The 576,716-nt window shown below is 35.7% G+C and overlaps 1 protein-coding gene, 1 non-coding gene and 1 pseudogene across 2 annotated transcripts; 1 reads left to right on the top strand and 2 right to left on the bottom strand.

Moving 5' to 3' along the window:
• Positions 1 to 95,682: 95,682 nt before the first annotated feature.
• Positions 95,683 to 516,915, bottom strand: IQCM (IQ motif containing M). Its single transcript, XM_064383724.1, is given in 13 exon segments — positions 95,683 to 95,798; positions 175,109 to 175,270; positions 301,591 to 301,725; positions 312,758 to 312,902; positions 323,307 to 323,505; positions 352,637 to 352,695; positions 359,372 to 359,380; positions 381,835 to 381,950; positions 446,966 to 447,073; positions 451,218 to 451,313; positions 507,089 to 507,353; positions 509,530 to 509,612; positions 516,879 to 516,915. Coding segments are annotated over 13 exon segments (1,530 nt in total).
• Positions 179,790 to 179,896, top strand: LOC135277829 (U6 spliceosomal RNA). Its single transcript, XR_010345412.1, has one exon. It is a non-coding gene; the product is annotated as a U6 spliceosomal RNA (small nuclear RNA).
• LOC135277898 (5S ribosomal RNA) lies at positions 411,199 to 411,317 on the bottom strand (annotated as a pseudogene).
• Positions 516,916 to 576,716: the final 59,801 nt, after the last annotated feature.

The following is a 576,716-nucleotide window of genomic DNA, read 5'->3' as shown; positions in this document are numbered from 1 at the left end:
CCTCTATGCATCTTAGATTTATTGATGGGGCCCTGTAAGATAGACTTACAAAAGACAGATTAACAAAAGAAAAACAAGTGGAAGTTTATTAAGATGTGCATCACACATACACATGTTACTTAGAGATGCGTTACTCAAAGGGGTTGTTTAGAACTTGAGTTTATATAGTATCTCAACAAAAGAAAAATACTTTTTTAAGAGAGATGACAAGACAAAGGGAAAAACTTTGTGCTTCTAAGCATGGAAAATTGTTGAAGGCAAATATATAGAGGAAATTAATGAAAGATAAGAGACGGATAGTAGTGTTTGTTGTATAGATTCCTCTTACACCATCTTGGGGCTAATATGTGTCTAAAGCTGTCTCTGGTTATAAACTTCTGCCCTTCCTGCTAGACACAGCAGGATAGACATCTTTACAAATTTATGTCTTATTTTTAATCAAACAGGGGAAGGACAGCTAACTTTTCTTACATCTGTTTCTTCTCAATTGCCTTGAGCCAAAATTATTTTTATGCCAAAGTGGCTTATCTTGGGATGACATATCTTGCTACCCTTCAGGTTCTCTAAATCTCTACCCCAAGACAAGTCTATGTGATCTTTTGGAGAGTTCTTTTCTATGTTTTGATCCAATTTACCTAGAGTGGGGTCCAAGAGTCTGCATTTCTAGCAGTATCCTACAAGTTGCTATTTGCTTGTCCAGGGCTCACGTTTTGACAACTATTGCTCTATGGAATACTGGTCTGGATTTTCCAAATTGCTTGCAGATAACTGCCCACCCCCCGACCCACTCCTGCTGCCAATCCCACATGCAGCTCATCCAACTCCAGTGAATATGCTCACTTAATTCCCAGCGTCTGCTGGCCCACCCTGTCTTACTGCACTTTCTATTTCTATATCCAGCTCTGTAATGAGATATACTTATGCTCTGACAAATGTAATCTAGTCTGAGTTTGTATAATGGAATCGATGATACTATTGTGGGTTTTCAGACAATCCTCACTTATCAGTGACTGCTGCATGTGAAACATGCTCAAATTAGAACTTTTATTGCACTAGAAATTTTGTAGTATTTTATGTAGAACTCAAGGTACAATGTCATGTGTTTTGGATGACATGAGAACAAAAAAGGATGAACAAGCAGACATAATTCAGGAAGGGTAAAGCATTTCTAAATTATGAAAAGAAAACATCAAGTCAGGTCCTCTTCAGTCATCTTAGTATCCTGCTCTGGATTATTACCCATTCAAGTTACACTATATACATTTCATGACATGTCGCTTTCAAATAAAACAAGATCACGAGGTCTTCTTGGGGGTTAATTTGTTCCTATGTTGTTTAACTTGGTCAATCTTCTGAGATGTATGTGGTCCTTGATATTCTGTGCTTGATATTCTTATAGTTTGTCCCTTTCCCGTGTCTACTTTGTGGCCAGCTCATTCCACATCCATTGTGACCTCCTTACCTTTATCCTTCACCTTTCTCCATGATACACTGATAGGTGTTAGCGAAATATGTGAATTCTCAGTTTCCCTTTCCACTAAAAATGACAAATCTGTAATATAACCCTGACCAGGAAGATACAAGCACAAGTTTCTAAGGAAGGCTTTCCTTCCCGAATATACACAAACCTCACGAGGAGAAGACATTACACTCTGTCCCTGCTGGGACACAAACACAAAGTCTCATAAGTTCAACAGCCATATTGCAAACCAAAAAGTTAACAAGAAATTAGACAGAGTGCAGGTTTTTGATAAGATCTTTAATCAAACCAGTCCTGAACTGCCTACAATTTAACTTTTTGTTACTTGAGAATTATAATCTCCAGTTTGTTTGTCATTTATTATAAGAATGAAAGTCAGTACTAACTGGTATATATATTGAACTACTCTTTAAACTACTAACCTACCACTGCTCTTAATATCAACTTGTTAACGATGACTTCAAGACCTTACCCTGTTGGTATTGCCAAACAAACCTTCCCACTGGGCTATAAGACCCAGAATGCCTTACCAGGCCACAGGAATATTTGCCTGCAGAAGCAGAGGGAAATTATTCCTTTCCTACATTGCCAAGATTCCAACAATCAACATCTGCAACATGAAGAAGTGGCCTTGGAAACTCAGGAATTCTGGAGGCCTATAATTTGATTGCTCATGATAGTCTACATTCTTTTGTCCGGTTTAACCTTCTTTTTTCCCTCACCTATATCCTGTACCCATTTTTGGTGAATGGAGCCAGAGTCTGTGCTGCATTTTCAGCAGATAGCTAGAGGAGGGCATTTTCTTTCATTGGTCACCTCGATATATCAGTGGAAGCTATTTCTTTACTAGTATTTCTGTGGTGAAAAAAAGAGACTTAGCACTGAATATGCAAAGACTAGATCCTTCTAAACCTACAAGCATAACAGAAACAAAGACTAGCAACGGGAATGCAGAAACTTGCTAGTTAAATTATTAACCAAGCAAAGCTCAGTATACTAAGGGGAAAAGTGCTATGTTTAATATTTTAGAACATTTTAAGTCCCCGTAGTGGTGGGCTACAGTGCTTTATTTGAGATTAGTTCCACATAAACTTGCCAAGATAGAGAACTTCTGTCAAATGACTCTTTGTTTCCCAGCTGCTTTTTGATTAGCATACAACAGTCATAGAGCCACATCTTGTGATCTCTGAGCTGCTGAACAGTTTGAAAACACCAGAATTTTACATTAAATGAAAATGACTATTAAAATGCATTTGAGTTTATGATGATTGGGCCTCTCTGCAGTCTTACACACTGAGCAGTTCTGAAATTTCTGATGACTTCCTCTTTTCATAATTTTGTACTGCATTTTAGCATTCTGAGCTTAAGAAACACAAATTCCATTTAACTTCATATTCCTCATTTCTAAACAAAACCCCCACATTTCTTCAAAAATGAAAAAGTATTATAAGCTTACCTAAAGGAAAAAATTTTCAGTGGTAATCTGGGCCATATTAAAAAACTTCCAATGGAGGAAAATGGTTTTCAGGGGCGGTCTACATTTTTAATTCCTTGCATTATACCTATAGAGTCAACGATTTTACTATCAAGTCAAAGTGAAAGCCTTGGCAGCAAAGTCCCTTGAATAGTGAACAAAGCAGGTTAATTAGAAGCATTTTGAGTTGTTTTTTTTAAGCTGCAAATTCTCATGAGTAAAAGAAATGAAGAATAAACCTCATAATGCAAAAAGAAAATGGCATTATTTTTATACTCACAGATGAATAAGCTAGATGCTAGAAAAACTATCTCGTATGGAAAATCTATAACAATAACGGAGTGTTTTCCTAAGAAGTTTGGCCCCCTGTACCTTTTCTCACTTGGAATCTACTCCTTATTGCTGCCACAGCATCAGCATTTACATGTAACCTTCTCTTCTCCCCTGTTTCTCTATAGCTGTGAACCCCAGCTTCTAGCTCTTTTTGCACAACGTTTGAACAATAAGTGGATTTTGTATGTGTGCGATCACGGTGATCTATAGTGCCTTTCCATGTTCATCATGGACATTTTCCACTTCCCAGATTACCTCCAGCACTTCTGAGCCAGCTTCTCCCACTGTGCAGCATGCTCCCGGGATAAATTCCCTGCCATCAGTTGCTGTGTGGGCAGCAAATGCAAACTAATTTTAACCTTAGCTTAACCAAAGCATTGTTAGAATCTTAAAACTACAGAATACACATCATATGGCAGAGGCCAAAGACAAATAGGAATGATTTGGGGGAAAAGTATGGAGCTCTCTGGTGTTGGGGATTATTCCAATCTCTGATTCTCTCAGTGAATGCCCATAGCTGAGAACAGAGTTCTGTTCAAAAATAGTTTTGCATATTTATTATTCCTGAAGCACATGTCAGACAGACAATATTTATCTGGGTCAGCGAGCTCAGTTGGTACAGTGCTAATAAGGCCAAAAGCATGGACTCTTTCCCCATAGAAACTGGGAAAATTGACTCAGAGAATAAAAAAAGCAAACCTATTCTACATTCACACATTGTACCCCCAAACCTGGCCAGACATCTTGCAAATGCATGATGTGAGTAACAAGTGGGGTGGGTAAGACAGAATGTGCTGCCTTACAATAAGTCCAATGCAAGTGTTCTAGAGTTGACTCCAAGCTTAGGTCCTTAGGAAGCAAATCAGGATTGTGATTGATTAGGAGTGTTGGAATTCACATGCTGGATACAACTGGCATATAGATGCATATCACTGCCACTTGCTATAGAAAATTATAAGATAACATTATCTCTGCTGACGTACGTATTATTTTAAAGAATTAATAATGCGTTATTTATGGTTTCCACAATTTTCAGCATTTATCTCTCATAAATGACACTGACTCTTGGCCACATAGGAAGACACTGTGTGGAAGTATCACCTACTTTGGAGTCAGAGACCCGAGATCGAATCCTTCCTTCATCATTTAGTTATGGCATGACCTTGGGCAAGGTACTTAAATTTTCTAAACCCTGTTTCTGCATCTGCAAATGAGGATATAACAGAGTTCTTGAGAGAATTCAGTGAGATAAGTTGTCTAACAGTATTAACTTAGGGCCTGGGACATAGTAAACTCTCCATTAATGGTGGCTTTTATTCTTATTATAGCACTGGATAACATATAAAAATGACTGGTAAGTGCCAGAGTCATAATACGCAATAAATAAAAATCTTCCTTCCTCTCTCGTTTGATCAATTTCTGCTGTTTTAATGTAGGTATCACCCTTTCTTCATGGCGTTTCATTTCTTTTATCTTTACAGGACATTTTCTGTCCTCCTTGTTCAGGCCCTCCCTATTTCTGCTGTGGCTAGTCCAAGTGTGCTGTGTCCTACATCACTTCATTCCTATGTTGATGGAGTTCCAAGCCCCTTTCTATGGAGCAGCCATCTTTTTATTTAACCTTCTCTAGGGCTCACTCATTGGAAGATTTATTTATCCATCCAAAGAAAACTATATTACTGGTGGTGTTCAGGAAGCCAGATGTGAGGTATGTATATGGAAGGTATAGGCCACTTCGCTTCCAGAAGGTTAAAAATATTACCTCTTTATAGACCTTTTATTTGTCCATGAACTGGATTAAGTATTGGTACCATATTCAATCTGCTGAATAAGTTTTTTTTCTTTTCTCCCCTTTGAAAATGAAATTGAGAGGGGGCATGATGAAAATAAATTGGTAGGCATGAAAGAGATTTGTAATGCACCTTAGCTCTATTCTCACAGGTTAGGTTTTTCCAAGTTCCATGTCTGAGTGCAGACTCTGAGGCTGTTGCCGTACATCAGTGATGAATATGATAGAAGTCGCTGTACTTGGTGTTTTCATTCGCATCTGGGACAGTGCTTTTAATTCACATTCTAAGCCAATAAGGAAGATAAACCTCATTTGCCTCTCTCATGGAGAGGTTCTTTTTTAAGATTTTTTGTGGGTACCGTCAAAGGTCTTTGATGAAGAAGAAGCCCCACCAGAGAAGTCCTTGATTCTAGGAATTTTGTCTGGTTTTCCTTTGTTCATTCCCAACTAGCTCCGAGTCCAGATCTGCCCTCACTTTTTCTTTTTTCATAATATGTCTTAATCAGATTTGATATCTTCTGTTATAAATTCAACTATTTTTCAGTTTGTCCCCAACTGACTTTTCTAGATATTCTGAACCCACTCACGGCCTTTTTAGTTATATCAGACCTGCATCTGTGTTCTGTAGAAATTCTGAAAACTTTTGGTAGGGATCACAAGGAGACATGATGTTGGATGCCAAGGTAATGGCATGGAAGGCCCGGCCAAATGAGCAGAGATCAATACATTGCATTCTTCTAAATAACAGAGCTGTTTGAAGGATTCAGTGAGATAAAGTATATAAAGCTGTTAACTTAGTGCCTGGAACACAGTAAACTCCCCATTCATGATGGCTTTCATTATTATTACAGCATAGGATAGCATATGAAAAGTGACTGTGTAAGTGAATTACTTTTCTTGAAAACACTTTTCTCTGAACCATTCTTGGATATATCATCTAGCCTGGTCTAAAATGAGTTCTGTCCCAACCCTTCTTCATGATATTGTCCACCAATAAAAGCAAAGGTTTTTTTCTTCAGATATTTTCCAAAGAATTCTTGTGTGGAAACTGATGACTGGCACACCAGGAGGAGGCTGTCTTTGGCTTAGGTAGAGAGGCTGATGTTTAGTCTACAACTTAGGAGGGCATGCTCCAGTATTTTCTCACCATCAAATGAATAGTGTGAAAGACATGTGGTCAAGTTTATTCACTCATCTAACTAATGCATATGGAGCTCTTATAGATGATTAAACACTCAAGATAGAAAGATGAAGGAGACATCGTTTCTGTCAATCATCCAATGGGGAGAGACAGACAGATACATAAATGAATCATAACATAAGGTTAATTTATAGATAATTGACCTTTTTATCCTTCATTTACCTATTGAAAATACTTCCTGCTTTTCAATTCTATTGAAATATGACATCATTTTAGGTAGAGTTGGCCTCCTATGCCATGTCTCTCTTTAGCCTCACTATAGTCTCTATCCATATTTGTCTCCACCTTTTTGTCTTATTTTGTTTTAAATTTCTTCTCTTGCTTCTGGGTCTTCTATCAATCAGCTCCATCTAATTTTCTCTCTGGTGAGCTTCAGGAGCAGTATGGTAAGTTTCAGTTTGTCTGCTGGCTGCCAGATCACTGACTAAATGTAGTGAGACCTTAAAATCATTTGGTAAGGCTGTGAGTTAAATCTCCAATAAAATTATACATTGGAACATACTTTAATCAAAGGCAAACATGGACTACTTTTTGCTGATGAACTCCCTTGAGTCAAGGACTCAAATTTCAAAGCCAAATATACTAACAAGGAAAGCCATTTATAATGTACTTCTTCATTAATTCAAACTGCCTTCACATTGTTTTTTCAAAAACTCATAGGACCCAGAACAGCAAATATATTCTTTAAAAGGTTGTATTTTAACCCAGTTACAAAATATGGACTCTCAATTAGGCAAACTAAAACTTGTGAATATTCTTATAACTTTATGTATTTTTTTTCTGCCATTGAATATCAAGACCTGGCAAGTCATTATCTTTCTTTATACTGAATGAACTTATTAACAGCAATTACAATGATCAGAAGTGAAATGTTTAACAGAGCTGACATTTAGATGCTCATAATTGAGTGTGAAAGTCACCATATTATTGAGATAGATAGGAGAAGTTACTGTATTATTTTATCTTGTTCCAGTAGGCTTAGTTCTATGGGCAACAGTAGATCACAGAAGGAAGTCAAGAAGTCCTTAAAGTTAAAAATAGGATTCAGTAGAAATCTTGAAGAGGGTCATAAATTTTCAGAAATCATAGAATTTGAGCACTCTCAGACTGTGTTGTCTCTTTACAAGTTGGGAATTTTTGTCTGACCACACAACTGGAATAAATATATTTGTGTGTCTACGTATTTTTCCATTTTGTTATATCTTGTCTGTAGTTGCATCTGTCTTTTATTTTTTCTTTAGCCTCTAAAAAATTGATTCTTGTTAAGGAACTACTATTTAAGAAGTGTTTCTGTTTGTTTTGTGTACTAGAATCCTGAGATTTTCAGTTACGTCTCTAGGTTTAAGCAACTATCTATAAAAATAATAGAATGAATCATTACTAAATCTTAATTAAACTATGAAGACCTGGCTGTAGAATGAGACCTGCATATATTTCACTTAGGTTTAATCATAAATGAACCCTGGTCCTAATGTTAACATCCAATCCAACCTTCCTTCAATGGGTGACATTCTTAAGTAAATTCGGCTAAAGAGATTGACTTTGACATCTTTAGGTTTAGATTCTCTTCTTTGACTTTCGTTTCTGGCACTGCTTTTCACCCTTGCTGAAGGGTAAGCTCTGTAAGGCAAGGATTGTGTCCATTTCGTTCACTTGCAAATCTTCCATGCCGAGATGGTGCTAAGTCTTATTACTATGTTAACCATTAACCATTCCTCTATCTTTTATGATGGTAGTCATTTATGCTTTTCTGTATAATTGTCACATGTTTGTGTATACACAGTCTACAAATGAATATGTATGTGGGCATGTGTACACATATATGTCTGTATAGACAGAATTTTTATATATTTATATATATAAATACATATACATGCATACATACACCCGATATATCTATTTTTAACTAACATGTTGCCATTGTGTTTAATTCTAAGATGGAAATTAGCCTAGTATAGTAAAGGAGTTTTTGATCTAAAATAATTTACACAACTTAGTGTCTGGTAATATTGAGCAAAGTAATTAACCTCTCTGAGCCTCAATTTTCTCACCTGTAAAATGGATGCCTATCTCACAGGTTGTTGTCAGATTTAAATACAATAATATATATGAAGTGCTTAGTATAATGTTTCATACCTACTGTATGATCAATAAATGTTATCACCATGGGGGAGTTAGTCCTTTTTTTTTTTTTTTTGTATTTTTTTTTTTTTTTTAGTAGAGACAGGGTTTCACCATGTTGACCAGGATGGTCTCGATCTCTTGACCTCGTGATCCACCCGCCTCGGCCTCCCAAAGTGCTGGGATTACAGGCGTGAGCCACCGCGCCCGGTGGGGGAGTTAGTCTTATTCTCTCATTGTGGTTGAGATGTGTGGGATATGATAATTATAAGGGTATGAAGTTACTTAGTGCATATAGACAATGTCTGACCAGTTACTGACTATGAGAGCTCGTCTAGATGACAAGGTGTAATCAGCCATAGCATAACTGAATTGCTTATTTTGGCTTTAACAATCAGTTCTGCACAATTAGTTACTATCAAACTATTCAAAATGAAGTTTTCTTGCTAGTGAAAGAGTACTATGCAAACTATGCCTTTATTATTGGAAATATTATAATGTTACTTAATGCAGTTATAAATCAAGATTTCTTCTTCAATACCCAAAGTTAAAATGTTGGCTAAAAATTGTATCGAAGTAAGCAATACGTCTATATATTAGTGTCAACACATTTGTTCCACTGGGTTGTAGATTTTAAACATTATCCAAATGCGAATTACTTCTAAGTTATTTTCTCATGCATGTAGGACCACAAGGGTGTATGGTAAACAGTACTAGAATTATCTTTGTATTTACTCAAAATTCTCCCACACAATTGCTTCAAAATTCCAAAGAGATATTGACATCAAGTTTACAGTCCTCTAAAAATTCAATGAAAAATGATACTGGAAAATCACAGCTACTCACTTGGCACAGTACCAAGTTGCATTTGACATCTTCACAAGGTTCTAGGGAGGTTCTAGAGAGAGTACCTGGATTTGGCGAAACTGGGTCCACATCTCCAATGCTACCCAACTGCTGAAGCTCAGCCATGTCTCTTCCTGGGCCCACTTCTGTCATTTTGGTTATCTTCTTCAACCATGAGGCATCAGGGTTTGGGATTCTTTATTTGCTTTTAGAGAGAACAAAGTGACTTCAATAAGAAGCAAGGAAAAGCTGTTCAAAAAGTGAAATTCTACAAAGCTAGGTTTGTGAGAAGAATGGGAACATCACCAAGGCAAGGTGGATGTTGCCCTAGGTGATCACCTATATGCAAAGGGTGAGTGAGTATAGAGGAACGAATGGCTCTTGGTGGCTATCGGGGGAGTCTCCATCTAGCAGCAGTCATAGGTTTCAGAGAGTCAACCCCAAGGTAACATTTCTTAATAAATCATATTTTCATAATTGGTTAAGGGTGGAATCCATAAACTGAGAAAGACCAAGAGCCTATCTTCTTCCACCTACTGTGCCTGTCTAGCCCATCTCCATGCCTTATTTCTATCATTTGCTTTAAAAATATTGCTGTCAGTTATACTATTGGTTTTGTTTAACAAATACTCACATAGCACTCACTGTATGTTGAGCACTACTGTAAGAATTTTTAAAATGTTAGCTCAGTGGTTCACAACCAAGGGCAATGTCTGGAAATAATTTTGGTTGTCACAATCTGAGAGGAGGTCTTGCTACTCCATCTAGTATGTCAAGGCTGGAGATAATGCTAAATATTATATATTGCACAGGACAGCCCACCTCCCCTCCCCCAACCCCCAACAAGGAATTATCTGGCCAAAAATATCAATAGTATCAGTACTGAGAAACTGTATATTGACTCATTAATCTTCTTAACAGCCTTATTAAGTAGATACTGTTATTACTCTCATTTTATAGATAAGGAAAGTGAGACACAGAGAGGTTAACTAACTGGCTCAAGGTCACACAGTTGATAAGCAGCAAGGCTGATATTGAAGACCAAGCATCCTGCTTCCATAATCTGTGCTCTACCACCACACCAGGTTGCCTCTCTCTCTCTCATGGTTATGTGCAGGTTATCTTTGTTACTTTGAATCTCATAAAAACAAACAAACAAACAAACAGGCTTCATCTCATTCCATTTTCTGACTTTTAGATCAGAGCCCAGACAATGCTGGCTTTGTTCTGGGTTGTCCATCCCTTACATGAACATCTTGTTATTCTGTCATCGTGACAATGTCAGATGCAGGGAATTTACTTATCTCCCTAAACTGGTACCAGCTAACAGTGCATTCTTAACCCTGCTCTGGGATACTCATTCTCTTTATCCTCTTCTTCAATACTTCTAGCCTTTTGGCTATTTTAAAGCTAATTTACATATGCTTCTGAAGATAGGTAACGAATAATGAAATTCAAATGAATCTGTTTTGTGACAAGTTAGCATCCCTGAAGAAGGTGTGAATACACAGTTTGGAAACTTATGAATAAAATTAAAATTAGCCCATTATCTGGGCATTCTTTATAATAAGACTTCTTAGGTTCTTACATTTCTTTTATAAATACATTATTTGACAGTTGCAAAAATTTATGTGAACTTGCATGATAAAGTCACCCTTACCTTCCCCAAAATAAAAGTAGGACTGAGTATTTATGTTATCTCCTTGCATTGCTGTGTGTACATTTACTGAGAAGACACAGGATTTCCAAGCAATACAAGAATTCTGTCACATAAAAGATCTGATGGGAAACATCAAAGTGTAAGTTTCAAAAAAAGCTACTCTGAAGTTTGCAAAACACTTGGCGTCCATCAAGCAATGTGTGGGTGGACAGCTTTGCTCTCAGTAAATCAAAAACAAGGAGTAATAATTAGGCTTCGTTTTACTTTCCGCCACAGTGCTGGATTGCTGGTTCTGTATGTGTGCTGGGAAATCATCACACATTAACCGTAGCTGCCTAGGTCTTCTGATGCCATGTTACAGAGGGCCTGTGGCCTGAGAGCACCCACAGCGACATGCTGAGACTGAATACAACACCCTTTACTTCACAGTTCTCATTTCCAGGCAAGCATCATTACCATCCCTGGGTCTGTGGACAGAAGGCAGCCAAGAAGAAAGGGGGAAGAGGGGAGCCAAGGAGAGGAAATCAGTCCTTCAGCATTTAGAAGAAAAAAGGGAGGAACCAGCAAAGAGGATGGTAGGACAAAAATTAGGATAGTCTTGTCTTTCAAAGGCCAGGGAAGAAATACGTTAAAGTAGATAAAGCAAACACCTGCATCAAATATTGTGTGATAGATTGAGGCTGGGAATTGATCATCAGGTTTGATATTTGAAGGTCATGGAGAACACTGAAGATGTGTCCTGGTGACCATTTCTGTTATGGGAAGGATATCTTGAAATAAGAAGAACTCAGAAACAGAGACTGGGATTCCAAAGGATCTTCTCATTCTCTCTCTTTGCCATCCTGCATTTGATATTAGCCCCCTGCTCCTGGTGACAGAGATAACTAAAATTTAGCAACAGTTGTTTTAATGGAGTCTTGGGGACAAATTCTAGATTGGGGTAAGAAGCTGTGGGAAGGTGAGGAAGATGGAAGTAGCAAGTTTAGACATCACTTTGGAGGATTTTTTACTATAAAGGGGAGCAAATAAATAGGTAAGAGCTAGAGGAGCACATGGGGTCAAGTGAGGTTTGTTTTGGTTTATTTGATGGCTTAGATTAGAGAGAATGCAGCTTGTTAGTAAGCTGGTAGGTTAACCTAGAGGAGATGAGAGAAAGTAGAGAAAGAGCAGGAGGAGATAGGTATGAGAAAGAGATGAGAGAGAAAAACAGAGATGGAAGAGAGATGAGGGACAGGTGATAAATGAAAGAAGGAGCAGAAGGCTTGAGAAGGTGAGAAGAAATGAAATTGGGTGCAGCATAGAACGCATAGCCTAGGTATGAACAGAGACACAGAACAGTTCACCACTTTTCACCAGAGGTAAAAAGTGTACGGAGAAAAAGGCCTATGCACAGATGGATTTCTAACTAGTGCTATGGCCTGGTTTCCCAGTCATGGAGTTAGTTCTTCCCATGAATTACGTTGTTTCTGGCCATTTCAGGTAAACAGCTCTCCCTGTTCATCCTGGTCTCCTGACTCTCTTATCCTCAGATCATGGACCCTGTCACCAGGAGCAGTGCTGACATAAGATGCAGGATGGCAGAGAGTGAGTGGGAACTAGAAGGCCCTTTCTGCCCACGAAGCCCTAGACACTGTTCCTGAATCCCTCTTCTGCTCTTTGATATCTTCCCCATCACAGAAATGGTCCACAGGCCATGTCTTCAGCTGACAACTTAGGAAATCTAAGCCGACAACTTGGGAAAATGAATTTTGTTTTTGCTTTCCTTAGAGACTAGGGACTTTGGAACCAGAGACTTATGGTGTCTGTTCACATTTTGCTGCAGAGAAAGAAACTGAAAACATGGAATGTTGTCATTGCAAACATTGAAACTTCTACCTACAGACATAAATCTTCAATTAAGTCAGGTCCATTACAAATGATAGAATCACTGAGTCTTTATAAACAGTGATTCTGAGACCAACATTCAAATTCTCCTCTGTGTTGTGTATCTCGGCAGAAGGACACGGGTAAAAAGCACTATGGGCCTCCCTCAGAGCAGCAAACAAGATGCCAGAATACCAGGACATGGATTTGCTGCTCGGTTGTCTAGCTGGAGAAATTCTATATTATCAAAACTTCCCGCCCAATATAATTATTATGTACCTTTCACCATTTGGAGTTGAAGTGGCATAAACAATTCCATTGTTTAATTTTGAAGATATACATACAGGGAAAGAGCTTTTCCCTCCTCAATAACTAAGCTCATCCTGTCTTAGAAACTGGTCTTCCAAATCCCAGTGAGGATCCCATGTGCTTGATGGCTGCATTGTTGAATTTATTTGGAAATTTAAAAATGCCCCTTTGGATGAAAGGATTAACAAATCCTTTGCCAAATACATTTTTTAAATTTCAATTTATTTTCAAAAAGTTAAATCACTTCTTGTTCCCAGGCAACATTGAATTGAGTTAAAGATACAGATGGTGCCAAATAAGAGAGGCTTTGAGATCCTACCATTGGATCTAGTTCAACATACTTGAAAAGAACTAAGAAACTTGTTCTGCACTGAGGAGTCTGTGGGCCACTCTGGTATCTGAGGAAGTCAGCATTAGCCTCACAGAATAAAAATCCAGGGTACTGAGCCTGTGCCATAAAGAGCTTCATAAAACTCACAAGTTAAAATATCAAAATGAAGTAACATTTTTTTAAAAAGTGACTTGTAAATTGACAAGTAGAGAGAAGCAGAAGTAACACAGTAGAAAGACTACTGGGCTGGGATCAGAGGACTTATTTATGTCCAGCTGCACAACTTTCAGCTGTTTGATAAAAAATTACACTCTTTCTCTCTGAGCATCAGTGACCTTACTTCTAAACTGGGGATAATGATATTGTGTCTGTCCACCATATCCTTGCATTTCTTCATTCTGCAACAAAGGTTTGTGTTCTACCCTGTGCTCCTATTATGGTGGAACACAGTGGCCAACAGGTGACACTTTGGAGAGCCACACATCCTGTTGTAAGACATTGGGCAAGTTACTCTGCCCTTTTACCTGCCTCGTAGGACTCTTTGGACAGTTAAATGAGTTGTAAATCAACTCATCTGTAATGGTTAGAGCAGTGCCTGGTAAATAGTGAGTGCTGGATGTTTGTTGTGTCATCATTCCTGGCCCTCCACTAGATATGCAGAATCACAGGAAATAAGACAGATTCGGCCCTTGCTCTTATACAGTTTGTTGTAGACATGCTGTACACACAGGAAATGTCGTATCCTTGCTTTAAGGATCAGGCAGGATAATAAATGAGGAAAAAAACTTTATAAGTTAAATTCTTTACAAATACAAGGCATTATTATTACTTGAATTCTCCACACTCCCAAGGAAGAAAAATGACTTTAATGATGTGCATTAAACTAAATAATGCAGAATTTAATTAGTTTAAACTGTGGGATTCTGTATAAAAGACTTTTAGGTGGGCTGCAGCATTGCTTTTAAGAAATAATGAGTCCGTTTTAGGGTACTAAATGAGTTCCTAATGCCTTAAAGAATGAATGTGCCCCCCTGAAGAGCCCTCCTCAGGACTAGCTTGGCACTAGGGCAAAGAGAGCTCCTTGTTATCCAGACAGCTATTCATCCTTCCCATAAACCATCATGAGCTCTATATGAATGGCTAGCATCTTGTGTGTTAGTTCCACTCTACTTTTTAATAGGCTTAACCCTTTCAATGTCAAATTTCTTTACAGAATTCAGGGTTTTTCTAGTGCCCTCTTTTATAGAAATTTAAGTTACCTAGACTGGCACAAGAAATAATTTTTTTAATATAAATGGATTCAAAGGTTGGTACAGTGTATGTCAGTTACTAGTCTGACAGCTGAACTCTTGGAGATCTGGACAATTTAAATATTAGTGTAGACTTTCAGTAGCAGTTTGTGAGTTATATCCAAGACAATCAAAAGGAAATGGATGCATTCCAAATAGCTGGCATTTGATAATCTGCACTCCCTGGAATGTCCAACAGAGATATTTACAAGGAAAGGGGACATCTGCAATGTTTGACATAACATCTTGTCAGCCATGTGGCTGCTTCTCCATTTCTAGAAAAAGGTGAGTCTAATTTCATGAAAGTTCCTATCCAGTTAGCTGTCTCTAGATGTAAATGGCATTTGGATTCATGTGTGGCACTGGAATAAAGTAGCCATTTTTCTTTAAAATAAAATCTCTAGCACTTCTAGTATGGTTCACTTTCAGAAAAGGATGGGATTTAAGTTTCCTCCTGTTATCTTGAAAGTTGTGCTTGGCAGATGAACACAGGTAAGCAGAAGTACCAGGTCCCTCAGCACAGTGAACAAGATCCCAGAACACCAAGACATGGATATGCTGCTCATCTGGTTATCTGGAAAAGTTTTGTCCTATCAAAACTTTCCCCCAAATATAGTTACCATGTACCTTACATTATGTAGAGTTGAAGGTCTATGCATTAAGTAGAAGTGGCATAAACAATTTCATTTTTTAATTTTGAAAAATATGCATATTATATAACAGACAAACATATATATTTGGAAAGATGTATTAAACCAATAATATGACTTTGAAAGATTTCAAATACACAAGTAGTTTTAAAAGTAATAGCAGCAAATACAAACACAAATTAATTATTGTCCATGTTTAACAGTCACAAGCTTTAGGGAACATTCATTGAATTTTAAATTTCACATTCTTTAATGAGGAATATGCAGTAATGGGATAAATCCCAAGAACCTGCAGATAGGATTAAATTGACAAGATGTAAAATAGGGATAGTCACAAAGAATACATTCCAAAAAAGAAAAGCCAGTAATTATCCAGCAATATCAAGCCTGTCATATCTCATCTTTCTAGAAAATGGTGAATCAATAATATTTTCCCAAGGTAAAATTTTAAGAACAGATTTGAAGCATCATGCTTTTGAGTCAGTTGAAACTGGTTCTGTTACTTATTAGTGCTTGATCTTGGACAAATGATTTAAACAAGGTTCTGAGCTGTTCTCTGATGATAGCGTATAGTAATGCTTTCCTTTCAGAACTGAGAGGAAATAATGTAATCACGTAATTTATGAAAAGTACTTGGCTCATAGTAAATACTTTACATATGATATATAGGTATTTATATGTGTGTGTATATAAATACATATTCCCCCCTTACATATATAGCAATTGAGACCCTGACTCAGCTTTTCAATGGCAAAATCACCTTTGAATCTAAGACAAGTCCTTCAAAGTTTCTCATAGTTTATTTGATCTTCATACAGGCCAGTAAGTCAGTAGAACTCTTGAATTCTCGTTTCTGCAAATTATTAGGTTGCTCTAATTAATTATTTCTATACCTAATTGAGTACTACAATGAAAACAAACAAACAAAAATGTGAATTAGTGTTCAAGTGAAATAAACCACAAACCAGCATGGTAGAAAACTGAAGAAGTCTTCGAGATGCTAGAACTGGAAGAAAACCAATTAACTTGGGAAGCAGGTTAAATATAAGTACAACAGACAACCTGCCGGGTTTTTATTTAATATTGATGAGTAGAAGAGAAATGTCTACTCCATTCACAGTATAAACTAAACCTTGCAATAGATAGCAACTAATTTAGCATATCTAAAACTCTGATTTGTCACTCTAGGTTTTACTTGCCTTTCACCCATTTTTTGCTTTAGCTTATGTGTTTTCCTAGGCAATAATGATAATTAATAATGATAATTATTGAAATTCCTCCAAGCTTTATTTGAAACTAGCAGTATCTCCTAAATACCAATTGCCTTATGAATAGATAGCAATGCAAATGTAGTGTCACTAATAATAACACATACACACGCTCTCTCTTCTAGTTCATGTGGGAGATATAAATAATGATGAGATACAATCTTTGATTTAAAGATGTTTACAATATAGTTTGAGAAAATGTTATTTAGCATTAGTTTACTTTATGAGTGGCAGAAAACTAAGAAAAAATAGTGGCTTAAAAAAGTGCATCTGCTGGGCATGGTGGCTCATGCCTGCAATCCAGCACTTTCAGAGGCCGAGGTGGGCAGATCACCTGAGGTCAGGAGTTCAAGACCAGCCTGACCAACATGGAGAAAACCCGTCTCTACTAAAAATACAAAAAAATTAGCCAGGAGTGGTGGTGCATATCTGTAATCCCAGCTACTCAGGAGGCTGAGGCAGGAGAATTACTTGCACCTGGGAGGTGGAGGTTGCGGTGAGCAGGAGATCACATCACTGTACTCCAGCCTGGGCAACAAGAGTGAAACTCTGTCTCAAAAAACAAAAGTGCATCTGTTTCCTAGTGTTGCTGTATAAAAGTATCACAAACTTGGTGACTTTAAATAACAGAAATGTGTTCTCTCACAGTTCTGGAGGTCAGAAATCCAGATGCAAGGTGTTGGCAGGCCCAGGCTCCCTTTAGAGACTCTGAAGGAGATGTCTTCCTTACCTCTTGCAACTTCTGGTGCATTCTATGTGGCTGTATCACCCAAATCTCGGCTCCCTCTGCCCCCTTCTGTCTCTTCTGTGTGTTTGTGTCCTTTCCTCAATTTTCTGTGTGACTCTCCTGTGAGACTCCTATAAAAGCACTTGTTTTTGGATTTAGGGCTCACCTGGAAAATTCAGGATGATTGCATCTTGAGATCCTTAACTTAATGATATTTGCAAAGGTTTCCCACCCACCCCTACCCCAATAAGGTTATATTCACAGGTCCTAGAGATTAGGATGTAGAAACATATTTTTGAGGCCACAGTTCAACCCACTCCAACAATGCAGAAGTTTATTTCTCTCTTATAAAACCTAGGTAAACAGTCAAATGCTGATATAATTCTCCATACTGCATCAGCAACCCAGATTCCAACTTTCTTTCTGAAGACCACCATATAATCCAAGATGGTTTCTCCTGCTGCCACATCTGATTATGAACCAGTAGAAGGAGAAATAGAGTAGAAGAAAGCCAAGAATAAAAACTTAAGCCAAAAATGGTATGGCTTTTTTTGAACTTGTATATATACATTTTATTTATATCTCTTTGTAAGAATAGTCAAGTGGCCACCCTGAGCTACAAGAAAAGTTGGTAAAGGTTCTTATTCTAGGAACTCATGTGCTCCATTAAAATTTGAGGCTTCTTTTATCAAATGTTGGAGGCTAATTGGCTGTCTCTTGTACAGAGAATCTGGCAGTGACTATTGGCTAGCTAACCCGGCCCTTTCCTAGTCTTTCGGTCCTTTGATCTAAAAACTCATCTCACAATCCTAGTTGCCCTTGCTACCCAGCATGGTCACAGGTCCAGTTTCAGCCAATGAAACTTGAGTAGAAATTGCCCAGGGCTTCTGGGGACAATAAGCATTCCTGATGAAAGAACAGACTTGGCTTGTGCTTGATGTTAGTGGAGCCATCTTGTTATCATAAAACAGTTTTCCAAATGAAATGCAGAGCTGCTCATGTTGTGCTGGACTCTTTATTAGGTAAGAAACATAAACTCCACATTTTAGGCCTTGGTAAGTTTTACTAGCTTTTCTGTCACTTGCAGCAAACACATTCTTAAACAATATCAGGCCATGAGATACACGCACATATTAAAGGATATTAAGCCATGTCAAGCAACATATCATAGGGCATTGTGACAGAGCCCAGAAGAGGGGAACTGTCTATGGCTCACATGATCCAGAAGGAGCCATCCTCAGGATTGATAAATTTGGCAATGTGGGAAAAGTGGACTTTTGGATGACTTTAAGACTTAATTGACTTTTCATGACTATAACTTCCAACAACTTGGATTGTTCTAGTTACTTGTTACCCGAGACCACTTACATTGCTACATTAAGGTAAAAAAATCATTCTAAGAATTATATGTTGCACCACTCACCTCAAGTTTAATAGTGCTTATGGAAATTACATTGGAAAGGACTAGAAGAAAACTAAGAGTTACCTAAGAGAGCAAGGTGCTGGTTTTGGGGGCAGGAGGGGAGAGGTGGAAGAAAAATAGATCTGGAATGCAAGAGGAAAGAGGAAAGGATCAAAGTTTTGAGGGAAACAGGAAAGAGTTTGGAAAGGCTGCTCTTGTATATAAAAATATTCTCCACCCCATGCTAGTCCCACTCTCTTGCTGCTTCGAAGAGTTCAGAACAGATTTACAACAGCATTGAAGGCTTCTGGAGTAACATCTGGATTTCTTTTTAACTACATACAATGTAGGCAGAAAATCTTAAAGCTTAGATTTATTTAATCAAGGCACATGGGGAAATATTTACACCTCCAAGATTGAAACAACAGCAAAATTCAACAAATTCTACATAGTATAAATTGAACTATGATCACACAAGAGCACCTTGAACTAGATAAATATTTTTACTCAAAGCAAAAATGCTTGAGAAGCTGGGCACTGTGCTAACCATAGAAACATTCACCCCTTTAAACCACAACAACCACCACCGCCAATGCATAAGTCACAGAAAACAAATATGGCCTGAAATATGGGTTGTTTGCACATTTGTTTCAATAGAATTCTATTTTTATTGCTTTTTAAAAATAGTGTGCACAGCATGCAAATAACCATCATGAACATGTCTCCATAAATTATTTTTCCCTGTGCTGAAAGAGCACAGGAGATTCCCTACCTGAGGATCAGTTGGTGTTTACTTGCTACACTGTGCCATCTGGTGGCAAATGCTAAAAATTGCAGACACAGGATCCCTAGGTTCCAGAGAGACTCCCAGGCCACGTACATAGATGTGTCAACCCAACGGAAAAGAAATAAATACAATGACTTTCTTTAAAAACATGGGTTAACGCCAATGATGAATTTAGTTGTTATTCTCATTGGTATTCCTAACATATATAATATATCCCCAGTAAAAATTACTTTATGAACAAATTGATTCTTAATAGCAATAATTTTCAATTTACACAATACTGCAGTTTTCAAATCCCCATTCGTATTCATTAATGCATAAGATGAGCAGGAATATTGCACCTTTCTCACAAATGGAAACTGAGGCTCAGGTGGGTTAAAGAAATTGCTCAAGTTTGCAAGCTTATAAATTAAAAAAAAAAAAAAGGCACTACTGGAGCACAAATAAAGACTTCCTCTGTTTCCAATCTAGGTGTTTCCTTCATAATGATCCTGTCTCTCTCTGATTAACATGGGATGAAGCAGTTTTAGTTGAAGCTAGATTGAAGCTTTAGCTTTAGCTGAAAATAATTTTTTTGAGTTAGGTGGAATTTTGGTAAAGTTGTAGTTGCAAGCTTCCCCAAAAGAGTCTGAAAGAAGTTTCAGCAGACCTTGGTGACAATAGTTGTGCATTCCTAAAGCTTAATATATGACTTTTTTTGCTTATTTTTTTTTCCTCCAGGCCTTGTATTTACATATAGGCAACATCATCTCTTTGCTTTTGTGTTTTATTCTCCTGCCTTCTCCTGCAATTTATTCTTTGTAAGCCTGCTTTTCATCAGAAAACCCACCTACTTTTCAATAGTTTTGTTTTTTTTTTTTCAGGTGGAATCTCATTCCCTCCCAGTAGATGTATTCCTTTCAGAGTTAATCAAAGGATGATATTTAAGTTGTCTTCTCTGCTTGGGCATCTAGATGACTTAAACCATTCATATCAATGAGGCCTTTTCAACCCTAATATCTGTTTCAGTGATCTATGGAGTACAGCCTTGAAACTTAATCACCATGATGTTTCAGCGGCTGATGGACAGATTTAAGCATCCTGCATTCATATCACTATACAGTCCCAAGTTCCAGTGCTCTAAAAGATTGAAGACCAGTCTACTGCATGTCTTATCTTCATTATGATCTGTAGGAACAAGCCTACCTTTCTCAGACTCTGTTAGAAGATTTATTATCTTTTGGCTGTGATATTTCACCTTGTATGAGACAATCGAAATTAAAGCCATTTTGAAAAACCCCTACCTATGCCAATGAATATCTTCCCAATGTTATCAGTAAGTATTTTGTTCATTACTATACAATTGCTTACATCCTTAGACTTGAGCAATGAGTCCTGAAGCCATTTCAGGACCAAACAGGGGACTTATTAACATTGTATTCATCTAAAATAATCTTCTGAGAAAACATGAAACATGCATGTTATGACATTTCCTCATTATTTGTTCATCAAAACTATTTAAATATATGCAGATTTCAAAATGTATCTCCAGCTACAGAACATTGTCTTCCCTATAGTTACCAGACCAATGAAAATTCCAATTTTCTCTTTTGTTTTATTCCATTTATCAGCAGCACCAATGAAGATTTGGGGATATAATTTAGGTAGCAATTTGGGGGTGATGTATTAGCCCTTCCTCAGCTATGTTTGTTCTAGAGAGCTGATTAATACAAATCTCAGTTTATTTGTAAACTAGGAATATGTAACACAGAAAAGAACTGATAGTGCCATTTCCAGAGCCTCCTTTCAAACCTAAATGAACTGTAGCTTGGTAAGGGCCACAGTTGATAAACACTCAAAGTAATATTGCTTAAAGTGACAGAAAATACAGTAACATCTATCTCCTTTCAAGGCTAAGAAGCTGCTTATTCTGTTTCAAGAGCTCAGCATATAAATACAGTTTACAAGGAATTTTAAACTGATCACAAAATCCTGTGTATATTTGACTGTTAACTCAAAAGGAAGCCTGTGGTGTTGCTCAAGCCCAATAATCACTCTTTAATATTCCTGGGGAGGCAGCAGCATGATGAAAAGGATAAGGAAGGTATAAATCAACTGAAGGAATTCAGAGCCAAAGACCTTCATTTTTTAAAGGCAGAGATTAAAATCACCAAGCTAATAAGATCTGCTCAGGGACCTAGAAATGTCAGCCAAAAATGTAGAAAATGTATACTCCAAGAGAGCTTAACTTGAGTTGGTTTATATATAATAGTTTTCTGCTGAAAACAGACAATTAAGCTTGCTGTTTAACTTAAAGGTAGTGTTTAGTTAGAATGTTATATACAGCATGTCTTATTCATATATTAATATTCACATCTAATAGAAAAAGAGATAAACATTACAAATAGATTTTGCATTCGTTTCCTAACTCTTTCCTTACATCTGGCATTCATCACTTTGCTCCTGATAATACTACTTTGCAAACACCTTCCCGTGGTCCAAGGTCCTCAGAAGTTCTCTTTGTCTGTGGGGCAACCCCTCTTCCTGTTTTAACTACTTAAAGTATTGATATTATCTATTGATTTGGCAGTCATTCCTAATAGATTGGAGGTGCCTTAAGGAACAAAATATTATCTTAGTAACTTTTTTGTTTTTGAGATGGAGTTTCCCTCTTGTTACCCAGGCCGGGCGCGGTGGCTCATGCCTGTAATCCCAGCACTTTGGGAGGCCGAGGCGGATGGATCACAAGGTCAAGAGATCGAGACCACCCTGGTCAACATGGTGAAACCCCGTCTCTTAGTAACTTTTATATAGCTCCATGGCCTAGGAAAGTTCTTGAGAAATGCTAAGGGCTCAATACAAAATTGTTGATTTTTAGGTAACTCTCTATTATGTCTGGACATAAACACGTCTCCAACCCAGCTGATCAACTTACTGATCCCCAGACAGAACATCTTCACATCTTTACCTCTTTACTTTTTTTTTTTTGTTTTTTTTTTTTGAGACAGAGTTTTGCTCTTGTTGGCCAGGCTGGAGTGCAATGGCACAATCTCGGCTCACTGCAACCTCTACTCCTAGGTACAAGTTATTCTTCTGTCTCAGCCTCACAAAGAGCTCAGATTTCAGGCATGCACCACCTGCCTGGCTTTTCTTTTTTTTTTTTTATCTTTAGTAGAGATGGGGTTTCACCATGTTAGTCAGGCTGGTCGAGAACTCCTGACCTCTGGTGATCCAAACGCCGTGGCCTCCCAAAGTGCTGGAATTACAGGCATGCCCCACTGTGCCCGGCCTCATCTCTTTACTTTTTACATTTTTTCCTTTCTTGGTAGATACAGTCTGTGAAACCTCATTTCCCAGAAAACATGGATTTTTCCCTTCCTGCAGCGTTCGGTACTTCCTCCAGTTTTCCTAGCTAGCTCTTACTACTACATACTGCCTTGAGTCATTACTTATCTTTAAATTTGCAACCAAAACCCTAAACAAGGTTAAGAAAAAAACTCATATTTTTTATCTCATTACATTGCGGTTACCAAGAGCATCAGCACACTCAGGTGCTCAGTAAATCTGTGTTTAAAGAAAGCAGGTTCAATGATAGTCTAATGGTAAGATAGCATCATAAAAATAAAGCCCAGCACCTGACAACACAACTAGAAACTACGAACAGTATTTTGATAAATTATGTGAAATCTCAGGCTGAAAACATGTAATGCACAATGATTTGATGAAATTCACTTTTAAAGGTAACTGGGATCATTACAGTGAAAACGTTACGTAGAAAATTCTACTCATCAGTCACAGTATAGGGGAAAAAATGCCACTTTCTCTATGAAGATTGTCCTTATCCATTCCCTTCCCTTCCCCAGACAAACGAGAAGACGTAGTCTTCTGAGATAAATAATGAAAACATGGACTTTATTTCTCAAGCACTTGTTTTTTTCTCAACCATGCTTGGGATACTTCAATTTTCACCTTGGCATGTACTTAACATAATGTGATCTGTCCTCTTCTAAGCCATAAGGTATTTAAGGGGTCAAGTTTAATTTATTTTTTAAACACTCCCAACACTTAGAGCAGAGCTTACAAACAGAAGGGACTCAATACATGCATGAATACATGAATAAATAAGGGTCTATGTCAGTCCAAGTGTGGTGTCTCATGCCTGTAATCCCAGCACTTTGGGAGGCTGAGGTGGGAGGATCACTTGAGGTCAAGAGTTCAAGACCACACTGGCCAACATGGTGAAACTCTGCCTCTACTAAAAATACAAAAATTAGCTGGGCATGGTGGTGTGAACCTGTAATCTTAGCTACTGGGGAGACTGAGGCAGGAGAATTGCTTGAAATCAGTAGGTGGAGGTTACAGAGGGCCAAGATCATGCCACTGCACTCCAGCCTGGGTGACAGAGCTAGACTGCATCTGAATAAAAAAAAAAGGTAGGGGGGCTGTGTCATTAATAAGGGACATTCGAGTTAAAATTTCTGTGTCTGGCGACTAACAACTGACCTTAATTCTAAACAGCACGTTTTAAAATACCTCTTAACTTGATATTGCATTTAATATTGTTAGTGTTGATTTTGAGTCCATGTATGAAAAACAATTATTACTCAATGCACATCTTAGAATAAATGGCATCTTTGATTTGAGGAACGAGTATATAGGACCAAACCTCTAACTTAAGGATCAGATATTGGATTTCTATGTGTCCCTAAGAGAGTACATGGTCGAGAGTAAGGAGACAAACTTTCCATCTTTTCAGAGAAGTACAAAGCCTTTGTTTCTATGTCTTTCATTCCTATAATGAAACTAGTAAGTCTTATCCATGACTGGAATATGTCAGAGCTAACGTTGCCTTCTGAAGAATTACAAGGAATTGTTTTAAAGGGAGCTAAGCATCTGTTCACTGTTTTTCCTGCATTCCTTTGTTCTTAAATGTGAATCTGCTAACCTCGCATGTCCCTATGGTCACTGATTCATAGTCATCTTTAAATAGAGTTGCCTTTCCCTTCTGTCTTCATTCATGTTTTGCCTGAACTTTCTCTTTCGTGATAAACTCTAGTTACTTTGGAGATGTAAAATCTTGGGTCTATGGCCAAATAGTAGCTGGTCAGTTTTCAAGTGAAATTTTTGGTAACAAATAGGTCCAGAAAGAAAACAAACAAACAAAAAAAACATGCATCACTGATGCATCTAGAATTCTACCTAGAAACACATTCTTCAGCACTAAACATGCTGACAGCACAATGTGAACATAACCTTAATCACAAAGGACAGCAGGCTAAGCTACCCACATTGCAGGGCCGGAAATAATCAAGAATAAGAACCATCTCTGATCCCCTGCCACCTAGTTTGAGATTATATATAGAAACCATAAAAGTGAAGAGAGGAGAGAAATCACATACTGCATTTTGGATAATGGCCAGACAACTCCTTAAGTGTGTGTGTGTGTGTGTGTGTGTGTGTGTGTGTGTATATATATATGTGTGTGTGTGTGTTATATAATATAAATAATATACTAATATATATATGCACACATATATACACACACATATATGTGTGTATGTGTATGTGTGTATATGCATATGTACATATATTCATCAAATCTCTGGTAAGACAAAAAGATTATTGTTTCTCAGGAATAACATGGAAATTTTTGTTGTTTATGTTCCTGTTTTCATAGCCCAGCTATCTAACTGCTACATGTGCATGTATATACATCAGGGTAGGGATGAGTAGGCAAATGATAAAATATGCAGTAAATCAAACTGTATTTTGATGTTTGATTATTGCTATAAGAGACTGTCATTTTCCCTGTGATTTTAAAGAGTTAATTTTTTTCTAGCTTGATTTTATTTTACATTCCCCCAAATCAGATTTCTCCCAGAAAAATACCACTTAAATGGGAAAAATAAAGGAAGCAAGAAAGAGACTGACAAAAAAGCAGGCTTGAATACATAATGAATGCTTTGCCACTCATTGATAGACAACCGTTAAAACAAAACATTGTTGTATGAAATGTTCTAGAGAAAAGAACTCAAGAGTTTATCAAATGAGTTATTGGAAAAGATTTTTTTCTAAATCTGCCAGAAATGTACCAGGCCATTATTGCATCTTATAAATTATTTATTATTCTTAGATATGTCATAAAGTCCAACACAAATAAAGAAAAAATGCTGACAAGACAGAAACATCGTGAATATAGAGATAGCTTCCTGAAGCCTTGCAGAAGAGTCCCAAGAATCTTTGCACCTTGCCCACATTTTTCACTACTTACATATTTTGCTTCTTTCTATTTGAAAATGTCAGCACTTCCCTTCTCAATAAGACCACCCATTCCCCTTAACACATGACTAAGCTAACAGAACATAAACCCTGTGTGTGTGTGTGTATGTGTGTCTGTGTGTGTGAAAGAGAGAATTAATCATGAAAAATTAAGTAAAATATAATAGAGAAGAGAAATCCAATTATTAAAACATCTATTAGTATGATTGCCTAGTTTATACGCATCTCTGCCAGATTTTGCTATTGCCCGTAACTGCCTTAGCTATTCTGGAGCTGTACTTAATAAAACACTGAATCCTCCCTGATCTTCATTCTTATGAAGCAGGCTAATGAAATACCATAGAAATAGTTTCATTTTAACACTGGGAAGACATTATATATCTGACTGTAAAATATTTTCTTTCTTATTCATTCTTAAGAGCCTTATGAGAATGAGTATGGTTTTAAGTAAAAGCAGAAATTTCAAAGTTTCTTAGTCACATGAAGACACACTATCTTTTATCTCTTGCTTTATTCTTTGCTCCTTACTTATTTCAGAGTCTGAAAGCACATTTTTGTCCCTCATGGCCTTTCCAGTGGACGGATAGAACTACATCCAAAATTCTCGTAGGGCAGACACACCGCTTTGTACATCTTAGAATGCGACAGCACTTCAAGAAATGCTTCACAGGTCTCCAGAATTCCATAAATACTCCTCAATTTTAGTGAGTTGTGTGTGGAGTCAGGCGCAGAGATTCTTTCACCTTCTACGACTGGTGCTTAACTCCAGTGCACCGAGTATCACACCACTTCATTGGCCCTCCTTCTCCAGGACTGGTTTATGAGAGGTCATAGCTCCATTATTTTGTACCTGAGAAATAATACCATGTATTGTAGCTATTTACCATTTAAATCCTGTTCATAAACACACAACAAAATGAAGAAGACCACCTGCCTACTGCCAACCCTCAGTCAGGTGGCTCAAAATCGTCCTGATTTCATCTTTTTTTTTTTTTTTTTTTTTTTTGAGACGGAGTCTCACTTTATTGACAGGCTGGAGTGCAGTGGCGCCATCCTGGCTCACTGCAACCTCTATTTTCCGGTTTGAAGCAATTCTCCTGCCTCAGCCTCCCTAGTAGCTCAGACTACAGGCACGCACCACTGGCTAATGTTTTGTATTTTTAGTAGAGACAGCGTTTCACCATGTTGGCTAGGATGGTTTCGATCTCTTGCCCTCATGATCCGCCCGCCTCAGCCTCCCAAAGTGCTAGGATTAGAGGCATGAACCACCGCGCCCGGCCTCATCTTCTTTATCTCCTATCTAACTAAATATACTTTGGATATATATTTTCTTCTTTGGATACATATGAGATACATTTTCTTCTTCGGATACATTATTTGGATGCGTATGAGAAACATTCTCATATACTATGTAAAACATTTCCCTGGCCATATTCAGATGAGATGATATACCAAATTATAGCTAGTCTAAAATACTTAGTAGAAAATCTGAGGCATTGTAGTGGGAACTGTAGTGGAGCTTGAGATACAGCTTCCTTCTACAGGAAGGCTGTAGAACTGCATTTACCTGTGAAAGATGTAGCAAATGGGGAATTACTTCAATTTTATACTTTTCATTTCACCACATTCAGGATCTTAGAAAGATGTTAACATAAGTATTTCTGTGAAGCAGTGGAGGGAGTATTGGGCTGGTGGTGAGGAAGCCTTTCTACTCACAGGCTGGGAGACTCGGTAAGTATTTCCCCTGCCAACTGCAGCTTCTCCTATTATAAAGTGAGGACATTGGACTGAGTGTTTTAATGTTTTATCAGCTCTTGTGTCTTACAGAGTCCATCTGTGATTCTTGCTGTCTTCTAGGCCCCCATTACTGATCATCCCACAAGGACTCTTGAGTTTTCCTTCATGATGTCTCCCCCACTTTTATGGTCACTGTCTTGGTTCAGACTCTTTTCAACACAAAGTCTTCTTAAGTGTTTTCACAACTTTTGTCTCTATGGCTAATTCATCTCGTACATTTAGCCTCCCCAAGCCATGATTTGATTGCATCCTCTCCGGCTCCTACATCTTCAAAGATGATCATTAGAGAAGAAAATTCATCTTCCTCAGCCCGGTCCCTCCTTAGCCAGAGTTGCATCAGTCTTTTACTTGCTCTTTATTGAGAAATTAACTTATAACTGGCTTTCTTTCCATCCTTCTGTTTAAACAGTAGATACAAATGTTTCTCTTTTTTGTAATTCCAAACATAACCCTTGGTGGTGCAATTTTAGGACCACTTTCTTTCCCAGTTTGCTTGACTGCACCGTGGTCTCTTTCCCTTTTAAATCCCTAATGGTGCTAACTATCTTTTCCACTTATATGTCCTTTGTCATATATTGCCTCGTAATTATCTGTCAATATTATCTGCCAGTTATAATGTATATGACCTTGGGAAAGTGACAAAATCTCTCAAGTCCTCGGATGCTCTGTCTGTTAAATATGAATAACACATATACATACCCACAACTGATTTTGAATTCCCTCACATAACACATACAAAAAGCACTTAGCACAATGATCAGTTCCTAATGACAACTACTATTACCTAAAAACATGTATATTTTCCTTTTGCATTATAAGCTGACTCTTAAATTATAACAGGGCATAAGGCAAGGAAAAGTAAAGTAATAGATTTCTGGGTAGAATGTCTTGCGTCTACAAACATATGAGTGTTCCTCAAATAACCGTGGACATAACCAAGGGTCCGTGAGAATGGGGAGTGAGAAATCTGTAAGAAAACAGCGTCTGAGGAAGATATCCTCCTCATGATGGAATTTTCAAGGAGCTCCTGAGAGCAGTAAGGACAGTGAAATCATGCTTAGAAGACACATGCAGGGGCAAATTGCCATTCATTTCTATGTGAGACAGGGGTGGCCTCGTGGGGTCCAGGAAGAAGAACTCAAGACGCTATGAACACCGTGAGCTTTAGAGCAGAAGGAGTTCCCTTTGGCAGTTGTGGACTGAAGATTTCAAGGCTCTGCCCAGGGTGTTTAAAAATAGCAGACAACTTATGGGGGCTTCTCTTCCAAGAAGCAGGTAGGTTCTTGAAAAAAAAAAAAAAAAAAGACAGTGAGTGCACAATGACACTGCTCTCTCAGGCCCCACCTGCACCATTGACCACTAGGAAAAGACATTTTTCTTAGTGGAGATTGTCTATTATGTACACAAAGAATAATTTCTAGTGCCATTGACCACTACAGAAAGATAGTTTTCCTCTTTTGGAGATTGCCTGTTATTTACACAAGGAAAAGTAAATGGCCACTGAGCCAGGACTTACACTTGGCCCTGTTGGCCTCCAAAATGCTAAAATAATACATTTAAAGAATAGGAAAGAAATAATATAACTGGCTGAAGGTACACATTGAATCAATTTTTAAGATTTAAATAATTGTATATGGCTATAAACATGACAATGTCAATTTTTAGAAAATAAGATATGTGACATTGTGAGAATTTTAAAAACCGGAATTATAATCTTAGATTACATGAAAATAAAACCAAGAATTGAGTGAGAAGGTAAAGTATGGTAATGTTTTCATTTTGCATCATAAGGGTTATCACAAATATGATTTTGTTCTTGATATTAATGACACTCTTAAAAATTAAATACCCTTCTAAATAAACTGTTGGTCATTAAACATACCAAACTGAATTTATCAAATATACAGAGAATGATAATAACAATACTATATATTAACATCTATGGAACCTGGCCAATGCTGCAATAAAGCAAATTTATACCATAAAATACTATGACTAAAATGAGGAATGAAGATTTGCAACAAATAAATTAACAAAACAGTTCAAAAGAAAAAAGATGTAGGAGTTAGGATATACACAGAAGTGAATGAATATAGGCAAAATATGGTAGATACCTATAAACAAAAGAAACTCCTTTTATTGTGTCATTAAAAGCCTTTTTTTAATACTTTAAGTTCTGGGATACATGTGCAGAACATGTAGGTTTGTTACATAGGTATACACATGCCATGGTGGTTTGCAATTTTTATAGATGTTAATAAAATATGGGATTATGTTTGAGATCATTTGATTTAAAATATTGAATATGTGGACCCCTGGAATTAATTTTAGAGGTTCTATGGAGCAATGCAAACAAAAACATTTTCACATTTCAATATAGTTAAAATTGAGGATGAGTTCTCACCTAATCCTGAGGACAATTGAGATAGTCTGCTGACAAATAAAGGCTATGAACTTCACTTTGGGAGCCCATCAGGATAACTAAAAGAGGAGTTTATAATCGTGCAAAGCAACTGGAGCTGAGGCATAATGAGTGATACATAGACTTCAAGACAGAGGAAATACACCATGCGTGTTAAGACATAATAGACATAAAGAAATAGGCCATTTCAATATAAGTATAAAAAACAAATCACATAGACAGTGTCAAGAACTGTGAGGGATCTGAGATTTTTAACCCACCTTCAAACTAGCAAGTTAGCCTGTGAGAGTTCCAAGGATGATGGCAGAAGATGCAAGACCCAAAGAACTTTATGAGTTCCATATTTGCATCAGTTCCCATTGCACCCCAAGTCCTACTGGAGAATTGCAGAGTGTGCCAAATGGATGCTGTGCACACAGTGGATTTACTTCACAGCTAAAGAACCCTGAGTCAGAACCCAAATCTTTTATAATGTGCTGCCATGAAACCTGCCTGACTTTTGTTCCAAAGGGAGATATTTTTCGTTTTGCTACACAATAAACAAATCTGCCCTTTGTTTCAGAGGGAGACATTATCTCTATTTTCAAGGCTGTTTGCTGTATAAACATGAAAAAGATGGTCCTGAACAAAGGTTCCCTGTACCTATGCTAACAGTATATATGGAAATGAGAAAGACTTATAAAAAATTAGTTTTGAACACAGACAGATGCTCTAAATTACAGATACTGATTTGTACTTGCTCTGCATCTTATCTGTACAACTTGGTGTGACATGTTTCAGGGTAAATAGAAGCCAAGATTTATTTAAGAAACAGTTAATGATTCTTTAAGCAACTCTGCCAGTGGCATATACATCCAAGGGTTAATTATTTGAACTTTTTTAAAGGAATAAAATAATCTAAACACAACACTAGCTGGATGACCTGAATGAAAAATGAAAAACACAAAAAATTGGAAAGTAGAGAAGGCATGCAAGGGGATCTTCATAAAGTTTGTGGAAAATGGAATTAAAAGATAAAAATTAAAAATATAAACTTGATTTTTCAACATAAACTCCATCAAGGTCAAGACACTTTTATAGGCAATGATACCACCCATTTAGTCTATCTCTAAATAACTGAAGTCCTAGGAATTTAGCCATATCAGTGTATTCTGTTTTACATTACTAGTTAAAGAAAAAATAGGTGCCCGTTAAAGATGTTTTAAAGATTAGGAAAGAAAAAGAGGTCAGAACAAGCCAAATCAGGAATATAATGTGAATGCCTAATGACTTCCCATCAAAACTCTTCAAAAATTTTCTTCATTTAATGAGAGGAATGAGCAGGAGTATTGTCATAGTGCAAAAGGACACTGGTGAAACTTCCCTGGGCACTTTTTGCTAAAGGTTTGGCAAACTTTCTCAAAACACTCTCATAATAAGCAAATGTTATCATTCTTTGGCCCTCTAGAAAGTCAACAAGCAAAATGTCTAGAGTAACCCAAATTGTCGTGACTTTTGCTTTGACTGGACCATTTACACCTCTTGGTAGCCATTGTTTTGATTGTGCTTTTTTTCAGGATTGTACCAGTAAAGCCATGTTTCATCTTCTGTTACTGTTCTTCAAAGAAATGCTTCAGGTTCTTGATATAATTTGTTTAAATTTTCCATTAAAAGCTCTACTTTTGTCTGCAGCTGCTCTGGGTGCAATGGTTTTGGCATCCATCTAGGGAAAAATTTGCTCAACTTTAATTTCTCAATCAGAATTGTGTAAAATGAACCAATTAATATGCCTATGGTGTTGGCTATTGTTTCTTTCATTCATTGTCAGTCCTTTTCAAATAGGGCATAAACAAGATTAGTGTTTTCTTCACAAATTGATGTGAAAGATGTGCTGTTAAAAGATAACCACAGATTAAAAAGGTCACAAAAAGATTATGAAAAAATTCTACATATAACAAAATGATAATGTTGATACAAGATATAATTTTCTAAGAAGACATAAATTATTTAATTTTTTGGCATTTAACTCTTTAATCCATCTGGAATGAACTTTTTAATAAGATGAAGCATTGAATTTCTTTAAAGCATTAGTATAGCAAATATCCCAACATCATTGGTTATATAACTTATCTTTATTTATTTAAAAAGTAAACCATAAAAAAAGAAAATAGGAAACAATAGAGGTAGTAAAACATAAATGGTCAATAGATCTGAATTGTAGTTTTATTACCATCCATTCTACAATATGAGGTGATATATGGTAGCACTTAACTTCCTGGATAAGAAATTCGGCCTGCCTCTAAGTAGTTGAATGATTTAGGGCATATTCTTTTACCTGTTAACCTTTCTATACCTCCAGTTTCATCCAATGTAAAATGATAATAATTGAATGTACCCTTATTAGAATTAAATGAATTGATAACTATAAAGAATGAAAACAGGGCCTGATGCAAAATGCTCAAAGTAGTAACTACTATTATTTTTTACTATTTTTACGGAGCACAGCGAAACACAGCAAATAAATATAGATGGCAAAAGAAAAAATGTTTGTAACATATCTGAGAGGCAGAATACATAGCTTTAATTTGTGAAGAATGTACAAATCTTTAAGAGAAAATCAGAGACACTGACAGAAAAATTGCTAAGTTACCTAAGCAGCTAATATACACACATGAAAATACAGTGGGAAATAAAGCATTTAAATATTTCATATGACTGACACTAAAAATGAAAATGGAAACAACCATATTTTCCTCCTATCATTGCAAATTAAAAATGTAGAAAAAATAAATATAAGCACTCAATACACTATTAGAAGAAGAATATATAGACTTCCATGTCTATCAACTTCCTGGAGGAAATATGTCAATATAGATCAAATCATTAAACCTTCTAAGAAGAAACCCTATGACTTTAAATGTATTGCAATGATAAAATCAAATGTCTATAATGTTGTTTCCACATCATCATAGTGTTATTCGCAACAACAAAACATTAACATTACCTAAGTGCCCAATAGTAGAGCAACAATTATGAACATTATGGTACATCTACAGAATACTTTGTGCAAGACTGGGACTGCGATGTGGCAAGAGAGATGCTCAAGTCACAGAATGTAAGGACTCACTCTCACCATTGTCCAAGTGCTAATATTATAAGGTGAGCACTGCCTTAAATGTTGCTACCAAGATACTTATTTAGCTTCACCCTTGTCCTGACCCCAAATATGAGATTATTTAAAACAACATTATAAAATATTATATCATATTTTTATGTATTTCTAATGCAAAGATCCAGGCTAGGTGCATATACAGAAATATCGTATTATTTCCCATAATCTAACTTTTCTCCTATTTGTTATTTGATATTTAATTTTTTGCTATAATTTTTTACTCTTTTGAATAGTGTTATGATTACCCTCTTTGTATATAATTCTTTCTGTATATTGTAGATTATTTATTTTTGTTTGTTTCTTAGAATTGGAATTATTAGTCAAGGGCTATGAACATTTTTCAGAATTTAGATAAAAGTTGATGATAGCTTTTCAGAAAGACTATCCATTTTTACACCCTCAAGTGAGCAATTTAATTCTTGAAGACCTCCAGACCATGTTTCACCTCTTCTATGGAAGCTCAAATGCATAACAAATTGGGGTTATTTCCCCAAATCATCAATTCTGTTGAACCTTCCATAGCCAAGAACTTGGCTATGTACATTTTTGTTTTCCATGATGCATTTGGCATGTTTAGAACATGATAGAAGTTTCCTAGGCACTAGTTAATAAATAATACCTCAAGTATAATTTTCTGTCATAGTTCTATAGATTGTTTAAACCATAAGATTTTTTTTTTATTTTTTTCTTTTTCTTAATCTTCTGGTAGCAGCAATATGAATGGAGGCTGGCCAGAAGTCAAGGGAAGACAAAGGATCCAGCTGGCTTTAGCAGCTCCTATAATGCAGTACAAATCACAGTGCAGAAATGTAGAGAAATGGTGAATTACCATAGAAAGACAGACTGCCAGGCTACCTTGATTGCCACTGCACTGGGATTACATACAAACTTTATTGCACAGGTCATATTGAGAATTTACTAAATTGAATTTGAGCAACAAAAGATTAAAAACCAGTTGGAAAAAATAGAAAGAAAATAGTTCTGACTCTTATTTTCACTGTCAAATAATTAGAAAAAGAGGCAACACTCTGAAATGTTTTCATGAGAATAGCCTCAATGTCCAAGTAGCCATGTTTGTACTCTCAGGCCACATCTAAAGTCACCCCAAGATACTCTATTAATCTTTTTGCTTTCCTGCCAATATTAATGGGGATTTCCATCCAATTGATTAGGTTAGTGATCTAAGTCTGCTATTTAGGACAGGTATGAACACAGAAGTTTTCTTAGTCATGAGGACATGGGCTGTGAAACCACATTAAATACCTTTGGGCTTCTTGTGAGTGGTGATTTGGGAGCAGATGTCAATGAACTTGCCAACTAGAATTTGCAGTGTGAGGGACAAACGGACACACAGAACAAATATTATTATATTGTCTGTCATTTCAAACCCTAGATTTAAAAAATGTATAATATTTGGCATTTAGGCTGGGTGTAGTAGCTTACGCCTGTAATCCCAGCACTTTGGGAGGTTGAGGTGGGTGGATCTCTTGAGCTCAGGAATTAGAGACCACCCTGGGCAATATAGTGAAACCCACCACTACTAAAAATACAAAAATCACGTGGGCATGGTGGTGCCTGTAATCCCATCTACTCAGGAGGCTGAGGCACAAGAATCACTTGAACCCGGGAGGCGGAGGTTGCAGTAAGCTGAGATTGCACCACTGCCCTCCAGCCTGGGCAACAGAGTGAGACTCTGTCTCAAAAAAAAAAAAATTATCTGTTTCTCTCTTTCTCTATCTCTTTGTGTTTTACTGTCATAACTATGTATTTATAAGGAAACTCTCAGTTAATCCAAGGGTGTCTACCTGTGTTTTTAAAACATCGGGAAGTCAACAGTAGCATTCTCTAATAAACATGTAGTAGTAGGCACTAGGCACGTTTGCAGTGTGACTTTGGTTTGATTGGTGGACACTGTACAATTAAAAAACAAAAAAAGTCCAGTGTCTATTTTAGTGATTGACCCAGAGACAGTTATTATGATCTTCCTGTCAGGTAACATGAGATTATATTTATAGTTATCTGTTTTGAAATTTAAACTACCAGCTACTAAATAGCTTACTGTAGAATGTTCATGTCTGCTTTAGTAGCTGTGATTGTAATTCAGGTTTTTAAACTCTAAAAAACCATTTCTGACAACAGAAACAAAATGAAGCAATCTTAGATGCTTCTTCTCTTGGTCCCTCAACATCTAGATGGGTCAGACCTTCTTGGCAGTGCTGTCCCCAGCCGTGGTGGCTCCAATCTGGCTCTATAAGAACAGCATTCATCAGAATTGTGCACCACCAGCTGTGCTGTGTTTCCATGCCTGGTCTCCAGGGTCCCGTTCTGATTGTGGTTGACCTTACTGGTTGTAGTGCAAGTGCTCTCTGCATTAATTATGAATGGCTTACCTTGCCCATTTATCATCTAGATTCTGCAGGCCCCCTATACCTGTCAGAAGTAGGCAGGTTACTACTTGTAAAAGGCTGTAAAAAATAACTTAGCACACCCAAGAAAAGATGACATTCTCTGCATGTATTTTGTGTCGTCCAGCTCTGAGTTTTCCACTTGCCCTCATTCATGCCCATGAAGCTTTTCTTTCTTTCTAGCCAGTGAGGTTTTGCAGTGGGAAATCTTCTGAAGAACATGAAATGTGATGCACGGAAAAAGTCAGAAGTCTTGAGTCTGAGTTGTACTTGAGGATGTGAGCACATTTATGCAATCTGGACCTGCATATTCATCTAATGAATTCAGTTTAGAAATTTGGCTCCCATCACTACTTCCTAAAAGAGGTGGAGTGCCAAGAGGGTAGCAGCTGAGAGGGGAGGGACAGAAGGCTGGAGAGTGGGCGAGACTAATTGGTCTTTTCGTATGACACAGATTAGATTATGTCTGCTTAAAGCTAGGAGGGGGAAGGGGGATTTAATCACTGTTTCTACCAAAAGATATAAGGCAGAACGTCCTCACAGAACCAGATGCAGGGAGAGACGCACAAGCTTCTTGACAAGAAAATGGGAAAAACTACATGTAAGGCCATTTAAAAAAGAAAGATACAACATTTCCCTTTTCAATTAAATAAGGGGAATTGGAAACTAGAACAGCAAAGCATAATCTAATAAGAATTATGACAACTTTTGATAATTCAATAAAATACAGAACAGAACTTTTCTTTGCTAAACAAATCAATAAATTTTAAAAGAGAGAGATTTTTGGGGCCATAGGGAGTATTTTAATAGCAATGAAAGATCGACTTCCCAAGAAATTAAGAGTAAACATTTTAATAAAAATAATTAATATCCACTGTTAATTATTCTCATCTCTCAATAGAGTAAGCCATTCTATGATTTCTAATATGAAATCACTATTATAGTTCAAGTTACAGTATGTCCTATAATCTAAAACTGTATTTTTAAGGGAATACTCAAACTCATAGAGCCTGGCCTTATCTTTCTTTCATGTGCTTTTAATATTTAAGGGGCTCCTGCATGTTGGCTACATGAATCAACTTTCTAAAAGAAGAAAATCAATGTATTCATTCTCAACCCTTTCTTCTTAATCTTGTGGTTCTCCTGACCTATTCCTTCCCTTGGATTTTTCTTTCTGCTTTTTCTGAGATACTTATTCCCATTCTAGCAAGTTCCACTTATTTTAATAAGAAAACATGGATAAGAAATAGCAAGTGTTGATTTGTGACTAAAAGGCTCCTTTAGATTACATGTAAGTTCTATAACATAAGCTTTTCCCTAGACTCTGGAAATTGAATGAAATAGATATTTCCCACTGGTCATTATCTTTGTTGTCTCTGGCCATGGACCATAGTTAAATAAACCTCCCTGGGTTTGTCTTACATACCACATCGAATATCCCAAACACTCCTCATTATTAAACCCAGCTGTGAGCTAACTAATAGTACCAAAATAAATTTTTCTCTCCTTTTCACTGTTGGGAGAACATATACCAGAGTCATAGTTTCCTGTAAATAACTGAGCTTGTTCTGTAATTTCAGTAAATAATCTGTAGCTTCATAATGGGAAATTTTTATTTAATTGGAGAATTTAGTTCATCATATTGCATTGTGTCAAAGAACTTAAAGCTTTTCTCTAGTTGTAAAAGAAGATTTCTGAGGGCTTTTCTTACTCAATAAATCTTTCTAAACTTCTTTTCCTTTTTCCATTTGCAGTTACTAGATATTCCTTTTCTGTTAAATTGCAATCAGTGATATTCCTCAAAAGAAAAGTATCAGGTTTTATATTGCGCCTTTCACGCTTAAGTTCTCCCCAGATTTTTTTTAGCGAGATGAATGTTGAGGTAGCATAATTACTATGAAAGTAAAGTGCATCAACTATTGGATGATCAGAAAAGGCTCACCTGTGAGCTCACACTACATTGCTTTCTGAAAGAAAGAATATTGGCCAGGAATCTCTAGCAAGGAAGATTATTAGTTTTGCTTTCAGAAATATCAAAGGATAACTCCAGCTTCTATCGACACATACACATGATCAGACACATTGATAAAGTGGGGTCTTGGAGAGTGCATGTCAGAGTGGGAGAGTGCAGAGAAAGGCTAGATCCTGAGGGTGATGTGGAAGAGCATTTTGGGTGAATATACAATCATGGTGACATGAGACAAGCATAGGAACCAGATAATTTTGGAATACAAATGTGATTCTGTCCTTCTGGTTTATTATAGAAAAATTCTTTCACAGCACAATAAAAAATAATCTTATTTGTCTTCTTTTGGTAAATAATTGGAATTAGTTTTTGCAGACACTGCTGTCAAACACCATTTGATTTTAGAGGCATCAGAGTTTTCTCAGGGATCGAAGTTCAGGAAAAGTAAACCATCCCTTCATGATGGCCTTATTGTCTAATAAATTATGGAGCAATATTTTAATCAGTTACTTTGATATTCCCAACAACATGAGTGCAATATCAACCACATTGATCAGTCTGTGATCAGTCTGTAAAACTCACCTGTAGTCACCTCAGCCATTAATCATGTGGAACAGTTTGTTTTCTTTTCCTTTCTACTTTGTACTCAAAAATGACATCTTTAGATTCCACTACAAAGAAAAGAATGGGTTATGCTTTTTTGTATTTCCAAACAAAGATGAATGCAGCTAATATTATTGACCACTTAAAATTGTGATAGTCATACACATACACACACACACACACACACACACATATGTATATATATACATTTCCTTATTTAATTCTCATGACAATCTTATCAAGGTAATATCCTTATTTTACAGTAAGAAAATTTAACATTCAAACCTTTAAAAATTCACAGGATTATGACAAGCAAGAGGCAGAACCAAATTTGAACCCCCATCATTTTGACCTTAAAGTCCATACAACTACCTAGACACTCTGCTATTTTAATTGAGTTCATGTTATTTCATTATAATTGTCTATGCTATGAGGCAGCAGAGGCATGTCTTATAAGAAATGTTGGGATAAAATGAGTTCTTATTTGTTTTACTACAATTAACTTGCCATTTTCCCATTTCTGATTATTTGTTGATGGTGAATAGATTCTTACCCAGGTAATAAAATAAGATAAGGTACCAACAGGTTCATAAAATTTTGCTTTGGTACTTTCTATTTGCTTTCACATTTGTGTTATTCTCAGAGAAAATTTTAGAAGTGCTCTGAGATCATCCTTCCCAGCTGTATTTTCTACTACTCAGTTCCTGTTTTTGTCTCTGAGGAGAGAGAATTATAGTCCTGATAAAACTCATAAAAGTAGCTAGTAATATTTCTCAATGTAACAACCTCTATGGTTGAATTCAAGGCCTTCAAGTCATGATCTAGTGATGACACTGCATTGTATATTTTTCTACATTTAATTTGTCTAAACGTTACTCTTTAAAAAATGAGCTAAGGTAAATTATAGAAAAGGTGCAACAAGAAGCACAATAATATTGGGGGAACAGAATCAGCAATAAGGGAAAAGAAAGAATGCAGGTAGTCTGTATTTTAAAAGAAAGAATGGCAGAATTAACTCAACTGTGCAGTTGAACTCTAAGTTTGCTCCTGAGCTACACCAGAACCGAAAGGATGTATGATGATGAATTATACTGCTTTCAGCTCTGGAAAGCGTGGAAAGCGTGTGTTTCAGAGAACACAATAGAGTGTGTGTCAGTCCTATTATGAAACCTTTTTTTCACATTGGTATTATGCCCATTCCATATTAATTTTTCTAATATTTTTGTAGGGGCAAAAGAATTATATGCAGCTTCTGCTTTTATAATTCCATATATTCCTAGTGTTTACATTAACAAAATGGCTGTTATAAAATGAATATTCAGTGGGAAAATAAATAAATAAACAAAAACATCAAGCTACATATTTCTGATTTATCCTCTTTGATTGTCAAGAGTGAAAATCGCTAAATGATTGAAGATTATGAAAAGAGAAATATAGTCATTTGTAAAACAGTAGAAATGAGCCAGTGAATAAAATTTGACAAATTCAAAAGTAGAAGTAATCTATATTATTTTCATGTCTCAAAATCTGGCAGTGTTTAGCTCTCTGTCTCTGAATATGTAGTGTTCAAATAGAGCATGTAATGGTGCTGAGAATTTTGGGGGAAGTCATGGTATGAAAATATTGAAGAAACTTCATGCCAATTGTTTTGTTTTCTTTATATTCATGACCAAATTTTTGTTTCTTCTTGGAGTGACAGACCACAAAATAAAGCTTTTCAGTTTCAAAAAAATCATTTATAGCCCTGAAAAATTTCCCCATCTAGACCAAGATACTTTAGCTGGACACTACAAACAACATGAAATGAATTTAGAGAGAGCATCTTTCAGCTGTTTCCTATAGCTTTTGTTTAGTCATAATTTTACTTGACTCTTTTTTCCAATCCAGATTCTAGTTGGTATTTTTGTAACCTGTGAACCATTAAATAAATTATAGTCTCAAACTAATCTAGATTCCAACACTCCTAACAAAATGGTTTTTTGACTTTCCTGGTACATGAATGTAAAGAAAAAAATAAATAATTAAATATGACAACAACAACAAAAATACACAAAACCCACAGCAATCTTCTATTTACCTCAATTTATAGCACTTCTGACATTAGAACATGTATTATTTTATTCCTGATTTGCATTATGGATATATTTTCTACAGAGAAAATGCTACAATTTTATGGTTGAAAAGAATCTGATAGGCAAGAAGAGTATATAAAATATCTAGAAAACAGTCACTGGAATTCATGGGATTAGATGAATTCAACCTATGATGCTGTTGCTCAACAGTTTTGATAAACTTGCCTCTCAGTTTTGAAATAAGCACATTTTAAATTTTATTCTTCATAAAGTAAATGGAAATGTAACATGTGTAATGGGAAATGTTATCAGTTTCTAAAACTAAAGGAATTTTTCATCCATTTTCAGGGATAATCCACCATGTATGTTTTAGGAAAACATACTAACAAATTTGATATACTCTCTGCATTTGCAAATAACGCAAAGATGCATCAGCAAGCATGAATATTTCTGATTAGGCTTGCATTTTTAACATCACTTCTTGATCACAAATTAAGAAAGCAAATATTTACCTGGGAAAGAGAAGCTTCTAAAAAAGTATAAAACATATTTTCTGATCAGACATGATATTATGTAAAAGAGATATTAGACTTTTTCTATGTTGCCCAAGAGAATAGATTTAGGATCAATAAGGAGCTGTTAGAAAAGGATTGCTTTCAATTACATACACAGACTATATTTTAAGCTTCATGAAGGCAGGAATGACATCTGTCTTTTTTCACATTGTATTCTAAGCGTCTATCAGGGTATGGAAAAATAATAGTTATCTTATTGGTATTAATGAATGGAATTAGGATTTTAGAAGGAAAAGGGAAAGACTTCCCATTACCGTAGAGGACTGCTATCTAGAGGGTAAGGTCCCATCCACAGATAGGAGGTCAGGCTAGAAGTTTAATAGAAGAATGTCTTGAAGCTGACCATAGTAATCTATACCTTGCAGTTCAGATCATCTAGTTCAATAATTATCAAACTTTTTTTGTAAAGGAAAGAAAGTAAATATCTTAAGCATTACAAAGTCAGACAGTCTTTCTCACACCTGTTCAACTCTACTGTTACAACACAAAAGCAGCCATAGACAATCAATATATGAATTGGTATGGCTAAATGTGGCTTATGAGAAGGCCTTAGTTTGCCAACCCATCATCCCAGTCACATATTACTCTCTATATAATTTTTTTAGCATTAATTTCGAATGCAACTTTATTTAAACATTCCAATTAGATACTAAAGGTACTATAAGAAATTGAGAGGAAAATTGACTTCTGATTCAGGCTAGGGCAGCTCCTTCTGAGACAGTTCCATAATACTAGTGATAAAAAGTAAAAGATCATAAACGGAGACAGAAGTCAGAGAAATAAATTGTGGCATGAAGTTCAACCAGCATATTTTCCTAATGGATGCTCTGAAGATCCTCTTGGACATTTTTAACGCTTGCTTTATGTGATCATGAAAAAGTTCACCGGGATTCTGGTCCCAGGTAAGATGGAGTAAGAATATTATGCCCTGTCTTTTCTACTGAATGTAGCTATAAACATGGACAGAATGCATCAACAGGTTTTTGAGAACTCTGAAAAGTAAACAGTAGTAGGCACATTTGGAAAGAAAACCAGAATGCTAAGTGCCACTAAATCACCAATGATCTTATTATTTTTTTCTCTGATATATTCAGACCTGAGCTCAATGCAGCCGAAACTCAGAAATAGATGTCTTTACAGTTAAATAGAGCTGCAGGAGAAGCAATCCCTCAAGATCTGGCTTGTAAAATGGGAAAGAGGTCTTCTAATGCTCAGAAAGTGGAAGAAATCCCCCTTTGGTGTTTATTTTCTCCTTTCTCTCCTACATGCAACCTTCCACCCCATTGTCAAGTAATTCAGTGCTACTAGTGGTGGCAGTGGCAATAACAGCAATAACAATGGTAACGGGGTGCATAGGAGCCTAATGGAGTGAGGAGAAAATCCATTTCTTTCAAATCAGAAAATATGAGATCCCAAAGGATGGGGCACGTGTTTCTTTCTCTCTTTTCTTGCTGCAATTAGGTTCAAGAAATGATCACAGTTGCAGGAAGGGTATGACAGAGCCAAAAAATAAAGTCCCCTATTTCTGTCTGAACTGATAAGAGAAGCTCTGAGAGCCAAAAGTTTTGGGGTGATCACAGAGAGCAAGGAGCTAGGAGAATGATCAGAAAAAGAAGTTATAAACTCTGGGAATACCACAAGATACACATGTATGGCTTTGACACATAACAGCATAACATCAACTTTGAGAACTGAACTACAAGATAGATTACCACCCATAACTCAGAATGGCTACAGATGTCACACACATATAGCAAATCCAAATAATCCTTCAAGGGCACAAGGAAGTGACATTAAGAACACAACTCCTATAAGGCTTGTCAGAACTAGCAATCTGAAACCAGCCATGTCAATTGCCTGCTAAAACAGAAATATCAACAGTCTCCAGAAGACTTACACAAAACTTAGAGAATCATAGTAAATAGTAAAAGTGCCCAGGATGTAATCCAAAGTTGCATGGCTTGTGAAGAACTGGAAAAATATCAATGTGTGTAGAAGAAGACGAACAGATGCCAACACTGAGGTGACACAGATGTTGAGATTATCTAAGAATGACTTTAAAGAAACTATTAGAAAAGTCCTCTGAGAGTAAGATCAAATACTATTAACAGGGAAAAAGAGGAGTCTCACCAAATACATAAAATATATAAATAAGAACCAGAGAATTTAAAATTGAAAAATAAATTTAATCAGATTTTGAAACTCACTGGATGAGCTTGATAGAAGAATGGAAATGACAGAACAAAGAGTTAGTAAACCTGAAGATAGATTTTAAAAAATGTATCTAATCTGAATTATAGGGATTAAAACAATATGTGTAAAAAAGAATGACCAGAATCTTAAAGACTTGTGGTACAATGACAAAAAGTAAAAATTTGTAATGATGGAGACACAATAGAAGACGAAAAAGAACATTATGCTGGGGAAGTATTTAAGAAGAAATAACAACTTCCAAATTTGGAGAAAAACTTAAACCTATAGATTTAAAGAGTGCAGAAAACCTTAAACAGAATAAACCCAAAGAAATTCACACAGATACACACACACACATACACACACACACACACACGCATATATATTAGGTTTTGTTATATTTAAGTTCTGGGATACATGTGCAGAACGTGCAGGTTTATTACACAGGTATACATGTACCATGGTGGTTTGCTACACCTATCAACCTGTCATCTACATTAGGTATTTGTCCTAATGCTATCCCTCCCCTTTACCCCTACCCCCCAACAGGCCCCAGTGTGTAATGTTCCTCTCCCTGTGTCCATGTGTTCTCATTGTTCAACTCCCACTTATGAGTGAGAACATACAGTGTTTGGTTTTCTGTTCCTAGATCCTTGAGGAATCATCACTCTGTCTTCTACAATAGTTGAACTAATTTACACTCCCACCAACAGTGTAAAAGTGTTCCTATTTCTCCACATCCTCTCCAGCATCTGTTGTTTCTTGACTTTTTAATGATCATTATTCTAACTGGTGTGAGATGGTATCTCATTGTGGTTTTGATTTACATTTCTCTAATGACCAGTGATGATGAGCTTTTTTTCATATGTTTGTTGGCTGCATAAATGTCTTCTTTTGAGAAGTGTCTGTAAATACCCTTTGCCCACTTTTTCATGGGGTCGTTTGTTTTTTTCTGGTAAATTTGTTTAAGTGCCTCATAGATTCTGGATATTAGCCCTTTGTCAGATGGATAGATTGAAAAATTTTTCTCACATTATTTTTGTTGCCTGTTCACTCTGACGATAGTTTCTTTAGCTGTGCAGAAGCTCTTTAGTTTAATTAGATCTCATTTGTCAATTTTGGCTTTTGTTGCCATTGCTTTTGGTGTTTCAGTCATGAAGTCTTTGCCCATGCCTCTATCCTGAATGGTATTGTCCCTCTAGGGTTTTTATGGTTTTAGGTCTTACATTTAAGTCTTTAATCCATATTGAATTAATTTTTGTATAAGGTGTAAGGAAGGAGTCCAGTTTTAGTTTTCTCTTTAAGGCTAGCCAGTTTTCCCAACAGCATTTGTTAAATAGGGAATCCTTTCCCCAGTGATTGTTTTTGTCAGGTTTGTCAAAGATTAGATGGTTGTAGATGTGTGGCATTATTTCTGAGGCCTCTCCTTCTCTTCCATTAGAAACCCTGTCTTTACTAAAAATACAAAAAAATTAGCCAGGTGTGGTGATAGGAACCTGTAATCCCAGCTACTTGGGAGGATGAGACAGGAAAATTGCTTGAATTGGGGAGGTAGAGGTTGCAGCTGGAAGATTGTATCATTGCATTCCACCCCTGGAGACAGAGTGAGACTCTGTCTCAAAAAAAAAAAAAACAAAAAAAAAAAAACAAAAAAAAAAAAAACCACAAACACACAAAGAAAGAGATTATATCACTAGAGATTTTGAAGACAATAAAAACATAGCAAAGGAATACTAAAACAAATCTATGCACATAACATTGAGAATTTAAGTAAATAAAATGGCACAGTCCCTTGAAACTGCTAACTTCCATAACTTATCCAAGTGGAAATAAATAAACTAAATAGCTCTACAACTGTTAAGAAATTGATTCATATTTAAAAACCTTCCCAAAAGGAAATATTCAGGCCCTAATGGGTTTCCTGAAGAATTTTGCCAAATATTTAAGGAAAAAGCAAAACAAATTTTGCATAGTTTTTAATAAAAAATAGAAGAGGGTAGAACAGTCCCCAACTCATTTAATGAGACCAACATTTTTCTGATAAAATCAGATAAAGATAATATAAGAAAAGAAAATTACAGACCAATATCCCTCATTAATATGAATATAAAAAGACTGAACAAAACATAAGCAAATCAAATTTAGCAATATATAAAAAGGATGCTACACCACAACCTAGTAAAACTTATGCCAGGAAAGTGAGACAATTTCAGTATTCAAAAAGCAATTGGTATCTACCATATTACAGTCTATGGGAGAAGAACAACAGCATGGTCATCAATTCGTGAGGAAAAAGAATTTGACAAACTTTCCAATTAATTTATGATAAAAACTTAGCAAACTAGGAACAAAGGAACTTTTAGAACTTGGTAAAGAGCATCTACAAAAAACCTACAGCTAACTTTATACTTTGTGGTAAAATATTTAATGCCCTCCAATACAGACTGAGAACAAGGGAAGAATTCCTACTCTCACCAGTCATATTCAATATTAAACTGGAAGTCCTAGTTAGCGTACTAAGGTAGCACATATATACCATGGAATACTATGCAGCCATAAAAAAGAATGAGTTCATGTTCTTTGCAGGGTCATGGATGAATTTGGAAGCCATCATTCTCAGCAAACTAACACAGGAACAGAAAACCAAATACTGCATGTTCTCACTCTTAAGTGGGAATTGAACAGTGAGAACACGTGGACACAGAGATGGAATATCACACACTGTGGCCTGTCAGGGGGTGAGGGGAGAGGCAGGGGAGAGCATTAAGACAAATACCTATTGTATGTGGGGCTTAAAACCTAGATGATGAATTGATAGTGCATCAAACCACCATGGCACATGTATACCTATGTAACAAATCTGCACGTTCTGCAATGTATCACAGAACTTAAAGTAAAATTTTTTAAAAATTACAAAAGAAGAAAAGAATTAAAAGTGAATTAAAAACAAAGGCAACTCACTGAGAAAAGAATAGTATTTTCAACAAATGGGGTCAGAAGAATCATGTATCAAATGAATAACAAGATAAGAACTTCAACCTAAACCTTACACCTTATACAAAACTTAACATGTAATGTATCATAGCTATAAATGTCAGGCATAAAACTGATGTAAACTTACTTTTAGGATGAATATAGAAGAAAATTGTGTGACTTAGGGTTAACCAAGAGTACTTAGACATACCACCAAAAGCATAATCCATCAAATTAAAAAATTGATAAACAGAACTTCACCAAAATTAAAAACTTGGGTAGTGAGTGAGAGATGCTACTGATAGAATGAAAAGATAAGCTGCAGACTGGGACAAAACTTATAAATTATATGTCTAGACTATTATTTTCATTCAGAATATGTAAAGAACTCTCAGACTTCAACAAAAAAAGAACCAAACAAGCCAACTAAAACATGAGCAAAAGACTTGAAGCAACAGTTCACCAAAAAGAATATATACATGAAATGTAAGCACATCAAAATCTGTTTAACATCCAAGACATCCTCAATTAAAGCTATGTTGAGATACCATTACATACCTATCATGAAATGTAAAATAGGCTAAAAATTAAAAATATATGTATGGTAATACCAAAGGCTGGTGAGAATGCAGAGCTTTTAGAACTTTATAAATTGCTGGTGAGAATGCAAAATGTTACATCCACTCTGGAAAACAGTTTGGCAGCTTCTTAGAGGATTTCCATATGACCCAGCAATCACATTCCTGGACACTGGCCCAAACTGGCACTAGTCCAACTGGAAACAACCAAGACATCCATCAGTGAGTGAATAAAGAAATGGTGAAACATTCCTACAATGGAACACAACTCTCAATAAAGAGAAATGAACTCTTGATACACACAACTTAGATGTCTTTCAAAGGCAATATGCTGAGCTGAGGCAGCTAGTCTTAAAATGGTAAATATTATATGATTTCATTTACATGACATTCTTAAAAAGTCAAAATATATCCCTGGAAGGGGGTTGATTGCAGAGGGGTAAACGAGGGAATATTTTGTGGTGATAAAAGTGTTTTGTATTTTAATTATGTTAATGGTTATATGAAACTATCGTGTAAAAATTCAGATAAATTAAATATTATATTTTTATTGTATTTATTTAGAACAATGTAATCGTTCTACTATTAAAATTGAATTCGGAATGGTAAAATTAAAATGTGAAAGAAACTGCATTAGAAGGTATTCATTCTAGATCAGTCTCTAATAAGTCACCCTCATCAAAGGAATTCATTTTTAATTGCTTTAGTTCCCAGTCTATAAAATGGATGTAATAATAACTGACCCGACTTTTTCTACAGCAGTGGTTCTCAATGTTTTTTTGTGTGTCAGTTTTCATTTATGTTCTTAAAAGTTATTAAAAATGCCAAATTATTGTTTATAGTTTATGCTTATCAGTATTAAAACTGAGAACAAATATATTTAATTCAATTTAAATTTAAATTGACAATAATAAACCAATTATATGAATCCTTATGTAGAAATCATGAATATATTTTCAGATGGTGTATGTTATACAGTCATAAGCAGAGCTGAAAGCTACTCGTTTCCACGTGTATGAAAACATATAAAAAAATTGCCTTAGCAAAAACTTGAGAATCAACATCTCTTGACCCCAAATCCTGTATTCTGTCACTATGTCCTGTTGCTCTCCAAATAAATGTCTTGTTAGGGACATTGCAAATCCTGTTTATTTCTACCTGTCTTCCTTCTGGACTATATTGGAAAGTATATTAAGCACTTCTGGAATCATTAGATATTTTTATAGTCTAAAAATGCTATTCTGATTTAGTTTGCCTTTTCTCCATTTTCCTCTTAATTTTTTCTCCTGAATAATGTCTTCCCAAATTATTGTCTGAATTTTTCTGAATAACAACAGCTGTTCTTTCCCAGGTTGGCTATGACCCTACACCAGCAATGGCACCAAGCCAATGATCTCTCTCTGACAGCATCAAGAAAATTAACATTTTTTGGATTCTGTTCACTGCCAGATCCTCTTTTTATCTGAACCCACAGGAGATGTTTGGAAGAGCAAAGTTAAATGAAAATATATAACTTCTGGACTTTTTACTTTGGCATATTTAAGAATATTGGCACATTCCAAACGTCATTAACAAAAAATATATCTGGATGTTACTATACAGTAAAATTAAGGACTTTGAAATGTCTTCAAGGCATTACTCATCCTTTATCCAATAGCACATTGATGTAAGAATTCCTGCAAATATTTCTCACAGAAGAAAAGAGAAGGAGACTTCATAAACATCCTAGGTAGTCTACTGTAATAGTTAGCTTTGAATGCATAAAGAACAACCTTAAAATGGTACTTATGTAGCTTGTGATTCTGTGGGCCAGCAATTTGAGCTAAGCTCAACTGGCTGGTTCTTCTGGGCATGGTTGAACTTAGAAATCTACAGTCAGCTAGGATGGCTCATTTCTACAATACAAGGTCTTATCTTTCAGCAAGCTAGCCCACATGTTGGCCAGTCTAAATTCTGAAATAGCAAATGATCAAGACAGTCTTGGGCCTAAACTTAGAATTTCTGAACTGACACTTCTGCCACATTCTGTGGGTCAGAGCAAGAAATAAGGATAGCCCAGATTCAATAGGTAGGGTAGTATTCATCTTTTGATGAGAAAAACTGCTAAGTAACATAGTAAGAGCATTTTGATAGGAAAGAACATAATATAACCAGTTTTAGAAGAAATTTTTCACACCCACTTTATAATGAGATCTAAAAATCTATTCCACATCAATCTTCAGCACAAGAAAGAGATTATAAAGGTATAAAGAGAGAAATAAAAAAGTATGAAAAATATTAAAATATACAAGGAGGGACACTTTTTGTTGATGAAGACAAAAGTGCTGAGTGTTAAGGAAAACAAGGAGTATGTTGAGCTTTATTGTGTGGGTATCTAGGCCATAACTAGGGGTAATGGAGAGTGAAATTGAGAAAATTTGAGCAGAATTCCATAAAAGTTCTAAGAGTAAAAATTATTATTCTATGGAATCATCTTGCAGGCAAAGCAACGTATTGTGCATTGCATAAGCATTTGAAGAAAGCCCACAAAAAACACACTTTTTAATTCTATAATGAAGAAACTTGCCCTATGCATTGCAAGACTGCTTGTTTGTTTAACCTTCTTTCTAAATTTATCTGCTGATGTCACTAATTTTCAAAGTATATTATCCCTTCCCCCTCAATTTTCACAGTCTTTGGATTGGCCCTAATTGGATCACACCATGTGCATCCCAGCTGGCTATCTTGTTTCTATCATTTCTCTTTCTTATATGACACTGAGAAGTGAATTCCAAAAGCATCAGCTTGGAATTACATTCTTCTTAAAAATTTAGTGTTTTATTTAAACTATCTTTGTCAGTCAGTGAACATTTATTCAGCTCTTGTCATATGCTAGGTGCTGGATACCAGCTAGTTCTATTACTTAAAATGTTATCACTTTCCAGCTGCAGTTTCTTTTAAACCAATTCAAAGAACTTTCTTATCTATTATTTTATTGCACTTCTGTGAATTGGCTAAGCAGCTATTGTTTTCTCCCTTCTATATATGTGGAAACTAAGGCACAGTGACTAAGGCCATGTAGCAAGTTAATCAATTGCCCCATTCCCCAAATGAAAAAAAAATTAAGACTGTATGACCTAAGAAAGAGATGGTGTATTGAGCTGTTCATTCCAAATAATCAAGTCTTCTAAACTGTCTCTTACTCAAAAATCACTTGCTCTATGAACACAAATGATTTTCCCATGGAAAATGTGCTCTTCTTTCTGGCAGCTTTCCCCTCTCCTCTTCCAAAATGTTCCTCAACATTTACTTCCTCCAGGGAATTTCCCCAGAGAACTGGCAGCTATAAACATCCTTTACATTTTAGATTGCATTTATTTAAAATATAGAATTTATTTGATCCATGCTTGTGGGTTCGGTGGCCATTTTTATCCTATTTTGATGAAGTATCTAATATGATTGCAAGAGGTTAAAGAATTCCCCAGGTTCACAGCTATTTGAAGAGCCAATATTATGATTGAAGAATCAGGGAATTCCCTTCTACAATTCACTGACTCTAATCAGTCATCCCAGTTTCTCCTTAGTGCCTGTGAATGTTGCTAACCCTCATGGCACATTTTTCTTCTTTAAATGTCTTTTTATTGGAGCCATGTTCTCTCCTCACCTGTTATGGACTGAATTGTGCCCCCAACCCACAAAATCCTACATTGAATCCCAACCTCCAACACTTCAGAATGTAACTGTATTTCAAGATAAGCTCTTTAAGTGTGATTAAATTAAAATAAGGTTGTTAGGATGGGGCCATAATCAATATGATCCGTGTCCTGACAAGAAGAGAGAGCAACACCAGGGAAATGCACACAGAGAAAAGGCCATGTGAAGACATAGGAGAAAATGGCTATCTTCAAGCTAAGGAGAGAAGTCTCAGAAGAAACCAAACTGGCAAACACCTTGACCCTGGACTTCCAACCTTCAGAACTGTGAGACAATTCATTCCTGTTGCTTGAGCCACCAGTCTGTGGTATTTTGTTACAGCAGCACTAGCAAACTAATACACCTTTTAAACCCTATGCTGCAGTCAGGCTTCCTATTCCTTCAGTGTTATTATGCTACTGTTATTGCAACAAAACTATTCTCATTTCCTGGTAGTTTTTGTCTCACTATAAAGGTTTTCACACGCTGGGGGTTTTACAGAATTTCAGAAATAACAAAGAAAACACATATAAGCCTTGGCCACATATTCTTCCTTCAAGATAAATCCATCAAATGATCTCTGCACTAAAAGAACTGTTAAAGATTTCAGGTAAGGAAATGAAAAAAAAAAAAAAAGAAGGAAATTCAATCAGACTAGTGTTATTTTATATTACCTCCCTGTGGCTTATGTCTCTCAGGTCCCCAGTGATAAAATCTAAGGAGTGAGTTCTTGCAATATTTAAATGCTTATCCAGAGCTAGAAAAGTGTTGATGTAGAAGGCTGCATCTACCGTGACCACAATAACAATGTCTGTTGTTAAAATAGAATTTGTTCTTTCCATCCTATGTGTCTTTTCTTTTTCATCCTGGAAACACATAATTCCAAAACTAGAAATATGCTGAATTTCCAGGGCAAAATGCTAAGTCATGCTTGAAGTCTCTTTGGTTCTCCTGTTTTCTACCAGTGTCTTTATTGTTTCCTGATCACTTCTGAAGTGAAACAGTGACTTCTATTTCCAGCCTTTGGATGATTTAGTCTTCTTTTAGAAGAATGCGTTTTTGAAACACGAGGAACAGATGAGACATGGTGTAATGGTTCTTACCACATCAGAGCTCTGGCAAAGGATTTAGAGGGGGAAATAACTCAAATCAATGCCATCACACCTGCCAGATTTCCGGACTACTGATGTGCCAAATATTTGACAGAATGGTGATGAATGAACAATGAGAATGTTTAGAAAACATTAAAAAACTGCTTTAATCTGAGGTCTGCTCAGAACACAACTTGATAGATTAGAGCCATAGTCTAGAAAATAGAAAATCACGCAGCTACTCTTCCTTGAGCAAATTTTAGCACAATGGATAGAGAACAGCTGAATTTTTTTTTTTTTTTAGATGGAGTCTCACTTTGTCACCCAGTGTGGAGTGCAATGGTGTGGTCTCGGCTTACTGCAACCTCCACTTCCCAGGTTTAAGTGATTCTCCTGCCTCAGCCTCCTGAGTAGCTGGGACTACAGGTGTGTGCCACCATACCCAGCTAATTTTTGTATTTTTAGTAGAGACAGGGTCTCATTATGTTGGCCAGGCTGATCTTGAACTCCTGACTTCGTGATCTGCCCACCTTGTCCTCCCAAAGTGCTGGGATTACAGGCATGCGTCACCGTGCCTAGCTAGGTGAATTTTTTTTAAGAACCTATGAAATTCTGGGCCTGGCTGGGACTACCTACACTTCTAGTCTGGTGTGCTGCTTGGCTGTAGATCTTGGCTGGTCGGGAGAACTATAAGGAAACAAGAATCACTTCATAGGGCTGGATCCATTTGAATGCTCCTTGAACTAACTTCATGGCAAGTAGCCAAAATAAAAGCTGCCTCCCCTCTTTGCAACAAACAACCTTCTCAGGTCACACTAAAATTGTAATGGCCCCCTAGACTGAGCAGGAACCAGGACCAAAGATGGTGCACTTAAGGATGTGGAATCAAACCCCAGGTCTCCCCAAGGATCAAACCTACCTCTTATCCTGGGAGGAGGCGGTGGTGGGAGTGAAGAGTGTCCCTTGATCTAGGCTAAAACAGGAAAAAATCTTTCATCAAGAATCCTTCCTAAAATATCTATAGAAATTTGCTTTCCTGTGCTATTTTGCCTTTAAGTCCCAGAATACTACATATTTGTCAGTTTAATTCACTTCTTTTACACTTCATGGTGAACATGTGGAAGGTAACAGATAAGAGGGGATAGCACACTCTGCACCTGAAATCTAACATTCTTTCCACTCTATGGACCTCATTAATATGGAGAAGATCATGGTGTCAGAAGGAGGATTATGATCTGAAGGGGAGGAAAACATGAAGCTGCCCTCTCTGCCTTAAAGCTTCAAAGTACATATAAATAATTCAAAATGTAGATTATTAACTTGTTCATAAAGTTAACTTTAGCTAGAAATTCAGCATGCCAGGATAAATGAAAAAAAAAGTTTACTCAGAGAATTAGAAAACATGGAAAACACAGTTCTGTTTCCAGATTTGTTTTTAGGAAATAATTTTTAAATCTTCATAGGCAGTCTTTATAATAAAAATAATTAACACTCCCTATATATTAAAAAATGAGACATTACAAAAGGATATAAAGCAGAACATGTAACACTCCCTTCTTCCTGCTTGGTCCTCTTCCTCTGAATCCAATTCCCTAGGATAAATATAGCATTGTGTAAGTGTCTCTATGAATTTACACATACCAAGTCAAATTATAGTAATTCAGGTATTGTATTCTTGAAAATGTCTAAAAGTATAGATTTTACTCACCACAAAAAAAATGATATGCTCTCATGACACAAAAATATATGTGAAGGAATGCATGTGTACATTAGCTCAACTTTGCCATTCCACAGTATATACGTATTTCAAAACATCATGTTGCACACTATAACTATATATACTTTTATTTGTCAATTAAGAAAATGGTATATGGTAACAATATATCCATTCCTTTCTTTAGGACTTCTAGATTTCATGTCAGGTTTGTAAAAGCTTCCTTCAGCCAAGATTTCCATATTATCAGTTGCATCTCATCCCAATACATCTATGGTTGCAATTTTTTTTTAACATTTAAATCTTCAATTATCTGAAATTTATTCTGATGTTAAATTTGAGGTAGGTTCCAGCTCCATTTTTTTGAATGACTATATCACTATTCAAAACATCGGTGATTGAATAATTATAATTTCCCCACTGATTTGAAATGTCATTTTAATCATACAATGAATTTCAATAAATAATTTATTGATTGATTATTCTGCAGCATTGAATTATATTTTATCTTACTGGTAGATTATTTTAATTACTGTAGCTTTATAAAAACAATTTAAAATCTAATATGAATATTTCTTCCTGATTGTTCTTTCCTTAAGCATTTTTTCATTCAAATCTCAGATATTTATAGCTCTAGATAAAATGTATGAAGTTTTAAAACAAGTTACATTGTGAATCACATTGAGATTTAATTTACTGTATAGATTAATGATTTATATCATTGCAACATTGAGTCTTTCTGTACAATAAAGATTGTCTCCCCCATTTTAAAGATATAATTTTCACACTTATGTTTTATCATTGTTTAAAAAGTTGCTGTATATTTTTTGTTTTTCTATGAGTTTTTGTTATTTCTTTGACTGGAATATTTTTATTCAGTCATTTTTTCTGATTATTAACATTTGTATGGTAATGTTCATTTGTTTTTTGATTTTGCTTTTGTGAGATGGAATTTTGCTTTTGTTGCCCAAGCTGGAGTGCAATGGCATGATCTTGGCTCACTGCACCTACCCCTCCTGGGTTCAAGCAATTCTCCTGCCTCAGCCTTCCAAGTAGCCGGGATTACAGGCATGCATCACCATGCCCAGCTAATTTTTTGTATTTTTAGTAGAAACAAGGTTTCACCATGTTAGCCAGGCTGGTCTTGAACTCCTGACCTCACATGATCCACCCGCCTTGGCCTCCCAAAGTGCTAGGATTACAGGCGTGAGCCACCACGTCCAGCCGGTAAAGCCTAACTGTACCCAGCTAAATTTTAAAAAGGTAGTTAATAATCTGTTGTGTTTTTTTCCCTCCAGATATGCAGTCATAATGTAATATGTAAATAATCTACCACCTTTGAGTGTTAACTCCATGAGGGCAGTCAGTTCATCTTTGCATGGCAGTATAGTCCTCCTTGAGTACACACAGGGGATTGCTTACAGGTCCGCCTGTGTACACCAGAATCCACTCATGCTCAAGTCCTGAAGTCAGCTCTGTTCAGTCTGACTATATGAAAAGTTAACCCTTTGGATTCACAGGTTTTGCATGCCTGAATATTGTATGTTCCACCCTTATTTGGTTGAAAAAAATGTGTCTATAAGTGGGCCCACAAAGTTCAAATCTATGTTGTTCAAGAGTCAACTGTATCTAATAATTACCATTGTATATAATACCTTATTATATGACTAGCATTGACAGGTCCTCAAACAATGTTTGTGGAATAAGTGGACAAAATACTAATATTTTCCCCTTTAACCAACAAGTTACATATTTCTTCATTAGTCTTAAATCACCAATAATTGTAGGTATCACTATGATATTTCTGATTAATGTGTTTCAAGTGCTTCACTCTTCACCATGTTCCTTTTAGTTGTCATAAATATTTTTTCATGTGAAGTAAATTTATATCTATTCTTATGTCTCAAAGAGATTTTCCTCTTGAATTAGGAATGGGTAAGGAAAATTTTCAAATGTCATATCAGCAGATGTTAAAGATACCATTGGTTTTTTTCTCCTGTGACTATATTAGTGTGCTGAGTATTAATAATGCATTTTAAAATATTGAATCAATTTTGGATTTCTGGACTGAACCCCACTTGGCCATGGTGAATTATTCTTTTAATGGACTGCTAGATTCTATGTGCTAATATTTTATTTAGGATTTTTATCAACATTTCTAAATAATATTAGTTTTTAGTTTTCTTTTTGGTATATTGTTTTGGTATTAGCATTATCTTATGGGCTTCAGATAAAGGAGTAGGAGGAAGTTTATCTTTTGTATTATAGGACATTTGTATTATGGAATATTTCAAATCATTTCTAACTTGGAGCTCTCCTCTCCCTCAATTCTGCTAATATGAAAGAAGTACTTTCAGCAGAAATATTGGCTTTTCTAAGTTGGAACTATGATTCTGATATCTGGCCTTTTTAGGTTTGGTAGCTGGTTGTAACTTCTCTGACAAGAAAGCTTTAAAATTACTAAGAGTCTTTGATATATGTGTGCCGGAATAGTTGAGAAATTTTTCCTCCCTACTGCATGCTAAACTTAAATTTTATCATGTTATTCTCCTATGTGTCACATGTTTATTTTTATAACTCTTATTGGTATAAACATGTTTCATATTATTAAAGATCTTGATCAAACACTATGCTTCTACTATACTTAAACATTTAAAGAGCTAACTCCTGAGAATATTGTTTATAACCCAGCTTTGGCACATTTATTATAATAATCTTGAAACACCATTGATTATCATTTAAGAGAAAGATGAGTGGTAAAATCAAATGGAGTGACTAAATGGTGCTAGTATGATATTGCCAAAAATATAAAACTATTTTGTTGATATCTAGGTGAGTTGTGTTATTTCATGTATAAGAGGTATATACCTGCAGGTTCTTAATTTAATTGGGAATAATAATGTTAATTGAACATCAGATGCTGGTGCACAATTTGAAATGACATTTTATTTTTTACATGTTTAGATTTGGAATGACATTTTACCTTTTAGGTAAATTTAAATTTTATCTGATGGACACAGATCAGAATAAGTGAAGATGGTTGTGTAAACCACAATAGAGATACTGCTAGAGACCAAACTATTTAAATCTGTGATTTGGGGCAAACCCTCCCCTATAGGTGGCCTACAGGGAGGGCAACACTGACTCTGGTTAGTGGTCTGGACAACACTGTATTCCATTATCCTAGAAAACTGAGGTGCTAGTAATTACCAAAATAACAGCATTTTGGCTGCTGTAATATGATTTGATATTTTTAAAAATCTGGTATCTGGACAATGTCTGCCTCACAATGTCTCCAAAGAATTATATGCTACATTAAAATTTCAACTGGAATAAAGTATATTCCTTCAAAAGCATCCCTCATTATTTTTAACTTTTCCAATGTATGTTATTACTTTTATTCCAAGTATGTGTTACTAATGAGGTTGAGCAAATTATAAATTTGGTTTATTTTTATTTTTCCTGGAGCCAGTTTGGATTTCTTCTATATTTGGAGGATACCAAAAGGCTTTAAGAAAAGTGGGAGAAGCCTATGGAAGAAGGATTGGGGAAAACAGTGATGTCCTGGGTGACAAGACAGAGAGCATTTGTTCTAATGAATGCCTTCTTGGTGAGCCCCTAGATAGTGTCAGGATGGGGGCTAGTCACCAGAATGATCACACCTGGATTAGAAGTTTTGAACTTCCAGCCCTACTCTCCAACTTCCAGGGAGGAGAGAGGAGCTAGAGGTTGAGTTCATCACCAATGCCTGTGATTTAATTAATGATTCCTACCAATGAGAACTCCCTAAAAACTCCTACGCAATGGAGTTCACAGAGCTTCTGGGTTTATGGACAGTTGGTCAGAAGTCCAGGTGGCCTGAGACTTACAAGTGACATATGAAGTCGGCGGGCAGTTTTGTGGGGCTGAGCCCTTGAACTGTGGATCCTGCACTAACTTCAGGTAGTGTAAAATTTGGATTGAGCTGTTGGATACCAAGTGAGTGTTACAGAGTTTCAGAAGTGGTATTGGGAAAACACCGTGCATTTGGTGTCAAGAGGAAAAACGCCTCTTAGGTACTCATTTATTATTAGCCTGAACAACATAAAATGAGGTAAAATTGAGTAGAAAATCAATTATATTAAGATGAGCTCTATGGCACCTCCTACATTGAAATTCGATGATAGACTCTGAATTCCAAAGTCAAATAGCAGTAATTGCGAGTATACTGAAACCTAATTTTTGTATGCCTCATATTTTCTAAGAAACTAATCTGTCTTCCTCTGCATCATCTATATACTTTTGGTCCTACTCCCAAGATTAGAGTATAATTATTTTATTTAGCTTGTAAATTCAGGATCATTCTGAGGTCAAGCTTGTCAGGATGCTTAGATTGAAATAAATTACATTTCTAAACTGTGTCGTAATACTCCAAAATATTAAATGAGGAAAGATGTTCAGGATGCATACCAACCATATAAGCCTTAAGTGAAATAAATGTGTCATTGATTTTTATTGCAATTATAGTATGGATTTCAACTGATGATAAGCAAGGCTAGATGTTTGAAACCTTGAACATCTTTCTGAGATAAGATTTAATGGAATGAATAGCATCCTCGGAGTAAAAAAGTATGACAGTGTAGAAATTGAAGGTCTTCCTCTTGCAGAGTTCCTGTTCATAGATTATACTACAGCTTTCATTGAAGTATACGTATGCTGTAGAAGTAGATGAGTATCTGATCTTTGTTCTTGCTCAATTCAAATAAATATTCCAAAGAAAATATTATTCTCAGATACTTTATATGAAGGAATCTAGGAAATATTCATAGGTTATTCCATCTCCCTTGAAAGTAAAAAGTATAACAGTTTTAGTCTACAATGTTGATGTGAGATAACATTTTCATCAATAACTTTCCTGTGGGATGAGTTTGGAATACAGAGAAAAATGTAAACTCAGTATCTTCCAATTGACAATGAATTATTAAATATAGCACATAAATTACCAATGTAAATCTTTTAAGTTTAATAGATGATTTTAGAGGACTTTAGAAAATTAAAATTAAATCTATTGCAGTCCTATACAATGTGCTAATGAAAGGTTTCTATATGGAAAGTAAATTATATATTTGAAGATAGAAATAGGTAGCATGTATAGCTTTAAATTACCAAGAATATTTCTGCTTGTGCTATTAACCAATAACTTGTATTGAATTCTATAAGTACAGTCCAGAATTAGCGAATGTTTCTTAGAAGAAAAAAAACCATATGTTCACTAGTGATGGGTTTACTTTGAAGAAAGAGAACTGAGCTGCTGATAATACTTTCTTAATAAATTATAATTCTCCAATCCCCATCACTTAACTACTTCTCCCCTATTCTATACTGAATTTGTCTGTAACATATGCACTTTAAATGGGATGCCAGAGATTTGTGAATATGTGCACAAATGTTGCTGTTAAAATTAGAAAAAGAAAATAAAAAAAAAGGCTTATCACATCTCAATTCACATTAGCATAGAACACAATGAAATACACATTTTTTTTTGAGTTGGAGGGAATTTGACCTATGACAACATTGCTCACACCTATTTGAATTAGTAGAATTAAAACTTTCATATATATAAGTGGACACACATCAGAAAAAAGGAAAGGTACTGGTATTGTACTGAAAAAAGGAACAGCGAAAAAGCAAATACTAGAGCACTGCTTAAAACAGTAATTATACCTCATTAACCATTTGTATTGTATTATACCTAGAAGTGAATTAAGCTCTCTGAAAATATTCACTTACTTAGTTCAAGGTTACCCACAGACCATTGGATACATGCCCAGGTGCTTTTGGAGAGCACTAGGACTCTGAATATATGAAAGGGCAATCTAATCATGGTAAAATAAAACTCTGCAGGTTATAAGAATTTAAAATCAAACAGAAACTTAAAATCAAATTAGAATTTTCTTCAAAATACTACAGTATAAAACATTCTTGCCAGAATATTGGTATTTTTTCATATAAAATCTTTTGTGTATAAAATCTTTTTCATATAAAATATTTTGTGTATAAAATCTCTGTGTAGTATGTATGCTAGTCTAAGCAGCTTTAAATAAGGGGACTCATTTAAAAATCCCCTGTGTGGACCCTAGAGAAATTCTACATATTTGTATTAGTTTCTGTGAAGAAAATTAATATAGTAATTTTAACATAGAACGATGCCATTTTGCTTTTCTCAGAGCATCTGATAAAATTGGACAAAAAGATCAAGGTGTTGGTGATTGTTTAATCTCAATGGAAAATAGTTTTGAGGGTTTAAAAAATTTTAATATACAGTACTTCCATTGATACCAGACCTGGCAGATTTTTATAAATGCATGGAAAATTCAACAAATGTGAATCAGGTTTTCATGCAGATCTCCATTAAGAGATCTTGGATCATCTCCAGAATTCAATCTAATGTTAATGAAAGAGCTATACTGTATCTGACTGCAGACACTGTGGCTCAGTTAAGCTTCCTGGATTTTTGTCTTATGTAAAATGGCAAAAATACACCTTTCCAATATGTGCTCACTTTTTAAAATGACCAGTTCAGGAGACTGACTCCCCTCACCCATCCAATCACCCAATTTCCAAGTCTTACATCTTTATCAATCATGTTGAAATGCTTTGGTACAGTACTATTTTAGAACTTTTCCAAAGAATCATTTGTTTTCTTTCTTTTGAGGGGGGAAAGAATGGCAATAACCACAGGATGGCAAAGAACAGAAAATGAATCTGTATTACCATATTCTCTTTTTCTGATCCAATTTCATGACTATTTCCATGACAAGCCACTGAATAACAGATATTTTCAAAAAATATCATTTCCCAGTAGATAACCTCAGTTTAAAACAGGATATCCTGGTCTCTCAATTGCCTGACAGGAACTCTCTTTGGATGAAACAGACCATATGTTTTCCAGCATGGAAAACTAAGACATGAAGGATTTGGTGGGAAGTTATTAGATATTCCTCACAAGGCAGAAGGAAAGCAACAGAAGCACCTTCGAACTGCAGTCTGAAGGAGCATGTCATGACAGTTTAGAAAATGATCATACAAGTCACAGAGAAACAGTTAGCTAGTGGAAAGGGGAATACATTTCCTAACCATGAAGTTATTTAACATTTAGCTCCATGGAGTGAAAACTTTACAGGGGAAATTCTTTGGCTTCCCTGCTAAGATAATTCCCTGAGGATGCCTCTTCAACTCTTATCTTAAAATACACCACTGAATCTTGGAATGGTAATGATTTTCATTGCTTTTATGGGGATTTGTCAAACATTTTTTAGTTTGAGTATGTGAACTATTTATTTTCCCAACAAAACTAGGAAAATATTCACAGATATTATTTAACAAGTATGTCTTCATTCTGAATTTACTTAGAAATAAAATTTGCATGGTACATTATTACATTGCATACATAATTATGAATAGGGATACCATTAACAAACTGAAAATGATATATATCCTAAGCACAAATATGACCAAACCCATTTTCTCATTATTTTTGTCTAGTATTGGTAATGTGCAGTGTTTGTTATCATTACTAATCAATGTTATAAGATCTTAATTTCTCAAGTCAACTAACATTTATCAAGTGCCTTCTACATATTAAGCACTGTACTTAGCACCGAAGAAACAGATATGACTAAGAAAAATATAAAATACACGACATTGTAAATGCTAACTTTTCAATGAGCTAAAAAATAACCAATTTATAAACAGAAATTTATTAAGTGCCTAAAATATCCCAGAAGCAATGGCTAGTTGCTGAGATTTTTAATGCAAATGAGAAAGACATGATCACTGACCTTCAGATCATATAGTTTAGCATAAGGAAGTCAGTTAAAATAATTGCAAGGAAATGTGATCAATTTTGACAAGGAAGTAAAGATTACTAATAGAAGCACATAACTAGCCAATTAAGCCATTCAAGATAATCCAAGAGTAAAGACTTTTTGTATTATTTGCAGTTACAAGGCCAAGGTAGAGTGAGTAGCAGAAAGGGAGGGTAACAGGCAGAGAAACAATTTGAGTGAAAATCTGGGAGAAGAGGAAGGATCTGAAAGAAGTTTAGAAGCTAAACTCCAGTCTCTGAAAGTGGAAGAGGCAAGAACTGACGATAAAGGAAGAAGTGGGGTCAGATCTGAAAGGATCTTGAACACTATCTCAATAGGATTGGCTTTCAGATTTTAAGTCTAGAAACAATTCATCAAATTTGCCCTTGGCAACATTACAGTGGTTACACTATGAAGAATAGATTGGGTGGAGAACAGAGAGACAAATTACATCTTTGTAAGAGTAATCCAGTTAAGAATAATGATCTGAACTATAACAGCATGGGTGGGGAGATAAAAGATGAATTAAAAAGATATTTAGAAGATACAATGGTGGTTCTAAGTGACTGGTAAATGTAGGAAGAGACAGTGAGGGAGACAAGGCTAGAGTAACCTTGGATTTCTGATTTAGGCCACTATGGGTATGGAGGTGCAAACCATATATTTCAGGGAATACAGAAGGAGGAACCGTTTTAGAAGTTGGAGAGATGATGAGTTCAGTTTTGAATATGCAAAATGTCAAAATCTTGTGAATACTTTAAGTAGAACTATCTAACAGGCAAATGTCTAGGTTACATGAAATACTGGATTAGAAGAATAAATTTGGAAGTTGGTGGTGGTCTCTCAAACCCAACAGAGTACGCCACCTTAGAAGCCAAGGGAAGAGAGTGCTTCAATAATAAGAATTATTAGAAATCTATAAACTCTCTACCCAAAGACTTCTTCTTTTTTCCTGGCTGTGGGTATACACTGGAACTGTATGCAGGGCAACCCTGGAGTGTCAGAGGGGTAATGTTTATACACACACACACACACACACACACACACACACTTCATCATCCAGTGATAGGAAACTAGCACATCAACGCCTCCTTAGGTCACTTGTATCTTTTTGTGGTAACTCTGAGATTTGTTCTACACAGTCTTCTAGAGTTTCCAAGTGGAAATAAGCCCCAGTTGTCCATGGTGGCAACTGACTTGCTAAGTCACCCTTTACTACTTCTTTCTCTGCCTCACTTCATCACTCTCCCAATTTGTTTTTTTTTTTTTTTTTTCTGGAATCACCTGCAAAATTAACTACTTGTGCTCAAATTCTTGTCTGCTTCTTAAGGAACCAAGATTAAAATAGCTAGTACATGAATTTGTTGAGAAAACAGTCTCTCAATATGATACTCTTGAATTCAATCATTCATCAATCAGATGGCAATGAAGTGAACATTGCTGCCTGTAAGTGAGTGGTTATGACTCCTGATGTGCTATAGCACCTTAGTTATTGAGGCTGATCATGTGTGGTGAATTGAGATTACACCTAGAGGGGAATTCCTGGCTTATGCAAAACCTCTAGTCTTAAAGGATATAGAATCTACAGCAATATAAGGATTGCAAAGTATGTTGACTATTGCTAACTGCAATAGATTAAAACCCCATCACCTACAGATTTCCTTTGCTAAAGTTAGGGTCCTGAGAGAGTTCTTGAAATTGAACATTTGGGTGAATACTTTTGAGAAGCATAAAGCTGCAGATTCTCCTGAAATTATTAGGTTGGCAGAAGAGGACACCTCTCCTTTATTAAAAAATGCCGTTATCCTTTTGTTGGAGAGCATGTAAATATTTCACCTGATGCAGCTGTCTCAAAAGACAATGACTGCCCCTCTGAAAATCTGTCCCTATCTTCTCTCAGTGCTTCTGGATAAATAACTAAGGCTCAGTGTAGTCAGACAAAAAAAAAAATTGTCCCTGTTATTGGAGGAAAAGGATTATCACCAAAAGGGCTTTGAGATCTGGCCAGAATGTTCTGGAAAGAATGTAGAGGACATGCCTGAAAATGGATATTGTGAGTGACAGCCCAAAGGTGCAGGATAAAATGTTGAATAAAGAGAGTTCACTGATATAGTAGCACTTTCACATGAGGTAAGGTTCAGCATCCTGGTAAGGTCACCTACAGCCAGTTATAAATGACAGATGGGTTAATTATTTCAAGCACAGGACAAATGATGGTAATTGACGTGGAGATATCTGAACTGCCCTTCCAAAGTACTGAGGAAGGGATCAAAGGCTCAGAATGCATTATCATGTAAGACACAGAGGACTGTTTTCTCTAGGAGGGGCCAAGGAATACCCTTTGTGATGGTTAATTTCATGTGTCAGCTTGACTGGCCTAAGGGATGCCCAAATAGCTAGCAAAAAACGTGATTTTTGGTGTGTCTGTGAGGGTGTTTCTCTCTCTCTCTCTCTCACACACACACACACACACACACACACCAAATAGCATTTGAATCAGTAGACTGTGTACAAAAGATCTACCTTCACCAATGCAGGTGGGATTCATCCAATCTCTCTATTCAGAGGATCTGAATAGAACAAAAAGGTGGAGGAAGGGCCAATTTCCCATTTGCTTAAGCAGAAACATCCATCTTCTCTTGTTCTCAGGAATCTTTCTCCTCATTATCAGGCCTTCAGACTGGGATTTAACAACTATCACCTCCTCTGGTTCTCAGGTCTTCAGAACATGGACTGAATTACATCACCAACTTTTCTGGTTCTCCAGCTTGTGATGGCAGATCAAGGGATTTCTTGACCTCTATAATTGTATGAGCCAATTCCTGTAATAAATAAATACCACCTATTGGTTCTACTTCTCTGGAGAACCCTCGCTAATAAACTCCCTTTATACAAATAAGAAGAAATAGTAAGGGGGAATCGATAACCTTGAGAAATTCCATAATGTCTATCATTTGTAGGCAGTATAGATAATACAATTAAGTAACTCGTCCCCATGATGTCAATGAAAATGATAGACTTCTATAATAATGCAAGTCCAATAATGTCACTTTATCATTGGAGCCAATTACCATAATGGGCAGAAAAGCCATAATGTTACCAAGAGGAACCAACCAGGAGATATCTGTCACGGCAAACAAACCATAGTATTTTGAGAGGTAAGATAGACTTCTAACAAATGTATTGTTTAACGCGTCTCTATACCCCCACCAAAAAAAAAAAAATAAAGAATGTAAAAAAATACTGATGTCAGCCAATATAATAGAAAAACATGATTATTTGACCAGTCATTAGACATGAATCAGCTCTCAGACCCAAAGATCATTGACTGAAGGGAAGGTGGGGTAGTCTGAGGAAGAAAACTACAAATGTCTGAATAAATATACATACCATTTATTCTCTAGTTTACCCTCAAAGAAACCTACAGACATTTACCAGTGGGGTTGCACCCAGATATTTTAAGGGTTGTTGGATAAAGGGAATGAGCTGACATTGGTAGCTAGAGGAATCAAAAGACCCACATGGGTCTCTAGGAGAGTTCAACTTTGGGAGGCCTAATGATAAATGAATTCTATAAACCTTCTCAGTGGTTATTTGTCCAATCTCTGAGTGCATAATCAGGATGAATATAAGCAACAGCTTGCAGCACCCTGCATGTTGGCTCCCTAATCTGTACATTAAAGGATGTAGCGGTAGGTAGAATAACAAACAAGGAAAGTCCCTGAAACAACCCCAGACCCAGTCTAAATTGTAAAGCAGAAGCAAAAACATATCTTCAGTAAATGTGAGATCTGTGTTTCCTACAAAGATTGTAAGTAATGCAGAGGTAGTGGCCCCACTGGCCCCATTATATTTCCATGAAGTTCACCAGTCTGGTGCCTTGAGAAACCAGGTAAATCATGGCAGATGAGATACAACTGCTGCAAACTTAAATAAATAGTAGCCCCAAATGCAGTTGCTGTGCGAGATGTAATATATTTACTAGAACATATCAACACAGCCTCTAGAAATGCAGTAGTTCTCCTTTATCCAGGGGGATATGTTCCAAGATGCCCCGTGGATGCTTGAAACTGTGGATAGTATTGAACCCTATATATACTATGTTTTTTCCTACACATACTTATGATAAAGTTTAATTTATAAATTGGACATAGTAAGATATTAACAGCAATAACTAATAATAAAATAGAATTATAATATACCATAACAAAACTTACATGAATGTGATAGCGCGCTCTCAAAATGTCTTACTATATTTAACATCTTTGAACCGTGGATGACCATGGGTAACTAAAACCACAGAAAGTGAAATGCTGGACAAGGGGGACTATTACATGTGGCTATTGACCTGGTAAATGTGTTTTTTCAATTCTTATCATGAAGAGGTTCTGAAGCAATCTACATTCGCCTAGGATAAACAGCAATAGATATTCTTGGTTTTGCTTCAGGGCTAAGCTAATTCTCCTGCTTTCTGCCACATAAAGAATGAACAAGTTGTTGTACCTTGTATTACCTACAACTGAGAAAGAGGCATCATGTGTACTAGCTTACTTTGGGTTTTGGATACAACACATCAAGCATTTGGGAACATAGCCCTGACCCACTTATCAAGTGATTTAGAAGCCTGGTAATTTATATGGAGTCCAGAGCAAAAGAGGGTTCTGTAGCTGATACAGACTGTAGTACAAACAATCCTGCTATTTGGCCACAAGACATGAAAGGTCTTATGTTACTAGAGGGGCTATCCATGGTGGATAAAGACATGGTCTGGATTTGCTAGCAAACCCTGATAGCAAAACCACAATGCATTCCCCTAGGTTTCTGGAGCAAGGCCACGTTGTCAACATTCAAAAAGTGACCTTACCATGCTATTATGCTTCAGTAGAGTGACTATATAACTAGAACTTCCCCTCATGGGCTGAGTATTGCCAGACCCATCAGCTCATAAGATTTATGGGTGCAAAAGCAATCCATCAGTCAACACAAATCACATATTTGTAATGAGATTTAATCAGGTCAAAAAGGGAAACGCAAGTTACGTGAACAGGTGGCCCACACCACTAGTTCACCTACCTCTTTTGCAACTAACTCTTTCTCTCTTAGCTCACAAATGTGGCTTCGTTGAGGATTGCTTATGACTAGATAATAAAGGGGATGGAACAAAACCTGACTTATTTTACAGATGAGCTGGCTTGTTGCATCTGTGATAATCAAAATTGAATTGCAAATGCACTATGGCAGTATAGCACCACTCAGGGGTGGACCTGAAAACATCAGCAAGAGACAATATTTCAGTGGGCAGAGTTTTAAGCAGTATAGCCAATCATCAATCTTGTGAGGTATGGGTATACTTGGACAGTTGTGAATGGCGTGGTTGGTTGGTTGATCAAAAGGCCTATAAAAAGAATGATGGAAAAATTAGAGACAAAGAAGTCCATGGCTGGTCCTATGAAAATCAAGTAGAATCTGCAGTTCTTTGTGTTCCATAGCTACACCTGCCAGATGGAATTCTCTAAAGAGAATTCTTCCTTAAAGAGACAGTCTTAGTCCATTTCTTGCTGCTATAACAGAATACCACACACTAGAAGAGAAGTGTATTCAGCTCACAGTTCTAGAAGCCAAAAAGTCCAAGTGCATGACGCTGGCATCTGGCAAGGGCATAGCAGAAGGCATCATGTGGTGAGAATGCATGAGAGAGAGCAGGATGTGAGTGAGCAAGAAAACAAGGGTACCAAACATATCCTTTTTATGAGTAATCCACTCCCGTGTCAACTAGCCCAAGCCAAGATAAAGCATTAATCCATTCATGAGGAAGGGTCCCCATGATCTCATCACCTCTTAAAAGCCCCACCTCCCAATACCATTACATTGGCAATTACATTTCAACAGGAGTTTTTGAGGGAACAGTCAAACCATAGCAGAGACTAAGGAATCATGTGGAAGAAAGATGATGACATTGAGCCACTTCCTTCCTGAAAGGGATAGAGATTCAGAATTATTGAGATGAATGCAGTTTCTGAGTATGAGTTTGTCTTTCTTACCTTTATTGTCTTAGCCAGCACTACCATAGAAGGGTTCATAAAGTGACTGATTTATCTACCATCACGGAATCCTATGCAACATTACCCTGGACCAATGTTATAGTGAAAAGGGTATAATAGTGAGTACATGACTATGCTATCCTCTATTCTTACTATTACCACCTCATCCTGAAACAGAATGAAAACATAATAATCTTCTAAATGTGTATCTAGATGCCTGCTTGAAGACAACACCCTAGGAGGTTGGGCTTGTCCTTCAATATGTGGTCTATATTTGAAGCAGCTGTTATATGGCACTATCTTTGAAAGGTAGAACACATGGCCTGGAGGAAAAAGAGTGGAAATAAGAGTGACCTTGTCATCCCACTCTCAGTGACCCACTTGCAGAAAATAGGTCTGGTTCCCAGAAGAGGGATACTTCCAGAGGAAACACATTAAGGATTTCACCAAATAGTTTTGGGCTCCTTGTGCCAATAGTACAAAGAAAGGAGTTGGCAGATGATCAGTGTTGTTGACCCTGATGATCATGAAGGATAAAACTGCTAGTGTATGATGTGACCTGAAAACAGAATATCTATAATACATATCTAAAACTATTCCTTTGGAATTCATTCACTGTTGTGCCTCTTGGTACTTTCATGTTTCCCATTCCTGTGAACAGGGAAATAGGGCATCCATGCTTGACTCTGGAGCTTTAATCAGGAGCTCTGCCCCCTCAGAGCTAAAGGTCTATATTACCTTACAAAGAAAATTACATAGGTTAACATAAAAGCTGACCAAGGGTAAAAGATAATAAAGTGGGTGGTAAAGGAGAATTGGTAAATGTAAATACCAATTACAGTCTCTGGACCAACTGCAATAGGATAAAGTGTAGTTTGTTCCATGAATCTTCCTGCTAGAAGTCTTTTTACGGAAAACTGTGACCAGTAATTACCTAGAGAATCAGCGACAAAACTGAGTGGCCTTAATTTGGGACACAAGTAAATTTGGTTGGTGCAAGGAGTTGATTGTAGCAGACACAATCTGTGCCCATCTCTTATCCCACTGGCACACATTTCTACATATTGCAGCTGATTACTGCAAAGACTTCACATCTGCCTGAGGACTTTTACCATATCCAGCGACGAGAGCATTCCTTGTGCCCTTCAAGTTATAGGTATTGGGAACAATTATCCCAGAGTAACAGCAGTTAAGAACGGATGGCTAGGGCGAATCCACTTGGCAAGGATAATTCCGGGATATGTTTTATACTGTCACCTAGTTTTCCCCAGTGGTTTTGAGGACCATTTCTTCACACCAGCAACTTGATTTAAAAAAACACAAACGGCCGGGCGCGGTGGCTCAAGCCTGTAATCCCAGCCCTTTGGGAGGTCGAGGCGGGTGGATCACGAGGTCAAGAGATCGAGACCATCCTGGTCAACATGGTGAAACCCTGTCTCTACTAATACAAAAAATTAGCTGGGCATGGTGGCGCATGCCTGTAATCCCAGCTACTCAGGAGGCTGAGGCAGGAGAATTGCCTGAACCCAGGAGGCAGAGGTTGCGGTGAGCCGAGATCGCGCCATTGCACTCCAGCCTGGGTAACGAGCGAAACTCCATCTCAAAAAAAAAAAAAAAAAAAAAAAAACACAAACAAAACAAAACCATTCCTTGACTTTCTTCCCTCCCTTTCCTCACTTCTTTCTCCTAGCAGTGTTTCTTAAAATCACTTCCAAAATAAATGACTTGCATTTAAATCCTTATTTTAGGGTTTACTTTCACTCCATGATACCTTAGAATCAAAGAATTATTGTATGGCTTGTCCTTGTAGAGATAGTTCTCAGTCAAAAATTTGTTCATAGGTAAACATGATCTAAAAAGCAGAAGACTGTAGAGAATATAGGCAAGCAAGACTTCACAAACAAACTGTAATGGACTAAAGGAGATCAGTGGGGCTACTCAGTGGCTATCCTGCATGACGTTCTTTAAGAGTAAGTTGGTGGGGATTTGCTAAGGTGCATGATGAAGCATAGAAATAATTTTTCTAGCAAGAGTCACAGCACAAGAAAACACATGTTGGTTTATAAATTGGAATTTTCCTGAAGGCAATGGACCTTCCCAATGTCAATTCTTCAGGGAAGAGAATAATCTTAATATCAGCAATGGAGAGCTTAAAAGAAAAGCTGTAGATTAGAGAGAAAGGAGGCCCCCTTTTTTTCCTCTAAGTCTTAGGAATTCCATAGCATCAAGGAACAAACATGTTTAGAGCTTTTCTCATGGCCCCTGATGCATTTAGACTGGAAGCTGGCTGGGAGACATCCAGTAAAGAAAATAAGGGATGATCTTGGCCTCTGGGCTCTGACTATAGCTGTATTCAATATATACATGTTTCATGTAATAGCATTTTAAAATTATACTTACTCTCTATTACTATAAACCTGAGTAAATGATTTTACATAGTATAGACTTCTTTAATTCATTGTGAGCATTAAGAAAGGCCATGAACCACACCTGCAATAGAAGGATAAAGATGTGGTAAGAACCCATTACAGCCCTATCCATCAGGCCAGGGTGTTGGTTGAATGAGCCACTCAATTGACTCCTGCAGGGAAGTTTGCATCTCAAGGATCAGTAGTTATGCTGAAGAAGCAGGGGAAGGAGTGGAGATTTATTCAAGAGGCCAGAGAAGTAGAGAATGGGGGACTGTTCTCTGAGCACATGTAGGGTGACACCCTGAGAAACTCTGTAAGACAAGGGATGGACAACTTGAGGAGGGAAAATCCCAGCATAAATATGGAGAGGCTTAAGATGATCATAATTATTTGTAGAAATTTAACTGTTATGGAGTGACAGTCTATTGAGGCCAGGGCTGTTTGAGGTTTTAAATTAAAAGAAAGTCTAAAGAATGTGGTAGTTACAATGAGGAGAAAAAAATAATTCAAATTGCATCAGAAAAGACTTACTGTAGATATTTTGAGAAAATTGCTGAAAATAATTCATTATTTAACAAAAATTTAAAATATCTCTTGCTAAAGATATTCAAGGCAATATATAAGTAGGGTCACATTTGTAGTCAAGGGAATTGACTGATTATTTTTGGATGTCTTATAGCTTTCTCATTCAAACATGTGAGCACAGACTTCCAAATATTATCCATGTATGTAAATTCTGCTCATATATATGTAAAAGTTAATAAAAAAAATTATTTATTTTATAATATATAATTATAAAAATACACCAACTTCCACACTGATAAAAAAATCATAGATTTTAGTGAAGAAAAAATGAAAGCCTACCATTTATATACCGCATACTTTTAAAATTTCATATAGACCAACTGAAAGATTAACTTGGCACATAGATATATATCAGCTTTTATAAATAGAACATGAAGACAAGAGGTATTTCTACATTTTAGTTTAGTGACACAAGAAAAAAACAAGTATGTAGTACTGTTATACTCTACTGTAAGAATGAAAACTGCTATTGAAATACAATATAAAATCACTACATTACATTTTACTTATTTCATGTGAAAATTTGAAATATCAGAAATCTTGTTCTAAGAAATATATGTTATCTTAAATGTACACACATTAATATATCTACACATACACACATGTTCACACATACATATTTTTACACATAGGCTATTCAAACTCAAGTAATTATTGATTTTTTTAAAAAACAAACTCTCACTCTTGTCCCACAGGCTGGAGTGCAATGGCACAATCTTAACTCCCTGCAACCTCCACCTCCCATATTCAAGCCATTCTGCTGCTTCAGCCTCCTGAGGAGCTGGGATTACAGGCACCTGCCACCATGCCCAGCTAATTTTTGTATTTTTAGTAGAGACGGGGTTTCATCATGCTGGCCGGACCAGTCTCGAACTCCTGACCTCAGATGATCTGCCTGCCTCGGACCCTCAAAGTGCTGGAATTACAGGTGTGAGCCCCCGTGCTCAGCTGTAATTATTTATTTGTTAAGAGTAACTCAAAACTACTTTTGATATGATATTGGGCCTATAATAATGCAACTAGAGGGAGGCTGAGGTGGGTAGATCACCTGAGGTTGAGAGTTCAAGACCAGCCTGACAAGCATGGAGATACCCCATCTCTACTAAAAATACAAAATTAGCTGGGTGGGGTGGCACATGCCTGTAATCCCAGCTAGTTGGGAAGCTGAGGCAGGAGAATCGCTTAAACTTGGGAGGCAGAGGTTGTGGTGAGCCAAGATTACACCATTGCCCTCCAGCCTGGGCAACAAGAGCAAAACTCTGTCTCAAAAAAAGAAAAAAAAAAAAGCAACTAGAATGTACTATCTTAGATAACTTGCTAGCTAAACATTTTACCCCTGTGTGCCCAGCTAGACTGAAAATCAAGAGTCTATTGATATGGTTTGGTTGTGTCTCCACCCAAAACTTCTCTTGAATTGTAATGCTCATAATCCCAACTTGTCATGCATGGGAGGGACCCAGTGAGAGGTAATTGAATTATGGGGGCAGATTTGTTTCCATGCTGTTCTCATGATAGTGAATAAGTCTCATGAGAGCTGATGGTTTTATAAAGGGCAGTTTCCCTGCTGCCATGTAAGACATGCCTCTGCTCCTCCTCCACCTTCCACCATGATTGTGAGGCCTCCCAGCCATGTGGAACTGTGGATCCATTAAACCTCTTTCCTTTATAAATTGCCCAGTCTCAGATGTCTTTATTAGTAGTGTGAAAACAAACTAATACACCTATAAATTCAAATTTTACACATTAGAAAAATTTTAATATGCATGTATTATTCCATTTTCCTATTACAATAAATAACTACCTGAGACTGGGTAATTTACAAAAAAAAGAGAGAGATTTTGGCTCACAGTTGTTTAGGCTGTACAGGAAGCATGGCTGGGGAGGCTTCAGGAAACTTACAGTCGTGGTGGAAGCTGAAGGGAAAGCAGGTGCATCTTACACAGCAGGAGAATAAGGAAGAGAGCAAAGTGGGAGGTGCTACACACTTTTAAACAACCAGATCTCATGAGAAGTCACTAGCTAGCATAAGAACAGCAAGAGGGAAATCTGCCCCATAATCCGATCACTTCCCACTATGTCTCTCTTCCAACACTATGGATAACAATTTGACATGAGATTTGGGCAGAGACACAAATCCAGACCATATCAGCACATTAGAAAAAATATAAAAATTAGAGACATATTTGCATGTACAAATAAAGCATTTATGGTTTTCTAAGAACTAAATTTAAAGAAAGTAGTAAGATACAAAAATTAGGGATTTTTCTACAAGTAGTCTTATTTTATGTAAAATGAAACAACTGGAAATATGTGTGGGAAATCTATTATTAATAATGAAAAGTATATAGAGTTTCTGAACATCTCATGAAGATGTAAGAATCTGAGTTTCCTGAGTTCATATATAAAAGAGCCCAAGTTCCTGCTCCTGAAAGGAGAATAAGGAGTGTTAACAAATGTTAGAATCTTCATATTAACAGAAATAGAACTGAAAAGTTGGACGTGGTGACATATGGAATAAGTACTGTCCCCTCCATTATTGCTAACAAGTAAGGTATTTTACCAGTCGACACATAGTCTATTTAGCATAAGATATTTGGAAAAAATAATACTACATGGTTATGTAGTTTTAGAGAAGTGCTAAACAGTTTACTGCATATCACATGTTAAATCCAGAGGTAATGAATACTTATATTTGTCAAACTAAATTGTGAAAACAATTTCAAAGTATGTAATTTTCACACAAATTTAATAGATTAATGGGTAGTACATATGAACTTACTTTTAAATAAGTTATTAATATATTCTGAGATGAATATATTTTAGTAAATCTAATTTTAATAAAATTTTGATGAGTTTGGTATGTATACAAAATTTGTTTTGAAATCTGTGAACACACAATTTTTAGGAACTGGACCAAAATTAATCAAGTTAACATCACATCATATAATATTTTGGAAAAATACCAAAACTTCTATACAACTGTAAGATGTTATTTTTATATAACCATATGAGAGTCTGAAGAGTTGGTAAAAATCACTTAAATGGGTCTGGTGACATTCTGAAGGAACACATTCCTATTAAGTATCCTTGTTCTTGAAATTTTCATTAGTTTCATTTATTTTTTAAAAAAACCATAAGTTCCATGTCTTACTCATAGTCTATAATCAATAAATATCTGTTATATGAGTCAACTTAGATCATGTGTTATAAAACATTTACTATAGTGGGCATCTTATAAATCAATTGATCTAAACTCAGTATTTTACATGATGATAAAATGAGGCCAATACAGGTCAATATGCTACTATTTGTCCCAAATCATTTAGCTAGTTAATGACAGAGCTGCAACTGGAACCCAGTGGACATTCAGTGGTTATTCCACTCCACCACACATGCACATACTCCACCTAATGCTATTTTAGGTTTTATTAGTTATGTTGTATTTTTAAAAATCATTTACTTGCATATATTTTGTTTTCACAAAATTACAACCTTCTGTTAACTTGTTCCTCATAGGACAACACAAGGCTCATAACAAAGTCTATTCAGAATTGGATGACTTTGACTGCTCCATGCTACTACTGTACTCTCTCATCTGATCCCTGTGGGGTCTTCTAACTTACCGCACTGCCTCTTCCCTGGCTCCCAATGGTCCATGCTTACACAGCACCTACACTGTTCCTCTTAAAAAGGAAGTTGGAGGGAGGCCGAGGCGGATGGATCACGAGGTCAAGAGATCGAGACCATCCCGGTCAACATGGTGAAACCCCATCTCTACTAAAAATACAAAAAATTAGCTGGGCACAGTGGCGCATGCTTGTAATCCCAGCTACTCAGGAGGCTGAGGCAGGAGAATTGCCTGAACCCAGGAGGCGGAGGTTGCGGTGAGCCGAGATTGTGCCATTGCACTCCAGCCTGGGTAACAAGAGCGAAACTCTGTCTCAAAAAAAAAGAAAAAAAAGGAAGTTGGATTATTTCACTGTTCTGCTCAATATCCCGTAATGGCTCCCAGGTCACAAGAAGCAAAGGGTCTAATTATCATGATAGTCCATCCATGATTCTGCCTCCATCCCTCAAAACACACATCTCTGATCTCATCACCTAGGGCTTGTTCCCTCTCTCACTCCACTCCAAATCTGTAGGCCTCTTTAGTGTATCCAGATATGCTAGTATACTTCTGCCTGTGGGCTTTTGTACTACCTGTTCCCTCTACCCAGTCTGCTCTTAGTCCAGGAATTGACAGAAATCTCTCACCTTTTTCAAGTAAGCTCCAATAGCACCTTTTAAATAAAACCATCTGGCTACCCAAGTTAATACTGTCCTCCCCTCATAATCCATCTTATGGGCTATATTTGTTTTTTGGTCTATAGAATGTATTACTTTTGAATATTATATAGTTTACTTTTTGATAGTTCTCTCTCTTTCCATATATATATATACACACACACACACACACACATATGCATATATATATACACACACATATATATGTGTGTATGTGTGTGTGTGTGTGTATATATATATATATATATGTTTTCCTCAATCATCATCCTTGGGGTGTGTGTGTATGAATTCTTCATAAGATTCATTTATCACTTAAATTGAAATATAAACAGATTTGACCAAATACAAATAAAATCACATGAATGGCAATAATAATGTCATGTCAAATCAGTTGAATTTTCTTTGGTCCAATTATAAATGCATTTCTTTCTTTCATTTTTTTTCACTATGATGCTTCTTGTTATTAAGTTTTCCCCACAAAGAAATAGTACATTAGAACATTTTTGAATAAAAATCATTGCTTAGGTATGTCTACAAGTAATAACTCTTTGTGTCTTTCCAGCAAGAGTTAATTGTAAGACAAAAATTTTCAAACATTTTCCATTTTATAAACATAAAATATGCTAATTGAAGCAGAGAATCTTTTGAGCTTTGTTATCCCCAGTAGAGAAGCTGAAAATGTACAAGTTAATATACTGTGACTATGGAGCCTAACTACTATTAACAAGGGGGAAAATGAATATGATTCTAGGCCACCATTCATTTTGAGTAACTGTATTTCTACCCATTATTTTCTCAATTGAAAAGGTACATTAGGATCTTATCTGCTTTGCATGGTGTACAGAATGCTAATACATTCTAATTATAGACTGTTTCCTGAAAATTAGGTAGCTACCACAAATAAATGCCGAACACATCTGCACCTGCAGCGTAGCACAATTAATTCAGTATTCCTGAGAAGGCAAGTGGTCAGTGGAAGATATCACTCAACATGGAGATTTTATCTTAGTTTTGATTTCCTTTTCAATACAGTCCTCTGATTGAACCATTTGAATTACTTTTCTCTCAAATGTCTTTAGATTCAGGTTTAAAGACCATTTGAAAATTGAATGTATTAGAATCTTCTGCTCTCTCTCCTGGAATATAAAAATCTCAATAGATATTCACAAGGACCAAGAGTAAGGAAGTAAAATCAGATCAGATACAGCTGTGGATAGGCAAATTATTATTGTACAGAAGCAATGTGCAGAGTGGAAGAAGCAGAGGCTTTGGGGCCAGCTCAATCTCATTTCAAATTATGCTTCAGGTGCTTCAAGTTAAGCCACAATCATCTCATTTTTTGTAATGTGATAATAACAACCTAAACCATAGGATTTTTTTGTGAGAAATAATGATATACCTCAAAGCTTACAGTGTCTTCTTTGCAGTTGGTAAATTCTCAAAGAATGGTAGCAATTATGTAAATTATTCTAAATTGACTTATATAATTTTTCTTTTAATGACTACATCATCCTAAAATTAATAATCCAGTAAGATAAAAACATTAAAATTATACAAAGTAAATTTATTATGGTATCAATGAAGGCTTTCCTTGGTTAAATAAAAGAAAAAAACAGAACATTGAGGTTTCTGTCAACATTTTTACTAAAAAACTTTTAAGTAAGGTTTTGCAAGATATTACAAACAGCACATGGCTACAGTGGAAAAAATAATTCTGAAATCTTAGTCTCAAGGTGAAGTTGGACTCACACTGAAAACAGTAAAAGGAGGCAGATTGTCTCACACAAGTCTTCACAAAGCAACATTCATTATCCCAGTGATTTCCCCATGGTACAAAGAGTGACCAATGAACTTACATTCATTGACTGTGACTCTTAAACACTTTAACCATAACAAGCTTATGTCTTACACTCAGACATAAGCTTGTTATGGTTAAAGTGTTTAAGAGTCACAGTTACTGAAGTGTAATTATAGTAGGTGATAGGGGTCTTTTTTTCTTTAAAACTTGTATTTACACTGCTGCAGAACAAGTAGAACTGACTCCAACATTACAGAATTTATGTAGCCGATTTACTGTCCTTTGAAAGTTTCAACATAGTTCTGAAAGAACTTGAGAAAATTAGACATATCCCTCTACTTGACCCCCAAAAGCTCTGTGTGCAGCAGAAACATGATTTGATTTTATATATATCTGAGGGACAGAATTATGTTTATCAGCTCATATATAAAATTAGAATACCAATTTGCTAATTTACAATGAATAATATCTACAATGAAACCAAAATATTCAAATTTCTTACATGTAGACCTGCATGCAAGCTAAATACATATTAGAAATGCTCTTGGTAAGAAGAAATCAGACCATGAGTAGTTACAGTGTGGAAATATACTATAATAATACAATAGTCAACAATATGCTTTTTGATTACCTATCTCCCTACACCAATAGCTCCATGGTTCTGCTCTCTTTTCCTGACAAACTCAGAAGAGTTGTCTATATTGCCATCTCTGCTGTCTCCCCAGCCTTCCATTCTCTCTTGAACCCACTCCAATTAGGACTCCATGGTCAATTCTCAGTTCACTCTTCCTTGATCTTTCAGCAGCTTGGCATTCTCCTCCTTGAAACCTTCCTTCTCTGGTTTTTGAGTCATTATGCCCCTGGGCAAGATCTTCCCTCAGTATTCCAACTACTATACATTGGTTCTCAAGAAATTTTTTAAACTTTTATTTTAAAATAATGTTATAATTATAGAAAATGTTCATGAATAGTACAAAAGCTTCCATATACCCTTTATTCAGATTCATCGACTATTTATATTTTGCTACACTTATCATTTTCTCTCTTTCTCTCATTTATGGATTTTCCAGAAAGACTGACAGTAGATTAGGGACCTCAGGCCTTTTTAATTCTTTGCTTCTCTGTGGATTTCCCCAGAACCAGAAAAATTTTTTAGCATAATCATAATATTGTATCAATTGTGTAATCAAAATCATACAATATAATATTGATACAATACCTTTATCTATTTTACATCCTTAACAAAATTTCACATTTTTTCCAATAATATTTTTTATAGTAATTTTGTTTTTTTCTGGTCAGGAATTCAATCCAGGATCATGACTGCATTTACCTGTCAGGCTTTTTTTAACCTAGAACTGTTCCTCAGCTATATTTGTCATTCATGACATTGATGTTTTAAAAAATACAGGACCTTTTTTTTTTTTTTGGTAAAATGAGGCTTTCTTCATGATGAGATCTGGGCTTTGCATGTCTGGTAGGAGTATATAAGTGATGTGTTCTCACCAGTGAATCACACCAGGTGGCACAAAGCATTGGCTTATCCCATTATTGGTACACATCATCTCTGATCATTTTGTTAAATTAATGTCCTCCAAGTTTTCTCCCTGTAAAGTTATTCCTTTTTCATTTGCAATTAATAAGTAATTGATAAGAAGATATTTTGAAATTAATAAGTAATTTATGAGAAGATATTTTGAGTCTACGTATATGCCCTACTTCTCATTCAACTTCCAACTTCTAGTCTTAGCATCCATTGATAAGCCTTGCCTTAATCAATTATTACCATAATTGCAAAATGGTCACTTTCTAGTTAGGGATGTAAAGATAGTTGGAAAAGAAAGGTTATAAAGAAAAGAGAATACCTTTTTATAAGAAAATATCCTGTATGGTTAATTTTTGTCCCAAAGTAAAATGACTGGTTATTTTAAAAAGAGAAAATGTAGGACAAAACAGAAAGTCCATGAATGTCATAGATGGTCTGTGTAAGTCATATGTAGGGTTTGGGTTTTTTTTGTTTCTGATTCTGTGTGTCTATCGTCATGCACATATGAAGAACAACAGAAAGTTTAAAAAGTTTAGATAATAAAATGTTCTTTAAAACCTGATAGAAAATAGGAGAAATTTGGCTAATTAACATTGCTTATAGTTAAAGTTCTTCATCTTGATGAAGGTAAAATATGAAACGTGGTAAAAAATACACTGGCAGTTTGGCAATTCTTTTCTAATATAATCATGACACCAGTTTTAGCATTGAGTCAAATTTCACATAAATGCTTGCCTTGCAGTGTTTCACACTGTATTTGCTATTGTGCTTAAATAGTACTGGCACTCAAAAACTTACTGATCACACACTTGAAGTAAATTTCCTAATCATACAAAATATATAGTGATGTTCATGAACTTAAAAACTTGAATTCGTGTATCAGGAACAAAATATTCATCATATGTATTTGTAGGCTCTGGTTAATGCTGTGGTCACCAAGGTAAACTGAGTAGAAGAAAAATTGTAGGTTGGTTTCCTATACATTTGTTTTTGCTTTTAATTTTCATTTCTTTTATTCAGGTGTGATAATAACATTGTGATTATTTATCATTATTTTTATTTCTTTATTTCTTCTAAAAAAAAAAAAAACAGGATACCTGCACAAAACACGCAGGTTTGTTACATAGGTATACAAGTGTTATGGCAGTTTACTGTATCTATTGACCTGTCCTCTAAATTCCCTCTACTGTCCCCTAAACTCTCAGCAGGCCCCGGTATGTATTGTTCCCCTCTCTGTGTCCAGATGTTCTAAATGTTCAACTCCCATTTATAAGTTAGAACATGCAGTATTTGGTTTTCTGTTTCTGTGTTAGTTTGCTGAGAATGATGGCTTCCATCTTTGCTATTGTAAATAGTGGTGCAATAAACATACATGTGCACATGTCTTTATAGTAGAATGATTTATAATCCTTTGGGCATATACCCAGTAATGGGATTGCTGGGTCAAATGGTATTTCTGATTCTAGAACCTTGAGGAATTGCCATACTGTCTTCCACAATGTCTGAACTAATTTACATTCCTACCAACAGTTCTATTTCTCCACAGACTCTCCAGCATATATTGTTTCCTGATTTTTTAATAATTGCCATTCTAACAGGCTTGAGATGGTATCTCACTGTGGTTTTGATTTGCATTTCTGTAATGATCAGTTATGTTGAGCTTTTCTCCATATGTTTGTTGGTCACATAAATATTTCCTTTGCCCACTTTTTGATGGGTTTGTTTTCTTCTAAATAAAAAGTTCACTGTAAATTCTGGATATTAGATTTTTGTCAGATGGATAGATTGCAAAAATTTTCTCAAATTCTGTAGGTTGCCTGTTCACTCTGATGATAGTTTCTTTTGCTGTGCAGATGTTCTTTAATTAGATGTCATTTGTCAATTTTGTCTTTTGTTGCAATTGCTTTTGGCACTTTTGTCAAAAGTCTTTGCCTATGCCTATGTCCTGAATGGTATTGCCTAGGTTTTCTTCTATGGTTTTTATGGTTTGGGGTTTTACATTAAAGTCTTTAATCCATCTTAAGTTAATTTTTGTATAAGGTGTAAGGATGGGGTCCAATTTGTTTTCTGCATATGGCTAGCCAGTTTTCCCAGCAACATTTACTGAACAGGAGATCCTTTCCCCATTGCTTGTTTTTGTCAGGTTTGTCAAAGATCACATGGTTGTAGATGTGTGCTGTTATTTCTGAGGTCTCTGTTCTGCTCCATTGGTCTCTATGTCTGTTTTGGTACCAGTACCATGCTGTTTTGGTTACATAGCCTTGTAGTACAGTTTGAAGCCCAGTAATGTGATGCCCCAAGCTTTGTTCTTTTTGCTTAGGATTATCTTGGTTATACAAGATCTTCTTTGATTCCATATAAAATTTAAAACAGTTTTTTCTAATTCTTTGCAGAATATAAATGGTAGTTTCATGGGAATAGTATGAATCTTTAAACTACTTTGGGCAGTATGGCCTTTTTCATGATATTGATTTCATTTCTTTGCAGTTTGTTCTTCTTTCAGCCTTACTCATATATAAATGTACAAGACCATTGATGTTTTTAAGTTTCTAATAAAAGGCTTGTATTTGGTTCTATGAATAGCTAGATGCATTTCCAAAGTTCATTATTTGCTCTATTTATCTAAAGTTCCTAAGCTACCTTTGTGAAGCCTGGTTGATAGAGCTTCACAGCCATACAAAAAAGTTGATAGAGCACAACAGCCATATAAAATTTGATTGGTTTTGCTTACCTCTGATGATCTAGAAAGCTATAAAACCTTTAAGTTTTCTGGCAAAAAGTAAAACAAAAGACTTATTTTTATAAGTTCTGAGCAGAAAAAGTACATTATTATTTTGTTATTTTGAAAAATAGATATGAGTAAAAATGTTTAAATAGTGCTTATTTCTGAGATAATTTAATTCAATTCATAACTTGAGTGGTTTCTGATCTTATCCTTTAGGTAATGAAGAAAAACTGTGATATGGGTACAAAGTTTTAATGTTCAGAAATGATTAGCCTTGTCCTTAAGAAAATTATATTGACTAGGATTTCTCTCAAACTACTTTCATTGTGTTTACCATTGTTAAAATTAAGTGACATTCATTTGGATTAAGTAGTAAGTTTTAAAAGTGAGGCTTTCTCATAATTTTTGATCCCAAGCTTTTTATCATTGTTACGCTTGCATTTGTATACTTGACAATAAAATATGTACAAATGTTGCACAACTTTGAAGATTCTAGTGGTGAAAGTTGCCTAATCAGTTATCAGTACTGTATCTAAAAACCAATCTATTTTGGAAGTGTTTGATGACGCTCTTTTAAAATAGCTAAAAAGACATTATTGTGTGCTTGTTCTTACTTTGTCCCTGTTTTGTTATACAGTGAAAGGAGGTTATTTATCCTTATACTGAATTTCCAAAACTGATGTTTGCATTTACCATTTTTTTTTGATGGAGAGAAAAGTTAATTGTCTTACTTTGATAAGTCTGATATAGAACTTATCACATTTTTTTTTAGTGTATTTTGTCACTGGAATGCTAGCAATTAGACATGTGATAGCAGGTTAGGAGTAACCTGACAACTTTAATACAGTGGTTTAAGTGCCGTTTAGATACCAAATCAGTGTTTTGTAACATGTTAGAGAAAATGATAAGACTGTCTGCTGTATAAATATCCTGTTAACCAATCCTTGTGCTATTAAGTGGCAGGGCTCTAACGTTGACAGAGGTATTGACTTCTGTTAAATCTTGAACCTTGATACTAGTCAAAGCCTCCTCTTTAGAACAAGGAGAAGATGACAACCAAAATGAACTGCTTTTGTAAAACACAGGCCAGAAATTAAAACTATTTAATCCCTCTAGGCCCAGGGACTATTGTGGAAGAGGTGGGCATGTGAGATTGTAAGGGCTGATTCTAAAGGATAAAATTAGAGTTTTTCTATAAATTAAACGTTAATGTACAAATCCTCCCACTCTTAAAAGCTGAGAAAGTTACATTTGTCTTATTTGAGTTCTTTTCTTTCTTTTTTTTTTTGAGACACAGTCTCACTCCGTTGTCAGGCTCCAGGCTGGAGTGCAGTGACGCGATCTTGGCTCACTGCAATCTCCGCCTCCCAGGTTCAAGCAATTCTCCTGCCTCAGCCTCCTGAGTAGCTGGGACTTACAGGGACTTACAGGCACGTGCCACCATGCCCAGCTAATTTTTTTGTTTTTTTAGTAGAGACAGGGTTTCACCATGTTGGCCAGGATGGTCTCGATCTCTTGACCTAGTGATCCACCCACCTCGGTCTCCCAAAGTGCTGGGATTACAGGCGTGAGCCACAGCGCCCAGCCTTATTTGAGTTCTTTTCTCAAGAAACCATCAGGTCTCCTGATGTATCAAGGAAACTAACTAAATCTTGAGACCTGGATAATGTGATGCTAGGCCTCTCACCTATCATGACTGCCTATCCCACCACTTGCTCCTGCTGACCAACTCCTCTTCCTTACCCCTCCCTAATTCCTGCTTTACTACACATTGTTACATTTCTTCCCTGCTACATAAAACCCTAATTTTAGTCAGTCCGGGAGACAAATTAGAGACTGATCTCCCATCTCCTTGGCTACAGTACCCAATTAAAGCTTTCTTCCCTGGCGATACTCATCATCCCAGTGATTGGCTTTCCATCCAGTGAGCAACAGGACCTAGACAAAACCTCTGGAATTTCAGTAACAATACACAGTAGGAATACAATAAATATTTATCAAATGAATGAATGAAATGTTGGAAGAATTATGCTAATATGGCCTTATGTATCCCTCTCTGGAGACAGCCTTGCTAATAAGTCCAAAACTCCTGGGGTTTGTTGGTGTCAAATCTTCTTTCCCAAGACATGTGGCACTACCAAAATGATTCTCTTTTTCTGCTTCTTCTGGCCTACAAATTCCTACCCCACTTTCTGAAGGTAGGGCATGCTATTTATCTCTAGACTTTCCAGTTTATTTAGTCAGGTTATGTTTTTTGTCTTGATTGCCTGGGAGTCATTTGCTCTAGAAAATGTTTTGCCATCTATGCTCTAATCCATTGTGATTTTATACTTTTAACTCCCAAAAGCCAACCTTGATGCCTCTTTTCCAAGTTCTTGGTGACACCTCATTATTGCTCCTGTTCTCAGAGTTGCAATTGTCTCTTGTGAATTCTGCTTACAGAACCATTTGTCACTTAGAAGAACCTGGCCAATTTTCCTTGTACACAGCAGTTCAGATTCAGAATGTTGTTAGGTTTTGTTACATAACATTTAATGAGAACATCAGTCTTAATTTGGGGTTATAACATACAGGACCAGGTTCATAAATACTCTTGGTCACAAGTCAGTTTATATTAATATAGATGGAACAACTGATTGTAGTTGCGCCAGTTTCTATACTGTATATTCCATACACTCATGTTTGTGTGTAAGCCTCTAAAAACTTGAAATGTGAAAAACAGTAAAGTTTTCCATATTTATAGATGAAGAAATTGAAGGTTGGCAGGTGTTCATAATTATTGCCAAGATCACTCAAATAGGACTATAAATAAAAGATCTACGTATGTTCAAACCCAGGTTCATAGAACTTCAAATCCTGTTATTTTGCTGCTATATCACATTATTTCCTCCCACATGCTGAGGACAGAGCCATAGTTTTTTTGTGTGTGACTACAACCTCTTCAAACAGCCCAGTAAATAATCTTGGTGCAAAGTTGCTTTCTTGTAAGTGGCTGTAGCAAGTGCCTTGATTCTTATTGAGTATGACTGATATGTCCTTTTTTTCTATGCCAAACAAAACCTATAATATCTATAAACCTCAAACCTGCCTATAATTCTGGGCAGGTTTAATTTTAACCAACATCGCTTCTTTTTTGTAATAGATTGATATAGGAAATGGCTCTAAACTGGGGGTGATTTTACTCCCTAGGTGTTATCTGGCAATGTTTAAAGGCATTTTTGGCTGTCACAGTGTGCAAGTACGATCATCTCTTCATAGTACCGTAAATGTCTTAATAAAAAAACAAAGATGATATCAGATATCTTACAATGCATGGAACAATCCTTCTCCACAAAGAATTATATGGCCAAAAACATCACTGGTACTGACTGAAAAACCATGAGGAACAGCAATCATAATAACATAAAAAGTCCAGATATAATTTGAAATTCCTGAACATCAATTGTATGTCCATAAAATGAAAGTAATAATTTGTACCTCATGTAGAGTATTGCAAGGATTAAATGAGATATTAAATAAACATCTTAGACTACTTCCTGACATGGGAAGTACTCCTGACATATTCTTTCTATTGTTCTTGTTAGTATTGTGGTATTCTTTTTGCCTTTATGCCAAACAAGTGAATTTTTCAGTTTTCCCTTGAGAAATATGTATTACCCTTGCCTTCTCACAAACACTGCTTCCTCATTCTAGGGAAAAAAAGAACTTGGGTGGTTAGCAGGAGTACTTTTTCTTCCTTCATACCACACTATATCTGCTCTGAAAATTGAGCATCTGTGATCACTTTACACTTTTTCTGATCCTTTCTACGAACTAGCAGATTGATTTTTAAGCTTATCCTGTTGACATTTTCAGTTCCTAGGAAGTAAGACATTTGTTTTGCTCTAAGCTTTGTCCCTGTGGATAACTCTACCCCAACGGCACCCATCTTTTAGGGATTTCAACAATCCCCTAAATAAATCCAAGTCCATCTGCTAAAGGACCAAAAAAGAGTCAGAAGTGTGATTAAAGGAAATTGAGCCTTTTGGTCTCACCATTCCCTCTGGATTTTCTTCTTGTTTGGTTTTCACGAACCTCTAAATTTGCCAGGGAACAAATACTGTTTCCTGCAGGCTGATGTGTGTATTCTCAGTAACATGAGGAATGGGCAAAAGATGTTGGATAAAGGAAGCAATGACTAAAATGTGGGAGGATGAGCTACCGTAAAGGAGAAAAGAGTATTTCTGCCTAATGGATTTTTAAAACCTCTTTTTCACTATTATCCTTTTATGTGTGGGAAATCACATTTGCCATATGGGAAGGTTATTGGTGGAAAAAGAGCTTTAGCTCAGATTTAGGCACTACTCAATTTCTCCTCTGGTTCAGGCCTGGTCTAACCACACTGTCTGAGCTGTCATTAGTGTCTCCATCCATATCATAAAGACAATAATATATTCATAGGGTAATTTTGAGCATTAAGACCACAAACCTGACCTGCAAGGCCTTGATGCAAAGTAAGTACTCAATGTGTACTATGTTACATTTTCAACATTCTTATTTGAGTTTCATAGTCTGTAGCCCTCTTTGGGAAGAGAACTACCTGAAAAGCTCCAACGCAGATTTTTAGCTATATTTTTAACTAAACTTTTAATTTTGAGATAATTATAGATTGAATTACAGTTTTAAGAAATAGTATCATGAGATCCCATATGCCCTTTATCCAGTTTGCAACAATGGTAACGTCTTGCAAAACTATAGTATAATATCACAAGTTGGATACTGACATTGATGTAATCAAAATGCAGAACATTTCTATCACTACAAGGCTCTCTCATGTTGCCCGATCATGGTCATCCCTACATCCTTCCCACCTTCATCCTCTCCTTAACCCCTGGGAACCACTAAGTGTTCTTCATGTCTACCATGTCTTCATTTCAGCAATGTTACAGAAATGGAAGAATAAACAGTGTATGATCTATAAAGTTGTTGTGTGTATCAACAGTCAGTTCCTTTTTACTTCTGAGTAGTATTCCATGGTATGGAGCTACCTCAGTTAGTTTAGCCATTCACTCTTTTGTTGCTTCTATTTTGAGGCAGCTATTAATAAAGCTATTATAAATATTCCTGAACAGGTTTTTATGTGAACATATGTCTTTATTTCTCTGGAATAAATGCCCCAGAGTGGAATTTCTGAGTCATATGGCAACTGCATGTTTAGTTTTTTAGGAAAATGTCAAGTGATTTCTCACAGTGGCTATACCATTTTGCATTCTCACCACAGTGATCCAGCTTCTCCAAATCCTCACCAGCATTTGTTATGGCCACTAATTTTTCAGCTTACTGAGGTATAATTAACAAATAGTATTTGTATTTCAAGGTGTACGACATGATGTTTTGATATATGTGTATATTGTAAAATGACGATCACAATCAAGGTAAGTAACACATCCACATTTCTCATGTTTACCTGTTTTTGTGGTGAGAATGCTTAATATCTACTCTCTTAGCAAATTTCACATATAATGCCTTATTATTACTATAGCGACCACACCGTACATTAGGTCTCCAGAACTCATTCAGCTTATAACTCTTAGTTTATACCTTTGACCAACATTTCCCAATTTTCCCCACCTCTGACCCCTGATAACCACTCTTCTGCCCTCTGTTTCTATGAGCTTGACTTTTTATATTCCATGTATTAGTGAGATCATGCTGTCTTTGTAAAGACAAATACAAATACAAATGCTATCATTGGCTTCTTTCACTTAGCATAATGTGCTCTAGATTATGCTAGATAATGGTAGATATTCTACTTACTACATTCATGTTGTAGTAAACAGGATATTCTTTTATATGGATTAATAATATTTATTTATTCAATTTATTTCATCTATCATCTCCTGATGGATATATAGGTTGTTTCTGTATTGTGGCTATTGTGAATAATGCTGCAGTGAACATGGGATTGCAGTTCTCTTCAAGACAGTCATATTATTTCCTTGGGATATATACTCAGAAGTGGAATTGGTGGATTATATGGCAGTTCTATTTTTAACTTTTTTTTTTTTTTTTTGTAGCTGTGAGGGCCATGTGGGGCAGAGACTGCTTAAGGGAACCAGAGCTTCGAGCCCCCTCCTTTCACCTGGGCATTATTGAGTTGACAGCTAGGAGCATTAACAAGCAATACAAATTGTTATTTTCTTTTCTCATGCAACCTGTGAGGTTGAATTCAAATGAATTAAATTTGCATGTTAAGGGACTCTGCTATACAAACCTTTGGGAATTTCTGAGAAATTGTAAACTAGAACAGCATGGCTTGGCTCAAATAAGTGAGAAACCTCTTCAGAGGAGTTTCATGTAAAAATGTCTTTCCGGTTTCTCAAATATGATAATTTGGGGAGCAGGAGCTGGGAATGCCTTCCACTTTAAGATCTCACTGACCCTGACATGGGGCTGAGACAGCTCTTATTGAAGTCAGGCCATTTCTTTAGAGTCTTATCTAAGGCTATAAGTTATTCACTAAAATATTTGTTGAACACCGACTATGTGCCAGATAGTGTGCAGGGCCCTGGGCCATCCTGGGTCAATGATTTGTATATCTTAGGATACATGTAACAAACCTGCATGTTCTGCACATGTATCCCAGAACTTAAAGTGTGCGTGTATATATATATATATATATGTTTATATATAAATGTAAATATATATTATTATATATATATTATACCCAGCCAACAAAGAGATTTTATTGAAAAGTTCTGGCCAGGCGTGGTAGCTCATCCCTATAATCCCAGCACTTTGAGAGGTCGAGACAGGTGGATCACCCGAGGTCTGGAGTTTGAGACCAGCCTGATCATCATGGAGACACCCCGTCTCTATGAAAAATATAAAATCAGTCAGGCATGGTGGTGCATGCCTGTAATCCCAGTTACTTGGGAGGCTGAGGCAGGAGAATCACTTGAACTCGAGAGGTAGAAGTTGCAGTGTGCTGAAATCGTGCCATTACACTCCAGCCTGGGCAATAAGAGCGAAACTTCATTTCAAAAAAAAGAAAAGTTCCAACCACCTAAAATCTGATTTCTCAAAGTTTTTTTATTTACCGTTTTTTTTTTTAGGGGGTGTTCATAGTTCTCTGACACGAAAAATAAAAGGATTTTTCTATTGTTACTTTTCAAGTAACTCTAAAAAATTTTTGTTTGTGGGTACATATTAAGTATATATATTCATATATATGAGATGTTTTGATACAGGCATGCAATGTGTAATAATCACATTAAAATTAACTGTTTTTACATGTAAACATTTAAAAAAAAGGAAATGTGCCCAATTCAGAACATTCCTCTATGTTCTACCCTAGAAATTAATCTTAAGCATGCATTAAGCATATATCATGTGTTGGAGTCCAGATACCTCTGAGAGTTCATACACACACACACACACGTGTGTGTGTATATATATATATTTTATATATATACATATATATACACATATATACATGTATATACGTATATACATGTATATACATATATACACACATAGAGATATATGTGTATAGATATATGTGTATATATATACACACACACATATCTCACATATCTATATGTGTGTATATATAAAATAAGGCCTAGATTTTTTTAAATAAAGGAATAAAAGTCTCCATGCATCTGAAATTGAACAGAAACTCAGAAAAATCAAGGGCTAAGGCAACATGCCTGTTAGGCTTGAGGCTCAGAAATATGCAACAGTCACTGAGTTGACTCCTGAGAGGCAGAAGGGACTGAAACAGGACTATCAAGCCTATACCCAGATTTCTCAACATGTGTGCCATTTTTCTTGATCCTTTTTTTTTTTTTTTGAGATGACGTCTCACTCTATCATTATCACTCAGGCTGGAGTGCATTTTTCTTGATCCATTTTGATGCTACCCCTCTTGCCCTTAATTTCTGTCTCACTGAAACAGTACTCTCCCAGTCTTTGTATGCTAATGAAACATCCATTAATGATTCATGCGTAAATTGTCTTATTTTCTGGTTGTTTCATCACACACTCACATCCATACTCTCATGCACATATACTCACACTCTTTGTTTTTCAATCCTGTGTGCACACAGGCACATATACACACGCGCACATCCCTTTAGGTGGGATGACATTTCTGTCAACCTTTTTTGTGCTATGTAAACTGAGACACTATTTCTTGACAACCCTCCACCCACTGCCTGCACTATTAATCCAAATTTACAATAAATTTACAATAAACAACATAAAACTGTTATATATCAAATCTAATGGGATGCTGATAAAGCATTAATTAAAAAGAAATTTTGGATAAATTCATTTGTATAAACAACAGATATTTAACAATTGGCTACAGAAGCTATTAAAAGAGAAATAGATACTCAAAGAAAGCAAATTAAGGAACAGAGAAAGGCAAGAGTCGAAAATAATGAAATAGAAAAAAATACATACAAAAGCAACAGAATGTTTCTTTAAAAGACTAATAAAATAAATAATTCTTTATCAAGGCACTGAGGCTTGATAAAGGCTTTATATTACATTATCAAGGCTTTATATTACATTAATTTGTTTCATTTTCACCACAACCCTATATAGTAGATTCTATCAAGAAATTGCGCAAATAAACATGAAGAAGAGAAGGAGAACATGGCCATCGATCCAGCAGAGATTTTACAAATTTAATGGCAGATTCTGAGAACAACTTTTTGCCAACAAAATGAAAACCTATCAATATCAATTATCAAAAGTAACTTAAGAAGAAAAGAACTAAGGAATGCAATACATATATATTTTTTAAATGGAACTATCAAATTTCCTCCCTCAAAAAAAAAAGAAAAAAGAAAAAGACCATTAGTAAGCTTAGGCAATTTTACAGGATCATTTTGTTAACCATCAAATCCTATCTTATCTAAACAGTTTTACACAATAGATCTAGGGAGTGGGTTAACAAATTAATTTTGAGAATCTAATATTACTTTGAAAATAAGACCTGACAGAGAGTTCAAGAAAATCCCAAATTATAGACAATCTCATGTAGTAACAGAGGTGCAAAACTCCTAAATATAACTTTTGTAAATCAAATCCATCAGTGTTAATAAATACATTGTCACCAAGCAGCATAGGATATAAGCATGAAGATTTGGACTTCACCTAAAGGTCTAGACAGTCATGATTGAGAGATTATAGAACAGATTTGAGTAGGAGGGCCATAAAATGCTAGATGAATTGAAGAATGGGGATATTTACATCTGAGACAATTCTAGGACATATCAAGTAGTCTCGACTAAGAAGGATCAGGACTAGCAGAATAAATGCTGGAATTTAAAAAAGGGCCAAATTCAGAAGTATTTTGGAGAAAGAGTTAAAAAGAACTGGTAAGTTATCTTCTAAAAGAAATATGAGATTTTTTTAAAAAGTTTAATTTTTTTGTGGCTGTTTAATGCAGAGATTCTGTGCTAGCTAGCCTGGGATCTGAAATTAAACGAGTATTTTCCCTACATAAAACCTGAAATAACATAATATATTGATATAATCATGTAGTTACAAGATCCATACTAGGAAGGAAGCTCACTTAAAAAAAACTCATAACACACAAAATAAACTATATTGATAGGGATGCCTTTTTTAATTTTATAAAATTAGCAGTCAATCCATATGACATGAATGTTACCAGGATACCCTTCAACTGGATTGACCAAGATGGGAGATGTCTTAAGCTGTCATCATTAGTCACTCATGATGAGTTGACAGGCCTTGCTAAAATGCAAACATGGTGATACATGAAGCCATGAGGATTCATGAACACCTTGAACAAACTTAATTGACCAAATTAGCCAACCTATTCTAAAGCACAAGGAAAAGGGAGATGCAAGCAATAACATCAGAAAGATTTTTCTGTATATGGGAAGGGAGATTATTGAGAAGTCAGAAAGAGACATTCATCATATGGGATGTGAGTAGTTTCTTTGTGTTGTTGCCTAGTTTGAACTTGCATTGTAGATCCTTCTTCCTTCTAATTAATTAATACACACTGATTTTGTCTTCTGGTTAGGTATATAAAATAGGATAAAGAGATTGAATTGGGAATCAGAAGTCAATGCCAATTCTAGCTCAGGCACTAAACTGCTGTAGGACTTCACTTACTCTCTTCATCTCAGCTTTTACTTTTGTAAAATAAGGGCCTTAGACTAGATAAGTAATACCTACTCCAGCTACTCCATTCTATAAGATAGTTACACACATTTTTAATCTCAGTCTTTTTTGGTTGTTGGTATTTTTCTTTTATTTTTAAAAAACACTTTTATCAAGAAAATCACCATTTAAGATTGAAAAGTTGGTGATGTTTTAAAGACATATGTTTTCAGGCTCTTTTACAGATTAGCCATGTATCTTGGTTTAGGATGAAAATCTATAGAACCTACATATGCAAAAGGCAACATCAGTCTTCATTATAATCATATTTCACTCATTATAAAGTCCCAATATTTATTGTTAGTCATATAATTACATGTTTCTTCCAGAATAACTACATTATCATTGAAATTGTACTAAATTTACAAATATATTTTAGTCTTTAATATATATGTTGTCAAAATTGAGAGAGATTAAATCGATAAATATCTTCCTATTGCATCTTTTCATTTTTGTGAATTATAAGCAACTGTCAAGCCTCTGGAGTTTTATAAAATTATCATCCTGCTATCAAATATAAAGTTACATTTTTGATACCTTTGCCTGTTCTTATATACACTTACAGGATACTATTTAGGAATCACTTACAGGAATACTATTTAGGATATCAAATATTCTTTCAAGTAAGATAAAGTTGCAGTAATATGCAGAGAAAAGTGGAACTAGGATTGCCTGGAACAATGTGACATGCCAGGATATCTGATATCTGGCATATGCTTATGGAATACATCAAGTCTTCATTTTGAAAACTGCACCTTAACTTTTACATATATTTTTATTAATAGAGGATTTATTGACTAGCATTATTTAATACTAAGGGAGGGAAAGATGAAGTGATGAAAGGAAGGAAGGAAGGGAGGAGGGAAAAAGGAAGGAAGCAAGGAAGGCAGGAAGGAAGGATAATTGATGAGTCAGGATTCTCAGAGAAGACAGGGTAACGCTAGATATATTAATCAGAAAGAAATGTATTAAGACACATAGATAACTCAAAATTGTTGGGATTGCAGAAGAAACATATTGCAAGAGGTGTTCCATGAATTATTCCTTGTATTACCCCAGAACTCACTTGCCAGAATCAGGAAACTGAATCAGAAAGCCACCCCACAGCCGCTGACCTCAGAACATGACCCCTACCAGGAAGTATACCAGTAGGACAAATGCTCTGTGCTTGCCCTTTATCCCTACATAACAAGCTCTAAAGCAAAGTTTTCTGTGGGGGCAAGGAAGCCTGAGTAGCGTTTGGTGTATTCCTATTATTATTATTATTATATTGAAAATGCATGTTTTACAATGCAGAAAATTAGCAAAATGTGCAGACTTCTCAAAAAAAAATTGGGAGACACACAAATTAAAATATCCAATATGGAATTTGTTTAACAATCCCAAAGCTTGGAAGTTTAAGGATTTATTCTAGAAAGATCTTGCAATCTTGAAGACAGCAGATTTAAACTAGCACATTTGTTCAAAACTTTTAACAAATCTATTTAGAATATTTTTCTTTAAGTTTTCTCTTTTTCCTTCCCTTGAGTTGTTTCCAAGTCATAAAAGAGAGAGAAAAGAGAGAGAGAGGTAATTCTTAATTCTTCAACCTATTGGAATAAAGTTAAGAATTACTTCTGAGATGTAAGATGGTCATGTCTTATCACCATTTTATTGGCCTTTCTTTTCTTGATTATTTACATAGAAAAATCTGGAGATTATATCATTTTATGTCCTTCTCCACTGTTCTGGAAGCATTAGTTTATGATAGCCTATTTCCCAAACTGAAAATTGGTCTTTTTTTAAAATTTTTCATAATAAAAATGATTCTTATCAACATATTACTAAAAATCATTTACTTGACATAATTTATATTTGCGTAACAAAAACCAAAAATAAACAAAAATAAAACCCAGAATTCTTTAATTTCCAGAAGGAAAAAGCATCTATCGATAATTTTTCTAAAAATGTATATTTTCTTTACATTGATGCTAGCTGTTTTCAGGATTCCTGATGAATCGTGCAAAGGAATTATCATGAAAATCTTGAAGAAACTAGGAAAGGCTAGATTGTTTGGAATATTTTTATGATAAAAATTTTAAACCAGATTTATGACAATCTAAGTGAAACTATTTAAAATATTTCTTGTTTCCTAAAATAATGAGGAATTCAACTAATTTTCTATGGTAGATATTGAGACATTCTCTTCTTTGATACAAAGCTAGGCCACATTTCCTAGCCCTCTGGAATTTAGAAGAAACCAGCTGACAAATTCTCCCCACTAGAATGTGAGTAGAAGTGACAAGTTCCAAGTTCAGATTGAAGTGGCTAAGAAATCAGTATGCTTTCTCCACATTGTCTCTTTTGTGTATTGCCTGGGTGCAAAGACTGCAGTGCTGGCCCTAAAGAATGAAACAGAGTCCCTGCCTATTCACACTGGACTGTAAAGTGAGCAATGGGATTATTAGGATTGCTGTTTAAAGCTTTTAACCTAGCCGGCCTGATATACATCTATGAACATACTGTGCTTTGGGAGAAAGTAGTCAATATAAAAAAATGTGATCTACATATTCAATCTGTTTCATGTTGGTGCAAAAGTAGACGGCAAACTCAAAAGCATTTTACAAATATATTATTGTTATTAATACAACAATAAAAATATTAATAGTTACACATAATTTAGTATTTCAATTGTGTTTGTGCTTGGGATGAAAGTTGGGAAAAGGAACGAACAGACAAGAAAAGTCCTATTAAATTTGAATTTTCTGAGAAGCAGTCCATGTTACAGAACCGAGAAGTTTGGCTTTCAACTATTCTAATAGTTGCATTGATTAAGAAAAGTATAGATTTATAAGAAGATGTAATACATAAGTCATAGACAATTTAAAAGATGTAACAAACCTGAATCTTGACCTTGCATTGTTTCTGTTTTTTTCCTTAATGCACTTTTATTTAATTTAGCTTAGCTATTTTAAAGATCATATTACTCTAGTCAGAAGCAGTGTTTTAGAATTCAGCTGGGTCACAGGAACTTTCTCGCCACTCCATTCTAATTTGCAGTTTTGCTATAATAAAAGCCCTAAATGTATTGCTACTGTCTAGATGTTTTATCTGAAACAAGTGTCCTTTGTAGTCTCAGAGGACTTTTCTATTTTATTTCCAGTAAATCAAAGTCTGTGAAGAGCTTCAGTTCTTATTAAGACATACCCTTCACAGTCCAGTGATTGCCAACTGTGGCAAGCCACTGACAGTTCATTTACATATAAGTGATGACTTCCATCAGGTAGTTGGCTCAAAAACACAATGGACATTTAGAACATATCCAATATTTCTTGTTCTTTGATGAGCACCAAGTGCCAATTTTTATATAGAAATTGACTATTGAAAAGTGAAGGCTTCTTTTCCATGACCTTACACCGTCTTCTACAGGTCTAGAGTGAAATATTGTCACTGAACTTAATGTAGGCTCACACCTCTAAAAGACATTCAGTAGCCTTACTTCAGCTTGCTAAAAATCAGGGAGTCAAATGTCGAAAATCTGAAACAAGAACTATCACATTTTATTAAAGGAAAAGTGAACTTCCTCATCCTGTACCAAATTGTCATAATTGTAACAGTTTTTATATTTTTATAAAGTAATTTTGACATTATTAATTTTCTCTTATAAATATATTTACTACTTGAAATAGGGATTATACAACACTCATTAAAAAAACTTACATTATTTTGTAAGTGCCTTTCATTATAACTCCATGATTTTGCTCCTAATGTTTTTAGAATAGCAGTGGTTGAAATCTAGCCAAATTTTTGTTCTAATTATATTTTAAAAAGGAACAGGCTGATGACTTGTAATCATGCTTATATTCAACTTGTGTAATTTTTTCCTTTTTTAAAAAGTTGTGCATTTTCTGCTTTTTTCAGTATATAAACAAAAAATACTATCTTTAAAATTCAATTATCAATAAGGAGAATATGAATAATTTAATTTCATATGTAAGCCAAATTCTATATTTTAGCTTTAACTAGTAATCACTTCCTCCCCCTACATCAAATGTTTTTCTGTTACAATTTTCTAGTAAGAGCTTCATCATGGTTTTTAGTTCACCTTGATTTTGGTTTGGGTGAGGCCTGACTTAACATGATTCTTGTAATTGGCTTTTCTAAAGATTGAATAACTTGCATAGATATTCTTAGAATAAACTCAATTGCATAAAAGTAACCCAAGAGTTTTTTGTTTGTTTTAAAACCAAAGAGACAATTACAGAAGTAATTGAGGCAAAGTAAAAACTGTGAAAACAATGGGACATTTATCATGTAGTTCCTTTTTCATATCTAGCTTCCACATAGCCCTTTTCATATATAGCTTCCATGCTATGCATAGGCTCTCTTCCTTCAATCATTGTTCCTCACCTGTTTCTCTAATTCCATTCAAAATAGAAAGATGGTTAGAGGAATGGATCAAATTAAATTCAAGATTCTTAAGAAAACTTTGCTTCAAATTCTTTCAGCATTGGGGCTGGACGCGGTAGCCGAGGTGGGTGGATAATTTGAGGTCAGCAGTTTGAGATCAGCCTAGCCACATGGTGAGACCCTGTCTCTACTAAAAATACAAAAATTAACTGGGTGTGGTGGTGGCACATGCCTGTACTTCCAGCTACTCAGGAGACTGAGGCAGCAGAATCACTTGAACATGGGAGGAGGAGGCTACAGCGAGCTGAGATTGCGCCACTGCACTCCAGCCTGGGTGACAGAGGCAGACTCCATAACAACAACAACAACAAAAATTCTGTCAGCGCTAAGGCAAATCAACTCAGAAATACTGTATATTGCTTCTCACTTTTTTACTTTAGAGTGAGCAATGAGTAGGGAAAAATAATACCACGAGTATACCAAAAATTAACACAGTTTCAAACAACCATTTCCCAAAAATTAAAGTGATAAAGGACAGTATTGTATACCAGATTCAGAAGTTTTAGAAATAAAAAGTTTAAAGTTTCTTTATGTTATTTATTGGTAATGGAACAATATAAATTATAGTCCAATGAAAGGAGTACCTGACACTATGTAGGTTCACTTCATTATGATAAAACAGAAGATCAAATGAATGGTGTTCATCCAGAGATACTAGAAATTACAGATGAACTTGTCAAAGTCCTTTATATATAAAAAGATTTTTATCCTTTCTTCCTACTGATACAGAATTGATCTATCTCCAAGGTTAACCTTTATCTTTGGGTACAGAGGTTTCACTATTGTAGGTAATAATATGTTAGTAACATCATTCAACCTTTCATGACTTATAATGTTGTCTCATTTTCCTTTCTCTTATGGATCCGGCCACCAACTTTCCAACAGCCTGAATGTTTGCTCGTTTGAGTATTGGATGTCCATTCACTATAATATAAAACATACAGTTATATTAATGTATTTTCAATTAATATGATAGTAATGTATCATGCTTTTAAAATTCTGTAAGTTACAGGAACTAATGATGGTTGTGTTAGAATATGCAAAAGATTGGATTTGGGTTCATTTCCTTCAGGTGTAGTGTGTTACTTTTTATATCATGCCAAGAGACTCAAAGTTACTGTTAAGCTAAAGTGTTGAGGGAAGGGATGGGTGAAACTGGGTTCAACAAATATACAGAAGACCGTCAGCCCTCTGTATCTATGGATTCCCCAGTAATGAATGCTATAACTATAGATAAAACATATTCAGAAAAAGAAATTTCACAAAGTTCTAAAAAGCACAACTTGAATTTGCTACACAAGTACTTTGTTGAATCCACATGAATGAAGAGGTATGTAGCTATTGTGTTAGGTATTATGTGTAACCTAGAGATGATTTAAAGTATTTAGGAAGATGGGTATAAGTTATATGCCAATACTACCCAATTTTATATAAAGGACTTAAGCATCTGTTAATTCACATATTTGAGGGAGATTCTGGAACCGATTTCCTACCAGCACTGAGGGGTAAACCATACTTGAAATAAATTAGATGCAACACATGTTTGCTTTTAAGACAAATAGTATTGACTTTTTTACATTACACTGTAATCAGTTCTGATAATAATATCTAAATCAACATAAACCACTATTTGTATAGATTACTTGTGTAGATCTATCTTTATGTATAAAATGACTTCCCAATTAATAAATAAAAGGTATAGATTTACTGTGGCCACCATTATACACAGAAATCATTTACAGATAAGGTAGTATGTCTTTGCTATTTAGGTCCTATAGTTGTTATTAAACAAAAACATAACCAGCTGCCAAAAACCAGTTAAAGTTGTAAGAAGAACAATAATCAACATGGCTAAAAGGAAATTAATGACTTGAGGTTTTATAAGAAATAAGGTACTGTTGCTGGGTTGATGTAGCTCCATATTGTTATTTGACAAAGAGCAAGGCCTTATAACAACCAGATTAAATTGGGCCATATTAAAAAAGGATCTGAATAGTCATTTCTCCAAAAAAGATATAAAAATGGACAACAGATATATGAAAATATACTCAACATCATTAATTATCAGGGAATGCAAATCAAAGCTACAATGAGGTATCACCTCAGACTCCTTAGGATGGCTATTATCAAAACGTCTAGAGATAACAAATGTTAGCAAGGGTGTGGATACAACTTGTACATTGTTGGTGGGAATTTAGATTGGTGTAACCCTTCTAGAAAACAGTATGGAATTTCCTGAAGTATTAAAAATAGAACTACCATAAGATCCAGTAATCCCTCTTCTCGGCATATATCCAAAGGAAATGAAATCACCACCTTGTAGAGATTATCTACACTTCCACATTCACTGAAACATTATTCACAGTAGCCAAGATATGAAAACAACTTTAATATCAAAGGACAAATAAAGAACTATACCATATATATGCAATAGTTCTTTGCATATATATATGCAATGGAATATTATTCAGCCTTAAAAAGAAGGAAATCCTACCATTTGCCACAACATGAGTGAACTTAAAGGGCATTAAGTGAAATAAGACAGATAACGAAAGAAAAAATATTACATGATTTCACTTATATGTGGAATCTGAAAAAAAGGAGTCAAACATACAGATATAGAGAATAAAATTAGTTACTAGAGGTGTAGGACGGAGAGGAAATGGGAGATCACAAAGTAGCAGATATTTAAGATGAACAGTCTAGAGATACAATGCACAACCTGAAGACCACAGGCAAAAAAATTGCCCCATATTTGGGATTCCCACTAAAGATGTCAGTTGCTCTTGTGGTAAAAACAAAATAAAAGGGAACAATGTGAGACAATAGACAGGCTAATTTGCTTCACTATACTAACTATTTTACTATTTACACATATCCCATTACATCATTTTGTTTACTTTAATACACACAATAAAACATTTTTTAAAACTGACAAATTAGGCCACAGTAAGAGTATTTGCAAAAGAATTAGTAGTTTTCATTCCTAGTATGATCATAGGGAAAAGGAACCACAAATTAGTGTCCTAATCCTAATTTACTACACTTACACTAGAAAAGCATGAGATATGCATGTTAGTTCTTGAAATGAGATCTTAGGATAAAATGCTTTCCTCTTATGAATTGCTTTGATAATACCAAGCATATATTTCATCAAGCAAAAGATAAAGTACAATATATTACTCAAAGTAACTTAAATAGAAAGAAATGTGAAAATAAGGGCCTGAGTTCTTGTTCTTACACATTTCTGAGTGAATCCAGATTTAGCACTCAATCTCAGTTTCCCTACTTTTGAAATTAGAGGTAGTATCTGTTTTGTCTAGTTGTTGAAAGGACTCAAAACTATATGTCAAAAGATGTATTTGTAATAATATTTCATGAATGTTAACTCTTCAGTTGTCATGAATGTACCACACTAATGCAAGGTGTTAATAATAGAAGAAACTATTAATAGGGCTGGGGTGCAGTTGTGAGGGTACATGGGAACACTCTACTTACCAACCAATATTTCTGTAAACCAATATTTCTGTAAAAGTGGAATAATTATAATACTAAAAGCTTATAATTTAAAAACAGATGTGTATGACGCATTGTAGGTATTAAAAAATGGTTGCTGGATTATCTACCCTATGATATTATAAAATAAGCTTTTTAAAGGACTTTTACTGACAATCATAATAATTGTTTATTTCATAAACATTTAAATTAAAGAATAAATTCATTTAGGATGGATAAAAATATAAGGACACATAATGTATCTTTAATCTTTCAAAGTAAATACTCTTGACATTCATTTTTGTCATATGGCAGAATAGACTCAGAAAACAATCCTTTTGATAAAAACAAGTCAAATCCTGAATAATATATTAAATGTATTTTAACTTCATTGCTAAGCTGGCAGAGAGGGAAGAAAATGCAAAAGCCAAAAACAAAGTGAAATCAGTAACCTTAGTAAATATTTGAAATGCAAGCCAATTTTTTTGGTCGTAGGTTGGGGATGAAGGATAAAGCATAGGATCCACCCAAAAGAGAGAGTATATCATGAGACCATAGTGGATAGCTGGGGTCTCAGAGGGCTGTGCCATCAGAGTGAGTGGAAATGAGAAAGAGAGAGAGACGTGGGTTGAGGGGTGTAGAGGGTGCAGGAAAGGAGGAAGAGAGGGAAAAATGAAAAGAAAGAAAAAATGAAAAAACCTAAAGAAGGGGACATCAAGGAAATTTCCTTGTTTCCATGAGGCTGAGTAAAGCAATCATAAATAACCCCAAAGTGGCCCTTGGTTTGGTGTTCCAGTTCATGTCACTTTTGTGATCCAAAAATATCTCAAATAACTAAAATTTGTTGGTCCCCAAGAACAAATGAAAAACCTCTCGAGAGGGAAGTAGCTTCAACAAAGGCCTTTAAAATATGTTATAAAAATATTTTATTAACCCCTACTGTGTTACAACAAATTTTTCAATGGAAAAGCAGTATCTATAATATAATACTTGTATTTTAAAGTTATACAGATAATGTGGCACATATACACCATGGAATATTAGGCAGCCATAAAAAATGATGAGTTTGTGTCCTTTGTAGGGACATGGATGAACCTGGAAACCATCATTCTCAGCAAACTGACACAAGAACACAAAATCAAACACCGCATGTTCTCACTCATAGGCGGGTGTTGAACAATGAGAACACAAGGACACAGGGAGGGGAGCATCACACACTGGGGTCTGTTGGGGGGAAATAGGGGAGAGATGGTGGGGGGTAGGGAGTTGGGGAGGGATAGCATGGGGAGAAATGCCAGATATAGGTGAAGGGGAGGAATGCAGCAAATCACACTGCCATGTGTGTATCTATGCAACAATCTTGCATGTTCTTCACATGTACCCCAAAACCTAAAATGCAATAAAAAAATTTCAAATATCAAAATGTTAATGATGAGTTTAGATATAATTTAGCCTTAGATACATTCTCAATGGAAAATATTATTTATATAAAAATAGTAATATTAGAATCTAAGTTTATAGATGTAGAGTGGAATGCATGGTAGAAAGTCATTTTTATTGTAGACAATTAAGAAATCAGAAATTCAACAGTTTTGTTTCTATTTCAATAATTTAAAGAATGGTTTTAAATGGTGAAAATGTTCAAATAAAATTGATAGTATGCTGAATACATTATTTATAGGCTGGATTTCAGAAATGGGACATTATTTATTTCTCAAACGCTCAAAGTATGATTGTATTCTATGTTTTCTTTTAAATTATCTATAAATTTTTATATTCACAAGTCCATGTTATTATTTTTCATGCAAATTCCCTGACCTATTCAAGGTTATATATTGTTCTACACTATTGGCTGCTTCTTGTGAATACTTTAAAATTAATCTTTGTTGAGAAATTTGGAAAGAAAACAAACACAGAGAGTTTTGCAAAATAAAATAAGCATTTAGGTCATTGAGTATCTACTGAGTCCTGTTTGTTTAGATTCATGCTAAGTGCTATGGGGTAATATAAAGGACACTAGCTGAGACCTTTCTGGGTCTTCATTTCTTAATCAAGAAATAAATAAGAGAGGAAAATACCACAATTATTATGTTACTCATAATAACCTAATTAAAAAAAATAAAGTGAAAGCACTACCTAACACAGTTATCAGGCTCTGCACATCAGACTATTATCATAATCAATATAAAGCAAAATATAGTTCTAGATGGAAATTAATATATTTAAGTATAGTAAGCCTTCTGTACCTCAATTCAACTAATCGTGGATCTAAAATATTTAGAAAATGCAATAAAAATAACAATACAACAATAGAAACCAAAAATTTTAAAATGCAGTATAACATATATTTAAATGGCATTTACATTGTATTAGGTATTAAAAGTAATCCAGAGAAGATTTAAAGAATCTGAGATGATATGTGTAGGTCTTATGCAAATAAAATGTGATGTGGTACTTATGTTTTATAAGAAACATGCAAAAACTCAAGGTATTTGCATAAATACTGTGAGCATCTGTGGGTTTTGGTATCCTCAGGAAGTCCCAGAGTCAATTTCCTGTGTATACTAAGGGATTTATGATATGGTTTGGCTATGTCCCCACCCAAATCTCAACTTGAACTGTATCTACCAGAATTTTCATGTGTTATGAGAGGGACCCAATGGGAGGTAACTGAATCATGGGGGCCAGTCTTTCCATGCTGTTCTCATGATAGTGAATAAGTATCACGAGATGTGATGGGTTTATCAGGGGTTTCTTCTTTTGCTTCTTCCTCATTTTCTCTTGCCACCACCATGTAAAAAGTACCCTTTGCCTCTTGCCATGATTCTGAGGCTTCTCTAGCCATGTAGAACTGTAAGTCCAATTAAACCTCTTTCTTTCTTCCCAGTCTTGGGTATGTCTTTATCAGCAGTGTGAAAACAGACTAATACAGTAAATTGGTACCAATAGAGTGGGACATTCCTGAAAAGACACCAAAAATGTGGAAGCAACTTTGGAACTGTGTAACAGACAGAAGTTGGAACAGTTTGGAAGGCCCAGAAGAAAACAGGAAAATGTGGGAAAGTTTGAAACTTCCTAGAAACTTGTTGAATGGCTTTGCCCAAAATGCTGATAGTGATATGCACAATAAGGTCCAGGCTGAGGTTGTCTCTGGTGAAGATGAGGAACTTGCTGGGAACTGGAGTAAAGGTGACACTTGTTATGTTTTAGTAAAGAGACTTGTGGAATTTTGCCCCTGCCCTAGGGATATGTGGAACTTTGAACCTGAGAAAGATGATTTAGGGTATCTGGCTGAAGAAATTTCTAAGCAGCAAAGCATTCAAGAAGTGACTTGGGTACTATTAAAGGCATTCAGTTTTATAAGGGAAGCAGAGCATAAAAGTTTGGAAAATTTGTAGCCTGAGTATGTGATAGAAAACAAAATCCCATTTTCTGGGAAGAAATTCAAGCCAGCTGCAGGAATTTGCATAAGTAGCAAGGAGCCTAATGTTAATCTCCAAGACCATTGGGAAAATTTTTTCCAGGCCATGTCAGAGACCTTCATGACAGCCCCATCACTGGCCTGGAGGCCCAGGAGGAAAAAGTGGTTTCATGGGCCAGGCTCAGGGTCCCTGTGCTATGTGCAACCTAGGAACCTAATGTCCCTGTCGCTCCAGTTGTGGCTGAAGAGTCCAACATATAGCTCAGGCTGTGGCTTCAGAGGGTGCAAGCTCCAAGCCTTGCAACTTCCAGATGGTGTTGAGATTGTGGGTGCACAGAAGTCAAGGATTACATTTTGGTTACTTCTGCTAGGTTTCAGAAGATGTATGGAAACTCCTGGAAGCCTAGGAAAAAGTTTGCTGCAGGGGTGAGTCCCTCATGGAGAACCTCTGTTAGGCCAGTGCAGAAGGGAAATGTGGGGTTAGAACTGCCACACAGAGTCTACTAGGGCACTCCTTAGTGGAGCTGTAGAAAGAGGGCCACTGTCCTCCAGAACCCAGAATCGTAGATCCATCAACAGCTTTCACTCTGTGCCTAGAAAAGCTGCAGACACTCAACATCAGCCTGTGAAAGAAGCCAGGAGGGAGGTTGTACCCTGTAAAGTCACAGGGGTGGAGCTGCCCAAGACCATGGGAACCTACCTCTTGCATCAGCATAATCTGGAGGTGAGACCTGGAGTAAAAGGAGATCATTTTGGAGCTTTAAAATTTGACTTCCTTGCTGGAGTTCGGACTTGCATGGGCCTTATAACCCCTTTGTTTGGGCCAATTTCTCTTATTTGAAATGACTGTATTTACCCCCATTGTGTCTAGGGAGTAACTAGCTTGCTTTTGATTTTACAGGCCCATAGGTGGAAGGGACTTGCCTTGTCTCAGATAAGACTTTGGACTGTGGACTTTTGGATTATTGCTGAAATGAGTTAAGACATTGGAGGACTGTTGGGAAGGCATGATTGGTTTTTGAAATGTGAGGACAGGAGATTTTGAGAGGCCAGGGACATAATGATATGGTTTGGCCCTTTCCCCACTCAAATTTCAACTTGAATGTATCTCCCAGAATTCCCAGGTGTTGTAGGAGGGACCCATGGGCAGGTAATTGAATCATGTGGGTGGTCTTTCCTGTACTATTCTTGTGATAGTAAATAAGTCTCACGAGATCTGATAGGTTTATCAGGGGTTTCTGCTTTTGCTTCTTCCTCATTTTCTCTTGCCACCACCACGTAAGAAGTGCCTTTAACCTCCCACCATGATTCTGAGGTCTCCCCAGCCATGTGGAACTGTAAGTTCAACTAAACCTCTTTTTCTTCCCAGTCTCGGGTATGTCTTTATCAGCAGTATAAAAACAGACTAATACAACTAATGTAGTTATATTTGATGCTAACATAGAGCAGACGTCCAAGCTTGAACCTAAGTTTTGTGTACTTTAGAATTTCACAAAGGGGTGCATCCAGGACACTGGTAGAACAAGTCCTCTAGGGACCTCTGACTCACAAACCTTCTTGGGGAAAAACTTTTAATAAGAGAAGAGTGAGCTGAGTATTTCAGTCTTGGTCAAATAAGGCAATGACAGTTGGTAGAGTTGGATGATTTTATGTACTCTGGAATGCCTCCTGATGTTTTGCTTTGATTATCCACTCTCCTCTTCCTCACCTGTTTGTTCCCTAAATGGGAAGATTTTGGCTTATGTTTTGTGAGAGAAGTAACCAGTGGGAAAATGAAAGTAACCAGTAAGAAAATGAAAGTAACTGAAAAGCTATCCTCTTAAACAATGTCCTGGGTTGCTGAGAGCACAGAGCATCTGGGATCTGGGATCAGGGTAACTATGGTAGAAAGAAAGGTCAGGAAAGGGGCTTCTGCCTTCTGCAGGTTGACTTGAGCCCATGTGGAATCACCACAGCATGGTCTGGACAAGTGCTAGTGACAACAGCAGCAGCAAGACACCTCCAACAGGCTTCTAGAGCTTCAGAGTGGCAGCAGCAGACATCACTGCAATGGGGGCAGAGTGAAGTAGGGTGGGTCCGGGAATATGGAATTCCATGTTGCAGCCTAGAATGACATATTTATAAGCCCACGCAAGATATCCAAGGAGAATCTGTAGAACTTACTGCAGTTTTTGGGACTGTTTTCATAGACAGAAGTGATTGTGATCATTTAGCGACTATATATGTATCTACATATACATACATATGTGGTTATGTAGTTTGGAGATTGTTTTGAAATACTATACATTTGCTTTCCAGTCCTCACTGCTCCTAGCTCCCAAGTCTATCTTCCAGGCAGAAGTAATGGCTTCCTAGCGGGTAACTGAAAACAAATCATCTCATTTCTTATGTTTATCAATTTTAAAACATAAAAAATGTATAATTACTAATAAATATTATATTCTGAGTTTTTAAATAATGAGGTCCTCTTTTAAAATAATCCTCAAACATAGAAAACATATAACTATGTAATAAATATAGCTATTTAAATTGAATAATTTTGTGTCATGCCATTTATTCACTGCCCTCAAACAGAAAAACTCAAAAACAAAGAAGACAAGCGCATTTCAAGAAGGTTTTAAAACACAAAGCATAAACAATACTTTCAAAAGTAATGTTTCTACTGGAATAGTATGACTTCATTCAGAATGAATAGCATTCATAGGATCCAAAATACCAGAACCTGAAAAATTTAACACATAGAGACATATGGTAAAGAAGATTATGTAATGGTTAAGAACCCTTTCCAACCTTAAGGAAATAAAAACTGAACTGGAAGACTGGTGGAGGAACAAAATATTTTCAAAGATTTATGAGATCCTGAGCTCTTGTAAAACAGCCAGACACCCACTCCCATTGTGTCTCACCCTGGAAGAATAAAAAGAGAGAAATTTCAATGATAGAAGTCACATATTGTTTTGGGTAAAATCAGGAGTGCAGGGGTTTTGTTGAAGGGGGCTATAGCAATATCTCTGGGAAGTGTCTAGATGATAGTTCTGCAGCCTTAAAGAACAAATCAAAGCTCAAGGTGGGATAAGGAGAGTTACTGATACTGCTGAGTTTCCCAAGGGGGTATGGAAATTCTGAGAAGGCTGGCTGACTGGAAAAGGTCTAAGGTCAGGATAAGAAGAGAACAGAGTATATTCATTCAGTTACTGGAATTATAGCAGATATTAAGAATGAATGCCAATTAATGGCTCCTAAGGTCCAGGTGGCATGATTTATGCCACAGAGGAAGCCAGCAAAGAGAAGAGATTGCATTGAGGATGTCTGCATCAGATGAAAGGAAATGAGAGAGTAGGCTTATTATCAATGGATAGCCAGTCACAGAGTAAGTAAGAATACAGAATGAAATTAGATGACATATATAAATAATAAGAACATCATAAAAAGTCAAAAGGCAGCTTATAGAATATTGAAATAAGTCAGTCTGATTACCTACAGGAAAATGTTTTCTATATGATATACTTGAGCATTAAACTCTGTACATTGTGGAACCTGGAAATAAAAGGTTAATCAAAAGTGATTTCAACTTAGTGAAGAGCAAGGGGTGTTAAAGGAGCTGACCTAAGTAACTCTGGAAATCAGTGTTTTGATTGGAAACGAGGCTAAAAACAAAATGCACATGGATACAGATGGATATATGTATAAATAATTACAGATATGTTTACAAATATGGCTTAGTAATTATAAATATATTTCCTAGTTCTAGCCTCTGAGAGGACCTGGAAACAGTGACACTTCAGTAGCAATGAGCACATCCAGTTTCTAAATACTATTTTCCAAGAAAAGAAACCATGATTCATTGGATAAATGGATGATTCCAGGGCTGGGATAGTAACAATACAAAACATGGTGCAGAATCGTGTAGTGCCAGCAAGTAAAAAAATGCAGAAAAGACAAAAAGATAGGGACATGTCAAAAAGACACAGGAGCCAACCTGAAATAGCTCCCAAACTTAAAACTGGAACAATTGGAGCAACAGCAATAACAAATATAGTATTAGATTAGAATTCTAAGTATAAAAGAAATATATATGAATATGTATTGGTATAAATAATAAATAAATGGGGAAGAAAATTTTTATTACATAAGAATTTTAAAAATTTTGGTATATACTCCCACATCCAGAAGAAAACATTAATTCTTGCCCGCTACTCTTACCCTTTGAGTGTGAGCTAGACTTAGTTACATGCTTTCATAAAACAGATTATGTAAAGGGAAGGGGTAGCTTTGTAATGGAGAAATCTGACAAACAAAACTTTGGCCAGGCAATCAAAGTTAATATCACTAATGATAAGTCATATCGATAGCATGTTCCCACTCATATGATGAGGACACTTCACCTCTGTGATATACTTTCCAAAAACTTGTAACCCCAATATAAGCTTTAAAATATCAGACAAATCCAAATGAGAGACATTCTACAAAATGCCCGATCAGTAATCCTCAAAACTGTCAAGGTCATGAATACAAGGAAATACTGAGAAACTGTCAAAGCCAAGATGAGCCTAAGAAGACATGACAAGTAAATACACTATGGAATTTAGAACTGGATGCTGGAATGGAAAATGGACATTGGTGGGAAAACCAGTGAAATCCAAATGAAGTCTATAGTTTGGTTAATTGTAAGGTACCAATGTTAGTTCCTTAGTTTTCATAATTGTACCATAGTTATCTCATAGTTGTTAATAGGAGAAGTGGGTGAGAGAATTCTGTATTATCTTTGTTGTCTTCTATAAATCTAAAATTATTCCAAAATAAAAAGTTTATTTAAAAACTGGTACCAACTTTTTTACTATATAGGAAGACTATCACTAGTAACCCAAATATAAGCAAAATAATAGAAATACAAAAGAAAATATTATAGCTCTCATAAAAGAGTACTGACAGTATAGTGGCTGATGCTAGACTTTTTAGACCAGTTTGTGAAAACCTAAGGTATAGTTTTCAATATGTTTTAGAAACATAATGGCAAAATATACTATTTATGGCATTTAGAAAGAAAGTTCCCTATTTCAATTCTCTTTCCGAGCTAAATCAGTCTACTCCTCCATGATCCTACCTCCAAAACTTCCCATATCTATTTTCATTGAATGCTTCCACCCTGCTTGCTCCATTGCCTGTTTCTTGGCCATCCTTCAACAGCAGGTTAAAGTTCATGTCTGCTTGATGAATTCCCAGGCATTAGTAACAACTTTGTCTTCTAAATTCTCTAATCTTGTTACTCTATGTCAATGTTTACCACTTTTAATACTATATTTTTCATTGTCCTCAAAAAGAGAGTGGAAAGTCCATTAGCTTAGAAAATACAAAACAGCAAAAAGAACTAAACCAAACAAAATAAACAAACAGAAGAAGCTACCAGAAGATTTAGGGTATATATTAATATCTGTAACTTACTCTAAAAAGCATTTTAAAAAAAGATATAGTTTGATGGATAGATGGCAGAATGGATGTGTTCCTCAAAAAGTTCTTTCAAATTTCCTGTATTATGTTCGCAATAAAATGCCAGGGAAAAAATACAAGAAGTTCAAAAATATTTGAAATAATTGTATATTTTGTCAATAGGAAAACAGGATTTGAAAAACTAATAATGATTAGCAACGAGACAAACTAATACAACTAACAATGAGAATAACAACTGCCATTTAATGTACTTAATTCTGTGCAAGGCACTGTGCTGAGTGCTATATTTATATTGTCTCAATTTTTCTGTTTATAAATACCTGATTCTATCACTACTATTATGAGAAACTAAGACTCGTAGTTTAGTAACATGTTTCATTGACCTGTAGGCAAGTCTTGATCCATGTATGATTTCAGAGATGTTTACAACAACTCATTGGAAACCATAGCACTATTTACAACACTCATTTTTTAAGGAGTTTCATGCTACATTATATTGTTGTTTGCCTTATTATATCTATTCCCTGTATACAAACAAAACACCAATAATTCATTTCAAAACAGAGGTAATTCACTTCTGTATATCACTACACTAAACTCTAGGAGAGTATCTATCTTATAGATAAATGAGTTTTTAGTAAATATTTGATAATGCTTATTTTATTTTATATAAATTATATCATACTATTCAAATTTTAATTTATTCACTCAAGAGGAATTTCTTGAAATCCGTCCAAGCCAACTAGTGTAGTTCTAATTCATTAAGTTGTACATAGTATTCTTCTATGATATGAATGGGTCACGATATTCCTCTACTGATTAACATTTTCTTTGTTTTCCAGTTTTACCAACTAAAAACAATGCTACAATAAGCATGGTTGTTTATTCACTATGCTCTTATTTCCATGTGCTAGATTTCCAACATGAAGTGCTGAGTCAAAAGTATGTATCATGTTAATTTGAATAGATATTGCTAAGTTGCTATCTAAAACTCTATGAAAGTCATACTTTTACCAGCAATGTGGAAAAGTGCTGTTTTGTTTACGTCCCAGCCAGCAAGAGAAGTTACTGCTTTATTTTCCTTTGTTTTAATTTTGGCCAATCTAAAAGCTATTAATCTCACTGCGTTTCTTCATCTACTAGTGATTTTGAGCATCTTTGCATGTATTTGATAGCTGTTGCATTTTTGCTTTGTGAATGGCTCCTCAATATCTTTTGCCTATTTTGCTCTTAGATTGTCCCCTTGTTCTCTATTTTAAACAGTGCATTGTATCAAACCTCTGCCTTCTAAAGTACAATTCCCCTTCAAATTATTTTTATAGATTTGTTTATATTACTTTTTCACATAAAATTTTTGAAATTTGTATAAAAACAAAGTCCTTTATCTTCTCTTTTATATTCTTTATTAAGAATATCTTTCCTGTTCCTAAACTGAATATTTAGCTCCCTAGATTGGCTTCCAGAGTTTTTATTAATTAAATGATTATTTGAGACTTGTTGAATTTTATCAATTACTTCTTTTAGTATTCAGTGGTAATATTGTATGATCATCCTTCTTAAACATATTGATGTTATAAACTATGACAATAGAATTCTTATAGAATGTATTTGGCCTTAGTATATCCTTCAATAGATGGCTGGACAAGTTAACTTTTCTCCACATACTCAGTACTCACGACTGCTAAGGCCAAGAATATCCAACCATTTCCACCTTGTTAGAAACCTTTGGTTCCTTCAGGCCCAATTATAACAAATGCACTTTCAGTTAAGAGCTCTGCAGCCAGGTTTATATAAAAGTGGCTGGGGCTGTTTCTATTACCTGGATCTCATTCTCTGCCAGTAGCTAAGAGGTGAGGCTTCCAAGAAGCAAGGACATAACAGATGAAAATACAAGAGCAATTTTAGGGTTTTCAATTTGAAATTCTTCATCATATTACTTTTTTTGAGGCTTTAAGGGAAATGATTGGAAAATAGAGGGTAATAAAAGCTAAAGACATTAAAGTCAATGTTAAAGGCACAAATACATTTATTTTTTTGAGATGGAGTGTTGCTGTATTTCCCAGGCTGGAGGGCAATGGTGGGATCACAGCTCACTGCAACCTCTCTCTACCTTCCAAGTTCAAGTGATTCTCGCACCTTAGACTCCTGAGTAAATAGGATTACAGGCACACGTCATCATGCCTAGGATATTTTTGTATTTTTGTAGAGATGGGGTTTCACCACCTTGGCCAGGCCAGATCACCTGACCTCAGGTGATCCTCCTGCCTTGGCCTCCGAAAGTGCTAGGATTACAGTCATGAGCCACCACGCCTGGCCAGCACAAATACAATTCTCTGAGCTGACCAAGATCCTAACATTCCAAACAAATATATGAGATTAACATAAGGAATAGGCCCACCTAAAAAAGACATTTTTAAAACCTAAAAAAAGTGTGCACACACATTTTACCCCAAATGTTCTACATTACTTGGTATATTCCTTAACCTCCATTTGTTTTACAGCTTGTCATAAAAGTGGAATAGCGTTATTATGATGAACTACCAGAAAATTCTCAAACAAGTGCTTAATTATTTACTTCATTTTAACTATATTAGGACAACAGCAGTGAAGATTTGAATTGTCAAATCGCCTGAGAAGAAATAATCATAAGAAAATTAAAAAGTATTCTGATATATGTGTGCAATGAGAAAGAGTAAAGAAGGTTCAAACCATCTGTGCTTACAATCTTTTGGGTTCTAACTGAATCCAAATGATCTTAATGGGATTTAGATAACAACGCTTAATAGATAAACTTTGCAAAGCAATATCTCACCAGAAAGTGATAAAAATCTGGCAGTATTTTTTAAAATATTTATTTATTCTTACTTATTCATTTAGGAGACAGGGTCTCACTCTGTAGATCAGTCTGGAGTGCAGTAGCACAATCACGGCTCATTGCAGTCTTAGTCTCCTGGGTTTGAGGGATCTTCCCATCTTAACCTCCCAGGTTGTTGGGACTACAGGCTGGGGCCACCACATCTGAAAAATTTTTTTATTTTTGTAGAGACAGGGTTTCCCTATGTTGCCCAGGCTGGTCTCAAGCTCCTGCCCTGAGGCAATCCTCCTGCCTCAGCCTCCCAAAGTGTTGAAATTATAGGTGTGAACCACCACACCCTGCCTGTTGTAACATTTTTAGCATACAGTTTATGAGCATGAATGTTGGAAGTTAGTTATGACCAGAGTTCAAATACTAGCACTTCTACTTAACACCTCTATGATCTTAAGAAAGACGAACTTGCATTTCTTCATCTGTAAAGTTAAAACAATAGAACCTACTTTCAAGGATTAGTATGGGAAAAGAGAAAATATACGTAAAATACTTGATTTGGATTTGAATATATAATGATTTATCAATAAACTTTAGCTGTTATTACACACACACACACATACACACTATAAACCTAACATATATAGGGTTTATTGAGTTTTTGTAAAAAGACTGTGTTTGCTATGTGAATGCACTTACAGACAAGCAAACAACCCTCTCTTCCAGTGAACCAACCACCAAGTTGTTTCCTCTAGCTTCCCTGTAGATTTGTTTCCCTGTAGATACGTTTCTGTATCTACCACTGATGTGTCTACATTCAGATGTGTAGACCACGGAAATACATCATTCTCCTTACACTCTGATAGGTTTCCAACACACAACCCTACTTTTCCACCTACACACACAGCCCACATTAAATTCTAGCAAATATGTATTTTTATTTTGTTAATTCTTTATAGATAAATCGGATAGATAAATCTATCTGGTATATCTAAGAGATAACCAACACACAGCCCAATCTTTCTACCTTCCCACCCTTCCCTTCTTATATGAGTATGACTGAAAATATTGTAAGACTCAATCAGGGGAATTTCTCTAATTCCCTTCTCTTTAGACTTAGAAGTTAGGCAATGGCAACTTCTAAGTAAACATAGTTGTTAAGGTGAGTATGTAATGGCTTACAGAACAGGGTCTACATCTATGGAAGGTCTTGGAACAGGATGTGTTTACAGGGTAAATATGCTCAGAGTTGTAAATTACCACTAGATGTCACCATTTGTAACATGTAAGCAAATGTGGGGCAACTTTCTACTGCCAAAATGCTCTGGCATCTAGGCACTTGTACGAGGCCTGAGAAACACCTAATCAACTCTGCCTGTGATCCACTGCCACACTGGAAACAAATAATGAAGGTTCATCTCCAGTGTAATACCGAGGCTGGATCTGAATGTCCTCTGATCAGGATGGGAAAACCACCTATTTTCACCAATAAGTACTTTGTTTATTAACTGTCCACCTCCAAAGGGCTGAAGCACAACTGTAGTGTGCTACGTAATAGCCCAGGAGGCTTAAGAACAAGTTAAGGTCACATAGACAATAATTGGCAGGATGGAGGTATAGATGCACATTGGGTTTTCTGACCATAACATTTGTTTAATTTCCATTAAATTGAGCAATCTTTCAAAGTGAGGATTGTTTCTTAAATTTCCCAGTTATGACTTTAAAGTTTTTTTCTTATTAACAAACTAACTTTAATAAAATCATTTGTAATAATACTCTCAATAGCACCTCTTTTTCTTAATTCTATTGTTATAATTTCTTGGTTTTGAGGGACAACATTAGTGGTGTTACATCCTAGAATTTTTATCACTTGGCTTCTACTATACTAATAGTAAAGATTTTACATATAATATCCATTACACCATATCTGAATGGCACGTGAATATTGTGTACCAGTCCAGACAGTTTCATGCCTGGGATGATTTATCATGCAATCTGTGTCTATAAGACATAATAAGCAGAATAGGTAAGTGATGCTTCTTGGAAAAACTGAAAAAATCAAGACCTTGTGTTAAGTCATCTGAAAGAAAATCTTGAACAGACTGATATTGTGAAAGCAAATGCAGTCACTAAATGTAGAAAGTTTAAAAAAATACTCTGGATTTTATTTTGTGTCGGGCACTAGTGAAATCACTTTATATGTTATTTTATTTTTTTAAATCACTGTCCTCACATAACACCTACAATTATAATCTCGAATTTTATGCATGAGGAAACTGAGGCATAGAAATTTCAAGTAAATTTCTCACAGTCACATGGCTAGCAAACTCCATGACTGGACTTCAAACCCAGGTAGTGTAAGTGGGATGTCCAACTCCAATAGCAACAATAACACCAATGAAACAGACACCATAGAAGCACTTTGCCTGTATTTTCTCATTTAACCGTGGCACCAAACTTGTAAGATGTTACTACTGTAATTCTCATTTTAAGAAAGAGAAAACAAACCTTAACAGTGGATAAATAACTTGTACAATATATCATATTTAATGGATGGCTGTTCAGGATTTGAATCTAGCTAGTCAACAGACTATAATTTTGTCTATTAAGTGAATGTAAATTACCTGCATAAATATTTAATTCAGGTATATATGTATATTTTATGCAAATATTTTTTCATTATTGACATTATAATCTTAGGTCCATGAATTAAAAAATAAAATGGTTATACAAGCATTTATAAATATTTTCTATTCATGGATATTGACTCTGTCATGGATATTGTGGGTTGACTCCTCACTTCTGGCCACCTTTTAGATCTAGAGCACCTAGATATTTTAAAACCTATTTCTGAGAGGCCCTTGGAACTAAAACTCTGGATGCTAATTACTTTTCACCAATTAGCTACACTCAAGATTCAGAAGACAGAAATAGGTGGAAACCTTTTTTCTGCCCTCACCTTTTCTTTTAGTTCTTCTTGCAGGCAAGGTCAAAGAAAGGTGAGTTTTTTCTGCTTTAGTGTTACAAAGGCTGTTATCTAAAACAGAAGCATTTGCAGTAGCAGTAGCAGCAGCATCATTGGCAGCAGCAATGGCATCTTCTTGATTTCACATTCTGATTTTGTGGATTCTCACCTGGAGTATATTCTTGAATTCATAACTCCAAACCAATATTAGACACCAAGGTGGTAGCACACTTAACAGGTCATCTCCTTAGTGTTCTAAGTCATTTATGGAAGCCCAAATTAGAAATCACTCCTTCAGCCCTTTAACAATTTTTTTAAGTACTTAATTAATGTATCCTATCCATTTATTTATAACATTTCTAGTGTGTATTTCCTGCCCTGGGTTTTGACTGCTACAGTATTCATTGTTTAAACTGCATTACTGCTGCCTGCTAGAAGTCCTCATAGCTAATGCCTTTTAGAGATTGTATTGCTGTCTTATTTTACAGTTTTGTCTCTTCATGAATTTCACCATCTTCATCCCATCCCCTTTTCCTCAGTAACTTCATCCGTTCACTACTGCAAAATCATCTTTGAAAACCATTTTGACAGCCAAGCCTAACAAACCCAAAAATGATAACATTCCAGTTCAGGAATGCTATTTGAAAGAAAAGAAAATTCTAGTAATAGAATGTTCAGATTTTTATTTGTTGTAAAACATTTAAAATAATAACATCATTAATGAAAGGAAGTTTTGTTTGTTTGCTTTTCTGTTTTCTGGTCTATTTATACTGGGACACATGTCCTGAGACCTAGCTCCCAACTCTTGCCAACCTTGACCTTACACTCACCTTTTACCACTGTGGTTACACGCTTTGCTGCTGTTGCTGCTTGACTCTTGCCCTGAACATTATGTTTCTAAAAAGGTGTTTAGGTGCTTTTACCTGATACTTGGCTGTTGCCATAAAATATTTGTCTTCAAGACATGTGTATAAAAACCAGAGGACAAGATTATGTCAAGTTCCTTGCCTCTGCCACAATTTCACACACAGCCTAAATACTGGAAATACCATCTTTGTTTGTTTGTTTGCATGTGTGTGGAGGATATTCTTTATTAGCAAAATTTAACAGAGAAGTAGCCATTAAGGTAGTCTCAAATCCATTCAGTTAAATAGCTCAGTAACTTCATAACAAAGAATACATATTGATATTGAAGCACCTTGCTTAATTTGTACTCAGCTGCATACTAAAATAAATACCATACATATTTATACGTGATGGCTGTTGGGAAGAATATCAGAAGGGTAAACAACATTTGGGAAAACCAACAGCCATTTGTTTCTTTGTACCTGACCAAAACTATGTTCAGCTGGTATTTGTGCTACTACATAGATGGGCGCCTACAGGCCATCTGATATTTCTGTTCTCGTAGTCTTTCTCTGTAGAAGGAAGGAAGGAAGCAGAGGGATCAAGAACTACATCTAAGTCCCAAACACCACGGTCAAATCAGAGAAGTCTAACACAAAGGAAAGTCCATATCACCAGGAACTGGGTTAGTTTCTACTCTTTGTTTCTGGATGGCAATAAGGAAGAGGTTTGTAAAAATATATGTTTATGTGTAGTAAACAATTTCTACTCTCAAAATTTTTTAAAAATTAGTTTGAAAAATTAATCAGGTTAATGTATTTCTGTTGAAAAAACAAGCACTTTTTGTTACTTGGTTTCTTTCCAGATCTTTTACAAAAATATAAACTAAAATTCTCTTGCTATTTTCTTGCTACTGTTTTCCTAAATATTTCAATTTAATTCAGTTTGTATTCCTTCAAATTCAGATTGGAAGTATGAAATTTTCTCAAAAAACAGAATTGGATGCTTCAAGGTTATTTTGATTTAAACTTACAAATAATCATTTGATAAAATGAACAAATGTCTATTCAATTTTCACTGATAAGGCCAGAAGGGGAATATTTAGGTATTTTGTTTTCAATGATTTATTATAGAATTTTACAAAATATTAAAATCATGGAAGAATTATACAAAGAAAACCACCTAAATTTTACAATTGATATTTTGCTTTATTTTCTTTATCATGTATCTCTCCATCTATTTGCTCTGTTATGGAATTTTATAACCACCTCAAAAGAGGAATCAGGTGAAAAACATTAGAAAGAGCATGATTTAATAGAAATATTCCCACCCCACACTTAATATTGTTTTCATAGATTTTGTTTTTGCTTTTTGCTATACAAATTACTATAAAAATTTGGAAAATGTTTTAAGTGAACCCTGGATTTTGTGACTCAGATCTCAATATTTTCTGCAGGTTTTCCCACGTTTTCAATAAAGTAGGGTTTGTTGAGAAATAGAGAAGAAAGGGTTATCATTGAGTATCAGACTAATATATAAAACTCCTTACATACCATCACTCTGCCCTCAATTTTTAAATAATGGGGTTTTATAAAAAGAGTGAATAAAGGACTCTAAAGCGATAAACTACAGAGAGATACAAGATGCTATTGCCAAAAACCAGATAGCATTCAATTATTTTTTTTAAGGCATTCTTATCACATCTCCTCCTAATATTAGCTTTCTCAATAAACAATAGCCTGCTGCAATATTGCCAGAGTTGCCCAGCTGAGATGACAATGTGCACTGACAGATGATTGGGATCATCCGAAACTGTTGATGTTATTCACAAATGGCACTCACTGGTCCTTTAGTTTAGGAGATTATTTTATGACTCTAACATGAAACCAGATTAATATTTATGTGGTGAGAGAGATAAGAAATGCATTTTTCTGCAATAAAAAAATAACTGAACATATTTCATGGGTCCATTTTCAGCTACTAACTTTTATCTAATTGAGTCTGATATATACATAAGATAATGAGCACACAAATATTTCTGCTTTTTGAAAAGGCTTTAAATCTTGTATGTCTATTCAAGACCTTGATTTAGGCTTTCAGATTATATTTGCTTTAAATGAAGGAAAAACTGGCAAGGCAAAAATATCTACAATTTAATATAATAAAGCTACCATTCATACTGGGTTATGTCAACCTCTGGTTTTTAGACATATGAATTACTTGGTCACATAAAGCTACTAGGTCAAATTAAAGTTTATAATATTTTATACACCATTGTTTTTCTCCAGAATACAAAAAGTTCTCATTTTAAAGAAAAAAATAAATCATTACTTTAATCTATCTAACTAAAAAGTATATATTTAATATATTTTGAACATTGGCCAATTTGATAGTATTGAATCAACTAAGTTTCTGAAAAAAATTAAATTTTATTTAGATGCTAGAACTGAAGTATGACATATTGAAATCTTTGTAACATGATGATATTTTCAATTCAAGATATACAGCAATTATTAGCTTATGATAAACAAAACATTTCTGAACATTATCTGTAACACCCTGAAAGGTCTTGCTGTTTCCTATCTTTCTAGTCTCATCTGGAATGATGTTTTCAGGATTTCCAGGTGAGTCAACTCTCTAATTTCCTCCTACCTTATTGAGCTACTTCTTCTCAATATTTTAAAGATTCTCTCTTTTCTCTGTTCTGGAATTATATTCTGAGCCTCAAACTGTCCTCTGTCTTTATCACTTCCTTGATGTTCTCATCCAGTCCTGCATCTTTAAATATCATGAATTTGTTAGTGTTTCTCAAATTTATATTTCCAGTCTGAATGTCTCCTAAGCTCCAGATTTGGTGGGGAAAGGGATCCTATGATCTACTGCATATCTGGAAAATGTGGACCTTATCAGGGATGTGCTACACTGGTAAGAGCAGATTCTATATGTCTCCTTCCAATTTTGCATTCAGAGACATGTATGTAGCTTGAAACCAGCCATATTGTGAGTAGTTAGCTGTAAAAATCAGCAAATGCATGCCAAAAATCCTCACCTGCCCTTCCAGAGCTAAGTTATCAGCACACAACTGCCTATCATGTCCTGAAGAGGCCTGATATTGTTTGGTTGTGTCCTCACTCAAATCTCATCCTGAATTGTAGCTCCTATAATTCCCTCATGTTGTGGGAGGGACCAACTGGGAGATAATTGAGTCATGGGAATGGTTTCCCCCATATTGCTCTTATGGTGGTGAATAAGTCTCACAAGATCTGATGGCTTTATAAAAGGAAACCCCTTTCACTTAGTTTTCATTCTCTTGTCTTGTCTGCCACCATGTGAGATGTGCCTTTCATCTTCGGCCAAGATTGTGAGGCCTCCCCAGCTATACGGAACTGTGAGTCCATTAAACCTCTCCTCTTTCTTTTGTAAATTGCCCAGTCTTGGCTTTGTCTTTATCAGGATTGTATAAACGGACTAACACAGTACCAGTAGAGTGGGGAGCTGCTGAAAAGATACCAGAAAATGTGGAAGCAACTTTAAAACCGGGTAACAGGCAGAAGTTGGAACACTTTGGAGGGCTCAGAAAAAGACAGGAAAATGTGCAAAAGTTTGGAACTCCCTAGAGACTTGTTGAATGGCTTGGACCAAAATGCTAATAATCATATAGACAATGAAATCCAGGCTGAGGTGGTCTCAGATAGAGATGAAGAACTTGTTGGGAACTGAAGCAATCTGATTCTTATGTTTTAGCAAAGAGACTGGTGGCATTTTGTCCCTGCCCTTTTTCGAGATTTGTCTTTGAATTTGAGAGAGATAATTTAGGGTATCTGGAGGAATAAGTTTCTAAGCAACAAAGCATTCAAGTTGTGACTTGGGTGCTGTTAAAGGCATTCACTTTTATAAGGGAAGCAGAGCATAAAAGTTTGTAAAATTTGCAGCCTGACAATGTGATAGGAAAGAAAATCACATTTTCTGAGGAGAAATTCAAGCTGGTTGCAGAAATTTGCATAAGTAACAAGGAGCTAAATGTTAATCCCAAGACAATGGGGAAAATGTCTCCAGGGCATGTCAAAGACCTTTGTGACAGCCCCTCCCATTCCAAGCCTGGAGGCCTAGGGGAAAAAAACGGTTTTGTAGGCTGGGCCTAGGGTTCCTCTGCTATGTGCAGTCTAGGGACTTGATGCCCTGCATCTCAGCTGTTCCAGCTATCACTAAAAGGGGCCAAGGTACAGCTTCGGCCATGGCTTCAGAAGGTGCAAGTCCAAAGCTTTGGAAGCTTCCATGTAGTGTTGAGCCTCTGGGTACACAGAAGTCAAGAACTGAGGTTTGGGAACCTCCGCCTAAATTTCAGATGATATATGGAAATACCTGGATGTCCAGGCAGAAGTTTGCTGCAGGAGAAGATGCTCATGGAGAACCTATGCTAGGACAGTGCAATAGGGAAACATGGGATGGGCACCCCCACATAGAGTCCCCATTGGGGCACTGCCTTGTAGAGCTGTGTGAAGAGGGCCTCCATTCTCCAGATCCCAGAATGGTAGATTCACCAACAGCTTGCACCCTACACCTGGAAAATGCACAGACCATCAACGCCAGCCAGCTTGTGAAAGAAACCAGGAGAGAGGCTGTATCCCACAAAGCCACAGAAGTAGAGCTGCCCAAGACCATGGGAACCCACCTCTTGCAACAGCATGACCTGGATGTGACACATAGAGTCAAAGGAGATCATTTTGGAGCTTTAAGATTTAACTGCCCCGCTGAATTTCAGACTTGCATGGAGCCTTTAGCCTTTGTTTTGGCCAACGTCTTCCATTTGGAATGACTATATTTACCCAATGCCTGTATCCCCATTATATCTAGGAAGTAACTAACTTGCTTTTCATTTTACAGGCTCACAGGTGGAAGGCACTTGCCTTTTCTTAGATGAGACTTTGGACTGTGGACCTCTGAGTTAATGCTGAACTGAGTTAAGACTTTGGGGAATGACTGGGATGGCATGATTCGTTTTGAAACATGAGGACATGAGATTTGGAAGGGGCCAAGTATAGAATCAAAGGTTTTGCTTGTTTTCTCACCCAAATCTCATCTTGAATTGTAGTTCTGATAATTCCCTCATGTTGTGGAAGGGACCAAGTGAGAGATAATTGAATCATGGGCTGCTCCCCCATACCGTTCTCATGGTGATGAATAAGTCTTGTGGATCTGATGGTTTTATAAGGGAAAACCCCTTTCACTTGCTTTTCATTCTATTCTGTTGTCTGCCACCATGTGAGATGTGTCTTTCATCTTCCACCATGATTGTGAGACTGCCCCAGCCACATGGAACTATGAGTCCATTAAACCTCTTTCTTTTGTAAATTGCTCAGTCTCAGCTATGTTGAAAATGGACTAATAAAAGGCCCAAGAAAACCAGGACCAAGAAGATCTTGAACAATGAACATGCTCTTCTGTGTGTGTGTGTGAAAAGATTATTGTATTAGCAATTCCTTTGAAGCTATTCCTTAAATCCATTCCTTCAGTTTATTAGAAGTAACCCTATACACACAAAATCCCAAATCCAGATTGGCAGCTCAATTTAGTGGCCAAGAGGTATGTAACCTATTCTTTGAGATGGAATTCCAAAGTTATGGCAATATGTGAAGTCAAGGAAACTAATTACTTTTAGGAAACGTTTGCTCAAAATTATTTTCTAGATTCAGAATATCATAATATTGATACTTCTAATCTATCTCTGATCCATGTGCTTAGATCGGGGGAGAGATACTAAACACAAACTGGCCATATTCTCTCTTCTGGAAAAAGAGGGTCAATTAGCTGTTAGTAGCCACTTTGGAAAGTGATCTTTATACATCCTGTCTGACACTGCTGCTGTAAAAACCCATGTGTTACGAGACAGAGGAAATCAGGTATCAGGAAAGAGAATAAAGTAAATATCCAAAGAGAAAGAGTGCTAAGAGATCCTACAGTCCAGGATTGGGAGGGAGAGAGAGCCAACTGATATTCTACAGCTCCAAATCCCATGCAGCATGGTTTTATTAGGTTTCACTTGCTTCTGTTCTGTTCAATTGGGCTTCACATGCTTCCATTCTGTTCTTGAATGAATACCACTTTTGCTCAGAAGTTCTTACTATTAATAATATCACCTAAGGTTTACTTGAAAAAAAAGTTTTCTTAAGATCCAGACTTGGTATGTAATTGACCTCTTGCAATCTCTGCTTAGATGTGTTAACAGTCATGTCAAAATTCACATTTCTAAAACTGAACTCCTGAATTTCCTCCAAAGGCGCTTCATTCACATTTCATCTTCTCAGCTGAGTAAATTTCTGTATCTTGTTCAGGCTAAAACTATTTGACTTTGATTCCTTTTATCTCACATAACTGTATCCATCAGCATAGCATGTCCTGCTGACTCTATCTTCTGAATAGTATATTCCAAGTCCGCACATTTCTTATCATCTTCATTGTCACCAATTTTTTTCTAAGCTATTATTGCATCCTGCTTGGATTATTCCAATAGCCCTTACTAGTCCCTGTTTCTGTCTCTTTCTCTCCCCTCAGTCTATTTTCTACACAGCAGCCAGATTAAACCATGTCATTCTAATGATCAACATGCCATTAAGCTTCCAATTTATCTTAGGCTAAAAGCCAAACACCCCTCATAATGGTATCTCCTCTTTCGCTGTCTAACCTCACCTCCAACTATTCATTTCCTTATCGACTTTTTTCCAACTAAATAGGCTTCTCTGCTCTTCCTGACACTCTCCTCTCAGGCCCTTTGCCTTTGCTTTTCACTCTACTTCCCAGGATTTCTCCTCAGTTATCCACTTGGCTCCATTACTAACCTTCAGGTCTTTGCTCAAATGTCAACTTCTGAGTACAGTTTTCCCTATCATTCCATTTAAACTAAAGTACCACCTACCCCTAGGATGCTCTATCCCTCTTCTATCTTTTTCCCCCATAGTATTTATTTACTTTTATTTTTTTTAGATGGAGTTTAGATGGGCTCTTGTTGCCCATGCTGGAGTGCAACGGCATGATCTTGGCTCACTGCAAGCTCCGCCTCCTGGGTTCAAGCGAATCTCCTACCTCAGCCTTCCGAGTAGCTGGGAATACAAGCTTGTGCCACCACACCCAGTTAATTTTATATTTTTAGTAGAAACCAGGCTTCACCATGTTGGTCAGGCTAGTCTCAAACTCCTGACCTCATATGATCCACCACCCACCTTGGCCTCCCAAAGTGCTGGGATTACAAGCGTGGGCTACCGCTCCTGGCCTTCTGTAGCATTTAGAAGCACTTACCATAACATGTATTTTATTCATATCTTATTTTTTTGTTTCTCTCTACCAGAATAAAAACTCTTTGCTGGCAGGGATTTTTGACTATTGAGATCATAGCTGTTTCCCATGTTTCTAGAATGGTGCCTGGCATATAGTAGATGCTCAATAAACCCTTGAATAAATAAATGAATGAATTCATATAATAAAAATACTTGTGGGGGTGCAGTTGGAGAAATGGCTGAATTACATAAACTATTTGTCTCCGCTGCCCTATTTCAGTGGAATATTGCCAACTCTTTGCTCTGCTTTGTTCTATTTAGATTCTGCATCTGTGTAGATTTCTCTTCCAAAATTTGGAGATGTATAGTAATTTAGTCAGTGAAAGGGTTGTTTCCATGGATGCTTTGTAAACTGATTATAATGAAATTGGCACTGGGTCCTAGTTTTAATATGACACCATGGCATATTATAATTCTAATTTTCAATCTAAAGTTTCTCTAGTAGCGGAATAAGTACTTTCCCTGGTCATGTTTTTTTCCTGCAGAACTTAGATGAAAAGCTCATGTTGTATTTGGCATCTGATCACTCATAGCAATCTTCTCAGATAAAAACACAATGTCAGTGAGAAGAAAGGAAAAACCTCCTGCTGAATAGAAGGGAATGATCCCTTGTAAAACTGTCTCTGGATGCTAATGAGCCAACAATAAAGGCCCTACTTTGTAATTGTTTTGAGTGATATTGTTCACATTAAATTTCAGTGATGCCAAAGGCAGACTCACCCTGAGGCTCTGATATATCAGTTAGAATAATGACACAGATTCAAGCTCATCAATTTTGCTAATGGTTGGTGCATCTACTTTAGATCAGCAAGGAAAAACAAAAACTTAAGTTTTATTTTTAATCTTATTCTGACATTATTGATCATATTCTTTAGCAAAGGAAAAAGAAAAATTACATTGAGGCATCAATACCCTGAAACATGCACAAACATATCCCAATAAGATAACACCAGAATTAAAAGTGTATGAAGTCCCCCAACCTGTCCACAGGCTGAAATAATAACACTGTGTTTGTCTTCAATTTTTTGTGTCCTCATACTCTAAGATTTTGAAGTCTGGTTAGATTGGTAATTGCTTCCATTGTCATATATAGACACTTCAAATAGTGATATGGGTACAAACTGGGACAAAATGCATAGTCAATTTATTTTGACTTTCTCCAAAATCTAGGAAACTTAGGTAATATCTAGTTATTAAATATTGTTTGAAATCATATATAAAAACAAATACCTTAATTGTTCTCTAAGGATAATATGGATTCCAACGGGCACTATAATTTTATACCACATGAATGTGATACTAGATCAGGTAGATAGTATTTTGGCATATGCAATAAGCCACATTTAACACAATTCTGTTTTTAAGGGTACAATTAAGTTATGTCACAGACTAAGTAGCTGATTCCAGAAATTTTACAATCTTCAGCTACAAAATCTAATATTGCATTTGAAAGACAATATCTCTTTGGTAAACTGTCTTCTGAAGGGATCAGCTAAGGTCCTCTATAATTAATCTTCATATTCTCTATAGAATATTCCAGAGCATATCTTTTATTAGATATTCTTATAAAATTTCACATTCACTTTCTGTGAATGTGAAAATCATGGAGGACAGATGATAAAAAGTATATCTTCTAATGAAATTTGAGAATTGAGAATAACATTAGAGATTATCTTACTGTAATTTCTTTTAATATTACAGTTAAGACACTGAGATTTAGTAAAGCAAAGTAATATGGATCCATATTAGAAGTTATAATTGTATTACCTGACTACAAGGAATCAGAAAATGCCACTCCAAAACATGTTACTTTAGCATAAGAATTATTTTGAGTTCAAAGCAACTGAGAAGATGTAGATGAAGGAAGAATTCTGTCCTCCCGCTTTCTGCTTAAAAATAGGGCACAGATTCCTTTTATGAAGGTGTCTTGTTTTCTTCTCCCATATCAAGAAAAAGAGACAATTCTTAATCACTGAAGACTACTCTTATTGCTGGAGAGTAGTCAACATAACAATATTTACTAAACAATCCATACTTTACATTAGTTTTCCCAGATTTTTACCTTCCCACAATTTACCATTTTTAGAAGCCTAAACCTCTTTTTCTTTGTCTAGTTACTTTTCCACAATTTATCATCCTGTGTTAAAATGATTTATAAGCCCCTGGGTCTAACCACCTTTTAGGGGTTTTAACTTCTTTTCTGTGAATGCCTCTCCAGCTACACATGTAAAAATATTAACATTAATAACATATGTATGCCTTTTCTCCTGGTAATCTGTTTCTTGTCAGTTTAACTCGCAAACCCCAGTTATAAAACCTAAGAGAGTAGAGGAAAAGTTTTTCCTCTGTGTGGTTTTTTTTTTTTTTTTTTTTGAGATGGAGTTTTGTTCCTATTGCCCAGGCTGGAGTGTAAGGGCACCATCTTGGCTCACTGCAACCTCCACCTCCCTGGTTCAAGTGATTCTCCTGCCTCAGCCTCCCAAGTAACCGGGATTATAGGCACATGCCACCACACCTGGATAATTTTGTATTTTTAGTAGACACGGGGTTTCTCCATGTTGGTCAGGCTGGTCTTGAACTCCCAACCTCAGGTGATCCACCTGCCTCGGCCTCCCAAAGTGCTGAAATTACAGGTGTGAGTCACCGCACCTGGCCCATCTTCTCTTATGACATCTCATGACACACTTGGTTATTTGCCACTTGGTTAAACAGCAAGCATTAAGAATTTCCTCAGGGTTGTCTATTTCTGTGGTGTGTTTGTAATCTAGCTATTGGTGACTTAGCTTCAATACTTAAAAAAAATGCTTCCTTAAAATTTTCTACACTATCTACTTCAGAGCTCCATTCCTCTACTTGCTGCATGTATTGAGGTGATGATAAAGTGGGGGAGAGTCGAGGGGTGAGACTGTTTTTGCCATTTATCCTAAAAGACTGTTTTAGAAAGATACTGGAGATTGCCTACCATTTTAATGTTGTAGCACTAGTTATATTCCAGAGCTTAAATGTTAATGGTTTTAATCTGCCTCTATATTCATACCATTAAGCACCTATCTATACTACTTAGGGCTTACAAAGTATCAGACACTAGCTAACAAAGGGAAGTCATGATGCCTGTCCTTAAAAGCCTTACATTAAAAAATGAGGAGACAGCTGAAAAAACAAATGAGTACAATGAAAAGGTTACAGACACCATGGTAGCAGCCTGTGCCAGAATAACAGGGGACAAAGGCAGGAGTAGACAACTGTAATGTGGTAAATTGACAAAACTCAAGAGGTGACACTTGAGCTCATGAAAAGTGGCTTGTTAAGAGGAAGGTGATGAGTAAGTTATGCCACTTTTATATTGGTGGATCAATCACAAACTTATATCAAAGACTCCTGGAAGCCAACATCTTTCTCCTAAAATACAGATCCATATATCCAACTGATTTACTTGACCAATCTATCAAGCTTGACATACTCAAATACAGCTTACGATCTTTCCTTACAAACCTGGTGTTCATCACTGTAGATATTCCTTCCTGTTTCTCAAGTCAGAAATCTAATCCTGACTCCTTTATTATTAAACCATTGCCAAGTCTTTTCCTGTTAATTTTACCGCCAAAATATCTTTCAAATAAGTCCAAGTTTTTCACTTTTCTTCTTGACTACTACCATAATTCAAATTATGATCATCAACCACCTTTATTATTACATTACTTCAGTAATTAGAAGAATGCCTATCACATACTAAATGCTTAATAAATATATTTGAATCAATATATTACTGACAGAACTATAGTCTTTGAATTCCCTTTCCTTACTCTCTCATTTATTTTTCCAGAGGGCAGGGAGATGATCTAGTCAGCTCTCTAATATGATTGTGCCATTCTCCTATTTAAAATCCTTCATTGGCTTCTTACCACTTAAAAAAAATCATAATAAGACTTAGAAGGTCCTACATAAATGGATTGTTTAATGCTCCATCTTGTACAAAATAAGATAAGAAATGTGAGTTTGTACATTTGTAATTTATTATTGCTGTATAGCATGTTCACTGTGATGACATTTCCAGATTGAATAATTGGAAACTCTGGGTGTCACACACTTCAATGGATGCAAGTGGAGAGAGAAGAATGAGGAGAAGTGGTAATCTCATGGGCACATATTTTTGAAAATTAAATTTTAATTGCAATTATTTTTCAACACTAAGTACAGAGAATATATAACAAACTCCACATATTTATTACATAGATCAAACAATTATCATTAGTTGAAGTATCTTAGAGGCAATCCTAAATCTCATGCCACTTAATTTCAACATATTTAAATATGCCTTTTAAAAATATGAAGATTTTCTTGCAAACTACAATCATTATCGTAACTAACAAAAATGGCAAGAATTCCTTTGTATCATCTGATACCAAAGCCATATTCAAAACTTTTCAGTTGTCTCAAAAAAGTTATCTTTTTTATATATGAGTTATTAGAATCAGGATCCAAACAAGGTCCATACAGTATGTTTGGTTATGTCTTCCAAGTCTTTTAATCTGAAACATGCCTTTGCCAGGTCTTTTTAAAATTTCATCTCATCGACTTGAAAAAATTGTGTCAAGTGTCCTATAGAATGTCCTGTATCTACATTATATATTTTTCTGTTTGATCCTCTGTGGTTTCATTAACTTCTCTTACCAGCAACACAAATTTTCTGTCAGCTGTCAGCTCAAAACATTTTAATGGGTTCAGGTTTAATGTCTTTTGTATCTCCCTTTACCAAGAACTACATAAGTGATGCTGTGTATTTCATATAGCACCACAAATCAGGCACACAGTATCTAGTGGTATACCCCCTAGTGATGCTAAAATAGATATGGATTCAATTAGTGTCTTAGGTCATTCAGGACTAAATACCTTAGATTGGATAACTTATAAACAACAGAAATCTATTTCTCACAGTTCAGCACTGGGAAGTCCAAGGTTAAGGTGCTAGCAGAGTCAGTGTCTGGTGAGGTTCCACTCTCTGGTTCATAGATGACACCTTATAGCCGAGTCCTCACATGGTGGAAGGGGCAAACAAGCTCCTCCAGCACTAATCCCATTCATAAGGGCTTCATCCTCATGACCTAATCATCTCTCAAAGGCCCCTACCTCTTAATATCATCACCTTGAGAGTTGGGATTTCAACATATGAATTTTTAGGAGACACAAACTTTCTGACCATAGCAGGTGTGACAGATGGATCGCTCTACTATAGAATTGCCAATCAGTCTTTTACCCAATAGCTTCATTCTTCAGTGATCTTTGTCCAAATTAGGTTTCTTAGGGGTTACAGAATGGTGAGTTTTCTAATTCTATCAATTCTATCATATTTATTTGCTGGAATTTCTCTTTTTAAAAATGATTTTTATCATTCAAGGCTTTTTGTTTGCCCTAAAATATATTTCATATAGAAAGCTGTATTATTTTTAATTATTTTCCTTTGATAATAGAAACTGGCCCAGGATTGAGTTCTCTTTTTTTATAGCTTATTTCATGTACCATAAATTTCACTCCTTTAAAGTACACAGTTCAGTGGTGTTTAGTATATATTCAAAATTGTGCAATCTATTATCACAGTAGAATTTTATAACATTTTCAACACCCACCCTCCCAAAAACTTGCCCATTAACAGTCACCCCCTACTACCTATACTCCTCAGTCTTAAGCAACCAATAATCTGATTTTTGTCTCTATGGATTTCCCTATTCTGAATATTTCACATAAATGGGATCATGTAATATCCCATTTTGTGATTCCCTTTCACTTAGCACATTTTCAAGGTTTATTTATGTCAAAGCACACATCAATACTCCATCATTCTGACTGCTGAACAATATTCCATTGTACAGAAATAGCATATTATGCTTATCCATTCTTCAGTTGATGGACATTAGGTTATTTCCATTTGGGAGCCATTATGAATGATCTTGCTATGAACAGTTTTTGATGAGTTTTTATACTGACTTATGTTTCTATTTCTCTTGGGTAGATATCTGGAATAGAATTGCTAGGTCACATGTTAGATATATGTTTATCTTTTCAAAGAAGTATCAAACTGTTTTCCAAATTGTACCATTTACATTCCTACTAATGACATAAAAATTCGTGTTCCAATTTCTCCAAATATTCATCTTAACACTGGCTTTTTAATTTTTGCCATCATAGTGAGTGTGAAGAAGATTTTCACTGTGATTTTAATTTTCATTTCCCTAAAAACTAAAGATACTGAGCATATTTTCATATGCTGGTTTGGACAAATATATTTTTATGAGAAAGGCCTATTCTCATTCTTTACCTATTTTCAAATTAGGCTGTCTTTTTTATCATTGTAAGGGTTGTTATATATTGAATACAAGAGCATTATCAGAAATGTAACTTGCAGAAATATTTTTCTCCCAATGTATGGGTTGTCTTTTAATTTTCTTGATGGGTGCCCTGTGAAGCACGAAGTTTTAAATTTTGGTGAAGTACAATTTATTTATTTGTTTGTTTATTATTTGTACTCTTTTGTGTCATAGCCAAGAAACCACTGCCTCATCTGATATCATAAGGATTTACTCCTATATTTTATTCCAGAAATTTCATAGTTTTTACTCTTATGGTTATGCATATAATGCACCTTGAGTTAATTTTTGTGTATGTAACTTTGGAAGGGATCCAAATTCATTCTTTTAGCATGTGGATACACAGTTGTCCCAGGACCATTTTATGAAAAAATGATTATTTTCCTACCAATTTTTGTGGCAACCTTATAAAAAAAGTAATTGATCATCATGTGAGAGTTTGTTTCTGGACTCTCAATTCCATTCCATTTATTGATATGCCTATCTTTATGCAAATATCACAAACTTGATTACAGTTCCCTTGTAATTAAGTTTTAAATCAAGAATCCTCCAATTCAAGTGGGTGTTTCAACTTTGTTCTTCTTTTTCAAGATTTTTCTATTTTTGGTCCCTTGCATTTTCATATGAACTTTAGAATCAGCTTATCAATTTCTAGAAAAAAAAACAGCTTAGGTTTTATAGGGATTGCACTGAATCTGTAGATCAGGTTGGAGAGACTGCCATCTTGGGGGCAATGCTGATCTGTAAACGTGATATTTTCAATTAATTAGATCATATTTAATTTATTTCAATAATTTTTCTACTTTCAGTATACAAGTATTGTACTTATATTGTTAGAATTATTCTTTTAAAATGTTCATTCTTTGTGCTATTTTAGATGGAATTAGTTTCTTAATTTTGTTGTATAATTACTAATTACTGATATATGGAAATACAATTGGATTTGTACATTAATTTACCTTGTATTCTGGCTGAACTCATTTAAGAGTAGGATTTTCTTTTTGTGAGATTTTATCATCTACATATAGAAATAGTTTTACTTCTTCCTTCCCCATCTGGATATCTAGATGCTTTCCCTGCCCCTAATTATCATGGCAAGAACATGTAGTGCAATGTTGAATGGTAGCAGTGAGAATGTCAATCCTAAAGACATTTCTGATCTTAGAGGAAAAGTAATAATTCTTTCTCCATTAAATATGATGTTAACTGTGGGTTTTTCATAGAATGACTTTATCATGTTGAAGAATATATTCCCAGTTTGTTGAGGGCTTTTGTCATGAAACTGTGTTGAATTTTGTCACATAATTCCTCTGCATTGAGATAATCATGTTGTTTTTTTTTTTTTCCTTTATTAACATTGTATAATGCATTAATTGACTTTCTGAAGTTAAATCAATCTTGTTCTCATGGGTTAAATCACACTTGATCATGGTGTGTAATCTTTTTTACAAGCCACTGTATTCAATTTTTTAGTATTTTATTGAGGATTTTTTGCTTCTATATCCACAAGGAATATTTGTATGTAGTTTTGAGGGCTTTTTTTTTCTTTTTATATGTCTGGTGTTGGTAATACTGGCCTCATAGAATGAGTAGGAGAAATAGCCTCTCCTTTTCTATTCTTGACTTCAAAACATAACTACAAAGCAGAAGTAATCAAAGCAATGTGATATTGTCATAAGGATAGATATACAAATGGAATAAAAATAGTAATATAAGAATTGGTATTAATTCTTCTTTAAATGTTTGATAGAATGCAACAGTGAAAACCCTTTTCTGGGCCTGGGGTTTTTCTTGTGAGAAACATTTTTCTACTAGTTCAATCTTTCTACTTGTTTATAGCTATTCAGATTTTACATTGTTTTGGTGGGCCAGTTTCAATAGTTGATGTGTTTCTAGGAATCTGTCCATTTTATTGAAATTATCTAATTTGTTGACATACAGTTGTTTATAGTATTATTTTATTAATATTGTATCTGTAAGGACAATAATGATAGTCCCTCTTTTATTCTTGAATTTAGTAATTTGAGTCTTGTCTTTTTTTTCTATGTCATTCTAACTAAAGACTGGTAACTTTTGTCAATATTTTTTAAAAACCAACTTTTGGTATTTATTTATTTTCAATTTTTTTTTTCTATTCTTTACCATATTCACTGTATTTCTTCTCTGACATTCATTATTTCCTTTCTTCTTCTTGCTTTGAGTATAGTTTGCTCTTCTACTTCCTGGATTCTTAAGGTAGAAGATTAGGTTGTTGTTTGAGATCTTTCTCGATGTAAGCCTTTGTGGTTATATAAGTTTTCCTCTAAGCACTGCTTTAGTTGCATCTCATAAGTTTCAGTATGTTGTATTTTTATTTCCATTTGTCTCAAAGTATTTTCTAATTGTATTTGTAAGTTCTTCTTTGATTCATTGGTTATTTAGGAGGCTGTTATTTATTTTCCTCATAATATGAATCTCCCAAATTTTCCTGAGGTTGGTTTCTAATTTAATTACATTTTGGTCAAATAACATATTTTGTCTGATTTTGATCCTTGTACATTTATTGAGGTTTGTTATATGGCCTAGTATATGGTCTGTCCTGAAGAATGTTCCATATGCACTTGAGAAGAATGTGTATTCTGCTGCTATTGGCTGGTTTGTTCTCTAGATGTCTGTAAAGTCTAGCTGGTTTAAGTGTTTAGGTTCTCCATTTCCTTGTTGATCTTCTCCCTAGCTGTCTACCCACTATTGAAAGTGGGAAATTGAAGGCCTCAAATATGATTGTTGCATTGTCTATTTCTCCCTTCAGTTTTGTCAGTTTTTTCTTCATATAGTTTGGGACACCATTAGCAGGTGAATATATCTTGTAGATATTTGGCAAATATTCTTCTTGGCAAAATATTATTAACCATTAGCTTGTTTTACGAATTTAAAATAAATTACTGAAATTCCTGTAAGCGATTCCATTCACATTTTTTGGTGGGGCAAAAAATAAATGGAGATATATAAGCAGAAAGGTTAAAGATAAAGCAATAAATAAAGCTATAGCTACCCAGTGGTGATTTGTTAATCTCTGTCAACTCTAACAAAGCTCTGCAATTGTGAACAGTTAGAACTCCTATAGTCATGTAATGTTTTTGAAGGTTGCAACCTCAGTAAAAGAATGGACTAGACAAAAATCTGTCCACGGGGAAAAGGAAATGACATAGAAATATGTCTGACATAACCTGAATACTAGGCAGATTTTTTTCATTGATAATGTATATAACATCAGTTTTTCCCTCATGAGTTTAATATTAAAATTAATACTAACTCTATGCTTCCAGAAACTCCAGACTCAAAAATTATATTTGTTCCATCCAAGGGGTGTCCCAGAAACCTGGAAAGAAGCCAGGGAAAATCTTTGCAAAGGGATTTATAAACTCAGAATGCAAAATTTACATAATGCCCCAGAATAAAGGCCACCATCAGTGAATGTGGAACAATACATTGAGGACTTTGACTCTCAAGAACTTCAAATTTTAAATATATATGAGATATAATGGGAATTAATTAAATTTTAAGGAATAAGATTTGAACCAAAGTATAAGCAAATATTTGGGAGTTGTGACTGACACCTGTAATCCTAGCACTTTGGGAGGCTGAGGTGGGAGGATTGCTTAAGGCCTGGAGTTAGTCCAATGCCATACTAATTCCTGTTTACTTAAACAACAAACAACCCCATCAAAAAGTTGTCGAAGGATATGAAGAGACACTTTTCAAAAGAAGACATTTATGCAGCAAACAAACATATGAAAGAAAAGCTCATCAGCACTAGTCATTACAGAAATGCAAATCAAAACCACATTGAGATACCACCTCATGCCAGTTAGAATGGCGATCATTAAAAAATCAGGAGGCAACAGATGCTGGAGAGGATGTGGAGAAATAGGAACACTTTTACCCTGTTAGTGAGAGTGTAAATTAATTCAGCCATTGTGGAAGACAGGGTGGCAATTCCTCAAGGATCTAGAAATAGAAATTCCATTTGACCCAGAAATCCCATTACTGGGTATATACCTGAAGGATGATAAATTGTTCTGTTATAAAGATGCATGCACACGTATGTTTATTGTGGCACTGTTTACAATAGCAAAGACTTGGAACCAACCCAAATGCCCAACAATGATAGACTGGATAAAGAAAATGTGGCACATATATGCCATGGAATACTATGCAGCTATAAGAAAGGATGAGTTCATGTCCTTTGCAGGGACATGGATGATTCTGGAAACCATCTTTTTCAGCAAACTGACACAAGAACAGAAAACCAAACACCACATGTCCTCACTCATAAGTGGGTATTGAACAATGAGAACACATGGACACAAGGAGGAGAACGTCACACACCAGGGCCTGGGGGTCTAGGGCTAGGGGAGGAATAGCAGCAGGTGGGGAATTGGGGAGGAATAGCATTAGGAGAAATATCTAATGTAGATGACAGGGCAATGGATGCAGCAAACCACCACCATGGCACATGTATACCTATGTAACAAAACTGCACGATCTGTACATGTACCCCAGAACTTAAAGTATAATAAATAAAATTTTAAAAAAATGTTTTAAATCTTTTTTTTTATTATTTTTGTTTTCTCTTTGTGAGCTTTTTGGATAATTTAACATGATAACGTATCTTGGTTATCTTACTGCATTTATTTTGATGAGTACATTGAAAACGTACATAATTGGCTCATATCTTAAATGTTTGAAAATTTCTTTCATTATTTCTTTGATAATATTTTTTTTAATCTTCATGTTTTGAAACTGTAATATTTCACAGCTGTTTCTTACAGATTAATCTTCTAATTTTCTTATATTTTGTTCCCAATTTTAAAAAATATTTTGTTTATTTCATTCTTTTCTTTCAGAGAGATTTATTTATCTTGCCAAAGTATTATTTTAATGCTCATTATATTATTGGTTTCTAAGCAATGTTTGGGTTTTCTGTTGTACTGAGCCTAATTTATGTACCTCTTCAGGTTTGCACAGTATGGAGAGAGCCCTGGCAGGTCATCACTTTCTCTTCTGGTATTTTCTCATCTGGTTAGATGTCTCTATTTCCCTAGGGGTGAGGGTCAGTCTCCACAGCCTCCAGCGTGCCTGCCACAGTGGTCATTCTGACAGGTGGATGCCCAAGTCCTGCTGAACCAAATCCAATGCCACTACTTGAAAACTGGCATGAAGCTCAAAGGATCTGGCTTCCACAGTAGCAATTACATCACACACTCTGAAGAGTTAAAAGATTTACTGTAGTTTTGTATAGCTAATCTCTTCATCTTGGGGAAAGATTAATTTGAATATTTTTACCTAGTAATTAATTAACTTATATCAGAAAAAGGGACATAAATGCTCCTAGAGAATTTGTTTGATAAGCAGTTACATTGCCATGAGGTCATATCACTCACTCCACACAAGCTTATTTTTTTTTTATCGGCCTATAATTTTACTGATGTGAAAAACATATTAGAAGGAAACCCCACCAAATAAAACCAAGCTAAGGGAATAGGAAGAACACATGTCCACAAATAGATATCTAAAGCTTCCCTACTGAAATCTAAGAATTCGAAGGAGGCCAATTCAAATGGGAAAGATGTCATGAAGTAAAACATATAAACATATCTATAGCTAACATTTGTTTTGATCACACGTTCCTCTAGGAAACACATGGCAACTAGGAAGAAAATCCTATTTTCATTGCCAGCAGTTAAAGGGCTAACCTGCCTTAGAATCCAAAGTATTAGGGGTGTTGTGTGTGTTTTAAAACTGAGCAAGTGCCACTTAACACAAATGGTAGAGATTTACTTTTACAGTAATGATAAATATTTCTATTATAGAAATATCATTTGCTGAATATGGCTTTCAGGCAAAAAACCAGTACATGAATTAATAGACTCAGGTCCAATTAAGTGCTGCTCTTTGGAGAATGATGTCCATAGGAGTGCCCCGATTTACTGTTTTATTGAAGCATAGTTTGTTTTATACAACAAAGTATGGGAGACATAAAAGCATAAATAGAAAGGAATCCCAAAGGATTATGTATTGCTTCTTTTTAACCACTGGGGAATTGCACAATCCAACTGTCATGTGGTTGTCTTTGCCAAAGAACAAGAATGAATCTAATGTTATTCTAAGTAGCTCACTTCGATTAGCTACAGCCATTTCTATCAGGAGACAGGAATGTATTTTGGGAACAATAAAGTGCTATGCAAACGCGAGCTGTTATAATTAGTATTAAGACCTGTTCTCTATTCCAAGAACGGGAAAATGACTAGACATTTTGCATCTTATAAAAATCCTTGTAACTCTGAAAACACTAATATGTCATTTCTCCAGCTATCTCTACACAAATAAAAATCCAGTTTTACATCTTCCCAATTACTCTGACTTCTCAATTGAACTGAATTCTCCTTATTTGACAATGGCCAAGTTTACCATGCCAAAAATTTAAAACAAGTAGGAATTAGCAAAATATGAGGTGATTTTTGTTAAATTTCTACATTTTTATTTTTTTAACAGATAAAGGTCAATATGTCAATCATGCCTAATATTTGCATTTTAATTTTTTATAAGATTAAATTATTAACATTTTAACATATAGAAAGTTGAAAGACTACTACAGAAAACACCTGCATTATCAGGTGGTCAGTTTAATCCTACAACTATTAGCTTAATACAATTGCTACAGTTATCTCTCAAATGTCTACTCATAGCCTTTAGATAATTATTTTAATTAGTTTTTAGCTTATCTCTCCATTTGTTTTGAAAAATAAGTACAGGTGTATATATATATACACATTTATTGTATATAAGACAATTTTCTATATGTTAAATGTTCTTACCATAATTACAAAAAATAAACAACTACTATACACTGATATGCAGAAATCACCAGGACACAATTTTAAGCAAACAAAACAAGCATACATTATACATTTCTACACCTTGTTTTGTTTGCTTAATATTGTGTCCTAGTGACTTTTGCATATCAGAGTATAGTAGATCATTATTTTTCTTTTTAAAAAAATTATGGGAAGAACATTTAACATGAGGTTTACCCTCTTGACAAATTTTTAGGTGTACATTATGTTGTTATTCACTATAGATACAGTAGATCTCTAGAGCTTATTTGTATTGCTTGACTAAAACTTTATTCCTCTATTGACTAGCAACTCCTCATTTATCTCTCTCTGGAACTACCATTCTTTGATTCTCTTGAATCTGACTACTTTACATACTTACTCTAAGTGTAACCATGCAGTATTTGTCTTTCTGTGACTGGTTTATTTCACTCAGCATAATATCTTCAATGTCTATTCATGTTGTCACATATTGCAGAATTTCCTTCTTTTGTAAGGCTGAATAATGTATATATATTACATTTTATTTATCCATTCATCTGTTGATGTACACTTAGGTTGTTTCCACATCCTGGCTATCATGATGCAATGAACGTAGGAATGCTCATTTCTTAGAGATACTGATTTCAATTCTTTTGGATATATACATAGAAATAGGATAGTTGAATCATGTGGTAGTTCTGTTTTTAATTTCTACAGGAACCTCCATACCATTTTTTGTGGTGTCTATACCAATTGGCATTCCCACTAACAATGTACAAGTGTTCCAGTTTCTCCACATCCTCCTCAACATTTAATATTTTTTTCTTTCTTTTTTTTTAATGATAGTTATCTGGACAGGTGTGAGGTGATATTTCATTGTGGTTGTGAGTTGTATTTCCCTGATGATTAGTGGTGTTGAACATTTTAAAATATAAGTATTGGCAACTGATCTAGTTTGACTCTGTGTCCCCACCCAAATAGAATCTCAAATTGTAATCCCCAGGTGTCGAAAGAGTGACCTAATGGGAGGTGACTGTATTATGGGGGTGATTTCCTCCAGTGCTGTTCTCATAATGTGAGATCTCATGAGATCTGATACTTTAAAAATGGCACTTCCCCTTCACTGTCTCTCTCTCTCTCTCTCTCTCTCTCTCTCTCTCTCTCTCACCGCCATGTAAGACACAGCTTGCTTTTCCTTTGATTCCACCATGATTGTTAAGTTTCCTGGGGTTTCACAAGTCATGCAGAATTGTGAGTCAATTAAACCTCCTTTCTTTAAAATTACCCAGTCTCATGCAGTCCTTTACAGCAGTGTGAAAATGGACTAATACAGCAATTTTTTAGTCTTTTTTAGAGAAATTCCTAGTAAAGTTTTTCGCCCATTTTTAAATCCTAAAACTAATACTTTTTAAATTATTAGTTGTTTTTCTTTTTCTTATTTTATTATTGAGTTGTAGCAGTTCCTTATATATTTTGGAGATTAACCCCTTATCAGATACATAGTTTGCAAATATTTTCTCCCATTCCATAGGTTGTGTTTTCACCCTAGTGATTGTTTCCTTCATTGTGCAGAGCTTTTTAGTTAATGCAGTCCCATTTGTTTATTTTTGTTGCTTGAATTTGTGTCATACCTATGATATTTTTGCCAAGATCAATGTCACAAAGATTTTTCCCCATGTTTTCTTCTAGGAGTTTACAGTTTTAGGTCTTGTATACAGTGTAAGAAAAAAAGGTCCAATTTTATTCTTTTTCATATGGTTATGCAGTTTTCCCAACACTTTTATTGAAGAGACTATCCTTCCCACATTGCGTATTCTTGGCACCCTTATCAAAGATTAGTTGACCATATATGGGTATAATTACTCCTGGGCTCCAGTTCTGCTACAATTGCTTATATGTCTTTGTTTATACCAGTACCATACTATTCTGATGCTTCATAATATATTTGGAAATCAGAAAGAGTGATACCTCTAGCTTTCTTTTCTTTCTTACCATAATTTTGATTTTGATAGAGATTACACTGAATCTGTGTTCCACTTTGGTTAATATAGACATGTTAACAATAAATATTATATCTTCCAATCCATGAACACAGGATGTGTTTCCATTTTGTGTGTGTTTCTTGTTTAATTTCTTTCATCAATGTTTTATAGTTTTGCAGTATATTAGTCTTTTACCTCCTTAGTTAAGCTTTATTATTTGTGATGCTATTGTAAATAGAACTTCTTTCCTAATTTACTTTTTGGATAATTTTCTATTACATTCTTTTTTGGCACAATAATGTTATAGTGTGTAGATGTACTATACTTTATTATTATTATTTTGAGACAGGGTCTAGCTCCGTTGCCCAGGCTGGAGTGCAGAGGCATACTCATGGCTCACTACAGCATCAAACTCCAACGATCAAGTGATCCTCCTGCCTCATCATCCTGAGCACAGCTGGGACTACAGGCATGCATCACCATGCATGGCTAGATTTTTTTTTTTTTAAGTAGAGACAAGGTCTCATTATGTTGTCCAAGCTGGGCTTGAACTACTTGGCTCAAGGGATACTCCTGTCTCAGCCTCCCAAAATTCTGGGATTACAGGCATGAGCAACAGTGCCTGGCCCCATATTTTATTCATGAGGGATATGTGGCTTATTTCCAACCTTTTCCTGTTACAAATAATAACGTAATAAATAAACTTGTCCACATGTAGTTTCATAGTTATGAATTGAGTAACCTCATAAATAGTTTCAGGGCTCTTGTCTCTGAGTCATATGGTGCCTCCTTTCATCTCCTTCAGGTCTTTTCTCAAACATCATCGTCTTAGTGTGGTCTTTTCACACCACCATACTTAAAATAATTCCTCCTCAGCAGGTTTTGCTTCCCAGTAGAATTAACATCCATGAGAACTACAGATAATACTATAAACAATAGCTTCATAAATATATATTAATTAAAAGAGTGGAAGAAGAGGGAGCAGAGGAAGAGAGACACAAAGGCCAGGAGGAATGGAAGTTGGGAGGAAGGAAGGAAGTGAAGAAAAGACGAATAACAACAAGACAAGAAAAAAAGTGATACATGGAGGAGGATTACAGATTTCTTCCTCAAATAGCAACAAAAAAGGAAATATAAAAATCACGAAATCTAGATGAAAGGCATTTGTAATTATATTTTTTAAAACTATTCTTTCTTTGCACTCACCCTATTCTTCAAAAATGGGCAACTTCTAGTAATAATTGAGAGCACAGACTGTGGAGTCAGATTGTCTGGGCCTGAATCCTGCCATCTTCATGCTCTGAATGTAACTTCTGGCAGGGTGGTTAATCACCCTGTGTCTCAGTTTCCTCATTTGTAAGACAGAAATAGTAACTTATTTTACCTTATGAGGTTACTTACAAATTAACATATGCAAAGTGCTTAGCACAGTGCCTAAAATACAGCAAGCTCGCCTCAATAAATGCTAATTGTTGTCCTTTTGGAGAGATTATATAAGAAGGCTAGAATTTATGGAGAAAAACACTGTTATTTTAAGGGAGGACACACACACAGACACACACACATAAATAAATATTTCATAATTTAATGAAATATGATTGCAGACTCTGGATTGGCTGTAGAAAAGCATTATTAATACTTTTATTGCTTATCATTTTTAACTTTAGAAGCTAAAAATCTCTACTACTCAATTATCTGGCCTCCATTGCTAATAATGTCATGTAACACTATTATGGTCAATGAGAGAAGAGAATGTAAGTATGTGAGAGTCCCTGGGACATTAGGAATAGGTTTGTTTTCCCGTTTGGGTTTTTTTCTTTTTGCTTCTTCCTTCATCATTCTGCTTAGAATATAGACCTGAAATTATAATGATATGTGAGCTATCTTAAGGCGAGAAGCTTAAAAATAAAGCCTTAAAAGTTCAGGGTGAAAGAATGGAAAACAGGGACAATGTGAGTCCCTTATAGCACCATGGAGTTATGGCACTAATTCTAGATTGTTTACAAACAGACTTCATGCAGCATGAGACACGTTTATATTTTTTAAGAGCTGTCTTTATGGGTTCCACTATTTCCAGCCAAATATGTTCCTAACCAATATAGATAGAAATCAAAATTAAAATCTTAACATAATGTTTTTGTTTTAAATTCTATTTTTGATAATTTATAGTTGAAAATATGAAAAAATATTCAAAAAAAAGAATGATAGGTTAATACCACCAGCCCTTATATATAATAAGATACATTATGAGGCAAAAATAACTAAATTAATATGTAATTGAGTGACAACTAAATGATAGATCAATGGAGTAATGTTAAAGTCAATAAATATCTAAAAGTCTAATACAATAAATTAGGTATGACCAAATGATGGTGAAGGAAAGCATCACTCAATAATTTTTAACATTATTAACGGAAAAGAAATTGGGTGTATCCACAAATCTCATATGAAGTTGTATAGATTCTTAGGATAGACTGTGTCTACAGAGGGAAACCAGAGTGCCCATGCTATTGCTGCATACTTTGCTCTAGCACTTTTCACATCTATTAGAAATGCGGACTTGCTTGTTTTTTATCAGTAATTCCTAAAAGAATGTCTGTGTGCTCAGTACATGCACAATAAATAATTTAATGCATATCTTTTTAGATGTTTCTGGCTATGCTAAATTTAGATGAATGAAATAGGCCCACTCTCACAAACCTCACAACCAGGAGAAGGGATACAATGATGTAAATCTTCCAAAAAAGATAATACAAGTAGAATGTTACAGATGTCTAAGGCGATGCAAACCAGATATTCTATGAATTCACAGCATTCAAATTAAATCAAGAAGACATAGGGAAACATTTATGTTTTTGTCAAATAAGCAAATAAATATAACTTTAAAATTCATGTATATTACTTAGAATAGTCTTTATATTTTAGTGGGTGACAGACTTTAAGAATCCAATCTCCACCAGTAAAAACACTCCTAAAGAGAGAGAGACAATTATTTTTCATACAATTTTAGGAGATTCAGAATTTCCTTGATATTTGACCATGAACATTTAGTTGAGAACCATATATGTTAGATCCAGATATTTGTAGTCCAGTTTTTAATCCATATTTGTGTGATAAATAATTTGATTGTATTCCTATATAGACTAGCAAACATCTCATAGAAATATATTTACCTTTTTTGTGAATGTGACCAGAACAATGCTGCAGACTCAAAGTACAATGAAGGATGATTTAAAATGCAGGTATCGAACATTACATTTCAATGGATAGGTAGATATTTTGCTTACAAAATGAATTAAGAAAGTATAAAAATTTTATAGTAATGAAATTATTTCTAAATAATTATCTTTCAGCACTGCTAATCAAAATGACAACTTCCTTAACAACTACCCCATGAAAACTTAGCACAATGTGAAGTTTCCTTTTATAAAGGTTGATTTGATTCCAGGATACTGAGAGCATTTTGTTCATGTAATTTTGAACATTAATTATATTTTTAATGCAAAATTATAATGCTCAATTGGATCATGTGGAAATAGATATAACAGAGTCTTATTATAGTGAAAATTGATGCACTGACATAAGTTGTAACTTTTCATGACAACTACATGGATAATTTGATCTGAGTGATATTTTTCTTGTAGTTGTTATTGATGTTGACAGAGGTGAAAAAATAATAGAAATAATACATTCTTAAAATTCAGAAATTACTGGGTGAATTTCATTAAGGCACAAAATAATATGAAGGTTCTTGCATTTCTCTTTTCCATTGGCTTTCAGTTTTCTATACTCTCAATAACAGGACAACACTAGATCCTGTTGTAGAGCTCTGGAAAAATAGTTATTCCTCTTGATCTTCTATACATACCTTTGTGGAAATTCAACACAGAAGAAGTAGTGATAGGGGCTAAGGTCACAAAATACATAAGTTTATGTTCATGTGAGTTTAGCCAAAAAATAAGTGTACCTCTGAAATTAGCATTTACAGGTTATAAACCATTTTGGTGGAAATCTGTTGATTCTGAAAATGTGTTTTCAAATATATATCTAATACTAACTCTAGGCCATGATCAATTATTTCTTCCCATGAAGGTAAAGGGGTTTGGTTTACAAAGAAATGAGGCAGAATAACAGAGGAGAGAATACTGACTTAATGACACTTATTTATATTCAATAAACAATCTTCCTTTTTTCATGATGTAATCATGTTGGGGATCAATATACCATAATGCAAAATTAGAAATTATTTAACATGCTTTAGTAAACAAATGGAACTCTGTAGTTACATTTCCTATAAACTTAACCAGGAAGCCTCTAGTTGGAGTATCCTATGTTGTATAATTATTTTAAATAAATTTTGCCTCTATTTGTATGGTGCTTCACAAATTGCAAAGCAGTTTCACAAAAAAAAGGTTTTATTTAAACCTCACAACTTTTGAGTAGTTCATTTCATTTCATAAATGAAGTGTTTCAATGCCTAGTAAATGATCAAACCAGGATGTTAATCAAGTTTTTTCAACTCTATCTCATGTTATTTCCAATTCAGCATGGTACTTGCATTTCATGATATAGAAGATGTACTGGTTTTATATTTTTCACTTATAAAATAATTTATCATAATCCTCAGATGTCATTCTTATTTAAAAGTGCATCACAAACATATCCAGCATAAGCATTTTTAAGTGAATGAAATGTTTTGATTATCTTCAGTGTTTTATTTCTTAAGACTAAATTTAGTTGGTGTTCAATTCTCCTTAAGAGAGATATTTATAAATTGAAACTACCTTTCCAGACTGCTGGTTTCTTTCCAAACAAAATTTCTTTTTACTTTTTTCCTCTGGCACAAGTTCCTGCATGTAACAGCAGGAATACAAATTATGTCCAAAGCACTTACGTAGTTGGCAGAAGTATTTTCTCTTCTGCTATAAATTTATCAAACATTTTTCAAAACAGTAAATCCCTGAAAACAAGGGCTGAATTCCAAATAGCATCATCATAGTTATGCCATTTACAATGTTTTAGTTAAAAGAATCTTCAATTATCCATTGTAAAGATCCTAAGTTTGAGAGCAATAGCAATTTGCTACGGGTCTGAACTGGCAGACTAATTTTCAGCCTCAGCTACTCTATTTTTTTTTTCTTGAAACCTTAGGCCATTTTTTCACTATGGGAAATGCATTGCTAATTAGTGATCAGTTCCCGCACAGGTCTTTCACTCATCCTATGAATATGCCTGCCATTGCTGATAGTAGCATCATCATCAAATCAGGAGCATAATGGGACAGATGGAGGAGAAAGGAAGAGCTTCTAGGATTCAGAAGACAAAATTGAGTGCATAAGACATCATTTATAATGTCCCTATGTGTGCAAATTCAATTAGAGGTAAAATATTGATTAGGTAGTTGATGTCACAGATAATGCATTATGGAAAAGCAATTAAACATTTTCAATTTTTCATTTTTTAAATATTCACAACCATAGAGCAGAATTAAAGATGAGTTAGTTAGGAAGTAAATGGTGTTGATGAAGGAAAGAAATGCATCAAGTAGGGACAATCAGCCAAATAAATATTTCTTAAATAGCCAAGTATTCAGTAAGCATTTATTAAGTGCTTAATATTTGCTAGGCACCCTATCAAGCAAAATGGATACAAAGATGGATACAGAGTAAGACAGAATTTCTTCCCTTGAACAGCTCTTACCTCTTGGGAGCACTAAACAGACGTGTGCTCTTTGATATACCTTGCACCACTGTTCAAATTCACTCAGATAGGCATCTGGAGTTATGCAGATAGAACTGAGTAGACTGAGGCAACTCCGGGGCCACATCTTTATCAGACCAATCAACACAGAAAATCAATCAGTATAGTAGTGCAAATGGCCACTATCAAAGCATGGATTTAGTAAGACCTCCCTAGACTCTGAATATTTGACTTTTGACTTCTATTTCTAAACTCTGATAGAAAATATTAACCAGATGGAAACTCAGAAAAGTTTCTGGGCTCTTGACTCTCAAAGAATACTCTGAGAGTTCAAATGTACGTTTAAATAATCTTTACTAAAAACACTGCAATACACAGGAGGTGGGGATATTATGAAAAGTTTTGATGTATGAAAACAGAACTAGAAGACAATATCAGAAACGCACATAGGGAAGATGGTGTTTATTTCTTGGAGTGCAAACTACAGAAGTCTAGCAGCTGGCAAAATCTCAAGGAATAAAATTAAATCAGATATGGAACAAAAAGTACAGTTAGTGACTCTAGATAGGGCAGTGTTTGGAGTATATAAATGAAAGAAAAGAATGTAGTCTCCAAGGGTGTAGGAAAAGAATGGTACAGAAAATATGTATAAAATTTAAGGCTTTTTATAGCAAATGTTTATGGAAAAATATGAGTTAACCAGTTAATAACAAAGTGTCCTGTAGAGAAAGCAGATAAATATGTTTCATAGAGTAATATATTTAACAGACAGACACAGACATCCATCTAAATTCTATGTAACAAGTATAATTTTAAAGATCTATGTAATCCCAGCACTTTGGGAGGCCGAGGCGGGTGGATCACGAGGTCGAGAGATCGAGACCATCCTGGTCAACATTGTGAAACCCCGTCTCTATTAATACAAAAAAATTAGCTGGGCACGGTGGCGCATGCCTGTAATCCCAGCTACTCAGGAGGCTGAGGCAGGAGAATTGCCTGAACCCAGGAGGCGGAGGTTGCGGTGAGCCGAGATCGCGCCATTGCACTCCAGCCTGGGTAACAAGAGCGAGACTCCGTCTCAAAAAAAAAAAAAAAAAAAAAAAAAAGATCTAACAAATTGAAATTATTTGCTAAGTTTACCATTATGAAGAAGCAACAATTCAGGGAATGTATAAAATTGTTCCACCTTGAAACAGAAAATTATGTTTTGGAATAAAATGAGAGCTCATTCATTTAGGAGTCTCCTGTCTGGTAAATTTTCATGTCCAGAAAAGAAGAAAAATTAGGCCATAAAAAGAAAGAAAAAAAAAGAAGAAGAAGAAAGCTTCTAAGCAGCCAGAACAAATTGGATAAAGTCATAATACACACAACAAACAGTTCCTAGTACAGTGCTTGAAGTGCTTGTCGATCACTGAATTAGTCAAACAGGAACTTCCTAGGTCCTCATTCTACAGCCACTTAGCCTTCATTTTAAACACTTTTCTTGGTTTGCCATTTGTTTTCTTAGCTCCCAAGATATTAGTGATGGAGATAAGTAAATACATAAGTAATAGCTGACCCTCAAAGACTAAAGAAAGGAATAGAAAATAAAATTTGGAAAAACTTCAAGAAAATTCAAAATCACTTAATGTTGAAATATGCTTCTCAAATAGCTCTGAATAGCTTCTGAAACGATGTTCAAGACAGGAATTACTACTTAAAGTCACAAACTTTAAGTAATTCATCTATTGTTTCAATAAATATTTATCGATTATCTATGTCAGTATTTTTCAATCCTTTTTAAATTTTCACCTCCTAAGGAGCACATATATATATATATATTAGGAGGTGAAGGAAGGAGTTTAAGAAGGAAGAAAGGGAGGTATCTCCCTTTCTTCCTTCTTAAACTCCTTCCTTCCTCTATTTTGATATTTTCATGAAATTATTATACCACCATTGCAATAGTCAAGATTTTTTCACTCTCTCAAGAACCAAGTTTGCTTCCTTGAAGAAAATATCTTTCCTATTGAACATACGTGTTTTACCTTGAGCCAGGCACTGTCAGGCATGATATATTTAATAGTGAGCAAATCAAAGTCTCTGCCCCTATGGGATTCATTTCTAGGAAGGGAGATAATTATAATAAAATAGACATATAGATGTGATATGTTGACAAATGCCAGGGTACAGTAGTGAGCCCATAATATTGAATATCACCACCAGTCAGGGAGGTAAGAAAAGGCTTACTTGAGAAACTGACACTTGAAGAGAGATCTGAAGAATGAATAGAATAAACCAGTAAGGAAGAAGAAAAGCATCCAACATGGAGAGGACATGATATATGAAGTTGCAAAAGGGAGCATGGGAAGAGCAAGAGACTTAGGAAGACCTGTAGAGATAGATCACTGAGAATATCAGAGGGCTCCATAAGGAGGCAAGGGATTACAGGTCCTAGTAAGGACTTAAGTCTCTATTCTCACAGCAAAGTGAAAAAATACATCTCTTTAAGCCAAAGCAGAATAGATGACATGATCAGTGTTATGACCATCACACAGCACACTAACTGAATTATTTGTTTATGAGTGCCTAGAATTATAGCAGCTATAACATTTTCAATGTCTTCCATTAAGAGCCCATTTTTTTAAAAATCTGAGGTTGATGTCAGTTATCTAGATAATTAAATTCTAACAGTCTGTATTAGTCTGTTTTCACGCTGCTGCTAAAGACATACCTGAGACTGGGTAATTTATGAAGAAAAAGAGGTTTAATGGACTCACAGTTCTACATGGCCAGGGAGGCCTCATGATAAGGCAAAAAGCACGACTTACATGGTTGCAGGCAAGATAAAATGATAGCCAAGCAAAAGGGGTTTCTCCTTATAAAGCCATCATACATCATGAGACTTACTCACTACAATGAGAACAGTATGGGAGAAACCAACCCCATGATTCAATTATCTCTCACCAGGTCCCTACCACAACTCATGGGAATTAAGGGAGCTACAACTCAAAGTGAGATTTTGGTGAGATATCACAGTCTAACAGTTAATTTTCAATTTAATTATTCTACACTACATTCACAAATTATAATGTCATGTTGAAATTAATTTTTAAAAAAATATTTATTGAATTTAAGGGTACAAGTGCAGCTGTGTTACATAGCTATATTGAGTAGTGGTGAAAGCTGGGCTTTTAGTGTGTCCATCACCCAAGTAGTGTACAATGTATCCAACAGGTGGTATTTCATCCCTCCCCACTGCTGCCCCACCATTTGGAGTCTCCAGTGTCTATTATTCCACTCTGTATGTCCATGTACCCATTGATTAGCAATCACTAAAAAGTGGAAACTTTTTTTTTAAATTTTCCATTATTGAGCCATTTCACCAAGGATACTGGCCTCCAGTTTTATCCATGTTGCTGCAAAAGACATGATGATTTCATTCTTTGTTATGCCTGAGTTGTATTACATAGTATATATGCACCACATTTTAAATCTAATCATCTTTGGATGATGGACAGTGATGGACATTCCGCTTGGAACAGTTGATGGACACTTAGGTTGATTTAATGACTTTGCTATGGTGATTAGTGCTATAATAAACATACAAATACAGGTATATTTTTATATAATTTCTTTTCTTTTGGGTAGATCCCCAGTAGTGAGATTGCTGGATCAAAGGGTAATTCTTTTTTTAGTTCTTTGAGATATCTCCATATTGTTTTGTTGTACTAATTTCCATTCCCTCCTACAGTGTTTAAGTATTCCTTTTCTCTACAGTCTCGTCAATATCTGCTGTTTTTTGACTTTTTAATAACAGCCATTCTGAGTGGTGGAAGATGGTGGTCTTTATTTGCATTTCTCTGATGATTAGTGATGTTGATCTATTTATCTGTTTGTTGTTCATTTGTATTTATTATTTCATTTCATACCCCATAAATTTATGCAATTATAAATTGTAAGTTTCCAAAAAATTAATGTCAGGAAAAGCAGGTATTTTTCTATTTAAAATTAAACCAATTTATTGTGACATATGGAGTAATAAAGAAAATGAACTATTAGTGTATGAAATAGATGGTTATCATATCTAAAGTATCAAGAGTAAACTGGTTATAAAATAATTGATGAATGATAAATGCTGATAAGAGGCATAAGATACGTTGCCATCTTGAAAGCTCCAAGAGCTTCTCCTAAACTGATATACTATGCCATCTGAACTTAAATGAGCAACAGAACTGTAGTGTTGTTTGTTTCTTTTACCTCTGAATGCCTTTTGTTCCTATCATATAAGAAATACCCATTAGAAACTAGGCAATTTTAAGAAACTGCTTTAGCAGTCACTCAATCCCCATTCTCTGGTACTATAACAACAGGAGGTGAGTCTTAAAGAATTTGGAAATTTGTTTAAATTCAAGGTTCCAGTAGTTTCCAAATATGTTTTTGATTATCATCCTCAGTATGTTTGTGTTTATGTATGAGTGTGTGCACCTAATATTGAATACTAGGTTACAAAAGGTTAAAAAAAATCATTTGAGGCTTTTCTATTTTTAAATTTTTTTTTGTTTTAGATAATACCATAGCAGAGAAACACAACTATTGTTCTTTAAGAGCAGATGTCTCCCCAGTTGATGCTCTCAGGTTCACCAGAAGTCTAGCAGCTGGTACATAATATGAAAGAAAAGGCAGGGAGGTCTAGACGTGTTTGTTTTATGTCATTCAAGAAAAACCTCACTTTGCTTCAGCCTAGCTGTTCAACATTTTGTGTACACATCACAACATTTAACAGAATTACTTCCTACAAGTACTTCTATTTTCCAAACCAGATAATGTTACACAAAGTGATCAACAACTTTCCATAACACTCCTGCTGATAGAAACACTGCCCCATGTCATTCTGGAAAACAAGGATGGACTCCCTACAGCAGAGGCCTTGGGCTACTTCCAGGGCCTTTGGAAATGATCCAGTGAGTGAGAAGCCAAATCAGAAAACATTTACTAAGGATTTACAAAATGTCAGTCAAGATGGGGCCTCAGAAGATGTTACAAATGACTCTAGGATGGGCACAAGGAGGCACGTGTGAATTGATGGACTGAAAAGTCTAGCAGGGGTTGGACTGTGGCCCATCCCACCCATCCCCTAGCCCAGGAATTCATGGCCCACACCAGAATGGCCTCCACTCAGACATTTTGGCACTCCCAATGGCTGCACACTGAGTCATAGGATGTGGCAAATAGTCCAGCAACTATCAATCTGGCATTTCACTAAGTAGAAATCATGGGGCTCCTTTTGTTCTATTTTGTGAATGCCCAACCGGCAAACAACAAAACCAAACATGGCAGAAAACTTTTTGGTTTCTTCACCAACTCCCTTTTTGAAGTCAATTGGAAATTTGTGTGGTGGCATAGAGTGTAACTGTTTTTATAAATAAAAGAGAAAGAGTAGTGTGTGCAAATGCTTCTGAACAGCTCTGAATTCTGCCTAATGAGCTGGGATGCTGAAAATGTTCCTGTTCTTCTCCTAGGTGTTTCCTCCACCATTTACGAAGATCCTTCACATTCCCTCTCTTTAGAAAACACAAGCCTCAGTAGTGAAGCAGTAGCACAGAGAGGATAAGCAGCTAGCAGCAATAGCCTGTTATTGGACTATACCTACCCTGCCGGCTGGCCTTATTCACACTGCATTCAGTAGCACAATCCCATACTCCAAAAGAACCAGTTCTTGGCTGTGCACGGTGGCTCACTCCTGTAATCCCAACACTTTGGGAGTCCGAGGCAGATGGATCACAAGGTCAGGAGTTCAAGATCAACCTGGCCAAGATTGTGAAACCCCATCTCTACTAAAAATATAAAAATTAGCCAGGTATGGTGGCGGGTGCCTGTAATCCCAGCTACTTGGGAGACTTAGGCAGACATTTGCTTGAACCCAGGAGGTGGAGGTCGCAGTAAGCCGAGATATTGCACCATTGCTCTCCAGCCTGGGTGACAGAGCAAGATTTTGTCTCAAAAAGAAGAAAAAACAGTTTTCACAGCTAAAAGGTCTCAAATTGCTCCCATTTGCACCCTAGCACTCCTTCAAACCACAATTATAGTACTACGTTTATAGAGCATATTTATATAGCAAACAAGGTGGCCTTAAATTATCAAAATAAGCTTTCTCTCTTCTAAGGAGATTGTTCCACAAATATATATATATACACACACACCCCCCAAGTGTGTGTGTGTGTGTATATATATACATATTTAAATATTTTTATACATATTTTCATATTGCTTATCAATAAATGATATATATCCTAATATAATTAAAATTTATCTAGGTAATATTTTCACTTTGTAATTTATAAACCACTGGCTTGTCATGAAAAATTTATATTTCTATATATTGGAATTCAAGATCAAGGATATTAACAGTAGCATTCACATTGTCACCTTTTTTTAAACAGGCAAATTGCTCTTGCACCTTTGCCTTATGAAGAGCTATTTTCAATGACATTTAGGCTAAAATTAGTAAAAAGTTAGACTTCTATCTTTATCTAATGATATCTGATGAAGTTGAAATTTTTTGGCTTTAGCTGACTGTCTTAAGAAAGCCATCTTAGTGCTGGCCAATAGTTAACATAGACAAAGGACCTATTCCCAACACCTCAACAGAGTAGACATTATTGATTGATTTCACCTCACTGGATTTTAATTTAAATTCTAGAAAAGAAAAATAAATAAAATTAATAATCTTGTTGTGTTTCTAAAATCTAAAAGTTTTCTTCTTTGTTGCCATGGATATGGGCATCCTGTTTCTAATAACTGTCTTTTCAAGAAAACAAGTTCATCAGAATCACCAATTACAATGTAGCGCTTCTATTGCAATATCCCTGAAATTTATATAACTTATGTATCCTCAATACTTCACTTTCAATAGTCTTCAGTAGCAATTTTTTCTACAATATGTTTTTCAAATATCATTTTTAAATGATTAATATTTTAGTGTATTTTAAAGCAAAATACAGATTTTGTTCATTACAGTTCTGTTGGAGAAAACAGAATTGTTTAACAGTTCAAAATATGTTTGTATTTTTACACATATTTTGGTTATGAAAGAAGGTGAAAAATCTGTCAGTAAAAGAGCTGGTTTTAGCTAACATTTTTTGAGTGCTCACTATGTGTCAAGTCTTCTTTTGGGTGACAAATTATGTATGAACTAATTTGTATTTGGGGATGAAAATTTACTTGGCAATGTTAGCAGAGGCTGAAATAAATAAATAGCTTTTTGAATATATAGAAAAATAAAATCGATCAGATAATTCACCCAGAGAAAGAGAAGAAAAAGGAATTTCCAAGATGTTTTTCACTAGGTTCATATTTCTAGTTCACCTTAAAATCAATTTTATTAGATTAAAAAAGTAGTCACATTTACTAGGAAGGATAATAAAAATGGCTGACAATTATTAGATATTTTTAAATAAGTCCTATGCTGTTACTTAAATATCTTACATTATTCAATCAATACAATACTGTTTTATCAATTTTTTAAAACTGGTGCTAAGGTAAGTAAATGCCATATCCTGAGATAGACAATTACAGTAATGGAGCTGAGATTGAGTCCAGATTGTTCTTTTTTTTCTACTTCAGAACTGAAGATCTCAGCTAAGTCATGTGGGTTTTTAAAATTATTATACAGTTAAGCCATATAGTCTTTTTAAATGGATATCATCATATATATTTTATATATCTTCATAAATATTTACATATATTTTTTAAAACATGTAACGTGTGTGTGTGTGTGTGTGTGTGTGTAAAACTATCCAGTCCTCGCACACTTGTTCACCTCACCACTCTGGAATCAATCTTGGAGAACAGAAAAGGAATACAAGGGAGGTCGCCCCACAGTAGATATGCTAGTCTAATAGTTATATCTTTGAGCTCTATGGGAAAAAAAAAAAAAAAAGCAAAAGCCCAGGCCACCCTGGGTCTAAGAAATTCCTCAAAACTTGAAAATAAGGCTAGTTAGGTTTTCTTCTCTATAGTACTTATATTATAATATCTTTTTATTTTTTGACCATTAAAAAACCAACTATAGATTACCTAGACTACTCTCAAAGGGTACTAATTCTTACATTTGTATTCTGACATCTTCTTTGAGTCACTGTGCACTGACCAAATTTTAAGCCATGTATTTGTTTGCCTTCTGGTTAATTATAAGCAATAGTAGTACCTCTGTAGTACAATCTCACATTTCTACTCACTCACTCAAAACTATTTACTGAGTGCTTGTGATGTAGCAGCAATATGTGAGGTGCTGTAGATATACAGATTAATAAGCTATGGCTTCCACCTTCCATAGTTAAGTATAGAACTTGAGAGACAGATATGTATAGATCTAAATTATAATGTGCTGTGCTAAGTGATTTCAAAATGTCTGAACAAACGAGTGCGTGAATTTGGAGAACACAGTGACTACAGAAATCTTAATGTTTTATACCAGTGTCATGCCTTTAGAGTTAGTCAATGTATGTGAAGAAATTTCCAGTCCAGAGGGAGAGCAGGGCTTTTCTGTAAGAGGGAACATGTACTAAAGCATGTCCAGAAAAAGTTAAAAAGTTCAGAGTGGCAAGGAGGTAGGAGAGTGGTGGGTGATGGGGTGGAGAGAAAGGTGCCAGAGTCAGACTGTGAGAAGTGTTAAGTTTTGTTCTCAAAGCCAGTGGTCTCTAAAATCTTTTATTGTTCACCTCTATTAGCATGAATCCCCCAGTATACTTATATTTATCTATGTATAGATGAACATATATGCACATTAAAAACACATATTAAAAGCACAAATTTCAAAAATACAAGATAGAAAACAATTTCAAATAGAGATGCTAAGATTGTTTTCTCATACCTAATAGTTCATCCTGTCTATGTACCCTGCTTTAGAAACTGCTCTTTTAGGCATTGACAATATAGAAGATATGAAAACAAGCAAATGCTGAAATCAGCTTTGCCTGTTAAAGAGACTAAGTCAGGAAGAAGTAAGGAGACTAGATTGAAAAAGGAATCTGGTGGGAAAGAGATCCAGTGGAGTCCAGAGGAACTGTCCAGGAGATAGTGGGAAACTCATTTAAACCTGCAGTGGGGAGCAGAGGCTGACGCTGAGATGGGGTAGGCAGGGGAGTGCAAATGCCAGCATGGGCCATGGCTGCTCAGAACTACACACACAGTTCCCAGGGTACTCTTCTTCTGCATGCTCTATATTAAGACCTTAATAAGGAAAAAATCAGTGAAATAGAGAAAAGTGAAACAATAAAGGAAAAAATCAGTGAAATAGAGAAAAGTAAAACAATAAAGAGCAGTGTCCAAACAAAATTTACAGAGTTCGATTTGGACTGTGAATAGGTAAATGCTTGTTACATGTCTGTATGTTTCTCTGTTTTTGAAATATTTAAAAATAAAAATATAGCTTATTCATATGCTTATGTTTTTTAAAATAAACTTCATTAACTAGTGGAGAATTTTGATACTTCTGACTAGTAAACATTAAATTCTCCTTACAAAAACTAAGTATTTTTGTTAAATTCATTGAAATGTTGACATGTGAGAATTTCTTACCTTAAAATAACTAAACATTTCATGCATCTGGAGACAGGTGCAAAATTGCTATCAACTCTCTTCTCCTTTTACAAAATTAATGAGTGTTCAGTGAAGCCATAACAAAGAGTTTTCCTCTAGGCATGTTATAAAAACATTTCTAGTTCTAGTATTAATGCAAAGTCTTGCTTGAGATTCAGTGGTTTTTTAAAAATGCACATTTTTGAAAATGACAAATGCCACACAAAAGAATTGGTTTGATTTCTCTTATATTTAAAACCCCTATCTTATTTATCAACTCCCCTCTTATAATGAATGTTTTCCCAAGGGAGGATTGAGGAACAATTAGTGAGCAAATTTGGAGCATTCTCCTCTCTTCATCCAACTGCTTAAGGACATGGAGCTCCAATACATTCTGAATATCACTGAAGTACACAGTCAATTCTACTGTATCCTCTTTACAAAAAATGATTTTGCTCAAAACCGATGCCTCAAATTACCTCAGGAGTAAAAGATTTCCTTTCACAATGGCAGTTTTTCTATTATATAATAATGCTAGGGTCTGAATTTCAGTCTCTGATTCATGGTACCTTCATTTGAGTCTCACTATGAGAGAAAAGCAGTTTTGGAAAGCAGAGATTTGAACCTCAGAGACTGCACAGAGCCATGCATTAGTGAAATAAATAATCACTGATACACTCAGAGTTTGTCCATTATACTCCTTATGATAAAAATTTAATACTTTCATTTTATCTTTTACTCTTCCTTTTTAAGAGCCCCCATGAGAACTGTCTATATTTTATAGATACTTTTCAATTACATAACTGAGATTTATGTCATTAATCTTTGTAAGTAAAACAATCCAAAATGTTTTAAAAATTAAAAAATAAGATTTCACCTCCTAGCAACAATGGACCTATTTAAGAATTTTATTCTCACATTGATAGAATAATCAGAAGTCTCAAATAGAAAATTTAATAAAATATATTAAAAGTGTTAATTGATTTTTATAGGACAGTAAGTCACATAGAAAAAAACTGCAAATATCAGTTATACTGATGCAAGGAAAAAAACTCTCTGGTTTGTAGACTCGGGAAGAAAAATACTTTGCATCAAATATAATAAACATATATTTTATAATATAGATCCAACTATATATATGTTTTCTTTTATAATTCCTATTTTTCATTTATGTTCCATAGTATTTGTATCTGGTTAAAAATAAAGTCACTTTGTATGACTTCTAAAAATGTCAATTATGCTGAAAAAAGAAATGGATACTTTGATTAAAATGCCATCAGTTCACATTTTCATCATATTTAAAAATTCATGTAGAGAAGGATAGCCTTGAACATCTGAAGTTTTGAGGTTACCTAGAAAAATTACATTGCAATCATTGGCTTGTGAAGAAAGCTCAGTCACCATTTCTTGCTCATCATTCTTTGTAATTGATGATACCACTATATGAAAGAGAATCTGCCATCCACTGACTGGGGAATCTTGTGCAATACATCATTCTTTAAACTTCAGTTTTCTACTATGAAAATGAAAAAGAAAGTATCTATTACTTGCCTCAGTATTATTGAAATGATCACAGTGGTAAGTGTGTTTTATAATTCTTTCTGTAAATCACAGAATAAATGAAAATATTCGCAAAGACAATAGTAGGAACATCCTTGCTAGAACACCAAATGATTGTTACTCTGTTTTGTGTATCCTGCTTTTTTTTAGAACATGCAGAGTAGTTTTCTAAATTTTTCCACCTAACAGCAATGTTCACCCTACATCTAATCATAAATTTCAACCAAACCAGGAAAAAAGGAGTCAGGAATGGGACTAATAATAACACATTCCAGTATGGAATGTGTATTATAGGTAAAGTAGTAATAAACTCTGCAAGGATAGCTTTTCATAAACTCATCTATTTAGTCAGAGACCTGGACAGTGAGGTTGGTACAAAATCACACCTCAGTCTAGAAAAGCTGAACTGGGTAAAAAGTGTTAGTAGAGTTAGTTTAGAATCCTAATCAGCTCAAGCCTGTAATCCCAGCACTTTGGGAGGCCGAGGCGGGTGGATCACGAGGTCAAGAGATCGAGACCATCCTGGTCAACATGGTGAAACCCCGTCTCTACTAATACAAAAAAAATTAGCTGGGCACGGTGGCGCGTGTCTGTAATCCCAGCTACTCAGGAGGCTGAGGCAGGAGAATTGCCTGAACCTAGGAGGCGGAGGTTGCGGTGAGCCGAGATCGCGCCATTGCACTCCAGCCTGGGTATCAAGAGCGAAACTCCGTCTCAAAAAAAAAAAAAAGAATCCTAATCAGATGATTGAGTGAGCATGACTCATAAAAAAACTGGTTAACACTAGCCCACACAGCTTTTTCTTCATTTAAGGATGCAGACACAGGAATCTCAAAATCTCTCACTCTCTCTCTCTCTCTTTTTCTGTCTGTCTCTCTCCCTCCCTTCCCCAAGGAGCCTTAAAAATAATATTGCAGAACATAGTGATCCTGAAGATTTAAATAAATAATATATTCCTGAGAAAATATTTATTTTTTTGTATTCAATAGAATTATTTTAGAAACTGGTACATGGTCTCTATAAATTAGAAGTCCTCATTCGTTTAAATAAAAGGTTATTAGGTGGGTTCTTTTTACGCTCCAGGCATTTTCATCTCATTTCATAAGGCAGTGTTTCTCAATTTTTGGTATGCGTTAGAATCTCCTGAGTAGCCTGAAAAAGGGTAAGCGATGCCTGGGCCCCAACCCAGACATTATTAGTCAACTTTGTCTAGGTGACTCTAGTGTGTGGCCAGGGCTGAGAAACCATATGGCTGGCAGTGGAGGACACACTTGTAAACCCAGGTGGCCACAGTTCTTGAGAGAAAAGTTAGTTCATGAACAGAGAAATAATATAATTTTAGGTATTGATTAGAGAGGATTTCGGGCAGGGAAATGGCACAATCTAATTCACATAGATATAAACCCTTCTGCCTTTGTGTGGAATACAGACTAGGTAGGCAAGAGGAAGATTATTAGACTTTAAGTGGTCCAAACTACAGATAAATAATGTGACTTGAATAAGAATGGAAGAAGTAGAGAGCAAAGTATATTTTCAGCACTGGAAAATGCTGAGAGCTGACGATGAAGCTGGGTAATGAGGTTCACTGCTATTCTGTTTTTGTGTCTGTTAAAAATTTCTATAATAAAAAAACTGTCTAAAATAACTGAGGAATTGCTTTTAGGCTTTTGGGGGAAAAGATTTAGACCCAAGAATCTCATATGCTTTCTAGTTTTACAAAGGCAACAGAAAGACTTTCACAGGGATGTGAAGACTTACATAATATTTTCAAATTATTTTAGACATAATTTAGCAGACAAAGAGATTAATCAAAACTCAATTCAAGAATGCAAAGTTGCATAAAATAGTTTTTTCCTTCTTAGTATGAAGCACAAATTCGAGGACCCCACTGGATCACATGCTGTCAGAATATCCGCTACAGGCTGATCTGGCCTTGCCCTTAAGAATCCTTTAGAATTCTCCCTAAAGCTTGAAGGAGAGATTCCCTGGAGATCTATTTGCATGTTCATCTTTTTGCACATGGACTTTGATCTTCTCATGTCAGATCAGAAGTGTGGTGCAGTTTACGTGCCAGGAGGACATGGTGCTGTGAAGCCTGGTTGTTCTGGCATACTTTGGTTCCACTGGAACTAATCCTACCTAAACATATTTCTGGGTGTCACCTTATTCTGTTGGCTTAAGTCCAGTGGGGTTTAATTTAATAATCTTCTAATGTGACTAATTTAGGAACATACTTCATTATACATCACAGTGGATGTTTTTGATGCATACATCACAGATTGGTACATAAAACAAGCTAGATTCAAGGTCCACAATTTAATATTTAAAGTTGTACAACTGAGTCATCCCTCTCTGTTACACAGAAGAAAGACCCCAAACTTTACTGTCTCCTCTCTAATGATTTGCCCTTGAGGTTCCAAGCTAGTGGGGATATCTTCAGATGCCAAATGCAATAAAAGCATTCTCTATTTCCCTTTTTCCTTTTTTATTTATTTTTTTGTTTTTTTTTTTGGAAGGCAGTATGAAGTTTGTAAAAATAGCCACTTGAGGATTGTAGGAATTTATCAACAGCAATTATGGTTTATGGGATGAATGATAATTATCACCTATATATACTTGAGCCTAGCAAATGCAATAATTGGTTCTCTTACCCTCTAAAACATTAAATGGCTAAACTATTTATACAGTTGGATACTCAATGGATAATATTACTAAATTTTTTTTCTACAAAAGCAGAGGAGCACAGAGAAACAAATTGGCCACTTTCCTTATACAGGACTGACTGATGCTCTTCTGCATCTATTAGAGTCATGTTGAATTACCCAAAACTCTCAATTGTTCAATCATAAAAAATTACTACAACTTTCCACAGCTAAACAATATCTGTTCATAGTTTTCTTCATTATCAGTTTGCATCCATGTGCGTAACTCTTTATTAACATATACAGTTAGTAAATTGTCTAATAATTCATTACACTATTAACAAAATAAACAAAAAAAAAAGAACCAACATTGTTTTTAGATGATATTCCAAATATTTTTTTATTTACTTTTACAAAGTGTGTATTTTCTAAATTTTCCATAATGTATATTTATAATCATAAAATGTTTTTAAAATATTCAAATTATATAAAATTTGTATTACCTGTGATTACAATTACATACAAAAGAAAGCAAAATATAAGAAAATGCAACAAAATATTAAAGAAAACTATCTGCTGGTGGCATATTATATGCGTGATCTAAGGCACAAATATTTTTTGAGTAAACGAGATTTTCTTCTTTATCCTTTCTAATTTTAAGTAGTGTTTGTTGATAATGAGCAAATGTTGCATTCTTCTTAAGAAAAACAATTGGTAAAATTGGGAAATTGGACCTGGCATGGTGGCTCACACCTATAAACCCAGTACTTTGGGAATCTGAGGTCAGGAATTCAAGACCAGCCTGGCCAACATGGTGAAACCCTATCTCTACTAAAATACAAAAATTAGCTGGGCATGGTGGCACGTTCCTGTAATCCAAGCTACTTGGAAGGCTGAGGCCAGAGAACTGATTAAATCTGGGAGGTGGAGGTTGCAGTGATCTGAGATTGCACCACTGCATTCCAGCCTGGGCATCAGAACAAGACACTGTCTCAAACAAACAAACAAAAATTGCAACGTTGGTTATTGATGTTGGCTCACAAGAACTAATGTCTGCCCTCCCCACCAAATGTCACTGATTACCATAACTTAAGATCACTCAGAAAAATATGATATCTCTTTACTCTCTACAAGGATATCATCCCAATAATTGTGTATAAGTGTTGGTCTTGCTTTTGGAAATTCAATCTTTTATTTGTATCTATTCTTTTATAGGTTACCTGGTTAATACAGATTTAAAACCACATATTTTGTTCAATAAAACCATATAATTATGGAAAACCATACATTAGGTTAAAAGTTTTAAATGATAGGCTTAGAAGTCAGAATGCTCTTGTTTTATGTAATAATCCTACCCTTTGTAATAATCCTACCACTTTTTAGTTATGCATTTTAGGTATGTTGTCTCTCTAAGTTTCAGTGTTCTTATGGTACCTGGCCAATTGGGTTTCATTGAGGATGAAACAATGCTAGTTTTTAAAATTCAGATAAATCCTTTATCACAGTGCTTTGCAGATAGTGAGCATTTAACAGATGTGAGTTGTAATTATGATTATTTTTTGTTTCTTAATAACATAGTGTCTAGAGCACAGTTTTATGTTCAATAAACAGACACTGATTTGCACTGACTTTAAAGAACTGCAATTGGGTTAGAGAGTTGTCTCCACTCAAAAACAACAGAATATACATTCTTCTCATTGCCACATGGCACTTACTCTAAAATTGAACACATAATTGGAAGTAAAACACTACTCAGCAAATGCAAAAGAACTGAAATCATAACAAATAGTCTCTCAGACCACAGGGCAATCAAATTAGAACTCAAGATTAAGAAAGTCACTCAAAAATCACACAACTACATGGAAATTGAACAACTTGCTCCTGAATGACTCCTGGGAAAATAATGAAATTAAGGCAGATATCAAGAAGTTCTTTGAAACCAATGACAACAAAGAGACAATGTACTAGAATCTCTGGGATGCAGCTAAAACAGTGTTAAGAGGGAAATTTATAGCAATAAATGCTCACATCAAGAAACTAGAAAGATTCAAATTGACACCCTAACATCACAACTGAGAACCAAGAGCAAACAAACCCCAAAGCTAGCAGAAGACATGAAATAATCAAGATCAGAAGGGAACTGAAGGAAATAGAGACACAAAAGACTATTTAAAAATCAATGAATCCAGGAGATGTTTTTTGAAAATATTAATTAAATAGATCAGTAGCTAGACTAATAAAGAAGAAAAGAGAGAAGAATCAAATAGACACAATAAAAAACTGATAAGGGGGCTATAACCACTGACTCCACAGAAACACAAACAACCATCAGAGAATACTATTAATACCTCTATACAAATAAACCAGAGAATCTAGAAGAAATGGATAAGTTCCTGGACACATGAACCCTCCCAGGACTGAACCAGGAAGAAGTTGAATCCTTTACTAGACCAATGAGTTCTGAAATTAAGGCAGTAACAAATAGCCTACCAAGCAAAAAAACACCCAGAACCAGATGTATTTACAACTGAATTCTACCAGAAATACAAAGAAGAGCTAATACTCTTTCTTCTGAAGCTATTCCAAACAATTGAAAAGGAGGAACTCCTCCCTAACTGATTCTTTGAGGCCAGCATCATCCTGATGCCAGAACCTGGCAGAGAATCAATAACAAAAGAAAACTTTAGGCCAATATCACTGAAATATTGATGCAAAAATTCTCAATAAAATACTAGCAAACTAAATTCAGCAGCACATCAAAAAGCTTATCCACCATAATCAAGTTGGCTTCATCTCCGGGATGCAAGGCTGGTTTAACATACACAAATCAATAAATGTAATTCATCACATAAACAGATCTGAATACAAAAACCACAGGATTATATAAATAGATGCAGAAAAGGCCTTTGATAAAAGTCAACATCCCTTCATGTTAAAAACTCTCAATAAACTAGGTATTAATGGGACATACCTCAAAATAATAAGAGTCATTAATTACAAACCCACAGTCAATATCAAACTGAATAGGCAAAAGCTCAAAGCATTCCCCTTGAAAACTGAAACAAGACAAGGATGTCCTCTCACCACTCCTATTCAATATAGTATTGGAAGCTCAGGCAAGGGAAATCAGGAAAGAGAAAGAAATAAAGCATACTCAAATAGGAAGAGAGGACATCAAATTGTGTTTGTTTGCAGATGGCATGATCCTGTATCTAGAAAACCCCATCATCTCAGCCCAAAAGCTTCTTAAGCTGACAAGCAACTTCAGCAAGGTCTCAGGATACAAAATAAATGTATAAAAGTCAGAAGCATTCCTATACACCAACAACAGGCAAGCAGAGAAACCAATCATGAAGGAATTCCCATTCAAATTGCTACGAAGAGAAATACCTAGAATACAGCAAACAAGGACAGTGAAGGAGCTCTTCAAGCAGAACTACAAACCAATGCTAAAGGAAATCAGAGAGGACACAAACAAATGGAAAAACATTCCATGCTCGTGGAAAGGAAGAATCAATAACATTAAAATGGCCAAACTGCCCAAAGCAATTAGAGGTTTAATTCCTCTCCCATTAAACTACCATTGACATTCTTCACAGATTCAGAAGAAACTATTTTAGAATTCATATGGAACAAAAAGATATCATAAAGCCAAGACAATCCTAAACAAAAAGAACAAAGCTGGAGGCATCATGCTACCAGACTTGAAACTATATCACAAAACCACAATAACCAAAATAGCATGGTACTTGTATAAAAACAGACACATAAACCAGTGGAACATAATAAAAAACTCAGAAATAACACCAAACATCTACAACCATCTGGTCTTTGACAAACTTGACAAAAACAAGCAATGGGGAAAGGATTCCCTATTTAATAAATGGTTCTGGGAGATCTGGCTAGCCATATGCAGAAAATTGAAACTGAACCCCTTCCTTACACCTTATACAAAAATCTAATATGGATTAAAGATTTAAATGTAAAATCCCAAACATTAAAAATCCTTGAAGAAAACCTAGGCAATACCATTCAGGACATAGGCATGGGCAAAGCCTTCATGATACAATTACCAAAAGCAATGGCAACAAAAGCCAAAATTGACAAATAGCATCTAAGTAAATGAAAGAGCTTCTGTGCAGCAAAAGAAACTATCATCAGAGTGAACAGGCAACCTACAGAATAGGAGAAACCTTTTGCAATCTACTCATCTGACAAAGGGATAATATCCAGAATCTACAAGCAACTTAAGCAAATTTATAACAAAACAAACAAAGAACTCCATTAAAAAAGTGGGCAAAGCACATGAACAGACACTTCTCAAAAGAAGACATTGATGTGGCCAACAAACATACGAAACAAAGCTCAACATCACTGATCTTTAGAGAAACACAAATCAAAACCACAATGAGATACCATCTCATGCAAGTAAGAATGGCAATTATTAAAAAGTCAAGAATCAACAGATGCTGGTGAGGTTAAGGAGAAATAGGAAGGCTTTTACACTGTTGGTGGGACTGTAAATTAATTCAACCATTGTGGAAGATGATGTGGCAATTCCTCAAAGATCTAGAATGAGAAATACCATTTGACTCAGCAATCTCATTACTGGGTATATACTCAAAGGAATATAAATCATTCTATTATAAAGACATATGCACATGTATGTTCACTGCAGCACTATTCACAATAGCAGAGACATGGAATCAAACCAAATGCCCATCAATAACAGACTGGATAAAGAAAATGTGGTATGTATACACCATGGAATACTATGCAGCCATACAAAGAAGCAAGACCATGTCCTTTGCAGGAACATGGATTATCCTCAGCAAACTAATGCAGGAATAGAAAACCAAATACTACATGTTCTCACTTATAAGTAGGAGCTGAACAATGAGAACACATGGACACAGGGACCAAAACAACAACACTGGAGCCTGTTGGGGGGTGGGTGGGGCAAGGGAGAGCATTGGGGAAAATAGATAATGCTGGGTTTAATACCTAGATGATAGGTTCATAGGGGCAACAAACCCCTTTTCCTATGTAACAAACCTGAACATCCTGCACATGTACCCCAGAACTTTAAAAAATATTAAAATTAATAATAAAAAAACTACAATTAACTTCAAACTTAAAACAAGAAACTGAAACCACAGATACCAGGTAATTATTATACAGTGAGTACTAACAACATATATAGGTTGAATATCATATAGTAATTATGTTTTGAAGATAAAAATCATTCTCTTGAATTTTGCCTATACCTATAACAATGTTCAGTAAGTCACCCGCATCTGCTATAAAATTCCTCTCCCATCTATCTCTTCCACTTTTCGCTTCTGTCTTTAAATTTTACTATTAAAATCTATAGTAGGTGCCCATTAGACAGACTTTCAAAGTGAGGTTAATATGCATAATTCTGACCTGCATGAATGTTCAACAGTGCCAAAACATTTTATGCTTTGCATATTTTTAAATTCAGACACTCTGGGAGGCCATCTATGTACTGGATAGATAGAAATCTATTCAATGTCCAGTTTCTCTATGATTCTTTTTGTCTCTACATTGCTACAGATTCCTGGTACATAATACCACAGTATGTACTTTAGAGTATTAATTAAATGAATGAATATATACATGGAAGATGATTTGAAACTTTCCTTCCAATAAGTTGACATAGAATCATTTATTTTCAAATTTACACTGAAACATAAAGGAGTCATACCACCGAAAAAAATGAAGAGAATATAACTGTTATGTGAATGTATTAAAACAGGTATGTGATAATCATGATCACTGATCCTTTCTCATCCATAAATAAAATAAATATGGCTAAAATTGTTATAGAACATCTATTATTTGCAACATGCCCCAAAGATAAATTACTTTTTATAAAATTATAAGTGTTTTATACATGCAGCTGTCAATATGTTTATTAAATAGCTCTAGTATCCAGGTGTTTGCATACAAATGAAACCTGGGGCCTCTACACTTTTTTGTATTCATCATTCACTATTTTCCCACAATATGCAAATGGTAAAAGCTAAATAAATCATACTCATAGGTTGATTTTAAGTCTGAAGTATCTATATTTCTATAAAAATCTATGCTTCAAATTTTAAAGCCTTTTAAGAGAAAAGACAACAAGACAACTATGGTTTTAGTATAAGATTTACATGCTTGTTTAATCTAATGTTAACATGACACATTTAAAATGTTCTGTGCCCTCCAGGTATGCTTATTTAACAGGTTAATTTATTATAATATTATATAATCAAAACAGGGTTCTGGCAAACTATATTTGAACTGAGATTTACATAATGACATACCTTTAATAGAAAGTCTTATCAGCTCCCTACAATTATCAAATGTTCTAATTTAACTGACAGTCAAACAATTCAGAGGACAACTATACAAATTCCAAAGTATTGTGAAAACATTTTCACTTCATTATGTGGCAGACTTGGTGGGGGAAACATCATCATTCTCCCCTAGGGACATTAAATAATTTTCAGCTTAAGCAACATTTACATCTAAAAAGTATCAGTATTTTTTTATGAGAGGTTTCACAATGAAGTGCTATTTCCTATTACTTAATATGTGTAGTTGAAAAAGTAAAGGAATTAAGCTTAAAATAGGCATGCAAAGCAAGATTTGAGGGGCCAAATATGCATGAACAGAGCTCTCCAAAAAGGTTGTTACTCAACCTGTCCACAGGCAACAAGAAATTCTGCAAGGCTAGGATGCCTTAGTCCAATGCCTTTGACTCACCTCCACTCCCAAGAAAGAGCAATAGTGGGAGCAAGCAGTATTTCTTTCAGTTTTTCCTTCAGAAAATATTCAAAGGGCAAAATCAACAGCCTATTTTTAAGCTTTTTCCTATTTTTAAGGAAAGCAAAGAGAAAAATAAAGCTAGTACATAGACAAATGTTGTATTTTCTTTATCCAGAGAAGTTACTTTTCATAAACAGCCAGGAAGTTTGGGAGAGTGTACCCACACATGTTTGTGTGTGTGCATGCATGTGTGTATGAAGGGGGTGGAGTATGGACCTAATGAGATCCTGAATTTGAATCATCAAAGCAGTTAAAATTAAGGACATGATCATGAACAAGCCACTTAGCCTCTGTGCCCTCAGATCCTTAATTCAAATATTTTTCTAATACCTCCTAACTGGCTCTCTGTAAACATCAAAAGGAAGTTGGGTTAAATAATATCCCCTTTAAGGCTTAAATATTCTATAGTTATAAATAGTTTTACAAAATCTTGGAGGAAACTATGCCAAAATAATAAAAAGTGTTTATGTTAGAGAGTAAGCGCTTGTATTGCCATCCACTTTATAGTAAATTCATTTATTAAAATATTGATGCAAAGGACATTATAGTTGATCACTGTATAATGAAGTAGTGTTTACTCCTAGTAAACAAATACACTATTTTTAATATTATTTTAGAAGGGCTGGTTATGCCAACTTGGAATGTCTCTGTATTGGTCCATTTTTACACTACTATAAACAACTTCCTTGAGGCTGGGTTATTTATAAAGGAAAGAGGTTTAATTGACTCACAGTTCCATGTAGCTGGAGAGGCCTCAAGAAACTTACAACAATGGTGGAAAGGGAAGCAGGCACCTTCTTCACAAAGCAACAGGAGAGTAAAGAGCAGGGGGAATCGCCACTTATAAAGTCATCAGATCTCATGAGAACTCACTCACTATCATGAGTACAGCATGGGGGAATCCGCCCTTATGAGCCAATTGCCTCCCTCACTGGACAAGTAGGGATGACAGGTTCCTCCCTCAACACATGGGGATTACAATTAAAGATGAGATTTGGGTGGGGACACAGAGCAAAACCGTATCAGTCTCAGTTGAGGGGACTCTTTCTGTGAACTTTGAATAATGTTAAAGAAACCCTCACTGTTCTCCAAAGACGTTGGCAGCTTCCATGCTCCTCTCTCTTGCAAAGCCTTTTCTTTACCTTTCCTCTCAATATTGCTTAGCAGAGCAATGGAGCACTCACTGTGTGTTTGTTTTACATCACTTATCACTTTACATCACACTCACTGTGTGCTTGTTTTACATCACTCATCATTTATTGTAGTTAATTATTTATATGTATCCTTTACCTAGTCTATACCAACACATGAGAGGAAAGATGTTTTATTTACCTTTGAATCCTCCTCATGTCTATCATAGGGTATTAAATACAGACACTCGATAAATATTTGTGGAGTGACTGAATAATGCTCTTATTTTAATTTGGATTTTTGCCTCCCAATGGTAAATTTATAATTTATTTATTAAATAAAAAATTTAAATGTTAAAGAACTGCCATACGATATTACAGCCATATGTTACAGCAATTTTTGAAGGAACCCAGAGAGAGCAAATAAAGTGATTTCAATATATAAATGATAAAAAATGTATTTATCTTTAATATGAAAACATAGCTTAACTGCTATAGTAATCCTTCATGTACACATCAAATAGTTTATGCACAAATACCTACTATGGGCTGAGAATTACAGTGGGGAGTAAGGATGATTAAGCAAAATGTTTCTCAAAAGCTTATAGAACTATCAGAAATTTCCCAAATAAATATTATATATTTCACATTTTATGTATTTTGTATATATAAACACATTTTACGTATTTTAAAATAGAAAACTATTTTTAAATAGTTTTAAAATATGATATTATAAAATGGCCTCATTTCTCCTTTTCACTGAAAGGCTATATTTTACTTTGTTATAAACATATTCTTTTTATTATAGTTTAACAGCAAAATCAAAACAAATAAGATAAATATGAATTTATCAACAAAGAACAATGTAAAAATAGATAAAGCTTAATTTTAAACTGAGGAATATGGTATAACATATGGAAGTTCAGAATAATATTTTTAAGAGTCAATATTTTATTATATTGAAAAATAAATGTGCATCATCAAAATGTGTAGAATATGTAGAAAAATAAGAAAATTCAGTTATATTAGAACAGTAAATAAAGCCCACTGGATTCACAAACTCTAGAGATTAAAGTTTGTATATTCTTAATTCATTTTATGTAATTATATGAGTATATTATACATGATATACTGCTCTGTAATCTTTTATCATTAAAATTTATTGTTCATATTTCCCTATAAGTAAACATTCAATAACATAATAATAATGGTCACATAGAATTCTGTCTTGTTTATGTCATAATTTATTTTGCTATTCCCCTGTTGCTGGACATTTACATTATTTCGACATTTCTTTTCACTACAATGCTGTAATTACCATCCTTATAAATAAATCCATATGCATTATTTTCTTATGATTATTGTACACAACTCACTACATTCTAAAGTAATATACTAATTATAATTTAATAGCGTCCTGATGATTCAATATCATCTCCATCAAAACAAAGCACATTTCTTGCAGTTTAATGTGGAAATGTTTGCTCTAGGGTTAGAATGCCTGAACTGAAATCCTGGTTGAACCATTCAATAGCTGCATGACTTCAAGCAAGTTACTTAGCCTCTAGAGGAAATAGTATCTTCCTCTATAAAATGAGTTTGATACAGCTTCTATCACATAGATTATGAAGATAACATGATAAAATGCACATAAAATGTATAGCTCTCAGTCTTATAAGAGTATGAAGTGAATAAATATTAACTTTACATTGATTATACAATTTTTTTCATCATAACAACTGTATCCGTCAGGGTTTTCCAGAGGAACAGATCCAATAGATACATATATAGATAGATACACATAAATAAATTGATTATGAAGGACTAGCGCATGCCACTGCAAATACCAAGAAGTCCCACAGTCTGCCATCTGCATCCTAGTGGCCCAGAGAAGCTGATGGTACAAACTCAAAGGTCTGAGAACTAGGGGAGCCAATGGTATAAGTCCCAGTCTGAGTCCAGAGTACCAGGAACTTGGGGATTGATGGTGTAAGTCCTGGTTCAAGTTCAAAAGTCCAAGAAGCAGGAGCACTCATGTCCAAGGCAGGAGAATATGGATGTCCTAACTCAAGTACATAGAGGAAACTTACCCTCTCTCTCCACCTTTTTTTTTCTATTTTAATCTTCAACAGACTGGATGATAACCATCTGCATCAGTGAGGGAAATCTTCTTACCTAGCCTACTGATTTAAATGCTAAACTCATCTAGAAACACCCTCACCCAGAAATAATGTTGCCAGCCATCTGGAGATCCCTAAGCCCAGTCAAGTTGACACATAAAATTAACCATCACAACAATTATAATAGATACAAGGAACTGTGAAGCTGTTCAACCTTGTTTACCCCTTGCTCAAAAAACTCAAGTCATAAGTGATTTCAGTTTCAAAATATTATATAGATTTATTTTATAACTATTAAATATTACATCAAGTTCTCTCTGTGTATATATCTTGTATGGCCAGATGTACTCACTCTCTTTTCCTAGGCATTACACTTAATTGCTTCTATTAAATCAACTAACATGCAATCTCTATTGTTTTTCCTTATGCCCCTGTTTCTTAAGAGCAATATTTCCCAACACTCCTAAGAATATTCTAAGAGTTCTACACCCATGGTAACAAGTAAAAACTATAACTTGTTTTTAGCCTATTTAATTAATCCATTATACTTGAATGATAAGATGGTAAGAAACTCTCAGAACCAGTTTTAGACCTGTTTTATCAACCAGTGACAGCTAATCTTAGTAAACACACTTCTGAAAGCCAACCAGTCAGTGAGACTTCCTGCTTTTCAAAGTTGACCACTGAACAAAAGTCTTAGTCTAGTAATACATTTCTGAAAGTCAATCAGCAACTCAGTCTTTCCTGTGTAATCACACTCAGCATCCTGTGTCATTTTACTCCCATTGCTAAAAGCTACTAATCATTTACCTATATGCCTTCTATATTAGTTATCTACTGCTGTTTAACAAATTACTCCCAAACTAGAAGCATAAAACAACGAAAATTCATCTTACCCCATTCCTGAGAGTTAGGAATCTGGGTAGCTTTACTAGGTGGTTCAGGCTCAGGGCCTCTCATGAGGTTGCCTTCAAGCTCTTGCCGGAGCTGCAGTCATGTAAAGGACTGACTGGCCTGGAGGCTTCATTTCCACATTGTATTACTCACATGGAACTCAGTGCCTTATTAGTATAGGCAAGTCTCAGTTCATCAATACATACACTTCTCGTAAGGGCTGTTGGAGTGTCCTCATGACATGGCAGCTAGCTTTCTCCAGTGCAACTTACCCAAGGGAGAGCAAGGAAGAAGCTAGACTCTCTTTTATGATCTGGACTCAGAAGTGAAGTACCATTACCACTGCTATATTCTGTTAGTAACACAGATACACTATGAGGGGAAAATACACAAGAGCATGAACCAGGAACCACATCCTTGCAGTCATTTTGGAGACTGGCTACCACTCTTCTCAAAAACCCTATATAAGATCAACAGCCTGCTTTGCTCAGACACTATGCTTAACTAGTATAACTCCCCTTTATTTAAATAGATAGTAAATTCAGATTTGCGGGTCTTATTTCAGATACTGTTAGTGTCTTTTTTTTTTAAATTTCTAGATGTTCTTCCTAGATGTTTTTGAATTTCCTCATTTGGAAGCATTCTGTTTGACCAAGGAACCAATAACAGTGCTCACTGCATCTACTTCAGCCAAAACACTGGTAGTGCTTTGTATCTGCTAGAATGTGAACACTTCTGTGGCAGATATTAAGCCTAAGTTATTTCTCAATCTTTATTGCTATGTATATAGTAGACACTCAGTTAATACTTGTTAAATAAATAGATACAGAAATCATTATAAAATATTAATCCTCCAATTTTCATCTCATAAAGTTAAGCAGTAGTGAGTGGTAGATTGTTGTAAATGTCCAGCTTTTTCGTTATCTAATAGACTTGGTGCCATCTTAGTATATTCTTACTCAAATGTTTCCAACATGCTTGGTGAAGTTGGGTTTGGGAGGTCGGAGACACATCTCTGAATTTATCATTGAAGTCCAAGGAAAAATGGAATTCACTTAGAATACTACCAAGAACTAGCTCAGTAGGGAGACTCCCACCCAGGCGGGCTGAAGGTATTGAGAGGCAGACACCCAGATAGAACAACAGAGTGGCTCTATCCTGGGGGCAAACAGCCTGAGAGCCTGTGGGGCTGACAGCTCTCCGGGACTGAAGGCCCTAACCAGAGATTCATCCACGTATTTATTTGCCCTTTGACAGGTGATTCTTATTAATACACAGGTGTTTTACATATACACATAGTTCAAGCATATACCAAGTAGGCAGCTGTTACCTGTCTACCACTAATTACAAACTAAAAGGTATCCTCTACAAAGGAGCCATGGGGGCAGGGTAAACTTAATGTTTCTCAACAGAACATAATCATTTCATTAAATGAGGAAGATCTAATTCATCACCCTAATACATTTATTTGTAACTTGAACATAGTCAAAAACTTTAGCCAGATACTGTAAGGTTTGTTCTTGCTGAGTTTAAAGTGAATAAACTGAGGCCAGCACAAGAAGATCCAATGCAAAGAATTTATTCAGCTCCCAGGCAAGGTTCTGCAGTCCGACAGGAGGGGCCGGAGAAGTCCCACGGACTCCTCTCAGACATGGGGTTTTATAGGGAGTGGAGGCATTTGATTGGTTGTGCCCAAGGTGAGTGGGGCCCGGATGGGACAAAATGGTAGGCGAGGAGTGGGGCCCGGATGGGACAAAATGGTATTGGGTAGGTCCTGGCAGGGCTTTTTTCCGGGATCCCGGTGAGGGGCGGGTGTGTCCGAGCTCCTGGCGAGGGAAGGGGGTATGTCTGAGATCCCAGCGAGTGGCGGGGGTGTGCGTCTGTGCTCCCGGCGAAGCAACCGGCCTTACAGATACAATATAGCAATTGTTTTTATCTTACTCTTGGATGATTCACGTAAGTATAACAAATGTTGAAAGTCTGAACCAACTCAACCATGTAAACATAAAACGTTTCTCCCATCAACAATTACAATTACCATGAAAACACATTCACATCCATTTGCCACTACCAAAGATAATCAAAAGGACATTAGAAAACATGACATTGGAAGCTGATGGCTGTGTATAGTGAATACAATAAGGGATGAATGGGCATATACCCAAACAACTTTTCGAGTCCTATTTGGTATAAAATAGATTTTCCAGTGACTATATGTGTCACTTCAAGCAAGCAGATATGCAAAGCATGACACTGACCTAAACATAGTGCATTTAAACTTATCCAAATTAGAATAGGCCATTTCCTATATTCATACAGATATAAATGATATAAAATATATAGAGCTCCTTTCAAATGAGAATATAAGTTTTTTACAGTAATTAATCCTCAAAGAACACCTCAAAGAATGGGCTCAAAATTAAACTCAGTTTTGACAAGAGTAATAAATATCTATATTCTAAATAAGCAAAGCGAAACCAGGACAAGTCAGGATAGCAAATTTAAGAAGGCAAAATAAATGATATACACATCAAATAGTTACAGGAAAATATGACAAAAATTAGATTAAAAATATGGGTAGAAATCCAAGTAAATGCTGGAATGTGTATTTTTACACATTCTTTAAAAAGTGCAAAAATATAAGCGGAACTAGTTAGTAGCTAGGATTATGTTCACAGTAAATCAAACATGTATTGGATTATCATGTTTTATTCTGAGCTTCTTCGCTTAAAAGAAATGAGAAAATTGGAAAAATGTGCAGAGAGAAGTGCCAAAAGGGATCAAGGATTAGCAGGAGGGATTCTGAAGAATACATTAAATAGCCCATTTTAGAAAATAGAGAGTCATAATAATCTATGCATAGCCTTTATTTTGTTGCTGGTGAATAAGTTTCAACTGCAACAAAGGATATATAAGAAAAGAAAGTCTTATGTTGCAAAGTAGAAAATTCTTAAAGATCACCAAAAATCAGCCTTGACTGTCAAGTATGATTGCCTAATTGCTGGAATCTTTAAAGCTAGGACAGATTCTAATTTAGCAAATGTATATCAGGTATTGACTAAAGGCAGTTGAACAAACCAAATAACATTAAAAAATACTTTGTACTTTTTAAATGGGAAACACAATAGCGATTATGCCAAGAAATCAGTTTCCAGTATTAATTACATAATTTAAATAACCATGTATTCCAAGGGTAAGTAAAATGACGTGCTAGAAATGATATAAAAAAGTAGTAGAACTATAGGGTGTTGATATTACTCAGCATCTGAACTAATGAGAAACTTGACAGTAATACAATCATACGATTTCAGTTAAAATGGGCCATTGGTTTGGGAAAGTAATTTGATCATTCATTTGTATTTCCTAAGTGATTTTCTTTTTTTTTTTTTTTGAGACGGAGTCTCGCTCTTGTTACCCAGGCTGGAGTGCAATGGCGCGATCTCGGCTCACCGCAACCTCCGCCTCCTGGGTTCAGGCAATTCTCCTGCCTCAGCCTCCTGAGTAGCTGGGATTACAGGCACGCGCCACCGTGCCCAGCTAATTTTTTTGTATTAATAGAGACGGGGTTTCACAATGTTGACCAGGATGGTCTCGATCCTAAGTGATTTTCTTAAAGATAATAGCTAATCCAGCCCTTCAAGGTATCTCTATTAGAATTCCAAGAATTATAGGGCCAAAATGCTCCCTAATATAATCTACAGCTTCAAGGTTAAAATTTTGCCAAAGTCACAAAAGCTTAATGAAGGAGGGAAACAAGTTCAGCATATTTGTAGCAGGCCAGAGGGTTGGGGAGCTTGAGGACAGACAGTGCATAAGGAAAGACAACCGAAGATATGTTGTTAAAAGACTAACTTTCCAAAATAGCCTTTCCAAAAATAAGTGTGACAAGCCATATATTCCTGTAAAAAAATTAAAGACTTATTTTTTACTTGGTCTAAGATTATAAAATTATAATGTAGAAGAAACTCTTGGCACCTATTAAACAAGTTGAAATAATGACTTATGCAGCATTCCAGTTACAAGCAAGCCACTATTCTAAGAAATACGGGATATAAAAATATGGATATACCAGGATTTTTACAGAATGTATTGTCCTAATACTAGGTAATTTGTTACCAACCTATGCCATTTATGGAGCATTCATAACTCTATTTACTCCTTGGTTCTTGCTGTTGATAGATCTCTGAGTTTACAGAGTGAAATCAATAAACAGGAGTGCCTACATTATAGAGTATTAATATTGGAACACATAATAAATTCCCAGAGCTATCTTCCCTAAAATGTTTATAGTTAAGGAGTTACTCAGCTTTAGGAAGCACGTCTGTAATAGACTAATCTTTTTCTTCGAAGCAAATGTTGCAAATCTCTTGTCAGTCAATTTAACAACAATGTAATTCAAAAGGATTCAAGGCTCGGGTCACTTAACCCAAAGAAAAAGGAAAAAAAAAAAACACATAGCAAAGAGCTTGGAAGACAGAGTTCAAAAGTAACAACATAATGCCACTTGCATATTTTCTTTTTATTTGTTTTATCTCAACAAAATTTGCTCTATTTAGAGCAAATAGGCTCTAAACAACACAAATAAATATAGGTCACCTTCTGATAATTTCAGGTGGAAAATTGCAGAGAAAATAAATAGCAGTCAGGTTCTTAATTCATCTTGTTGAAACCAAAGCTTTCAACTTAAGATATTCTTTTTCATGATTTTCTTTCCTTTTCTTTCTCTCTTCTTTCTCTAGGCTGTTATAGAACTGAGCACTTAAATATGCCTTTGTATTCACCAGCCCAATGATATTACACTGAATTTGTGACTCCCTTTTTTTGTTTATTTTTTTGAGACAGAGTCCCACTCTTGTCGCCTAGGCTGGAATGCAGTGGTGCGATCTCAGCTCACTGTGACCTCCACCTCCTGAGTTTAAGCGATTCTCCTTCCTCAGCCTCCTGAGTAGCTGGGATTACAGGCGCCTGCCACCACACCCAGCTAATTTTTGTACTTTTAGTAGAGATGGGGTTTCACCATGTTGGCCAGGCTGGTCTAGAACTCCTAAGCTCAGGTGGTCTGCCCGCCTCGGCCTCCCGAAGTGCTGGGGTTACAGGCATGAGCCCCTCCTCCCCTCGCCCAGCCAACTCTCTTTAAGTTTTAAAATGCAAGTCTCAAAACTTCAAGAGAAAATGTCTTTTAAAAATACTACCAAAATAAAAGTTTCCCTACCTTGGTTCTTTAATATTATGTTTTTAACTTTCTTTTTATAGATTTATTGAGACATACAATAAATTGCATATATTTAAAGTGTACTATTCAATAACTTTGACTTTGTACATCCATGAAACAATAACCACAATCAAGATGATAAACATTTCCATCACTCTCAAATCTTTTAACCCATCACCTCTCACTTCTGATTCCAATCCCCATTCCTAGGTAGACACATATTTGTTTCTGTCACTACTCAGTTTGCACTTTCTAGTATTTTACATAAATGAAATAATAAAGTATGTACCCTTTATTGTCTGGCTTCTTTCACTCACATACTTATTTTGAGATTCAGCCACGTTGTTACATGTATCAAAGGTATCCAGGTTTTTTCTTTTACATTGTTGAGTATTCTACATGGTTATATCACAATATGTTTATCCATTCATCTGTAGGTGGTTATTTGAATTGTTTCTATTAGTTTTAGTCTTTTACAAAAAAGAGTTTTATGAAGACTCATATACAAGATTTTGAAAAGACATATGCTTTCTCTTCTTTGGAATAAATATGTAGAAACGTAATGGCTTTTTGTATGGCAAGTGTATGTTTAACTTTTTTAAAAAATTAGCCAGCACAGTGGCTCATGCCTATAATCCCAGCACTTTAGGAGGCCTAGGCTGGCAGATCACTTGAGGTCAGGAGTTTGAGCTCAGCCTGGCCAACATGGTGAAACCCTGTCTCTACTAAAAAAAAAAATACAAAAATTAGCTAGATGTGATGGTGGGCACTTGTAATCCCAGCCTCTCAGGAGGCTGAGACACAAGAATCATTTGATCCTGGGAGGCAGAAGTTGTGGTGAGCTGAGATTATGCCACTGCACTCCAGCCTGGGCTACAAAGTGAGACTATCTCGAGAAAAAAAAAAAAAAAAAAAAAATGCCAAAATATTTTGCAAAGTGTATTAATCATTTTTTATTTGTATTAGCATGATATTAGTGTTCCATTTGCTGTATATCCCTGCTGATACTTTATATGACCAGTCTTTTTAACTTTAGCTATTTTTGTAGATGTATAGTGATATCTCACTGTGGTTTAATTCCCATTTCCCTACGACTAATGATGGTCCACATCTTCTTATGGACTTGTTGGTCATTTTTATAAATTCTTCTCTTTTAATTTTGTGTTTATATTTAAACATTTTACTTATAGTAAACTTCACTCCTTTTGGTGTACAATTCTATAGGTTTTGACTCATTTATAATCATGTTATCACTATCACAATCAAGATACAGAACAGTTCCATCACCCTAAGAACGTCCTCATGCTGCTTTTTGTAGCAAAACACTACTATCAAATTTAAGCCCTGGCAATCACAGGCCTGACCTTTGTTCCTATAGGTTTGCTTTTCCAAAGTGCCACTTAAATGGAGTCATATCATAGCCTTGGACTCTGGCTTCTTCCACTTAATATGATGCATCTGAAATTCACCCATGTTGTGTGTATCAATATTTCACTCCTCCATTTTTATTGCTGAACCAAATTTTTATGCATAAACCAAATATTTTTTATCTGTTCACTAGTTGAAGAACAGTAGTGTTGTTTTCAGCTTTTGGCAACTTTGAATAATGCTGATTTTATATATATATAATATATATACACACATGTGTATATATATGTTACATATATAATGTATATATATGGTGATTATATATTATGTATTTATATGCTTTGTATAAATAAATGCTTTCTTTTATCTTGGGTAATTACCTAGGAATAGGTAATTGGCTATCAATAGAATAGGCTTTATGATTAGAATATATTTAATTTATAAGAAAGTATCAAAATATTTTCAAAGTGGTTGTATTATTTTGCATTTCCACAAGTAATGTGTGTTTGAGGTGTTCCACCTCCTTCTTTGGTATTGTTAAATTAAAATAATTATTTTAGGCTTTCTAATACATGAGTAGTAGTATTTCACTGTAGTTTAAATTTGCATTTCCCTGATGACTAATTATGTTGATCATCTTTTTATGTGCTCATTTGCTATCTATAGATCTTCTTTGACTATTTAGTTTTGCAAAACTGCAAAGTTAATTCACAGAAAAATAGCCTTTTCAACAAATACTGTTGGAAAATCTGTTATATCAATATATTAAAAAAGAACTTCAATCTATAACTTGAGCCATGTATAAAAGTTAACCCCACAGCAATCGTACACTGAAATATAAACCTAAAACTATAAAATTTCCAGAAGAAAACCTCAAGACTACAGTCTCGGCCAATACTTCTTTGATATGGCAGCAAATGCATGTAATAAAGGAACACAGTAGTAAATTGTACTTTACCAAAATTAAAAATTTCTGCTCTTCAAAAGAAACTATTAAAAGACAGGAAAGACCACAGACTCAGAGAAAATATTCAAAAGCATATATATGTTAAATGATTTGTATTCAGAATATCTAAAGAATTCTCAAAACTTGTAATAATAAACAATATGAAAATGATCAAAAATTTTGAATAGACACTTCACCAAAGATATACAAATGACAAATACATAAAAAGATGCCAAATAACATTATTTACTAGAGAAATGCAAATCAAAACCACGAAGACATACCAATACACACCTATTAGATTGGCTAAAATTAGAAAGACCAATTGTACCAAGTGTTGATACAGCTGTGGAACAAATGCAACTCTCATATCTCTGGAGTGGGTGGGTAATATGAAATGTTATAACCACTGTGGAAAACAAGTTAGCCAAAACAAATGCAAACACATGTCTAAACACAGTCCTGAACATGAATGTTCATAGCAGCTTTACTTGTAGTAATGCAAAAGTGAAAACAATCCAAACTTCCATCAACCAGTGAGTAGACAGGCACAATGTAGTTCCCCTATTCCAGTCTAGGCACGAAAGCATAAAACAGTCCCTTCTTAAATTTCAGGCATAGTATCTAAGAAGAGAACAATTCTATAGGATCTATGTATCACCCCACATCATCTAAGTAACAAATATAATTGTATATTTAATATTATAAGGTATTACTTCCTCTTTACAACAAAAAATAATGTTCAATATCTTACCTATGTATCTATATCCTTCTTCCCCATTTACTATGGGTCTCAACCAAGTTGACGTGAGTCTTGTACTTTTAGGCACATTCGCACCTTCAGGAGGATAGAGTGTAAATAACATTTCAATTGCTTTGGACTTTGTGATTAGTTCAGAATATTTTTCTTTGCCATCTATAAAGAAAAGAGAAAATATACAAAATTTTAAATGTTTTACAGAGTATCATATTTGCTTCTTTTAAGGGATGCAAATTAAAAATGATTTAACAATTTGGATACTATGGGTCACACTGAAAACATGTTTGTTTTAGTCAAAGTTACTTTATCAACTGAACTTCATTGTTCAGTTAATTCCAAGCAAAACTAAACAGTAAGGGCTTTACTAATATCTTCTTAAACCACTATCAGCTTGAAGCAGTATTGTTAAAGCTTTGAAAAAATAATTAAGATAACCAATGAACAGCATTCACATTATACATTCTATAACAAAACCATATATTCTTACTTTTAATATAAATAATGGAATCAGATTAATCTGACAAAAATGTTGAGTAAATATAGAGCTCCATATGTTGGAACTACTAAAAGAATTAATATTCCTAGGCTATAGTTTTTAAGAAAATATAAAAATGCTCCCAGCACTTTGGGAGGCCGAGGCGGGTGGATCACGAGGTCGAGAGATCGAGACCATCCTGGTCAACATTGTGAAACCCCATCTCTATTAATACAAAAAAATTAGCTGGGCACGGTGGCGCGTGCCTGTAATCCCAGCTACTCAGGAGGCTGAGGCAGGAGAATTGCCTGAACCCAGGAGGCGGAGGTTGCGGTGAGCCGAGATCGCGCCATTGCACTCCAGCCTGGGTAACAAGAGCGAGACTCCGTCTCAAAAAAAAAAAAAAAATGCATATTGCTGTGACTGAATTATTTTTATCTGGGCATTTGTGTAGCACATATTATATGCAAAGGATTATTCCTAGTGCTTAAAATATTAACACATTTAATTTTCATAACATACCTATATGGTAAGTCCTATTATTATTTCCTTTTACACGTAGAAACTGAGACCCAGCGAAGTTAAATAACTTGCCTAAATCTCACCGTCTATAAATGATGCAAGTAGGCTTCAGATACCTAAGGAAGCTCTTATTTGAAAATGAATCTTTGTCAACTGAACATGACCTGTAATAACTAGAAGCTGAGAAAACTGGAATTAAACAATAATTTAAATTGCAGAGTGAAAAATCTCTGGTATGCCCATTGGGCCTCCAGTTTGTAATTCTAGTTTTTGATTGATAAGTCAGGGTTCTAAAATTCAACAAAACAGTCTCCTGAGGATTTAAAGTGATTCTGCCTGTAAACATTTTAAAGAAGAGACACTAATGTAAATCTCTACTTATAACCCCATTACATATATTTATTTCTTTCCTCTTAGTTTCCTTTTTTTTTTGTTACATGTCATATTTTCCGGTAAAATGAATGTAAGGCCATATGACATGATTTCATAGCTAGCACTATGCCAGGTATCCATCTATTGCCTCACAGATCCAAATCCATCCCTCACTGTCCTGTTTCTGAGACTAGAACACTTCTTCCTTATAATATGACATGATTTTAAATATAAAAAAAGAGGGCAATGGAGAGAACTAGAGGATGAAAATGTTCTTTCTGGATCTGGTGGGTCTCTCAGCAGGCTCCTGCAATTTCTGTGGCATCTCAGAGGGCACTACTCTACCACCACTGGGTGTTTCCTAGAGAGTTCTGCCAGCGCAGCACCTTCCTATGAATGGCTTCCCATTGAGTTCCACAATGTGACATCTCCCTATAGACAATTTTCCCAAGACCCACAGAATGGCTTTTCTATGAATGCTGCTAGTGTGCAAGCTCAGTGTACTCCACCATTCACTGAATCCCCATGGGTGGCCTTTGTAAAAATTTGTTCTTTCCTTAGATGCTCTACCTCAGACCTAGGGGTCCCCATGTCTGCTCTTGTCAGTTATTAGAGTTCTTTTACCCCTTAGTAGACAACCACAGTTACTCCAATCTCTGTCATAGTTAATAACCACCATATTAGACTTTTCCTCCTTAAATTACTATGTAGTTTCTATCTGCTAAGTGGACCCTAGCTGATATAGACAGATCTGGGTTCTCATTCTTTTTTTTTTATGTGAATGTATTCAGCATCCTTAAACATTATAAAAAATATAAAACAAAGTCCACATTATTAAACCTAGTTCTGATTTTTTTGGGGGGGTTCTCATTCTTAATGGGCTTTGAAATACAGTCATGTGATGTAATAACAACATTTCAGTCAATGATGGACCAGATATAAAATGGAGCTAAAATGCCTAGTTAAATCCTGGCTGTGGTAGCATTGTAGCACAATGAATTACTCACATGTTTATGATGATGCTGGTGTAAACAATGTTACTGCACTGCCAGTTATATTAATGTATGGAACATGCAACTATTTATAGTACATAATACATAATAATAAATGGCTGTTACTGGTTTCTGTATTTACTATACTATAATTTTTAACATTACGTTACACTGTACCTCTTCTACTTATTAAAAAAAAAAAAAAACTGGGCCAGGCACAGTGGCTCACGCCTGTAATCCCAGAACTTTGGGAGGCCGAGGTGGGTGGATCACGAGGTCAAGAGATCAAGACCATCCTGGTCAACATGGTGAAACCCCGTCTCTACTAAAAATACAAAAAATTAGCTGGGCACAGTGGTGCGTGCCTGTAATCCCAACTACTCAGGAGGCTGAGGGAGGAGAATTGCCTGAACCCGGGAGGCGGAGGTTGCGGTGAGCCGAGATCGCGCCATTGCTCTCCAGCCTGGGTAATAAGAGTGAAACTCTGTCCCAAAAAAAAAAAAAAAAAAACTGTAAAACAGCTTCAGTCATGTCCTTGAGGAGCTAATCCAGAAGAAAGCATTGTTATCATAGAAGATAGCAGCTTCATGCTGCTATTGGCCCTGAAGATTTTGTGGTGGGACAAGATGTGGAGAAGGAAGACAGTGATATTGATGATCCTGTGCAGGCCGAGGCTAATGTGTGTGTTTGTATCTTATTTTTAACAAAAATTTAAAAAATTAAAAATATAAACAAATTCTAAAATAGAAAAATCTTACAGAATAAGGATGCAAACATAGAAGATATTTTTGTACAGTTATACAATGTATTTGTGTTTTCAGCTAAGTATTACTACAAAATGTCAAAAGGTTACAAATAAATTTAAAAGTTTATAAGGTAAAATATAGTAAGCTAAGGTTAATTTTTTATTGAAGAAAGAAAACATTTTTGTTATAAATTTAGTGTCACCTAAGTGTTCAGTGTTTATAAAGTCTACAGTTATGTACAGTCATGTCCTGGGCCTTCACATTCACTCACCCCTTACTCACTGACTCATCCAGAGCAAATTTCAGGCCTGCAAGCTCCATTCATGTTAAGTGCCCTATATAGGTGTATCATGTTTTGTTTTGGATACTGTATTTTTACTGTCCCTTTTCTATGTTTAGATATGTTTAGATACACAAATCCTTACCACTGTGTTACAATTACCTATCTCTATTTTTTGTATGCTTCAATTTCAGGTAGAATAAAATGCCTACACTAAAATCTAAGTAGTGGTGAATATAAAACTGGCACTTTCTCCCACTAACTTATCCTGACTGAAGACTAATAGAAACACATGGAGTCAATGGAGTATTGAATTCGCAAAGATAACATAATGATAAATGTAACATTAGACATGCATTGAAGATTTGTAGCTCAGAGTCTTGCTAATGCCCCATTTTCCAATTGGTAGTGTCAATGGAGCCTTGGAACTTACACAAACAAGGCATCATGATTTTTTAAATGATTGTACCTTCTTTCATAATTGCAAAGTTAACTACAAATAAACATTTTTTTTTCATTTTAAAAGGCATATAGCTGGTAAAACTCTCTTCTTTATATTTCATTACACATGTCAAGATAAAAGCAGGAATTTAATTTGTTTCTGATATTAATAATTTTTACTGTTTATGGACTACTTCTTTTTAGATACACTAAGTCAATATTGCCATATGGGATTTAGACATAGCAATATACTACTCTTGGAACTCAAAAGAATAAGAGCTCTTCTTTATCCCTACTTCACCAGGCCACATATGCAAAATTCTGAAGTTTTTAAAATTAACAAATGGATAAAACATAGTTATCAGTATTTATTGAGAGCTTAGTATACAACAGGTGTGCAAAGCAGGTTATACACATTTGCTAAATTAATTCTAAAATCAGAATACGTTTAATTTGATGACAATCCTATGAGGTCAATATTATCATACATCACAGTTCAAGATACTTAACCATAGGGAGGTTCCAGGGCATTTTCAAGGCCTCCCAGTTGGTAAGCAGTGAAACCAGAATTTATTCCATATTCTGTCTAGCTTCAAAGCCTGTCTTTTAAACCAAAATGCCATATTATTTTAACAAGTGGTTCCTGGTATCAGAATACTGTTAGCACTTCAATGGTTACAAGTCAACTGGTGGTCTCACCCTTTGCTATCACCCTTCTAATCTTTTAAAATCCTTCTGCAGCTGTCCCTGTAAAGTGTAGCCTGCTGGTTAGCCCTCTGAGAGCAGCTTACAGCTCTTTCCTAGAGGTTTACTGACGTTGGTCATTTTCATAAAAATTTAGCTTGTAGTGCTCTCTTTGGCAGTACATATATTAAAATTGGAAAGATACAGAGAAGATTAGTACGGCCCCTGCACAAGGATGACATGCAAATTTGTGAAGCGTTCCATATTTTTCAGGAGGCTGAGGCAGGAGAATTGCTGGAACCTGGGAGGCAGAAGTTGCAGTGAGCCGAGATTGCACCACTGCACACCAGCCAGGGCAACAATAGCAAGACTCCATCTCAAAAAATGAAAAAAAATTATTTTGTAGCAGCTATTGAAGAGCTCTCAGGTCAAAACCCCTAAGGATGGCACTCTCAGTTTGCTAAGAATAATGTCTCATATAAAATCCCAGAGTATGAACTCTATACCACCTCTAGTTTTCCCTTGCCTCTCAGATAACTGAGGTTCATTATGCTTAATATGCAGGGTGGATGAGGAGTTTTCAGAGAACTCAAAGTTGCCCTTCCCTTCCTTTCCTACACAATGTACTGTGTTACTGAGAGCTTTTTGCCTCCCTCCTGCACATTCCGAAATGGAGTATTTAAGGCAGTGACTCCAGGGTTGTACTTCAAGAATCACAGTGATTTTAAAAATAAATAAATTAATAAATAAATATTAGAAAATTGACATAAAGATGGCAGACAGCTTTACATTCTACTAAGTGAGCCTAATAAGAAAGAGCATCTATTGTCACAATTGTTCCTCTTTTTGTATGTATTACTGAAGGATATTTTCACACTAAAAATGCATGGGCAAGAACATCTCAGGTGACAGAAAAATAAACCATGATAAACTTAAATTTCTAGAATATTTTATAAAGTTTCACGTTCTTTCTAATGTGCCTGCCCCTTCACACAAATGCCAGCGCAGACACAATACTTAAAAATGGGCAAATGTATAAACTATTAAGGTCAGGACCAGTCCTAATTTATACCAGGGAGACTTGGGTGGCTAACAAAGCTTTACTAGTGACCTTGAGTCATTAAACCAGAATGATAGGCCTAGTTACTCTAAGTCAATTTTTAACAAGCATTTATAAGTACAGATAGAAATACCCAAATCCTTTATCTTTACCCTATACTTGTACTATTAGGTAATTAAATTTATCTGCAAGGTTTAAAAAAAATTTTTATAGTTTTCATACTAATATAAAGATCGCAGGCTAAAACCAATGGCAACAGGTAGTGGATGTTTTCTTTCATTGTGAATATTATGCATCCACAATGAATTAGCAATTTAACAAATGATATTTAATGAATAATGAATGTTATTTATTAAGTTGCTAATGCATCCCTCATGGGCTACTAGCCAATACCGTGAGGTTTTAGTGAGTTTTCATATGTGAGTTTGAACTGTGGTGGACAAATAATCCATAACCCACTGTAAATAACCAATTTCTAAATGCTATACTTTTAATATCTTATCAGTATTCAGTCAAAGCACTTTATGTTGCATTCATTTTCTTTTATTTGAAATAAGTGAATGTCATACTTTTTTGTCATGCCATTTTTATCTAAGCTTATTTCTGTTTGTTAGTAATATTTAAAAAGGAGAATACCAATTTATCAATATAAAAAATTATGTACTTCTTGAGGAAAAGTGAATCTAAAGCAGCCCCATTCTTAAATTAATGAAACTTTCTTCCATTTAGTTTCTTTTAAGCTGAAATATAAGGTCTTAAAGATCACTGATAAAGGAAAACATTAAACTTCAAAACCAAGGGGCAAATTAGCTAAGAAGGCAGTTAAATGATATGCTGATTAATAATATGATCTGTAAAACTAAATGCTAGGACCACTGATCTTATGTTACAATTAAATACCAACATTAGTTGATTAAGACAAGAGTGAAAATGTTCTCTAACCCTTGACTAAGAGTAAATAATAACATAAATGAGGATATAAATTATTTTAAAATGTTAAATTATAGCAAATATTACTTCCTTTAAATCCTTTCAGGTCATGAAATCAGGCACATATTATAAATTTTGCCAGAAAATTCTTCACTATATATTTAAAGGTTAAATGTATGAAAATTGTGCTGTTGATACATACCTTTATAAATCCAATGAAAATGTTATTTTAAAGTAGAAAATTAGGAAATCACAGCTATTTGATTGTTCAATAAAAAAAACTACAGTTAGTTCAAAAGGTTCACTTCTTCAGTGGAATAAAGAGTTCATAAAGAAATATGCTAACATTTTAACATTCTTTTCATTCTGTATTTACTTACTTAGTTTTTGCTTGTTTGCCTAATAAATTAAATATCTTTTCAAGTATTCAGTACAGAAAGCCAAAAGATATTTTCCTTTTCCTGTCTTTATGGGCTTTTGATAGTAACGCAGATCACATCACTATATAGAAATAAATTATATAGCTGCCGAAAACACTAAAATACTTTTAGTTAATAATTCCAATAGTATTATAAGGATTTCTTAGGAAGGTCATTTTCTTTCTTCTAAAAGCATGTGTGTGTGAGTGTGTACGTGTGTATAAGTGCATACTGGAAGTAATACATTATCTCAAAAATGATTAAAGTGATTAATTTTAAGTACTCTATTTTAAAAAAAAAATATTTTTATCTCTGAGTCTCAAGATGGGTAGGTTAAATCCATTAATGTGACTTTGCTCTGACTAAAGACAAAAGAGTAAAGATAAATGCTCCTCCCACCTTAGTTGTGAGAGTAATACAATAACACACAAAAAAAATCTTAAAATGTAAGAGCATAGTGGCAGCTTTTATTGGGCTCAGCATACATAACCCACAAGATAACCCACAAGATATTTCTTTTCACTGTGTTGGGAAGATTCTTTTAATAAAGAAATTTACTTCATAGGTCAGATGCATGAGTTTCCAATTAAGTGTAGCTATTCTTTTTTTTGTTTGTTTTGTTTTGAGATAGAGTTTCACTCTTGTTGCCCAGGTTAGACTGCAGTGGCGCAATCTCTGCTCACTGAAACCCCTTCTCTCGTGTTCAAGCAATTCTCCTGCCTTAGTCTCCAGAGTAGCTGGGATTACAGGCATGAGCCAACATGCCAGGCTAATTTTTTTTTTATTTCTTTTTTTGTTTTAGAAGAGACAGGATTTCTCCATGTTGGTCAGGCTGGCCTCGAACTCCTGACCTCAGGTGATCCGCCCACCTCACACTCCCAAAGTGCTGGGATTACAGGCGTGAGCCATTGGCACTCAGCAAGTGTAGCTATTCTTAACTGATACATTAAATTTGAATTACCTAGTCCTTTTGTTTTTCTTGAGACAAATCACATCATTTTGGTTATTTTTCTACATCCTTAAGGGGCAGAGGGCAATCCAATGAATTTTTAAGCTATTCATTACTAATATCAATTTTAAATGTATCTTGAGCTAAACATTGCAGTTAATTACACAGTTAAATATTTTAAATACTATTTCCCCATACTATTTAAATCCCTAACAAAAATTGCAATAATTGGCAGTTGACTATAATGAGCTGAGCTTTATGCCTTTGCTCAACAATTACGTTAGCCCTGGCATGCAAATATATATACATATATTTTTTTTTACCCTTTTCTTGTGCTTAGGTCTCTTTCTATATTCAAGAGGCAAAAGTAGTACCATGTTATGTCAGTAGAAAATGAATTCCAAACAAATGAGAATTTTTCTTGATGGATTATTTGAACTGAATTCAAATAAATGGTTATTTAAAATTTGTGTATTAATTTTTAAAAATAATAAGTGCTGTCTTTCAGAATTGAGCCACTCTAACTTTTTAGACTTCACTATCCAGACTTATTGGATGGACTTATTTATATTTCTTAATAATGTTAAAGATGCCTATAATTTGAGGCTTGTTTATTGATTGTACTAATGTTAAGATTACTTTAAATATTTTTCTGAAACATGATTAGACACAAACCAATTTATAAATGGAAGAATTTACTTAACAAACATACAATTTTCTGGCCCTGATTTATTTATATGCATTAATAGGTAATTATTTTCCTAGTTAAAAAAGACACGATAATGTCAAAGTTTTTCTCTTTTCCTCTCCCATACCAAGAAAAAGTATGTTTTAATCAACCAAAAATATAAATAGAACTGCATCTTTACTGAAACATGAAAATTCCTACAACTTCCAATAACTTTAAAGAATATATAACAGAAACAATAATAATAACACCTAAATAAGAAAGACTGTCTAGAGTGGACACATCTAAATTTGGCATGGGTGAAGCCCTGGGTACATAATTCCCCTCCATTTATGGACCCATCAAACTCAAGAATAAGTTATCTGCTCACAAAATGCCTTGATGAGACAGGAATAAGCAATTCCCATTCAAAATGGGATAAAAGAAAAAGAAAAAGGGTTACTGATCCCAAGCCATTTCAAAACCCAGCTGGGCAAACTTAAGAACATTTCTAAGGCTGAGACTAATCCTCTGTGGTTTTCAGCTCTGCCCTCTAAGTCATCCTTCTTTTTTTTTTATGAAAAGTAGCATGGGTTAGCAGTTGAGTCATTTTAACAGTCTATTTCCTGCCTGTGCACTTTTGGGAGTCCAGTAGCCTTCTTTTACTGAATTCTGTTTCTGTCCCTTTTGGTCCAAGCTGGCAGTGTTCTACTGATTTAAAATTCTCAGAAATTCTGAGAGCTCATGTGTATCATGGGAATTCACTTCATTAGACAGGAGACTTCTCCACAAATCTTTCCTGTATAATCCCATTGCTACGATTTGAATGTTTGCTTTCTCCAAAATTCAGCTTGAAATTTAGTTGCCATTGTGGCAGTGTTGACACCTTTTGGGAAGTGATTAGTGCCCTAAGTTCAGCCCCCTTTTTGTCCCTTTGCACTTCTGCTTTCCACCATGTAATGATACAGTGAGAAGGTCATCACTAGTTGCTAGCACCTTGAGCTTGGACTTTCTAGCCTCCATAATTGTGAGAAAACACATTTCTGTTCATTATAAATTACTCAGTCTCAGGTATTCTGTTATAGCAGTACAAAACAAACTAAGAAAACTATCCTCATTTCTAGCTTCTGCTTAGATAACTAATGAGACCTGTGAGTCACACATTTCCTCTTTTCAAAGAGCCTTTATGTGATTAAATTCTCTTTTTGATCTTTCTGAGGTATCGGCGAAAGGTTGTCCAGCTGTAATCTCAGCTGTCCCTCTAGAGCATGCTTTCTTGACAGTGAATCTCCATTTTAGCATTTTTCACAATCTGGATGGGTTGAAAATTTCCTAGATCATCTAGCCCTGGTTCTTTGTAGTGCAACAGTACTTCTTTCAAATGCAATTTTCCCTGGCATTTTACTATAAGCAACAAAAAGAAACCAGGCTGCACAGTCAATTCTGCTTAAAAATTTTCTCAACTGAATGTCCAAGGTCATACCTTGAAAATTCTCTTCCTATGTAACTGTAGGATATTATTCTACTAATTAAGCTTTCTGACACTATATAACAAGAATCTCTTCTCTTCTAGTAACCAACGGCATGCTTCTCATTTCCTCCTGGGCTCTCATTGTAGCAGCTTTAACATCCATATTTCTACTAACAGTCTGTTTATAATTAGATATTCTCTAAGGTAATTTATTAAGTTTCCCTACCATGCTCCTGACTTCTTTCTGAGTCCTTATCAGCAGAGTCTTTGGCATCCATAATTCTACTAATGGTCTGTTCAAGGAAATCTAGACTTTTTCTATAAGGCTCCTTAATATTCTAACCTCCACACACTGCTCAATTCTACATTTTAAAATAATCTGTATTAGTCAGTGTTTAATTGATATAGAGGAAGAACTATTAGACTATATCTCAATACACACACACACAGAAACACACACATACACCGAGAGAGAGAGAAAGAGAGAGAGAGAGAGACAGAGAGAGAGACAGAGAGAGAGAGAGAGAAACAGGCCACCAGAAAAAGCAAGTTGAAACTCTTTTGCATGGCTGAAGTTACTATTCAAAGGCAGAATTTCTTCAGGGAAGCCTCAGCTCTGTTTTAAAGTCCTTTCAACTGATTGTTTCAGGTCTGCCCATATTATCTAGGATAATCTCCCTTACTTAAAGTCAATTGATCATGAACTTCAATCGAATCTACAAAATACCTTTTGCAGCAACATCTAGGTTAGTGTTTGATTGAATAACGAAATCATAGCCTAGTCAAATTTGTACATTATAAAGATTGTGACAAGCTTAATAAACTTAAAGTTATAAAACGTCCTTTGGGAATCCAAATCACTTTCAACAGGCAATAACAGCTGGCTTTAGATGTTCCAAAACAACATTCAACATAAGAAGAAAAATACCTATAAACTTCTGAGAAAACTGTGTAATCAAAAGTTTTATATGAAGCCAAATATAAAAACACCAAAAAACATTCTCAGAAAATATAGCACCTACAACCTCTTCTTGGAATACAACAAATGAAATACTACATTTTGTTAAAATAGAGCCAATAAAATTGAATTAAAATAACTAAAGAATCAAGAAGCCAATGGTAAAATGGGAGGGAGAGAGGAGGGAGGGAGGAAGGCGGGGAGGGAGGGAGGGAAGGAGGGAAGGAAGGAAGGAAGGAAGGAAGGAAGGAAGGAAGGAAGGAAGGAAGGAAGGAAGGAAGGAAACTGGCAAGCACTCAACCCATTTAAATATATCAGTCTATAAGGTCAAACAACTGTAAGACTTGTAGGAAAAGTATAAATGTTAGAATCCTTAAAAATATTTTTTAACTATAAGATTTTTTAAATAGGGAGATGTTTGGAAGGAGAGGTAAAATAAAGTTTGACTGTGATAATTTTCTTACTTTATTAGTAGGATGTCAGTCGAAGATATTGATAATTTAGGAAATACTTTAAGTTTCTAATTTGTAAAAGTAGTTGTTTAAAGGACCAAATATAATACATGAGAATTCCTGATAAAGCTAAACTCCCAATTCATCACATAGTATTTTAGCCAGACATATTGCTGCCTTCAACAATTTAGAGGTTTGGCTAACAATTTAAAGGAGAAAAGCCACATATATTTATATTATCTTCCTCTATTATCCAGATGAATTAAAGACATTTGGAAAGACATTTTTTTAAATTCTCATGGCATACTTTTAAAAATGAATGTGTAAATAGCACACTTTTTCTATAATATATAAATTTGTCAGTTCAAGCTGATTTCTAGATCAGAGTAAACATTTATGAATCAGGTTATCTAATAATTTGCATTTGGGAGAAAAGTGCTATTTGGGTGATATATTTCTAATGTTTGAGATATGGTAAACAGCAAATTCCTGTGTTTTGTGCATGATGTTTCCTGGAAATATAAGACAACTTGGGTTATTTCCCTTTGGGTTTCTCCTAAAAGGGCAAGATTAATTGCTTGAATAAAGATAGGCTCACATAATTTAGAAATGTGTATGCAGTCCACTATGCTGTATTTAATTTCTTTCATAGGATAACAAGCTTAAAGGATAAAGAAAATTAGAGAACAGCTATCACTATATTAATGGGGATTTAAAGAAGATTTCATTAAAAAATTATATGGAACCAAAAAAAAAACAGATTAGCAGACACTAAGATAAAATGAATTGAAGGAAATAATGAGCAGGTTGTTTTTAGTGGTACATGGCAAATTGACAGAAGATATTAGTTAAATTGATAACAAACGTGAGTCTAGCATATTTTATTGTCTTGAAGAAATAGGGGAAAATTTCATATAATATAGTTCAGATAATGCATTGAAATAGTCTTCAGAAATAGAAGGAAAAAGATAGATGAATTTGGCTACATTAAAATAAAAAACTACTGTTCATTAAATGATCCCCTTTCTGTTAATGTCCATTACCTTTTGGGTTGGAAATACCCTTTATAAGCATCATGTCTAAAATAATATATAATACACTGTGATTGGATCATAGTTACAATGTTCATTCTTTTCCTTTAACCCGAAAAATGATCAACAGACATTTTGTTGACAATCAGCTCTTCTATGTGAACAATATAACCTATGGAGAGGCCTTCAGGAGCACTTCTTTTTTGAATATTAGTGTTGTCTTCTTGGTTCAAAGACTAGAATTAATCAAACATAAGTGGCTCGAAAAAGTTGTGGCCAAATGGGCAACAGGGCTGTCAAGGTAAAGTAAATCTGGATTCCTGAACAGGCTCATATAAGTTAGTTGTAACCATATTTAGACACAAATATTTAAGTGTATCTCTCAGTTTTAGCTATAAAACATGTACACAGTTATTTCTCATATAAGTTATCATGCTTTTTAGTTTGTACACACTTGATACTCCTGGTATATAATTTAAAAATTAAGATTAAAATCAATATAATAAAACAGCCACCTGGTAGTTAAAAATATGATCCTAATAAAAAGAACATGATAAGATCAAATATACAGCCTCACTTTCTGGTCAAAATGATAACTCACAGAGATCCAATTTAATCATTCTGCTAAATGTTGCCTGTGCTTAGGGTAATTGTTACCATCATTGGGCAGTAACACAAAAGGTTTCATGAGTTCAGCATTTTTATCTGTATTGTTACTCCATGCATCCCTTTCATGACAGGCTAACAGCTGTTTCTCTGATGATTTACCCTGAAATCTAGTATGTTGATTCTGATTTTTAAAGGGACGTTTATATTTCAAGCAGCATCAACATGTTTTACGTAAGATTACAGTTGAAAATAAAAAAGGGATATCATTTTTTCCCTGAGAAACGCAGCTGCCCATTCATTTATTTTGTCATATGATCTGCTACTGATCTGGTATTAAAAAAAAAAAGTTTTTCCCTATATTTACTCCCATGAGGTTTAGATCAGTATTACAAACTAAAAAATAACATCAACTTCTCCATTGTGTAGCATTTTCCCTCAAAAATCTTGACATTATTTTATCTAACTTTCAGATAAATCACCAAGGACTAAGAACAAATATGTGAGAATTATCGTATTTATACATGTAATGTTTTGAACAAAATTGTCATGTTACTGATTTAAAATACTAAAAATATAGATCAAATGTTATTTTTTTTCTTTTATTAGTCATCCTGAGAAATTGGGAATAAGCTGTTCACATTCTCTCATTTGGTGACTCTTATGAACTCTGAGATATATTTATAAGAAAGCTGTCTTTAAAAAGGAATTTATTCTTGAGCAATGAAGCAGAATGGATTCTTTGTGGTAAGCTAACTGGTCCATGAAATAATTGAATCCATGATGTTACTTTTCTTTAATATGCTCCATTCAAAAGAGCTTACTGGCTATATGAATAATATTTAATTTTTTTTAATAATAATAGAAATTAATGTGAATGATACTTTTATTTTAATTAATATTTTTAAGATGCAAACTGTCCTTTTTCTGAAGAGGCACAGGCATGTGGGGAAACTTGAGAAATTATTATAGCAAACTAAAATATAGAATTTTTTACACAGCACCAGGATCTTAATATTAATTACATTTGGAAGCAGTTGATGGAAATTATATTTACTCATTTATTAACTGTAGCCTTAGATAATTATTTCAGGTTAAAAATTCAAATTAAAGACATACATTCTTATACATTATACAAATACATGTATTTCCATGAAGCATTCCTTTATTAGAACATTTCATTTAAAAATTCAGGGCAAAATACACTGTTTTAAATTCCTTTAAAATAAAGTCAAGATAATTAGAATCAAAATTTTGAAACCTGAAGATGGCTTACATTTTACTAAAATTTAAATGTTGTCAAGAATGTTGTCAACAAAACAAAATGTGAACCCATGATACCAAAAACCTAAAATAATTCATTTATTGATTGAGCAATCATGTGATAGTGTGTTTGTGTTTGAAAATAGGGATAAAAAGATAGCAAAGTGGGCCTTCCTTTCATGGAGATGATGGCCTATTGGAATATGAGACAAAGAGATAATAAAGAATAAAATGAACAAAAACAAAATAATTATTACTCATGTAACACAGGTAAAGGACATCGTGATATGAGAGAAAATAATATAGTCAATGAAGAAGAATCAACTACTTAAGGCAGGTTTATAAGAAATTTCTTTCATAGAAATTGAAAGCACAAGCATATTTTTAGGGACACAAATACCAAATACTAGTAAGGTCAAATTCACAACATCTGGCATCAATAAAAATTACCAGGCATGCAAATAGGTAGGAAAATACAACTCATACTGAGGAGAAAAATCAATCTAACCAGATCTTCAAATGACACAGATGATAGATGTAATAGACAATGATATTAAACTGGTTATTATAACTATATTCCATATGTTCAAGAAGTTAAAGGTTAAACATGTGAAGTAGAAACATGAGTGCAATAATGACTAAAATCAAACATCTAAAAATAAAATACATAAATCCGAGATGAAAAACACACTTGATGGGATTAATGGCAGATTATACATTGCATAAGAAAGAGAAGTGAAATTGAAAATATAGCAATGAAATATCTGCAAATGAAACATGGAAAAAAACTAAAAAAAAAACAGAGTATCAGTGAACTGTGGAACCAACATTAAATAGCCTAATATATGTGTAACTCAAGTTTCCTAAAGCAGTAGAATAGAGACAGAATAGAATACTTGAAGAAATAGTGACCAATTTTCCAAATTAAATAAAAATTAAGAGCTCATAAGTCCAAGAAGCTCAACAAACTCCTACCATAAGAAACATGAATGAAACTACAGATAAATCATAATCAAACTGTATAAAACTGGTGATAAAGAAATAATCTTTAATAAATCCAGACAAAAAAGACATTACATACAGAGGAACAAAGATAGGAATTAGAAACAATGATATTTCAATATTTCCTTTAAAATAATTGAGAGAACAAGTACATTGAAAACCAACAAGGACATAGAATTGAATAACACTACCAATAACTTAACTAAATTGACATTGACAAAACATTTCAACAAAAAACAACATAATACACATTCTCCTCAAATGTACACAGAATATGTTTCATGACTGATTAAATTTTGCATTAAAAAGTCTCAATAAATTTCAAAAGATTCAAGTTATAGTCAATATGCCCCAGGACTAAAATGGAATTAAGTGAAACAACAACAACAACAACAACAACTATATATATATATATATATATATATATATATATATATATATATAGAAATGTTATATAGTTTCTAAAGTTTTCAAAATTTTTCAGGTATAATATATACCTGAAAAATTTTGAAAACTTTAGAAACTATATAACATTTCAAAATAACTCCTGGCTCAAAGGGAAATCAGAAAATATTCTGAACTAAATGGTAATGAAAAAATAAAATATTCGTATCTCTGGGCTGTCACTAAAATGGTACTTTGAAACTTATAGTACCAATGCCTATACCAGAAAAGAAATAACTTCTAAAATCAAAGAGCCAAGCTTTTACCACAAGACTCTTGAAAAGGAAGAGTAAATGAAACCCAGAAAATATAAAAGAAAGCAAAAAATACAGACCAGAGCAGAAAAAGGTGAAATATAAAACAGAAAAACAATAGAGAAAAATCAGTGAAACAAAAAATGATTATTTAAGATTAATAGAATTGATTAAATTTTAACCAAAAAAAGAGAGAGAAAAAATTTTTCAGTGTCAGGAATGAGAACAATGTTATCACTACAGCATCTACAGATAATTAAAATGATGTCAGGGAAATATTATAAACAACTTTATGCCAATAAATTCAACAACTTTGATAAAATTGACAAATTCTTTGAAAGACATCAATTAACAAAGTTCACTCTAGAAGAAATAAAAAAGCTGTATATATGAAAGCAATTGAATTTGTGGCTAAAAACTTTCCCACAAAGGAAACCTACGGGCCCAGATGGCTTCAGTGATAAATTTCACCTAATACTAAAGAGAGGAATGACAGCAATCCTTTGGAATACTTCAAAGATATCTGAATAAGAAGGAATGCTTCCCAATTCATTATATGAATCAGAATATTTTCAATATAAAAACAAGGTACATATATTACAAGAGAATTACAGAAAAATATCCCTCAAGAACATCGATGTTAAAATTCTTAAAAATTTAGCAAACTAAATTTAGCCATATACAAAATAAAATACATCACGGACTCCAGGTACAGCAAGATGGTGGAGTTGCAGGCTCCACCAATTGTCTTCCCCCACTTCCCCACAAGGACACCAATTTAACAATTATCTATCCAAAAAAAAAAAAAAAAACAAAAACAAGAAGCAAAAATCAGGTGAGCACTCACAGTACCTGGTTTTAACTTCATGTTGCTAAAAGAGGCACAGAATAGGTAAGAAGGACAGTCTTGAACTGCCAGTGCCACCCCTCCCCATTTCCTGGAAGCATCACCATGGTGTGGAGAGCATTTCTGTGCCCTGGGGAGAGGAGAGTGTTTTCCATGTGTTGAAGGGATGCACTGAACTCAGTGCTGCCTTATTATAAAAGTAAATAAAACCATACAAAACTCAGCTGATGCCTGCCCACAGAGGGACCACTTAAATTATCCCTAACCAGAGGGGAATGGCAGATCCAAGCAGTCTGAATTTGAATTCTTACTAACCTCGCCATCATGGGTTACAGTGCTCTTGGGCCCCAAATAAACCGTTAAAAAAGTCTAGGCCATGAGGACTAAAACTTTTAGGCAAGTCCTAGTGCTGTATTGGACCCAGAGAGAGTGGATTGATGGGGAATGGGACCTACTGAGATACCAGCCAGGGTGATTAAAGGTAGTGCTGACATCAACCCTCTCTTAACCCCATGGCTCCAAAGAGACCTCCTTCCACTCCTTGAGGAGAGGAGAGGAAAGAGTGGGGGGGACATTGCCTTGCTTCTTGGATACCAGCTCAGCCACAGCAGAATAGGGTACCTGTCAGACTCTCGAGGCCCACTTTCCAGGCCCTAGCTCCCAGGCAACATTTCTAGACACACTCTGAGCAGGATTAATCACTTGGTAACTAAAAAGCCCTTGGGCTGAGTAACCAGCAGTGATACCCAGTTATTACACTGAGGGCCTTGGGTGAGACTCCGAGACTTGCTGGCTTCAGGTGAGACTCAGCATATTCACATCTGTGGTGACTACAGGGTGAGACTCCTTCCACATGAGAAGAACAGAGGGAAAAGCAAAGGAGACATTATTTTCCACCTTAGGTACCAACCAGCTTGACCACAGGGGGATATAACAACAAGTGTGCTCTTGGGGTCCCCAATTCCAGGTCTTGGCTCTTGGACAGCTCTTGACCTGTATTGGGCTTGAGGGAAGTCCACTGCCCTGAAGGGTAAGTCCCGAGCCAGACAACATTCACCACAAGCTGACTGAAGAGCTTTTAGGCCTTAAAGGAAAATTGATTGTAGTCTGTCAATACTTCCTGTGGGCCCATAGTGGTGGTGGTCATAGGGTGAGGCTCCTCTGCCTTTGGGAAGGGGAGAGAAGAATGGGAAGGACTGCATCTTGTAGTTTGAGTATGAGTTTTCAGGTAGACAATTTAAAATAGCTGTGCTAAGGAAACTCACAGAAATTCAAGATAACACAGGGAAGGTCAGAATTCTATGAGATAAGTTTAACAAAGAGATTAAAATAATTTTTAAAAATCAAGCAGAAATTCTTCAGCTGAAAAATGCAATTCACATGCTGAAGAATGCATCAGAGACATTTAATAGCAGAATATACCAAGCAGAAGAAAGAACTAGTGAGCTTGAAGTCAGGCTATTTGAAAATACACAGAGGAGACAAAAGAAAAAAGTAGGCTTCAGAAAGTGGATAATAACAAACTACTCCTAGCTAAAGGAGCATGTTCTAACCCAATGCAAGGAAATTAAGAATCTTGAAAAAAAGGTTAGATGAAATGCTAACTAGAATAACCAGCTAAGAGAAGAACATAAATGACTTGATGGAGCTGAAAAACACAGCACAAGAACTTCGTGGAGCATACACAAGTTTCAATAGCTGAATCAATCAAGTAGAAGAAAGGATATTAGAGATTGAAGATCAACTCGATGAAATAAAGTGAGAAGGCAAGGTTAGAGAAAAAAGAGTGAAAAGAAATGAAAAAAGCCTCCAAGAAAAATGGGATGATGTGAAAAGACCTAATCTATGTTTGACAGGTGTACCTGAATGTGATGGGGAGAATGAAACCAGGTTGGAAAACACTGTTCAATATATTATCCAGGAGAACTTCCCCAATCTAGCAAAGCAGGCCAACATTCAAATTCAGGAAATGCAGCGAATCCCACAAAGATATTCCTCAAGCAGAGCAACCCCAAAACACATAATCTTCAAATTCACCAGGGTTGAAATGAAGGAAAAAATGCTAAGGGCAGTCAGAGAGAAAGGTTGGGTCACACACAAAGGGAAGCCCATCAACAAGCCAGAAGAAAATGTTGGCCAATATTCAACATCTTTTAAGAAAAGAATTTTCAGCCCAGAATTTTATATCCAGCCAAACTAAGCTTCATATGTGAAGGAGAAATAAAATCCTTTACAGACAAGCAACTGCTGAGAGATTTCATCACCACCAGGACTTGCCTTACAAGAGCTTCTGAAGGAAGCACTAAACATGGAAAGGAACAATCAGTACCAGTCACTGCAAAAACATACCAAATTGTAAAGATCATCAACACAATGAATAACTGCATCAACTAATGAGTGAAACAACCAGCTAGCATCAAAATGGCAGGATAAATTTTACACATAACAATATTAACCTTAAATGTAAATGGGCTAAATGCCCCAATTAAAAGACACAGACTGGCAAATTGGATAAAGAGTCAAGACCCATTGGTGTGCTGTATTCAGGAGACACATCTCACATGCAAAGACACACAAAGGCTTAAAATAAAGGGATGGAGGAAGATTAATCAAGCAAACAGAGAGCAAAAAAAAAAAAAAGCAGGAGTTGCAATCCTAGTCTCTGATAAAACAGACTTTAAACCAACAAAGATCAAAAGAGACAAAGAAGAGCATTACATAATGGTAAAGGGACCAATGCAACAAGAAGAGCTAACTATCCTAAATATATATGCACCCAATACAGGAGCACCCAGATACATAAGGCAAGTTCTTAATGACCTTCAAAGAGATATAGACTCCCAGAAAATAATAGTGGGAGTCCTTAACACTCCACTGTCAATAATAGACATATCAACAAGATAGAAAATTACCAAGGATATCCAGGACTTGAAATCATATCTGGACCAAGCAGACTATATAGACATCTACAGAACTCTCCAGCCCAAATCCACAGAATATACATTCTTCTCAGCATCACATCACCCTTACTCTAAAATCGACCACACAGTTGGAAGTAAATCACTCCTCAGCAAATGCAAAAGAACGGAAATCATAACAAACTGTCTCTCAGACCACAGTGCAATCAAATTAGAACTCAGGATTAAGAAACTCACTCAAAACTGCACAATTACATGGAAACTGAACAAACTGCTTCTGAATGACTACTGGATAAACAATGAAATGAAGGCAGAAATAAAGATGTTCTTTGAAACCAGTGAGAACAAAGACACAGCATACCAGAATCTCTGGGACACATTTAAAGCAGTGTCTAGAGGGAAATTTATAGTGCTAAGTGCCCACATGAGAAGGGAGGAATTATTTAAAATCAACACCCTAGTGTCACAATTAAAAGAACTAGAGGAGCAGGATCAAACAAATTCAAAAGCTAGCACACCACCAAGGCACATGTACACCTATGTAACAAACCGGCACTTTCTACACATGTACCCCAAAACTTAAAGTATAATAAAAAAATAAAAATAAGAAAAAAATAAAAACAACAAAGCATGCCTATAGAACCTATTAATAGAAAATAACCTCAAAAAGAAAAACCTTTATTGGCCTTAAACCCCTTTAAGTAGAAGTAGAGAAAGAGATAGGGTTAGAAAGTTTATTAAACAGCATAACAACAGAGAACTTCCCAAACCTAAGAAAGATACCAACATTGAAGTACAAGAAGGTTATAGAACACCTTTAGGCATTTAATAATCAAACTCCCACAGGATGAGGATAAAGAAAGGATCTTAAAGGCAGCAAGAGAAAAGAAACAAATAACATATAACAGAGCTCCAGTACATCTCACACCAGACTTTTCAGTGGAAATCTTACAGGTCACAAGAAGGTGACATATCATACTTAAAGTGCTGAAGGAAAAAAAAATAACCTTTAACCTCTAAGAGTATATCTGGGGAAATGTCCTTCAAAATGAAAGGAGAAATAAAGAGCTTCATAAACAAACAAAAGCTGAGAGATTTCATTAACAGGAGACCTTTCCTGTAAGAAATACAAAAGGGAGTTCTTCAATCAAAAAGAAAAGGATATTAATGAATAATAGGAAATAAATTGCAAATACAAAACTCAATGGTACAGTAAGCACAAAGAAAAACAATATTATAATAGAATCTTATAACTGTAATGTGTAAACTATTGTTAAGTAAACAATGAACCAATCACAAATAAAAACTACAACAACTTTTCAAGACATAGACAGTATAATAAGATATAAACAGAAAGAAAAAAGTTTAACAGCACAAGGACAAAGTTAAGATGTAGTCTTACTAGTTTTCTTTCTTTGTTTGTTCATGCAAGAAGTGTTAAATTGCCATCAGCTTTAAATAATGAGTTCTAAGGGTATTTGTCAGCTTCATGGCAACCTCAAACCAAAAAAATATACAATGAATACACACACACAAAAAAAGGAGGAAATTATATTATGTTACCACAGAAAATCACCTTCACTAAAAGGAATACAATAGGGGAAGAAAGAAGGAACACAAAATAACCAAATAACAAATAACAAAATGTCAGGAATAAGTCCTCATTTATCAATAATAACATCGAATGTAGTTTAAACTCTCCCATCAAAAAACATACAGTGGCTGAATGGATTAAAAAACAAGACCCAATGATCTGTTGCCTATAAGAAACACACTTCACCTATGAAGACACATATATACTAAAAATAAAGGAATGGAAAAAGATATTTCACAGCAATAGAAACAAATAAAAGGGGCTGGGTGCAGTAGATCAAGCCTGTAATCCCAGAACTTTGGGAGGCCAAGGCAGGTGAATCACAAGATCAAGAAATTGAGACTGTCCTGGCCAACATGCCAAAAACCCATCTCTACTAAAAATACTAAAATTAGCTGGACATGGTGGTGCACACCTGCAGTTCCAGCAACTCAGGAGACTGAAGTAGGAGAATCGCTTGAACCCAGGAGACAAAGGTTGCAAAAAAAAAAAAAAGGTAGTTAATTAATTTATTTAGTAGTAGCTATACTTATATAACACAAAATAGATTTCTAGACAAAAACTGTAATAAGAGACAAAAAAATTCACTACTTAATGATAAAGCAGACAGTTCAGTAGGAGGAGTAGCAAGGACCTGGAACCAACCTAAATGCCCATCAATGATAGACTGGACAAAGAAAGTGTGGCACATATACACCATGGAATACCATGCAGTCATAAAAAATGATGAGTTCATGTCCTTTGTAGGGACATGGATGAATCTAGAAATCATTACTCACAGCAAACCCAAGAACAGAAAACAAAACACCGCATGTTCTCACTCAGGCGGGCATTGAACAATGAGAATATGGGGGCATAGAGAGGGGAACATCACACACTGGGGTAGGCTGGGGGTTGCGGGGGCTAGGGGAGGGACAGTGGGGGGCAGGGAAGCTGGAGAGGGAAAACACCGGGAGAAATGCCTGATGTAGGTGATAGGGGGATGGAGACTGCAAATCACTATGGCATGTGTGTACCTATGCAACAACCCTGCAGGATGTGCACGTGTACCCCAGAGCTTAAAGTACAATAAAAAAAATTATAAATATGTATGCATCCAACACTGGAGTACCCAGATATATAATGCAAATGCTATTAGAGCTAGAGAGAGAGAGATAAGGCCCAATACAATAATAGCTGGAGACTTCAACACCCCACTTTCAGCATCTCTTAATCAGAAAGCCAACAGAAACATTGAACTTCATGTGCACTATGGACCAAATGAACCTAATAGATATTTACAGAACATTTCATCCAATGGCCGCAGAATATGCATTCTTCTCCTCAGCACATGGATCCTTCACAAAAAGAGACAATATATTAGTTCATAATGTAAGTCTTAAAACATTCAAAAAATTAAAATAATTTCAAGCACCTTTTAACCACAGTGGAATAAAACTAGAAATCAATAACAAGAGGAATTTTGGGAACTATAAAATACATATAAATTAAACAGTATGCTTGTGAATGACCAGCAGGTGAATTAAAAAATTTATAAGCAAATTAAATTTAAAAAGATTATGATAATGAAAACAAAACATACCAAAACCTATGGGATATAGCAAAAGCAGTACTAAGAGGTAAGTTTATAGCTATAAGTCCCTACATCAGAAAGGAAGAAAAACTTCAAACAATTCCACAATTCATCTTAAAAAAAAAAAAAACTAGAAAAGCAGCTGGGCACGGTAGCTCATGCCTGGAATCCCAGTGCTTCGGAAGGCTGAGGCAGGCATATCACGAGGTCAGGAGTTCAAGATCTGCCTGGCTAACATGGTGAAACCTCGTCTCTACTAAAAATACAAAAATAAATTAGCCAGGCATGGTAGTGCATGTCTGTAATCCCAGCTACTCAGGAGGCTGAGGCAGGAGAATCACTTGAAGCTGGGAGACAGAGATTGCAGTGAGCTCAGACCACGCCGCTGCACACCAGACTGGGCAACAGAATGAGACTATGTCTCAAACAAACAAACAAAAACTAGAAAAGCAAAAGCAAACGTAATCCAAAAATAGTAGAAGAAAATAAATAATAAACATTTGAGCCAAAATAAATGAAGCTGAAATGAAGAAAATAGAGATCAAAGAACAAATGTTGTCTTTTTTTTTTGAAAAGTTAAACAATACTTACAAATCTTAGGCTAGACTAAGACAAAAAGAGAGAAGATCTAAATAAATAAAATCAGTGATGAATAAGGAGACATTACTACTGATATTGCAGAAATGCAAAGGATCATTAGTGGCTACTATGAGTAAATATAAGCCAAAACATTGGAAAATCTAGAAATGGACAAACTCCTAGAAACATACAACTTACTAAGATTGAGCCATGAAGAAACCCAAAATCTGAACAGACCACTGATAATTAAAAATATTGAAGTCACAATAAAAAATCTTGCAGTTAAAAAAAAAAAAAAAAGGCCCAGGAGCCAACAGCTTCATTGCTGATTTCTACCAAACATTTAAAGACAAACTAATACCAATCCTACTCAAACTATTCCAAAAAATAGAGGCGGAAGAAATACTTCCTAACTCATTCTAGGAAGTCAGTATTACCCTAATACCAAAACCAGACAAAGACACATCAAAAAAAGAAAACTGAAGGTCAATATCTCTGATAAATATTGACAAATATTTATCAAATTATTAGCAAATGGAATTCAACTGTACATTGTAAAATCTTTCATCATGAACAAGTGGGATTTATCTCTGGGATTTAAGAATGGTTCAATATATGCAAATAAATCAATGTGATACATCATATCAACAGAATGAAGAACAAAAACCACATGATCAGTTTAATGCTGAAAAAGCATATAATAAAATTCAATATCTCTTCATAAAAACCCTCAAAATATTGACTATAATAAGAACATACCTCAACATAATAAAAGCCATAAATGACAGACCCACAGCTAGTATCATACTGAATGGGGAAAACCTGAAACCCTTTCCTCTAAAATCCGGAACACAGTAAGTATGCCTACTTTCACCATTGTTGTTCAATTTAGTACTGGAAGTCCTAGCTAGAGCAATCAGACAACAGGAAGAAATAAAGGACTTCCAAATTGGAAAGGAAGAAGTCAAATTATCTTTGTTTGCAGACGATATGATCTTATACTTGGAAAAGCCTAAAAATTCCACCAAAAATCTATTAGAACTGAAAAACAAATTCAATAAAGTTGCAGGATACAAAGCCAACATATAAAAAGTAGTAGCATTTCTATATACCAACAGTGAACAATCTGAAGAAGAAATTTCAAAAAGGCAATCCCATTTACAATAGCCACATAAAAAATTAAATACCTAGGAATTAACCAATTTGAAGTGAAAGATCTCTATAATGAAAACAATAAAACAATGATGAAATAAATTGAGAGGCCACCAAAAAAAGTTATAAAAAATGTGATTTACACATACCCTGGAATATTATTTGGTAATAAAAAAGAGTAAAGTATTGATACATGCTACAACATGAATAAACTTCAAAAACATTATGCTAAGTCAAAGAAGTTATGAAAGACCTCAGATTGTATGATTCCATTTATCTGAAACTTCCAGAATACACAAACTCATAGAGGCAGAAAGTTTATTAGTGGTTACCTAAGACTAAGGGATGGGGGTAAATAGTAGCAGAGTGGGGGATGGGGAGTGACCACTAATGGGTACAAGGTTTATTTTTGCAATTAAGAAAATGTTCTAAATTAGGTTATGGTGATGGTTGTATGACTCTGTGAATACCCTATCATTGAGTAATACAGATGATCCCCAACTTAGGATGGTTTAACGTAAGATTTGTCTTACAATTTTTCAATGTAATGATGGTGTGAAAGTGATACACATTTAATGCACTTCTCAACTTATGGTGGGGTTATATCCTGAAAAACCCAACAATGTATGATACATTTATCAGATGTAACCTCATTGTAAGCTTTTCAAGAGAGACTGCTGTGTTGAGTTTACTGCACTAGCAGTTTATGCAACTTTCCAAGGAAGAGGGAGGCTGTAAGATGAGTCAGGTTCAGAGGAGCTAGGGATGCAGCTCATTCAACCACTGCAGGATTTACCCAAAACTACCTCATCCCAAAGGCATGTTGTGGGGGAAACCTGACTTCTACCCGGCACCCAGACTCTGCAGTAAGTATTTCATTGCCTGATATCCTGTGAGAACATCCTTCCCAGCATCCCTTGGTAGTACATATGACTATTCATGTATTTATGACCACCTCCCTCAATAAACTTTAAACCCCACAAAGACAGTGCATAGCAGAGTGCTATTCTTTTTGTTGAGCAAACTGAGTACCTACTATGTGCTACATACAATAAATAAATGAATTATTGCTGGAGTGTATTTTGTCAGCAGCTACAGACATGTAAAACACACCTTCAACAATAAAATAAGTCAATCCTAATACTTTGGGAAGCTGAAGTGGGAGGATCACTTGAGGCCAGGAGTTTGAGATGACCCTGGACAACACAAGTGAGACATCTGTCTCTACAAAAGCAATTTTAAAAAAATTAGCCAGGTGTGGTGGCATGAACTTGTTGTCCTAGCTACTAGGGAGATTGAGGCAGGAGGATTTCTTGAGCCCAAGAGGTGGAGGCAGCAGTGAGCTATAATCACACCATTGTACTTCAACCTGGGTAACAGAATGAGACCTTGTATCTTAAAAAATAAAAATAAAATTTTAAGGAAGTAAATATTTCTTTTTTTACCATCACTTAGGTTCATGGCTGAGATTCCTATAACAAAAGATATTAAAAATAGAAAAGCACACAAATTTACTTAATGTAAGTTTTACATGATATGAGAGTATTCAGAAATGAAGACCCAAGAAAAATAGGAACATTTGTGAATGAACAGTGGAGAGCTGTGTAAAAGTATGATTAGACAAAGAGGATATGATTTCATTGTAATAAACTTAGGGAAACTTAGCAAAACCTGTTCAGGTTGTTCTCTGTGTCTTCAGAGATAGGGACATTCTTTTCTTGGAGTATGGATTAAGTAGCTCTTACCCAAAATGGTTGGGACTATAAATGTTTCAGATTATGATTTTTTTTTTCATTTTGGAATATTTGCATATACAAAATGAGATATATTTTGGATGGGACCTAAGTCTAAACATGACATTAATTTATGCTTTTATACACTTTATACACATATCATGAAGGTAATTTTGTACAATATTTTAAGTAATTTTGTGACTGAAACAAAATTTTGACTGCATTTTTGACTGTGTTTTGACTGCAACCCATCACATGAGCAGGTCAGGTGTGGGATTCTCTACTTGTGGTGTTACACAAGCTCTCAAGAAGTTTTGAATTTGGGAGATTTTGGATTTTTTGGTGAGAAATACTAAATCTGCATAGGCAGAGAATCCCTCTCATAAGAGTCTTATAACCTACTTTAGAGAGAAGTCAGAGAATCTTTATGGCCCCCTTCAGGGGAGAAGGACCAGAGAAGGTCAGAAAGGCCTTCCTGCTCTACTATTTTCTCATATGCCAATGTACCTTACTTTGGATTAGCATGTCCTTAATCCCATTAAAGCCAGAGTAAAGAAAAAATAAAGAGGTTAGTTGACATTCAAAACTTTCTATGAGCCCAGTGGTGCCCCAGGCATTGTCACACATGAGATTGCATCAGTCACCAAGATTTTATGATTTATTACATCAATCACAAAGGTTTATTTTGTTACTCCTATTTAAACATTTTAAAAAGCTCAGAGAGGTTAAATTTGCTGAATGTCCCACAACGCTCAATGAAACTGTAGTTCCAAACTCAGAGTTGTCTGATTTTGATTTTCTTTTCCTTAGACCATACTAAAAAGAATACCTATCATTTACTGTTTTCTTAAAATTGATGCAGTTCTGACCTATCTCACTTGCTTATAACTAGAGCTACAAGAAAACATTGAGAAACTTTCTCTGCTTTTGGATTACATTATAATGAGGACTATCTAAAAACACAGTGTCCTATCTGTCCACAAATGGATGAACACAGGCCCTAGAAATCTCTCTGATTGTCCTGTCAAGCCTTCTATATACTTAATGATAGTTACTTTGGTGACTATCATTAGAACAAAAGCAGAGTGATGTAAATGCATCCAACAGTAGAAGAGAGATACTAAATAGTGTGCTTTCTTCTAATTTGCATTTCCAGAACAGTCTCTAGCAAAGGGTCACTCATCTAGAATACTTGATTATTTAAATGCATAATACATTGAAAGAATTCTAAAACACGACATGAAAAACATCATTTTGGGTATCATTTTTGTTTTGTTTTGCTACTAGCCTAAGAAAAGAAAAAAAAGAGACATATCAGAAGCTGCTTGGCTGAAGGATAGAAAGATACAAAAGTTTGATAGAAATATATAACATTATTTCATGAAAAAGAGATCGGAACAAAGGGTACCATGATGCCAACATTATGGTTTAAAAATGGAATTGACAAATAAATTTCAGAATTCTACTTTTTTCTATAACTTTACCATTTTCTATAGCAACTATGCTGCCTTTTGGTAATAAAAATGTATGTATTTTAAGAGGGAGAACAAAAAATTAGAAATTCATTTTGACTTGTTACTTTACTTTCTTTTCCTTACATCATACATAAGTTATAATTAGTTTAGGAGACATAAATTAAGCACTGCTATATGCATACCAGCACAAGTGATAGTAGAGAGGGGAGAATATAAAGCTGAACATAAAAGAAGTAACGAAATAGAGTAGAAAGGTAGATTTCACACAAACAACAAAACATTTAACTTTGTAAGTACCACAGGATAAGATTTATAAAACCTTTTCGGGAAAATGAATATGAAAGCATTTGGAAACTGCTTAATTTTGTACTTGAAAGTGATTAATAACTCAGATACTGTGCTAATCACTTAAATTATCTTAGCCATCTGAGAAATAATGTGATTTTATTAATATTAAATTAAAATAACACCAACAAAGAATGCAAAAGAATTTTCCCTAAGCAGTAAACAGTGTATTATGCTTAGTAAATACTTTTGAATACATGAACAAAGTAAATTCAGGAAAAAAGAAATGATAAAAGCTTTTAAGATTTATTTTTTTAAAAAGTACCCAGTAAGTAAATTTAGAGGCAAAGATTAGCAAAAGACAATAAGAAATAAGTGAAAATACAGAGAATATTTAAGCTCTAAAGTATAAGATTATTCTCTAATCCTCTTAGTGTTTTTTAACTTTTCTTAAATGCCAATCTTTTAAAATTAAGTACCCTGCTGTGTGGTACGTTTTAATTTGTTAGCATCTAGTTTGCAAGACAGAAAATCAACTTAGGAGTTAAATTTCTTATGGAAAAGATTAAAAAAGAGAAATTCAAACTATTTTACCCAATGTTCTTATAGACAAGTTAGTTTGTTGTCTTAAATGTTCTGAAAGCTAATTCAGAATTTAGTAGTTTGGTAGCAAAATCTTTTCTCCATGTGATGAGGAATAGAAAAATTTAGTAATTGATTAATAGGTTGCAAACAAATATAATCTATAAAAACTATTTAGTTTCCATTAACCTCTGTAAAATACTAGGTTTCAGGATTATGCTCTACCACAGATTAAACAGTTTATCTTTTGTGTGCCCTAGGCAGCAATCCAGTCTAGTAAATGGCTAATGTAAGTCATAACAATAAAGCCAGATAGAGGGTTTCTGTTGTTATTTTACTTTCAGCACCAGTAGGTAATAGTACAGTGGGGGTGTGAATCCCTGCCTGATGCCTTCATAATATTCCCATATGTTTTATAGAGTGACTTTGACTGTGCTGACTCAAAAATGTTCTAAATACCTCAAAGAAACCTTATTCAAAAAGGTTATGGTATAATCACATATTTGAAATAAATATAAAATAATTGTTCTCTTCTTTCAATAATATAAAAACAAAACAGCACATACAGGATGAAACCAAGGGTGCTCTTTGCTGAGGTTATTACACTGCCTCCCATTAAAGTCAGATGTGTCTCTCAGCCATTCACTTCTGTCTTGCCAGTGCCTGGCACTTAGCAGGTACTCAATAAATGTTGGCTGTTGAATTAACTAAAAAGAGAACGAAGAAGTAATTGCAAAAATGAAGCACGCATCCCCTTCCCAAACTTTTCTATGTTTTTATTGTAGTAGAATACACATAACATAAAAGTTACCATCTTAACCATTTTAAAATATACACTTTAGTAATATTAAATGCATTTATAATGTTGTACAACTATCACCACAATCCATCTCCAGAACTCTTTACATCTTGTAAAACTGAAATTTTTAGACCTGTTAAACAATAAGTCCCCACTCTCTCCTCCCCCAGCCCCTAGCAACCAACATTCTACTTTCTGTCTCTATGATTTTGACCATTCTAAGTACCTCATACAGAATGTGTCTTTTTGAGATTGACTTATTTCACATAGCATAAAGTCCTCAAGATTAATTTATGTTGTAGTATATTCCAGAATTTCCTTTTTTTTAAAGACTGAATTATATCCTATTGTATATAATTACCACATTTTGCTTATCCATTTATCCATCAATAGACATTTTAGCTACTATGAATAGGGTTGCTATAAACATGGGTTGAACAAATACCCTTTAAGACCATGCTTTCAATTCTTTTGAGTAAATACTCAGAAGTGGAATTGCTGGATCATATTGAGGGACTCTTCCCAGGTCCACGAGGGGTGTGGTTTCAAAGGCAGGAGTTTCCTGGCTCCACCCCTCCATCTGGGAACCAGAGTGGTTTCAAATGTAAAGTTCTTTGTCTAGGTTTCCTGTACGCGGGCTAGGTAGATAAATCCAGGTGGGCTCCTTTGTCCAAAAAGTCCCTTAAAAACTCTGGGAGGAAGGGGCTCTGTTATGGACCAAGTAGCCAATCTGGTATCAGAGTCAAAGATCAATCACTCCAGAGGAAGTTTGAAAGAACTCCTCTCATTGTACAAGAACATGAATGGGGATGGAATAACTCAGGGTTAAAATCCAACTACTCCCTCCCAATATAGATTCCTTCTCTGGATCCCCTCCATGAAGCATGGGAGCTATTTCTCTCTCTCTTTCTCTCACTCTCTCTCTCTCTCTACCCACCTTCTGGATGTCTGTCTAATAAGTCACTTTCCGCAAAACTATTTGGGTGCACAATATTTATTTGAATGGCAAACTCACTGAGCCTCTGGGGCCCCTTTCCCCATTCTTCAGGGTAAGGGAGGCCAAGAACCTCATGAGGGAACTGGGAGCATCTTTGGGACGTGCCTTCCTCCTCCCACCCACAGCTTACATCTTTTGTTGAGCCAGCCAGGAGTACACCGAACTTCAGAGCAGTGAGTGATATTGGACCCCTTCCACTTGCAAATCCGTCCTTTCACTTCTTTGAAATTTGTTAAGGAAGTAAAGACCAGGCACAGGGGCAGCCAGCAAGGAGTGGCAGCAGAGTCAAGGCCAGGGAGTGGCAGCAGAGGCAAGGCCGGGTGGGTGCTGCCTGCAGAGAGCACCAGGCAGCCAGACCTGCATGGGGTCATGCGTAGCATTGGTGGCAGCTGGGCCTGGGTGGCTGAAGTGGAAACCGCCTATGAGAGCCATGCACAGCCTTTTGAAAGTGTGGCTGCCGGCCTAAGACATGGTGTCAGGCTTTCTGGGAACAGACTCTCCAACCCCCAGCTCTCCAGAACTGGGAGCTTTCGTCAGCCCTGAACCAGCTTCCTTTTCTTACTGTTCTTTCTTTCTGTGGACCAAGCTGAGGGCCAGCCAGAGGAAAGAGTGAGGTCCCAAACTCCTGGTTCAGTGTGGTTGAGGTCGGGGCCCAACTTAAACCTCCTAAGAAAAAGCCACCTATGTGAGCCATACCCAGCCTTTCATGCTCCAACCTCCTGGGTCCAGATTTCCATGAGGCAAACTTCTTCCCTGCTCTTTCCTCTAAGATATTTCCTACACATAAGGCTACTATCCTTTTTGCTAGGACTCTGAGGCTTTGGGGTGGCAGTCCAGGCACCCTTGCCCATGGTGCCTTCAGGCTTATGACTATGAGGACCTCCTACAATGCACAGGGTCAGTTCCCTTGGTCTGCAGTGCTAGGTTATGTTCTAACAGAGCCAGAGTCTATCAGTGGGTACTGGAGGCTACAGGACATTGTGGTTTTTGTCACCAGCAATTTCCCAATCAAACTCAGTGGTGCCAGAATCCAATGAGGTACAATTTGTCTTGCCTAGGACTGGTTCTCCGTATGGCAGAACTTTTCCATTTAGAATACCATAGTCAGACCTGGTCTGAGGCTCAAATTGTTAATTACAGGCCCCACAACCCTAGGGCATATTCCTATGGTGGAAAGTGGGGTAGGCAAGAAGGCCCAGGTCTGGAGTGCATTGTTCTGGCCTTGGCCATGCAGCCAGCCATTACTTTCTTTAAGATTGTTGTGCTTAGAGGCCCCTCTCAAGGAGTTTATCCTCCCAGGGCAGTTTTATGGTCAGGCTTATGTTAATTGGACTCTTGCTAGGGAATGTTGGCACCCATCACCGAAGACTCACTGGCCTAGTTCTTCAAGGACACACCAGTACAGGGTCACTAAGCCTGGCAGTCCCCATGTCTTTAAGGTGGCCATAAAAACATTAGACAGTGAGCATGTACCCATGATGCCGCTAAGCATGATTAAACCTGGCAAATGACGGGGCTCAAAATATGATCATGCATCTAGGGTGCAAGAAAACTACAAGGTGCTATAACTAGGGGATGCCCCAGGGCTAGCAGTTGCAAGGAATAACCAGGGATATGGGCATCCCTGTGTTCAATTTCAGATGGGTACTACTCTTCCCAAGGCAAAATCACTCTTAAAGTGTATCCTGGATAACTGGGACCAATTTGACCCACAATCTTTAAAGAAGAAGTGGCTCATTTTTCTCTGCCAAACAATGTGGCCATGATACCCTCTGCTGAGTAGAGAAGTCTGGCCTCCTAAGGGTAGAATAAATTATAAAAGCCTTCTACAATTAAACCTGTTCTGTAAGAGGGAAGGTAAATGGATTGAGTTCCCTATGTGCAAGTTTTCTTTTCTCTAAGGGATAATCCTCAACTATGTAAGGTCTGTAACCTACACCCTACTGGCCCCTCCTCAGCACTACCCTCATATTTGGGACTCCCTGTGGCTCCTCCCTCCACTGATGCTGACCAGGTCTCCTCAGCTCCTGTAACCCAAAAGGAGTCAGGAAAGGCCAAAGTGGCCAAGGCACCTCAGGCTACTAGGATGCCCCAACTCTGTCCCCTACAGGCAGTAGAAGTATTTGGTCTAACCAAAGTATATGCCCCCTTTTCACTTTCTGAGTTAAAGTAAATCAAGGCAGGCTTAGAAAAATTTTCAGATGACCCAGACAAGTACATAGATGTTCTACAGGTCAGTCCTTCGAATAAGATTAGAAAGATATCATGTTATTGCTTAGTCAAACCCTAACCAGCAATGAGAGAGAGGCTGCTCTAGCAGCGGCTTCAGTTTGGAGACACCTGGTGCCTTAGTCAAGTACACAATCAAATGATGCCAGAGGAGAAGGAATGATTCCCTATAGGTAGATAAGCAGTCTCTAGCATGAACTCTCACTGGGATTCTGACTCAGAACAGGGGAACTGGAGTCATAGGCACCTATTGATCTGCATACTTGGGATTAAGGCAAACTAGGAAAAAGCCCATGAACTATGCAATGTTATCCACTGTAACTCAGGGAAAGGAGGAAAACCCAATAGCCTTCCTTGAGCAGTTATGGGAAACCTTAAGAAAGTATATTCCCCTGTCACCAGACCCCATTCAGGGTCAGCTAATACTAAAAGACATACTTATTAGATTGATTCTAATATGCAATCAGCAGCAGACATTAGGAGGAAGCTCCAGAAGCTGGCCCTGGGGCCAGAACAGAGTCTAGAATCATTACTAAATCTAGCAACCTCGGTGTTTTATAATAGAGACCAGGAGGAACAGGTTGTAAGGAAGAGGAGGGACCAGAGAGAAGCCACAGCCCTAGTCATGGCCTTCAGGTAAGCAGACCCAAGGGGCTTGGGAGAGGGAAAGGCTTGGGTTAGCCTCCAGTCTGGCAGAGCTTGCTACAACTGTGGCCTACTGGGACACTTTAAGAGAGATTGTCCCTAGAGGAAAGGACCACCTCCTCGTCCTTGCCCACTATGCCAAGGGGATCACTGGAAAGCACACTGTCCCAGGGGATGAAGGTTCCCAGGGCCTAATGTGGCTAACAGATGACCCAACAGCAGGAATGAGGGTGACCAGGGCAAGCACCAGCACAAGCCATCATCCTTACCAAGCCCCGGGTAAAGCTAACCATAGAGAGGCAGGAGGTCTATCTTCTCCTGGACAGTGGTGCAGCCTTCTCAGTTTTGCTTTCTTGTCCTGAATAGGTGTCCTCCAAGTCTGTAACTGTCCGAGGAGTCCTAGGACAAGCAGTCTCCCAATATTTCTCCCAGCCCTTAAGCTGTAACTGGGGAGATCTACTCTTCTCCTATGCCTTCCTCATAATGCCAGAAAGTCCCACTCCGTTACTAGGGTGGGACCTGTTAGCCAGAGCAGGAGCCATTATCTATATGAACATCATCAGGGAGGAAATCCCTCTCTGTTGCCCGTTATTTAAAGAAGGGATTAATCCTGAGGTTTGGGCAATGGAGGGACAATTTGGGTGGGCAAAGAATGCATGCCCAATTCAAATAAGGCTAAAGGATCCCACCTCTTTTCCTTACTAAAGATAGTACCCCCAAGACCAGAAGCCAAAAAGCGGCTGCAGTATATTGCAAGGAACTTCAAAGCTTGGGGTCTAGTGAAGTCCTGCAACAGCCCTTATAATACTCCAATTTTAGAAATACAAAAACCTAATGGACAATGGAGGCTAGTGCAAGATTTCAGGTTTATTAATGAAGCTGTGATCCCTTTATACCCAGCTGTATGCAACCCATACACCTTGCTCTCTCAAATATCAGGAGATGCACAATGGTTTACAGTCCTAGACCTTAAGGATGCCCTTTTTCTCTGTTCCATTGCATCGTGACTCCCAGTTTCTGTTCACCTTTGAAGACCCTTTAGACCAGAATTCTAAGCTCACCTGGACAGTGTTACCCCAGGGCTTTTGAGATAACCCCCACCTACTTGGCCAGGCTCTAGCTCAGGACCATAGTAATTTTTCACATCCAGGTACCCTGGTTCTTCAATATATGGATGACTTACTTTTAACTGCCAACTCAGAAACCCAGTGTCAGCAGGCCACCCAGGACCTCCTAAAATCCATGTCGAAATGTCATCAAAGTAGCGTTTTACTCCAAACAGGTAAAGAATCACAAGGAATGTGATTTTTCATGGTAAGGTAACATATAGTGACTACTCTTACAATGTTATGACATCAGTAATTATTTTCCCTTTATAGAAACTTTAAAACCCACTATGTTTATAAATATCTGCCTTTGTTTACAATAGCCTAGATTAGAAAATGTAAAAAGAAAACATTACAACATGGTGAAGCCCCATCTTTATGAAAAAAGACAAAAATTAGCCAGGTGTGGTGGCATGTGCCTGTAGTCCCAGCTACTTGGGAGGCTAAGCTGGGAGGACTGCTTCAGACTGGGAGGTTGAGGCTGCTATGAGCTGTGGTTGTCCCACTGCACTCCAGTGTGAGCAAGAGAGCAAGACCCGGGAAAGAGAGAAAGAGAGAAAGAGGAAAGAAAGAAAGAGAGAAAAGGAAGGAAGGAAGGAAAGAAGGAAGGAAGGAAGGAAACCTTTGATTTCATTTTCAATATTGAATTTGATTTTTTTTAAAAGGGAGAAAGATTCTAATATGGAAAGTTTCTTATTAGTGGCAAGATGAAGCAGTGTGGGTAAGAGAGCAAGACCCAGGAAAGGAAAAGAAAGAAAGGAAAAGAAAGAAAGAAAGAAAGAAAGAAAGAAAAAGAGAGAGAAAGAAAGAAAAAGAAGAAAGAAAGGAAACCTTTGATTTTATTTTCAATATTGAATTTCTTTTTTTTTAAAAAGGAGAAAGATTCTTATATGGAAAGTTTCTTATCAATGGCAAGACGAAGCCAATAAAGCTAAAGGGATACTTTATATATATCTATCCCAACACTATATCTGGTATGGATAATTTTCAATGAAGAAATTTTCATTAGAAAAGATTAAATTGTATCAAAACATGGATTAGTCTTAACAGAAATGTTACTGGTCCATGGTTTGGGAGTTGGGGTCCCCTATCCTACCCTATAAAAATCAGGTGCTTTTACAGGCTTTATCTATTACATGTATGTTATTACTTCTCTCAATATATTGTACTTAAAAAGGTTTTATATATAACACATATTGAGTGATCTATGAATTATTTGGGAATTTATTAATGATCTGTATCTGTGCTGCACAAATGCAGGTCAGTATAAAGTAGGTCTGGGGTGGAGCCTGGGATTCTACACTTCTAACATGAGCCCAAGTGACATCAATGTTGCTGATACCATTGCACATTCAGTGGAAAGCTTCTCCAGGGCTGGTTTGCCAATGCAGGAAGAGGGGCTTTTTCGGGGATAGAACAAATGCAGAATAATAATACTTCTTCAGGGAGAAAATGACTCAGTCTAAATAATGATAAATAACTGTACAGAATGGAAGGCCAGCCCCACTGTCCTCTTGTCCATGTGTTTCCTTGACTGTCTAAAAACAGGAGGGAGAGGACGGAGTGCAGGAGAAATATATGCAAATGAAAAACTACTCATCTTTTCCCATCTCTACAACAGCACCTCCACCTACATAAAACAGTATGCTGAAGTTAATTTTCAATAAAGCAATAGGAGTGTTTCCTACTGTTTGAATTTCTGTCTTTTCATGTTTACCTTACATTTGTTTTTTTCTCCTTTTTCCACTTGGGATCCAATAGTTATCATGGAAACAATGACTCTGGTAAGAATGAGGAATAAAGACAGAAGTATTTTCAGCTGAGGCAAAGTGCCACAAATTGCATTCAATTCTCAGAGCTTGGTTTACACCACAGTTGGAGAGCAGCAAAATTAAATCAGAAATTAGACTGCTGAATTATTCTGGATTCAACTCTAGAAGGCAGACTGCTAGTCTCTGCAGGAGAACATACGAATCTGAGCTGCAGAGAATGATTAGGCAATGAACAACACACTGGGAGAAAATGGACTCGTAGGAGGAAGGAATAAATAAAAATTCTCTGTCCCTTTTCTACAAGTTTTCAATATCCCTTTGTTGAGGGGTGCTGGAATTAATGCATTGAAAATACCATTAGTAAGAACTTACAAAAATAGCATGATTCCCAATATTTAGGGAACAGCCTCTGGTTAGAAAAACAAATTTTTAAAAATCCATGTTATATAAGAATTTCATTTATACACATGGGCAAGGTGAAGCCTATGGGGTTGTCCAATGAAAATCTGAACCTGATTTGTTAAGTCATGAAGACAAATGGTGATCAAACAGAGCACTTTAAAATGAACTGCCATAAACAAGAAGAGTGCAGCTTACTGCTGCTATTAACCATAATTGGGTTTTGGAAGGAAACAGAAGCCAAATGCAATATAGGTAATTAAAGAACAAGCTTTTGTTAACACTGGCAATCAAGGGGTTGTGATTTTAGAGACTTTGAATGTGTTATGGTGCCCTGAAACTCATCTATTTTTAAACAGGTAGAGTATTTCTCTCTCCTGCAACACTAAAGTACAATCCTAGGTAACAGGTGGTTTTCTATTCAAACTATTTACTATCCATTTCAGGCAAAGATGAGTCTTTTCAAAATCCAGAATTACCATGGAAACCATATTCTGAATCCCTGAGGAATGGGGAACAATTGGTTATGAAATTGCAATGGCTAAATTACAAGTCCCTAAATAGTGCATTATTGTAACCACTATCTCAACACTAAGCATATGGGTTTTTATTTTGTTTCCCTTTAAAATGAACTCATTGTTCTTTACAAGATACCTATAACATTTTGATTAGGTAACTTAAAACAAATATGGTATTTCAAAATACGATAGCTGAGAATCAAAATTAAAATCATAATGAATACAAAGGAATGATTACAATTGTCAGATGAGATGTTCAACATTTCTGGAGAAATAACGTAGACTTAGCTTTCTAAAAGTGTTCAGAAGTAAAACATGAAAATAATACTGGGAGATCCAATAAGTAGGACCTTTTTAGAAAGTTTCTATTCATGCTATTTTGAAATAAAACTTGAATCTCAAAGGAGTAGCTCTTCAGATAAAAAATTAGAGTAAACAGCACATTTCTTTCCAGTTGGGTACAAAAGTAGAATTATAAAGCTTTGTGGTCTCCATATTTTTCCCCTTACTATAGATGTAATTCTGCTACTCAGCTAACTAAAATGAACTATTGACTCAGAATGTTCATATCTACCATCTGACAGAAAGAACACAACTCGACGTAAGGGTAGTGCTGTGTACCCATTCTTAATCAGGGGAGCTTGATTACTCTTAACATTAGCTTCAATCTGAGATTATATATGGGTTTCTAGACTAGGTTCACTTAAATAAATCTCAATCTCTATCTTAAAGTCACTCCAAATCCAGGATTCAGATCCTTCCTGTCCCAAAACTAAATTCTTGACAGAGTATCTTGTATATTTCTAGTCCCATCTAGGATTAGAAACTCTCCTGCTTTGATCTTGCCAGAGCAATTTGGACTAAGTCCCTGGCCCCTAAAGCCACTTTCTTGCCAGGTTTGTCTGATTTTACCATCTTGCCATGTGACTATTGCTGCTATCATTATCCTCAGACATCATGCCTTGCTTACCTATGGCAAACTTGACCAATTGTACCTCCAAGTATTGTTTTTGATGGGACCTTTTGAGATCACTTTGCCTGACCTAGATGATCTACATCATCTCTAGGTTCCAGTTCGCCATGATCAGTGTTAATCAAAAGGACTTTCTGGAATGATGAAAATGTTCTATATCCGTGCTGGTCAATTTGGTAGCCATCATCAACTGATGCCTCTCAGATACATAACATGTGGCTAATGTGACGAAAGGAACTAAATTTTTAATTTAAAAAATTTTGATTAATTGGATACTATTTTGGATATCACAGATCCAGATCCTCCCTAACCTCTTGGTAGCTTACAAATTTAATTCATAATATAAATTTTATAGGAATAGTTATGAAGTCTAGATGAAGAGTGTGTACATAGACCAGCAAAGAGAGGAAAATCAAGATTATTACTATTTTACTTCTGCCTTCGTTCTATTTTCATTGTATGACACTAACCAGCTTATACAAGTGCCTAAACTATTAACAACAGGATTGATAACATATTCAAGATGATATGTAAAGAAAAATGATATTTAGATGCTAGTGTTTATGTAAGATACTTTTTTATATTATTGAATATAAATAAGTTTCTATGAAGAGCAACATAGTAATACATTTTGATTTTTTAAAATCAACTTAACAGAAGATGCAAGATATGTAGCTTGACAAGCACAGTTTATATAAATAACACAGAAATTTTTTATTATTCAAGCTATGTAAAGCCCTTGTGACACAGCCACTAAACAGTGTTTCTCAATAAAATAGGGTATTAGGAGCCAAGGGACAAAACTAGTAACTAGGACTCCCAAATCAGTACCAAAGAAAGGCTGATTCACTACATTCTAAGTACTCAAAGCTATGCTGTTGAAACTATCTCCCCAAAGAGTTTGCTGAGAGATATATAATGTGGATCAAGTACTAACTCAACTTTCATCCCGCTATACAATCACCACCACCACTACCACTGGGAGAAACAAAAGCACCTTTGAGAGGAAGCCACTTTGAGGGGAGAAAGAAAATAGTTCCTTCTTCTCACCTTCTTGTGGGACCCTCTTTCAAGTCAAATGAAAAAGATTCCAGAAAATTGGTTGTAAGTAATGAAGGCTTCTCCAAGAAGGAAAAAAAAGTTTTGTTTTGTTTTTTGTTTTTTAGTTGGCCATTTATTAGCCACTATGCTTACTGATCTGCCTCTGTGCTACTGGAGTGGAGAAAAAAATAGTAGGGAATGATTCAAAATGACATTGTAGAGAACTGTCAGGTGGCACAGGGAGGACTGCCCTCATGTCACCAGTTTCCATGAGATCAAGGAGGATACAATGCAGAGGCAGGAGGGTGTCAACCTTATTGATAATTAGAGAAGTACATATTGAAACAGCTGAAATCTTGTTTTGCTTATCAAATTTTCAAAAAGCAAACTGATTAATAACATTGAATAAACTAGAACTAAAACCCAGGATGACTCAATACATCTTTATTACCGCAACAAAGAATAGTTCTGTTCATCAACAATGTGACGTAGCTGTGAACAATGCTAATATGCACACTTCTAATATATCAGCTAGGACACATTGCTACTCTTGTTTATTTGTCCAGCTTCTTCCAATTAGGCTGTAAGCCAGCTGAGTGAAGGAAGTATAAAGAATATATCATGGAGCCCAAGAGTCTTTCTTCATGCTTGGCTCATAATTGAGGTTTAACAATAATAATAATGTTCAATTAAGAGAGCTTAGTTTTCACTAACAGAAGTATAATAATCTGATAAAAGGAGATTCTTGTTCTGATCTCTTTTGTGTAGATCAGGCTACATCTGAAGTTATATACTCAAGTCTATGCATTACACATTTTGTGGAATTTTTCGCAGGAGAAATATTAAAAATCTCCTAGGATTACCATGGACTACTTATCAGAAAACAGTTTGCAATGCATATCTTCAAGAGGAGCAAAAATGAAGACAGTCATGATAGCTGCCTGTATTTGTTAGCAAGAATACCAGTGGAAAGATAGATGAGATTTGTCCCTGCAACTTTGAAAGGTAGAATTAAGAGACAAGAATGTAAATCTCAAGAGAGAATTTTCATTCAATTTAATAACATATTGTCTTAATATGCTCAGGCTGGACAACAAATAGCTTGGATTCACTAATTAAAAACAACAAAATTTACTCTCCAGAATTTATTGTTCTCAAAACTGGGAAGTCCAAGATCAAGGTTCTAGAACATTCAGTGTCTGGTGAAGGTCTGTTCCTCAGAAATAGAAACTTCTTGCTGCATCCACACAAAACAAAAGGGACAAAAAGCCTCCCTCCAGCTTCTTTTCTAAGGGCACTAATCCCATTCATGAAGCCAGGGCCCTCATAACCTAATTACTTTCTAACAGCACTCCTCTTAATACCATAATGTTGGATGTTAAGTTTGCATCTATGAATTTTTTTGGGGGACACATACATTCAGACCCTAGCACATATTTAATAATTAGTAATGTCTGAAAATGAAAATATTCTGTAACAGGCAATATAGTGTGCTATCACTCGATATGTAGACAGGCAACCACTTTTAAGGAATACTGACTAGAAGAATAGATGACCACAAAAATCTCTTTTAAAGTTGAGGGGCTATCATCTTAAAATTGGGAGACTATCTCAAATTGAATAAGTTAAGACTATGGGGAACCACATGATTAGGAGAGGGAGAAAAGGCAAATTGAGAATCCTTAACTCATTTGTTGATTCATAATAACAATAAACATGTATTGAGTATATACTATAAAATAAAGTGGCCAGAGTAGATAACTGGCTGGGCAAAATGGCTCAGGCCAGTAATCCCAGAACTTTGGGAGGCCAAGGCAGGAGGACTGCATGAGCCCAGGAGTTCAAGATGGCAGTGGACTCCAGCCTGGCCAACATAGCAAGACCATGTCTTTAAAAAAAAATAAAAAACAGGACAGTGTGGTGGCTGGCGCCTATAATCCCAGCTATTTGGGAGGCTGAGAGAGGAGAATCACTTGAACCCAAGAGACGGAGGTTGTAGTGAGCCGAGATCGCACCCCTCCACTCCAGTCCGGGCAACAAGAGTGAAACTCTACCTCAAAAATAAATAAACAAATAAATAAGATTAAAAAATAAAAACAGAGTAGACATAACTGAGAAGTATCATTCAACCTAAGACTTAAAGGAGATGAAGTAGTTAGCTGGATGAAAATCTGAATAGAGAGCATCCTAGGAAGAATAAATGGTTGATGGATGGCTGTTGTCTTCAAGAAAAACCAGGGAAGCTAGTGTGCTAAGAGGAGAGTGAAGAGGAAAGTAATAAGAGTTGGAGTCAGAGTGATATTTGGGGTCAGATAATGCAAGGGTTTAACACCCATTGAAAAGGTTTTGGTCCTTACTTAGCTGAATGAGAAAATGATGGAGGGTTTTGAGGAAAGGCATAACCTAACATATTTTGAAAAGACCATTCTGGCTGCTGTGTCGATAATATTTTGTGGTGTTAGAGGGTCACCAAGGCAGTATGTGAGGATGCTATTGCAGTAATCCAGGTAAAAAGATGGATGAGACTAGCACACAGCAGGAGAGGTTAGTGGTTATATCTGAATATCATTGAAGGTAGAACCCATAGGTTTTTCTAACAGATTAGATGTGAGGATGAGAGAAGGAGAGGAGTCAAAGATGTCTCTGGACTCCAGGTTTTGAAGCAATTGGGAAGACAGCTGGCTACATAGAAGCTTATATGCTATCAGCACTGTCCTGTATTCTCTTCATTTTTATTTAATCACACACCAGAGATAAGAAATTCAGAGTAACATAAGTAGCAATAGATCTTATATCTATCAAAGGACATCAGTTTTTGTGAAATATGGCCGAATACATAAAGTTAAAACTAAAAGTCCAAATGCCCTTCCTGCCACCTTTGATAAATCAAATGATGATGTTCATTCAGAGCTTATCTTAGACTACTTTCTTTTGAAGCTATGTTTCTGTGTGTCAGCTAAACTTAAACCAGGACTGACAGTCACTCAGACCTTTTCTGATGAACTGGGAGGCTATAATCTCTCAGAGCCTTGTTAACAAGAACTGATATGCAAAAGGGTAAGGGAGTCAGTAAAGAAGAAATTCCCCTCTGGTAAGAGGGAGAGGAAATGTAAAAAACCAGGAGCTGAATATTTAGAGTATTTACTCAGTATCATGCACTCTGTGCTGGGAACTTGTGATATATAAGGAGGTAAAAATCCACCAGGCCCTTGCCCTTACAGAGCTTACTGTCCAGTCGGGACTGGAAGATGACAGATATTCAATCAAATTGTCTCATAGGTAAATGCAAACAGAAATGGAGCAGGTATGAGTAACTGCAAGGGTGAAATTATGGTTTCTGAGTGGGTAGCTAAAGCAGAATAAAGGATAGGTCACTGTAAAAGAAGTGGTCAAGGAATACCATGGCCTGTGTGTTAGAGAAATTCTTGAAGATGTTAGAATTGCCCACGATGGAATAACTGGATATCAGAGCTGACAAAAAGTGAGAGGGTATACTGAGGGAAAATTAAGTGTGGGAGAAGTGAACGGTATGGTCAAATGGAACACAGCTCTTAAAGAAAGGTATTTTACAGGAAGGACTTGCTTAGTGGAGATCTGTGGCATGGGTTCATATTTCTGCACCTTCAAATGTAAGATGTTGGGCAAATTTCTTAAGCTGTGTGTTTCTGTTTATTAATCTATAAAATGAAGATAATAATAATGCTTATCTAACGGGGTTGTTTAGTGGAATTAAACAAGTGAACACCTAAAATTACTTAGAATAATGCCAGAGATGTAGTGTACAGTAAGTATCAGCTGTTATTATTATTAAGATAGAGTGAAGAGCACATGAAAAGTCCCTGAGGTTTGTTCAAAGAACACAAAGCAAGTCAGTGTGACTTGAAATAAGTGAGCAAGAGTTTAACAGTCTTTGCAGGGAGATGGGCATCAAGTCTAGTGGCCATAGGTCTTTATTGTCTGTGTAATGGCAGGTCCAAGATTGTACACAATGGAGCCTGTAGATTTTAGATCTCAGAGACTCCCATGTTCTGAAAGTCTGGGTCTATTCTCCAGCCCAGAACAAGAGTTTCTAGACTTCTAAATAGCAAAGGGCTGCAGAGCATTACGATGCATAGGTCACTACAGCTTAGGTACCAGGTGAAAAGAAGGTCATGATACATAGTGACAGGGATATACTTTCCCTTAAGGTACAAAACACAGCAAAATTCTGGCTCAGTGAGCCTGGAGGGAACACAGCATGTTTGATATCTCTAGAGTTATGCAGTTTTGGACTACCAGGACACACACTGAAACAATTTCATGGAGAAGACAAGTAGCAGCAAATAGCACTGTCGCCTTAAGCTTTCCTCAGGCATTTGAGGACGTGAGGCAAGCAGGAGTGAATCTCTACATGAGAATTTATAAGAGTCTTTCTAGGGACTCCTAGGACAATACTGATAGGTATGGAACTCCTCATAGTCAAATCAGTTAGAGTTATAATTAGGGAAAATTTGGATATTAACATTAATGTGATTTCATTTGTATGTATAGGTTAATGATGACTGAGGACATTTGGATTACATATGCTTATTATTTTTCCAAATAAAATGCAACCACCTAGAGTGAATGGACTGTGTCCCCTCCCACCAAATTATTACTAAAATAGTCATTTAATAAATATTAGTTGATGATGATTAGGGTCCTTTCAATAGAATAAAATGTTTTGACAGAATCAAAAGAGGCAAGAATTTTAGAAGTAAAAAATCATTCCATTTTACTCTGATTCGAAATTTGGACAGGTGTCGCAAGAAGAGAAAACTTTTACGGTATAGAATGGTAATTCAGATTTGAATGGCTTAGTGACAATGACTGGTCACATTGAACCTATTAGCTTAAGTATGATGCAGAAAGGCAACATGATGAACTGTGTATTTTCCAAAGATTCCCCTCAAATGGCATGGCATATATAGAGAAAAACACTACTCTAGGGGTAGTGATCATAGATCCTGATTATACCACATGGCCAAAGTTATAATATTGGGGCATGTCCCTTATATTTTAAAATAATACCAATGATAATAATTACAAATCTCTCTTATTTGAGACTATTTACTATATGTCAATTACTATTCTAAAGGCTTGGCACATGTGAACTCATTTGATCTTCCTAGCAATTCTAAGAAATAGGCACTCTTATTATTTCCATTTAATGAAGAAGACCCTGAAAAATAGAGTAAAATTCACAAGGTGACATCAATTTTAGGTGGCAGAGCCAAGTTAAGAATTCAAGGAGTCCCTTCTTCTTTTTCTTTCCTTCCCTTTCCCAACAAGTCAGATCTAAAGCCATTAGGTGAAACTGAGTATGGTAGACATCTGCACCAGACAGGGAGACTCAGTATCCCTGGCCTGGGGTGATGGAATGCAGAGGACAAGGAGTTCCCCAACCAGGGACAGCCTGGTGCAGTGAGTTAGGTCCCAAGTAGGGTGAGGAAGGCAGCCATACACAGGAAGCCCAAGACAGGGGCTTAGTATCAAATGATGTGCGGTATGCCCAGACCTTTAGTAGAAACTGCCACAAGGAAATAAGACGCTACCCAGAAAAATGAAGTGTGAATAAATATGTAGACAATAAATATATTGTCTACATATATGTATGAAGTACAAAGAACAACTCATTTGCAATGAAAAGCCATTGTCCAATATTAAAGGATGATCTTACATGACTACTGAGATGTAAAATGTTTTCTCTTCAAACATCATAAGCATTGTTAATTAATATACCATGGGTAGATCCACATTTACTAATTGTATATTTTTTTAGTTTTTAATGTTTGTGAGTACACAGTAGATATATATAATTATGGAGTACATGAGATGTTTTGTGCAGGCATGAAATGTATAGTAAACAATCCAATCATATTTTTAAAGTTATTTTTAAATGTACAATTAAATTATTATTGATTATAACCCCCATGTTGTGCTATAAAACAGATCTTATTTATTTTTCTATGTTTTTGTACCCATTAACCATCCCCATCTCCTCCATACTCTCCCATTACTCTATTCAGCCTCTAGTAACCAGCCTTCTATTCTCTATCTCCATAAGTTCAACTGTTTTGATTTTTAGATCCCACAAATAAGTGAGAACATGCAATATTTGTATTTCTGTGCCTGGCTTATTTCACTTAGCATAGTGTCCTCCAGTTCTATCCATGTTGTTGCAAATGACAGGATCTCATTCTTTCTTACAGCTGAATAGTACCTCATTGTGCATAAGTACCACATTTTCTTTATGCAATCATTCAGTGATGGACACTTACGTTACTTCCAAATTTTGGCAAATGTTAATACGACTTCAGTAAACATGGGAGTGCAGACAACTCTTTGATGTATTTACTTCCTTTGTTTTGAGTATATGTGCAGCAGTGGGATTGCTGGATCCTATAGTAGCTCTATTTTTAGCTTTTTAAGGAATTTCCACACTGTTGTCCTTAGTGGTTGTCCTAATTTACCTTCCCACAAACAATGTACAAGGGTTCTCTGTGCTCCACATCCTTGCTAGCATTTGTTATTCTCTGTGTTTGGATATAAGCCATTTTAATTGGGGTGAGACGACATCTTATTGTAGTTTTGATTTGCATTTCTCCGATGATCAATGGTATTGAGTAACTTTTTCTATGCCTGTTTGCCATTTGTATGTCTTCTTTTGAGAAATGCTTATTCAATTTTTGGCCAATTTTTGATTAGATTTTTCCCTAGACAGTTGTTTGAGCACCTTCTATATTTTGGTTATTAATCCCTTGTCAGGTGGATAATTTGCAAATATTTTCTACCATTCTGTGGGTTGTTTCTGCAGTTTGTTGGTTGTTTCCATTGCCATGCAGAAGTTTTTTAACTTAATGCGATCCCATTTATCCATCTTTGCTTTGGTTGCCTATGCTTGTGGAGTATTACTCAATAACTTTTTGCCCAGACCAATGTCTTGGAGATTTTCCCCAATGTTTTCTTGTAGTAGTTTCATAGTTTGAGGCTTTAGATTTAAGTCTTTAATCTATTTAGATTTTATTTTTGTACAGAGCAAGAAATAGGGGTCTAGTTTTATTATTCTCTATGCGGATATCCAGTTTTCTCAGCACCAATTATTGAAGAGACTGTCTTTTCCCCAGTATATATGTTCTTGGTTTGTCAAAAATGAGTTCACTGTAGGTGTGTGGATTTGTTTCTGGGTTTTCAATTCTGTTTCATTGGTCTATGTGTCTGTTTTCAGGACAGTACCATGCTCTTTTGGTTACCATAGCTCTTCAGTATAATTTGAAGGCCTATAATGTAATTCTTCCAGTTTTGCTCTTTTTGCTTAAGATAGCTTTGGCTATTCTAGGTCTTCTGTGATTCCATAAAAATTTTAGGATCCAAAAAAAAAATTTACGTGAAGAATGTCATTGATATTTTGATAAGAATTGAATTGAATCTGTAGATTGCTTTGAGTAGTCTGGACATTTTAAAAATACTGATTCTTTCAATCCATTAACATGGAATATCTTTCCTTCTTTGGGGGGTTGGTTTTCTTCAATTTTTCTCATCAGTGTTTTATAGTTTTCATTACAGAGATCTTTTTACTTCTCTAGTTAAATTAATTCCTATGTATTTAATTTTATATGTGGCTTTTGTAAATAGAATTACTTTTTTATGTCTTTTTCAGATTTTTTACTGTTGATGTATAGAAATGCTACTACTTTTTATATGCTGACTTTGTATCTTGCAACTTTACTGAAATTTGCTTTTAAGTTCTAATAGCTTTTTGGTGGAGTCTTTACACTGTTCCAAATATAAGATCATATCATCTGCAAATAAATATAATTTTATTTCTTCCTTTCCAATTTGGATGCTCTTTATTTCTTCCTCTCGTCTTATTGCTCTAGCTAGAACTTCTAGTGCCATGTTGAATAACAGTGTGAAAGTGGGAATCTTTGTCATGTTCCAGATCTTAGAGGAAAGGGGTTCAGGTTTTCCCGATTCAGGATGATACTATCTGTGAGTCTGTCATAAATGGCTTTTATTATGTTGAGGTATGTTCCCTCTGTACCCAATTGTTGGATTTTTTATCATGAAGGGATGTTGAATTTTATCAAATGCTTTTTCAGCATCAATTGAAATGATCATACGGTTTCTGTCCTTTTTTCTGTTGATATGTGTATCACATTGGTTGATTTGCATATGTTGAACCATCCATAAATCACTGGGATAAGTTCCACTTGGTCATAATGAATGATCTTTACAACATATTTTTGAATTCAGTTTTCTAGTATTTTTTTTTAGAGTTTTTGCATCAATATTTATCAGAGATATTGGTTTAAAGTTTTCTTTTTAAAATGTGTCTTTGGTTTTGGTATCAGGGTAATACTGTCCTCATAGAATAAATTTGGAAATATACTCTTCTCTTTATTTTTCATAACTGTTTGAGTAGAATTGGTATTAATTTTTTTTAATGTGTGATATAATACAGCAGTGAAGCCATCGAGTCCCAGGGTTTTCTTTCCTGGGAGATGTTTTATTATGGCTTTCATCTAGCTACTTGCTATTGGTCTGTTCAGGTACTGGATTTCTTCATGGTTCAATCTTGGTAGGTTGTATGTTTCTAGAAATGTATCCATTTCTTCTAAATGTTCCAATTCATTAGCATATAGTTGTTCACAGTAGTCACTAACAATCCTTTGAATTTCTGTGCTATTAGTTGTAATGTCTCCTTTTTCATCACTGATTTTATTTGCATCTTCTTTTTTGTTGTTAGTTTGGCTAAAAGTTTGTTGTTTTTTTATCTTTTCAAAACCACAAATTTTTGTTTCATTGATCTCTTGTATTGTTTTCTTCATTTCAAATTCATTTATTTCTGCTCTGACCCTTATTTCTTTTCTTCTCCTAATTTTGAGTTTAGTTTGCTCTTGGTTTTCTAATTTTTAAAGGTGCATTATTAGGTCATTTATTTGAAGTTTTTCATCTTTTTTGATGTAGCTTCTTATAGCTATAAATTTCCCTCCTTAGTATTGGTTTTGCTGTATCCCCTATGTTTTGGTATGTTGAGTTTCCATTACCATGTTTCAAGAAATATTTCAATTTTCTTCTTAATTTCTTTGACCTACTGGTCATTAAGAGGCATATTGTTTAATTTCCATGTGCTTACATAGTTTCCAAAATTCCTCTAGTTATTGATATCTAGTTTAATTTCATTGTGGGCAGAGAAGATGCTTGATGTTATTTCAGTTTTTTGGAATGCTTTGAAATTTTTGTGTTTTGTGACCTAACACATGGTCTCTCCTTGGGAAGGATCCATATGCTGTGGAAAATAATATGTGTTCTGTAGCCATTGTATAAAATGTTCTGTAAATATCTATTAGGTTCATTTTTTCTATAGTGCAAATCACGTTTGATCTTTCTTTGTTGATTGTCTGTTTGAGAGTATCCAATCCTGAATCTGTGGTTTTGAGGTCTCCAGCTATTATTGTATTGGAGCCTATCTCTCTCTTTAGCTCTAATGATATTTTCTTTATATATCTGGGTGCTTCCAGTCTTGGATGCATATATTTACAATCATTATATCCTCTTGCTGAATTGACTCCTTTATCATACTGTAGTGACCTTATTTGTCTCTTCTTACAGTTTTTGTCTTAAAATTTGTTTTGTCTTAAAATCTATTTTGTCTGATATAGGTATAGCTACTCCTGCTTTTATTTCCCCCATTGGCATGGAATATCTCTTTCCATCCCTGAAATATGTATTTTCAGTCTCTGTGTATCTTGCCAGGTGAAGTGTGTTTCTTGTAGACAACAGATAATTAAGTCTTGGTTTTTCATCCATTTAGTCACTTCATGTCTTTTGATGGGAAAGTTTATTCAATTTGCATTCAATGTTATTCTTGATAAGTAGGGACTTATTCCTGCCATTTTGGTAAGTTTTTCAGGTTGTTTTGCAGTCTTTTCTTGTCTTCTTCATTTCTGTCTTCCTCTCAGTGAAAGTGATTTTCTCTAGTGGTATTATTTTATTCCTTGCTTTTTATTTTTTGTGTATCTGTTGTATGTGTTTCAATTTTAGGTTACCACAGACACTGCAAATACTATCTTATAACCCATTATTTTAAACTGATGACAACTTAACATTGACTGCATTTACAAACAAACAAACATGAAAAAAAGAAAACTAATACTAAGTCTAAATTTAATTTTGTCCCTGTTTTTTAACTTTTGGCTCTTTCTCTTTATGTCTTATTGTACAAAGTCTTAAAAAGTTGCTGTAGTTACTAAGAATAGTTTACATATAGCAGTTGTGTTGCACTATTCCATGTTATTCTGTGCTTACTTGAGTTTTGTACCTTCAGATGATTTTTTCTTGCTCCTTAATATCATTTTCTTTCAGATTAAAGAATTCCCTTTTGCATTTCATGTAGGGTATATCTGGTATTGATGAAATCCCTCAATTTTTATCTCTCTGGTAAGGTCTTTATTTCTTCTTCATGCCTGAAGCATATTTTCACTAAATATACTAATCTAAAGTAAAAGGTTTTTTTTGTTTCTGTTTTTTCTTTTCTAACTTTGACACTTTAAATATGTCATGCCACTCTCTCCTGGCTTGTAAATTTTCCAGTAAAATATCTGCTGCCAGACATGTTGTAGCTCCATTGTATGTTATCTGTTTCTTTTCTCTTGATGCTTTTAGGAGCCTTTGTCCTTGACTTTTGGGAGTTTGATTATCAAATTCCTAGAGGTAGTCTTCTGTGGGTTAAATCTGCTTGGTATCCTATAATCTTCTTGCATGTGAATACTGATATCTTTCTTTAGGTTTGGGAAGTTCTCTGCTTTATTCTTGGAATCAACTTTCTACTTCTCTCTCTTTCCCTGCCTTCTCTTTAAGGCCAATAATTCTTAGACTTGTGCTTTTGAGGCTATTTTCTAGATCTTGCTGGCATGCTTCATTGTTTTTTATTCTTTTGTCTTTTGTCTCCTCTGACTGTGTATTTTCGAAGCTCACTAATTCTTTCTTCTGCTTGATCAATTCTGCTACTAAGAGACTCTGATGCATTCCTCAGAATGTCAATTGCATTTACCAACTCTAGAATTTGTTTGATTCTTTTAAGTGATTTCAATCTCTGTTAAATTTATCTGACAGAATTCTGAATTCCTTCTCTGTGTTATCTTGAATTGAATTTCCTCAAAACACCTATTTTGAATTTTCTGTCTGAAAGGTCATAGATCTCTGTTTATTCTGGATTAGTCTCTGGTGTCTTATTTAGTTGATTTGGCAAGGCCATATTTTCCTATATGGTGTTGATCCTTGAAGATATTCTTCAGTGTCTGGGAATTTAAAAGTTGGGTATCTATTGTAGTCTTCACAGTCTGGGTTGCCACTTTGGGAAAGGCTTTCCAGGTATTCAAGGAGACTTGAGCAATAAGCCCAACAATGCTATGATGTTCGCATACTCATAGAGGTATCACCTGGGTGGACTTGAATAGGATCCAGAAGAATTCTCTGGGTTACCAAGAAGAGACTCTTGTTCTCTTCCCTTACTTTCTCCCAAGCAAACAGAGTCTCTCTCTCTCTCTCTCTCTCTCTCTCTTTCTGTGGTGTGTGTATGTGTGTGTGTGTGTGTGTGTGTTCTGGGCCACCAGATGCTAGGTGTAGACTGACACAAGTATTCCTGTGGCTACTACCACTATGACTGTGCTAGGTCAGACCTGAAGCCAGCACAGCACTTGATCTTGCCCAAGGCCCTTCTCTTCAGGGCATCAAGTTCTTCCACACCCCAATTGTGTCCAGAGAGATTATCTGGAGTCCAGAACTTGGAATAAAAAATCTTAGCATTTTACTTGACATTCTATTGTACTGTGGCTAAGCTGGCATCCACACCATAACACAAAGTCCTTCCCACTCTTCCCTCCACTTTCCACAGGCAGAGGATCCTCTCCCTGTTGCCATCACCACCAGTCCACAGGGGTTCTGCCAGGCCACTGCCAATTTTCACTTAAAGCCCTAGAGCTCTTTCATCAGCTTGCAGTGAATGTTCCCAGGCCCAGGATAACCCTTCAGGGCAGTAGGCTTCCCTTTGGCCCAGGGAAGATTCAGAAATGCTGTCCAAGAGCCTAGGCCTGGACTCGCAGACCCCAAGAGCCTGCTTGTTGCTCTGTCCCACTGTGACCAAGCTGGCACCTAAGGTATAAGACAAAGTCCCCTTTATTTTTCCCTCTGCTTTTCTGAAACAGAGTCTTTCACCAAAGACACCACAGTTGGAAATGTGCTGGGTTACCCCTGAAGCTAGCACATCTCAGAGTCCAAGGCTCGCAGTGTACTCCCTGGTATCACTGCTGGTTATTCAAGGTCCAAGAGCTCTTTAGTCAGCAGGTGATAAATCTTGAAAGGACTGGATCCTTCTCTTCAAGGCAGCAGATTCTCTTTTGGCCCAGGGTATGGCTAGAAATGTCATCCAGGAGCTAGGGCCTAGAACAAGGACCTCACAACTCTTCCCAGTGCCCTATCTTATAGTGGCTGAGCTGGTATCCAATATGCAAGACAATGCCCTCTGTACTCGTCACTTTCCCCTCAGAAAGAAGAATTCATTTTCATTGTTGCAAACTACACTGCATGGGATTGGAGGAGAGATGGTGTAAGCACTTTCTTGGGTGTGCCAGCCGGTGTCTCCCTATCACATGCTACCTTAGTCCACTGCCTCTAAGCACAGCCTAGCACTAGGAACTGTCTAGGAATTACAGGTCTTGTGTCCTAGACTTCCTTCCAAGTTTACCTAGGACCCCAGGGCACTTCAGCTCATGGTGGTGAGTCTTGCCAAGAAACTCAAGTTCTACCACTGGGATGGGCTATTCCCCTCTGGCTAGGTCAGATCCAAATACTCTCTTTGCACACAGATGCAAGCTATACAGCTTGGCTTTATTCTCCACTGTGACAGGGCAGCTCTGAGTTTAATGTAAAATCCCCTAGTCACTGCACTCTTCTTTCCCAAAATGCACAGGATTCTCTTTTCCTGTAACAGTGCCTCTTCTAGGAGATGTGGAAGCGTCTTATTGGCAATACAAGAGTTCCTCTCCTGCCCAGCTCAATGCTATTTTTAGTGATATGAAGTTAAAATCAGGTACTATGATTGTCCACCTGGTCACCTGGTTTTTGATTCTTCAGATGGTGCTTTTCTGTATGCAGATACTTGTTAAAATTTTGTGTTCCAGCAGAGGGTTAAGGGGATGAACCGTGTAGGCTTCTAATCTGCCATCTTGCTCTGCCCATTTTTTGTGTATGTGTTTTTAAAAAGATATTTAGATAGGTACAAAACATTTCAAAATATTTTATCATGATATTTTATCTATTTACCATATAAAATTCTTCATATGAATTTATTGGTATCGTTATGCTATTAAGTGTGGGGTTACCATGCAATATTTATCTATTACAAACAAAAGCATTCAGAAATAAATCCATTAATTTATCTTACAAATATTTACCAATGAGTCAGTACTATGAGGAATATTCTGATTATAAAACAGACATAAAATATAGTTATACTAAAATGAGTAAACTATTTCAAAATGAGAAAAATATTATCTGAAAATACTGTTCATTTTCCAAAAATACATTTGGGATAGACTAGGAATTTGAAACAATCAAATTGGAAACTTCTAAGTTTACCTTCTTATAAATATCATTTTAAGTCAAAAACATAAATACATTATGAAAAATTGTTAATAGCATTTTCCCAGATATATTGCTGTCATAACACGTTCATGCTGCTGTTTTTGAGGTTGTATACATTGACTACAGACTACACTGAAATGTGTAAAAACAGAAACAATGTTCTCCTTAGGGATAGAAAATAGTCAGATACAACCCAAAAAGGCTCTATTGGGTCATACTTGCCTCTTTTCACTCCCTGAGGAGAACTTTAATTTGGAACAATGTTTTTAAGTAAATTCTAGAAAAAAATTAAAGAGGCAGAGTAGGTAAATTAAGATAATTCCCAAGAAGAGAAAAGATAATAGTAGACTCTTTATCTCAAAAGGTAACATCAGCTAATAAATGTGATTACCTAAAAATGTGACTAGCCTTTTATGTAGAATAGTGAGAAGGCAGACCTTTTGATGACATGAATGGCTATGTAAAAACAGAACAGTTATTTAAGATATTTTTACTAAAACTATAGATCAACAAATTCTAATGATTTCCAAGGTCCCATCTAGCTAAAAGACTTTCATGATCAGCCTTCTTCAAAATCATTTGGAATGGAGATCTAATTAGATGTTCTATTTAGAGACTGTGCTATTGAACTACACTTTTATCAACATCAAATAGGCATAGTAACATAACTCAACAAGCAAAGAAGTAATGGAATGGAATTAAACAAAGGAAAATATACACCCACAATGGTGAACTTAGCATTGGAGGGCTTCAACTGCATTTTTTAAAAATTCTGAAGTAAACACAAAATGTTCAGCATAGTCTTCCCAGCAAGTACATTATTTGTTAGAAGTCAGAATGCTGTTTTAATGCCTTCTGATTCCTTATTTTGTTACATAATAATATGCTTAAAAAGCAACACATTGTGAGCTTGGGAGCTGTTAGGCATTTATTTACCATGGTGGGTTAATCTCATTCAGTGAGGTATAGAAACTCAATAATGAGTGCTACAGTATATAAGCTAATTGCTAGGATAAAACCAAATGAATAATTACTTAACTCCAGAATGAGGCCTGCGGGAATTTTTCTTTAATAAAGGTTTAATTCACCAGTGATAATGAATGCAATCTCACATACTACTGAATAACACCATTAGCATAATGGCTGTGATACAAAAACTATAATTAGAACTAAACAGAAACGTTAATTACAGCCACTAAGGTACTGAATGAAATACTGTTGTTTAAGAAATTGACCTGCTTTGCTGTCATGTATATGGGCTCAAGGATATTTCTGTAATTAAACACATATATGTGTGTGTGTGCATTTGTATATACAGACACACACACACATATATATAGAATGATAAAAACTCTATTCTAATATATGTTTATAGATATGCATATGTGTGTATATATATGTATATATACACACAAACACATATATATACACACATATGTATATACACACATATGTGTATATATATGTATATACACACACATATACACACATATGCATATCTATAAACATATATTAGAATATGTTAGAATATATTAGAATAGAGTTTTTATCATTCTACTGAAATTCTAAGTACAATAAATATATTAATGAGAAGTTGTCTAGAATTTGAAATACAAGCTAAACATAAAAATGATTGTTGTGGTTAAATATAAACATCAATATTTGTGTTTTAAAAATGCAATATTAGAGAAGGTAGTTGTCTCTGACTTTGCATTTTACTGGTGCTAGCTCTATGAGCACTAGGAGCAGTTTCTGAAAATGAAGAGATTAATGAAGTGTGAAACATTACTATAATAGGGTGGAGAAATAAGTTGCATAATCAATGAAAAAAGTCAAAGTACTAAACTAATGGTTCTAAAAAGACTCAGTTATGATTTCCAAAATTCTTTAATTTTCAATGACCATATATATGTGTATATATATATGCATACATATATATAACTACACACATAATAGATTTACCTATGCAGATACATATGTTTTCATAAGTATTTTGAAACCAAATGTCACATTCTATTAAACATTGAAAACAATGATCATAACAACCATCTATTATCATACAATCTGAATGGGATATGCTTAAACATATTTTCAAAAGATAAAGCCTTGTACCTCAAATATAGTTTATTGCCAACACTAATTGTATTGAGTTTTCATAATCAAATAATCTTTATTGCTAAGATTGAACTTTCTCAATAGAAAATAAAAAACATACTATGAGCCAAATCAAGTAAGACTGGAAAATGTTTTAGAATCATATTCTTAATTTATCCCTACTTTTTATCCTTTTACTCCATTATTCAGTTGTGACTCAATAAATATATTGCCCACTATTTTTCTATCAATCCCTTCCCTTCATTACAATGCATTTCCCCCATAGTCCAACACAAGTTTTTGAAGACTCATATGTATAACAGTTCCCACAGTGCACCTGGAAAGTGCCTCTCTTCCCACCAAAAACCATCCTATGAAAATTCCATTCTTTTACAAAATATTACCTACTTCTATTAATACATATTACAGACATATTTATCCTTTGTAAGACTAATCACAACAATCTCCTGTGACCTGGATGATTTCCTCACGCAAGTGGGCTGCTAACCATAGCACACGCCCTGACAGTAGCCCACGAGGAAACAGAAGGAAAACAGATGGTAAGAAGAAAATTAGTTCGGATGTATCATTTCCTATGGGGCTCGCCTCGCCTCTTATGCTCATGATGTACGTGAATAGAACTGATTACTGTTTGCAAGTTTCTCTTATGCCATTCACATCCTGTGGAACTGTGCCTAAAACAATTCCTAGGCCTAAATTACCAGCTTCGACTTTTGAACTCCTGACCCATGTTGGAGTTTTTTAATAGGTGACCGTAACTTTTTTTAAATTAGCAAATAAAAATTATACATATTGTGTATGTGTTGTTTTGAAATATGTATACATTATGGAATGGCTAAATTAAGCTAATTAACATATGAATTACCCCATATACTTATTTCTGTGGTGAGAATACCTACAATTATTCTCTTAGCAATTTTCAAGAATATAATACATTGTTATTAACTATAGTCAGCATCTTGTGCAATAAAACTCTTAAACTTATTCTTTCTATCTAGTTGAAATTTTGCATCCTTTGACTAACCTCCAACCCTCAGCCACTGGTAAACCATCCTTCTACTTTCTACTTCTATGAGTACAACCTTTTCAGATTTCACATGTAGGTGAGATCATGTGGTATTTGTTTTTCTGTGTCTGGTTTATTTCACTTAACATGTTTTCCATGTTGATCTATATTGTAGCAAATGGAAGGATTTCCTTCTTCTTAAAGGTGCAATAGCATTACATTATGTACATATAAGACTTTTTTATCCATTCATCCATTTATGAATACCTAGGTTGATTCTGTACTTTGGCTGTCCTGAATAATGCTGTAATGAACATGGGGTGCATATATCTCTGTGATGAGCTGATTTCATTTCCTTTGTCTATATACTCAGAAGTGAGATTTCTGGATCATATGGTAGTTATAGTTTTAATTTTGTGAGGTATCTCCATACTGGTTTTCATAATGGCCATACTGATTTATATCCCTACCATTTTTTTCAAGAGTTCCCTTTTCTCTATATCATCTCCAGCACTTGTTATCTTTCATTTTTTTTCATAGACACCATTTTAATAGGTGTAAGCTGATACCATTGTGGCTTTTATTTGCATTTCTCTGTTGATTGGTGATTTTGAGCATGTTTTTAATACACCTATTGGCCATTTGTATGTCTTGTTTTGAGAACTGTCTATTCAGGTTTTCTGCCCATGTTCTTAACCCAGTGTTTTGTTTTCAAACTACGCTGAGTTGACTTCCTTATACATTTTGGATATTAACCTCTTATCAGATATATGATTTGCAAATATTTTCTCCCATTCCATAGGTTGTCTCTTTACAGTGACTATAACTCTTAAATAGGTCTTTGATCAAAGTACATGTTATTCATATCAGGGAAGATCATTCCCTTACACAACTTTGGATGGGTTACAGAAGTGGAAAAAGAGAAAAAGATTATGATCTAGTTAATTAGATGTGTCAGATAACTCTTGCACCAATGGGATGAATGGTCATCTTCATTACTAAGACACATGTCTAACTGACTTTTGGGTATTACCAACTCAAGTATCTACTTGGTGCTGACCTGCACAAATCTTCCTTCTCTTATATTCTCTGCTTCAGTTAATGGTAACACTATCAATTCGACCATTTTGATATACTATAAGAGACATTTTTGTAGCTACAAGATTAATGATAGCCATGAGGCCAACTCAAACGTCTTGCAAGACCTACATTCTTTGTCATTTAGCAGTATGATGTAACCTGGTCTGGGAATTTCTAACTCTGGCCCCAAGATTACAGGATCTCTATGAAAATGGAACGTAAAAACCCTGTTTGCCCTAGAGACAAGATCCCCTTAGCACAGATGCAACTTCCATGAAGCTTAAAACAAAGCTTACCCTTACAAGTATAGCTTCAATTCCCTTTATGAAAGAAACACTTGGTAACTGGCCCAGACTGAAAACAGGTATAAGAAAGAGGGAAGAAGTCCCCAAACTCTGAGGATGGTCTCCAGAGGGCAGAGATCCTCCCAGTCAGGAAGTCATCTGACCCCTGACTAGTATGTGGCAAATGCCACCAATGTGCTCCTGATGTTCATCTTACAAGAGCACTGCCAAAATAAACTGCTTAAACATCAGGTGGTGTATAAAACTTACTTATGATGTGAATCAGATCTATGGGGAATAGTGACTCCTGAGGAAGTTGATTAGCCAGGATCAGCCATTATCCCCAAATTCAACTACTCAACCAGAAAATCCAGAATTTTTTCTTGATACCTTCATATACAATTAGATAACAACCTTTAAATCTTTAAATACTTTAAAATGTTTATTTTTCTTGCCATCTTTAATTTTCATTTTTTTCTCATTGAGAAAAAGGGGATATAGAGGAGAAAATAATTTTCCTAAAACAAAAACTTAAATGAGCTTAATTTTCCTTGAATTAAAACAACTAGTTTTAGATCAACTAAAGACAAAATTAGGATTTTTTGAAAATAATATTGTAATCTGGACAGCATAATTTTACCATTCTTGGAAAATGTGTCACCAACTGACACATTTATCACAAATGTTAATTAAGTACTATTAGTTCATCCAAGCAGGTATAGAAATGCTTGTTAGCATATATTATCTCCCAAAATATATATGTTGAAATTGCCTTTATGTGGTTTGAGAGAGATCTCTTATGCCTTGCCTGTCTTTCTAAAGGAAGAGAAGGAGGGGGATTCTAATGACTCCCAGCAATCAGTACTTTTACCCTTAGGTGACCTCTGAAGTTTGAGAATGTGTGCATAATCTGAGAAAGATTCACCTTGCTATGGACCTTGAACCATTCTGCAAACACAGAGAAAAATAAATTAAGTTAATTCAAGTGTTGTTGCTGCTGCAAACACTGTCCTTCACTGAGGAGAAAAAAATAGTTGGGTGCTAGTAGTGGGGAGGACTACAGGGGAAGAAATTTGGAAAAGGCCAAAAAAAAAAAAATCTACATTCTGCCAAGAGCTTGCTGGCATATAAATTTCTGAAGAGCAGAATTATAATCAAACATAAACCATCTATTTTGTGGTACAAAAATTAGCAACCATGGTTTAAGCATGTGGCTCTGTCAAGATACAAGGCTTTTCTTTTTTCTTTTTTTAAGGGCTTTTTTTTTTTGCAGTTTCCACTTTATAATATATAAAATCCTTGTCCTAACAGAGCCTGATACTACACCCACAATAAGATTCAGCCTCCTCTGTATTTTTAATTAACTCAGGCCCAGCAGTCGTTTTTAATGGCTAACATTTTGTGTGAGTTACAGTATGCACACTGCTGAGACATAAATGCAAAATAATCACTTTAATAAGTAGATATAAACATTTACAACAATTGCAACAAGTCTGTGCAACAAATAAGGGAATATAAAGAAAAATAACTAGCAGCAACCCAGGAAATGTGTCTCAATACATCTGCATGGGTAAGAATGTCATTCAAAGCTCTGATCTTTTGTTGCCTTTAGTAATTTCAATACCCTAAGGTCCCTAATGAGATTGTGCTTTTAATGCCAAAAAATGAGAGCCCTGATTAGGAAACAATAACAAAAACCAAGTCTTCAATTTTCCTGTTTGTGGCCAAGACACCAGCAGAGAACTCAAGGCACTTGGGTGACTGCATCATTTCCATAACAAAAAGAAATTATAATACCTAGGTCTAGAAAAAAACAAGGCAAACCTTCAGTACTCCATCTGCAAACAGTAGGCCTTAAGGTAGTAAGAAGCTTCTTGACAAGCATAAAGAGAAGAACAAATGCCAATGGAGCTGGAGCCAGTGAGGCAAGGGAGACTGGAACAAGATGAGATTGGTGAAGCAGACAGCGACCAGGGTTTAGAAAGCTTGGTGGATCAGAATAAGGGAAACAGATATTATTCTAAGCACAATGAAGTCATGGGAGGGTTTTAAGCAAGGTAATATCATGATCTGAGTTAAATGTCATAAAGGTTACTTTGGCTGCTGGATAGAGAATAGGTTGTATGGGGTCAAAGTGAAAACCAGGAAACCACTCACGGTCTATTGTATTAGGAGTTATGGTCTTCAGGGGTGGAACTGGAGGTAATAACAGAAAGAACAGACAGATCAAGAATAGTTATTAGAGGAGAAAGTAAGGAAAAGGTAAAGATAGAGTCCCAGGTTGGGATTCACGTATATGGGAGAATGACAGTGCCATTTATAGAAATGGGATACAGAGAAAGAATGAAGGCTTAGAGAATCCAACAATTTTTAAGTTTCTTATATATTCCAGGCACTCTCTATCTTATGCCATAGATATTGTCATTTTCTTTTAAGAACGCATAATCTACTGTGACACAGAGACACAAATACATAAGCAATCATTGGAAAAGAATAGCTACCACATAAAATATATTAAATGTGAGCTAAGCACTAGTCTGAGAGCCTTATTTAACCTCACACAAACCCATGTTACAGGTGAAAACCCTGGGGTCTAGAGTATAGTGACAAGCCCAAGCCACTGAGCAGATAAATGTTAGAGCCAGGATTTAAAACTGAGGCAGTTTGGCTCAAAAATCCATGATCCTGGCCATTTATGCCATAGGACTTTCAAAATACATGTGTACCTGCACACATACACACACATACACACACTAAAAGTGCAATGGTAAAGGCGCAATAAAGACTGATTCCAACTCTAAGCATCTGGGATGGGGAAAAGCCACTTTGAGGAGGGCAGTGTAGAATGAACCTTGATGGCAAGGTAAGCTTTTTACACAAAGGCAGAGCAGGGTGGAGTTGCCAGGCAAAATGGTTAGTATACATAAAATATATATATGTGTGTAAGATAAAGGTACCTCAGTTAGAGAATCCAAGAAAAGTTTGGGAAAATACTGCTCCCAAACATAATTTTGCCTAAATGATTTGCCAAAAATAATTGACACCAAAAATAAATTCCTATCCTAAGCTGGTACAGTGCTTTGCCTAATTTCAGTAATGGTAAAAATCTGATAGCTCCTTGCTTACATGATCTCTGAGTATTAAGTGTTTTGCCATCTCAGAGGGAAAAATATTTAGTTGCATAAGATTAAGCAAATGGATCAGATCCAGGATATTCTGCAACTGGTTAGTTTCCATTTATTGGCCTTTGTACAGGAAACCAGGCATCTTTGAGAAATGGGCAATAAAGTCTTGCCTTAAAGGAGAGTCAGACTTGGGAGGGTAGAGGAGTAGGAGAGTAAGGGAGTCAAAGACGAACATTTGCAAATTCTAGCCCTAGGGATAACAATTATCTAGCCCAATCCAATGTAATTCTCATGTATACTTAATGTGAGTCAGGCATTACTTGAGTTATAAGAATCCTACAAGGATCTATATGGTAGGCAGGATAATAGTACCCCAAAGATACCCCATCTCTATCCTGAAATCTGTGAATACATTGTCTTACATGGGAAAAAAAGACTTTGCTGATGTGATGAAGTGAAGGATTTTTGAGATTGGAAGATTATTCAGAATTATCTGGGTGAGTCCAATGAAATTGCAAGGGTCTTTATAAGAGGGAGACAGGAAAGTCGGAGTCAGAAAAGAGGTAAAGATGAAAGCAGAAATCAGAGAGGAAGAGATTTGACGCTAGTTTTGAAGAAGGAGGAAGAGGCCATCAGACAAAGCATGCAGGAAGTCCCTATAAGGTAAAAGAGACAAGGAAATAGATTCTGCCCTAGAGCCTCCAGAGGAATGCAGCCCTGCTGATGCCTTGATTTTAGAACTTTAAGATAATAAACACCTTGACTCCAGAACTTCAAGATAATAAACCCCTGTTGTTTTAAGCCACTGTTTGTGGTAATTTGCTATAGCAGCAATAAGAAGCTAATAAAATTTGTAAGTTCACTAATTTGCTCATTTTATTATTTTTTAATTTCCTTTCATTCAATATTAATTCATTCCTTTATTCATCAAATACTTAAGCCTCAAGACTTGCCAAAGCCTCCTTTGGTGTCTGAAATATGAATGGCAAGCTAAGATAAGGTACTTGCTCCTAAAATGCTGTCTAGTACCAGGAACAAAAACAAATAAGTGTAATAAAATCTTTTCAGTGATAGAGTAGGGTGACAGCTGCAGGTAGAGAAAGAAAATTCAGTTCTGCAGGAGGAAGAGAGAGAGATGTTCAGAAAGGCTTCATGGAATTTCTCCTTTTGTCTCTCCTTTTCTTCTCGTGAAAATAACTATAAAATTCTTAGTTGAAAAGAACTATGAAATCAATGTATTGGGCAAGAGAATATAGCCCATTTCCTTATCAGTCTCTCAAAGAATGCTCTGAGTGACAGCAGCTCCCACCTCCTCAGCTAGATCCTGAGCTTTCTGGGAGGAGATAGAGGAACCTCAAGGAGGGCCTGGGTCTAAGAAGGCCTCTCAGGACAAGCAACAGAAAAGCCCTAGGGCTTTCAGCCACCAGCATCCTCAGCAAATGAATCCATTTTTTCCCCAGAAGGCCAGATATTTAGAGAGAAATGCACAGTATCAATACATTTTCACACTGCTGATAAAGACATACCAGAGACTGGGCAATTTACAAAAGAAAGAGGTTTATTAGACATACAGTTCACGTGGCTGGGTAGGCCTCACAATCATGGTGGAAGGTAAAAGGCACATCTCACATGGTAGCAGAAAAGAGAAGAGAGCTTGTACAGGGAAACTCCCCTTTTTAAAATCATCAGGTCTCATGAGACTTATTCCCTATCACGAGAACAACACTGGAAAGACCTGCCCTCATGATTCAGTTACCTCCCACTGGGTCCCTCCCATAACATGTGAGAATTCAAGATGAGATTTGGGTGGAACACAAGCAAACTATATCAGTCACTTTTCCTGAATATTTATCAAGGTAAAAAATAATGTTGAAATTGTATTTCACTTTCAAAAAAGAAAGCAATTACCCAAAAAACCCTATATATATTTCTATTTATTTGCAAGTTTTTGGATCCTGATTTAAAATTTTTTCTCTTAGTTTTTTTTTTCTTTTTGGTTTACAAGCCTATATGTTATTCCCATATGATGTTGAGTGGTTTTTGTTCTCCTGTCACCAAATTGTAACTAATGCCCCAAAGCTGAATGTCATAGATGCAATAAAACACCACATTCTAAAGACAAGCCCAGATATATTCTTGGAAAAGTTCCTAAGAAAGTTAGAACTGGCCCTGCCACCATTACCCTGTACCTAAACAGGCATTAGGAATGTAAGATAGAATGACTGGAGCAGTGAGTGAGTGAGCTGGGGGGAAAGCCACCCAGTTTTTCCCCTCCTTACCCAACAAGAAAAGCACACAAAACCAAGTGATGACTCATAAAAATTGGATGAGGTTGCAAGAAAAAGACCAACATTTTACCTCTGCCTATGCAGCAGAACAGCTCTGCGACTCTTGGACCAAAGGAAAAGGAACTGAGAGAAGGGGTAAAAGAGGCAGGATCAATGGTGGGACATGCCATCACTTCCATTATGGTGTAGCAAGGATTTCATGTTCCTGGCAGATCATGTTTACCATGGAAAGTAGCTAGGCTTTGACTTCCTTGCAGGCATTTCAACCAAGAAGATTGCCTTCTGAGCAAGGGGATCCCAGCAACCCTGGTATAGCAGGCTCTGAGCTATTCCAAGGGGCAGAGAAGGAACTAAGAAGAGGGTATGCAAGAACCATCTCTTGATAGGAAAATGCAGAAGGGATGCCCTACCAGGATGCACTGAATAACATACACAGTTCGTAAAGAGCAAGCAATTGGAAGACAGTCAGGGAAAAAATATCTGCATGCCTATTCTCTCACCACTTCTTCCTACTACCCCAAAACCATGATTTAACTTTGAGAGAAGCAGAAGAAGAGGGCATAGGTGAGTGAAGGAACACACAGGCCATGCTCACTTTCCCACCATGATTCCAGCCAAGGCCCGCCTGTTTGGGTTAGAAAAGGATAGGGTACATGGAAGAAACAGAATTGAAGTTTTGCACCAGAATAAATGGACAAGAAAGTTACAGATCCGTCTGAGAAATTGTTAAGAGACAGAGAGGGGGCATAGATAAAGGTGGTAAATCAAAAAAATAAACAAAAATAGATGTTCTCCACCAAGTTTAAACTGTTAAAAAACTGGTATTTACCAGCATATTTCAGTGTTTACAGAACATCTTTACAAGTGATATATAAATAGAAATAAAGTTTGAGACTGCGATTTATTCTCCTTAAAATAAAGCAGAGAAAGCATATATTCAATTTTCCAAAAGTCGCTGGAACACTAACACAATTTCTGCCTCCTAGAAAGCAGAATGAGGGGTGGGAGGATGTTATGCAGAGAACAGGAAATGTCAGGTGCAAATGCTTATTTGAATATCATATATTACTCTTTAAGTTAAAAATATACATGTATGTGCATATACCTGCTACTTTTTCTAGAAACGAAAAATACAATCACCAGAGTTTTATTTAGCTTCTTTAATTTTCTCAATAAAACAATACCTTTTTCATCAAAATATTAGGAAAAAAATAATCTGCCTTAGTAAAGGAGAATGTAAACATAGTAACTCGAATTTAGAAAGATACAGAACCTATATTTATTGGACAATCAAATATATTGTACAACCAGAAAGACACAGCAATATTTAAAATCTAGCTGATTTCCTTTTGGAGGCAGATGACTAACATCTTACCTCAGCAAAGCAAAAATTGCTACAATAGGTTTTTTTTTCAAATAGAAATGGTTCTTATTTATTATGTAAGATAACAGCTATATATCCTATAGGCAAGAAATGAAAGCTCTTAAAGACAGGATGAAAAAAATCCAAACCTTATATTACAGTAATGTGATACTAATTAAAGTGGTGGCTTGGAACTACATTCAAGATTTCTACATAATCCCCAGTAATGAAGAAAGGAAATGGTGATTGACTAAAATAGTAGACAGAGAGCCAATTGTATTTACTTTGGGATATAACTTTTATTCCAATATTGGAGCCAAGGGAATACAAAAAAAATACCTCAGAAACTGCCTCCAGACTATACAAGTTCTTCCATCTGACCCTTCCTTGCTCAACAACTTCCTGTAATTCACTCCATTGTAAGAATACATAGGTCTCTTTCCTAGCCAGTTCAAGGCAACAGCCTAAGCTTAGCCGACCTTCCAACTCTCTGGAGAACAGTAGTTTAAATGAGCAACAAATTAATAAGCTTCTGATTTGTCCGAATACAATTTGGTTAAGAAATTGTGTTCAATGACTGTTCATTTACTATTTGAAAGGTAAAGAATCCAAGATAATAATAAGAAATGATTAAATGAGAAGTCTGAACTTATCAATAGTGGGAGAGATCCCTGTAGAGGTAACAATTTACATTTTGCCCTTCTAGAAACTAGCATAATTATTTATGATTCAAATGACTCACAGGCCTAAGTTAGTATCTTTTAGATAATATAAACTCTCTTTCTATTCATCTAGGAAGAAGTAAAAATCTGTGAGATGTAGTGAATTGAAGTTCAAAATAACAGAGAAGAAATTAAATGAACATTTAAGTGTATGAAAAGAGTTCAAATATTCAGACCCGGATTACTGAAATAGAGATGGCGGAAGGCATTTTCAGATATAATCACACAGTACCTTAAATTAACTTTTAAAAGCCATACAAACTTGAAAAAGTACCAAAAGACTGAGATAGGCAAAAAGTGTCTCATCTCTTTTATTTTAAGTTTGCGCTCCAGAAACCATAGAAATGTTGACATCAATCTCAAAAGAAAATACTGGGACAGGTTTTTAAGCAGATGGCTTGTATATATTTAGGAAGAAAAGAGTGGAAATCAAAGCAGTCCACCTAGGGTCAGTAAGAAAATCCAAATCAAATCAATATTAGTTCCTTTTTTGGTACTGTTTCCCTATTAGAAGGATGAATGAATAGCCCAGACATACAAAGGCAATTTCATTAAAATATTCAGCAAAATCACATGATATTTTAGGATATAGTGTAGAAAAAGATAGAACAATGACATAATGCCAATCCTGATGGTTATGCTATTCTATGCCATGAGATTGTTTCCTTTGGAAATATTGCTTTTCAGTGACTTGAAAGAAGACACAGAAGTCATGATTATCCATTTTTGGAAGACAAAAATCTCTTTAGATTTATTTGGCATAAAATACTTAAAGTTCTTTCCCTTTCATATTTTGGCTTGCTAACATGCTGTTACTTCCCTCTTCAGTGACTTTCCTTTGCCCTTCCTGATTTGTCCAGCAGAAAGCTTCTGTGTTTCCAACAAATCTCAATTTGACTTATGATTATATTCTCCCTATTGCCTCCTTTAAGGAGCTACAGAAATATTTTTCCCATTCCTAAATAATTGAACTAATCATACTGTGTGTAAATTTTCTTGCTGTTTAGCCATTTAGATGGTACTATCTGGAAGAAAGCATTTTTAAAAATTCATCTTGGTATCTTGAGGGCCTGAAACATAATAGATATTCAGTGTTTGATAAATAAAAGCAACTTGAATGATTCCAGAAGTTCATCAGGACAGTAAGAAACTCCTGTTAGAAATTGCAGAAGAAACTGCAGCCATCTAGATGACAGAAAATTCCTAGTTACATGAAAGGCCTGCTCATTGCTCCAGAATCCTACTGAAATGAGCTATAGAATATTAAAAAATATAATTAAAATAGGGAAATTTGGTCAACCATGAGAGGGTCCACCAACTAAACAACAATTTTTGGTAAATTATACAAAAAAGTACAGATAATATTGAAGATAGGAAATGAGTAATGATCTCTAAATTCTCCTGCTAAGAAACCTCAGAAACATCAGGAAGGAGAAAAACCAGTAACTAACTTTGGAGAATAAACACTGGAGTCATGAGCAGTGCATGGCCAATATGGAACACCCTATTTATACTTGTTTGCCACTAGGAAATTGATTGCCCTGTGAGACCCAGGGCTACAGTTATCAACATATGGAGGAGCAGCAGATCAGGAAGGTTGACCCTGGCGCAAGCCTGAGACCAAAAGTAGACATCATCTGAAAGCTAGTTCCCAATATATCAGTTTCATTAAGAAGAAAATTCTTTATAAGGAAGTTCCTCTGCTTGAATTTCCTGTAACTTTAGCTCCCTCTCAATTTATCTTAGGCTCATAGATCACTGGTAATGTAAATTTATGTCTACCATTCAACCATCTCAAGATATGATAAAGGGTTTTTATGGCAACAAGGCAGACAACGAGAATACATCAAACCACTTAGGGGTAATTACTAGTCCTGAATAGACTTAGCTTATTAAATAAATAATTTTTAAAAGTTATATAGATATACATATATATATATGTACTTTTTCCAGTTACTTATTATTGAGAACAAAAGTAAAAATTGAAAATCAACTTTGTACTCAGAATAAAATGCAAAGAAAAAATGGATTCTTAAACCAGACATGAAAAAGAAAATTATAAAGAAAATAAAACACAGTGAGAGGAAAAATTTTTAAAGCACAATGAAATAAGAGACATGGAAGAGGCTAGGTGCAGTGGCTCCTGCCTTTAAACCCAACACTTAGGGAGGCAGAGGAGGGAGGATGGCTTGAGCCCAGGAGTTTGAGACCAGCCTGGGCAACACAGGGAGATCCTGTCTTTGCAAACAAAACAAAACCTAGCCAGGTATGGTGCATTCACCTGTAGTCCCAGCTACTCATGAGGCTGAGGTGTGAGAATCACCTGAGCCCTGGAGGTCGAGGCTGCAGTGAGTCATGATCACACTGCACTCCACCCTGGGTGACAGAGTGAGACCCAGTCTCAAAAACCAAGCCAAATAAAACAACAACAAGAAAGAGAGAGAGAGAAATGGAAGAAATGCAATTAAAGAATTAAAATATGTGCCAAGAGCAATGAATGGTAAAATCAGCCGGACAGAAAACTTGAACTTGTTATGTAGAAGATGAATGAGTGAAAATGTACAAGTAATCAGAGGAAGGCCAAATAAGCAAAAGACTAGAAAATCAGTATCCAATTGACATCTATGTGTTGTTCCTAAACATAACACCAGAAAAAAAACTGATTTAAAAAAATGGGCCAGGCACAGTGGCTTATGCCTCTAATCCCAACACTTTGAGAGACTGAAGTGAGATGATTTTTCAAGACCAGGAGTTCAAGACCAGCCTGGGCAATATAGTGAGATTCCAACTCTACAAAAAAAAAAAAAAAAAAAAAAAAAGTTTTTTTAAATTAGCCAATGTGATGGCATGTGGCTATAATCCTAACTACTTGGGGGGCCTAGGCAGGAAGATTGCTTGAGCCCAAGAGGGTGAGGTTACAGTGAGCTGTGATCATGCCACTGCACTTCAGCCTGGGCAACAGAACAAGACCCTGTCTCTACAAATAAAATCAAATACAGTAACAATAATAATAATTAAAATATCTTTTCTGACCTACATAAATGCCTGAATCTGCATATCTAAAGAGCTTACTAAAATTTGAGAAAATTCATGTAGAAAATAACACATGGCTATATATAGCAGTGACATTTTCAAATTTTAAAGACAAAGACTTTCCTCACCATCCAGATTAAAGATATTTGAAGGTGAATGGAACCAAAATCAAAGTGTCTCCAGAATTTTCCCACAAATATTAAATAATAAAATAAAATAAAATGGCAACTATACAGTTTTTAGAGAAAATAACTGTTATCCAAGTTTTGATGTGCAGCCAAATTGTAGGACATATGTAAATGCTAAAGACTGATATTATCTGAATGCTAAGATTCAGAATCTAGGATATTAGGTATTTTTCTATAAATATTTTTTGAAGAAATATGCCAGTGAGCCACAGGAAAATATCAAAAACTAAATGACTAAAATATTAAAAACTAAAATGAAGTAGATACAAAAAATTTTTTAATCTGTATCAGGCCAGAAATGTTAAAGACTTGCAAACGGTCATGTAGATTGCAGTGAATTGAGGAACATGTTCATATCAAAATAGCTATATATAAAAAAACTATCTAAATAAAAACATAAACATCAATTTGGAGATAAAATCCATCTGGAATTTTGAGAGGGAGAAAAGCTATTCTACGTATTTAAAGAGCATTTCCAAATTATTAAGAAAAAAAGACAACCGCACAAATTAAACAGATTAGCAAATCACCCAAATAGACCACTAACGAAAGAGGAATTTAAAGTGGTATGTAAGTTTGAAAAAATGATTCATTCTTACTAGCAAATGAATAAGAAAATTTAAAACAATATTCTCAAACCATTTTTCATCTATCAGATTAACAATAATTAAAAAGCGTGATACTACCTCAAGATGGCCAGAGTGAGAAGAAATGGATACTCTCATACACAACTGGTGGTAATATAGTAATGTTATAGTCTTTCTCCAGACATATTTGACAGCATAAATTTAAAAACTTGAAAATGATTTACTCTTAAATAATTAAACCATTATATGTTAAAATTGCTGCACAAAATGAATGTGCAATACAATTTAAGAACAATATAAAAAAATCATCCATTTACTCACTTAACAAACATTTACTGATTACAAATTATATGTCAGGTACTATTCTAAATGGGGATACTACAGATTGAATGATTGTGTGCTCCTCTCCCTTATTCCCAATCCCCACTGCCCACTCCACATGCACCCCCTACAACCCCTGTGACAAATTCATATGTTGAAATCCTAACCCATAATGTTACCATATTAAGAGATGGGGCCTTTGGTAAGTGACTAGGTCATGAAGGCAGAACTCTCCTGAATGAGATTAGTGCCTTTATGAGAGAGACCTGGGGCCAGACGCAGTGGTTCATGCCTGCAATCTCAGCACTTTGGGAAGCCGAGGCAGGTGGATCACTTGAGGCCAGGAGTTCAAGACCAACCTTGCCAATATGGTAAACCCTGTCTCTACTAAAAATACAAAAGTTAGCCTGGTGTGATGGTGGGTGCCTGTAATCCCAGGTACTCAGGAGCCTGGCACAAGAATCAGTTGAGACCAGGAGGCAGAGGTTGCCTCCTGGAGCAAAAGTGACCCTCATCATGTTTTAGCAGAGACTGCTGGGATTTTGCCCTCACTCCAGAGATTTGTGGAATTTTGACCTTGACAGAGATGATTTAGGACCTCTGGTGGAAGAAATTTCTAAGCAGCAAATCATTCAAGAGGTGACTTGAGTACTGTTAAAGGCATTCAGTTTTAAAAGGGAAACAGAGTATAAAAGTTTGGGAAATTTGCAGCCTGACAATGCAATAGAAAAGAAAATCCCATTTTCTGAGGAGAAATTCAAGTTGGCTACAAAAATCTGCATAAGTAACAAGGAACTAAATGTGAATCCCCAAGACAATAGGAAAAATGCCTCCAGGGCATGTCAGAGACCTTTGCAGCAGCCCTTCCTTTCCATCACAGACCCAGAGGTTTAGGAGGGAAAAATTGTTTGGTAGGCCCAACCCAGGGTCCCTCTGCTGTGGGCAGACCAGGGACTCTTCCTGTGTTCCCAGCCATGACTAAAAGGGACCAAGATATAGCTTAAGCTGCTGCTTCAGAGGGTGGAAGACCCAAGATTTGGCAGATTTCAAATGGTGTTGATCCTACAGGTGCACAGAAATCAAGAACTGAGGTTTGGGAACCTCCACCTAGATTTCAGAGGATGCAAGGAAATCCCTGGATGTCCAGGCAGAAGTTTGCTGCAGGGGCAGAGTCCTCATGGATAATTTCTGCTAAGGCAGTATGGAAGGGAAATGTGGGGTCAGAGCACCCAAACAGTGTCCCTATTATAGCATCACCTAGAGAAGCTGGGAGAAGAGGGCTGCCATCCTCCAGACACCAGAATGGTGGATCCACTGACAGCCTCTACCATGCACCTGGAAAAGCTCCAGGCATTCAATGCCAGCCCATGAAAGCAGCCAGGAGGGGAGCTGTACCCTGAAAAACCAGAGGGGCAGAGCTACCCAAGACTATGGGAACTCACCTCTTGCATCAGTGTGACCTGGATGTAAGACATGGAGTCAAAGGGAGATCATTTTGGAGCTTTAAGATTTAACTGCCCCACTGGATTTCAGACTTGTATGGTGCCTATAGCCCCTTGGTTTGGGCCAGTCTATCCCATTTGCAATGGCTATATTTACCCAATGACTGTACCCATTGTATCTAGGAAGTAATTAACTTGCATTTGACTTATAGGGTCATAGGCAGAAGGGACTTGCCTTGTCTCAGATGATACTTTGGACTGTGGACTTTTGAGTTAATGCTGAAATGAGTTAAGACTTTGGGGGACTGTTAGGAAGGTTTTGAAGTGTGAGTACATGAGAATTAGGAAGGGCTAGGGGTTGAATGATATGGTTTGGCTGTGTCTCCACCTAAATCTCCTCTTGAATTCCCACATGTTGTGGGAGAAACCTAGTGGAAGGTTATTGAATCATGAGGGCAGGTCTTTCCAGTGCTGTTCTCGTGATACTGAATAAGTCTCAGGAGATCTGATGGTTTTAAAAAGGGTAGTTTCCCTACAGAAACTCTCTTCTCTTGTCTGATGCCATGTGAGATGTGCCTTTCACCTTCCACCATGATTATGAGACCTTCTCAGCTACATGGAATTGTAAATCCCATAAACCTCTTTCTTTTGTAAATTGCCCAGTCTCAGATATGCCTTTATCAGTGGTGTGAAAACAGACTAATACACCATCCTCCACTTCCTCATCCTCAATAGTTTTGCAGAAGCCAAGATCCCTCCTGAGCTAGGGGTAAGGGAGACAATTTGAACTGTTTAGGAGATTGAAGTTTTGATATTAGACTAGACTTGATTTTTTTTTTTTTTTTTTTTTTTTTTTTTGAGAAGAGGTATTGCTCTGTTGCCCAGGCTGGGGTGCACTGACACAATCATGGCTCATTGAAGCTTCAACCTCTTAGGGATCAAGTGATCCTCCTGTCTCAGCCTCCCAAGTAGCTGGAACCCTTGGCATGTACCACCATGACCAGCATGTTTTGTTTTGTTTTGTTTTGTTTTGTTTTGTTTTGTTTTGTAGAGATGGGATCTTGCTATGTTGTCCAAGCTGGTCTCCTGGGCTTAAACAATCCTCCCTCCTTGGCCTCCTAAAGTGCTGGGATTATAGCATGAGCCACCATGCTCAGCCTGGATTTTTATTATCTAAAAATATGACTGGAAAAGCAAAAAAATCTGAGATCAACACCTAATCTAAGGCCAAGAAAGGGAGATCTGACAAAAGTCTGCTTATTAGTGGAGAAAAGCAAAAATTATCACATTATTGTAGGGAGTTGAGACTGTCACTTTTACTATAGCTATAAATATATATCATTAAATTTATAAAAGGCAATTACATTTTATATAATTTTTTATATATTTCTTTTCTAATTTAGTAAAATACTCTGGAAACCCTCCCAAACCTTGATCCTAATTCATCCATAATGATTTCTTTGAATTTTTGGTCCAAATGTACTTACCCCAGTATTTTTTATCATTCTCATATTGGTAAATTTCATTTCATTTCAATAATTTTTATTGCTCAAAAAAATCCCACTGCAGTGTCTACCCTTATTTTATACTAACTTTTATTTTTATGAAATCATAGAAGCAGAAAGCATGAGTCTGTTTGCTAGGAAAATATATGTGTATTATATTCTAATATATCACCAACAAGATTCACAAAAAATAACAAAATTTTCACAAGAAATATATGAAAATTCTAAATGTTTAGAATCCTTGTTAACACCAGAAATTATCACTTTTAAATTATTAACAATTTAATAGGTTAAAAAAGATTATCTCATTATTTTAATCTGCATTTCTCTGACTACTGGTGAAACTGGGCATGGTTATTGGTCCTTCAAATGCACTCTTTTGGGAAATTCCTTGTAATAAAATTGGCCTATTTTTCTAGTCAGTTATTTTCTCTTATCAGTTTAAAGACTCTTTATGTGGTATAGAATTTAAATATTTATGTCCCAAGTATTACAAGTATTATTTGCAAATGAATCATGTCACAGCCATACATTATTTTTTATTCTTTTACAATAAAAGTGTTAATTTTGGGAGAATTTTAGATTTATAGAGATGTTATAAAGATAGTAAAGAGAATACTGAATACCCCTGACCTGCTGCCATCTTCCATCATTATGAGACATTTGTTAAATCTAAAAAATCATTACTGATGAACATTTTTTCATACGTTTGTTGACCTCATAAATGTCTTCTTTCGAAAAGTGTCTGTTCATATCTTTCACCCACTTTTGAATGTTCATCATCACTGGTCATCAGAGAAATGCAAATCAAAACCACATTGAGATACCATCTCACACCAGTTAGAATGGCTATCATTAAAAAATCCAGAGACAACAGATGCTGGAGAGAATGTGGAGAAACGGAACACTTTTACACTGTTGGTGGGAATATAAATTAGTTCCACCATTGTGGAAGACAGTGTGGAGATTCCTCAAGGACCTAGAAATAGAAATTCCATTTGACCCAGCAATCTTATTACTGGGTTATACCCAAAGGATTATAAATCATTCTGTTATAAAGATGCTTGCACTTGTATGTTTGTTGCAGTGCTGTTTACAATAGCAAAGACCTGGAACCAACCCAAATGCCCATCAATGATAGACTGGACAAAGAAAATGTGGCACATATACATCATGGAATACTATGCAGCCATAAAAAATGATGAGTTTGTGTCATTTGTAGGGACATGGATGAATCTGGAAACCATCATTCTCAGCAAACTGACGCAAGAACAGAAAACCAAATACTGCATGTTCTCACTCATAGGCAGGTGTTGAACAATGAGAACACATGAGCACACGGAGGGGAACATCACACAATGGTGTCTGTTGTGAGGGGCTAAGGGAGGGACAGTGGGGGAGGTGGGGAGGTTGGGGAGGCATAACATGAGGAGAAATGCCAGATATAGGTAACGGGGGGATGAAGGCAACAAACCACCTTGCCATGTATGTACCTATGCAACAATCCTGCATGATCTGCACATGTACCCCAGAACTTAAAGTACAATTAAAAAAAAATCAGTACTAATATATTACTGATCTAGGATGCCACATTATATTTATTTGTTATGTCTCTCTGGTATCCTCTGGTTTATGATAGTCTCTGAGGCTTTCTTTCATGACCTTTACAGTTCTGAGGACTACTAGTCAAGTATTTTATAAAATGACCCTCAATTTGGATTTGTCTGATATTTTTCTCATGATTAGACTGGGGTTATGTGTTTGCATATATAGTGTCATAAAGGTGCCCTTCTCATCACATAATATCAGACAGTACCTATTATCCACACAATATCACTAATGGTAGTAACCTTGATCACTGAGGTACTACAGTGTTTGCCAGGTTTCTCCGTTGTTAAGTTACTACTTCTCTCTTTCTATACTCTGTTCTTTCAAAGCAAGTTACTAAAGACATACATTTTTTATAATAAAATTCATAATTTTAATTTAAACTTTTGAGTTGCTTACCTAAAATACTTCCTCATAGCTAATGGAATAAAGGCCAGTTTTTTTAACATGACCCATAAGTTAAGTTTTTGGAGGATATCACTCTCAGTATCTCTCAGCTTTATTCAGACATGTCTATAATATTCTTCTTTTCTGTCCTTCATCCCTAATTTCACTGAGTTAAAACTTATTCTTTCTACAGATATCAACTTATATATCACTTTTTAAAATGTATTTTGTGGTTGGGCACATTAGCTCCCAGCTGTAATCCCAGGAGTTGGGGAGGCCGAGGTGGGTGAATCACGTGAGGGCAGGAGTTCAAGACCAGATTGGCCAACATGGTGACACCTCATGTCTATTAAAAATACAAAAATCAATTAGCCAGACATGGTGGCACATGCCTGTAATCTCAGCTACTTGGGAGGCTGAGGCAGGAAAATTGCTTGAACCTGGGAGGCAGAGGTTGCAGTGAGCTGAGATCATGCTCCTACAGTCCAGCCTGAGTGACAGAGCAAGACCCTGTCCCCCTCAAACAAAAAATAAATGGTTTTTAAAAATGTGTTTTATGAGATCTCCAATTTGGGTCTCGTGACATACCTCTAGGCTCCCATGGAATATCTCTATGCTGGTGATATATCTCTATGCTCCCATGTCCTAGACCTTATTATTGTGTGTTATAATCCTCTATACCTTGTACTAGGATTACACATTATAGCAGAGCATTGATAATGTCTATCTTCTTTCCTTTCCATCTCCAGAGACTAGCATAATGCCTGTTACATAATGTGTACTAAGTAAATATTTTATAAATAAGTAAACACATGCTGTTTCAAAATACTAATGTATTGACTGCAGTAGCCCTCAAAAACATTTGTTTATTGCTCTTAATTTTCAATTATTTATACATGCCTTTTCACTCATTTTATTCAACCAATATTTATTGTATACCTTCTTTGCACCAGATACATGCTAAGTCCTAGCTGCTAGGTGCCTAGTGAACAAGACAGACATAGCCTTTGCTCTCATGACCATATAGTCATGTACTGCAAAAAATCATGAAACTGTTTAAAAGGTTAAGTCCGGCCGGGCGCGGTGGCTCACGCCTATAATCCCAGCACTTTGGGAGGCCGAGGCGGGTGGATCACGAGGTCAAGAGATCGAGACCATCCTGGTCAACATGGTGAAACCCCGTCTCTACTAAAAATACAAAAAATTAGCTGGGCATGGTGGCGCGTGCCTGTAATCCCAGCTACTCAGGAGGCTGAGGCAGGAGAATTGCCTGAACCCAGGAGGCGGAGGTTGCGGTGAGCCGAGATCGCGCCATTGCACTCCAGCCTGGGTAACAAGAGCGAAACTCCGTCTCAAAAAATAAAAGTTAAGTCCATTACAAAAAGTTGTTCATGGGCCACCTTGTGGCTGTCAACACTGACTGGTCAACCCCTTAGGCTCCAAAGCAACATGAGCTCTACTTCATGGGAAATATAAATCAAGTACCCTTATTGCATTGATCAGCTTCCCTTGGAAAGCCTAAGTAAGTAGTTTATAGGGGTTGAGGAGGCAGCGTGGGATTGGGGAATAGAAATATCAAGGAAAGGGGAGGAAATGGCATAGAAATTGGGGATTTCAGCACTGACTTGATACCATGCCAAAAATCTTGTTCTGTAAATTTTATTTCAAATGCTAAGCTAAGAAATTTGGTAGTAAAGACGGCAGTGGCATTTTAGGACTCTATATTACAGATATTTATTTAGCTTAACAGGATAATTCACAAATACAAATTTTAATGGAGAGCTTTTGACATTTTATATTAGGTTTAATTTCTTTCTCTTTTAAATCATTTTGGGCATTTTTATTTGATTCTGTGTAGACAGTTGAATCATTCTACTAAGTCAGAGGTAAAACTTACAATTATGAAATCCAAGCATATTTGTGACTGATGATCCAACCACTCATATTGATGCTGACTGGGTGAACCCCAGACCTTCTACAATATTAATTGTGTAATTTCCATTGAGGCTCTTGCTATTTCCCATAAATACATGTTTCAAAAAAAAGTCACTATAGTCATTAGAGTTCTGAATAACTTTTATCTCATAAAACTGAACTGAAATGTTTTTAATAAATATATGGTCCTCTACCTACAGTATGATTGCTTGGATTGCTATGTGAAAATAACCAAGAGTGATTTAAGTTTAAAATGTCTTATTTAGGTTTCTATTTGGGTCCACAAAACACCTCCAGTTTTTCTGTTATATAAATAACTCAGCCATGTCCTAGAAGCCACACTCAGCTACAGACCTAATGCAGACAAATGAACTATGTGTAACTCACTCTAGGTTACCAGTGAACCATAAAGCCTAAACTTAGTAGAGAAAGAAAATCTAGTCTCTATTGCAAAGAGAGTCTTTGAAAGATTTACAATTTCCCATATTCTATTTTGCTTCTAAAGAGTAGGGAATAATTTAAAACTTAGAAAATATACTCAGTGAGGAGAGAGATCTGTATATTTCTGAGTATAATGAGCCAATTCCTGAAGGTGAATGAGACTTCTGCAGTTAGTGCACTCATTTTATTTATAGGGCCCATGTCATCCTTATGTTCTTCTTGTCAACTTAGCTTTAAGGCTATTATTCACTCTCTTTAGAAAACAATACAAATATACAAAATGTATATTTATTCCCTTCTAAAGAGTAAATGTTAAATAAAAAAAAAGAAAAGAAGGACCACATTTATCCATTTAGTTGCAATAAATAATGCAAGCTTTCCAAATGGAAGCACTGGAATAATTAAGCTAATTTTCCAAAATTATTCTAGGGTATTCAATTATGGATTTTAATTATTTTAGAGAAGCAGCTCATGGTGTTAATGAAAGAGACAGAAGGAAAAATCATGGTGGAGTTAGGTTTCATGTTTCTACATTCTATAAGCTTTATTAGACAATGTTAATCAAATATTTAATGAATACTAAGAGCCTTTTGGGATATTAAAACGAATATTACCATCATGGCTCTGAGAACTAGGTTGAAGTATAATCACAGTCAGTTAAGGTAAGTGGATTTCACTTCCAAAGGGAACATTGGTTGTTGAAAAGAGGTCTCTAGAGAACTGTTTGGTATTAAATAGAAATAATGCTAAAATAAAAATTAAATCATTCTAAGTTTATGACATAAACTCCTAGAAACCAGATATATTAGGATAATGTTGCTCTTCAATCTTCAACTCATAATGGACAAAAAGATTCAGCAGAGTGTAAACTAACTGAGTAGACCCTTATCATTTCATTTTCTATGTTATATTTGTTTTATGTGTCACTCAGATACATCTTATACTTTTTGTTTCTCTGGCATTTTTAAAAAGAGAAGAATGTGAAAAAAAAAGAGAGAAACCAATGTTTCTTAAACTAACTGTATTTTAATCATCTGGAAGTAATGACTTAAAAATACAGATTCCTGGTACTTGACCTAAAACAAATGAATTACTTGCTAGAGTTAGAGCCAGGAATTTGTTCTTTAAATAATCTGCCCAAGTGATTATTAATCATATAAAAATTTGAGATCTGCTAAATTAGATTTTTAATTGTGAAAGAACATGCTAAATATCTATTAGAATTCCTCCTTTCTCCTCCAACATTATTATGACAATCTTTGTAAATTATGTGAATTCACTTTACCTTCTAATGAGTATCACATATTAAAATACTTTGCTTATTTGAAGCTACACAAATCTTCCAGAGACTTGTATCAGGCAGCTATTGCTGTGAAACAAACAATGACTATCAGGGGTATAGGATGATAAGCATTGACTTACCTCACACATGTTTATCATTATCAATGATAAACAGTTAGCTCATGTGGAGTCAACTGATCTAGGCTGGGCATAGCTAGGCAGCTATTTTCTGCAGGTTGTTTTTCAGTCTGTTTAATATCTCTTACTTTTCTTGAGCTTGTGATGGTTAATACTGTGTGTCAACTTGATTGGATTGAAGGATGCAAAGTATTGATCCTGGGTGTGTCTGTGAAGGTGTTGCAAAAGTATATTAACATTTAAGTCAGTGGGAAAGGCAGATTCACTCTTAATCTGGGTAGGCACCACCTAATCAGCTGCCAGCATGGCCAGAATATAGAGCAGGCAGAAAAATGTGAAAAGGCTAGACTGGCTTAGCCTCCAAGCCAGCATCTTTCTCCATGTTTCCTGCCCTCAAACATCAAACTCCAAATTCTTCAGCTTTGGGATTCGGACTGGCTTCCTTGCTCCCCAGCTTGTAGATGGTCTATTGCAGGACCTTGTGATTGTGTAAGTTAATACTGATTAATAAAATCCCGTGTGTGTGTGTGTGTATATGTGTGAGTGTATATGTGTGTGTGTGTGTGTGTGTGTGTATAAACACACACCTTATTAGTTCTGTCCCTCTAGAGAACCCTGACTAATACAGATTTTGGTACCAGGAGTGATTCTAGAGGAACAGGATATTGAGGATGAAGTTCTTTCATTGGTTTTGGGGTATCTGGAGTTGACTGCTTAATATTATTAGATTAAAATCCTAAGGACTCTACTTCTAATAGTATGGAGAACGCTGATAGTCCTTGGAATGAACTGTTTAGAGAATTATGCAAAATAAATGCATTTGGCACTTGTGAGAGGCAAGGAGTTTATTGACTCCATACATAATGGACTATATGTGGAGAACCAAGAAACATAATGACGTTGGTTGGTTGCTTTGACTGTATGTAGAGAACCAAGAAACAACGAAGTTGGTTGGTTGCTCCTAAGTTCACTGGACAAAGTAATGAAAGAAAATAATGAATTCATTATTTTCTTTCTAACTCTCAGCTTCAGAATCAAACACTGAGCCTCAAATCTACTATGATTCCCCTAAGTGAGAGTCTTATCTCCTGTAAAGAAAGAGCTAAAATTGTGGAAAAACAGGCACAAGCTCTTATCATGCAAGTGGCTGACCTGCAATCAAAGGTGCATGGACAGCCTTGCCTGGTGTCTACTGTTAAAGTGAGGGCATTGACTGGAAAAGAATGGAACCCTACAACTTGGAATGGGGACACATGGGAGGACTCTGATAAAGCTGGGGACACTGAGCTTGTAAACTCTGATGAAGTTTTTTGCCAGAAGTAACAGCTTCCCCATCCCCAGTAGTGGCAACATACCCTCCCAGACCCATCTGCCATCAGCCTTTCCACCTTTGTCTGAGGAGATAAATCCTGTGCTGCCACAGGCAACAGTGATGGCCTCACTTGAGGCAGTCGCCAGGCAAGATAATGTTGATTCTCCTCAGGAGTGACCCCCAACACCCCTGTTTGCTTCTAGACCTGTAACCAGACTAAAGTCCCAGCAGGCCCCTAGAGGTGAGGTTGAGAGTGTGACCCATGAGGAGTTGTGCTACACTCAAAAAGAACTTCTTGACTTTTCTAATTTATATATGCATAAATCTGGAGAACAGGCATGGAAATGGATATTAAGAGTGTGGGGTAATGGTGGAAGAAAAATAGAGTTCAATCAGGCTGAATTTATTAATTTTGGCCCATTAAGTAGGGACTGTGCATTTAATATTGCAACATGCAGAGTTAAAAATGGTTCTCATAGTTTATTTGTTTGGTTAGCTGAAATATAGATTAAAAGATAGCTCACTGTGAGCGAGCTGGAAATGCCTGATCTCCCTTGGTTTAAAGTGGAGGAGGGGCTCCAAAGGTTTAGGGAGATTGGGTGGAATGGATTAATCACATTAGATCTATTCATCTCAGCTGGAAGAGTCCAGGAGATAAATCTTTGATCAAGGCTTTGCGAAACAGATTTGTGAGGGCAGCATCTGCATCTTTGAAAAGCCCTGTAATTGCTCTTCTGTGTATGTCATATCTAACAGTGGGAACTACAGTCACTCAACTAAAAAATTTAAACTTAATGGGAATAATTGGATCTTGAGGTGGTGGGGAACATGTGGTGGCACTCAACCATGAAAGGCAAGGTGAATGTAGCTGCCATCATGGACAGCAGAGGCAAAGCAGCAATCAGAAGTCTGACTCATGTACAGCTCTGGCATTGGCTAATTAACCATGGTGTTCCTAGAAGTTAAATAGATAGAAAGCCTACTGTATTCCTACCTAATTTATATAAGCAGAAAACTTCCAGGTCAAATGCACAAAAGACTAATTTGAATAATAAAAACAGAATCATGGCCCCTCAATCAATTTCCAGACTTGAGTCAGTTTACAGACCCAGAGACCCTTGAATGAGGGGAGGCTAGGTCCCCTTGAGGGAGGACCTCACTACACTACTGACAATTTATGCTGTTAATCCTTCTCCCATCCTTCCCCAGGGAGACATCCAGCCTTTCACCATGGTAACTGTGTACTGGGTAAAGGGAAATAATCAGACATTTCAGGGACTACTGGACACTGACTCTAAGCTGACTTTGATTCCAGAGAACTCAAAACATCATTGTGGTCCTCCAGGTAAAGTAGGGGCTTATAAAGGTCAGGTAATTAAAGGAGTTTTAGCCCAGGTACAACTTACAATGGGTCCAGTGGTCACCGGGCTCATACTGTGGTCACTTCCCCAGTGCCAGAGTACATAATTGACATAGACATACTTAGTAGCTGGCAGAATTCACACATTGGCTTGGCCTTCTGACTGGTAAGGTGAGAGCTATTATGGTGAGAATGGCCAAATGGAAGCCATTAGAGTTGCATTTACCTAAAAATAGTAAATCAAAAACAACATTGCATCCTTGGAGGGACTGCAGAGATTAGTGTCACCATCAAGGACTTGAAAGATGCAGAGGTGGTGATTCCCACCACATTTCCATTCAACTCTCCCATTTGGCCTGTGCAGAAGACAGATGGATCTTAGAGAATGACAGTGGATTATCATAAGCTTGACCAAGTGGTGACTCAAATTGTAGCTACTATACCAGCTGTGGTTCATCGCTTGAGCAAATTAAGACATCTCCTGGTACCTGGTATGCAGCTATTGACTTGGCAAATGCCTTTTTCCCCATTCCTGTCTATAAGGCCCACCAGAAGCAATTTGCCTTCAGTTGGCAAGGCCAGCAATATACATTTACTGTCCTACATAAGGTGTATATCAACTCTTCAGCTTTGTGTCATAATCTTATTTGGAAAGACCTTGATCACTTTTTGCTTCCACAAGACATCACACTGGTCCATTACATTGATGACATTATGCTGATTTGATCCAGTGAGCAAGAAGTAGCAAATACTCTGGACCTACTGGTGAGACATTTGCATGCCAGAAGATGGGAAATAAATCTAATTAAAATTCAGGGACCTTTTATTTCAGTAAAATTTGTAGGAGTCCAGTGGTGTGGGGCCTGTAGAGATATTCCTTCTAAGGTGAAGGATAAAATGCTGTATTTGACCCCTCCTACAACCAAGAAAGAGGCACAATGCCTAATGAGCCTATTTGAATTTTAGAGGCAACACATTCCTCATTTGGGTATGGTACTTTGGCCCATTTATTGAGTGATCCAAAGGCTTGCAGTTTTGAGTGGGGTGCAGAACAGGAGAAAGCTCTGCAACAGGTCCAGGCTGCTGTACAAGCTGTTCTGCCACTTGGGCCATTTGAATCAGCAGATCCAATGGTGCTTGAGGTGTCGGTGGCAAATAGGGATACTGTTTGGAGCCTTTGGCAGGCCCCCATAGGTGAATCACAGCAGGGAACTCTAGAATTTTAGAGCAAAGCCCTGACATCTTCTACAGATAACTACTCTCCTTTTGGGAGGGAACTCTTGGCCTTTTACTGGGCTTTGGTGGAAACTGAACATTTGACTGTGGGTCATCAAGTCACCATGCGACCTGAATTGCCTATCATGAACTGGATGCTTTCTAACCCACCTATCCATAAAGTGAGCCATGCACAGCAGCATTCCATCATCAAATGGAAGTGGTATGTACAATTGGGTTCCAGCAGGTCCTGAAAGCACAAGTAAGTTACATGAGGAAGTGACTCAAATTCCCATGGTCTCCATTCCTGCCACCTTTCCTTGTCTCCACCAGCCTGCACCAGTGGCCTCATGGGGAGTTCCCTCTGACAGAGGAAAAGAAGACTAGGGCCTGGTTCACAGATGATTCTGCACGATATGCAGGCACCACCCGAAAGTGGACAGGTGCAGCACTATAGCCCCTTTCTAGGACATCCCTGAAGGACAGCAGTGAAAGGAAATCTTCCCAGCAGGCAAAACTTTGAACAATGCATCTGGTTGTGCATTTTGCATGGAAGGAGAAATAGTCAGATGTGCAATTGTATGCTGATTCACGGGCTGTAGCCAACAGTTTGGCTGGATGGTCAGGGACTTGGAAGAAGCATGACTGGAAAACTGGTGACAAAGAAATGTAGGGAAGAGGTATGTAAATGGACTTCTCTGAGTGGTCAAAAACTGTGAAGATATTTGTGTCCCATGTGAGTGCTTACCAACTGGTGACCTCAGCAGAGAGGATTTTAATAATTAAGTGGATAGGATGACCGGTTCTGTAGACACCACTCAGCCTCTTTCCCCAGCCACCTTTGTCATCACCCAATGGGCCCACAAACAGAGTGGCCATGGAGGCATGGATGGAGGTCATGCATGGGCTCAGCAACACAGACTTCCCCTCACCAAGGCTGACCTGGCTATGGCCATTTCTGAGTACCCAATTTGCCAGCAGCAGAGACCAACAGTGAGCCCTCAATATGGCACCATTCCTTGGAGTGATCATCCAGCTACCTGGTGGCAGGGTGATTACATTAGATCTCTTCTGTCATGAAAAGGCCTGAGGTCTGTCCTCACTGGAATAGACACTTACTCCAGATATAGGTTTCCCTATCCTGCACATAATGCTTCTGTCGAGGCTACCATCCATGGACTCACAGAGTGCCTCATCCACCATCATGGTATTCCACAGAGCATTGCCTCTGACTAAGGCATTCACTTTACAGCTAAAGAAGTATGGCAGTGGGCTCATGCTCATGGAATTCACTGGTCTTACCATGTTCCCCATCATCCTGAAACAGCTGGATTGATAGAATGGTATAATGGCCTTTGGAAGTCACAGTTACAATTCCAACTAGGTAACAATACTTTGCAGGGCTGGGGCAGTGTTCTCAAGAAGGCGTGTACACTCTGAATCAGTGTTCAATATATGGTATTTTTTCTCCCATAGGCAGGATTCATGGATCCAGGAATCAAGGGGTGGAAGCGGAAGTGGCATCACCCACTATTACCCCTAGTGATTCACTAGCAAAATTTTTGCTTCCTGTTCCCATGACATTATATTCTGCTGGCCTAGAGGTCTTAGTTCCAGAGGGAGGAACATTATCACCAGGAAACACAACGATTCTAGTAAACTGGAAGTTAAGATTATCATCCAGATACTCCCACCTTTAAGTCAACAGGGTAAGAAAGGAGTTGCAGTGTTGCCTGGGGTGATTGACCTGGAATATCAAGATGAAATGAGTCTACTACTCCATAATGAAGGTAAGGAAGAGTATGCATGGAATAGAGGATATCCATTACAGCATCTCTTAGTATTACCATGCCCTGTGATTAAGGTCAATGGGAAACTACAACAACCCAATCCAGGCAGGACTACAAATGACCCAGACCCTTCAGGAATGAAGGTTTTGGTCTCTCCACAAGGAAAAAAAAAAACATGACCTGCTGAGGTCCTTGCTATAAGCAAAGGGAATACAGAATGGGTAGTAGAAGAAGATAGGCATCAATACAAGCTACGACCATGTAACCAGTTGAAGAAATTAGGACTTAACTGTTATGTGTTTCTTTTGTTAAAACATGTTCGTGCATGTATACACTTCTACTGGGAAAATATCCTCATTGTATTTCCTCTTTCCTTTATCATGTGACATAAGATTTATTGACTTCTTATCAGCATTTAGGTATCATTACCTTTATGTAATAGCATTTGGGTTGGGGATTGGTGTGCTTCCAGTTGTACAAAGGATAGTTGTGTTGTATTAGGTGTAATTATGACCTTATTTTTGTCTTTATTTGAAGATTATGTATGAACACAGGAGATGTATATCGGTTCCGTTGACAAGGGGTAGACTTGTGATGGTTAATACTGAATGTCAACTTGATTTGATAGAAGGATGTAAAGTATTGATCCTGGGAATGTCTGTGAAGGTGTTGCCAAAGATTAACATTTGTGTCAGTGGACTGGGAAAGGCAGACCTATCCTTTATCTGGGTGGGCAGCATCTAATATTCTGGCCACACTGGAAAGGCAGACCCATCCTTTATCTGGGTGGGCAGCATCTATATTCTGGCCACACTGGAAAGCTCTCAGTGTGGCCAGAATATAGAGCAGGCAGAAAAATGTGGAAAGGAGAGACTGGCTTAGCCTCCGAGCCTATGTCTTTCTCCTGTGCTGGATGCTTCCTTCCCTTAAACATCAGACTCCAAGTACTTCATCTTTGGGACTTGGACTGGCTTCATTGCTCCTCAGCTTGTAGATGGCTTATTGTGGGACCTTGGGATCGTGTGAGTTCATACTATTTAATAAACTCCCCTTTATATACATATATCTTTCCTATTAGTTCTGTCCTTCTAGAGAACCCTAATACAGAGGTTCTTGACTAGTTGGGATATGTTGTTATGGTAATGACACAAACATATTTCGAGTCTCTGCTGGTGTCACATCTACTAATATCCCATTGACCAAGGCAAGTGACATGGCCAAGCCCAACACCAAAGGATGAAAAAAATACATTTCACCTACCATGAGGCTAAAGCTCGTTATATGGCAAAGTCCAATATCAATAATGTAGGGAATTATACTCCTACCATGTTGGGAATAGGAGGGGGGAAATGACTATTTCACAAGCCTCAATGTCACAATTCACTTTTCAAAATAAGTGTAGGTCTCTGTTACCCCAGCGCTTACTGGGTAGATGAGAGACCTGTGAAATGGTATTTCCCTACTCACCAACCTACCTAAAATGTCACTATTTAAGTTTATTCATTTGAGTTAAGCCTCTGTGATATGTAGGAATCCTGTAGCATAATGCAAGCTCCCCAGAAGGGAAGTAATATTAAGCCTGAACTGAGTAATAAATTCTTACATCTTCTTTTTTTCAAATAAGGAAATATTTAGGGGCTTAGTATCATATTACAAGTTGCATGGGTCATATAAAATAGTAACCAGGAAAATAAGAAGAAAAGAAAGTCAGAGGTATCATAGAAGGATTTCAAAAACTTGACAACTAATTCAATGGTGTGAAACAAGTGGAAAGAATCACAGTGGATTTTAGGTTCCAGTGGATAGTAAGATGGAAATGACTCACAGAATATTGTAAATGTGAAAAGAAAGTTCAGCCAAGGAGCCAGACCAGAGAGAGAGAGAGAAAAATGTGAAAGTCTCAGACAGAAGTTGAGAAAGATTATGAAGTTACTTAAGGAAAGTACTAGGAAAACATACAGAAAACAACAAGGGAGACAGTTCCTGCACTTAGGGAAGAGATAAAAAGGAAACAAAGAGAGAATATTAAGCTTCCTTGCCCACAACAAATCAATCATAGAACAAATAATAGATAACAAATCCCATCATTTGATTTAGAGAAGACAGCAGAGGGGACACACTAAATCCCATGGTCGGGTTTCTTGTCAAACAATACAAGTGAACACTTTTCCCAGACATTACTGTTCTTTTCCTAGATAGAAATCATCCTTCTGAATGGAGGAAAAGCAAACAAATAAGAGCAGCTTGATACTATATACAATATAAAGTGTTATGCAAAGTTGTGGTTCATTTTCTACTGGTGTTTGGTGAGTGCCTGACTGTACCATTATAAATCATTGGAAAATTATTGTAATTTTTTTTGCTTGCAAAAAGAATAATATTTGCTTTTCTATTAATCAGACCATACCTTTAAAGTGCTTTCTTAAAAATGTTCCTCTTAATATATATGTCATGCTTTTAAAAGACTATCATGTTTTATATCTGTTAAACAATATGTAGTAGAATTGGTTAAGAATTCCCACTAAATAATAATGGTATGGTAATAATGGTAACATTTTAAAAGTGCTTATCTATAGGCCAGGCATTGCTTGAAGTACTTTCTGTATGGTAATTGTTTATTTCACACAAAACTGTATAAGGTGGGTACCATTTTTTGTTTTTGTTTTTGTTTTGCAGGTAAGAAAATCAGAGCAAAGGGATTTTAAGTAATGCACCAGGCTTCCATAAATGGCAGATGCAGAGCTTAAGCCCACATACCCTGACTCCAGAGCTTAATGAAGAACATGTCCCTCATCCCTCTTTTCCTGGGTGGTTCACCATTTTGCTTGTTATCCCAGGGTAATTATTAGTGGTTTGTCCTTTAATTCTCAAAATGTCCCATTTGGGATGATGAATTACATCATTAGCCTACCTAGAATACAAATTCTTATCAACAACACAATCCTGCCTCCTTGGCAGAAAACTAGCCGTGTTGAGGATAAAAAAGGGAAAAATGAAGAAACTTACTAAGAACAGTGGATAGATTAAAGTTAAAATGTACCATCTCAAGAGGCTAGTAATGTATCAGGTGTTCTTTTCCTTATTATGTAAATGTAATTTGAATGTTCCAGATGTCACCAACCTGTCAACAAAAATACAGACTCATAGCTTCAATGAACAAATTCTAGTTACCATCTGAATGATGCCAAGACATCATACTTCCCTCGAAGTCTTTCCAGTTATGTTAGAGTCTACAGAATATATACTACATACTTGTAAACAAAATGCATTCAAGCTCTTCCACCTTGCCTCCTACTTATTAAGGACACTGTCTCATATGCCCAATAGGAACTTCACTCTCTCAAGGGCCCCAACCTCTCTTGCTGCTCTACTGTGCACAGCAACACTCTGATGATGGCTCCTATGCAGGGTCCCAAGTTACCCTGAGTGCTGTGATCACACAGAGATAAAACAGAACAGCTAACTAACCCACTCTGGTCTGCAGTTTCTCACCTGGGTCCATAAGAACCCATCCTTACCCAAAGTGTCATCAAATTCGTGAATAGTTCTTTCTGTTCATGGTCACACAGACCCTCTTTAAACAAGGCCCTAAATCAGGTTATTGGTTGGAGAACAAGAGGTGACAAAGAATTAGTCTGTGAGTTCATTTCCTCCTTTTCTTCTTTCTTAGCCCCCCATTATCTGAAAGGAGGATGAGGAGAACAAAAACAAGGAGAGAAAAGAAGGAAGGCAAGAAAGGAGGAAGGGAGGATGGGAGAGAAGTAGGGAGGAAAGGAGGGAGGGAGGATGGGAGGAAGGTTGAAAATAAAAGGCAAAATGTATTTTTAAAAATTTCTCTCTTTTTTCTACCATGCATATTATTACCTACTCACAATTTTCATAAAAAATAAATAAGTTTTTGTTTCAGAGGCAGAAAAATTAATATACTCTTAGTAACTATTTAAATATTTGAATCATTTAAGCTTCCTCAGAATGGGTCAGATGTTTTAGGTCAAAATGCATTTAGATGTCATTCAGTTGAAGAGTCTTGAAATGAATTGACCCTTTAAACAATAATTTGACCAAGCTTTCCCCAAAGCATAAGCTATTACTTAAGTATCTAACAGCAACAACAAAAAGGCTTCACTGGACTAACTGAATGTGGCTGAGAAAAACATGAATTTAATAGTATCACAGTTCCAACTTGGGAAATGAGGATAATAGTTTCTAAATAAATCAGTCAGATTATATGGCCTTTGGACTTATACCTGCAGTCCTTTCCCTCTCCAGTCCAACTAATTGGAATGTTTGCTTTGTCTTCAGACAAGATGGGCCTGGAGAGCATAAGTAAATCCAGGGCTAAGGCTAGGGCTCAGTAGATCTGACCTCCACATCCAATGCAAGAAACACTGAATGCTGAGGAGGAGAGTCTTGGGACAAGGATCAAAACACCACCGCTTATTCTGACAGAGTTGGACCAGAAGTGCTGCAAAACTTAGAGACAAAGGCTGCTGAGAGGACCCAAGATGGCCGAATAGGAAGAGCTCTGGAGTGCAGTTCCCAGGAAGAACAACACAGAGGGTGAGCGATCACTGCATTTCCAAACCAGTTTTTACTGCCCACAGACCAGGAGATTTCTGGGCCAAAAATCACCACAAGTTTCCAGCATGGCTGTTTCAGCCAGCACCACTGGTTTCCACACAAAACCTCACACAAATCTGGGCAGACATTTCAACTGGTACCTGGAATGCCTGGGAGATAGAGCCACCCATTCAACTGAAAAAGAGGTGGCTGAAACAGGCAGCCAGGTGATCTGGCTCATCAGGTCCCACCCAAACAAAGACAAGCAATATAAAACACTCTGGATTGAGTTTCACAGCAAGCACAGCTGGACCTGGGATGGTCCAGTGTGGTGCGGGGAAGAGCATCTGCCATTACCGAGGCAGTCCACAACTACTGAGGCTGTCCACCATTACCGAGGCAATCTGCCATTACTGAGGCAGACCACCATTACCAAGGCAGTTCTAACTGTACCTCTGTAAACAAAACCACAAGGAAGTTTACACAGCAGATGGGAAGAGCCCACGGCAGCTCAGCAACACGTCTGCTGGCAGTGACTAGACTACCTCCTTGATGGGAAGGGCATCTCTGGAAAAAGGCAGCAGCACATCAGGAACTTATACATAAAGCCACACCTTCCCAGGACAGAGCACCTGGGAAAAGAGGCAGTCATGAGTTCCTCTGCAGCAGACTTAAATGTACCTGCCCAGCAGCCCTGAAAAGAACAATGGAGCTCCTAGCACAGCACTTGAGCTCCTATAAGGGACAGAGTGTCTCCTCAAGCAGCTCCCCAACCCCCATATATTCAAAGAGACACCTTATAAAGGAAAGCTCAGGCTGACATCTGGGGGCACCCTTCTGGGATGAAGATAACAGAAGAAGAAATGGGCAGCAAGCCTTACTGTTTTGCAGCCCCCATGGGTGATCCCCAGGCAAGCAAGGTCTGGAGTGGACCTGCAGCAGAGGGGCCAGACTGTTAGGAGGAAAACTAAAGAGCAGAAATAAACAGCTTCAATATCAACAAAAAGGACATTTTCTCAGAGACCCCATGTGAAAGTCACTAACTACAAAGACCACAGGTAGATAAATCCATGAAGATGAGAAGAAACCAGCACAAGAAGGATGAACACACCAAAAACAAGAACACCTCTCCTCCTCCAAGAGATCGCAACTCCTCACCAGCAAGGGAACAAAGCTGGATAGAGAATGAATCTGATGAATTGACAAAAACAGGCTTCAGAAGTTGGGTAATAACAAACTTCTCTGAGCTAAAAGAACATGTTCTAACCCAATGCAAAGAAACTAAGAACCTTGAAAACAGGTTTGACGAAATACCAACTAGAATAAACAGCTTAGAGAAGAATATAAATGACTTGATGAAGCTGAAAACAAGCATGAGAACGTCATAAAGCGTACACAAGTTTCAATAGCTGAATCAACAAACAAAACAAAGGAAAACAGAGATTGAAAATCAACTCAATGAAATAAAATGAGAAGGCAAGATTAAAGAAAAAAGAGTGAAAAGAAATGAACAAAGCCTCCAATAAATATGGGATTATGTGAAAATACCTAATCTACATTTGATAAGTATACCTGAATGTGATGGAAAGAATGAATCCAAGCCGGAAAACACTTGTCATGATATTATCCAGGAGAACTTCCCCAACCTAGCAAAGCAGGCCAAGATTCAAGTCCAGGAAATATAGAGAACACCACAAAGATATTCTTCAAGAAGAGCAACCCCAAGGCACATAATTGTCAGATTCAGCATGGTTGAAATGAAGGAAAAAAATGCTAAGAGCAGCCAGAGAGAAAGGTCAGATCATCCACAAAGGGAAGCCCATCAGACTCACAGCAGATCTCTTGGCAGAAACTCTATAAGCCAGAAGATAGTGGGGGCCAACATTCAACATACTTAAAGAAAAGAATATTCTTTCTTTTTTTATTATTGTACTTCAGATTCTGGCGTACATGTGTAGATCATGCAAGATGTTGCATAGGTACATTCATGGCAAGGTGGTTTGTTACCACCATCCCCCCATCACCTATACCTGACACTTTTCCACATGTTATTCTTCCCCGACCTGCCCTCCCACTATCCTGCCCATAGCCCCTCGCAATGGACCCCAATGTGTGATGCTTCCCTCTTTGTATCCAGGTGTTCTAATTGTTCAATACCCACCTATCAATGAGAACATGAGGTGCTTGATTTTCTGTTCTTGTGTCAGTGTGCTGAGAATGATGGTTTCCAGGTTCATCCATGTCCCTACAAAGGACACAAACTCATCGTTTCTTATGGCTGCATAGTATTCCATGGTGTATTTGTGCCACATTTTCTTTGTCCAGTCAATTATTGATGGACATTTGGGTTGGTTCCAGGTCTTTGCTATTGTAAACAGTGCTGTGATTAACAAACGTGTGCATATGTCTTTATAGTAGAACGATTTATAGTCCTTTGGGTATATACCCAGTAATGGGATTGTTGGATCAAACGGAATTTCTATTTCTAGATCCTTGAGGAATCACCACACTGTCTTCCACAATGGTTGAACTAATTTACACTCCCACCAACAAGGTAAAAGTGATCCTATTTCTCCACATCCTCTCCAGCATCTGTTGTCTCCAGATTTTTTAATGATTGCCATTCTAACTGGTATCTAAATGTGGTTTTTATTTGTGTTTCTCTAATGACCAGTGATGATGAGCATTTTTTCATGTGTTTGTTGGCTCCATATATGTCTTCTTTTGAAAAGTGTCTCTTCATATCCTTCGCCCACTTTTGGATGGGTTTGTTTGTTTTCTTCTTGTAAATCTGTTTTAGTTCTTTGTAGATTCTGGATATTAGCCCTTTGTCAGATGGGTAGGTTGCAAAAATTTTTTCAAATTCTGTCAGTTGCCAGTTTGCTCTAATGATTGTTTCTTTTGCTGTACACAAATTCTGGAGTAAAATTAGATCCCATTTGTCTATTTTGGCTTTTGCTGCCATTGCTTTTGGTGTTTTACTCACAAAGTCCTTGGCTATGTTTATGTCCTGAATAGTTTTGCCTAGGTTTTCTTCTAGGCTTTTTACAGTGTTAGGTCTTATGTTTAAGAAAGAAAAGAACTTTCAACCTAGAATTTCATATCCAGCCAAACTAAGCTTCATAAGCGAAGGAGAAATAAAATCCTTTATGGACAAGTAATTGCTGAGAGATTTCATCACCACTAGGTCTGCCTTACAAGAGCTCCTGAAAGAAGCACTAAACATGGAAAGGAACGACCAGTACCAGCCACTCCAAAAATGTATCAAATGGTAAAGACCATTGACTCAATGAAGAAACTGTATCAACTAACTGACAAAAAAACTCAGCTAGCATCAAAATGGCACGATCAAATTGACACATAACAATATTAACCTTAAATGTAAATGGGCTAAATGCCCCCATCAAAAGACACAGACTGACAAATTGGATAAAAACTCAAGACCCATCAGTGTGCTGTATTCAGGAAACACATCTCATGTGCACAGACACACATACACTCAAAATAAAGGGATAGAGGAAGATTTACCAAAAATGGAGAGCAAAAAAAAGGAGAAGTTGCAATCCTAGTCTCTGATAAAATGGACTTTAAACCAAAAAAGATCAAAAGAGACAAAGAAGGGAATTACATAATGGTAAAAGGATCAATGCAACAATAAGAGCTAAATATTCTAAATATATATGCACCCAGTACAGGAGCACCCATATACGTATAGCAAGTTCTTAACAACCTACAAAGAGATTTAGATTCCCACACAATAATGGTGGTAGACTTTAACAATCCACTGTCAATATCAGGCAGATCAATAAGACAGAAAATTAACAAGGCTATCCAGGACTTGAATTCAGATCTGGACCAAGTGGACCTAACAGGCATCTACAGAACTCTCCATCCCAAATCCAAAGAATATACATTCTTCTCCACACCACATTGTACCTACTCTAAAATTGACCACATAATTGGAAGTAAATCACACCTCAGCAAATGCAAAAGTACAGAAATCATAACAGTCTCTCAGACCACAGTGCAATCAATTTAGAACTCAGGATTAGGAAACTAACTCAGAACTGCACAACTTCATGGAAACTGAACAACTGGCTCCTGAATTTTGACTGGATAAACAATGAAATAAAGGCAGAAATAAAGATGTTCTTTGAAACCAACGAGAACAAAGACACAACATATCAGAATTTCTGGGACATATTTAAAGCAGTGTCTAGAGGGAAATTTATAGCAATAAATGTCCACATGAGAAGCAAGGAAAGATATAAAATCAACACCCTATCATCAAAATTGACAGAGCTAGAAGAGCAAGATAAAAAAATTCAAAAGCTAGCAGAAGACAAGAAATAACTAAAATCAGAGCAGAACTGAAGAAGACAGAGACACACAAAAAAAAAACCCTTCAAAAAATCAATAAATGCAGGAGCTGGTTTTTTAAAGATCAACAAAATAGACAGACCACTAGTCTGGTTAATAAAAAAAGAGAGAGAGAAGAATCAAATTGATGCAATAAAAAATGTTAAAGGGGATATTACCACCACTTCCACAGAAATACAAACTACCATGAGATAATACTACAAACAACTCTATGCACATAAACCAGTAAACCTGGAAGAAATGGATAAATTCCTAGACACTTGAACCCTCCCAAGACTAAACCAGGAAGAAGTTGAAACCCTGAATAGGCCAATAACAAGGGCTGAAGTTGAGGCAGAAATTAATAGCCTACTAACCAAAAAAAAGTCCATATCCAGGTGGGTTCACAGCCAAATTCTACCAGATGTACAAAGAGGAACTGGTACCAAACTACTGAAACTTTTCCAAACAATGCAAAAGGAGGGAGTCTTTCCCAAATCATTTTATGAGACCAACATCAACCTGATATCAAAACCCAGCAGAGACTCAACAAAAAAAGAAAACTTTGGCCCATATCCATGATGAAAACAGATGCAAAAATCTTCAATAAAATCTGGCAAACCAATTGCAACAGCACATCAAAAAGCTTATCCATCATGATCAAGTAGGCTTCATCCCAGGGATGCAATGCTGGTTCAATATACTCAAGTCTATAAATATAATCCACCACATAAACAGAACCAAAGACAAAAACCACGATTATCTCAACAGATGCAGAGAAGGCCTTCAACAAACTTCAACAGCACTTTATACTAAAAACTGTCAATAAACAAGGTATCAGTGGAACATATCTCAAAATAATAAAAGATATTTATGACAAACCCACAGCCAGTATCATACTGAATGGGCAAAAACTTGAAGCGTTCCCTTTGAAATCTGGTACTACACAAGGATGCCCTCTCTCACCAATCCTATTCAATATAGCATTGGAAGTTCTAGCCAGAGCAATCAGGCAAGAAAAAGAAATAAAGGGTATTCAATTAGGAAAGGAGGAAGCCAAATTGTCTCTATTTGCAGATGACCTCCATGTATATTTAGAAAACCCCATCATCTCAGCCCAAAATTTCCTTAAACTGATAAGCAACTTCAGCAAAGTCTCAGAATACAAAATAAATGTGCAGAAATCAAAAGCATTCATATACACCAATAACAGACTAGCAGAAAGCCAAATCAAGAGCAAACTCCCATTCACAATTGCTACAAAGAGAAGAAATTGCCTAGGAATAAAACTAACGAAGGATGTAAAAGATCTCTTCAAGGAGAACTACAAACCACTGCTCAAGGAAACAAGAGAGTACACAGACAGATGTAAAAAATTCCATGTTCATGGTTAGGAAGAATCAATATCGTGAAAATGGCCATACTGCCCAAAGTAATTTATAGAATCCATGCTATCCCCATCAAGCTACCAATGACCCTCTTCACAGAACTGGAAAAAACCACTTTAAACTTCATATGAAACCAAAAGGGAGCCTGCATAGCCAAGACAATCCTAAGCAAAAAGAACAAAGCTGGAGGCACCATGCTGCCTGACTTCAAACTATACTACAAGGCTACAGTAATCAAAACACATGGTACTGGTACCAAAACAGAGATATAGACCAATGGAACAGCCTCAGATGCAATGCCACACATCTCAACCATCTGATCTTTGATAAACCTGACAAAAACAAGCAATGGGGAAAGGATTCCTTGTTTAATAAATGGTGTTGGGAAAACTGGCTAGCCATGTGCAGAAAGCAGAAACTGGACCCCTTCCTGACACCTTACACTAAAATTAACTACAGATGAATTAAAGACATAAACATAAGACCTAACACCATAAAAACCCTAGAAGAAAACCTAGGCAAAACCATTCAGGACATAGGCATAGGCAAGGACTTCATGGCTAAAACACAAAAAGCAATTGCAACAAAAGCCAAAATAGACAAATAGGATCTAATTAAACTCCAGAGCTTCTGCACCACAAAAGAAACAATCATTAGAGCAAACCGGCAACTGACAGAATGGGAAAAAATTTTTGCAATCTACCCATCTGACAAAGGGCTAATATCCAGAATCTACAAAGAACTAAAACGGATTTACAAGAAAAAAACAAACTCACCCAAAAGTGGGCCAAGGATATGAATAGACACTTTTCAAAAGAAGACATATATGAAACCAACAAACATATGAAAACATGCTCATTATCACTGACCATTAGAGAAATGCAAATCATGCGGTGTTTGATTTTGTGTTCTTGTGTCAGTTTGCTGAGAATGATGGCTTCCAGGTTCATCCATGTCCCTACAAAGGACACAAACTCATAGTTTTTGATGGCTGCATCATATCCCATGGTGTATATGTGCCACATTTTCCCTGTCCAGTCTATAATCGATGGGCATTTGGGTTGGTTCCAGGTCTTTGGTATTATGAACTGTGCTGCAATGAACATTCGTGTGCATGTGTCCTTACAGTAGAACAATTTATAATCCTTTGGATATATACCCAGTAATGGGATTGCTGGGTCAAATGGAAGTTCTATTTCTAGGTCCTTGAGGAATCGCCACACTGTCTTCCACAAACCACATTGAGATACCATCTCACACCAGTTAGAATGGTGATCCTTAAAAAATCTAGAGACAACAGATGCTGGAGAGGATGTGGAGAAACAGGAACTCTTTTACACTGTTGGTGGGAGTGTAAATTAGTTCAACCATTGTGGAAGACAGTGTGGCGATTCCTCAAGGGCCTAGAAATAGAAATTCCATTTGGCCCAGCAATCCTGTTACCTGGTATATACCCAAAGGATTATAAGTTGTTCTATTATAAAGACACATGCATACATATGTTCACTGTGGCACTGTTTACAGTAGCAAAGACCTAGAACCAACCTAAATGCCCATCAATGACAGACTGGACAAAGAAAATGTGGCACAAATACACCATGGAATACTATGCATCCATAAAAAATGATGAGTTTGTGTCCTTTGTATGGACATGGATGAATCTGGAAACCATCATTCTCAGCAAACTGACACAAGAACAGAAAATCAAACACCACATATTCTCACTCACAGGCGGGTGTTGAACACTGAGAACACATGGACACGGGGAGAGGAGCATCATACATTGGGGTCTGTTGCGGGGGTTAGGGGAGGGACTGCGGGGGATGGGGAGGTTGGGGAGGGATAACATGGGGAGAAATGCCAGATATAGGTGACAGGGGGATGGAGGCAGCAAACCACACTGCCATGTATGTACCTATGCAACAATCCTGCATGATCTGCACATGTACCCCAGAACCTAAAGTACAATAAAAAAATAAATAAATAAACCATTACAAATAAAAAATATATATACAGTTAAAAAAAAATGCTGCCATTTCCAGGGAGCATATGCTAGTCTCCCTCTCACTGAGGATGTTACAGCAGAGCCATCAGATAAGCCCAGAGCTTCTGACATCTGATACTAAGAGAGCCTCTGCTGTTAAGACTACCATGGAGAAGATAGAGTTCTCCTGGTTCCTCTGGTACCTTTCCTGTGACTACCAGCCAGTCCTTGCCAACTCATAGGGCAGGACAGCTGCTCACCCCACCACTATCCAGATTGTCACAGCTTAAAGTAACCAGCAGCTGGCCCTATCTGCCAAAATATAAAGGACCATAAGTATGCAAAGGAAAATAACACTATTCTCCAGGAAACTGAGAGTCAGGTAGAAGAAGAAATAGAACATCCAAAACAGATGGTTCCTATCAGAATAGAAGAGATGAAGGAGACAGAAAAACATTTGAACAAAATAAGGTAAGAAAATGTACCATTAAAGACAAAAAAAACTTTGTACAACAACAACACAAATATGATTTTCTACTTTAATAATTCAGTGGATACATTGTAAAAGAGAACAATCAGTTTTGAACCCTGATTTAGTAACCTAGAAGATACGGAGGAGGAAATAATTCAAGACATAGAGACCAAAATGTGGGGGAAGGGAGGACTTAATATCTCCAGAATAAAGAGAAGCAACATATCAACAGATACAAAAAATTAACACAGAAATCGAGGTTTTATAAGAAAAAAGTAATTACAGGAGGAAGGGTAAATAATCAACTGATAGAAAATTATATTGCTTGAATTAATCCAGACTTGAATGTACAAGTTGAAAGAGTTTAAAGTTCCAGAGTTCCTATTGGGACTCTAAGAAAATACACAAAATAGGTATATCCTGGTAAAAATTCCTGAACCTCAAAGATAAAAGATAAAATTATACATGATTCCAGACTGAAGACTGTGATATCTTAGTCAGCTCAGACTACTGTAACAAAAATATAAAAATATCATAGACTAAACAACAGATATCTATTTCTCATGATTCTGGAGACACCGGGAAGTCCAAGATCAAGTCACTAGCAGATTCAGTATCTAGTCAGGGAGGAACTGCTTCCTGGTTTGTAGAAAACTGCCTTATAGTTGTATCATTACAAGGCAGAGAGCAGAGAGAAAGGAAGCAAGTGCTCTCCTTCTCTTCTTATAAAAGCGCTAATCCCATAAGTACCCACCTTCATGATGAATTACCTCCCTAAGGCCCATCTCCAGATATCATTACACTGGGGATAGGGTTACAGCGTATGAATTTTGGGGGAATACATTCACTTCATAGCATGCAATTACAAAGAAAAAAGAATCATACAAGGTATTTAATTTCTCATCAACAACATAGGAAGTTAAAAGACAGTTGAATAAATTCCTGAAGTTGTCAGGAGAAAGGAATATAACCAAACATATTTACACAAACAAGGACAGTTCACATGTCAGGTTAAAATAAATATAGTATTCCATCCTGAGCTGGAATACTCAAGTATTTTGAGACTATATACCCAAGTATTCCAGCTGAGGATGATAATCAACAAAAAATGAATCATATGAAAAACCACAGATAGAGAAAGACAAAGAGGAGAGCAGACAAAGGTGAGCAATAACCATTCACTGGAATATCTACATCAATACTTATAGATAGATAGATGGGTGGTTAGTTAGATCAGTTGATCAATTGATTAACTGATTGGTTGATTGACTGTTTTATATGAAAATGGACAATGAGAAAGACTGGGGTTGTACACAAAGTAAGTACTAAATAAGAACTCTGGAAAAGGAATATTAATAATACAAAGAAAAATCAAATGATCTTCAAGCAAAAATAATTAACTATCTCTGCAAAACCAAAGAGTTGGGAAAAGGGCAGAGTAAATGCATTCTAGACTGAAAAGAGTGGGTGGAAATAGTAATTTCTTCATATATAATTGCATATATAATGTTTATAACAGCTTTGTGTATAATAACCCTAACCAGGAAATATATCAAATGTCCATCAACAGAATAAATAATTTATGATAGATAAATTCAAACAAGAATTTTATTTGGAAATCCGAATAACAATTTTAAAAATGTAACACTGTTACACACAACATAGATGACTCCCAGAAACGTTAAAAGTGAAGGATGTCAGACAGAAAAGAATAGATGCTCTATGATTCCCCTTACAAGGAGTTGTCAATTTATTCTATGGTGATACAAGTCAATTTGGTGATTATCTCTTGGAGTGGTGTACTGACTGAGAATCAGCACAGGGAATTTTCTGGAGCAATGAAAATGTTCTATATGTTGATCTAATCGGTGGCTACACAAGTGTACAGTACAGATATGTGAAATTCATCCAGCTGTAAACTTAAGATTGGTGCACTTTTTGGTAGGTAAATTATGCCTCATTAAAGAAATATTTAAAATAAAGAAGCTAAAATTAGAACCCTATTAGAAAAGAGTGAAAAACGAATACATCACACAAAAACAATTAGGAAAACTAGAACTATAGCCAGAACAAATTTGTAGCATTGTAAAGGAAGAACAACTACAAATAAAGAAACTTAATACACATCTTTAAATTTTAAGTAACAAAATAAGCAAAACATAAAATTAGTAATGATAAAAGCTGACATAAAAAGAAAACAAAGTAAATTCAAATCCTAGTGGCTTAAAATAATTAATCCCACAGAAACTCTTTGCAAGCTTTTGTAGGAAGAGTAGAGCAGATATACAAGAATGAGAAGAGGCATAACCATCTGTAGAGAAAATATTAAAAGTAATTACAAAAACATGAAAAACAATTTGATTGTAACATACTTATAAACATAAAGAAATTAATAAATTTCTAAAACTAATACAAACTAATAGTGTTACCATAAAGTATCACTATTAGTTTAAAAAATGGTAAATTTGAATAAAGCAGTAACTTTAAAGTCAATTAAAACATTTAACAATGATCTTCCTTTCTTTCTAAGAGGCACTGGAACTGAATGTTCCTACCTAAATTTTACCTAATCTTAAGAAACAAGTAATTCCAGTATTTTAATTAAACTTTCCTCAACCATAGGACATAACAGAAAAATCTTCATTTTATGAAATCAACCTATTCTTAACTGTAAAACTTGAAGTTATCCCAATATCACAGACTAGCCTCATTTATAAAAGTAGATGAAACATTCAACATAAAATATTACAAAATAGAATGTAGCAGGATTTCCACTATAAAAAAAGTGTCTTTATTTTAGGAAAGCCACTATATTGCCAGCAAATCTATTAATAAAATGTATTAAATCAAAATATTAAAACAAAAAATATGTGATTCATAGATGTTAAACTGGCAATAGATTGAATCAAGCAGTCAATTCTAACAAAAACTTTATAGCAGACACATGGATAAATACAACACAACAAAAGGCCCTTAACTAGATCTAGACATATATGAGAATTTAGTGTATAAAAATTATTTTTGCTTAGTGGTCAAAAGACAGTAAATGATATTGATATACACAAATATCCAGCTGGAAAAAATCAAAGTTCGACCTCTATTCACACTATATTCAGATGTAACTTCCAGATGTATTAAAAGTTTATAAAATAATAATTTTAGAACAAAACTTTAATAGGTTCTATGTGTACCTTGGTTTTTGAAAAATGCTTTTAACCAAAAAAAGGTAAATCAAAAGTGTAAATATATACTAATTACATAGAAATTTAAAGATTTTAAATTACCAAAGATAACATAAAAAGAGTTCATAATTAAATGACTGGTAAATCATTGTAAAATATATCACAAGTGAAGTATTAATATATAAATAGGATAAAAAGAGCATCAGTAAGGAAAAGACAAATTAAAAATTTTAAAATAGACAAAAATTATAAATAGGCAATCTATAGAGAGCTACATACATATGAAGGGCACTATATATCACAGTGAAATGTAAATTAAAGTAAGTATAAATCATTTCACTCATCAAATTGGCAAATACATCTACTATTGGGAATTTAGAAATAAAAAGATGTGCTCAAATTTTGCTGAGAAATGTGAATTGATAATTATTCTGTAGATATCAATCAAAATTTAAAATATTTATACACTTTTATCTGATAATTTTACTCTCAGAAATCTGTTGCATAAAAATAGAAGCACCAATCCAAAAAGATGTTTGTAATGACACCAAACCATTAACAAAGTAAATTCTGTCTGACTGAAGAATGACTGAATAGACTGGGGTATATTCATATTATGGGACATTATGAAGACATTGGAAAGGGTTAGAGGATTCTCATGGTGATTCCAGACTGTGTAATAAACAATGACCGTTAACATGTACTTTCATATGCATATAGAAGCAAGAAGAAGAGCATTGAAGATTTATTTAATTTTACAAGAATATATTATTTATATAATCAAAAAAGTTATTTTCCCTGTGAAAAATTTAAAAGAGCTACAAAAATGTGAAAAATGGATCCTCAAATAGTTTGCACCCTGCTTGCATTACACAAATGGAAATTTAATCTAGACAAATGAAACCTACTTCTCTGTGCAATCATCATGACAGATTAATCTGTTTAATGTATAAATAAATAGTACTATAATGATGAAATGCTCTCAACAGAATTAAAATAAGCTGATATTATTTTTGACAACTGAAATATTTGTAAATAGTGAAACTAGAAAATACCATGAAAAAATATTTTATGGCAAAATATGGCAATATTTTAAATATGTAAACTGTGAATGTAAAGTATTAATATCCAGAATTTTTAAAATTACCTTGCATGATTTTTATTTTTTGCTGTTTCCTACATATTTTGCTTATTAACCAATGTTTTATTTCATTTTAAGGAAATCATTATAAAATTTTTAAACAATAGATTGTATTTTTTATTTTTATAACCACTTGAAAAAGTAATCATATATAGTCAGTTTACAGGACATTTACAGATCAGTACAGCAAGGGAAATTCTTGTTACATGCCAAAATACTTTCCTCTCTGACTCCTGGTATTATGATCTCAACAAGAACTAAAGGGAATCGCCATTAACAACTTACTATAAAAGGATCATGATTATCATTCCCATAAACTATCAAGCCCTAAACAAAGCACGGTGCTGGTCACACCTACCAAAGCAGACTTAAAAGTTGAATCTTTTTCCCAAGAATAAGAAAGACTAAGAATATGAAGTGACTAATATGTATAAACCTGAAGATGTGTTGCTTTATATGTGATATGTATTTCTCTCTTATTATGGACTAAATGTTTGTGCCTCTCCCCAAATTCATATGTTGACACTCTAACCCCAATGTGATAGTATTAGCAGGTGGTTTTGGGAGGTAATCAGGTTTAAATGAGGTCATAGGGATAGAGTCTCCAGAATTAGATGACTGTCCTTATAAGAAGAGGAAGAAACTAGAGCTTTTCCTCTCTGCCAAGTGAGGATGCCCCAAGAAGGCTGCCATCTGTGAGTCAGGAAGAAAGCCCTCACCAGACACTGAATTTATCAGTCCCTTGATCTTGAACTTCCCAATTTCCAGAACTGTGAGAAACATATGTTTATCATTTAAGCCACCCAGTCTATAGTATTTTGTTAAAGCAGCCTGAGCTGAGTAAGATACCTATTGAATTTCAGTATGTATTATTCTAGTTTATACAGGAGTTAATACGTTTCCAAAAGAAACACTTGCCCAAGATTATTCAGGTAGTTAGTGGTGGAACAAGAATTAAAACACAGTTATATTTCACTCAGGTCTTTTTGCTTTTCCCATGTGATACTGTGGTAAAGTAAACACACCCATGCAGCAATATGAAGGGAAAAAGTGATTTTCTGAGAGAAGGTTCAAAGAATAATACCACTTTTCTTTTCCTGACATCAGCAATTGACTCAGTAACAGTATTTCTTGCTAGTCATCTTGTACATAACAGGTACTTAATGATTTTGCTTGGATATGTTCCTGAGAGATTTATCTTGATTTTTTTTTTTTTTTAGACTGAGTTTTGCTCTATCGCCCAGGCTGGAGTGCAGTGACATGATCTCAACTCATTGCAATTTCCGCCTCCTGGGTTCAAGCAATTCTCATGCCTCAACCTCCCGAGTAGTTGTGATTACAGGCGCCTGCCACCACGCTCGGCTAATTTTTGTATTTTTAATAGAGATGGGGTTTCACCACATTCGCCAGGCTGGTCTTGAACTCCTTACCTCATGTGATCTGCCCATCTCAGCCTCCCAAAGTGCTGGGATTACAGGCATGAGCCACCATGCCCAGCCTATCTTGATTTTTAAATAGAACACTCAGTCCTCTCAACTGAGGCACAATGTAGAATCCAAAAAGCTTCACAGCTTGGCATTTTATCAATTATCTCTTACCAATTCTTTGAGTTAAGGCATTAAAAGATTTTATAAAATTACATATCGGCTACATGGCAAGAATAGTATTATGCACCCACCACTATCTCATCAGATGTTACTACATAATGCAGGTAATCTCAAATTCTGCAAAACTGAGGTAAAATATAATCATCCAATTGCCTTGGAAAGCTCTGAAGAAGTGGCTTATGGGAGAATTGAATGTTTGAAGCAGGAGAGTAAATTAGGAAAGAATAAGCCTGAGGAATTGAGGTAACAGAACATGGCAATGAGGATTCTGGGTACAGAAAATGAGTATAAAAGTATCAACACTGATGAAGGAGTTCCCCAAGACAATTTTCTCACATGCCACAGTTTATCTTAGTTAAATGCTCAGCAGATGGTACTTCTGACCATCAGTTATCTTGATGGTCAAGATAACTTGACCATCAGTGTATCTTGTACTTGACAGACAGTGTATCTTGTACTATAGAAGCTCTCTGAGGTGTGAATGGCATTCTGCTTGAGATTAAGCTAACAGGAGCAAAAGAAAGAATTTTTTGTGTAAGAAGTAAAAGTATTTTTATTCTGCTGCACTAAAAAGTCTTCATTAAATAATATACTCCTTTAATAACTAAAAAAGTGGCAATAAAGTGAAAGTAAAGGAATTGAGTACAGAGACATAATATGTAATGAGCAAAGTTTATTATGAAAAGCAAATATTACTGGGTAGGGAAAATATATTTTATTTTTTATTGTTTTATTTAATTATTTTTAAAATTTATTTATTATACTTTAAGTTCTGGGGTACATGTGCAGATCATGTAGGTTTGTTACATAGCTATACACATGCCATGGTGGTGGTGTGCTGCATCGATAGCCCTGGCATCTACATTAGGTATTTATATTTAAATTTTTTTTTTTTTTGGGAAAAAGAAAAAAAAAGGAAGAAAGAGAGAAAGAAAAAAAAAAGAATGAAGGAGAGGAATAAAAAGGAAGAGAAAGAGGAAGAGAGAATAGGAGTTTTGCTTTATTGCCCAGGCTAGAATGCAGTCTAAAAATGGGAATTGAAAACCTCTTTTATGCCAATAGTCGTGCTTAACAATGGAGACAGGAAGGAATAAGGGAAGAAAATAACAAACAAGCAGCCAACCAATATTTCATTTAAACCTATGAAATGCTATGCAATTACTGAGGAGTGATTTACTTACAATTATGTAGTCACTTTTGGAATAGGTGTGATATGGTAATGTATGTTCTGTGTATTTGAAGTGGAGAGTTCTATAAATGTATATTAAGTTTACTTGTTCCAGGTCTGAGTTCAAGTCCTGGATATCCTTGTTAATTTTCTGTCTCGTTGATCTGTCTAATATTGACAATGTGTTGTTATAGTCTGCCACTATTATTGTGTGGGAGTCTAAGTCTCTTTATAAGTCATTAAGAACTTGTCTTATGTATCTGGGTGTTCCTGTATTGGGCGTGTATATATTTAGGATCATTAGCTCTTCTTGTTGCATTGATCTTTTTACCATTATGTAATGTCCTTCTTTGCCTCTTTCATTTCATTTTTTAAATTTATTATTATTTTGAGATGGTGTCTTGCTCTGTCACCCAGGCTAGAGTGCAGTGGCACAATCTCAGCTCACTGCAACCTCTACCTCTCAGGTTCAAGTGATTCTCCTGCTTCAGTCTCCCGAGTAGCTGGGTTTACAGATGCATACCACAATGGCCGGCTAAGTTTTGTACTTTTAGTAGAGATGGGGTTTCACCATTTTGGCCAGACTGGTCTCAAACTCCTGATCTCAAGTGATCTGTGGGCCTTGGCCTCCCAAAGTGCTGGGATTACATGTGTGAGCCACTGCACCCAGCCAGAAGAATATATTTTAAAAGAAATCTTTTGTCATTCCAAATATTCTGGTTTTGTGTTATTATATTTAATTTACTTCCCTTGGGTTGGTGACATATTTTTCTCATAAAACCATAAAGGTCTCATCCCATGTCAGACTTTCATTGGCACTGACCAACAGCTTTTTCCTGCAGGCCGTACAATAGGCTTTAGGGATTTTGCCAAATCTTTGAATAAAGATTTGCACTATTACCAAAAAAGTCCACAACTCTGCAGGGAACATCTCTAATATAGGCTAATTTTAGTTGCAAGGATTCCAAAGGTGTTAAAATGCTCTTCTTGAATCCAACCATTCTCATCATACCCTACTGCTGTAAACCCACTGGTCTGAGCTTTCCCACTCTTTTTTTTTTTTTTTTTTAATTTTGAGACTGAGTCTTGCTCTGTCGCTCAGGTTGGAGTGCAGTGGTGCGATTTCCACTCACTGCAATGTCCACCACCCGGGTTTAAGCAATTCTCTTCCTCAGCCTTCCAACTAGCCAGGATTCCAGGCACCTGCCACCACGCCTGGCTAATTTTTGTATTTTTAGTAGAGATGGGGTTTCACCATCTTGGCCAGGCTGGTCTTGAACTTGTGACCTTGTGATCCACCTGCCTCAGCCTCCCAAAGTGCTGGGATTACAGGTGTGAGCCACCGTGCCTGGTGCAGATCCAGTTGCAAATCTTCCTAGCCAAATTCTTGCTGCCTCTTTTGTGCCCCACAGCCCATTCACATGAAAGTCATGGCAACTCTTTTGTAATATAAGTCACATGAAGTCTCTATCATATTTACAATAAAATCTAAGGTATTTAATGCTTGCCTTCAAGGTCCTCTATGACCTAGTCATTGGTGACTGCTCTACTGTCATTTCCTTTCAACCCTGCCTTGATACATCTGTTCCAGCTACACTGGCTTCCTTGCTGTCTCTCAGTATCCACTCCTGCCTTAGGACTTGATCCTTCCCACAGTCATCAGCATGGTTCCCTCCCTCATTTCCTTATGGTCCCTACTCAAATTCCGCTTTATTCCAAAAGACTATTCTGACCACCCCAAAGAAAAATGTCCCCACCTTGCTCTCTATCTTCTTACCTTGCTTTAGTTTTCCTCATAGGACTTATCATTGATTTGATATACACATATATATGTATACATGTGTATATATATAAATAAAAATATATAAAATATATATTTTTTGTTGTGTGTATATATACACACACACATATACAGCGTAAGCTTCAGGAGGGCAGGCAATTTGCTTTACTCATACTGTACCTATGGAACCTAGAAGAGCATACAACATGTAAGATGCTCAATAGATACTCGCTGAATGAGTGAATGGGATAGAAAACTCTGTATCTATGGGAACAACCAAGAAAGCAATCTCTCTGTACCCAAGAGAGGATTCAGAATTGACACATAGACTCAGTTATTGGAACACAAAAGTAGTTTTAAAATATATTAGTCCTGAGAGAGTACTGTGGCAAAAAGATTGGAAATTTAGATTAAATCCTAAATTCTAAATTAAATCTATATAGTTTCTCTTCATGCTGTGTTTTACCACTGATAGTTGCCATTGGAGGCCTGATTCAGGTAAGACAATCAGAAAAATTTATTTCTAGGTAGAAAGAACAAAGAAAAGGCTAACACTTTATTCAATGAAGATGTATCTAGCTATTATGATACCTACACATACATACACAGACAGACATACACAAACACACACTCATTGTGTTCAATCAGTTAACATCATAGTCTATTTTAAACCATAAAATCTCTAGGTAGAGAAACAGAAGAGGCACCGATTCCTAAAAATGTATGGGTTACTTTGTTTTATGTTCTACGTGCACAATTATCACATTTATTTTCTGGCGAATGGCGGATTAACAACAACTGGGACTTATTTGCAAGGATGTTTTTGAAATACTTTTAAGAAAAACTTCCATACTTTATGTTATATTCAATATAATTAGACAATACTATAATTCATGTGAGAAAGTTTTACTCAGGAGCAGAAGTGATATAGAAAGTTATAACTGTTTCTACATGATAAATTAACCACATTCATTGTATAATAGGATTCCATTTGTTTTTTTCTCTTTATTATATATTTAAACTCATCCCTTAAAAAGTGACATGAGTTTTACCTCTTAAGCACCTGTATGGTATACCAGATCTGAGTAAACTCCTAACTCCTTTCAAGTGGCAAGAAATAATGGTAACAAGATAAACATTTGAGAAGAGATTTTTCTCTAATTTTGTAAATTCTGTATGTTTCAACCTAAAAAAGTTCAAAACTACTGTAATCCTCACTCATTGTTTGCTTCCTTCTTTCCTCCCTGCATTCTTTCCTCCCTTATTCCCTCTCTCTTTCCAACTACAGCTTCTGTCTCTTTCTCCTTCCCTTCTTTCCTTCAACAAATATTTATCAACCTTTTAAAAATGTGCTAATCCTGGCATACAAAAAAGCATAAGATAATGATTAGGTGCTTATAGTCTACTATGTAAAAGAATAAAAGCATTAATTTCAATGTATTTGTCATCCAAACACTGTTATAAATATGTAGTAATTTTTTGGATGTAAACCAGCAGCCATCAGCTTTTAAAATTAATTGTATGTAGTACTAGCACAACTGAGCCCCTCAGAGAAGACTGCATATTAGTTACCATTCTGTTTTACTTTTATTTTAACAATTAGAATAACGCCCTTTTTAATATTTAAATATTTTATCTGATTAAACAGTCCATATCTGCTGACTCGTAACAGTCACTGGCCTGGTACTGTTTATTGACTTTCTTATGAACATATTGTTTATAGTAGGTGTCTTATTAACATAGCTCATCTTTGAAGGCTTATTTTTGGCCACATAAGAGGGTAGCTTTGCTTGACAGCCGGGCCAGATCCTCTATCACCTCATGTATCTGAATCCTAATCTTATTTAAGCCCTTCCCAACTTTCACTTCTGTTGTGTGATTCATACTTGGCTGGCTATGCAAGTTTGTCCTAAGTTCACAAGATCATAGCAGAAAATTATGTGAGTATTCCTATATAGATACAGCCTTGGTATACATGAAAGCTGTATTCACCTTAGAAAGCTCAAAAACAATATACAAACTAAATAAATACAAAAGCAGTAACATGTCTTTCACCTAGTATACAAAGGCAATGCTGGTATGATGCCAGGGTCAATTAGGCATTCTCAGTGCTTGCAAGGTGACACATTGGCAATAGACCTACAAGAGATGCCCATGTTTGAAATAATATTTCCCAACAAATCACATAGAATACTCATGAATAAGAAAGTACTACCTGGGAAATACTATAGGATCTCCACAGGCTTTCCTGACAGAGTTTTAGAAAGCTGTCAGAGGAGCAGCCTTTTTCTGAAGGATAATTATTTTTTTGTCCAAAGACAGGAAAAAAAAAGAGGCTGAATCATTTCTTTCTATCATCAGAGGAGTATGTGGGCATATACTACCTTTTAACAATTTTTTCCTACTACTATTAAAGTAAAGTAGGGGAGATTTTCCTTTCATGTTTCTTAGCTTAGTATGGGCATGTGGCCTTCATTCTGCTGTGGCTGGTGACACCAGCTCTTGCCTCCTTTGTACAAACAAGGTTCTATTCTATGAACTGGGTTATAGCAGTGAACATGAATGGTAAGGCCCCCATACACTGGAAGTTAATAGGCTAGTAGATGGAGATAGACCATAAACTAATAAAGAGAAACATGTGTAATATAATCTCAAGTAGTAATAAGTGGGATGAAAGAAAATAAATATTAAGGTAATGGAGCAAAGATGGAGGGCAGAGGTCAGTGGGAGGACAGCAGGCTATTTTAGAGAGAAAAGTCAGGAAGGGGCTTTATGAGTAGTTGATATTGAAGCAGAGATATGAGTCAAACTCTAGCAAAGGAAGCCATGAGGGAAGAAAATTCTAAATAGAAGAAACAGCAAATGCAGAAAATTTAGTGTATTTTAAAAGTCAAGTTATTAGCCTAACTGGAGTGGAGTGAACAAAAATGAGAGCAATAGGATCAGAAAGGTAGAAAATGTGTCATTTGTTAAGTGTTGATTCTACATGTGATAGGAAGAAATGAGAGGATTTTTATATTTTGATTTTAAAGTATTTTGGACATATAAAAAAGAAATAAAGAAATAAATAAGCATCTCTGTATCTAGTACCTGACTTAAAAACAATGTAAGAGAACTGAATCACCTTCATTTCCCTACAGCAACAGAAAACTAAGATACTTAGAAATAAGTACAAAAAGGGGTTTGTAAGTTCTTTATAGAGATTTTTTTTGAATCCCTTATTAACAATATAAAAGAAAATTTAAATAAGTAGATAGTCTATTTGTCCTAGTCTGTTCTCAAGCTGCTAATAAAAACATATCTGAGACAGGGTATATAAAGAAAAATAGGTTTAATGGACTCACAGTTCCCCATGCCTGGGGAAGCCTCACAATCATGGCAGAAGGCAATGGGGGAGAAAAGGCACATCTTACATGGTAGCAGGCAAAGAAAAGTGCAGAGTGAAGGCAGGGAAAAGCTCCTTATACAATCATCAGCTTTCCTGAGAACTCACTATTATGAAAACAACATGGAGGTAATGGCCCCCATGATTCAATTACCTCACACTGGGTCCCTCCCATGACACATGGAGATTATGGGAACTACAGTTCAAAATGAGATTTGAGTGGGGACACAGCCAAACTGTAACACTATTATAAAATAGAAAGATTTAATGGAAAAAAAGAAATTCATTCTCTACAAACTATCTTGATATTAACTATACTTTTAATGGAACTAGAAAGACTAATTCTTACATTTATATAGAAGTAAAAAAGTCCAAGAAGGGTGATATACCTGGCAGGGAAATTTCTATTACTTTTTTTTCTTTAGAATTTTAGTCAGTGACAGTGAAGTGAAGTTATAGGGGTTATCTTTTAATCCATTCAAATCTAGTTCTTACTTAAAAACTCTAGGTACCTTAACTTTCTTAGAATCAAATTATTTGTTACTCACTGTACAACTTATTTAAATACATAAATAGGTTATGAAACCTTGGTTAAGAGCCACTAGTTAAATGTTTGTTTAATGTTAAATGTAAACCTCAATGCTAGAAAATACATACTATAAATTGTGGGTGTACATTGAATTGCTTGCCTTCTCTGATTATTATTATGAATTAAACTCCACAACAAAAAGAAAGAGAAGGTTCTAATATCTGCCTTTATAGGAAGACATTAATGGTGTTGGACATTACTATTGATGCACATGCTATACAAATATGTTTGTATGTGTGTATCTGTGTTTTCTTCAAAAGATGACAAGTGCATATAAAGAAGTATATGAAAATCACATCCTCTATATCCAAACTGCTGAATAACATCAGCCGAAAGGATGTTTGGTCCCTCATCATGCTAATAGTTTATACATAGTGATATATAAGGAATCATTGACAAGAATATTTCTAAAGAATATAAACTCAACAACTTTATGGTAGGAACATGAGCTATTTACATTAATGCCTGAAAAACTATGTCCCCAAGAAGCTTATTCCATAAATATCTCCTTTTATAAGTCAACGTGGTTTATAAAAAACATAGCTACACCACTGTATTCCATGTTGATTTCAATGTGAAAACTTAATTTTAAATTTTGGAAATCAAAATACCAAAATGAAACTCTTATAGACCTATCATGGCTCTAGAGGTAAACCTTTTAAAAAAGCAAGCTTTTAGCATAAACAATTGGCTTATGTTCTGCTAAACTGGCAACTCCCAGTAAGAAGCCTGCTTTTACAAACCTGAATCATAAGCTTTCAATTCAATACCACTAATAATTTATATCGTGCATGATAGGCTTCACAGCATGGAAGCACCAAGTTGCCTTATTGAGCAAAGCATAATGTCTCATAAAAGCTTGATTCAGAAAAGCTAGAAAATGTTCATTACCAAATGTGACTTAAGCAAACTCAGTGAGAACTACAAAACATTATGACAGTGAAGAACTGAAAACTACCTTAAGTCTTTTGGAAGTTTTCACTTCACTGTAGTAATTTATAGGACTCTGGACCAAGATAAATGCCAGAAAAAAATAAAACTTTCTTAATATTATGTTTATGATGTTGGAATAATTATATTAAAATTTTGCATCATATCTTACTGCCTTGTACATTAAGAATTTGTGATACAATATTTTATGTTCCTTTCATATATAAGAAACTTGTATAGCTAAGTTGTTCTCATCAGGGAGTTTATATTCCTGATATAGTAATTTAATCATATAAAACAAAGACTTGCTAGTGGCTCTCTGCATGTTAGGAGTACTGAGTGTATAGTCTTAATAAACAGTGATCTAACAAAAGGAACCAAAAGCCTTGCTCTCTAACAGACTTACGAAAGTAATTATACCTTTATTGAAGTTACACCATTCTCAAGCTCCTGCCATTCCTACTGTTTCTTAAAGGTGGTTATTTTCAACTTAAAGAAAACAGACATATTTTAGAAGAATAACTGTTGTTAAGTAATATTACAGAATTTAATCAGATTCTCTGTGCAGCTTATATAACAATGGTACAAATATATCAAACCAAATAATAAGACTCAAAGCTTTAAAAAATGCAGAATGGCAAATTAGAGTAACTTACTAATTGGAGTAATAACTCACATGGCTGTAGGATAAGACAGGAAAGTGTAGGGGAAGAAAAAGTCTTTTACTAGCCATAATCATTCCCAGGGGCTTTAATAGGCTTTGCACAGCTATTGCTAGGGTGAAAGCAGGCATTAACAGAGTTAAAAAATGTAAAATGAGACCATATGTCAAGAACCATCTTTACAAAGTGCTAGGGAAGAGAGAAGGCAGATTAGTAGGAACAGCTGTTTGGATTAGGTAGCTAAAGAAGGTGATGACAGACAAATCTTTCAGGGTTGCTCTTTGCCCTTAGAATTTGGTCTCTTGTTTATTCAGGGATATTCAGCTCTAGGAAAAGAATTTAAATAGTTTCTACTGACAATATTAATTTATTTCCAAAATCTAATTTGCATTGTACATTTGAGAACATCCATTTCCAGTAGGCAGATAATAGGTAAATAAGGGACATTTTTACATAGACATTCCCCTATTCAGTGTTACCAGCTACCATGAAAATTCTAATCTGCTTTGCACATTATCTCTCTTCCATGTGTTAAATCTTTGTTTTTATTTTCTTATCTAGTTAACTCATCTTACAATAATTAACTCAAATTCTACCCTCTATGCAAGGAACATATAATTAATACTCTATTATCTTAGCACTTGATACATGCATGAATGTTTAAGCACTTGCAACATTGTATGTATGTAGTTATATGTCTGTATGTCTCTCCAGTTATTATGGAGTCTGAAATATCTGAACCACATTACTTTTCACAGCACATATTAAATATTGAAAAGATATTATATTTGTTGATTATATTTGCAAACAATTTCATCAAAAAAGACTGTGGATTGCTTCAACCAAGGAAGGTATCCATTAGTATATTCTCATGAATTTCCTTTCACTTTGTGACTTATTTCTTAAATTATTAACCAGAGAGGAGATGGTACATTTATCTCTCAGGTGGGTGAAAGCATTAAAGAGTACCTACTATCAGAAAAGTGGCAGTCTGCTACACAAGAGTTGTAGACACCACTGCCTAAAATCTTTACATAAGTAAATCCTGGAACAGGTCATAGTCAGAAGGGAAGAATCCATAGTTGTAACAATATAGTATCTAAAATTTCCCTTACTCAATAATAACAACAACAAAATGATACATGCCAAGAAATGGAAAAGGGTTAATAAAAACTGACTCTGACTGAACTCAGAGGTTAGATTTAACAGACAAAGATCTCAAAGACACGACTATAAATATGTTCTAATAATCAAATTACATTTAAGAATTAAAGAAAACTGTTATAAAATTAAAAATAGAAATCATAAAGAAAAATAGATTCAATAAAATGAAACTAAATGTATTCTAGAGTTGAAAAATAATATAATGAAATAAAAAAATTTACAAACTGGTCTCAGCCATAGGTTTAAAAAGGCAGAAGAAAGAAATAGTGAATTTGAAGGTAGATTAATAGATATTATCCAATTTGAACAACTAAACAAAGAAAGATTTAAAAATAAACAGCATCAGAAACCTCTGGGAAAACTTTAAGGGTACTAATATACATATAATGAGAGTTATCAAAGGAAAGGAGAGAGAAGAAAAAGTGAAGAAAAATATACTTGGCTGAAAATTGCCAAATTTGAAGAAAAACATTAATCTAAAAATCCAAGAAGTTCAATGAACCCCAAGTATGATAAACAAATACGAAGTAATCACATGTAAACACATCATAGCCAAAATGTTGAAAGACTAAAGAAAAGAGATAATCTTGAAAGTAGAAAGAGAAAAATAATTCATCATACACAAGATAACAAAAATAAGATTAATTGCTGATTTCTCATCAGAACCAATGATGGTCAGAAGACAGTGGAAGAACATATTCAAAATACTGACTGAAAATCAAAAAATTGTCAATCAAGAATTCTATATCCAGCAAAACTATTCTTAATGGAGGTGATAAAGATATTACCAGACATGAAGACATTAAAGAAATACACTACTAGAAGACCCTATCAGAACCAATGGTGGCCAGAAGGCAGTGGAAAGACATATTCAAAATACTGACTAAAAAATAACAAATTGGTAACCAAGAATTCTATATCTAGCTAAACTATTCTTCAAGAATGAAGGTATAAAGACATTTCCAGACATAAAGACATTAAATAAATACATGGCCAGTAGACCTACTAAAAAAGAAAAGACACCAGATGGTAACTCATATCCAGAGAAATAATGAAGAGCAAAGGAAATGGTAAAGTGTGTGTGTGTGTGTGTGTGTGTGTGTGTGTGTTTGCAATATACATTTGCAGACATCTTTTATACAGTTATATATGTTAGTTTTATAAATATATAATATATATAAAACATATATAACTGCATAAAAGACGTAAAAAGATATAAATTTCTTTAAAAAGATGTAAAAAGCTATAACTTAAAAAAGATATAACTGTATAAAACATATATAACTGTATAAAAGATTTATATATATATATTTTGTATATAATAAAACTAACATATATAACTATATAAAAAATGTCTGCAAATGTCTTCTCTTAATTCCTTTCAAAAGTATATGATTACACAGAACATAATTATAAACCTAAATTTCCAGGCTTATAAATTTCAAATGGTGTACATATGACAACAACAGCACAAAGGTGAATAGATGACATAAAGCTGTATTGAAGCAAAGTGACTATGTTTAACCAGAATTATTTTAGTATTTATCTAAACAATATTGTGATAAATTAAAATGTATTTTGTAATACCTAGAGCAATCACTAAGAAAATAATTTTTAAAATATACTTGTAAAGTTCCTGATATAATTATAATGGTACAATAATAGTATATGTACAAAATGCAAAAGAAGGAAGTTAAGGAGGAACAAGGGGGCCAAAGACACATGAATCATATGCAAAACAAATAGCAAAATGACAGACATAAACGTAGCATATCAATTATTGTACCAAATATGAATGAATTAAAAGACTCCAATCAAACATCCCATATTTTTAAAAACAAGATCAAACTTTATGCTGTCCATAAGAAAAATACTCTATATTCAAATATGCAGATAGGCTGTAAGAACACAAACTATAGACCAAAAAGTAAGAGCTAAGGCATTAAAATTCTTGAAAAAGTCATAGAAGAAAACCTTTATCTTGTTACAAGCAAAACTTTCTTAGATATAACATCACAAGCATTCCCAAGAAAAGAAAAAAAAAACTGATGAATTAGACTTCATAAAAATTAAAAACCTTTGCTTTTCAGGCACGCCATTAAGAAAATGAAAAGATATTCTGCAGCCTGGGAAAAATGCTTGCAAATTATATACCTGATAAAGAATTTGTATCCAGAATAGAAAGAAGTTAGTAATTTAATAATAAGAAAATAAAGCTCTCAATTGAAACAATATTCAAAAGTTCTGAATAGACTTCTCTATAGAAGATAAATAAAAATGTCTAAGATGCTCAACATCATTCATTATTTGGGAAATGCAAATTAAAACCACAGTGAGATGTTCACAGCAGCATTATTCATAATAACAAAAAGGTAGAAACAACCCAAATGTCCATCAACTAATGAATAGATTTAAAAAATCAGACTTATTTATACAAAGAAATCTTCTTCAGCAATAAGAAGGAATGAAGTACTAAAATATGCTACAACATGGATAAACCTCAAAAACATTGTTGAAAGAAGCCAGTCATAGTAGACTATATATTGCATAATTCTATTTATGAGAAATTTTTAGAAATGACAAATCTATAAAGATAGAAGGCAGTCTAGTGGTTGTCTGGGGCTGGGGATAAGAGTAGGGTATTAGCTGCAAATGGGCATAAAATGATGTTTTGTGGTTATGAAAATCTTTACATGCTTATAGTTGTACACCAATGTACATTTACTAAAAATCATTCAACTGAATCCTTATAATGGATGAATTTTTTAAGATGTAAATTATATCTCATTGGAAATCAAAAGAAAATTAGACAGGAGAGGTGGCTCATGCCTCTAATCCCAGCACTTTGGGAAGCCAAGGCAGGTAGATTGTCTAAGGTCAGGAGTTCGAAAACTTTAAAAAAAAAAAAAAATGCTAGCTGAGCATTGTGGTAGGCACCTGTAATCCTAGCTACTTGGGAGCCTGAGGCAGGAGAATCACTTAAACCCAGGAGGTGGAGGTTGCAGTGAGCTGAGATCACACCACTGCACTCTAGCCTGGGCAATAGAGCAAGACTTTGTCTCAAAAAATAAAATAAAATAAAAAGAGAATCTTCATTGCATCTTGATTAAATTGACTTGTAAGTGTCAATAAGTCCAATGGATATGCCAGGTGTTATAGACTGAATTGTGTCTCCTCCCAAAATTAACCTGTTGAAGCTCTAACCCCTAATGTAACTCTATCTGGAGATATGACCTTTAAGGAGGACACTAAGTTTACATGAGGTCATAAGGGTGGGTCCCTACATTGACAGGACAGGAATCCCTATAAAAGTGGAAAAGATACTGAGGTGAGCATGCCCAGAAGAAAGGCCATGTGAGGACACATTAAGAAAAGAGGCCAAGAAAAGAGGGCTTAAGTGAAACCAAGGCATTAAGGGAAATCAAGGGAAACACCTTGATCTTAGACTCCTAGTGTTCAGAATTATGAGACACTAAATTAATACTAATTGTTTAAGCCATCTAGTATGTGGTATTGTAGTGAACTAACTGCCAGGAAATGCCAAAGTTAACAGACAATATTGCAGATCATCTGAACACCCCACAAGCTATGTCATTACATAAGAGATAATAGACTACATATTGTATGATTCTATTTACAAGAAATGTTCAGAAATGGTAAATCTATAGAGACAAAAAGCAGATCAGTGGTTGGCTGGGGCTGACAGTAGTAACAGAGATCGACTTTCCTCCACTCTTATTTAGCAACAACCTCAGAAAAAAATGGAATGAAAAGTCAAATTGCCTGAAATTAAATTTCTGATGCATGAAGTCTGAAAATAAAAAGTAAGTATTAAAGAGTGAATTTGTGAGCTGAGATTTGCACCAGCAACATATGTATAATGTGATCCTATTTTTATTCTATTAATAAAGAAGATAAATTGACAAACACATTTAACCAAACGTTAATGGGTACGCTTATAAGATCCTTATAAGAACTGACTACCTATTCTGATCCCTAGTCAGGAGCCTCAGGCCATTCTCAAACATAAAGTTGTCAGTGTTCTTCATTTCACCTTTTGTTTTTAGTATGTATTTTCAAAATGTTTTACAATAAAAATGTGTTAAATTTTATTTTTACAAGTTATTTAAAATAATGCTATTGTAACATGTTACCTCTAATACACCTTCATTCTTTTGCCATCAGAGTTCTTCAGTCTTAAATGTTTAATAATCTAGATTCCTTTATTTTTAAAATCTCCTTTTAAATTCCTTCCTAGATCATTAAACTTTATGATTAGAGTGCCTGTTCACGTGAAAAACTTTTAAGAGAAAATCATTATACATTTCCCATTTAATAACAAAAAGCTATATATTGGTAAAGGAACAGAAAATGCAGCATTGTTGGCTTGTGGTGGACAAAGCTGTGGTCTGAGGAACAGGAGGCTCAGAAAATAGTTATAGTTTGCCACTAACTAGTCAGAAAACTTAAAATGATTCACATAATATCTCAGGTTATAATTTGTTCAGATAATAGAATATTTCAGGTCAAATAGAACATAAGTATCTTTCACGTTTTTTAAGATTTTTGTCTAGGACTTCTCACTAAAAATGAACTTATCATTGTTGTTGAGTTTTTTCATTATTTTAATTGCAGAAAATGAAATAAAAGTTCTATTTACATGTTGGAAAAATACTGGAAAACTTTCAAAGTTCATATTTCTAAAGAATAGACAGATGTATGAGTAGATAATATAGAACCATAATTTATTATTTTCTTTAATTTTAGATATGCTATTCTCTTATTATTAGTTTTATTTATTTGTATTTAAATAAATATCAAGTAATGCTTTTCATGTTTGCATATTCTGCAGCTTTTAAGATCTGCCTACACACGTAGCCTGAAGTTGCTTCATTCTCCCAAAGTAAGATTTTTAGACAAAAATCATGTCCTCAGTCACAATTTTTTTGTTACCATAGTGATAAGAATAAAGAATGAAAAAAAAAAAAGCTAAAAATATCTGAAGACAGTTTTAGAAATGTGACCCACTTGGTGTCATACACTAAAGAAGTTAATCAATTGAATTAACTACATATGTGTTAGGTGAAATATTCTACTGGATGGAAAAATACGTAGGTTGCACATTTGGAGCTATTATACACAATCAAAGAAGACAGTATGAATGAAGATGACAGACAATCTAAAATGCATAAAATATATTCTTTCAAAAATCAAAGATATACCAGAAGCAAATAGGAATCCATTATTTGAGCTCTATTTTTCATATCAATATTCTGTTTTCCTTTCATTATTTTAGAATATCTCCTCCACTTTAAATTAAATTTTCTTATGCACCAAAAAATGTTTTAGCTGGATGGAGCAATATAATTAGACATATATTTAAAATTATGTTGGAGTGGCCCCTTTCTGTAAAGAAAAGTTTCCCAATCTTATGCATAATAATAAAAATATGCCTTTAAATTAACTTTTCTTTTGAAAATTCTAGTTTAAATAAGAATTTTAACAGACACAATCATTTACAGAAAAATCTAACATATTGCAAAGCATTAAGCTAGTCTGTGAAACATGAATAAAAGGCAGCTCTTGCTATCAAGAATGTTTTAATCATCCGTCTAATTACGTTTTTATAACAGTGATTTTTAAAATGTGTTCACATCGTAAAATGGAAAAAGTATTCAGCTTAACTTGAAGAGACCAAGGTTAAAGTTCCATCTCTGTCAATGATCTTAGAAATGTCTCTTTCCAAGCCTCAGTTCTCCCATCCATAAAATATGTATAAACAAGCATATCACCTTCTTTAGCACATAGATCATTATGATAATCAAGAGATTATATGGGTAGAAACCAATTGATGTCATTCAATACAAAATCTTTTTTAAAATGAGTCGTTATAAAATTTCATTTAATATTTTAACATTTTCAAAATAAAAATAATTATAAAGTTTATTTTCATATTTATTTAAGAATTTGTAAGGATTATTTATGAATAATAATAGCAAACTTTTATTGAGCACTTACAATGGACCACATATATTACATAATTATTTCATTTAAGCCTCACAACAATCCAGTGACTTAGATATTATCTTCCTTTTATAGCTGAAAAATGTAAGGTATAGGAGGAATAAATAACTTGTCCAAAGATAGCTAGAAAGTGGTAGAGCAAGGAATTAAGCCCAGGCAAGATAACCACAGAGCCATGCTCTAAATCTAAGCCATTACAATATACTCTAAAATAATGAGTAGAGAAACATAACCCTATGAAACTGTTAATTTGAAAAAAATACATATTTTAGTTGCTGGCAAGATGGCCAAATAGGAACAGCTCCAGTTTGCAGCTCTCAGTGAGATCGACAGAAGGCAGGTGATTTCTGCATTTCCAACTGAGGTACCCAGTTCATCTCATTGGGACTGGTTGGAGAGTGGGTGTAGCCCATTGAGGGTAAGCTGAAGCAGGCAGGAGTGTTGCCTTACCTGGGAAGTGCAAGGGGTCGAGGGATTTCCCTCCTGTAGCCAAGGGAAGCCATGAGAGACAGTACCAGGAAGAACAGTGCATTCCAGCCCAGATACTAAGCTTTTCCCATGGTCTTCACAATCAGCAGACCTGGAGATTCCCTCTGGTGCCTATGCCACCAGAGCCCTGGGTTTCAAGCACAAAACTGGGCAGCCATTGGGCAGACACCAAACTAGTGGCAGGAGGTTTTTTTTTTTTTTTTCAAACCTCAGTGACACCTGGCATTCACTCCCCTGGAAAGGGGGCTAAAGCCAGGGAGCCAAGTGGTCTGGCTCGGGGGTCCACCCCCACGGAGCCCAGCAAACTAAGATCCACTGGCTTAAAATTATCACTGACTGCACAGCAGTCTGAGGTCAAACTTGAACACTTGAACTTGGTGGTGGGGGGAGTCTGCCATTTCTGAGGCTTCGGTAGGTAGTTTTACTCTCACAGCGTAAGCCAAGTCACGGGGAAATTTGAACTGGGTGGAGCCCTCTGCAGCTCAGCAAGGCCACTACAGTCAAACTGCCTTTCTAGATTCCTCTTCCCTGGACAGGGCATCTCTGAAAAAAAGGCAGCAGTCCCATGGAGGGACTTATGGATAAAACCTCTATCTCCCTGGGACAGAGCACCTGGGGGAAGAAGTGGCTGTGGGCACAGCTTTAGCAGACTTAAAACTCCCTGCCTGACAGCTCTAAAGAGAGCAGCAACAGATCTCCCAGCACAGCATTCAACTCTGATAAGGGACAAACTGCCTCCTCAAGTAGGTCCCTGACTCATAGGAATCCTGACTGGAAGACATCTCCCGACAGGGGCCCACAGACACCTCATACAGGAGAGCTCTGGCTGGCATCTGGTGGGTGCTCCTCTGGGATGAAACTTCCAGAGGAAGGAACGGGCAGCAAGCAATCTTTGCTGTTCTACAGCCTCGGCTGGTGATGCCCAGGCAAACAGGTTGGACCTTCAGCAAACTGCAGCAGACCTGCAGCAGAGGGGCCTGTTAGCATGAAAACTAACAAACAGAAAGGAATAATATCAACATTAACAAAAAGGACGTCCACTCAGAAACCCCATCTAAAGGTCACCAACATCATAGACCAAAGGTAGATAAATGCATGAATATGGGGAGAAACCAGCAAAAAAAAAAAAAAAAGATTGAAAATTCCAAAAACCAGAATGCTAATTCTCCAAAGAATCACAACTCCTTACCAGCAAGGGAAAATAACTGGACAGAGAATAAGTTGGATGAATTGACAGAAGTAGGCTTCAGAAGGTAAGTAATAACACACTTCTCCAAGCTAAAGGAGCATATTCTAACCCAATTCAAGGAAGCTAAGAAACTGGAAAAATCGTTAGACAAATTGCTAACTAGAATAACCAACTTAGAGAAGAAAATAAATGACCTGATGGACTGAAAAACACAGCATGAGAACTTCATGAAGCATTCACAAGTATCAATAGCCAAATCAATCAAGCGGAAGAAAGGATATCAGAGATTGAAGATCAATTCAATGAAATAAAGCAAGAAGACAAGATTAGAAAAAAAGAGTGAAAAGAAATGAACAAAGCTTCCAAGAAACATGGGACTATGTGAAAACACCAAATCTACATTTGACTAGTTTACCTGAAAGTGACAGGTAGAATGGAAGCAACAAAAATAAAAAACACTCTTCAGAATATAATCCAGGAGAATTTCCCCAACCTAGCAAGGCAGGTCAACATTAAATTCAGGATATACAGAAACATCACAAAGATCCTCCTTGAGAATAGCAACCCCAAGACACACAATCGTCAGATTCACCAAGGTGGAAATGAAGAAATAAATGTTAAGGGCAGCCAGAGAGAAAGGTCAGGTTACCGACAACAGGAAGCCCATCAGACTAACAGCAGATCTTTCAGCAGAAACCCTACAAGCCAGAAGAGAGTGGGGGCCAATATTCAATATTCTTAAAGAAAAGTACTTTCAAACCAGAATTTCTTATTCAACCAAACTAAGCTTTATAAATGAAGGAAAAATAAAATCCTCTACAGACAAGCAAATGCTGAGAGATTTTGTCACCATCAGGCCTGCCTTACGAGAACTCCTGAAGGAAGCACTAAACATGGAAAGAAACAACCAGTACCAGCCACTGCAAAAACATTCCAAATTGTAAAGACAATCAACACTATGAAGAAATTGCATCTTTTGCTAATGCTAGCAAAAGAACCAGCTAGCATCATAATGACAGGATCAAGTTTGCACATAACAATATTAACCTTAAATGGAAACAGGCTAAATGCCCCATTTAAAAGACAGAGACTGGTAAATTGGATAAAGACTGCTGTATTTAGGAGATTCATGTCACGTGCAAATACACACATAGGCTCAAAACAAAGAGATGGAGGAAGATTTACCAAGCAAATGGAAAGCAAAAAGAAAGCAGGGGTTGCAAGCCTAGTCTCTGAAAAAAACAGACTTTAAACCAACAAAGATCAAAAGAGACAAGGGCATTACAAATTGGTAAAGGGATCAATGCAACAAGAAGAGCTAACTATCCTAAATAGACACCCAATACAGCAGCACCCAGATTCATAAAGCAAGTTGCTAGAGACCTACAAAGAGAATTGGACTCCCAAACAACAATAGTGGGAGACTTTAACACCCCACTGTCAATATTAGACAGATCAACGAGACAGGAAAGTAATAAGGATCCAGGATTTGAACTCAGCTCTGGACCAAGACGACCTAATAGACATCTACAAAACTCTCCATCCTAAATCAACAAAATATACATTCTTCTCAGCACCACATCACCCTTATTCTAAAATTGACCACATAATTGGAAATAAAACACTCCTCAGCAAATGCAAAAGAATGGAAATCATAACAAACAGTCTCTCAGATCGCAGTTCAATCAAATTAGAACTCAGGATTAAGAAACTTACTCAAAACCACACAACTACTTGGAAACTGAACAATCTGCTCCTGAATGACTACTGGGTAAATAACGAAATGAAGGCAGAAATAAAGATGTTATTTGAAGCCAACGAGAACAAAGACACAAGGTACCAGAATCTTTAAGACACATTTAAAGCAGTGTGTAGAGAGAAATTTATAGCACTAAAGGCCCATAAGAGAAAGCAGGAAAGATCTAAAATCAACACCCTAAGATCACAATTAAAAGAACTAGAGAAGCAAGAGCAAACAAATTCAAAAGCTAGCAGAAGACAAGAAATAACTAAGATCAGAGCAGAACTGAAGGAGAGAGAGAGACACACAAAAATCACTGCAAAAAAATCAGTGAATCCAGCAGCTGGTTTTTGAAAGGTCAACAAAATAGACTAATAGCAGACTAATAAAGAAGAAAAGAGAGTAGTATAAAATACATGCAATAAAAAGTGATAAAGAGGATATCTCGTGGTCAACATGGTGAAACCCCGTCTCTACTAAAAATACAAAAAATTAGCTGGGCATGGTGGCGCGTGCCTGTAATCCCAGCTACTCAGGAGGTTGAAGCAGGAGAATTGCCTGAACCCAGGAGGCAGAGGTTGCAGTGAGCTGAGATCGCGCCATTGCACTCCAGGCTGGGTAACAAGTGAAACTCTGTCTCAGAAAAAAAAAAAAAAAAAAAAAAGGATATCACCACTGATCTCACAGAAATATAAACTACCATCAGAGGACACCATAAACACCTCTAAGCAAATAAACTAAAAAAATCTAGAAGAAATGCATAAATTCCTGGACACATACACCTACCAAAGTCTAAACCAGAAGAAGTCAAATTCCTAAACAGACTAATAACAAGTTCTGAAATTGAGGCAGCAAATAATAGCCTACCAACCAAAAAAGTCCAGGACCAGTCAGATTCACAGCTGAGTTCAACCAGAGGTACAAACAGGAGCTGGTATCATTTCTTCTGAAACTATTCCAAACAATAGAAAAAGAGGGAATCCTTCCTAACTCATTTTATGAGGCCAGCATTGTCCTGATAGAAAAACCTGGCAGATACACAAAAAAAGAAAATTTCAGACCAATATTCCTGATGAACACTGATGCAAAAATTCTCAACAAAATACTGGCAAACTAAATCCAGCAGCACATCAAAATGATTATCCACTATGATCAAGTTGGCTTCACCCCTGGGATGCAAGGCTGGTTCAATATATGCAAATCAATAAATAATCCATCATATAAACAGAATCAATGTCAAAAAACACATTATTATCTCAATAGATGAAGAAAAGGCTAACAACAAAATTTAACAGCGCTTCATGTTAAAAACTCTAATAAACAAAGTATCAATGGAATGTATCTCAAAATAATAAGAGCTATTTATGACAAACCCATAGCCAATATACTGAATGGGCAAAAACTGGAAGCATTCCTTTTGAAAACTGGTACAAGACAAGGATGCCCTCTCTCACCACTCCTATTCAATATAGTATTGGAAGTTCTGGCCAGGGCAATCAGGCAAGAGAAACAAATAAAGGGTATTCAAATAGGAAAAGAGGAAGTCAAATTGTCTCTATTTGCAAATGACATCATTGTATAGTTAGACAGCCCCATCATCTCAGCCCAAAATCTCCTTAAGCTGATAAGCAACTTCTGCTTAAGTCTCAAGATACAAAATCAATGCACAAAATTTAGAAGCAGTCCTATACACCAATAACAAACAGAGAGCCAAATCATGAGTGAACTCCCATTCACAATTGCTACAAAGAGAATAAAATACCTAGGAATACTTACAAGGGATGTGAAGGAACTCTTAAAGGAGAACTACAAACCACTGCCCAAGGCAATAAGAGAGAAGACAAATAAATGGATAAACATTCCATACTCACGGATAGAAAAAATCAACATCATGAAAATGGCCATACTGCCCAAAGTAATTTATAGATTCAGTGCTTTCCCCATCAAGCTACCATTGACTTTCTTCATAGAATTGAAAAAAAAAAAAAAACTACTTAATTTCATATGGAACCAAAAAAGAGTCCATATAGCCAAGACAAACCTAAGCAAAAAGAACAAAGCTGGAGGCATCATGCTACCTGACTTCAAACTATATTACAAGCCTAGAGTAACCAAAACAGCATGGTACTGGTACCAAAATAGATATATAGACCAATGGAACAGAACAGAGGCCTCAGAAATAACATCACACGTCTACAACCATCTGATCTTTGACAAACCTGATAAAAACAAGCAATGGGGAAAGGATTCTCTATTTAATAAATGGTGTTGGGAAAACTGGCTAGCCATATGCAGAAAGCTGAAACTGGCTCCCTTCCTTAAACCTTATACAAAAATTAACTCAAGATGGATTAAACACTTAAACATAATACCTACCACCATTAAAACCCTAGAAGAGAACCTAGGCAATATCCTTCAGGACATAGGCATGGGCAAAGACTTCATGACTAAAACACCAAAAACAATGGCAACAAAAGCCAAAATAGACAAAAAGGATTCGAATTAAAATAAGAGCTTCTGCATAGCAAAAGAAACTATCATCAGAGTGAGCAGACAACCTAGAGAATGAGAGAAAATTTTTGCAATCTATCCATCTGAAAAAGGGCTAATATCCAGAATCTATAAGAGGCTTAAACAAATTTACAAGAAACAAACAAACAATCCCATCAAAAAGTAGGCAAAGGGTATGAACAGTCCCTTCTCTAAAGAAGACATTTATGCAGCCAACAAACATGAAAAAAAGCTCATCATCACTGGTCATTAGAGAAATGCAAATCAAAACCACATTGAGATACCATCTTACACCAGTTAGAATGGCAATCATTAAAAAGTCAGGAAACAACAGATGCTGGTGAGGATGTGGAGAAATAGGAACACTTCTACACTGCTGGTGGGAGTGTAAATTCGTTCAATCATATTAGTTCAATCATTGTGGAAGACAGTGTGGTGATTCCTCAAGGATCTAGAACTAGAAACACCATTTGACCCAGTAATCCCATTACTAAGTATATACCCAAAGGATTATAAATCATTCTACTATAAAGACACATACACATGTATGTCTATTGCAGCACTGTTTACAACAGCGAAGACTTGGAACAAACCCAAATGCTCATCAGTGATTATGGCACATGCACCCCATGGAATACTATGCAGCCATAAAAAATGGCATCCATGTTCTTCAGGGACATGGATGAAACTGGAAACCATAATTCTCAACAAACTAACACCAGAACAGAAAAACAAACACCATATGTTCTCACTCATAAGTGGTAGTTGAGCAATGAGAACACATGGACACAGGGAAGGGAACATCACACACTGGGGCCTGTCAGCACATGGGGGGCTAGGGAAGAGACAGTATTTGGAAAAATACCTAATGTAGATGGCAAGTTGATGGATGTAGCAAACCACCATGACATGTGTATACCTATGTAACAGAACTTAAAGTATAATAATAATAATAAAACAATTCAACAGCAAAAAGAACAAATAATCCACAAACACAATCAACAAAATGAAAAGAGAACCTATAGAATGGGAGAAAATATTTGCAAGCCATATACCTGATAAAGAATTAATATCCAAAATGATAAGCATACAACTTAATAGCAAAACCTCCCAAATAATTCAATTCAAAAATGGCTAACAAGCCTAAATAAACATTTTTCCAAAGAAGATATGCAAATGGCCAAGAGGTATATGATTATCAGGGAAATGTAAGTCAAAACACCAGTGAGATATTACCTCACACCTAGTATTATAACTATTATTAAAAAGACAAGAGATAGCAAGTATTGGCAAAGATGTGGAGCAAAGAGAATCCTTGTACATCGTTAATAGAATGTAGATTAGTATACCCATTATGTAAAACAACATGGAATTTCCATAAACAATTAAAAATAGAACTACCATAAGACTCAACAATCCTACTACTGGGTATATAGCCAAAGAAATGAAATCATTTTGTTAAAGAGGTATCTTTACCCCCACTGCAGCATTATTCACAAGACCCAAGGTAAGAAAGCAATGTAAGTGCCTATCAACAGATGAATGGATAAAGAAAATTTGGTATTATACACAATAGAATACTATTCAGCCTTTAAAACTAAGAAAATTTTGTCATTTGTCTCAATAAAGATGTACTTGGAAGACATTATGTTAAGTTAAATAAGCCAGATATGGAAACACGAATACTGTGTAGTCTCACTTATATGTGGAATCTATTAAAGTTAATATAAAAACATAGAATAGGATGGCAGTTGCCAGGGCTGAGGGTTGGAGGGAATTAAGGAGATGTTGGTCAAAACATACAAACATTCAGTTTGAAAGATAAATGAGTTCTAAGTATCTAATGTACAGCATGGTGACTGTAGTTAATACTGTACTTATTACCTGAAATAGGCTAGAAGAATAGATCTTACACGTCCTCACCATGCACTCACACTCACACACACATGGTGACTATGGATGATGATGGATATATGATTAATTTGGTTGTGGTAGTCATTACACAATGAATATGTATCTCAAATTATCACATTACATCTTTAATATAAACCATTTTAATTTGTCAATTATGCTTCAATAAACCTGGGGGGAAAAGAAAGAAAAGCTGAGAAGAATCTTAAAAAATTAAAGGAAAATCCATTGAGATTTTTTCATGCCTTTGTGACAATTTACATCCCCTTATTAGGCTTTAGTGAAGAGAGAAATCCTGCTCCATTTAAATTATTAATATTTTTGTAAACAATATTTTATCTAATATTCAGAAATGATTTTCAGTGACAGTCTATTGTATTGAAAAAGCTTACAATGTTTATACATTTTAACTGAACTATGTTCTCCAGTATCAAATCTAATTATCCAGGAGAAAGCCTCCTAGCATCAGTATTTAAAATACAATAGTTTAAAATATACTCAGTTTGATGTAACTTACTTTATATCAAAAATACTTAAAAACTATGAAAATGAAAACCATCTCTTCCATCTCCCTCCAAAAATCTGTATTGTATAAACTTCTTTTAACCTACTTTTCACATATTTTCCTTCACATATATTAAGATCACATACAAAGAAATTTGAGGAAAAGGACTTATAAAACAAGTTTAGTAAAAGTAAGAGAGGGAATGAAGAAAAGAAGAGAACACCTGAGAAAAGCTGGGAGAGAGAAAAGAAGAAAGTGGAAAGGAAAAGAAAGAAAAAATAAAAGAAGAAGAAATGAGAAACTACTCACCTTGAAGGACCAGGTCCCAAGTATCATCAATTTGTTTCTGAGTTGGGAAATGACCACAGTCACTGAAGAAACTGGGTAGCTCACCTCTTTCTATTTTTTGCCAGTCTTCTCTCTTAGCAAACATTATTTCATAGACTAAAAGGACAAAAATGTAAATGAAAATATTTTCTTTTAAAAAAATATATCAAATAAAAAACTTTAGCTTTATTTTTATGTCTACCAGTAACTCTCAATGATTAGACTAGCACTATGTCAACCTTCTGGCAAAGAGTAGAAGGAAGTGGGCATGCTTCTGTCTACCCACATTCCACAGTAGTGAAACATTTACTTGAATCCCCAAAATGAATACTGGGTATCTTTTATACTGGCTTCATGACAATTGACCATAAATCCTGCAATGTAAACTCAACCATATCATAAGACATAGCTTTTATTCCAGGACTTTGGGGGACCTGACTCCTACTGATCCATTTAACTCTTCATTGTTTATTAGCTACTCTAATCTTTTCATCTCCTTTTGGCTTTTACTCATATTCTAACTACTTACATTGGTAATTCCACTTTGGATGGCTTATTCTATTTCTAAAGTTGCCCCTGAATTGGGAGCAATGTATACTTTTTGCTCACTAACTTCATGTATTCTACTTTCACATATATATTTATTGCATTTTAGGTTCTGGGGTACATGTAAAGAACGTGCAGGATTGTTGCATAGGTATATACATGGCAATGTGGTTTGCTGCCTTCCTCCCCATCACCTATATCTGGCTTTTCTCCCCATGTTATCTCTCCCCAACTCCCTACCCCCCAACTGTCCCTTCCCTAGTTCCCCACAACAGGCCTCAGTATATGAGGCTCCCCTCCCTGTGTCCATGTGTTTTAATTGTTCAACATCCACCTATGAGTGAGAACATGCAGTGTTTGTTTATCTGCTCTTGTGTCAGTTAGCTGAGAATGATGGTTTCCAGATTCATCCATGTCCTTGAAAAGGAAACGAACTCATCGTTTTTTATGGCGGCATAGTATTCCATGGTGTATATGTGCCACATTTTCCCTGTCCAGTCTATCATCAATGGTCATTTGGGTTGGTTCCAGGTCTTTGCTATTGTAAACAGTGCTGCAATGAACATAGATGTGCATGTGTCCTTATAATAGAAAGATTTATAATCCTTTGGATACATACCCAGTAATGAGATTGCTGGGTCAAATGGAATTTCTATTTCTAGGTCCTTGAGGAATCGCCACACTGTCTTCCACAATAGTTACATTAATTTACACTCCCACCAACAGTGGAAAAGTGTTCCTATTTCTCCACATCCTCTACAGCATCTGTTGTCTCCAGCTTTTTAATGATCGCCATTCTAACTGGCATGAGACGGTATTTCAATGTAGTTTTGATTTGCATTTCTCTAATGACTAGTGATGATGAGCATTTTTTCATATGTTTGTTGGCCTCATATAGGTCTTCTTTTGAAAAGTGTCTGTTCATATCGAATTTGCCCACTTTTGAATGGGGTTGTTTGGTTTTTTCTTGTAAATGTTTTAATTCTTTGTAAATTTTTGATATAAGTCCTTTGTCAGATGGGTAGACTGCAAAAATTTTTTCCCATTCTGTTGGTTGCTGATTCACTCTAATGATTGTTTCTTTTGCTGTGCAGAAGCTCTGGAGTTTAATTAGATCCCATTTGTCTATTTTAGCTTTTGTTGCTAATGCTTTTCATGTTTTAGTCATGAAGTCCTTGCCTATGCCTATGTCCTGAATGGTTTTGCCTAGGTTTTCTTCTAAGGTTTTTATCATGTTAGGTCTTATGTTTAAGTCTTTAATCCATCTGGAGTTAATTTTAGTGTAAGGTTTCAGGAAGGGGTCCAGTTTCTGCTTTCTGCGCATGGCTAGCCAGTTTTCCCAGCACCATTTATTAAACAGGGAATCCTTTCCCCATTGCTTGGTTTTGTCAGGTTTGTCAAAGATCAGATGGCTGTAGATGTGTGGTGTTGCCTTGAAGGCCTCTGTTCTATTCCATTGGTCTATATCTCTGTTTTGGTACCAGTACCATGCTTTTTTGATAATGGTAGCCTTGTAGTATAGTTTGAAGTCAGGTAACGTGATGCCTCCAGCTTTGTTCTTTTTGTTTAGAATTGACTTGGCTCTGTGGGCTCCCTTTTGGTTCCATATGAAGTTTAAAGTGGTTTTTTCCAGTTTGGTGAAGAAGGTCATTGGTAGCTTGATGGGGATAGCATTGAATCTATAAATTACTTTGGGCAGTATGGCCATTTTCATGATATTGATTCTTCCTAACCATGAACATGGAATGTTTCTCCATCTGTTTGTGTCCTCTCTTATTTCCTTGTGCAGTGGTTTGTAGTTCTCCTTGAAGCGGTCCTTTACATCCTTTGTTAGTTGTATTCCTAGGTATTTTATTCTCTTTGTAGCAATTGTGAAAGGCAGTTTGTTCTTGATTTTGCTCTCTTTAAGTCTGTTATTGGTGTATAGGAATGCTTCTGATTTTTGCACACTGATTTTGTATCCTGAGACTTTGCTGAAGCTGCTTATCAGTTTAAGGAGATTGTGGGCAGAGATGATAGGGTCTTCTAAATACACAATCATGTCATCTGCAAATAGAGATGGCTTGACTTCCTCCTTTCCTAACTGAATATGCTTTATTTCTTTTTCTTTCCTGATTTCCCTGGCCAGAACTTCCAATACTATATTGAATAGGAGTGGTGAGAAAGGGCATCCTTGTCTAGTGCCAGATTTCAAAGGGAATGCTTCCAGTTTTTGCCCATTCAGTGTGATATTGGCTGTGGGTTTGTCATAAATAGCTTTTATTATTTTGAGATACATTCCGTCAATACCTAGTTTATTGAGAAATTTTAGCATAAAGGGCTGTTGAATTTTGTTGAAGGCCTTCTCTGCATCTATTGAGATAATTATGTGGTTTTTGTCTTTGGTTCTGTTTATGTGGTGAATTACATTTATAGACTTGTGTATGTTGAACCAGACTTGCATCCCCGGGATGAAGCCTACTCGATCGTGATGGATAAGTTTTTTGATGTGCTTTTGCAATCAGTTTGCCAGTATTTTATTGAAGATTTTTGCACCTATGTTCATCATGGATATTGGCCTGAAGTTTTCTTTTCTTATTGAGTCTTTGCTGGGTTTTGGTATCAGGATGATGTTGGATTCATAAAATGATTTGGGTAGGATTCCCTCTTTATGGATTGTTTAGAATAGTTTCAGAAGGAGTGGTACCAGCTCCTCTTTGTATGTCTGGTAGAATTCCACTGTGAACCCATCTGGACCTGGGCTTTTTTTGGTTGGTAAGCTATTAATTGCTGCCTCAACTTCAGCCCTTGTTATTGGTCTATTCCGGGTTTCGACTTCTTCCTGGTTTAGGCTTTGGAAGGTCTAAATGTCCAGGAATTTATCCATTTCTTCCAGGTTTAATGGTTTATGTGTATAGAATTCTTTGTAGTAATCTCTGATGGTGGTTTGTATTTCTGTGGAATTGGTGGTGATATCCCCTTTTTCATTTTTTATTGCATCTATTTGATTATTCTCTCTTTTCTTTTTTATTAATTGGCTAGTAGTCTATTTTGTTGATCTTTTCAAAAATCCAGCTCCTGGATTTATTGATTTTTTGAATTTTTTTTTTTTTTTGTCTCTATCTCCTTCAGTTCTGCTCTGATCTTAGTTATTTCTTGTCTTCTGCTAGCCTTTGAATTTTTTTGATCTTGCTTCTCTAGCTCTTTCAATTTTGATGATAGGGTGTTGATTTTAGATCTTTCCTTGCTTTTCATGCGGCCATTTATTGCTGTAAATTTTCCTCTAGACACTGCTTTAAATGTGTCCCAGAGATTCTGGTACGTTTTGTCTTTATTCTCATTGCTTTGAAAGAAAATCTTTATTTCTGCCTTCATTTCATTGTTTATCCAGTCAACATTCAAGAGCCAGTTGTTCAGTTTCCATGAAATTGTGCAGTTCTGAGTTAGTTTTTGAATTCTGAGTTCTAATTTGATTGCACTGTGGTCTGAGAGTCTGTTTGTTATGATTTCTGTTCTTTTGCATTTGCTGAGGAGTGATTTACTTCCAATTATGTGGTCAATTTTAGAGTAGGTGTGATGTGATGCTGAGAAGAATGTATATTCTGTGGATTTGGGGTGCAGAGTTCTGTAAATGTCTATTAGGTTTGCTTGGTCCAGGTCTGAGTTCAAGTCCTGGATAACATTGTGAATTTTCTGTCTCATTGATCTTGAATTCTGAGTTCTAATTTGATTGCACTGTGGTCTGAGATCTGTTTGTTATGATTTCTGTTCTTTTGCATCTGCTGAGGAGTGATTTACTTCCAATTATGTGGTCAATTTTAGAGTAGGTGTGATGTGGTGCTGAGAAGAATGCATATTCTGTGGATTTGGCGTGCAGAGTTCTGTAAATGTCTATTGGGTTTGCTTGGTCCAGGTCTGAGTTCAAGTCCTGGATAACGTTGTTAATTTTCTGTCTCATTGATCTGTCTAATATTGACAGTGGAGTGTTAAAGTCTCCCACTACTATTGTGTGGGCGTCTAAGTCACTTTGTAGGTGTTAAGGACTTGCTTTATGTATCTGGGTGCTCCTGTATTGGGTGCATATATATTTAGGATCATTAGCTCTTTTTGTTGCATTGATCCTTTTACCATTATGTAATGCCCTTCTCTGTCTCTTTTAATCTTTGTTGGTTTAAAGTCTATTTTATCAGAGACTAGGATTGCAACTCCTGCTTTTTTTTTTTTTTTTTTTTTGCTCGCAATTTGCTTTGTAGATCTTCCTCCAACCCTTTATTTTGAGTCTATTTCTATCCTTGCATGTGAGATGGTTTCCTGGATACAGCACACCAATGGTTTTTGAGTTTTTATCCAATTTGCCATTCTGTGTCTTTTGATTGGGGCATTTAGCCCATTTACATTTAAGGTTAATATTGTTATGTGTTAATTTGATCCTGCCATTTTGATGCTAGCTGGCTGTTTTGCCCATTAGTTGATGCAGATTCTTCATTGTGCCAATGCTCTTTACTATTTGGTATGTTTTTGGAGTGGCTGGTCCTGGTTATTCCTTTCTATGTTTAGTGCTTCTTTCAGGAGCTCTTGTAAAGCAGGCCTGGTGGTGATGAAATCTCCAAGCAATTGCTCGTTTGTAAAGGATTTTATTTTTCCTTCACTTATGCAGTTTAGTTTGACTGGATATGAAATTCTAGCTTGAAAGTTCTTTTCTTTAAGGATGTTTAATATTGGCCCCCACTCTCTTTTGGCTTGTAGGGTTTCTGCTGAGAGATCCACTGTGAGTCTGATGGGCTTCCCTTTGTGGGTAACCCGACCTTTCTCTCTCACTGCCCTTAGCATTTTTTCCTTCATTTCAACCCTGATAAATCTGATGATTATGTGCCTTGGGTTTGCTCTTCTTGAATAATATCTTTGTGGTGTTCTCTGTATTTCCTGGACTTGAATATTGGCCTGTCTTGCTAGGTTGGTGAAATTCTCCTGGATAATATCCTGAAGAGTGTTTTCCAGGTTGGATTCATTCTCTCCGTGACATTCAGGTACACCTATCAAAGATAGATTAGGTCTTTTCACATAATCCCATATATCTTGGAGGCTTCATTCATTTCTTTTTACTCTTTTTTCTCTAATCTTGCCTTCCATTTTATTTCTTGCCTTCTCATTTTATTTGAGTTGATCTTCAATCTCTGATATCCTTTCTTCTGCTTGGTCGATTCAGCTATTGAAATTTGTATATGCTTTGCGACTTTCTTGTATTGTGTTTTTCAACTCCGTTAATTCATTTATAGTCCTCTCTAAGCTGTTTATTCTCGTTAGCATTTCATCAAACCTTTTTTCAAGGTTCTTAGTTTCTTTGCATTAGGTTAGAACATGTTCTTTTAGCTCAGAGAAGTTTGTTTTTATCCACCTTCTGAAACCTGTTTCTGTCAATTCATCAGACTTGTTCTCCATCCAGCCTTCTTCCCTTGCTGGTGAGGGGTTGTGATCCCTTGGAGGAGGAGAGACATTCTGGTTTTGGCTTTTTTCATTCTTTTTGCACTGGCTTCTTCTCATCTTTGTAGATTTATCTACCTGTGGTCTTTGTGGTTGGTGACTTTCAGATGAGGTCTCTGAGTGGATGTCCTTTTTGTTGCTGATGAAGTTATTTCTGTTTCTTAGTTTTCCTTCTAACAGTCAGGCCCCACTGCTGTAGGACTGCTGGAGGTCCACTCCAGACCCTGCCTGCCTGGGGATCACCTGCAGCGGCTGCAGAACAGTAAGGGTTGTTGCCAGTTTCTTCTTCTGTTATCTTTGTCCCAGAAGGATACTCGCCAGATGTCATTCTGAGCTTTCCTTTATGAGGTGTCTCTTTGGTTATACGGGGGTCAGGGAGCTGTTTGAGGAGATTCTGTCTCCATTGTTTTATTCAGAGCTGCTGGGCAGGTACATTTAAGTCTGCTGCAGCAGAACTAATATCCGCCTTTTTTTTCCAAGGTGCTCTGTCCCAGGAAGGTGGGGCTTTATTCATAAGTTCCTGTCATTCTGCTGTCTTTTTTCAGAGATGCCCTGCCCAGTGAGGAGGTAGCCTAGTCACAGGAGGTAGCCTGCCAGCAGAGGTGTTGCTGAGCTCCCGTGGGCTTTGCCTAGCTGCTTTGTGAACTTCCTTGCAGTTTTGTTTATAGGGCTATAGTTAGAACTGCCTCAGTAATGGCGTTCTGTCTCAGTAATGGTGGACTGTCTCTGTAATGGCAGACTGCCTCAGTAGTGGTGGACTGCCTCAGTAATGGCCGATGCCCTTCCCCCCACAGAGCTGGACCATCCCGGGTCCAGCTATGCTTGCTGTGAAACTCTCAATCCAGAGCATTTCAGATTGCTGGTCTTGGTGGGGGTGGGACCTCCCTGTTTCAGTTCCCTTTTTTTCAGTTGAATGGACGACTCTGTCTCCCAAGCATTCTAGTCACCAGTTGAAACAGCACCCGGATTTGTGTGACTTTTTGTGCGGAGACCCACTGCACTGGCTGAAACAGCCACACTGGAGACTTGTGGTGCTTTTCTGCCTGGGAATCTCCTGGTCTGTGGGCAGTATAAATTCATTTGGAAATGTGGTGATCACTAATCCTCTATGTTTTTGCTGGGAACTGCAATCTAGAGCTGTTCCTATTTGGCCATCTTGGATCCTTACTTTCACATTTAAGGTACTTTGTCACTCCTGGCTCAAGAAAACTACCACAGAAAACCACTCAGTTGGGTGGCCTATCACTCATCTCCCATACTTGACATTAGAAAGGAGTTAGATAATGAGAAAGAGAACTGATGCATATATTTTATAAGTGTAGTTTTCCATAAATTTTTTTTGTTCAAAAAAGTGACACTGAGTGTTTACTTTGAAATGTTACATTTAATCCCATGAAGCTGATTGAGTAAGTCAGCATTTACAGGATGTCAGGGACTGTTCACAGGTTTAGCTCTTGCTGCCAATGACAGAGGGCACCAGGGTGGTTTCTAACAGAAGTTTTAACATCCTGGCACTCAACCACATGGATTTGTTTTTCCATTCATTCCTTCATTTCGTTGAAGGAGATAATCATGAGATGTCAACAAATTCAAGACATATTTAATGATTATCTAAATACGAATAGCTATTTGAGATCCTGAAACACAGCAGTAAAATAAATGAAAATTTATATTTAGTATATTTATGACTGTTTGCCTCTTTTGAAATAAGCAAACTAGATCCGTTTCTTTCAGTGCCCCATCTATATCTCCATGTCCCTGACTTCTGGGCATGCTAACTTGACTTTCAATTGCCAGCATCCTCATTCCATTGCCTAAGGGCTCCCTCTGGCTGCAGGCATTTACTCAGCCCACCTGTGCAGCAAGCCAGACACAAAGGAAACTAAGACCCCCTTTGGAGTGGGCCTCAACCACTGACTCTGGGGAGCTGGTTGATATAGACCCAGCACTAAAAGCAAGTTGTTTACACTGTTTTTTCTTAGTTCCCTAGAGGAATTAAGCTTTAGTAGTCCACATAATAATTTGCTTGATACTGGACTCTCTTTTGACTCCTTTCCCTCTGTCTCCTTTCTCCATTTGATCAACAGTATTGCCTAGGATTAACTCCCAAAAAAAATTGGTTGTACTTGAATTCTTGTCTCAGGGTCTGATTCTGAACTAAAACAAAAAGAATGTCATCTTTTACTTTTGTGATTAAGTAAATGTATTTCTCCTTGAAAAAGTATATAGAGCTTTATTAGTTTCTCCTTGAATTAATCAGTTTTATATGTTTCCCACAAGATAATATTGATGTACCTATTAATATTATGTCTTTGAAACAGTATTAATTGAGAACAGTGCCCTTAACCTGTGTATTATACCCTATGAGCAAACTTTCAGCAACATGCTAGGAGAATTAGTATTCAAGGATAATATATTTAGGGTAAGTATAAAATTTAAATCACGAAAATTAATGAAATTTTCTGATTATTGAAAGATGCTTTAAAAGGTGTATAGATATCTGCCAAGTATCATCAACCAATTAACCATCAACACATGGATAAGAAAGGATGAAAGGAATTTTCTAAGTAACATGAAGATAAATTAGAACTTGCAAATTATGTCTCTGTTGAGTTAACTTTACCCCTCAATGTAAATGGATGTTTTGGTTGGTAATTCTTTAAATTATTCATTTACCAAATTCTGTTCTACTCTTCAGCTCCTACATTAGAGCACCATCTGTCCTAATTGGACTCCTTTATTCTGTTTTTGCCTCATGTTAGGCTATTCTCAACAAAATTACCAGAGTGATATCTGCAACACAAGTTGCTTCATAGTCTTCTGTTCCCAGTCCTCCAATGGCTTCCCAGTTCTCTCAAGGTAAAATGCAATGGTCTATAAAGCTTGACACAACCTGCACTCCCCACTACCCTTCCAATTTCATTTTACTCTGCTCTCAACTCAAAACTTTATTCCAGTAATATTAGTCTCCTGGCTTCCTCTAAGACTAGCTGCCTCCAAATTAAGGCCTTTGTGCTTGCTGCTCCCTCTGCTTAGACCCTTCTTTCCCCATAATCTACTTGGCTTATCCCTCACTTTCTACAAGAGTTTTACTGAAAAAGCTTCTCAGCTAGAAAGCATCAGAGTTCAGGCTGGAAAACAGAAATCACAGTAACTATTTTTTTCAAACTGAGGGGATATTTTAGGATGCAAAAATATTGTAATCTGCAGTTACAAATTGAGAAGAAGTCATGAAAAGAAGGTAAAGCTATGAAAAATAAGCAACATTCTTTAAGAATACAAATGAATTTAGTGATAATTTGGGGTATGAAGAGAAGACTGAGTAAAATAGTAGGAGCATTTTGAAAAGAATATGTGATTTGGAAGTCAGTACCTTAAAATTAAAGTGGATGGAAAAGAAAAGGTGGTCAGTATAATAACTGTAAAGTATATATTTTGATAAATAGTATAAAATCGGCACATTTATATTAGATTATGTAATATAAACTACTATCCATAAAAAAGTACTAAGATCTTCCTGAATTTTGTACTAGTGGTATGGAGATTTTACGGGCAAAAGTCTTAAAATCTGACACATTCTTTCTTTCTCTCTCTCTCTCTCTCTCTCTCTCTCTCTCTCTCTCTCTCTCTCTATCTCTTTCTCTCTAGGTTCTATAAGTAAAAGGAGTCTAAGTAGCTTACTAATGGGAGAAGGATCTTCTCTTTCTCTGCCTTTCTCTCTCTCTTGCTTCCTGTTCTTTCTTGTTCTTTCTTCCTGTCTTTCCATCTCTCCAACACTTTGCTCTTTCTGCTCTTTTCTCTGGAAGCCAGGCCGTTGGGCTTGGCTGGGTGAATTTATCTAGCAACCTCTGACTCATATACAACAATCGTGCTCTCTCTTTTCTCTCTTTCTCCTCTCTCTCTGACTTCTTCCTCCCTCTACCTCTAGCCACAGAAAAAAATTATTCTAACTCAAAGAGTTCTGGTTATCTGTAAATAGCTTTTGCACATGATTTTATCATAACTAATAAACAATGAAAAAATATCATTTTAACAAAATTTTTTAGCCCTTCTTATAAACCAGGCATTTTCTAGATAGTGAGTATTTACTGATAAATATATATGTCTCTCTCACTATCTCTCTTTCTCTCTCTGTCTCTCTCTCGGTTCCATAAGTAAAAGTAGTCTAAGTAGCTTCCTAATGGGAGAAGGATCTTCTCTTTCTCCGCCTCTCTCGCTTTCTCTTGCTTTCTTGTTCTTTCTTCTTCCTGTCTTTCCATCTGTAAGTTCCCTGTCTTCATGGAACTTACGGTCTTAAATGTAAAATAAACACTGTATGACTAGGTGAGACAACCAAATTTTTCACATTTTTACCTTATAAAGCATAATAAAATGATTCTTTTTAAATATAATTCACTTGTATCATTTTTTCAGTCAAGAAACTGGCCCTAATAATCTATCCTAATCCTAAGCAATACTGAATTCATTCAATATAAATATAAACTGGGATCTCTGAAAATTAAGATATAAATTGGAGAATTTGTTCTGTGAATAGAATTCTAATATTAATAAGCAATGTGTTGTTTAGTATGCTCAGTGTCCATTAACTATTCTCCTGGTATAAATACTTAATTTGCCTTTGTGCAGCAACTCCTCCTCCAATGAACACAGTTTCTGTGCAACTCTCAAGCAAGATTCCTTACCTTCCCACTGCAAAGTGTTGGATTTTTGACTCAAGCTATAGGGATCAGTTGCTGTCTCCCTAGAATATGAATTTAAAGCATAGGAACAAAGAGTCTTTAAGTGGTAGGGCTTATCTATCCCCCAGAGGCAAATAGAGATTGTCCCTTATTTCCTGCTGCCTAGATCTCTGAAGCAGGTGTGTTTCAAAATCAGTCTGAAATCTGATTCTTTAACTATCTTTGCAATACTCTCGCATTAAATTTCCTCTTTGCTTTAGTTAGCTAGAATGAGTTTTCTGTTACTTGCAGAGAATTCTAATAAATTAATTCAAATATACAACATGCTAACTAAAAATGCAGATTGTTTACAGCAATATAAAATATAATCTACCTTTGCTTTCTACAGATAATTATATGTAAAATTTCAATGGTTAAATTAACTCCAAGCTTACATTCAAACCAGAAGTGTCTGCATCACTTACATTTTTTTCGGTCCATCCATTCCTCTAGTTCTGCTAAGCTGACAATTTGTCTTGTCCTCCAAAGACCATGTCGATATCGAACACGGTGGATTAGTCTGCGATACATGTTAATAACTGCTTTCACATCCGGTCCATGATACGAAGCCTACAAAGAAAAGCTCCTTATATATTTCTGGTATTTATATTTAATTTGACTTTGGCCCTTTCATTTAGTCTGTTTCACCCAGTTTCTTAAATTATGGGTGTATGTATTATTTATTGCCTAGTTTGGTTAAATATATGCACTGTAGAGTAACATCATCTCCCTGAAGTTCAAAGATTTCCATTATGAATTGCCTTATCGTTATATATTCACACTTCTCATAGAATAGAGACTCCAATATTGACTTTTTTTATAGGCACTTTCTATACTGGTGTCCAGATTTCTATAATATGTAGCCCACTCTGCCAGAAACGACATAGTCTTACTAAGGTATTACTCAAATCTTTGTCTTTTATTTCCCTTGGAAACTGTACATTCGTGGTTTTTATCTATTTTTCATTGGGCTTTTTAAGGATTTTTTGTTGATTTCTAAATATCTCTTTGAATATTAAAGAAATTAACCCTTTTCAGCATATGTGCAAATTTTGTTTTATTAGTTTACCTGTGACTACATTCTTCTGTGTATGCATTTTCAACATTTCACCAGAACAGTTTTTTTAATTAAAGTTTAAAAATTTACCTATTTCATATTTGTTTTTTCTTTTCTAAACAGCCATTCCCTGTTAGTTAACAAGTCAATTATTTTAACATTTTACATTTTCTGGTTTATTAATGTCTGTATATATCTTTATTAATTTCTTTCTTTCTAAATAATATTTAGATTTATTTTCCTGTTCTTGACTTCTTAAAGGCTTAATTTTTTTAAATTTTCATTATTTCTTGTTTGTTTAGGAATATATCTACATTTATACATTTTCTGCTGAGTCAGCTTTCCTTTAATGTGTTTTGCATACCATTTCATAAATGCAAAAAAAACTGAAGCAGAAAATCTTTAAATAACTTTCCCAAGGCACCATAGCTGGTAAGTTGTAGAATTTGTTTTGAAACCAGCATACAGACATTCCAGAACCCACTTAATTATACTTTATATTCCTTTTAATTTAGTGTTTTCAACCATTCTTTTATTTATTTATTTATTTATTTTTGAGACGGAGTCTTGCTCTTGCCAGGCTGGAGTGCAGTGGCATGATCTCAGCTCACTGCAACCTCTGCCTCCCATGTTCAAGCAATTCTCCTGCCTCAGCCTCCCGAGTAGCTGGGACTACAGGCACAAGCCACCGTGCCCAGATAATTTTTGTATTTTTAGTAGATATGGGGGTTTCACCATGTTGGCCAGGATGGTCTCGATCTCCTGACCTTGTGATCTGCCCACTTCAGCCTCCCAAACTGCTGGGATTACAGGCATGAGCCACAGCACCCAGCTATATTTTCACCCATTCTATAAGATTTTGTTTTGTTTCTTTCCTAGCACATTTCATATTACATATTATTTTTCTTGTTGCTGTCATGTTATTTTCCATTTATGTGAAATAATATTTTTTATTTACCTGAATGAAAAATAAATTAGCATAATTTTACTACCTTCCTCTTCTTCTTTCTCCTTCCATCTGATGGCAGATTCTGGATGTTTACTAATTTAATAACATTTTTCAATGTGTCTGGTTGGTTGGTTGGTTTGTTTTTTTGAAACAGAGTTTCTCCCTGTCACCCAGGCTGGAGTGCAATGGTATGATCTCGGTTCACTACAATCTCTGCCTCTAGAGCTCAAAAGATTTCCTGCCTCAGCCTCCTGAGTAGCTGGGATTACAGGCATCAGCCACCATGCCCAGCTATTTCTTGTATTTTTAGTAGAGACGGGGTTTCACCATTTTGGCCAGGCTGGTTTTAAACTCCTGACCTCAGGTGATCCACTCACCTCAGCCTCCCAAAGTGCTGGGATTGCATGTGTGAGCCACCTTGCCTGGCCTCAGTGTGTATTTTTAATTTGCCTTTTGTTCAATAGGCTTTTGTCTTTAAAAAAAATGATAAATTGGTTGCACTTTGGCACATTCTGTACATATAAATCTTAGTGGGAAGTAGAACCCACTTCCCATCATTTGAAACCAAAAGTCAGATACTTATGACTCACACCTCTTCTGTTACTAGGATGCAGGCACGTGAACTTCATCCACTGCCTGCACCAATCCCAAACTTTGAATGGAAACAAATAATACTTTTAAGAGTAAATCATGGGAAATCTATTTGTGTGAGAGAGTAACTGTAGCAGCAATATACATTTTTCAAGGGCAGCATTTGTGGAGGCAGAAACACCCAGGATTCAGTATCTACATCAGACTCTTGCTGTGTAGGATTTGGCTGGATTACTGGGAGCTACCGAGCCTTTATTATTCCTTTAGGTTTTTTAACTTAGTTCTCTAAACCTCTGTACAATATCCTACTCAACAACTTTCTGGTTAAATCTATAGGTGGATTTCTTTTGCTTATAATTAAAAATCAAGCAGTGTTTTGATTGTATCTTTAAAACATGAGTAGAAAAGTTCCCTCTTGGAATGTGCTGCTTGAACAGATGATGCTTCCGAGAAGAGGAAGGGCATTGGGCAGCCACCAACTTCAATTTGAATGCCTTTTCCTCAGAATGTAATAATCTTTTTGAGGAACACAACTTATCTTGTAAGGGATCTCTTTTCAGATCTCAGGCATTTGCAAGGTTACCTAGGGCGTTTCATGGTTAGAAAGCTGAGCCTGAGAAAATGACAATGGTCCATCCATGTGGTTTTTATTACAGGGAGTGTCCCTACCAGCCTTTGCATGGAAATATGCCTCAGCTATTGTGCTAGTACAGATCAGTAGATAAATCTTTTACTATAATTCTACATATTTCTCAAGGTAGAATTTATCAGAATAAAAGTATAAATTTCTACTTACTTTTTTTCCCATGCTGTTCTCAGTAAACAACATAAACAAATTTCTACTTACAACAGTAATATTGTAATATAAAAGAGTTACTGCAAATTACTGATTATAATATTCCAATTTATATTAACTTAATAGACAAATGTATTATACTTATCAACATTTAATAAAATTTTCTAGTATGTATTTCAATTTGCTTTTGCTTGATATGGTCATTTTTTTTAAGTAATTAATTCATCATTTGGACAATTTCACCATCATATGACACTCAGTGGGACTTAATTTCTGTTACTGTGTTTCTTTTCAGTTTGTGAGAGATCTTTATATGTTAGGCTTTTTAAAACTTTGTGTCATATTTCAGCAAATATTTTGCTAGTTTGACTTTTTAACTCTGAATAAAGATGCTATAGACCCATAAGATATCCTGACCACATTTATTGATTGAAGTCTAACCTTGTCTAATCATTTAGTTATGAAAATATTAAAAAAAGGCTTTATTCAAAAACCTTATAAAAACAAAAGGGAAAATGTTTTTAAATGACTAAACCTATACACAGTGAAATAACAAGTGAACATTCTAAATAATTATCTCAAGCACATACACATAAATACACATTTACAAATATGCAATCCACAAATAACATTAAGTGTGATTCTTATAGTCCCTCCCCCACTCACTAAGAAACTAGTGAAGACCGTATCCATGGATAGCTACTGGACACGTGTCTCTCCTAGGTTTGATTCCTGTTGTTCCTTTTCAGGCCTCTCCTCTGTGTCCCTGTTGCTTGCTGTACCCCATTTTGATCTGAGTCAAAGTGATTATTTTTACTACTGAAGCATATGCTTCAATCACTCTATGTCTAAATGCTCAGTCTAGAAACTATTAAATATACATTCTTGGTCAACTTTATCATTAAATATAAATGATAATATATTGTTTTCCCCATGCATACTCTTCAAAATATTAAATAGCAGCGCCTGATTGCCATAGAAAGGGTGCTTCTCTATAGGCCGTGGTTCTTGGCTTCATGTCTCTGATGTAAGTTTACCTGGATTAGCTCTGTTAGCACCAGGTAGGAGTGTTATCTAGCCTTGGCTTTCGGCAGGAAACTCCAATGTCCATTTTGAGCCTGATGTGAGAAAAGACTCCACCATTTGCAATGATTGGACACTGCTTGTACCTCATGTTTTACAGTGCCCTAGAGCCAGACAGACTTATGTTTGATTCTCAACTACGTCACTTGTTAGATGTCTAACTCTGGGTAATTATGTTATATCTCCATGCCTAATTTTTCATAATTACTAAAGAAAATTATATAACCTGGAGAAATGATACTACTCCAATTCTTGATCACCAACCTTAATGGGGTTCTCAAAGTGGCCTGGAATTTCACGCAAGCGTTTTAAGACATCTCTCTACCATTTTCTGTATTACCTCAATCTCCTCAAACATTCAAACTCATCTAAATGCTTACTCTCAGCAAATGGCCTAATTTCTTACTTCACAAAGGGAGACAAAACAATTGGTTTATTGCAATCTCAACTTCCCAGCACCAAATCTAAACACTTAGCTGCATCTACACAACATCTTCTCTTGCAACAATGGGGAAATACGTTTCCTCTCACTTAACGCTAATCCTGTTAAAGACCTTATAATATGGATTATCTTCATCTTTCTTGTATTGACAACCTTTTCCTTTTACTGGCTTTTTCCAATGAGCATTTAACATACTTAAATACTTTTTAAGTACGCTAAACGATCCTTCTCTAAACCTCACCATGTCTCAGTTTATCTACTTCAGATGTTTTCACTGCATGAACTTATTGTTATAAAACTCAGAAAATTCTGTCTAGCAGCATTGGAGACTATGGACCTAACCCTCTTCCTTGTACTGCCTTTCGAGTTCCTTGATCTAACATATTCTGGTTTTCTTCTTACCTCTCTGATTACTGTTTTAGTGTTTGTGGAATACTCATCTTCTCCTTCCCCTTAAACACTAACCAGTCTTTCTCAATCTTTTCTTTATATGATTCTCTCTTTATTCTATATACTCTCCCTAGACAATGACATTGACTCTCATGGCTCCAGTTAGTATCACTAATGATGATTCTCACATCCATGGGTGGTGGCCAGTTTCAAGTAGGGCATCCTTGGTCAGAGAGCTGCATCAACATATTTAGAAGAGGTTTCTCAAATTTCACCTCCCTCCTAGCCCCCAAATGCTGTTATACATCCTTCACACTCTTGAAAATAATTTATTAAAAACATGCATTAGGCTCCTAATATGTGCCAAGAATGTTCAAGACCTTATGAGTAGATTAAAGAACAGGAAAGATAAAATTTCTGTTTTCAGGGGCTTACCTTTTAGTGAAAGGAGCAATAATCTAATAAACAAATATATGTTAGGTGGCAGTAAGTGCCATGAAGAACAATAAAGTGTTTTAAAAGAGACAGGGAGTGACTGGAGTGAGAGTTATTTTGTACAGGTTAGTATGGGGCAGCTTTACAATAATGTGACAATGAGCGGAGACCTGAATAAAGTAGAGGAGCATCACCTGGAGGAAGAGCGTTCTCAGACATATGATGAGATTCATGGCCAAAATGAGGCACTTTTATGGATGAGAGGGTTTTATATTCTTCCTCAGTGAAAAGATTTTAAGAACTACTGAATCCCAAGTCTTTCTATATGGCCTAATCTCCCTTCTGAATTTTGGACCCATATACTCAACTGCTTCCCAGACATCTCAAGGATTTTTCCCACAGAAGCTTTAAACTCAGTGTTGAAAATTGGGACTCAGTGTTAAAAATTCAGTGTTGCAAATTGGACTCTATGTTTGTTCCTTTCTTCTGCTCCCTCCTGCCTGCCCTTCCCCTTAAATTCTGCATTTCTCAACCATACACCAGATTTCTCAAGACAAGAACCTGGGAATCATTCTTGACTCTACCCTCTTCCTTATCTCCAAATACAACCAAACCCAAAGTCCTATCACCACCATGCACTGGTTGATTGAAAAAGCATACTAGTTGTTCTCCCTCCATTTTGTCACCCTCTCCTCCCAAATCATTGTCCAAAGTCAGTAATTTTTCTAAAATACAAATCTATTCATGTCACTGATCTATTTTAAAGGCATCCACTCTCAGACACCAAGTATAAACTCCTTAGTAAGGTTTTTAAGAGCATTATTGATCTGACTCCTACCTTCAGCTTCCTTTATTGTCCTCCCAAATATGTCCCAGTCCCCTAAATGTAATTAGCTCACCTAAGTTCATTGATACTGTCTTTCCTGTGCCTCTTAGCCTTCCAGTCTACCCGACAAAATAAAGTTACCCCTCACCCTCCAGATCTCAGTTTATTGATCTTATCCAGTTGCCACATCAAACACACTTGGGGTTAAATGGCCTTTCTAAATGCTCTAATGATATCTAAGACTTCTTTTAGTTGTCTACATTGCTCACTAGACTATGTATGCTCTTCACACACCAGGAAGGAAATTGGAGTCAGTATGTAGTAACTATTATCAAATTAAAAAACACATATGTTATTGAATAAATGAACATAGGTCTCCAGGTACTTGTGTTAGTACACATGATGTTATTTAATAAAACTTTTCTACACAACAGGAATTCCAAACCCCTGGGCCACAGACCAATTGGTCTGTGGCCTGTTGGGAACCAGGCTGCACAGCAGGAGGTAAATGGTGGGTGAGTGAGCATTACCACCTGAGCTCCTCCTCCTGTCAGATCAGTGGAAACATTCAATTCTCATAGGAGAGAGAATCCTATTGTGAACTGCACATGGGAGGGATTTAGGTTGTGCTTTCTTTATGAGACTCTAATGCCTGATGATCTGAAGTACAACAGTTTCATCCTGAAAACATCCCTGCTCCTGCCGTGGTCCACGGAAAAATTGTCTTCCGTGAAACTGGTCTCTGGCACCATAAAGGTTGGGGATTACTACTATACAAGGTGACATGTCCATGAATAGTTTCAGATTTTGTTACTATCCCTGTTTTGTTCTTTTGAGATGATAGGAAATTCCTACTTTATCAAAGTTTCAACAAATCTATAACATCCAAAATATTGAAGACCATTGAGTTATGCATAAGACATTCCTTTGGTAATACTGAAACTCAGATTCTCCAAGACTGTTCCAAATTTATTGATTCAACAAATATTTATTAAAAGCCAATTTCAAACATTTTTTATTATTGCAGCCATCAACCATTCAAATATCCTGGAATTTCAACATTTTTAGCCAATAGCAATGGAGTATATTTAATTTAGGATTAAAACTTTAAAATTGTAAATATTTAGAGAAAAATATTGAAATTAAGTAAGATCCTAGAAGTATTACATTGAGGAATGTACCCTCTTTTGGGTCTTTAAGATTTTTTAATATCGTTATTATTTATACCAAAACACATGCAAATAAACAACACAAAAATTTTTAAAGGAAAAGGACATTTTGAATTGTGGAAAAAATATTCATATTAAAACAGAGCAATCTCTGTGATCTTTTGCTATATTACTGGTAAGAAAATTTGATGCTGCTTTATTATTTCCAAAGAATTCCAAACTATATTTTTCATAGGAAATGGTGGAAATTATACAGTCTCTTGAGTAATCTCAAACTTCTAGCAGACACTGTCCACAACAACAAACTCTGAAGTGGCAGTAAAGCAATATGACTATGGAAGTCTCCCAGTGGAGGGACTGTCACAGTGCTGACAATTATCCAGTGATTTGCTATGCAGCCTCTAGAGCAGAAAGTTATCAAGAATTCCCCCAACAGCAACCCTTCACATAGGCACAGTCCAGGAAACTTAACTATCAACTGCATTACAGGCCTGTCACACTAGGATTTTGACAGTAGGCAAAACAACTTTAACCACATCAACAAAGCAATCATCTAACAGACAAAGCATCATGCCAATGATGTAATAAAAAAGAAAATCAATGACCATAACAAATTTTATCACCAAATAAAAGTCAAAATCTACTTTATATTGGCTCTGATCCTTTAAAAGTACTTCTCATTCTTTTAATCTCAAATTCTCTCTCCACATAGAAATTTAGCATTTTTCTTAAAAATCAAATCATTCCTTTTCACTCTCATCTTTGGCCCATTATTTCTCCCTAAGCTTTCTAGATCCATTTCTGTCCCAGAGGTAATGAATGGTTTTACAATTCTTTCTGATATTAGAAAATGCTATAATTAAATTACATAGAATGTATCAAATGTGTGTAGACCGAACTTTAAGAATGTGTGTGGGGGGTGTGTGATATTCCTATGGTTCCATGATAAACTTCTATAATTATATTAATTCATCCACTCAATAGGTATTTGTTGAGTGTCTACTATATATAAAACACCATTCTAGGCATTTAAATACAGAAACAAACAAGACAGACAGATACTTGTCTTCATGGTGTTTGCAATCTAATACAGAAACAAACAAGACAGACAGATACTTGTCTTCACAGAGTTTGCAATCTATTTAGCCAAACTATAAAGTATATGTATATAACAAGGAGATAAACAAGAAAAAATAATAGATCATACACGCATACAGTTAAAATGATAGAGTATATATTATGTGTTAAGATTGTGGTACTATGAACAGAAAAATAAAGAGTATATACTTCCAAATAAGTCATATAAACCATACTGTTCATGTCAAACATGTAAACAGATGATAATAATGTAAAGAACTGGACACAATAATGACAAGAAAAGATGGAGAGATCAGCTTTGCTTGATGGACCAGACACAGGGTAAGTGAATATAGTTTAGGAAGATCTTGAAAGATTAATTGGAGTTTATCAGAAGATAAGGAAGGTAGAGAAGAGAACAGCATGAAAACATAAGATAACAGGAAACAATCAAGATTTGCAGTTTGCTAAAACATAGAGAATGTATCAGGGATATCATATGATGAAGCTGGACAAAAGGCGAGAGCCAAAACAGAGAGGTCATGTGTACTATATTAGAGAGTTCCTACTATATCCTGTAAACAACATAGATCCGTAAAAAGATTTTAAGAAGTGGAATAAGGTAATGAGTAGAATTTTTCAAATATGGCACATGGCAAATGGATTTGATGGAAGTAGGTTTATAGGTATGGAGATCAATTAGGAAACTATTGCATTTATCCACATAAGGGTAAATGAATGGCAACTCTGGCAAGAAGCACAAAGAACAGCAATTCAACAAATGTCATGAAAGTGGAACCAATTGAATGTGGGAGTGAAAAAGTTGAAAGAATCTAAGAGACATCCAGGTTTATGGCTTGAATGATGAATGGTAGAACAGTTTATCGATATAGGTAGTTACAAAAGAGAAAGGACTTGTGGAGTAAGAAAATGAGTTCATTTCTCATTTTGGAGAAATTCAAGTCTAATTTAATCATGGCTCTTTCAATATCTTAGACAGATATGGGTTGGAAATCTAGTTCTGTCACTTAGCCGCTGTTTGACTTTGGGCAAATAATTTGCTTCAGTTTCTTCAGCAAAAAAATAGATATAGCAGCCACCTTACAAAATTACAGGATTAAGTATATGGAGTGTTTGCCTTTTGCCAAAGTTTTACATGGATTATCATGTTTAATCATCAGAACTACATATGTGATTCATATTCATATTAATTTACACATGTTAGTACATATATAAATTTATACCCAGAGATAGGCATATGGAATAACTCTAACAGTATCACCACATTGTCAGAGAAATGTGTTCAGGATGCCCACTGCAAGTCTATTCTAGAGGCTTTTCTCAGAAGATCAAGGAAATGGAGTGGGTACTACTAATCTATTTTATTTATAGTTGATTACTCACATTTTATATTAGTAGTAAAACTTTAGCCCTCAAGAGGACATTTTAGATTCTCTCAGGTTTTCCAAGATAGACCCATTTAGGTTCATCTGCATTTGCCCAGACAAAATGGGTCTGGCATTAGATATTTTAAAAATCAGGATTTCAATCTATGAAAGTTGACCAGGTAGATATTTGTATGTGTGTGTAATTCTTTTGAAATTGGACAATTATGCACTGCAAGAGTACTCAGGAGTGTGGGAAGTGAAGGAAAGTTGCTCTAGACAGAAAATGAACAGATAGCAAAGAAGAAACAATTTTAGTATAAAGTTATTTCAAAATATACTGGTTTAAGAATAGGTGGTCCCAGAATTCCTGAGTTAAGAATAAGTGAGGCCTTTTGTTCAGAGTCACCAACTTTGCACAGTCTAAATCTGTCATCATAGCAGATTATGCATCACATTTTCTTAAAGTATGCATACGAAAAATTAGCTGGGTGTAGTGGTGGACACCTGTAATCCCAGCTACTCTGGAGGCTGAGGCAGGATAATTGTTTGAACCTAGGAGGCAGAGGTTGCAGTGAGCCAAGATCACTCCATTGCACTCCAGCCTGGGCAACAAGAGCGAAACTCCATCTCAAAAAAAAAAAAAAAGTATGTACACAGAATTTTACTTAGAAAAATCACAGGTATATTGACCAGGTGACTATTCAAAATTTTACTTAATTGAATCTACACAAAAAATTTTAAACACATGATAATATCTGATACATATCTTACCTTGGTCATTATTCTTTGTAATCTTTTGCGTTCAAGCCACCCCCTGACATGTGCCTGCATGATGGTGATCATTCTAATCAATTTTCTGGTAATCATGAATTTTTTTCTTCCTCGGAACACTTGGAAGATTTCTATGTGTGGTCCAATTCTTTTAACTTTACTATCAAGTTTATCAGTTTTACTTGGAGTACCTTTTATCCTAAAAATAAAACATAATTTCTTATTATAGAAAATATGAAAAACTAACACTTCTGCGAACAGTTTTAAATTCTTTCAATGATGAATACATTGAAATAAGAAATATATTGCAACTTGTACATAGAATTCAATATATGATATCACCAGGACATGTCAATAAGGTTCTCCAAAGAAGGTTGAATATGCCAAGATCAATATTACATGGATGAAATTAATCTTCTAAAGAAAAAAAAATCCCAAACAAAGTGAATTTGTCAGTGTATCTACAACTCTTCAAATTAGAATGTTTTCATATGACAGGGCAGGTTAGTTCAAATAATTTTCCTGTCCCAGAAGCTATTTTAAACTATAGAATATTTTAAATTATTTATTATTTGGCACTGATACTCTGTTAACCAAACACCATCTGAACAGTAACTTTGATCCAAATGCTTTGAATTAAGAAGCTCTGTACTATGATGGTAGGATCATGGCCTATAGGATCAGCAGACGGGAAGGGTTATACTGCAAACCATGGCCAGTCTGCAATACTGTTGTTATAGGTGACTGTGGTGGTTAATAATGAGTGTCAACTTGACTGGATTGAAGGAACAAAGTATTGATCCTGGGTGTGTCTATGAGGGGGTTGCCAAAGGAGATTAATATTTGAGTCAGTGGAATGGGAAAGGCAGACCCACCCTTAATCTGGGTGGGCACCATCTAATCAGCTGCCAGCATGGCTAGAATATAAGCAAGCAGAAAAATGTGGAAAGAGAGATTGGCCTAGCCTCCAAGTCTACATCTTTCTCCCATGCTGGATGCCTCCTCAAACATCGGACTCCAAGTCCTTCAGTTTTGGAACTCTGACTGGCTCTCCTTGCTCTTCAGCCTGTAGACGGCCTAGTATGGGACCTCCCTGTGATCTTGTGAGTTAATACTTAATAAACTCCCATATATATATAAAAAACATTATATATACATAAAACATATATATGTATGGGAGTTTATTAAGTATTAACTTGATTAGTTCTGTTATTAAGAACTAATTCTTATTATTAGTTTTGTCATATTTATTAAGTATTAACTTATTAGTTTTATATGTACATAAAACATATATATATATATGGAAGTTTATTAAGTATTAACTTGATTAACATTAGCTCTGTCCCTCTAGAGAATCCCTAGTACAGTGACCCTAGCAGCTATTAACATTTGAGAAACTGAAGATTTCTATCATTAGATATCTGTAATCTTGGTAACCTTGTGTCAGATATAGATATGTAGATATAAATATATAGAGATATAGATATAAATATAACTATATATATCTATATATATCTCTCTCTCTATATATATATATACACACCTGTTATGTTTTATATATGATAGCCAGTTTTTTCAAAGTCTTCCAAAGTCTAGTTCCCTTGTAATTCTTGACATATAAAAATGCTTTCTTCTTCTTAATGTTTTTATTTCTGTCTCTCTCACAAATGGAGTTCCACTGACTGAGATGCCCAGGTCAATTCACCCACCAGGGCTGAGTCTGAATCCCAGACCCCAGTTTCTTGACTCTCAGAGTGAATCACTGACTCATGCTAACTTGGTTTTTGCATTATTTTCTTAGTCTCTTTTATTGAATTTTTGTGTTGATTCTTAAACAAGTTTTGTTCTGTTTTGTACATGGCAATTATTTTTCTTCTCTTGGTTAACTAAAACGTTGAGTATGATTTTGATCCAGCCATGAAGTCTCTGTTGGGTGGTAGAGGGCAGGTAATCTCAGTTCTGTCTTTTTGTATTTGTCTTTCTGTAGTTTTTTCTTGAAGCTTCTGCTATCTCCTGATATTCTGTATATTGTAGGTCATTTGAACACTAGCATAACACCATTTTTGAACACAAGTTTGAATATTATTCAAGAGAAAATTTTGCACCCACTAGAATGGAGATCAGCCCCAGATTAAGAATTTTTCATAAGAAGAATTTGTTGGAGATCTTTTTGACTTCCTGACCTTCCTACTCCCAAGTAGCTGCAATGAACCAGTGAGATTCACTGAAGCACAGAAGATTGTGCTCTATATTTATTATTGACCTATATCTAAATGTGTATAACCGAGGCTGCTAATTATCTTAGTGTCTATGTGTGTACATGGGAAAAAAAAGTCCTTTCCTCTTTGCAAAAGGAAATAAATTTTGGCCTTGTACAATATTCTTGTAACTGTAGCTCTTTTGTATCAGTGGCTGATTTATTTTCTCATTGTCTCTCTCTTTCTTTCATTCTCTCAAAAATTTTTACAAATTACTGAGTCAATATATATCGTTTTGTACACTGAGGGGTAGATATCTTATTAAACAAAGCTGCCAGAAAAGCAGAAGAACAGGAAACAAAGTTTCGTGTTTGTTTGTTTAAATTAAGACTGATTTTGAATAGCTTAAAAAAGAGGTAGCTGTGCCTTCTAAGAGGATTTTTGCTTGGTTAATATAATAAATTTTAGGAATGGGCATTGATATATGAGATGAAGTGGGAATGCAGGTGAAATGGTAATGATTACTTCTGGCTTGTTCATAGCATCAAGAACTACCGTGAAATCTAAGAGATTCTGAGTTGACATCTTTTTCTCATTTCTCTCAGAAGAAATAAGAGGTCTGTTATATAAATAGTTAAATACCTAAGCCAAAAAGTGAGGGAAGGTTTCATGTTCTAACAAGATGTAAATAACAAAAGAATATGTGTGGTGGTTTGGTGATATGTAATATGTACTGTTGAAGTGACAGCTCTAGGTCATTAGAGTCTTCTGGTCTCCTAAGTTGTCTTGAAAGTCACAGAGTTTTGAATCCTCTACTGAAAAGAGTGTGTGTGTGTGTGTCTCTCTGTGTGTGTGTATGTGTGTGTACATGGATATGTGTGTAAGAGAGAGAAAGAGAATTAAAAGTTACTTATTTGGGGTAAAAGCTGTAGTTAATATGAATGATCAGAACTATGTTAAAAATATAAAGAAATGCAAGCATGTTTACAAAGTGATGAATGTTATTTTTCTGGTTTTTATAACAATTAAAAAGAAAAGAATTTTATCTTACGTCTGAAACAGATGAACTTTGATCAATATTATATCTCTAGATAATTGAAATGTTAAAGACAAATGGAAAAATTATAGAAATGAACAATTTATAGAAGTCTTGATGAAAAACAAATTGTATTTACAAATAATGGGTTTGAAAAGAAGCCAATACACTAAATTTTGACAATGGTAAATTTTGATGAGCTTAATCCTAAAACAGAGAAATGCTTGTGAATCCTTAACTATAAAATATTATATAGGTGGTATATTTAAAACATAAAATTAGAATATGATTGATACCATTTTTGTTACACTGACAAACTGATTTTTGATTACATAGTCTGCTCTTAATTTGACAGAGAAAAGACCATTCTGTGACTTCAATATATTTTGTCTACGTATCAAAAAGTTCCTTTTATCACATAAATATTCCTTTTTTCATGCTTGTGAATCAAATCTCAAAATGTAAAAAGAAGTGACTAATCAAGGAAAAATTTGACTTAAGTTAAATATATAACAACTAAAATATTAATAAAGCCAAGTGCAGTGGCTCCAAACCTGTTATCTCAGCATTTTAGGAGCCTGAAGCAGGTGGATCATTTGAATCCAGGAGTTCAAGAACAGCCTGAGCAACAAGCTGAAACCCTTTCTCTACAAAAACAGCTATGAAAAATTAGCCAGGCATGGTGGCATATGCTACCATGGGAGGCTGACATGGGAGGATTGCCTGAGCCCAGGAAGTTGAGGCTGCAGTATGCCATGATTGTGCCACTACACTCCAGCCTAGGAGACAGAGTAAGACCCCATCTCAAAATACACAGATACATACATATTTTTACATTAACATAAACATATTAGAAGCACAGTGTGGTAAATTGATGGCCAATTAATGCCTCCTTAAATCCATATCTTCACAATGTGACTTTGCAGCTCTACTCAACAAGAGGTGGAGTCTATTCAACCACTCTAGGACTATGAGCTGGTCTTGTGAATTGTTCTGGCCAATAGAATCCGATGAAAGTGATAACGTGCCAGTTCTAAGTCTGTGTTTCAAGAGATTTTACACAGTTTCATTCTTTCAGAACCCTCATCTACATGACAACAAGCTAGCAAACCTCTGAAGGATGAGAAGCCACATGGGGAAGAGAGAAGTTGTACCCACTGGAGTGAGCCCAAGTCTGTATCAGATCATCATTATTGTTGCACAAGAAATAATAAATAGCTGTTGTTTTAAGCCACTAAGTTTTGTGATGCCATTGTGGCAATAGGTAACTGATGCACATATTTAGGTTTATACTCAAAGACTAACACAATAACTGTCAAATTGATTTTTTCAAAGATTTTATTTCAGAAGTAAATTATCTGTCAAGTAGTGACATTAGGGATGAAATTTTTAAAACCTTGAAGTTTGTCAGTGTCCTTGTGGTCAATATGTTCTTATTTCAAGGTGATCAATGACTAAATCCATAAAGAAAAAATAGGGATGTCCTCAGTAGATGACTCCATTCCCCTCCACTCTGATACTGTTGGTTATTACAGCAAATTTATGCTAAACATATATTATACAATTCAATCATATCATCGGCAGGTAGTTTCTGCCCAAAGCAGCTGCTACAAGTTACAGGTTACAAGTTTCATCTTCTGAAAGAAACATCCAAAGAATGGTAGCCTTATGAACAATGCATTTTCTTAGCAATTTATAGGAGAAGAAAAAGACTTACAGGTACATGTTTCTCAGTTTAAACTGATATCATAACCATGAACCTGTTAGATCAAGCAAAAGAACTGATTAAGGATTTCAGGACTCTTTTTCATCTATGGTAGTCTGCTTAAACCAAGATCAGCAGATTAAGAATTAATTATCTAGGATTAAACATGCTGATTGTATTATGTTCTATATTTATTTTCTAATAAAATATGAGAGAGCTTTTTCTTTGAATCTATTTATAAACTTCAAATTGTTTGCCTTTACTAGCACAAACTAGAATGAAATAGCCTTTAAATGGCATATAAATGGTTTCAACTAACCCCTCAGAACTTGAGGAAAAAAATATTCTAAAGAAAATATTCATATATATATAATAAGTTAATAAATCATCATGAAGAAGTTTATAGAAATTAAGAACACGTGTTAATTTATTTTATCTTTAGAACAACATAGAACAAAAGCTACATATATATAACATGTCTTTACTGAGTTCATTATAGAAGTATCTATTTACAAAGTTTTAATAAGAATTGATATTTTTGGTAGCTTGAAAATATCAATTCTTATTAAAACTTTTGACCTTCTTCACAGAGCTGGGAAAAAAACACCTTAAACTTCATATGGAACCAAAAGAGAGCCCACATAGCCAAGTCAATTCTAAGCAAAAAGAACAAAGCTGGAGGCATCACGCTACCTGACTTCAAACTACACAACAAGGCTACAGTAATCAAAACAGCATGGTACTGGTACCAAAACAGAGATATAGACCAATGGAACAGAACAGAGGCCTCAGAGGCAATGCCACACACCTACAACCATCTGATCTTTGACAAACATGATAAAAACAAGCAATAGGGAAAGGATTCCCTGTTTAATAAATGGTGTTGAGAAAACTGGCTAGCCATGTGCAGAAAGCAGAAACTGGACCCCTTCCTGACACCTTACACTAAAATTAACTCCAGATGCATTAAAGACTTAAACATAAGACCTAACACTACAAAAACCCTAGAAGAAAATCTAGGTAAAACCATTCAGGACATAGGCGTAGGCAAGGACTTCATGACCAAAACACCAAAAGCATTGGCAACAAAAGTCAAAATAGACAAATGGGACCTAATTAAACCCCAGAGGTTCTGCACAGCTAAAGAAACAATCATTAGAGTGAATCAGCAATCAACAGAATGAGAAAAAATTTTTGCAATCTACCCATCTGACAAAGGGCTAATATCCAGAATCTACAAAGAACTAAAACAGATTTACAAGAAAAAAACAAACAACTCCATTCAAAAGTGGGCAAAGGATATGAACAGATACTTTACAAAAGAAGACATATATGAGGCCAACAAACATATGAAAAAATGCTCATGATCACTGGTCATTAGAGAAATGCAAATCAAAACTACATTGAGATACCATCTCATGCCAGTTAGAATGGCGATCATTAAAAAGTCTGGAGACAACAGATGTTGGAGAGGATGTGGAGAAATAGGAACACTTTTACACTTTTACACTTTTGGTGGGAGTGTCAATTAGTTCAACCATTGTGGAAGACAGTGTGGTGATTCCTCAAGGACCTAGACATAGAAATTCCATTTGACCCAGCAATCCCATTACTGGGTATATATCCAAAGGATTATAAATCGTTCTATTATAAGGACACATGCACACAAATGTTCATTGTGGCACTGTTTACAATAGCAAAGACTTGGAACCAACCCAAATGCCCATCAATGGTAGACTGGACAGGGAAAATGTGGCACATATACACCATGGAATATGATGCAGCCATCAAAAACGATGAGTTCGTGTCCTTTGTAGGGACATGGATGAACCTGGAAACCATCATTCTCAGCAAACTGACACAAGAACAGAATCAAACGCCGCATGCTCTCACTCATAGGCAGGTGTTGAACAATGAGAGCACATGGACACAAAGAGGGGAGCATCACACACTGGGGTTTGTTGGGGGGAACTAGGGGAGGGACAGTGAGGTGTGGGGACTTGGGGAGGGATAACATGGGGAGAAATGCCAGATACAGGTGATTGGGGGAAAGGCAGCAAACCACATTGCCATGTATGTACCTATGCAACAATCTTGCATGTTCTTCACATGTACCCCAAAACCTAAAACACAATAAAATATATATTTTAAAAAAAGAATTGATATTTTTTAACTACCATAATATAATTGAAAAATCAAGTTTGTAATCCATTTTCCATGTGCAGTATATCACATTTAAAGGCAAGTCAGGTATGGTGGCTCCTATTAAGGAACGTGGATTTAATCCTTATGTGAAAATGATGCCCACTAGGTCCTCCTAAAAATCCAACCTGCTATTTTCTATATTGGTTATGGGATTGCCACCCAATGGAATGATACAGGAAAACACATACTGGGAAATTCAAGAATATTAAAAAGAGAAATTTGGTACTTTTACCATTATATACAATGTAGGTAAAACCAGGAAGAAGAAAATTGGATGATTCCTAACCTCAATGAAAAAACTGACATAGGCAATAAAAATTCTGCTACATAAAATCATTTTGAAAGAATATAATATGACACTAGGGGATTTATCAGTCTTCTAGACAGAAGTTGCTGATATGTTAGTATCATATGATTCTAGTTTTGCTAATGATACAATACAAATATCTACATTTTAATCCATTCCTTATTCCACATTTATTAATGAAACTGACTCAGTAAAACACCAAGTTAATGATATTGAATCAAAAGTTGCTAAAACATGGACAAAACATTCAAATACAGATTTCTCAAAAGGAGACATACAAATACCCAAAATGTATATGAAAAAATGCTCAATATCACTAATCATCAGAGAAATACAAATTAACCACAATGAGTTATCATCTCACACATGTAAGAATTGATCATGAGAAAGTGAAAAAACAGCAAGTATTGGAGAGGACACAGAGAAAAGGGAACCCCTGCATACCGTTGGTGGGAATGTCAATTAGTACCACCTTATGGAAAATAGTACAGAGGTTTCTCAAAAAATTAAAAAATAGAATACTATTTAATTCAGCTATCCCAAACCTGGGTACATATCCAAAGGAAATAAAATCAGTTTGTCAGAGATATTTGCACTACCATGTTCACTGCACCATTCAAGATATGGAATCAACCTAAGTGTTTGTCAACATATGAATGAAAAAAGAAGATACAGTATATATGCACAATGGAATACTACTCAGCCATAAAAAGAAGGAAATTCTGTCATTTGTGACAACATGGATAAACCTGGAGGACATCATGCTAAGTGAAATAAGCCAGGTACAGAAAGGCAAATACTGCATGACCTCACTCATATGTGGAATCTAAAATGTTGATCTCATAGAAGTAGAGAGTAAAATAGTGGCAAAAAGAGCTGGAGCATCTTGGAGCAGGTGTTGTGGAGATGTTGGCCAAAGGATATAAAATTGTATTTACATAGGCAGAATAAGTCCAAGAGATCTATCGCACGACATGGTGACTATAGTTAAACAATATATTGTATTCTTGGAAAATGTTAAGAGAGTGGACATAAACTGTTTTCATCATAAAAATGATAACTATTTAAAGGAATGCACATGTTAATTAGCTCAATTTAGTCATTCCACAATGTATATATACATCAAAACATCATGTTGTACAACAAAAAATAGCTACAATTTTTTCTGTAAAGAAAAATAAACAGGCCAGGCGCTGTGGCTCATGCCTGTAATCCCAGTACTTTGGGAAGTGGAGGTGGGCGGATCACGAGGTCGAGATCAAGACCATCCTGGCCAACATGATGAAACACCGTCTCTACTAAAAAAATACAAAAATTAGCTGGGCGTGGTGGCACACGCCTGTAGTCCCAGCTACTCGGGAGGCTGAGGCAGGAGAATTGCTTGAACCTGGGAGTGAGAAATTAATCTAGGTAACCTAGTTAGACCCTGGCTCAAAAAAAATCAAAATTAAAAAAAAATAGTTTTGTTGGATAAATATTATTATTCTGATGTCATAAATGAGATGAAGTTATAAGTAGTACAGCCAGAATTCAAAGTCCTCTTCATCCTGTGTGTGATGAAATCAAAGGAGGACAAAATTAATTCATGACAACAGAAATGTTGGTATTGACCGAACCTTTGGATACTCAATTCTCAATAATTAGGATGACTTGAGTAACTGGCTTTAGGATTTTGTGCATTTGTTTGTTTCAGGAGTATTGAAAAGATACAGTCATATCACAATTACAGAGTCTATTACACAAATGTTCAATTTTATGCCACAGACTTTATGTTCATTCTTTACACAAGAATGAGTAGTAGATGAGATGTGGGAAATGTATTGTGACTGTCAGAGATACGGAGACTAAGTGGCCTCCTCTGAGTTAGAGAATCATAGAAATTATTCTTTGCTTACCCTCCAAATGTAATTTTTAGATTTATCTTTCTTTACCATGTCTTAATGCAGTTTTGATATAGAGCAAATTATCTTTTTTACAGACATTTATAGCCACTAAAGAGTCTCCATAAAACTCTTAGAAAATTCTCATGAAAAAAAAAAGTGAGTCATTAAAGGCAAGATACAAAACAAGTTTTCATCATAGAAGAGACTGCTCCACTTACTCTCATGCCACTTCCTACTAATGACACTCTAAGAATGAGAGAAAAAACAGAGCTGACTGGCTGCCTCTGACTTTTTTCATTTGAAGTTTGACAAATCTATGTTCAAAGCTTCAAATCAAATAGTTTTCAGAGAGAGAAGAAATCATTATGCATGACTACATGTGAGAAAAGATACAATAAGTTAATTAGTAAGTTAATCATGTCCGAACATTACACCCTGAGCTTGGCAAACATTTGAACAGGGAATTTCCTTTCAACTGCTAATGCTTATACGATAATATATATTAAACACTAAATCAGTTTTAGAGTTTGGTTCAGATATTGCTACTAATTAGTTTTGGCTGATATTGAAGTATTTTGTATGCTCCATTTATAAAAGCACTGTTTCCCATCTGTTCATAGGTTGAAAGTGATTAAGGATACTTACTTTGGCTGTTGTAAAAGCCAAATACTTTTTAAGCTGCAAATATGTGACAAAACCAGATCAGGTTGCCAAGTTCAGAAATACATTAAAAGAGATCTGTGATGCCTCCCTCCCCCAATTCCTCTTCCAACATGCATTATCGAAAAGTAAATATCACCACTTTCCTGATTAGATTAGCATGCCTGTTTTGCCCAAAAGCTTTGCAATTTAGTTATAATTTACACAATTTACTCTGATTTGGATCTTCTGCTACCAAGCTGTGTCGAGGGCTTTCGTTTCCTGTATGTGCAGCCTTGAAGTAGAAACATGTGATACTCTTGTGCCTTCAATGTGGGATTTGAAAGTAACTTGGGTAATGAGTGAGACAAGTTTGTGGCCTACTTTAATCCCCTAAGTAATTTCTATTAACTTAGAAAACAATGCATTAAATTCAACATGGGTGACGTAGATTTTTAAGGGGAGGGATGTAATACATGCTCATGAAATTCATATTTTGTCTCATTATTATTTTACTATTCCATTTCCAAATGTTCCCAGGGTTTTAGTACTTCATGCTAGTAAAACATGTTCACTTCAAAAGTCAGAGCAGCATTCCTGGGACTTTCTAAAATAAGATGCACTCCTCCTGAAGTGGAAGATAATGTCACTTTCATTCAGGAAAAGTTTAAAATAGTTTACCTAAAGGAGATGTAATTCTTGGGTGCTTTCTGCTCTCTTTTCACACCCCTATCATTCCTCAAAATGCTACTCCATGCCAACCCCCAAAAAACAAGTGCCCTCCTATTTTTGGCTGTATCTAGGTCCAGAGCAATCTGTTTACCTAGATCATATTAAAGGATAGAGATTGATATTCCATTTAAAATCTCTAATAGAATTTTAATTTCTGAGTAGGATACCTTTTACCACCTATATAGATTCCTAGTTAGAACATTTCAGGTAGTAAAATGCTTAAGACGCTCAATATGGGAGAAGAGAATCAGGCATGGGATGCAGGAGGCAGAAGACATTTTCCAGGCCCATGATACCATGTCTAAGGAAAGAGGGGTCTTACTGTTATTACTGCTACTGCTGCTGCTTGGTTTGAATTTTCAAAAAGATTTTCCTCAAAACAAAATACTTTTTAAATTCCAAATTCAGTTCAAAAAACACAATTATTTCTTTCTTCCTGGCACAGATAAATATTCTGCAGGAGCACTGCTTATGAATTAAATTGAAATTCTTATTTCACATAATGGAAAAGCAAAACCAGAAAAAATATTGCTTTTATTCAAATTTAATCAATTCTGGTTTTTCTTTCTTTCCAACTTTTAGGTTCGGGGGTATATGTACAGGGTTTTTATAAGGGTAAATTTTGTGTTATGGAGTTTTGGAGTACAAATTATTTCATCACTCAAGTAATAAGCACAGTACCAGAAGTAGTTTTTGGACCCTCACCCTCCTCCCACCCTCCTCCCTGAAGTAGGCCCTAGGGTCTATTGTTCTCTTCTTTCTGTCCATGTGTACTCAATATTTAGCTTGATTTGCTTTTTTATCATTATTTCAGTATCTTTAAGGGTACAAGTGGTTTTTAGTTACATAGATGAATTGTATAGTGGTGAAGCCTGGGATTTTAATGCACCTATCACCCAAGTGGTATTTGGTTTTTTGTTCCTGGATTAATTTGCTTAGGATAATGGCCTCCAGCTGCATCCAAGTTGCTGCAAACAATAGGATTTTTTATGACTGCACAGTATTTAGTATTATATGGCATATACGCACCACATTTTCTTTATCTAGTCCACCACTGGTGAACATTTAGGTTGTTCCCATGTCTTTGCTACAGTGAATAGCATTGCCATGAACATACATGTTCATGTGTCTTCATGGTAGAACAATTTATATTCCTTTGGGTATATACCCAGTAATGGGATTGGTAAGTTAGATGATAGTTTAAGTTCTCTGAGAAATCTCCAAACTGCTTGCCACAGTGGCTGAACTAATTTACATTCCCACCAGCAGTGTATAAGTGTTCCCTTTTCTCCACAACCTCACCAGCGTCTTTTATTTTTTGACTCTTAATAGTACTCATTCTTACTGATGTGAGATGATATCTCATTATGCATTTGGTTTGCGTTTCTGCAATGATTAGTGATGTTAAGCACTTTTTATATGCTAGTTGGCCACATGTATGTCTTGTTTTGGGGAAAGTGTCCGTTCATGTCCTTTGCGCACTTTTTAATGGGGTTGTTTGTTTTATGCTTGTTAAGTTCCTTATAGATTCTGGATATTAGACCTTTGTCAGATGCATAGTTTGTAAACATTTTCTACCATTCTGTCGGTTGTCTGTTTACTCTGTTGATAATTTCTTTTGCGTGCAGAGCTCTTTAGTTTAATTAGGATTCATTTGTCAATTTTTGTTTTTGCAGCAATTGCATTTGTAGTCTCAGTCATGAAATCTTTGCCAGGGCTGATGTTCATAACGGTATTTCCTAGGTTTTCTTCTAGAATGTTTTATTCTTTTAGGTTTTAATCTCCTGCAAATGGCTAGTCAATTATCCCCACACCATTTATTGAATAGGAAATCCTTTCCCCATTGCTTGCTATTATAGGCTTATCAGATGGTTTTAGGTGTGCAGTTTTATTTCTGAATTTTCTAACCTGTTCTATTGGTCTGTGTGTCTGTTTTTGTACCAGTATTGTGATGTTTTGGTTACTGTAGCCTTATAGCACAGTTTGAAGTTAGGTAGTGTGATGCTTCTAGCTTTATTCATTTTGCTTAGGATTGTTTTGGCTATTTGGGCTCTTTTCTTTGTTCCATATGAATTTAAGAAGAGTTTTTTTCTAATTCTCTGAAAAATGATATTGGTAGTTTGATAGAACTAGCATTAAATGTGTAAATTGCTTTGGGCAGTATGGCCATTTTAACAACACTGATTCTTCCTATAAATGAACATGTTTTTCCATTTGTTTGGGTTATCTTTTATTTCTTTCAGCAGTGCTTTATAATTCTCATTGGAGAGATTTTTCACCTCCCTGGTTAGCTGCATTCATAGGTATTTCATTCTTTTGGTGGCTATTGTGAATGGGATTGTGTTGCTGATTAGGTTGTCAGCTTGGACATTGTTGAATAGAAATACTATTGACTTTTGTTCATTGGTTTTGTATCCTAAAACTATGCTGAAGTTTATCAGATCACAGAACCTTTAAGCAGAGACTATGGGGTTTTCTAGGTAAAGACTCATATTGTCTGTGAAGAGAGATAGTTTGACCTCTCTATTTGGATATCTTTTTATATCTTTCTCTTGCCTGACTGCTCTAAGACTTCTAGATTCTGATTCTTTCCTTTTAATCAAATTAATATATAATACACTTTTAGGGAACTCTCTCTAACTTAAACATGTCTGAAACTCCATTTTATTGTACCTACATGTTTTACTGTAGGATTCTGAAAAATATTACCATTAAAGTCAACTGAATTAACTAGGGTGTTCATGCCAAAGGCGTAATGAGGGCTGATTTTTCAGTGTCACAGTGACCAAAGTTGTCAATTTTTATCTATGAAACAGGGAACATAGTGAATTGTTCTGCTCTTCCTCCCAATATACTTATTTATTCCTCTTGGAGATACTTCTGCTCCCAACCCAAACTTTAGTCAGTCATAGAGAAGAACTGACTCTACCCATTTCCATCCATCCTCTCTCACTTCTGCTCAAAAAGGATGAAAGATAAGATTCCTTATCCATAGAATAGGGACTTCAGCTTATAGGGCTCCAGAAAATAAAGAAATGTCCACAATTAAAACCATTTCTGATATGATACTCAATGTTTTATTCCCAACCACATATATATCAGGGACTACCATTACCAAAAGACTGGGGAGACCCTCAAGCCAGAACACACAGAGTGATGGTCAGGCAACCAAAGGCAAAGTCTATTAGAGAAGCAGAACTGTGGACAGTCTGAAAATAACCTGGATTAGAGAGAGATTGGATTCTTTGGCCCCCTTCCCCATGTTTTTGCCTTTCTATCACCCTCTTAATATGTCCCTCAATTAAAAAGCAATTGCAAATCTGATTTTCCCTGCCTGAGACTTAAATCCTTCTCATTTCACTATTAGGTAGGATTAGTATGCTTTAGAGAAGAGAACTTATGTGTGTTCTTTCTCTCTACTGTGCTTCTACTCCTTGGACAAATTTCTTATTATTACTTGCAGAAGTCATACCTATACCTTTCTCTTGAGCTAGGCCCAGTTGTCCTCTTTCCCAGTTACTGATTTCCTATACTCAGTTTCCTTACTCTCTGCTACACCTTTCAGCAGAAACTAGTGGAATTATGTGTGTCCCATGCTTACAAGTGAGAAGTACACTCTTGACTCCTCTAGAGACAAAGCCATTTCTGTTCCAGGGGAGAAAGCAGAAGGCCCCATTCAGCCTACAGGTGAAACCAATATGCTCTAACTCAGGTTTACCAGAGAGCCCAGCCATCAGTAACTGGTTATTTTGTGTCCTCTTTGTTCTGCCTATTAGGAGCAGTGTTGTTTTTTTTTTTTTCCATGCAATTAGGCTAGATTGGGAAACCAGTGATGCTGACATTCTGATTCCTCGTGACTAATGCCAGTGCTGGACTCTGGACACATTCAGAGGCCTGGGTTACCAGCAGTTCATTCACTGCCTGACCCTGCTCCTACTTCAGCATACAGCTCTCTTGGGCAGAACCTTTGTACAAGAGGCAATTGCTTGCCTTGAATTTGATTATCTTTTTATTTTTGCCTCATACCATTGAGAAGTAATCCTAAAGAAAACAGTCCTAGAAGACTTAAGGTGCAGCTAAATAACACTTGACTTGGAGGTATATGAGGGAGTTTGGAGACGGTAGCATTTGCAGGAGATGCAGTCTCTAGTAGCTACTTCTGAAGACTGCCTTTCCCAACATTATGACACTGAGATATCATCAAAGTTATTAACTATAGCTCTATTAACTAGTTAATCATAGCAGAAAGCAACTAAGTCATCCTAGGAATTGACAGAGCCAGGAAAGTAAGTACTAGACACAGTTAAGTATATTATCTAGCTTGGTACTCAAAGTGTGGTCTGAGCACCAGCAGATCAGTATCACCTGAGAGTTTATTTGAAATGCAGTATTTCAGGCCGTTTTGATTCTACTATGCTCAGAAAGAATAACTATCAGACTAAAAATGAAAGAACAAATACTGATAGGAAAGAACTGAAATGCAAGTCACAAAAGATCTCATAAATAAAACTGAGACTTCTTTTAATTAAATGTTCTGGACTCAGGTGAATAATTTTCCTTAGACATCTGCTGATCTGCTATCTTTGAGAAACTGGAGAATAAAAGTGATGTGAAAATTCTGGAGAATGGCAAATGTCCTTACTTTAAAAAAGAAAAGAATAAAATATTGTAAACACTAGGGCACTAAATTAAATCTCAGAATCTATCAGTTATGAATTGGATGTTGGGTGAGGACTTAAAGAATGAAGCAGTGGTGCCAAGAACTAGAATGTACACAAAAAGAATAAGTCATGCCATTCTAAATTCATTTTTTATTTTAATTTTATAACTATTTTTTTCTTACTATATTGCTAGCCCAGGAAATAATTTTTGATACGTCCGAATTTCAGGAAGGCAATTTTCAAGGTTCTCATAAAATTTTTGTAAACAAGGTAGGGATAGGCTGATTGGGTGGTCTTGGGTGATGGGAGGAACTGCATCATTACCAACCGAGATAAAGAATACAGTAGAGAAGAATGGGAAAGCTAACACATAATTATTTCAATTTTGAAAAGGTGTTATGGATATTCCAGTGAAGATACTCAGAAAGCAGTCTCTTAATTTCTAGCTTGATATGAGAACTATACATGGATGGAAGAGAAAGAAAATTCATTACAAAGCAGAGAAAAGATATTAAATGGGTGATTCAATAATTGAACAAATATCTGTTTATTTACATATTTATTTTCTTACTTGTGTAAGGTGCTGTTCTAATGCTGAGGATACCCTCTTGAATAAAATACAAAAAAAAAAAAATTCCCCTGTCCTCATTGCACTTATATTCCAATAGAACAGACCAAAAGTAATCAGAGTAAGGAAGTAAATAGTAGAGTATATTAGAAAATAATATTTTCTATGGTAAAAAATAAAGTAGCATTTGGTGGTTGGGGAATCTTGGCAGGGATGGAATATGCAATTCTAAATAGTGTGTCATGGCAGGTGGAGGGGTTACTAAAAAGATGACATGTAGTAATTATCTGAGGAAAATAAGACAAGAAGCTAAGTCAAAATGTAATAAAATTACTTGTAAAGTACTACAATTCATATGTGTATGTATGATTACACAATAATTTCACTACGATCTTACAGATGTTAGATGTCTTACTTCCCTCATTTTAGTTATTACACTATTTTATAATGATCTCCAAGTCTATCTTCTTTCTATACCCAGAATCCCTGAAAGTTACTACCTTTTTCTGTATAATAGATGAAAAGAGAAAGAAAGTGGTAGAGAAAGAAAAGGAAGGAAGGAGAAAAGGAGAATATATTGATAACACATTAGAATATCTGAAAAGTTCTCAGGGTTTATTTGTCATTTTTTACAGAATTCAAATCAATGTAAGTTATTGTCCTTGGGAAGTTGTCCCCCAAAGCTGACATGATGGGTTTTGATCTACAGGGTCTAGGGTTGGGTTCCACTTTACATTATGCTACTAAAATTTCATTTGAAATACTGTGTTCTTTCCTAAGCATCATATTTTAATGGGGATTTTCTTTATACAGAGAACATCTGTTTCTTTCCTCTGTCTAGCACCTCCTATTCCTTTGGAGAATTGTACTTCCCCACTCCAGCCATGTGACTCCCCCATGATTTGTCTTGGGCTGGTCATGTCTTCCAAGGTGGGGAGTCAGCCAGAATATTTCTGTGTGTGTTTATGTGAGGGGTAGAGGAGGGGTGAGGTTTGATGAGGGGTTGTTTTTTGTTTTTTATTTTTTGTGGTAATATAACACCACCATTTTGGTAAGAACAAGAAGTGAATTAGATACCTGGGAGCTAGCCATTTTCCTTGTCACATGGAGAAAAATTCTATAGAAGGAGATATTAAAGCCAAGCAGAGATCAAAAAATGAAAGAAAAGACAATGCATCCTGAAGACATTACTTGAGTCCTTGAGCCATGAGAGCCTAAGATGCTAAATCAATACAAAGAATAGACAGTCACCATATTCTGTACCTTTACAATTCCTGTTTAGATGGTCAGTTAAGTCCCATTTTTGTTCAAGATAGTTTGAACTACCATCCAATGAAGATGTTATAGACCATTTATATGTATATATACACATATATATGTATAGATATATGTATATCATATGTATATTATTTAAATATATATATATTCAGTTGAAATAGGCTGAGGGGTTTAATCAGAAAAGAAAAAGTTGATAAGGAGGGGTGACTTCTGGAAGACCAGTGGATACCAGTTCAAGAGAGACAGGTATTAAGTTTAAATTAGACAACCCTGAAAATCAGAGCAGTTCTTTGAATTAAATGGGATGCCACTTGAATGGAGGTATTTTGAATCCTTAGAGTTTGCAAGTAGAGTTTATGTGTGTACAGTGTTATAGAGGAGATTTGTACTTTGGAAAGTGGGTTTTCAATAGAAAAACTTTAAGTTTCCTCAAACTCTCCAAGTCCATCATTCTCCAAAGACAGAACACACAAGTGGAGGTGTCACCTGATAAATGTTATTCACCATGTATTTACTTTCAAATAATGCTTAGGATAGGCACTGACCCAGAAGAAACCACTGACGAAAAATGTCTAATGAAAAACAGGATAACTTTCCATTCATAGGTAAGAAAATTTCAGAAAAGACCAAAGAAAAGTTTTTAGGTAGGAAATTGTAAAGATTGTTTTGTGATAAAATAAGAAGACTTGATCTCTTTCAGGAAAAAAAAAGATGATAAACAAAGAGAATACAGTAATTTTCAAGATAAAAAGGAAATATTCAAGAACCTACATAAATGTCTGGACTCTGAAATGTGAATTTTATACTTAGATATGACAACTGATATACTGCATACAACAATATCAAAAAAGAAAATATTTAGAATTGGTAATTCAATTTGCCTTTCAGAAAGATATTAGTATCAAAACATATTACCCTTTTAGTTCCAGTATGCTATAAATAGGAAGAAGGAAGAATACAACTATTCCTCATCTACATATTTACATGAACTAAAATAATACATGAAATTCTAAAGACTTTTTAAAAATAAGGAAAACTCAAAAGTTCCAAAATATTATACTTTATTTCATAGATGGTAAACATAAATGTCAACATTAATATCAAGAATTGAAGCAAGTTAAATAATAAAAAGATGAAAGGGAAGATGGCCGATTAGGAGGAACTCGCGAATGCAGCTCCGAGAGAAAGCGCAGAGGGTGAGTGGACGCCGCATTTCCAGACGGATATTTACTGCCCACAGACCAGGAGATTCACAGGGGGAAGAGCACCACAGGTCGCCAGCACTGCTGGCTTGAGTGGCGCGGCCGCCGCTAGGCCTGCACCCTGAGGCAGGGAGCAGCGGCTCCTTCTGCAGAGTGAGTGCGACTGAGTCCTCTGTAAGCCAGCAAGGGGAGCTGAAACAGGGAGTCAAGCCAGGAAATTCCCCGGGCAAAAACGTGCCACGAATCTCAGAGCCGCCGCTTCAGCAATGGCTCACTGGGCAGCGGATTTTTACTGCCCACAGACCAGGAGATTCACAGGGGAAAGAGCCCCACGGGTCGCCAGCGTGGCTGGTTTGACTGGCGCAACCGCTCGGCCTGTGCCCTGAGGCAAGGGAAGTGGCTCCTCCTGCAGAGTGAGTGAAACCGAGTCCCCGGTAAGCCAGCAAGGGGAGCTGAAACAGGGAGACAAGACAGGACACTCCTGGGCAAAGAAAGCGCCTCAGGAAACACAACTGAACCCGGGTCGGTCCAGCTCTGTGGGGGAGGGGCGCCCTCCATTGGGACACACCCTGCAGTTCCTAGGGCAATTTGCCGCAACGAAGGTAACCCGCCACTACAGAGACTCCCTCACTACAGGGGCGGGCCATCATAGCGGAAACAGTTCTAACTACGCCCATATAAACAAGACTGCAGGAAAGTTCACAAGGAAGCTGGGCGGAGCCCACAGCAGCTCAGCGAAGCCTCTACAGGCTGAGTGCGACTAGGCTGCCACCTTGTGGGCAGGGAAAGCAACAACAAGACAGCGGAAAATCATAACTCCCTAAATCCCCGGGACAGAACACCGGGAGGGAAGAAAAAGGGGGTTTATGAGTTCTGCTGCTGCAGACTTAAAATTACCAAAATCAGAAAGACAGCAACTACAAAGTCGATAGGTGGATAAATCCACAAAGATGGGAAGAAACCAGCGCAAAAAGGATGAAAACACCCAAAATCAGAACACTTCTCCTCCTACAAGGGAGCACAACTCCCCACCAGCAAGGGAACAAGACTGGATGGAGAATGAGTGTGAGGAAATGACAGAATCAGCTTTCAGAAAGTGGATAATAAGAAACTTTCGTGAGCTAAAAGAACATGTTCTAACCCAATGCAAAGAAACTAAGAACCTTGAAAAAAGACTTGATGAAATGCTAACGAGAATGGACAACTTAGAGAGGAATATGAGTGAATTGATGGAGCTGAAAAACACAACACGAGAACTTCGTGAAGCATGCACAAGTTTCAACAGCCGAATTGACCAAGCAGAAGAAAGGATATCAGAGGTAGAAGATCAACTCAATGAAATAAAACGAGAAGGCAAGATTAGAGAAAAGAGGGTAAAAAGGAATGAACAAAGCCAACAAGAAATATGGGACTATGTGAAAAGACCTAATCTACGTTTGATAGGGGTACCTGAATGTGACGAAGAGAATGCATCCAAGCTGGAAAATACTCTCCAGGATATTATCCAGGAAAACTTCCCCAACCTAGCAAGGCAGGCCAATATTCAAGTCCAGGAAATACAGAGAACACCACAAAGATATTCCCCTAGAAGAGCAACACCGAGGCACATAATCATCAGATTCACCAGGGTTGAAATGAAGGAGAAAATACTAAGGGCAGCCAGAGAGAAAGGTCGGGTTACCCACAAAGGGAAGCCCATCAGACTCACTGCAGATCTCTCAGCAGAAACCCTACAGGCCAGAAGAGAGTGGGGGCCGATATTTAACATCCTTAAAGAAAAGAACTTTCAACCCAGAATTTCATATCCAGCCAAACTAAGCTTCATAAGTGAAGGAAAAATAAAATCCTTTGTGAACAAGCAAGAACTCAGAGATTTCACCATCACCAGGCCAGCTTTACAAGAGCTCCTAAAGGAGGCACTACACATAGAAAAGAACAACCAGAACCAGCCACTCCAAAAACACATGAAACGGTAAAGAGCATCAACACAATGAAGAATCTGCATCAACCAATGGGCAAAACAGCCAGCTAGCATCAAAATGACAGGATCAAATTCACACATAACAATATTAACCCTAAATGTAAATGGACTAAATGCCCCAATCAAAAGACACAGACTGGCAAACTGGATAAAAAGCCAAAACCCATCAGTGTGCTGTATCCAGGAAACCCACCTCACATGCAAGGATACACAAAGACTCACAATAAAGGGATGGAGGAAGATTTACCAAGCAAACGGAGAACAAAAAAAGCAGGAGTTGCAATTCTCATCTCTGACAAAATAGACTTTAAAGCAACAAAGATCAAAAGAGACAAAGAAGGACATTACATAATGGTAAAGGGATCAATGCAAAAAGAAAAGCTAACGATCCTAAATATATATGCACCTAATACAGGAGCACCCAAATATATAAGGAAAGTTCTTAAAAAATTACAAAGAGACCTAGACTCCCACACAATAATAGTGGGAGACTTCAACACCCCATTGTCAATATTAGACAGATCAACGAGACAGAAAATTAACAAGGATATCCAGGACTTGAACTCGGACCTGGAACAAGCAAACCTAATAGACATCGCCAGAACTCTCCACCCCAAATCCACAGACTATACATTCTTCTCAGCACCACATCACACCTACTCTAAAATTGACCACATCATTGGAAGTAAATCACTCCTCAGCAAATGCAAAAGAACGGAAACCATAACAAACAGTTTCTCAGACCACAGTGCAATCAAGTTAGAACTCAGAATTCAGAAACCAACCCAGAACCGCACAGCTTCATGGAAAATGAACAACTTTCTCCTGAATGTAGACTGGATAAACACTGAAATGAAGGCAGAAATAAAGATGTTCTTCGAAACCAACGAGAACGATGACACCACATACCAGAATCTCTGGGACACATTTAAAGCAGTCTCTAGAGGAAAATATATAGCAATAAGTGCCCACATGAGAAGAAAGGAGAGATCTAAAATTGACACCCTATCATCAAAATTGAAAGAGCTAGAGGAGCAAGATCAAAAAAACTCAAAACCTAGCAGAAGACAAGAAATAACTAAGATCAAAGCAGAATTGAAGGAGATAGAGACACGAAAAACCCTACAAAAAATCAATAAATCCAGGAGCTGGTTTTTTGAAAAGATCAACAAAATAGACAGACCACTAGCCAGACTAATAAAAAAGAAAAGAGAGAATAACCAAATAGATGCAATAAAAAATGATAAAGGCGATATCACCACAGATGCCACAGAAATTCAAACCATCATCAGAGATTATTACAAGCAACTCTATGCACATAAATTAGAAAACCTGGAAGAAATGGATAAATTCCTGGACACTTGCATCCTCCCAAGCCTAAACCAGGAAGAAGTTGAAACCCTGAATAGACCAATAACAAGGGCTGAAGTCGAGGCAGCAATTAAGAGCCTACCAGCCAAAAAAAGCCCAGGTCCAGATGGGTTCACAGCCGAATTCTACCAGACATACAAAGAGGAACTGGTACCATTCCTACTGAAACTATTCCAAATAATCCAAAAAGAGGGAATCCTTCCCAAATCATTTTATGAGACCAACATCATCCTAATACCAAAACCCGGCAGAGACTCAACAAGAAAAGAAAACTACAGGCCAATATCCATGATGAACATAGATGCAAAAATCTTCAATAAAATACTGGCAAGCCGATTGCAACAGCACATCAAAAAGCTTATCCACCATGATCAAGTAGGATTCATCCCGGGGATGCAAGGCTGGTTCAATATACGCAAGTCTATAAATGTAATTCACCACATAAACAGAACCAAAGACAAAAACCACATGATTATCTCAATTGATGCAGAGAAGGCCTTCGACAAAATTCAACAGCCCTTTATGCTAAAAACTCTCAATAAACTAGGTATCGACGGAACGTATCTCAACATAATAAAAGCTATTTACGACAAACCGACAGCCAATATCATACTGAATGGGCAAAAACTGGAAGCATTCCCTTTGAAATCAGGCACTAGACAAGGATGCCCTCTCTCACCACTCCTATTCAATATAGTACTGGAAGTTCTAGCCAGAGCAATCAGGCAAGAAAAGGAAATAAAGGGTATTCAATTAGGAAAGGAGGAAGTCAAATTGTCTCTATTTGCAGACGACATGATTGTATATCTAGAAGACCCCATCGTCTCAGCCCAAAATCTCCTGAAACTGATAAGCAACTTCAGCAAAGTCTCAGGATACAAAATCAATGTGCAAAAATCACAAGCATTCCTATACACTAATAACAGACTTAAAGAGAGCCAAATCAAGAAAGAACTGCCATTCACAATTGCTACAAAGAGAATAAAATACCTAGGAATACAACTAACAAGGAATGTAAGGGACCTGTTCAAGGAGAACTACAAACCACTGCTCAACGAAATAAGAGAGGACACAAACAGATGGAGAAACATTCCATGTTCATGGTTAGGAAGAATCAATATTGTGAAAATGGCCATACTGCCCAAAGTAATTTACAGATTCAACGCTATCCCCATCAAGCTACCAATGACCTTCTTCACAGAACTGGAAAAAACCACCTTAAACTTCATATGGAACCAAAAGAGAGCCCGCATAGCCAAGTCAATTCTAAGCAAAAAGAACAAAGCAGGAGGCATCACACTACCCGACATCAAACTATACTACAAGGCTACAGTAATCAAAACAGCATGGTACTGGTACCAAAACAGAGATATAGATCAATGGAACAGAACAGAGGCGTCGGAGGTGACACAACATATCTACAACCACCCGATCTTTGACAAACCTGACAAAAACAAGCAATGGGGAAAGGAATCCCTGTTCAATAAGTGGTGTTGGGAAAACTGGCTAGCCATATACAGAAAGCAGAAACTTGACCCCTTCCTGACACCTTACACTAAAATTGACTCCAGATGGATTAAAGACTTAAACATAAGACCTAACACCATAAAAACCCTAGAAGAAAACCTAGGCAAAACCATTCAGGACATAGGCGTAGGCAAGGACTTTATGACCAAAACACCAAAAGCATTGGCAACAAAAGCCAAAATAGACAAATGGGACCTGATCAAACTCCACAGCTTCTGCACGGCGAAAGAAACAGTCAATAGAGTGAATCGGCAACCAACAGAATGGGAAAAAATTTTTGCAGCCTACCCGTCAGACAAAGGGCTGATATCCAGAATTTACAACGAGCTAAAAAAGATTTACAAGAAAAAAACAAACAAGCCCATTCAAAAATGGGCAAAGGATATGAACAGGTACTTTACAAAAGAAGACATACATGAGGCCAACAAACATAGGAAAAAATGCTCATCATCACTGGTCATTAGAGAAATGCAAATCAAAACTACACTGAGATACCATCTCACGCCAGTTAGAATGGCGATCATTAAAAAATCTGGAGACAACAGATGCTGGAGAGGATGTGGAGAAATAGGAACACTTTTACACTGTTGGTGGGAGTGTAAATTAGTTCAACCATTGTGGAAAACAGTGTGGCGATTCCTCAAGGACCTAGAAATAGAAATTCCATTTGACCCAGCAATCCCATTACTGGGTATATATCCAAAGGATTATAAATCGTTCTACTATAAGGACACATGCACACGAATGTTCATTGCAGCACTGTTTACAATAGCAAAGACCTGGAACCAACCCAAATGCCCATCGATGATAGACTGGACAGGAAAAATGTGGCACATATACACCATGGAATATTATGCAGCCATCAAAAACGATGAGTTCGCGTCCTTTGTAGGGACATGGATGAACCTGGAAACCATCATTCTCAGCAAACTGACACAAGAACAGAAAATCAAACACCACATGTTCTCACTCATAGGTGGGTGTTGAACAATGAGAACACATGGACACAGGGAGGGGAGCAATATACACTGGGGTCTGTTGGGGGGGAGGGGGGGGGATAGAGGGGGGTGGGGAGTTGGGGAGGGATAGCATGGGGAGAAATGCCAGATATAGGTGAAGGGGAGGAAGGCAGCAAATCACACTGCCACATATGTACCTATGCAACAACCTTGCATGTTTTTCACATGTACCCCAAAACCTAAAATGCAATTAAAAAAAAAAAAAAAAAAAAAACAGATGAAAGGGTGATGACCAGCCTCTGAACTTATTATAATCACAAATTTAACATTATAAGTCAACAATAGAATATTTTTCTCTATGAATTAAAGACCCATCAATTGTTATATTCTATACCTGGCAATCAGTCAAACATTTTTAAAAACAATTATGAGCTTTAGAAGTTCAACAAAAGGAAAATTTATCACTGAGGTCATATTAATCTACACAAGATTAACAGCTCACTGCAAAAAAAAATCAAAAGTGTTTTATTCATGAAATGTGATAGATAACCTATCATTTAAGAAAAATGTAGACTTTTGTAATATGTTTAGAGGTACTAAACAAATTCAAGTGAACCTCAAGGAACATTATATATAAAGTATTTTTTCTCACAGAAAATAAAAGAACAATGTCATCACAATGGTACAATGAATTATAATCTATACAGCTTCTGGTTCACAGTGTTTGCTTAGATATTGAGAATGAACTCTCAATGCATTAATTCCCTTTAATAATATAAACTGCTTTTCATACTTCATATTAAAGATATTATATAAAAAATAGAAAATATATTAGGCATAAAGAAGGAGATGAAAAAGATGATGCTAGGAAAAGATGAGATCCCACTTCATCGCAAAATAATCTTTGCCTTTATAAAAATAAAAAATAAATGTGTATACTGTCATTCATGTACACATTACATTTATTTAAACTAAAAATTAAGAACAACATCTATTTAAATCTAATTCTGTCTGATTTAAAGGTATTAAATTTAAAAAATAGATATTTTATTTTAAAAAACTCAGAAAAATTTTCCTTTGGCAATTCTGACGAACTAAGGTTTGTTGGCTTTCTTTGAAATGTTTCATAAACTTCTCCTTTAAAAATTGTTTTAGAATTTTTCAACCATATTTGAATCTTATGAATTTCTAACAATTTTCAGAAACTTAAAGAGTTCTAACAACTTGAAAATGTATCATTTAAATTAAAATACTGAGAAAGTAGAAAAATTCAGATATTAAGCAATTTTGTTTTATAAGTTTTCATCTATGAAAATAATTTACTATAAATGTTGGACATAGGTGTATATGAAATGAATATTTATACAGCAGAATTATAAAATGATGGCAAAAAGATAATCTTTTTCATAAAAATACACAAATATATTTAACAACCCCCAAATTAAATCAAGTATCTATATCCACTATGCAGTCTTTTCAACCCAGTAAATTAATTCTAAATGTGTGAGATTTTAATATTATAGCTATTTCTTTAATAATGCTGCTAAGGGAAAATGTTATATATACTTGTACATATATTTGTACAAAGAAATATACCCAAGCACAATAGCACAATCTTTTCTTCCCTTTCTGAATATTGAAATGTTTACAGTTAAAGAAAACAGGAAGATGAACAACAACAATAATGACAAATGAATGTGAAATTTGCTTTTTAGGTTTGTGATCATTGAAGATTAGGAGAGAAATAACTAGGACTCTGAATTACCCACCACTATTTATCCATATAAGGCAACCAAGAATAGGAGTGGGTGTTCACATTAGCAGTAATTCCAGACCAAGCACTGCTGCAGCGTTTTTAGTTTGCTTAACTTCCCCACTCCCACATTTTAACAGCCAAGTGACTGCCTCCTTTAAAAAAATACTGCTGAGTGGGTACATAAACCAGTCCTATTTGCCAACTGTAAAGGGTTCCCGCAAAGCTTGTGGGTATGTGTAAATTAATTCCATCACCTTTTTTTCTATAACTAAGAAGAGACCGAGGAAAACAGACTCTCTTATATTTACCGTAGCCTGGCAATAGTAATATATGTGTGACATATTTTTACCCTTGAAACGCAAAAGTACTTTAGAAATTGGCCAGTACTTTATTGAAGTTGACTTATGACTGATGGAAGGTTATAATATACTCTGCCTCACGCAGGCTCTAAGGAAACCTCTAGCTGAAAAATATATGGGAAATTCCTCTGTAACAAGAAAAGTTCTTTAGGCAAAGCTATAAATCCAACATGTGAATTCCAAAGTTTCATGGAATTTTTAGATAGAAATGGTACTATTTCAAATAAAGAAGAGAATCTTAATATTCATTTACTTAAATATTTTCAATTAAGTATATTTGTGTATTTTATACAGACATATAAAATCTCACATACATATACATAGTTTTATATTGTTCACTACTTTGCTTTATTTTTACATTCAATTTCACTCTTTTATATTTCTCTCTCTCCATGATTCTCTTCTAGCAATACTTTATAAATCACTAGAGCCACTCGTTTAATAATTTATTAAGTATAGTTTCTTTTTTTATTAAGTATAGTTTCAATTTACCTCTCTTAAGTAATCATCAGAAAGGCTGTTAAAATTTAAGATACAAATGGTATAAAAGGAGCATAACTGACTAAGAATATCACTATGCTGTGAAGTGACAGATTCTAGTCACAGTTCTGTTTTTTACTTTCAGGACCTTAAACAAGTCACTAAATCTTTTTTATCCCAGTTTTCCTAATTGGAAAACAGAAGGAGTGAATCAAGTGATGTCCAAAATTCCATCAGCCAACAATCTTTAAAATATTTAAGACATCCCTGAAAAACTTACAGAGGGTAAACTGTACAGAAAAATGTTTAGAGTTCAGATTATATGGCTGGCTCAAGCCAAATAACTATAATAAGCACTCATATTGAAGGCTGCCCAATTCTTTATCATTGAAATGGCTGGGTAATTTTAACTTATTAAAATTTATAAGGAAAAAATATTTTCCAATCAAATTAACCAAGTAAAGAATATTTCCGGGAAAATAACTTACATAAGAACACAAACTGCTTTAAATGCCATCAAATATTTTCAAAATAATTTACATGAAACAGTTATAATTTATTTGCTTTAAAAGAAGTCTCCCTGTGAGAAGGTTTTTGAGAACAAATTCAATTTATTTAGTAGACACGGTCATTCACATTTTCTACTTCTTGTGTCAGTTTTGGTATGCTATCTTTTTTCAAAAAATTAGACTACTTCCTCTTAGTTAAATGCAATTGGCATGAAGTTATTTACATATTATTTTATCATTGTAATCTCTGTAGGATATATAATGATTTATCTTTCATTCTTGATATTGGTAATTTGTGTTTTATCTCCTTTTTTTTAAACTGGTCTCACTAAGAACACATAAATTTTATTAATCTTTCCAAAGATTTATGTGCTTTGTTAATTTGGTTTATTGTATCCCTAATTTCTATTTTATTGCCTACTGTTCTTATCTTTTTAATACCTGTTACATGTGCCCTTAAAAATAATGTATATTCTACATTATTGGATATAGTCTTTTATAACTGTCATTTACGTCGAATGAATTAATGGTTTGTTCAAATCTGCTGTATGTAGAATTTTCATTTGATTCTTTCTTACAGCTTTTATTTCTGTACTGGGAATCTTCTGTGTTATAATGAACACCTTTTTAAGTTTTGAACATTTATAGTAACTGCTTTAAAGCCCTTATATGCTAATTCCAACATCCATAGAAAGAAAAAAAATCTTTTTTAAAATTTATTATTTCTTTCTTTCTTCATTTATTTATTCATTTTTTTAACTTTCTACCCTGATCTATATCTGTCTACATATCTTCTTTAAGGCCAATAAATCCTTTTCTTTCTATGTAAACAGCTGAAGCAACTGAAAACTATGCAAGCTGTTACTTTCAGATGAACTTTCTTGAAGTCTTTTCTACACATGCACAGTTCAGGGGTCAGCCCATAATTTCAGAAGAGTTTGTACACAGAATTGGGACTCTTCTGTGAGGTTTTCTCCTTCTATAAAATTTCTTAATCAACTTTTACTCATTTTGGCAGCACTAAACTCTGTCTGTCTTCTGACATTTCACACCATTAACACCTAGGTTTTCTGCCTAAGGTCTCACTATCTCACACTGCATGATGTGGGAAAAGCTAGATAAATGGGGATCTTACCCAGTGCAGTTCCTTTCAAGAGTCAAATAGTTTCCCTCCAGTTTCTGTTTACATGCCATCACTCTCCAGTGCCTTCAAATATTTGTGTTTTTTTAGTTTATAATCATTTATCATTAACAAATGAACGTATTCCCCATGAATAAGAAAACACAAGTATGAAACCTGCCCTTTTTAGAAACTTCATTGTTAACTTTCCACAATTGCTTTATTCAATCTCACCCTCTAATCTGTCTCAGAAAATCAATGTTTTTCAAAACAGTTTATCAACAAATTTGGTATATAAAGTAGCAAAGCAATCTAAGTGTTCTTAATAGACTCATTAAAATGCATGATTAACCATAGTGAATTGTGGTATGTAGTTTCTAATAAACAAAAAAAATAGCTAAAACATATACAGTGTTGTTAACACTGCTTTCTCCTAGATACTACAAAGTAAAACTTCAGCTGGGTCCACTGATTACTAAGACACTCAAAAAAAAATATTCTTCTCCTTTCCTCAGTCAAATTAAAAGGCAACATTGAAAAACAGATATTAAAAAAATTAGCTGGGCATGGTGGCGCGTGCCTGTAATCCCAGCTACTCAGGAGGCTGAGGCAGGAGAATTGCCTGAACCCAGGAGGCGGAGGTTGCGGTGAGCCGAGATCGCGCCATTGCACTCCAGCCTGGGTAACAAGAGCGAAACTCCGCCTCAAAAAAAAAAAAGAAAAACAGATATTAAAAACTTGAGCTTAAAACAACCTATACTTCTTTAAACCTAGATATAAAAGTCAGCAATTACACTGATAACATCAAAAATGACTGCATTAATTTATGCTTTTCCATTATATAAAATATATACCTGGGTTGTGATTGCGGTTCTCGCTTGATAGGTTGTTGTTCCTTTTTAATAAAGGTTTTCTATAATAAAGAAAAGAAGAGTTGACATAAGTAGAAAAACAATGTCATCACCTATAAATTTTTAATCCCATTGATGTTCTGTTACATTATCAAAGGAAGAATCATTATAAGATATATTATAAATCTACACATTTATATACATTTGTTAGTATACGCAGAGGAGTATGACTGTTGAACCTCCTTCAGAATCTTTTAGCACCCAGGAATATAGGTCCTACTAGTTATTTCAATGAGCATGTATCCTTACAACTCTATTATAGATGAGAATCTTATTTATTTATTTATTCTCTATCTTACAAAAGAGATTTAAGATGGCTTTTAATAAATACAGTACATATGAAAAAGGGAAATAAAATCCAGTGAAGGAAAATATGGGTAGAAAAATAATGCCAAAAATGGTCTGATATTTCTTGATATTTGAGATTTAGCTCTCAAATTCCTATTGAAATGTTATGGACTGAATTGTGCTTCCCCTAAATCCATTTGTGAAAGTCCTAACCCCCAATGTTACTGTATTTGAAGATAAGGTTTTTAATGAAGTTGTGTTTTTCTTTTAGCACTTTGAAAATGCTATCTTACTCCCTCCTGGCCCCAGAAATCTGTTGTCAGACTTGTCAGAGGTTTTTTAGGTTATTTACTTTCTTTTCTTTTACTGATTTTAGGATGATTTCTTTATTCTTGACCTGTAAGACTGATTATTATATGCCTCGAGGTAGTCTTATTTGGGTTGAATCTGCTTGGTATTCTTTGACCTTCTTGTACCTGGATATTAATATCTTTCTCTAGATTTGGAAAGTTCTCAGTTATTATTTCTTTAAGTAAACATTCTATGCTGATCCATCTCTGTCTACATGTCTTCTTTAAGGTCAATAACTCTTAGATTTGCCCCTTTGAGGCTATTTACTAGATGTTGTAGGTGTGCTTTATTCTATTTTTTATTTTTTCTCTTCTATGTACTTTGAAACAGCTTGTCTTTGAGTTCACTAATTATTTGTTCTGTTTGAGCAATTCTGCAGTTGAAAGACTGATGCATTCTTCAGTTTGTCAATTGAATTTTTCAGCTCTAGAATTTCTGCTTGATTTAAAAAAGTATTTTAATCTCTTTGTTAAATTTATCTGATAGAATTCTAAATTTCTTCTATGTGTTATCTTGAAGTTCATTAAGCATCCTTAAGACAGCTATTTTGAATTTCTGTCTAAAAGGTCACATGTCTTCATCACTCCAGGATTGATCATTGGTGCCTTATTTTGTCAGTTTGGTGAGGTCATGTTTTCCTGGATATTCTTGGTGCTTGTGGATGTTCACTGATGCCTGAGCATTGACAAACTAGGTATTTATTTCAATCTTTGCGGTTTGGGCTTGTTTGTATTCATAATTCTTGAAAGGGCCTTCCAGTAGTTTAAAAGGAACTGAGTGTTGTGACCTAAGGCTGTGGTCACTGCAGCTGTTTCAGTATTATAGTGCACCTTAAAATCAGGAACATCGCAACTGTTGGGTTACCAGGCAAAATCTCTCACTCTCTTCCCTCTGTTTCCTCTAAATAGAAGGAGTCTCTCTGTACTGGGCTGCCTGGAGCTGGGGGAGGGATGATGCTAGTACTCCCATGGCCATCACAAGTGGCACTGTGCAGGTTCCCACTTGAGGCCTTGCAGGCCGGCACAGAACTGACTTTCACCCAGTGCCCACAGTGAATACTGCCTTGCTTCCTCTTTTGCTATTCAAGGCTCAATGCCATTTTAGTTAGAAGGTAGTGAATCTTGCCAAGACTGAGTCTGTCCTATCAGAGCCATTTATTACCTTTTGGCTAAGAGTGGGTTTAGAAACACCATCTAGAAACAAAGGCCTGGAGTCAGGGGTTTCAAGGAATTTTTCTGGTACTTTATTTCACTGTGGCTTAGCTGGTATTCAAGCTGTAACACAAAGTGCTCTGTACTCTTCCCTTGCCTTCCCCCAAGGAGAAGTCTCTCTCTGAGCTTCAATGCCTGGAGTTGGGGGAGGGGTTATATAGGCATTGCATTCCTTGGCGATCACAGCTGGTATCATACTGGGTCATGTACACCCCAAGTTCACTGCCTCCAAGACCAGTGTAGCACCAGAATAAAAGCCCATATTTTAATAGTAATGTTTTCTTGCAGCAGTATTATCTAGGCCTAAAGTTTATTTTTATAACCATCATTTATTTTATTTTACTGAATGTTTATTTTTAGATAAGCCCCTACTATTGTCCTAGCTTAGAAGATACTTATTGAGAAAAAGAAAGAATATACTACATGCAAAATTTTATTTGGCAGTAAATAGATCAAGAATTATATTCAACTATTCTCACAGTTTTGAAAGAAAGCACTCTTGGCAAATGCAAGATCTGAATTGTATTTAGACACATCACTTAGATATACCAACCTGCCACCTCCTAAATCACATCACAGTCCCACCCGCATAAATGATTTTCAAATGTGGAGGTTTAGATACATAAGTAGTATGATTTTAAATGTGTATTTTTGAATCAATTTAATATTATAGAGAAATTCTTAATATATGTTTTCAGTTTCTTTTCTTGTAAAAAGCCATTGACTTTTTGCTTTTGGAGGCCACTTCGCAATCTTTCTTTACTGTAGAAGCCAAAATATTCAACCCAGTTCTCAATCATAATTGACCTTTTGCTTTGAGATATCCTCATGTGGGAAAGATATTTAAGGAGCACTAGGCCCATACACATTAGTAATACTGTTAACAATAGTTTTAGTTCTACAGTTGTGTCAACATATGCATTCTTTGGTGAGATAAACTGATATGGGATTGTGAAATCACACAAGTGAGTATCTGGATGGAAGAATGAAAAGTTGAATGTAGAGAGCATTTGAGCAGATAATAGATTAAGAAAATGAACAGACTGTGCCTGCCCTGGGGAATCCCTCCTCCCACCCACCATCACCTCCTGGGAAGCTAGGTATGCTTGTTCTCTAGTAAAGGGAACATTAACTAAATTTCTTAAAAAGTAATGAAAGAGAACAAACTCTAAAAAGGCACCCAAATAAGGCAAACATCTGTTACTGAACATGTCTCACTTGACTTCCTTTTAATGTTCTTAGGAATAAATTTATGAACTAGGGAAGGTTTAGCACTAATTAGCTTGTTTTCATCAAACAAAATGCACCAGACATGGATGTTGAATATGAATGAAAATTTCAATAGTAATAATAAGAAGACTTAGAAAGTGCTGGTAGCCACGGTTATGGCCACAGGCTTTGGATATTGTGGGTGTTAATATTGTGTTGTTTTAAATTTGCAGTAACTTTTTAAATAATCAGATAAAATGTTATACAAATAATGTATTAATCAAACAATGGATGGATCTTTAGTTATATACCTTTAGGTGGATGAGCTGTTAGAATGATCTGGAATAACAAATACAGAGCTACACAAAGGCAAAATTTTATAGTGCATGCAGCAGCAGTGGTAATAGTTACAGCTTATATTATTTGTGTAGATCCATAATCATTTATTTGAAACTCTTGGGCCTACACATATGTAAGAATCCTGAAAATTTTAAATTTTAGAAAGGTAAGAAGATAAGTAGATTCATAATCAAACCAGTAATTACACTTGCTAATACTTGTAGCATATGCATATTCTCATTAAGTTGTAGGTAGAGGCCACTATATACGCATTGTGTCGGTCGATTTAGATCAGGTTTGGCCACCCAAAATCAGGTGTTAAGTTTCATTCTTACATAGTTTATTAAAATTTGTTGGTTTTCAGAGATTTTTAGATTTTTAGAGTCTTAGAATTGTAGACTTGTGTCAGTAGTAGTAATAGCAATATTAGTGGTGGTAGTAGTTGGTGGAGGAGACTAGGAAAGATAAGTAGATGAGGACACACATGTCCACAAGTGTGCATGTACACATAGTTCAAAAACAGTGAAAAACACAGCTATGATATTGTGAAGAAGAGGAAAAAGGGGGAAATGCTAAATTAAGAATGTTATCTACATTTTGCTGTAACTTTTTTTTCTGTATTGACAACAAAGACTCATACAGTCCTTAATTTCTTTGTTCTGAAATTGACTTTTTTTTTCATCATTTCTCTTCTCTGAAATCAGTGGCCATTTTCATTTTGTCAGGGAGTTTTCTTGTTGATTTCTTTTTTTCTATTTTCTAACACTCATTAGAAGACTGCTTTTTTGACCACAGACAAGGCATGTTGCATTGGCTAGATAGAAGGACTAGGTCTATCTTAGGGACACAAACCCTAGGGGATCCTAGTAAGAAAGAATAGGTCACAAATGGTGAGACCTGGTTGGTAGTAATTAAGAGGCCACATAAAGTTGTTCTGTTAGGAAATTTTCAAAAAATTGATGCCATATAAATGATGAAAGGTTATTTCAAGATACTTGAGCCCTCAGTGACTGATTCCTAATCTGACTTGTTTTATTCTTGAACCAAACATATAGGATAACTTTTAACCTAACATTATTTTAGGTCTTTGTATTCTCCTTTTATTCTTTCTACACCTGTTACCACATAGTCATGAACACTCCATAATGCCTTTTAACATTTGCCTTTTATCATGTGTTAAGACTATTTTTTAAAATTATGCTTTCAATACATATATTTTGAAGAAAACTCAGTTGAGCAAAAATAATTAGAAAATCAACCATAATTATTATAACAATAGTTCATAGCCACTTTTTTTCAAAAATAATTCTTTCTATATTAATATATTTCTTACCATGAAATCAATGACAGCAATATCCCATTTATGGAAATAACTTGTTTTTAACTTGGCAATCGAACAGTGCTTTGGCAAAATATAGTACACTAGATTTGTAGTTAAGTTTTTGTAGATTTAATATTTTTCAATAAATTTCTTACAGTGGAATTTTTGGCACCTCTCCTACTCCTACCTTTTTGCTTTGTCTTTTGTCATACATTGTTAAATTGCCCTCCAAATAGTGTTAGTTTTGAAATTTTCAGATTTTTATTGCTTCTTCTATTCTAAAACAAGGGTGCATTAAACTGATAACCAACTAAAAGTAGATAATCATATATGAAAAGGGCTTAGCATAGTATTAGCAGGTTATAGTAAGGACTTCATATATTATAGCTGTTATTAACTTTATTATTTTAAAATTTATTACATTATTTTATGAAGAATTTATGATACCTTATAAAAATCTATATAACATGAAATATTACATAAATAAAGACTTCAGGGGTTATGGAAAAGAAAATAGAAAACATGAAATTAAGATTTAGGTGAGTATACAGAGTTAGAATTGGTATATTAGATGTGTGTAATAAGAAGGCCAAAAATTTGGCTGTGGACATTAAAAGAGGATATAAATTTTTGGTCACTTGATTCAGAGTGTTTCCATAAAATAAATGCAAACAAACCAGAAATATGTACCATGTAGATGATAATGAAGAGGGTAATATGAAATAAATGTAATGAATACAGTTATCTCACCATATGCATGGGGGATTGATTCCAATACCCAAATTAGTATTCAAGGTTCTGAATTGATATTCAGCAGATACCAAATTCCAGTAATATTCAAATTCCTTATATAAAGTGGCGTAGTATTTTTTTATACAACCTACATACTCCCTCCTCTATACTTTACATCATCTCTAGCTTAATTATAATAGATAATATGATGTAAATGGTGTAAATAGTTGTTATACTGTACTGTTTTTTCCTTGTATATTTTTATTGATGTATTCTACCTTCTTGTTGTTTTGTAAAAAGAAAAAAAAAAACATATTTCCAATCCACTGTTGGTTGAATCTGCGATACAGAACCAGCAGATATGAAAAGTTGAATGTAATATACTAACATATATACTTTCGTAAAATTTAGCAGTATACTAAATATTTACCTTCCTTGTATTTATAAGCCTAAAGTACAATTTGGTGAAAGCACTTTTTCAGGGGTAGGAGGGCTTGGAGGTGTTGGTTGTTGTGATGGAGGTGGTGTGGAAATAATATTATTCTAGAACAGTTGGCCATCCTCATCCATAGGTTCTGCATCTGTGGAGTCAAACAACTGCAGATCAAAATTATTTTTTTTAATCATATCTGTACTAAACCTGTACAGCCTTTTCGTCTTGTCATTTCTCCTTAAACAGTAGAACAACTATATTGTTTCATTGTGTCATTGTTTAAGTTTATCTACATGCTGGCTTAGTTTCAATCAGAGATAGATCTGAGAGTATCTTGAGGAGTGGAGAAATATATTTTTGGTCCTTTCTACTGTATGTGTTGTCCATGGGTCAGTGGCATTGTTATCACTTAGGAATTTGTTAGAAATGTAGACTCTTAGGCCCCAGTCCAATCTATTGAATCAGAAGATCTGTAGTGATTTATAAGCACGTAAAGTTTGAGAAACACGGTTTTAAGAGATTCTCCATCGGTAGAGGGATCCCAAGATGGCCAAATAAGAGGCAGCTCTGGAAAGCAGCTCCCAGCGAGAGAGACACAGAAACCAAGTGGTCTCCACAATTCTAAATGAAGTACCAGGTTCATTTTGTGGGTCTGGTTGGACAGTGGGTATAAACCAAATACGGCAAGTTGAGGCAAAGTGGGGCACAGCCCCATCCAGGAGGTACATGCAACTGACTAGAGGAATGGGGGACCTCTCCCCTTCTGGGACTTCAGTTTGGATACAGAGCTCCACCCAAGTCCTCTACAACCCACAGAACAGGAGATCATTGCTGGGCTGAAAAGCCTCAGCAAGCTGCCTGAACAGGGCAGAACAGCAACTTTGGCATGCCAGGGCTGTCAGCATAGATCTAGGTGGAAGCACTGGCTGATGCGAAAGCCAGAAAGCTGACTGGACAGATCTACCCTCCCCACAGAGGGAAAGGGAACTGAAAACAGGGAAGCAGCCCATATGGCAGGATGGGTCCCCTTACCCTCGACAAAGCCCAGCAGACTGAAAAAAAACTCTCATGCCAGAGTTTCACACCTAGAGAGCAACCAGGACCAATTCAGCTTGGCGGGGGGAGGGGCAGCCACCATTGCAGAAGTCTGCCTAACATTCCTGAGTAAATAAAAGATGCAGCAGCTCCACTGAACCCCTGGCAGCCCAGCAGCACCTCTGAAGTCAGACAAAGGAAAGGCCCCCTTCACAAGAAGCTACCTGAGATCAAAACTATACAAATCCAATGAAATGGGAAAAAACCAGCTCAAGAAGAATGAAACCATCAAAAACCAGAACACCTCTCCCCCACCACAAGATCACAATTCCTCACCAATAAGAAAACAAAGATGGACTGAGAACAAATTTGACGAATTGACAGAAGCAGGCTTCAGAAGGTGGATAATACCAAACTTCTCTGAGTTAAAGGAACATGTTCTAACCCAATGCAAATAAACTAAAAACCTTGAAAAAAGGTTAGACGAAATACTAACTAGAATAACCAGCTTAGAGAAGAACACAAACGACTTGATGGAGCAGAAAAACACAGCATAAGAACTTCATGAAGCATATATGTTTCAATAGCCAAACAGATCAAGCAGAAGAAAGGATATCAGAGTTTGAAGATCAACTCAATGAAACAAAATGAGAAGGCAAGAAAAGAAAACAAAGAGTGAAAATAAATGAACAAAGTCTTCAAGAAATGGGATTATGTGAAAAGACCTAATCTATGCTTGATCGATGTACCGGAAGATGACAGGGAGAATGAATCCAAGCTGGAAAACACTCTTCAGGATATTATCCAGGAGGACTTCCCCAACCTTGCAAGGCAGGGCCATATTGAAATACAGGAAATACAGAGAACACCATGATACTCCTCTAGAAGAGCAACTGCAAGGCACATAATCGTCAGATTCACCAGGGTCGAAATGAAGGAGAAAATGCTAAGGGCAGCCAGAGAGAAAGGTCAGGTCACTCACAAAGGGAAGCCCATCAGACTCACAGCGGATCTCTTGGCAGAAACCCTACAAGCCAGAAGAGAGTGGGGGCCAATATTCAACATTCTTAAAGAAAAGAATTTTCAACCCAGAATTTCACATCCAGCCAAACTAAGCTTCATAAGTGATGGGAAAATAAAATCCTTTACAGACAAGCAATTGCTGAGAGATTTTGTCACTAACCTACAAGAGCTCTTGAAGGAAGCACTAAACACAGAAAGGAAAAACCAGTTATCAGCCACCACAAAAAAGAACCAAATGGTAAAGACCAATGACACAATGAAGAAATTATGCCAACCAAAGGGCAAAACAACCAATCAGTAATAAAATGGCAGAATCAAACTCACACATAACAATATTAACATTACATGTAAATGGACTAAATGCCCCAATCAAAAGACACAGACTGGCAAATTGGATAAAAAGCCAAGAACCATCAGTGTGCTGTATTCAGGAGACACATCTCACATGCAAAGACACACATAAACTCAAAATAAAGGGATAAAAGAAGATTTACCAAGCAAATGGAGAGCAAAAAAAACAGGTGCGGCAATCCTAGTCTCTGATAAAATGGACTTTAAACCAACAAAGATCAAAAGAGACAAAGAAGGGTATTGCATAATGGTAAAAGGATCAATACAACAAGAAGAACTAAGTATTCTAAATATATATGCACCCAATACAGGAGCACCCAGATATATAAAGCAAGTCCTTAATGACCTACAAAGAGACTTAGAAACCTGCACAATAATAGTTGGAGACTTTAACACTCCACTGTCAATATTGGACAGAATGAGAAAGAAAATCAACAAGGAAGTCCAGGACTTGAATGCAGATCTGGACCAAGTGAACTTAATAGACATTTATATAACTCTCAACCCCAAATCTACAGATTATACATTCTTCTCAGTACCACATTGCACTTACTCTAAAATAGACCACATAATTGGAAGCAAATCATTCCTCCAAATGCAAAAGAATGGAAATCATAACAAGCAGTATCTCAGAAAACAGTGCAATCAAATTAGAACTCAGGATTAAGAAACAAACTCAAAACCGCACAACTTCATGGAAACTGAACAATGGGCTCTTGAATGTTGACTGGATAAACAATGAAATGAAGGCAGAAATAAAGATTTTTTTTGAAACTAATGAGAATGAAGACACAACAAACCAGAATCTCTGGGACACATTTAAGGCAGTGTCTAGAGGGAAAATCATAGCAATAAATGCCCACATGAGGAGCAAGGAAAGATCTAAAATCAACACGCTATCATCAAAATCAAAAGATTTAGAGGAGCAAGATCAAAAATACTCAAAAGCTAGCAGAAGACAAGAAATAACTAAGATCAGAGCAGAACTGAAGAAGATAGAGACACAAAAAAACCCTTCAACAAATCAACAACTCCAGGAGCTGGTTTTTTGAGAAGATCAATAAAATAGATAGACTGCTAGCCAGACTAATACAAAAGAAAAGAGAGAATTATCAAATAGATGCAATAAAAAATGATAAAGGGGACATCACCACCAATTCCACAGAAATACAAACTACCATCAGAGATTACTGCAAACAACTCTATGCACACAAACCAGTAAATCTGGAAGAAATGGATAAATTCCTGGACACTTGCATTCTCCCAAGCCTAAAAACCAGGAAGAAGTTGAAACCCTGAATAGACCAATAACAAGGGCTGAAGTTGAGGCAGCAATTAATAGCCTACCAACTAAAAAAAAGCCCAGGTCCAGAAGGGTTTACAGCCAATCTACTAGATGTACAAAGAGGAGCTGGTACCATTCCTTCTGAAACTATTCCAAACAATCCAAAAAGAGGGAATCCTCCCAAACTCATTTTATGAGACCAACATGATCCTAATACCAAAACCAGGCAGAGACGCAACTAAAAAAGAAAACTTCAGACAAATATCCATGATGAACATTGACGCAAAAATCTTCAATAAAATACTGGCAAACAGAATGCAACAGCAAATCGAAAAGCTTATTCATCATGATCAAGTAGGCTTCATCCCAGGGATGAAAGGCTGGTTCAACATATGCAAGTCTATAAACATAATCCATCTCACAAACAGAACCAAACATGATTATCTCAATAGAGGCAGAGAAGGTCTTTGACAAAATTCAACAGCCCTTTATGCTAAAAACCCTGAATAAACTAGATATCAATGGAACATATCACAAAATAATAAAAGCTATTTATGACAAACCCACAGCCAATATCATACTGAACGGGCAAAAACTGGAAGCATTCCCTACGAAATCTGGCACAAGACAAGTATGCCCTCTCTCATCACTCCTATTCAATATAATATTGGAAGTTCTAGCCAGAGCAATCAGGCAAGAAAAAGAACTAAAGGGTATTAAGTTAGGAAAAGAGGAAGTCAAATTGTCTCTATTTGCAGATGACATGATTGTATATTTAGAAGACCCCATTGTCTCAGCCCAAAATCTCCTGAAACTGATAAGTAACTTCAGCAAAGTCTCAGGATACAAAATCAATGTGCAGAAATCACAAGCATTTCTATACACCAATAACAGACAAACAGAGAGCCAAATCAAAAGTGAACTCCCATTCACAATTGCTACAAAAAGAATAAAATACCTAGGAATACAACTAGCAAAAGATGTAAAAGACCTCTTTAAGGAGAACTACAAACCACTGCTCAATGAAATAAGAGGACACAAACAGATGGTAAAATGTTCCATGCTCATGATTAGGAAGAATCAACATTGTGAAAATGGCCATATTGCCCAAAGTAATTTCTGGATTCAATGCTATTCCCATCAAGCTTCTAATGATCTTCTTCATAGAACTGGAAAAAAAACACCTTAAACTTCATATGGAACCAAAAGAGAGTCCACATAGCCAAAACAATCCTAAGCAAAAAGAACAAAGCTGGAGGTATCATGCTGCCTGACTTCAACCTATACTACAAGTCCACAGTAATCAAAACAGCATGGTACTGGTACCAAAATAGAGACATAGACCAATGGAACAGAACAGAGGCCTTGGAGGCAACACCACACATCTACAACCATCTGATCTTTGACAAACCTCACAAAAACAAGCAATAGGGAAATGATTCCCTGTTTAATAAATGGTGTTGGTAAAACTGGCTAGCAATTGTGCAGAAAGCTGAAACTGAACCCCTTCCTGACACCTTACACTAAAATTAACTCCAGATGGATTAAAGACTTAAACATAAGACCTATCCCCATAAAAACCCTATAAGAAAACCTAGGCAAAACCATTCAGGACATAGGCATAGGCAAGGACTTCATGTCTAAAACACCAAAAACAATGGCAACAAAAACCAAAATAGACAGATGGAATCTACTAAACTCCAGAGCTTCTGTATTGCAAAGGAAACAATCATTAGAGTGAACTGGAAACCAACAGAATGGGAAAAAATTTTTGCAATCTACCCATCTGACAAAGAGCTAATATCCAGAATCTACAAAGAACTAAAACAGATTTACAAAAAAAAAAAAAAAAACAAGCCTATTCAAAAGTGGGTGAAGGATATGAACAGACACTTTTCAAAAGAAGACATCTATGAGGCCAACAAACATGAAAAAATGCTCATTATCACTGGTCATTAGAGAAATGCAAATCAAAACCACATTGAGATACCATCTCACGCCAGTTAGAATGGTGATCATTAAAAAATCTGGAGACAACAGATGCTGGAGAGGATGTGGAGAAGTAGGATCACTTTTACCCTGTTGGTGGGAGTGTAAATTAGTTCAACCATTGTGGAAGACAGTGTGGTGATTCCTCAAGGATCTAGAAATAGAAATTCCATTTGACCCAGCAATCCCATTACTGGGAATATACCCAAAGGACTATAAATCATTCTATTATAAAGACACATGCACATGCATTTTCATTGCAGCACTGTTTACAATAGCAAAGACCTGGAACCAACTCAAATGTCCATCAGTGATAGATTGGATAAAGCAAATGTGGCACATATACACCATGGACTACTACGCAGCCGTAAAAACAATGAGTTCGTGTCCTTCATAGGGACATGGATGAATCTGGAAACCATCATTCTCAGCAAACTGACACGAGAACAGAAAATCAAACACCACATGGTATCACTCATAGGCAGGTGTTGAACAATTATAACACATGGACACAGGGAGGGGATCATCACACACTGTGGTCAGTTGTGGGGGACTAGGGGAGGGACAGGGGGTGGGGAGGGTGGGGAGGGATAACTTGGGGAGAAATACCAGATACAGGTGATGAGGGAGGAAGGCAGCAAACCACCTTGCCATGTATGTACCTATGCAACAATCCTGCATGATCTGCACATGTACCCCAGAACCTAAAGTATAATTTTTTTAAAAAAAGATTCTCCATCAATTATTCCTACTAAGTGAGCTTTTTATAAGTACTGACAATGTGTACAAGGTATTGTTTTCCTGACAAATACCTGAAGTTCAGAAATTCTACAAATTTAGTCATGGTGTGGGTAGAAATGCATTTCCTTGTTAAATGAGATAATATCCAATCAGAGATATTAGAAATACATTCTCAAATAATGAAATAGGACCATAGTTGTTGTCAAAATTGTCCTGAAAAAAACTTCCAGGTATTTGGATAATAGAGCTTTAACCTAAATGGTTTAATCTGAACAGTTTCAACAAACTGATATACTTATCCAAGTATATCCTGAGTTTCTAGGAAGCAGATCTGTGGTGATTTATAAGCACATTAAAATTTGAGAATCACTGTTTTAGATAATTCTCCATCAAAGCCCTCCAAACAAGGAGTGATACTCAATTTGTAGGTAGGAGGCTAGGGTAGCCTTTGACCCCAATGCATTTGATTGGAAGCTGTAAATCCCATTATGATTAAGTCCCAGTGAATCCCTAGAAAATCTCTGGATCTTTTCTAAATGTATAAGCAATGTTGAAAACAAAATTGCTGACCCCTAAGTAATTAAAAATCTAATGTGAACTCCATTATTGTCTTTTTTTCACTGTATTCTATTTTCATAGATTAAAAACTTCCTGCCTATATCCCCAATTTCACTTTCTGAATTAGTATATTGAATTTGAATCGTATCCATCTCTTACTTGTAGAATCAAGGTCAAGACAGTAAATTTTTCAATTTCCTCAGGAAAAGTGGGAATAAAACATCTGCTTTGAGTCTTAGTGAAGATTGAAGATAATACACATAAAGCACATAGCAGGCTTTAATTGTTAGATATAACAATTTATTAGTTCTGTGATGCAGCTCTAGACCTGCCACATAGAATATAAATCTCATAATAGAAAAACTCATCTTTTAGAATAGATTTACATTCAAATTAATCTTGAATAAATATACTAATAAAAAGAATTGAATTCAATTTTTAAAAATACTGTCCAATTTATAACTGAATTGTTTAGTAACAAATTAACTACCCAGGAGGCTCCCTTAAAATCCAAAAGTGGGAATCACGTTCAAAACCAAATAATCAACTTGTATATTTTTAAGCATCAACTACAACATCAATATGAACACAAGTATATTAAAATGCCTCAAAATTGTAAAATTGAAATTCATTTCTTTAATCTGGCCTTTTAGATATAAAGTTTTAATTTCAGCTAATAAAAAAATTAGTAACAAGTATTACAGACACACACAGTTTAAAACTTCAGAATAAAGTAATTAGCATCTTGCAGCAGCTTGTTATTGCCTGGCATTCTTCAATCTTAGAGTTTCCAAAACATACACAAACCACAGGAGAAATTTGGATCCATATAACCTTCTAGGAAGTTGCAATATCTCTGCCAAACCTATGGGTTCTCAAATCTTCTCTTTATCACAGGGTGATATGCTCAATTTAAGCTCAAGGAATATTTCCACCATTTTATTAAAATTTTTTTAGCGTTTTATATATCAATCATTTAAGAGAGTACACATATGTATACATACATGCATGTGAAGGAATAATACTAAAAAAAAAGACTCACAAAGCTTAAGAATTAGAACATTGTGTCTTTTTCCTTCTTTTCATATCCTGAGGAAACATATCTCCTTAATTTTATGTTAAAGATTCTCTTACATTTTCATACAATTTTAGCACATGTACACATTCCTAATTAGTATTTTACTTTTGCTTGTTTATAACTTTATGTAAATAGAATCATAATTTCTTCACTCTCATTTTTGCTCAACAATGCATTTTTGTGATCCATTCATCTTTATTAATGTGGATGTATAATCCCATGGTTCATTCATTTCCATCAATGTACAACATCCCATTGAATAAATATACTATTATTTATTTATCCTTTCTATGGCTGGGAGATATTTGGCTTTTAAAAAAGTTATTTCCTATTGTGAAAAAAAACTGCTACAAGCATTCTTTTATATGTCTCCTGAAGCATACGTGTGAGAGTTTCTCTAGGGCAACCACCCCCAACATCAATATGAGCCTATATTCTGTTGCATCAAGGATGGTTTTTATATATATCTATCATTCAGGCTTGGGGGCAGATGGACAAGTCCTGGGGAGTGGGAGCTAAATAGCTGATTATTTATTACCTGAATAATTGATTGCCATTAGCCATAAGCAGCTCCTCTGTTTACTCCACTGACTCCTATAATCCCTAGCCATGAAATGGCTATACTATCCAGTAGGCATAGGTTCAACTTTCCCAGACAATAGGTTTTCCACTCCCAGAAGCAGTTTATGAGTGTCTCCATTGCTTTATATACTTGGAAACAATATTGTCAAAGTGTTAACCTTTGCCAATTCGGCACTTATAAAATTATATTTCTTTGTGATTTTAATTGACATTTTCCTAATGACAAATGAAGTTGAGATTTTTTTTTACTGTTTTGTTGCCCAGGCTGGAGTACAGTGGCACGATCTCCACTCACTGCAACCTCTGCCTCCAGGGTTCAAGCGATTCTCCTGCCTCAGCCTCCTATCTGGGATTACAGGTGGGCACCACCATGCTCGGCTAATTTTTGCATTTTTAGTAGAGATGGGGTTTCACCATGTTGGTCAGACTGGTTTTGAACTCCTGAGCTCGTGATCCACCCGCCTTGGCCTCCCTAAGTGCTGAGATTACAGGCGTCAGCCACCACACCTGGCCTAAGTTGAGAATTTTTATGTTTCTGGGTCATCTTTTATTTCTTCTTTGTGAACATCACATGGTTTTGTTTTTTAAAAAGGTATTTAGATGCATTTTTTTCATTTCATTTTTTTGCCCTGTATTTGTTCTTTCCATTTTGTACTTGTTATTTGCCCAAGAAGAAGAAATAAAAATACTTCTCTTATTTTTTGAAATGGACATATTTTACCCTTTTGTTCTATTTTTCCTTTCTACTAGCTTGGCATTTATATTTTGTTTTTATTTTTTTATAAATAGTTAATGTGTAGATTTTAATATATACATTTACCTTAAAGTTTCTTTACTTTTTTACTTTCTTCTTATTCTACACAGAAATGGTAGATTGACTTAACTTCTACAGTTTAGTTCTTTTTTTATAAACCTCACATATTAGACACAATTATTTTGTTTCATTGCGTTGTTGTTTACTAAAGCTTATCTATATGCTTACCAATTATTTTACTTGCCATTACATCTAGCATCACAGAGCTCTTGTATAATTTTTCTTCTTAAACTACATTCTTTAGAAGTACCATTAGTAAGGGTCAGTTGGCAGAAAACTTCAACTGATAATGTATTTTTTCTTCCTCTCAACCATACTTTCTGAGAATTTTGAAGTTATTCTTCTGTCTTCTGGCTACCATTGTTGCTGAGGAAAAAAAAGATGTTTTTCCAGTTGTCTTTCTTTTGTAGGTGATCTATGTACTCTGCTTCCAAGAACTTTTTTTATCATTCTGTTGTTTTGTTATGAGGTGTGTAAGTAAGTGTAGTTTATTTTGAAATATTCTCCATTTTTGTTGGGCTTCTTACGTCTGAAAATCAATGTCTTTCAGCAATTCTGAGAACAAAAACCCCCAAACACAAAACTCTTTTCAAATACTGTCTTCTATAATAATTGTATAAAACTCTAATTAAAACTTTATGAATCTCTAGGTCAGTGCAGTGGCTCACACCTATAATACCAGCACTTTGGGAGGCTGAGGCAGGCAGATCACTTGAGGTCAGGAGTTGGAGACCAGCCTAGCTAACATGGCAAAACTCCGTCTCTACTAAAAACACAAAAATTAGCCAGCCATGGTGGCGTGTGCCTATAATCTCAGCTACTTGAGAGGCTGAGGCAAGAATAGCTTGAGCTTGGGAGGTGGAGGCTGTAGTGAGCTGATATCACACCACTGCACTCCAGCCTGGGCAGCAGAGTGAAACTCTGTCTCAAAACAAAAAAACAAAAAACAACAACAAAAAAACACACAACAACAATAAAAAATTTTATAAATCTCTGATTAGACATATGTGAATCATTCAATTGTCATTGTCCTTATTCTTTTTCCTTTTTAACTCTTTTTATATTTGCCATCTCTTCTGTCTCTGCTGTAACCTAGGTGTTTTTTTTTTGCCTTGTAGTTTATTTTCTAGATTATCAGTTCTCTTTTTATCTGTACCTATTATTTTCATTGCTATTCACTGAGTTTCTAATTTTAATTATTATGTGTTTCATTCTTATAATATCAATTGTTACTTTCCAAGTCTGCTCAAATTTGGTAATTTTTTGGTTTCTTCAATATATTTCTCTAAACATGTAGAAACAGAAGTTTACTCTTATTTTATAGTCTGTACATGATAATTACAGTATATTTAGTCTTTGAAGTTTTGAATACGTAGGTTCTGATTCTTTGGTTGCTGCTTTCTCATGTTTAGTGACTTTCCTGATTTTTAGCTAATTTTTCCTGCTATTTTATTGTGAGAATTCTTAGAAGCCTATGTTAAACTGCATTCTAAAAATGGTTGATAAAATTGCTTTTGCCAGATGCTTTAGGGCACTACTAAGTTGAGACCATTTTTATTCTAAATTTTTGAACATTTTTGGTGTGATTCCAGTGTTGTAATGCATTACTGTAATATGAATTGGATCTCTAAATCCATGTAAGTGGTATATTGACATTAGAAATTCCTAGATAATTTCTAGGAATTTTACCTCTTCACTCAGAGCCAAGGCCATAGTGTGTATGTGGTCTCACAGTCTCTCTCTTTCTACAGGACAATTTTAAAATCTTGGTTTATGCCTTAAGTCTACTGCCCTTCCAAGACCTGGGTTTTATGAGGATTGTTCTTAGATTTGACTTTCCTTGGTACTCTGAGATCCAATGTTTGCCACACAACTGCAGGGCATGCAGCTCATTAAAACCTAGGCTCTAGGCTATCAGGAATTGCCATATTAACCCCAATACAAAGACAAACTTCTGAACTTACAAAACCGTAAATTCAACATTTCAGTGTTTGGCCAGACAGGATTCCATTATTACTTTCCCATCAGTTCAGCCATGGATTAAACAATACCTTTTACCTTCACATTTTTAGAATTTATTGTTGCATTATGTTGTGATTTGTTACTATGCAAGTATTCCTGGAAACAGCAATCCTTTTGAATCTTTTTTCAGAAAAGATTCCAATCTTTGCAGGGATTTATATTGGGATGCAAATTTCCCTGTTGGACTCCCTTCTTCTCTTCAGCCTGTGTATTGTCTCCAACACTTAGCTTAAATAACTACATCTATGAGTAAATTTCTGTAGTTTTCATTTTTCTTGAAGATTAAAGAAAATTTCTCTAGTGACTGGTAAACGAACAATGTATATTTTTCTGTGACATCTTCTCCAGTCTTTCCTAATCTGAAAATTGAATGGCTTTTTGAAACCATGGCTGTTACAGAGTGGCCAGTATTATCTTTGGGATACCTTCACCTCTGTAAAGAAATGTTAAGGGAATACTACACTTAAGACCACCTTTCAAAGTGAAGGCTGGTCTGGCTCCATGAAAAGACTTTGGGAACCTACGGTTTTCATATGTCTATCAAAACTCCCATGGGTGGTTTTATGGCTTTTCAACCATCCTGTGGTTTGTGTGCATTCATGGAAGCTCTCAAATTCAAGAATGTCAAGAAATTGTCTTGTGAAAAATCTCAGAAAGATGTGTTTGGTGCCTTCTGATTCTGCATGTATGCAAATGATTAGCATTTTTTCTGTTTAAACTATCGTTCACCTAGAAGCAGTAGCAGCATAAAGAATGCAGCTCACTGCTCTTTCACAGGAAGTGCTAGGGACATGACTGACTTCTTCAGGGTAAAGGCTAGTGTTAATAGTCCAGCTTGGCAGAAAGAAACTCTTCAGTTTACCTCACTATGTTTTAATGTGTAATTTGCAATTATATATGTATTTGTTGTTAATAATTTTCCCTTCATAGTACCTATTTAAATAAACCTTTCATTTTACCTTGAATGATATGTTTATATATGTTTCTGGTAGGGTCACAAGGCTGTTTAAATCCGTGAAAATCCCTTTCTACTTAGAAAATACACTTTAACCACATTTGGGAGTAAATGTTGGGGTAATATAGACCAATTAAAAATTACATATTTTGTAATTTTATGCTAATAGGAGTTAGATGAAATATGTCTACAGTTAAAATGCAAAAATTGAAGGCTAAATATTTATGGTTTATCAATAGAAAAATTTAATCATTAGACCATGAAGGAATTGTCAAAAGAAAAAAAATTCAAATAAGATTTGAAAAGAGAAAGGGAATTGATGGATCAGACAGCTGCTTTTTTAGAAAGAAGCCTCAGGTGTAAAAATATTGTGTAAATTATCAGAAGCTTGGTACCAGTTAAATTGTAGGATTTGAGAAAATATGTGAGGAAAAGGAGTATGAAAAGTAGTTTTGATGTTTAGGTTGTTACAAAAATTTGAAAATATTGACAAGAGAGTTTAATAAATGACTTAGATATTCAGCCAACTGTTTAGGATATGTCATTCTGAATGCATTGCCATAGGAAGACCAGGTGTTTCAAGAAGGATTATGAATCATTCTGCTATAAACATACATACACATGTATGTTTATTGCAGCACTATTCACAACAGCAAAGACTTAGGGCCACCCCAAATGCCCATCAATGATAGACTGGATAAAGAAAATGAAGCACATATACACCATGGAATACTAGGGAGCCATAAAAAAAGATGAGTTCATGTCCTTTGCAGGGACATAGATGAAGGTGGAAACCATCATTCTCAGCAAACTAACACAGGAACAGAAACCAAACACTGCCTATTCTCATTCACAAGTGGGAGTTGAACAATGAGAACACATGGACACAGGGAGGGGAAAGTCACATACTGGGTCCTGTCAGGGGGTGAGGGGCTAGGGAAGGCATAGCATTAGGAGAAATACCTAATGTACATGACGGATTGATGGGTGCAGCAAACCACCATGGCATGTGTATACCTATGTAACAAACCTGCATGTTCTGCACATGTATCCCAGCACTTAAAGTATAATAATAATAAAAAAGAAGTTGAAAGAAGCAGGTAGTGGCTGTGTAAAGAGGAGAGAAAGAATTTAAGAGAAAATAGAGGTGAAACATAAAGGCAGAATGGACTTGAAATGTCAATATATAGGAAGACTAAGACTCAAAAAAACTGAGATGTCAATATATAGGAAGATTAAGACTCAGAAAAACACCAGATCCCTTATAGGAAAGGTCATATTCATTTTGCAAAAAGGATAGCAAAAAAAAATCAGTTGCTAATTATGTTAGGTAGAAAACACCAGTGAAGGTTGTGAAGGCAATGAAGTTGGAAGAGAGAAAATAGAAAGAATCAGAGGACATCTAAAGAAAGGAAATCCTCAAGAATGTTTGTCTGAGATTGTTTTACTTAGCAGCCTTCATATTTGCCACCACTCATTATGGAGAATGTTTCAATTCAGTTAGTCTGCCCAAGAAGGAAGCAATTGAGAAAAAAAATGAAGTTGGCAAGTGTAAATAGTAGTAGCACAGAAGGACAGTGTGTCCCAAGCCAAGTGTACTGTTTTGTGTAAAAGTATGAAATATCAAGATTAACAACTTTTTGTGACCATTAGTATTTTTATAGCCATGAATATGTGTCACAGAACATCTTGAGGGCAACATTTAAAATATAGGTCCTGCTTCCTGATCTATTATCATCTACATGTTGTACATATATTTCAAAAAGTACAGTATTATTCTTGAGGATGATTGTTTCCTTTGAAAAAGGAAACAATCAGGGAATTCTAAAAGTAACAAATATTGAAAGATGATGCACAAAAATTTTCCAGGTTATTGTTGTGTTCCAGAAGAAAGGTCAATCTTAGTTCTTAAGAAATGAATGCCATGAAATGAAATTAACACATGCAAATAAGACTGCATCTGAAATGGCAGTATATGACAGAATGAAGCTTAACTCAATACAAGATATTTGTGATTTGTTTAAAATGTTTTAAAAATCACTGTATGTCTTAATGTTGAGTATTTTTGCAAGATAAACACAACTTTCTTTCACATTTCATCTTTACATTGGCTCTTTATATCTCCTGAGAGTTTATAAAAGAGACATTTTTGACTTTATTTGTCAATGACACCTTTGAAACTTAAAATGCAAAACTAAAATAAGCATTTTCCTTGTGGCATCATGAACACACCATATGTCACTGACCAATAAACTTACTGTTACTGACTTCTTACAGAGTCTGAGGGAGAGAACAACACTAATAACTCAAAATCCTCTAACAACTTTACTCACTTATCAATACAAAATCCAAACCAAAATGGATTAAAGGCTTAAATATAAGACTTGAAACTATGAAAAGAGTAGAAAAAAACATTGGGTAAACACTCCAGGATGTAGGTTTTAGCAAATATTTCCTGAGTAAGACCTAAAAAGTACAGATAGCCAAAGCAGAAATTAACATATGGGATCATATTAAGTTTAAAAGCTGCTTCACAGCAAGGAAATCAACAAAGTGGAGACAACCAACAAAATGGGGGAAAATATTTGCAAACTACCCATCTAACAAGGGATTAATAACCAAAATATGTAAAAAGCTCAAACAACTCAATAGGAAAAGACAAATAATCTGATTTTAAAATAGGCAAAAGATCTGAATAAACATTTCTCAGAAGACATACAAATGGTCAAGTATATGAAAAAATGCTCAATATCACTAATCATCAGAGAAATGCAAATCAAAACCACAGTAAGATATCATTTCAACCCAGTTAAAATGGCTTTTATAAAGAAAAAACAGAATAATGGATGCTGGTGAGAATGTAGAGAAATGGAAAACGTAAATTAATATAGCCACTATGGAGAATAGTATGGAGGTTCCTCAAAAACTAAAAACAGAACTATTATATGATTCAGCAACACCACTGCTGGGTATATATCCAAATGAAAGGAAATTAGTATGTCAAAAAATAGCTGTACTCATATGTTTGTTGCACCACTATTCACAAATTCTAGATATGGTATCAACCTAAAAGTCCATCAACAAATGAATGAATAAAGAAAGTCTGGTACATATACACAATAGAATATTATTCATAAAAAAGGATGAAATCCTGTCACTTGCAAAAACATGGATGGAACTTGAGGACATTATGTAAAGTAAAATAAGACAGGCACAAAAGAATAAATATTGCATGTTCTCACTCATATATGGGAGCTAAAAAATAATTTGATCTCATGAAGAAAGGGAGTAAAATGATGGTTACCAGAGACTTGGAAGGGTAGTGGGAAGGATGAGATAAAGAAGATATGATTAATGGGTACAAAAATACAGTTAGACAGGCAGAATAAGATCCAGTGTTCGGTAGAACAATAGGGCAACTATGGTAACTATGATTTCTTGTATATTTAAAAAAACTTAAAATGTGGAATTGGAATGTTTATAACACAAAGAAATAATAAATGCTTGAGATTTGATAATTACATGTTATATCAAAATATATGTACCCCATGGAAATGTACAACTATTATATATTCATAATAATTAATTGTTCTTCATTTATAAAGAAAAGAGGTTTAATTGACTCACAGTTCTACATGGCTGGGGAGACCTCAAGAAACTTACAATCCTGGTGGAAGGCAAAGGGGAAGCAGGGAACATCTTACATGGTGTAAGGAGAGAGAAAGAGCAAAGGAGGAAGTGCAACATACTTTCAAACAACCAGATTTTGTAGAAACTCACTAACACAAGAACAGTAAGGGGGATGTCCATTCCCATGACTCAATTACCTTCCACCAGGACCTTTCCCAGACACATGGGGATTACAACTGGAGATGAGATTTGGGTGAGGATACAGAGCCAAACCATATTACTCTTCTCACAATTATGAGTGGAAAGCTCCAAAGCACATTCATAACCAACTCTACCAAGTGAAATTATTTTATGTATGTCCAAAATAACCTTAGCTTCATTTAATTTTTCCATCAGTTTTCTCATTTACATATTTCTGAGGTCATTTTTGTCACACTTTTTTTTTTTTGAGATGGAGTTTCGCTCTTGTTACCCAGGCTGGAGTGCAATGGCGCGATCTCAGCTCATCGCAACCTCTGCCTCCTGGGTTCAGGCAATTCTCCTGCCTCAGCCTCCTGAATAGCTGGGATTACAAGCACAAGCCACCATGCCCAGCTAATTTTTTGTATTTTTAGTAGAGACGGGGTTTCAACATGTTGACCAGGATGGTCTCGATCTCTTGACCTCATGATCCACCCACCTTTGTCACACTTTTAGACACAGGTTTACAACCTTTGTGAAACAAGGTGAGTTATTAATACATACATACATATATGTACATTCATTTTCAAAGGAGCAAGATGGATCACAAAGACATGATACAACTTGTACTAAAAGTAGCAAACCAGGAACAATTCCTGTGCTCTAAATTGCACACAAAAAATTTTTTTTAATTAAAAAGTGGGCTTTTAACTGTAACTATGTAAATTAAATATGTGTTTTTTTCCAAAGTAAATATCTATGTAATTTTGTCAAAGACATTCATACTTTAATATTTCATAGGAAAATAAATATGCATTTCAAAATTAAAATTGAGAAGTTTAAAGATAATGTACAACCTTGAATATCACTACTCCTTACAGTAGGAACAAAACAAATACAAATAATAGATAAGAATTAACTACTGGAATGCTATTCAAAATGTCAAAAAAAAAATCATAGTCACTTAACTGTTAACTCAGGACCAGAGTTAATTCTAAGCCCACTATAGAATTTCCCAAAAGTGATTTTGTTTCTGAATAAAATACGCCCCAATATTAGGAAATCATATGAATAAAAATAATTTTTAAATTTAGTCATTCTGATGATTTGTGCTAATTCACAGAAAGGTCAGAAAATCAAACAACATAACTATCATTTATCAAATGTAACCCATTGGGGAGAAAATAATGAGTATGAATATAATTATAGTACTTCCTCAAATGTTTTGGAAGAGAGAAGAAAAGGGGCAAAGAGAAGAAAATGTGATGAGGGAGAAAAAAATGAGCAAATATGCTTTACATAATAAAAGTTAATTTACTATTTTTCATTATGTAATAAAATTTTTCAAGCGCATACCCATCTGACAGAACAATTTGGTAAGAAATTTTAAAAAGACATTGAAATTTCCAAGTCAGAAGAAGTAAATCTCCTTAGATTCTTATGATATTCATTTTACCAAAATGGTTCAAGAAATTTCTCCAGAGATAAATGAAAAATTTCATATATTAGAATCTAGTCAATCCATTCTATGGTCAAAATCAACCTGATGTGAAGAACTTAAGTTATACTTGAAATTCCTATTTTCACTTTTAAATAATATGTTTCTACAAAACTAATGACCTGTTGTTTTTTTTTTCATGACTTAAACCTATATGTTTTATGTTTTCTTTTTTAGACAGAATCTCACTCTGTCCCCAGGCGCCAGGCTGGAGTGCAGTGGTGCCATCTCGGCTCACTGCAACCTCTGCCTCCTGGGTTCAAGCAATTCTCCTGCCTCAGTCTCCCAGGTAGCTGGGACTACAGGCACGTGCCACCATGCCCAGCTAATTTTTGTATTTTTTTAGTAGAGATGGGATTTCACCATGTTGGCCAGGATAGTCTTGATATCTTGACCTCGTGATCCTCCTGCCTCGGCCTCTATAAGGATGTTTTTAAGAAAATATGACCAGCAGCTCTCATTATTGTCCTCACTCATGTAGGATGTGCTCCCCTTGGTGGGAGTATTCAGGGTAGGAGTGAAAAGTTGAATGTCCAGAAGTCCATAATGTGTTCTTTGAAAACAATTTATAATGCAACCTCTATGAGACTGAATTCTATTTGCTTGTAATCCTTTACTTCAAGCGTCAAGGTTAGGCAAATTCTTTTCACTGAGAGTTAAGAAGCTGTAAAGTGACTGAATGGCTTCCTCCTATCCTAGGACATAAACTCATTAAAGAGACCTACAGGGCACCTGATGATTATGGGTCCTTGCTTATCTCTTCAGCTTCATTTCTTGCCACTTTCCCTCTAGCATGCTGTGCTTTTGCCACACTGAATTTCTTTTATTCTCTGAGACATATCCTGTCTTTCCACCTTGAACAACCACAGCTGTCCTTTCTGGGGCTGGAATAATTTTCCTGCTATGCCTGGACTCTATCACCACTGCAAAGTGCATGTACTCATGCAGGACAGACATTCCCTTGTCAGCTCTTCCTCATTCTAGGGCATGGGTGTCCAATCTTTTGGCTTCTCAGGACAACATTGGAAGAAGAATTGTCTTGAGCCATACATACAATATACTAACACTAAGGATAGCTGACAAGCTAAAAAGAAAAATTGCCCAAAAATCTGATAATGTTTTAAGACAATTTACGAATTTGTGTTGGGCCTCATTTAAAGTCATCTTGGACTGCATGTGGTCCACAGGCTGCAGATTGGACAAGAGCTTGTTCTAGGGCATCACCAACTGTCAGAGCTCTTCTCAGGGACACCTTTCTGACTCTTAGGACCACTGCAACATAGTACGTTAGCCACTTGCTGAGGAGAGTCATGCCATACTGACAGCTAATTAATTACAGTTATTTCACTCTCTTCTGTATTTCCAAATACTAACTAGAAATTACTTATACAAATTTCTGCCAATATTTGTTCTTATCCTATTTTAAGAACACTATTGATAAGTGCATTGATTTTCGTGTCTCAGAATTGTGATAAATACCAAGGTTAGATTTTTTTTTCAACCACAACTACAACCCTCCACATTACATGTTCCAAGATTGCTTCGTAGAATGGTGGTTTCCAGGGCATCAAGGCAAGGACAAACAGACAATTAATGTTTAATAATGAAGAGTTTTCAGTTTGGGAAGATAAAAAAGCCCTGGAGATGGAAAGTGATGATGGTTATACAGCAATGTGATTGTGATGAATGCCACCAAACTATAAACTTAAAAATGGTAAAATTTATGTTATATATATTTTACAAAATATAAATTTATAAACAATAATTTTTATTTATTTTCATTATTTAAAATGAAAAAAGGCTACTTAGAACTTGGAGACAGGGAGGGGAACAACACACACAGGGCATGTCGGGCGGTGGTGGGGTATGGGGAGGGGAGGGAGAACACAAGGACAAATAGCTAATGCATGCAGGGCTTACAACCTAGGTATGAGTGGATAGGTGCAGCAAACCACCATGACACACATATAACTGTGTAACAAACGCAAACCTAGGTAGCAGGTTGATAAGTGCAGCAAACCACTATGGCACACGTATACCTACGCAACAAACCCAAACTTAAAAGTTTTGGTTTACAGAAAAAATATAAAAATATAAAAATTCAACGTGTGTTATTTAAAATGACAGATTAAGAACTATTCAACAGATAGAAAAAATAATTTTGTAAAATATATTTCAGTTGTCTAATGATGTTATGGACTAAGTTGTGTCCCCTTAAAATTCATATGTAGAAGTTCTAATATACACTGTAACTTTATTTGGAGACAAGGCCTTGAAGAAAGTAATTAAGATTCAATGATGTCATAAGGGTAGGGTCCTAATCCAATATGACACCAGGGATGCATTAGTACAGAAGAAAGACAATGTGGCCAGGCACAGTGGCTCACACCTGTAATCCCAGCACTTTGGGAAGCCAAGGTGAGCAGATGACCTGAGGTCAGGAGTTCAAGACCAGCCTAGACAATAGGATGAAACTCTGTCTCTACTAAAAATACAAAAATTAGCCAGGTGTGGTGGCAGGCATTTGTAATATCAGTTACTTGGAAGGCTGAGGCATGAGGATCACTTGAACCTAGCAGGTGGAGGTTGCAATGAGCTGAGATCACACCATTACACGACAGACATATTCACACACAGAACAGAACATGTGAGAGATGCAAGAAACCCAGACATACTTACAGACATTAAGAAATACAATGTTGTAAAATAGCATTATGTGACCTTTTAAGAAATTGTAGCTGGGGAGAGATCCAAGATGGCTGATCACTAGCAGCTCGGGCACGTAGCTCCCAGTGAAAGCGCAGAGAACGAGAGGACGCCACACTTTCAGACGAATATTTGTAGCTCACGGACCAGGAGATTCCCAGCGGAGGAGCTCCACGGGTCGCCAGAGCGACTCTGGTGGCCGGCGCGGCGGTTTTGCTGGCGCCTTAAAGCGGCAGTTCTTGGTGCAGAGTCCAGAGATTCCTGGGCAGAAAGGCACCATCAACCTTAACACCGCTGTCTTGGCCAGTGCAGTGGATTGCTCAGATTTCGGCTCTGGGATTCAACAAGTTGGATGTCCGCTCAGAGACCTAGTTAGAAAGTCGGTGATTACAAAGACGACAGATGGATAAAAATATAATCAAGGGAAGAAAGCAGCCTAAAAAGGCAGAGAATACTCAAAATCAGAATGCCTCTCCCTCTACAGGGGATCGCAATTCCTCATCAGTAACGGAACAAGGCTTAATGGAGAACGAGTGTGTTCCAATAACAGAAGCAGGTTTCAAAATGTGGGTGATGAGAAACTTCTGTGAATTAAAAGAACTTGTTCTAACCCAATGCAAAGAAACTAAGAACCTTAAAAAAAGGTTTGACGAAATGCTAACGAGAATGGACAATTTAGAGAGGAATATAAGTGAATTGATGGAGCTGAAAAGCACAACACAAGAACTTCGCGAAGCATGCACAAGCTTAAATAGTCGAATTGATCAAGCAGAAGAAAGGATATCAGAAGTCGAGGACCAGCTCAGTGAAATGAAACGAGAAGACAAGATTGGAGAAAAAAGGATAAAAAGGAATGAGCAAAGTCTCCAGGAAATATGGGACTATGTGAAAAGACCTAATCTACGTTTGATAGGTGTACCTGAATATGATGAAGAGAATGAATCCAAGTTGGAAAATACTCTTCAGGATATCATTCAGGAAAACTTTCCCAACCTAGCAAGGCAAGGTAATATTCAACTCCAGGTAATACAGAGAACACCACAAAGATATTCTTCAAGAAGACCAACCCCAAGGCACATAATTGCCAGATTTATTAGGGTTGAAATGAAGGAGAAAATACTAAGGGCAGCCAGAGAGAAAGGTCAGGTTACCCACAAAGGGAAATCTATCAGACTCACAGCAGATCTGTCAGCAGAAACCCTACAAGCCAGAAAAGAGTGGGGACCAATATTTAACATCCTTAAAGAAAAGAACTTTCAACCCAGAATTTCCTATCCAGCCAAACTAAGCTTTATGAGCGAAGGAAAAATTAAATCTTTTGCGAACAAACAAGTACTTAGAGACTTCACCACCACCAGGCCTGCTTTACAAGAGCTTCTGAAAGAAGCACTATACATATAAAGGAACAACCAATATCAGCCTTTCCAAAAATATATCAAAAAGCAAAGAACATTAATACAATGAAAAATTTACATCAACTAATGGGCAAAACAGCCAGCTAGCATCAAACGCCAGTATTAAACTTATATATATTTTAATTGGATAAAAAGCCAAAACCCATCGGTATGCTGCATCCAGACCCATCTTACATGCAACAATACACAAAGACTCAGAGAGAAGGAGGAAGATTTACCAACCAGAGAGTACAAATAAACAAATAAACAAAAAGCAGGAGATGCAATTCTCGCCTCTGATAAAGTAGACTTTAAAGCAACAAAGATCAAAAGAGGCAAAGAAGGACATTACATAATGGCAAAAGGATCAATGTAACAAGAATAGCTAACGATTCTATAGATCAACGAGATAGAATAACAAGGATTCAGGACTTGAACTCAGACCCGGAACAAGTAAACTTAATAAACATTTATAGAACTCTCCACTTCAAATACACAAAACATACATTACCACCTCACACCTATTCCAAAAGTGACTATATAATTGGAAGTAAATCACTCCTCAGTAATCGCATAGCATTTCATAGGTTTAAATGAAATATTGGTTGACTGTTTGTTTGTTATCTTCTTCCCTTATTCCTTCCTGACTACATCATTAAGTATAATTATCAGTATACAAGAGATTTTCAATACCCATTACTAAATTGCATTCTAGCCTGGGCAAGAAAGCAATACTCCCATTCTCTCTCCCTCTTTCTTTTCCTTTTTCCTCCTCCCCATTCTCTCTCTCTCTTTCTCTTCCTTTTTCCTCCTCCCTATTCTCTCTCTCTCTCTTTAAAAAAAGAAAAGAAAAGAAAGAAATTGTAGCTAAAGATGTCTGAATAATTTGAGTTTCTTCTACTATTCACATGTATGTATTAGGACTTGCTTTAACAAATAGATTAATTTGAAGTACCAACTCTACTTTTAGATCACAGGTTGTCATGCCCTGGATTAGAGTCTTCATTCAGAAAACCATCAACATATGATCATAAAACTGCCCTTGGCTTTTTTAATCCATCCATTATCATGCCTTTAACAGATGTCTACATTCTCCCCTGACCTTCATTATGTTTTCTTGATAGTCTATGTACCATTACAAAAATAGTTGAGGTACTAACACATTTGGGGCAAACCATGTGATGATCACTTTGACTAATGCTTTTCAAATAAAAAAATGACATGCATATTGTGGGTTAGGGTGATCAGCACGATTTAAGCAAGACAAAAGAACAGAACTAAAGCATTGCTTCAGAAAAAAAAAATGTCAATGGAGAAGTATCTTAGGACTGAAATAGGTCCATAGTAAAATCCCAACCCAATAATTTACTGGAAAAGTGGTAATTCCACTCTACATATAGTTTTATAAATACTTACATTATAATAATCCCGAAATATTGATGATGATTGAGAGAAACTAACTCGACCAGAGTCACAAGCCAAACGGAAAGACGTTGTCAGCACAAATCCTCTCCAGTCATAGAACACTTTGTCTGTTACAAATATCAATGTAGATTAAACAATATTTATCCAGGAAAAGTACACACTGATTATATTGCTTAATGTTGCAAAGAGTAAAGCAAATCATCTTTATGGGCTCACTATTCTGTACTAAAATCACATCTTGTCATCTAATCGGAGAGAAATGAAGAAGTGATAGGACTGCATAGAGAGAGGCTTCAATTAATTGGCTCCTTCATAAGGTAAGGCTCTCATGTTTTTATTGCATAGTATGCCCATCAAAAAACTAATAGGTTCATTGTCTTCACTGTGTCCTCCTGAAGAACATCAACTTCTTTTTTTAAAGGAATCTTAAAGCAAAATCATATTTGTGAATAGCACTTATGAAAATAAAAGGAAAACCTCTCTGTGTTACATACTTTAAAAGAAAATTCAGTATTATTATAAGGCACAAGTTTTGAAATTGCCAAGTAAATTAAGTTATTAAAAGTGTTTAAGGTAAATAGATTGAAAGCACAAAAGGTGAGCCAGCATCACCCCATATTTCTTCTGTCTCATGACAGTTGGTACATAAGATTTCTACAGGAACCTTTTTTCTTTAATCATGGAAAGGAGATTTAGGATTTATTTGTCCATTTATTTCTCAGAGATATTAATCATTTAAAAAGAAGAAAATTCAGTTAAATCCTGTCATTGAATCCAGTGTTTAAGGTGAATAAGAAGGAGGATATTGAACATTTGAATCAAACTATTGTCATATTTCCAATTTGCCTTCATATCTATACATACACACACACACACACACACACACACAAGTGTATATATGGGTATAGGTGATAATGTGTATATATGTGTATATACGTGTGTGTGTATATATACATAGTCTTTCTTGAAACTTTCAATTTAATAAAGTCATCCATGGACTGCTTAGTTTTATATAAATTTATAGAAAACTCAAAAGTAAGAAATTCTCTCACTCCATTGCTTCAATTTATTTACAGGATCATAAAGTTGAGTGGTCTATGGGGAGGCAATGAAGTAATATAAAATAATGAAAAGGTAATGTTAGCTCAGAGACATCCTAATCAGTACATATACATTCTACCTCATTTTAATTTTATATCTATTTCTTCCATTTCAGTTGAGAGTCTGTGCTGTCTTTCAAAAAGGCAAAATCTCTAGAAGAGGCAACACAATCATATTTCAATCACAATTCAATGTGAATCTGTGAAATTCTTTAATGGAAGCAAATGCCAATAATGAGTAGAATCTTAGCATTTTAGTACCTAAGAAGAAGATAACAAGGGAAAGGCTATGCCCTTTATACTTTCATTTGGCAGCTTTATAAGGCCAAGGGAATATAAAAGAGTAGCATAAGAGTTATTAAGATGTGTACACCCTTACATTTCTTATAATGCCCTCTTAACTAATTCAAAGTATTCTCCAATTCATCAGCACTATTCCTGGCCTACCCACTCTTCTTAATGCACTACTACATACAGTAAGTGACATCTCATAAATATTTTATATAATTGTGCTTCTCTTTCCAATCTCCTTTTTGAATATATAAACTCTTCCAAGGCAAGGATTATACTTACTTGGAACTGCTCTGTGTTTCTGATTCATTAGCAATGTGAACAAGGTAGCTATGTAAACACTGGTGAATAAGAAGGAGGATATTGAACATTTCCAACATAAAGAAATGACAAATGTCTGAGATGATGAATATGTTAACTACTCTGATCTGATCACTATGAATTATATGTATAAAAACATCACTCTGTACCTCCATAAATGTGTAGAATTATTATGTGCCAATTTAAAAAATAAAATTAAATAAATAAAATTCCTCTGCAATTAAAAAATAATAATAATTGGTCTGAAGAGGTTAAATCTTATAGGCAAAGAGGATATCTTCTTGATCATTGAAGAGCACAACTCAATGTAAAACTAAAACCTATATAACTTATTTTCCCAGTAAACTCCAGAGCATTTTCAAATATTTTATCTTGTTTACTCACAAAACAGACTCACAGAGTTGAAAACACAATGCATTATTTTCTCCCAGTACATAGGTATCATTCTAGAAAATATAGCTATAACTTTTCTGCTTCAGGAAGCAATAAAGCCTCCACTAAAATCCTCAAGGTAATCATTCACACACTGATATATGCTAATCACTCCTCCTTAGAAGCCAGGCATAGAAGGTGACATGCAACAAATTCCAGTTTATTCCACAAAGTCGGTGGAAAGTTATAAGCTAATAGTTTGATGAAGACCAAAGTCATTAATCAGACTAAATCTTCACAAACCCTTCCTGGAGTCAACAATCTTCACAGATAATGCCACATAGAAATAAAAGCTCTGAATCCCAAGTGTGTGTGCGTGTGTGTGTGTGCACGCGTGCGTGCGCACGCACATGTGTGTACACATATGCACAAGAGCAGGCTGTATACTGATAAGTGGAGGAGAAATCTTATCAGTAATCCCAGTCATCAGTCAGCAGGACAGAACAAAGTATTGTAAACAAATCTGAGGAAAATGCAGTATTAAGATCAAGATTTAGAAAGAAACTAAAATAGTCACATCAGTTTAACAAGGAGTTAAAAAGTAGCAATCCTTGAATATAAAAAAAGATTGTTAAATAAGTACTCATATTGATACCTTTCTGACTTTGCATTTGTTCAGTATTTTAGACTATCATCAAAAAAATATTAATTCATATTAGTGTGCTGTCTTTCTGCATGTGTAATTTGCATATCTAGACTTAAAAGTCTTTCACTTGGTTTGTATGTGTCATAAAACTGAATAATGGTATGCCCCGTGTGTGTGTGTGTGTGTGTGTGTGCACGCACGCGCGCGCATGTGCGCACGTTCCTGGATTAGAACCAAATTTGGCATTGATTACAAGGCTAACCAAAAAAACTGTAAGAGTGAAAGGTCCCACAGAATTCAACTGAAATAAATACATGAAGGAAAAGAAAATCCTTAAAAATGGGTTTTTTTAATTCTGGTTTTTAGATATTTTTCACCAGACCATCTACCCTCACTTTCTAGCATCATCTTGATGTTTATAATGGTAATCATTTTTCAATTTTATTTTGTTTTTATTCAAATTTATGTAGTTAACAATTTGCCAATTATTTACAGAGGTGGGAGACATTTCCAAAACATAATAAGCAGTTGTTATTTTAGAGGCTTAAATTATACAAATGACTCACAGAAAATGGAAAAGATCATCTACCACAGGTGATAATGTCAGGGAATGAGAAAAGAAACAAGGGAAAGGAAAAGGGAGGAAAGAAAAGTTCTTAGGTAGTTAAGACGTTTCCTACAGCTATAATTTTTGTAGTGATAAATATTATCTTCATATCGTAAGTCAATACATTTGTTCAATTGACCTAGATTTCAGCAAAAGACCCAAAAGCAATAGCAGTTCAGAGTTTAAAAATACACTGTTTTAGTCAACTTAGAAACCATAGGCTCTTAAGAAACAGTATGTACATCTGCCTTCCACAGAGTAGAAGGAAGTTCAAATGAAAATGTATCTTTATTAGGATATGATGAAACCAAAGACATTACTGGGTTTAGTGGTCCTGTGTCCCTAGAGTCCCTTTTATGCCAAACTCATTCTGTTTCCCTTTTATCAATTCTCTTGTATCAATTAATTCTTTGAGTTAATTGCGCATGCAGTTTTAATCTGTAGGTAATTACAAACAATTAATAGGAGACAGAATTAGCAGTTCTTAGTTTGATTATCTATATAATTAAAAGGGGTGGTAAACTAGAGTTGACAAATAGCATCTTAATCATTTGAATAATCAAACCGCAGAAGGCTGCTTGGGTGGCTGAATTCCATCTGTTACATTAGTTTAAATTTTAGAATTAATGACTGAAATGTCCATTAAATCAATTCATATGTGTTGAAAATATAGTATAAAATTAACAACGCATATATTCTAAAATTAAACTACCTTCTTTTCTTTGCTTATAATAAGCCATTTCAAAAAGGATTCAATAAAAACAAAGATTTGTAGGGGAGTAAAAGTAATATATTTTCCTCATTGGAAGTTCATGGAGGTAACATCCCTATATCAAAGACTGATTAACAACAGAAAAGTATAAGAAGCTTATTTATCAAAGTTTTGTGTAACATGGGAGGCTTCAGAAAGGAAGACCCAAAGACTCAGGGAAAATTTTTTTTATGAAGAATGGACAGTCATGTAGAAGTATGATTGGACAAAAATGGGGTATGACCTTATAGTAAACTAGGGGAACCTCAGCAAGGCCTATTTCTTCAGATTCTTCTTGGCTTCTAGGCATGAGGCAGGACATTTGTCACAAAAGAGTCTTCAGGAGGGAAGGGAGGAAGTCAAGGGGTGAATTTCCTGGGTTTTATGGCTTGCTTTGGAGGAGAGGAATTCTAGTTTCTATGTCCAGCTTCTAGGGAGAAAAATTCATAGAGGGCTTCCTGATTCTACTGTCCTCCCAATCCTTGCAGCCCAAAATACTCAGCATGACAAAGCATCACATTTTTGGGGTATCATGTTCTGAGTCCTGAAAGATTGGAGAGACTAAATTATGTATATCTAGTGAATGCCAGTTAATAATCATGGATACCAATTTATTTTATAACATTTATAAGATATATGGATAGTTCTTTTCGTAGTATGTTCTATTTAATACTTTGTGTTTAACACTTCATGTGTTAATACTGAGTGTGGACTTGATTGGATTGAAGGATACAAAGTATTGATGTTGGGTATGTCTGTGAGGGTGTTGCCAAAAAAGATTAGCATTTAAGTCAGTGGAATGAGAAAGGCAGACCTACCTTTAACCTGAGTGGGTACAATCTAATCAGCTGCCAGTGCAGCTAGAATATAAGCAGGCAAAAAAGTATCAAAAGAGAGACTGGCTTAGCCTCCTGGCCTACATCTTTCTGCCATGCTGGATGCTTCCTGCCCTGGAACATCAGACTCCAAGTTCTTCAGTTTTGGAAGTTGGATTGGCTCTCCTTGCTCCTCAGCCTGCAGATGCCCTATTGTGGGACCTTTGTGGGATATTGTGATCGTGTAAGTTAATACTTAATAAACTCATATATATTTATGAGTATATATATTCCATTAGTTCTGTCCCTCTAGAGAACTATGACTAATACATATGCTGAGACAGCAAATAAGATATACTTCTAATCCTTTTTCGGTTATCTGATGGGACCAGAGGTTTGTAGATAGAGAGCAAATAATAAGAAACAAAGAAGCTTAAGGTGGGTTAGAAAATGTATGGGAACTTAATTCTGATTAGAAAAGAATGTGATATAGAACAGTAGCATCACTGTTGGATAACATCTTTCTGAATTGCCAAGTACTTGTATTCGAACAAGTTTGGTAGATACTTTGAAGCTAATAGTGGATAACAAATGTTAAAAAAAATGACTTCTGGTTCAATATGGTTTGTTACCTTCATCTGTGAGGTAGCCCCTTTACAACCTGACTGAAACACTATAATGATAAAGGAGAAGATGAAAATCTCAAGGTTACAAAAAATAAATCTAAGTATTTACCAATTTGCAATTGAGAAGAAAATTTAATTAGGATAATGGAAGAGAATTGAGGAAAGCAATCAGTGACTTTTACATAATAATATACTCACCCCATCCTAATCTGAAAGATGGTAGAAAGATGCTTAATAAATTCCAAGGAAAAAAATACAGAAAAAAAAAAAGAACAAAAAATGTTTCTCTACAATGTAGGTGCTGCTTTCAAATAACTGATTCCCTTTTCTTACCTTGATCTACCCCAATCCACTTAGACACTACAGCTCCAAGACAACAACTAGGAAAGAAAGTAGCCCTGGTTCTAGCAGCAGTGTTTGATACAGTCTGATTGTAAGGAAAGAGTTCTGTGCAGAGGCCGGGGCTGACAGGTATTAATAACAATGCATAATGGAGATTGTAATTTTTCATGAGCTAAATAGCTAAAAATAATAATGAAGTGTGGAATAGGAAAATCTCCACCTCAGCTGAACTCAATTGTTCAAGACAAATGTCTCTGCAAGTTACTGGGAATTAGGTAGAGAACCAGGCATTGACACCCGATCATCAACTATAGAACTAGATTTTTCTCATCCCTGAGAAAAATCCAAACGTTCTTTCTATTTGTAATCACTCACTGCATAGATCAATTTCTCCTTATCTGGGACAAAGTAAATAAACTAGGGCCTACATTAATCATCGTAATGCTTGTTAACACTTATTGAAGGCTCAAATTACTAAACAATTTACACACATTACCTGAACTATGCTGCAGAATAACACTATGAGGCAGATGTTCCATTTGACAGAAGAGAAAACACATTAAGTCACTTGCTCAAGTTCAGATAGCGGGTAAGAGGCTGTATGAGCCCAGGTCTATCTTGAAGCTTACCTGTGACTCTGACACAAGGGAAAAGGCCTTTGTAGTAGACCAGTCAGAAAGATACCCATGTCCTAATCCCTGGAACCTATAAATGTTAGCTTACATGGCAAAAGAGACTTTGTAACTGTGATTAAATTAACGATTCTGAAATGGGAAGGGAGATTATCCAGGACTGTCCTGGTGGGCCCCAAATGGAATCACAAGTGTCATTACAAGAGAGTCAGAGGGAGACTTTACTACAAAAGAGGAGATGTAATGAGGCAGAAAATAGAATAGAGTGATGTGAAAAAAGGGATCATGAGCCAAGGAATGCAGGTAGCCTTCACAAACTGGAAAAGGCACAGAAACAGATTCTTCCCTAGGGTCTCTGGAAAGAACTAGTCCTGAAGACACCTTGACGTAATTCAGTGAAATTCATTTCAAATTTATAGCCTCTACAAATATAAGAAAAAATTGAGGATTGTTTCAAGTTATCAGGTTTGCAGTAATTTGTTACAGCAGCCAAAGTGAAACTAACACAGTCTACAATTCTAAAAATTCAGTAAAAGTGTTTAAGTCTAAAAATATTCAGCTAGACCCAGGGGAAAATTTTAGAAAATTGCTTGGCAGTCTCATTATATTATAATAAGCCAACTCTTTTAAATAGAAGCCAAAACAATGGAAAAAAACTAAGAGTTTAATAATAATAATTGTAAATCAAATAAAAATGACAATTAGCATTTTTAAAAGGCAAGAAATACAAAGAAACAAAAATGTAATGGCGGAATAAAAATGTACTTCAGAGTTAGTAAAGTATAAGTGACAGCACAGAATATCTAATGACTGGATTTGGCAAGCACTCCTAGAATGCAAAAGAAAAGCATCCAAAGATGAGAATTATGAGAAAGAAGATTATAGATTAAGAGCACAAAAAACAAATATCCATCAAAGGAACTATACACATTACCGAAAATGAAACTAGAATAATCAGAAATGAAGAAAACATACTATGTAATGATTTTCTGAGCTAAACAAAAGATTTGAATCATCTGACTATTGGAGTTCATTGCATTTTGGGAAAACTTTATTAAGAGACTTGTATACAAGTATATTCTGCAAAATTACAGGAGTAAAGAAAATCTACAAATGTATAAACTCCAGCTTATTCTCAAATTTATTCTGTGAAACAGCAAAACAGCAAAATAATCAACAAATAATATACCGCCAACAGAATTTTCAGGAAAGTGAAAAGTTAAATAAATTTTGTAATAAAATTGTCTTCAATGTATAAAGGTCAGAAAAAAAAATCATTCTCAAATACACCAAGGCTCTGAAAATCTGCTCAGAAAACACTTAACTGAAGACCAAGGCATGAATCAATACAAGAATTTAGAAACCACAGTATAAGAAAACCAGTTATTCCCCTCACCAATAAACGCACTTCTCATAGGATCAGGGGTAGTTACATGGATTCCATAGCTTGGTCTTAAAGTGTGGTCCTGCCTGGCTTTACCTCACAGTTTCTATTCTGCATATTCTACTTTTTCAGGAACCAAACCATTTTTTCCCCTAGGGTATAAACTTGAACTCACTCATGGTTCAAATGAAATGAGCTTTCAAATTGAATCCTGTTTTATTATTATCCAAAGAAACAATAACCAGTTTGTTCTGCTATGCACTTACAAAGACTAAACATTTTATTTGGTTTGGAACATGTACCCAGAGACCCAATATAATGGCGATTTTTATTTTCTCACAACTTAAATATGAGTTTTCTCCTTTTTAGCAACTCAAACTGAATCACCTGAATCATGACCTTGCCCTTCACAAAGCTCTTCATTATATCATAGGAACAGCCTCTGGGTGTTCCTATAAAGCTGGGTGACTTAACTAAGAGGAAAAAAAATTAACAGCAATTGTCTTTGGGTAGCAGAATACTATATAACTGTCATGATAACGTTCTGTCTTTTCCAAATGTTTTGCAATTAATCATAACTAATTGCAATTTTAGAGAAAACACATTAAAAATAAGTCTATATAACTAGGTAAAAATAGGCAAAAATTATGTTAAAATTATGACAAAAGCAAGGTATGGAGAAAGCAACACAAACTTTAGAAATATTTGCCTCTAAGGAGGCATTAGATTGAGACTAAATTTCACTCTTTCTAAAGATAACATTTTGTATTTGCAAAGGAGAAAATACAATTTGTTTAAACTTCCTTATTAAAGATATATACAAAAAGGAATGTTTCCTTTAAATATGCCCTCAATGGCACCTTTCGGGGGGTGGGTGTGGTGGGGGGGGCAAAGGGTGTGAACCACAATATCTTTAGATAACAGTCAAAACTCATATTACCTTCCCAGGAAGGGAGAGACACAGCCTGTTGTGTCATAGTAGCTTTAGAAAACTTTGGTCTTAGGCTTACGAAGGGAAGACTCTTTAATAAGAAAATCAGGGGTCCTGACGCCAAGTCTATCAGAGATTTACTTCTGCAATGTAGGGGCTACTATCTGATTTTGTAATTTGAAAAAGCCTCTTGGATGGCAGCACACTTGTCATCTTTGTCAGGAAGCACCCTGCAAAATGTAGCTGTTGCGGGCAATGGGCTGCAAACACCAGCAAGATGGGGACTGTGCCCCAGGTACTGTTTTGCTGCCTGCATAACCACAGTTCCTGGAACAGGATATGCACTAATTTTGTAGTACAAATGATTGTTATGGTGAACTACATGATACATACTTTACAGATAACAGTGAAGTATAGGTTTCTAAGCAAGAAAGACAGAGGTCCTGGGGAAAAGTGGACACTGAGTGATCATTTAAGAGTGATCATTAAGCATTTTCTTAGTGGTCTACCTGAAAAGGAAGCAACAATTAAGTAGTTTTTTGTTCCTCTCACTTAATTCAATTTTTTTACAAAAATAATTATTCCAAGTTTATTACATATTGATGTATGAATCATATGTACCTTACCTATTTTAGTCAAGGCTTTGATGCCTGAACTCGTATATCCCTGATGAAAATGAAAATTTAAAAAGACTTTTAGAAAGTAATTGTCAGTAATAAAAGTCTTTTAAAAGTTCACAATTTTTGTAATACCAATTTCTAAGAGAAATTATCTCAAATATGACTAAAGATTAACAAAATTGTTTATTATAGCATTATTTATAATAATTATGCAGAAAACACTTAATATAGCAAACTTGAGACTGCTGTTCTTAGTAAGATCTGCTTGTAAAATTAATCTTTGGTTGATATGTTAGAACTCAGCAGGTAAACAATTCCTGATATGAAACTTTCCATAAATTATAAGGGTGTCTGACTATATCCAGACCAATTGTGCAAGCAATATGGTTTTTGCTGAATATCTGCTTTCCTTCCAGAAATCTGGAATGTTGATACATGCTTGGCAGAGTATGCCTATGTGACTAGGCTCCAATACAAATCTTGGATACTAAGTTTTTAACAAGCGTCTCAGGTATATAACACTTCACACATGTTGTCATGATTTGTTGCTGGAGAAATTAAGGGCATCCTTTGTGATTATACTGGGATAGGACTACTGGAGTCTTGCTTCTGGTTTCCTGTGAATTTCATTCCTATACCTCTTTCCTTTGCTGATTTTACTTTGTAATTTTTCACTGTAATATATCTTAGCCATGACTACAACCATAGGCTAAGTACTCTGAGACCCTCTAATGAATCACCAAACTTGGGGTGGTCTTTGTGGTTCCAATACAAAAATAAAATAGGAAATAATATAAATGTCCAGAAATGGGAGACTAGGTAAGCACATTTTACTATATCATGCATTGAATTATTCCTCAACAATAAAAGTTATGCTTATGAAGTATTTTATATTATAACTGTACTGTAAGAAAAAATCTCATATACATTGTGCTTTTAATTATAGGCCAAAAAAAAAAAATCCATAAACAAAAAGACCAGATGAAATTGTGCCAAAATGTTAAAAGTAATAGATTTTGGTTTGATCAATTTTTTTTCTGTATTCTATTATCTTATTTCTAAGTGGGTTGATTGTAGAGTTCATGCAACCTTAAATACCTTACATACAGCCACCTCTTAAGGAAAGTTACTCCAATTGTTTCTTTCTCCATATCAATTGCCATTGTACTTAAACTATGGTTTCACTGTGAAACTAGACTTGCCACTGAGCTTTGGAGGACAAGATTAGGAAGCAGTCTGTGAGTCTGAGGCAAACACATATGAGTTGGACATGAGTGATTAGGCATATTGGATGTATTTGGCTCAAACTCTGCCCAGTTTGGTTTCTACACCACATAGAAATAATCTGATACAATCAAATCTTATATGTTAAGAGTTTAAAAGCTAGGTGAATGAACAGAAGCAGGCTATGTTAGCAGAGTGGTGAACCAACCTCACCAGTTCTCTCTAAAGCTGGTTGATAATCCCAGCATTGGGAAATCTAGAACCAAGAATGACTGGGATGAGGGGATGACTTTCCATAATACCTTCACCTATAAGCTCCATCACTAAAGAAAATTTCTACAGGTTTTATTAAAAAAAACAGACCTGAACATTTGGCTTTCCAGAATTTCTATAATGAAGAGGTATTTGATTAGTAATGTGAAACAATGATTGAGCTTTAGAAAATAAAAACTATCTACAAAATGTGTAGTCATAAATCTTTGGTATTTTATTTATTCACATATTATGCTTGAGCTAGAATTGTTGTGCAAATTTTAAGCAAATTCAATGAGCTGGCCCTTTTAGGAAACAAAAATAAGAATCTAATTCCTTAAGAAAGATTATTAATTTTGTTATTTCCATCTGTTTTTGATGACTGGCTTGTCAGAAGATTGAAGATCACTAATGTAACATTATCTTTACTGAAAGCTCATTAGAGTGATACATTCAAAAGAGAAAAGAAAGATCTTAGTGACAAAAACAAAGGGATAATTACAGAACATAGCCCTGCTTATGTCTATATGTTCATTCCAAATTCACTCTATTCTTTGCTACTCTCCTAGTCAGGGCTGGGAGGGAACTAGCTTGTCACCTTACAAGGTATGAACTGTATATGACTGGTGGGAACTTCACTAAATTGTAGGCATAGTAGTGTGGAGAATTAAATTAAAAATCTGTGTTAGTACTAAGAGGCTCACAAAGTCCAAGTGATAAAGCTAAAGCAAAAGATAAAGATAAAGCAAATATCACACATAAATATAAGAAACAAGAATAGTGAAATGACCTAAGGCAAAGACTTTCTATTATTGCAATCAATCTTTACAATTATTGGATGTATGGATTAGCCAATTTGTACTTATCCTTTTCAGTCCTTTCATCAGATAGAAAGCAAAATGAAACACAAATCATTATTTCTACTTGTTATAAATAAAAGCGAAAGACTAAGTCTTGAGAGAAGAAAGAAATTTCTGAATATTAATGCTTTAGATGTTATCTATGAAGCTCAGATAGCCACATGAATTCTGTTTCCATTATTACTAGTAATTGAAAATTGACAGTACTAATAAAATATTCCACAGATGCTCTGTCTTTTCCCTCCTACACACCAACAGATCAAATTCAACAAAATTTGGTTCTTTTGAGAAACATAATATGTATTACTTTCATAGAAATTTTAAGAATAATTAAAGACAAAATTAAGTTTATTTTTCAATATTTTTCAGTCTACCTTACTGGTCTTACTACTATGTCCATATTTGAAACTTTCCTCCAGTTTAATACTCTTTCTACTCCCTTAAACTAAAATAACATAGACACCCATTTCTACACTGTTGCCTATGCCATGGTCCCCCCAATAACCCATCCTCACTGATCTCTACCTTCCCAAATTATGGGCAACTTTCAAGGTCAAGCTTTAACACCATTATTTTTTTTTCTTTCCATTCATGAGGGTACATTTGAATTCAAAGGAACGTTGTCCATGTCTATGTGCTGAATGGTATTGCCTAGGTTTTCTTCTAGGGCTTTTATGGCTTTAGATCTTACATTTAAGTCTTTAATTCATCTTGAGTTAATTTTTGTATAAGATGTAAGGAAGGGGTCCAGGTTCAGTTTTCTGCATATGGCTAGCCAGTTTTCCCAACAGCATTTATTAAACAGGGAATCCTTTTCCCATTGCTTGTTTTTGTCATGTTTGTCAAAGATCAGATGGTTGTAGATGTGTGGTGTTATTTCTGAAGCCTCTGTTATATTCCATTGGTCTATATATCTGTTTAGGTACCAGTACCATGCTGTTTTGGTTGCTGTAGCCTTGTAGTATAGTTTGAAGTAAGCTAGTGTGATGCTTCCACCTTTGTTCTTTTTGCTTAGGATTGTCTTGGCTATGTGGGCTCTTTTTTGGTTCCATATGAAATTTAAAGTAGTTTTTTCTAATTCTGTGAGGAAAGTCAATGGTAGCTTGATGGGGATAGCACTGATTCTATAAATTACTTTGAGCAATATGGCCATTTTCACAATATTCATTCTTACTATCCACGAGCATGTAATGTTTTTCCATTTTTTTGTATCCTCTCTTATCTCCCTGAGCAGTAGTTTGTAGTTCTCCTTGAAGAGGTCTTTGACATCCTTTGTAAGTTGTATTCCTAGGTATTTTATTCTCTTTGTAGCAATTGTGAGTGGGAGTTCATTGATGATTTGGTTCTCTGTCTATTATTGATTACAGGAATGCTTGTGATTTTTGCACATTGATTTTGTATGCTGAGACTTTGCTGAAGTTGCTCATTAGCTTAAGAAGATTTTGGGCTGTGACAATGGGGTTTTCTAATTATAAAATCATGTCATCTGCAGAGACAATTTGACTGCCTGTCTTCTTATTTGAATACCCTTTATTTCTTTATTTTGCCTGATTGCCCTGGCCAGAACTTCCAATAATATGTTGAATAGGAGTGGTAAGAGAGGGCATCCTTGTCTTGTGCTAGTTTTCAATGGGAATGCTTCCAGTTTTTGCCCATTCAGCATGATATTGGCTATGGGTTTGTCGTAAATAGCTCTTATTATTTTGAGATATGTTTTGTCAATACCTAGTTTATTGAGAGTTTTTAGCATGAGGGGTGTTGAATTTTCTCAAAGGCTTTTTCTGCATATCTTGAGATAGACTTCATGACTAAACTACCAAAAGCAATGGCAACAAAAGCCTAAAGTGACAAATGGGATTTAATTAAACTAAAGAGCTTCTGCATAGCAAAAGAAACTATCATCAGAGTGAACACACAACCAACAGAATGGGAGCAAATTTTTGCAATCTATCCATCCAACAAAAGGCTAATATCCAGAATCTACAAAGAACTTAAACAAATTTACAGGAAACAAACAAACAACCCCATCAAAAAGTGGGCAAAGGATATGAACTGACACTTCTCAAAAGAAGACATTTATGAAGCCAACAAATGTATGAAAAAAAAGGCTTATCTTCACTGGTACATTAGAGAAATGCAAATTAAAACCACAATGAGATACTATCTCATGCCAGTTAGAATGGTAATCATTAAAAAGTCAGGAAACAACAGATGCTGAAGACGATGTCAAGAAATAGGAAGGCTTTTATACTATTGGTGAGAGTGTGAATTAGTTCCACCATTGTGGAAGACAGTACAGCAATTCCTCAAGGATCTAGCACTAGAAATGCCATTTGACCCAGCAATCCCATTACTGGGTATACGCCCAAAGGATTATAAACCATTCTACTATAAAGACACATGCACATGTATGCTTACGGTAGCACTGTTCACAATAGCAAAGACTTGGAACAAACCCAAATGCCCATCAATGATAGACTGGATAAAGAAAATGTGGCACATATACACCATGGAATACTAAGCATACATAAAAAATGAATTCATGTCCTTTGCAGGGACATGGATGAAACTGGAAACCATCATTCTCAGCAAACTAAGACAAGAACAGAAAACCAAACACCGCATAATTCTCATTCGTAAATGGAAGTTGAACAATGAGAACACATGGACACAGGGAGGGGAACATCACACAATAGGGCTTGCTGGGTGGTGGGGTGCTAGGGGAGGGATAGCATCAGAAGAAATACCTAATGTAGATGATGGGTTGATGAGTGCAGCAAACTACCATGGCACATGTATACCTATGTAACAAACCTGCACATTCTGCACATGTACCCTAGAACTTAAAGTATAATAACTATCAAGAAAAAAAAGGAACATGACTACATGATAACAAAGATAACCCTGAATCCACTCTAATTATTAAAAAGTTAAATAATTCTCAGCTTTATACTTTTCTTTTTTTCTGAGACAGAATCACACTCTGTCACCCAGACTGGAGTGCTGTGGCATGATCTCGGCTTACTGGCACCTCCGCCTCCTGGGTTCAAGCAATTCTCCTGCCTCAGCCTCCTGAGTAGCTGGAATTATAGGTAGTCACCACCATGCACACCTAGTTTTTATATTTTTAGTAGAGATGGGGTTTCATCATGCTGGCCAAACTGCTCTCAAATCCCCAACCTCAAGTGATTCACCCACATCCCAAAGTGAGCTTTTTCTTTTCAGTATTTAGAAAAATATATCTTGCAATCACTTCACTGATCCTGTTTTGCTAACATGAATGATCATGGAGAATGAGAACTACTAGTCTCCACCACTGGGACAGAACACACCCATTGCCTTGTAGATTCTTGTATTGTAACTCAGCCAGAAGACTGTAAATTCTTTATAAGGCATGGATGATATCTAAAATTAATTTGTATTCCTGTACATATAGCACAGTATTTTGTATGGTCACGTTTCGAAAAATGAACAAAAAGCCTTTAGTCAACACTTCTTTGCCTTTAAAACTCAGATGACATTTTTACTTTCAATCTGTATACTTATAACAAAAGTCTTTATCCTTTTAAAAAATGGAAGCAAAAGAAATGTAACAACTCCATCTGCATTTGAATGAAGCCTCTATCAAATATAATGAAACATGGATATTTGAACAATTACTGTATATTAGTTCATATTAATAAGTTGTTAATTTTAGGTGATCTATTTTGATTGTGCTTTAAGAAGAGATTCTTCATCTTTTATAATACAAGCCGAAAAATATTTATGTATGGATATCAAAGACTCTGCCTTACCTAATCCAAGCTGAGAAGTGAATTGGATGGGTGAATAGATAAAATAATACTGACCATGAAATCATAATTGCTGGAGCTGGGTAACGAATATTTGTGGATTTATTATCCTTGTTTCTTTACTTTTGTATATTTAGATTTTCCATAATAAAATGTTTTTTGACTTTATTCCAAAATGCACAAACTTTTCCAATGCCAAAAAATGTTTGAATTAAACATCTATTCATGAGGAAAAGAGATCAGACTCCCGGCAAAACATGAATAACAATACTTTTCCAACAAAGTGTGGCTTTAAAAAAGAAAGAATGGAATTGCATTATAAAGTATGAGGAGGCACATCTCAGCAATCTCCCAAGCAACTCTCCAGGTCCTCACAGGGTGACTGTTGAAAATATTGTAAACTCCTAGGTCAAAACTATTCTCAGAGCAAAGCATCAGAAATGTGTTTACCTGCTTATTAGCTATCTTCTCAAATAGAAGGTAAGCACTACTAGGTCAACATCTTTACTTTGTTCTCCAGTATCTTTCCAGCAGCAAGCAGTGCATCTAGCCCAGAAAGCAGGTACTCAATATACATTTGTCAATTATTTCTATGTATAAAATATACCCTCTCCTGACTACTGCAAAGAGGTCATAAAGTATTATGAATATTAAGCTATTAGAATTAAAATTCATTTCAAAGTTTTCAATTTTAATTATGTATGTATGCTCCTTTCTGAAAACAGTTTATCAGCAACTTTTCTATTTTGCATATTAAAAATTTACAAATAACATCTGCATGCCTCTTCCCATGTTAGCCTCATGTCCACTGACAAATAGATAAAAACAAGAATTACTTCTCCAGTCCTAGAAAAGAAAAAACTGAAGCTCAGAACATATTAATAATCTGATGAGATTCCAACTCTGTTATTTGACTCATAGTTCATTATTCTATTAATAGAACTACGTGTATACTTTTTTTAAATAGGGCACATCAATTAATCAAGCATTTCCTGTATCATTAATTATAGTAGAAGAAATAGATCCTGATAGGTTGAACTCAGGTCCACAGGATAAGAGATTTTTAAAATCAAATGCATTAAACCAACTTTTGGGTACAATATTAAGAAATACCACTTAAAAATCTTAAAGTACATAGAATTCTATGTTTACTTTAGACATAGAAAGCCATAAAAGAAGATCTTTCCTACTATAACAATGAGAACAAACCAGACAGTCTACAAAATAAGGGTTTCTTTTTTTAGCTAGAGTGCTCTGGTCACAAGGCAATCTAATGAACTGCAATACAAAGTTGACAAACTCCTCCACAGAGACAGAACACAAAACTATATTACCTTGGGCAGACCAAAGAGGAAGAGATGGCCACCACAGAAGCAGGCAAGAAAAAAACAAATGAAATTTTAATTAATCTTTAAAGGCCAATTGTGACCCAATTTGAGAGTGCACAATCCTCAGAAGCCCTGGACAAAAGGGGCATTTGCACTGATTCTCCTACTCTTATGTAAGGGCTTCCACCGCCTGGCAATGAGAAAGACTGGTAGCAGAAGAGGAGACCTAAGAGAGACCTCTTGCATGAAAGAGGTGTGTGGGTCCTCTTTTGGTTTGGGGTGGAGCAGAAGAACCCAGAGTAGTCTATCTCCAATCCAAACACTGCATAAATGCTGCTGAGAATTAGAAAAGTCACACATGCTCCACCTCTACACTGATACCAGGAAAGAGCTGTATGCTTCTGGGGGAGGCATGAGAAACCCAAAACAGTTTATAAAGCCATTATAACTCTGATAGCAAATCCAACAAGGATATCATAAGAAAAGGAGAATTATGGACCAATGTCTTCAATGAACATAGATACCACAATCTTTAACAAAATACTAGCAAATTAAATCTATCAATATATGAAAAGCATAAGATAAAGAAGATATTGATCACTTGGGCATGAGCAAGAATGCAACGTTGGCTTTACATATAAAAATTAATGAGTGTAATTCATTAACCTAAGAGACTAAAAGAGAAAAACCAAATAATTATTTAAATAGACGCATTTAAAAATTTACAAAATTTAACACCTATTTACATTTTTAAAAAACATTTATTTATAGCAAATTGGGAATAAAAGGAAACTTTTTTATACCAAGAAAGAAAAACTATAAAAAACCTATAGCTAATATTTGTGAAATATTTAATATCTTAACTAAGATTTAAAAATAAAGAAGGATGTCTATAGTCACTGCTTCTATTCAGCATTGTGCTAGAGTTTCTAATCAGTTATATAAAATAAGAAAATGATAAGTAGACATAAAATTGGAAGGCAAGGAGTAAAGCTGTCTTTATTAACAGATGATATGATCATGTATGTAGAAAATCCTAATGAATCTAAAAACTAGCAGAACTAGAAAGTTAATTTAGCAATGTTTACAGCATACCAAGTAATTAAAAATTGTAGTCTATATAGAAACTGAAACAATTAGAAAAAAGTAAAATCAATATTAATTATAATAGTTTCAAGACTGAGTATTAAGGATAAATTTATTAAATATCATGTAGGAACTTTACATTCAAAATATAGAACACTGCTGAGAGATTAAAGAAGTCCTAAATAAAGAGACAGACTATACTCAGAGATAGAAGACTTAATTTTAAGATTGTTATTCCATATCCCTTCAATTGATATATAGATTCAAAGTAATCCCAGTTAAAATCACGGCAGAATTTTTCTCAAAATTGATAAGGTAACTTAAAATTTTACTAGGAAAGACAAAAGAAACAATAGCTAAAACAATCTTAAAAAAGAAACAACTGGAGGGCATACATGACATGACTTCAAGACTTAACAGTATTAAGATAATATGATATTAGCAAGAGGATATACAAACAGACCAATGGAACAGAATAGAGAGTACTTAAATCGACCTATACATATAACATCAAAGACAAAAGTACCAAAGCAATTCAATGGAGAAGGAAAAGTCTCCTCAACAAATGGTACTATCTTAAACCACACAAACAAATCAATTTGAGGTGGCTTACAGGTCAAAATACAGAAGCTAAAACAACAAAGCTACTGGAGAAAAATTATAGAAAATCTTCACAATCTTGGAACAGACACATATTTTTAGAGAATAAACAAAATCACACCATTTTAAAAGCTGAAAAATGGGCTTAATCAAAAATAAAAACTGCTCTGAAGAAAAGGCAAGAAAAAAGTAGACAACCTATAGACTGTGAGTAAATATTCACAACACATGACAAAGGACTTAAATTCAGAAAATATACAGACTTCTGCAATTCAATAATAAAAAGACTACTCAATTTTTAAAATTGGCAAAGAACACAGATCCTTCACAAAAGAAAATAAATAAAAAAATATGCATGTGAGAAAGTGCCTAGCATCATTAGTAATCAGGCAAGGATGTGAAAATTGAAACCACAATGGGTAAACCCACTGACGTGATTAAAATGAGATTGACAACATAAAATGTAGGAAAGGATGTAGAGCAACTGAAACACTCATAGATGGCTGTCGAGAGTGAATAATGGTACTTTGGAAAACTCTTTTGCTTCTTAAGTAAACATACATCTATGCTATGATCCAGCAATTCCACAGCCAGGTATTAAAAAATGAATACATATGCCCACACAAATATGAGTACATAAATGCTGGTAGAAGCTTTATTTATACTAGATAAAACCTGGAAATAAGATAGATGTCCAACAATACAAAGAATTGATACACTGTGTTATAGTCAAACAATGGAATACTACTCACTAATAAAAAGAATGAATTATTGATATATGCACAAACATGGATAAATCTAAAATCATTATGCTAAATAAAAGCAGCCAGACAGGAAAATATACATACTGTAGGATTTCATATATCAGCTATTGGCTAATTCCAATCAGTGAATTAGCTTAGCCTAGGTAGATTCAATTAGCCAGTTATCTAAATAGCAACTGCAGATTCATCAAGACTGTTCCAAAATGATGGATGTGAGCAGCAAATGCATACACCGAGAAGGAAAGCAGGGCCCTGAAATACTAAACTGGACAGAAAATATTATATGGCTTTACCATCAGCTTAATTTCTCCATTATCAGGGTTTAGTTTTGTCAGTTTCAAACTCCCAAACTGGCAAAATTAAACTCCGATAATTCAAATCAGATCAGCACTTACTTCTAGAGGTAGAGACAGAGCAAGGGCAAATTGGGAAACAGCCAAAGGGAACTTTCTGAGGTGACAGAAATGTTCAGTGTCTTTAAATCTATTTGCCAAAACTGACTGAAAGGCACATTTGAGATCTGGTCATTTTGCTGAATGTAAATTATATTTCAATTAAAACAGTGAAGACAGGGATTGGTGTAGGGGCTCACACTTTTACTACCAGCACTTTCGGAGGCTGAGGCAGAAGGATCACTTGAGCCTACCAGTTTGCAACCAACCTGGGCAACACAAGGAGACCTGTCTCTTCAAAAAAATTTAAAAATGAGCATGCATGGTAGCACACACCTGTGATCCCATCTACTAAGGAGGCTGAGGTGAGAGAATTGCTTGGGCCCAGGAGATCAATGCTGCAGTGAGCTCTTATCAAGCCACTGCACTCCAGCCTGGGCAACAGAGTGAAACCCTGTCTCAAAAAAATAAGACAACAAGTTAAATATTCAACTTATCTTCTATTAGTATCTCCACATAAGTAATTTATATTATTCATGTTATGGAACATTTCATGTTCCTGAAATGTTAAAAGCTCCTACCAAATACTTTAAAGATACTTTTTAAATTTATAGTTCACCTTTAGGCACAGTGGCTCATGCCTATAATCCTAGCACTTTGGGAAGCCAAGCTGGGTGAATTACTTGAGCCCAAGAATTCGAGACCAGGCTGGAAAATACGGCAAAATCCCATCTCTACAAAAAATAAATAATCAAAATTAAAATATTAGCCAGGCATAATGGCATGCATCTGTAGTGCCAGCTACTTGTGAGGCTGAAGTGGGAAGATCCCTTGAGACAGGGAGATGGACGTTGCATTGAGCCGAGACTATACCACTACTCTCCAGCCTGGGTGACAGAGTGAGACAACTTCATCTTTAAAATAAAATATTTGCAAAAAAATTAGAGCATTCCAAAATCTAAAGTAGCCAACTCAATTTTCTGAAATTAAGTTCTTGTTCTTTTACTAGCACATGCATTAAATTTAAAAATTATTTATTGAATGTTGCATTCAGATGGATTTCAAAGTATACTGAGAATCAAAATCTTTGTGGTTATTTCAAATTGACTTTAGAATTTTAGAACAATTGTTTTAATTTAGAAAATTTGTGGGTACATAGTAGGTATACATATTTATGGAGTGCTTGAGATATTTTGGTACAGGCATATAACACATAATAATCACATCACAGAAAATTGGGTATCCATCCCCTCAAGCATGTATCCTTTGTGTTACAAACAATCCAGTTATACTCTACTAGTTACTTTAAAATGCATAACAATATTATATTAAATGATTCAATAATTCAAGTATTAACACTTTATTCTAAACACAGTAATCAATAAGTTGACTGCCTCACAATTTATAAATTAACCTCTACATAAACAACGTCACCTGGTCCTTATATTCACCATGAGAAGTAGGTGAAAGTGGTTTCCTCCCCCATTTTTTTTTTTTAAAGGCAAAGCTATCATTTTCTTTTCTCTTACTATTCTTCCTTCTCTTGCTTGAAAATTCTTTTCTTTAAAACTGTTTTCCTTCTAGACTGCTTAAATTCTAACCACATTTTGTACTTCTATATCATCTGTGTAAGTCTTTTCTCATAGTTAACATCTTCAGTTCTTCTTAATGAAGTTATCTTTTTTATCCAACATTGTGTTTGACTGATTTTTTTCTCTAATTTTGAGGCCCATCTTTTGATATAAAAACAATTTAATGGAGCCAAGAATATATTAAAAGTTTGTAGACAACCAGATAACATCCCTGATTCACCTTTCAGAAAATGTGTTTGGCTGGACACAGTGGCTCACACCTGTAATCCCAGCATTTTAGGAGGCCAAGGCCAGTGGATCACCTAAGGTCAGGAGTTCAACAACAGTCTGGTCAACATGGTAAAATCTTGTCTCTGCTAAAAACACAAAAATTAGCCAGGCATGGTAGTGTGCTCTGGTAATCCAAGATACCTGGGAGGCTGAGGTAGGAGAATCATTTGAACCCAGGAGGCAGAGGTTGCAGTGAGCCAAGACTGTGCCACTGCACTCCAGCCTGGGCAACAGAGCAAGACTTCATTTCAAAAAAAAAAAACCAAAATGTGATCTCATTTTAATTGATGCTCAAATATTAACCTAACTCCAAGAAAACAAAACAATAGAAAAGAATTATAACAAAAAGATAAAACAATTAATGTTATTTAGCCAGGTTATTTTATGTTTTTCTCTACATATATTTATTAATTCTGATTGAGATTATTTTTAAAAGACCCAGTATATTACAATCACCCACAAAATCCTTCCCTATAGTTAATTATGCACTATTTCAGAAACACTGAAAATGAAAAAAAAATTATAAATAACCTTTTTAAAATTAATGTTCTACAAATTAATTGAAAACTAAATACTTTTATTCATATACAATTAGATGAAAATGATTTGGGGCAATTAAGATCATGAAAAGCATAAGAAAAAATATTTTTTCATGAAAATATATTTATTTCTAAATATAATTAATAAATCTGATATACTAAAAGACTAATTTTTTTATTGTACTTTAAGTTCTGGGGTACATGTGCAGATCATGCAGTATCGCTCCATAGGTACCCACATGCCATAGCGCTTTGCTATCTCCACCCCACTCCCCTCACCTACATCAGGCATCCCAGTGTTATCCCTCCCCAACTCCCCAACCCCCACTGTCCCTCCCCTATTTCCCCCCAACAGACCCCAGTGTGTAGTGCTATTTTGTTGATCTTTTGAAAAAACCAGCTCCTGGATTTATTGATTTTTTTTTAAGGTTTTTTTGTGTCTCTATCTCCTTCAGTTCTGCTTTGATTTCAGTCATTTCTTGTCTTCTTCTGGCTTTTGAGTTTTTTGATCTTGTTCCTTTAACTCTTGACATTTTGATGATAGGGTTTTGATTTCAGATCTTTCCTTGCTTCTCAACTGGGCATTTATTGCTATAAATTTCCCTCTAAACACTGCTTTAAATGTGTCCCAGAGATTCTGGTATGTTGTGTCTTCATTCTGATTGGTTTCGAAGAACATCTTTATTTCTGCCTTCATTTCATTGTTTATCCAGTCATCATTCAGGAACAAGTTGTTCAGTTTCCATGTAGTTGTGAGGTTTTGAGTGAGTTTCTTAATCCTAAATTCTAATTTGATTGCACTGTGGTCTGAGAGACTGTAAGTTATGATTTCTGTTCTTTTGCATTTGCTGAGGAGTGATTTTCTTCCAATTATGTGGTCCATTTTAGAGTAAGTACAATATGGTGCTGAGAAGAATGTATATTCTGTGGATTTGGGGTGGAAAGTTCTGTAGATGTCTATTAGGTCCACTTGGTCCAGATCTGCATTCAAGTCCTGGATATCCTTGTTGATTTTCTGTCTTGTTGATCTGTTTAATATTGACAGTCAAGTGTTAAAGTCTCCCACTATTATTGTATGGGAGTCTAAATCTCTTTGTAGGTGGTTAAGAACTTGCTTTATGTATCTGGGTGCTCCTGTATTGGGTGCGTATATATTTAGGATAGTTAGCTCTTCTCGTTGCATTGATTCTTTTACCATTATATAATGCCCTTCTTTGTCTCTTTTGATCTTTGTCAGTTTAAAGTCCATTTTATCAGAGATTAGGATTGCAAACCCTGCTTTTTTTGCTCTCCATTTGCCTGGCAAATCTTCCATCCCTTTATTTTGAGTCTATGTGTGTCTTTGCACATGAGATGGGTTTCCTGAATACAGCACACTGATGGGTCTTGACTTTTTACCCAATTTGCCAGTCTGTGTCTCTTGATGGGGGCATTTATGCCATTTACATTTAAGGTTAATATTGTTATGTATGAATTTGATCCTGCCATTTGGTTACTGGCTGGTTGTTTTGCCTGTTAATTGACAATTTCTTCATTTCAGAGTTGGTCTTTACCATTTGGTATGTTTTTGCAGTGGCTGGTACTGATTGTTCCTTTCCATGTTTAGTGCTTCCTTCAGGAGTTCTTGTAAGGCAGGCCGGGTGGTGATGAAATCTCTCAGCATTTGCTTCTCTGTAAAGGATTTTATTTCTTCTTCACTTATGAAGCTGAGTTTGGCTGGATATGAAATTGTGGGTTGAAAGTTCTTTTCTTTAATGATGTTGAATATTGGCCCCCATTCTCCTCTGGCTTTTAGGGCTTCTGCAGAGAGACCCACTATGAGTCTGATGGGCTTCCCTTTGTGGGTAACCCGACCTCTCTCTCTGGCTGTCCTTAGCATTTTTTCCTTCATTTCAACCCCGGCGAATCTGACGATTACGTGCCTTGGGGTTGCTATTCTTGAAGAGTATCTTTGTGGTGTTCTCTGTATTTCCTAGATTTGAATGTTGACCTGCCTTGCTAGGTTAGGGAAGTTCTCTTGGATAATACTCTAAAGAGTGTTTTCCAGCTTGAATTCATTCTCCCCATCACATTCAGGTACACCAATCAAGCGTAGATTAGGTCTTTTCACATAATCCCATATTTCTTGGAGGCTTTTTTCATTTCTTTCCACTTTTTTCTCTAATCTTGCTTCTCATTTTATTTCATTGAGTTGATCTTCAATCTCTATATCATTTCTCCTGCTTGATCAATTCAGCTATTGAAATTTGTGTATGCTTCCTGAAGTTCTCATGCTGTGTTTTTCAGCTCCATCAAGTCATTTATGTTCTTTTTTTTCTGAGCTGGTTATTCCAGTTAGCATTTCATCTAACTTTTTTCAAGGTTGTTATCTTCTTTGCATTGTGTTAGAAAATGTTCCTTTAGCTCAGAGAAGTTTGTTATTACCCATCTTCTGAAGCCTGTTTCTGTCAATTCGTCAGACTTATTGTCCATCATGTTTTGTTCCCTTGCTGGTGAGGAGCTGTGATCCCTTGGAGGAGGAAAGGCATTCTGGTCTTTGATGATTTCATCCTTTTTGTACTGGTTTCCTCCCATCTTCGTGGATTTATCTACCTTTGATCTTTGAAGTTGGTGATTTTGGATGAAGTCTCTGAGTGGACATCCTTTCTGTTGATGTTGAAGCTATTTCTTTTTGTTTTGTAGTTTTCGTTCTAACAGTCAGGCCCTTCTGTTATAGGACTGCTGAAAACTTGCTTGCCTGGGAATCACCGCTGGGGCTGAGAAGCAGCAAGGATTGCTGTCTGATCTTTCCTCTTGTAGCTTCATCCCAGAAGGGTACCTTGCAGGTGTCACCCAGAGCACTCTTGTATGAGGCGTTTTTTTGGTTATACAGGCATCAGGAAGCCACTTGAAGAGGCAGTCTGTCCCTTGTCTGGCTGCAGAGGCACTACTGGGCTGCCTTGGACTCAGCCAGGCTGCTGTGTAGGCTTCCTCTGGCTTTTGTTTACACAGTTGAGATTAGACCTGCCTTCACAATGGTGGACACCCGTCCCCCTACTGAGCTTGATTGTCCCGGGTCAAGTTCGAACTGATGTGCTGGCTGCAAAACTCTCAAGCAAGAGGGCTTCAGCTTGGTGTTCTTTGTCGGGGTGGGACCTGCCAAGCCATATCACCTATCTCCCTGGTTTCAGCTCTCCCTCTTTCTGGGGGGCAGATAGATCCATCCCATAGGCATTCTCTACGCTAGTCAAAACTTCCACCCAGATCTGTGCTGACAACTTGCAGCACTGGGCTGGCCGGAGCTGTCGCTCAGATCTGTGTTGATAACTTGCGGCACTTTTCAGCCCAGTGGCATTCTCCTGGACTGTGGGTTGAAAAGGTCTTGGGAGAAGCACAGTATCTGAACCAGAGTGCTGAGGCAGTAAAGTCCCCAATCCTCTGGTCAGTTGCACTTCCCAAGTAGGGCAGCGCCCTGCCCTGCCTCAGTTTGCCCTCCTTGGGCTACACCCACTGTCCAACCAGTCCCATTGAAATGAACCTGGCACCTAAGTTGGAAATGTGGAGATCACTCGCCTTCTGTGTCTCTCTCACTGGGAACTGCGCTCCGGAGCTGTCCCTATTCACCCACCTTGGTGGGAGTCCCTCGTAAAAATATTTTTTAAAGTCTGTGTGTTTTCTCTTTTTGTAAATGCGATGCAAATGTTCTCATTTTTAAACACAATAAGAGAAAAATGTATCAGTCATTTAAATGTTTTTTCAATATATTTCCCAACCATATTTCCCCCCACAGAGAATTTCAGCAAAATATTACAATACCAGAAAAGGAAAAATTTAGAACATTAAAATTATCCTTATTCCCATGATTTGGTTTCTTTTCTATTCCTTATTTCAGATAAAGCTTACAAAGTATTATATAGCATGACTGTAATTTACTAAGATCATGAATTATTAATTCCAATTTTTAAAACATATGCCTGAGAAACCACCTTGGGTATTAAAAAAAATCATTAATCTGTTTGGGAAATTGCCTTTTAAAAAAGGCAAATTAAGGGATAAGATCTTGATTTGTAGTCTAAAAATTAGTTCAACAATTAGTTCTAAAAATTAGTCACTGTAGATAAATTAACCAACATTAAGACTTTGTCTATCTGTGGACAAAGTTAAATTCTCAGTGTGTATATCCAAGAAGAAATAGTCCAGACAGGGAACAAGGGGGAAAAAAATCAGAAATTGCTTGCACAGAGAGTTGCTTTATAGGACTGATAGTTTAAGTAATTAATACAACATTTAATAAATGGCACTTTGAAGAACTGCTAAACTTCAGTAAACCTTCAAGTCAAATCAACTTTGTTTATTATTTTAAAACAATAGAATTATAGTATATTTTGCCAGCATAATTTTACTACCTCATGTTTAAAAGATTCATATATATGAAATGCTTGAAAGAAACATTGCATATATATAGCCACTGTATTTCCCAGTGGACACAGCTTAGCACAAACTGATAAAAATGAGAGGTCATAAAATAAATCTATTTTCATACCCATTGGTGTGTAATTGAATAGATTCTTTGAATAGTTGCTATAAATTAATTCCAACTTTAAGGCAATGAAATATTTTATCTCTTGCATAGTAGTCAGGAATGACAAAAAGTATTTTCCTCCTTCAGCAAATAAGAGATATTCTGTGATCCCAACAGTTATTACCTTCATATATCTAAACTATAAACTCATCTATGGACTGCACAGGAAAATTTGGAGCTCCTTCAAAGCTCAGCCATCCAAAGACAACAGAGATTCTCATTGGTTTAAAGTACATTTTAGAACACTAGAATGTTGTTCCAGGATATTAAATTTGAGAATGACTTTCGTTTCACTATGAGTTAGAACACAATAATGAATAGTTATCCTTCGATTTGGGATAGATTTAAAAATGCATCATGGGACACAAACAAGTCTACTGGTTCATAAAATTTGTGTCACTCTTTCTATATGTATTGTAGAGAGAAAACATGTTACTTTTTTACAAAATTGTAATAATTGGTGGTTACTTAGCAGAACTCACACACAATATCGTACCTGCCCTAGAGTGGTTTATATTGTAAGACATTCATATTCAATAAGAATCAGTAGCCTATGGATCAGTACTGAGCTTTTTAAACAATTTTTTTTAACTTTTTCCTTTTTTATTTTTTACTTTTAAAAAATAAAAACATTATTTACCACAGTTACATTCAATCAAGCAAGCAATACTTACCAGACATAGGAATAAAACATAGCATGGTTTTCTGTGGGCCAAACTAATTGTAACACCTAGCCTTTAAGTTTAACACATGGAGTTATTGTCTACAACCTCAGCAGGTATTTCATATTTACTAGATGCAGATAAATACTAAATGCCTACTATGTGTCAGGCATGTATCAAGTGTTGAGAATACAAAATGAACAAGAAAAAGCCTCAGGCTTTGAAAAGTATATCATTTAATGGGGAAAAGTAAATTCTAAAAATTTACTGTCACTTTGTGCTAAATGTTATAATAGATTTATGTTGTGGAGGCTTGCTCAAAGACAAAGCAACTCTACCAGAGGAAGTCTAGGGATATCTCCACAGGTGATGAGACATTTAAGCTACACATCAAAGGTTGGTTAGTAGGCCTACGAGGATATGAAAGAGATTCTGTTCCTCAGAATACAGCAACAATAAAAATGAGGAGATCAGGCTCTGAGTCTAATGTTATGAGAGTACTCAAATCTTCCTTAGAGATCTCTATGACTTAAGTACCAAGCACTGTTTATCCAGACAGGAGGGTATAAGTGAGAGAACCCCGTCAAAATCCAGAAGTTGCCAATGATATCCAGAGAGACTTGTCAAGCAGGATAAGCCTTGGTAGTCAGGAGCTTGTAAAAAACAAATAATTGTTTAATACGGTGGTCTGTTCCTAGACACTATAACCAGAAACTTCAAATAAATCTCTCCAGTGGGTTACACTTTAGATTTGTGCTTTAATTCCTGGATTTACAGACTCTACCTTCTTACTCTTTATATATTTCCCATCATAATTGTATATTAACTGATGAAATAGTCCAGCCTATTCTTCACATTTAATGGACTTTTTAGTACTCTAAATGGATACATGGTGACCAAACATCCAGTTTGCCTAAGACTGCCTTGGTTTTAGCACTGAAAATCATGCTCCAAGAAAACAGCTCCATCTAAGGCAAATTGGGCCAGTTAGTCACCCTAAAATTTCCTATTCCCAAAGCATCTAGCAAAATAGGTGCTCAGCACTTCCTTTACTAGTAAATTTGTTTTTTTAAAAAATCTACTATTGTAAAATATAACACAGAGAAAAGCACTTAAATTATATGCCTACAGTTTTTAATAGTGAGCCACTTAGTAGTGGAAACAATATAGATGCTACCACCCCAGAAATCTTCCTTCCCAAAGTATTTTTTCCCCCAAGAGCTAACAACTTTCTCAACCTCTTATAAATATTTGCCATCTTAAACACATAAACTTGCCAATGGTGTTCAACTATAAACCTTAGCTTTAACTTTTTATTTGAATTTGATCTACCAAAATACTTTGATATTTTGCTTTTATTGATCAACATTGTTTATAAAACTGTTGTTGCATGCAGATGTTGATTGTCTGCTTTCTTGTTATATACTCTTAATGCATTTTCTACAATTTATTTATCTATTGAACTGTTGGTGACATGTGAATTGTTACCAGTTTGAGGTGATTACAGAGTATGCTGCTATGAACATTTCTGTATGTTCATCCTGGGGTACATATGCAAGAGGTTCTCTAGGGCTGTGCTAGTATGGTCCACGGATTAGCAGAACCTTCAACATGTGGGAGCTTGATAGAAATGGAGATGCTCAGGTCTCATTCCAGACCTACTGAATAAGAATTTCCATTTTAACAACATTCATTTGCACATTAAAGTCTGTGTGAATAGTATGCACAGAAAAATAAGAGAAGAACTCCTCCAGAATATAACCTAAAAAGTGCAATCACTGGAATTAAACTTCACTTGGCACCAGCAGCATAACAGCTTTCTGTATCCTCACCAACACTTTGCACTGTCCGTCTTTTAAATCTATAACTATCTGGTGAATATAGACTGGACTCTCCTAGATTTGGTTTGCATATTCTTAATCACTAATGAAGTTGAGCATCTTTCCACAAGTTCACAAAGGATTTGGATTTTTTTTATATATATATATTTTTAAAAACCCTACAGCACCCAGTATTCCCAGGCAGTCTCCCAACCAAGTACTAACCAGGCACGACCCTGCTTAGCTTCTGAGATCAGATAACATTGGGCACGTTCAGGGTGGTATGGCTGTAGATGGATTTCTTCATTTTAAAATTTTCTGTTGGGTTGTTCTTCATTTACTCTTTAGTTTCCATAAATGTCTTATTTATGTAGGTTTTTAAGAATTGTTGGTTACATGTATTACAATTTTTTGCAAGCCAGAGTGACTTATCATTCCATCCCTTTATTTGATGAACAGAAGTTCTTAATTTTAATGTAGGTAAGTTAATCAGTTTTTTAATTGATGTTTGTGATTATACATCTTCTTTAAGAAATCCTGTCCTACTTCCTACTCTAAAATCAGTATATTTTCCTATATTGTCTGCAGAAGTTAAAAGATTCACATTTTTTAACTTTTTAATTGAAATATAACTCATGTAGAAAATTGAACATAATAATTCGACTTAATGAATTTTCACAAACATCTTGGTTAATAGTGCTTAGATTAAGAACCAGAATATTTTGAGCAATCCAGGAGTCCCTCTGATGCTCCTCTCTAATCAGTACTCCCCAAAAGTAAGGTGATGTGAGACAGCTGTCCATTTTGCCTTTTCCTATGATGATAGTTTCTCTACTATCATGCATTGAAAAATCTCTTCTTTTTCCATTCATATGTAGTACTGCCTTTTTACTATATCAAATATGCATATAGGGTGCAGATCCCTTGGCAAATTCACAGCCCCAAACTGACCTGGAGATTACTTTCCCAAGGCCCTTGCAGGAAAGACATCACACTCCACACCTCCTGCCAGCAGTGGCACCCAATTCCCCCTGCTCACCTATCTCCTCCAAGAGGTTTGTCTTCCATTGCCCTCCTGATGTGGACATTCCAGGCCTCCCACCCACAGTAACATCCCAATTTCCTTTGCATACCTGCATGCCTGTGTACCTGCCCCTGGCTGAGACTTGCTTGCAACCCAGAGGAATACTTCCGTCTTGCCTAATGACTGTGGATTGGCTCAGACACACAGTGAACTTTTCTGTCATCCAGTGGTCTGCAACTATACCTTCTCCAATGAAATCTGAATCTCAGCCTTGGGGGAGAGGGGGTCCAAGTATTTCCATCCCTAGGTACTCTCTGTCAGCCTTAGGGAACCCTATGGAGTTCTCTTAAATCTAATAGTTACTCTTTTATTAAGACTTAAAAATTCTTTATATTATACTTCCCCTTAATTAAATCACCCTATCATTTATGTATCTTGATTAGATCTATACTAATATAAATCTTTTCAATTTCTGAAATATAGGCTTTTAATATCCTCTGAAATATCAGATTAGAGCTATTTATTCATTGAATGCATTATAGATTCTTGAGTTTTTTTTTTTTTTTGTCAGTTGGATACGGTATATTTTTCCAGAATATATTTATTATGTCTAAATTTTCAAAAGTATTGGTACAACATCTCTGTCTTTTCTGTTAGTCAATTAAGTCTATAATATCACCTCTTATATTCTCAATGTTGGTAAAAGGACAAAAAAAATACTATGTAAGCAGTAATCAAAAGAAAGTTGACAAATCTTTTACTTTGACTTTTTTTTATCCTGTTTTAAATGTGTCTTTTATACTTAATCTATCATTGATTTCCATACTCTGAAGTTCTTTGACTTTCAACTGGTGTATTTTGTTCATTTAGGTTCAATTAATAATTTTTTTATTTGTATTCACCTTCTAACTTGTCTTTTCTCTTTTTCCACTTGTTCCTTTTCTCCCACCTCTTGTCCCTATTTGCATTAAATATTTTTTATTATGTTGTTTTTAACCTGCTACTAATCTGAAAGTTGTACAGTTTTATAAGTGATATTATAGATACTAAAAAATGCTTAAACTTAAAAACTTTACCCACTTTTTGGATAAAACAACTCAACTATTCTTTAATACCTTAACTTATATGTTAATCTATAGATAACAGATTGATTATAATCACTATTTGGGCTTTTTAAATCTTAAAAGGAAAATTTTATTTTCCCTTATATTTCAGGTCTCCTAAGAAAAATTTTTGTTTGGTTCTGAAGTACAGCTTTAGTATTTCCTTCATGACAGTTGGTCATAAACACATCATTTTTATTTATTTATTTACTTTGTCTTTATTTAACCTCCTAAAAGATGCTTGTGGAATTTAGATTGGCAGTTGCGTTTCTTAAACCCAGTAAGGTTATTATTCCACTATCTTCAGGCTTTTATTATCATTGTTGAAAAATCAGTTATTTTATTGTCCTTGCTTTGGGAATATTTTTTCTCTACTTTTCTTAGCCTTTTTATTTTACTTTTTTTACTTTTCCTTTTTTATTCCCTTTTTGCTGGCTTTTCAGAATTGTTTCTCTTTTTGTTTGGCTTTCTTCATCTTCACTATTATTTCAAAGTGTGTATTTCCTTGTTTTAATCAAACTTAGGATTCATTGGGTCTCATCATTTCTGAAATATTATGAGCCATTGTCACTATAGATGTGGCCTTTGTCATATCCACAAGAGAAAATATGCTTTCCTTTTTGGACTCTGATTATAGGAATATAAGATCTTGTCAGATTTTTTATAGTATCATTCTTACCTACTATTTGTATTTTCTTTCTCATTGCTCTGTGTTGCATTCTGAATAATTCACTCTACTACTTACCTCTTCTCTGCTGCATCCAATATGATACCAAATATGTTCATTGACAATATATTTTTTTCTAGAATTTCTGCTCTTCTTTTTCAAATTTATGTTCCTTTTTTATAATTTCCTATTTTCTGGAGATATATTCAACTTCTCATTTATTTCTTTAAACACATGGAATATAATTGTTTTAGTATTCAAATTCAATCATTTCAATATCTGAATCTGATTGAAGCTATTACTATTGTCTATTTTTTCAGTTGGTTTTTGTACCTTTTGCATTGTTACCTTAGGCGCTTAGCTATTATTGACTCCTTATTTGTTGCTGTCCTTAAAAAATAATTTGTGTAAGTAATATTTATTCAACATGTTTCATAATTCCTTCTGTCAGCATGTTGCGCATTGTCAATTGCAAATAATCTTAAACTACAGCATAACCTGAGGTCACCTGACCAAGATAAGCTTAGTCAAGCCTAGTTTGCACAAGTTGCAAATTTATGCAAGATTTTATGTGGCCACAGCTTCTAGTGGATTTTTGTCATTGCTGTTTTTATTTTCTTTTCAGCAGTAAAGAAAAGGGCCCTTCCTTTTCTTAACAGTTCCAATTATCGGCTAGTGATGGAATGGGTTCCATTCTAGTTTGCTCTCATCCTGGCTTAATGCAGGGAGGTTCTTTTATGAAGATCTCTATTATGGACAGAGCCTAATCCTTGACTGTTTCCCTTATCTGCATGCTTGATTTTCCTATGTGTGCAGTGTCAACAATGCTTTCATGGCATGAACAGATGTGACACTCCAATATTTCACTTCCTATTCTGGATATAGTTGGTCAAACAAAAACTGATTTGTGGGGTTTCCCCATTGTTTTTTAAGTTATTTGGTGACTTTTAAAAGATAATTTTTAAAAATAATTCATTTTTTATTTTATTTCAAAAACGATGATTTATTCAAATAATATTTACCCCCCCACACCCATTAATGGAAATAATTACTTCATTCAAATTGTCAAATTACAAAAGCCAGGGCTCAATAGGTTTCATTTACCCACAAACTAAAGCAAGCACTATTCCAAGGCCTCCATTTCCCTGACTGCATGATAACAACTTTTAAAGACTTACTAAGTATTCATCTGTCCATAAAATAGATAGCTAGGAAATGCCGGACTGTATTTAAATCTCTTGATACAATAATCACTGTTAGGCCTCCAAACATCTTTTACCCAACTTTAAAAAGATACACATTTAGACACAGTATTAAAACAAGGAAATCCACATCTCAGTGGTTTGATATAGCTATTATAAAGAGCACAATGTTTATGTTTTTTAAGAAGTGTTTCACAAGCCTTGCTTATCTATTAAAAAATAAACTATGAATGACTTAAAACAATCAGATAATTTAGTATCTACCAAAAGATAGTAGGCCCTATATTATGGATTCAATTATGTTGCCCAAAAAGGTATGCTGATGTTCTAACTCTGATACCTCAGGATATGACCTTCTTTCAAAATAGGATCACTGCAGATGTAATTAGTTAAATTAAGATGAGGTCAGATTGGAGTAGGGTGGGGCCCCATCCAATATGTTTTGTGTCCTTATAACAAGAGGAGAGACACACAAACATACAGGAAGACAGTTGTGTGAAAGTCAGAAGCAAAGATTAGAAATATGCTTCTATGAGCCAACTAATGTCATGTGCTACCAGAAGCTAAAGAAGACAAGGAAGATTCCTCCACTAGAAGCTTCGGAGACAACATGATCCTTCCAATGCCTTGGTTTCAATAAATTTCTGGATTTTTGTTTTGTTTCTTTTTTTTAGTTTTTATTGTCTTTTTTTGTTGTTTTTGTTTTTGTTTTTTGAGACAGACTCTGACTCTGTCACCCAGGCTGGAGTGCAGTGGCATCATCTTGGCTCACTGCAACCTCCACCTCCTGGGTTCAAGCGATTCTCCTGCCTCAGCCTCCCAAGTAGCTGGCATTACAGGTGCCCATCACCATGTCTGGCTAATTTTTGTATTTTTAATAGAGACAGGGTCTCACCATGTTGGTCATGAGGGAATGTATTCTCTTCCTAGGTCCACAAGGTGGGTTAGTTTCAAGGCAAGAACTTCCCAGTGCCATACTTCCACCCACATCTCCATCAGGGGACTTAGAGGTCTTTAATTTTCACATGCATGGGAAAATAATCAAAGTCAATCACTCCAGTGGAAGTTTAAAGGAACTCCTTTCATGGGCCAGGAAACTTAAATGGGGTGAGAATTTCTGCCAGGTTAAAAGTCCCCTTCCCCTACCTCGGTGTGGACTGCATATCTGATCCCTTCTCACTACACATGAGAGCTGCTCTCTATTTCTTTCTCTTTTTTTTTTTCTCTCTCTCTGTCTAAATAAATCACTTTCTGCAAAACTCTTTGGGATCCACTATTTGCTTATGAGCACACCATGCCCAGCAGGGTCCTCTCTCCCATTCTTGAGTGAGTGAGGGACCAAGAGCCTGGAAGAACATAGCTCACAAGGGAGTAAGCTGAGCCTCCCCCAGGTCCTGGAACCCAGTCTCAGTCAGGCTGGTCTGGAACTCCTGAACTCAGGTGATCCACCTGCCTCAATCTCCCAGCTGGGATTACAGGTGTGAGCCACTGCACCTGGCCTAAATTTTGTTGTTTTTAAGCCATCCAGTTTGTGGTAATTCATTACCACAGAGCCAAGAAACTAATGCACCCTAGTTTTACATCTCTTGCGGAAGTTATAAGACTATCATTTAATATAAAAGTAAAGATGGATAATATATTTTGTGTTATATATTTGTGTATCAACTATAATTCCTTCAAGGAAGCTTGCTTCTTGGCATTTATTTGCTTTAGTTCCTCAAAAGTTTGTTATATACCTTCTGATTTGTAAATTGTGGAGGAAAAATACAATTTTGTCCCTTTTCTTCTTGAAAATAATCCAAACCAATAATAAAAGTGAAAAATCAGAAATTCAAATTCCTTACATTAAATCAGAGGACATCCATAACCCTAACACACAGGGAACAAACTTCCTAATATAAATGAAAGTTAAAATGGAAGTAAAAGATGAGGAAGTTAAAGATGCCCATAATTACAGATCTGAGACAGGAGAAAATTGCTCTGAAAAATAAGTGGTCATATCCTGAGGGGCAAGTCCATTTGAGAAAAAGGGAGATAAAGTGCTTATTCTGACAGCAGAAGCACCCTGGATCACATTTTCACAAGGTCTCAAGGAACTGGAAGGTGGAAATAGATGAGGAATCTCACAGATAATTCATATATTTAGGACTCAACCTCCAGTTGAAGCAGAGGTAAGAAGAGCTACTCAACCAAGTGAGTTGCCCTTCAGTGTGGAAATAACCTGGCTAGGAGAAATAAAGGTTAAAAGAATTCATGCACATACACAAATTTGTGTCATTACAAGTGTTTCCCGTTCCATGGAACACTGCTCTGGCTACTCTCACACACAAACTTCCCTACAAATGGCTGATCTGGGAAGAATTCACCACATGAAAAATGAATAAAAATTTAAAAATGAACAAATAATGTATACAAAGATATTGCAGTAAGAAAATGGAAAAGGTATAAAAAGATATGGCAGATGAATGACAAAAGAAAAACGTTGCTAAGGAAGAAAAATGTTGCCACAAACATAAATATTTTGACTAAACATATTGCCTAAGAAGATTTTAGGGGCAACCACTTATAATGGCAGTCATTAAAAAGTCAGGAAACAACAGATACTGATAAGGATGTGGAGAAATAGAAACATTTTTACACTGTTGGTGGGAGTGTAAATTAGTTCAACAATTGGGGAAGACAGTGTGGCAATTCCTCAAGAATCTAGAACTAGAAATACCATTTGATCCAGCAATCCGATTACTGGATATATATCCAAAGGATTATAAATCATTTTACTATAAAGACACATGAACACGTATGTTTACTGCAGCACTATTCACAATAGCAAAGACTTGGAACCAACCAAAACACCCATCAATGATAGACTGGATAAAGAAAATGTGGTACATATACACCATAGACTTCTACGCAGCCATAAAAAAAATGAGTTCATGTCCTTTGTAGGGACATGGATGAAGCTGGAAACCATCATCCTCAGCAAATTAACACAGGAAGAGAAAACCAAACACCACGTGTTCTCACTCATAAATGGAAGTTGAACAATGAGAACACATGGACACACAGAGAGGAATATCACACACTGGGGTCTGTGAGGGGGTGGAGGTAAAGGGGAGGGAGAACATTAGGACAAATACCTAATGCATGCAGGGCTTAAAACCCAGATGATGGGTTGATAGGTGCAGCAAACCACCATGGCACATTTATACCTATGTAACAAACCTGCGCGTTCAGCACATGTATCCCAGAACTAAAAGTAAAATTCAAAAAAATAAGAAAGAAACCATAGCATTAAAAAAAAGATTTGGGGGGCAAAAAAGTATCACTTCTATTAAAAGAACACACAAACAAAAAGGATATAAAAGCTGAGGAAAGATAATGGTGAGACAACAGAGATTACGACTTGAGCCAACAGTTAAATAAAGTAGCAAAGGAAAAGAAATAACATTGTTTGCAAAAATGAAGATAGAAGATGGAACAATGAAAATAGGATTGATAGATGTGAACAATATGAAACAAAATAAAGAATTTAAAAGGAGTAAAAGAAAAATGATAGACATGATAAACAGAAAAAAGAAGAAAGGAAACAAAATAATAGAAAACATCTTAAAGACATAGTTTAATAAAAAGTTACTGAAGTTAAATGAGATTAAAATCTTGAAACTGAAAGACATACCTTATCTCAGGGGAAAATAATTGCCACAGTAAGATTCTCCTCAAAACAAATCTCAGAAATTTTACAAGAATACAGAAATAATCCTTTGAATAGTCAAGCAAAAAGAACATCTGCCTATAAAATGCAAAGCTGCAGACTAGAAGGCAGTGAGAAATGTTTACTAAATACTCAAGGAAAATAAGTGTAACACGAGATTTTTTTATCCTAGCCTAAATTATAAAATCAACAAATAACTACACAAAATTTTGAGAGACAAAATAAGTTGGTAAACGATGTATCTGATTTTGACATCTTATATAGCTGAAGGGCAAAAGTATCTTTTAAAATTAGTAACACGAACCAGGGAGCAGGTGATCAAGAATCTTGCCTGGGAGGTGGAGAAGATAACAGGTGTGGCCAATTGGAAGCCAAGGCTCAAACCTCCATTTCATGTTTCCTTATCCCTTCAGACTCACTTACCAAACACAGATTTAAAGACAAAGTCACTAAGAATTTCAAGACAGCAGCTACACAGCATTAAACCCTTCTAAAGGCAAGGTCTTGTGTGATTGCAGGATTTCATACCCACGAAGCCAACCTCTCTCTCTTTCTATGTACATATATGTGTGTGTGTGTGTGTGTGTGTGTGTATATATATATATATTTCCTGCACATTTCTTCAGGCTTGTTATATTGTATGTGTGTATATATGAGCATAAGTACAGAAAATAAAAGAACAGTTCATGCTCCTATTTTCTTCTGCAATTTTCTGAGCCATGGATCGGCATGAGCAGAAGGAAATTGAGAATATTTGAGGCGACTGTGACATTAAATTTTTAAATTAGACATCAGACTGACCCATTTACCAACATGGTCATACACTGAAATGTGGACCTGTACATTTAGATGCAGTTTTATAAATTATTTATTATATAATATTATATAATTAATTATATTTATTATACGATCATGGGTAATTAATTCCACAGAATGCTAAGTAATTTAACATAATTGTCCTTTTCCCTAGTACTCTTAGAAAAAAATCCCCAGAGCTCAGAAGGGGCCCAGGAACTTTTGAAAATCTCGCAGGTGAATTAAGGAGAACCTGGAAGTAGACTGAGAACTCTTGAGGAAAAATAAGAACTCTCCCAGGTTAAGCTGGGGGAGCTTGGAATTAGCCCGAGAACTCCTGAAAAAAATCTCCCAGGGTGAGCTGGGGGAGCTAAGTAATATTAGAGTAGCATGGGACAAGAATCAAGCAAACACAAGGCTTATTTGGTGTGGTCTGTTTGGGCTTTAGTGCATTTTGCCTTGGAGCCATTTCAGACAGCCCATGAGGAAGAGGATTCAGGAGAGGAGAGGGAGTATGATGAAGTATGTAGAGAAATTATAGGGCAAAAGAATGAGAAGTCAAATGAGGAAAAGTTGTGCCCATCAGCTCCCCCTCAGTATCTTGTCAAGGGATGGCCAGATTTTCCCAATATTTCTCCATTAAAGGAATTGGAAGCTACCTCGAAAGTAAAACTAGCTGATCCTGTTGCCATGTATGTTCTTAGTAATACAGTACATGGTTCCATCCAAGCCAGAATTCAACAAGCGAGAAAAGAGGGAGATTTAGAGGAGTAGCAATTTCCAGTTATTGTACTTGTCACAGCAGGGACAAGTATGAGTTGCTTCTGAGCCCTTTCCCTTCAAATTGCTGAAGGAGTTTACACAGGCCATTAGCCTATATGGGCATGGGTTTCCATTTGTGCTAGGATTATTAGAGAACATAGCCACTTCTTACCAGGTGATTCCAATAGAATGGGATGCTTTAACCCAAACTTGTTGATCTCCCTCTCAGATTTTACAGTTTAAGACCTGGTGGACCAACAAGGCTAATATTCAAGCTAATATAAATGTTAATGTTCAACCTCCAATTAATATTGCCATGGAACAGCTTACAGGAACTGGTGCATGGGCTACTTTGCAGGCCCAAGCTACTATGGCCAATTTAGTCATAGAGCAGATTAGGAAAGCATGTTTAAGAGCTTGGGAGAAAATTAAATCAGGAAGTGGAAAAGAAAACCTTCTTTCGGAGCTGTTAAGCAGGGGCTGAAAGAGCCATATGCTGACTTTATAGCTTTTAAAAAGTTCTTGAATGCAGGAAGCTGTAAGAAAGGCCATATCAGAAACAGAGGCTCAGGATATTGTATTACACATACTAGCATTTGATAATGCTAATTCTGAATGCCAGGCTGCTTTACGGCTACTTAAAGGGAAAGCTCATTTAGATTACATTAAGGCATGTGATGGAATAGGGGGAAATTTATACAACACTACCTTATTGGCACAAGCAATGGCAGGTTTAAAAATAAACAAAGGAGTTCCTGGAGCATGTTTCAACTATGGAAAAAAAGGTCATACATGAAGGAAATGTAGAAAAGGACAAAAAACAAGGCCTTTACCTTCTTTAAAGCAAAAGGGTACTGAGCCTGGAGTATGTCCCAGATGTAGAAAAGGAAGGCATTGGGCAAATCAATGTCATTCAAAATCGGACATGGAAGGAAATCCAATTTTGGGAAATGGGTTGAGGGGCCCTCCTTGGGCCCCAATCCAAACTGGGGCCTATCCAGTATGAGCTATTCTCTCATCCCTATACAACACTTGTTTCCCACCACAGCTGGGAGCATAGCAGATTTGTGCAGCTCTCAAAAAGTAAGCATTTTACTGGGAGAAGCACCGCAAAAATATCTACAGGAGTTTGTGGCCCTTTTCCCCCCAGAACCATGGGCTTACTTCTAGGAAGATCTAGTCCTAATGCTCAAGAAGTTCAAATTCATACAGGAGTTACTGATGTGGACTTTATAAGGGAAATTCAAATTGTAGTGTCTTCCTCCATTCCTTGGAATGCTGAGCCTGGGGAACGCATAGCACAGTTTTTAGTTATATCAAATAAGAAAACAGGAAAAAGTGAAACTAAAAGAACAAGAGGATTTAGATGTACAAACAAACAAGACAGAGCAGCATAATGGGTAAATCAAATTATTGGTAAACATCCTACATGTGAAATTACGATCCAGGGAATAAACTGTAAGGCAATTAATCTCATGGTGAGATCCACTCACAAATAATTGGAAAAAGGCAATGTAATAATATGGGGTAGAGGATTTGCTTGTGTTTCTCCAGGTCTAAATCAGCAACCGGTGTGGGTACCATCCAGACATTTAAAGCTTTCACGGATAGCTGAGGAAAACCTGAAGAAAGCAGGACAGCCTGTTACTATGAGTAACTTGATTGGTAGCCATGATGGTGGTTATCACCCTTGTAGTGAGTATTTTTGGAGTTGGGGTAGAAGTAAAAGGAAGTTTCACATATTCAGCATATATTCTTTCCTTCCTTTATTGACATATGATCTCTGACCTTAGTATTTTCCATAATAATTTAGGAAATAACAATGTTTCAGCTATCAAAACCTGAATACAGATAAGGTAAAAAATGGTCCCCTAAGTTAAAAACATTAATCTGGGAAGACTGTGTTGTGGTAAAGGCTGAGGTGCTATGCAACAATTCCTATGGAATTATTATTGGTCCCCTAAGGGGATACTTAGCATTGATTGCACTGGTCAGTCCTCTTGTAGTAACACAGAATTCAGATGGTGGATAAAGAACTACAATTATTTAGAATTTATACATACTGAGATTAACAACTATATTGTCTGGAGAAATAGGGAATTAGTAGGATCATGACTAAAAATAGTATGGCTGATCGTAAGAGGCAAATAAAAAGAACTTTGAAAAACACCTATGGCCCTAAAGCCAATAAAAGTCTGGGAAGGAAAATATAATAGATCAAGCCCTAATTCTTATTCATTAGAGTTTATAAGGAATAAAAGCTCTTTAGATTCAAAGTTGTGTTAACTCCCCCACGTCTTTTAGTAGTGGGAGAGTTACAGATTGACTTTACTAATTCTAAAAGCATAATGAGACTGAACATAATTGGGAGAGAATAAAATATCACCTGGAAGAACATGTTGGAAAACCTATCACTGGAAGTGAGAAAATTAAAAGAACAAGTTTTTCAGGCTTCCCAAAGCACATATAACTTTGATTCAGAATCTGAGGTGCTTGAGAGAGCTGCTGATGGATTGGTAGCCCTAAAATTTGGGTGAAAACACTTGGAGAATCTAGGATTGCTGTTGTGATTGTGTTATTGATCTGTTTTGTTTCTCTTTGTGTAGTCTGCAGGTGTGGATCCCAAATCCTCCAAGAAACAGTTCACCAAGATAAAGCTGTGCTTGCTTACGTAGTTTTGTTAAAAGAAAAAGGGGGAAGATGTTGAGAAATATTAAGTTTATGAATATTGATGTTGAGAAATGTTAAGTTTATGAATATTGAGAAATGCTGAGTATATGATAAAATATATTGTTTGCTATAGAAAACTACTTGGGGCATTCCAAAGTGACAGGACAATATATAAATATCATACACCAGTTAAAACAATTCTTTAAGATATCTGACTCTGCCCCCATGGCTCCCTTGTGAAGAATACTTTTCAGTTTATCCGTGATCAGTGGTAAGCCAGCATCAGCTGCCCACTTGGCATATTTTGTGTTATGAGAAAATACTGAACATCTGTTAAAATCACCTGTTCAGAAAGAATAAACATGTAGGTCAGACTCTGCTTGAGGCCTTCAGCCTGGAATGCCAACAGCCCCTGAGGCTCTCAGCTCAGAAGGCTTCTGGCCCCTTGGATAGTTCCACTTTGTTGTTCTGAGTACCTGCTTCTCAATTCCTTCAGCGCTGCCTGGGTGAGAGTCTGTATGGCCGAGCTGGCTCTTGGTATTTCTGTTAATGTGGTATACCACATTTATTGATTTGCATATGTTGAACCATCTTTGCTTGCCTGGGATAAATCCCACTTGATCGTATTTAATGGTCTTTTTAAAGTGCTGTTGGATTTGGTTTGCTAGTATCTTGTTGAGAATGTTTACATCTATGCTCATCAGGGATATTGAGCTGTAATTTTATTGTTATTGTGTCCTTGTTTGTTTTAGAATCAGTATATTATTGGCCTCACAAAATAAGCTTGAAAGTATTCTCTCCTCAAGTTTATAGAATAGTTGAAGGAGGATTAGTTTTAGTTCTGTTTTAAATATTTTGCAGATTCAGCAGTGAAGTCATCAGGTCCTGGGCTTTTCTCTGATGGAAGATTTTATATTACTGATTCAATTTCCTCACTCGTTTTTGGTCTGTTTAGACTTTCTATATCTTATAATTTAATCTTGGTAGGCTGTAAATGTCTAGGAATTTATATATTTCTTTTATATTATCTAATTTGTTGAGGTATAGTTGTTCATAATAGTCTCTTTTGAACTTTTGTATTTCTGTGGTATCAAGTTGTAACATCTCCTTTTTTATTTCAAATTTTGTTTAGTTGAGTCTTCTCTATCTTAATCTGGCTAATCGTTTGTGAATATTGGTTATGTTTCTAAAACAAACAATTCTTTGTTTTACTGATCTTTTAAATTGGCTTTCAGTCTGTATTTTGTTTTTCCTCTGAGATTTATTATTTCCTCTCTTCTACCAATTTTGGGTTTAGTTTTTCTTGGTGTTTTTAGATCCCTGCAGTGCATTGTGATGTTGTTTATTAAAAATCTTTCTTCTTTTTGATGCAGGCATTTATAGCTATAAACAGCCCTGATATAACTGCTTTTGCTGTGTCTCATGGGTTTTGATATAATGTATTTTCATTCTTGTTTGTCACAAATAATTTAATTTCTCTTTTAATTTCTTCATTAACCCACTGGTTATTCGGGAGCATGTTGTTTAATGTCTGTATTTTTGTTATGTTTTTGAAGATTTTCTTCTTGATCTCTAGCTTTATATCATTGTGGTCAAAAAGATACTTGACATAATCCCTATCTTTTTACATTTGTTGAAACTTGTTTTGTGGCCTAACATATAATCTATCCTGAAAAATGTTCCATGTGCAGATGTTGGATGGCATGTTCCATAAATGTCTTTTAGGTCCATTTGATCTATAGTGCAGTTTAAGTCCAGTGTTATTATATTTTATTTTATTTTTTTGTCTTAATGATCTGTTCATTGTTGAAAGCGAAGCGTTAGAGTCCTCTACTTTATATTGCTGTATTTCTCCCACTTTAGATGTAATAATATTTACTTTATATATTTGGATGCTCTGGTTCTGGGTGAATATATATTTACAATTGTTTTATCCTCTTGTTGAATTGATCCCTTTATCATTATATAATAACCTTCTCTGTTTTTTCTATCGTTTTTTACTTAAAGCTTGTTTTTTTATATAAGTATGGCTATTCCTGCTCATTTCTGTTTTCCATTTGCAAAGAATACATTTTCTCATTCCTTCAGTTTCAGTCTATGTCTGTCTTTATAAGCAAAGTGAGTGCCTTATTTGGTAAAATGTAGTTGGGTCCTGTTTTTTTGTCCATTCACTCACTCTATGTCTTTAATTAGGGAATTTAATCCATTTATATTTAGGTTATTATTGATAGGTATGAACTTACTCCTGCAACTTTGTTCCTTGTTTTCTGATTGTTTTTTAGGCCCTGTGTTCCTTTTTTCTTGTTTACCTCTCTGGGTTGATGGGTTTTTTTGTGATGCTAAGCTTGTTTCCTTTCTCTTTCTCTTGTATTTACTATAATTTATTTTTTTCTGGTTACTATGGGACTAACATAAAGATTCTTGCAGTTTTAATAGATTATTTTAAGCTGATAACATTCTTTGGTGAACATAAAAGTACTCTAGGTATTTTCCCTCCATCCTACAACTTATATTTTTTGCTTTAATTTATCTTTATCTAGTGTACGTTCTTCAGCCACTAAGGTTAAGGTTATCTGTTGCTTTTTTTTTTTAACCATTTTTATTTTAAACTTTCATAGTAGAACACTGAAAGATTTACATCACACCATTAGAGTATTGGGGTATTCTGAGTTTGATTATGAATTTACCTCTACTGTTGAGTTTTAGGCTTTCTTGTGTTTTCATAATAGTAATTATCATCCTCTTGTTTACAGTTGTAATACTCCCTTAAGTATTTCTTGTAAAACTAGGCCAGTGGTGATGAATTCCCTCAGCTTTTGCTTGTCTAAGATCTTTATTTCTCGTTTATTTCTGAAGGAAACCTTTGCTAGGTAATAGTATTCTTTACTGACAGTTGGTTTTCTTTTTCTTTTTTTTTTTTTTTTTTTTAAGTATGTTGAATATACCATCCCATTCTCTTCTAGCCTGGCTGGTTTCTGCTGAGACATTTGCTGATAATCTAGCAGTAATTTCAGTTTCTGTAACTTGATGTTTCTCTCACACAGCTTTTAGAATTCTCTCTGTGTGTCTGACATTTGACAGTTTGATTATAATGTACATCAGAGAAGATTTTTGCAGGTTGAATCTAATTTAGAATTTTGAACTTCCTGGATCTTGATGTTCATATCTTTCCCTAGACTTGGAAAGGTTCCAGTAATTATTTAATTAAGGAGGTTTTGTGTACCCTTCTCCGTTTCTTTCCTCAGCACCCCTATGATGGAAATGATGTTCCACAAATCCCATAGGCTTTCTCCATTTTTTGAATTTTTTTCCTCTGTATTATTTTGAAAGCAAGTTCAGAAATTTATCTGCTTGATTAGTCTGTTATTGAAGCCCTCAGTTGTATTTTTACTTGATTCATTGAATTCTTCAGTTCTACGATTTCTGTGTGGTTCTTTTCTATGATATCTATCTCTTTATTGGATTTCTTATTTAGATCATAAACTTTTTTTCCTAATTTCAGTGAATTGTTTGTCTATATTCTTTTGTATCTCACTGAGCTTCCTTAAGATCATTATTTTGAATTCCTTTCAGGCATTTCATAAATATCCTTTTCTTTAGAGTCTGTTACTATAGAATTATTTGTTCTATGTGCGGGGAGGGGGGTGTCATTTTCCTTGCTTTTTCATGTTTCTTATGTTCCTACATTGATATCTGTGCATCTAGTGGGGCAGTCATTTTTTCTAACTTGATCTAGTAGCTTTTGTAGGGAGAGACTTTTTCCTCAGATGGTCCTAGAGTGCCAGTTGGCTATGATGCATTGGCTTTGGTTCTGTGAGGACTCAGTACCATGATCTCTGTGCAATTTCTTTAATTATAAGCCTCCTCATTATGTCTGTGATTGTCCCAATGGCTAAGATGTGAGAATCTGTGATGGCGATGCCACAGTTTTGTTGGAAACAGGGGCACTGGGCTGACTGTCAGGCCAAGCATGTTTAGTCATAATGGATGAACAGGTTGTTCAGTGGGCTTTCTAAGGGTACAGAGCTGCTGCCAGACTGACTGTCTGGAAAGGCAACAGGTGTGGTTACAAGCAACTTCTGCAAGCCAGGTGGTGGTGGGTTGGTCTCTCCAGAGAGGCAGACCCACCAATGTTCTGGATTTCAAGCTGGGCATAGGCATACATAGCCTTAGTGGGACAGCTGGCTAGGCTATGTCAGTGTGCACAGGTGCAGCAGGCCAGACAGCTAGCTATTAGATAGATTCCTCCCTATGCAGGTCTTTTCATTCCCTGGAAAGGGGTTGAGCACATGGATTTGGACACTAAAGTAACAGTTGTTTTGTTGGTCCTAAGCTCTGGGCAGTCAGAATTGCAGTGCTACAGAAACCCATATGAATGTGGTAGAACGATTGTACGGCCTCACAGATGGAAAGAGTCAGTAGCTACTGTCCTCTGGAATAGGACACACTCTAGTAGTAGGTCCAGCTTCAAGATGGTGCCATTCCATAGCAACTTAAATCATAGAAAAGGAGGGTACTGAACATGGGCTCCTAACCCAAGAATATTCAGCAGCACAAACTCCTAGCAATTCTCCAAATTGTCTTCAGGTCCTGTGAGGACAGGACTCTCCTGTAATAAACTACTGGCATCTATGGCAGTAATGAGGACCACTGAGGGATCCCCACCTTACCTTTTCCTTGTAAGAAGAAGTCTTCCTTGACTCTGAGCCTGTCCTACCAGGGAAGATAGTGTATCAGAGGCATGGTGCCTCACTTACCTTTCTATGGTGCTGTCCTGTACTTCCACGCTCCACAGATTTTGCTGCTCCTCTGGTGCTATCCAGCAAACTTCCTCAGTAACTCCAGATGAAATATACTTGTTTATTTGTTGTTTTTGTCTCTCTTTGTGGTGAGACAAATGCCAGGCAAATCTAGTTGGCCAAGCTATCACTTGTCTATGAGCTCATTTTAGAGAGAGATGGCTATCCTAACAGGTCTCATTCATCTTATTGAGAGAAGATTCCATCACCCTAATTGGATGATAATACCATATGGAAATGGATTTAGAAAATGTTCATTTCTTAATTTGAGTGAGCAAAATCTAATCAGTTGCCAGTGTGGCTAGGATAAAAGCAGCCAGAGGAAAGCAGAAGGGCTCAAATGGCTAAGTTTTCTAATCTCCATCTTTCTCCCATGCTGGATGCTTCCTGTCCCTGAACATTGGACTTCAAGATCTTCAGCTTTTGGACTCTTAGACCTACATCAGTGACAGGGGCTTTAGGGCTTTAGCCACAGACGGTAGGCTACACTGTTGGCTTCCCTACTTTCAAGATTTTGGGACTCAGACTGGCTTCCTTGCTCCTCACCTTGTAGATGGCCTATTGTAGGACTTCACCTTGTGTGAGTAAATACTCCTTAATAAACTACCCTTCATTCACAGTCAAGATGGATGAATAAGAACAGCATCAGTCTGCAGTTCCTAGTGAGACCAATGCAGAAGGTGGGTGATTTATGCATTCCAGCTGAGACACCCAGCTCATCTCATTGGGACTGGTTGGACAGTGGGTGTAGCCCAAGGAGGGAAAGCAGAAGCAGGATTGGGAGTCATCTCACCTGGGAAGCACAAGGAGTAGGGGTCAGGAAACTTCCTCCCATGCCCAAGGGAAGCCGTTAGGGACTGTGCCATGAAGGACGGTGCTATCCAGCCCAGATACTACACTTTTCCCACAGTCTTCACAACCCACAGACCAGGAGATTGCCTCAGGTGCCTACACCACCAGGGTCCTGGGTTTCAAGCACAAAACTAGGTGGCCATTTGGGCAGACATTAGCTAGCTGCAGGAGTTTTTTTCATAACCCACTGGCATTTGGAACACCAGCAAGGCATAACCATTTACTCCCCTGGAAAGGGGGCTGAAGCCAGGGAGCCAAGTGGTCTTGCTCAGTGGATCCCACCCGATGGAGCTCAACAATCTAAGACCCACTGGCTTAAAATTCTTGCTGCCAACAGAGCAGTCTGAAGTTGACCTGGAACTCTCAAGCTTGGTGGGGGAAGGGGCATTTGCCATTACTGAGACTTGAGCAGGCGGTTTTCCCCTCACCATGTAAACAAAACCTCTGGGAAGTTTGGAGTAAGCAAAGTCCACCTCAGTGTCACAAAGCCACTGTAGCCAGACTGTGTCTCTAGATTGCTCCTCTCTGGGCAGGAAATCCCTGAAAGAAAGGCAGCACGCCCAGTCAGGGGCTTAATAGATAAAACTCCCATCTCTCTGGGACAGAGCACCTGGGAAAAGGGACAGTTGTGAACACAGCTTCAGGAGATTTAAACGTTCCTGCCTGCTGGCTCTGAAGACAGCAGCAGATTTCCCAGCACAGTGCTCGAGCTCTGCTAAGGGACAGACTGCCTCCTCAAGGGGATCGCTAACCCCCATGCCTCCTGACAGGGAGACACCTCCCAGCAGGGGTGGACAGACACCTCATACAGGAGAACTCCAGCTGGCATCAGGCAGGTGCCCCTCTGGGAGGAAGCTTCCAGAGAAAGAAGCAGGCAGCAATCTTTGCTGTTCTGCAGCCTTAGCTGGTGATACCCAGGCAAACAGGGTTTGGAGTGAACCTCCAGAAAACTCCAGCAAACCTGCAGAAGAGGGACATGACTGATCAAAGAAAAGCTAACAAACAGAAAGTGATAGCATCAACATCAACAAGGACAACCACATAGAAACCCCATTCGAAGGTCACCAGTAGCAAAGACCAAAGGTAGTTAAATCCACAAAGATGAGGAGAAACCAGTGCAAAAAGGCTGAAAATTCCAAAAACAAGAATGCCTCTTCTCCTCTAAGGGATCACACCTCCTCGCCAGCAAGGGAACAAAACTAGATGGAGAATGAGTTTGACAAATTGACAGAAGTAGGCTTCAGAAGATGGGTGATAACAAACTCCTCCTATCTAAAGGATCATGTTCTAAACCAATGCAAGGAAGCTAAGAACCTTGAGAAAAAGTTAGAAAAATTGCTAACTAAAATAACCAGTTTAGAGAAGAACATAAATGACCTGATAGAGCTAAAAAACACTGCATGAGAGCTTCATGAAGCATATACAAGTATCAATAGCCTAATCAATCAAGTAGAAGAAAGGATATCAAAGACTGAAGATCAACTTAATGAAATACAGCATAAAGACAAGATTAGAGAAAAAAGAATGAAAAGGAATGAACAAAGCCTCCAAGAAATATGGGACTATGTGAAAAGACCAAACCTACATTTGATTGGTGTAACTGAAAGTGACAGGGAGAATGGAACCAAGCTGGAAAACACACTTCAAGGTACTATACAAAAGAACTTCCCCAACCTAGCAAGACAGGCCAACATTCAAATTCAGGAAATACGGAGAACATCATAAAGATATTCCTCAAGAAGAGCAACCACAGGACACGTAATCGTCAGATTCACCAACATTGAAATAAAGGAAAAATTGTTAATGGCAGCCAGATAGAAAGGTCAAGTTACCTACAAAGGGAAGCCTATCAGACTAACAGTGGATCTCTCTGTAGAAACCCTGCAAACCAGAAGAAGTAGGGGGCGCAGGAGGGCAATATTCAATGTTCTTAAAGAAAAGATTTTTCAACACAGAATTTCACATCCAGCCAAACTAAGCTTCATAAGTGAAGGAGAAATAAAATCCTTTACAGACAAGGAAATGTTGAGGGATTTTGCCACCACCAGGCCTGCCTTACAAGAGCTCCTAAACATGGAAAGAAAAAACTGGCACCAACCACTGCAAAAACATACCAAAATGTGAAGAACATTGACACTACGAAGAAACTGCATTAACTAACAGGCAAAATAACCAGCTAGCATCATAATGACAGGATCAAATTCACACATAACAATAATAACTTTAAATGTAAACAGGCTAAATGCCCCAATTAAAAGACACAGACTGACAAATTGGATAGAGTCAAGACCCATCTTGCATACATGCAAGGATGCACATAGGCTCAAAACAAAGGGATGGAGGAAGATTTACCAAGCAAATAGAAAGCAAAAAAAAAAAAAAAAGCAGAATTTATAATCCTACTCTGATAAAACAGACTTTAAACCAACAAAGATCCAAGAAGACAAAGAAGGGCATTACATAATGGTAAAGTGATCAATGTAACAAAAAGTGCTATCCTGAATATATATCTACCCAATATAGGAGCACCCAGATTCATAAAGCAAGTTCTGAGAGACCTACAAAAAGACTTAGACACCCACACAATATTAGTGGGAGATTTTAACATTCCCTTGTCAATATTAGACAGATCAACAAGACAGAAAATTAACAAGGATATTCATGTCTTGAACTCAGCTCTAGACCAGGCTGACCTATTATATCTATTATATCTACAGAACTCTCCACCCCAAATCAACAGAATATACATTCTTCTCAGCACCACATAGCACTTATTCTAAAATCGACCACATAATTGGATATAGAACACTCCTCAACAAATACAGAAGAACAGAAATTATAACAAACAGTTTCTTGAACCACAGTGCAATCAAATTAGAACTGAGGATTTAAAAACTCACTCCAAACTGCACAACTAAATGGAAACTGAACAACCTGCTCCTGAAGCAGTGTTTAAAGCAAAATTTATTGTACTAAATACCCACAGGAGAAAACAGGAAAAATCTAAAATCTGCACTGTAACATCACAATTAAAAGTAGTAGAAAAGCAGGAGTAAACAAATTCAAAAGCTAGCAGAAGACAAGAAATAACTAAGATAGAGCTGAACTGAAGGAGACAGAGACAAAAAAAAAAAAAAAAACCTTCAAAAAATCAGTAAATCCAGAGCTGGTGTTTTGAAAAGATTAACAAAATAGATAGACCACTAACCATACTAATAAAAAAGAGACAGAAGAACTAAATAAACAAAATATAAATTGATAAAGGAGATATAACCACTGATCCCACAGAAATACAAACTACCATCAGAGAATACTATAAACATCTCTACACAAAGAAACTAGAAAATCTAGAAGAAATTGATAAATTCCTAGATACATACACCTCCCAAGACTAAACCAGGAAGAAGTCAAATCCCTGAATAAACCAATAACAAGCTCTGAGATTGAGGCAGTAATTTTAACAGTCTCCAACCAAAAAAAAACCAGGACCAGATGGATTTACCGACGAATTCTAACAAAGGTACTATTTTTTCAAAAATTATTCCAAACAATAGAAATAGAGGGACTCCTCCCTAACTCATTTTATGAGGCCAGCATCATCCTGATACCAAAACCTGGCAGAGATAACAACAAATAAAGAAAATTTCAGGCCAACATCCCTGATGAACAACAATGCAAAAATCCTCAATAAAATACTGGCAAACCGAACCCAGCAGCACATTAAAAAGCTTATCTACCATGATCAAGTCAGCTTCATCCCTGGGATGCATGGCTGTTTCAACATATGCAAATCAATAAACGTAATCCATCACATAAACAGAACCACATATCTCAAAATGATAAGAGCTATTTATGACAAACTCACAGCCAATATCATACCAAATGGACAAAAGCTGAAAGCATTCCCTTTGTAAACCAGCACAAGACAAGGATGCCCTCTCTCACTACTCCTATTCAACACAGTATTGGCAGCTCTGGCCAGGACAATCAGACAAGAAATAAAGGGTATTCAAATAGGAAGTGAGGAAGTCAAATTGTCTCTTTTTGCAGATGACATGACTGTATATTTAGAAAACCTCATCCTCTCAGCCCAAAAACTCCTTAAGCTGATAAGCAACTTCAGCAGTGTCAGGATACAAAATCAATGTGCAAAAATCACAAGAATTTCTATATACCAAAAATAGCAAAAATCCAAATCAAGAGTAAACTCTCATTTACAATTGCTATAAAGAGAATAAAATACCAAGGATACAACTTACAAGAGATGAGAAGGACCTCTTCAAGAACTACAAACCACTGTTCAAGGAAATAAAAGAGGACACAAACAAATAGAAAAATATTCCATGCTCATGGATAGAAAGAATCAACATCATGAAAATGGCCATACTGCCCAAAGTAATTTGTAGATTTATTGCTATTCCCATCAAGCTACCATTGAGTTTCTTCACAGAATTGAAAAAAAAAACTACTTTAAATTTCATAGGAAACCAAAAAAAAAGCCCATATACACAAGACAATCCTAAGCAAAAAGAACAAAACTGGAGGAGTCATGTTACCTGACTTCAAACTATACTACAAGCTATAGTAACCAAAACAATATGGTACTGGTACCAAAACAGATATACGGACCAATGGAACAGAACAGAGGCCTCAGAAATAACACTACATATCTACAACCATCTGATCTTTGACAAACCTCACAAAAACAAGCAATGGAGAAAGGATTCCCTAATTAATAAGTGGTATTAGAAAAACTGGCTAGCCATATGCAGAAAACTGAAACTGGACCCCTTCCTTACACCTTATACAAAAATTAACGGAAGATGGATTAAAGACTTAAACGTAAGACCTAAAACCATAAAAACCCTAGAAGAGAACCTAGGCAATATCATTCAGGACATAGGCATAGGCAAAGACTTCATAGCTAAAACACCAAAAATAATGGCAACAAAAGCTAAACTTGACAAGTGGGATCTAATTAAACTAAAGAGCTTCTGCCAAGGAAAAGAAACTGCCATCTGAGTGAACAGGCAACCTAAAGAATGGAAGAAAATTTTTGCAATCTATCCATCTGAGAAAGGGCTAATATCCAGAATCTACAAAGAACTTAAACAAATTTACAAGAAAAAAGTAACTCCATCAAAATTGGGCAAAGGATATGGACAGACACTTCTCAAAAGAAGACATTTATGCAGCCAACAAACATATGAAAAAAGGCTCATCATCACTGGTTCTTAGAGAAATGCAAATCAAAACCACAAAGATATACTATCTCATGCCAGTTAGAATGGTGATCATTAAAAAGTCAGGAGACAACAGATGCTGGAAAGGATATGGAGAAATAGGAATGCTTTTACACTGTTGGTGGGAATGTAAATTAGTTCAACCATTGTGGAAGACAGTGTGGCAATTCCTCAAGGATCTAGAACTAGAAGAATACCATTCCCAGCAATCCCATTACTGGGTATATACCCAAGGAATTATAAATCATTCTAATATAAGGACACATATACACATATGTTTATTGCAGCACTATTCACAATTGCAAAGACTTGGAACCAACCCAAATGCCCATCACTGATAGACTAGGTAAAGAAAACGTATCAAATATACATCATGGAATATTATGCAGCCATAAAAAAAGAATGAGTTCACGTCCTTTGCAGGGACATGAATGAAGCTGGAAACCATTTTTCTCAGCAAACTATTACAGGAACAGAAAACCAAACACCATGTTCTCACTCACAAGTGTTAGCTGAATCATGAGAACATATGGGCACAGGGAGGGGAATATCATACACTGGGGCCTGTCAGGGGGTCAGGAGCCAGGGGAGGAATAACATTAGGAGAAATACCTAATGTAGATGATGGGTTGATGAGTGCAGTAAACCACCATGGCACACATATACCTATGTAACAAACCTGCATGTTCTGCCCATGTATCCCAGAACTTAAAGTATAATAATAAAAAGATGTGAATTAGTATGAGTAAATGCTGAAGTAAACTTAAATAACAAATATTAGGACCTCAAAGAAAGTTTTTGGTCAGACCTGATCAATATGAAGAGCAAGAAGGCATACCACTTAATAGAAATCTATAAAATAAATGCAATGTAATATAGAGAAAAGCAGCAAAAATAAAGTTTTTTTTTTTTTAAAGAAAATAAAGTTGAGCGTACTTCAGCAAAATTATCCAAAGAGTAAGATGGAAGAGGGGTGAAAAGTGAGAGAGAGAGTAAGTAGCTAAATAATCAATATCAAGAATGAAAAAAAGAGCTATCAGTACAGATGTTATTATGAACAACTTTGAGCAAAACCTTTGACAATTTAGACATATCTTTATAAACATTAAAACTCATAGAAAGTGAGAATTGTCTTATTAGCTCTAATCTGTGATTTCAAAATTTCATATAAAGAAATCTCCAGGCCAGGTGGCTTCACTAGTGATTTCCTCCAAATATTTAAGGAAAAAAAATAGTACAATGTTACACAAATTATTTAAGACAACAGAAAAAGGGGCAATACTTTCCAACTTAATCTATACTGCCATAATCTCAACATCACATTCTGACAAAAACATTATAAACAAGAAAACTTACATGCCAATATATCTTTCCAATATAAAAAAAAATAAAAACCTCAACAAAATGTTAACCAATTGAATTCAAGTCACATTTATCCCAGAATTGAAGATTAGTTTAGCATATGGAAATCAATGTGTGTAATTCACTCTATCAAGAGAACAAAGAAATAATTTAATCATCTTAAAAGATTATTTTAAATCATTTGATAAAATTCAGCACTGATTCATGATTAAAAAAAAACTCTTAGCAAAGAAGGAATTGTTTTAATCTAATAAAGAGGTTCCATAGCACACATTATACATCATAGTTAATGCTAATAAATATATAAATAATTCATTCTGAGATGGGGTTGAGGAGGAAAGCTTCTCACCACTCCTATTTCATATTGTGCTAGAGGGTTTAACCAATACAATGAGATATCAAGACAAATCAATAAAAGGCATAGAACAGGAAGAAAAGAATAACTATGATCATTCAAATACAACATGATTGTATATATAAAAAGTTCAAGAGAATCAGCAGATAAACTCTTGAATCTGTTAATTTAGAAAGGCGAGAAATACAAGGTTCATGTAAAAAGATCAACTACACAGTAAGTCCTCAATAGGTTCTTGAAAACTGTGACTTTAAGCGAAATGAAGTATAATAAAACCAATTTTACCACAAACTAATTGATAAGAAACAAGAGTCAAGTTCCTAGGGCATATTTCTGGTCACAAAATCATGAAACTTCTAAATAAAAACCAAAACACTTCCAACAGTAAACACTGAAATAAATGTGAACTAGTCATACATTTAAGAAAGATTAATAAAAAGCAAGTAAGATAATTATTTACCCAACTATTCCAATTCAGTATTGTGAGTGTCCAAAGCATACCCTGGCAGCTCAGGGTGCAAGGCAGGAACCCACCGTAGACAGGATGCCAGATACCATCCCACCACAGGGAGCACTCACACACACACCCACACTCACTCACATGGAGACCATGTGGACACACCAGTTCACCTCACATGCACATCTTTGGGATGTAGGGGAAAACCGACGTATCTAGAAAAAACTCATACAGACAGGGGAAGAATGTGCAAACACCATAGAGATAGTGGTCCCACCCAGAAATTGACTTTTTTTCCTCATCAGTGTTATAACAAAATGATGTCATTCAGGCACCTGCTGTATTTCTATGATATGGATAGGTTTTGTATCTCCAGCCAAATCTCATCTTGAATTGTAACCCCCAGGTGTTAAGACAGGAACGTGGTGGGAAGTGATTGGATTATGGGGGTGGTTTCCCCCATACTGTTCTCAGGAGAGTGAGTGAACTCTCATGAGATCTGATGGTTTTATAAATGGTAGTTTTTCCTGCACTCCCACATGCTCTCTCTTGCCTCCATCACATAATATGTGCCTGCTTCCCCTTCTACCATGATTGTAAGTTTCTTGAGGCCTCTCCAGCCATACAGAACTGTGACTCATTTAAATCTCTTTCTTTTATTATATATATATATATATTATATATCTATTTTTATATATTTATATATATATAAATATATTTTATTTATATATTTATATATTTTATTTATATATAAATATTTATATATAAATAAAATTATATATTTCTATATTATATATTTATAAATATATAAATATATTAAACCTCTGTTTTACTACATATAAATACATATTATATATAGCAAATATATAAAAAATATATATAAATAATATATTATTTTTATATATTTATAATATATTATTCATATTTATACTTATATATTATAGATATATTTATATTATATTAAATATTATATTTATATTATATTAATATATATTATATTTATATATTAATATAATATAAATATAATTTATAAATATATAAATATATATTATATATATTTATATTTATATTATATATATATAGTAAAAGAAAGAGGTTTAAGTGAGTCACAGCCTGGCAACAGAGTGAGACTCCGTCTCAAATAAAAAACAAAACTCTCTCTCTCTTTTATTTTATATATTATATTTATTATATAATATATATATTATATATAAAAAACTCTCTTTTATATATTTTATATATAATATATATTATATTATATTATATTATATATAATTTATATATTATATATAAAATATATATAGTATATATATTTCTTTATTTTATATTATATATAAATAATATAATATTATAATAAATATATTATATTTATATTTTATATTATATAATATAATATTTTATATAAATTTTATATATAATATTATATATAATTTTATATAATATAAAATATTATATATAATTTTATATAATATAAAATATTATATATAAAATAAAGAAAGAGAGAGAGAGTTTTGTTTTTTTTTTTTTTTTTTTTTTTGAGACCAAGTCTCATTCTGTTGCCAGGCTGTAGTGCAGTGGTGCAATCTCAGCTCACTGCAACCTCAGCTTCCCGGGTTCAAGTGATTCTCCTGCCTCTGCTTCCCAAGTAGCTGGGACTACAGGCACATGCCACCACACCCGGCTAATTTTTGTATTTTTATTAAAGACAGGGTTTCACCATGTTGGTCAGGCTGGTCTCGAACTCTTGACCTCATGATCGACCCACCTTGGCCTCCCAAAGTGCTGGGATTACAGGCCTGAGCCACTGCACCCAGCCTCCTTTATAAATTACCCAGTCTCAGGTATGTCTTTATAGTAGTATGAGAATGGACTAATACATTTTTATTCCATAAAATGAGGGCAGAGGTAAAATTTTATTCATCACTTAAAATAGCATAAAAATGTTACATACATAGAAATAAATCTTTAAAAACACAGAAAACTATAAAATATTTTAAGACAACTTTTAAAAGGCCCAAGTGAAAGGAAGGATATATATCCATCTAAAAGTTTCTAAATGTGTCTCAATTCTTAACCTACCTGGAGGCAAGTTAAACAAATGTTATATTTGTAACTAATAATTGAATGATTTATGATATTAAAATTTAAAAATATGAAAATGAAAAATTGGACAATGATTGAAACTCCAAAAAGAGCAAAATAGCCATTCTATTGTCTTAGAGGGGATCACGCTATTTTTAAACGTTATTACATTTAAATCAATAATATTTGTTTATCAAAGACATCTTGAATAAAGTGAAAAGATAAGCATCAATACAACAGACAAATAATTAGTATCAAGAATTTCATAAAACTCCTCCAAATATAGGGTGGAAGCAATACAATAAGATTAGAGAGGGGCACATAACTAGATGTTATCAATGTTATAATCCTATTGCTGCCAGATGACTTTGTCTGTGTTCATAATATTAAATAATACAAAAAGAAACAAAGAGGACATTCATGAAGTAGTGATAATAATGTATCATTAATCAAAGATTTATAGTAATCTAATTCTGGATACCCGAGGTCTGACAAAAAATACATGATGGAGAGGACAGATAGATGATGGGTGTGTGGATGGATAGGCAGTTATGGATCATACATACATAAATACCTACATACATAGAATGAGAGAGCGATAATAAGAGCAAGACAGAGAAAAGGTAAGGCTAAGTTTTTTGTTGTTTTTAAGTCTAGGTGAGTTCTAAGCCACCAGGAATAGGTATGAACCATGAAAGTAAACTTTAAAGAACTTTAAACCTCTACGTAATATAGCTTTTTTATATTTTTTGAATTTAATTATTTTTATACTTTCTTGCCAGTTTGGCGAGATTTTAAAAATTGTTTTTTCATATTTAATCAGCATTATTAGGTATGCTGTACTCAGAAGTCTTTCTTTGCATAGTTGTTTACCATATTCTCAGAAAAAGAGTCAACGAAACAAAAACATGCCGAATTTTTTCAGGTGTATTTTTAATTAAAAATGAAAACATCATATTTGAGCTCCCCAGAGCCAGATAAAAATATCTATTCTAATAAATTAGATAACTTTCTTCATTGGATAGAAAAAAATATGATAATTGGTATAACACTTTTACAAAATAAAATGCCAGTACCTTAATTCATCAACAAAATATAGTAAGCCCTTCTATTTGCCAGACATTGTTCTGGTTCTAAAGGATTTAGTATGAACAAATCTGTCAATGCCAACTGCATTTATGGAGATTACATTTTAGCAGGAGGAGGCAGACAATACCAGATAAGTAAAACAAGCAGTGTATCTTGATATCTTAAATGCTAGAAATAAAAGAAAGAGAAGTAGGTAGTTCTGGAGGATGTGGTTGTGCCTATGACAGAGCAGTCAGGGATGGCCTTACTGTTGGGGAGGCCTTTGGGAAAAGCATGAAAATAGTGATGGATTGATACCTGTAATCTCCAAAGAAAAAAACTTCCCAGGCAGAGAGAACAATGTGTACACAGTTCCTGAGTTTGACATGTTAGATTGGAAATGCCTATTAAAAATCCATGTTGAAATGTTAATTAAGCAGTTGAATGTAAGTTGGAGTTTTGGAGAATAACTAGGCTTGAGATAAAGGTATGGAATCATCAGTCTATTAATGGGACTTAAAGCCATGGTCTGGAAAAAATTACCAAGAGAATGTATTCAGCTAGAAAAGAAATTAAAAACTTGATATCTGGGTCTACTGTGTCTACTAGGAGCCTGAGGCTTCCAGTAGTGATTTTTTTTTAATTATTGGCATATAGAAGGCGGTCTGGTTAAACAATAGTGCTCTTCAAAGTGAGATTTTGGAAGTATTACAGATCATAACTATTGGAGAATATAGGTATTATAATGGAGGGCAAAATCATGGGAGGAAAAGAGCTCAAGGAATGAAAAAGTGAATGGATTAAGAGATGATATCTATCTGGGATAAATATCACCAAAAACTATGAAAAGATTAGTGTTAGAGAAAGTGACAAAGATCAGGGTCTACATTTCTTTAAAGATATGCAAGATTGGATACAAACCAATAGATTACTATAAGAAGGAGAGGACATAGTTTGATGACATGAGATTCAAAGCTGAGCATCTTAAGAAGAAAGGAGGATGGTCTGAAAACAGCTATGAGGAGCAAAGAGGAAACTGCCCCACCACCATTCCCAGAGGTTTGCGGCATGGGAGAAAACAAACCCAGCACCACTTGAAAGAATGGAAAGGGAAGAAATACCTTCAGGGCGCAGATTTCAGTTAGACCAGCAAACTGAAGGAAACACTCAGATTAGGTTAAGGATTCAGAGTTTTTGCTGGCTATGAGTTCAGGGAGTACAATGAATGAATTTCACGGGTGGGAGGGTTAAGGGATAAAGTCAGAAAAGAAGATATACCAAAAATATAGAGTGAGGTTTTAGTGATTGCAGGTGGCCTGGAAGTCCTAGATGTCTTGAGGAGACTGATGTAGACAGAGCTTAAGTACATACTTAATGAGATCCACCTTAAGAGTCTGAAGGCTGTCAACTTGACAAATAGAGAGAAATAAAGAATCTTGCCAGGAGCTGACTTTAGGGGATCCCTCTTCTCTCCTGCCAATGACTATGTAGAGATGTTTTTTAACATCTGAGAACCAGCCATCTTGAAAGAGGAAATTTTCTAACTTTTAATCTTTTTCTTTGAGGGCCATTTCATTCTTTTCTTGAGGATTACAGATAATCAAACTAAACCCAGAAGCTTGAAGAGATTTGCACCAGGCCACACAGAGAGTTGGTTGTTATGCAGAGCAATATTAGTTTTTTCTTTTGAAAACGTCTCTTAAAGTGTTTCTCTTAACACAGGGTTTCTGCCATAGGTCTGTTTCCTTACAGAAGCTTTGAAACGATCAGTAAAATGAGCACTTGAGGAATAGCAATTTAAGAGTGACCTACCAAATGTATCAAAATAGAAAAGCAAAAGGCAGAGTTAAGGTCTCCAGCAGGATAACAGTGACAATGGCAAAAATAGCAGACTCCACAAAGGGCTACAGTTCTTGTGATTAAACAAAACTATAAACCTCACTTCCTGAGTTCACAATGTGATAGTGAAAGTCAGTCAATGTTGTAATGGAGTGTGTCTTGTGATTATAGTAATATGTCCTTTAGGACAGGACCAAAGCTAAGTAATCAAACACCATGTTTTTGAGTATATTATGCATTATGATTTATATGAATGTAGGAAGTTGTGACTAATTATGGTAGCTCAATTTTATTATGCACCAGGAGGTATATTATGCATTTGACAAGCATTATCTAAACACTTTCAGGTTGGAATTGGTATTATCTCTCATTCATCCAATGAAGAAATCGAATCAGATAGTAATTAAGTAACTTAGGTAAGATTTCAAGTTAGAAACTGGCAAAGCCAGAATTCCAACCTCATTAGAGTAACTTCAGTGCCTTCACTATTAATCACTATGCTATACTGTTTTAAAAGGCAAGGCTTCAAAAGGAAATAGATGATTTTTTAATCAAATTGATATAAGTCATAACATTCCTTATATCTTATGGTCTAATTTCCTTTTCTTTTTTCTTCAATAAGAATAATTATTTATTCTAAAGAAGAATTGAAGATCTCCAGTTCCAAAATGGCAGCATAGAAGCAAGCTAGCATAACCCCCTAGAAAACCATAAACAAATGTACAGTGCCCAGATTATCACCAGAAATGTATCAGAATTAGAATACAAAAATTATGAAGACAAGTCAGTACCTGGGGCCACAATGAAGTGAAAAAACTTCATGTAGGCAGTAAAAGAACTGGCACACCACATTGTCCTTGGCACGAAGTGTGCAAAAAATACTCCCCCAAATCACTGTTTTGACACCGGAAAAGTGAGATCAAAGTGGATGACCAGCTTACTCACCATCTTGGATTCCCTGACAGGAGATCTGTCCCTCCCTTAGCCCACAGGAAGCATCATTAGTGCCTGAAAGGAGAAATATCCCTGAGGACAGGCAGAGACAAAGTAGGGATGCAGGACTACCATCTCCAGCCCTGGAAACTGCTCTAGAACTTGGCCAAAGGTCAAATAAGACTGGCTCCTCAGCAGCACCATACTCTGGGAGGTATGTTTCACAGGTCGGTCTAATGGCCACAAACCTTGGCCAGCCTATCCCACTGCTGGGATGGCCACATTGGGATTTCCTGCACTTGGGAAGAGCACCATTCCAAACACTTACTATAGCTGAGACAAACCTGGGCTTAAAGTGCCATCTAGAACTGAAAAGGAGGCAGTTGCCTGGCAGTAAAGAATCTCTAAGAAAATATATCCAATAAAAACCAAAAGAAGCCAGAGAGAGAAGACAAAAATAAATAAAATAATAATTAATAAATAAGACCAAATTAATCTTGCAATGAAAAGACACAGATATACATCTACAAGTAACAACAACAAACAGGGAACCATGAGTTCCCCAAGCAGACAAAGCAAGGATCTAGCAACTGACCCTAATGAAACAGCAATAGGTGAGCTCTTCGACCAAGAACTACAATAATAACTTTAAAGAAACATGGTGATCTCCCAGATAACACAAGAAAGCAATCCAGAAACTTATTAGAGAAATTTAACAGAGATTGAAATAATCTTTAAAAATTAAACAAATCTTGAAACTGAAAAATACATTTGCTGAAGTGAAAAATTCATTAGAACTCTCAACAACAGAAAGGATCAAGCAGAGCAAAGAATCAGCGAGCTCAAATGCAGACTATTTGAAAATACATGGAGAAGAAAAATAAAAAAAGAATTACAAGCAAGAAAGATCACCTAAAAATATAGAAAATTACCTCAAAATACCAAATCTAAGAATTATTGGTGTTTAAGAAGGAGTTCAGCAAGAGCAAAGAGTAGAAAGCTTATTCAAGGAAATAACAGAAAATTTTCCAAAACTTGAGAAAAAGATAAATATCCAGGTACAGGAGGGTCAGAGAACATGACACAGATTTGGCTCAGATAAGACTACTCCAAGGTATATGATAATAAGACTCCCAAAGGTCAAGGATAAAGAAAGAATCCTAAAAGCAACAAGTGAAAAGATACAAATAACACATAAAGAAGGTCCAATTCATCTGGCAACAGACTTCTCAATGGAAACCATACATGCCAGAAGGGAATAGAATAACATTTTCAAAGTGCTGAAACAGAAAAAAAGATTGAAAGCTAACAATATTGTATCCAGCAAAATTACCCTTCAAATATAAAAGACAGATAAAGTCTTTCCCAGACAAGCAAAAGTGGAGATAATTCACTACCACAAGACCCATCTTACAGTAAATGCTAAAGGAAATTCTTCAGTCTAAAAGAAAAAGACACTAATGTGTTTTAAAAATTGGAAGTTATAAAACCCACTGGTAAAATTAAGTAAAAGGACAAACCCAGCATACTATAATAATACGATTGTTATATACAATCCACTCATAAATCTAGTATGAAGTCCAAAAGACAAATCTAGCAAAAACAATAATAGCTAGATCGACTTATTAAAAGATTGATACTGTTCAAAAAAAAAATACAAATGGCCAATAGGTATATGAAAAATGCTCAATGGAGACATGTGAATCAAAACTACAATGAAATGTCATATGACCCCAGTTAAAATGGCTTTTATCAAAAAGACAGGCAACAATAGATGCTGATGAGGATATGAAGAAAGAGAAACCCTTATACACTGTTGGTGGGAATGTAAATTAGTACAGCCATTATTCTGAACAGAATGAAGTTTCCTCAAAATTTTGAAAAACAGAACTACCGGATGACCCAGTAATTCCACTACTGGGTATCTTTAAAAAAGGAAATGAATATATCAAAAAGATATCTGCATTCCTATCTTTATTGCAGCACTATTCACAATAGACAAAATATGGCATCAACATATGTGCCCATCAACAGATGAGTAAAGAAAATGTAATATATATTATGCACAATGGAATATGATTCTGCCATAAAAAAGAATGAAATCCTGTCATTTGTAACAACATGGCTAGAACTGGATGGAGGTCATTAAGTGAAATAAGCCAAGCACAGAAAGATAAATACTGTATGTTCTCATTCATATGTAAAAGCTTAAAAAAAAAAAAAAAAAAAAAAAAGTGGATCTCAAAGACAAGACAGATTTGTGGTTATAAGAGGCCACGAAGGGCATGGAGGAGAAAAGATGAAACAAAGTTGATTAATGGATATAAATACATGGGTTGCTAGAAGAAATAAGACCTACTGTTAGATAGATCAGCAGGGTTACTACTGTTTACAATAATGTATTGCATGTTTCAAAATAGCTAGAAGAATGGAAATGGTTTTATCGTAAAGAAAAGACAAACATTTATGGCAATGGATGTCCCAAGAACACTGATTTGATCTTTACAAATTACATGAATGTATTAAATAATTATGTGTATCCCCAAACTATGTACATGTATTATACATCAATTGTAAAAAAAAAGAATCAGGTGATTATAATTTGAGTTCAGTAGATTATCATGTACCCCAGGGAAAACTGTAATATCTACATTTCTTACTATTTACATATTATCTTATTAAATAGAGCTCAGTTACTATGTCAGATCTTCATTGAAGCTATAACTTATTACACAGAGTTATAATAATAATGTGGAGAATAAGCTTTGTTGTGCAGACTTTTTAGACTATAGCCTTAACATGAGCTGAAAACAAGGATAAAAAGTATTCATTATTTTTCACCAAACACACAAAGTATGGACTACTCTTAAATTATTCCAAAAAGTAAACATTTTTCACATTTTACTAATAGCTTACACAAAATAAGTTGCTGGCCACAATCTTTCAGATATTTCTAGCCTTACTTTAAATATGTGTAATTATGAAAGAGTCGTGTGGCTGAAAATAAAACAAAAACTTCACAAATAACAAATCAGTGAAAATCCTTATTCTTATTTGATTAAAGATACATTTCATTTTAAAGGAAAAAAGACACCTACCCTATAACATTTAGAAAGAATGATTTTTATTGTAAAATTTTTTACTTTTTCAACATATTCAAACTTCCAACTGTCCATGAAGTTATATGGGTATTGAGACTTATAATATCATAAAATGAATAATCTCCTCAACAATTTGTTTTTAAAGCATATAAACTAAACTGCATAACATTTTATTTATTTTGATGATATCTCCCCAGTCTACATATAATCAGTTTTTAAAAAGAACTGTAAAAGCTAATATCTAGTATTTTCTCCATTTTCTTTTCTTTAGCAGTTATTGAGTTTTAGCCTACTATGCAAAGACAGGCACACAGATAATACTGTAGTATACTTCACTTGGGTGGTTTTTCCTTTTTAATTTACATTTATTCATTCATTTGACATATTTTTTTAGTGCCTACTATTCATGTGTCATACATTGTAATAAGTATGAGGAGTCTTTTAGCTTCTATAAAGTTATGGTTCAATTAATAAACATTTCACATTTCAGCAGAACATTTTTGCATGGGTAGAACCTTTAGCAAATTTCAAAACTTATCACATGGGTGACTACCAATTCTGCCAGCCTTTTCCATTCACAATTTCATAATAATCTGTAGCTAATAACCGGGATTCTTTCAACAAATATTTTAGAAACATTTTCTATCTTTTGTTTAGCATTAAATGAACTATGGCCTAGCACCTGTATATAAGCTCCATAAATACAAAAAAATAAGACTTAAATGAATTTCAACATCCAAACTAAAGCCATGAGAATTGCCAAGTCCTTCAAAGAGCTAAAAAGCTTCTCCGCAAAATGATGACACAAATGATTCATCTGAGGTGGATGATACTTGAAGACAGAGGCTTTTATCAACCCTTAGATCATCCTGAATATACTCTAAGTGTCACAGAATAAGTAGAACTTTAGCTTACAGTAAAGAGCTATAGAACACAGCTTTCAGGGAGGTCTGATTTCAAGAGTATTATTTATTAAAACTATTACACCCATTAGACCCTAGCCTTGTATGAATATTTGCCTACATTTACTTCTACACATGTATATTCAGTTCTAGAATCAATTGAGACCCACACATTATTGTATTACCCTAGGATCTCAAATTATCTAATAAAGCCTTAAAAGAATTTAAGCTATGAACCAATGTAACAATCAAAATTGTAAAACACATCTATTGCATATCTTCAACATTCTGACAGTATATTCACAAATTTTAGTTTTGGTGAATATTGACTGGAATAATGAAAATGTAATTCATAGAATTGGTTTGGAAGTGTGAGCTTCCATTTAATACTTGAATTCCTTCTATAATAATTCAAACAAATAAATGCTCATAAAATTATAAAGGACATCATATGCAAAAGTGCCTTGAGAACCCAAGGAGGGGTTTATTCAGCAAACTTTTAAAAATCTCTTCTGAAATCAATAAAAGTCCCACTTTACAGAAGAGTTTTCCTTTAATGACAGCCTGTAGCTCATGAGTAACAAGTTAAAAAGACGGAAAACTACAAAAAAGTTGCTTTCAATCAATAGCCCCCTAGGCCTTTAAGCAGTTCAAGTTCCAGAGAGTTTTTCAATCACACTTAAGGGACTTTAAAGAATCATCTATAGTCTCTTTTAAAGATCTGTATGTATTTTTTAAAACAACAATAACTCAACTGTAAATAAACAAGAATTTGTCTTCATAATTTACTATAACCTCCATATTTTTAAAAATCCAATCTCTCAATTTCAGATAAAAGAGTGGAAAACTAGTTATTAGTAGTTGTTTACAAAGTCTGCTTATCTTTGATACAGTATGTGAAATGAAAATAAAGAAAATAACTCTGTTCAATAATAGTTCTTTGTTTTTGCATTTAAATGAATGCAAAATAATGAAAATCGATGTGCTGCTGTCAACATTTATGTACAAGACTCACCAGGTTCTTTCAGAAGTTCCGAGGTAGAGGTCCTGGGTCGTAAGTAAAGATGGACAGGAAAGGGATAGAGTAATTCCAACATTCTGTTTCCAAAACATGAAGGTAGATCTTTAAGTGATTTAATAATCCCTATTTTGTAATACAAATCTTCAACACTAAAGTTATAGTATTAAATGCTAATCACAGAAAACCACTTGTCCTTGGTCAATAGGACTACACCTGTTGTTCCCTCAGTGCATTGCAGAGTAAATATTACTAAACAAAGACAAAGTAATACCAAATTTTGTTGGTTCTGAGATGAATAACAAATAGGAATGTTTGCTTTCCAAATAAGCCCAAACTAGCAAAAATCAGGAAAATGAACGAGCATCATATCTATCTATTTCTTCAGTGTTTTACAAGAGATTTTTTAAGTAGCATGTTTTCCTAACATGATTTGGAGAGCTTCAATCCCAGCAGCTGAATAAAGTCAATTCACTTAGAAACCTTGGAAAATGTGAATAAGCAAAAAGAAAGAAAATTAAAATCTTCTCTAATCTTATCATCCTGATATTTTAGTAATAATTACAAACTCTTCAATGCTTCCTAAAGGCCAGCATTTAAGGCACTATTCTAATCCTTTTTATATGTTTTACCTGATTTATTCCTCAAAACAAGCATGTAGGTATTTACTATTATGATATTCATTGTAAAAACGAAGAAACTAAGACATTTGAGGGTTAAGTAGTATATCATTCAGATTATTCCAGCTAGAAGTGGGTGGGTCAGGATTCAAATGCAGGCAGTAGGACTTGAGAATCTGTATTACTATTTCATATTGATTTCATTTGTCATGATTAGCATGTTAAATATATTTCATACCTTTTCTACATTTAAGTGTACATAAATGCATATGAACTTTTAACCTATTATTTCATACCTAATATATCATGGAGATCTTTATAAATGTACAAAGGTACACGTTGTTATTTTGGCCCATTACATAGAATTTGATGTTATTTTGGCCTATTACATAAAAATCGATTGTATAGATTTTAACATACTGATGGCTTATTTACTAGTCTTCTTCTGTGGGATATTTACTTTCTTGTTGTTTATACACAAGGATGAAAATCTTTGAACATTCATATTTGTGCACCTGTCCAATTATTTCCTTGTGTTACTATAAATGCCTAGAAATGAAAATGTTGGTTCAAAAAATTATATAAATCTTATGTAAATTTCTAGAATTTTAAAACATTTTCCCAGAAAAAAAGCATGGCGTATGAAGGAGGAGACTGTGCAGAGATTTACATTTGGCACATAGTAGGCACTCAGTAAATAGTAAATAAATAACAATAGGATCTATTAATTTAACTGTCACTCATGTGGTCATGCCTATGGAGTTGGCCAAAAGGCTGAGATATCCCTTAAATTGTATCAAGGGAAAATAGAGAGCCTTGAGCACAGCAATCAGTTTTATAAAATTCCTTTTGAAATTCTAGAATGTTTTTATATATCATGAAGAATGGTGCCAAGTTTTATTGATCAGGCATAATTTCCTTCGTTTTCTAATATCTGGTCCATACACTAGTATTATTTAATCTCCAAGTTAGAACTAATTATGTATTTTCAATTATTCCCCATTAATAAAAGATTCTAATGGAAATAGACCATTCAACCACTTAAGCAAAATATTTTACAAATATTAAGATGAAATGGCAGTTGTTTCAATACAAATGTGAAATGCCATGAGGGATTCTATCATTATTTTATAATATCCTCATTCTGTTACTAATTAAACTGATCAAAATAACCTAAACATGAATTGCCATGTAACACAGGAAACTCACTGATCATAAAACTAGGTGAAGAAGTCCAGGCTCACTTGCCTGAATTACGGAATGCATTTACTGAAATACAATTGTCATACTTTCAAATGCACCAAATAATATCAACTAAAAATTAGCACTAGTAAATAACTGATTAATAAATGGAAATTTGGATGGGAAATTTAAATTTAGAATAAACCCATATCTGTCATCATCATAAAAAGAGTATTAATGTAGGACAATCTTTGAACTTAGAATTCAAAGATACATTGAAACACTTTACTTTCTTAAACTTATATTGAAATGGTAGAAGTATTCAATTGTGTTTTCCCTTCATGGGTCAAAAATAGACAAGATTGGAAAAAGGAAGAAATCATATATTTATAAAATTCGATCATGTTCATATTTTGCTCAAGGACATTTCTTTTGTTGGGTCAATATTTCAATAGTCAACCCAAAAATATTATAGTCATCTTAACAATCAGTATTTTCCAAGGCATCTTCAGGATAATTTTAAGTTGTTTATATACAGCTTTCCTTACAGGGGGTCTATTTAACTTAAACAAAAACCTTTTGGGAGTTTCATGAAGAGTTGGGTCATTCATACTAATTAGTCCTACAGACTGTCCCTGAATTGTTAACAATCTCCTACCTAATTTCCCAACTGATTCTATTATCTTTTCTTCTGCTTATATTCTCACTGCTGTTTCCTTATCTTCATTATGTGGTAAACTAGATTTCAAAAAAAAAAAATTGGTCTAGTGACGTTTTATTTGTCTAGTTAAGCACAGGTTTCAAAAAATCCTTAGTCACTACATCCCAAAACACTTATTTGTCTTTCCCACTGCATTCCCATCACACTTTTAACATTAATGAAATGAAGCTAACTGCTAAAGTAAGAAAGAAGTTACCACCATCAACTAGCTATAAATAAAGACAAGGCAGCCCAGGTGTATTGAAGTTCAGGCTTTATATGCCCTGGGCTGTCATTGGAAGTACATGTACTTGCTCTTAATTTCAAAGGGTGTTGATCTTCCTCATTAAGCAGGACATGTTTTCATTAAAAATGGGAAATTAGGGTATCAAGGGACCTTTATCTTCTACTAGTTGCAGAAGAAACAATTCTTTGGGAAATATTCAACTCTCTTGAGAAAGACATTATCCTGAAAGATATTATACCTGATCAGAGGATGATAAGTGCTTCACTTGTCCCTAAAACATTATTATTCTGCTATGGCTTATCAGCCTCATCTAAAGATACTGAAAATGATTTTCAAATGAATTCAGTTAATCTTTTCAGTTAGTAAATGCTGACTTGAAATTCTAAACAATTTGGCTAAATTGCTGTATTAACTACTCTTTTAGGAGCTACCACTCTGCCAGACCAACTTGGATCTTGAGTTAAAATGGATAACTCAAAGGCAGAAAAGAAATTTATTAAAACTGGTAAATTTCCAATACAATAATTTATTTTCTTTGAATTATTATCTTCCCTTATCTTGGGTATAACCAAACCTTCAATAGTAACGTTGTGTATATATTTCATTCTTTCAAATTTGAGTACTGTATTACACTTAAGCCAAGAAAGTGGTCACCCTGAGCATGGATCTTCTAGTGTTAAGCACACAGTTCACAACTTAAATGTTGGAAGACCCACAAAGTTCTTCATAGCCTTGCCAGCATTTCCTCAACTAACTTATGGCTGTGCCAATTACCCCAAATTTCTGACCATGTCATAATTTTAATGAATTATTGTAAAACAAGCCACTGAAAAGTACATTTTAGCAGAGAAGCATTTACTGTCTATAAGTATACATGTTCTTACAAAATATGTGCTGAAGGGCTTAGAGGTTCTGTCTGTAGCTTCAGGGCCAACTACTGTGTATGTAATTTTAAAGTTATCTGGAAGACGATTATGCTATTTCATGCAATAATTAGGAAAATGAACTGACCCATCTCCAGACACTTTTGGAAAGCAGAGGCAATGCTCAAAATTCCTGTATTCAAACTATGTTCTGTAAAAACAGCCTCACCTTCTGTTATAAAAAGACTAACCTTTAATTATTAGATTTAGAAAGGAAAATTATAACTTACTCTGCTCCATAATTGCTGCAGATGAGTTATTAAAATTCTAAACTTATGTAATATTATCATAAAATATGGCATTTTTTCTCAGGAAAGCCACAAATTGGATTCAAGCTTATGCACTGTAAAACCCAGATGGTTTACTTAACTACTCAGACATCCTTCAGTTCAAAAGTTAACTGAACTGAAAACTAAAATTTTGAAAATTGATACGCTTTGAGGAACGCAAGCAGAACAATAAATTAGCTTCATGTATGGAGTGTTAAGAGATAGACTTGAGAGGCCATGATAATTGGTCAGGGAATATTGGCAAATTAGAAGAAAATATACAGTTTCTATAGGTTAGCTAATTATACATTACCTGGACTCCTCAAAGTGCTGGTGCTTTGCTGTCTCCATTTTCTTACTCACTGGTTCAATCTTAGTCATGATTTTGTCCAGTTTAACTTGTCCTGAAATGTTTTTTAAGTTTTACTTGCATAGTATTAGTTTTCAAATTACAAATACATTTTTCAAATTCAATTGCAAATCACAAATTTTTCATAAAAAGAGCTGTAATTTTTTAAAATGCTACTAACACAGAGATACTAAAAAACACAATTGAGCAGTTTTCTTCACTTCATGCTACTCAGATGCTTTGCAATTAGTAAACTTTAGGACTGAAAAGTACAGTGCAAATGAACTGCATATATCAAAAAGGAGATTGCTCTAAGAGAAATGGCTGTAACAGCATAGCACATATGGATGAATACAAACAACCTCATTTATACATATCAGTGTTATTATAATCATTGTCATCACAAAGCTTACTTTTTACAGAAGGGGCTGCTACTTTAAAATAATTTGGAAAATCATTAGTTCCTGTAAATAGGCACACTGAGTGCTCCAAAAATCTCATTATTTGATAGAGTAAGACTAAATTCCACAAAAGGCAAAGGTTCTACATTTTAAAAATCTAATTGGAGAGACACAAGATGGCTGAATAGGAACAGCTCTGGAGTGCAATTCCAAGCAAGAACAACACAGAGGGTGAGTGATCACTGCATTTCTAAAAGAGTTTTTACCGCCCACAGACCAGGAGATTCCCAGGCTGAAAAGTGCCACAAGTTTCCAGCATGGCTGTTTCAGCTGGCACCATGGGTATCCACACTAAAACTCACACAAATCTGGGTAGCCATTTCAACTGGCACCTGGAATGCCTGGGAGACAGAGCCGCCCATTCCACTGAAAAAGAGGGGGCTGAAACAGTGAGCCAGGAGATCTGGTTAAGCAGGTCCCACTCCTACAAAGGTCAGTAATCTGAAACACTCTAGATTGAGAGTTTCGCAGCATGCGCAGCTGGACCTGGGATGGTCCAGCTTGGTGTGGGGAAGGGTGTCCGCCATTACCAAGACAGTCCACTGCTAGGGAGGCAGTCCACCACTACTGAAGCAGTCCACCACTAGTGAGGCAGTCTGCCATTACTGAGGCAGTCTGCCATTACTGAGGCAGACTTCCATTACTGAGGCAGTTCTAACTGTACCTCTGTAAACAAAACCACAAGGAAGTTTACACAGCAACTGGACAGAGCCCATGGCAGCTCAGCAATGCCTCTGACTAGACTACCTCCTTGCTGGGCAGGGCATCTCTGAAAAAAGGCAGCAGCACATCAGGAGCTTATAAATAAAGCCCCACCTTCCCACAACAGAGCACCTGGGGAAAAGGCAGTTATGAATTCTGCTGCAGAGACTTAAACATACCTGCACAGCAGCTCTGAATGGAATAACGGAGATTCCAGCACAGCACTTGAGCTTCTATAAGGGACAGACTGTCTCCTCAAGCAGCTCCCAACCCCCATATATTCAAAGAGACACCTCAGAAGAGAGCTCAGGCTGACATCTGGTGGGTACCCTTCTGGAAAAAAGATAACAGAAGAAGAAACTGGCAGCCCTTACTGTTCTGCAGCTGCTACAAATGATCCCCAGGCATGCACGCTCTGGAGTGGACCTCCAGCCATCCTACAGCAGAGGGGCCTGACCGTTAGAAGGAAAACGAAAAAACAGATAGAATAGCTTCAACATCAACAAAAACGACATCCACTCAGAGACCCCATCCGAAAGTCACCAACTACAAAGACCATAGGTAGATAAATCCACAAAGATGGTAAGAAAACAGCCCAAAAAGGATGAAAACACCAAAAACCAGAACAGATCTCCTCCTCCAAGGGATCACAACTTCTCACCAGCAAGGGAACAAAGCTGGATGGAGAACAAGTCTGATGAATTGACAGAAACAGGCTTCAGAAGGTGGGTAATAACAAACTTCTCCAAGCTAAAAGAACGTGTTCCAACCCAATGCAAAGAAACTAAGAACCTTGAAAAAAGGTTAGAAGAAATGCTAACTAGAATAAACCGCTTAGAGAAGAATACAAACGACTTGATGGAGCTGAAAAACACAGCACAAGAACTTCACGAAGCATATACAAATTTCAATAGCCGAATCAACCAAGCAGAATAAAGGATACCAGAGATTAAAGATCAACTCAATGAAACAAAATGAGAAGGCAAGATTAAAGAAAAAAGAGTGAAAATAAATGAACAAAGCCTCCAAGAAATAAGGGATTATGTTAAAAGACCTAATCTATGTTTCATAGGTGTACCTGAATGTCACGGAGAGAATGAATCCAAGCTGGAAAACACTCTTCAGGATATTACCCAAGAGAACTTCCCCAACCTAGCAAAGCAAGACAACATTCAAGTCCAGGAAATACAGAGAACACCACAAAGATATTCCTCAAGAAGAGCAATCACAAGGCACATAATCGTCAGATTCACCAGGGCTGAAATGAAGGAAAAAATACTAAGGGCAGCCAGAGAGAAAGGTCAGGTTACCCACAAAGGGAAGCCCATCAGACTCACAGTGGATCTCTCAGCAGAAACCCTACAAGCCAGAAAAGAGTGGGGCCAATATTCAACATCCTTAAAGAAAAAAACTTTCAACCTAGAATTTCATATCCAGCCAACTAAGCTTCATTAGCAAAGAAGAAATAAAATCCTTTACAGACAAGCAATTGCTGAGAGATTTCGTCACCACCAGGACTGCCTTACAAGATCTCCTGAAAGCACTAAACATGCAGAGGAACAACCAGTACCAGCCACTCCATAAACATACTCAATGGTAAAGACCATCGACACAATAGAGAAACTGCATCAACTAACAGGCAAAACAACCAGCTAGCATCAAAATGGCAGGACCAAATTTACAAGAAACAATATTAACCTTAAAAGTAAATGGGCTAATGCTCCAATCAAAAGATACAGACTGGCAAATTGGATAAAAAGTCAAGACCCATCAGTGTGCTGTATTCAGGAAATCCATCTCATGTGCAAGGACACACATAGGCTCAAGATAAAGGGATGGAAGAAGATTTACCAAAAATTGAGAGCAAAAAAGCAGGAGTTGTAATCAGAGTCTCTGATAACATGGACGTTAAACCAACAAAGATTAAAAGAGACAAAGAAGGATATTACATAATGGTAAAAGGATCAATGCAACAAGAAAAGCTAACGATCCTAAATATATAGGTACCCAATACAGAAGCACCCAATACATAAAGCAAGTTTCAGAGACCTACTAAGAGACTTACAGTCCCACACAATAATAGTGGGAGACTTTAACACTCCACTGTCAATATTAGACAGATTGAGACAATAATTAACAAGGATATCCAGGACTTGAACTCAGATCTGGACTAAACAGACCTAAAAGACATCTACAGAACTCTCCACCCCAAATTCACAGAATATACATTCTCAGCACCACATCTCACCTACCTTAAAATTGACCACATAATTGGAAGTAAATCACTCCTCAGCAAATGCAAAAGAACAGAAATCATAACAGTCTCTTAGACAACAGTGCAATCAAATTACAACTCAGGATTAATAAACTAACTCAGAACTGCACAACTTCATGGAAACTAAACAACTGTCTCCTGAATGTTGACTGGATAAACAATGAAATAAAGGCAGCAATAAAGATGTTCTTCGAAACCACGCAAAATGAAGACACAACGTACCAGAATCTCTGAGACACATTTAAAGCAGTCTCCAGAGGGAAGTTTATAGCAATAAATACCCACATGAGAAGTGAAGAACAATCTAAAATCAACACCCTATCATCAAAATTGAAAGAGCAGGAGGAGCAAGATGAAAAAAATTCAAAAGCTAGCAGAAGACAAGAACTAACTAAGATCAGAGCAGAACTGAAGGGATAGAGACATAAAAAAAAAAACCCTTCAAAAAATCAATAAATCTAGCAGCTGCTTTTTGAAAAGATCAACAAAATAGACAGACCACTAATCAGATTAACAAAAAAGATGAGAGAGAAGAATCAAATAGATGTAATAAAAAACGATAAAGGGAATATCATCACCAATTCCACAGAAATACAAACTACCATCAGAGATTACCACAAACAACTCTATGAACACAAACCAGTAAACCTGGAAGAAATGGATAAATTCCTGGACACTTGCACCCTCCCAAGCCTAAACCAGGAAGAAGGTGAAACCCTGAATAGACCAATAGCAAAGGCTGAGGTTGAGGCAGCAGTTAATAGTCTACCAACCAAAAAAAAATCCAGGTACAGATGGTTCACAGACAAATTCTACCAGATGTACAAAAAGAAGTCGTACCACTCCTTCTGAAACTATTCCAAACAATACAGGAGGAGGGAATCCTTCCCAAATTATTTTATGAGATCAACATTATCCTGATACCAAAACACAATAGAGACTCGACTGAAAAATAAAACTTCAGGCCAATATCCATGATGAATATAGATGCAAAATTATTCAATAAAATAGTGGCAAATTGATTACAATAGCACATCAAAAAGCTTATCCATCACGATCCCAGGGATGCAAGGCTGGTTCAACATACACAAATCAATAAACATAATCCATCACATAAACAGAATCAATGTCAAAAAACACATTATTATCTCAATAGATGCAGAAAACACCAACAACAAAATTTAACAGCTCTTTATGCTAAAAACTCTAATAAACAAAGTGTCAGTGGAACGTATCTCAAAATAACAAAAGCTATTTATGACAAACCCACAGCCAATATCATACTGAATGCGCAAAAACTGGAAGCATTCCCTTTGAAATCTGGCACTAGACAAGGATGCCCTCTCTCACCACTCCTATTCAATATAGTATTGGAAGTTCTAGCCAGAGCAATCAGGCAAGAAAAGGAAATACAGGGTATTCAATTAGGAAGGAAGAAGTCAAATTGTCCCTATTTGCACACGACATGATTGTATAATTAGAAAACCACATTTTCTCAGCCCAAAATCACCTTAAACTGATAAGCAACTTTAGCAAAGTCTCAAGATACAAAATCAACGTGCATAAATCACAAGCATTCCTATATGCCAATAACACACTTAAAGAGAGCCAAATCCAGTACCATTCACAATTGCTACAAAGATAATAAAATACTTAGGAATACAACTAACAAAGGATGCAAAGGACCTCTTCATGGAGAACTACAAACCACTGCTCAAGGAAATAAGAGAGGACACAAAGAGATGGAAAAACATTCCATGTTCATCGTTAGGAAGAATCAGTATTGTGAAAATGGCCATATTGCCCAAAGTAATTTACAGATTTGACTCTATCCCCATCAGCTACCAATGACCCTCTTCACAGAATTGGAAAAAAAAAACACCTTAAACTTCATAAGGAACCAAAAGAGAGCCTGCATAGCTAAGGCAATCCTAAGCAAAAAGAACAAAGCTGGAGGCATCATGCTACCTGACTTCAAACTATACTACAAAGCTACAGTAATCAAAACAGCATGGTACTGGTACCAAAACAGAGATATAGACCAATGGAACAGAACAGAGACCTCAGAGGCAATGCCATACATCTACAACCATCTGATATTTGACAAATCTGATAAAAACAAACAATGGGGAAAGGATTCCCTATTTAATAAATGATGTTGGGAAAACTGGCTAACCATGTGCAGAAAGCAGAAACTGGACCCCTTCCTGACAGCTTACACTAAAATTAACTCTAGATGGATTAAAGACTTAAACATAAGACCTAACACCATAAAAACTCTAGAAGAAAGCCTAACAAATACCATTCAGGACACAGGCATGGGCAAGGACTTCATGACTAAAACACCAAAGGTATTGGCAACAAAAGCCAAAATAGACAAATGGGACCTAATTAAACACCAGAGCTTCTGTGCAGCAAAAGAAACAATCATTAGAGTGAACAGGCAACCAACAGAATGGGAAAATATTTTTGCCATCTACCCATCTGACAAAGGGCTAATATCCAGAATCTTCAAAGAACTAAAACAGATTTACAAGAAACAACCAAACCCATTCAAAAGTGGGCAAAGGATATGAACAGGCACTTCTCAAAAGAAGACATATATGAGGCCAACAAACATGAAAAAATGCTCATCATCACTGGTCATTAGAGAAACGCAAATCAAAACCACATTGAGATACCATCTCATGCCAGTTAGAATGGTGATCATTAAAAAAACTGGAGACAACAGATGCTGGAGAGGATGTGGAGAAATAGAAACACTTTTACACTGTTGGTGGGAGTGTAAATTAGTTCAACCATTGTGGAAGACAGTGTGGTGATTCCTCAAGGATATAGAAATAGAAATTCCATTTGACCCAGCAATCCCATTACTGGGTATATACCCAAAGGATTATAAATCATTCTATTATAAAGACACATGCACACATATGTTCATTGCAGTACTGTTGACAATAGCAAAAACATGGAATCAACCCAAATGCCCATCGATGATAGACTGGACAAGGAAAATGTGGCACATATACACCATGGAATACTATTGCAGCCTTAAAAAACAATGAGTTTGTGTCCTTCATAGGGACATGGATAAATCTGGAAACCATCATTCTCTGCAAACTGACACAAGAATAGAAAATCAAACACCACATATTCTCTCTCATAGGCAAGTGTTGAACAATGAGAACACATGGAAACAGGGAGAGGAGCATCACACACTGAGGGCAAAGGGAGGGACAGTCAGGGATGGAGAGGTTGGGGAGGGATAACATGGGGAGAAATGCCAGATATAGGTGATGGGTGGCAGCAAACCACATTGCCATGTATGTACCTATGCAACAATCCTGCATGATCTGCACATGTACCCCAGAACCTAAAGTACGATTAAAAAAAAATCTAATTCTTTGAATCTAAAGAGAAACTTACATAAGTTTTTTAAAAAATACCCATTACTTTCTGTTGTGCACAGATAATGGAACCAATATATAGTTTGAAATATTATAACAAAAATATTATCAGGTAACTATTGAGCACCTTCTAGCTACTAGCTCAGCTATATTATTAATAAAAGAGAGAGAGAACATATCAGACAAACCCTCTGCTTTAAAAAAATACAAACTAGTTGAATCTCAATGCCAACAAACAGAAGAGCACACTAGACAGAATTATGTAATGTACGTTCAAAATGTGTAACAGAGAACATAAAATTTTTGTAGAAATGCAAAACAGAAGGTTGACATTGATTAATTACAGTTGGCCTTCAGTATCCTTGGGTTCTGCATCTGCAGATTTAAGCAACCACAGATTGACAATATTCAGGTAAAAAAATGTTTAAAAATATAATAAAAATAATTAAATTAAAAAACAATATATTAAAGCTATTTGCATAGAGGTTGCATATCATTTGGTATTATAAGTAATCTAGAGATGATTTAAAGTATAGGAGAAGAAATTGGTACCAATCATTTTGACACTGTTCCACAAGATAGAGAAAAAGGGAATCCTCTCTAATTCATTCTATGAAGTCAGAATCACCCTAGTACCAAAATCAGGAAGGGATATAACTAAAAAGAAAACTACAGACCAATATCCCTGATGAACATACGTGCTAAACTCCTTAACAAAATACAAGATAACCAAATCCAACAATGTATCTAAAAGATAATCCACTATAATCAAGTAGCTTTCAAACTAGGGATACATGGATAGTTTAACATACCCAAGTCAATAAATGTGATACACCACATAAACAGAATTAAAAACAAAAATTACATGATCACCTCAATAGATGCAGAAAAAGCATCTGACAAAATCCAGCATCTCTTTATGATTAAAACTCCTAGCAAAATTGGCATACAAGCGATATACCTCAATGTAATAAAAGCCATCTATGACAAACCCATAGCCAATATAATACTGAATGAGGAAAAGTTGAAAACATTCCCTCTGAGAACTGGAACAATACAAAAGTGCCACTCTTACCATGCCTCTTCAACATAGTACTGGAAGTCCTAGCCAGAGCAATCAAACAAGAGAAAGATAAAGGGCATTCAAATCCATAAAGAGGAAGTCAAACTACACTGTTTGCTGAAGATATGATTGTTTACCTCGAAAACCCTAAAGACTCCTCCAGAAAGCTCCTAGAACTAATAAAAAAAAATTCAGCAGTTTCCAGAAATGAGATTAATGTACACCAATCAGTAGCTCTTCTATATACCAACAGCAGTGCCTAAGCAGAAAATCAAATCAAGAACTCAACCCCTTTTACGGTAGCTGCAAAAATAACAATAAAACAAAATACTTAGGAATATACCTAACTAAGGAGGCAAAAGACCTCTACAAGGAAAACTACAAAACACTGCTGAAAGAAATCACAAACAAATGGAAACACATTCCACATTCATGGATGGGTAGAATCAATACTGTGAAAATGACCACACTGCCAAAAGCACTCTACAAATTCAACACAAGCTCCATCAAAACACCACTATCATTCTTCATGGAATTTTTTAAAAAACTAATTCACATGGAACCCAAAAAGAGCCCACATATCCAAAGCAAGAAAAGCAAAAAGAACAAATCTAGAGCCATCAAACTACATGATTTCAAACTATAGTATAAGGCCATAGTCACCAACAGCATGGTACTGGTATAAAAACAGCCACATAAACCAGTGGAACAGAATAAGAACATAGAAATCAATCCAAATATCTACAGCCACCTGATCTTCAACAAAGCAAACAAAAACATAAAGTGGAGAAAAGACACCCTTATCAACAGATGGTACTGGGATAATTGGTTAGCTACACATAGGAGAATGAAACTGGATACTCATCTTTCACCTCATACAAAAATCAATTCAAGATGGATTAAGGACTTAAATCTAAGATCCGAAACTATAAAAATTCTAGAAGATAACATTGGATAACCCTTCTAGACGTTGGCTTAGGCAAGAATTTCATAACCAAGAACCCAAAAGCAAATGCAATTAAAAACAAAAATAACATAGATGCAAAAATCTTCAATAAAACACTGGCAAACCAATTGCAACAGGACATCAAAAAGCTTATCCATCACAATCAAGTAGGCTTCATTCCAGGGATGCAAGGCTGGTTCAACATACACAAGTCTATAAACATAATCCACCACATAAACAGAACCAGAGACAAAAATCACATGATTACCTCAATAGATGCAGAGAAAGCCTTCAACAAAATTCAACAGCCCTTTATGCTAAAAACTCTCAATAAACTAGGTATCGAAGGAACATATCTCAAAATAATAAAACCTATTTATTGCAAACCTAAAGCCAATATCATACTGAATGGGCAAAAACTAGAAGCATTCCCTTTGAAATCCAGCACTAGACAAGGATGCCCTCTGTCACCACTCCTATTCAACATAGTATTGGAAGTTCTAGCCAGAGCAATCAGGCAAGAAAAAAAAAAAGTATTCAATTAGGAAAAGAGGAAGTCAAATTGTCTCTATTTGCAGATTACATGATTGTATATTTAGAAGACCCCATCATCTCAGCCTAAAATCTCCTTAAACTGATAAGCAACTTCAGTAAAGTCTCAGGATACAAAATCAACGTGCAGAAATCACAAGCATTTCTATACACCAGTAACAGACTAACACAGAGCCAAATCATGAGTGAACTCCCATTCACAATTGCTACAAAGAGAATAAAATACCCAGGAATACAACTAACAAAGGATGTAAAGGATCTCTTCAAGGAGAACTACAAACTGCTGCTCAAGGAAATAAGAGAGGACACAAACAAATGGCAAAACATTCCATGCTTATGATTAGGAAGAATCAATATTGTGAAAATTGCCATACTGCCCAAAGTAATTTATAGATTCAATAATATCCCCATGAGGCTACCAATGACCTTCTTCACAGAACTGGAAAAAACCACCTTAAGCTTCATATGGAACCAAAAGAGAGTCTGCATAGCCAAGAAAATCCTAAGCAAAAAGAACAAAGCCGGAGGCATCATGCTACCTGATTTCAAATTATACTACAAGGCTACAGTAATCAAAACAGCATGGTACTGGTACCAAAACAGAGATATAGACCAATGGAACAGAACAGAGGCCTCAGATGCAACGCCACACATCTACAACCATCTGATCTTTGACCAACCTGACAAAGAAAAGCAATGGGGAAAGTATTCTGTGTTTAATAAATGATGTTGGGAAAACTGGCTAGCAGTGTGCAGAAAGCAGAAATTGGACCCCGTCCTGACACCTTACACTAAAATTAACTCCAGATGGATTAAAGACTTAAACATAAGACCTAACACCATAAAAACCCTAGAAGAAAACCTAGGCAAAACCATTCAGGACATAAGCATAGGCAAGGACTTCATGATTAAAACACAAAAAGTATTGGCAACAAAAGCCAAAATAGACAAATGGGACCTAGTTAATCTCTAGAGCTTCTGTAAAGCAAAATAAACTATCATTAGAGTGAACAGGCAACTAACAGAATGGGAAAAAATTTTTGCAATCTACCCATCTGACAAAGGGCTAATATCCAGAATCTACAAAGAACTAAAACAGATTTACAAGAAACAAACAAACAAACCCATCAAAAAGTGAGCAAAGGATATGAACAGGCACTTCTCAAAAGCAGACATATATGAGGCAACAAACATATGAAAAAAATGCTCATCATCACTGATTATTAGAGAAATGCAAATCAAAACCACATTGAGATGCCACCTCACACCAGTTAGAACGGCAATCATTAAAAAATCTGGAGACAACAGATGCTGGAGAGGACGTGGAGAAATAGGAACACTTTTGCACTGTTGGTGGGCGTGTAAACTAGTTGAACCATTGTGGAAGACAGTGTGGTGCTTCCTCAAGGACCTAGAAATAGAAATTTCATTTGACCCATCAATCCCATTACTGGGTATATACTCAAATGATTATAAATCATTCTATTATAATAAAGATACAAACACACATATGTTCATAGTGGCACTGTTTACAATAGCAAAGACCTAGAACCAAGCAAAATGCCCACTGACGATAGACTGGACAAAAAAAATGTGGCACATATACACCATGGAATACTAAGCATCCATAAAAAACAATGAGTTTGTGCCCTTTGTGGGGACGTGGATGAATCTGGAAACCATCATTCTCAGGAAACTGACACAAGAACAGAAAATCAAACACCACATGTTCTCACTCATAGGTGGGTGTTGAACAGGGAAGGGAGCATCACACACTGGGGTCTGTTGTGGGGGCAAGGGAGGGACAGCGGGGGGGGGAGGGAGGTTAGGGAGGGATAACATGGGGAGAAATGCCAGATGTAGGTGATGTGGGGATGGAGGCACATTGCCATGTATGTACCTATGCAACAATCCTGCATGATCTGCACATGTACCCCAGAACCTAAAGTACAATAAAATAAATAAATAAATAAATGCCTTTTCATAAAAATAGGAAAAAAACAAAGATAAATATTTGGGAATTAATTAAACTAAAGAGATTTTTCACTGGAAAAGGAACAGTCAGCAGAGTAAACAGACAACCCACAGAGTGGAAGAAAATCTTCACAATCTACACATCTGACAAAGGACAAATATCCAGAATCTGCAATGAATTCAAACAAATCAGTAAGAAAAACACAAAAAAAACCCATCCAAAAGTGAGCTAAGGACATGAATAGACAATTCTCAAAAGAAGATATACAAATGGCCAAAAAGTCATGAAAAAATGCTCAACATCACTAATGACCAGGGAAATGCAAATCAAAACCACAGTGTGATACCCCCTTACTCCTACAAGAATGGTCAAACTCAAAAAATTAAAAAACAGTAGATATTGGCATGGATGCAGTGATCAGGGAACACTTCTACACTACTGCTGGGAATGTAAACTGGTATAGCTACTATGGAAAGCAATGTGAAGATTCCTTAAAGAACTAAAAGTAGAACTACCATTTGATCCACCAATCTCACTACTGGGTATCTACCCAATGGAAAAGAAGTCGTTATACAAAAAAGATACTCGCACACGCATGTTTATAGCAGCACAATTTGCAACTGCCAGGTCGTGGAACCAACCCAAATGTCCATCAATCAATGAGTGGATAAATAAACTATGCGTATCATATGTTTTCACTGATATGTGGAAGCTAAGACATGTGGATGCAAAGGCATAAGAATGATACAATGGACTTTGGGGACTTGAGGGGAATGGTGGAAAGGGGATGATGGATAAAAGACTACAAATAGGATACAGTATATACTGCTTGGGTGATAAGTGCACCAAATTTCACAAATCACCACTAAATAACTTATCCTGTAACCAAATGCCACCTGCACCCCATAACCTATGGAAAAAATAAGTAAATTTTTTAAAATAAAATATCCGATCTTTGACAAACCTAACAAAAACAAGTAATGGGGAAAGGAATCCCTGTTTAATAAATGGTGTTGGGAAAACTGGCTAGCTATGTGCAGAAAACAGAAACTGGACCCCTTTCTGACACCTTACACTAAAATTAACTCCAGATGGATTAAAGACTTAAACATAAGACCTAACACCACAAAAACCCTAGAAAAAAACCTTGGCAAAACCATTCAGGACATAGGCGTAGGCAAGGACTTCATGACCAAAACACCAAAATCATTGGCAACAAAAGCCAAAATAGACAAACGGGACCTAATCAAACTCCACAGCTTCTGCACAGCAAAAGAAACAGTCATTAGAGTGAATCAGCAACCAACAGAATGGGAAAAAATTTTTGCAATCTACCCATCTGACAATGGGCTGATATCCAGACTTTACAAAGAACTAAAACAGATTTACAAGAAAAAAACAAACAAGCCCATTCAAAAGTGGGCAAAGGACATGAACAGACACTTTACAAAAGAAGACATACATGAGGCCAACAAACATATGAAAAAATGCTCATCATCATGGTCATTAGAGAAATGCATATCAAAACTACGTTGAAATACCATCTCATGCCAGTTAGAATAGAGATCATTAAAAAATCTGGAGACAACAGATGCTGGAGAGGATGTGGAGAAATAGAAACACTTTTGCACTGTTTGTGGGAGTGTAAATTAGTTCAACCACTGTGGAAGACAGTGTGGCGATTCCTCAAGGACCTAGAAATAGAAATTCCATTTGACCCAGCAATCCCATTACTGGGTATATAACCAAAGGATTATAAATCGTTCTACTATAAGGACACATGCACACGAATGTTCATTGCCACACCGTTTACAATAGCAAAGACCTGGAACCAACCCAAATGCCCATCGATGATAGACTGGACGGGGAAAATGTGGCACATATACACCATGGAATACTATGCAGCTGTCAAAAACGATGAGTTCATGTCCTTTGTAGGGACATGGATGAACCTGGAAACCATCATTCTCAGCAAACTGACACAAGAACAGAAAATCAAACACCACATGTTCTCACTCATAGGTGGGTGTTGAACAATGAGAACACATGGACACAGGGAAGGGAGCATCACACACTGGGGCCTGTAGGGGGGAAATAGGGGAGGGACAGCGGGGGGCAGGGAGTTGGGGAGAGATATCATGGGGAGAAATGCCAGATATAGGTGATAGGGAGGAAGGCAGCACATCACACTGCCACGTATGCACCTATGCAACAATCTTGCATGTTCTTCACATGTACCCCAAAACCTAAAATGCAATAAGAAATATATATATATGGGAAGATGTGCATAGGTTATGTGCAAATACTACACATTTTATCAGGGACTTGGGCATTCTTGGATCTTGGAATGATGGAGGTAGGGGAAGTCCTGGAACCAATTCCCCAAGGATACTGAGCAAAGGCTGTATTTATAAGGTACGAAGCATTGGTTAGCATTTCTTGTGAATTATCTCACATAAGCTTTAACAGTTTTGTTTAGTTTTTCTTTTTGTAAAGTATTGTGATTATTCCCTTTCTCAGGAGAAGCAACTTTCCCAAGATCCTTTAACTTGGAATGTACAGACCTAGGACTCCTTCGTTCTTTATCACTGCGCTCTATGCTGACCAATGGAACTTGTGGGGCTTCAGGGAATTCAACAGTAAAAGTAGGTAATTTCTCCCTTGTTTACTTCAGAAAGTAACTATAAAGCTCAGAGGACACGCTTTGTATAAAGTCATGTGGTATGTTAAGTGATATTATATTAAGGTAAAGGAGAATTTTTGAGTCTTAAAAATAGAAACATTAAAAATATTTGCCATATGCCAAGTGCGCTAATGGCTATATATGGATTATCATGTTTTATTCTTACAGCTACCCCATAAATTAGGTACTATTACTATCTCTATTTTACAGATGAGGAAAAGAAAGCAGAGAAGGTGTGATTCACTTCCCCAAGATTAGACCATTAGCAATAGATAGAGATGATATTTAAACCCAGGCAGATAGCCCCTGGAACCTGAATTCTTAATCACTCTGATGCTCAATATGCCTGTTTGTTTACTGTACTTATTTATAGAATATCTACTTAGCAAAAATCACTATGCTAATTCCTGGGTGGGGAGCAGTGTAGACTATAATGGTTAATAAAGCATTATTACTACCCTCAGTGGACAGCATAACTAACAGTGAAAATCACTGCAGAAAGGTGAAGAAGAAAAAGAATGAGGCAAAAGTGATGAGAAGTGCAATCTGGAGATATAAAGAGTGGATTTTATAGCAATGGTAAAGAAATTAAGCTTGCAATGAAAGAATGACAATCACAGAAGCTAAAAAAAAAAGCATTAGGATTTAGTGAAATTTTTGTTTTGTTTTATTTTTCAAGGCAGGAGGTTTTCAAGTCAGATGGGAAAGAAACCATTATAGATCAAAGGATTGCAGATACTTACATCTGAACATACTTGGAATTGAATAGATAAGCAGGGAACAGATTCACTGCATACCTAGAAAGGATGTGATGAAGTTCACAAGTGAAGGTATTATTTAAAGATAATATTATTTTGAAAGCAATGTTATGAAAATAAATTTTCACTAATGAGGAATTCACATTTGTAAAAATACATATATATGCATAAAATATATGTATATGTATATCTTGGTTTATTTATTTGCAAATGCACAGGAAAGATATGGAAGAATGTATACTACAGCAGAGACAATTAGTACTCACCAAATTATCCATGTGATCCCCTATATTTCCCATACCCCTTTACAATTAGGTTGAGAATACGTGATTAGACTCTGACCAATGAGATGTGGGCATATAAGGTGTGACCCACTACCAGGTCTGGGGATTAAATTCCTCCAGCCCACTCTTTCCCTGCCACAGTGCCCTAAGAAACCTGTGCACCAAATGGCAGAGCTACAAGGTAAACTGTCTATCACACTGTGACTGATGTGAGGGGAAAATAAGTCTTTATGAACCATGAAGCCACAGAGAATCTAGTGTTCATTTGTTACTCAACAGAGCCCAACCTTTCTTGTCTAATATTTACACCAAACTAAGACCATCAAAGGTGTCTATCTTTGGAAGGAAGGGGAAAATGTAGTATTGTGAGAACTTCCCCTTTCAATCCTATCTATGTATGTATTTTTAAAATATTTATAATGAGCTTGTGTTAATAGAATAAGCAAAAGATATGTCTATTTCAGAAAAAAAAAAAAACCTTTTAAATAGTTTTAGTATAATCCATTTACGTGCTAAACTAAAAGCCCTCTATAGTACCGTTTAGCTAAGTCATATTAGGACTGTATCCAAAATAAAAATAAATGCAGATATACTCCTTAAAAAGCAGTATATAGAATTAAAGAAGAGCTCTAAAAAGGTAGCTAAAACATATTAAAATCTACCATTGCTGCAGATAAATGTTTAGATGGAGAATGAGACTTAGTATGTGTCTTTAGGCCAATTATAACATCCCTGAAATTCTAACTATTGCCTTATGTAAAATCTAGTCTCTAAACCAATTTCACCAAACTAGAATTTCAGTTCTGAAATATAAATTATAAATAACTTCTGATTCAAATATTTATTCAAAGAGAGACCAACAGGAAGACCAGGGGGAAAAAACAGAGGTAAAATGATTGATTATTAGAGGTTTTAGAATGAAGTTAGGCAAAAGACATATAAGACATTAAAACTGCCAACCTAGATATGAGCTGACAGGCAACAAAGAAAAACAACAACAACAAAAAAAACCCTGAGCAACCAAGAGACTTCAGTCTCTAACACTACTTATAATGTGTGCCTCAGAGTCCAGCTGGAATTAATCATTCATTCATCTGAGCTCAATCATTTGTTCACCTGAAATCAATCATCCATTCAATTTCCTTCACTTTTGACAATTTTGCCTTTCTCCTTCATGGTCTTATTATGCTTTGACCACCTCCAGCTGTTGTGTGTTCCCCAAAGCTATTTCTTTCCTTGGCTACCTTCTAACCCTTTACTTGGATGATATGGTCCATGACCTTGACTATATTTATCACCTCAATGTGCACAAATCTGTATATATTGTTTAGAACACTTCTGAGATCCAAATCTGAATAACTAACTATCTCTGTCTCAATCTACATGTCCCTCTCACACTTACTGACACTACTATCTATCCATCAGCCTGAAAATCATCTCCATTATTCAATCTCTTTCAATCCCCTTCAATCCTTTCCCACTCATACTCTCTCAATTCAGATCCTTACCATCTTTCATCTGGTACATGAGTAGCTTTCCCACTTGGATTCCTGCATCCAACCATGAAACTCTAACCCACCCTCCATACTTTCCATAAATAATCTTTCATTTCCAAATTATGGAATTTTAAATTATCATTGTTATTGTTTTCTAATTTCATATCACAGTAATCAGAGAACAAGTTTTGTATAATTCCAATCGTTTGAAATTTGTTGACTCCTTTATATACTAATATAGTCAATTTTCATAATGCTTCATATATTCTTTCATTCTTAGGAGCAACATCTTATATCTACCTAATAAATCAACTTATTAATTTAGTTGTTCCCCATTTTGCTAGTCATTTCAAGACTCAGCACAAAGTATGTATTCTAATCTCTCTTAACATCGAAACAATTTGCAGCACTCATTGTTTGGTTGGCCCACCTTCCCTTTACAATCTGTAAACTCTCTGACCATGTGGACTAGGACCGATTCCCCTTTAATCCTCAGCACTTCCTTAGAATACCCAGCACATTCAACAAACGTTTGTTATAAGAATCAATAAATAAAACATTTAATACCTCTTATTCAGTCACACAGATTTTTCAGTATTACTGTTTTATGTTTGACAGTGCCATGGATTATTTCTTTCAATTACTTTCTCAGATACTATAGATACTATATACATACCTCTTTCCACTGATTCACACTTCTCTCCTGACCTTCATAAAAAAATCCCTATTTCTTCCCCTCCTTCTACAAAAAAACAGCATCTCTATTTCAGGTTGTAAAAACAGTCTATGTTAAACAGTTAAACTAGACCAATGTATTATTGGAAATTAATTTTCTAGAATTTAAAGCTCAAACAAATTGGAAATTCAGTGTCAGAAAAGGGAGTGTGTTCCTCATCACAGGTATCTGTTAGCAGAAACTTTCAGAACATTGTAGAGGGGTTTTATGTTGTGAAAATAGATGGGCTAGAAGAGCTTTAAGGTCTCTTCTACACAAAGACTTACTACTGTGAAAGTGCTTCAGATCACTTAAATCATTTTCATTCAAAAAATGAGATTTTATATTTTGTACACTGAATAATTATAAAACGGTTTTCTCTCCTTCTTAAGACCTTTCTCTCTTTTTGAGACCCACTATTTAAATTTTATTTAATTTCATATGAAGTAATTATAATGAAACATAAAAATTTTAAAGTTTCAAATTTATAGACAGATTCATTAGTGAAGAATGACAGATTGCAATTTACTGACATTTCACATTCAAGTGTGTGGGCTGGGTAGATGTCATATAATTTTCTACTGTTGGAATTTCCAGCACATGTGTGTTATGTAGAATGCCAATTCCTCACTAGATTGTGAACTCTGGCGGTTTCTTGAGGACAGAGATTGTGTTTTTATGCATCCATCCATTTATTCAATCATTCTTTCAACAAATATTTACTGAATACCTACAATGTGATAGGAAGTCTGCTAGGCATTAGGAATGCAAAAAAGAATCTGGAGATTATGAAAACATTCTTAGGAATGAAGTTAACTACAAATAATTACATAATTCCAAATACAGTGCTATGAAACTTTATTTTCATTATCTCATGAATTTAAAACAAGTAATGAAATGGTTCCTTTAGCTTTTGTAATTGGGAGGTCATTGGACAATTTAATGAAAGTGGAATCAGGTTTCATTTGTTTGAAGGAATGAAGTTATTGGAGGTAATAAATGTAGACTCCCATTTCAAGAGGTATGTGGTTTGAAGAAACAGACAGTGATAAAATGATCACCACAGAAATACAAGTTTGAGAAAGTAAATTATAGTGTCAATATAATTTTAATGTGAGAGAAACTTTAGTATGCTTACAGGTTACAGAAAAGGAGAGTATTGAGACGTAAAAGACGGCAAATAATACATAATAGATGAGATAGGTTCCTGATAGAGAAGGGAAAGAATAGGATAGAATTCATATCTGAAGAGGCGTCTTCTAAAACCGTAGACAAGATTTTAAGTGGCTATTAGTAAGTTTCCACTGAATTCACCATGAAGACCTTTATTTTCTCTATGAAGTAGGAGGTAAAGTCATTTACGGAGGGAAGGGGACAGAGATTTGATAAGGGTTGCGAAGGTTTGGGCTAAATCGTAAGTGAGATGGGTAAAATTACTGAAAAAGGTCAAATGAAATATTTTTAACTTGGATTACCACTTAATGCAGTCGTCATCATCATAGATAGCACTTGGAACAAAATACAAACCTTCTCTTCCTATTGTTCAGTTTCTCCACTTTGCTGCTTCATAGCAAAATGTTTAGACTGTTCGTCTACATATATTGTTTGCTCTGTCTCACTCCATTTGTTTTTCACTACACTCCCAATCTACCTTGTACCGTGGTTTCTCTGTGGAAACTGTTCTCATCAAAGATACAATGACTTCATGGTAGCACACCCAATTAATAAGTATTTGTCAGCTTTTTACTAAGCCTTCACAGCAGCAGTCAATGACAATGATGACTCTCTTTTATGAAAAGACACCAACACTTTCTCCTAGATTTCCTCCTATGATGCTGCTCCTCATTGTCAATCTCCTTTGCTGACTCTCCTTCTTCTATCAAACCTCCAGTGAATGTTAAGTGACTTAAACCTCTGTCTTAAGCCTTTTTGTTTATGTTAACTTCACTTATTCTTTAGGAAATTTCATCCAGTTCCATTCATGGCTTTAAATAATATTCATAAACCAAAGACTCCAAAACTTTATTCTCCAGCCCACATCTCTCCTCAAAATTTCAGACTATGTATGCATTAATTAGTATCTCAAGTATAATATATTTAATGGAACTCTTGATTTACTCTGTAAAAAAATTTTCTTTCTTGTCTTTCTCACGTCAGTAAATAACACCATATAGCCACTCATTCAAACCAGAAACTCATTATCTCCACCAAAATGTAGCTTAGATGTGTCCATTTCTCTTCACTTTACTGAAAACCACAATTGCCACAATAGCACTGTATAACAAACTGAATCAAAACTCAGCAGTTTACAAGTTTAGATTTCTCTTGCTCATGGTTCTTTGAGTTAGCCAGAGCAGTTCCACTTCAGGCTATGAGTCAGCTGGCTTAGACAAATCAGGCTAGATAGATGCCACCACCTGGGGCATGGTCTTTCCTTGGTAGATTAAAAAGTGTAAGAGACAAGATAAACCACTGTACATTTAAAGTCATTGTCTGTATCATGTCTTCTCACCTTCCATTGGCCAAAACAAGACAGGGTCAATCTCAAATTTAGTCAAGCAAGAAAATATACTCCAACCCAAGGTGGAGAAGGAAAGGAAAGGTGGAACAATAACCCAATGTAAGTCATCATTATCTCTTTCCTGGATTGAAAAATCGCTTTCTCCACTCTTTACCCTGTCCTCTGTTTATTCTATTTTACAGAATAGAGGCCTGTGTATCTTTTAAAAATGGAAATCCAATCATAATATTCCTCTTTAAACCATTCAATGACTTTCTACCACTCTTAAATAGAAAATCAATTATTTGCCATTACCTGCAGGGCCATACATTATCTAATTCATGCCCATCTCTCTCACCTGATTTCACATCATTATCCCATTTTATCTGTCATTACACTGAGGCTACTATGTTTCCCTTCAGGATCTTAAATAAGTCATTGTTTCTTCCTCCTCAGGATTGGCTTGTACCAGTATTCAAGAGTTGACTGTTAATTATCTGGAATTTTGCAATCTAGATTAAATTTCTGATATCCTAAATGAGACAGGGTGAGAATATTTATACCCTGAACTCAGGAAATGCTATAAATCAGTATTTCTTTAGTCCTGCAGAACCGATTTACCAGCATAACATTGGTCCTTCTTGTCCTTCAGATCTCACATCAAATATTTAAGTCCCTAAGACAAGCATTCATGACATTTGGATCTAAATTATGTCCCTACAGGTAGTCTGTTATATCATTCTATTTCCTTTATTGTGATTATCATGTTTTGTCATTATCTTATCTGTTTGCTCCTCAATTGCTTTTTACCTATCTACTCCTAACAGAATGTAAGCTCCACTTATTCACAACTATATCATAAATGTCAAGAAGAATGCCTGGCATATAATAGATGTTCAATAAATACTTATTGCATGAATTAATATTACCCTGGTATGTTATGTATTATTTAAGAATGAAAACATTCTTACTTTCTATTAATATTGCCTTGGTATGTTATGTATTACTTAAGAATGAAAACATTCTTACTTTCTATTAATATTACCCTGGTATGTTATGTATTACTTAAGAATGAAAACATTCTTACTTTCTAACTCACATATAGCATTATAAATCAGCAGCCCAATAAATATTAATTGGATAAATGAAATAATTTATTAGTGTGTTTACTAAGTACAGATGTAATTAATTTCAGATTTGATGTAAGGAAGGGGAATAAAGACATCTGTGATAGACGGATTGTCTGAATACTTTGGACTTCATTATATAGATTTTTTCCCTACTCTACCTTCATGTAAATGATTATTGTTCTCAACTCAATAAGATCATTTAACTAATAAATTGTTATTGACTATTTCTTTTAGACATGTGCTAGGGACCATGGAAGTTATAGAAAAAAAAAATCATCTCCACTTAGAAAGTTTATATTTCATAATCCCATAATAGAAGTAATAATTTATTGATTGAACAAATATCTTAGTGCCTGGCCTAGCATATATTAGGCACCCAATAAATGTTTGCTGAATAAATGAATGAAACTCAGCCAAGAACTGAGAACAGTGCTGAATTAAATGCTTAAAAATATAAAGTTCTCTACTATGTCAGTAAAAGAATTGAAAGTTAATCCCGTTTTGTCAGTACAATTTAACTTCACCATGAAACTTCAAAGTGCATAGGAATAGTGCAAAATGTACTACAAAAACATAACTATTTTCAGAAATCTAAAAACATGATAGTAATGAAAAGTAAGATAAAGACTGCACAACTCTAATAAAGACAATGTAATAAAAACCAATTCAATGTCTTTTATGCTAACTTATATGACATTTCAGGAATTTAAATCTTATCCTCCAGGTAAATATATTGCATTAATTATGAGAGATAATTTAGAAAAGTGGCTAAGAGGCCAGACAGACTTAAGTAAGTATAAATTTAAACTTTACAAGTTATCACCAGTATGACTCAACAATTTATATCGCATCGGAGCTCAGCTTCGTCCTTTGTAAAAAAGTATATGAGGATAATAGATTGCCATAAGGATTGTGTGAATGATACATGCAAAGTCCTTAGCACAAGGCCTGGTACATAGTAAGTACTCAATAAAATTCATAATGTTAATGGTTAGAAAGATAAGAATTTTAATAACATGATATTGATTATGGTCTACACAAGAGATGAGGCAGACACATAAGGTTATATAGTATAAGACAAAATGATATGGAAATATTATCTCAAATATGTAAACTTTTTGTAATAGTACAACATATTGAAAACAAAATGCAAAGTCATATTGTACTTTATATTCCCATGACCAAAACTTCTCTATCAACAATTTTCTCCCATGTCAGTTATAAGATACAAAAGTACTCATCAAGACTTTGGCAAATTAGATAGTATATACTCTTCCCCCAAAAAGAAAAATAATACCAATTATCCACGAGCGAGAAAGGTGAATTTTACCAAGTAAATACCATGGTCAGAGGCTTAACAAAATTGCCCAGAAGAAATGTGTTTAGATTGCGCTTCTCTGGGTTACCCTCCAACAATAACACAGATATGGCTACAGTCCAATAACTTGACCAAATCTAAGCCTTTGCTCTGGCTTATTGGGCTCTAGTCTATCTGATGGAAAAATAGAGGTGTATATCCCTAGTCAGCCAATCCTGATCTTCCCCCTAAAGAAAGTTAAAACAGGTGTCCAGGAGACAATTCTCCATGAATAGTTTCACATACAGAGGTTTGAATGGCAAAAAAAAAAAAAAAAAGGAAGTTAAACACAGAGACCTTGAGAGGCACCTCCCCTTGTGCCATTTATTTACTTACATTTCAAATAATAATAGACCTAGGGACCTTTAGTTCACCACCTGTCGCCAGATTGGATTTGTCTGCATTTAAAAGTATTTGCTTTCCCTTCTCTTCTATCTGTCCCTCTCTCTCTCTGCAGTGGAGAAGGGGCAAATATGCCTAATATGCCTAAGTCCTGGGATTCATAAATCCAGTGTTCCTTTTTCATGGTACTCACTGCACTATTCATGTAGATAACATCTGCCCTAAATGTATTGCCCCAAAGAGGACCAAGGCACGGGAAAATTGAGGCAAGATGCTCTGAATAATCACAGTCTGCCTCTGATACAGAAATCCTGTGTTTCCTGTCAAGATAGATAGGCATACATATATGCATACATAAAGATTTTAAAACTTAATATAAGCAGGGTTGACATATTCCTTTCCTTCACCAATAGCCCAAATGAAGCTTTGTTAAGAATTGACTTCCAGAAGTTTAAACTATCTTTTTAGTCCATCAATATATCTGGCCCCTTATAATTGCTCTCCAAGCTTAAACATCTTTGCGTTCTCACATTCTTCTCTGGGCAACTCCTGATGTCCTTAAATGTAGCTCTATCAGGCCACTCCCCACTCACACACACACATATGTCCCCAGGCTCTCTCATCACTGTGAAAGGAAGACTGTTCTCTGTTCTCTGCACCTTTATGGCTTCAGCACTATTCTCTTTTAGCTCACAATTGGGTACCTACTGAGTACTTACTAAACACTCTAGTACTAATTATCCTGTGGCAGATGTCTTTCAGGACAAGGATTACTGAAAAGAACTCATTAAAAAAAAAAAACTTATTCTGTCAGGAAATGCACCAAAACATACAGTGTGATACACTTAAGTGAGGAGCATGGGCATTTGAGTCAGTAGACTCAGTCAGCTGCCTGACCGCTTGCCTTGGGAAAGTCACTTAGCCTCTCTGAGTTTCTGTTTCCTCTTTCTTAAAATTGGTGAGTGACACTTCTGACCATCATAAATTAGATTGTGAGGTATTAAACAAGCTATAAACAGCTCATAGAAAGTACTGAGTTTATAAGCACTCAGGAAATAGAGAACAGTTGCTATTATCATTAATATTTTTATCGTGAAATGAAAAAGAAACATAAATTCATCAGCACCTGTTTTACCTGGAAGGACTCCTCTGTCCACTAAGGATATCATCAGGGATACTCTAGTAGAATTCATCTTTCTTTCCCATAGTGTCTGAACTGAAGAATACAGGAGACTTAGTCATAATCCCAAATCCCTCTTAACATGCTTCCCAAAAATGAGGCATGCAAATATACAAACTGAGCTTAGAAACAGGTAAATATATAGAATCACTCTAACATAGGCCCTCAATCATATTTTGAGAACTGAAATAATTCATTCAATCCCAGCTGGAATACTGTCTGAGGAAACCTGAGAAGGGAGCAATCATCAGTGGCGGGTGACAGACAGAAATAAAAACCAATGTAATGATCAAAACTAGTTTTTTTCATGTGTTGCAGGGGCAAATAAAAGCATTCATGGAGAAGCCTAAAACATTGCAGTCCTTTCTTATAACCATTTAGTAACCTTGACATAGCAAGAAGAATATTCTCGTATAATTTTGTTCCTCACAGCAGATATTCATGGGACAAGGTATAATTACTAGGGCAGGGCCGCTAAACATAGAAAGTGGTAACTTTAAGGCATGAAGGAGTGTTTGAGAATAAAGGTTGTTTTTATTTATTTAATTTTTGTAGCATTAATCATGTTGCATCTTGCAATGGTGTTGTCATTTCTCTTGCATGCACACACTGAATTACTGAGCAGTGCTATGCGATGTGTCTCACACGCTCTGGCACTTCCATTTCATACTTCACAGTTTTAGTGTCACTTTGAGGTTTGAAATGTTTCACAGTTATTTGCTATATGTGGGTGCCAAAAAAAATCAGCCTATATCACTAAAAAAGATACTACAAGAATAGAAAATGGTTAGAGTCAGATGGGAATTTTTGTTCCATTAACATTTAGAACTTTATCAAGAATCAATTTACTTTTTATCAAAATCTAATTTATATTTTACAGACGTATGGATGAGTACAATTATTTTTCTCACCATACAGTTCTTATAAAGTTAAATATAAACTTTTATTGATATAGTTAAGATTCTATAATTAGGAAGAAATTTAAAGCAACATATATCTTTTCTAGCCTCACAACTTGTCCATATGCTCCAACATAACAAGCCCAAAACCCTCAATCCAGTCACTTAATCTAATCCAGTATAAATATTGAGTGAATTTTTATGTATGCATTTCAATGCATGCTTCAGTTTAATGTGTTAAAGTCAGTCTATTTAAACAAAAATAGAAATGGCTTATATATCTGCCACAAATATAAAGTCATTACAACTGATAACACACTAAGTAAGATACTCACCAGCATTTACAAATAATGACAGGCATGTCACCATCAATTTTTGTAAAGCAATCACACACCTGATGACTTCCTCCATTCTCCCTATACACACTCACTGATGATTCCCTCACTTCACACACACACACACACACACACACACCCATAGCACATTGGCATTTGACCACCTAAATATTACCTGTATTTTTTATTTATTTATTCTGCCCCACAGTCAACCAAAAATCAAATAAATAAATAAACGACAATAAACATGTTAAGACCCATAAAAGGAAGCTTTTCACACAGAAGAATGGTCGTGAAGAAACACCTGACATAAATCAAGCACTTAGCAAAGATTTATCTTTTTCCTCTCCTTGTCTTTTCAACTTCATAAGATGCCTCCTCAAGTTCAAAGGTCTAGTTTGTTTCAATACAAATAGAAACTGAGACCCACTAGTAAGCATGAAAGGAAAGCAAAAAGAGAAATGAGAAAGTACAGACAGAAACTCATAGTGACATTTTTAGGCATGCTCTGAATAAGATTTTAGTATCTGAAAATATTTTCCTTAGACAATTTAAAAGAATTTTTCCATCTTAGGAAGAGGGAATTTATACTGTAATTTTGGCTATCTGAAAAATTACAATTAATTATTGGAAAGTAAGAGAGTAGCTTTTTCATTTGAAGGATCCTGCTCTTAACAGAGAAACAAATAATGCCTAATTATGCTAAAATGTTGACAGCACAGATAAAGGTTCAAAGGGCCTACTTGAGTTTCAAATATTCCAACAGGAAATCAGAGTAACTCTGCAAATGTGTGTGTGGAGACAACCAACCTGCCACAAAATGCACGTAAGAAAAGTTGATCAAGACAGTATGCTAACATGGCCTGCTTTTGTTCTCAACTTAATCCAAATGCTAACTTGACAAGGCCTCACCAAAAATGCAAAACTGTCTTTATTATATTTTACATTTACAACTTCTTATTTAAATGTGTACACACTTAAATGTTTAACAGCCACAGAGAATTCATACAACTTTTTTAGTACAAGGATAAAAGTACACTACTAGAAAGCAGAGACATTCTGCTCTGGATTTACAATAGCCCCAAGGTACTAAAATTGTATCAAATGGGCTTATGGAATTAACAAAAAGTTCTCAAATAAATTAATTCTAATTCATATTAACATTAAAATTAGCACTTCCAGTGGCATATTTAAGAGTAGATTATTTGGAGGAGGGCTAGAGAGAATGGATAAAAAATATACACAAAACTTCATAACTATCATAACTTTCAAAAAAAATGATTGGAAAGTGTTGGTACAGACAGTAGGCCAACATCTTTAACTATGGCCTCTATAGAGACCAATAGGGCTTTCAGGAAACGTTCTGTTTACCTTTTATTTAGTTATGAACATGTTGCTCTTTGCATATCAAACATACTGTCAGACACTGCGAGATTAACAAAAGCTATGAAAAATATAAAATACATGGTCTGAGCCATCAATAAAATTAGAGAATAGTATCTTATACAGAATAAGAATTTATTTTAACAATATGTTTAAAGCAGTAATTCAGAATATTCTTATAACTGTCAAAGAGAAAATGATTACTATTAAAGGGAAAAATGAACTAATGGTCAAATGTATATATGATATATATATATATATATCTCGTGTATATATCCTACTGTTTCTTTTTCTCTGGATTGCCCTAATACAATAGGTATAGGAGTGAGATTTTCTACCAGGATATTAGAGTAAGGCTGATTATAGCACCATAGGGTACAAAAACAGAACTTCAATACTAGTAAAAAAAATAAAAAATAATAAATCAGAAGGCATAGAGAGCAATAATTGTGGCATTATTTTTTTAACTGGTGTTTCTTATAACACCTCCATCACAGGGTAGGTATCTCTCTCCATTCCAGCACAACTTCAGTTGGCATACCTTTTATATGTATTTTACTACTTGCCATAAACATCAAAATAGGCCCAAGGAGATATTTAAGATATCAATAACCAGAAATTATAATTTAACATAAAGAAGGAATAACAAAGATTCCAATTCAGTATCTAACACACATATACCTGCATATATATAATTCTGGGACTGGCACCTTCTAGTAAATATCATATTCCTTTGGTCATGAAAGAGCGTTTTTAAAAATATGCTACTAAAAATAATTGTTAGGATATGGAGAGTTAAGGTCTTCAGTCACCAACAATCTCTGTTCTTTTTGAAGTTTTATTATAAAGTCAATGCCAAAGATTATAGCATTTAGCTATTTTCCTATATTAGTTTTGACCTCCCCAACTGGAGAGGAAAGAAACAAACAAAATATTCTATATCTTTGTATGCCTTACATCACTTGGTAATATACAGTATGCAACAAGTAATTATTAATCGGTTGTCCAGAAGTTATATATAAAATGCATTGCTACATGTCAAATCTAACTTTCCCATTGCTTTCATTGCAAAATAGAATATTCTTTTTTTAAAAAAAAGTTTCAAGATGAAGTAGAAAAAACAGAGGACTAGGAGTATGCAAATCTGGTTCTTGTCACAATTGGTATGACAAGCTAGCTTTGTGGACTTCAGCATGTCACTGAATCTTCTTTATTTCCTTTTCAGCCTAATGATAGGTTAGAGCTGCTGACAATTAATATCCCATTTAGCTCTGAAAGTTTAAGTGACAAAAATCCCATTTAAGGATATAGAAAAATCTTTTAAAACCACACTATTCAGGTAAAGTATTGCAAAATGGCAGCACGAAGGTCAAAGCCAGAGGCAGACATGGATTTGGGGGCATGTGGTATGCAGAGATGTTATAGCAGAGTGTGTCTAGATGGCTGTGTTTTCTCTAGATTGTCACAGACTCCATTCCTTCGACTGATCACATCAGCTATTTCACACATTGATGTTACCTGCTGATCTTAGAAGAGCATTTGAGTGTGGAACTCATGACATATAAGGGATTATAATTCTGTTATTCTGACAGATAGGTATCATCCTGTATGTGTAAAACAGAAGTCTTATTGTTACTAAACCAAACTTTAGAACATATAATGTGAAGGTACTAAGCTTTTACCAATATCCTTAAATTCTTTTTCTTTCACGATGTAATGTAGTATAACGACAAAAATGCTGAATTTTAAATACAAAAAAAAATGGGTTCTGGTCTTTTCCACTAATAAAACCTGTGACCTTGGGTAGAAATTCACTGAAGCTCTCTGGACCTCTGTTTTTTATTCCTAAAATGAAGGTGGAATGGTTAAATTGTGAGCCTAATGTACATTTTATTTCTACAATTCTATAATTCTAAGATAACAGGCAATTTCATTGTTTTGCCCCTATTTCCTAGAACTTTCTGAGAGGTACAGGCCTTTAGAAATAAACAGATTTTTCTAAGCAAAATGAAGAAAAGATGTAGGAACACAATAGACTGACAAAATCAAAAAACAGCAATAGATGAACAAAAGGAGTGCTCATTTCCTGAAATGTAGACAGCAGTAAATAAAATAATGGAAAAGCTTTCACTAAAACATGCAGCCAATATGGCTTGAAAATTCTTTAGCAGTTAGGTAAACTGGCTAATGGTAGTAATATTAGTCTATGAACTAAGAACGCTATGTTTTAGTGCCTGTGTCATTTATTTGTGATTTTAGCTTCTTATTCAAATATACTGAGCCTCAACTTCCTCGTTTGCTAAAAACAGGGAATAATAATGCCTTGAAACTTCAAATATGTGTATAATGGAGATGCATGTTACCATAGACACATTGTTTATAAGATGTGAGTCCCTTAGTGTTGGAAGAGGCTATCCACCATGGACCCGGAGCATCCCTGAAATCATACTGGGTATGCCACGAATATGAGGCTCTAGCCACTCTTTGCTCTTTATCCAGACCTTTTCTCAGGGCTGTGTTTAAAGCAAGCAACCTTGAGGAATGAAGTAACATCTCTCCCCGGGACAAAGAGCAAGCTTGCTCTAAAAGCGAAGACTCCCAAGTTCACATCTCTCAGCTCTAGCACTATGTGCGCAGCATCTACCTGAACCCTCATGGTATGAAGTATGTTGCTCCCAGTAGTCTTGGGGGGACCTGACATGGATGGAAAGTTCAGCCTACATGTTATACTGTAAGTGATAATGTCCTTGTCTCTGACAAGTCCTGACTATGTCTTCTGCCTCTATCCATGAAACTGGTTAGCGCTAACTTTTTAGCTTGTAAATATGAGGAAATCCCAGACCCTTCAGAGACCCTATAAAGAGGCTCAGTGAATGTATGATTGTTAGATGAATGCAAATTAGGGTATTTCGTATATATTTTATTATCTTTTCTTGGTAGAATAACCACAGTCCTGTATTTTCATCTAGAACCAGGAAGAAAATTTGTGTAATATTTGCAATCTTCCTTCTTCCAATTCTCACAAATTGGTATCTGTTGCATAATTCACTGCACTATCATCAATATCTCACCCTGCTATCCACTCAACATTTCTGACAAATGCCAGAACTTCACCACCTTTCTTCTTTATTCTCACACAGTCAGAATGTTTCCCACATTCAAAACCAAAGTATTACAGCTTCACTACTAAGGTTCTTCCGATCCTGAGCTAATCCCAGATCTTCTATACTAATTGTAAAGCAAGTTATTGTAATGTTATCTAGCACCAAAGTCTAAAATATATTCTCCTAGTGGAAACTTTACAAGTTATACTTCTATGCCTTAATTGCATCTGAAATTGCTGCAAAAACAAAGCTGAAAAGACTGTAAAATTGCTTAGGATCATAGACAGGAACTTGAAGATTTAAGTGCCACCTCTACTATATCTTGTCAGAATGTAAATATAATTGCAGGTGCTTAGGAAAAAAAAAAGACAAGCATAGCAATAAAAATTTTACATGCTCAATGCTAGGAAAGCAATAACACTTCTATTATAAACCATTTTATGTGATAATTGTCTTTTGAGAAATAGAGATAAAGATATTATCACTAACAGAAAGGCTTTAAAGAAATGCAAATTCCTGATTAGGATCATTTTCCAGTGAGGTAAACAGCTATTTGTACATGATTATTTCTCACGAGCTCTTAGCTTTCCTCACATTGTATACTACTGTTTGTTTTAGGTAATATGTCTCAAACATCTTGACACACTTTCTCACCTCGCAACAGGATTCATATTTTTTCTATGCCTAAAACTAAATCTACATGAAAGGACAAAGGATGGTTGCCAAACTATAATACATTGTTTGTCCTCAAATGAATTTGGCACTCTTTTTATTGTTTATCTACATCAACTTGCCAATGGTATTAACAACCAGACAGAACAGGAATCCGACTCATTTGCAGCCAATCACAAAGTTCTAGACTATAAAGCTGACCAGTTTTGTGACTCATTGCAGAATCAGAAATCAAGGTGAAAATAGAGGATAGAACCTGATCTTACTACTAATTAAGACACTTCTGCAGAAAGTTCTATCTCCCAGTATATTTGATGCCAAAAACATGTGTCACAGTTGTTTCATAGTAGTTTATTAAGTAGTTAAGGTTTTATTAACTCTTTAAAACCATAAGAAACACTAAACTCTAAAACCACATAATATACTTGGGCATCAATGTAGCTTGAACATGGTCACATAAAACTAGAACATTAGCTTTCAGATAAATTCCAGGTAAATGTATCACACTAAGCATTAGATTCTCCACCAAATGAAAGTAAGGTTTAAATACAATCTGTTGACTGAAGAGAAATAAAGGAAAAGGGAACATGCAACCCACTTGTATTTCCAAGAAAATACTCTTTTTACAAAAGCACCTTGTACCTGCTTTATGCTGATATAAGATCATCTGCTTTTCTATATGAGCATATATATCATACATATGAGTCTTTCAAGGAGTCATCACTAATGTGTCCAGTATTTTATAGTTTATGTTTTCACACACAAATCTCATTTGATCCTCACAGCAATATAGTTAGCAGTTATTTTTATCATCACCGCTTAACAAAATAGGAAATGGAGGATCCAGTATATTAAATAATTTGGCCAGGATATTTCAGCAGAAGAACCAGACCTGATGTTTGATCTTTGATCCCTAAATCCCAGATTCTTTCTAAGTAGATGCAGAGATTTTATTAAGTGTGGTGCATTTAATTAGACTTCCATTATCATCCATGAACAAACCATCATTCTGGATTACGTTCACAGCATGGATGCACAAATGCAAAGTTTTGTTACTCATCCTTTCCAGACACAGAAGCTGCTCCTGTAAGCAGTGCAAATATTTTCTCCTGGAAGGAATGTTTATTTCAGGGCAAGTAGCACAGGAACAAGTCTAGGAAGATATAAAATTCCCTACAGGAGAAAACGAAGCTTTCAGGCCAACCAAAAAAATGACTGCAACCTCTTATAACAGTGAAAATCAACTCTTTGAGAGAACATTCTGTTTTCAAGGGAAAGAATGATCCAAATTTAATGTCTGGGCTATTAAATTATCTGTAGGAAATAAATGACTAGAAAAGTTATACACTCATTTGATTTTATTGCTGATGTCATAAAACTCCTTCTAAATGTAATTATGCCTTATAAGTAAATAAAATCAGTTGTAAAAGGCAGCTCTGAGCAAATTAGGGTTCTAGTTATTATCTTCTTTCTTAAATAAGGCAAAAGCACTGTGTACAAATTAAAATCAGGCTTCACTTAAAAGCCAGGCAAAGAAATGCCTTGCAAGGTATAAACCCGAGGCCCAGCATTGGGTCCTAGAATTGTAAATGTATAGTGTCTATTAATTTCTAACTACTCAGAGAACAATTTTATCTAAGAAACTGTCTAGGAGCTGCAAAACAAACTTTACGGCCATTTTGGACAATTCATCATTGTTGGCCCAGCAAAGTAATCATGCCCTTATCTTCTTTATAGAAACAGGCAATCCATGCCCATATTCTTGCTGCTCCTCCCCATTCAAGGAAATCATCTGTGCTCCCATTAATAAATGTGATATTGTTAGAAAGGACTCTCCAGGTAGATGTAGGAACAGTTACTATTTTCTCAATAAAAAAGTGACTGTCAAAGCTCATCCCAAAGCTAATATTCTAACCTTTAAAATATCTGTATAACACTAGCTCTCTATTTATTTTTACTAGCAAAAATGTATTTGTTTCCTGGGATTTCTTGAGCTCTCCAATCTATAGTACAATATCCCACTCAGATGCTATTTCTTTTCTGGTGAAGTTTCTGAAATTCATCTGGTCTTTGTAGCTTTGGTCAGACAGGAAAGTGGAGGCAGTAGCAGTAGTCAAATATTTCACTACTGACCATACAAGCAATCGGAGCTGAATTACCTAGCCATTACCACTCTCCAGTATTCTTTGTCTTCATCCAGAGGACACCTCTGTGAGGACCTACTGAGAATGACACAGCCACTTGGGGACATCTCTGGAAGAAGCAGGAAAGTACTCAATTGCTATAGAATATAACAGACAATAGGGTAGTTTATTCTCTAAGAATAATGTTGTGCACTTTAAATGCCACCTTTGTTCTGAAGGCTCATAGTTCTTTATGAAAATAAAATAGTTTTTCCAAGCATCTAAGTCTAGATCAGTTTTATAAGGCAAACTGAGATGCTAAGAAGAAAAGCAACTTGCTCAAGGTTATACAATAATTTGGAAAAAGACTAAGAGTCACTTCCATACTCCCAAAGCACGAGAGACTCTCATTCCTCCAAGCACCCCAATTACTCAAGAAAGAGGATACAGCACATTATTTGAATTAAATGAGTGAAAGTTGTAGATTCAGAAAGACTAAATTCAGATTCAAATCCTGGTTCTGACATTTACTATTGGTGACAATTTCAGCATGTCTCTGAGCCTAAGTTTTCCTGTCTGTAAAATCCAACTAATAATATGCAAATCTTGTAAGATTTGGATAATGCATGGCTTAATATACGGACTGATAAGTAGGAAATGCTCAATATATGCCAACTTTTTTTTAGCTGCTCTGTCCTATTCTATATTAATTGGTGTTCAATAAAGAAGTGGAAGGATTTGGGGGTTTTTAAAACAAAAAGCCAGTTTGCAGAGATATAAATACATTTTCAAACTTCCATAAAATAAAAAAGCAAAGGTCATTTGCTTACAGAGCTATAACCAGCTATTCCAGTGCATTTTTGAATGCTACTTAAAGACCATACTTAGCAGTTGGTATAACTGGACACCAGGAACTTTGACAGAAACTACCATCAACTCAGTCATATTGGAAGTACTTATAAGCACCTATTAAATGTGATGATAGCATGTTATATGTCTTTGTGAATGCCTCTACAGTAACCATATAAAATGTTTTTCTGATCCATCTTCACTAAGTATATTCAGAGTATTCACTGGGCTTCTGGAATAGTTCAAAAAGTAAAGTGTCTCTAAAATAATGTTTTGATTCATTAACTGCAATGGGACCAAAACCAGAAGGATTTGGCAGCAAGCTTGTTCCCCTGGTTATTAGGCTGCTTCAGAGCAGTGCCAGCTTAGAGAAGGGATGATCAATGTCTCACATTCCACACTTTAGGCACTAATAGATCCTTGGCTCCAGGATTCCCAGTGTTCAGAGTGAATGCCAGAACACACATGCCGTGACAGAATCATTTTGGAAGCATTCATGCAGGCCAGAGAAATTAATAACTACCTTGGGCACTAACTTGCTCAGGCAATAGCTGTTTTGCACCAGACAATGATTAGGATTGATCTCTTTATTCTGTGCAGTAACTGTCATACTGTCAATGTTCACCACACACACACACACACACACACACACACACACACACAGAGAGAGAGAGAGAGAGAGAGAGAGAGAGAGTCTTCTGGTATAACTCAGGGATCATCATAACAGAAGTATCCCCTCTGTGGTACATAGTTCAGTTTTAAAAACCGCCTGGCTTGCTTAAATCTGGCTAGCAATTTACCCTTACACTCATATATTCACATCACTTCATTATGCAACAAGCATTTATAGAACATATTTCAAGTTCTAAAGAAGGCTACCATTTTGCTATTTAGCCACTGAGGATGGAAATATAAACAAGACTGGTAAGGTCTCTGCCTTCTAAAGGCTTACTTTCTAACACAGAGTACATATTAGTACATATGCAAACCAATCTGATGGAGGGTGTTTCTGAAGCTACAAACATGAGGAGTACCTAACACCTCTCCACAATAGTAATAAGAATATTGCCCCACTCATTTTGGAAGATTGTTGATGTCTCATGAAGCTACTTCGCAAGAAATCCATATCCCTGGAGTAGAGGACTATGAAGAACGTTTCTTGGCCTGAAAATAACTTGCCCTCATATGTTCTGGTACAAATTAACTGCCTAGGTCAGAACACAAATAAGGGTCCTTATCAGGAGGAAATGTCAAAATTTTATTAAGATCCTGGCTAGCCAAGGCTTGCTAATAGTAATGCTCACTAGAAAAATAACCAATATTAGGTGATTAACAAACTAGATGATAATAGGATTACTTTCTACTAAAGTCCTACTAAAAGAAAAGATTAAAACACAGAGGCTACTTGAAACATCACTGCTACTTGAGCTCATTTTGAAGCATCCCACTCTCCAATTACCACTTCCTCCTTTCTTCAGATTATTCCCTATCATCAATAATATTTGGCCACCACCAAGACCTGTGATTCATTGATACTACTATCTTTTTACCCTCCCTTGCCACCTACACACCTTAGTCAGCATAAATTCCAAATTCAATCCTTATGATCATTCCTCTCACAGGTTCTTGATTTTGTTGCCTCCCTCTTATTTTGTCATCTGATTTAAGAAAACACAAAACCCTAGTTAAATGTAAGTCTCTCTATCTACCCTGTGTTGTTTGTACTCTGCATAATTAATGTGATGGAAGAAAACAAAACCATGATTGGTCTCATGTAACACTAACACTAACCAAACTGGACATTACTGTTATCCAGTCATCCTCCATTTCTTAGTCCATTAACTCTCCACTCTGTATTTCATATTTTCTCTCTTTGAAACTCCAACACTTCCCCCTGCCCTTACTTTCAGTTGCTTTCTTTGCTTCCTATTTCATTGAGAAACCAGAAGCAATCAGAAGAAATCTTCTAAAGCCTGAGTCCTTAGAGTATCTGTGTGCCCTCTCATTACTACAGGTGAAAATATTTTATATTCCCATCTAAGACCAACCTCTGTACTTATATTACAACAGTTCTCGCCCACTCTCACCTTCTTATACATACTGTACCAGCAATTCTTTCTTTTTCTTCCTTCACTGGTGATTTTCCCTCTCCTCCTAATTGTTTCTATCAGTATAAAAATATATTGTTATTTCTCCCATCCTAAATAAGGGGAAAAAGAAGTGCTCTCTCTTGATCTCACCTCCTCCAACAGGAACCTAGTTTCTGTGTTCTTCATAACTGAAGTAGTTCTCCATATTTATCCAATTCCTCTCAATTCTCTTTTGAACTGATAACTCTATTAAAATAGTAGGTGTTGAAGTCACCATTGACCTCCACAGTGCCAACTCCAATGCCAATTTGAAGTCTTTGTCTTCCTTGATCTGTAAGCAGAATCTGACATAGTAGACGACCACTCTCTGCTCCTGGGAAGACTCTCTTCACTCAGTTTCTAGCACATCTCAGTCTCCTGTTTTTGTTTTTTCTTCCTCACTTGCTGCTCCTTCTCAGTTTGTTAGTTTCTCCTCATTTCCCTGACATCTAAACCAATTCATGAGTTTCAAATTACACATCGTTCTGAGTAGGGAGATGAAATCTTGCCCCATACCAATTCATTCCACCTGGGATATAAATCCTCCCTGTCTCCAGCATATCCACACTATAGGTGTGTCCCATCCATTTAATCACTTAGTAGCCATCTTGGTTATAAGCTTGGTTGTTGCCATATTGCAGTACTTGTATTCAAGTAACCCTTGCTTTATTTTATAATGGCCCCAAGGTGCAAGAGTAGTGATGCTGACCTATTACTATTGTTGTTGTTGTTATTATTATTATTATTATTATTTTGAGATGGAATCTTGCTCTGTCACCCAGGCTGGAGTGCAGTGGCTCAGGACCCATCCAGACCTCATGCTATGTATCTCTTCATCTGGCTGTTCATCTGCATCCTTTATTATATCCTTCATCAACAAATTGGTAAACTTAGATACGGTGTTTCCCCACATTCTGTGAGCTGTCTGAGAAAATTCATCAAACTGAGTTGGGAGTCATGGGAATCCCAATTATAGCCAGTTGGTAAGAAATTCTAGACACTTATACTTGGGAATAGCATCTGAAGTGGGGGCAGTTTAAGGACTAAACCCTCAACCTATGGGATCTGATGCTACCTCTACTAAGTGGATAGTGTCAGATTTGAATTGAATTGGAGGACATCCAGCTGGTGTCCACTAGAGAATTGCTCAGGGTGTGGGGAGAAATTCCCATATATTTTGCTGATCAGAGGATACAAAGTTATTCTGTGTTGTGGTCAGCAGAGAATAGGAGAAATACACTTTGTTTTTACCTTTACAGCTGAGAAACCCATTTCAAAATTAGCAAAAGATAATTCCATTATGTTAACTTCTGCTTCTTTCTTTTATACAAATATACATCAATCTCAGTACACTATTATGCCAAAAAGAAAAAGTAAAATCTTAGTAAGTTCAGCCTCAAATGTTTAAAGTTAACTTTGCTTGATTTACTAATTAGCATTTAATAACAAGAATTGAGGCTGATAAAGGTTAAAGTAATACAAATGTTAATGGGTGAGGTTGACCAACTTCCACAGAGTATGGCAAAAATAATTACAGGTCCCTTGGCTACATACAAATTACTGAAAGACAGGAAGTATTTCATGGCATACTTTTAATATCCTAAAGGGCCTAATACTGCTAGGAGGAAATGCATGTGCCATTCAATTAAAAATGTAATTACTTTAATAACCAGTTTATAGCTGTCTCTTTCCCAAACTGTCCAAAAGGCATGCAAACCCCATGCTATTGGCGAATCCCCAGTGCCTACAAGTAGTTAGTAACATGATGACCTCTGATGATAGGAATTTGTATCCATGGGGAGTATATTTATACCCTTTCTCTTAGTTCAGAGAAAGAAAAGTGGCTCGACAGAGGTTCATGGCCTTGGTGAGAGTAAAAGGCCTTCCTGCCTACAACTAGAAGGGGAAGTTTAAATCTGGGAGAGGATCGACAAACCATGGAACCACTTATTTAAAGTTATATTCTCTCATCAACTTCATTCATAATAAAATAAACATCTGATCTTCATTTGCTCAGCTCCTGTGTCTTACTTAATTCAACTGGTTTGAAACTCAGAATGAAAAAGTGGTGTTACTCTAACTGATTCCTACCCTCTCCCAAAAAACCCTGAAATATGTAATTTTTTTAAGAAAGAGAGAGAAGTAATGTCTGCTAAACTGAAAGTTCCATGAGGTCACAGATCATGGTACACAGTATCTGGTTCAAGTAGGAGCTTAACATAGCTGTTGAATAAATATATAAATAAAGAGATGAAAGTTGAAACAATTAACTATTGATCACACTTTACACTCCTTTTGATAAGGAAAATATTTTAGAAAAATGATGTCTAGAATTGAACTGTACTTTCGGAAGTATACTGTATTAGTTTTATATGCCCATTAAAACAAATTACCAGAAGCTTGTGACTTAAAAAATAGAAAGCAGTCCAGAATCAAGGTCCTGGCAGGGCTGCTCTCCTTCAGAGGCTCTCAGGACAAATCCATCCCTTGCATCTTCCAGCTTCTGGTGGCTGCCAGATTGGTGTGGTTACATCACACAAATCCTGCCTCCAGGGTCATTTTGTGTTTTCCTCTTCTGTCTGTAACCTCCCTTTGCCTTTCATAAGGACACTTGTGACAGTATTTACAGCCAACCTAGATAATCCCAGATATTCTCCCCACCCCAAGATTCATACCTTAATCACATCAGCAAAGGCCTTTTTCCCAAATAAAACATTTACAGGTTCTAGGAATTATCATCTGATATCTTTGGGTGACCATTATTCAGCCTACTATGCACACCTGAAGGGAAATTTTTTCAAGAATGATTAGATAAGAAAGGTGTTTCGAGGCCAGGCATGATGGTTCATGCCTGTAATCCTGGCACTTTGGGAGGTTGAGGCAGGTGGATCATCTGAGGTCAGGAGTTCAAGACCAGCCTGGCCAACGGGGTAAAACCCCATCTCTATTAAAAATACAAAATTAACCAGGCATGGTGGCACATGACTGTAATCCCAGCTATTCAGGAGGCTGAGGCAGGAGAACTACTTGAAGCCGGGAGGCAGAGGTTGCAGTGAGCAAAGGCGGCGCCATTGCCCTCCAACCTGAACAACAAGAGCAAAACTTTGTTCAAAAAAAAACAAAAACAAAAGAAAAGGTGTTTCTTTTAGACCCCCAGTGACAACTAACAGAAAACTAAATTATCTCAAACAAATATAAGAGACTACCAAGTGATAAAGCTGGGATTTGAGCCTGGGGAGTTGAAATCCCATGCTCTGAGCCAGTAAGCCATCTGCCTTCTCAAAAGGGAAGAATTCACTGACTCACATAAACTGGAATGTCCATCTAAAGTTTATCTTCAGCAATACTTGGTCCAGATATGTAAACAATGTCATCAGGACTTGATCTCTCTCCATCATTCAGCTATTTCTCTCCATGTTGACTTTATTCCAGAATTTCACATTGTGTCCTCTGTGACCTCCAAGTTTACATCATCCTTGTTTGATTGAGCCACATCACTCAACCCATCACTGTGGCCAGGAGAATAATCTAATATCATTGGCTATGCCTGGATCACAAGCCTGAAGCTGACAGGTAACATAACAGTCCTACCCAAACTGCATGAACTCCAAGTTGAGGAGTATTTTTCCAAATCAAATTGAAATCTTGTTAGCAAATCTAAGGTTAAAGAAGACCGAGAAGCCAAAACCAACACATGTTCACTGAGGAGGGTCTTCACTACAAATAGAAAACCATTTCTAGAAAGCTACTGCTCTCATTCCACTTCCTCAGAAGAGGTGGTATTATTTACACCCACATAAAGCTGATGGAATGACCCTGGCCCACTGTAAACCATTTGACTAACCTCTTAATTCTCTGCCTGTGTTCTCTGTCAAGTACAAAATATGGAACAAACATGTTCTAATGTTCCAAAATATCTGCTTAATCAGAAAACCTCTACAAGTCACCACTCTATTCAAAGATTTTTGTTATTCCTAGATTTGCCCTCTGGGCCAATAATAACAGAGTTAATAGAAGGCAAGTGGTAAAAAGAATGTGTTTCAATTGTCTCTAAATCTTTATAATGTTTTAATATCTTTCCTATTTATAACATATTATTATATGTATTCATAGTTTTATTCAATTATTTTAATGCATATTTAAGATGCTATTAACTTCATTAAAAGTTAGTAAACTGTATGACTGCATTGAAGTAGCAACCATGTTGCTCAGAAGCAATGATTCTCCTGTCTTACTCTGAGTCCTCATCTTTCACCTTTCTATTTCAGAGCTTACTAGGTCAGTACAAAAGAGAAAAAGTGTAAAAAAGAAAGGAGCATGTTCAAGACATTTGTCACTCAAATATGGATTATAATTCTATTCATGTGCTAATTTAACAATTCTGTTTAGGTTCTCTAAGCAAGAACATTCAGAAGGGTAAGCAAAAGAAAACTCCTGATAAGAAATGGGAAGAAATACAGCAATTTAAACCAGCAAGAAATAAAGAAAAGCAGAAGCATTTGCAAAATTCACTGTGTGATAATCTCTCAAGAAATTATCCCAAACTTATTCCCTCATTTAGAAATTTCACAGTAAGGATCTGTTTTGATGAATGGAGAAATATTAGTATGTTTCAATTTCCAAAGCTTCAAATCAATTTATTTTGTGACACCAAACTCAGCGTAATTTGACACCTCATTGAAAACAATCTCTACTTTCCACTTTTCTTATAAATTGTTACGGATCCTAGTCTTAAATTCTTCCAAGTAATTTTGTAGGAATGAGTAAAAACGTTTTAGCATGTTTGTTACATGTTTGTATGCATACTCGTTGGTCTGTTTCTGCAGATTCAGCATCTGCTGATTCAACTGGCAGGTTGATAATTTTTTTTAACAAAACTACAAAAATAGTAGGATATTATGTTTCCATGTAGTTGTGTGGTTTTGAGTGAGTTTCTTAATCCTGATTGCACTGTGGTCTGAGAGACTGCTTGTTATGATTTCCATTCTTTTGCATTTGCTAAAGAGTGTTTTACTTCCAATTAAGGGGTCAATTTTAGAGTAAGTATGATGTGGTGCTGAAAAGACTGTATATTATGTGGATTTGGGGTAGGTTCTGTAGATATCTATTAGGTCCGCTTGGTCCAGATCTGAGTTCAAGTCCTGGATATGCTTAATTTTCTGTCTCATTATTCTGTGTAATATTGACAATGGGGTGTTAACGTCTCCCACTATTATTGTGTGGGAGTCTAAGTCTCTTTGTAGGTCTTTAAGAATTTGCTTTATGTATCTGGGTGCTCCTGTATTGAGTGCATATATATTTAGGATAGTTAGCTCTTCTTGCTGTATTGATCTCTTTAACATTATGTAATGCCCTTCTTTGTCTCTTTTGATCTTTATTGGTTTAAAGTCTGTTTTATCAGAGATTAGGATTGCAATCTCTGCTTTTTTTTGCTCTCCATTTGCTTGGTAAATCTTCCTCCATCCCTTTATTTTGAGCCTATGTGTGTCTTTACACATGAGATGGGTCTCCTGAATACAGCACATCAATGGGTCTTGACTCTTGACTCTTTATCTAATCTGCCACCTTGTGTTTTTTGACTGGGTCATTTAGCCCATTTACATTTAAGGTTAATATTGATATGTGTGAATTTAATCCTGCCATTTTGATGCTAGCTGGTTGTTTTGCCCATTAGTTGACACAGTTTCTTCATAGTATCAATGGTCTTTACAGTTTGGTATGATTTGCAGTGGCTGGTACTGGTTGTTCCTTTCCATGTTTTGTGCTTCCTTCAGGAGCTCTTGTAAGGCAGGCCTGGTGGTGACAAAATCTCTCAGCAGTTGCTTGTCCATAAATGATTTTATTTCTCCTTCACTCATGAAGCTTAGTTTGGCTGGATATGAAATTCTGGGTTGAAAACTCTTTTCTTTAATAATGTTGAATATTGGCCCCACTCTCTTCTGGCTTGTAGGATTTCTACCGAAAGATCTGCTGTGAATCTGATGGGCTTCCCTTTGTGGGTAACTCGACCTTTCTCTCTGGCTGCCCTTAGCATTTTTTCCTTCATTTCAACCCTGGTGAATCTGATGATTATGTGTCTTGAGGTTGCCCTTCTCAAGGAATATCTTTGTGGTGTTCTCTGTATTTCCTGAATTTGAATGTTCACCTGCCTTGTTAAGTCGGGGAAGTGCTCCTGGATAATATCCTGAAGAGTATATTCCAACTTGGTTTTATTCTCCCTGTCACTTTCAGGTACACCAATCAAATGTAGATTTGTCGTTTCACATAATCTCATATTTCTTGGAGGCTTTGTTCATTTCTTTTCACTCTTTTTACTCTAATCCTGCTTTCTCATTTTATTTTATTGAGTGGGTCTTCAACCTCTGATATCCTTTCTTTTGCTTGATTGATTTGAATATTGAAACTTGTGTATGTGTCACAAAGCTCTTGTGCTGTGTTTTTCAGCTCTATCAAGTTGTTTATGTTCTTCTCTATGCTAGTTATTCTAGTTAGCATTTCATCTAACCATTTTTCAAGGTTCTTAGTTTCCTTGCATTGAGTTAGAATATGATCCTTTAATTCAGAGAAGTTTGTTATTACTCACCTTCTGAAGCATGTTTCTGTCAATTCATCAAACTCATTCTCCATCCAGTTTTGTCCCCTTGCTGGTAAGGAGTTGTTATCCCTTGGAGAAGAAGAGGCATTCTGGTTTTAGGAGATTTTAGCATTTTTGCACTGGTTTTTTCCCCATCTTCATTGATTTATCTATCGTTGGTGACCTTTGGATGGGGTCCCTGAGTGGATGTCCTTTCTATTGATGTTGAAACTATTTCTGTTTTTAGTTTTCCTTCAAACAGTCAGGCCCCTCTGCTGCACGTGTGTTGAAGTTTGCTGGAGGTCCACTCCAGACCCTCCTTGCCTGGGAATCACCAGCAGAGGCTGCAGAACAGCAAAGATTGCTGCCTGTTCCTTCCTCTGGTAGCTTCATCCAAGAGTACCTGCCAGATGTTAGCCAGAGCTCTCCTGTATGAGGTGTCTGTCAGGCCCTGTTGGGAGGTGTCTCCCAATCAGGATACACTGGGGTCAGGAAGCCACTTGAGGAGGCAGTCTGTCCTTTATCAGAGTTTGAGCACTGTGCTAGGAGATCCATTGCTCACTTCAGAGCTGCCAGGCAGGGACATTTAAGTCTGCTGAAGCTGAAACTACCATTGCCCCTTTTCCCAGGGGCTCTGTCCCAGGAAGGTGGAGGCTCTATTTATAAGTCCCTGACAGCTTGCTGCCTTTTTTCAGAGATGCCCTGCCCAGCAAGAAAGGAGTCTAGTGACACAGTCTGCCTGCAAGAGCCTCGCTGAGCTGCCATGGGCTCTGCCCAGTTGCTGTGTAAACTTCCCAGCAACTTTGTTTACTCAGGTGAGGTTAAAACCACCTACTGTAGCCTCAGCAATGGCAGACACCCCTCCCTGCACTGAGCTCAAATGTCCCAGGTTGAGATCAGACTGCTGTGCTGGCTGTGAGAATTTGTAGCCAGTGGATCTTAGCTTGCTGGTCTTCGTAAGGGTGGGACCCAGTGAGCCAGATCACTTGGCTCTCTGGCTTCAGCCCTCATTTTTAGGGGAATGAGCGGCTCTGTCTTGCTGGTGTTCCAGGTGCCACTGGGGTATGAGAAAAAAAAAAGCTGCAGCTAAAACGGCCACCCAGTTTTGTGCTGGAAACACAGGGTGCTGGTATTATAGGCACCAGAGGGAATCTCCTGGTCTGTGGGTTGTGAAGACATGGAAAAAGCGCAGTATCTAAGCCACAGTGGCAGAGTGTCAGGAAAAGTTCCTAATGGCTTCCCTTGGCTAGGAGAGGGAGTTATCTGGCCCCTTGTGCTTCCCAGGTGAGGCAATGCCCCACCCTACTTAGGCTTGTCCTCCTCAGGCTGTACCCACTGTCTAACCAGACCAATGAGATGAAACAGGTACCTCAGTTGGAAATGCAGAGATCACCCACCTTCTGTGTTGCTCTCACTGGGAACTGCACACGGAGCTGTTCTTATTCAGCAATGTTGGTGGAAAACGATATCACATCAGTCAGAATGGTGATCATTAAAAAATCAGGAGACAACAGATACTGGAGAGGATGTGGAGAAACAGGAGCACTTTTACACTGTTGGTGGGACTGTAAATTAGTTCAACCACTGTGGAAGACAGTGTGGCAATTCCTCAAGGATCTAGAAATAGAAATACCATTTGACCCAGCAATCCCATTACTGGGTATATACCAAAAGGATTATAAATCATTCTGTTACAAAGACACATGCACACTGTATGTGCATAATATGTTTATTGTGGCACTGTTCACAATAGCAAAGACTTGGAACCAACCCAAATGCCCATCACTGATAGACTGAATAAAGAAAATGTGGCACATATACATTGTGGAATACTATGCAGCCATAAAAAAGGATGAGTTCATGTCCTTTGCAGGCACATGGATAAAGCTGGAAACCATCATTCTCAACAAACTGACACAAGAACAGAAAACCAAACACCACATGTTCTCACTCATAGTGGGTGTTGAACAATAAGAACACATGGACACAGGTAGGGGAATATCATACACCAAGGCCTGTCGAGAGGGTGGGGGTTTAGGGGAGGGATAGCATTAGGAGAAATACCTAATGTAGATTATGGGGTGATGGATGCAGCAAACCACCATGGCATGTGTACACCTATGTAACAAACCTGCACATTCTGCACATGTACCCCAGAACTTAAAGTATAATTTAAAAAAAACAATAATAATGCAATTTAAAAAACAACACAATAACTATTTACAGGGGATTTATACTGTATTAAGTATCATAAGTAATCTTGAGATGATTTAAAGTACATAAAAGAATGTGCTTAAGTTATATGCAAATATATCATTTTCATTTTTTACATTTTTTTTACTTATTTATATATTTTTTATTTTAATAGCTTTAGGGATACAAGTGGTTTTGGGTTATTAACATGAACTGAATAGTGGTGAAGTCTAGAATTTTAGTGTATCCATCACCCAAATAGTATACATTGTACTCAACGGGTAGTTTTTCATTCTTCAGACCTCTCCCACTCTCCTTCCTTCTGAGTATCCAGAGTCCGTTATACCACACTATATGCTTTTGTGTAGCTTTAGCTTAGCTCACACTTATAAAGTAAGAATATTCAGTATTTTATTTTATATTCCTGAGTTACTTCACTTAAGATAGTGTCCTTCATTCTATCCAAGTTGCTGCAAAAGACATTATTCTATTCTTTTAAATGGCTGAATAGTATTCCATGGTATAAATATACCACATTTTCTTTATCCAGTCATCAGTTGATGGACACTTGGGTTGATTCCATATCTTTGCAATTGTGAATTGTGCTATGATAAACATATGCATGCAGGTGTCTTCTTTATAAAATGACGTCTTTTCCTTTGAGTAGACACCCAGTAGTGAGACTGCTGGATTGAATGTCAGATCCACTTTTATTTCTTTGAGAAATCAAAGATTATAAAGGTTTAGTACCAGTTTACATTCCCACCAGCAGTGTATAATTATTCCCTTTTCACCACATCTGTGCCAACATCTATTGTTTTTTGACTTTTTAATAATGGCCATTCTGGCTAGGGTAATGTGGTATCTTATTGTGGTTTTAATTTGCTTTTCCCTGATGATTAGTGATATGGAGAATCCTTCATATGTTTGTTGACCATTTGTATATCTTCTTTTGCAAAATGTCTGTTCATGTTGTTTACCAACTTTTAAATGGGATTATTTGGTCTCTTCCTTGCTGATTTGTTCGAGTTCTTCATATATTCTGGATATTAGCTCTTTGTTGGATGCATAGTTTGCAAACATTTTCTCCCATTCTGTAGATTGTCTGTTTACTCTGTTGATTATTTCTTTTGCAGGGCAGCAGTTTTTTGGTTTAATTGGGTCTATTAATTTATTTTTGTTTTTCTTGCATTTACTTTTGAGAACTTACTCATAAATTATTTGCCTAGACCAATGTCCAGAAAAATTTTTCCTATGTTTTCTTCTAGAATTTCATGGTTTGGGTTTCACATTTAAGTCTTCAATCCATCCTGAGTTAGTTTTTTGTATATGGCAAGACATAGGGATCCACTTTCATTCTTCTACATGTGGGTATCCAATTTTCCTAGCACCATTTATTGAATACGGTGTCCTTTCTCTAGTGTATGCTTTCATCTGCTTTGTCAAAGATCAGTTGGTTATAGTATTTGGCTTTATTTCTGGGTTCTCTATTCTGTTCTATTGACCTGTGTGTCTACTTTTATATCAGTACCATGCTGTTTTTGTTACTATAGCTTTGTGGTATTATTTGAAGTTGAGTAATGTGATATCTCCAGACTTTTTCTTTTTGCTTAGGATTGCTTTGGCTATTTGAGCTCTTTTTTGGTTCCATATGAATTTTAGGACTTTTTTTCCAATAAAAAAAAAAGACTGGTAATTTGATAGGAATTGCATTGAATCTGTGGATTGTTTTGAGCAGTATGGTCATTTTCATGACATTGTTTCTTTCAGTCCATGAGCACAGGCTGTTTTTCTATTTATTTCTGTCATTATGATTTCTTTCATCAGTATTTTATAGTTCTTATAGAGATCATTCACCTCCTTGGTTAAGTATATTACTAGGTATCTTTTTTTGTAGCTATTATAAAAGGGATTGAGTTCATCCGATTCTCAGGTTGGTCATTATTGGTGTATAGCAGTGTTACTGATTTGTGTATATTAATTTAGTAAACTGAGACTTTACTGAATTCATTGTTCAAATCTAGGACTCTTTAGGAGGAGTCTTTAGGATTTTCTACATATAAGATTGTATCATGAGCACACAAAGATAGTTCAACTTCCTCTTTTCTACTTTGGATGCTTCTTATTTCTTTCTCTTGCCCAATTGCTCTGCCCAGGATTTCCAGTACTATTTGAATAGAAGTAGTTTAAGTGGGCACTCTTCTCTTGTTCTAGTACTTAGGAGGAATGTATTCAACCTTTCCTTGTTCAGTATGTTATTGGCTATGGGTTTATCATACATAGCTTTTATTATTTTGAGGTATATTCTTTATATTTATATTCTTAGTTTGTTGAGAATTTTTATTGTAAAAGAAAAAAGGAACTCAAACAAAACAATAAGAACAAATGCTTCAAATGCTTTTTTAGCTTCTGTTGAGATAATCATATGGTTTTTGTTTTTAATTCTGTTTATGCAGTGAATCACATTTATTGACTTGCACATGTTGAACCATCCCTGCAGCCCTGGGCTGAAAGCCTCTTAATCATGGTGAATTATCTTTCTGATGAGCTGTTAGATTCAGTTTGCTAGTATTTTATTGAAGATCTTTGCATCTATGTTCATTAGGCATATTGATCTATAGTTTTTTGTTTTTTTTTTTTTTTTTGGTTTTTGGTATGTCCTTTCCTGGCTTTGGTACCAGGGTGATACTGGCTTCATATAAAGAGTTAGGGAGGATTTCCTCCTTTTTGATCTTTTGGAATAGCTTCAGTAGGATTGATAACAATTCTGCTTTGGATGTCTGGTAGAATCTGGCTGTGAATCTGGGCCTGGGATGTTCAGGATTTCTATTTCTTCCTGATTCAAGCTAGGAGAATTGTATATTTTCAAGAATTTATTTCCCATAGATTTTCTAGTTTGTGTGCATAGAGGTGTTCATAGTAGTCTCAAATGCTTGTATTTCTGTACTACAGAATTTTAAATAAGGGACTTAAACATCTGCCAATTTTGGTATCCACAGAGTTCCTAGAACCAATTCCCCACAGATACCATGGGATGACCATGTATCTGAAATCATTAAAATATAAATTAGGTTATATAAACACTGTTGATCAAAAAACTATTTGCTAAGTTGTCACCACTGTAGGCAAAGGAATAATCACAGCACAAAGTCATTTTTTCTGATAGATTTCTCCAGTGCCTTCTAGCTATGTAGTCATTTTAAAGCATTATTAAAATTTATTATGCTCTCATTTTATACATAAAGGAAAAGGTTTGTGATTTGGAGACCAAGGAACACATAAACACTCTCTTTCTCTTTCTCTCTCTCTCTCTCCCTCTCTCTCTTAGACACATACACACACACTCATACACATACATACAGACTCTACTATACCAATAAACACATACACACAGTCACAAACACACACATGCACACTCAAACTCACACTCACAACTTCACACACACATATATATTTCTACATTCTTCCAGACTGGGTAAGGAACAACTCCATATCAACCTTAAATATATGTACATGACATGGATATAATGAAATCTTGTTGAGCTTAATTAAAGCCTGTTTTCAAATTTAAATAACTCAAAGTAGACCTATTTTTATTCCTGAGAGAATGCAAATTATATATTGTATGGTACTACATGAATAAGATAATACTATATTATATGCTAACTAAAATTAATATTTAATATATGTTACAAAAATGCTGATTTTTACATGAGATTTCTAATTTCTGATAATTTTTAGTAATCTAATAATTTAAATTTTAATAATTCTTAATAATTAGGATTCAGAGATTATTGGCAGAATGACAATAGAAACTGTTTAAGCAGTACTGTAGAATATCTATACACAGAGAAAATAATTTCATATTTTTCCTGACTTTGCTCTATCAAAACTATGGGCATGTATTTACAGGCAAGCACAAAGAAGATATTTACCAGTGATTTTTGATACTATAATTGTTACAGGTATTTTTCAAGTTGATATCCTTGGATCAAATTCAAGGAATGTTTGGCCTACTCTCACATAACATATTCAGTTTATGAAACATAATGCAAGTGAATTTGTCCAAGCTGTCTGAGCAGAAGCTATATACTCGAAACTATATACTTTACAGAGGCAGTACACACTTTTCTTTCTAATCTCACAGACTTTAATCAAGTTCTGGAATTAATGCCACTGATATCTTAGATCATGCTTCCATTTAACCTGAAGTGGATATTGGGAATATGCTTAAAAAATAGATCCAAAGTGCAGAGTTAATAAAAGCTTTTTGAGATAAGAGCTTTGAAACATGAATTGCAATTTTAATTCAAATATAAACTCAAAGATCAGCATTTCACAGCTGTCTAGTGAGGCACATGCAAAGGTTCCTAGTAGCACATCTCTAACCTCAACAGAGCCTATAATGGGATTTTCAGAAGGATTTCTGTCCTCCTTGTGCTCCTGATAAAACCTTTACTTCCCTCTTACATTGTCCACACCCAACACCTTTGACCTCCTGATTACAAAGTGCTAAAGAGAGTAATTCCCCAAAAGAAACTATCATTAGAAAGGATTACTCACATATTCTAAATGACCATCAGAACTAGTCTTTTCATTCTTCTTACTACTTAACTCAATCACCATAGACCTGCCATCTTTCATCCTTCTTTGAACCAGCTCCCAAACTCTTCATTTGCCCTAAGAAACCCAAGACCTTCTATCAGCTAAATTGATATTCTTGCTACCTTCTGTACATGTTCCCCCATCTTCTTGTTCTAATAATCCTATTTTCCTAAGGAGACAACTTTTTTGGCAGCTCTCTCAAGGAATAGCCCCATACCCTAGGGGCTTTAGGCAAAGGCAGTTTCTTCCCTGATCCTCAGTAACACTTCCCATTTCTCTTCCCTCTAAAAAAAAAAACGGGGAGGATTGCATTTTTTATTAGCACACTATATTTTCATTTTCACATTTTTCCAAATTATGATTACTTCATCCTTTTCCTTGCTCCTCAAAACCCCAATACTTTAAGTCCCATCCAACTCTCAAGTGAAGGCCTCATTTCTAACTTCATTGAAAAAAATAGAAGTAATCTCACCACCTGCTCTTATCAATCCACCTGCATCTGTGCTCATGCCCCTGCCTTTCTCTTGGGACAACAGATAAGCTGTCCTTGCTCCTTTCTAATGCATTATTCCTTAACTGAAATATGACTAACATATTTCCCACTCCCCTGATTTGGCTCCTAGCTATTTATTTTCTACATCCTATGCTGGATACTCCTTTTCTTGCCCTCTCAGTGTCAGAAATCTTCAGGGCTCAATTCTTGGATATTTTTTCCTAGCTACATTTACTTCCTTGATGATCTTATCTAAGTCTATGATTGTAAATAATATCTATACCTGTGTTGTCCAGTATGGTAGCCAATTACCATATGTAGCTATGATCACTTGAAATGTGGCTAGTCTAATTTAAGCATTGCTGTAAGTAAAAGATGCACTGGATTTTGAAGAATTAACATGAAAAACAGAAAATATCTCAATTTTTACATTGACTATTAGAATAATATTTTGGATGTATTAGGTTAAAGTAAATAAATTATGTATTTTTTTTATTTGTTTGTTTGTTTTTTGGTTTTTGGTTGTTTTTTTTTGTCTCCCAGCTACATTGCAATGGCGCGATCTCGGCTCACTGCAGCCTCCATCTCCTGGGTAGCTGGGATTACAGGTGCCTGCCACCATGCCTGGGCTAATTTTTGTATTTTTCAGTAGAAATGGCATTTCACCATGTTGGCCAGGCTTATCTCCTGCCCTCAAATGATCTGCCCGCCTTGGCCTCCTAAAGTGCTGGGATTACAGGTGTGAACTTCCATACCTGGCCCCAAACATATTATTGAAATTAATTCCACCTGTTTCTTTTTACTTTTTAATGTGGCCACTTGAAAATTTTTTATTATATGTGGCTCATGTGGTATATCTATTGGACAATACTATCTATAAATTAATGACTCCAACCTTTCCCATGAGTCCACACTTATATAATGGACTATTTGACATTTTGATTTGTATCTCTATAGCCTCCTCAAACTTAGTATGTCCAAATCCCAATTCTTGGTTTCTGCCCATTTAAAACACATCTCTCTCTATTCCCCATCTCAGAAAGTAGCAATTCTCATCTTCCAGTTCATCAGGACTAAAGCCCAAGAGTCATCCTTCATGCTCTCTTTCCCTTATACTCCACACCTAATCTTTCAGCAAGTACTGACAATTCTGCCACCAAAATATTTTTATGACAGTATTTTTTAAAGTGATATTAGAAATGAAGGAGGAGAAAATAAAACAAGCAAGAAAGGAAAACTAATGTGAAAATTTTTTCTGAGTTGACTATCATTATAAGATACTGGTTGCTTAACTGTCTGAAACCTTCTGAGAAGCTTTAATAGAGTGTTACTGAGACCTTCTGCCCAGCGACAGAAGGAAGGAAGCATTTATCCATTGGCTCTCATCCCCCCTTCCTAGTTGTTTATGTGTCAGCTGAAGCTAGTCCTATGGATGTCTCAAGCCAGGAAGGAGTCCAGGAAGTACAGAACAAGGACCAGTCACCCTAGCAGTGACTGCAGTGCCTGGAATAAGAGATGAGTCCAAGTGATGAATGAGAACTGTTTAACATGGCCTACATGCCATGGTACACTGCAGCAAGCTCAGACCTGCTCAGGAGAGCTGACTGTGTACATCTCCTCCCAACTGCTCTAATCAGTGATACCAGATTGGTAGTTTAAAACTGGCTATGTTTAGAGTATTTGCACCATGTAAATCAGTAAAAGCTACAAACTAGGCCTTCCTCTCTCCTCTCACCAGAGCCCGTTGTTAAACACATACTATCACAGCACTAAAAGGTTCTGTTCTTACAGTCTCAGCTCACTCCTCTCCAGCTCATTCTCAGAACTGCAACCACATTAACTATTTTTTTCACTTATTTGAAAGTTCTTCCATGTGCTCCCACCTTGGGTCATTGCAAATTATTTTTCAATTGCCTCAAACTCCCTACTCTTTGAGTAAATTCCTATGCATCATTTATATTTTAGCTCAAATGTCATTTCCTTTAGGAAGTCTTGCTGACACCCAGTCTAGGTCCAATTTATTTGTGATGTACTTTCAATCTGTATATATGTGATTATTAATTTATATCTGTTTCCCTAGCTAGACCACAAGTTCCATGAGGACACAATTTATGTCCATTTTTTCTCCTTTATATTCTCTGAACTGAGCTTTATATATTCACTGCATATCTGAATTAAGTTTTTTAATCAAGACATGTTAAAAGTACTATTACCACTGTCTCATGAGTGAAACTGCAATTATTTTAAGAATATTGAAAAGAAGTCCTCCTACTTGAAAATGTGGGGAGCCACATTGGGAGAACACATGACACTTTTATGAGTATGCATCACTTCCAGCTATAATCCACTGAGACAAATCTGTCGCATAGCCCCACCTATTTTCCAAGTACCAAGGAAGAAAACATGTAAGTTTAATGAGCATCTATCCAGTTTCTGCTACAGCCTGTTCTTTTTGGACACTAAATATTCATTCCTTCTTGTTCCTTTACAGAACACACCTTTCCTCTCCCCAAGGAAGACAACCAAAGTTCCCCCCAGGCACTGCATCCAGCTCAGAGAGCAGGACCTCCAGCTGCTGTGTAGTTTTCTCCAACAAATCCAGATGTGGCTCCTTATGGTCTAGTAATATGAAAACCAACTTCAGAAAGTATCTTTACCTTCCCCAAAGCATATAACATACAGTAATAGAACAGATACAGGATAACCTCAGTAAAAACTCCATTAGTGAAAGGGAAGAGAGTAAACACAATAGTCACCAGTAGAAAGATGTTACAAAATTCTATTGCAAAGTCACTGAGAAGGCCCCCTAACCTGGAGGTGGGGAAGTTCCTTGAATAGACAATGATTTTTCCCTAGGAAGCACTCTCTTCATTTTTTTAGTGGCCTCTGGATCCACTCTCTGAGAAGCCTTTTACTTGCTCTTCAGCCATGTCTTGCTATTACCCAACTTGGAGGTTGTATGGCTTGTGTCACCCACTTCCTGATAAATCTAGATTATCCTACTTTTTGAACATTCAATTACATCAAGGTTCATGGTTTCTTTGGGAATATAATTCTCTTAAAAATCTGTTAGACTTTTAAATCTATTTGCTTCCGGTTAATTCCATGACAATAACCACATTCAAAGTCATTTTTTAAATACATTGTTCTAAAATCTCCTTTGTATCTTTGTTTTCTTACCCCTTGGACTAATCTCTCAATAGTGACTGCCATGAGGGTATCTGAGATAATGGGCTGCTGGTGAAAGATGTACTTTTAATATGCTTTTTTGCTGCAATGTTAAGTCTTAGTAGATATTTGCTCAAAACCAAGGCCCCAAGTACCTAGTATCTCTCTATGCCCTTTCATTTCTAATTGGAAACTAGCCAGGACTTAGTTCTCAGTTTATCTCATGTTTCTAGTAACTTCCCAAAGGCAGCCAGAAACCACCAATGTATGTTAATAATGCATTTTCCAACTTCCTTACCTAAGCTACAAAGCTCAGTAGGTACATGGTCTAGATTCTAACTTACTGCTGGTGGCAGTTTTTACCATTATGTAAGATGCATCTCCAACCTTCTAGTTTGCTATACCTGGCTTCATGCTGCCACTTAGTATAAACCACTAACGCAGCACCACATCTCTTTCCTGTGCCTTACGCTTTACTTTATTGTTGACCAAGTCTAAATAACTCTACCCTTCTAATATCTGTAAAATCTCTCCCCTCAACAGTATCCCCAGTGCTACTACCTTCATTTAAGTTGCCTTTCCTCATGTGAATTACTATCTCCTTATTGGTTTCTATGCCTCTAAAATCCATCACACCCCATCTCTACAGCCAATAAACATGTTAAAAAGCAAATGTTATCACTGAAACTTCTCTTTAAAACATTTCAATGGTTCTCTTAGCTTTTAGGTTCAATGTTCTTCAGTATTTAGTCTGTTATCTCTAATCCCTCCCCAATCCTCATGTTCCAGTCATGTAAAATCATGTTAATTCTGTCAATAACATCATAATCACTTTCAGATATCCTCTATCAGGTAGATGGTAGGCCCTCTAGCTAGATAAAACTTTTTCTTTTTTGAGTTAACATTTATTTATCCTTCAAAATTTGCCAAAGACTTTAAATTTCCTGGGAATCCATTCCTGACCCCTGAATCTGAATCAGATATCCTCCTATTCATTTTAAAGCAGTAGAGTGTCTTTCTATTATAGTATGAGTCATACTATTATCATTGTCTATTTATCCTCTTTCAATGCCACTGCAAAAACTACATACATCAAATTTGAATTTCTTGTGGGTAAGCAGCATATCTTTTGTCTCTCATACTTCACATATTAAACAAGTGTTAGGTGAAAAAATGCATGAACCCCACAATTTCAGTATGGTAGTGACCCCTCACATCTATCTTCAATCTTCACCTACCTCTTTAGGGCTAGATCTCCTTTTCCAACTTCCTAATGGCTATCTCTACATGTGCGTCTACATAACAGGTCTAAAACTGAATTCATTATTTCCCCCCACCCCTTTCCCTACCTACCCAAAATCTGTTTCTCCTTTTGCTGTGGTTCAAATGTTTGTACCTCTCCAAAATTCATGTTGGAATCCAATGTGATAGTATTAAGAGACAGAACCTTTGAGGAAGTGATTAAGCTATGAGGGCTTCACCCTCATAAATGAGAATAATGCCCTTATAAAAGAGGCTTCAGAGAGCTGCTCACCCTTTTTCCCTTCCATCCCTTCCACCATGTGAGAACACAGCTTTTGTCCTCTCCAGAGGACACAGCATTCAAGGTGCCATCTTGGAAGCAGAGACTGGACCCCTTACAAAACACTGAACCTGCTAGTTAGTACCTTGATTAGGATTTCCCAGCCTCCATAACTATGAGTGATAAATTTTGTATGTTTATGAATTATTCAGGCATTTTGTTATAGCAGGAAGAACAAATGAAGACACCCTCTAAATTTCTATCTCAACCTAAGGACTTTTGTCCAGTTTGCCAGTCTAGAAATGTCAATATCTTTATCATCTTCATTTTCATTACACAATCAGTTGATTTTTCAAAAGACAGCTTATTCATCTTAAAATAATCTACTAATTCTGAATGTACCAAAATGTATTAAAAAGAACATTGTATCAAGGACATTCATTGGTACAATGTGAAAAAAATAAGGGTTCTTTGCCCAATGAACTGGGGGTAGCAAGGTTAAAAACAGTAAACAGATTTCTTTTCTACAGTATTTCCCAGACATTTCAATATATTAATAATCACTATGAATCTCCAATAAGGAATATAATATGCATATTTTAAATGTATCTAACCAAAGAATCCTTTGTTAGGGTCATTGAATCACTCAGGACTAACATTCTGAGGAACATGCTTTGAGAAATGCTGATGGAACAGCCCTTCTCCACACTTTATGCTTCCCTACTGCTCTAATTCAGGCCCTGTCATCTCTCACTAGAACAGCCTCCTCACTTAGCTCTCTGTCATCACTCTCTACAGTCTCTGCTGCCAATTTTATTTTTCTAACAGGAAGATCTGATCATACCTCACCCCTTCCCCCACCTATAGATTTAAAATCACCATTGTCTTTCCATTAAACATAAGTTCATATTCTAGGTTGGCTATTACATTCCTTTCAAACTCTAGCCCTACCCATCTTCCAAACTTTATTTCCTACCACATCTCTCCTTTCCCAAAATATATTGTGTTCCTACATCCTTCAGAGCTTTAATACATTTTGTTCCTGCAGCTCAAAATGGCCTCTCCTGTTTCCATCCTGCTTCTCCTGAAAACCCAGTTCTAAAGATATTTCTTCTGATAAATTTTCAGTCTAGCCCTTGGTTGGTTACTCCTCAGCATTTCCATAATGCTTCACACTGACCTCTCTTACAAAACTGTTACACGTATAGTAAGAAATTACCTTGTGTTTATCCTCACCATTACTCTCTGAGCCTTTTAATTTCTGTTTCTCTAGCTCCTAACTTAGTGCCTGGCACAGAGCAGTCAATCTTTGTTGATTAGGAAAACTACAAATGAGTGCATGAATGAATAAACATATTTAGAAATAACAGAAAAGGAAAAAAATAAGGCTGTGGAAGCTATACTAGAAATGTATTCTAAGTGGTCATGTATTCAAGCCATTAGTTTCAGAAAAACAATATCACTTTGCTTAAATCAATCTCTAGTTTATACCTTACCATGTTCCTGGTAGAGGATAAACCTTTACAATTTCTTTTATGGGAAAACTCCATAGCTTCCAAAAATCTTTTTAGGGTTTTGAGGAAACACACTCATGAGTAAGTTGCCTATCCTATCAATCCTGCTCAAAAACAGAATTCAGGGCTATCGTCCATGGCTGCTTTAGCATCTGTAAAATAAATAGTCTCTGAGGATTTTCACTAGGAAGAAGATCACTTCTGGAAGACATGGCTAACCAGTTTTGTTCCCCTAAATTTTTCTTTCCCCTTAGAATGCATTCTTCTCAATTCCTGGTGGTCCCCAGAGATTAGCAGCTCTATTAATCAGACCTCTCTACCTTTCATTGTTAAGATTTAAAATTCAGGGAATTGTTTGAACAAGAAAATTCCATTACAGGCACATAAGAAGCAAACAGTTTTGCCATGGGTTTGCTGAATTTCTTCACTCCACTGAAAACTTACCTTTTGTAATTAGATCTATGGGTCTGCATTTTTCTCTTCTATTAAAAATGTGTGGCTCCTTGAAGGAGACTGGTGGTAGGGGTTCCTGAAGATGTCCACTTTTGGAAAGCTCCTTGGGAAAGCAAATCCTTCTTAGCACTGCCCGATGTTCTTGCACCACATCATGTGTTTCCTTTTTGTCAATCTCCAAAGGTATGTATTTGCCAGATTTCAGTTTTTGGTGTTTCTTTCTAAAAACATTTACAGAAGTACCTTGAACTTTATTCTGTGAATAAAACAAAAATAGATGTTGGCAAAATTTTAGTATGCATTATTTAATAATGTTATATAATACATTTTATTAATAAGTTCACAAAATTGCATCTCTACTAGAAACATTTTACAAAGTACCTTACTGTATAAGACATCTACTCTAATGTAAATTACAAATGACAATAACCAACTAAATCAGATGTTTTTCTATGTCATTCTCCAAAAGTCCTTCACAACCATAAGGATTATATTCTACTTTGAAAGAAATGTAAATTTTAAAATTGCAACTTTCTCCTCAAAGTGATATTTTTAAATACAGGTTTCAAAATCCATTGTAAAATAGGAGTTTTTCAAATAGACAATTTAATATAGAAATTAAATTATTTTCAACCATCTTTGAAGAACTTTTAGATAGCTATAAAATGCTAACATCCCTCAAACCTCTTTCTTTGCTGAACCAGAAATAAGTGAACATACATGGAGGTAAGCTCTTAAAAACAGCATATTGGTAATAGAACATATATTTCATATCCTTTTAATCATAACTGCTTCCTAATTTTGACCACCTTGAACAACAGAAGAATAACACAGCTCTGGATCTCTGACAGGTAATTATCCAAACAGCATAATTACTCTACACACAGATAGAACTATAGTTCTTCCCTATGCCTCAACAATACACATACCCAAAAAAAGGTTTATAAAAATTCAAATTGTTGCTAATTCAAAATGTCAATAAGGAGGTTTTAGTGTGCTAATATTACATTTTGCCAGGAACTTCAGATGGAACACTGGGCTATTATTAATAGATAAGAATTTTAAAACATGTCAAGTTTCTAAGCCATATCTGTCTAACTATGAAGACTGTAAAACATTTATCCCATGTTCCCACCAGTGAAATCAATATAATTGAAAATCATTTTAAATTGGTTAGAGAAAAAATTAGCTAAGCAATGTGAATAATGCTTATTACAAGACTAAAACTATATATGCCAGTCTTGGTATAAAGGACCATTCAAAAGAAACATAAGTAAAAATTAGAATCCTCCTCCCTGACAAGAAATATTGAAAAATATTTAAAATCTTATTTAAAATTTTGTTTAAAAATTTTTTTAAGTATTCAAAAGAGGACTAGGATCATTTGGCACACAGTAAACCATCCGAAGGTAACCTCCCCTCACCTGTCTTCCCAAAGGCCCAATCTGTCACAATAGTTGCCCCTTCCCCAAATTTACTGCCTCCTCTATAGATGCTCTCCTCCAAAATGTCACCCTGTGCTCACCCTCCTCCATCTCTTTGCTATCCCTTTCCCTTCCACTCCTTCTTCTCACTTTGCAAATATATGCTATTCAGCAAATATTTATTGAGCCAGGTACAATCGTTATTGCTAGAGATACAACATTCAAAAGCCAGTCTATGCCCTCAAGGAGCTATCAGACCAGCAAATAGACAATTCTAATGCAAAAAGATATATGAAAGATAATGGAAGATACAGGTAAGCATGGTCATGCTAAGGGTATAAAAAAGACTCATCTCATAATACATTTTCTAGTTTAGCTTTGTCCAAACAGTATTTAAAGGGATATTTACTTGAGATGAAAAATCCAATTATTTAAAATTCTTCAAAAATTTTAAATTGTATTAAATGTACAAATCAAACACATTTGCATAATTAAAATTTGTATAACTAAAAAGTCATTTTAAAATGTTATATAAAATCAATTTTATAGCTAGTGAGGGTTTCATTTTTCTCAATTCTATTATCTTTTCTGTTTCTCTTTTGTTTGTTGGTTTGTTTTGTTTTTGAGATGGAGTCTCACTCTGTCACCCAGGCTGGAGTGCAGTGGCATGATCTGCAACTTCTGTCTCTTGGATTCAAGCAATTTTCTGCCCCAGCCTCAAGAGTAGCTGGGACTACAGGCGTCCACCATCATGCCTGGCTAATTTTTTTGTATTTTTAGTAGAGATGGGGTTTCACCATGTTGGTCAAGCTGGTCTTGAACTCCTGACCTCATGATCCACCCACCTCAGTCTCCCAAAGTGCTGGGATTACAGACGTGAGCCACTGCACCCAGCCTCTCTTTTCTATTTCTTCAATAACAAATTAGGGTTTATGCAATCCTTTGGAATAATCATTGTAGTATGCAAAAACTTAAAACTGTAGTATTAGATAAATGCAAAGCATGAACCTCATTTATTTTCTCATAATGCTGGGCAATGAGAGTTTTTGCTTCTTGAAAAAAGTCTTGCTTGGTGATATCTAATGTAGGACCTAATATAGAAACAGAAACATTTTTTAAGTAGGTAATGTGAAAGTGAATTTTTTAAGTGGACATTATAAGAGGAAGCAAAAGAATATAATGATCTCAATGTAATATTTTGCTTTTTAAGAAGAAATATAAGCTTGTAATGGTCAGGTAATAAGATAGATTATCTTAAGTTACTTCAGCCCAGATAAAGCAAAGAAAATAAACAAAATAGAAATATCCTTCCATTCTGAAAGTCCTTTAAATGTTACTGTATAGAAGATATAACAACATGTTTTGGGCACAAAAGTTACTAACAAGTCTATCTGTGTTTTCTGTATTTAATGACTAATGCAGAAAGCTGTAACCTTCCTCAAGAGTATTTACCTTCCAACTTGTTGATAAAATTATAAGTGTAAAATAAAATGCCTCAATAAATTTATTAAATAGAAGTAGCAATTATATTAAAAATACATGCCTATGGATGGATGATGGATGGATGATATTATAAGTTTTATTTCTATTTTCTAAGTTTCTTAATTTTTTTTTTTTTTTTTTTTTTTTTTTTTTGGTGAGACAGGGTCTCACTTTGTTGCCTAGTCTGGAGTACAGTGGCACAGTTATGGCTCACTACAACCTCTGCTTTCCAGGATCAAGCAATCCTTCCACCTTAGCCTTCCGAGTAGCTGGGACTATGGGCATGTACCATCACATTCAGCTAATTTTTCTGCTTTTTGTAGAGATGGGGTTTCACCATGTTGCCCAGGCTGGTCTCAAACTTCTGGGCTCAAGCAATCCACATGCCTTGTCCTCCCAAAATGCTGCAATTACAGGTGTGAGCAACAGCACCCAGCCTAAGTTCCTTAATTTATTTTAAACAGGACTATGTGTACAATTCTATAGCATGTAGACTACATCATTCTCATTTAGCCTTGTCTAAGTTTTCTCCTTTATATATTTTATTTACTATTAGCTGATCCTGTGCTTGCTTCAGCAGTACAAATACTAAAAATGGAATGATATTAGCTGATCCTGACACTTTAAGTGTTTCTTGGCTTCCTCCTCTTAACTCAAACTTAGTAAAATTTAAATATATTACCTATTCAAAGTCTGGCCAGTAGGCTCTCTGTTTTTATAACTCTACCTCCTTTAGTGCTCTTACTATGAAGGTTTTCTCTCCTCTTCACCCACTCATATTTTAAGCAATTAAAAACTCAATCTTCATGTAACTCAAAACTGTAATGAGATATCACTACACTCACCAAAATGGCTAAAATTAAAAAGACTGATAACACCAAATGTTGATGCAGTTGTAGAGCTACTGGAACCCTCAAGTATTGCTGGTAGAAATGAAAAACAGCATAATCAGTTTGGAAAAGGTATGGCAATCTCTTATAAAGATAAATATACACCCATCCTGCAACCCAGCAATTCCACTCCTAGGTATTTACCAGAGAGTATGAAAATGTATGTTTACAAAAGACTTGTACAAGAATCTTTATAGTAGCTTTACTCATAATAATTCTAAATTGAAAACAGCCCAGATATGTAACATTAAAGGAGTTGATAAACTGTGGTATATGTGTACAATAAAAGACTACTTAGCAATAAAAAAGAGGTACCTCTGACATGTACAACACTATGGATAAATTTCAAAAACATGCCAAGTTAAAGCAGATTTATACAAAAAAGCACATAGTATATGGTTCCACTTATATGAAGTTCTAGAACAGATAAAACTAGTCTACGATGGAAAAAACAAACAGAACAGTTATTTGGCTGGGAGGTATGATGGATTGACTAAGAAGAGACATGAAGAATATTTCTGGAGAGATGGGAATGTTCTTTATCTTGATAGGAATTTGGATTACACAGGCATATATTATCATTGAGTCTACTCAATGAATGTACATCTAAGATTTCTGCATTTCCTTGTATGCACATTTTACATCAAAAGAAGAAAAACTATAAACAAATAATGAATTCTAACTAATGATATGCATGTCGATTGAAGGATGGGTATGTGACAAATCAAGAATAGTAAAATATTAATGGTAAGAACTGGGTAGTAAGCTTATGGGCATTGATTTAAAATTCTTTCAAGTTTGCTACATGTTCAAAAATTTCATAATAAATTATTGAAGGCAAAATTGTCTCTTTATTCCCGCACAAAATATTTCCTTGCTTTTTATCAGGTAGACTCACAGGCCACAGGTAGCTGTTACCTTGGGGTAATGAGGTCCTAAGGAATGAAGCCTGGTTCACATTAATTTCCCAGTTCAAAGTCATAAGAAGCACTGTCCTCACATGGAAAGGGCAAGAGTTCTGGAATTAAAACTGTTTCATCAAATTTTAACTAAAATCTAATTTTGCTTTGAGGAGGCCTCCAGCCAGAGCATTTACTTCATGGCAGAAAGGCAGAGAGCTATTCCTAGGTGTGACTTCACAACTTGCCCTCCATTTCCTTCTCTCATGACAATATTTTCCTCTTCTCATTCCTTTCTTCAGACTATTCAAATATCTCTTACAAGTACTTTAATTACAATCACTTATAATTACAACATTGTCATGCGTCATGCACATGACAAGCAATATAATTTATTAATTCACTGGTTTTCTGTTGTTGTTGTTGAAAATGTAGCTTTGTGGAAACCATCATGTCTTCATTTCAGACAAGACCTTAGAGATGATCTAGTCTTCATTTACAGGCAAAGTTCTGAGATGCAGAGACCTGACAGCCTGCTGAAGTCACACAGCAGTGTTAAGGCAGTGTGTAGGTGCTGTGCTCCTGAGCTCCTTGCTGCCCTTTTCTACACATCTGCTGCTTTTCCTGATGCCATGTACTACCTATGAGTACTAGAAATTTCACTGAAACTTGGCTGGTCACCCTAGTGAGATATGCACGTTTCCCTGACACCTGGATTTTAAGCCAGCACTTCCACCTCTTGTTGTCATGTAATGTGCTGATGCAGCTGTTTCTATTTCCCCCTTTGTAACTAGAAATTAGCTTTTGACAGAGGAGTTAAATTCTCAAGGTAGCATTTTCTTTCTTGCTGGGCTCTTTCTTGATAAGACTCTGATTTCCCCTGTCCACAAGTGCCACTCATCACCTGTGGACCATGGAGAAACCATATGCGCTCTGGCAGCCCTAATGGCCTTGTTAGGGCCAGAAAGCAGATCTTGACATGTCAAGGTACTGTCACAACATACCCATACAGTCAGGCCATCAGATTATTGAGCAGAACAAGGCCTGAGACTGTTCATAAAGGAGCAGAGAAAGTCAGCCATAGCCAGATAGCAGCAATTTCACATAGATCCTGAAATGGCTCCAATGAAGGCATGTGGACATTGACTTCCAGCTAGCAGTCCTGAGCCCTTGTTGTCATTTGAGACACTAAGGTACACCTGTTCTGATTTTCTACCATTACTAAAAAGTAGCCTTGAACAAAAGAGTTAAATTTACAAGCTAGTACAAGATACTCATACTTCAATGCCTTAGAAAAGGCAATGCTAGAATCATTTATTTTTATAATTTCCAAGGACATGTATCTATTCAACAAATTAGTCTAAAAATTACAAGAAATTAAACAACATTTATATTAAATCTCCATCCAGTCAATAATCTTCTAGGCTCCTCTTTCTTTATTCATAATGGGGCAAGAATATAGGTTTGCATCATTTACACATTCAAGTGCACTTCATATATTATTTTGAGGAAGTTGCTAAGGTGTGTTCCTTCTGTATTAAGAAAACTATACTTATGGCTTAATTTGTAAATATTGAGAGTATATAGAATGATTTTGAGGAGCTCATATTCCTGAGTCACTCTATTTTCTGTTTGAATTCCAATTTGCTCATGAACCTTATTGTCTTAAGCCTTATTTTTCTTATTTGTAAAATGAGGATAATAATAATATATGCCACAGAGAGTTGTCTGAAGATTAACTTAAACATTGTTACAAAACAGCACAGCACCTGACACAAAATAAGTTTTCAATAAATGTGAGAAATTTTATTATTTTTGGTATTATTGTATTACTATCATTGGGCTAATGATAGTAACAGTGTTTCTCTGACGGTGTTTATATAATTACTTTTTAGTCAATCCTCATTTCTTCAAAATCACAAAGATAACTTTCTAATGCAGTTTGGATAAATTGTCTTATTAAAATTCCTTTTATCCAGAACTAATTAATTAACATGTTTGCAGTTAATAAAATATTTTCATACATATTATTATTCATGCTATTAAAGCCCTCAAAAGCAATAGGAAGTCATTATAAGCAATAATAAATGTTTTTGCAATGAAGTTCATGAAGAGGTTGAAATGGTCATATTAAACTCATCTAAGTAAGACAAGAGTGCAAATACTAACAGTTCCATAGGAAAAAAATAGAAGTACCTCTAATCCCAAATATTTCACTAGCCTAAAACATTTCCATACATTTATTTTATCTTTTAAAAAACCCCTCATTTTTCATATATCATCAGCTTAACATGATTGTAATGACGGTTCATAAAATCAGATTTATCTACTATTTTAGAGGTTCTACATAGTTGCTCCAGTGAACCTCTGAAGTGAAGATACACAAAGAAAATCTAGTTATGGAAACTATGACAAAAAAATGAGCCATCTCTTAATTAGAATCATTGAGTAAGTCTTTTCTGTATCCAAAAAGACCCAGCAGTTTTAAAACATTTGTTTTTCATAATATAATAAAAATAACTGGCCATATCCAGAGGGTTTCCATCCTTCCCATTAATAGGCTACATTCTTCAGAGAGGCTTCACAAACATTTATTTAAAAAATAATCTTAAGCAAAGATGTATGGCCACATGGCTAAGACCAACCCTATGTATGCAATTAGGGTAAATGCCTGACAGGTGTAACCAAAGCCCCACCTCAGACACAATAGGACTCAGTTTAGCACATATTTATCACATATCTACTAAGTGCTAGATGCTGTTTTGATGCTAACTGTGCTAAAATAAATAAGACTAGCTATTTCTGTCTTCCAAGTGCTTAAGGGTCTAGTGCAAGAAAAAAAATGTGTAAATAAATGCCATGACAGTCAGTTAAGATGGACACTGTGATAGAAGCCAACAACCACCAACACCCCCTACCGCTAGCTCACTAATGTATGAATATCCCTTTAAAAAGATAAAGCTTCTCACTGTATTATTAAAAATAATATTCAAAACAGAAATATCCCGAGAGAAATAACATGTGAATGGAAGCCAGGCTTAGGCAGTGGTTTCAAATTTAAAGTGCTTCATTAATTTCATGTGCTTTGGGGGTGTTTCCTTCTTTCAATCAGATCTTACCTGTTTTACATATTTGAGCTCTTCCTAAGTTTTATTTTGCAGAATTTCTTTGTTGAAAAGTAAATACACACCAACTGAGCAAAAAACAAATAAAGGTCTGAATAACTGCATCTATGGAAATAACCTGCTTGTAAACAAGTTTAGATGGAGAGAACGGTTAGAGAGCCAAGAAGTGGGAGAAGATGGAGAGAAGAGAAGCTAGAGAGGAGAGAAGCTGGAACTAAGGCCATCAGTTCTAGGGTAAAGAGTTATGGAACCGGGAAAGTGCATAGAAGCTCTTTGGACAAAAACTTCAAATACAATACTTTATATTAATTTCATTACATGTAAGTGAAGAAAACATAAATTATTTCTAATTTCTTCCTAAAAAGAGTTATAAGAACCAAATAAAACCCAAATTTCAAGTGGTATCTGGTTATCAACTCCTAAAACACATATTCAACATTTTTTCCCATAATACATTCTGCATTAAGACTCAACTTTTCAGTTCTAAATTAAAGGCACTCTGTTGAATTGTCTCTTACTGACTCACTTTCCCCCACCCTTATTCCTTGTTTTTCTTTAACAAAGTATTTTGCCTTCTTTGCACCAAGAAATGCTAATAATTTTCATGTATACCTCAGACAGATTTTACAGGATACTGCCCAAAAATCTTTCTATGTTAATATTTCTCAGACTGTGGCCAGGTTGCTATGGAGATGGAGGGAAATGGCAAGCTCATAGCATCAAGGTCATGTTGGCATGACCTAAGGCAAAATGGAACTAGAGAATATTCCTCCTCTACTTCCTGGATCTTCCACCCTTTCTGACCTTCTCATCTTTAAAAATGTTCTGTGTTATCAAAATAAAAAGAGTTAAAGTGATCATCACAGAACTCTAGGCAGCCCTAGGCAGATGCCAGCTGGCCTGTATCATACACTGTCAGGGGTAACAGGAGCCAAGAGGAAGTAGCAGAACAGCAATAACCTCAGCTCTATGTGCAGCACTATATGTTAGGATTGCTTGTCTTGTTGCCAAGTCTATATCAACTCTAAAAGAAATACAATGTGTAATTAATAATAATGTATGGTACACCTGAAATTTGCTAAGAGAAAGATCTCAAGTAGTCTCATCACACCAGAAATAAAGCTAACTATGTGAAGTAATAGATATAATTAGCTTGATAGTGGAAATAATTTTACAGTGTATATGTATGTTAACACGCATGTTGTACACCTTCATATATATTCAATTTTTGTTTGTAAATTATACCCTAATAAAGCCGAAAAAAAGATATACAATGTAAACTGAATTATATGAAATTTATATGTAATTTAAATGCTTTCAAGTAGACATACTAAAAAGGTGAAATTCATTTATATAACATAATAATTAATTTTTGTAGACTATTTTATTTAAATAAAATGCACCCAAACATTACCATTTAAACATTAATCAATATTAAAAATGAATTAGATATTTTACATTCTTTTTTGTTCCATCTTCAAAACTCTGTATGTATTTTGCTTCTACTTAGATACATCTCAACTCAGATGCTAAATTTTTATCAGAACTACTTAACCTGTACTTAAATTTTATAAAATAGTCTTCTGAAAAAAATAGATTTATGTGCCCAAATTTGTTCCAAACATGCTTAAAGTTTTCCAGTAACTGAATTATCAGTTTTTAATTTTAAATTAAAAGTCATTAAACTTAAATTAAATATTCAGTTCCTTAGTTTCCACCAGCCACATTTCAAGGACTGAAGAGCTCACATATGAAAAGTGAATACCATATGGGATAGCACAATAAGTTAAAAAGATCTCTCAAAAGTTGGTTATGTATAATAAAGGGAATGGAATAAATGCTTTCAAGATATGCCAACAGTGTGTTGCTCTGAGGGTCACAAATTAATAGAAAAGATTAGTTAAAACAGTTGGAGTGTTATGATTTGTACATCGAGTTGTTAGGTAAGCATAGATACTCACATTTTGCTTTTTTAGCCATAGCCTCTGCAGTAGTCATGAGGGGCAGTTAGGATAATCTTCTTTTTTGAAGGGTGAACTCCAAATCCTTAAACACAGTTACATTAAGTAATTCCGTGATGATAAATATTTATTTTTAGCCATTTATTTTGCTCACTCATAAGTAAATAGGATGAAAGATTAAAAGTTTTTATATGTCATTTCTATGCTCTATAACCCTCAATGCCTTCTCCTCCAAAAGACAATAATGATAGCTAGCATTGGGTAGGGCTCTGCAGTTAATCAAGTGCTCGTATACACATTGCCTTACTGAATCTGAACAACCCAGTAGGAACTATTATTATGAATTTTGGCAGATGTGGAAACTGGATCTTAGAGAAGTAAAATAACTTGTCAAAGTAAGAAGCTATGTAGTGGCATGTGCAAAACTCAAATCCAAATGTTTGGGCTCAAGACCCTATGCAGGTCTCTGATTTCCTACTACTTTCCACTACCTACTTTCTTACTACTTTCAACTAATATCCAATTAGTACTTGGCACATACCTTATACACTCCTACCTTCAAGCTTAGTTTATCTCAGCCTTCCACTCAGAATGCCTTGACATCTCATCTATATTTATTTATATCCTACTTGCCCTAAGAGCCTAGGTTCAAATCCCACCTCTTCCATGACCACCCAGCCTCTGTTCCTGTGATCTGTTCCTCTCTTAAATACAGTAGTTATGTTGTCCATGCCTCTCCCTAGAAATTTATCATATGCTGTCTGTGTAAGGCGCTAAAAACACAGAGTGATAGATATATAGTATACATCTATATTCCCCAATTAGTCCTATATTCCCAGTTAGACTCCAAATGCCTTGAAAACAAAACTATATACCAGCAGTTCTCACACTGGATGAATATCAGAATCACCTGAGGAGTTTTTAAATACATGTCTAGAGTGGAACCTAGGCATCTGCATTTTTGAAAGTTTCCCAGAATATTTAAATGTTCAGTTAGAAGAATGAAATCTGCCTTGTGCCTCATTCTTCATGGTTCCCAGGCCGGTGCATTGCATTCTGGAGGTGCTCAATAAAGGGCTGATTAGTGGTTTCATTGAGCTGAGCCCTTCTACATTTGACGTTATCATTACTTCCAAAGCATTATCCAAAATGTATCAAATGTTACCTCTGTAGCCAAGGAGTCAGTTACATCAGTGCATGCTACTATATGCCCACATGGCTTTACTATTAGAAATGGGAATATTAAATGCTTTAACAGAGCTCCATGGAGGCCCTTGTTCTAAGACTCTATGTATAATTATTCAGTTGGCAGACTCAACTAACAAACTATGAGTTCAGAATTCAAGACCTATTAAATAATTTGGTAATTCTTTTAGTAACTCTGTAGGAAAGTTCTGCTCTATGAAAGTCAGGACCCTGTAGCCTCATACTCTTAGATAAAATGCTACAACACTTTCCCTCACCTTCTACCCAAAAGGGGGAAAATACTATTGCAGTTACAGTTTTAAAATAGCAAATCTGGAACATCCAAAAATGATTAATTCTCAAATTGTCAACATCATCTCATGGGCTAGAGCACAGAATATGTACCTTGTCTGCCTAGTTCTGCAAATGAACTGGGATAAATTAAAATACTGCATCTCCCTCAGCAATTAACAATCAGAACTCATCTTCTAGCCTGGTTTAATTACTATCTTCTTTATTTTTAAGTATAAGAAGGAAATAAAAGTGTTTTGTGCTCTGTCATTTTCTTGTTTTAATCTCCATAGAAATGGACTCTTCTCTGGGACTGTTGGCTCCTCCACCTTAATTCAATGTGCCAGGAGTGTCAGCCTGCATTAAGTTGGCTGGCAAGCAAGACATCCCACTGTCCTTTTAATGCAGAAAACAAGCCAAGCATCCTAAGGGGCGCTGGCATGGTAATGCCCCTGCAAACCCGAGGTGATGAGGGAGGACTCTGAGACAGGAGCTGGGGGTGGAGAAAGGCCATGAAGGATGGAATTGCTTACAGATGGACACAGTGACATAAAATATCAGCAAATGGGGCCCCTCTCCACTTTAAGTCTCCAGCAGACAGTTATGAGATGCTGAGTGCATCCATCAATTAATAAAAGCATATTTAATGCCTGAGTTGTGCAAGGGACTTTCCATTTATTTCAGAAAAAAATAAATCAAATTGTAAATAAAGATGAAAACAACGTGCAAAAAAGTATGTCAGATGTCATAAGGAAATCTGTGAGCTTATATCACTTATTTGTGAAATAGGTGATATAAATCTGTGAGCACCATAAGTTCAAATGAAGACAACATCACTGAAGGCTGAGAAGGTGATGTAAAAGAGAGTTCAAGAAGAACTGAGGTACCTACACTTGGAATGGTGAGCACAGGGTTAATCAGAACCAAATGCTGGCCAGTACACTCCTGTGGTACTGAACATCAGTCCTGAGTGGATCAGATTAGCTAACTTAAAACAGAGCAGGCAGGAAGGTGAGAGAAATAGCACAAGCAAAGGCATGGAGGTGAGAATACAAGTCTAGGTGACATCAAGTCATATGTCTGATTTCAGCAGAGGGCTAGACTATATGCTGCTGAAATTGTCAAAGAACTATTGAAAGTTTTTGAACAAGGCACTGACATAACCAATGTTCTAGAAGGTAGCTTCCATAAAGGCCAAGATTCTGTTTTCCTCTCTGCAATCTCTTATGCCTTGAAAAGGCCTCAGATTTAGAAGGATCTCAAAAAGCATTTGTTATTTGTAAAATCAGTAATTATGGCAACAGCATACTGGACAGGGATGACCTACTTTCTTACGTTTCCCTCAGCACATTTGTGAAAAAGTCCTTTCACCCTTTCTCTTACAGTAGATACAACTTAAGGCTCTCTGAAACTAGACTACAGGAATGCTAAGGATTTCTAATTCCATTTCTACATGGATGAAAGACAAACAGAAGTGGAAACTATTATTTCCCTACCTTATCTTCTTAGCTTGACCTTCCTAAAGTAGAAGACTGATAAAACTGTAAGGCTGGGTGCAGTGGCTCAGTACTATAATCCCAGCACTTTGGGAAGCAGAGGCAGAAGCATTGCTTGAGCCCAGTAGTTCATGACAAGCCTGGGCAACATGGTGAAACTCCTTCTCTACAAGAAATGAAAAAGTTATCCAGGTGCAGTGGTGCATTCATGTAGTCCCAGCTACTCTACTGGAGGTTGAGGTGAGAGGATCACTTGAGCCTGGGAAGTCAAGGCTGCAGTGAGCCATGATTGTGCCACTGCATTCCAGCCTGGGCAACAGAGCGAGACCCTGTCTCAAATAAAATAAAACAAAACAAAATAAAATAAAAACACTTTATCATGCCTTTATGTTCAGTATTCTGTTGGCAAAAAAGTGCCTTATCGTATTTAGCAGGATGCCAGGAAACTAGCCATGCTCCAGGAAAGGCAATTTCAGCAGTTGATATTATGGCAAACGGAAGTAAGTCTTCATTTACTACCCAAACTTTCTCCCCACTGTCCCTCCACCTCAGTCCTCCTAACCCTGAATCATACTTTCACCCTTACCCATTTCTCTATCTTAGAAATTATACCTATATCCACCTAGTTGCTCAAACCATAAATACTTTATTTCTCCTATATTTTTGTGTACCACATCCAATTCATCAAGTCTTACAGGTTTTTAACTTAAAAATACATCTGCTTCTCTCCATCTTCATCTTCCAGCCATAACCATTTCATTCTGGGACTGCTGAAATAGCTTCTTAACTGCTCTCTCAATTTCCACTCTTTCTCTGCCAGTTTGTTCTCCACACAGCAGGAGTCGTCTTCTTAATTGTGCATCAGATCATATTACTTCCCTTCCATAGCTTCTGAACTTCATTTAAAATAAAACCTAACCTCTTACCCTGAGCTCTTCTCTCTTATGCAACTTAGTAAATATGGGTAAAAAGCATAGGACTAGCATTCCACAGCTCCATGTAGAACAAAGCCAGGAGGCTTGCTTTTTTGGTTGGACTTAGTTTTCTCATTTACAAGGTAAAATTTGGGGCAAGAAGATCTCTAAGACCCCATCAGTTTCTAAAACTTATTCCATTGCTTCTGTATACTATGCTAAAAAATAGTTGACTCCAAATCCCAGAAATCAACTGCATGGGCAAGAGTTCCTGCCTCCCTCCTGACATTCTCTACTTAACTCTGTGCTCTGTAACTCTGGAGCAGAATACCAAGAAAAGTAGTCTAGACCTGGTCATGTCCCTAGTTGTAGGCCTCATCATGTGTCTCTCAAGCCTAGACCTCTAGGACCTTCCTCCCAGCTTTTGTCCTAGTCACCCTTCTCTGGTTAAGTCTAAGACCCCTTCCACTTTTCCTCTACTAAGTCAACAAAGACCTTTAGGTTATCTTCTGGATTTTCCTTCTAACTGACTTCTTTCTGTCAAGTCTCCTAGTGTCTCTGACCAAATCATCAGCTCTGCCAGCACCAAACAATAGGAATAAGAAAAGAGAAAGGAGAGCAGGTAAAGAAAAACAAACAGCACAAGTCCCAATGAGGACCAATATAACAGGGCCAATATTAGGCATCTAAAATGTGTAAAGGTATACAGTCATTACTCTGTATATGAAGGACTGATTCCAGGACCCCTGTGAATGCCAAAATCTGCAGATGCTCAAGTCTCTTATGTAAAATGCCATAGTATTTGTATATACCCTATGCATACCCTCCTATATAGTTTAAATCATCTCTAGATTATTTAAAATGCCTAATGTAATGTGAATGCTATGTAAGTAGTTCTAACACCATATTGTTTAGAAAATAATGACAAGAAAATAGTCTGTGCACATTCAGTACAGCCACAATTGTCCATTTTTTTTAATATTCTCAGTCCGAGTTTAGTTGAACCCATGTATGCGGAATCCATGGATACAGAGGTCCAACTACACTAGATGATAGGAGAATAAGAAATTTATAATCACATAATTAAATTATAATCCAAATTTGTCAGAGGGCCATAAAATTAGTTGGAAAGAAGATACTCTATGAATTTATGATTAATATCAGGTAAGCTAGGAATCCAGGGACCACGGAACAGTGGCAAGCACATGAAGTTATACTCCTTTCCTGATGCAGAAAGCTTCCTCTAATTCTCTAAATAACTCAGGCTAATATGCTACCCAGAACCAGGAAGTGGGAAGGAAAGAATATAAATAAATCATTAGGATGTCACTTCAGCTAACACAAAGCTCAGATTCTAGGAGCACTGTGATGAGAGCAAACTTGGATTTCAGTCCTGATTCTGCCATTGCCAAAGTGATCTGAAGCAAACCAATTAACCTCTCTGAATCCTACCTCCTTGTCTAGAAGCAAAAGATTTAAAATAGACACATAATATTAAAAATAGTAGCTTCAACTTATGTTTAAAGGAACTCTTTCTCAGAAGCCAATGAGAATAACAGGTGGAAAGCCTGGCTGCTCTGACAGAAGAGGGTCTCAGGGGCTTTCCTTGAACTGCCCATCACTCCCAACTACCTCCCACCCACCTTCAACCCCGCACTCCAGGTTCAGAGACACACCACCAATGATTTCAAAGGTAACTTCTGGATATAAGTTTTCACTATTTCATAAAATAGATGTTATGTTCTATTCTCTTATGGGCATGCATGGACACTTACATTAATTAAGAGATCTCAAATATTCCCAGCTTTACATAAAATATTTAAATCTTTAAATCACAAAAAAGCAGTTATTAATACATTTCAGTTCTCAACTCATTAAAAATGAGATGTTAAACTGAAAACACTCTCCCATTATACTTTAAAATTCTTTCACTTACTTTTTTGCTAAATTACACTCTTTATTTTACCTTTTGCTTCTCTTAATGGGTAAAACCAACTATTCAGAGCCATATTCAACAAGCTATGGAGTTTTTCTGTGACCTTATTTTAGGATTTTGATACATTTCTGTATAAATAGAATTTGGCAATACATGAACACATACATCAAAAGTCACTGAAGATCAAAGCTTACCAACAGATGATGGGCTGGGGTTGGTGAGATAAGACTATCATTCAGTTAAGTAGAGTAATTTGGGTAAAAAGGAAATGATCAATGTTAGATGGAGCCATACTTGAGTAGAGATCAACTGCTAGAATAAATTGAAATACTGCATTTTAGTCCATGTATCATCCACAATTATAAGCACAAATGTAACATACAATATAAAGAACTTTTACAAATCAATGAAAAAGGCAGGCAGTTGAATATAAAAATAGGCAATCAAATGGGAAAGAAGCATGTGAAAAGATACTCATTCAAAACTCATTCATCACCCAGGAAACACAAATAAAACCACAACCATCACACAACCAAAAGAATGGCTTCTTAGAAAATACCAAATGTTGAAAAAGATATAGAACTACTGAAATAGTTCAGTAGTTCTAATTAACACTGCCTGTTGCAGTGTTAATTGTCAGTCTTCAGGAAACCATTTGGTATTACCTTAAAAATTGAATCCATACTATGACCCAACCCTTAAATTCCCAATGCAAAGGCTTATAATGTACACCAAAAGGCACATATAAGAATGAGAACAGCAGTGCTATTTGTAAAAGCTAAAAACTAGAAGCAACCCAAATGTCCCTTGACAATAGAATAATTTGCATTTTATTTATACAATGGAATATTTTACATCAGCGAAAATAAACTGCTTTACCCAAAGACATAGTATATTCTCATATATATTATTTTGAAAGAAGCCAGCATAAAGAGGACATAGTCTATATTTTTAATAATATAAAGTTCAAAAACAGGCAAAACTTACTAATGACAATAGGAAACAGGATAATGGTGACCTGTGAGGAAAGAGTGCAGGGTCCCAGGTGGGGGGCACAAGGAGGGCCTCTGGAATACCCTCTAGAGGGTGGGCATTTCTTTATCAGAGGGTGATTATTGAAATGTGTTCATTTCATCAATATTCATTGAGCTACATGCAGGAATTGTGCCCTTTTCTGATTATATATTATAAATCAATTACAATTTACTTAATAATAATATACACTTTATTAATTTTTCGATGTAATCTATTAGAACCCTGAAAATACTACCCCAGTCATTACAGATAGTTCCATTTCTCTTCTTACACTCACTCAAAAGAAATATGAAGCATAGCGCTTTGGTAAAAGCCACCAAGATCTGTGCTGGATTCCAGGGCAGGAACTAGTTCTTTAAATTTATTTTGTCTTCCATAAGACTGAGCACATGACTAGCCAAGAAATAAAAACTTTGTAAAAACTGTTGATTTGAATTCCTGCAGAGAAGTCCTAAAGCATTACAATCTTCTTAGTTTTCTCAGAGTTCCTAATATTTATTTAGAAACCCCACTACTACTGAAATGTATGTATAACGTGTCATGAATTTTTGTAATGTGACTAATGGGCTTTGCTTAATTTGCTCCCTCTTGTTATCTTGATAAGATTTGATAGGAAGACCATAATTATCCAATGAGAAGCTAAGTACTTTGATCCAAAGCAAGTGTTAAAGAAGCACACACACACTTCAAAAACTGGTTCCAGAAAAGTTCACATTATTCCACATTTTTCTCACCTGAAATTCCCACTCAGTTATTGACTAATAACCCTCAAATGCCAAGAGAAAGGCAGAGGTGGGGGTAATAGAGATTGGACTTTTCTTGAACAAAATGTTAAAATATTAGAAGTTATGTTTTATCATAAATTTTATTTCTGGGGAATTTCAGTTAGAAATGTATCAGAGCACATATGTCCAAGAACAAAAAATAAAAAGAGCCTTATTTCCTTAGCACTCTACTATATCAGAAATGATTTCAAGATATCTTATGAAGAGTTCCATATCAATACATGCAGTTATGCCTTCAGTGATAATTGTGACATGTTGTGACTCTGTTTTGCTTGTGATTTTCACAGATTAAAGCAGTGTTGTTATAAAAGCACATTCTCTCAGTTATTAATCACACATGCCTTAAATAGAAGCCATTAACATTTTATAAATAACAATAAAGAGAGAAAGCTTACTTTATAAGCATTCCCCACTGAGATGTTTGGGACACTATGTTAACAGTTAAAGACAACAATGAAAACACCATAGAGTTAATTACAACAAATTAAATACAATAAATTAAAGGCCAAAACTGTTAAACTGTTTCAAAAGAATTATGCTGTGCTCAGAAATAGTGATGTTAAAGAGCAAAATCTAGAAATTTGAGCAAATGGTGAAATATTGCAAAATTCTGGCTTCTATTTTCTGTTTTCTTTTTTATCTCTATAACCTTATAAAAAAACTAGCAAATGTTTACAAGGTCTGAAATGGTTTTGGAGCATTTATATAAGGGTCAGTTTCAAGGAAAACAACTTTAAAATTGAAAACAGTCTTGGGAGTTGTCTTGTTTAGCCTCTCGTTTTACAGGAGAGGGAAGAGCAACATAGGGATGTAAGTGATTTCAGCTTAACACTGTATTTGTGAATGAACTGCAACCAGAATCTGAGTTTCCTGACTCCTGATAAAGCATAAATCCCCCTGATGAAATTTCAGGATTTTCCCCTCTGTGAATTTCCCCTGCATGAATTCCTTCTTTACCTTCTACTCTCTGACTCAACTCTCTTATTCTGCTTTGTTCTAACAGAGACAGTATGACTTCACGGTGAAGAGCAGGGATTTGCTCAGATGGGACTGGGTTCAAGCCCAGACTTCCTCACTTCCTAAATGATGGCCTTAGGCCTGAGTGATCAGTTCATTCCAGTCTGCCTGAGACTTTCCTGGCTTTAAAACTGAAGGTCCTGAATCCTGGGAGCTGCACAGTCCCAGAAATTAGGATAGTAATTTTCTTAATGCTCACAAACTAATCTCTTTTATCTGTAATAATCATTATATAATCTTTATATCTCACAGGGCTACTGCGAGACCAAATGAATGGATGTCTAAAAATGTTTAGCACGGGTCTACACCTGGTCCACTCAGTAAATACTCGTTTCCATATTTGTTACTTCTTATTGGATCTTATTCTATATTAGAGATGTAAATTTGAGAGTAGTTTAAACCAGAGATGGTATGTAAAACCAAGAGTGAGAATGAGTTCTCTGAAAAACAGGGCAAGCAGCAGACTCGAGGAGGGTGTGAATAGCATAGAAAGAACAGAGAACACAAAGAAGGATGGCGAGAGCCTCAAGACCATATTCCTCAACATCATTAAAGAAGAAAGAAGGGAATTCTAGGGACATGATATGCATGGAAGGACTTAATAATAAACTCTAATCTTGAGTCTATAAATATGTGTGGATTCTGTAAAGAATTAAAACAAAAGAAAGGATAAGAGATAAATAGGTATAATGTTTTGTGTACTACATGGGTGACTTTAGAAACATGAGTCCCCAAGAAAGCAAATATTGTCCACAATTAACACACTGTTGATGTATACAGCACCATGTCTAGCATTTATATCTTTTTAGGAAAAAAAAAATCCTTGCGAGGAATAGCACATTGAGTAACTAATATCAAAGCACCTATCTTTTTCTCATCAATATCTGGCTGAAAGGTCAGGCACAGTGGGTGGCTCACACCTGTAATCCCAGCACTTTGGGAGGCCTAGGCAGGCAAGTAAACCGAGGTCAGGAGTTCAAGACCAGTGTGGCCAACATGGTGAAACCTCATCTCTACTAAAAATACAAAAATTAGTTGGGCAGGGTGGCACACACCTGTAATCCCAGCCACTCATGAGGCTGAGGCAGGAGAATTGCTTGAACCTGGGAGGCAGAAGTTCCGTGAGCTGAGATCACGCCACTGTACACCAGTCTGGGAAACAGAACAAGACTCTGTCTAAAAACAAAAAAAAAATCTGGCTGAAAGCTTTTCCCTAAGGAATGAGACAGGCACAAATAGGGTATACATAGGGTAGGGATGTACTTTTAGTTACCTTCAAGGGCTGGAAATAGAAACATAAATACAGAGGGGTGATGAGACTGAAGCTGTGGATGCTGTTCCAGCTCTCAGAAGTAGGTAGAGGCAACCTGGAATTCAGCTGCAGTGTAGTAACCAGAATTCAAAATAATTCTCACATGAGGTAGGGGATCACAGCCAGGCTCTGCCAAAATGACTAGCTGAAAAGAGGTAGAAATGCAACTTCTCACTGGTGCTTGAGACAGGGGGTTATTGTAAGTTCCATGTTTGGAGAGGCAGAGGAGACAGACATGTCTCACCACCAAGCCCTAGCCACACCGGCCACTGGCTCAGGAACAGGTTTGAAATGTCACTATAACAGGGGCAGGACCCCCAAGGAACCAATATAAGATCTGGTTCTGGACTGAGAAGCCAGTGGCAACTACAATACTATGAATCAGAAAGCGATGAGCATTAGAAGTAAATAAAACAAAAATATAATAGAACTTCCTACTCTACATAAGCATGAAAATTATTATGATATAATTTAAAAATTATTAAATGTATGTTCAAAACTAACACTAGGAAAGACAGTCAATAAGATCAACAATTGAATAGTAATTCACTCCATAGGAAATGAAAACAATAAAAGAATATGAAAAATAATTTAAGTAGGTTAAGACTCTACCAAGAGATAGAAGAAATAATGTCTCAGAAAAAGAATATAAAAATATGAAATCAAACAGCCAGAAAAAATAGAGATATGAAATAGAATAATTTGGAATCCTTTAAATAAAAATATATTCTTTCAAAAATTGTATAAGCTTAATATACAGAATAAAATCTAGATTGGACACAGTATAAGAGAATCAGTGAACTAGAAGATATCACTAAGGAGTTTCCCAGAAGTTAATAAAATGAGATAGAGAAAGAAAGAGGAAGTAACAATTAAAAAATATAAAGGAAAAATTGAAAGATTCCAACCTGTGTATAAAGGAAGCTCTGGGGGGAAAATGGAGGAAAAGCAATATTTGAAATATCATATTGAAAAATGACATGAATCTAAAGATTAAAACTACATTCCAGATGTCTAGAAAGAATAAAAATAAATCCACACCCAGACACTTCCTAGTATCAGAAATGAAGAAGAAGAAGAAAAAAAAAGCCGTCTAAATTGATTATCTCCAATTTCTGTCTTCCCATTCTTTTTTAATCCAGCTCTCACAAGGCTTTTGCCCTTGCTACTCTATCTAAACTGCCTCTAGTGAACTCTGTGATGTACTACTCAGAGCCCCCTAAAGAACTTATTACCCAGCTGCTAGCAATGCTACCAGATTACAGTCCCCAGCTTTGCCCTTCAGAATTGCCCTGGCTGAGGATTCCCATAAGGTAACTACCTTACAGGGCAGTCCAATATCAGTGACTAGTCGACTAGGGTTTATGCAAGCTCAGGTAACTTGTCCCAACTCAGGACAACTCTCGGAAGGGTCAACTCAACATCAAAGCCCCCCCACCCCCCCAGGGACCCTTCACTAGACTGCATCACAGCTCAATTTCTCCCTTGACAATTACTGCTTTCTTCCCTTTTGAAATCCAGAGATGGCTATTTCAAGAGCACTAATTAACAAACTCTCATCTCCATGTCCAAGTGTGCTTCTGGGGAATGCAACCTACCATTCTTTGATCAAGGTCGCCAAAAACCTTCATAGTGTTAAATCTAATTGTCAATCTTAGTCCTCATCTTAGCTGATCTATTAACAGTGTAACCAGAGCTGCAGCTTGGGCTCCAGGCTCAGGTTCTTGGCTTAGTGTTCCAGCTCCAAACAAGAGTTTACAGACTGAGAGAGTGAGAAGCAATGCAGTTTATTGAGCAAGCAGAATAAAAGCTTCCACAGCATGGAATGGTGGTAGGGGACCCGAGAGGGTTGCCGTTGTTGGTCAGGGTTGCCTGGGTTTATTTTCCCAAGTAATTCTAAGTTGCTGAGTGTTTGTCCCCTAGTCCTGTGTGGGGAGGGAGCTTGTGACCATGAGTCACCTAATCTCTCCTTTTGGTTGTTGTTTCCTAGTTTCTATTGAACTTGCAATCAGTATTGGAATGTGTTAAACAGCTAACTGATACTTTGAACACAGCCTCCTGATATGGTTGAAGGTGTTGGCCTTTTCCCATGCTATGATTTCCAAAAGGTTCCCCATTGACCCAAAAGGTTTTATTCCCTCAATAGCATTTAACGTATTTTATCACTGTCTCCTTGAAATGTTTTCTTCATTTAGCTTCCAGGAATTTCCAGTGTCCTAGATTTTCTCTTACGTTCTCTTACTTCCTTCTCAGTTTCTGATGCTAGTTCCTTCTCATCTCATTGGCCTCAACATATTGGAATGTCCCAAGCCTCAGACCTGGAATCTCTTTTCTTTTCCACCACATGCATTTATTTTATGACTTCATCCAGGCTCATGGCTTTCGATACCATCTCTATGTTGATAACTGGCAAATAGACATTTTTGTGCTTGGCCTCTCCCCTTGGCTGTCACATCTTCATTTGAATGTCACAAAGCCACCTCAAATTTTACACATTGATACTGAATTCCTGATCCTATTCTGATGATTTCCCCCTCAGAAAATGACATCTCCGCTCTTCCAGTTACTGAGGCCAGACAACCATCCTTGGCTATTCTCTGTTTTGTACATCCACATCCTATTCATTAGCAAATCCTGTCAGTTCTTCCTTCAAAATAAATTCAGAAGCTGATAGCTTCACATACACCTTATTAACCACTCTAGCTGAAACCACTGTTCTCTCTTACCTAAATTACTAGAACACCCTCCTAAGTGGCCTAGTTCTACTTCCTGCCCCTATCCATGACCTACTCCCAACCCAGCAACCAGAGTTATTCAAATAAAACATAAGTCAGACAATGTCCTCCATTCAAAAGCTACTGATGCCTCCCAGTGTCACTGGAGTAAATACAGAAGTCATCATGTCCCCACACAGCCCTACATTATCTGTGACTAGCTGACCTCATTTTCCCTCCAGCCCTTGACTCTCTCTCCTGGAGCCATACAGCTTTCTTCCCTGCTGTTCTGGTCAGACCAGGCTTGCCTTCACCTGAAGGCATTTGCATTTGTTACTTTGTGTGCCTTAAATGCTCTTTTGTCAGATTCACAAGGTACCAACCCTTCACTTCTCCCAGGTATATACTTAAACGCCTTCTCTATGAGGCCTTCACCAGCCACCCATTCACTAATGCAACCCTCCCTAAATCCTTCCTGATTTATTTTCCTCCTTTACACTAATACTATTTAACATACAATGTATTTTCTCATTTATTATATCTCTCTACATGGCAGAGACTACTAGCTGATTCCCAAATGTATTTTTTCTTCCTCCTGGACCCATAGCTGGACTACTTTTTCCAAGTGCCCTTGAAGTTAAAGTGTGGAAAGTTAGTTAGTTCTGGCCACAGGAAAATATGTGATCAAAATAAGTGCCCCTTACAAGCCTGGTGCCTAAACACCTCCCATGCAATGCTCCATGCTTTTTCCCCTCCCTGTCTGCTGAAATGGAGGTGACCCTAGGACAACATTGGTACCAAACTCCAAATGTAAAAGATGGTAGTCACATAGCAAGAGAAGAAATCTGTGTCTTTTAATAACTGTTTAGAGGAGAGCTGTCTAACTGGGACAGTTTGATGAATAAAAAATAAAAACTCAAGTAATCAAGCTACTGATAATTAGGAGTTTAATTTATTATAGCATCTAGCTTTATCTTAGCTTATATATTCACTCCCTAGACTGCAAGGTTAATGAATGCTGGGATTTTTTTACTGCTTTGTTCACTGATGTATCCCCCAGTGCCTACAACACTAACTGGAAATCAATAAATATTTGAAGAATAATGAATAAAAAACTTAAATTCTTATACAGAGAAAAGACAGGCTATCTAGAAAAGGATGGCAACTTTGATAAAAGAACTCTTGACAGCAATGATAATTAACAGAAGACAATGTTTAAAATATCTGAGGGAAAATACAAATAAATACAAAATTCGGAATCAATCTAAACTGTCATGCAAAATTGAGAACAAAATAAAGACTCTCTAAAATACTAACTCTAAGAAATCATACAACACACCCAAACACCTATTCAAAAGTGTTGCTAAAAAATAAGCTTCACAGGAAGAAAAAAATTAGCCCAAAAGAATGAACTGAACAAAAGAAACAACCCCAAAAGTGATGTTTCTAAATATGCTTAGAAATATGTTTATAAGTATATTTATAAATGTACATAGCTATTACCTACAAAAAAACTTAAAAGAGCAATCAGAGTGGATTTTTTTATGTAGAACTAAATTTTTAAATTCAACAACCAAGAAGGGGGAAACAAGGCACAGAAAGGAGTCAGTAGATTAACGGTTCCAATTCCTTAGCTTGTTTAAGAGAAGGATAAATAGACTGAACAATGTTTAAAGACAAATTTAAAGACAAATATTCCCATTGAAATGTTAAAGGTAACATTTAATAGAAATATAATGTATAACTCCAAAACTGCCAAAAAAACCACACAGTAATTTTTTGAAAATGTTATCAAGCTAAATAAGGCCAAAGATGAGAGGGAAAAAAAAGGAAAAGGGAAGATAAGAACATAAATTAAGATGTTAAAAAAAAAGTACAATAAAATAAACAGATTATATTCACTTGTCAATAGAGATTAATAAGATAATATGAATACAAATCAGCTCAGGTTGGCTATAAAAGATATAGTTAAAACCAAAAACATAGAAAGGTTGAAAATTCCTGAGAAAATAAATATCAAGAAATAATAGCAAAAAAAATTGTAGCAATAATGTTATCAGATAAAATAGATATCCAATGAAAAATTATTAATAGGGATAAATAGGTACACCAAATTATATTTAGGGGACAACAGTTCAAGAAGATAGGCAAACATGAATTCATATGTACCTAACAAAACAGTTTCAAACTTTTTAGCACACATAAATTAGAAAAGATTTAAATCTAACATTAGATATATTCCTGATATTATGTGTGTGTGTGTTTGTGTGTGTATTTCTGCAGAGAAAATACACACTCTTCTTAAGAACATGTGGGGCATTTACAAAAAAGTGTCTATATTCTAAGTCACATAAAATGTCTCAATAAATGTTAAATGTTTGAATAATACAGTTGTTAAAAATGAATAGTAAAGATAGTTTATTAAAACGTACTCCTGAATAACTCATAGATTAAACCATAGATCAATAGCCAACACAACATTGAAGAAGAACAAAGTTGGAAGACTGATGCTACCTCATTTCAAGTCTTAATATAAAGTAATCAGGACAATACGGTATTGGTAAAAGGAGAAAAATAGACAAATGGAACAAAATGCATAGTCCAGAAATAGATCTACACTAAGCTTTGTCAAAGATCGATGGACAAAATACTGTCATTTCAACAAACAGTATGGAACAACTGGACATCCAGATGCAAAAAACGAAGAATCTAAATATAAACTTTACACCCTTCTCAAAAACTAACTCAAAATGGATTGCAAACCTAAATGTAAAATGTAAACTATAAAACTCCTAAAAGATAACAGGAGAAAAGTCTAGATAACTTGGTTTGGTGATGACTTTTTAAAATATGACACTGAAATTATAGATGAAAAAGTAATTGATATAAGCTATATTTTATTAAAATAAAAACTTCTGGTCTGTGAAAGACACTATCAAGAAGAATGAGAAGACAAGCCACAGACTGGGAGAAAATACTTCCAAAAGATGTATCTGATAGAGAACTGTTATTTAAAATATACTAAGAATTCTCAAAATTCGACAATAAGATAACAATCTGATTTTTAAATGGGCCAAATATTTTAACAGGCACCTCACCAAATAATATAAATGAAAAGATGCTTCACATTATACATCATCAAGGAAATGCAAATTAAAACAATAAGATACCACTATCCACTTATTAGAATGGCCAGCATCTAGAACACTGACCACATCAAATGCTGACAGGATGTAGAGCAACAGAAACTCACTCATCGTTGGTGGGAATGCGAAATCATACAGCCACTCTGGAGGACAATTTGTCAGTTTCTTACAAAACTAAACATGCTTTGACCATGAAATACAGCTATCTTACTCCTTAGTATTTACTCAAAGAGTTTAAAACATGTCCACATAAAATCCTGCACCTGAATGTTTATAGTAGCTTTATTCATAATTGCTAAAACAGAAGCAACCATGATATCCTTCAGTAGAATGGACTATTATTCAGTGCTAAAAAGAAATGAGCTATCAAACCATGAAAAGACATGGAAGAAACTTAAATGTATACTACTGGGTGAAAGAAGCCAATCTGAAAAAGCCACATACTGTATAATTTCAACTATATAACATTTCAGAAAAAGCAAAACTATCAAGACAATAAGCAGATCACTAGTTGCCAGGGGTAAAGGGAGAGGGAGAGATGAATTAATTGAGGACAGAGGATTTTAGGGCAGTGAAATACACCATGTAATGGTGAATAGATGTCATTATATATTTGTCCAAACCCACAGAATGTATAACGCCAAGAGTGAACCCTCATGTAAACTATGGGTGTTGGGCGATAATAATGTGTCAATATAGGGTCATCAATTGTAACAAATATATCACTCTGGTGGGTGATATCAATAATGGGAGAGGATATAGTATAAATTCATGAAAGAAACATATTACATTCATTTATCAATAGAGATTATTTGTATTATTTGATCATCTCTATTGATAAATTTGTATTATTTGATCATCTCTACTGATAAATGACACCAAAGTTATCCATGAAAAAATAATTGATATAAGCTATATTTTATTAAAATAAAAACTTCTGGTCTATGAAAGACACTATCAAGAAGAATGTGAAGACAAGCCACAGACTGGGAGAAAATACTTCCAAAAAATGTATCTGATAGAGAACTGTTATTTAAAATATACAAAGTATTCTCAAAACTCAACAATAAGAAAACAATCTGATTTTTAAATGGGCCAAATATTTTAGCAGACACTTCACCAAAGAATAAAAATGAAAAGATGCTTCACATTATACATCATCAAGGAAACGCAAATTAAAACAATGAGATACCACAACCCACTTATTAGAATGGCCAAAATCTAGAACAAGTGGATTTAGGTGATATATAGGAAATCTCTATATTTTCCTCTTAATTTTACTGTAAAGCCAAAACTTCTCTTAAAAACATAATATTTTTTAAAAGAATAGATCACAAAGGAAATTATAAAATATTTAGAACTGAAAATAAACAGAAACACAATAAACCATACCTATGAAAAGCAAAGTAATATCAAGAAATAAATTGCCTTAAATGTGTTTTTTATTAAAACAAAATAACAAGTATTTAAATAAGCATTCAACTTTAACATATACAAAGCAAAAATATATTAAATTCAAAGAAAATAGAAGAAATTGGTAAGAGTGAAAATGAATAGAATAGAAAACAACTGCAAAATATGGACAGCAGAGATTGTGAACAAAATCAAAACTAGTTCTTTGTAAATATTAACAAAATATACAAACCTCCAGGTTCTAGACAGGAAGGAAGGAAGGAAAGACAGAAGGAAGGAAGGGAGGGAGGGAGGGAGGGAGGGAGGGAGGATACTAGGAAAAATGGCAAGGCTGAAGATGATGGGGAAAAAAGTCTAGATTTGTTAGGGTACTGGGTGTACAAAATAGGCCCACTTAAAGAAGATCAGCAGGGAGGTTCAAACATTCAAGAGCAGCACAAAGGCAATGGGTCTTACATTGAAGAAGAAATAATAGAAAATAAGGAAAAAAAACGTAGTGAAGAGCATGAAATATACTAACAAGAAAGCCAAGAGAAGAGTGGCATAAGTTAACCATATACTAACTCTTCAAGTATTTTCTTTCTAAGCAAAAAGTTGGCATTACATAAAATAAAAGCAATTTAGAATAAAATGACTTTATTAAGAACTATTTATGCAAGACGAAAATAGTACAGCAGAAGGCTGAAAGTGAACTTAATTGTCCTTTTATATATCTGAATAGCTCATTAACAAAAGTCAAGGTAGTCATTAAGAAATCACAGCCAATCTTCCTCCAAAGAAGGATGCCTAATCCAACTACCCACTAAGGGTCTGATTTCAGATTTCATTTGCTAGAAAACACCTTTTAGGCCAGAAACAATGATTATTTAATTTTAATTAAAATATACCTATAAAAACTACCAATGAACTCAGTGTTATATTTTTATGTACATATATTTATTTACTTATATTTGACATTTTTCTGAAATACATCAGAACAGAGTAGATAAAATTACAAAGTCAGTCAAAAAATATTAAAACCAGATTTGACTTATACATTCTCCTCTTGGAGATATTCTTACCTGACACAGGACTCCCATGCTATGCTCAAAGGATTTTGTATTTTAACAAAGGAAATGTATCAAGGCATTGATCACTTGCTTTTAGAGAATATGTAAAAGAAAATGTCAGGTATTAGAGGACAGAGAATTTTGTAAAACAAACTTTCCTGGTATTTCTGAAATCACAATATAAAGGGGGGACCACTACTATTCTGCCAATTCCTTGGGCTAACAATGCCAGCATGTGTGAAACTAAATAACAGTGTTTAGAGCCAAATAAATGATATACAACCTAGCTTTCCATCACATACAACCTCATCACTAAATATTTTTAAAATCATAAAAATCTTTTTAATCATAGACCTATTTATGGATCTCTTTTGATCAAAGTCCCAGTGTTTATAATCTAATAATAAATAACCCAAAGCCATACACATCCAGCTCAAAGTCCCCATGCCCTTACAGATGCTCAATAAGCTTGGGCAGAGGTGAACTCATTTCCTGTTCCCAACACTACTACCACCCTGTGCTTTCCACCCATGCTGCTTTCTCCAATACTGATTTTCTTTAGAGGAACATTTTGAATGCCTCCTCCACAAAATTTTCTTTTTTTGCTCCTCCTCATCAGAAGTCTTTCTTCTCCCATAAGAATCCCACAGCACTTACACTATCTATCCTCTATAGTACTTGCCCTTTTAAATCTTGTAGTATGCTCATGCCTGTAATCCCAGCACTTTTGGAGGCCGAGGTGGGTGGATCACGAGGTCAAGAGATAGAGACAATCCTGGCTAACATGGTGAAACCTCGTCTCTACTAAAAATACAAAAAAATTGGCTGGGCGTGGTGGCGTGTGCCTAGTCCCAGCTACTCGGGAGGCTGAGGCAGGAGAATTGCTTAAACCCGGGAGGCGGAGGTTGCAGTGAGCTGAGGTCACGCCACTGCACTCCAGACTGGCGCCTGGTGACAGAGTGAGACTCTGTCTCAAAAAAAAAAATAAAAAATAAAAAATAAGTAAGTCTTGTCGTATGGTTATTGGTGTGTACATGTTACTTCCCCCACTACGTTGAAAGAGTCTTAAGGATAATATTTCAGTCTGAATTATCATAATGTCCCTCATAGTTCCTAGGAAAAGCCTCTAATACAAATGTTCAAAACTATTTGCAAAATAATTTATATATCAATAAATTGCAGTGATTTTATTAGTAGTACAAAAAGGCTAGTTCCCCAGAAATATATGTGCCATAGGTTTAGCTACTGACTTCTTGTATGATATGACTTATTTTCTGGGGCCTTAGTTTCTCAAATATATATAGCATTAATTAAGAGCAATACAAACTTTTTAACATAAAATTTATGAAAAGAGTTACATGATATACAAAGTGAAAATTAAGGTCTTTATAAATTAATGTAGATGCTACTGTAAGTATCCTCCAAAACTCAACCTGCTAGCTTATAGTAAAGAATTGAAGAATTGATCTCCATTGACAAGGCTTAACTATCAATTAAGACAGTATCTCTAAGTAAGGAGGTACTTTAAGAAAGCGTGAGACACAAAAAAAAGCTCATAATTTTTAAAACTTTAATAATTAAAAGTGCACGTTTCCCAAAATAATTTTCATGATTAAAGGGTAAAAGATCTAGGCATGCCCAGTGATGAAAAAGAAAAAAATAAAATAACTGAGGAGGCAGGATAATAGCTGTCACAGTTAGAAAGGACAGGCTTCGAAAAATCATTAGGGTAGCCAAATAAGAAATGAATGGCCAAAAATCTAGAACACTAACCACATCAAATGCTGACAGGATGTAAAGCAACAGAAACTCATTTATTGTTGGTGGGAATGCAAAATGATACAGCCAATCTGGAGGACAATTTGTCAGTTTCTTACACAACTAAACATGCTTTGACCATGTAATCCAGCCATCTCACTCCTCAGTATTTACTCAAAGTTTAAAACATGTCCACATAAAAGCCTATACCGAAATGTTTATAGTAGCTTTATTCATAATTGTCTTCCACCTCCCAGGCCCATACATCTCCCTCTCGTAAGAGAATATTTAAGCAGCACTATCTGGCCCCTCTTTAAGTTCATATTTTGTAATGACTCCCCTGTATATATGTGCACATTAACACATTTTGAGTGCCTTTTCTCCTATTAATTTGCCTTTTGTCAGCTGATTTTCAGCAAACCTTCAGAAGACAAAGGGAAACTTTTCCCTACTTTTTTACAACTCTCTAATGCAGGAACAGGTACTAAAGACCTCAAAGCTGGATAAAAGCTTAACATCCTACACATCCTACATTTTCCTAACAAAAATGACAAGTCTCAAGACATATATCTCTGGTCAGGTAGAGTATGGGTTACTGAACAAAAATGTTTTATAAAGTTTTTGCTACTTCAACCATAGCTCAAACTCAATAGCAGCATTACTTTAACATTTGTTTCTGAATGTTACAGAAATCAGGAAAGAACAGTAAAGGGGTCTCAGAGTGATATTTGGGTCTGCCACTAACCTAGAAAATGAAAGAGAAGAGAACAGTTGACAGATGCCAGACATAAAAAAAAATGTTTTATTCTATCAAGCCAATTCAAAATCACATTAAACATAGAAAAAGTACAAAAAAATTTCTTTATGAACTATCCTTGAAAAATTCAGAATGTGATACATTTAGCTACACTAATGCATCTTACATACTGGCTAATGCTGGGATCAGGGAAACCAAAAGACAAGGTCAGAGTCTGTCTGGAACAGTCTTCACCTAGATGAGGTGACCTCAAGGAGCAATAAAGGTGGCATTATTATGAAGTATGAGACAGACATTAGCCAAGATAAAAACATGTGTGAGAATATAAGAGATATATCACAGATGAAGTAATTTTGAAGAGAAAAAAGAATCTCTATGCTTATGAAATCATCTTTGCAAAAATTACGACACTGAGAGAAATCTAACATAACTGACTCCATTTTGCTTCCAACCTCACAAGCTAAGTGTCCTAGGTGTAGGTCAAGCTAACAGAATTAGTTTATAGATTAAAGAAAAGATGATAATAGTCCCTTCCCAAAACTAAGCCCCCTCTTCTGTTTGGGGAATGAAAACTGCCATTGTAAAATTAATGAACGACCACAAGGTTAGGATTACGGGAAGGGCCTGAATTCTGCTAAAATGTAAGTGTATCTAAATGATAACCATTTATTGTATCCTAGCTTGCTTTTCTATAATTTCTTACTTCGTAGGTGTCATGTAGCCAGAGGTCACAAGATTTGTGACTTCCCCAGTTATTCTTACAGATAACATCACTATCTTGGTCTTTGACATATTTTTCAGACTTTTGAATTCTAGAAACAGACTGACTCCACCCAAACCCATGACTCATACCAAGGAATTGATTCAATCAGTCCAGTGGCCGCTACCCAGAAACTGACTCAGCACACCAATAAATTTTTTGACCAAGATCTATGATTTCATCCCCAACCAATTAGCAGCACCCATTTCCTAGCCCCCTGCCCACCAAATTATCTATAAAACTCCTAGCCTCTGAGTTCTCAGGGAGGTGAATTTGAGAAATATCTCCCACTCTTCCACTGAGCTGCCTTATAACAAATAAACTCTTTCTGTCCTGCAACACCACTGTCTCAGTGTATTGGCTTTTTTCTGTGCAGCAGGCAAGAAGAATCCATTGGGCTGTAACACTTACTGCTGTCAAATTATGCCCCATCTACAGACCAAGTGGCTGAGACACTCAAGTTCAAGCAAAACTGGGCAGTCATAATAGGATGAGGTGGCAGTCACATACTCTGTGTTCTTGGAAAATGTTGCAAAAATATCATGACTTCTTTTTCTGCGATCAAGCTAAACCAGTTCCTGTTATTGATGTCTATGAATTGCAAAATAGACTGCTGCTAAAAATTTCCTAATGGACCACTTAGAATTAGCCAATAGAGACTTGTGGTTTTATTCTTAAAGGTGGTCCAAGCAAGACTCTGTTTCTGGCTCCCCAGATCCCCCTCCCCAGGATTTTAGTTTTTGCCTTTATAATCTCTTAACTCTCCAATCCTTCCTCAGAGTGCACTTTCGTATTGTTCCAAAGGCTGGGTCTATCCAATCAAGAGATTGCTTTCAGAAAATAAAAGCCCCTTTTATTGTCACCACAGGTCTTATGGTCTTTTGTTAACATTTCTATTATTGTGTTTCTATTACTTGCTAACAAATGACCCAACTGTTACTATTTTGCCAGCATTACTCCATAACTGCAAGAATTATTATGAATAAATCTTAGTAAAGAAAAGATGGTTAATGAAAATAGAAAATTCAGTGGATTCTTATAGGTATAGGATTTGGGTCTCAGGCTTGCAGGTTAAAAAATTATTTGCATATAACTTTCTGATGTTTAAATTCAGTGTTACTGCTATTCTTTTCACATTAATGGAAAATAGACCTAATAGTAGTAATCATATTTTTTCTTACTTAGGGCTAACCGAAATATCTTTACCTAATGATGTCACTAACAAAACCAAATATTAGGTTTTAAAATAATATGTTTAAAAGGATCACATTTTGTAAAAAGTACAAATAAGTGATGCAACTTCATTTTTCTAATTTTTCTAAAACAACATGCATTACTTATATAATTTTTAAAAGACATAATAGAAAGAGGTGAAATCTAATGAAATTATTTTCATTAACCAAAATTATCTATCATGAAAATTGCCATTTATTTATTTATATCATGAAGATCTTCATGAAGACATGTGATGCTCAGATATTACAATAAAAGAGTGTTAAACTGGGTACCATCTTGCCTAAGAAACCTTGATATACATAAGTTTTGTATATCAGATAGAATACTTACTTTGTAACTGGTTTTTCAACAGTTCATGAAAGATTATTATCTGTATTCATTTCAACCTATGTCCACAATGTATATTTTTTTAATTTCATTAAATGTAATTATATTTTAGTTTGGTTTATTCCTGCTGTCACATTCAGCTCCTGGAGTTTCAAAATCACACTATATGAGTCACTTCTAGAAGAGATGGCTGTAGATAGCAAATCCCATCCATGCATGGTACCTAGCATTAGTATTAGAGGATAATATTTCCTGAACTTGACCCTAGTTTCTAGGATGTACCTTGTTTTAAAGCCTAGGATCTTCTCTCCACTGATTATGTTGGTGAGTAAAAGTTTCACTATGGTAATTGCACTTTTTCATTCAGTATATTAAATGGTTTGTTGAGCTGTCTTATTACCTTTGCTGATCATCATTCTTATCATTAACATGATAAGTTAAAACGATTTTTGAATAATTGCAATTCCTATGTGTACATATTTTCTGAAAAATATGAAAAGAATTAATAGGACTGTAGGAGGGACTAGAGATGCATTTTTTTAAGTGACAACATAAAATGGACTTTTATAAATATATATACACTAAGAATATCTTTTTTATAGTTTACAGTATTCACTATTTTTAACTTACATATCTGGCCTAATTTTAGTTATATGGGCCTAGAAAAAAAATCCATGTGAAATAAATGTGACAATCAGTTTCATGTCTCAAGTAACTCACAGCCCTGATGTAACTAATTTTATCACCTAAGTTTCTAAAATGGTAATTCAACTGGAGATAAGGTTCTGTTCACAAATCTTGCATTTGACTTTAAATTAAATTTTTATTTTATAAAAATGTGAAGGGATGGTTAGATTAAATTGCTAGTAATCATGCCTTCAGCAGAGACATAATTTCAAAATCCTTCTGTAATTTGGACATTGGATTGACTGTAATACCAGCCAGCAGTATGACTTTGCCCATATCACAATCTGCTAATAACAAAACCAGAGTTAGAATTTCAAAACTTTACTTTCTAGGCAAATCACTTATAATAAACCATCCAACTTTCTACCCTGTCATTGGATTATGGATAAGTATAATAAATTTCATAGATAACCAACAGTCAACATGAAAAAAAATTAAGTAGAGATAATATGTCAAATATTATTATACCTTTTTAAAAGTTTTTGGACAGTTGCATTTTAAAGTTAAAATAAAATCTTATTTAAGATCAATTTTCTGAACAGCCTACACAGCCCCTTAGGAACTTGAAAGTTTGCTGCCAAGAGTTCTAGCATGAAGAATCCAGCCTGTGACATTTTGGCATGTAATGGGATTATCCGACTATTTTCTCCACCCCTAATCAGGGTAAGGTTACTCAACAACAGGAGCACTTAAACAAGAATCAAAAAGATCATTAGGGAAAATACTCTGAGACATGGCAACTGAATCACATACTTTTCAAAGGTTTAAGATATGTGAATACTCTGTCATATTACTTGGCACTAAAGAGTTCTAAACAAAAAGCTGACAAACTTGAGCCTTTTGGGTACTTTATGTAACTTGTTCACCAGGAAAATTGAATTCTTTGTGGTATCCAGTATTAAATTTTAAGAAAAAACTACTTATGGACAAATTAAGCTATCTGAGGTAATACATTTAGATCAAGTACTTTAGATGAAATATAAAAATATCTGCAAATCATAGAGTGAAATATCCAAATGATCTTTCATTGTATAGGATTCACTGTTTTTTGTATTTAACAATTCATAGATATAAAAAAATTGTTACTATAAGTATCACTACTGCATTAGAACTACAGATTCTATCTCATTAAATTTTCATGCATGGCAGGTTTTCATATTTGTTCCTCTAATTCTGAAGAGTTTTACTAGGGAAACTCATCCATACCCATGAATTCAAGTACCTCCTGAACATGAAGTTTTGAAATCCAGAACCACCTATTCAACTGCCTGCTAGACATATCCCCCAAAGTAGTCCATCAGGAATTGTTAGCTCAAGTTGACTACATTAAATCCAACAACCCTTTATATACAAAATGAGCCCTTTCCCATATCTTCGCAAATAAAACTATTAACCATTCTGACTCAGCATGTTAATGGGGCACACATGGGGAGAGAAGACATAGTCCGAGTCCCTCAAAAGTACAAAACGGTATCAAAGATCCACCCACATGAAACCTAGAGCCCCAAAACGTACAATACTCTATAGCTAAAAAAAAAAAAAAAAAAAAAAAGTTTAAATAGATAGAAAAAGTAATCATGCTACAATAATCAAAAGAAAAAAATGGAGTAGCTAAATTAATATTAGATAAATATATTTCAGAGCAAAATATAAATATATTTCAGAGCAAAAGATATTGCCAGGGATTAAAAAAAAACACTTCATAATGATAAAGGGGTCAGTTCTATAAGAGGACATAACAATCCTAAATGTTTATGCACCTAGTAACAGAGCTTGAAACTATGCAAAGTAAAAACCTAATAAAACTGCAAAGAGAAATAGGCAAATCTGCAATTATGGTTGGAAACTTGAATATTTCTTTGTCTATAATTGATAGAAAAAATAGAAAATTGGCAAAATGCAGGAGACTTAAATAACACTATTAAGCAACTTGATATAACTGACATTTATAGAATAAAAAGAATAGCAAATTAAACCTCGAGTAAGCAAAATAAATAGCAGAGCAGAAATCAACAAAAACTAAAACAATCAAAAAAATTAAGAAACTCCAAAGCTCATTCTTTACAAAATCAATAAAGTTGATAAACCGCTAGGGAGATTCGTGAAGAAAAACAGGGTGAAGACACAAATTATACACATAATAAAAGAAGTGGCATTACTGCAGATTGTACAGAAAGTGAAAAAATATTAAGTTTGTCTTATTAATAACTTTATGTCAAAAAATTCAACAACTTAGGGAAAATGGTATTCTTAAAAGATACCAACTACCAAAGTTCACTCTAGAAGAAACAGATAGCCTGCTTATTTTTAAAATTGACTGTGTAGCTTTTTCACAAACAAAGCTTCTGGCCCAGATGATGAACTCTAGCAAAAATTAAGGAAGATATAATATCAACTGTATACAGCTTTTCCAGAAAATTGGAAAGGGCAAAAATACTTTCCAACTACTTCTACGAGGCAAGTATTAACGCAAAACCAGAGATACATTACAAGAAAAATAAAAACAAAACCTATGGACAATATCCTTTATAAACACGGATGCTAAATAAAATTCAGTAATATAAAAGAAGACTAACATATTATAACAAAGTAAAGTTCATCCCATAATGCAAATTGTCTTAACAATCAAATATAATGAATGTAATTCACTGTATTAACAAGTAAATGAGAAAACCCATATAATTATCTCAAAGATTTAAAAACAAATTTGACAAAATTCAATACTAATTCTTCATTTTAAAGTAACTTTCAGCAAGCTATGAATAGAATTTTCTGGACTTGATAAAGAGTAGCTATGAGAAACCTACAGCTAGTATCATACTGAAATTAATAGCATAAAACTGAACAATTTTCTCCCTAATGTCAGGAACAACACAAGGATGCTTGTTCTCAATACCTCTTCTATAGTACTGTACAGAAGGTTCTAATCAGTGCAATAGGCAAAGAAAATAAAATGAAAGACTTCTGGACTGGAAAGGAAGAAAAATAGAACGAGCATTCTACCATACCTCTAACTTTACAATTTACATTTTCCCTCTCCTTATATATCTTAAATAGTAAAAGAAATCTATAATTAAAATTATAGCAAGAATATTTATTAGCAGTTATATATTTTCTATAAAGAACACAATTTTATTTTTCAGAAAGATGACCCAAGGAAACTGTTGTCTATGAAACTGAATATCATTGTCTACCAAGAACCCTCATAGCAACCCCTTTTAAATCTGCTGTTTTTAAAAATGTCCTACTTAATTTTTGTCTTAGAATTCTCATCTAAATATCTGCCCCGTCAAGTACAATGCCTTATCACAGGTTACAAGTAAAATAAAGACAAAAGAATAAAAGTGAAAGACAAAAACTGCCTTAAAATAGTTGTGTCGTGTTTAAATGTCATACTGCCACTGAAAAAAAAATCCTCATATTACAAGCTAATTAATTTATTCACTTAGATTATGAAAGTTATCTCTTCAAAATATCCCATTATAGAGTGAAATCCTTTTCTCATTTTATTTGGGAAAGACTTAAAGACTAATAAAGTTCTTTCATGAACATTTTATTTACTTCCTGGTTGGTTACTTGGTTAAGGCTTCCTCTTTATAGTAATGCTTTGTAATGTGTTATGTCAGATCTTCTTTGCAATTTTATAGTCAGATTACACTGTAGATCCTAAGTTTGTGTGTATGTGTGTGTGTATGTGTTATTTCTAACACTCAATATGTCTTCACATTCATTCATAAACAGATTCTGAAGAATAAGAAAGTATAAATTCTTGTGCTGATAATGAATTATCATGACAATATACTTTTACCATCTTTATTAAAATATATCATACTAAGGGATTTATTTTTTAATCCTACTAAGAGGTAAACATTGGAAGAGTTTTAACTTAAAGGAAAAATAATTGTATTTCCTTTTAGTAGGATGACCCTATGTCCCATTTCAATCAGTTAAATCTTTGCACTTCTTGTCCCAGTTCTGTCCAGGTTAGCATTTGTTCTGGTAAAAATGTCCTGGCTGGAATGATCAACTACATGGTCACCCTGCCTTTTAGAGAGAGAACTCTGAGCCTCAGGAAATGTTCATATATTTTGATCCATTAACCCTTCAAGAAATCTATGTAAATAAAATAATCACAAATGCAGATACACATTTATAAAGAAATACATCCATTATGAGATTATTTACAATTCAATGTAAATACAATTGTAAACAATGTAAATAGAAGAACTACCAATAGTTCACAAATAAATAGAATATTATACATAACTTACACATTATGGTTTTTCAAATGTTCAATTAATGAGAAGTGTTCAAAATGTAATTTTGGTAAAATAAATAAAGTACAAAATGTGTATATAATCTCTACTCTGTTTCATATATTTCATGCATAAATACACCCCATTCAGAAAAATAAAAACATGAAAAATAATGAATGGTTATCTCTGGATAATTATTATGGGTAATATATGTTCTTCAACCATTGCTGTGTTCTTCACATTTTCTTTAATAATGTGTCACTTTATAAAAAAAATAAATAAACATTACCACAGAATATAAGAAAGAGAATCAGGATGGCTAAAAAAATCTACCACTTTGGAATTTGGGCAGTAGAGAAATCAATTTGTATAAGTAAATGAGGCATAAAGTAAGAAGCATGTTTGAAAATAACATGATAACATTGGTTAGTAACATAGGTCATTTTCTGTGCTGTCCTTCTTTTCAGATGTTACTAAATTGAATAGTAATTCAAACAGAATAGTGTCTAAAATTGAGGTACTTATTTAAACTTAAAACTAGGTATCACTTTGAGTCTAACATTGTGGGTACTTTAAAGAGAAACTTTTTTAAGTGGAACATGTTTATTAAAGGCTAGCAACTAAGATTAAAGGAAAAAAAAAAAGACATTTGAAAGCCTGTTATATGGAGAACTCTTAAAGATCCTGGGAAGGGAAAATTTAAGTGGACACAGATTTTATATCTAGTGAAGAAATAGCTAATGGCCAGAGCTAACTAGGGATAAAATGGGACCTCTCATTGGGCAATGAGTTTTCCCTTCCCAACCACTTAGGAATTACTATCCACCAAATAGATCGACTATCACACTGCAAAAAGGCCCACATGACAACCAATTTGGAATCTGCTATTGTTTTTAAATACACTCTTCTTAATCCTGTTTTACAGAAAGACCCTAGGCATCAGATGGGTATTTAAACTAACTGTTCTGTAATGATCCCTCCAAATCTGGCATGATGTGATATTAATATTACTGAGATTTAATCCACATTTCTCACATTTCTTTTTATATCAAACTGTAAGATAAAGCTGATATTCCATCATTTAATAGCCAATTAGTGATTCAGGGGGCAGAAAGGAGTTCATTGAAATGAGTTGACTCCTGTGCATGTTAAAAGTTAGAATAATTATGTCATGCAAGCATTTAATACTACTGGCCAAAGTGGTGAATTAGTATTATGTATATGCTCCCTTAACACTTTATCCTGATTATCTATTTCCCTTTGGTGTTTTTTGTTTGTTAACTAAATCTACAATTAAAGATTTAGAATATAGTTGTCATCTCAGCCCTGAAATGCCAAATCTGTAACAATATTAATATGGTAATCCTGAGCTCATCTAGTCTAACTCATAGTTCTAATTTTATATACTTTATATATTTATGTATGTACATGGCTGATTCTTTGTCCTTCTCTATAGTGACTTTCAAGGTAAATGTCATTCATTCGAAGAAAATTGTCGGTTAAAGTCTCTAGGCTTCATTATTTTAGATTTCTCATTAAGTTCTAATCCAGAGTTTATTTACAGAAAATAGACTCCATTGACCAGGTTAAAAAAAAATGTTTTTCTTATTGTGGTAAAAAACACATAACATAAAATTTACCATTTTAACCTTAAGTATAAAAGTTCAGTAGTGTTAAGCATATTCATGCTGTTGTGAAACAGATATCCAGAAGTTTTTTTCTTGCAGAACTGAAACTAACTCTGTATTATACGTCACTTCCTCAAAGCAGTAACAAGCTTTGCAACAAAATTAAAACCTCTACTTCCTTTAAATAAAAAACTTATTCACATGTTCCTAGCAACATGACTGCCCTCACATATCCCCATGTATGTAGAACATCATGGTGCCCTGCATTTGCATATTAAAAGACTACAGTGGGAGGGCTCAGGGGATTGGTTTGATCAGGCACATGAATAACATGTCTGGTCAAACCAATCCCCTGTTCCCTATGCAAATCAGACACCGCCGCCTCCAGCCTCTGCATATATATCTGGCTGGTGTGCACTATACTTGCGGACCTCTTCTTTCTGCTTTGGAGCCCCACTCTCTCTGTCTCTGTACAGGGGAGCTTCGTCCTTCTGTCTTCTCCCTTCCTTCTTGCCTATTAAACTCCCCACTCCTTAAAACCAAAACAACAACAACAACATAAACATATTCAGGAAGATCAAGTAAATTACCTCCAATTGTCTCCCTTTCCCAGGAGGAAAAATTGGTTTACTCCCAGGAGGAAAATATATAGAAAAGAGAGGTTAGAAAAATATGTTTCATTTGTTTTCAATTTAGCAAGTTAAGATGTTATAATAATTAGAAATTTATTTTTTCACCACCAAGTAATCATTTCCACATTATTGGACAGGTTCATGAGTTTTACTGCTTCATTGTCATTTAACAATCCTGAAAATAAGCCCACATTTTTTCTTGAGTTCTTTTCACTCAAAAAAACAGAAAATTCAAGTTACTTTAGACAATGCAGCAACTCAATGATTTCTCTTTGGATTATTCTTCCTTTCTTATGAACATGTAAAAGCTAAATTATTTTCTTACATCCTACCCCTAAATTTAAGAACAACCCATGTTCTTAACAATGATTAAATACAAAATCTTCTCCAAAATACATGTCTGATTAAATGTTGTTCCTCCAAACACAAATGCCTCATGATATTACCCAGAATATATATTTCTCAGCCCAAGCCAAAAAAAAAAAAAAGTAGTGCCTGCAGTTTTAAGATCTACAAAAGAGAATCCAGTGAAAACTTAGCAAAGCATTCATTGCAGTTCACCAGCACCTTAATCTGCTGATTAAGAGAAAAAAAAATTAAAATATAAACAGCTCTAAAACTACTAAAACCTACTAAATAATCTGAGAAAAAGCCATCACTTCTTAATTCCTTATCTTATAATGTTCTTTTCTATAGTTCTGTTTGTCAGTACAGGTCATAAACTCACTTTGTATTGCATAGGGTTTTTAATCAGGCCTTTAAGCAAATCAGTGATTCTAAGTGCATATTTTCCAATTTATTATAGATGCATCTCTTAAATTATACTTTACTTGCCCAAACTGAAAAACATAGTATATTATATAGCTGCAAGTTCCTCCCACACAACCTATTTTAAGTTCTAGTATCAGTCAAGATAATGATTTTCACTAGAAAATACTAACTATAGCAGGTTTAAATACCTATTTTTAAAAAATATTCCTTAACCCAAGGATTAAGAGTGCCCTAAGTGAAAGGCACTGAGCTAGGTGGGGCTGGTGACACAAAGATGGAGCGCTATCCCTTTCCTCAGTCAGTTTTCAATCTACTCAGGATGACATATATAAGAAAGAGAATAATAACTGTATTTTAGATGACAAAATTTATTATTCAATCTAGGACACTTTTGAAACTGAGAGCGGTGCTCTTAAAAATTAAGCCAGAATTTGGGAGGATCATTTGAATGCAGGAGTTCAAGGCTACAATGAACTTTGATCATGCCACTACACTTCAGCTTGGGGACAGAGCAAGACTCTGTCTCTAAAAAAAAAAAAAAAAATGTAATTTAAATTTAAAAAGAAAAAGAAAGCAAGCCACGATAACTTGTTGCTAGGAACATGTGAAGGCATAAATATCCATGGAAAACTAGAACATATAGTCTGGTTCCTTGACTTTCATATGAATTTTAGAGTAATATTCATAAATATAAACAAAAATTCTTAACAAAATCAAACGGAATAAAATTCAGCAAATATTTTTTAAATTACACACCACGACCAAGTGGAGTTTATTCCAGTGATTCAATGCTGGCTCAATATTTAAAAATCAAGCAATGTAATCCACTCTATTAACAGGTTTAAAACAATTCCTATACAAATTCTATCAAGATCTTATAGATATAGCCAAGATTACTCTAAAATTCGTAAGAAATTCAAGGAACTAGAATAGCTAAAGTAATTTTGAAAAAGATGAATAAAGTGGGAAGAATTAAATATATCCAATTTCAAGATCTACTCTATAGCTACAGTGACTAACTCAGTGTTGCACTGGCATAGGCAAATAGGTCAATAAAACAGAGTAGAGCACCCAGAAATAGACCCATACCAATAGGCCCAACTAGGTTTTTACAAAGATGCAAGATTCAATGAAAGTAAGCCTTTCCAACAGATGATACTAGAACAAATGGATATCTGTAGACCAAACCTAAACCTTATACAAAAAATTCATAATGAATCATGGACTAAATATAAAATGTAAGAATAGGTTTGGAGAGTCAAAACTGAAAAATAAATCAGAACCAGTATTAAATGAGCAGGCAGCTATTAATTAACTAAAAGAAGGTAATTGGTAAAAGGTTCTGGTACAGAGTCTCCAAATATACATTTGGTTTTTGAATATCCCATAAATATACATTTACAACTTTATGCCAACTTTCAAACCCTGAATTGACACTGGCTACCAGGCAACAAGTCAGTTACTGTAGCGTCACTATCTTTATACTATGGTGTTTGTGCAACTAATTAAATTTTTACTGCATTTTGTCTCATTACTTCACAAAATTAGTGAAACACTGAAAAATCCAGTTGCTGTCACTAGTGATATGTCATATTAATCCAAATGAATTTGAGGGAAAGATGGAAATTACTGAGTGTATCCGAAATAGCAAATTCTTAGCTTCAATGAGATACTTGTCCAATTTAAGCCATCACATCTATGTCAATTACAAAAGGGCACAATTAAATATTACAGCATAAACATTAGAAACATATTGTTGAAGACAGCCCCTACAAGGAGAGGAGTAATTAGAAATGTTATAATTATTTTTAGCTCTATGGAAAAGGAACTCATGTTAGAACAAGTAAATACTGTCCAACTTTTGCAAATTTGACTCTGGAACCCATAGAGGGACAAATATAGAACATATAGATATACTTTTTTTTCTTAGAAGAAAACCCTTATACAGTGCTACCTTGAAACTTACTGGTAAAAGTAAACAAGAAATACTTATTCTACTGGAAAGAGATATAAGAGAAAGAAAACAGTTCCTAAATTTCATTTCCTCGGGGCTGGGGTGGAAATGAATTTAAAATGCCTTGGCAAAGGGAGTAGGAAGCAGAGGTGAAAAATACTCCAAAGAAACATCAACACAACTGGTAACTGGTTGTACAAGGGGGCTAGATTAAAAAGAAAAGTCAAAGAACTAAAAGCCTAACATAGTGAACAGACTGATGAATTCAAATAGATTATTATATGCACTGTCCACTTCCTATGTGCCGGGTGTCATGTGAAGATGAGTAGTTTAGACATGTTGAGTTTAAGGAAATAATAGGCATTCAAATGGTGAATTTAAGTAATGATGAGAGAAGTCCAGGATAGACATAGATCTCTAAGAGTTATTTATATAGATATAATCATTAAATACATAAAAGAAATACAGAATGAGTGAGAAAGAGTTGAGAACCTGGATTTCAGAAAACATTCCTATTTCAAGAAAAGAAGAAGCAGAAAGCTAAAGATAACAAAGCTGTCGCTTCAATCTTCCCTTTAGGCCCCTGAACAATATGGTAGTTGCCCCTATCCATTTTGTTTTCCATAGTTTCAGTTACCCATGGTCAGCCATGGTCCAAAATATTAAATGGATAATTCCAGAAATAAATAATTTAGAAGTTTTAAATTGCATGCTGTTTGGAGTAGCATGATGAAATCTCATGCCATCCCACTCCATCCCACCCAGGATGTGACTCATCCATTTGTCCAGCATATATATTCTATGTTTATGCTACCCACCCTTAGTCACTTAGTAGCCATCTCATTTATCAAATCAACTGTCAAGGTCTCACAATGGTTGTGTTCAAGTAAGATTTATTTTACTTAATAATGGCCCCAATGTGTAACAGTAGTGATGCTGGTATATTGTTATAGTTGTTCTGTTTTATTATTAGTTATTGTTAATCTTTTTCTGTGCCTAATATATGAATTAAATTTAATCATAGATACATATAGGAAAAAAACATAGTATATATAGGACTTGGTACTCAGGGATCTGTGCATTCAAAGGGAGACTAGTGAACTGCCAAAACATTATGAAAATTGTAAGAATATTCTATGCTTGATACACTGGAAAAGAAGCAGACTAAGGGAATGAGTAGGCAGCCTAGGAAAAGGTCATGAAAAACCTCTTCAGAGTAGAACATCTACTACCATAGCAAGAATTTGAGATCTTGTCAAAAGCATAAAAATCGCTAGGGGAAACACACGGAGTAGGAAAAACAATATAAAGTCTAAATGTGTCCATCCACAGGAAGAGAATGTATTTTGACTGCATAATATTTTTTTAATCTCAGAAAAGAGAGGAGAGTCCAGGTCTCATATAAGACAATAAAAAGCCCTAGCACTTATTTGCTCAAGCAACAATAATAACAATACTTAGACTTCCAACTGTAGCCCAGAGGAGCAAATAAGTTATAACTTCAGCAGGAAATTATTCAAGAAAAATTTACCCATTCTGCCCATGTTATGCATAAGCAAGATAATATCGTAAATATATATACTACTCTTACTACTACTACTTATACACACATACAGGCAAACTGGAAACAGTCATTTGACAAGTGAAGAAAGATAACGAGGGGAAAAAAGGAAAGAAAAATAAATAAATATAAGGCAAATAAAAAAGAAATTTTTCCCAAAATATTTTTCACACTAAACATATAGTAAAACAAGAACTCAAAAATAAGACGATAAAACAATATAACAACCAGCCTAGGAAACAAAGTGAGAGTCTCTCTCTACAATTTTTTTTAATTGCCAGATGTGGTGGCACATGGCTATAGTCCCAGCTACTTGGAGAGGTTGAGGCAAGAGGACTGCTCACAGGCTGCAGTGAGCTATGATCATGCCACTGCACTTCAATCTAGCTGACAGAGCAAGAGTCTGTCTCAAAGGAAAAAAAAACAATACAATAAGATTCAAAAGAAAAAAGAAAATTTCAGAACTTAGAAAAAAACCCACCAATATCAACCACTGTGAATCTAACATCTTTAGATAACTAATACATTAGAAAAAGCAAGGAATAGAATAGACTTAGCTAGGAATCAAATTAGTGATATAAAGGAAGATTGATTTTATGATTATCATGTGAAACATTTTTCTCACTTGCCTCCTAGGATTCTACTCTTTCACAGTTCTCTTTCACCTTCCACCCTCACTGGACACTCCTTCTCAGTCTTCTTTGCTGTTTCCTCTTCCGCTCTCTACCTCTAAACATTAGAGTGCTTCAATATTAGACTTGAGATGGCTTTGATTCTCTATTCTTACTTCTTTGGTGATCTCATCCAATCTCACAGTTTTAAATTCCATCTTGTCTGATTGATCTAAATGTATATCTATAGTCCAGAACTCTCCCCTGTACTCCACATTCATCTATGTAACTACTTTCTCAATATCTCCTCCTGGCTATCTAACCAATATTTCCTAACTTAGCAAGTCTAAAACTGAACTCTTTTTTCCAACTATCCCACAATAAAACCTATTATTCAGTCAAGTCTTCTTCATCTCAGTAAATATCAATTCATTTCTTCAATTTTCTTAGGCCAAAACTTGCACATAATTCTTGAATCTTCTATTTTGCTTGTACATCACTATTTAAAACAACCTGATTACTACATTAGCCTCCAAGCAGGGCCACCTGCTTCCACCTTGACCTCTCTACAGAATATTCTTCATACAGCAACAAGAATAATCATTTAGTATCAAAATTCATATCAAGTCACTGCACTACAGAGGGTTTTGTGCAGGCAGTGACTTGATCTAAATTTTGTAGGGTGATCTTTGCCCTTTGATTGATATTCATGTTATTATGTAATCTCCTCCCTTTGAGTAGGTAGGAGCTATGACTTGCTTATAACCAACAGAAAATGGCAAAAGTAGTATGTCATCTCCATAATTACATTATATAATATAAGACTATCTCATGAGATTAGAGAGAGAGGCTCTCATTGTGGGCTTGATACAGTGAGTGACCACGTAAAGAAGTCTACGTGGCAAAGAGATTCAACAGCATCTAGATACTTCAGGTGGCCTCTAGGACCCAAGGCAGCCCCCAGCCAATAGTCAGCAATCAGTTGGGACCCTCAATCATATTACTGCAAGGAAATAAATTCTTCCAACAATGTGAATGGGCATGGAACTGGATTCATTTTCAGTCAAGCCTCCAGTTGAGTAGGCAGGCTGGCTAGTGCACTGAATGAAGCCTTTTAAGACTTCAAAGCACAAAACAGACTCAAGCCATGTCCAGAGTCCTTACCCAAAGAAACTATGAGATAATGTGTGTGTTGTTTTAAGCTACTTAATTTGTAACAATCTACTATACAGCAATAGAAAACTAATATTTCCTCCAATGGCTTTCCAACTTACTCAGAGTAAAATCTGAAGCTATTTCCACAATTTGGCCTATACCCAACTCTGACTTATCTTTCATTGTCTATATTTCTCACTTTACTCTAGCTACAATGGACTCTATGTTGCTCCTCAAATATGAAAAACTTGCCATGGCTCAGGGATTTCAAGCATTCTGCCTCAATGCTGTCCCCCCAGATATCCTCTTAGCTCACAACCTTCACCTTCTTTAGATCTCTAGTCAAAGATTATTTTGTTGGAGACATCTCTGAAAAAAGTAAATCCTACCCCAACCAATGTGCATTGCGAATATTTGAATGCTATATTTTCTCACTAGCACTCACATATCACCACGTAATATGCATTTATTCATTTATTTGTTTATTGTATTTCTCCCTGTACCAGAATGTAAACTGCAAGAAGGTACAGACTTTGTTTTGTTAACTGTTGTAAACCTATATATGTAAACCTATATACAGAAAACATTTGTTAAATAAACAAATGAGGGGGGGGATCCAAGATGGCCAAATAGGAACAGCTCTGGAATACAGTTCCTAGAGAGAACAAAGCAGAGGGTGAGTGATCACCGCATTTCCAAAAGAGCTTTTACTGCCCACAGACCAGGAGATTCCCAGGCTGAAAAGCACCATGAGTTTCCAGCACGGCCCACAGGTCTCCACACAAAAACTCACACAAATCTGGGAAGCCTTTTCGACTGGCACCTGGAATACCTGGGAGACAAAGCCTCCCATTCAACTGCAAAAAAGGGGTCTGAAAGAGGGAGCCAGGTAATCTGGCTCAACAGGTCCAACAATCTGAAATGCTCTGGATTGAGAGTTTCACAGCAAGCTCAGCTGGACCCAGGATGGTCCAGCTTTGTGCAGGGAAGGGTGTCAGCCATTACTGAGGCAGTGCACCACTATCAAGGCAGTCTGCCATTACCAGGCAGTCCACCATTACCAAGGCAATCTGCCTTTACCAAGGTGGTCCACCATTACCGAGGCAGTCTGCCATTACTTCCCAGGACAGAGCACCTGGGAAAAGAGGTGGTTATGAGTTCCACTGAAACAGACTTATATGTACCTTCCCAGCAGCTCTGAAAAGAAAAACAGAGCTCCCAGCTCAGCACTTGAGCTCCCATAAAGGACAGACTGTCTCCTCAAGCAACTCCCCGACCCCTGTATATGCAAAGAGATACCTCATAATGGAGAGCTCAGGCTGACATTTGGCGCGTACCCTTCTGGAACAAAGATAACAAAAGAAATGAGCAGCAACCCTTACTGTTCTGCAGCTACTGCAGGTGATCCCCAGGCAAGCAGGGTCTGGAGCAGACCTCCAGCAGTCTTACAGCAGAGGATCCTGACTGTTAGAAGGAAAACTAAGAAACAGAAAGAAATAGCTTCAACATCAACAAAAAGGACATCCACTCAGAGACCCCATTTGAAAGTCACCAACTACAAAGACCACAGGTAGATAAATCCACAAAGATGGGAAGAAACCAGTGCAAAAAAGATGAAAACACCAAAAACCAGAATGCCTCTCCTCCTCCAAGGGATCACAACTCCTCACCAGCAAGGGAACAAAGCTGGATGGAGAACGAGTCTGATGAATTGACAGAAACAGGCTTCAGAAGGTAGGTAATAACAAACTTCTCTGAGCTAAAAGAACATGTTCTAACCCAATGCAAAGAAACTAAGAACTTTGAAAAAAGGTTAGACGAAGTGCTAACTAGAATAAACAGCTTAGAGAAGAATACAAACGACTTGATGGATCTGAAAAACACAGCACAAGAACTTCACGAAGCATACACAAGTTTCAATAGCCGAATTGACCAAGCAGAAGAAAGGATATCAGAGATTGAAGATCAACTCAATGAAATAAAATGAGAAGGCAAGATGAGAGAAAAAAGAGGAAAAGAAATGAACAAAGCCTCCAAGAAATATGGGATTATGTGAAAAGACCTAATCTAGGAACTCAAATAGAAATGTATTTAATGAATAAAGGTTGGTAGGCATTACATCAATTTAAATAAATTAATTTATTTAAACAGCTATAGTAATAGGTAGGAAAATACAATTTGAATGTTTTGAACTTTGACAATGAGAAATAATATAACCAACAAAACTGAAGGATGGTACAAAGTGTCTCAAAGAAGTAAAAAAAAAAAGAAAAGTATTTTCTTACAATTAACATCAGGGAGAAAATTCATACTATCTCAACTTGAAGCATAAAATTGTTTAAAAAATGACCCAAAAAAATTAATCCTTCATAATAATTTTTTTAACCTTAGATCTTTCAGGATTTTTTGTACAAACTTTTTCTGTCGATGGTCAGATCGTAAATATTTTAGGCTTTGTAGACCACATACAATCTCTGTTGCTTATTACTCTTTCTTTTAAACGCTTTAAAAATGTTAAAAAAAAAAAAAAAAATAGCCTTCAAGCTGCACAAAAACAGACCATGAGCTGGATTTGGCCTGCTTGCTGTAGTTTGTTGACACCTGGCTTACAATGATGTAACATTGAGCCAAAATTCCATTGTTTCTTCAGTTTCAGGCTAGAATTTTTTGATTCTGTTAAATTTAAGTAAAACTAATTGTGTTATTTTGTATTTCCCAATTATATGATAATGTGCAGAACTTCCATTACTGGACAAGAAGAAATAAGGGCTAAATTTTCCTTCTATCTGGAACAACTAAATAAATAAACCAAATATAAGAAACATTTCTGGACTTTGGAAATCACACAATGAAGGGTCAGTGATCCCTGAGAAATATGACCCACACACAGTTGGTCTTACAATTGCCCCAGCTTACTACCTGGAGGGAATTTCTGGCAATGAAGAAAGCCAGGTGGAGCCAGGCAAGCTCCTGAGTTGAAGGGGAGCTTGTAGTCTGGAGAGATCAGAAAGCAGAACACCAGAGTGGAGATATTTTATGGAGAAAGAGGTATAGAGATATGAAAATGTACTCTAAAATTTTCAGTTAAATAATAATTAATACATACATGTAAGGAAACTACCCAAGACCAAGGACAGAACCACCCCAAAGTAAAAGAGAAAACTTAAACAAATTCACACACAAAAAAAATCCCATCAAAAAGTGGGCAAGCAACATGAACAGACACTTCCCAAAAGAAGACATGTATGCAACAAACAAACATAAGAAAAAAAAGCTCAATATCACTGATCATCAGAGAAATGCAAATCAAAACCACAATGAGATATCATCTCACACTAGTCAGAATGGCGATTATTAAAAAGTCAGGGAACAACAGATGCTGGAGAGGATGTGGAGAAATAGAAATGCTTTTATACTGTTGGTGGGAATGTAAATTAGTTCAGCCATTGTGGAAGACAGGGATGGCAATTCTTCAAGGGTCTAGAACCAGAAATACCATTTGACACAGCAATCCCATTACTGGGTGTATACCCAAAGGAATATAAATCATTCTACTATAAAGACACATGCACATGTATGTTTACTGCAGCACTATTTACAATGGCAAAGACATGGAACCAACCCAAACACCCATCAATGATATACTGGATAAAGAAAATGTGGTACATATACTCCATGGTATGCTATGCAGCCATAAAAAGGAATGATATCATGTCTTTGCAGGGACACAGATGAAGCTGGAAGCCATCATGCTCAGCAAACTAATACAGGAACAGAAAACCAAACACCGCATGTTCTCACTCATAAGTGGGAGTTGAACATTGAGAACACATGGACACAGAGAGAGGAACAACACATACCAGGGACTACTGGGGATGGAAGTGGGAACTTAGAGGACAGGTCAGTAGGCACAGCAAACCACCACAGCATACATATACCTATATAACCTGCACATTCTGCACATGTATTCCAGGGATTTTTTAGAAGAAATAAAGAAAAAATAAATAAATAAAATATGTCATTGTTCATAGAAATGGAAAAAAAATTCTAAAACATATATAGAAACAAAAAATATCCTAAATATCCAAACTGGAGACATCACACTACCTGACTTCAAAATACTTTACCAAGCTACAATAACCAAAACAGCATGGTATTTGTATAAAAGCAGACACATAGACCAATGGAACAGAATAGAGAACCTGGAAATAATCCATGTGTTTTCAGCATACTGATTTTTTACAAAGATACCAAGAACATCCATTGGGGAAAGAAAATCCACCTCAATAAATGGTGCTGTGAATATTGGATATCCATATGCAGGAGAATAAATCTGGACCCTCTACAAAAATCAACATATACAAAAATCAACACAAGCTAGATTAAAGACTTAAACATAAGAACTGAAACTACAGAACTACTGGAAAAAAACAGGAAGAACACCTCAAGACATTGGTCTAAGAAATGATTTTATGGCTAAGACCTCAAAAGCATAGACAGTAAAAAAACAGACTAATGGAACTATACTAAACTAAAAAGCTCCTGCACAGTAAAGGAAGCAATCAACAAGGAGACAACTAGTTGAATGGAAGAAAATATTTGCACATTACTCATCTGATCAGAAAATAATATTCAGGATATACAAGAAGCTCCAACAACTCAATAGGAAAAAATAATCTCATTTAAAAGTTGGCAAAGGACATGAATAGACATGTCTCAAAAGAACACATACAGGCCAGGCATAGTGCCTCATGCCTGTAATCACAGCACTTTGGGAGGCCGAGGTGGGTGAATGACCTAAGGTCAGGAGTTCGAAACCAGCCTGGTCAACATGGCTAAACTCCATCTATACTAAAAATACAAAAATTAGCTGTGTGTGGTAGTGCAGCCTGTAATCCCAGCTACTTGGGAGGCTGAGGCAGGAGAATTGCTTGAACCCAGGAGGCGGAGGTAGCAGTGAGCAGAGATTGCGCCATCACACTCCAGCCTGGGCAACAGAGTGAGACTCTGTCTCAAAATAAATAAATGAATAAATAAAATAAATAAAAAATAAAATCATACAAATGACCAGAAGATATATGAGAAAAGGCTCGAAATCATTAATCATCAGGGAAACATAAATCAAACCACAACTGGATATCATCTTACCCTAGTTAGAATGACTATTATTTAAAAAGACACAAAATAACAGATGCTGATAAGGGTGTGGAGAAAATAGAACTTTTATACACTGTTGGTGAGAATGTAAATGAGTACAGCCACTATGGAAAACAGTATAGAGATTTCTCAAAAAATTAAACAATAGAACTACCATACAATCCAGAAGTCTCACTACTGGATATTTATCCAAAGGAAAGGAAGTTAAGTATATCAAAGAAATACATACATCCCCATGTTTATTGCAGCACTATTCACAATAGCTAAGACATAGAATGAACCTAAGTGTCCATCAATGGATGAATGGATAAATAAAATGTGGTATAGATACACAATGGAATACTATTCACCTTAGAAGAGAATAAAAGCCTGTTATTTGCAGCAACATGGATGGAATTGGAGGTCATTATGTTAAGTGAAATAAGTCAGGCACAGAAAGATAAATCTCTCATGTTCTCACTCATATGTGGGAGCTAAATAAGTAGGTCCCATGGAGGTAGAGAATAAAATGATGGAAGATGCTGGGAAGAAAGTGCAGTTGGTAGAGGGGATGAAGAGAGGCTGGTTAATGGTACAAACATGCAGTTTAGATAGAAAGGATAAGGTTTAATGTCCAATAGCAAAGTAGGATGACTGTAGTTAACAACAATGTATGGTATATTTTGAAGTGGCTAGGAGAGCTTCAATTGTTCCCAACAAATATAAATGATAAATACTCAAGGTGACAGATACTCCAAATACTCTGACTTGATCATTAGGTATTCAATGTATACAACAAAATATCATATGTACCCTATAAATATTTAAAATACATCAAAAGGACAGTGAAATAGCACAGTTCAGTAATTATAAATTTGATTCTGAGATAACCCAAGGATCAGACCACATAGCAAGAAAAATCATACTCCCATTTGTACCCCCAATTCCTTCCAGTATCAATTTAATACACAATTCAATAAAGTATAGTGACTTGAGGTAAGTAACACAGTCATTCAATTTTAACGGTCTTTATCTTTTAAATTTATCATCTCAATATTAACATCAAGACAAATATCATGAAAATATATACCTCAAGAGCCAGGTACAGTAGCTCACGCCTGTATTCCCAGCATTTTGGAAGCCAAGGTGGGTGTATCACTTGAGCTCTGGAGTTCAAGACCAGCCTGGGTAACATGGCAAGGTGTCATCTCTAAAAATACAAAAAAATTGGCGGGCATGGTGTTGCACACCTGTGGTTCCAGCTAATTAGGGTGCTGAGGTGGGAGGAACATGCAGTTTAGATAAAAAGGGTAACGTTTAATGCTAAGCTAAGCTACACTAAGCTAAGGTAAGGTAAAAATAAAAGAAATGAAGAGAAAGAAAATGAGAAAAAAAGCAGAAGAGAAGACATTTAGAAATGAGTTTCCAACAGACAGATCCATGTTGTACTTCTGATGCACAGCCACATGCATTTCTCCTTGGTGGACCAGCTTCAATAAGGACTTCATTTGCAGCATCCTCACCATTAAAATAAGAACAGTTCTTATTTACTCTACGGCAGGTTGAGATGATCTATGAATGTTTGTTGAAAGAACGTGAAGAGAAAGTTTGAGAAGAATATGAAGAAATATTGAACACAAAACTTGCAGAATAATATGATGCTTTTGTGAAGTTTACTCATGATTAAATGATGTGACAATATGGAGAACAGCCTGCTAATTATGTTTCATGAATCACCTATTCTGCATTTGTGGGCTGCCTTGTTCTTTGTTGAGTTGTTGCAAAAGGTCCCAATTATGACATGCACCAATGCCACTACTCCTTCTGTAAATACAGGTTATTTCAAGCTTTCTCAGTGGCAACCACTCTTAGGCAACAGCAACTGGTTTTAGAAATTTCCTTGATGTCAGTACCACGTGGATGTGGACTTTTACTACCTGTATTAATACAAGTGGCCTCATTTTACTGGATCATTACAATTTCACTTCTTATATTAATGTTTGAAAAGGATTAAAGCTGGCATTCAAGAACATGCCCTTCACTGGTTAAGTAAATAGAATTGTAGAATGGCACTTCAGATGAAGTTAGTGTGATTTTAATTGTGCACTACAACCAAGATGCAACCAGTTACTAATTTTAGAATGTAATCCCAGGACAATATTAAGCAAATACTCTGCAGTGCTTTCTGTAAAATAGGAAAGGAGGAAGGCATTTCTGTATTCCAGGATTCCTTGGGGTTTCAAAATGGGTTTATATGATTTTCTTTGATTTCTTTTCTTGGTAGTTTTATTTATGCCATCAGTCTTTTTAACAAATGTTTATTGCTGAATTTTTTTCCAGTGTATCATTGTTTTACTGCCCTTGTAGGACTAGAATTTAGTTGGAAAAATTAAACATTTACTTCTAAAAAAGAAGAAAAAAACTCAAAGAAAGAAAAGAACTTGTATATGCTGAGAAACGTTGATCTCATTTTAGAAAGATCAAAGGTTACAGATAACCAAACCTTTGGTAATTAAAAAGTAAAGCAACATAAAGTGCAAGTAATTTTATTCAGGAGCCAAAAATTCCAATGAAAGGATTAATGAAGACCTATATGCTTCACACTTCATTAACATAAATCATTTTGGTAGATAGTACATGTTTATTGGCTAAATTTTATTACTGCCCTTTATTGCTCTTCATCTTTTTTATTGACTAATTATTTTATTTTTTAACTAGAAACTTAAAAAAAATTATTACAGATACTTAATAGTTGTACACTTTGGGGGTATGTGTGATATTTTGCTATAAGCATACATTGTGCAGTGATCAAACCCGAGTAATTAGGATAGCTATCTCCTCAAGCATTTATCATTTCTTTGTGTTAGAAACATTTCAAATCCATTCTTTTAGTTACTTTGAAATACACAAAAAAATTATGGTTAACTATAGTTGCCCTATTGTGCTACCAAACATTAGGTCACATTCCTTCCATCTAACTGTATTTTTGTTCCCACTAACCATTTCCTCTTTATCTTCCTCCCACTCCACTACCTTTTCCCAACCTCTAGTAACCATCATTCTACTCTTACCTAGAAAATGTTTTTCAGTGTGCATTCTGCATCTCTGCTATTGGATGGCAGAGAATTCTAAAAGGCTTATTGTGCATAAGAAACATACCCATACTTTATATAATGTCCTTATTTTATACCACAGGGATGTTTAGATGAGGAGAATCTAAAACAATAAGCACCAAAACTTCAGAATCCCATATGATCACTTGGAAACACTCATTATTGTAAACAGTACATATTTAAGCTATCACATTGGAATGCTAAATTTTAAACTCAACACAGAGATTAAGTACCAGTAGAAAAATAAATATGGGTTGAAAACTAAAATTGTTTTTTCTTCAACACATGAAGAACATATACACAATTGACATCAAGAGCAGGCTAACCAGAGACTAAACTAATGCAAATAATATGCCAAGCAAAACTCAGCTTTCTGCCAAAAGCTTTCCCCAAGAGGTGAATAACATTTTCCATAAGTCTATGGAAATTGCAGAACTGGGTTTGCTAATGAAATACTCTTAGCCACTTTTTTATGTATGATTTAACATTTCTGTTCTCTACTGAATAGTATAGGTTATATTAATTACATCAGAGGGGAGCCCATATTTATATTCAATGAAAAGATTAACAGTATTTTAATTCACTTGAGAAAATTTTACCATATGTAAAAATGAAATATGCATTTTTAACTACTTTTGATAGTGTCAGAACTATTTATACAGTGTAATTCTGCAAGATTAAAATTAAATATAACCAGCCTGGTCAACATAGTAAGACCCTGTCTCTACCAAAAAAAATAATATAAAATTGTCAGGCAGGAGCACGTTATGCTATGTGATGCTAATTGTAAAACATTATAATTTATTAAAGAGTCATATTATTTTTATAAAGTTATATGTTTAAGCCAGTTCATCACAGGAAAGTTAGACAGCCGGGGGAAAATGTCTATTTTAAAAAATATTTTCTGTCCAGTTGTTCCCAAAATGCATCATAGGTGACTTTCAAACAATAGAAAAATTTAACATGTAAGTAATCTCTACTTTTGTCTTTGTCCCATCTTTATTTACCTTCTTTAGTATTCAATGTGTTTATAAACAGAAGCCATAACTAACTGTTATGCTTGCTGTTTTCATTGTACTACATCATTTCCAGATATTAGAAAAGAAAACAATTAAACCAAGTGATGGAAAATACAAATGATGCTGCAAAATTATAGTGAGTCAAGTAGTAATGCACCTGACTGGTCTCCAAAGTGTTAAGAGGAACAAACACTTTAAGAAGTTTTCAACCATAATGCAAAGCAGGCTCTACCCTAGGCCCCATACATCTTAGCACTGGAGCAATGTTCACATGCAGTAGCTTATCCTGAAAAGATACATAAATTGTCTATATCCTTGACTGGGCACCTGTGACTTTGGGAAATTAAATTTCACATTCATTATTTATGAGGTCAGCACAAATCCCTTGATGGAATTTCAGCCTAATTAAAAAGTGTTAAGAGAGGTTTGCAGCCCCTTGCTAGTTCTCATAAACACTCCATTGGTTTAAAAGGTAGATAGCTACCTTCTGCCTGAGGAAAACTAATGAATCCATAGCATTTATATCCAAGATCTAGAGAAATTCAGATTTGTTTTTCTGTAATAGTCTTGAGTTCTAAGTGTTCAGGGTCAGAGCCACCTCAAAATTCCTTCCATGCCAAAGAAGACAAGAGGCAGAAGATGAGATATTTTCTATTTTTACTCTTTACTTTTAGGCACCTCCTTCTCCATCTCTTGTCAGTTCTTTTGCTTTACTCCTCCTAGTGCCCCTCTCTTCTAATTGCAACAGCTTCTGACTATCTTTATCCTTTTTCCTGCTTCCTAAGAATAAAATCAAGCAAAACCAAAAATTGCTTTAAGTACAATTCATTTTAGCATATATTATTTTAAATATGCATGTTATGAATTTGCTTTTAGTTTTTCTGCTTCTCCAGAACACAAATTTGCCACATCAAAACTTCTACACATTCTGTTGTGACACATTAGTTATGGTTTATGTTAATGGATTTTAGAAATTAGTCACTCAACAAGTATTTACTGGGTCTATCCAGCATTCAGTCCATGATAGAATCTATAAAATATAAAGAGAGGTTAAAAAACCTTTAAGATACTTATGCCTGATTTTAATGCTTCTAAATTTCTTTAAAAACCAAAAAAGGCAAAAGCATGAACACGTAAATAACAAGATAACACTCTAAATGTATGCTATTGCTCAGGCAGGAGGGCAGACTGAGCATGAATATTTACCTTTCTACCTCCTCAATCACACTGAAATGAATCTAAAAGATGTAAAAACAGAATGCAATATCAAAAAGTGAGTGAGATATGGAAGCTGAGTGGCCAGGAAACTGTAATGAGTGTTCTACAGTGTTTAACGGGGTTTAGAGAAGACAGGATGCAGATGGGATTACTGCAGTGATGGAGAAGACAGAGCCCATGGAGTGGCACATGAAGCCTGTACAGAAGATGAGTCTGTTACACCCAGAAGAGAACCCAGAAAGGATTTAACCGCACAGGTTAGAAGTGGGGCAGGGGTATATTGTAGGGCAGTATTGAGGATATTCCATTAAAGTACTGACCACTGAACAGCTGGATAAATCCCTCCCACATTTTCACTTTCAGATAACTGGCAGAAATGCTCTATGACACAGGAAGAAAACAGCTCATCACTAAATAATTTGAATGATTTTTCTGGGAAGTGCTACACTCCAAAGAAAACTACCAGCCTATCTACCTATTAAAGGTGCCCATATTAAATTCAAGCCTATTTGCCAGTGAATCAGTGAACATGTTCACCCAAGTATACATATTTTATATTATAATACTCATACAGGGGAAATAGATGAATACAATGACAAAGAAAGCTAGCCAGCAAATTATGTTACCCAACCTTTTCCATTAACAAGGAAAAGTAGACAGCCATGGATCACCAGATATTTGAGGAAAATCAACAGCACAAAAGAAATTCCAAGAAATGTTGCATTCATATAACAAAAAAAAAAGACTTCTGTGTTGTGATGGTGATTCTAGAAAATAAGAGCTTAAAGGAAATTTAAAATATAATTACTAAAATTAAAATTCAACAAAGAGCTATAAAATAAAGTCAAGAAACTCACAAAATAAAAAAGAAATCGTAAATTTAAAAGTTAAGATATATATAGATATTTCAGCTTTTGTTCTTTAGTAGATAATATTCAGAATATCATTTTTTTTAAACTTTAAGACCTACAAGGAGGCAGGAAACTAATAATCAAGTGAACATATATTCAAGAGAAGCAGATCACAGATGACCGTTATTGGAATTAGGAGACAAGGATTTTAAGACATTTATTGTAATTACATTGAAGAACTTATAGGGCTGGGTGCAGTGGCTCATGCCTGTAATCCAGCACTTTGGGAGGCCGAGGTGAGTGGATTACATCCAAATTGGAAAGGAAGAAATAAAATTATCTTTATTTGCAGATGATATGATTTTATATTTGGAAAAACCTGAAGACTGCATTGAAAAACAATTAAAACTGAAAAAACATTCAGTAAAGTTGCAGGATACAAAGTCAACACAGAAAAAGTAGTAGCATTTCTATATGCCAACAGAGAACAATCTGAAAAAGGAATTAAAAAAAAAACCTCTTTTAAAATAGCCAAATTTACCTAGGAATTAATCAAAGAAGTGAAAGATTTCTATAATGAAAACTATAAAACACTAATGAGGGAAATTGAAGAAGACACCAAAAACAGAAATATATTCCATGTTTATGGATTGGAAGAGTAAACATTGTTAAAATGTCCATACTTTCCAAAGCACTCTAGAGATCTGATGCAATCCCTATCAAAATACAAATTACATTCTTCACAGAAATAAAATAATAATAATAATTCTAAAATTGATAGAAATCACAAAAGACTCAGAATAGCCAAAGTTATTTTTTGGGCATTTTTTGGGGCAAAAAAGTTGGGGGCAATTTTTTGGGCAAAATGAATAGACATTTCTCAAAAGTAGACATATAAATGAGAAACAGGCATATGAAGGGGTGCTCAACATCACTGATCATCAGAGAAATGCAAAGAAAAATTACGAGATCATCTCACCCCAATGAATATGGCTTATATTCAAAAGACAAGCAATAACAAATTCTAGTTAGAATGTAGGGGAAAAAAAAGAGCCCTCATACACTGTTGGTGGGAATGTAAAGGGGAACAGTTTAGAAGTTCCTTAAAAAACTAAAAATTGAACAATCACATGATCCAGCAATCCCACTGCTAGGTATATACTCAAAAGAAAGGAGATCAGTATATCAAAGAGATATTTGCAGTCCCATGTTTGTTGCAGTTCTGTTTACAATAGCTAAGATTTAGAAGCAACTTAAGTATCTGTTGAGAGCTGAATAGATAAAGAACATGTAGTACTTGTACACAATGGAGTACTCTTCAGTCATTAAAAAAAAATGAGATCTTGTTATTCACAACAATGTGAATGGAACTGGAGATCATTATGTTAAATGAAATAAGTCAGGCACAGGAACACAAGCATCACATGTTTTCACTTATTTGTGGTATCTAAAAATCAAAATAATTGAATCCATGGAGATAGAGAGTAGAAGGATGGTTAAAGAGGCGAAGAAGAGTAGTGGAGGACTGGGGGGAAGGTGAGGATGATTAATGGATACCAATAATAATGATAATAATAATAATAATAATAATAGAAAGAAAAATAAGACCTGCTATTTGATAGCACAACAGGGTGACTATAGTCAATAATAATTTAATTGTACATTTTCAAATAACTAAACAAGTAAATTAGATTGTTTGTAACACCAAGGATAAATGCATGAGGGGATTGATACCCCATTCTCCATGATGTAATTATTATGCATTGCATGCCCATTTCAAAACATCTCATGTACCCCATTAATATATGTACCTATGTACCCACAAAAAACTAAAAGAATAAAAATACAAAACAAAAAAAGAAGTGTGGCTTATGCCATTTGGTAAGTTAAATTAGGCCAAAATTTAAAGGATTAAGTGGCAGTCAATGAGTTTTTACGTGATTATTTTAAAATGATGTTTCCCAAAGTATGCTTCATGCAAAACTAGTCCCCTAGGATGAGGCTTTTAAAAATGTTTCTGTGGTCAAATGTGAAAAATTAAAAAAAATCTTTTCATCTGAGAAATGTAAGCCCCTTAAAATTATCAGGCCAACAGAAGCATTTAAAATGTGACAGCAGTCACATCTCACTTCCCCTTGAGCTAAATAATTAGTTCTTGAAGTCACTTGCTATGTGGGCTCTTGACTGACACAAAGTAGCCATAAAAATGCCACAGGATAGACACTATGACTCATAACCTGTAGTTCAACAATGTACAGCCAATCACTAATCAATGTTGTTTCTGCAAACTGCATAGAATTCCTATCAAACAACTTGTGTCAGCCCACTTTTTGCTCCCTTTGCCTTTAAAAACCTGCAAAAGAAACAATCATTAGAGTAAACCAGCAACCAACAGAATGGGAAAAAATTTTTACAATCTACCCATCAGACAAAGGGCTAATATCAGGAATCTACAAAGAACTAAAGCAGATTTACAAGAAAAAAACAAACAAACCCATTCAAAACTGGGCGAAGGATATGAACAGACACTTTCCAAAAGAAGACAAATATGCGGCCAACAAACATATGAAAAAATGCTCATCATCATTGGTCATTAGAGAAATGCAAATCAAAACCACATTGAGATACCATCTCACGCCAGTTAGGATAGCGATCATTAAAAAATCTGGAGACAACAGATGCTGGAGAGGATGTGGAGAAAAAAGAACACTTTTACACTGTTGGTGGGAGTGTCAATTAGTTCAACCATTGTGGAAGACAGTGTGGTGATTCCTCAAGGATCTAGAAATAGAAATTCCATTTGACCCAGCAATCCCATTACTGGGTATATACCCAAAGGATTATAAATGGTTCTATCATAAAGACACATGCTCACGTATGTTCATTGCAGTGCTGTTTACTATAGCAAAGACCTGGAACCAACCCAAATGCCCATTGAAGAAAGATTGGACAAAAAAAAATATGGCACGTATACACAATGGCATACTATGCAGCCATAAAAAACAATGAGTTCATGTCCTCTGTAGAGACATGGATGAACCTAGAAACCATCATTCTCAGCAAACTGACACAAAAACAGAAAACCAAACACCACATGTTTTCACTCATAGGCAGGTGATGAACAATGAGAACGCTTGGGCAGAGAGAAGGGAACAACACCCACAGGGCTAGGCGGTGGGGGGTAGAGGGGAGGGGAGACAACAGGGGGCTGGGGAGGATAGGGAGGGATAACACTGAAAGAAATGCCTGATGTAGGTGATGGGGTGGGGGGATGGAGACAGCAAACCACCATGGCATGTATGTACCTATACAACAATCCTGTAGGATGCAGGATGTGCACATGTACCCCAGGGACCAAATACAACTTTAAAAAAAAAACCTGCTTATAACAAAAGCCAATGGAGCATTCTCCAAGGCAACATAAAAGTACATCTTGGGAAGCTTTCCTAACTTTGGCTCAAGTAAGCTCTAAATTATATTTTGTACCTCAGCTTCTTCCTTTTAGGTTGACAAATATATTTGAGAAATGCTTCATATTAATTCCCCTTCTCTAAAATGTATAACATTTTAGAGGTTATATAGTAAAGAGACCATTTTTAATTTTTATGTAGTCAGATATTTCCTAAAAGTTCTTTATTGTGGAGCATGTTCCTGGTAATTCTTAACACCCCTAGAATCTAGCGTTCTATAGAATACACGAGGGAAAATACTGCTCTACATATGATAACAATGACAATACTTTCTAATGTTCTAACGTTTGCATGCCAGGAACAATTCTAAAATTTAATATATATTATCTCATTTCATCATCACATCAACTTCATGAGTTAGACTCTATTATTAGCCCAATTTTATAAGGTAAATGATCCTCAGACAGATGCAGTAACTTGCCCATGATCCATGTGCTAGTAAACTATGGAACTGAGGTTTGTACCCAAGAATTATAGCTCCAGAACCTGCACTCTTGAACACTTGGTATGGAAAGTCATTAAAGCTTTCAGAGACATAGATTCTGTTTTAGAAAAAAAATCATCTTGATTTTGTCCATTTCCCTTCCTATATCATGTTATGTGCCATCACTAGGACAATTCCCGTTAATATACTATATAATGGGCAATTTAATATTTCCACAATATGCATATTACAACTTTTATAATTGTACCACAGTTCTTAAATATTCTACTCCTTTTTTATTCATTCTTTTGTCTCTTTGAGAGAAGTTTGGGGAGTTTCTATTGACATTTATTCAACCTCATTGAGCCTTTCCTTGACCATCTTCAGCTTACTAATAAGTGCATCAAAGATATTCTTTATTTCTTACATTTCCTTTGATTCTCAACCTGATAATTCCTAAATTTCTGGTACAACTAAGTCTAATTCTGATATTTGTCTTGTCTCTTCAGAGTGTGCTTTTTGCCTTCCGGAATGCCTCGTTTTTCAAGCTGGACAGTTTCATTAAAAGGAACTGGAGTTCCACATCTTTAGTGTGGAGTTTCATGTTTAGCTAGAAGTTTATCTGTTGCTACATTCACTTTCCTTATAGGTGTAAACATTTTTGCTAGTGTTTTTGTCTCCTCAGTTGTCTCTGGGTTTCCCTAAAGACTATTTCTTAAATAGGGTCTAAGATGTGCAGTTCTTTGAGCTCAATTTTCTGTCGTTATATAAGAGCCCGATTGATGTGGTGGTAAGATGAGAGAGGAAATGTTCTATAATCTTATTAGGGTCTCAGTCTTTTAGTAAGTCTGTGCCCTTGGGTTGTGATCTTCCAAAGTACTTCTCAACTTCTCCCTCTTCCCCTTAGGTAATACAACATGGCTAGAGGGGGCTGGCATTAGATATTTTCCTTCCCCACATGGAAGGCTACAGGGGGCTGGAGTTGGGTATTTCCCTTTCCCCAAGTTGGTTAGGCTCTAGTAAAACCCATGGAGATTAGGCTCTGGTAAAATAGTTTTCCTTGAGGGCAGGCCATTACTAAGGAGAACAGAACACTGTGGGCTTATTTCAAAAACCCTGACAGTCCTTCACCCTGACAGAAGCACAAGAGAATTTTTCTTTAATATTCACCATGACAACCTCGTAGAACTCTTGGACACAAAAGTTATAAAATATGGGGCCCTCCTTAAGCTAGGACCCCAGGAATTTTTATTTCTCAAGAAAGCCCACAATCAGTCTTCAGTAGTCAATTATGCTTTAAGTGTCCCTTCCAGGTTCTAGCAGCAGCTCCCACTGCCAATGATCTGTGCTTCTCTATATCTGCCTGTCTCTCCAGTTTACAGAGTGACAGACTGCCCTGCGACCTCAATTGTCTGCAGAATCTAAGAAGAGTTGTTGACTTTCAGTTGGTTCAGCTTTTTTCTTGTTGTGAAGACAGAAGTGATGACTTCCAAGCTGACATGTCGGACCAGGAACTGGAAGTTTTGTCTATTTAATATTTTCCCTTTATGGTTATCCCATTTTTAGAAAAGAAGTATTGTTATTAATAGTTGCATTAAAATAATCTAGGATGGGCTTGCTAGACCTCCATTTTTTAATTGCAACTTCTACCATGGTCTTTTCTAATAACGTGTAAGAGAAACAGTTGTGCAGTGGGCAGATTTCTCACTTTAATACATGGTTAAATTTGAAAGATATTTAGTGTATTTCCCTCTTTTCCACTGACCCTTTCTGGATACAGTATAAGTAGTGCACCCCTTTCAAGAATAGCATCTCAGGCATTTACCAGTAAAATAAAGTGCACAAGGTAGGATGCAAGCTGCTAGGAACATCTCTAATCTTGAGTGATAATGGGAGAAGTATCCACATTGCTGCCCTGTTACCCACTTAAAGGTATAGCCAGTTGTGAAGTGTTCTATGCTGAGGTTTGTACCATTCATAATGCTGTCAAGCCACCAGTCATGAGCAGTAAGAAATATGAGAAATTATAGGTTAGATTTGCATTAAGATGTATAAGAAATTTAAATCTGCTCTTAAGCATATAGAGAATAGTATAAGTTCGTGGTAAATTCTGGATATCAGCCCTTTGTCAGATGGGTAAACTGCAAAAATTTTTTCCCATTCTGTTGGTTGCTGATTCACTCTAATGACTGTTTCTTTGGCCGTGCAGAAGCTGTGGAGTTTGATCAGGTCCCATTTGTCTATTTTGGCTTTTGTTGTCAATGCTAACTAAAGCAGATTTACAAGAAAAAAAAACAAACAAGCCCATTCAAAAGTGGGGGAAGGATATGAACAGACACTTTACAAAAGAAGACATACATGAGGCCAACAAACATATGAAAAAATGCTCATCATCACTGGTCATTAGAGAAATGCAAATCAAAACCACATTGAGATACCATCTCACGCCAGTTAGAATGGCGATCATTAAAAAATCTGAGACAACAGATGCTGGAGAGGATGTGGAGAAATAGGAACACTTTTACCCTGTTGGTGGGAGTGTAAATTAGTTCAACCATTGTGGAAGACAGTGTGGTGATTCCTCAGGGATCTAGAAATAGAAATTCCATTTGACCCAGCAATCCCATTACTGGGTATATATCCAAAGGATTATAAATCGTTCTACTATAAGGACACATGCACACGAATGTTCATTGCAGCACAGTTTACAATAGCAAAGACCTGGAACCAACCTAAATGCCCATCGATGATAGACTGGACAGGGAAAATGTGGCACATATACACCATGGAATATGATGCAGCCATCAAAAACGATGAGTTCGTGTCCTTGGTAGGGACATGGATGAACCTGGAAACCATCATTCTCAGCAAACTGACACAAGAACAGAAAATCAAACACCACATGTTCTCACTCACAGGTGGGTGTTGAACAATGAGAACACATGGACACAGGGAGGGGAGCACTACACACTGGGGTCTGTTGGGGGGAAATAGGGGATGGGACAGCGGGGGGTGGGGAGTGGGGGAGAGATATCATGGGGAGAAATGCCAGATATAGGTGAAGGGGAGGAAGGCAGCAAATCACACTGCCACGTGTGTACCTATGCAACAATCTTGCACGTTCTTCACATGTACCCCAAAATCTAAATTACAATTTAAAAAAAAAAAAAGAGAATAGTATAAGTACTCTTGCTATGTAGTTTTTAAATTTTATCTATACTGTATATCTATCATGATACATTCATCTTATTTCTTGGTAATGCTATTCTGTTTATTTTTAAATAAATCATTTATTGAGAAATCAGCTCAGAAAAGGACATGTTAAATAAAAAATGAGCAATGAATTTTCTTTTATCTAAAGAGCTGATAATAAATGTGTAACTGACACCAAGTGTTTTTCAACATTTTCCATCCTTTGGGATGACCATTTCTAACCATATGAAACCAAGAGAACAAACAGGCTGAAGAAATATCAGAATCTGTTTTAAAATTATCTTAAAATTTAACATGTAGCTGCAGAAGGTATTTTTATGTGTCATTTTGTGAAGCATGACTTTTCATTTAGATCGAACAAGGCTTTTAAAACACTTTTGTACATTTTTAATTCTAAATTTTCTCATTATACAAATAAAAAGTGAAGTAATATCTGTTAAAATGTTTGCTCCATTAGCATAAAAAGAATTTGCAAATGGTTAACTATTTCCAATTTTATATCAATGTCATCAGTTGCTTTGAAGGAAAAAGAAACAGTTAATTCAAATAGCGTTTGATTTTGTTTTTTATCGAATTCATGGACTAAAATTAAAGCTTCTGGATCTTTATTCTGTCAAAGTGAAACATCAGATATTGTGAGTATGCATGTAACATCAGCTTAAAAACTCAGTGTTGAAGATTAAATTATTTGTTTTGTGATGTTAATATAAATTTTGGTAGAGCACAGTAAGAATGGCTTTGCTAAATTAAGAAAGCTTGGAGAAATATAATTGGAGTTGGTTTTGGTACACACATAATATGTATATTCACATCCAAAACAAGCTATGATATTCTGCCAAATGAAGGAACTTTGATTGTCAAAATATGCAAAAAAATTATATATAGAAATATTAAAGATATTAAAAGAACTTTTGTAAAAAGCTCTTTAATTTTTTATGTATATGCTCTAGCATGGGATTATGTGTTTTCTTTCTTTGCAGCTCAATTGGATTATTTTTCCAGGACAATATTATTTATTTAATTTAGTTTAGTTATTTTTGAAGGAAGGATATCAGTCACCTCAAATATTTATTTTATGTGTGGAGAATATTACAATTATTCTATTTTAGCTAGTTTGAAATATACAATAATTTGTTAACTCTAATTTCTCTACTATATTATCAAATACTAGAACTTATTTCTCCTATGTAACTGTATTTTTATACCCATTAGCCAAACTTTCTTCATCCTCCTTCCCTTCTCTTTCCAGCTCTTGGTAACCAGCATTCTGCTCTTTATCTCCATGAGATACATTGGTTTTAGCCCCTAAATATGAGTGAGAACAGGTGATATTTGTCTTTCTGTGCCTAGAAATTGAGTAATATTTGAGTCCTTAGACAACTACTTCATGAATCAACCTTTGTTCTATAATGGTAATAAACTTTCACAAGTAACTCCCTTGTTACATTTTATTCAATAACAACTGGAAATTTTTAACAAAAGTCATCAGTAAATACAAAGAATCAAAAATTTTAAGACCCTGAAGCTTTTCACAAATTGTAATTTTTTTTAAATAAAGCTTGTAAACAGAAAAACCTATGCATGTATCACAGCAAAGGCAAAAGAAGTGAACAAATCAAATGATGAGAACTTAAAAAACATACATGATTTAATTTTGAAAATGCATATTTGACAATGACAGTGATCAACCTGACAAAAAAAATCAAGAAAACAATTCAATTTACAATAACTACAAAACAGCAAAATACATAGGAATAAAATAAATGAAAAAAGTGAAAAATCTCTACAAGAAAACCTATAAAATGATAAAATAAATTTAAAAAGACACAAAAAATGGAAATATTTCACACTTATGGACTAGAATAATGAATATTGTTTAAAATGCTATATCCAAAACAATATACATATGCAACACAATCCCTATCAAAATGCCAAAGACATTCTTACAGAATTTTTTTTAAAACCCTAAAACTCATATAATATTATGAAAGACCCCAAATAGCTAAAGCAATCCTAAGCAAAACAAAGGAAGGCTAGAAATATCACATTACCTAATTTCATATTATTCTAACAAACTATAGTAATTAAAATACCATGGAACTGACATAAAACTTCAAGAACATACACTGGGGAAGGGATAGACTCCTTTAAAATAAATGGTGCTGGGAAAACTAGATATCCATATGTAGAAGAAATAGCTAGAGACTCCTCTTTTGCCATATACAAAAATCAACTGAAAATAGATTAAAGGCTTAAATTTAAGACCTGAAACTATAAACTATGAGAAGAAGATATTGAGGAAATGCTACAGGACATCAGTCTGGGCAAAGTTGTTTTTTTGAAAGGGAAGATCTCAAAAGCACAGGCAACCATAGCAAAAACAGACAATAGATTACATCAAGCTAAAAAGTTTCTGAACAGAAAAAGAAACAATGAAGTGAAGAGACAACCCACAGAATGGGAGAAAATATTTGCAAAATACCCATCTGGCAAGGAATCAATACTAGAATATATAAGGGAAAAAAACGAGGATTGTTAGCAAGATAGCTGACTAGAAACAGCTCCAGTGTGCAGCTCCCAGCCAGAGTGACGCAGAAGGTGAGTGATCTCTGCATTTCCAACTGAGGTACCTGGTTCATCTCATTGGGACTGGTTGGAGAGTGGGTGCAGCCCAAGGAGGGTGAGCCAAAGCAGGGGGTGGGGGGAGTCATTACCTCACCCAGGAAGTGCAAGGGGCCAGGGAACTCACTCTCCTAGCCAAGGGAAGCCATTAGGGACTGTTCCCAGCACTCCAGCCCAGACACTGTGCTTTTCCCATGGTCTTCCCAACCCACAGACCAGGAGATTCCCTCTGGTGCCTACAACACCAGGGCCCTGGGCTTCCAGCACAAAACTAGACAGCCATTTGAGGAAGCAATGAGCTAGCCACAGAAGTTTGTTTGTGTTTTTTTTTTTATACCCCAGTGGTACCTGGAATGCCAGTGAGACAGAACCGTTCACTCCCCTGAAAAAGGGGGCTAAAGCCAGGGAGCCAAATGATCTGGCTCCCACCCCCACAAAGACCAGCAAGCTAAGATCCACTAGCTGGAAATTCCTGCAGCCAGCACAGCAGTCTGAGCTTGATCTGGGATGGTTGAGCTTGGTGGGGGGAGGGGCATCCACCATTGCTGAAGCTCAAGTAGGTGTTTTTAACCTGGCCTGTGTAAACAAAGTTGCAGGGAAGCTTGAACAGGGCGGAGTCCACAGCAGCTCAGCAAAACCTCTGCAGGCAGACTGTGTCACTAGACTCCCTCCTTGCTGGGCAGGGCATCTCTGAAAAAATTCAGCAGCCTGTCAGGGTTGTAAACAGAGCCCCCACCTTCCTGGGACAGACCACCTGCGAAAAGGGGCAGCTGTGGGTACAGCTTAATCAGACTTAAATGTCCCTGCCTGGAAGCTCTGAAGAGAGCAGCAGATTTCCCAGCACAGAATTCAAGATCTGATAAGGGATAGACTGCCTCCTCAAATGGCTCACTGACCCCTGTGTATCCTGACTGGCAGATACTTCCAAGCAGGGGTTTGACAGACATCTCATACAGGAGAGCTCTGGCTGGCATCTGGCGGGTACCCTTCTGGGATGAAGCTACCAGACGTAGGAACAGGCAACAATCTTTGCTGTTCTGCAGCCCCTGCTGGTGATTCCCAGACAAATAGGGTCTGGAGTGAACCTCCAGCAAACTCCAACAGACCTGCAGCAGAGGGGACTGACTGCTACAAGAAAAAACTGACAAACAGAAAGAAATAGTTTCAACATCAACAGAAAGTGTAAGGTATATTGCTGAGTCGAAATGAGGAAACTGAGGCCAGTGAAGAAAAATGAGAATCCAATTTATTCAGCTCTCGGGCGAGGTTCTGTGGTCCAAGAAAGGGGCCAGAGAAGTCACAATGGGCTTCTCAGGGCATGGGGTTTTTATAAGAAGTGTAGTTAGTTGATTGGTTATTGGGGAAACAAAGAGCAGACAATTTCATTGGCAAGGTGAGTTGATTGATTATTAGGGAAACAAAGAGCAGACAGTTTTATTGGTTAAGGGGAGTTGAGATACCGATGGGGTGAGTAGCCACTGGCAGTTAGGCGGGGCTAAGGAGACAAAGAATAGACAGGTTCATTGGTGGGGAAGTTTGATTGATTGTTAGGGAAACAAAGAGCAGACAGTTTTATTGGTTAAGGGACGTTCAATGTTAAACTGCCGCCGGACAATTTCCGGCAGGCTTTTTAATTTTTTTCTTGTTGAAAGGGACGAGCGAGGAATGCAGGAGTGGGCGTGTGGAGCCTGCATGGAGAGGCCAGATAGGAGTGTGTGTGGGAGTTAGCATGAAGAGAGATAAGTGTGTCCGTCTGGCTCTTCAGCGAGGCAGCCGGCCTTACAGTTAGCATGAAGAGAGATAAGTGTGTCCGTCTGGCTCTTCAGCGAGGCAGCCGGCCTTACAGAAAGGACATCCACTCAAAGACCCCATCCAAAGGTCAGCAACTTCAAAGACCAAAGATACATAAATCAACAAGGATGGAAAGAAACCGGTGCAAAAAAGGCTGAGAATTCCAAAAATCAGATTGCCTCTTCTCCTCCAAGGGCATCCAGCAGTATTGAGCCATAGCTATCCAAGGGATCACAACTCCTCACCAGCAAGGGAACGAAATGGGACAGAGAATGAGTTTGACGAATGGACAGAAGCAGGCTTCATAGGTGAATAATAAACTTCTCTGAGCTAAAGGATGATATTCTAACCCAATGCAAGGAAGCTGAGAACCTTGATTAAAAGGTTAAACAAAATGCTAACTAGAAAAACCAGCCTAGAGAGGAACATAAATGACCTGATGACACTGAAAAACACAGCCAGAGAACTTTGTGAAGCATACACAAATTTCAATAGCCAAATTGATCAAGTGAAGGAAAGGATATCAGAGATTGAAGATCAGCTCAATGAAATAAAGCAAGAAGACAAGATTAGAGAAAAAAGAGTGAAAAGAAAT

This window comes from Aotus nancymaae, unplaced genomic scaffold (assembly GCF_030222135.1).
Source record: "Aotus nancymaae isolate 86718 unplaced genomic scaffold, 86718_ANA_hifiasm-v0.15.2.pri h1tg000033l, whole genome shotgun sequence".
Taxonomy (NCBI): Eukaryota; Metazoa; Chordata; class Mammalia; order Primates; family Aotidae; genus Aotus; species Aotus nancymaae.
Note: the sequence above shows the minus strand (reverse complement) of the source record. Positions and strands in the feature narration are given on the sequence as shown.